The sequence below is a fragment of the Lissotriton helveticus genome, chromosome 4_1 (genome assembly GCF_964261635.1).
Source record: "Lissotriton helveticus chromosome 4_1, aLisHel1.1, whole genome shotgun sequence".
In the NCBI taxonomy this organism is placed as follows: Eukaryota; Metazoa; Chordata; class Amphibia; order Caudata; family Salamandridae; genus Lissotriton; species Lissotriton helveticus.
The window spans coordinates 1,273,539,112-1,274,115,827 of NC_136063.1; the positions used below are offsets into that span (position 1 = coordinate 1,273,539,112).

The following is a 576,716-nucleotide window of genomic DNA, read 5'->3' on the forward strand; positions in this document are numbered from 1 at the left end:
TATGTCTCCGTATGCACTGCAATATAATGCGCTAAGAAAAATAGAGTAAAAAACTATACGATTCTGTCAATCCAAGGACATACCACATTCGTCCACACAAATCGGTACCCAGCTTAGTTAATCCAACTAGCCTCTTCAGAGTATGATAAAAACTCTCACCTCTCTGCCGGTTGTAATTCCGTCCCGGCTGCCGGGAAAATGTATAAGAAAGACGCTGATGTAGTTCAACGTCGAGTCAGTTGGTAAGTACCAGTCAAACAAACCGAACACTATGGAGGAAGAAAAGGAACCTCTATTATTCTCCAGGTTGTCCTATTCGACTTCTCCATTTCCAAATCTCTTTGATATTCTGTCTATACTCTATCCGGCTGAGATGACTTCGGGGCATTCATTATTTAATTCCACATGCCTTACGAGCTTACTGTCTAAAAATTAATAAAGAATCCATTATAAGTGACTGTCGTCTAATTTACTCATAACCTTCTTCGGCATAGATCATTTGGAGAGTAACACGACGCCCCTGGGGGCACAGGCTTATATGAGCGTCCACCCGTATTCACACTAAAGCACCAATCTATCCCAATTAACATCACAAAATAACTTCTAATGTAATCCCGAGTTCTGTTCTAATCTATTCCTGCTTACCCGAATTCGTGTTCTGGTTCCCGGCTCTGCAAGCGTCTCCGACTTCAGCGGTGTCCGCGTGTGTATGCCGAAGTGCCGACCCTGGCCCGTATCACGTGATATATTAATTCCATGCTACCACTAGAGCGCTGACTCTGTATGCGGCGTAGCGGATGTATGAAAAGCCGTGACCGGATGTAAATTAATTATAATGTATCACCTCGTTCGATAAATGTCACTGTTCGCACTACACCGATTTTCATATTGCCAATCCGTTCTCCTTGCCATACTAATTCAAAATTACTCGTATGGCAAAACGTTTCACAGATTATGGACCAGAATTATCCAACTATCCATTGTGTGAGGTCTCCCTGTAATTACCGAGACAGCGTCTCTTCTCCAAAGTTCATCTTCGGAAGCCTGATCTGACATCCTTACTAGAATAGCTTATTACTGCAACTATTTGTCTTTATTAAACTCAAAAGCAAACTCCAAGAACGATGTGGACAAGAGAGGAAAGATGTGCATGGTGATATTAATTAAATTATGTTGACTGCTTTTAAAGAAACAGTAATAAGTATCATAGAGGGATTCCGAGTTATACTGATATAGTGAGTACAGACTAAACCATATTCTCAAGTGTAGCACACATGTGCCTCTGTGCCTTAATTGGCTCCCATATTTCAGATTAGTTGAAACAGTTAATGTTACATTCAGATGTTAACAACTTATGTACTAATACAGATGGATGTTACAGATTCCATCATTTATTAAAAACACTGAAAAAGTAATCACATCATCCATCGGTTAGCAAAATCTAGTCCCCCAGAAATAATTGCAGCTCTCGGTCGGAATTTAACCCCTGCTCTACTGCATTTAAACGCATTATCCAGGTAGCTTCTGCCCTCCGGAGAGATAATTCCCTGTTACCTCCCCTTCGGTGTGCTGCTATTGTTTCAATCCCAAAGAAACTGAACTGTTTGTATGTACCCTGTTGGTCACAGGTCATGGCATGTATAGCCATAGGGTACCTTGGGTCACCTTGTTTTATTGCCCGCGCGTGCTCACTTATGCGTTCCTTTAAGCATCTAATGGTACTGCCTACGTATTGCCTTTGACATTTGCAAGTGATTACGTATATCACATACTTGGCCAGACAATTGATGTTCTCTCTGATGCTATTAGTCCTTCCGCCTGGGCCTGCGAATTCTGTGGTGTTATTGCGAGCCCACTTACACACCCCACAAGTCCCACATTTGTGAAAACCCCTTGTACGTCTAGAGAGCCAGTTGTCTGGTTGCTTTGTGATTGGCATGCTAGGGCTCAAAATATTCCTCAGGGTAGTGCCCCTCCTGTAGGTGATTAATGGCCTATCTGACGTAAATTCTCTGAGAGATTTGTCTGTTTTCAAGATATGCCAGTGTTTATGCATCAGCTTGTTTACTACGCTTGCCCGTTCATTAAAGTTGGTCACCAGCCGCACCGGCTGTGTGCACTGTGAGCTAGCTGGTTTAATTTTTAGTGTATCTGCACGTGTCACTTGCTGGATGCGTTTAGTCGCTATTTCCAGAGTTTTGCGAGGATAGCCCCTTGAGGCAAATCTCTTGCTCATGACTTGTAAATTCTTTTTGAAGTCTTCATCAGTGCTGCAATTGCGCCTGGCCCTTGTAAACTCCCCAAAAGGGATGGCTTCGATCTGATGGTGGGGGTGTGCACTGGCTGCGTGTAACACCGAGTTGCACGCGGTGGGTTTGCGGTGTAGTCTGCTATGTAAAGCGCCATTTTGTACAAAGATTTCTACATCTAGGAAAATAACACTTTCCCTACTCCAGTTATGTGTCAATTGTATGCCCAATCATGGAATCAACATTTTTTTTTTAAACCAGGTAGCAAAAATTGAAAACTTTCGAAGGGGACTTAGATGTGGATGAGTCAGTGTCAAATGAAAAATGAGATTGATTAGCCACACAGGTCTCCAAATCAGGCATAGACAAGTCAGTGGAGTAAGTATATTCAGTATCATTAAGAGGATCACCAGCAGGTGTACTCAATAAAGGATTCACAACTGTATTCATCTCAATGGCAACCTCAGGCCTGATGGCAGGATCCAGGACCAAATCAGAGTGTCGCACCATTGCTGGACACGAAACCGCAGGTGTCATACTATGAAGAATCGGCCAACCTGTGTAGTTTGACATTGTCAATGGGGATGTACCTGTTCCCCTTTTGCCCAGGAAGAGGAGGTAAAATGACTCTTCTTGTACCTTGCACGCCAAGTCCATAAACTGGAGCTCAATAGCAGGGACCGAATTCCTTCTTGTTCTCGATCTTCTCTCGGACCAGTTCTCCAACGTGGGGTAGCCAGCCGACTACCGGAATCTGCAACGCAGCAACAGATGTGGAGGGCAAATGTTCCTTTGCAAGACTGTCTCTGGCTATCCGACTCTACTCCGGCTTTCGTTCGCGCCCGAAGGGCAGCCCAGAAGCCCAGCAGTCCTGCAGCAGAGGCGGCCACGGCCGCAGGAGTCACCTGCCGGAGCTGTAAGCTGCGCCGCGACTCGGCGTGATGGTAGAGCACAAGGCTGGCTCCCCCCCCCCCCCCCCGCAGCTTCATCAGCTTTCCGCAGCAGTAGCGGAGGCAGCGGAGGCAGCCTGAGCATGCGGAGCAGTCCGGGTAACGCGGAGCAGTCAGAGCTTAAGGCTGGCTCCTGGCTCCCTCCCAGTTTTACCAGCAGGCGTGCAGCAGTTCTTCAGCAGCAGTGGTGGCTGCAGGATTTCTCCGCCGGTGCTGCCTGGTATACTTGGTTGCCTGGCCGGGTGACCTGCAATCTGTGTTATGGATTATTGATTGCTGATTTATCTGCCCCGCATGTGACTCTAAAGTATGTAAAGAGCCCTGCATTACAAAAACCTCTGAAAAAAGATAAAAACATTGCTCTCCACCTCATTGACAATTTCCTTTGCCTAACCCAGGTTGGTCATTTGCTTGGGCTACTCCTTCGCCCCGATTTGTTGACTTGCAACCCTGCTATTTTGCTAACCCAGGTTGGTCATTTGCTTGGGCTACTCCTTCGCCCCGATTTGTTGACTTGCTACCCTGCTATTTTGCTACCCTCACTATTTGCCACATTGATAGCCCCCCTTTATTTTATAACTAGCCACAGCAGCCTCCAAATCCACCAAAGATGGAGATAGTGTAACTCCGCTAAAACCTAAATATTCATCTATCGTAAAGGTACGTGTGGATAGCAAAAGGACCAGCTATACTAATAGCGGGAACCCTCCAGCAATGAAAAAAACCTCGATAACAGACTTTTTCTTCAAAAAGTCCCCTCATATTACTCAGTCAGCCCAACTGGGCATCATGGATATCTCGGACTCAATTAAGAAAAAAGTACCCAACAGTGACCTAGTAGTTACTCCGGCCCATCCTGTTGGTATAATATCTCTTATAACTCCATCTCCCACAACAATTAGTACGCACAACTGGGTGCAACCACACTTAATAAATAGCACAGTTATTGATATTTCCTCTGGAAGCCCCTCAGACAGCCTGCTGGCGGTCATTGACCTAACAACCAGCATGATGGAGAAAAATACAGGAGCCAAAAAAGGGACCTGCCTCCCAACACCCGAGGATAGTCCAGAGAAATCACTATCCTATCCCAAACTAAATCGCATAACTACGGCTGCACAGGTTCATAGCTCCATGGAAATAGACGAAGGAGCTACAGGACAACAGGCAATCGCAGGCTGCAGTCTATGGCCCACTGATTAAGCAGCCTATGAAACTTTCAAAGGCAGCCAAAGGGGTCCTCACACTGGCCCGGTCTAGCCTGGGGACCCTTTTTGCACTATGGGCAAATGTACAACAAAATCTACAGAGTCCGGGCAAGCACTCGAGCAGCACAAGCTCCTTCCCCCAGTGGTTTGTAGCTCTACGCTAAGCTCAAGTATTACGGAAAATCTAATATCATCTGCTTCTAAAAATATTACAAACATCACGGAACAAGAATCCTTATTGGCTTCTATAAACAAAACACTGGTAAACACAGTAAGGGCCCTGACATGGCAGTCCGATAAATTGGAGTTGCAACTAGACCTAATTCAAACCCTAGCCATCTCAATACTAAAGATCGAGGAAAAAATCAGCTCACTGCAAGAGAACCAAAAAAACGCCGCAGGCAAGGAAACTCCCTGCGCTTCTTGCTCCAGCCATCTGATTGCAGAAAAACTATGCTTCCTGCCAGATGCGTTGAACCTAATGCTAACGCATATAAAGTAAGCTCTACTGCAACAACTAAGAAGCAGCCACAGCAGCCTTGACGAGAAACCAATGGAAAAAAAATCTGTCTGTAACACGGAAAGAGAGACCACCCTTCTGGGGCCAGCTGATGGGGAAACCTCACTGCCGGTTGCGATGATACCAAAGCAAGACCTCACAAAATCTCCATTACGTACCTTGGAAGCAAACCACAACCAGGGGGCTGATTTGCCCCCCAAAGAGCACGAATTTGGCCTGGAAGCAAAGGATAAAAAATCGCCTGGCTACCAACACAGAAAACTTCCAACTAATGATAACAAATGGCCCGTTGCTCTATCTAAAAGAGTTAAAAAAAAAGACAAAAGAAGGCCAGAAACAAAGCAGTGAGAGATTGTTGCTCAAACCAGCCTCCACCTAAGCTAATAAAACTAGTTAACAACTTGCCTATCGTATATCCACTGTTTAAAGGTTGTGGCAATTCGAAGAATTCATCACAAACTGCACAACCACCTGCTCTCTTACCCCAGCACCCTTCTATTCAACATTGCCTATTCCAAATATAGCTCCCACCTTGGTACAAAGCATAACATCACAGTCCATCTCATCAGGAATTTACCTGCCCGGGTATTCACCCTCAATCACGCAAAACCAGAAGAAAACTCCGCCCGGCAATAGTGGTAACATAACAAAAGTTCCAGAAGTAGAACAACGGCCGGCATCCTCATTTGAACGCACTGAGAGATCAGTTCATTCTAAAACCAAGAAAGACCCAGACTCCACCACTGATCAAATCCCCGTACTTTGAAACTTAGAGCCCTCAATTCACTTACAAAGGACACAGCAACCCCCAGGATGGGTGGTGACTTTAGTCCCACAAGAAGTTCTCCCATCTGCAACAGAAAGTGGTGAGCCGCGGAGATCATCGCTAGTGCGTGAATTAATTAGACCAGTGACCAATAATCATCATCCCCTAGCTTACCCTAATAATGAAGGCCATACTAAAAGACGCCAAGGAGAGGAGCAACCGGCCAAGTTGGCCTTCTTCCCATACTATCCGTCGGAAGGGAGGCACAATGTGTTGAATCGTTCCAACATACTAAGGCTACTTCAGGCTACTCCTATCCAGTCAAAGCCAACCTCAGATGACATACTGAGTGTGGAATTTAAATTTACCCCGGAGTGCCAAAATGGGAGGAAAGCCACTTTTTTAACATTAAAAACAACTTCACTGGCAGTAGGAATACTAGACCGAAAGGATATCCTCGAGGAATGGGGCATAGGAATTGCAAAAATACAAGCACCGAAATACCATGCTCCGTTAAGAAAGCCATATGACTCACCGATTCCAAAAGGCCACCCCCACAGTATATTGAAGGGGACAGGGCCCTTCCTCCACCAGCCACAGATAGACAATATAAATATATCCAGCTTCCACTCATCATCAAGGGGCATGACTAGGAAAACAGTAACAGGACAACCAGGGAGTGCCCACCAACCTGACCAGAAACCAGTTTCCCACATTTGGCCCAGTGAAGTTGCAGCCTACTCCTAGCAGTGAGAAGTGAGAGGCGTGCAATATCGCCACAACAACAGATAACCTTCCTGTCATGGAATGTAGCTGGACTATCAAGACTTCTTAGCTCAAACACAGCAAAATCACTGCTATTGGCATCGGATGTTCTTTGTTTCCAAGAAACATGGGCTCTAACACCTTTAACAATTGTTGGCTTCCACGGGATCCACCACGTAGCTAAGAAAAAAACATCTTTGGGGGACCCTCCGGAGGCCTGTCAATATATCTCAACTTGAATATGAAAATAAAAACACGCTGAATTTCAATCCAAGATTAGATGCTTCAAGCGCTCGCACTGGAGAGCAGTAAGCTGTTGGCGCCCTGCTTTAAAATCCTCCTGATCAATGTCTATTTTAACAGCTTCGACTCAGATCGAGCTCGACGCCTTCGCCAGCTGTGCGATAATCTGGACCAAATCCTCTTTGATCATGTTAACCACGGCACAATAATCAGCGGGGACTTTAACCTGCGACAATTAGGATTATTTAACTCCACCTTCTTATCTCTAAATCCCTTAAGTACCCAAATGAATAACATCCTAAGTAAACATGGATTACAATCTTTACAGCTCTTAGCAAACAGCCAAGAATCTTCATCTCAATCCCTGAAAACCTCCAAAGGAATAAGTACCATTGACTATGTTTTTGCCACGGTGAACCTTATTAATCACCTCGCGAGCTTTAAAGTGCTTTTTGCTAAAGATAATGACCACCTACCACTTTGCACAACATTTAACATAAATCTTCCGAAACACAAAGGTCCTAAGGTGTTGGGTACTTCATGCAACAACGAAAGATTTCATCTAATGCAGGGGATAAAATGGGGCCATGTCAATTTACGGAATTTAGCATTTTGGAAAGCTGCCACAGGACAGTCCCTGCAAGCCCAAAGCGGCGAATATCTACTATCTCACTGGACTCCCATTATTAGGGGCATCCATGAATTACTTAATCCTGAAATAGGCCCCAGGCGGCATCAGTTAAAACCAATCAACAATAATCAAACAATTTTGGTGAGCTCACGGCACATTCGTAAGCTGACAATGGCACGTAAGAAAACTTCCAATGAACAAGTCAAAGTCAACCTGTCATTGGAACTCCAAGGCGCAAGAAAAAAGCATAGTCAATTGATATGGCAGGGAAAAAAACAGCAGAGGGAAAAGGATTGGCACTATGTCCACTCAATCATGAGCAACCATAATCAGGCAGACCTATGGGGATACATCAAACACAAAACAAGCCAAGAACTTGTAAGGAGCAACTCCCATCACTGAAGCATTGTGGTCTTTACACGTAAATAACCTTTATGTAGTTGATCAATCAGGAGCCTCTCAGCCTGAATACTCAGATCCTTCGGATGACTCAGAGGACCGTGTCTCCATATTTACGACTAATAGTATTCAAAAAGTACTAAGCAAAATAAGATCTTCAGGTGCACCATTTCCGAATGGCCTCCCGGCCCAACTGTTCAAAGAAGACCCATCATTATGGTCCGCAATACTTTTCTCACTGTTCACAACCTGCACTAAACTCCATCAAGTGCCCGACAGCTGGAGAGGTTCAATATTGCACTCAAATTTTAAAAAGGGCGACAGACAGAATCCCTGTAATTATCGGCTGATAGACTTGTTGGGTATTGAGGCTAAGATCTATGCAGCTGTACTCCTAAAAGATCTAGAGGCTTGGGAAACAACAAACACTATAATTCCTTTCTGCCAAACTGGCTTAAGACCCAATTCCTCCACACTGGATAACATAATCACCATATCCTACCTTGCCCACCAGGCAAAAAACCAGAAGACACCAGCACTCCACGCATGTTTCGTGGACTATTTATCTGCATTCAATCTGGTGGACAGAGGTATTCTTTGGAGAAAACTGCAGGCGTGGGGCATTCCCAGCGGCCTCCTTAATATCATATAGCTATACACAACTACCTGGGTGAGGGTCAACTGTTAGACACTGCGCTAACGAAGAAGATCAACAGCACCCATGGGTTAAAGCAAGGGTGTGTCCTTGCTCCAATGTTGTCTAATTTATACACAGTGGACATGTCGCGGGCACTTACCAATGCTAATCTAATCTCCCCAAAAGTCGGCAACACAAAGATCACAATATTGCAATACGCGGAAGACATTGTCCTCCTCGACATGAAGGAATCAAAATATTATGCTAATTGACTATACTCACCAATAGCCCATATATCTTATTCATTAATAATAAGTCAGTCGGCAATGGAGAAGGTTCAATCGTTTATTCAAGAATACAAAACCTGACAGGGGAGCCTCAGTCTGCACGACCCTCAGAGGTGCCCAGAGGAGACTGACTTCACACAAGTAATACAAGCATATATACGTTTCACACATAGCACAATGTCACCTTAGAAGGAAAGATACAGCTTGTCAAGGGGCCAACAGGAAGATACATATAAGGCACAATTGATTGTTGGTAGCTCGGCCTGAGCTATTCCGGGGGGCAGGTCAGTAAGGTGCCTCCCTTTCTATCTGAAGCTCGGGGAGGACAAGAACAGGCTCTACTAGAATGTGCGCATCCCACTAAAAGGGCAGGTGTGACCTTGGATTTCCCTGAGCTACAAACTAACGAGTGGAGTAGACAGTGAAGTCTGCCATCGTGGTTTCGTGCAGCAAGCCTAATCAGGTGATTTCAGGGAAACATTACTAGAAACAGAGAAACGAAAGAACATGGCTCCAGTCACACCAATAGGTCTGAGCAGGCCGGGAGTGAATCGATCCTAACTATAATAATACAGTGTGAATAATGCAATGCTAACGTACGGTTATATGGTTATATTGTATATACTAGGCCAACAACATGTATTTACTATATTTATATCCCATCAGACGGCCCTTTTGGCCTATTATAGCCAATATAACTAGTTTCATTCTACAAACACTCCCTCATCGATCTGCATCAGATCTGACACCTCCTTCTGAATAATTTGTTTGTCGGCTTTTGCTTGTCGTGAGACGTTTAAGGCAGAATTTATTCTAGCTGCACAGAAAGAATAACAAGCCGGGTCGCAATGGAGACATAGGCAGCAAGTAAATATGACTCCAAAGGCTCCAGCCAGAATCATAAATATCTTCCAACCCCACGTGGCCAAAAGACCCCAAAACCAACTACTAAGGGACCAGGTACCATTGTCGACATGTGCTTCGCTGGCTAACCGATGCAATTTCTGTATTGCAAGATGAATGGTAGGGGCCGAATCAGGAATGAACACACAGCAAGAGCTGCTGATCACGCGGCAAACTCCACCCCTATCTGCGAGGATGACGTCAAGTACCATTCGGTTCTGAAGCGAAACAAGCCTCGTCGCCTGAAGCTCAACAGTAATGTTGGTCAGGATCCCAGTGGTGGTCTGAACCACATTTTCTACTATTCGCGACAAACGTCTTATACTACAGCTATTGAAAATAGGTCCCCAAAAGGGGGTAAGGCCTTTGGCAAAATCCTCGAATTGCTGCAAGAAGGTGTCCGTCTGATCGGTATTCTCAGTATCAAAACTCCTAATACTTCGATTAGCTGCTACCTCTCTCCGAACCAATTGATGTGTCCTGTGGTAATCAGGTGGAGGCAATATAAACTGGAGGGTAAAGGAATGAAAGACAGCAATGCCTTGCCCATCCTCTTGGGAGCCAAGTATACGCGTTCTCACCACTCACAAAATACACATCAGGAGGAGTAATCATAGGAGGAGTACTGTATGTCTGCAAGGTGTAAGTGTAATTACAGTTACTCTTTCCTACCTTAACATGACCTCGTCCCTGTATGCAAAAGGGGGAGGTAGTATTAATAATAGGGATCGGCAAGGCTTTATGATTAGTGACATTTCGTTCCTTAAAATGCTGAAAATACATGGTGTAGTTGAATAGTTCAAAATCCTTCATTTCCTCTTGTAACCAGGTCACATTTTTATAATCGGTATATACATTCATGCAAGCACTTGGATCCAAAGATCCCTCTCCTCCATTTCCCTCGGCATCAAATCCTTGATGCTGTTCTATGTACTTCAAAATGGCCTCATAATCCCTTTCAGTATATATCTTAGGGTCAGCTACATATTGAGAATACATCAATGACAGTAATTGGAACCATGCTTCACAGCTAGCTAAGTAAGACAACGATAGGGAAATGAATAATTCCTGCTGATGCATTACTGATGGAAGTAACCCACAAACCCAACAATTCGTTTTGTTCGTAGTACTATGGGTCTGATGTAACATTTCAATAAAAGCATTCTTCGCATAAGTTTCTCTATGTCGAGCCTTATGAGGAGGTAAGGAATAAAAGAGGTGTTCCTCCGGGGCAGCGGTAGTACCTAACCGTTTCTGTACAGGGTGCTGGAATTCTAAATACGCAAATACACACATCAAAATCACCGTGATTATAACAATAAAAGCAACGAATGCCACCATCACTCTGGTGGGCCATCCGGAAAACAAATGCATATTATCAACATATCGTCGAGGGGGTAGTGGTAATTCATCCTCCATTGCAAATCGAGCAAAAGGAGATATGCTCTCTATAAGTCCAAATCTAACTCGGTCCCTCTCTAGAAGTCCAAATCTAACTTTGTATCCACAAAGCACGCACACCACCAGAGGGTGGTTCTTCCCACTAAGGGATCTTCTTCCTGTGTCCGTTAGAGTCTCACAGGTAGACTCCTATCGTTCATCAAAAGAACCAACTTGTATATTCCAGTAGTACAACTGGAATAACGGCCCTTAACTCAGTCTTTCTTTCTGAACAGAGCTATTTAACACAATGTTCCTAGCTCTCAGCGGGTTCAGTCCAGTGTCTCTCTCAGTACCCCAGTGACTCTATCCGATATTCCTCAACTCAGGTCTCTGTCTAGCTCCTACCATTGGGAGCTGGGGTACCGCGCAGTTTTCGGGGCCGCAGGTCGTATTTACAATGGCCAGGTTGCTCCTGGTCAGAAAACAATTCTGCTGCAAGGGTATCTGATGCATTCAAAACCGGTCGTGCCCTAAGAACAACAGGCTTCGCTGGTCGAGCGGTTGCACTTTCCACGATGGGCAACACCTCACTTGGTTGCCCTATTTCTTGGGCATCCGAAAAGGGCACAAAGCTTTGATTCAGCTCTCCTTCCTGATTCGGAATTCCTTCTCGATTCCTGAGATCAAATGGCAAGGGCAGCGGAAGACGTTTCAAATGACTAACGTGGATCCAGTGCTTTCTTCCATGCACTTTCACAGCCGTTCTGGTCACCAAGTTGATTTGATAGGGCTCGGACCACCTCGGCTCCAGACTCGATTTCCATTGAAAGTTCCTCACCATCACCCACTGGCCAGGCTCCAAGCGATGTCCAGGACCCTCCGGTAGTGGCTGCAATGTGTCCGATACCTGTTGATGAATAGAACGCAAATCTTTAGTCAAAGCGTACAGATAATCTGTCATCAATGGGTAATCAATATCCTTAAAGGATCGGGGTCTGGGGACTCCCCACACGTTGGCGGGCCGACCAAAGATCACCTCATAAGGAGACAATCCAGTTCTAGAATGGGGTGTCGTTCTTAGGGACAGTAAGGCCAATGGGAGGGCATCAGGCCACTTTAATCCAGTACTTTCACAGATTTTTGCCATTTTCAATTTTAATGTTCCGTTATATTTTTCAACCAATCTAGCTGACTGAGGATGCCTAGCGGCGTGGAACTTTTGCTTTATCTTCAACCCTTCACACACACTCTGGACTAGTAGAGCATTAAAATGAGGCCCGTTGTCGGACCAGATAACGCGGGGCAAACAATACCGAGGCAGATATTCTTTAACCAGGGCTTTCGCAGTGGCAACTGCAGTGGCTTCCTTGGTGGGGTAAGCTTCAACCCATTTACTGAAAGCACATACCACCACCAATACGTACTTTAGGTTATTCACTCTTTCCATTTGTATATAATCAATTTGTATCACCTCAAAAGGCAAGGATGGCGGTGTAAAATTTCCACTCCAAACAGATTCTCTACCTCCTGGATTATATCGTAAACACACCGGGCAATATTTCACTAGGTGTGGTGCAGTTTTGGAAATATTTGGGTTGTTCCATACTGGGTCTAACACAGCACAAATACCTTTTGTGCCTATGTGGGCCGGGCCATGGGCCATTGTCACTACAGCATATACCAGGGCATTGGGCAGTAACCATCGCTGTTTCTCGGAGAGATCTATCCAACAATCATTCTTTTCTAGTTTCCCTACTTCCTGTTCCCATCTCTGTACTTCATCTAGCATGGCTTCTTTCTGTAATTCTTTCACACTTTCAATAGTATTATCAAAGAAAGATGTTTCTGCTACCCATCGGGCCGATGTACTTGGGAACATGGTATTCGTTCTAGTCTGGGCCGTTTCCTTCGCTACTGAATCAGCAAAAGCATTTCCCTTTCCAGTAGAATCAACAACTTTCTTGTGGGCGCTACACTTAATGATGGCCACTTTCTCTGGTAACATTAGGGCAAATAACAATCGATCAATCAAAGGACCGTGCTGAATTTTCTGACCATGTGTAGTAAAGAAACCCCTCTCCCTCCACAGCCTCCCAAAGCTATGGGCCACGCCAAAGGCGTACTGTCTGTCCGTAAAAATGTTCACCCTCAATCCTTCACTCAACCTGCATGCTCTTAACAAGGTTATTAGTTCAGCTGCTTGAGCCGAGTGATGAGAAATCCTTGCTGTTTCTACCACTGTCATTAGTGTCGTAATTGCATAGGCAGCTGTCGCTGTGCCATCTGGTAACTTAAAACAAGAGCCATCCACATACAACTCCCCCTGAGGGTCAGATAAAGGGGTGTCAGAGAGATCTACGCGCCCCTTTGTTTCCTCTTCTGTTCTGAATATACAGTCATGGACATCATCCTTTACATTAATTGAAGGAAGGAGCAGCAATGTGGCTGGGTTCAAAGTGGCACATCTTTTGATCGCGATATAGGGTGCAAACAGAGTCAGCTCATTTCCTGTTAATCTGGCACTCGTAAGCGCTGGGTCTTAGTTCTGTTCAAAAGATTATCCACAGCATGCGGTACCATGACTGTGAGATCCGTATTCAGGACTATTCCCTCTGATTGCCGGATGGCCATCGCTACTGCAGCAGTGGCCCTCAGGCAACTCGGGAGAGCTCGAGCAACACTATCCAAGACAGATGAAAAGAAAGCACAGGGTCTCTGCTTTCCGCCAAAACACTGTGTTAACACTGAAAGTGAGCAACCGTCCACCTCGTGCACATAAAGTGAAAAAGGCTTCCGGTAATCTGGAGTACCTAAGACAGGAGTAGAATAAAGAGCAGACTTTAAAGAATCAAAGGCTTCTTGACATTCATCCGTCCAGGGTAGGGGTTCATGCACATCTTTGGTGGTCAAACACAACAAGGGTTTAGAGAGGAGTGAATAGTTAGGAATCCACTGGCGACAGTAAGAGGTTATGCCAAGAAAAGCACGAACATCACGTTGAGTACGAGGAAAAGACATGTTAGTAATTACAGATATTCGCTCTGGGGTCAATCGCCTCCCCGCTTTCGACAGTAAGTGGCCAAGGTACGTCACTTCCGGTCGACAATACTGGAATTTAGAAAGGGATACTTTATTCCCTTTGTGAGCCAAATGATTCAGCAATTTAACTGTGGCCTCCTTACAACCTTCTTCCGTATCGGAAGCCACTAAGATATCATCCACATATTGGATGATTGACTTTCCTGGGGGCAGAATTAATTCGTCAAGAACAGTCTTTAAAGCTTAGCTATAAATGCTAGGACTCTCTGTATAGCCTTGAGGTGCACGTGTAAATCTAAAGCTTCGGCCAGCTAATGAAAATCCGAAGACATGTCTGCTATCAGGATGAATTGGAATACTAAAGAATGCGTTCTTCAAATCTATTACTGAAAAATACTGAGCCGTAGGGGGAATCATTGTTAAAATTGAAGTAGTGTCAGGCACCACCGGATATTGTGGGACTACAATTTTGTTCACTTCTCTAAGATCAATCACAAAACGATATGTATCTTTATAATCCGGAGCACCATCAATTGGTGTTTTCTTTAAGATCGGCAAAATCGGACTGTTACAGACATTGGCAGCCGTCTCTTCTATCACCTTTTAATGAGGTCTCGAATAATGAGCAGCAGGGCCTGTTCACCTTCTGGTGAAATTTTATACTGAGGAATGCGAGGCAGCTGGGCATTAGGTTTCAAGGTTATTGACACGGGAGCTATTCTTAACAGGCCAATGTCAGTGTCTCCCGTGGCCCATAGTGTAGAAGGGACAGTAGAGAATTCAGGAGGGAGGTTCTCATTTTTAGCAAAATACTGAGTTGCATTTAAAGGGGGTTTTTGCATTGTTAAGTAGACACCATCAGGGGAACAATAAATTGGCGCATTTAACCTTTTCAGGATGTCTAGTCCCAAAAGATTTTCTCCACAATTGGAGGTAAAAAGAAAAGACAATTGTATAGAAATGGGACCCACAGTGAAAGGCAGAGGCTTAGATACGGGGCTTACCACAGGTATTCCAGAGAATCCCACTGAGACATTATTTTGGCCAGACAGAGCAGCCCCTGGGGCCAACGTATGGGCAACCAAACTATTCATTGTCCCAGTATCCAATAGAAATGTTCCTGATGCTTCCAACAGTTCTCCTTTAACATAAGGTCCCTCTTGGCCGACTGGTACTGTAATGTAGCCCCCGCTCTGTCCTTGGCTGTCTCATGCATAATCCTGTCCGTCATACCCATCATCCCTGTAAGTCTCATTGTAATACTGTCGATTCTGGGGATTATCAAAATAATTTTTCTGAGAGTCCTCATGTTGCATTTCTTCCCGTCGCATACTATTTTGATCTATATTTCCTCGACTTCTTCCTCGTCCTCCAATAGGACCATTCCTGGCTAACAACGGAGGGCAATCTGCATTCCAATGTCCTTCCTGTTTGCAATATGAACATTGATTTATGCCAATGTTCGGGGGACCTCCCCTACCTCTTCCCATCGTTGCACCCCTTTGAAATGAACCACGTACTCCCCGTCCAGCAGTCTGTCCTCTACTAACTTGTTGCAACAAGACTCTAGTTTTTAAGTCCTTAGTCTTTCTCTCTGACTTTTCTTTACTTTCATTCTCCCGATGTTCATAATATTGGGCCATACTGAGAATCACAGACGGAGCAGCCGTAGTCCACGTGCGCTCAGCCGCTTGGAGGCGGGACATTACTTCGGGGAGCAAATTTGTAACAAACCTATTGACAAACAATCGTATTCCGCCCTCCGTAGACAGATCTTGCCCACTAAAATCTATAAAGACTTTCTCAAACCTAGTAAAGAAATCTGATACGCTTTCATCCATCTTCTGTTTGCAAGCCGTTAATTTGTCCCAGTCAACTTTCCTGGGAGGTAGGAGGGTTTGCATATAGGTAATAATTTTAGCTGGTACTGCCAATACCTCATCTCTAGGTTTTTCCCCAGGTTTGCGCTCCTTGTCCCATGCTTTCAATTGATCCCATGTCCCTCCTAATTCGGGGGCATGGTCCGTATCATTAAGCATGAGCGCAAAATCCGTTACGCTCGCTGATTTTGCGAATTTTCGGTAAATTCGCGATCCGCGAACTCCCGCGAATTTACCGCGAATTCGCAAATCCGCGAGCGGCGGATTCCGGGGGCAAAAGTTCAAGCCTTGCTGGCCTGTTGTAACTAATTTACGATGGCGCCGGCAAGCTGCCAGCGCCATCCTAAGATAGTTACTAAATTAGCTTCAACAGGAAGCTCTAATAGATAAGATAAAGCAGGTGCTCGAGCGCCTGCTTTATTTTATCTATTAGAGCTTCCTGTTGAAGCTAATTTAGTAACTATTTTAGGATGGCGCTGGCAGCTTGCCGGCGCCATCGTAAATTAGTTACAACAGGCACAAAACGGTGGCGTCTTCTTGAATAAATATGAAGGGCAGGGTTCATTCTGGCACGACGGTCCTGGCACAAAAATTAAACCTCAACCGCAAGCACTTACAGATATCAATTAAGCATGTGCCCTAGTTGAAGCTTAAATTCAGTGACTCATTCATCGGCCCAAAAAACAATCGTGAGCGTTGTCAAGGCTGGGCAGATGTGCCTTCTTCCCAAATATACCATCGAAAATCAGCTGTGATGCTGGACAGAGGCCTTTGCATCCTTGACTTTCACGAGCGCAATCCTCGTGCTGTTCCTGTGGCCGGGAGCTTCTGTATCTTCATCTGCTGCTCTGATCGGTCTCTGACCTTTAATGCACACAAGAGGCATGTGCACTCGCATGGAAGCCCCGTCCGTTTGGCCCCGCCCACACACTCGCGCTGTGCACCGTCTTCCCGCCATTAACCCACTATGATGGACAGCTAACTCAAGGGACCCCTGCGCCCTTCAGCGCGATTGCATAGTAACACACACCTGGTCGCTGTAGACAACTCTCTGGCACTTTAGGCAGCTGTAGTGTTGTAAAAGCACTATACATCTACCCAACGAGGTAGCACTTACTGATTATCTAGTAGAAAGTACTCCAGTTGAGTAGAGGTATAGCACAAAACGGTGGCGTCTTCTTGAATAAATATGAAGGGCAGGGTTCAATCTGGCACGATGGTCCTGGCATGGAAGCCCCGCCCCAAATCCGCCGATCCGCAAAATCCGCGGATTTTGCGGATCCACGATCCGTGAATACGCAAATCCGTGAATCGTGGATCCGCAAAATCCGCCCATGCTTACGTATCATGTATTTGTCTCCAAATGTCTACCGGGATCAGAAGACCAAAGGACAGCTCGATATCAGGTATTGTCATGATAGCGGAATTGGCGGCCTCAATCAGTTCCTTATAGTAGGCCGTAGGATTTTTACGAGGATCAGGGAGCTGAGCTTTTAAAGTGAGGACCTTGCTTCATTTCCAAGGGGTATAAACCCATTGTTCCTGAAGCCTAGCATCCACACGAGCCCTAGTTACCACGTTATTGGCATCTTTTTTTTCTGGTAATTCAGGATAAAAGAGGGGGTGCACCTCTCTCATGGGGTGCTGTGCTCCCCAATCGGCACACTTTCGGTGCATTCGTTCACGAGAATGTACTAGAGTTTCTACATTCTGATACACCTCATCAGCCTGTAATTGGAATTCATGGGCTCGATCTCTTATATCACGCAGTATCTGAGGAGGAAATCCTTCCTCAAAACACTGTTCCCATAGTGAAATCAATCGAATCGCCATGTTCTCCAAAGCCAGTTGCTGTGCAACTGGTTCAAAATATTTCATGGTACTCCAAATGTCTTCCAAGGTATAAATAGCATTTTGCATCCACTGGGATGCCTGAATTACTATAGCTTTTCTTTCTTCCACACCCATCAGCGACCTTGTATATACTAGCTGATCACTTAAATCAAACCTGAAGTGCTTGGGCGTGGTATCCAGACAAGCTGTATGTCAGGGATATATAGCAGTCTGAATTGGAGGGGAGAGAAATACGGGGTGCGAAGGGGAAGAAACGGCTGCGTCCGGCTGTAAGGATATCAAGGGCGAGGTAGTCTGTCTAAGAGTGGGAGGGGGAAGTAACGCACTCCGTACTGACCCGTCAGCAGGGGCTGTGGCAACCGTTCCCACCGGCGCTCTGACAGCCGATGCTGCTCCAGGTTGGTCCGCCCGTACCAAAGGTACGGCGGGGTATAAGCCCTGAGGGGCATAAGGAGGAGGTGGTCTGGCTTCTAATAAATCCTCTAATTCGTCTCCAGTATCAGGTCGGGCTACATAACTTTTGTCCGTTTCTAAACGGAACTGCCTATCCATTTGTACCATGTTTTCCTCCACCTTTGGTTTATCATAAGCTACAGCTTTCTGCGTAGTCTGTCCCGATTTAAGCTTTCCTAATTTCTCTTCCCTTATCCGTCGTCGTTTTGACTCCTTCAACCATAGGTTCAAAGAGTCAAACATCGGCTGGCGGCTTTTCTTCATAAATAGCTTATTCTGGATGTAATTGATCTTTTTCTCATCAAACGACCCCGTTAGACGCCATTGCAAATCAGAATTGTCTTTGGTATATTCATGCCAGAGCGTGTTGAATAAGATCGGTGTGCGACCGTGTTTTACATACATATCAAAGCTGGGACTGCCTTCGGGAGGGGCAGGCTGTCTTTCTTCCAACCTTGCACTTTGCCGACAGCAGCACCCAAAACATATTTTACTAAAACAAGGCATCTTAATGATATTTCCTCAATTCTACTCACATACTCCAAAACTCATTCACAATAAGACGCGTCCTTCTCACCACTCACACTCTTGTATTCTTCCACAATAAAGTGCTGTAAAGTATCGCAAGGCCGTTACTAGTTCTTATACAAATGACGTCTTCAAAATACGAACAGAGCCCGTCGACTCCTGTTCGGGGAATCGATTCAAAAGAATTCCAGACCAACACAATTCAACCATAAAAGGAACAGTCACGAGACTGTTCTGAGATCACCTGTTAGGCGAACCACGAACCCTCTTACAGGCCATCCCATGGTCCTGTTCTGGTTGGGCCGGGCATCTGGGCACGTAGCTCCAGAACCCTAGCTTACCCAGTTGCTCCCAGGGCTTTCCTGAAGAGGATTCGGCCGAGGCGAGTAACTCCATACTCCGCTAAGGCACCAGGTGTGGTCTCAAGTTTTCACCAAACAAGTCCGTGAGGTATCTACCCGCGCAGCCCCTTCGCCGCAATGGCAGACCTCCAGATTCCCTCGTGGTCCGGCTTCCCCGGCCACCTTTAAAAGCAGTTAACCGCTACCAAGGAAACACTTCTTCCGAGTATTTCATATCCAATACAATCAAAATTCACTCACCTGGTGCACTCAGGTCGATTGTGAGTTCTCCACTGCCGACTCCTAAACAGACCGGCAGTCTGTTTTTTCTCTCGGGTGAAGCCCGTAGGACTCCGCCGGTGGGTCTTCAGCAGCTGGGAGGGATACTGGGCTCGAGAGTGGAAATACTTGTTTTCGTACCACAAACGGGTGTCTCAAATCAGGATCATATTTCTGTCCACCCATTCGGCCAGAACTCCTCCCTGTCCCTCTTACTCCTGTTTACAGGAGGGGACGACCCTATCGCGGAGTCTCGGCAGAGTCGCCAACTGAAGGAATCAAAATATTATACTAATGGACTATACTCACCAATAGCCCATATATCTTATTCATTAATAATAAGTCAGTCAGCAATGGGGAAGGTTCAATAGTTTATTCAAGAATACAAACCCTGACAGGGGAGCCTCAGTCTGCATGACCCTCAGAGGTGCGCAGAGGAGACTGACTTCACACAAGTAATACAAGCATATATACGTTTCACACATAGCACAATGTAACTTTAGAAGGAAAGATACAGCTTGTCAAGGGACCAACAGGAAGATCCATATAAGGCACAATTGATTGCTAGTAGCTCAGCCTAAGCTATTCCGGGGGCAGGTCAGTAAGGTGCCTCCCTTTCTATCTGAAGCTCGGGGAGGACAAGAACAGGCTCTACTAGAATGTGCGCATCCCAATAAAAGGGCAGGTGTGACCTTGGATTTCCCTGAGCTACAAACTGACGAGTGGAGTAGACAGCGAAGTCTGCCATCGTGGTTTCGTGCAGCAAGCCTAATCAGGTGATTTCAGGGAAACAGTACTAGAAACAGAGAAACGAAAGAACATGGCTCCGGTCACACCAATAGGTCTGAGCAAGCCAGGAGTGAATCGATCCTAACTATAATAATACAGTGTGAATAATGCAATGCTAACGTACGGTTATATGGTTATATTGTATATACTAGGCCAACAACATGTATTTACTATATTTATATCCCATCAGACAACTCAAAAATAGGACTTCAGAGAGCATTAAATTCTCTCCACTTATACAATAGTGTAAATAAACTGAAAGTAAACAAAGCAAAAACAAAAGGTTCTATCATTTGGAAGGACGCCACAAAAAACAAATAATAATTGGTCCCTGTGTCCCTTAAAAATCTCTGGAGCCAAATCCTATAACTATTTGGGCACATGGTTTTCTGAAAACGGTGCATCAACAACACATAAGCGTCACTTAAAGAACAATGCAGCATTAATAACCACAAGACTGTGTCAACTACATACAGCCCTTGAAAGTCCATCCTCAGCGCCAATTAGAAAGGTACTCAGGGCAGTATTACCATCCGCAATTACTTACGGCAGCAAGGCCTTTCCAGGTCAACTCACCAACACCATCAAAAATTACATCTAAAAATATATAAAAGAGTGTTCAAATTGCCCTATTATATCAGGGGATCATTGCTGAGACTTGAATTTGGCCTGGAGGGCATCAAATGGTCAAGTATGTTTTTTTTTATAAAGTACTACCACAGATGCATCACAGCAACACTGGGTAACCTGAAATTTATTTTGCAAGATATCTTTAAACATAAAATCAATCCATGGTCTACTTACTTAAGGATAGCAGCAGAAACTCTACAAATTGATTTGACTACTTTAAATACTTCGTCATTTACGTTCACTGCAATAAAAAGTATAATGAAAAAACAGACTAAATTACTTTCCAAGACCATGGACCTGCAAACAATTAACACTACACCGCCACTAAGGGCCCTGTTAGCGTCATACAACAATGAAAGTCAAGTCGGACTTAGGGCACAACCTTACCTCAATTGCACCATAAGGAAAGCCTGCCTGACTAAAATCTTAGCAGTAAGGATGCTGTTATTACAAATCAAAGATGGTAATCCTAACTGGCCGCTGCTCTCTAAAGTAGTCAAGTGTAGACTCTGTGGCTACAAATCAGAAACGTTTTTACATTTACTGTGCAGCTGTCCGACTTTGCTTGACTGCCGTCGAATCTTACTAAAGCCACTCTTCTTAATCCATGGTATAAGAACATGCAACCAAGCAATGAACTGGATTTTTAGCACAACGGTCCCCCTTGAACTGGCAAGAATAGGTACATTTTTTAAAGCAGTGCAGGACTTCCTAAAAAACTCTAAACATAGCACTAAGATGATTATTAAGTATTAACTCTTAGTCCTTAGATCACGGATATTGACACACAGTAGAGTTAGACCACACCGTAATTGAGTTCTCTCTGAGTTTAAACTTTTTATTCATTTTATGGAAGGTGTTTTAACTTACTTTTATTCATTATTTTCATAATAGACATGGGACAGGGAATATGGTAGACAGAAAGCCTGTACTCCAAGTGTTTCCTTTCTTCGGGCATAAAAAGCCAATTATATTATATGGTCTTGTCAGGAACTAGCACTCCATTTTGCTTCTGTATAATTATGTTTCTTTTTTTAAATATTTTCTATTGTCATTGTTTTAAATAATCTACACAATAAACTTTGTATTGACTTGACAAATAAAGGAATGGAGAGGACTGTCTCTGGTCTTTTGTAGGTTCTGTAAAACATTAGAATGCTCATCTACGTAAAAGGATGTGGCGGCCGCCACCATGTCTAGACCATCAAGGTCCGGGACAAACATTTTGATGCCAAAGAGCATTTCATATGGGGTTCGCCCACCCAGAGACCTTCTAGGGAGATTATTTAGTGCATGTTGAATGCTATTGAGGTGGTTTAGCCAATCTCGGCCAGTCCCTAATACCTTCTCTGTCAAGGATTGCTTTAGGTCATGGTTCATCCACTCCACAACACTATTACCCTCAGGCCGGTATGGAGATGAAAATTTGACCTGGTCCCCCAATGAAGCCATGGCATCCTTGTACGCCTTGGAGGCAAACGCTGGACCCTGGTCCGAATTGAAGGTACCACACGTAAAAATTCCCACAAAGACACACAAATCCCTTACGACAGTTCTGGAATCAGCACTCCTTTGAGGCCACAACCACACAAAGCGCGTGCATGAGTCAACTGCTACTAAAATGTACTTATACGCAGTATCAGATGAGAAAGGACCGCAGTGATCAAAATAAACACACGCAAGCTGTTAATTAAATATGTACAGCTGAGTTTTGGGCGGGCGTGCAGCAGTAGAAGGTTTACTTTGCTGACAAATGCCACATTAAAGGACATATTCACGCGTTTGTTTGTACAAACCTCACCACCAATATCGTTGCTGGAGAAGAGAAACAGTAGATGACACGCTGGCATACGATGAGGCCATCCCAGTATGGGCTGCTGTAATGAAAGTCTGCCTGCGGTCCGAGTTGGGTATTAACCTGTCGCCAATGTCGTTAATTCTCACCTAAGGAACTTTATCAGGACTTAAATGATAAGAGTATTTAGAAGGGAAATCTCTAGGGTAATTACCTACCTTCTCTGTTGCGGCAATAGCTGCCAAGATGTCACCATCAATCTTACTTTTGGAACGTGTAACTGCTGCCACTGCATATGTTGCAACTGCTGTCTTCGCAGCTTCATCCGCGAGACAGTTGGCAACAGCGTGAACTCCAACACGCTGGTGACCCAGAGTATGAATTACAAACACGAGTGGCAGCCTTCTTTAAGGTCAGCCACTCGAACCCAGATAATTTTATGTTTTATTGTGCGACCCTTGGAGTCACGATAATCATTTTGAGTCCAAAAGGGTAGATTGTCATTGTATGATTGAACACAGTAGTAAGAGTCACTTACGATGAGAGTAGTTACACTGGGATCGGCGTACTCCAATGCAAGCATCAGAGCACGAAGCTCTGCCAACTGGGTGGTACAGTCCCCTAATGTCTGTGTATGCGCGCCATCGGACATGAATTCACCATCCACCATAGTACCAACCACAATTGCGCAGGCTGAAGAATATGTGTGCTTTGAACCCGTAGCCGCTTGCACGCTTGCGTCAGTGTAAATAATACAATGAAAATCCTCAAGTGCGCGCAGAGTCAGAGGAGCAGGATGAACAAACTCATACTGCAAGAACTCTTGCGTCTGCAGAGAAGAATCAAAAATGAACGTGACATCCGGGGATGTCAAGGACGTGGCACATTGTATCCACCGCGGGTGCAAAGCTTTCGAATTTGGTACACGGGCTTTCGTCACTGCCTCCAAGGCAGGATACGGAGTAACAACCAAAATGCGCTTTCCCTGCGACTGTACACGTTCCTTAAGAATCGCCATTTGCACTGCTGTCAAAACTTTTTCCACAGTGGAAAACCGCAACTCAGCCTAAGTGTACAAGTGTGACTTGTAAGCGATAGGGACTGTGTCACCCTCATTAAAAGTGAGGTACGTGACACCCACCGCCCCTGGCACGATTCTGATCACCAGGTTGGTGTGGTTGTCACGGGTTAACAAGAATTTAGATTCTAGAAGATCAGCCTGCAAAGATTGCAAGACGGCTGAATGTTCAGGCAGCCAGCACAATTTGGAAAAAGAAGGTTATATCAAAGCATAAAGAGGCTTGATACGCTGGGCATATTCGGGAATGTAGGTACGGCTGAAATTCAAAAAGCCCAGTAAAGATTGTAGTTTCTTCAGTGTAGTGAGAGCTTGCAAATGTGCGCATTTCTCCAGGAAGTGAGGAGCTAAACCTTGACCTTCGCTGTTGAGCTCGTAGCCCAGGAACAACACTGTGTACTCTGCAATGTGTGATTTTGCAAAGTAAAATTTGTAGCCAAGATCTGCAAAATTGCAAATTGTGCAGTCCACACGGCACAGATGCGGCCATAATTCGTCATCTGTGAGACAGATGTCATCCACATACGAACATGCATCTGCGTCGAGCCCCTCCAAGAGAGAGAGACAATGCGGGCGGCAAAGACGCCTGACTGTTCTTGTAGCCCATTGGCAAATTGTGAAATTGGCGTTGTTTGTCACCACTTTTAAAAGCTGTCCATTTACTACTAAGAGGGGACAGATTGTGGGCAAAAAAACCATTGGATATGTCAAGTGTGGTTTTGAACCTTTTTCGCACGAGACTATCCACAAGAGCAGAACTGTTATTATTCTGCACCGCGCACGTATGACAATGTGAGTTTAAGTGGCAGTAATCCAATACAAAACGGTACGAGCCATCTGGCTCGGTCACAGTAAAAAGAGGGTTATTCATTGGAGACACAGACGTTTCAATCACACCTTGATATTCCAATTGTTCAAGGATTTCCGCAACAGAAGCTTTTGCCTCTCGCCGCAAGTGCCTTAGCCCAATCTTCTGCAAAATGCAGTGCCTGCTCTTTCGGCACTGTGTGCGCGAAACTAGGGAGGATTACCTCCTCCCCTTGGAGAGCAGCTAAGACAAAGGGTGGGGGCCAGTGGACCTCCGCCAACAATATATCATAGGTAGTAGTAAGATTTTCCCAAAATACCCCTTTTATGGTACGTGCTATGTCAGCTTCAATTATGACGACAATTTCATAAAGTCTTTCACGGAGAGCCACTCAGCATCAACCGCAGGAAACGTAACCCATGAGTAAAACAGCTCAAACGGGTACGCTGCGTCAGCAGATACCACAAAAACAACTGCCTGTCCTACCAAAGAAACGAGGAAATCCTGCAAATGATTTCGCACAGCCAAGCAGCTGTGAACCGCGATTTCAACCGCAGCCATATCGGCAAAGTGAAAGATAAGTACAATGCAATATAAAAAAGCCCAACTGGGTAGTAATTCAATAGAAAACCATTTTATATTATGAAGCTTGAAAAGACCTATGTAACTATAGGTAGGTTTTATCCGTCACCACTGTCAACCGGAAACAATAATGAGGGGGTCGTGGACTGATACAAGCACTACTCAAGAGTCTCACAATAAGACCACAACGTTGGTGGCGCCATGTTGCAAGGATCCTGCTCACACACAGAACTTTGCACAGAGACCTAGGACATCAGTGAATTGTGGTGTATCAGAAACTCACCTCAGTACCTAGAAAAACCCCAACCAACTAGCATCAGTGTCACAAAAGCTCTTCGTCCTATAGCAAAGTAACAAATGATTAGACAACCTAGAACATGCAACTTAGGACAAACTCAGGAGTGGTGGGAAGTGAGAACACTCTTTAGTTATACTCTCATACCAGTCCACAACAGGAGTAAATAAGAGACACGGTAAAGTTAAAAGATTTATTTTAATGACGTGATCTCATGTGCAGTATCTTAGCCAACATAAGCAAACATATGATTAGAAATAATTTGGTCAGCATTGTTACAATTTCATAAAATACAAAAAGAAAAATCATATTACAACGATGGTGAAAACAGGTCTTATAGCGCCTAATTTTAACACCCTCCCTATATAGGAACTATGTATTATAAACTAAAGAAGGTCTCTTAGGCTTGTTTGGGGGACCCCAATACCTTTCCTCTCAGTAAGAGTAAATTGCATCTGGATCAGCATAGGCTCTCGGCATCCCTGGAAACGGAAATCTTCTAAGTGTGTGAAATCATGGCAAGTGTGCAATAAGGGCGCCAGAATCTTAGTTGGCTCAGAGCTGCCAAATTGTTGCGTCTAGAATGCGTTACTCGAACATGTCGAAAAACAGCTAACATGTTTTGATAACCTTGACGGCTTGAGCAATCACTGTGCAGACTAGGGGCATGATGTAAGTCTAACGATGTCGAAAACAAAACCTTTTCTCATGTGTAGACCTTCGTGAAGGCTAACTTACAAAAACAGCTATGCAGTGTTGTGTGCAAAAGCAGCAAAAGGTAAAATGGCGTTTAAACTTCTAATAAGCCATGCTAACATAACATGCACGCAAAGCAGGCCTTAGGCCATACTACAAGTTTTAGTGCCAGCGCTAAGTAAAACACAGGGGTGTGCCATATTGTAAATACTGTGCATCCCTGCATTTTGGAAATGTTAGAGCGCGGCGCTGCCAATTTTGGCACAGCACTGCGATTGACATTTTTGGGACATATGTTCCAGAGTATGAGCTTAACTCAACGGGGTCTAGTGTTCACACCTATACTGTATATTCCTTTAAAATACGGGGTCCATGAAATATGTTGGACCTGAAGCAGTATATGATGGTAACTACAGATGATGAGACTTCCCATTAACAGAAAAACATCTTTTTGATGTATGTACCAGACCCAGTGCAATTGAGAATGACTTTCTCAGATGATATGTCCTTAAATGAACATTAAACATGTGAGTAGAGATATTTTTGAAAGTTGGTAGAAGATCGATAATATTGCTGCCTACACAAGGACGTGATGTAAGTCTGTTCAATGTATTATATCACACAAGGGGAGAGATATAGGGCATTAGTGGGTTCAAGCCTGCCCTAAGGGGAAACGACCTTTACAACGCAACTATTACAACGAAATGCTATTACAACGCATTTTTTACAACGCAAAAACTATTACAACGCATGTTATTACAACGCACGTTATTACAACGCAAAAACTATTACAACGCATGTTATTACAACGTAAAATTATTAATTTTAAAATATTAATTTATTTAATATTAATTATTAAATTTTTATATAATAATTTTTAAGAATATAAATGTTGTATATATATTAAATATATGTAAAAATTAAATATAATAAAATGTTAAAATGATTTTAATCACAAGCATTAATACTCAGGTATCTTTTTAGAAAAAGTAATTGTTTTCAATATATAATATAATATAATAAAATTATTTTATTATTTATTTGATAAATGTTTTCAGAATAAATTACAAAGTATTAATACTCAGGTATTTATTTTCAATAATATTTATTTATTTAATTATATACTCAGGTATCTTTTAAAAAAAAATATTGTTTGAAAAATATAATTTAAATATTTTTTTATTTTTTGTCTAAATTTTATTAGAATAAATTACAAGTATTAATACTCAGGTATTTATTTTTAGAAATAAATTATTATTCATTTAAAAGTAATGTTGGTGTTAATGTTAGAAAAATGTTAATAAAATTATAATTTAATTTGTATGTATTAAATATATATTTGTAAATTTTTAAATAATAAAAAATTATTTTAAATTACAGAAATTAATACTCAGGTATTTTTTTAGATAAAGTAATTGTTTGAAAAATATAATATAATTATTTTTTGGATAAAAGAAAACATAATATTTTGCAAGTTTTAATACTCAGGTATATATTTTAAATAATAATTATTTTATTATTTAAATTTATTGTTGGTGTTAATGTTTAGATAAATGTTAATAAAATTTTAAATTACTTTTTATGTATTAAATAAGTACAAAATTATTATTAAAAACATTATTTATTTACAAAATAATTATTGAAAATATATAGATTTTTTTCTAATTTATACACATATAATTAATACAATGTAAATCTTTTTTCCCACGGTTTTACATTGATTTCTATGGGAGGTTTAGTCCTTCGTTTATTGCAATGATCGCTCCATAGTAACCTAACGGAATGGTTTAATAAGCAAGAAAGCGAACAGAAGGAGGAGAGAGAAAAAGAAAACAAGACCAGCATACAGGTAAGTGAACAAAAACATTATTTTTCTTAGTGAATAAATTATTTAAACAGTAAAATTAACGAAGTAAAAAAGTATAAAGACAATGACGTTCATTTCAAACTTGTTTTATTTTTGTAAAAAAAATATATTAATATTTCATTTTTTATTAATTTATTTCATATTTTTTCATATTTTTACAACATCAAATAATATGTGAAAAATAAAAATATATTTTATTTAATAATGTATTATTAAGTAGTCCTTTGTTTATCTTGTTACATTTTGATGACGTTTTGACGTTGACGTCGACGTTAGCGGCCATTTTGGATAGCATCAATTGCTGGAAGCAGCTGGAAGCTGATCTGCGCTCAGGTAGAAAACTTTATAAAGTTATTTTCTAAATGAAAAACATTAAATGAACATATATATTGTAATGAAAGATTAAGGAGAGGTTGCGATAGTTGTTAAATGATGTTTAAAGTTTGTTTTCAGCATGTCGACGAATATATTAATTGCATATGTCTACGTCGGGTTATGTTACAAAAAATGTTATGGATACAGAGTGAAAAAAAGTATATATTTGTGTAATGTATTGAAAACATTTTGAACGTTTCATAGTTTGAATAAAGTTAGAAATCTTTATCGATTGAGATTTTAAAGCGGAGAAATAGGATTGTTTGTTTGTTTTTTCCAAAATGATTGCTTTGTACAAGGTGTTTGAGAAATGAAACTGTTTATTTCGAATTGTACGAAAAAAAAGAGTCTTTTTTTTGGATTTGTGATTTTTTTCCTTTCAACGCAAGGTGTTTAAGAAAAAAAACTGTTTATTTCGAATTGTACGAAAAAAAAAGCGTCATTTTTTTGGATTTGTCGTTTTTTTCCTTTCAACGCAAGGTGTTTGAGAAATAAAACTGTTTATTTCGAATTGTACGAAAAAAAAATAGAGTCATGTTTTTGGGATTTGTGGTTTTTTTACCTTTCAACGCTTTACATTTTTGTAGATTGCATTTTTCGTTTCGAGGCGGTGATTTGCTGTATTGGTTTAAAGACATTATTTTGGATTTTATTTGGAAAATATAACTTTTGAAATGTGATACTATTAATTTAGATAGTGAGAAGAATAATAGTTAGGATGTGATATATGATTACAAGAAAATATCTGGTTTCTGATTGTGAAACATTTGACAAATATATTTTATCGAAAAATGTTTAAGGTTTAAGGATAGGTGTAACAAAGACGTAATTCTTTAGAAAGACGTAATTTTTGGGTTAAAATTAAAAAAATAATTATAATATATATGTAATACGTTAGCAAACAGAATGGAATTTTATGGCATTCGAATATTTAGATAATTATGAGATATTCAAAATTATGACAAACACTGTCATATTACTATTTTGTTGATCACAGTTTGTAGGATATCAAACATTTGAATATTAAACAATCACTTTGGAAAAAAATAAGTGGTGAGAAAGGATAGAATATTCAAATATTCACGTTCAAAATGTTTTCACAACATATTTTTACGAGTTAGATTGCAATGGATATTATCATAGGTTGGGGAAAATAAGGAGATAAATAATTTTAAAGGAAATTAAAAGGTCTTTAGAATATGAGACATATTCCAGTGAAATTATCTTGGAACCCGAGAAAAAATTAAAAATTTTTTTTTAACAAAAATGCCAATTAAATTACATTTGTAAAAATAATTTAGGTCAAAGCAGGAAAGTAAAATTGTGGAAAATAATTAGAAATGTAATATGTTAGCTACATTTTCCAGGTAGTCTAATGCCACAGTCAACGAAAATTGTTGAAGTACTCCCAATAGTCTCTCAGACATTTCCTTAGCTTGCTTAGAAGGTCGTGGATTTAGGCTACCTGTTAATGCTTGAGCAAGTCTCATTTCTTGAAAACTTTGCTCCTTCTTCAAAGTTTTCAAAAAAGAGTAGAAATTTGGATGATGTTTACCAATTGTATGACTGAAGGAGTTATGCCATCCCTCTATGGCATTGTTTGTTTTAGCACCTCCTTCTAAGCAGGTTGAGTAGCAGTTCCACCACGCCACATGGAAACGTGGCTTCCTCCTGCGACCCGATCGGCTTAGATGCCCAATCCATGTGTCCTCAAAGTAATTTAACAAGGGAGCCAATTTTTCTTCATTTTCGACATAATATTCTGATTCAGAAATTGCAGTGTAGTACTCGTCTACACTTTCAGGAGGTACAAAACAAAGTGCTGTTAATTTTTTTTATTCAAATTGCAGTTTACTATCTGAGCAGTAATCTGTAACCAGGGATGTTTTTTGTAACTTACGCCAATATGCCTGGGAAAAATGAAAAAAACACCCCTGAATTTGGGTATCCACGTACAATTTGTTGATCACATTGATCATAGTCAATTCGAAATCAATAATGATTTTCTGAGGACTTTTGCCAGAAGTTTTGTCTTTAATCACTGTTAAAAATTCAGTGTAGGTTGCAGATTGCTTATCTGGTAGTAAACTGTATACTAAGGGAACTACATTTGAGTTAATTTGAGCATGAATGCTGTAAATTTGAGTGAATGGATGGGGTGTACATTTAAACGTTCCATCCATCATCCAAATTTCAGAATTCTCTAACTTAAAAAGGTTGCGGGGAGTACTCAAAATTAAAATACGTTTAAGAGGGTTTTCATTGTCATAGAGTAAGAAAGGTTCATTAGAGAAAGACAGAGTAAGGTCATGAGGAATAGTTATGTCAGCAAAAGTTTGAGGGGTAACTGTGTGTGTGTTACTTGCCTGCTTTTTACGTTGAATAATTCTACGCAAATTGGGTATCATAGGCATATTACAAGCAATATGACCAGGGACATGCTGTGCAACCTCTCTTAATATTGAACCAGGAGTTTCATTGGAGGTGGATGCAATATCTTTCATCTCGTTAATTGTTTGACGTACTTCAATCTCCATTGCAGAGGCAGAGTGGTTATGGTCAGTGGTATTTACTACGATGTCACCAATAGTAACCGCTCTGCCGCTGCAACGGGAAGAATAATATTTCACACACCTCCAATGTTTCCTTGGTTCACTTAATCTTTCATTACAATATATATATCCACAATGCTGCAGAAGTCTGTTCCCTTTCCTTGATTTAATATAGGATGCTGTGGCCTGGCTTGACATTATCTGTTGAAAAAAAAAAAAAAAGAAAATTATTAAGTTTTATATATATATATATGTTTTATTTCATAGAAAAGGATACATTTGTTATGTTTAAATGAAATTTCAGAGCTGGAATAGTAATTGGAACCCCTACACTATCCAGCACTTATCCTACTCATGCACTTTCCTGGAGTTAGATTATTAAGTGGCACCCCTACACTATCCAGCACTTACCCTACTGATGCACTTTCTTGGAGTTAGATTATTAAGTGGCACCCCTACACTATCCAGCACTTACCCTACTGATGCACTTTCCTGGAGTTAGATTATTAAGTGGCACCCCTACACTATCCAGCACTTACCCTACTGATGCACTTTCTTGGAGTTGGAATAGTAATTGGAACCCCTACACTATCCAGCACTTACCATACTGATGCACTTTCCTGGAGTTGGAATAGTAATTGGAACCCCTACACTATCCAGCACTTATCCTACTCATGCACTTTACTGGAGTTAGATTATTAAGTGGCACCCCTACACTATCCAGCACTTACCCTACTGATGCACTTTCTTGGAGTAGGAATAGTAATTGGAACCCCTACACTATCCAGCACTTACCATAGTGATGCACTTTTCTGGAGTTGGAATAGTAATTGGAACCCCTACACTATCCAGCACTTACCCTACTGATGCACTTTCCTGGAGTTAGATTATTAAGTGGCACCCCTACACTATCCAGCACTTACCCTACTGATGCACTTTCCTGGAGTTAGATTATTAAGTTGCACCCCTACACTATCCAGCACTTACCCTACTGATGCACTTTCCTGGAGTTAGATTATTAAGTGGCAACCCTACACTATCCAGCACTTACCCTACTGATGCACTTTATTGGAGTTGGAATAGTAATTGGAACCCCTACACTATCCAGCTCTTACCATACTGATGCACTTTCTTGGAGTTGGATTAGTAATTGGAACCCCTACACTATCCAGCACTTATCCTACTCATGCATTTTACTGGAGTTATATTATTAAGTGGCACCCCTACACTATCCAGCACTTACCCTACTGATGCACTTTCTTGGAGTTGGAATAGTAATTGGAACCCCTACACTATCCAGCACTTACCCTACTCATGCACTTTCTTGGAGTTGGAATAGTAATTGGAACCCCTACACTATCCAGCACTTACCATACTGATGCACTTTCCTGGAGTTGGAATAGTAATTGGAACACCTACACTATCCAGCACTTATCCTACTCATGCACTTTCCTGGAGTTAGATTATTAAGTGGCACCCCTACACTATCCAGCACTTACCCTACTGATGCACTTACTTGTAGTTGGAATAGTAATTGGAACCCCTACACTATCCAGCACTTATCCTACTCATGCACTTTACTGGAGTTAGATTATTAAGTGGCACCCCTACACTATCCAGCACTTACCCTACTGATGCACTTTCTTGGAGTAGGAATAGTAATTGGAACCCCTACACTATCCAGCACTTACCATACTGATGCACTTTTCTGGAGTTGGAATAGTAATTGGAACCCCTACACTATCCAGCAGTTACCCTACTGATGCACTTTCCTGGAGTTAGATTATTAAGTGGCACCCCTACACTATCCAGCACTTACCCTACTGATGCACTTTCCTGGAGTTAGATTATTAAGTGGCACCCCTACACTATCCAGCACTTACCCTACTGATGCACTTTCCTGGAGTTAGATTATTAAGTGGCAACCCTACACTATCCAGCACTTACCCTACTGATGCACTTTATTGGAGTTGGAATAGTAATTGGAACCCCTACACTATCCAGCACTTACCATACTGATGCACTTTCTTGGAGTTGGAATAGTAATTGGAACCCCTACACTATCCAGCACTTATCCTACTCATGCATTTTACTGGAGTTATATTATTAAGTGGCACCCCTACACTATCCAGCACTTACCCTACTGATGCACTTTCTTGGAGTTGGAATATTAATTGGAACCCCTACACTATCCAGCACTTATCCTACTCATGCACTTTACTGGAGTTAGATTATTAAGTGGCACCCCTACACTATCCAGCACTTACCCTACTGATGCACTTTCTTGGAGTTAGATTATTAAATGGAACCCCTACACTATCCAGCACTTATCCTACTGATGCACTTTCCCGGAGTAGGTATAGTAATTGGCACCCCTACACTATCCAGCACTTACCCTACTCATGCGCTTTCCTGGAGTTAGATTATTAAGTGGCACCCCTACACTATCCAGCACTTAACCTACTGATGCACTTTCTTGGAATTGGAATAGTAATTGGAACCTATACACTATCCAGCACTCACCCTACTGATGCACTTTTTTTCGAGTTGGAATAGTAATTGGAACCTATACACTATCCAGCACTTACCCTATTGATGCACTTTGTTTGAATTTGAATAGTAAGTGGCACTTCTACACTATTCAGCACTTACCAGAATATAGCACTTTTCACTGGTTTTTGATAAAAAATGTAAAATAGAAAATATTTAACATTATTTTATTGTTTCAATTTGACGGTGTTCGATTTGAAAGTGACTTTTTTACATTAAACATTAATTACTATTCTGATGATATTTCTCTGTTTAATTAAAAATGGATATATCTAATTTTTGGTCATAAATATGTGATTTACAGGTGACTTTTATGATAAATTACCTTGGGTTTTTGCTGTTTGCTTCTTGCTGCTCTTCCTGGTCTTCTACTTTTTGTTCCTTTTACTTCTTGGTTGATTGGTTTGTGTGGTTTGGATGTTCTAGGTGAATTCTAAAATACAAATTGGAGATTGTATAAAATGTTTTAAACATGTTTCATGTAGTTTGATTACTTTTTAAATTTAATGCACTTTCTTGGAGTTAGAATAGTAAGTGGCATTCCTACACTATCCAGCACTTGCCCTACTGATGCACTTTACTGGAGTTAGAATAGTAACTGGCACCTATACATTATTCAGCACTTACCCTACTGATGCACTTTCCTGGAGTTGGAATAGTAACTGGCACCCCTACACTATCCAGCACTTACCTTACTGATGCACTTTACTGGAGTTAGATTATTAAGTGGCACCCCTACACTATCAAACACTTACCTTACTGATGAACTTTTCTGGAGTTGGAATAGTAACTGGCACCCCTACACTATCCAGCACTTACCCTACTGATGCACTTTCCTGGAGTTGGAATAGTAACTGACACCCCTATACTATCCAGCACTTAATCTACTGATGCACTTTCCTGTAGTTAGATTAATAAGTGGCACCTCTACAGTATCCAGCACTTACTCTACTGATGCACTTTCCTGGAGTTGGAATAGTAAGTGGAACCCCTACACTATCCAGCACTTACCATACTGATGCACTTTCCTGGAGTTGGAATAGTAATTGGAACCCCTACACTATCCAGCACTTACCCTCCTGATGCACTTTTATGGAGTTAGAATAGTAAGTGGCACTTCTACACTATTCAGCACTTACCAGAATGTAGCACTTTTTCTCTGTTTAATTAAAAATGGATATATCTATTTTTTGGTTATAATTATGTGATTTACAGGTGAGTTTTATGATAAATTACCTTGGGTTTTTGCTGTTTGCTTCTTGCTGCTCTTCCTGGTCTTCTACTTTTTGTTCCTTTTACTTCTTGGTTGATTGGTTTGTGTGGTTTGGATGTTCTAGGTGAATTCTAAAATACAAATTGGAGATTGTATCACATGTTTTAAACATGTTTCATGTAATTTGATTACTTTTTAAATGTAATGCACTTTCTTGGAGTTAGAATAGTAAGTGGCATTCCTACACTATCCAGCACTTGCCCTACTGATGCACTTTACGGGAGTTAGAATAATAACTGGCACCTATACACTATTCAGCACTTACCCTACTGATGCACTTTCCTGGAGTTGGAATAGTAACTGGCACCCCTACACTATCCAGCACTTACCCTACTGATGCACCTTCCTGGAGTTGGAATAGTAACTGACATCCCTACACTATCCAGCACTTACTCTACTGATGCACTTTCCTGGAGTTGGAATAGTAAGTGGAACCCATACACTATCCAGCACTTACCATACTGATGCACTTTCCTGGAGTTACAATAGTAAGTGGCACCTCTACACTATCCAGCACTTACACTACTGATGCACTTTCTTGAAGTTGTCATATTAATTGGCACTCCTACACTATCAAGCACTTATCCCACATATGCACTTTCCTGGAGTTAGAATAGTAAGTGGTACTGCTACACTATTCATCATTTATTAAATACATATATTTAACTGGAGTTAGTATAGTAAGTGACCCACCTACACTATCTAATACTTAGCCTTGTAATGCACTTTTATAGAGTTACAATAGAGTATTTACTCTATCATGGCCTTACCTTAGTAATAATTGAAATAATTTGGATGTTTCTTTGTTGGTATTGTATGTTGAGGTATATTCTCAGTTTGACTCTTTTTTGGAGGGTCTCAAAAGATAATTTTCAGTTTCTAAAATGAATGTTAAATTTGTTTAGTTATAAATCAGAACTATTTCAAAGTAACTGAGAAGTTCATAATCGGTTTTTGCTTCCTGAAATAAATTCGTATATCTAATAATATTTAATAATTTACCTTTTCAAAAATATTTGATTTTTTGTAGAAACTGGAAACGTTGTTTTTCGTAAACCTAGTTGGTTTATCTATGTGAAGAAAATACAATTATAGTAAAGAATTATTTTTTAGTAAGGTTTGTGAAATATTTACTCTCGTTTTTAGTTAAATGGTTGAAATAAATACCTTAATATCAGTCGCTTTCACATATGATCATTACTTGAGAACAAGCTTTTAATGAGAAGAAGCTTATGTATGAGTGTCACTTCTTTGGAGAACTGTTTAAAAAATAATAATTATCTTTGCTTAAAAACACGTTATCTGAATTTTTGGAAATAATTACTGCCACATGAGATTCTATTATCGTTTGTATAAAAATTACATTTATATTTACATTGGTATATTGAGAGATTTTTGTTAATAAAATCTGGTATTTGTTAAAATAATAGCTAATATGGTAATATTAATCGTGTTCTTAAAATTAAAATGTTTAAATTAAGTTGATTAAATGTTCTATATAAACATTCATTTACTTTATAATAAGTACTTACATGAATATTCGTGAATAAACGCTATAAATTTTGCTACTGCTGCTATGTAGTTCAAGAGGTCAGAGAGTCACCAGTTCACGTCTGCTTACTCTGGGAGTTGATAATCAACTGAATGTAAAATGGTGTCTTGCTTCTATTTATATGTTTTACTCAATAGCATCATTAATTTTTTAATTAACACCGTTACACTTCTAATTTTATAGTAAGACTTATAATGTGGAAACGTTTAATTTAAAATGTTTGTTTATTAAGTGTTCTTTTCAGAATTTCGTTCCGTTCTTGGCATCCATTTTGAGAGTTGTGTTTATCTTTAAGGTTATGGAAATAGATGATGGACTTCTTTGTTAAAATAACTCATTAAAATGGCGGATTTATACAAGTAATATATTTTCGTTGAAATGTAATCTTTATTTTTCATTTTCATAATTAACTTTCTATGTTTTAAGGACCGTTTTAAAACAAAGGTAGTATTTTGTTCAGTAAAATTGGCGAATATTTATCAATGCGAGGACTAATTTTGTTACTTGAGTATTAATTTTGTTACTCGAGTATTAATTTGTTAAAAACCCGCTATTTCCTGACTATTTCCGTGCAGTTTATCTCTACATTTTAAAACACTCCCCCACCCAAAACCCCTAATTTCCCTGCATCCCGTGACAGATTTAATGCGTTGTTACTTGAGTATTAAATATGTTACTCGAGTATTAATTTTTAAATAATCGGTAATTTCTGATTATTTCCGTGCAGTTTATCTCCACATTTTAAAACACTTCCCCACCCAAAACCCCTAATTTCCCTGCATCCCGTGACAGATTTTATATATAAAAAAAAAAAATGTATGCGTTGTAAAAGTATGCATTGTAACAGTATTCGTTGTAATAGTACTTTTCTATTACTTTATATATATTGCGTTGTAATAGTAGTCGTTGTAAAATATTGCGTTGTAGTATACAACGCGTTGTAAAAAATGCGTTGTAAAAGCATGCGTTGTAATAGTATGCGTTGTAACGTCGTACATCCGCCCTAAGTCACTAATCAAAACACAAAGATTGGCGTGACACTCCGGGATTTAACTCAGTGCGCTCCGTTAGCAGGACCTGAGGAGGAGGTCAACACACCACTTCCTCAGCTCCTGCTAATGGAGTGATTGATTTAAATACTGGGGTGTCATGCCAATCTTTGTGTTTTGATCTGTTCAGTGTATGACACGTGGAGACAATCTCAATGGACAAGGGGACCGAAAGCAATGAAGTGCAAAAGAGGCCTCTTACTATTCTCTCATACACCTAATGCTCCTCGCTGTAGCAGCCTTAGGGGCAGTTCATGCTGCCGACAAGAGGGTCATTATTTGAAAGTCAATGAGTACTGTGCGAGGCACCAGAATATTACCGCATTAGGTGTATGTTATCTCTGCCAAACCACTTGAAAATACTAAGATGTACTATAAAAGCATGCATATCCAGTATAAACTGGAGCAATGTAGGTTAGCCCTTAGATAGGTAGATTTGAGGGCCCGTTTGAAGTTTATTCCAAAAATATTTCCAAAAATGTTCAGTTTATATTTACTAATTCATCTTAGTAAGATACACTGGTTTGCTAATTCACAAAAAAATTACATTAGCCACTGATAAAAGTAAGTGTAATATACCCATTACGCAAAAACCTACAGATGTCTGCCTTTGCAAAGATCACTGACTTACACTTCTTTTACTGTAACCCTACTAATGTGTAAATTGTTTATGCGTAACGTTAGAAAATCTAATAAACACCTTTACTTCTGTTTCATTCTTCTCTTCTCCAATAGGAAGACATGCTCCATTCAAGTCACCCACTACAATGTGTTTCTCATAAATTTCATTCAAACCGTGCGCTGTTTAGTCTTGGCTTGTAAATGATTTTTTTAATACACTGACTTTTTACCCTATGCAGCAGTCTGCCTTAACAGGTTGACTTTGCAACCTGCATTAAGGCCTTTAGCTCTAAAGGGCTTATTTGTAAGCCCCTTGCAACACCAGTGGTCACTTTTAACATGGGAAAAAGTGACATTCTGGTGGCGTAAGCCCCGACGTTGGATGAGATCTTAGAAACATCGGCCAGTAGTAAACGTTTACCGATAAATGATGGCTCACATCTTTGTTAGCTTTCCTTCAGTCGAACTATATTAGTATATAACACAATGACTTCACGTACCTCGTAACAGGGCAAGGAGTAAAGATGCAAGTTGTTAATTCACTACCCTCACCGTCAAACTGGTCAGATCAAGTCTTGATTCATCCACTGGGATGTGAGGGGGATTAAAGGAACAGGCCTGCTCTAGCCCTGGCTTCAAAGGATCATAGGAGCTTGGCTGCCAGTAATGACCAGTTCCTTGGGATTTTGGATTCTCTCCGCTCCAAGGGGTAGAGTTTGATCTGCTGGGCTGACAGTCTACAAACATGGAAGTCACTGCCTTTTCTTTTGATCCTCTGAAAAATGTTAATCCATTTCTATTCACACATCGAAACTTACTAGGAAATGGTCTGGAAAAATAGAAAAAAAATTGTAAATACCCAAGGGTAGCCCATAGAGTCACACGAATCCATTTCTCCTGACTTAATACTCAAACACACATATGCACATGCATAGATGCAAGCAGTCTTGCAGAAAACATGCATGCACAGGCACACAGCGGGAATCAGGAATGGCATATGCAGACACATACACTCACAATCTCTGAATGAAAAAGGGTTGATAACAAGTTGTCTATTGCAAGGGGCATTGTAATACAGACGCCAAAATGACAGCCTCTGAATTGTTTTCCCAAACCCACACTGTTCACGTACAGTCTTGGGGTCAGCAGTGAGGGAGTACCATGCATGTCCCAAAATTATCAGGTCTGTTCCTGCATGTTATGTCCTGATTCTTGGCTAGTTTCCACGCAGAATTCCATCAGGTTGTATTTCTGTGCAGAAACAGTAGTGGAGTTACTCAGCCCGAGGCTAAATTCAGTTGGAGTTGGGTGGAGTGGTATCACTCATGGAGAAAGTGCTCCACTTCACTCATAATGAGTCCTTATATCAACAACTAAGTACAACAATCTGGATGTTTATGGTGCATATCTGACAAAAATCCTTCTCCTGATGCTCAGACCATACAGTAGCTCAAAAGCCGAAATTCCCTTTGAAGTGCATTAAAGAGGCTAATTTGAAATTCCATGTAAAGTTGGTAGGACATTCACATCTTTGTGAAAATGTGTGAAATAATATACATTTCTGCATAACCAAACTGCAAGGAAAATATAGGACGCTTCTGAAACCGGGGGTGTAAACCTTACATTAAGGTGGCACAATTTGATTTAAAAAGTTTTGGAACAAACCGCATTATTCTTTACTCACTGTATTTATTTAATTTCAACTGTCCTGATTAGTTGATTGGATAGTAAGTAAACTGAAATTTGTTGGGTTTTGTCTCCCTCACCCACCCTTCTTCAGCATTACTACGCCCAAAATAGACAGAATTTAGGCACACGTAGATGGTTAGAGTTCACCAGGCTTTAACATGTCACATACTTGCATGGGCTTTTTGCTCAAGTACTAGTTCACACTTGCTATTGAGTACCCCCACGCGTGTTATTTTCCTCAATTCTGTGGGTTCCCTGCTTTCCCTGTTTTCTCCTATTTTGCTTTGCCCTTTGTTGTACTGGCTTACATGATATTCTGCAGAGTCTTACTGGTGATTTGCTGCAGTACCCTGCAGCTTGTAGCTAACTAGCTGTAGCAGAACTAACTTAAGACAAAATCCTAAACTTACTACCATTTTGGTATTCACAGAAGGCACTTACTCATTTTGGTATTCACAGAAGGCACTTACTCATTTCGGTATTCACAGAAGTCATTTAGGAGTCCTAAAGTTAGGAGTCCTAACTTTAGGACTCCTAAATGCCTTTTGTGAATACCGAAAGTCTTAAAGTTAGGATTTTTCTCAGTTTAGGAGTAGTAAAGTTAGGACTTCTAACTTTACTACTCCTAAACTGAGAAAAATCCTAACTTTAAGACTTTTGGTATTCACAGAAGGCCTTTAGGAGTCGTAAAGTTAGTGTTTTTTTTGATGGGCTTGCTAAGGAATTTATCAATGTCTTCATATTGGTCTACTAGTCCCTTGATGGCAACAGCTATATTTCCGGCAGTCGTGAGTCGTGATAGGTATTTGCTTCTGCTTCACATGCTGCATATTGTCGATAATGGTTTATAGTTGCCATGAGATCACCCTAATCATGACCGTCTTTTTAGGATTCAGCCAGTCGTTGATCATTTTGTAGATCAATTTTCTGATATCTATGCTACAGGGAAAGAACTAGCAGTGGATGAGTCTTTGGTCTTGTTCAAGGGCCGCTTGGTTTTTAGGTAATACATTCCAGGGCATGCTATTAAATTAAGATGTATATGCTGTGTGACAGTAGGACTGGATATGTCTCTAATTTCAGGGTGTACACTGGTAAGGATTCCAGGATTTAACCCCCTGGTTGTCCGTCCACTTTTGGAGTGACTGAGAAAATTGTGTGGGAACTTAGTAAAGGACTGTTTAACAAAGGTCACCATTTATATGTAGGTAACTTCCACACTGGTGCTCTAACCACAAAGGTTTCCCAAAAGAACTTGTTTGTCAAAAGCTTATGCTGGGACTGTGAAGTGTGTTGCCTAGCGAGGAACTTCTACCTGTAAAGCTTTGAGACTGGAGAGATTTCTACATGATGACTACCATCCATGATGAAAGCACTTGACCTGTGACTGTTTGGGGTCAGGTTGCTGAAGTGTGCAAACCTGTGTGCATTTTAGACTATTAATAGACACAAGGGCGGTGTTGCTAGAGTAGATCAGAGGTTGGAACCTTACACCGATCTTCGTAAGTCTTACATTTGGTGTAAGAAGTTGACTATCCATCTTTTCCACTTGGCAACCTTTAATGCTTTTGTTGTATTTAAGGATTATTGTTCAGAGTCAAATATGACTTTTGCTAAGTTTTTCTGGGTAGGAAACCGTTGGGGGATCCACACAAGCTATTCCTCATTAGACTCCCTAGGGTATCTAGAAATGTGTGAGTTTGGTAGATTTCCCTACCTGGCGGTGAGCCCAGGGCCAAAAAAACAATTGCCTCCCCAAAACCAGGTAGTACTTGTTTTAGGTAATTTTGAAATCTCGACAGTATGATTTGGGCCATTTCCTGTTGTGGCCACTATGCCTAACCCCACAAGCGAGGTACCATTTTTATCAGGAAACATGGGGAAATGCTGGGTAGTAGGAAAGTTTTGTCTGCCCGGTGATGCTACAACTTTCCCACATAGAAATGTGTGAATAATTAGATTTGTTTCAACATAATTTGAGGTTTGCAGGGGATTCTGGATAGGAAAATGATGGGGGACCCACGCAAGTCATACCTTGCTGGACTCCCCTGGGTGTCCAGTTTTCGAAATGTGTGGGTTTTATACGTATCCCTAGATGGCTGCCAAGCCCGGGACCAAAAACTCATGGGACCCCTCTTACAAAACCAGATTGTTTTGTTATAGGTAATTTTGATGTTGCCTCGATAGGTTTTGGGCTCTTGCCTGTTGCGGGTACTTGACCCACCCACACAAGTGAGGTACCATTTTTCTTGGAAGACTTTGAGGAATGCGACTGGGTGGAATTTTGTGGATCCACACAGATTCCAGAACTTTCCAACACAGAAATGTGAGGAAAATTAGTTTTTTGACACATTTTGAGGTTTACAAGGGATTCTGCGTAACAGAACCTGGTGAGAGCCAGACAAGTCACCCTATACTGGATTTCCCTGGGTGCCTAGTTTAAAAAAATGTATGGGTTTGCTAGGTTTTCCTATGTGCCGACAGAGCTAGGGTTCAAAATATACTGCTAGGCACTGTGCAAAAAAAGGGTCAGTTTTCAATGTGAAAAGGTGGTGTGTCCACGTTGCATTTTGGGCCATTTCCTGTTGTGGGCACTAGACCTACCCACACAAGTGAGGTACCATTTTTCACGGAAGACTTTGAGGCATGTGGGGTGGGTGGATTTTTGTGGATCCACGCAGATTCTAGAACTTTCCACCACAGAAATGTGAGGTAAATGTGTTTTTTGACAAATTGTGAGGTTTGCGAGGTATTCTGGGTAACAGAACCTGGTTAGAGCCAGACAAGTCACCCCATCCTGGATTCCCTTGAGTGTCAAGCTCTCGAAAATGTATAGGTATGCTAGGTTTCCCTAGATGCCGGCTTTGCTAGGGTTCAAAATCTACAGCTAGGCACTTTGCAGAAAAAGGGTCCATTTTCACTGTGAAAATGTGGTGTGTCCACGTTGCTTTTCGGGCCGTTTCCTGTGGCAGGCACTAGACCTTCCCACACAAGTGAGGTACCATTTTTCTCAAAAGACTTTGGGGAATGCGGGTGGGTGAGGTTCCAGAACTTTCCACCACAGAAATGTGAGTAAAATGTGTTTTTTTTTAACAAGTTTTGAGGTTTGCTAGGGATTCTGGGTAACAGAACTTGGTGGGAGCCAGACAAGTTACCCTATTCCTGATTCCCCAGGGTGTTTAGTTATAAAAAATGTATAGGTTTGATAGGTTTTCCTTAGGTGCCGGCAGAGCTAGGGTTGAAAATCTACAGCTAGGCACTTTGCAAAAAAAGGGTCTGTTTTCACTGTGAAAATGTGGTGTGCCCACCTTGTGTTTTGGGCCTTTCCTGTTGTGGGCACTAGGTCTACCCACACAAGTGAGGTACCATTTTTCTTGGAACACTTTCGGGATTGCGGGGTGGGTAGAATTTTGTGGATCCACGCAGATTCCACAACTTTCTTCTGCAGAAATATGAGGAAAACATGTTTATTTGGCAAATTTTGATGTTTGCAAGGGTTTCTGGGTAATAGAACTTGGTGACAGCCAGTCAACTTACCCCATCCTGGATTTCCCTGTGTGTCTAGTTTTCAAAAATGTATAGGTTTGCCAGGTTTCTCTAGGTGCCGGCAGAGCTAGGGTTCAAAATCTACAGTTAAGCACTTTGCAAAAAAAGGGTCAGTTTTCACTGTAAAAATAAAGTGTGTCTATGTTGTGTTTTGAGCCGTTTCCTGTCGCAGGAACTAGGTCTACCCACACAAGTGAGGTACCATTGTTATTGGTAGACTTAAGGTAACACAGAATTGTAGAGCAACTGTTATTACCTGTTGACTTTCAATGCATTTCTGCCTTCCAAATGAAAGACAATGTGTAAAAAAGAAGTCACTTTGAAAAATGTCCTATAATTCTCATGCTAATATGGGTACTCACAATTTCAGAAATGTGCAAATATCTACTGTTTCTAAACTCTGTATTTTGTTCCAGTTTCAGAAATACATAGGTGTCTTCATACCGATTTTTCCATGTATATATTTTCCCAAATGAATTGCTATATACCCGGTACATAATAAAAACCATTGCAAGATGATGCTCAGTTATTGGCTCTGGGTTCGTCGGGTTCTTGATGAACCTACAAGTCCTATATATCCCCACAACCAGAAAGGTCCAGAGGATGTAATGGTATATTGCTGTCAAACAGTTGTAATAATTTGAAGAAGTTACAGGTGTAAACGTTGGCACAAATTGCTGTTTTTTTCGAACATATTTTCAATTTCTTTTATATTTTTCTATAAAGAAACCTTGAAGGATGTACACAAATGACCCCTTACTGAATAAAGAATTTTCTAAAATGTATAGCTTTCCAGGATCTATTATTGTTTTCATACCCATTTCTACCACTAACTGGAAGATAATTGAAAGCATACACAAATAGCAAAAATAGGCTATATTTCAGTAAAATGCCAAAACTGTTAAGAATTTTGGTTTTCTGACAAAAGTCTCTCAGTCCCTAGAAGCTGGGAAAATGGTGATTACAGCCCCACAAACCCTTTGTTAATACCGTTTGCAGGGAAAAAAACAGACGTTTTCATTTGCAGCACTTTTTCCCGTTTTTCCCCAAAAAAACAAAATGTTGCTGTAGTTTGGCTAATTTCTGGGTCCCCTCCAGGGGAATTCACAAAACATTGGGTACCTTTAGAATCTCCATGATGTTATGATGTTGGAAGAAAAGGAAGCAGATTTGGCGTGGATACCTTATGTGGTCGAAATGTTACAGGAGCCTAAGCGCACACTACCCCAAATAGCTAAAAAAAAAAAAGGCTTAGCACAGGGGGGAAAAGGCCTAGCAGCGAAGGCGTTAAAATCCCTCATATTGAAACAAACATTGCATGTAGCAAACTCAAATCCATGAAGTCTTCCATACCTTTCAAAAAGCACTTATACAGCATGTCTTATAAGTTCAAAACTCCTGGAATTTGGAAATATTATTTTATCTATCTAATTCACCTGTGGGGCTTTACTGTCAAATCGTCTTCTATTTTCTTACCTTTTCTCCCCACCTCCAATCACATTTCGCCGACAGTCTTACTGTCATTCACCATTTCATGGCTGTTCAACCTCATATGCTAAACTATTCCAAAATAGAGGTCCTGTACATTTCCACTACACTACCACCCATTTCTCTACCCAGTTCCTCCCACCCACCCCTGCCATCTAGACTTTCTTCTCCTGGATCAACACACCAAAATGCCAGGCAGCCACGGCCCATGGGGCATTGGGGCCGGGTTGACAGGGCAATCATTGTTTTCTGTTAAAATCCCCCTTACCAGGCCCCACCCCTCTTACCTGCACAGGCCGCGGCTGATGTCACGGGTAGCAGAAGTGATGAGATGCACCCTTTAAACTCAATGACACAGGTAGAGACATGAAAAGGAACTTTGGGGCCAATTATGATGGCAGGGAAACCGCCTCCGACAAGCTGTCTGTGGCAGTCTCCCCGCCATCTGAGACATGTTTCCCGCCCGCCATATTGCAATGGCGGGCAGATTGAGGGCGGTTTGAAAGTTCGACTGTCACTCATCCAACGGACTCCTTGAGCCCGCCGATGCGGTGGAGGGGCTTGTAGTCCCTACCATGTTGGCAGTGCCTGCTAGGCACCGCCATAGAGCTTACATTGTTCCTTTCCACCGGCCTTTTCATGGCGGTTAACCTGCCTTGAAAAGTCTGACGGAAAAGAACTTTGGGGGCACGTAGTGGCCCCACCTTGCCCTCCGGCCTCCAGACATAGGACCTGGGGGGCACCTCGGGTGCCCCCCTACCGATTTCTGCATCATGTGGCAAGCACCGCATGGTGCCTGCCAAATAGTGCAGGGATATGTAAATTGTCTCTTTTTACATTGCGGTGGGTGCGGGTGGTGCTGCAGCCAGCAGCACCCACAACTATACCAAAAATAGGTATTGCGACCACTGTGGTGGCTGTTGCCTCAAAATACCTATGTCGGGACCACCAACATCCTGTCGGGTGGAACCAATTCCCGATAGGGCGGCAGACAGCTTAAGTTCGCCCGCCATCGTAATCGGCCCTTTGATCTTGAATCCAAGGAAATATAGCATTTATCATTGGCCCTGATAACCTCACCTTTGTCTAAATTTACTCTTTTTTGGTATTCACAAAACTGTAATTTAATAGTAAATTTGACCACTAAGACGCTGCAGTCGGGGCGGAGAACTCCTCACATAAAAAGATAAGCCTATCCTATCTTTTTTTGTGGAGTGTGAACAGCATATATGCGTTGAAATTACTTTTTTACAAAGATACATACATAGAAATAACTAAAATGTCATTAGACTACAGCTATTGACATTTGTGTTTTACTAACTATGGGGCTCATTACAATGTTGGGCAGGAAGCCTTCTCCTGACAGTCGGAATCTCTTTGACTGTGTTAGAGCCCTTCCGACTGATTTGGAGCCGATTATGATCTCGTTAGATAGGGCTACAAACGGGATTCAGAAACAGCAAATCCGATTCGGAGCCTATTTTTCCGAGCGAATCGTCCCCCTTTCTGAACGGCTAAGTACGATACGAGGAAGCCATCCAGGCTGACCGAATCGGTTCCGAACCCGAATCAGTCAATCCGAGTCATTCAGAGCCAAATCGTGCAGCTGAATGGGGACGTCTTCCGAACGAGCAAGTACAATGACCGATACTGACAGTGTACCGACTCGGTTACATTTTTAGTAGTTATGCAGTGTTCTGTAAAAAAAAAGTTGTTTTTTAATTCTGTAGCGGGTTGTGGGTTTATAGGGGTATAGTAATTAAATTATAACAAATTAAAGATTATTTTTTAATTAAAATCATGTATTTAATTGATATTTAATTTTGTTAATTGTGTGTTATTAATTTGTTTATGCAAATGTTTTTTGCGGGTTGTGGCGTTTATGGGGGAAGGGTGGAAAGTAATTTATTTTTAATTAATTAATATTCAGTTGTTAATAATTAATGGATAATTCATTAAGTTAATTGTGTAATTATTTTTTTAGGTGTGGGTTGTGGGGTTATGGGGTAAAGGGTGGTAAGTAATTTATTTTTAATTAATTAATAAATCATTTTTAATTAATATTAATTAATTAATGAATTGATAAATAATTATGTTAATTGTGTAATTTTTTTTTTTAGGTGTGGGTTGTGGGTTCATGGGGCAATGGATGGGTAGTAGTTTATTTGTAATTTATTAATAGCCAGTTGTTAATTAATATTAATTAATTCATTGATAATTAATCATGTTGATTGTGTAATTATTTTTTTAGGGCGGATGTAAGGTTTATAGAGGTAAAGGGTGGGAAGTAATTTATTGTTTAATAATTATTTGTTAATTAATATCAATTAAGTACTTGATAATCAACTTTGCTAATTGTTTAATTAAATGTTTTTAGGTTTGGGTTGTGTGGTATATAGGGGTAAATCGTGGGGAGTAAACTATTTTATTTTATTAGTTTATTACTTGTGAAAGACTAATAGTTCATCGTTTTTTGGTTTAATTTTAGGTTGGGGTTGTGGAATTTATATTGGTAAAGGGTAAGAAGTTAATTTTAATGAATTTAGATTTACATTTTCGTAAATAATATTTGTTTCATTGATCAATAATGTTAATTGCGCAAGTATTTATTTTTTAAATTTAGATGGGGTTGTGGTTTTTGTAGGGACATGGGGTGAGAAGTAAATTAATTTTACATTTTTAATATTAAATATATTTCTATTTTGTATTCAACATATTTTTAAATGTATTTACTGTTTCTAAATTACTTATTCATTTATTTCCATTCGGTGCTGCATCATCGTCAAGGCATGCAACGATGTCTTCGGATTGGCACCACATTGGAGTAGAAGGGCACTACGTCGGTTCTGATCAATGCAGTAGTGAAGATGCATCAGATTTGTAGCAAAACAGCTGCAGAACCCATCTCTGAGGCCCAGTACTGGAGGGGGGCACCTCAGGCCAAGGTAGGATTCACAGATGGCAGAGTTTAGCAGCACCAGCAAAGGTGCAAGAAGTGCTTTATGACCTTGACATTTCAAAAAACAGGAGACAAGACAGCAAGTCCGTGGGGTCACTCTGAGTTCAAGTGAAATGGGTCCAGTCCTTAACAGCAGAGCAGAGATCATCAGGCAGCAGCGGCAGCTCAGGAGAGCATTGAAGCGGTTCCTTAGAACAGTCAGTTAACCAGACTGGCAATACTTGTAGCACAGCAGTCCGTACTCCTGGTAGAGTTCTTCACAGGTCCAGTAGTGTACTGTCTTGTTAGGGTCAGAGTCTCAGTAGTTATAACCAAATGTGCCTTTGAAGTGGGAGATACTTCAAAGCAGGCCTTGAAGTGCATAGGCCCCTGTTCATAGCTAGCTAGGTCTGCGTGGAGCTCGCGGAGTTCTGCTATGTGGAATTTTGTAGAGTGGCCTAAAAACTCTGTGAGATTCCGCGGTATTCTGCAGGCAGAGCTGCTCAACGTGCCTGTTCATGCTATGTTTTTGACATTCTAGTAGCACGATGCACGTTAATGTGCTGGAAACTGTGCACAAATGACACTACCATGTTCGTATTGGCTTAGCCACTTTGTTTTCTGTTCGGTGCACAGTACTAGGACCACCCTTAATCTTTTCAATCCCCCCTCTATATGACTCATCCACCCCTAATTTTCCTTTATTGTATCAGTGCGTGTCTTTGTGTTTGTGTATTTTATGTTTTTGTCATTTGTTTGTGTTTTCTTATGACTTTTTGGGGTTTTCCCTCTACTTCTTTAGTTCTTCCTTTGATCTTCCATTTCCTATTTCTTCTCTTTTTTTGACCACCCAGTGCTATGTCAGAGCAGGGCGAAAGGGGTGAGAGAGGGAGTGGCGGCGCAAGTACGGTTTCTAGCCGCACACCTTGCAGTCATTGAACCCACCAAGGGGTGCTGCCCGCACCATTTTTCAGAGACAGAGGTAGCAGTACTTGTTTATGTGCAGCACCACTTTCCCTCCATGCTGGCAGCAAGCGTCGGGCCTGGAAGTTGGTATGTCCTGTTGGTGCATTGGCTGCTTTGGGGGAGGGTGTGCTGGTGTGTGCGCCGCATAACTCCAGTCTATTGCACCCAACAGCAGTTAACACACCACTGGGAACATATTATAGACCATGAGCAGGACCTGCTCGACCTGCTAGGCATCTAGATTGCGGGGCTTGCTGAGTAATTATTTGTTATGTTTGAGTTCTACAGTGCTAATATTTGTGTTTTATATAGCATGCTGCTCACACTCAAAGGTAAGTTAAGTTCACATTACAAATATATTGTGAACCAGGTGCTAGCCAGGTTATCGGCGCCATCTAATCGTCCTCATCGCGCTCGCTTGGGCTGATTATTTAGGAAGCCTTGAAGACTCCTCTGTGCTGTCACTAAGATAGTGATATCAGTGAGTAAGTGCTCTCTGTGACTTTCTTTATGTGCACGTACAGTGGCAACAATCTCACAGTGATGTGTAGTATGCATCTATGCATTGAAAAAAATTGAGTTGAAAAATAGAAATTAAATGAGCATGAAAGATCATTTGTTGCAATGCATTAATCCCAAATGTAGTTTAGATTTAGGATATATGAAGTAGATCTTACGGCGATTAGGATGGTAAACTCAATAGTACTAGTATTGTAGGAGATCTGATTTAGAAAAGTACAATGTTACTGAGTCTGCCTGACAAAATATTTTCGGGGAGATTAACAGTACCACTAATCTATTTTTTATATCTTCTTTATTGCTTACATCAGCACCAAAAGGCAATAAGAAAGATAGTTCTAAGGTGGCTCAGGGAGCCGGAGATGCCATCACCAATGCAGCATCAATGTTCCTGCTGATCCTAGTTAAGTCCTGTTATTATTATTAGTTCTCTAACTTTTATCTCTGACCACTATTAGAATAATTTTAATTTTGCCTTGTTTTTTATAGTCTTTTTTTTAATTCCTCCATTGAATGTTTGTTCAATTATTGTCTTCCCTGCACTATGCTTTTTTCAATATTTCATGTTTCTGGAGCTGACTGCCACTAGTCCGTAGTTTGCTTCTGCTTTGTGAATAAGCTTTCCCTCTCCTCTATATATCTTGTGGTACTGTAAGACTAAGAAAACAGACTTTTGATACTCTACTGTCTACTGTGAAGATTGCAGCCCCAAGTAAGCTAGTATTATTCACCACACATGTTTGTTGAGAAGGCTTTCTTTTTCATGCGCAGTTAAAATTAGAGAGTATCCATGGTCATGGTGTCGTGGGGCTGTGCCTTGCATTCACACTGTGTTAAGTTGACATGAGCTTATTAGAAGTTAAAACGCCATTTTTCCTTTCTGCTGCCTTTTGCCCCCGGCACACACTATAATAAATGTTTAGAGTTTAGCAGAGTGTTTTGCTTCACAAGAGAATAACATGTTTTTCTATATTAGCAACCTTGCTTGGTAAGCTTAGTCTGAACAGGGAGTGCCGAGGCCTTCAAGGTTATTTCAACACAGTGGTTGTTGTTCGGACTGATCAGCGCACGTTCTAGACATAACACATATGCAGCTGTGGCCACCTCTGATTTCGGCGCGTTTAATAATGCAATGCATAGGCATGATCACACACACTTGGAGAACATTTGCATGCTGAGGGCTGGTGCAGAACCTGATGTGATCCATTTCTGCTAGTACCAGAGGTATGGGGCCGCCTTTGTAATCCAAAGAGACCTTCTGTAGATATAAAATAACCTACTAGCAAGGGAGGGTGAAATATAGGTATATTTTAAACCTGTTTCCATTTATCATTATACCATGCTTTCTCCCTTTGTATTTTATGGAATAGTAACTATGCTGATAATCTTGTTGCTTATAATATGTCTGCTTGTATTAGCTAAGATACTGTGCATGAGAACACAGCATTAGAAATAAATATTTCAAACTTGCACGTGTCTTCTTTTACTCCCTGTTTTGGACTGGTATGATGGTATAACGAAAGAGTGTCCATGTGTTCCACATTGCCTGAGGTAATCTAAATTCCATGTTCTGAGTTGTCTAATCATTGGTATTTTGGTGGAGCCAATGAGACACTGATGCTAGTCTGGTAGGGGATGTTGGGTACTAAGGTGAATTTTGGCACACCCTAATTCACTGAGGTTCCAAGTCTCTATGCACAGGTCTGTGTAGGAGCAGAATCCCTGCTACAATGGTACACCCATAATGTGCTATAACTTATCAGTTTTCATGACAGTGCAGCATGAGGTCCCATTCCATTTCCCAACCAACACCATATGTCCTTCATTGACCATTATTCCCCCCCTTCATTGTGCTTCAATGGCTCAGAGTAGTAATAGACCTGAACCAGGATTATAACTGCAGGGGTTATAGTTCACCCCATTTGTGGATGCCTAAACTAGTTTCAACAGGTGAAACCTGCTGCAAATCATGTGGCAAACACTGCACATTTTGCACCTCTGCCTCTCAGAATTGCTGCATTATTCCCTATTCCAAGCAGGGATACTAGGCATGATGCTGTAAATGCACACTCAGTAAATACTGTACCCAGTCGTATTAGTAGTTACAGTGTGTACATTTACTGCCCAGGATTGCTCAGAGCTCTGAATAAAACTCAAGGGCCCAGATTTACAAACATTTAACACTGGGTTTTCGTCACAAAACTGATGCTAGCCTGCACAAAATGTATATCTTGGATTTACTTTCCCGCTCAAAACTTATTTTGCACTGGAATGTTGCCTTAAAGTAATGTTACGATCTAAGGGGCATTCCCTGTGTGGTACATGGACGTCCTCATGGTTTTTGATGCAAAACCCTATCTACTAAAATATGAGGCAGGTTTTTGCACCAAAAAATAATGCCTCTTTGAGACAGATGCAAAAAGGAGAAATTCCAAATTTGCATGTGTGCTGCACTGTGTAGCATATCTCTAAAGTATGCAAAGTTTTCTTTGGCATTGCATTTTGTCCTGGAAGGGTATCCTATGAGTCAAAAAACCTACGCTAGACTCAGCAGAGGTGTGTGTGTGGTGCTAGGCAGCCTGATTGTGTGCCAGAGCTGGGAAGAGAGCAGGACAGTGCCACATCTTAGTAAAATATGGCACTGTCCTGCTCTTTCTCTCTCGCTCAATGCAGCGTGGCAACTTTGGATACTACACTGAGCTGCCTGTAATCTTTGAAAATCTGGCCTCCTGTATGGTCCCCATCGCCGCCATCATCAGACAGCATGGACTCAGCATAGTGTCCTACGCCCACGACACCCAGCTTATCATCTCCCTCTTCAAGGACCCCATCACCACCAAACTGAACTTCCTGGAAAGAATGAAGGACGTTGCATCATGGATGAGCAGCATCTGCCTGAAGCTCAATTCGTAGAAAACAGCAGACCTTGAACCCCGCCCCTCCCTCTGCATGGAACAACACCTGGTGGCCCACTGCCCATAGGACCCCACAACAGACCATGCCCAAAATCTCGACATCGTACTCGACTCCACCCTCTCCATGATCCGACAATGCCAACGCCATCGCCTCCACCTGCTTCAACACCCTCAAACTCCTCCGAAAGACCTTCCAAAATGGATCCACCCCGAATCAAGGAAGACTGTCACTCACGCACGTACTCATAACCAGCTGGCTGGACTATGAAAACGCCCTCCATGCTGGTATCAACAAGTCTCTGCACCGCAAAATCGTAACTATACAGAACAACGCAGCCAGACTCGTCCTCTGCATCCCTCGACATGAACACATCACCCAACACCTGCTCAACCTCCACTGCCTCCCTGTTGAGAAGAGAGTAACTTTCAAGATACTCACCCATGCCTACAAATGCCTCCACAACACCGGACCCCAATATCTCAATGACATAATCTAATTCCACGCACCCAAGAGGAACCTCCAAACGGCTGACCTTGCCCTTGATGAACCCCCGCGCATCTGCAGAGCAAGAACAGGTGGCAGAACCTTCTCCTACATCACGGCCCAGACCTGGAATGAGCTCCCGATCAAGATCAGACGAGCCCCCACCCTGCACATCTTTAGGAAGACCCTCAAGACCTGACTCTTCGACGGACCGGAGCTGCTCAACCCCCCCAGCACCTTGAGACCCTCACGGGTGAGTAGCGCACTTAAAAGAATCCCTGATTAATTGATTGATTGGTTAAGTTATTTCTTGAGAGTGCATTAAAAATACAACTGAATGCAAAAAAAATTATATCAGTTCTTATGTAATAATTTCTTTATTAGCATGGGTAAAGTGGGTATGTTCATATCAGCTAGAAAGTAGTCAGTATGATAGGGCTGACTGGGGATGGGTGTTTTGTCTGCTTCCTGTACGGATCTTTGTGTGAGGAAGCATGGAGAACAGAAGCTTGTTCTGTACCTTCTTTGTGTGTGAGAGGGAAGCTTGAACTCCTGCTGCCCCTATAGTGCCTGCTGTGTGTGTGTGTGTGTGTGTGTGTGGGAAGCTTGCTCTGCTGATACCCATGTTGTACCGGGTCTCTGTGTGATAGAAGCATGCAGTGATGGTGCCTACGTAGTACCAGTTCAGTGTTTTAGGTATGTTTGCACTGCTGATGCCCATGTTCTACCCGTTCTGTGTGCGAAGGAAGCTTGCACTGATGATGCTCAAGTGTATCTACTTTCTATGTCTCACTGAAGCTTGAGAAAGCCTTTTCACTACTCAAAAGCCACAACGATAGGCAATTTTTGTTTCCGTTCTAGTCTGAGACATGAAGACATGTATTTCTAATGGTAACAATAAACACTAGGGCTCTATTACGATGGCAGGCCTACCATCGGTTCGGCAAATGGGACTGCCCACAAAGTGTGCAGCGGTCTCGCAAATCAAATTAGGATGCGCCCGCCAATCTGGCTGGCACATCCCGCATTTTTAACATTGCGGCGGGCGGTGCTTTCAGCGGCAACCGCACAGTGCCTTCCAAGTTGTGTATGCAAACCCCCATGTGCATGCCCCAGTCCCCCAACACTCTGGGGGCCCGCAACGGGTCCCCACATCCAGACTCCGCATGCCTTTCCATTGTGGCATCACCGCCATGGAAAGGCACATCATCGCCTGGCTCGTGATATGGATGGCGGTGCCTTGCAGACACCGCCACCATATCAATCCCCTTTTCCGCCCGGTCTCCTGTTTGACTGGGGGAAAACCGGTGTACGCTCTTTCCGTCCACCGGGGTCTCCCCCGCCATCCTGGTATGGCGGGGGGAAATGGGAGGCAGGCGTGAATAATGGCAGGTGGATCGCTACTGCCATTCGGGCGGTGGCGATCCGCCCACCATTATAATAGACCCCTAGGTATACTCAAATAGATGGGAAAATAGGACTGGATGGTCTGCTAGCACAAGCCACGGTACAACTGGAGATCTCTTTCAGAGGTGCATCATGTAGAGTTTGTCATTTTTGCTTTTACTAATACCAACATAGTTGCCATTTCTTTATGTGTGATGTGCTGCAAATCACCATGTGATGTATCAGAGGACAGGGATGAGGGCTTAGTGAGCTGAGCATTCATTGCTGACAAATGCGGTGATCTGAAGGTATTATGATAAAATCCCTGGAAGGCAAACCCAACCTTTAAGCCTTCCACTGTCGATAAATTGAGAATCATAATTTGGGCAATTATATAATAGTAATACCTAATTTGCGGCACTACAAAATGGCAGAAGCGTGTATGCTCTATAAAAAACTATTTATTGTTATACATTATGATACGTGGATGTTCCCTTTTTTCTAATGAAAGTATGAGCCTAAAAAGTCTCAGCACGCAAATATATCGACTTACAAGCCAGCATTGAAAGAAGTAGCACCGCTTGACATGACCTTCTCTCCTGAAATTAAATTTCTTCTGCCGCCATAGTAAAAATAATTTCCTATCGTGATTGAAGAACAGCACCAAAAACAAGTAGGTCAGCAAATGGAAATTGTTTACATTATTTATGCATGTGCTAAAAAAGTTACTACAGAAAAACTATAACAACATCCAAGAATCGCCAGCCAGCTAAAAAACACAGGCTACAGCGACTCTATCTTAAAATAGAAAGATAAAAGCAAATGTCATTTTTTTTCGTTTCAATTGTAATGCGTCATTGGGTGAAAAGGCAACGACGCAAGACTGTTCCTCGTGATGATCTTGCTCCCTGGAACTTGAAAACAGCCATCACTGTTCAGCCATCTTCTGTTCCGATTTCTGGTCCTGCATTCCTCTGTGCACTTCAGAAAGCTCCCGAAAAAAAGTGGCAAATAGTTTTGTTCCCTTTATATAGTTACTCCTATAAAAAGGAACAACATGAGAGAAACGATGAGATTACAAAGACTATTGAGTAATCAAATTCATCCAGGTGCCTGCTAAAGTAAATTCAACTCTCATACACTCGGAGGTGTTATATACCATGATACTGCATTATATACAATGGTGCTTTCAACAGATATTTGAATTATAAACTTTCATAGTGTGCTGTAGATTTTATTGTGCCAAAAAACAATTGATGGACAGAATGCAGAACAGTGTCATACATTTACCCCAGTACAGAGGTCTTGACCTAAATCCATCGTTTTTTGATCCCCATGCCATTCCAGTTTGGACCCAGCCATATGCAAATCAGTCTTGACCCTGCGCCCAGTGGGAACAGTCCAGCCCAAACTGCCAGGCCAGGTCTCCCTGGACTGGAAACAACCATCCCAGGACCGGATTCAGGGTTCATCCCTCATCAGCCAGGCTAGCTTGACTCCAGTGGCATAGAGAGCATGAAATTATTGTTGCCATTTTATGATACTATTACTATTATAATACTCAATATCCCAGCTTGTCAATGCTTGTCCTCAAATAAGGTACAAAATCTTTATGCTTGGGTTGATAAATGTGCCAGTGTTACTCCTGAAACATATCAGGGCCTGCCATGTTGCCCAATATGACATCTGTAATGCTGAGCTAGAATTGGACTGCTTTCTGACTGAGAGGGGTGTTCTGGTTTGCAGGCCCGGTGCAGGTAACATATAGTACAGGCTTGGTTCTCAAACAGCAAGTCTATCCTTTAAGTTAAATATATTATTAGAACAGTGCAATTTGGACTTCACCCGTACCCATCACAGAAGTGCAATTATTAACATGTATTTGACATAATATTCACGGTGTGCCTCTTCATGCTGTTGTGCACTAATGTTCAATTTAAACATGAAGGCGTTTATTCTTTATTCACATTATATACTTACACTTCAAGGTATATTTACATACATGAACATGTACTCTTTTACTCGTGTTTTACTATACATGCATAGCCATGTATTCAAAGTGCACATTAAGGGGCAGATTTACAAGCCCCCTGCGCCTCTTTTACGCCGCAGCTGCGTCACTTTTGTGACGCAGCGGCAGCGCAAAAGATGCGTCATGGTGTGGGGTATTTACAACGTGGCGCATCTCTCAGATGCGTCACGTTGTAAAGCCCTGCGCCAGAAGGAGGCGTTCCATTGCGGGGGGGGGGGGTGTTCCGGAGCAGGAACGCCTCCCAAAAGTGGCTGAGTGAAATCTACAAGATTTCACTCATCAGTCACTTTTGGGCCCATGCTGCGTCAAAACCCTGCGCCTGCTTGAAGCAGGCGTAAGGATTTACGCAGCATTGTGGAGATAGGGCCCCCCAGAGCATTGCTGGAGCTGCCTCGCCTTGCAACGCAACTCCAGCAATGCGCTGCTTTAACGGCACAGATGCGTGACGCATCTGTGCCGTTTTTGCCCCATGGTGCGCCGCATTGTAAATGCGGTGCATCCAGGGTGGCGGAGCTGTGGCGCACAATAACTGGCGCATCCCTGCTGATATGCAGGGATGCACTAGTTATTGTAAATCTGCCCCAAAATGCTTAGTTAAAGTTATCCTGTTTAAAGGCTTCAGTTAAAATTAATTTTGCTTTGGCAGCTCTTTTCTTGCAGGTTTATTATTTTCTTAGTCAGAGAAAGGGTTATTATCTGTATTAGACTGCTGATAGAGAGGTCTGGAGGGAACTTGGCAGTGAACGTGAAGAAACAATGATCCAAAGAGGCTTTCCATACATCATGTACCAAGATGACAAGATGTTCAAGGTTTGAGAACTGCAGTCTCAGCTCGATGCACTGGGAAATCGTAGCAATGTTGCAGATGCATTCAAGTAATGGTTTGATGGTCCCTTGTGGTGTGAAAGGAAAAAAGGGTGTTTCTGAATCTCATGTTACTTTTAAATTGGTGTTCACACTTTTAGAGTCAACCGGAGATTCCCTCTTTTGGGCTGATTACAATGTCGTTAGGAAACTGTTCCGAACGAACCGGTCTCGGACTAATTTCCGAACTAATCGGGTCCTGCGAGTCCAGATAACCGATTACGATGCTTCCAACATTGTTCGGTCAGTTCGCATTGACTTCAATGGGAGTCTGTGTTCCGAATCAAAACACAGACTCCTATTGAAAAAAGGGGTGGTTGGGGAAACCTTGCACCCTGTGGCAGGCACACCATGGTGCCTGCCAAGTTGTGCATGGTTTGAAAGAGGCGTCCCTTTGTCAAGTCAGAACTGTAATGCTGATGGTTTCCCCCTTTCAGTGCTTCATGTCAGCTAAAAAAAGGTCCAAATGACCAATGGGTAGAAATCTTTAACGTCTTGACTAAGTGATTACATTGTATGTCCAACTGCTTTTTCAAGATGGTAGCAGAAGATGGTTAGCTACTGAAGCAAGGAGAGATAGTGAATATTCTGTTGAAATTTTAGACTTGCCCAAATCCAGCCCTAACCCTTAAAGCCCATTTCTCAATTCAGAGGATCAGTGGAGTTCCAGCGGTTTGGAAAGGAGATGTACTAGTGGATGGCTGAGCATTAATGGGGTTGCACATTATAATTGTGTATGTCAAGCTTGCTTGGTGCAAAGACTTTTTTAGTTGTGGTACGAATATGAATGTGCTTAATGTTGAGCAGATAAATTTGTTATCGGGCTGGATGTAGCCTAAGATCCATGGATATATGAGTGTGGAATAAAATGTGTTGTAATTTGTTACGTTTTGTGGTGCTAGTCATGAGGTACCATAGGCTGCACAGTTGAGATAGGTACAAATACTTTTGAGTGAGAGTAAGTTGTGGCTCGTATAGTGTATCCTGTTGTGCAAAGGAGAAGCTGCACTGATCCAGGTGATTCCTGCTGGTCAAGGTGTACTTGAATATGTGTCTGAGTAGGCAGGAAAGTATTACTCTGGGCCATTTCTTGTGTGATTGAATACTTTGATTTAGTTAGTGGAGCAGACAAAGGTTACTTGTTGAAATCGCTTAGCATTTTCTTTATGCTTGCGTAGTGTTGAGAAGAGTGCGCTTGTGAAAGTTGTAAAGGAGGGCGAGCCTCTGCGAGAAGTGAAAAATGCGTCATAATGTGTAGTGCTGAGATTGGACTGTTGGTGTAGTGCCATGCTGTTATTAGTTGATTACGTCACAGAGTATTGCGCTGATATTGGTTGTTGACGCAGAATGAGAATAGTGGGTAAAGAAATTATTGCCTGGTTTGAAACAAGAATTCTATTTTTGATTATTGACATTTTTGCTGAAAAATGACATTTTTAAACGCTATACAATATCTGATTAAGGGAGATGTGACAGCCACTGTTGGAGAAGGAGAAGAAGCGCTACTAGAAGGCACGGAAAGTCACTATATGGCCACAAATATGGGGCTCCACATATGCATTTGATTAAGTCAGTGGCACAAGATCACTGGAAGAAAAGGTGCTTTGATGTTTCCACACTATGGCAATTTTAATTAGAAAATTATTGAAAATCTGAGAATGGTATTGTATGAGTTGAAGCCACCTCCTTGACCCGCACAGTATGAGGCAGTTCATGCCTGGGAGCATGTAAGCTCATGCCAAAGAGAAGGAGAAATATCAGGGAAGAGTCAGAAAGGGAGTATGCAGCTGTGCCAAAGTTAGATGGGATGCAGAAAAACAGAAATCAAGAGCTGGCATAATTGAAGGAGCTATGTTATATCCTGTATTGACGAGTGAGGAACCACAGAAATAGAAAAAGAAAAAGGAGGATAAAGTGGAGAGTGCACAGGGATCAGGCAAAGATAGTGATACTCATTCTTGTGAGTACTTTTTAGACGTGTTAGTGACAACTCATGCACCTCCTTATGATGTGTCCCAACCTGAAGGAATGAATGGTGTTGTTACCGGTGGAAGTCAAGAGGGAGCCACCACCCTAGTGAATACGATTCAAAACCTTATGCAAGAGAATTTAGAGATTCATGCTCCTGTTAACTCAAATATTTCTAATAACCCAGACGCAATATTTGTTTCATTTACTATTGGTCCGCAGTTCCCTTGTCATAAACCTGAGCCGTCATGGACCACGATACATGCTTTGGTGGTTCCTACTGGAGTAAATACATAAGCTACTATTTATGTTGCTCCAAGATGGGGAGGCATGGGAAGAACTTCTGTAGTCCAGAATATGGTGAGTACACCTTATGTTGCTCCTGCATTATCAGTAATAAATCAGACAGGACTTACCCCGGTAGAGGAACCAGCTCAGAGGCCACAATATTCTCACATGTCCATTTGGAATTCACCTCAGTCTATTTCAAGTAGTAGTCCCCAGTAAGAGATAGTGCCCAATACTTCTGGAGTCCAAAATGACATTAATTCATAAGAATTAAAGGGTTTGATTAGGTTTTTCAATGGGTTCCCACGAAGAGCTGAGGGTTCAGGATGGAGCTGAGAAATCCAATCTCCGGAAAGAGAGGTTCTCCCAAATGGATCCATGCTGCCCACACTCTCAGAGTGGAGTGTCCCCTTGACATCGAGACAGTACCTCTCACTGAAGTGCAAGCTGCAACTGAAAGGCAGCAGGAAGAGGTTGAACAAGTTACAGAAGATCTGTGTGAACCTGAAACAGCACATTCTCATCCTCAGGGGGTCTTGATGAGTTCACAATTGAGGCTGAGACAGAAGAGTTTTGGCCTGTGGTGCTGACTGAGACAGATTTAGTCCCTGATGAAGGATCTAGTGCTGTGGCAAGCTGAGTGACAGCTGGAGACAGTTGGATGAGAAGGTAGGGGAGAGAAAGACTGAGGGCCATATTTATGGCCATGTCATGCTGTACAGCGCAGCAAGTCACCTTCTGCGCCACACTGCTTGACAGGGATAGGGCAGTAATGCACTGTATTTAAGTCGAAACTGTGCATATCTGCACTTTCCTCTGTGCTGGTGCCCGTTTGGCGCCGTAGTGCTAACGCAGGCCTCCTTGCACTATGGTGCAAGAGTGCCTTCCTTGTAAGGAGGATTGTTTTTTTTTCTCTATAACCAACTTATGTTTATTTAATAATGCAAGGCAATATCCAATGAGATGCATACATTATTGTCATTTTAACACCGGAACAAAGTATTGAATCAGAACAATCCTATTGAGCAACATTCCTCATTTCATCTGTAGCCCATGATATGCCCACCCCATTTCGTATTGTGTTGTGGGGGTAACCCCTTGCCTATTGGTGTTTCTTGACTATTGACATGCACACCGAAGTATGATTGTTTTTGTGCCGGAAGGGGCACCTTACTGAATGAAAACAAACTTCTGAGGCATTTTTGTCTTTCTATATGTGCTGCAGAATGAAGCACACATAGAAAGAGGAATCAGTGAGGAGAAATAAACATATTTTCCTTGTTATGCCTCACCTTGGGAGGGGTACGTTTTTGGTGCATTCCCAAGGTCTACCACTTCTCATAAATCTTGGAATGCCTCAAAATCCATGGATGTTGCATAGGAACGCACACGCAATGTCCATGGAAATGCTTCCCTGGTGCAGAGTAATGCAACGCCGCAATTTGCGCTGCGTTGCATTACTGAATATTTATGAAGCTGGTCAGGTCCTCGCAAGGTGGACTTGCGGGGCTTCATAAATCTTCATTTTCATATGTGTTGCTCTTGCACGGGTGCATGGTGCAAGTACGATGCAAAGGGGCTTGTAAATATGCCCCATAGTCTGCCTGCAAAACATATGCCATGCAGAATCCCAGAGGATGCTGTGGATTCTGTGTCTGAGTTACAGTGAAGAAGAACGATCTGCACTCAGAGATCAAAAAGAGCTAGGGATCCCTGTTAGAAGTGGTATTTGGACATAATATCGGGTCCTTAATATCGAGCTACACGAATATAACGTTTATATACAGTGACACATTAGTATTGTGATGCAGAAACATCATGGACAAAAATATTGATTTTTAGGTAAGTCATATCGTTTTCAATAATATCTGTGTTTTTAATATTGTTTGCAAAAATATCTGTGCTTTAATATTATTTTCAATAGTATAGTTGCAAAAAAATCGTTCCTTTTGTGTTTTTATTTGTGTTAGTTCATATATTAATTATATATGTTATGTATTGTTGGTATAAATGTTGATATTTTTAATACAGTTTTTAATTTTAAGTTATTCATAATTTTTTATTTAATTGTTAATAGTAATTTATAGAGTTGTAGCAGTTTGAGAGGCTTGCAGGACTACAGGTTGGGAAGTTAATTAAGTATAATTAATTATTATTAATTACGTTTTAATTAATAGTATTCATTTAATTGATAAGCAATCATGCAATTTGTGTAATTATTATATTTTTGAGTTATATTTTAAATGCAGGTTGTTATGTTTGTAGGGGAATAAGGTGGGACGTCAATTAATTAATTGATTAATAACTAATTAATAATTTAATGCTTATTATGTAATTGATAATTATGTAAATTGTGCAATTATCTTTTTTAGCTACATTTTGGGTGTGGGTTGTTTTGTCTGCAGGGTTAGAGGTTCATTAAGAAATCATTAATTAATAATTAATTAATTAGCATTAATTATTTAATTGATAATTTTATGTAAATTGTGTATTTGTCTTAGTTATATTTTGGATGCAGGTTGTTGGGTTTGTAGGAAAATGTGGTGGGATGGTAATTATGTAATAACTGATTAATAATTAATTGGTAATTTATTATTAATCATGTAATTGATAATTAATTATGTAAATTGAGTAAATATTATAATTGTTAGGTTACATTTTAGGTGCAGGTTGTTGGGTTTGTAGGGATATAGGGTGAGAAGGTAATTAAGTAATATTCCACTATCAATTAAAACCAAAAATTGATTTTTATAAAAATTCTTAATGTATTTATAAGTATATAAATTGTTTAATAATTATATTTTTCATGTTATAAATTAGGTACTGTTGTGTTTTTAGAGGAATAGTGTCGAATTAATGATTTATTTATTAACAAATATTTTATAGATTACTTAATATGTTAATCGTGTTATCCTTCTTTATATTAATTATATTTTAATAGTGTGTTGCTAAGTTTGGGAAGGTATGCTCAGGGGACCTAAATAAATGATCAATAACATATTTTTTTAATTGTTTAATAATGATTACTTTTTTATGTACATTGTTTAAGTGTTTTTTTAAATGTATGTAAAAAAAATCATATATTAATAGTTTTATTATTTTGGTCAGATGATAGAGTTGTTGAAATATGTTATGTGTTTGAACTATTTTCTCTACTGTTGCACAGAGTGGAGTGGGAATAGTAAATTTGATCCCACCTGAGACCAACGTTTTCCCTACTGTTGTACAGACTCGAGTGCAAATAGTAAATTCTACCTCGCTGGATTAAGCTGTACAGCCCAGCTGTCTTTCAATTTTCATGGTAGTTGTTTAAAGTAAATATCACATTGCCATGCCAGTTTACAAACTATGTAAGTAAAGTATATGCTTCATGTCAGTTTCTACATTGCCCCCCAAAATCCATAACGCTCGGTCAGAAAGTATTAGCACAGTTCATACTGTTCCACAATCCTAGTACATCCACACATATGAAGCTCAAAAGTATCACAACCACACTAAGGGGCTCATTATGATGGCAGGCGGACATCAGTCTGCCCACCATCATAGCGGTGCTGGGACCGCCCGCCAGACGTGAGGCAGTCCCATCAGTCCAATTAGGATGCGCCCGCTATTATGGCGGGCACATCCTGGCCTTTTACCATTGCGGACGGTGCTGCTGGTTGCAGCACCGTTTGCAATGCCAAAATGCCACGTTGTGCATTTCCATGCACAACATGGCAGGCACCACTCGGTGCCTGCCACCTTATGCATGGGAATGTAGGGGGGTATCATGGGTATCCCCCAGTGCACCTACACCCTCCCCCCACACTGAGGGGGCCTGCAACGGCCCCCAAACCCAATCCCCACCAGTGGAAAGGCATCTCCCAGGACACATCATAATATGGCGCATGGTGCCTGCTAGACACCAGCACCATATTTGTGGCCCTTTTCCGTCCGGCAGGCAATCGGTGCGATTGCCACCGGCAGACGGACTCTGCATCTGCCTCGATACCCACCGCCATCCTAATTTGGCAGTGGGTAAAATGCTCAATGATGACGGAAGGACCGACACCGCCGGCCCAGCGTTGGCGGTCCTTCCGCCATCATAATGAGCCCCTAAGTCACAAGAAAGCACAAAAGCCCGCGTCTAGAGTTCAACAGATGGGTTACTCTGTCACAAATGGGAAGGCTATCCTGTCTGCCCTATTTATCAAGTGCCATTTGATATAATGCACTTGTAATATGGAAGGTGGGATATCCGTCATGTTTGTGATGCAGTAACCCATCCACCAAACTGTAAGTCAGGCCTAGAATCAACTCCTACCACACACACACAAACGTCTAAGTGTGCACATAGGCGCACAGCCACCTTGAACACAACCCACAGATACACAAACTCACACAGACATACCCACCCACACGGGCAGGGATCCCTACACTCACACAGGAGTAGTCTTACTGGTGGATACACCCCATCCATGCCCCCACACAGACCTTCATCGACACAAACAAACATGGCTAGACAGCTCACAAAAGAACATCACAAAGGAGCCCAGGCACAAGGCCCACAGATAACACACAGATCACATCAGCACATGCACATCCTAATACTGCTGCACATCCCTCAATGTCCCCCTCACAAACATCAACTGACACAAATACGCACAAACACAGATCCCACAAATGCATCTGCCCCAGGCACTTACTCTGAGATAGTATGACAGAATATCAATAACAAAAATATCATCTGATATAAATGTCTAGGCCTAAATGACATATACAAAAATATTGTCCATTAAGAGTAGATTTTCTATTAATATCTTGAGTGCAGAGAAAACTTTGTAAACAATATACGAAAACAAGCAAGGAGAAATACAGACCCAAACCTATGCAGACACACACACACATAGGCACACATACATGAAATCATCTCCTTGCCCTTCTTCACTAGTAGAAGTAGGCAAGGCAAGACAATGAAAGCTCAATTCAGGCTCGAGTCTGAAGCCTGGCTCTGGCTCACCTTGAAGTCTTGTTGTAACCTCAAGCCCATAAGGAGCAGAGCTTTCATGTGGCTTCTGCCTGTCTCCCTTCATATTTCCGGGCTGTGGTGTCATGGTCAGAGCTGGAGACTGTGGAACTGGGGAACCAGATTTGAGTCTTGGCATTGGCTCAGGATCCTGTGAATCTAGGCTAATCACTGGGGGGCAGATTTACAAGCCCCTTGCGACATGTTTACGATACCATTGCATCACTTCTGTGATGCAGCGGCATCGTAAACAATGCGCCACCATGCAACAGATTTACAAGGTGACACATTTGTAAAAACCCTGCGCTACATTAAACCTGCGTCAGGTATAGTGTATGCAGGGTGGGCTTTCCGTCGCAAGGAAGCTCCGTGAAAGTGACGCAGTGAAATCTACAAGATTTCACTGAGTCACTTTTAGGTCCATGCTGCGTCAAAACCTTACGCCTGCTTGAAGCAGGCGTAAGGAGTGATGCAGCATGTTAGGCATAGGGCGCCCCTGAGCATTGCTGGAGTTGCGTCGCACTTGTGACACGACTCTAGCAATGCACTGCCCTTACGCCAGAAGATGCGACACGCATCTGACTATCCTTGCGCCAGGGTGTGTTGCATTGTAAATATGACGCAACCGTGGTGGTGCAAGGGTAGTCCTGCCTGTCACATCTTGACTGGTGCATCCCTGCTAATATGCAGGGATGCACCAGTCCTCGTAAAGCTGCCCCTTAGTCTCCCCATGCCCATAAATAATAAAGGTGACCATGTGTAATGTAACTGGTGCTCAAGTCAAGCGCTCAGACTTGTGTTTGTGCTATATTTAAAAGCTGCACTGAGAGGTCAAAACAAAGCCTTAACATGAGGAAAGACAGATAGATACCCTTTTACTGGCCGATTTGTTCACAGTCAAACCAGAATAACTGGTTAAATCACTGCTTCTCTGCTTAAATTGTGTAATCTCATGCAAATATTTTATTTAACTAAAATTTTTTTTCTTCATTATCGTGTATGAAAGCACTTTCAAACATGTGAGTTCAGACTACCAGCTGTACAACGCTATCACTTTTAATAAGTATTTCTCAGTGCAGTGCAATAATTTGCCTGATTAATGTCAAAGCTTCCACATGTTAAAGAGATCTACTTTTTTTTAATTTTGTGCAGACTTTATTATATTTTACATGAAATTTGTTGTTAGGTTTGCACAGAAAATATGATTGCAGGGCTCGGCTCGTGCTACGGCTCTAAGATCCGAAACAGAATCTTGGCTAGGCTCTGGCTGGGTTCTCCTTGTTAATATGTTGGCTCGCCCTCCTCTCTTCACTAGTAGTGCTGAGCCTCTTTGGTCTTCCCTCCATAATGAAGGGTGCAGACGTGCCTGCAGTAAATAAGGTCGGTGGGCCTGATTCACAGAACTAACTTAAGACAAAATCCTAAACTTACTACCATTTTGTTATTCACAGAAGTCACTTACTCATTTTGGTATTCACAGAAGGCACTTACTAATTTCGGTATTCACAGAAGTCATTTAGGAGTTCTTAAGTTAGGAGTCCTAACTTTTGGAATCCTAAATGCCTTCTGTGAATACCGAACGTCTTAAAGTTAGGATTTTTCTCAGTTTAGGAATAGTAAAGTTAGGAGTCCTAATTTTAGGACTCTTAAATGCCTTCTGTGAATACCAAAAGTCTTGAAGTTAGGATTTTTCTCAGTTTAGGAGTAGTAAAGTTAGAAGTCCTAACTTTACTACTCCTAAACTGAGAAAAATCCTAACTTTAAGACTTTCGGAATTCACAGAAGGCATCTAAGGGGTATATTACCAACAACTAGCGATAGTTTTTGTCTCTAACTTGTTTAGAGACAAAAATTATCGCCGCAAACTGGCGATTTTTATCGCAGATAAACCTTGCTATTAGCAAGGTTTATCGCAAATGCGATAAAAAACGGCCGCAATGCATGAATATCGCTGAAAAGTCAGCGATATTCATGCATTATCGAGCAAATGCTCTTAGCCATGTTATCCACCTCCCATTGGATAACATGGCTAAGAACTGCTCAGGGCAGGTGTTAGCTTTTGGAGATATTCGCGCTTAGCGCGAATATCTCCAAAAGTTGGTAATAGGAGATAGCGATGTTAGCGACTGTTTCCAGTCGCTAACATCTTGGCACGCCCACTTTGCATGTCATTAGTGATAAATATCACTGACATGCAAAGTGGGGCCCATGATGGTCGCTATCTCCTATTAGCTGTCGCTAACTGGTGTTAGCGACAGCTTGGTAATAGGGAGATAATTTTATCTCCGCTTTCTTGGCTTTTAAAGCCAAAAAAGCGGAGATAAAACCCCTTGATAATATACCCCTAGGAGTCCTAAAGTTAGGACTCCTAACTTTAGGACTCCTAAATGACTTCTGTGAATACCGAAATGAGTAAGTGCCTTCTGTGAATACCAAAATGGTAGTAAGTTTAGGATTTTGTCTTAAATTAGTTCATTGAATCGGGCCCAATGTATGCAGGGTTGCAGCAGCTCAGCATTACGGCAATCCACTTTTCCTTCCTTCTTATTCCACAGCACACAATGTGAGCTGGCAAGAAATCACTGTGCTACTTTGTCACTCGTCTTCTCTGTCCAGCCCAGGATTTGAACACATTGTAGGGTAGTGGATATGTCCTTTTATTCGACAAAGGAGGGAAAGAGTAGATATGAAGTACTTAACTGCTCTTAAGCTCAGAAAAAAAGGTCAACCCAGCTGGTACCAGTTCCATCCCCTCACTACTACTCAGCCACGGAATGAACCATTCCCAGGCTATGTAACACTGCAAGTAAGACGCTACCATAGCCTGCCGACCCAAACCTTTCTGACGCACAGTGCTGCAGTCAAATATTAGTGTTCTATGATCGTGAAAACAATAAATTAAAATAAGAAAATCTATAACATACCATAACATAATATACCATATCATAGCATAACACAACATAACTTAAAACAAAATAACACAACACAAGATAACACAACATAACATAACACAACGTAACACAATTTACCAGAACATAACATAACACAACACAACACAATTTACCACAACATAACACAACACAACACAACTTAACATTACATAATACAACATAACACACCAAAACAACACAACACACAGCAGTGAAATCATGTATAATTATATGCAGTCTGTTTGGCATATGTGAGAGAGTGGTGTGGAAGATGAGGCATTGCAGATGATGTGAGTCAGACAAGAAAGCACTATGTTTAATTCCTTGTGACCACCATAGTTCTAATGTTAGCTGCCCAGAGGAGGGAAGCAGCAGAAACCATTTTGGGGGTTTTGAAAGCATAAATGTCCCTTTTGATTTTTTAAAATATTTTTTTGGGCTGGTTGATGCAGAGTGTACACTGTGTTGGGAGATTTATCATTCGTGACACCACAAAAAGCCTGCTTAAGCCTCTCATAATTCTTAGTTCTTGGAATCTGGGGCACAGTCCCTTTTTTACCTCTAGAACAGCCTGAACCTCCTAAAACAGTAAACTGCTATGATAGGTATTTAGGCATGTTTAGGGGGATTGCTTTGAAAGTAATACCCGCAAGTTTAAAGACGCATTTGGCTTCAAGTGGAAGCCTCTGAGATAATATAGCACTGGTATGTCCTCTGCACCTGGTACTAGTAACTAAACTATTCAGCAGGGCGAACTGTTGAGTAAAGGGGTGATAATCTTAGTTTTGGTGGAAAGGACTTCCTAGCCAAGGAAGGAAGGTTTTATTTTCTATAAATCGTCAGCAGCGGAGGAGATTTAAACTTCTTCACCTGTCCAGTTGTTATCCCCAATGAAGAGAAGGAAGTGAGCTAGCTTTGTGTCAGGGAATTTTCCAGAGCTGTTAATATTTATAAAAAGTCAATGTTGTAGGGGTTAAGCCTAGGGGTAACAATATGTGTATTTACTTGTGTAAAGTCTCATGTAGAACCTGCTTAATGGCCTACCTGTACAGTCTGGTAACACTTTGTCGAATGCGGGATGTGCAATCTTCTCTTGAATTAGGTCTAGAACTGTTCTCCCCATTACTACAATTAGATTAAGGCTAACAATCTTCCTTCCATCAAATCAACTGAAAAGTGGTGTGAAACCACACATGGAGAAACATTTGTGGCCATCAAGCAAAAATCATAGTATTTTACAGAATAATGGAAGATCTTGAGAGAAATCTTGGCAACTTGGCACAGATCAAATTGAGACCAGGTTTGTGTTGAGAAATCCGTGAGTTCCACACCTTGCCATCTTTTTGTGCATTTGCACAGGACGGCGTTTTGAAGCAGGCAAATGGAAGCCAGTGAGGTGGTGAAAATGTGGTCTTCGTTTACCTGCTTATTTTCTCATTTTGGGAATGTTCTCCATCATCAGCGCCTCCAATGGGAAGCATCATCACACTCTTTTTTGTAACATCCTGGAACATCTTGGCAAGGGGGATGGTCGACCCATCTCGGATCATGTCTGGGCTTTCTCCAAACACTAAAAGGTGGTAAATTCAGTAAAAAACTGTTAGCTTGATAATCCGGAACTAAAGAAGACAATTTTCGCTATCTTTTGCTGCAACTTGCACATTGCATTCTCTCTTGGAATGACAGAGAAGGATAAGTTTCTTACCTGTAACGTTTGGTCTTCATCTGGTATACATTCGGCATTGGCTCGGGTTACAGAGCTTTTTGTGCAGAACAAGTCGGGATTCACAACATCGGGATCTGCAGATATTTACAACCTTTAACTGCAGAAAATATACTAGTTGGCTTGATTTGTCCCAGTCATAATTTTCGTGAAGTGATTTGAATGCAGAGGGGCAGTCCCCATTATGTGGGGGGCATGATGTTGACCACCAGGAAACATTGGCGATGCTCGGAAAGTCAAACTTTGTCGGTTTTCACGAACATTCCCAATGCACCTCATCACCAAAAAATGCATATAAAAACCTACTTCAAAAAATATTGAAGAAAGCATACATTTTAGTTGGTAATGTTTACCATGTGGTGAAAAAGAGGACTAGGTGGGTGCAAATGCACTTTTCCAACAGATGCTTCACTGGTGGGCTATCCATCTGTGGATCATCTGCAGGTGTTGAGTTCAGGGGAAACAATGTACACCTAGCAGTCCATCTTCATCATATATATCCTAGCGTACTTATGGGCTTGTGGATATAAGGTGTTCATGAATTCGTAAAAATAAGAAAATAAAAAACATAGACATATGGGAATAAAGCTGTGACTCAAAGGCACTTTTTACTGTTTTTATGACAAAAAGTTTGATTTTAGCAAAGCACGTGTATTCTGTGCAGTAAGCATGTCCGGGTCTGGTGTTATCATGTGTTTGCAACAAGATCCCAGCTGTTATCTCAAGAAATTTTCATTTGCTGTGCCTACGAATCATACATTTGTGTGGCTCTCCCATATTTTCTTCAACCGTCTTTAACGTTCATAGTAACTTGTACAATGTAGCTAACTTTCTCATCAATTTCATACAGTCCTCACTAACGAACTGTGGGAGGACACTCTGTGCATGCCCTAACCTCACATTTATTACCTGCTAAAGAATAGTTTTAGGTCATGTTAACAGAAAGCAGACATATTTCCCATAGGTGAAACAGAGACGGTCTAGTAAAATAAAAGTCGCCATTAACTAGGTATTTTTTCTGTATGTTAAATACCCCTACAATATGGGTCGAGGTAAGGATCTGGATTCTGAGTATGGAGGCTTCATGTTTCTTGACATGTACCTGTGGTCCAACAATTCACTAGTGGTGGGGAGAATGAGGCGTATCATAGAAGCAGGGAAGTAAAGACGACATTTAAGTTTGGTTCTTAATTTGTAAAAGAAAGTGCAGGGGCCAAGGTTTTTGTTAGGAGCATGCCTCCAGCACCGCAGAATGCCAAGGCTGCCAACAACCAACACTTCTTAGTTTTGATTCCACCTCGTGCCTCTTTCTTCCACCACTCTACAATTCCTGTCCCTTAATTTCTCTCATGCAGGTTATTTTGTATCACTGCTTTTCCCCTTTGGCTGTGTTTGCAGCCTTTCTCTACCTTTATTTCTCCCGGTTCTTCCCAGCTCTCGCTTACTGTGGGTCTGTTGATGAAAATTAAACCTCAGTCCCCAAAAATTAGTGTTGGAATCCACCACCAGAAAATTAAGCACCGCATGTGGCAAGGAAAGGATGACCACGGTTGACTCTTCGACCATCCAGATACTGTATACAGGGTTCAATGTTCAGTTTGGGAGATACTTTGGGGTCATATTTTATGAGCGGAAAAAGTAAATCTCAGTTCAATATGGCTGAAATGTAAATACTTTTATGACTTGATCATGATAAGCATCTGATTACACAGCTAGGGTTTGTTAAAGGGCTTTACAGCAAGGCATGTACAACCCTCACACTTATTTCTGTGTGGTAGGAACTGAAAGGGGGAATACAACAGACAGAACCATGTATTTAATTAGGAATAAGAGGATTTTTAGAGCACCTTGAATAGAGAAATGTAGGTCAATATCTTGCAGGCACTAAAGACTAGGATGTCTGAGTGTAGTTGCTTGCACATAGAAAACAGTTGGGCTTTATTTCAGAATATTGTACTGAACGTTATTGTGTTTAAAAAACATTGTAGCCAAAATATAGAGGACAACATATCACTAAAGTAAGTATAAATACTCAAGCATGGATTTACTATTCTTAGGGTTTTATTAGGAGTTTGCCACGCCCATGGACCACCGTATTGGCTTTGATGGTCAGTGTGATGAGTTCGGCGGTCTAACCGCCATATTACGAGTTGGGCAGATCGTCTTTGTGAAGAACGCTGCTAGACCACTGAGACCACCAGCAGACCACTGACTGCCAGGTTTGCGATAAGTGAAAGGCAGAAGCCATAGGGTGGTACAGGGAAGCTGCACCGCCGTGGGTATGACAAGCAGAGGTGGGCGGAGTGCGTGGAGTTTCACTCCATGGAATTCCTCGTATTTACTGAAAAACTCTGTTGGATTGCACAGACATCTGTTGGCGTGTGAAGTAACTCTCAAGTCAACTCAGGCCTGCATGGAATGCACCACACAACAACTACCAGCCCAGATGTCAACGGGACAGGGGTGAGTGATGTGTACAACCACAAACCACAGGTCATTACAAAAACAAAACTCTAGATAGGGGAGTACCCCACACTCACACCAATCGGCTACCGCTCCAGTTACCAAGCTCAGCAGACAATGGTACCCCGAACCACGCACTCAACAGAGCGCACACAGGGGTCCATGCCACCAAGATCCAAGTGCGCGGCCCAGGAGATCCCTCAGGGGCTTGCGTAGCTTGCAGGGCCGGGGCTGGGTGCTCGCTGCAAGGCATGGCCCAGCGAAGCCCTGACCAAGTTGAACCGGAGGACCACCTGGTTGACCACTGCCAGCCAAACTGCGACTGCGCAAGTCCTCAAAGTCGTCCATGACAAGGTTAGGCACAACTTCACTGGCATTCCCCAGCCCTCAGTGGTAGTATGTGTCATGTGTGACGACTGACGAGATGACCCCCCGTTCATCCCCCCAGACAGCACAATAGCGGGCTCTGTCACCAACACCAAGCATTGTCTCCCCAGCGTTCACCCAAACAAAGGTGAAAGATTCAACTGACGTGTCCCTTACTTTGGGACATGAACAGGCCATTAACACAGGAGCATGCAATTGTTTATTGTCAATAGAAAGGGTGGGCGCTGCCAGCAAACTCCACTACGCGATGGTGGGCGAAGTTTTTCCAAACTCCGCAATCCAAGTGGAGTACAAAGTGGGAAAAACTCCATGGACTCCGCTGGCGGAGCAGAGTCCACCACCCACCCTTAAATACAAGTTGCCTGTTCCATGAGCAGACAGCAGCGGTCTGATTGCTTGCTTCAAGGTGGCAGCGACAAAGGATTTGGGGTATGTACTCACCCCTTTCTTTTTCTTCCAGCAGATTCCAACATGGATCCCTTTCTCCAGGTCCCCCATCCACAGCAGGATCTTCACATTAAGATTACCACCCTGTGTGCAGCGATCTACAGGTGAGTCCTTTTCGTAACATATACCCATTGCCAGGACTGGCAACATATGGGCCGAACCCGGGTAATGGGTATATAGTCTTGTGCCCCAATGGCTGCTGATTGTAAAACACGATTATATGTTTTTGATACTACAAGATCTTGATGGACATATGGTACTCAAGTCCTATTAAACCTAATGCACTGTGCACTTTGACTTAATGCCAATTGATCCTCTATGAAATGACTCTGACTGCAAAATATGCAGTTTATTTTCTTTGATATCACAAGATCGTGATGGACATATGGTACTCAAGCTCTACTAATCTCAATGCACTGTGCACTCTGACTCAATGGCAGTCGATTTTAAAGAATTGAATTAATAATAAGGTAACCACAATCTCTTTTTTTTTTTTAAATGTTATGCATGTCCAATGTGTCATATTGTTGAGGTTTTAATTAATCACACAATAAACGTATTTCTTCTATTGTGCCACATATATCATGCATATGTGTGCATCTTACACATATGCAGCGGAAATGCACACCCAGGCATCAATATGTTTGGTAATAATACTCACTACTGCTACAAAATCTCTGCCTCCACACCGCCGGTTGACTTATAATACCGCGGTTTTTGGACCACCAGCGCTAAGCTGCTGGCGGGGCAGCCTCAGTCCTACAGCAGTTGGGTCACCAAGCTGGTAAAAAGGCCTTAGTCTATATAAATATTATCCCAGTATATGTTTATGAGTGAAGAATAGTAAATGTATACTTTTTTTGGTTGCCAACATTTTGGCTACAATAGTTTTGTACCGCTGTACTTAAATCACAATAGGGCAAATTTACAGGGGCTTATCACCACAGGAACATCACTCTTTGTTACGTTCCTGTGGTGATAACCCCTACATCTTATTTACAAAAAAGCATTAAACCACATAATGTGGCTTGATGCCCCCTTGTAAATAAGGCCCCCTTTGACACTACACTTAGCGTGAGAGGGGCAGGCAATGGGTTTTGCGGTGGGCGTTCTGCCGTAATACCCATTGACGTGGCCCCCTATTTACAAGGGTGATGCAAATATGGGGCAGCGTCAAAATTAAGACCAGGGGAAACCTGGTTTTAACATGAAGCAACGAGGAGAAATGTTTAGTTTCGCCTCGTTTTTGCTGTTTATATGTGTGCTGCATTGTGAAGCACATGTATAAAGAGCAAATCGCCATGAATGATTGTTTATGTGCAGGGCGGTTTCCCTTAGCGCATATAAGCAATCATTAAAAAAAAATTAATTTGGAACTCCTTTTTGTACTGCACAATGCAGCACACATAGGAGTTACAAATTACCATTAGTGATTGTTTATGTGCAGGAAGGTATCCCTTCCTGCACATAAACTATAATTCCCTCAATGCAGGCACTCTTGCATGATGGTGCACCGGTGCATACACTGGCGCTAGGTAGCTGAGTTTAGCACCAGCACTAGGGAAAACGCAGGGATGTGCCATACCATTCTAAATACAACACATCCCTGCATTTTTATAATGGCGGAGCTTGGCATTAGCAATTTTTGCTTAAAGCCATGCTTCGCCATTCACTTATAAATCTGCCCCAATATTTCAGTGGAATAGCCCTGAATGTACCTTTTTGAATTCAGTACCACCATCTGCATTCAGGTGACAGAGCATTGCCGGCTTGGTGGATGGTAGAGCTTTTTTTTGTTCTTCAAAAACAGACACTACAAGCCAAACTGCAAGGTGCACAATGCAAAGAGATGTGAATTGCGTTCAGTCATGGACAGGAGGACAGTTGTTAGCTTTAGCTCCGGAAGTCACACAGCCCACAATTAAAGGCAGCCCTGTGCTGGTAAAACCTCCTAAGGTGCTAGATGCTTTAGTATTGGATAGACCACCTCACACATCTCCTGGCCAGCCACTGATCACATATGTCTATGGCATTTTAAGGCTACCACTTACCTTTTATGACAGCTCTTCTGGCTGCTTCGTACTGAGGGTCATTAATGTCTGCCATCCACGGCATTGCTCCAATATCCATCACCACCTTGAACTTGTTGGGACTCTTTAGTTTCTCAAACTCATTAGTTAGGTAGTTTACCACCTACAAAGAAGCACAATTGGTATTGTTCATGTTGCCTGCAATCAGACTGCTTATCACTTCTAACTGCCCCTCACTCTCACCATGCCCACTTCCTCGCCCCACGAACGACTAAACATAGAACAGGAGAAAAAATGACCACAGGTGCCAATCACCTGCACCAAAACAAAAGAGTTGCTCAATGCTTCCCGCAGATAAGTTTGTCTCTTGCTTGAGGTGATAGCCAGACCATCATGAGCCAGAATGCCAAAAAGAGGTGACCAGTTAATTTAAGCCTAAATTTCAATGCTTAATTTGAGGCTGTGGCTGACAGTGAGGCCCACCGGAACTAATTTTTGGGGACTGACGCTTTTTTTTCTCAACAGATTTGGATCCGGAACAAGAGAGAGGAAAACACAAAAGGGCGAAAGACAGTGGCAAAGGGCAAAAGTAGGGATAAAAAAGTACTCGCAAGATTGAGATAAAGACGCAGGCAATATGGTGGTACAATAAAGATGCTTACGGTGGAATCAAGACTATGCAGCCTAGGTATTTAGGAACTAAGTTGCAGGCTTCTAGGCAAAACTTTAAACGGCTGCATTTATTCTTTTACATATTAGGCACTGCTGAGCTGTAGCTTGCCTTTCGTCATGCTTGATAAGCACAGCCACAGGAATTATGTAATTCTGCAATCATGGACTCCTTTGGGCGTTTTTTAAAGACTCTAACCTCACCTTGGACTGCTGGTGGGTTCTGCTCTCTGCTGCCGCTGTTTGTTGCTGTTTGCCGCTGCGACTTGCCGGACCCGCTTCGCGGGTCCCGCTGCGCGGCTGACAGCCTTTCTTCGGCTGACTCTGATTTGGGCGTTTTACTGACCGGCAGGGCTGCGAGCTTGTAGCGGGGGACTCCGAGGACCAGGAGCCCCCGCGCGCCCGTCACCACCTGGGCTGCTCTCCCTGCCGGCTCCACCCCCTTTTCCCATCAGTCTCATAGACATAAAATAGCAGTAGCATCCCCGCTGCGCGGGAGCGCGCGGGAGGGCGCCGGGAGAAGCCCGGGACAAGGGCGGGACCGTCTGTGGCCGTCCGGGGCCGAATGAGGCCGGGCTGGGCCCACTCCCTAACATCCTACATCCTACGTTAAGGCATACCCAAGGTACTGTTATTGACTAAGAGACATAAATGCTAGAATTTTGATATCCTGTGCCACTGAACATTGTTGCATAATCCCCAATTATTAGTATTTCTCCATCCTCCTCCATTTTGCCAGACGGGGGTCAGTGGGGCTTTCATGAGCACCCTTTGAATCGCCCAGGCATAAGGTTTAGTAGGGGGGGTTAACGAGGTTGGGTTGGGTCCAGAATTCTTGAATCATCGTTTAATATTCTTGCGAACACGTATCTTGAGGCTCAAATATCTGCCACTAAGAAATGGCTCTTAGATCTGGTAAGCAGCGTCTTGTGCACATCCAAACTTCACAGGGGGTTGTTTCAGGCCCCCTAGATGCCTTTATTACCAGAGCAACCGGTATACTGGAAAAAGAAATTGAACTGGTTGAGCATAGATTGTCCCTGGACCTGGTTACTGGGAAACGTTCCTCCATAGGTGATTTGGCTCGTGTCAAAAGCCCTTTAACTAACGCAGCATTTAATTGTATTTTAACATCAGACACCGACATAATTGTCCATGAAGAAGGGATCGAAGCCACTACATCTAGGCTACATGAAAACATGGACGTGGCCTCTAATAGTAATGTGACTAGCTTAGAAGAGAATAGCCAATCATTTGTGCTTGAAACCTCTCAAATAAATGTCACTACATTACCTTGTACCCCTGCCCCATCAATAGAATCCATCAAACAGGCACCACGGAAAAGAAAATATGTATCCAGCCCCGAGGGAGGAAAGACACAGAAACAACTTAAAATAGATTCCGAGAATAGTCCCTCCCACTCTCAGTCCATCCAAATGCCACAGATAGTGTATTGTCCATCATTGGCCCTCTCAGGATCCTCTAACCCTTGCCCAACCTGTCTTAGTAGCGATGACATCTTGCTGGCAAAAATGGAAACAATAGTTAAAAACCTACTGCTTCCGATGGTCGAAAACATAAGGATAATGTCCGCCAAAATAGATGTCCTAGAAGCGGCAATTAATATTAATATGGACCTCTTACAAAACATATCTGGCAATAAGCCAAGGGGCGCAGTCCCTAAAGGGGGTTCTACCCAAAGTACCGGGATAACCACAACAATTCCCGCAGTGTCATCACTTACCAACACTAACAAGAAACCATTAACAGGGGCAAAAACAACATCTATAACTAGAGCCACCATTAAAGACCCACCAAAGGCTAAACCCGCATCGGTGGTCAACACCGTGCAAGGGGAAAAACATCAAGCTAATGCTGTACCAAAACAACCAAAAAACACCTCAGCACGCGCCCCTGTATCAAATAGGGATAATAATATACCATACTCTGATAGGAACAAGAGGTTAGATAATAGAAACTCACGGAAATCCCAGAGGGTCAATCTACCACCAGAAGCAGCCCAATATACTATTGTGCTAACAGGAGTGGCTCCACTTAAAGAGGGTACTAGAGAATCCCAGGTGGACCTGCGGAACAAGGTTACATTCTGGTTGAATAAACACCGCCCACTCCCCCCGTCGTCCCCCACCGAAATTCTATACGTAAGGAGAGTAGATTGGGTTGGAAAGGGCGAAAAAGACCTAGAGGGGGACTGCATTCTAATTTCTTTTAGAGATCCGTGGGTAGTGGATAGAATCCAACGGAAAGCTAGATTTGCCCGTTTGGGAGATGTCCAGACTCTACATCTTGGCTACTTTTATCCCTATATTCATCAAACAAACCATACGGGATATAATTCATGGAAAGCCAAAGGGGGAAGACTAAGAGAGCCTGTAACTCATCACTCCCCTTATTATCCCCCGCTCTACAACCACTTTGAGGCATTGTCCGATCTAGAATGGGTTGACTGACTACGTGCACCAAACCAGTCACCCAATCTAGCACTAGTGGATGATGAAGGAGCCCAAACCCCATCCTCCCCCACCCCAGAATTGGTAGAAGAGCGACTGCCCACGCCCCAGAGTGGCAGGTCAGTAAAGGGATCTTTGTGGGTTAAAGACACCTCCCGTAATGTAGAAGAAGCAGGACCAATAAATACCTATCCACCGAGTCCCCAATCCCTGTTCTCTGCTAGTAACAACTACGCAGAGACAGATTTGTTACATTCACACTTGGTGTCCTGGAACGTTGCTGGAGCCAAGTCACGCCTGGTATCTGACGACTGGTCGGGGTTTATAGGTAAACATGAGGTGGTGCTACTGCAGGAAACATGGGCTACAGTCCCGTTTTACATGGCTGGTTATATTAATTTTTTTAAACCAGCAGTAAAAGGTGTAAAGGGGCGGGCGTCTGGTGGCTTAACCACATGGGTTAAACAGGCCTGGGGTTTCTCAGCTTCTGAACTGTATGTGGATAACCCTGACATACTGGCTGTAAGGTTGAGTAAAACGGGGGGGCAGGAATTGCTCATTATTAACATATATTCCAGAGGTCTCCCTGGCGGCAGATGCCCCAAATTGATCGGCGAATTAGATACATTGTTCACGGGCTGGGATAAAGCCTCCCTCATCATGCTAGCAGGTGACATCAACTGCACGATTGAGCCTTTGTACCAGCCAGAGGATAATTGGGGGCTCGAAGAAGATGTCACGTGGAAAATTCCTGAACTTTCCAACAAAACCATAGTTAAAGCAACGGAGGCCGCCCTGAACTGGACATCGTTTTGCCTCACATGGGGTTTAAGGGCTGTGAACGGTCGCACAAAATCAGATTTTGGAGCAAACCCTACCTTTGACAATGGTGTGAGGAAGAGTCGTATCGATTATATTTTTATAAAAATGGAACATTGGTATGTAATCGATGACATGGAAATTATAATACGACCTGAGAGTGACCATAACCCCTTGTCCTTGAAATTCTTAACGTGTGATCAGATAAGATTAAGGGAACCTGATCCTAGGGGGCAAGGGGTGATAATTGTATCAAATGACCGGAGGAGAGTGAAGTGGTCACTAATTTCAAATGATGTAACGGTTCAGTCCAACATTGAAAATGTAGTGTCATGTGCTCTAAATAACATGAAGTCTGTTGCTGTTGAAAAGGGTCAGGATGATTTACATAAATTGATGGGTATTCATGATAATTGTTTTTCCGAACTTAAACATATCCTATCGAAACCATGTAATCATAATACTGGACATCCGAACCCCCCAAGAAGTAAATGGTACAATAGAGAATGTAGAGAGGCTCATAGCCATCTCATAGAAAAAGTTAAATCTAGAGACATCTGTGCTGTTAAAGAGGCGAGGAAGAGGTACAAAAAAGTACAATGGGTGGCAAAAAAGGAATGGGAAGACGAATTTTGGGCAGATCTTCTGGAAGCTAGTCAATCAAACGACCATGTCAAATTCTGGGACATTGTCAAATGTGGTAAAGATGGTGAGCTTCGCATTCCGTCCAACCATGTTTGCCCAGAAGACTGGATCAAACATTACTCTACCCAATTCTGTCCAGTGGCCCATGATTCCACGTCTAGAATGTCTATGCTGCCGATAGCAACATCAGACAATTTGACTCTGTCTTTTACCGAAGCGGAAACAGATTATGCATTGGGGCTAACAAAAAGGGGGAAGGCACCAGGGTTGGACCAAATTCCGGCTGACCTCTTTAAAGCAAATACAGGCCTGTGGGTACCTTACTTAACATATATAGTTAACCTCATTGCGAGAGGTGCCCACATTCCCAAGACCTGGAAAGGGGCAGAGATTCTCCCCATACATAAAAAGGGCGATAGAACAAATCCAGGGAACTATCGCCCGATTAGCCTAATTGATTGTTTTCAAAAGGTTTTTGCCCGTATGATTTTGGTGAGGGTTCATGGGTGGATGGATATAGAAGGAATACTATCCCCGTTACAGGCAGGTTTTAGACCCGGTACAAGTACTATAGACCAGGTCCTGAGGTTTTGTATGATTTTTTGGAAATTTGTCATACTAGGCGGCGGAACCATCTTTGCTGCATTTATAGACCTTAAATCAGCATTTGATTTGGTGCCGAGAGGAAAATTGTGGCAGGTTTTAAGGGATCTAGGAATGCCGGGGGAACTAGTGGACATTATTATCAGACTACATGAAGACAATTTCGCTAGGGTCAGATGGGGGGCACAAGGCCAATTTACGGAGTCTTTTTCAGTCTCCCGAGGAGTTCGCCAGGGGTGCGTTCTCGCACCCACCTTATTCCTACTATTTATAGACCAGGTAGTGAAATTCTTTGGGTTAATTAACACTGATGCTCCGTCTCTGGCGGGGACAAAATTCCCATTGTTGATCTTTGCGGACGACACCCTCCTTTTATCCAAAACAAGGGGGGGGCTGCAGAGGGCTCTGAACCATTTTGAGGAGTACTGTAATCGTAATGACCTTCAGATAAATGTGGGGAAAACAAAATTTATGGTTTTCTCCAGAAAAAAAAAACCAATACGTAGTAGTGTACAACTTAATGGGGTCAACCTAGAACAAGTTGACACGATGACGTATCTGGGGGTCACTCTGGATTGCCGACTGTCCTGGAAACCACAAATTGAGACCCAGCAATTAAAACTGTCCCAACTCACAGGTTGCCTTTTGCGGGAGCAAAAGAAATCGATCACCAAAAGGGTTGCCCCGGCTTTACAAATTTACGATGTTAAAATCAACGCTGCGACATTGTACGGGGCAGAGTTATGGGGTTTTATGGATTTATCAAGTTTGTACAAAATCCAGTGCAGGTTCCTTCGTGGTTTGGTGGGACTCCCCCAATCTACACCACTGATCCCTCTTTGCCACGACATGGGCTGCCGTCCAATTACGGATATGGCACGTTACAGAGTAGTGTCTACCTGGAGGCGTCTGTGGACTACAGAGGAGTTGTCACTCTTTGCAAAGGAGGTATCCGAGGTGAAGGCTATTGGGGGTTCAGAGAGAATCCCATGGTTGCAGATGGTGAAAAAGACCCTGTTTGACATGGGCCTTAGCCACCTGTGGTCCTCGCCAGATATTAGCAACTTTCCCTCAAAAAAGGATTTCAAGAGCCTATTCTGGGCTTCTACCCGCCATTCTCTGGTCCAGGCATCTGGCTCTGAAGATCTGACAGGGCGTTTTTTAAGATTTAAATTGGATCCGGTTCGGGAGCTATATTGGGATCTTATCTCAAAGCCCCTAGATAAAAAATTATATCACCAACTTCGGGTGGGCACCTTACCCCTCAATTCCTTCACAGCAACATGGAATAACAAAACTAGTAATCTATGTAGCCATTGCCCTGGGTGTAAGGAAACAGAGGGACATTTTTTGTTTGTTTGCCCGCGATATAGCGAACCTCGATCAAAGTGGCTAAAACCCATTTTTAAACATATAAAGTGTAATAAATCTTCAGATGCAATATGGGCTTTAAAAACAAACACTACTGGTTTTATTGTGATATGCTTGGCTAAGTACCTAGGTTGGGCCTGGGTAATCAGAACAAAAAGGAATCCTATCGTTACTGGACAGAGAGTAAGCTGTATAGTGCCCACCACTAACACCTGTTAAAACACATTTTAAGAGCTTTTTAACTATTATGAAAACATATTTGGATTAAATAATGTCTTGATTTTGTCGTTGATGGTTTAATAACTTTTTAACTTTGGATTCAAGTAGGACGTATAGTGATGATTTTATAAACTTTTTCCTTATATGTAACGATTTGTAACATGAATTGATGTCGATATTGTGGTTGTAAATATTTTGCTAAGTTGTCTTTTATGATTTCATTTATCGAAATAAAGACATTAAAATCTGAAATCTAGTGCAGCACCAGCGAAGTATCAAAGACATGCATAGTTTACCTGTTTTTCCACGACGTCATTTTGCATGTTTGGAACCAGCCGGATTGAGAATTTCCCTATTACTTTTGCAGGTATGACTGTTTTGCTGCCAGTTCCATAAAACGCGCCTTCGATGCCATGGATGCTAAGTGAGGGGTATCGCCAAAGGTGAAGAAGAACATCCTCCTGGTAGGAAAAAGAAAGAAAAAAACAGATGAATGGCTAAATACAGAGTAGTTAATATATCGTAGTCATATCTAGGTGTTTGTTTGGATATGGTATCACAGTACTACCACAATATGTTGAGTATTTTACAACTGATATTTCGGTTGGATGTCACAATATTGAATACAAATTACGAACCTGGAAAGGCACGGACTGTATAATATGGAACTGCACAGTATTGTCAGTGTGGGCATCTAGAGGAGAGAGAGGGCTACTATTCTATCTCCACATCAATTTACCTTGCTGATATTGCCCACGTCGATATCATACAGTCGATACTGATGCAGGTTGATAAGTAAAAGACAATAGTGTGTTGACATATCAATATTTCTTCTTCAGGGCCATTTCAGAAGTGAGAAATAAATTGAGAATTGTGGAGTCACACCTCATTCGGAAAACAAAATCGACTTTCACAATAGTTTTTATTATTTGTTATTTTCCAATCAGCCATTAGCGTGGCAATGCAGCACTTCCATTACTTTGGAGAGGACTGTGTCTAGAAAGGCTCAAATATTGCCCAAGATGCGTCAACATAGCATTAAAAAGGAATTGTTCAATATTTGCTTTTGTTAGGGTGTATCCTTTACAAATGGAAGGGGTGGAGGGGTACTTCGATTTATCTGCACCTCCCCCACTGCTCATCAGTTCCAGCCTGGACCCAGGAAATCCACTGTTTACCAATACCAGCCTACAGAGTACCAGGGCACAGGAGTAACTGTACCCCACCAGAACTTCAATCCTCTGGATCAAGGGGTAGACTGAAGAGTCAGCCCATAATTATGGGGTGAGATAGTCCATACTCTGATGCACCACCAGGCCCTTCTATGCAGGGAAGCTCCAATTACCTATCTAGGCACTGCCTTGTGTCGGCTGCACATTGACATGCGGAACCAGCTCCACAGTTGACCTCAGTGAGAAACACTATAAACAGAGAAAGGGGACAGGGAAATCGGTGTTGAATGGCTTATGATGACAGGCACCCTTTATCCCCAGTATCAACAGAGCAACTCAGAATCTAGGGCTACAAGGGTGCATTATGCAGCACACATAGAAACAGTAAATTGCCATGAATTAATGTTTATGTGCAGGAAGTAGTCCCTTCCTGCATATAAAAAATCATTAAAAAAAATTACGATTTGCAACTTTTGAGTGTGCTGCACAATGCAGCACACATAGGAGCTGCAGATCGCCATTCTGGATTGTTTACATGCCCAAAGGAACATCTTCCTGCACATAAACAATCATTCCCTCAATGCAGGCACCCTTGTGCAACGGTGCAGTTACCAGCGTTGGCGCTATGCTACTGAATTTAGTGCCGGTGCAGGGAGAAAGGCAGGGAAGTGCTGTATTATTGTAAATACGGCACATCCCTACATCTCTTAAGTGATGGAGTGCGGTGCTAACAATTTAGAGCAAATCTGCGTTCTGCCACTTTCCTGTGAATATGCCCCTCAGTTCCTACTAGATTCTGTTCCCTTTGACCTTTGCCGACTGTGCAGAAATAGTAGGCACATTAGTCGGTGAAAAAAATGATGGTGTACTTTGTAGGCTGCAGTATGGGCTAAAGAAGGAAGACAATAATGACAAGCAAATACAGTTGGATTTGTATAGGTAGTATACACTTACTCCGGTTGGGAGGGATAGAAAAGTAAAGAAAAAAAATCCTCATGTCAGGGTTTTAATGAATGTGGGAATTTTTCAGATTTTGCTCGATTTTTCTAAGCACAACTCTAAAAGAATTTTTTTTTTATAACAAAAAAACGAATGTCTGAGTTAAATTACATTTAATGGTCACTTGTGGGTTTCAGTATGTCGTAAAATCAAAGATTTTTTAAACGGGTGCTGGTGACATGAAATGAGAAACACACACACAAAACTAACGGATATGTGGCAGAAAAACACAAAAAGTTTTTTCATTGATTAAAAGGAAATAAAAACACAAAACATACTACTAGTAAGCTTATTGCCTTTTGTGCACTTAAAAGCACTTCAACAACTGATAAGAGAGGATTATGTGCTTCCATGCTTTATTGAGTGCGTGCTTGGTAATACCTGTTAGCCTAAAGGGTACATGAAGTAAACATACTCAGTTACATCTGCGGGAGGAGATGCTGAAATTGGAACTGGGAAGTCAGGTTTGATTTCTGACCTTGACTCAACAGCTTGTGAGTCTTGACAAATCACTATTCCCTGTGCCTACAACACAAACAAAACTGTGTAATTCCTGTTTTTTCCCTTCAAAATGCTTCAATGTCTTTGGGCCACAATCCTAAAGCAAAACATATTTACAAATACATTCTCAAAGAAACGTCCTAATGAAGATCCAACCTCTCCCCCTCCTGCCCATCGGTAAGATTATCGGGCCACATTTCATGCCCCTCGTACTTTCTTCAATGGCACTCTATATATCCTATATGGCCATTCCGAATCAAGGGGCCGATTATGATGGCGGACGGACCTGAGTCCGTCCGCCACCATAGAGTAGGAGGGACCGTTCGCAGGGGCTGCGGCGGTCCCTCCGTGCAGATTAGGATGTGACCGCCAGGGTGGCGGTCACATCCTCAATCTTTAACATTGCGGCGGGTGCAGCTTCAAGCTGCACCCGCCGCAATCAATAAAAATTTATTAAACAAAAAAAAAAAATGCATACATTGCATTTGTATGCAGCAAGCGGCAGGCACCGCGCGGTGCCTGCCGATTACTGCATACAAATGCAGGGGGGTACCATAGGTACCCCCCATGTGCACCCCCCACCCCTCCCCCTTCACCCAGGGGGCCCGCAATGGGCCCCTGCAGTGAAGCTCCGTATGCTTTTCCACGGCGGAAAACCCGCCGTGGAAAAGCATTTCTTTTCGGGCATCCTAATTTGGCTGACGGTGTCTAAGAGACACCGTCACCATATTAGTGCTTTTCCGCCGCGGTTGTAAGCCAACCGCGGCGGAAAAGCTGCGGACGGAAACCAGGACCCACCAGCCATCCTAATGTGGCGGTGGGTCTTTGGTGGGTCCGCAGAGGATTAAGCCGGCCCGGAGGATGCGGAAAATCCTCCATCATAATCGGCCCCCAAGTCTCAACGTATGTCAACCTCTGCACGTCCCTAAACTCATACTTGCGCTTCCTGAAGTCCAGCACTTTGAGCCTCGTTAGCCTTACTTGTATATGCTTATCTGCTTACACTTATACTCACTTTGGCTGTTCTCCTGCATTTGTCTATTACTATGTTTGCTTTTCTTGTTGTACATAGCTTTGGTTCCTGAAAGTATAATTTTATATATGTACCTTGCTTGATGCATAGTGCTTTGGTTCCTGTAAGGGTAACTTGTATTTGCTCATCTGTTTGCCACCATGTTGTAAAGCGCTCTAATACATGAAACGGTCATGCTCGCGCTATATAAAACTCAATAAATAAAATAATTTGAAAAATGAACGTTATAAATCTCGTTCTATATTGAAATATGAAATATTGGGTCTGATTCACACAGGTAAAGCACTCTTTTGAGCAATTTACTCTATTGAGTAAGTTTAATACTTTTTGCTTGTTCACAAAATTCGAGTGTATGTTTCTAAAAAAAAGAAGATATCACTGCTTCACACATGTTTAGAACTAATCAAAAAGAATTTAGTTATAGCTTAATACAACCTATTGTTACATGAATTTTATTATTGAAAATAGCTTTTTAAAATATTGAATAATTAAATAATAAATATGTAGCGTTTTATATGTTTTTACCACAAAATCATACTTATTTATATTTTGATTTTTTTTCAAACAATTACATTTATTAATATTTCTTATGGAGTTTTATTTTAATTTTGTACCTCCATTATTTTCTATGGGAGGGGGGTAAGGCAGTACCAGTGGTTGGCCTTGTGTTGTACTGAATTTTGCTACTTTTTAATTTAGTATTAACTGGTTCAGCATTCCATCCATCATTTGTTCTTTTTATTTTCTAAAATTGGCATTTTCAGAACTGTATCTAAAATCTGACTACCATTAAAGAGGATTTTCATTTAGAATTAATTTCAGTCTAAACAGCACATCTCTATCTACTGTCAGTCCAAGGCTAGCAATTATTAAATGTAATAAGGTCACCCAGTATTAGTCAACGGGAGAGATAGGCCTTACAACAGTGAAAAACAACCTTAATTTTTCAGTGCCAGGACATGTAAAACTTAAGTATACATGTTATATTTTTTAGATACAATGCACAATGCCCTATGACCTTTTAAGACCTACCTTAGGGGTGACCTATTTGTATTAAAAAGGAAGGTTTCTGTCATGCAAAGGGTTTATTTTACTACTTTACATTAGTGGGAGGCACTATGAGTGCTGCAGGCCCACCAGAAGCATTTAAATCATAGGCCCTTTGAACATGTAGTACAATTTATGATGGACTCACATGTACAGTATATGGCAATTAGGTGTACGCCAATTTGATCATGTTTGAAGGAGAGAACACAAGCACTTTAGTACTGATTAGCAGTGGTAAAGTGCACCGAGTCGTAAAGCCAACAAAGGCAAATTCAGCGAAACAGGAGGGGTGAAAGCAAAAGATTCGGGGGAATGCCACACGAATAATGTCAGGTCAAGAAGTAACTGTAGCCAATGGCTACTTGCGACATTCTGTATATATTTTTGGGATGGGAATGTCTTTGTTCATTACATTCTGCATTCACTTCCGCATTGACCCAGTAAGGAAAATAATCTGTGCCCAGTCAAACCAATAGTTGTGGTCATGTATATGTGGTGCTCGTCTATTCTATCCGGGATTACTCTGGGTGATTTTAAAAGGCTGCTTGACATACAATGCATTCAGTTTATAAAAGGCAATCAAGGAGCAGTGTCATTTGTTGACACATTTTTGCCTTTTAAAAAATAACGCATTGGCTGTAGATCCTTTTCTGTACATACATTTTACCTCTGGAACATTCTCCCAAAGCGAATAAGTATCATCAACAGCCAATTGAAATTCAGAAAAGCAATAAAGACCTGGCTTTTCCCAAAAGCATGATTCAATAATATTGCACATGCCATATGCTCTGCTCTAGTATGCCCAGCCTGCACAACTACCACTTGAACTCCTGTTGTATACTGCTTCATGTTTAACACACTGCTACAGGGCACTCTTTCAAGTCTCTGAGCCTGAAGCACATCACAACACACCCTGCACAGATGAAACACTCACAACCATAAACAACACACAGTAACTACCAACTTGCGCATCTGTAAAGTGCTTTGGGAACTTGGAAAGGGGAGGGGAAGTGCTGAGAAATAATACAGTACAATATTATCAGTGCTGTAGAGTTAATATGCAGGTTTAGCAAAATCATACTAACTAGTGGTGGAACTGGGCAGGATCTGCGGGGCAAGACAAGATCATACTTTTTTCATTTAAGAGAAACAGTCCCCCTAATTAATTTTGAAAGATAACTGTCCCAGGTGGTTAATTCCAAAAGTTTGAAATGTTTTGGCCGAAGTGTAAGCAGGGAGGCTCATGTGCTTTGAAACTGAAGGAGAGGCTGACAACTAAACAAGAAAACGCCTTCTTGCCAGGGTGCTTGCTTGCCTGAAAGAAATGCAAATGTGAGCAACTGGTCAATCTGCAAATGTAAAGGGTGATCGGAAGCCGCTATTGACTATAGTTGATGGAATACCTTTAAGCTGCCTGATAACACAGATTTATTCAGTGGTTTTGTAAACGACTTACTAGCTGAGATGTGAAGTGTATGCTTTTAAAGGACAGTTATAAAAATAAAATTGTAATATGTACAGTCTGTGTATTACTAAAATCCATATTTTGGAAGCATTTTATTTTATCTTCTACCTATTTGAGCATTTTGTAGCAGCTTTCCTTATACTGTATGTAATGCAAGTTTAAAATTATGACTTATATATTCACAATGCTTTCTGTCCCAGACTGGGACCACGTAGCACTAAATATACACAAGTCAATATTCTCCACTTCACCAACCAGGAATCATTCCTGTGACCCTATGGTTAGAAACACAGACCTCTGGAGTGCATTAACTTTTACTGATTAACTTAACTTGCATTTATTTTTAATTTATTGTGTATTATTTCAACAGAATGAATGAATGCGACCCCTGCCCACCACACATCTACCAGAAGGCCGCCCTCGCCCCCAAACTAGGATGGATCATCAACGCCTCCCTACAATCCGGCACCTTCCCGATTGACTGGAAGCAGACAGAAGTCTATCAAGCCTCTCCTGAAGAAGCCCAAGGCCGACTCTACGTACCTGAAGAACTACTAGCCCATCTCTCTGCTCGCGTTTACCACCGAAATCGGCGAAAGAATCATAAATGCTCAACTGACCGCATTCATCAAGGAGCACTCCATCCTAGACGCCTCCCAGTCCAGGTTCCACAGCAACCACAGCACCGAGACCGCCCTCTTCACCGCCACTGAAGACATCCACATGCTACCCGACCAGGGACACACCACAGCCCTCATCCTACTAGACCTTTCCGCGGCCTTCAACACCGTCCCACACCACACCCTCGCAGCCAGACTGCACAACGCCGGGATACAAGGAACCACCCTCAACTGGATCCGATCCTTTCTGTCCGGCAGGACACAGAGGATCAGACTCCCCCCTTCATCTCCAAAAGCACAGAGATATCCAGCGGAGTTCCATAGGGATCATCACTCAGCCCCACGCTCTTCAACATCTACATGGCCCCCCCTTGCCGCCATCGTCAGACAGCATGGGCTCAACATAGTATCTTACGCCGACGACACCCAACTCATCCTCTCCCTCACGAAGGATCCCGAAAACACCAGGCTCAGCTTCCAGGAAGGAATGAGGGACATTGCGGCCTAGATGAAGGACAGCTGCCTGAAGCTCAAAACTGAGAAGACAAAGGTCCTCATCCTGGACCCTCGGCCTCCGCCTGGGAAGACACATGGTGGCCCTCCGCCCTTGGGAGTCCCCCCATCCCGACAGACCACGCTCGGAAGCTCAGCATCATCCTTGACTCCTCTTGCACCATGACCCGGCAGGTCAATGCAGTTGCCTTCACCAGCTTCAACTGCCTTTGCATCCTCAGAAATACATTCAAATGGATACCCCCGAACACAGTAAAACCATCACCCACGCACTCATAACCAGCAGACTGGACTACAGAAACGCCCTCTAGGCCGTCATCAACAGGACCCATCTACACAAGCTCCAAACTATCCAGGATGCCGCGGCCAGATTCGTCCTCGGGACCCCACGAATGCATGACGAAACACCTTGGAGACCTACACTGGCTTCCCGTCGAGAAGAGAATAACCTGCAAGCTTCTCACCCACACCTACAAATCCCTCCAAAACATCGGACCCAAATACATCAACAATAGAGTCTGTTTCCATGCACCCAAAAGAACTCTTCGATCCGCCGACTTTGCCCTAGCGGAGAGCCCCACCACATCCACAAATGCAGAGCAGGAGGAAGAGCCTTCTCTTACATTGCAGCCAAAACCTGGAACGAGCTCCTGCTGGTCAGCATCAGATGCTCCCCCAACCTGCACATGTTCAGGAAGGACCTCAAGACCTCGCTCTTTGACTGAACCAGAGCTGCCTAACCCCCCCCCCCCCCCCCACCCCCCAGGGCCTTGAGACCCTCACGGGTGAGTAGCGCGCTTTATAAACCCCCTTATTGATTGATTGACTTAGACAGCGCGTAGTTACTTCAAGGGGTGTTCGGGAGCTCTGGTCAAAGGCCACCACTACAGAGTACAGTCTATTCTTGCTTACAGAACTAGGTTTTCAGCTTTTTTTAAAACAGTGAGATAGCATCAATTTAGCGTACCTTGAGGGAGAGCTTGTTCCATGCAGAAGGCCCTCAATAAGACAAGGCATGTCTCCCAGCTCTAGTATGGTGAATCCTAGGGATTCTGCAAGAAGGATGTTGGCTGATCAGAGGTTTCTAGAGGGGACGTAAAATCTGATTCTTGTCCTGAGGTACCTGTGCGGTGAAGTGCTTTGTGGACCACCACTAGTGTTTTAAACAAGATTCTCTTCCTTATTGAGAGCTAGTGAAGAGTGCATAGTTGTGGGGACACGTGCATTCTTGGAGATATGCTGAGAAGAAAGTGGGCTGGCATGTTCTGGACCACCTGTAGTCTGTTAGTAAGGTAGTCGGTAGTCCCAGATATAAGGCATTTCCATATGTCCAGTCTCTAGGTTATAAGTGCTGGATCACTGACTTCCTTGCAGCAACCGAAAAGATATGTTAAAACTTTCTTAAAATGCGCAGTAGCCCAAAACATGTTGCTACTACAGCTTTGATTTGTAGTTGAAAGGACAGACAGTTTTCGAATTTGACACCAAAGTTCTTAACTGCTCCCCCTGGGTGCCCGGCGGATGGGAGGTGTCTTCAGGCCAGAAGGCCTGCCATGTTTCTGGGGGTTATTACCGAAGAATAGTATTTCAGTTTTGTCTGCGTTACATTTAAGTTGAATGACGGCCAACCAGTGGAAAACTTTTGTAAGACAGGTTGTGGTGGATTCGCCCATGATCACTTCTCCCCTGCCCCAGGAGAACAGCAGCTGAGTTTCATCAGTGTACAAGTTCACTTTAGCCATGAAGGCTTCGGACAGCTGAGTTAGTGGGGTAAGATACATGTTAAATAGTGTAGGACTCAAGGCCGAAACCCTGGGGCACCCCTACTGTCAACTCATGGGACCCTGAAGAGAAGGGTGGAAGCCTTACCTCCTGTCCTCTAACCTCCAAAAAGGAAGCAAGCCAGTCCAAGGCTTGCCGATCTATATATAGTTACCTGAAGGTGAAAGAACGAAAAAAGATGCGTACTATTTCATTTTTTTTGCCACAAATTTGACCACGCCCCCATGCTCACTTACCCCACCCCATGACTCAAAGCATCACAGTTCTCATACTTTTTTAAATACACTTTGACCACTACCAAATCAAATATAGGAATATCAAGGCCTCAACAATATTGCCTTGTGATTTCTACCTTTGTGTCTTGTCGGAATTTTGTCACACCAGTGTTGTTCTTGTGCTCTTCCAAATCAAATTCAATATTTTCATAGAGCTTCTTCTCTTCTTTAGTTAGGGGAGCCACGTTGTCATAGATGCCAGGGATCAGAATGCGGCCTGAAGAGTCCACCAGTTTTCCTTGAAGCAGAAAACAAGATAATGTCAGCGGTTTGGTGGGTGTACTTCTACCATGTATAGAAGAGGAGATTTGTATACGACACAATGATAGTAATAACAAAACATTAGGATCCATGAATTGGTGGTGGTGTTGAATGATACCTTATGCTGAATTCAATGTGGACACACTATATGTAATTTGAGATGGTCACACATTCTACATTATGTTTTTATGTATACTTTTAAGATTTCAAACTACTGAAAAGTGCTGCTAAGAAGCCAAACATTTGGGGACAAAGTGATGCTTTTCTCATCACTTCTAAAAGAAATTCCAGCTGAGCTCTTATATTTGCAGATGAAGTGAATGTTTATTGTTTAATGAAGTCTATATGAGCATTAGGGAACTCATATACCTCTTCTAATGTACATTAGAGGTGGCCCAGGTAGAGCCTACTAGGAGTTATGCAATAAGAAGCTAAGAAGAACATGAATAAAGCCTCAGCACGTCTTGTAGCAGCATATGCAGAGAACCTTGGATCCATGAAAGAAGCAGTCCTATCTCAGAGCTGGGTGCGATGGATGGTTGAAGCAGAAGCAGTTGGAGGACATGGTTTAGTTATAGTGTTTTAATCATTTGTTTCTCCTATTCTAGCAGACCTGTTCCCATCAATTAGCACCATGTACTACAAATGCATTTGCTTTCTTCCCTGGGGTGGTAGAGGTGTCCCAGCCCCAGCAAGGGAGCCTGATGCATAGGTAAAGTTGGAAGAAGAGCTTGGTTGAGTGTTGGTCCACTACAGGCAGCTTGTAGAGAGCTATGAGAGTTGCTACCAGCAACCACACGCTGCAGCCCCTTTGGGACAAGAGGTCCTGCTTGGGTAAGCTGCAGCAGTAGACCCGGGATGTCTGATTCAGGCCAATACAGAATACCTAACTGACAGGCTAGAGGAGGATGTGGTTAAGCCACTGGCTGGGGCAGTGACTCACTTTCCTAATGACATTTATTTTCAGACCTTTGTTGTTTTTTTCCCTGCCTGGAACTTTTTTTCGGTGTGTGGACTGACTCATAAATTCCATTTAAATTATGTAGAAATTAAGTATGTACAACGTTGGGTACTTCTACAGTGCGAACCTAGCTAAAACTCAAGAGAATACTGTTCAGTCATGGGTGTACAGAAAAGAGTATAGAGTATGGTGTTTCACAGACAAGAAAGATTAAGAGGTACAGAAATGCTGGAAGGTACTGAAGGGTAAGAAGGGAAAAGGGGGAGGCGTTTTAATAAGTAGAGAGTGGCAGGAACAATTCACACTGTGAAATGGCTGGGAATTTACATCGGGCCAAAAGGCAAGTGACTTTTGACTGAGGGGATTTCTTCAGACGAAGTCTGGTAGTCAGGCAGATTGCATAATAAAAAGCTGTTACTTGAAGATCTGAGTCTTCAGTTCCTTAAAAAACTGGAGAAGGAATTGAGCTTCCATAAACTGGGCAGTACTGGAGATAAAGATCACTTCTGCATTACAGTAAAATGCCTTGAAGATTTCTGAAGTTTTTGTTCTCTAACCTGGTGATGTTGCTGTTTCAGGTATTGCAAGGGCCACTAGAGAACTTCCACTTAATTATCTAGTGTGGGTGGTGCTTCGGTGTACTGCCTTCAGACGGACGCAGATATGTATGGGTAGCTTGCATAGGTCTTTCATCGTGGAGTCGATCCTGTTGAATTTCTTTAGCCTTTTAATGAACTATGCCACAGCACTGAAAATGCTTTTTGGGGAGCAGGGTGGACTGGGAGTCTAGGACATTGGGCACAAGACACTACATCTATTGAGATGTGACAGGACCCTTGAGTGGACAGCAGTTCAGAAGTTTGATTCTGGGTCAAAAGCCTTCAGTTTGCAAAGAAAAAGTGTTGAACCTGGTCAATTTTGTCCTCTTTTCAATGTGTGTTCTGAAGTGGAGTTGTGTCAATGTAGAATCCCGGGATGTGGTATCAACGAGCCAAAGAAGAGTGAAGCCACTGGGTTTCATCGCAGAGAGCCATCCTTGCAACTCATCCTGCATGTTGTGACTGGTGATTGCTATGAACTCTGTCAGCAACCCTTGAGCTTGAAGCAGCCTGTTGATTGTGGCAGGACAATACTTCACTCACACTCAATGTTGTGTACAAAGTGATTAATTCTGACCTTGATTGATGATGGCATTAGCAAACATCTCTTCAAACCAATTAAAGGCAAGGGGTACTTTTTCAGAAGTCATTTGCCCCCTAGTTTTGTTTTGAGCCCTTCATCCTTCTTCAGCTAAGTTTCTGAAAGTCTGAAATCAAAGATCTAAAAGATTCACCCTGGAGGGCATGATTAAAATGCCCACATGACTCTGTGACTCTCTCCTTGGTAATGACTGGTTTCTACTGCCTAAGGAGACAATGGGTATTAGCTTCTAGTATATAATAAATAAATAAATAAATAAATAGCAACGGGTCACATAAGGTCACCAAATACAACACCCACACACACCAGCACAGGCATAGGAGTAAACCCTTCACTCGCTGTTACCTTGGGCAGCATGCACCAACAAGCACTGGCAAAGACCAGTCATGCCTTTAAAAATGAGCGGTGAGCCATTGATTTTGCCATTGCTGGTTTATCTTGGTAGAGGCAAATGCTTCTCATCAGTGCTGCTCAGCATCTAAAGAGCAGTTTGGTAGGAAAGAATTACAGAGACTGCTGAAGATCTGGGTGGATGGACTGAACGTGTGAGTGGGAAGCAGCCCACACAGGAGGAAGTAAGAAAACACTTGCACTCCCATGGAGCGCTAATGAATACCAAGTGGTACCCTGAAAATAACCTGTGGAAGGATACTAGCCATGCAGTCAAGACAAGCTCAAGTAGAAATGCTCCTCCAGAGGTGGGAAAACAAAGACTAGGGAGCAAAGCAATCAAATTAGAAGCAAGGAAAGAAGATAGAATAGAAAGACATCCAATTGAGAGCAAGGGGATGACCGAAAGCAAACTATATCTATATATTTTGCATGTAATACAAATAATAGGTCTTCAACTCCAGACAGTAAAAGATGTCTGTAGGGACAACATAAAAAACAACATTGGAGTTAATATTAGTAGGGGACCTGAACACTCTCACTTCAAAAACCTGCTACGTCCACAGGAGTAAAATGCAAAACATCTGAGGAAAAATATGGTGCAGTACCAGTCACCCCAGATCAGAACATGCACAGCAAAATATGGCGAACATGTGAATTACAGATTTAGAGGCAACTCCATGCTCTACACACTCCCAAGTTTACTGAATATAGCAAGATCTGCAGCATTCTGAGGTCTTCAATGGACTCCCAGACCCATAGCACTTGTGCTTCTTGGGTCCCAATCCACAGTCAACAGACAGGGACAGGAAAAATAATGTAGTATTGACAGTGCAGTCTGTCAGTTCGTCCGGTAAAAAAATGAGTGCATTTGCGATAAACTGCTGTTTACAAACAGTGTTTGAAATTGGATGATTTTCTTTAAAGAAGGGGTGTAACCAAGATGGCAGTCAGGCAGGTCGCTCAGATTTGTGTACCGACAACTGCCCAGTACAGAGCATCCTCCACGGCTCTTGAGCCCGTACCAGTACCTGGTAGCACTGCAACAACCTCCTGCACCCCCGTTAACTTCTGAAGGCTTGCTGATGTCATCCGGTGCACCAGAGAATTGGAGGCTAGCGGCCTGCAAACTTCAGTATCAGAACTCCCCCTTGTCTGCTGTGGACTGCACCCATGTTCCGGGGGGACCAGAGGACTCACAGTCGACTGTGGTCCCTGCCAGCCCATCCAGTGACATCAGGGCGGCCGCTGGCTGAGCATGATCGTCATAGCGGCCTGTGGCCATTCTGCTGGCATCAAACGCCTGGGACCCATCTACTATGCCACGGACTGGGCGCTGGGCTCTGGCAGTGCAGCCGTCAAGTGGGGCGGATTGCTGAGCTCTGACCACATTCCTGGTACCATTGTACAATGATGCAGTCTCCCACCACTGCTACCACCTGGTGCCCCCCAGCAATAAAATGAAGGGCTTGTCTTTGGAAGAGGGCGAGGCCTACCGGGGCCTGCATCCATCAATCTGCGGTGATAGACCTCCTCCTCACCACTTGAGGCCCCCATGTGCCTGTTTGACTGGTTCAGAATCAAACGTCCTTCTCACATTGGAACAATCAACGGAAGCTCTTTATTCCTCTTGCTCTCACATCCCTTCCTTGGAAGCAGAGATTCTATTACTTAAGAGGGAGACGGAAGATTTGAAAAATCGAAACCGTAGGAACAACCTTCGCCTGTATGGTCTTCCTGAACTTACGGAAGGGTCTAACCCTACTGTTTTCTTCCAATCATTTCTCTCAAAGATCTTAGATACTCCGGCCCTGGCTTCCATCAACATCCAAAGAGCACATCGCCTTGGTCCTAGAGTGTCTACTAAGCTCAGAGGAGTCATCATGTTGTTCCTTCAATACACTGATCTCCTGCAAGTCCTTTCAGCTGCAAAACTCAAGAAACAAATTCTATGGGAAGGTCATCGTCTTTTTCTATCTCAGGATGACTCCAAAGCCACTGCGGACCGTCAAAAGAGGTTCTTGGATTTACGTCCACAACTCAGAGCCCTTAATGCACGTTACGGTCTTCTTCACCCTTGCTTGTTCAAGGTTACCTACAAGAACAAAACCACCACATACGAAGATCCTGCGGTGCTTCAAGAGTTCCTTCGACAACACAGTCCTGAGTTATGGATGTTTCCAGACCGACTTGAAGGAACCTGATGTCTTGGCGATTTTGCTGATGCTGTTTCTTTTTCTGTGGTCCCCTTTTACTGTTGTCATTTTCCCGTCTATTTTTCCCATTGTTTATGACCGTTTTCATTCCCTGGTTCGTCTTACTTTATACTTTTATCCTTTCTTTTCTCATTTTTCACAGATTTTCCCCTCCATATTATCATCCCGATGTTACTCAGTGTATCTGTGTCTGTACGCTGCCCTTCTGGAATTCTGGTATTAGAGGTCTGGTGCCCGCTCCTGTTGATATCGCTGTCTTCCGTCGACGCCACCACCCCCGTTTTCATTTTGCGTTTTCCGTTCTCGTAAGTATGTCTTTCAGTCGTCCGCCTTGGACGTGTACTGTCTTCTTGTTCTTATTTGTTCTTGCCTTTCCCTCTCCTTCTTCTCCTCTCCTTTCACTCCCTTCCTTCTCTTTTCTCTCTTTCTCCTTTTTCTCCCTTCTCTCTTCTTTCTGGTCGAGTAATATTTTTGCAATATTTTCTTTTCTTCTCACTTTTGTCTCCTTTTCTTCTTCTCTCTTCTCTTCTTTTAACTTTTCATTTTTATCACTAATTATACTTTATTCCAATTATTTCCTGTATTTGCATTTAATGAGCATGATGTTGCTAGTTGTTTTCTTAAACCGTTTCATTCCGTGTTACGTCATGGAACATTAAGGGATTAAACAATCCCATTAAAAGACAAAGGGTGTTATCTCACCGGGCAAGACTTAATACGGATGTTGCCCTTCTTCAGGAGTCTCATCTCCCGGAGGCAGAGGCTTTAAAGCTTAAACGTGGTTGGGTGGGTCATGTTTTCTGCTCTCCCACTGTTGATAAGAAAAATGGTGTTGTGATTTTATTGCATAAAAAGTTAAATGTTTCTTCAACTTCTCATGAGTGTGATGTTAATGGCCGTTGGGTCATTGTTAATTTGCTTGTTTATAATATCCTTATTACTCTCTTTAATGTGTATGCTCCTACTGAAGTGGATAGATCCTGTTGGCCCTCTATCTCTGACAAGCTAGCCTCCCTTTCTGGGGATTATATCCTTTTTGGTGGGGACTGTAATCAAATTATGGATCCCTTCCTCGACCGTCGCTCCAAAGCCAAATTTGTGCCCTGTAAAATGCATTCCCAATTTGTCAAAACTACTCAAAACAATGCTTTAGTTGATATCTGGCGACTGTGTAACCTTGACCTTAGAGAATATAGTTTTTTATCTCCCCCTCATCAGTCCCAATCCCGCATTGATCATATTTGCATTAGCAAATCCCTTTCCCAACATGACATTCGCTCTGAAATTGGCTCCATTTTACTTTCTGACCACGCCCCTGTTTTTGTCGATTTGGATCTCTTCCCATTTTCCCCTCACTCTGGCAGATGGCGTTTCAATAATGCTCTGCTACATGATCCTGTTTTTTGTTCTGAATTTTCTTCTTTCACCACTGAATTTTTCCTTCTAAATCACACCCCTGATTCTTCCTATGTTATGGTTTGGGACTCTTTCAAAGCAGCCTCTAGGGGTTTTATCATCAACTTTGTGGCAAGACGGAAGAAACTCAGAAAGGCCAAATCTGCTCAAATTCTGGCTGATATTAAGCGTCTCGAACTCGATTATCATTCTTCCAATTCTGACTCTTCCCTTAAGAAACTTATTGAGGCGAAAATTTCGTTCAACAAATTCACAACTGAAGCCGCTTCTAACCTTTTATTAAAATGCAACTCCCGGTATTATGGTGGCAGGAATAAGATGGGAAAACTTCTTGCTAACTATTTCAAAATTAGGAAAGAACGCACGAAGATTGAATCCATTCGGACTTCATCTGGGGAGTCCCGATTTAAGGATAAAGAAAGTCTTACCGAATTTGTTAAATTTTACGACGCCCTCTATACCCCTGAACAGATTCCAACTTCCACAGAACTTCTTTCCTACTTCCAATCCCTTCCCTCTCCCCCGACGTCCCATGTTAATCTCAATTCTTTGGATGTAGATATCTCGCTTTCTGAAATCTCCCATGCTGATTCTAAATTACGTCATGGGAAAGCTCCGGGTCCTGATGGCTTCACCATCGAATTTTACAGTCATATTGCCTCCCTTCTTCTCCCTAAACTTCTTCTCTTATTTCAATCTTTTCTTACAAAGGGGTCCTCCAGTGGTTCCTTTCAACAGGCCTTAATATGCTAAATTCCAAAAGAGGACAAAGATCATTCCTTGTGTAAGAATTATCGACCAATCTCCCTGGTTAACACGGATTATAAGATATTAGCTAAGATTCTAGCCTTGCGCTTAGACCCCCTCTTACCGGACTTAATTGGTCCCAAACAATCCGGTTTTGTTAAGGGCCGTCTTTCCTCTGATAATTCACGAGTCTTCCTTAATATTCTCAGCAGAGCTTCCTCGCTGGATCTTCCCTTTGCAGCTATCTCCTTAGATGCGGAGAAAGCCTTTGACAGGATTGGATGGAACTTCATGTTCCAGGCTCTCCGTTGGATTGGCATCCCCTCCAATTTTATTTCTATTATATCCTTACTTTATTCTAACCCCCAAGCCTCCATCTTTGTTAATGGTATGACCTTAAATTATTTCTCTTTACACAGAGGTGTCCGACAAGGTTGCCCTTTATCCCCTCTATTATTTGTTTTAGCCTTAGAACCCTTTCTTACTAAGATTTGTCAGGATGATAATATTTCTGGTTTTCATTTTGGTTCTCATCAGGTTAAACTTTCGGTTTATGCTGACGACATGCTTTTTTATTGCTTTTTTATTACCTCCCTTTCTGCAGCAAGTCTCTTCTTTTTCCGCTGTTTCCGGTTACCGCCTCAACGTCGACAAATGTGAAATACTTCCTTTGAACTCTCTCTGCCAGAAACATCTTTTTATACAATCTGGTTTCTCTTGGCAACCCTCAAAAATCAAATATGTAGGTGTTTGGTTCGCTCCTCTCCTATCTGATACCCTCAGGTTGAATTTTGATTATATCTCTAAGAAAATGGAGGCAGCCATTACACGCTGGCATCCCCTCTTTTTGTCTTGGTGGGGACGACTCAACTCTATAAAGATGATGCTTTCTCCCCTCCTTCTTTATACTATTTCTATTCTCCCAATGCATATCGCGGTTTCTCTTTTCAAAAAGATTGACTCTTTACTATTAAAATTCTTATGGCATGGTAAACTTCCACGGATAGCTCTAGCCTCCTTGCGAAAAGACAAGGCCCAGGCCGGCGTCCGCTTTCCTGATTTTAAAGAGTATCATCGAGCTTTCTCTCTGAAGCAAATGTCTCGATGGCTTTCTTCTGAACTCCCTTTCTATCCCCCCATTTTGTTACTTATGGAATCCTCCTTTATCTCTCCCTTTACCTTCCGTGAATTTCTGTCCTTCACGTCTTATCCGGCAGGTCATTATACTCCTGTTGTCTCTCATTGCCGTTCCCTTCTTCACCCTTTCTTAACCTCGTCATATCCTTCCCTCCTTTCCCTCCACGAACAACCTATCTGGTTTAATTAGCTTATTAAAATTCGCAACCGCACTATTTATTGGAAAGTTTGTTATTCTCGAGGTCTCTGTTGGATCTCTCAACTGCTCTTAGACGGTGTTCCTCTCCCGTTCTCAGATCTTAAATCCTCTTACTCACTACCTGCTAAGGCTTGCTTTCAATACGACCTGCTTTATCCTGCACTCACACTCTTCCTTCAATCCTTGCCACTATTCATTGATTTTCCTTTAGATCGCAAACCCACGTCTTCGCTACTGGAATCTACTCCCTCTGCATCTTCCCTTTATAACTCTTTCCGATGCACGGTGGACAGAGTGAAGTCTAGAATTGAAGTCGCATGGGAGTCTGATCTCTCTCAAAACTGGTCGGTTCCTCTCTGGGATAAAGTCTGGTCCAAACTTCATAAAACCTCTAGAGCTGCCCAGAACACGCAGACTTTATATTTTATTTATAACAGAATTGTATTTACCCCTCTTGCCATGTCACATTTTTTGTCTGAATCCGACTCTTTATGTTGGTCTTGCCCCTGTCCTTCTGCAGACCTCAAACGCATGCTGTTTGAATGCCCACCTGTATCCACGTTTTGGAACTCAGTTTGGTCCCAAATACAAAAGATTTCCCAATTTCAACTCCCCTTCTCCCCTGCACTTATTTTTCTAGGTTCTCTTTCCCCACATCTTCCACAATCCCCACGCCATTACGAACTCCTTGACCTTTTGTTAGCTGTTGCTTTCCACATTATCACTTCCAATTGGAAACAAGCTAAGGATGTTTCCTATCGCTCATGGTGGAATGCAGTCTGTTTTCACCACCGTCTTGACACCAATTATGTATCCCCTGTCTCCCTGGCAATTAAACGGGACCTTCTTTGGCTTCCTTTGGTAACTTATCTCTCCTCCTGTGCTCCCGTTCGTCCCTTTTTAATCCTTGATGCAGCGGAAGTACGCAAACCTCCATGAGTATCCTATTGCCCTTTTCTCTTTAAAGTTATATTTCCCAAGATTATATTGCAGTACATTTACCTTGTGCTTACTTACTTGTTCATGCTATTTTAATGCTTGTTACACTTGCTTTTCATGATTATTTAATGACTTGTTTATTTTCTCTTATGTATTTACATTTCCTTATGTTTATTGCTTCAGTTGTATTTTATTGTCACATGCATTTTCCTGTTTCTTCATTTTTACCCCCTTCCCCCACTTTTCATATCTTCAATAAAATCAAACTTAAAAAAAAAGAATCAAACGTCCTTATGGAATGGGATGCATTCAAAGTTGTTATGAGGCAACTTTTTATTAAGTCAGTCTACAGTGGCAGATTGGTACTCTGTTGAGAATTGGAAATATTTAAAATTGACATATGTGCACTCGAACTCTCCTTGGTGCATGAACCCGAAGTCGTGCCCCAATTGGTACAAATGAAGAAAGACTGCAAGGCCGGTCTGACATGACTCTGCAAATTAGACTGTAGGGAATATGTGGCTCGCCAACACTTGGAGGGTGATGAAGCGGGTCGGATGTTAGCTTGGCTTCTATGATCTGAGACCTCCAAGGCCCCCATCACTGCAATAAGGACCCAAAAGGGAGTATACTAAACAGTCAAGCAGAAATTTATCCAAAATTCATTGAGTACTACAATTGATTGTACAATTTCGAGACAGGAGACGGATGACATGCCCATTGAGGGATAATTGGGTGCTGTGCACCTACCAACAGTATCCCCTTACAGTGGGTGAAGCTGGATGCCCTACTAATGGCAGAGGAGATACATGAAACAAATGGCATGAGAAAAGACTTTGGGTATGGATGGACTGCCCTGGAGTTCCATGCCACTTATGCGCTGCAACTAGCCCCTAAGTTACTGCAAGTCGAGGGGCAGGTCCCGTACTCCTTGACAAAGGAGATAATCTCCGTACTCCCAAAACCCTACATGGACCAGCTATTAATGGGTTCTTACCACCCATTATCACTTCTAAATTTAAATGACAAGATAAACATTAGGCAAATCGATTGGTGTCTGCAGCCCAGACACTGGTGATATCAGAACAGAACACCTTAATCCAGGACTAAAGCACTTTCCTAAACATCTGCCATTTATTTCTGATTATGAAGTGGGCAGACGCCTCTGGGAATACCCCTTTGGTGGCCTCTCTCGATATGGAAAAGGCATTTGATACACTTGATGAACATACCTGCTGGTGGTGCTGAGGAAGTTGTGCTTGGGGAGTGGGTTCCTCATCTGGGTTCGGCTACTATTTGCCACCCCAAAGGTGAGAGTGAAAACTGGAAAAGTGATATCCGACATATACAAATAGGCAGAGGTACCCACTAGTTCCCCATCATATTTGCATTAACCATGGAGCTTTTGGCAAGCTCACTGAGATCAAGGGATCCCAACTGGGGGATTCGCATGGATAGGAGATGGGATATAATATCCCTATATGTATCGATGATATCATAATTTATTTCCATGACAAAAGGAACACTGTAACTAACATAATTGCATTAGTAGAAGAATTCAGCAGGGTATCGGGTCAACATCAACTGAAATAAGTCCTGTCTCTTTCCCCTCAGTTCACAGTCTGGTGCACAACAGGCAGCATTACAACCTAGACCTTTGGTTTGAAATATTTGGGAGTCAACGTCTATCATTCGGACAGTGATGTGACAACCAGCAACTTGGGATGGGCACTGACATTTGCTAGGTATTTGCTTCCCTTGTGGAGTAGACTACCCTATCACTCAAGACTGCTTAGGTGCTGGTGCTTCCTCGGCTGCTGCCTTTCTTCTTTGCGGTCCCGATGCAACTGGGTAGACATTTCCTTATGAAATTCCATTCCTTATTGATTGCACTGACATGGGGATCGGGCAGGTGCAGGATGGTGATTTCCAAGATGTATGCTCCGTAGGCTGAGGGGAGCCTTGGAGCACAGCAGTATGATAAATATTGTATTGCAGTGCAGCTACAGTGGCCTATGGTGTGGCAGTCGGGGGGTTGCCTAGTGGAGATGGGGATCTGGTTTTCTCCTCCCTCAGCAGACTTATATTGGAGTGGCTGTTGGCCTTTATGCAGGTGGTACATATAATGGGGCAAAATGCTCTCATGCAGGTAGCCATATGGTATTGGAAGAGAGGCATGGGTGGAACAGATCGGCGTACCTCCTATGCCCCTGAAGTCCCCATCTGGGTGGTGCCAGGCTGCAGGGACTTATACTCACTTCATGATGTCCAACCCTGGACGGATCCTTTGTGGCTGCTGCAGGGCTCCCCCTTGGCAGCTTCCTCCTGTTCTCTGTCCCAAAATGGCAACTGTCTGTACTTTGGAATAAAACACATGGCATTCCAGAAAAATCACAGGTTCTTCAAACTTTACTGGTACACGGCAGGGCCCAGAAAGATGTGATGTGCTTCAATAATTTTAAAGAAAAAACAAGGGAACCCGCAAGGTAAATAAGGACCTTGGGTAGCAGTCATGTATTGAAACATTGTTCCTTATAAAGTTCAAATAATTCTCTAAAGGCAATTTCTAAATTCAGGCTTGTACTAATCACTGTTCTGATGATGATCCTATTATTTCTTTGAAAGGAATGAAACGTCGTCGACACATGTAAAACAATATGCACATGAATCCACTGTGCATTGAATGTTTATACTAAGCTTGCCATAATTCACATTCGACAAGCTAACTTTGTCATGCCTGAAATGTCTTTAATGTTTTGTAAATGTCATGTGTTTTTGTAGGATGCAGGATTGTGTCCCACTATATTGTTATGTTGTTCACAGCATTGTTTTGAGTTTATTTGTTGATTAAATTGATTGTCCGGCTGGACACTACAAGTATAGCTCTGATAACAGTCTATATCAACTCAAATCCCTATTTGAACTTTATAAGTTCCTCAATAAAGCAGTGCAAGACACAGAGAAACAAAACTTAGCCCCACTAAAAGAAAATTGTGAAGAGGATACAGGTCAAAAGCTATCAGACATCCACTAGGAATGTTGCCTGTCAATGGTCAACACGGTCTTGCCTCAAATTTACACAGTTCAATCACCAACACCGAGCATATTTGACCCCTGTCCGGCTTACATGTATGTACCTGACTGTGTCCTATAGTTGGCTTATGTGCACAGAAAATTGATCCCGATTTTTATCACATGGTGTGGCTTCGCCCACATGTTACGGAATATTGGAAAGGGTTAGCAATAGACTTAACAGAGAGATAGTAGGCATACAGATCACCGTGGATCCCAGACACTTCTGGCTGGTACTTGCGAAGTGAGTACCAAGTGCACAAAATCATGCACACGTTTCTAGACCTTGCCCTGGTACTAATGATACGTAGTACAGCAATGACCTGGAGTCTCCCATGCCTCCAACACTTACCAGATGGCTATACAACGTCAAAAGGGGACTGTAAGCAGAACTAGACGCTACCACAAAATACACTTGCCTCACTGGAAACCCCACAGCTCCACTGCAACGGGAGGGTTTCTTGAGGGAGGTAGAGACCAAAACAGATGAAAGGCCACTATGAATCAGACATCAGTCTTTCTACACCACTACTGCATTAGCCTCAGGCTGGTATATCCTAGATACACTCACCACATAGTATGATAGGCCAGAACCTCAATACGAATTCCCCGTTGGCATTCCACCCTTCCCTTACACTTGAAAAGCCACTGTCACATAGAGGTGGTTATCCCATCCTCAAACACATCTCCAAAGGTATGTTGGATGCTGCACAATTTCTACCAGTTGATTTGATGGTTTGTTTCTTTATACAGATATTCCTGTCCTGTGTCTTGTTTTAATGCTACTGGAGATGGCAATTTGCACTGTAATACAACTGTGCTAATTAATTTTGTGTATAATGGAGCATATGCAAGAATGTACTTTGATTACACGGTATGTAGTTGTTAAAATCAATAAACACAGTGACAAAAAAAGTCAACAAAATAAGGTGTACTACACAGAAATCTAAAGTCACAGAAAAGTCCCACAAATATATGCCCTAAAGTGAAGAGTATATGATCATCTGATGTATTCTTAAATGTTAATGGTACTTTGGTTTCAGTGGAAAATCTTTTGTTTAAGTAAACACTTAGGAGGAAGACGTCCACACATGCGATTTTAGCAGAAAATGTCTGCAGATTTCAGGTATTGTGTTTAATTGAAAATACACTTCTTAAAATTGGTTATGCAGGAGGAAACCTTTGCTACTGTGCAAGTCAATGCAAATGAAAATTGGTGAATTGCAAACTACTTTAATTTCAGCAGCTGTCACCTTTGCAGAACCTTGCAAGTAAAATAAAACATTTCCCCACCTTACCAAGCAATATTGTTTGAGAAAGCAATGTAATCCTAAAAAACATTGCATTTTTTCCAAGTAACTCTTTATGAGTGATTGGGCATATATCCTGGGCAGATGGAACACACATTGCAAAAGCAACAACACACTTACGCAGTAAATACAAATGAGACAGATATCCATGCCAAGTAGCAGTGTCAGCGAGTGGTCAAAACCAATAAAGTGCACTCCGATAGTCTATCCATCCTATCTTGGGGTGGCTCTATTATTCTAGTGGGCGCAGGGACAACCCATATCTCTGGATAGGAGCCCACCATCTCTAATCCAAAAACTTGCCCAGAAGAGTCTAGGACCATGCAACATGGGAAACAGAAGAGCTACTAAACTACTTGTGTGATAGGGGGCGAGGGGGAGAGAATTACCATTGTGCTAGGGCCATGCAGGCTCAGTAAGACAGCCCATCACCAAGGAAACATGGGGGCAAGTAACTTCTGCACAACCATTGCTGGGAAGTCGGTGTGATGGACCAGAGGCGTTGCATTGTGACCCATACTGAATCCGTTCCAAAACGGTAAAAGGGGGGGGGGGCAGAGATGTAGTAGGGATCACAGAGGTCTAACATCAGATTTAGCCTCCTGTTTGCCAGGTAAATGTCTAAGGCATTGTTAGATTTGGGGGTCTCTAGTTGGCACAGGTAGGTACTTGTGACAAATAGGGACCCTCTCCTCTAGTCAGGACAAGGGGAAAACACTCCTAAAATAGCCCCTGCTCGCCCTCTAGGTTGCGTGGCGCGAGCAGTCAAGGCTTATTTAAGATGCGTTGTAAGTTAAGCAGTTGTGACCACATATCGTAACCCAGTGACAACACTACAAATGGACACCACACAAGTTTTATATAAAAAATAAGTAGACTTTATATAGAGTTACCACAAGACCATAACCGACAAAAATACAAGATGGTAGATTTAATCTTAGTTCAGTTCAGTTCAGTTCTTAGATGCGACACTCTGCGTCAATGTACCTTAAGTTGCGTTGCGCTTCCACGACAAGCACTGTTGCAGAGATGGGAAATGCGGCAAAGTTCAGATATAAAGAAATAAAGACGTGAAGATCTTCCAGATGCGGCACGCTTCTCGGGGATGCGAGAAACTCTCGTTCGATGCTTGGACTGCAGCGGTGACACCCTTACGATGCGACGGCAACAGCTCCAGCGGCGATGCTCTTCTCACACGATGCGTGAAGCTTCCGCTCGATGCGCCAACTACAGTGGCGACATCCAAGATGCGACGGCAGCAGCTCCGACAGTGGCGCGCTTCTCTGGGATGTAATGTGCTCTTGGTCGATGCGGTGCAATGCGACAGTTCCAGCGGCGACACCCTCCTTCGGAGTTGCGACGGCAGGCACAGCGACGGCGACACGCTCCGACCTGGTTGCGAGATTCTTCTCCTGATGCGGTGCAGTGTGACAACTACAGTGGCGACATCCTCCTTCGGAGTTGCGACAGCACCAGCAGCGACGGCGACACACGTCCTCTTCTTTGCGGCACGCTTCTCTCCGATGCAGTGCAGTGCGACAGTTCCAGCGGCGACACCCTCCTTCGGAGTTGCGACAGCAGGCACAGCAACACGCTTCTTCTCGTTGAGTCGCGCTTCCAGCTCCTTGCGACACGCAGTTCCTCAGAAGGCCCAAGACAGCAGCAGGCACTTCCAAAAGAACTCTGGGGAGCTGGGGGTGAAGTCTGTTGTCCCTGAGACTTCAGCAGGAGGCAAGCTCTTTTCCAATCCCTTGGAGATCTTTCACAAGTTTAAATCAAAGTACACAAAGTTCCTTTCTCCTTCCTTTGGCAGTAAGGCAACCACTGCAGGCCAATCCCCCAAGTAGCACTTCAGCTTGGGAATAGTCTCTCCTCAGGTTCTTCAGGTTCCTCTCCTCAGTAAAGGTTTCTTCTTGTAGTACAAAGTGATCTAATTTCATGGGATCAGGATCCCAATATTTATATCCCAAAATCCTTTGTTCTCTGAGGGTAGAGGGGCCTTTGCCCAGTCCAAACCAGTTCTGAAGCACTCAGTTTACCAGACTTCTCCTTTCCTTTCACAGTGCAGGGCAGGCACATCAGACGCCCCACAGGAGGTGGAGCCAGCATTGTGGAAGGCAAGTACAGTCCTGGAGCACTTTATTTACAGGGGTCCTTCTCTTCTTTCAGTGTGCAGGGCAGAGACATCAGCCGCTCCGCTGGGGGTGGAGCCAGCATTGTGGAAGGCAGGCACAGCCCTATTCAAGGTTCAGGTGCATCTCCTCCCTCCAATCTAGATGCAGATCTCTCTATTCACCACCGGGTGACTCAGCCTGTCTCCTGGAATTCACCAGCCCTGTCACTCACAAAACTAGACATAGGAATACACAACCTAGCAGAGGCAGGTTTGAATGGTTAGACAAGCAAATACCTACTTTCTAAAAGTGGTATTTGCAAACACAGAATATTAAAATAAACTTTACTAAAATATGTATTTTATTATTCTGAGTTCAGGCATACTAAACTCGAATTTCTACCATGTTCTCTGAGACAGTTAGGATTATAAAATGTAATTACTCTAACAGCCCATTCTGGCCTATGGAGAACAGATAGCCTTACAATAGTGAAAAACGAAAATGGCTGTAATTCACTATTAGGACATGCCACACACATCAGGGCTTGTCCTACCTTATACTTACAATGCACCCTGCCATTGAGCCTACCATGGGGGTGACTGGTATGAAGAAAAGGGAAGGTTTAGGGACTGGGAAGTGGGTGCACTTGCCCAGTCAGCATGACAGTAACAGACTGCACGCAGGCTCTGCAATGGCAGACCTTAGGCACACTTTACAAGGCTGCTTCTGTGGGTGGCACAACCAGTGCTGCAGGCCAACCAGCAGCATTTGGATTTACACGCCCTGGGCACACTCAGTGCACTAGATTAGGGCCTGACATGTAAACCATATAGCCAAACATGGAACCACTGGTTAATACATCAATTTACAATAGGGAGCACTTGCACTGTGGCACTGGATAGCAGTGGCACAGTGCCCAAAGCATCTAATACCACCAAAAATACATGGGGCAACAGCAAAAATGGAAGTGAGACCCACACCAATGGTGCCAGGTCTAACAGGCATCAAAGTGTGCTGTCGTGTAGTTCCTAGGATCCCCAGGACCTGCGTGCTTTGGATGACTTCAACTGAGGACTTGGTGTGCAGACAGACTCTGAACACCCCCACAGGATGAGTCAGCCATTAGACCAGCTATCTCTACGGTGCCACTACCACCCCCCAGTATTCTATAGTGGTGTGTGTAGTTTCTGGCCACCACTGAACATGACAACCCCAATTCCTTAGGCATCGTGGAAACAATACGGTATCTTTGGCTCAGTCACTTATGCTTGCTTTTCTTAGACTACATAGAATGGCGATTGGAATGGTGTCAATAATTATTTATTGGTCAAGCATCAGTCTAGTATGAAACATGTTAGTTGTGACAATCAAAAGACAGGAACAGATAAATGTGATCGCTAGTACCAATATCGTGAATAGCAGATACATTTCTACCATTGTGCTAATAAGATTAATACCAGCATATTATATATGACAATAGCATTGGCATGCTCCCACACATCTATCCAAGCGCTGTATCCCACTGTCTAGTAAGGTCTAGTCCCAGCTAAGCAGCCCAGCCCTCCCGCAAGGTCGGTAAGTGTGTGACGCGGGCATCCAAAAAACACTCTACAGAACGCTGCAATCACACGTCCTTCATGGCTATGTGTGAGCAAAGTATGCAAAGGTAGAAATGGGTCAGGTTGCGTGTAATCGGTCCCCCACAGCGCATCAAGCTCGGCACACAGTGCATTGTAAGAGAGGAACTGACCCTCCTTCAAGCCATATTGATCAATAAGCTCTCAGAAGGACAGCATGGTCTTGTGTGTGTATAGGTCTCGTAGTGACCCGAGCATGGACTCTCCTCACACTCTTATGCTGCTCAGCCACCCGATGTAAAGTCAGCCTTGCCCAGAGAGTCAGGATCGGAGAATATGAAGGTGGAAGACGTTTGGGCTGAACATATGTGTTCCCGCAGGGCCAAGCTGTCCCAAACAGGTGACAATTCGAACGTGGATCCTAACTGCAGTCCATGAGCCAGTCCACTACAGAGCAATCACCCAAATCACTAAGTTTGACCAATTTCTCTGGCTGGGGGTGTCTGAGAGCCATTACATCAGCCACTGCAGCTGTGTGGCTGCATAATTCAACTCACAGGGTGTGTCCTCGTGGCCCCCAAACTCCAGCAGTGCATAGAGTTTGCCTAGTTCCACTCTCTTTTGACCGTGCGCCCAAAACCAATCCAATAGGCCAAATTCCAGGTCACAGAAAAACCTCTGGGGCAGGCAAATCGGGAGGCCCAAGAAGTTGTAAAATAGTCTGGGTAATATCAGCATTTTTGCTATGGCCACCCTACCCATCGAGAGAGAGCATCAGTGAGGTTCAAAAAGCCAGTGAGTCATGAATGCTGATCATCACGCCCATCATGGCCCCTAGATTACCATGCATGAGATCGTCATCAACGTGATCAATGTTAATCCCACGCACCAAAAGGAGTCAAGGTGCCACTCCACCGCAATCTGAGGCAACACATCCCGTTCCGCCTGCACAAGGGCAGCGCATATGGAACGGACAGGTCTGAATCCCCACAAAATCCTCCAACCCTGCCATTACCTGGGGAAGGTCTGTAGTCGCATCCTGCAGGTACACTAATGCATCATCTGCATACAGGAATATATCTTCCCAACTGCAAGCCCTCGAAATGCCCCATTGTGGACCCTGTAGATGGAATAAGCCCGCCAGCGGTTCCAGAGCCAGGTGAAAATGAGTGGTGATATCGGATATTCTTGTCTAGTGCCCCTGTGTATGTTTAACTGGTCTGAGATCTCACTGCCTGTACCGAACCGTGCCATTGGGGTAGTGTAGGGCAGGGCCATTCAACGCATTATGTACGAACCCAACCCCATTCTCTAAAACATCTCCATCAAGCAGGGCCAACCTAAGGGATGAATGCCTTATCAATGTCAAGCAAAAGGGCTGTTTCAGCAGGGACGCCTGCCGGTTTTCCTCTATGAGAGGAAAGATTTGTGGAGGTTCAAGAATGTGTTCCTCCCCCAGATAAACCCATTCTGTTCAGGGTGGACCAGAGTGGAGAGGTACAGCAAAAACCTTTTGGCTTACTGAGGATCTTATAGTCCCTGTTCAAAAGAGACAAAGGTCTGGATGAATGCACATCCAACGGACCACTTCCCAGTTTGGACAGAAGTACTATCAGCTCCTCCTGTATAGACAATGAAAGCGCACCTTCATCTCTAGCCTGTTGGTACACCCAAAAAGTTTCGAGGCAAGGGTGCCCTTTAGGTGAAATAAAACTTCCCCAGGAGCCCATCATTCCCAGGAGTTTTATCAGGTGCTGTAGTGTCTTGTGAGTTACCAATGACAGAATCGTTTTGGCTCCTGATGAACTCCATAGAGTTGTGACGTAAGTGTTAGAGAGGAATTCAATGAAGGCTGATTTAAAATGTCGAGATCAGTTACATGCAGGAAAATAACAACGTGAAATGCTAAGCTCCATGTGTGGCATAATCATTGGCGGGTAACCAGGCAGGGGAAGAAGCTACAAATGGCAACGTGATAGGGGTTAAATAATTCGAAGATCGTCAGTGCTCTCCCAGAAAGTTTTCCATGGTCGAGGTAAACTGGTTGTATGTGCCACTTGTGCATCGTCGAAGTACGAAATCGACGCTTAATGCACATGGAGTCAAAGTGCAGCTACAGCCACTGTGAAGCAGTTGAAGACAACTAAGTATTGCAGAGATACACGTCATTGGCCAAGAAACATCTTGTCAGGCAATGTATGAAGGTACCGCGCTGCCTTGACAGATAAAGGTATACATTATACAGAGCATTGTTGTCCAAGTCGGATATGTACAGATACAGAAGAGAGGCGCTAAAGACTGGAGTAGTCTAATGCGAATAAAATACGTAAACGCTGGCTAATGAAACACTTGACAAGAAAGAATATTGTCATTGCACTTACCAGAGCTGTGATAAGTGGAGCTCTACGACCTCAGTACTGGGGCAAGAAGGCCCAAGAAGAAGCACAAGGGTTGTGCCTACTGAGCTGCCCAAAACCTGAAGTGGCACTCCATCAGAGCTGCCAGGTGGTGGCACAGAAAAACTTCAGAGGTCTCCAGACAGTGAAGGGCACCGATATGGGGACCATGAAGGAGGTAACTGTACCACAGACTGCGTAGGATGATCCGGAGGCTTACCCATCGTAGGTCATCAGAGATGGTGCAGATGACACAGGTCCAAGTGGACAATCTCTGAGAGAACTCCACCCTCAATGTCAGCCACTGCCGTAAATAGTTACAATGCGGCCTCCTTCCTGAATATTCAATACTGCCAAAAAGCAAAATATTGGTGGTGGATGGATTGTAGAGATATTTGAAGATTTCTTTGATGCATTCGAAGGGACTGAAAACAAATAAATTATCAAATACCTCAAAATTTTCGCTGGTGATGGTGTAAAAGAAGTCATTAGTAGGATGCTGCGAACTGATGAAGAAATTACATACTGTCAGATTTAAGAAACTTTTAATCTTAAATTCAATCCAATGCCCAGTGTATATTACGAAAGGTAAATTTTCAGTCAAGAATGACAGAAAGTTGGTCAAGCCTTAGATGAATTTGTGCAATGACACGACACACTCATCTAAGTTAATCGAATTTAATGATGGGGAAGCTGTACGCATGACAAATATCAATATATGTTTGTCAGATTCATTCAGACGACAAATGTTGAGAGAAACTCTTAGCCTGGAGCTAGTGTTATTGGCTGTCGGAGCTGAAGAGGGTGCTGATAGACAAGCTGCTGCCATGGAGGCGAGAGGTGTCCAGAATGAATCAGTCTTGAGTGTGAAAAGTATGCGAAAGCCAAAGACTGAAGGAAACAAGGTGATGTCTACTCGTAATAGAAGTTGTGTTTTAGATATGGATTTTTGTTTCCACAAGAATTCAGATGTCCCGCCATTGGCCAGATATGTAAAGGCTGTGGGAAGGAGAAACATTTTGTGATGGTATTGCAAAGCCAAGGAAAAAGCAAGTGCGTCCCTGCACAAGGTCATAATGGCCGCCAGAATGTTTCAGAAACAATGTTGGACATGCACCCACAACGCTAAGCGGTGACATCAGCTAAGACAAATGGACACTAAACAAAGCTGATTGTCTAAGTCATTGTCAGGAAGTGCTTCTATATCAGCTCTAAGTGAAAGTGAATAAGATGGCTTTGCCATGTTAAAGTCTACCTTAGAAAACTGTGCGCATGTTGGACTGGCCGCATGAGAGGAAAATGTAAGTCAAGATGAAGTTGATATGCTAAAGCACCAAAATCATTCAAACATTGTCAGAAGATTACACTGAAAGTAAATGGTTGTTAGATACCTTGCATCATCGACAGTAGTGCTTCATCAAACATTATGACTAAGGAGATATAATGAATTGTCTCCATTATCGAAACTTACGCTATCAAAAACCAAGGTGTATACATGGCCAGCATTGATGTCCTTAAAAAGTCAAGGTTCATTTGTAGCAACAATGAAACACAAGAAATCAGAAGTGCCAGCACTCGTTCCTGTGCTTCAAGGTACCGTGCCAAATGCCTGCCTACCCTGTTTCAGAACAGCTGCTGATATGGGGCTGATTTCCATAAACTACAATATGAATGCTCACCACAAAATAGCAAGTCAATTCCCTTCATTGTTTCATAGTTTAGGAAAGCTTAAGACTATGAAAGTAAAACTTCATTTAAATGATGACATCTGTCCTGTTGCTCAAAGGCATTGACAAATTGCTTTTCATTTACAAGATACTGTTGAAAAGGAACTAGAATTGTTCTTTAAGCAGGATATCATTGAGCCGTCTACTGGTTCCATGCAATGAGTTTCTCCCATAGTGATACTACCCAAAAGGACAAGGAAGGAGCTATACACATGAGCGTTGACATGAGTGAAGCAAACAAGGCAACTGAACGAGAAAAACATCCAGGTCTACACTTTGCTGGCATGAAAATGCAATTAAAAGTTGCAAGAGCTACTGTCGCTTTCATTTGCTTAAATGCTATCATCACTTGGAACTCAAAGAAACTTGCAGTTATATTACAACCTTTTCTACATCTGTTGGTCTGTTTTGATACAACAGACAAAGAGGCATATTACGAGGCCCTATCATCACCATTGCTTTGCCGTAGCGCGAGTCCTGGAGACATTGAAGGTAATTTGCTGCCCTTATGCCCTTATGCCCTTATGCCCCCAAAGCTGCCATAAAGTGAAATAGTGGACTGGTCTGGAGGCAGCAGAGCTACCTATTGGAGCCCGTGTCTCCACACTCCGCCCTTGACGACTCAATCGGTCTTACAGCACCCAGGCTTTGTAATACCGCAAGGGCTCCCCCGAGGTTGAGGATTCCCTTCCTTTTTTTCGCTTAGCATGTTCCAAGTCTGAGACACTCTTGTGCCCCTTTTTTCATTATGTCCTGAATAGGCCTATAAGCCAAAGGTTGAAACGCGTCAACACCTCATTCGTGAAGTCTCTGGAAGGCCTGGAATAATAGATGTATTAAATACACTGTGTTGATTTCAGATCTATGATTTGTTTGTACTGCATGTACACACGGACCTCAGAGACTATCACTAAGAGGGATTGTGCAGGAGTTTAATGCACAGCCTCTCACAAGTAGATGTATGATTTTTTGTAATGTTTTTATACTATTTTGTTTAATTTCTGTATATAGTAGGATTTGTATGTTTGATGTACTATAATTTACAGCAACTCTCCTCCCGTTTTTGATAAAATGTGAATACTTGGAGGGATCAAATAAAAGAAAGATCTCATAATATTCTAGTTGTATCTATGATTAATTGATGTAATCATTAGCATTAATAATAGCTGTATCTTTTTCTGCTTCTCAGCTTTTTTGCTTTCTCAGTATATGATTAGCCCTTGAGAAGTAGGGTGATTAGGGCTTCCCCCGTTTTTTACCTATCATCACCGTTACTTTTTTGATGTTGAGATGGCAATACGGGCTTCGCCTTATTTATAAGGCAGCGTTATGCTATTTAACTTGGCTTAATGTGGTACCCATTCACACTATACTTAATGTGAAATGGGGGGGGCAATGGGTGTTGCGGTGGGTGTTCTGCCACAACACCCTTTGAATTTGACTCTGTCCCATATTCACAAGAGTGGCGTAAATATGGGGCAGTGCCAAAATTAAGACCTGGTCTTAACAGGGCACAATGGGGAGAAATGCTTTATTTATTTTTGTTGTTGTTGTTTTTACGTGTGCTGCATTGTGAGGCACACATGAAAACAGCAAAACACCATACGGAAAAGTTACTTACCTTCGGTAACGATATATCTGGTAGAGACAGTCTAGCCGCAGATTCCTTAACTTAGAATATCTCCCCAGACGTCAGACTGGATCTGGAAAATCTTTTTTTTTCCAGCAATACCTCCGAAAAGGCCTCGAGTCAAGCCGGCGTCGGCGAGCTCTGAAAAGGCCTCGACCGCTCAGATTCGGACCGGCGACCTCCAAAGTGGCCTTTACCCTTTGAGTGGAGCCAGTGTGGGCAACTTCTGAAAAGGCCTCGAGTGGAGCCAGCGCACTCCGAGGGCCTCGACTCCTCGAGTGGAGCCGGCGTCGGTGACCTCTGAAAAGTTCCCGACCGTCTGAGCCGAGCCAGCGTCGGCGACCTCCAAAAAGGCCTTGACCATTCGGAGTCGAACTGGCGTTGACTCATCATTCCCCAAGGGGGAGAGAGAGTACGCCGAAGCGGTCTTGTGCACAGCACTGCAGCTACCTCCAGCGATGCCACAGGGAGCCTCGAAAGGCTGTGGAAGGGCTAAATGTCATGGGATGCCCCTCCGGGCCGTGTCGCAATGTTGTGGTGACTCTGGTGTCAGAGTCAGGGCACTCGGTTGGAGCTGAGGGTAAATCCGCCGGCAGTGTCCCACCTTGAGTCCCTACCCCCCATGTGGCCCGGAGGTGCACCAGGGAGGGGGGAAAAATGCTTACCTGTGGTGACTCTAGTGACAAAGTCAGGGCACTCGTTGGCGCCGAGGGTAAACCCACAGGCAGTGTCCCAACCTGAGTCCCTACCACCTCCATGGGGCCAGGAGGCACGCCATGGAGGGGGGCAATGCTTACCTGAGGTAGGCGAATGATGGCGATGGCGCCGGGACTGGCCCCGCCGTGTGGACGACTCCGGTGGAGGAGACCTGCATCGCGAGGGGTCCGTTCGCGACAAGCGGAGCAGCTCCATGCGGCAAACGTCGCACTCCACGGAGTTATGGTACTCTCCCAAGCACCATATACAGAGTTTGTGAGGGTCTGTCGCTGGCATCTGTCACGAGCAGGACCGGCATGGTTTGAAGCCCACAATACACTGTTCCTGGATGCGAAAGGCATTGAAAAAGCCTGTAATAAACAATAACAGGCCTGAGGTATTACTTTCGAGGATCTGCGTTAGGACGCGGAAAAGAAGAAAACTGACATCAGCACGCCGGGAGGGGCTTGTATGGCTCCATTGACGTCACTTCCGTTGACAACGTCAGGACGGAGTTGGGCGACGCCATCTCCTAGCGTGCAGGGGTATTTCTGGGGGAAAAAAAGATTTTCCAGATCCAGTCTGATGCCTGGGGAGATATTCTAAGTTAAGTAATCTGCAGCTAGATGTCTCTTTCAGATATGATTGTTTATGTACAGGAAGGTGTCCCATCCTGCAATTAAATAATATTTAAAAAAATACAAGTTGCATCTTCTATGTGTGTTGCACAAAGCAACACACATAGAAGTTTTAAATTTCCATTTAAGAATGTTAATGTGCAGGAAGGGACACCTTCATGCATATAAACAATCATTCCCCACAATGCAGGCACCATTGCTCTATGGTGCAAGGGTGCCTGCATCGGTGCTAGGCAGCTGGAATTAGCGCCAGTGCAGGGGGAAACACAGGACTGCACTGTATTTTTATAAATACGGTGCTGCCCTGCGTTTCAGAAGTGGCAGAATGCGGCGTTAAGTCAAGAAGGCTAATGCCATGCTCCGTCACTTCTTTGTAAATATGCCCCTAAGTTTTGGTGTGTCATTGACAGCAGAAGATTTCCAAGATATAATTTGACGTATCATACAGGCTGTCATGAATGTGTTCAATTATAGAAATGACATATTGGGTTTCGGAGCTACACAAAAGGAGCATGATGAAGCTCTCAGACAAGTATTTTATTTACTTGTGGATGCAGGTTTGACTTTGAATGTAGATAAATGTGAGTTCCACAAGTCAAAGTTAAAAAATGTTCACCGTATATTTTCTGATTGGGGTTTGACAACAAATCCTGCTAAAGTACAAGTGTTTTCAAGTGCTGATCCCCACAAGTGCTTTTAATTGTGCGTTCATTTCTTGACATGTGCAGCTACTGTTTCAGATATATACAAGACGTTTCCACTGTAAGTGCTCCATTGACAGTTGATGAAAAAGAGTGTTTCATTTGATTGGTCACATGAATATGTGAAATGTTTTAGGAAAACCAAACAAGCTATTGGGAATGCTTCATACAGAGGTTGGTGTTGATGCTAGCTAAGTCGGGTTAGGTGCTAACCTTGCAAAGCACAGAGGAGACCCAAAGGCATAAAGGCATTGTGTAGCAAATGCAAGTAGTTTGTCCCAAACAGAACATGCTTATTTTCAACCTGAATAACAAAGTTGAGATGTGGTATGTGCTTGTTAACATGTCCATGAATTCCTGTAAGAAAAGCCTTTTAGACTGGTCACTGATCATCAAGTTTTACTAACTAGGGGGCTCATTATGATGGCGGACAGACCTGAGTCCGTCCGCCACCATAGAGTAGGAGGGAACCTCCGCATGGCCTGCGGAGGTCCCTCCAGTGCAATTAGGATGTGACCGCCACCCTGGCGGTCACATCCTCTATTTTAACATTGCGGCGGGTGCAGCTTCAAGCTGCACCCGCAGCAATGTTAAAAATGCACGCATTGCATTTGTATGTAGAAAGTGGCAGGCACCGCGCGGTGCCTGCCGCTTTCCGCATACAAATGCAGGGGGGTACCATAGGTACCCCCATGTGCACCCTCCACCCCCCCTTCACCTAGGGGGCCCGCAACGGGCCCCCGCAGTGAAGTTACACATGCTTTTCCACGGCGGAAAAGCCGCCGCGGAAAAGCATGTTTCTGAGCCCATCCTAATCTGGCTGACGGTGTCTGAGAGACACCGTCACCATATTAGTGCTTTTCCGCCGCGGTTGTGAGCCAACCGCGGCGGAAAAGCTGCGGATGGAAACCGGGACCCACCAGCCATCCTAATATGGCGGTGGGTCTTTGGTGGGTCCGCAGAGGATTTTCCGCATCCTCCGGGCCGGCGGTGGCTTCCGCCGGCCCGGAGGATGCGGAAAATCCTCCATCCTAATGAGGCCCAAAATTTGGAAACTTAAAGGCCAAGATGCCTCCTCACATTGAGTTATGGGAACTACAAGAGCACAATTATAACATTCTACATCATCCAGTGAAGGATCAGAACCCTGCTGACTACTTTTTGCAGAGTGCCTATACAAGGTCATGGTACTCGATCCAAGACAGCTGAAGCGTAAATCAATTTCATTGTGAAATCAAGCACACCAGCTGCCATCTCGTTAGCCCAGATTATCACTGCCATAAGCCATGATAGTGATATGATAAAGTTTAAAGATATAATTCCACATCAGTTATGGAATCATACATTTGACCTCTCATCAGTGATGGTGAATATTAAAAATACAAAAATGTCAAAGATTAACCGCCCATAACTCAGGAAGGAATTAAATAGTGAGGGTCAAGAATCCTGACTCCATAAAGTCTGCAACAAAAATTTATTTAAGTAGCCCATGAAAGTGAATGTGGAATTGAAGCCACCAAAAAAGCTCTCTGAGACTGAGTATGGTTTCCGTATCTCGACGAGTGGGCTGAAATGGAAATAAAGGCCTGTCATCTATGCATTTTCTTTCTACTAAAGTTACTCAAAACACTGTGAAAATGTCAGAACTTCCAAAGCATGCTTGTAAGAGAGTAGCCATTGACTTTTTCAGTCCTCTTGACAATAGACTTCACCTGATGGTGACTGTGGACGAATACTCACTATTTCCTTTAGTTAAGGATCTCTCATCAACTACTCAAGGCTGAATCATTGAGATACCAGATGGCATCTTTGCGACATAGGGGGTTCTGGCCATATTCAAGTCTGATACTAACCCTCCTTTAAGTTCCAGGATTTCTTAGAGCATCTGAATATAAAGCATCAGAAGAGCACACCTCTGTGACCGTAGGCCAACGGACTCGTTGAGCCCCTCATGGGTACACTTAGGAAAGCAGTGTAGCATGCTACTCTTGAAAAGCTCGATTTAAAAATTGTATTAAATTCTACCTTATGAGCTTATCATTCAACACCTCACTCGACCAATGCTGAAAGTCCTGTGACGTTGATGTTTGGGAGAGAAAAGACAACCAAGATCCCTCAGTGGACCAATCAAAGAGAGAAAGATGAGAGAGCAGATGTGGAAAACAAAATCTGATACTCCATTTGATGCAGACCCTTTTCAAGTGGTGCCTACCAAGGGACAAATGGTGACTGTCCAGCACCCTGGGAAGTCTTTTATTAAAGACTCTTCTCACTTTTGGCGTTTAACTCCTCATTCAAGAGATCTACACGTTGAAGGAGAGACTGATTCTGCCACACTAGTGACAGCTGTTGCCTCTCCACCTTTAATGTAGATCCTAATCATTATTGGTGCCAGTTATCAGTTTCTAATTACAAGATATGGTCGAACAATTATAGCGCCAAAACGATTGATTGAGGGATGTAATTTTATATGTATATATATATATGTATATATATATATATATATTCACTGAAAAAACCATAGGTTATAGACCATATATAGTTAGGAATTAGCATTTACAAAACCTTGAAAATTCACTGAAAAAACCATAGGTTATAGACCATATATAGTTAGGAATTAGCATTTAAAAAACCTTATTTTACTCACACAAAACCATTGAAATTCCATATATAGTTAGTTGCACTAACTATATATCGCGCACCCGCAATCCACTGCTGATCATGTCACATATTACATCATTCATGACATGGTCAGTGACATCACTGATGACATCACTGATGACATCTCAAATGACATCACTGATGACATCACTGATGACAACATCCAGTGACTGTATGTTTCTGTAAAGTTAAAATATGTCTTACATATTGAAGAATGAGTGGATGTATAAGTGTCTGGATGAAGGATTTAGTAGGTGCGTGACTGACTGTATGAGTGAGTGATTAAATGTGTCTCACTGAATGCATGGGTTAGTGACTAAACTGTCTTAATTTGTGCATTATTATGTCTGTTGTTCTGTAAACTGCTGCATGTGTTGATCATTAGCTATACGAGAGGCTATATGTGTTATTAATTGGTTGCCCAAGTATTTCTATGGGAGATTGAGTTTGTGTAGGGGTGGCTGGAAGGTGTGTGACTCTATGCATAGATGTGTGAGCAGTTTATTCACTAGGTGTATGAGTTCAAGAGTGCATGTGGAAACAGCTACATGGGCAGTTGACTGTGTGCATGAGTGTATTGATGAGTGAATGGATATCTCAATGCTACATGTCATAGTAAGTACATATGTAAAACACAGTACATGTGAGAGTTGGCATATATAAATAACTGTGCATGAGAGCCACTGAATGAGTGAGTAGTTGTATCGATCATTGTGAACTTGTATCAGGGATTGTATAAGAGAGTAAATATGTGTTAGTATATGTTTCAATAAGTAAGGTGTGTTTAACTGTATAGTTGAAGAAATGGAGGTGAGATTGTTTCTTTGCATGACTGACTGGGTGTGTGAGTAACTCCATGGATGAGTGGCAGTGTGTGAGTGTCTGTATACACTGAGTGTATCTAAGGTTATATTAGAGTCTGAAGAGGTTTATCGTATTAGCACAAGAATGATGTCAAATGAGATGTCATCAGTGATGTCATCAGTGATGTCATTTGAGATGTCATCAGTGATGTCATCAGTGATGTCACTGACCATGTCATGAATGATGTAATATGTGACATGATCAGCAGTGGATTGCGGGTGCGCGATATATAGTTAGTGCAACTAACTATATATGGAATTTCAATGGTTTTGTGTGAGTAAAATAAGGTTTTTTAAATGCTAATTCCTAACTATATATGGTCTATAACCTATGGTTTTTTCAGTGAATTTTCAAGGTTTTGTAAATGCTAATTCCTAACTATATATGGTCTATAACCTATGGTTTTTTCAGTGAATTTCAATGGTTTTTTAATAGCAAATATAATAAGCTGTCGAATGTCAAGTACGTGGTAAGTGAAAACATTTTCGTGTTTATGCACACTGATCTGCTTTGAATGGTGCCCCCCCCCCCTCATTTCTATTAGGAGTACTCTCTCTTTGCAGATAGTGAAAGGTAGTTAACGCAGGCCTTTGCCCCCATTGTAATCCGTCGTGCCTGCTTCTCTCTCCATTTGATTGATTGTTATCCAAGTATTTACTGTTTTAGAATTAGTTCTCTTTGGTTCATTCTCTATTTACAAACAAACACAGAGTCGCAATACTCTGTTTAGTCTTTGCAGATAACGAAAAATCGTGTAAAAAAAAAGAAAAGGAATCGAGCAAAATCAGTAGGCCACTAATGGGATCTCTTTTTGACCTCGCTAAAATAGAAACATTAGGAACAACCCCTCATGACAAATACAAAACTAGTGAGATGAACTGAACTCCACACAATGATGGCTGCAAAACAGCTCGGCTCCGCCACCCACCCCGCCCAAAATAACGATAAAGAACGGCTGCCATGATTGGTTGCGGAATGACCACGACGGAGCTACGAAATGGTGCTGCTCTCATGCTAACCCCAGCTTCAGTCTGAAACATCCAGAAACACTGTAGACTACCAATTCGATCAGTTCCGGTAGCGCCCCAATGTAACCCGGTAGAGAAGAACTAGCCCTCCCCTCTTTGACTGATGGTTCTTGTTGCCTGTCCCTTCTGTTGTCATTTAACAGAACTATTTAGCCTGCTGAAAGGGGTTGTGTTCCGACCGCTGGTTGGTGGAGACATTTTGACTATATTCTGTACCTGCGTTGTCGCGTAATGCGTCATATGACGCGCCGCGTTAGCGCATCCGGAAGTCATCCAGGGCGCGCAGCGCGTAACGTAAGCATAACAAGTCATGTGACTTGTTAATAAAACTTTTCATTGGTTCATTTTACTTTTCTTATTGTAATGATGAAAGGCTTGGTCATATGACCTAAAAATTACGCTTTTCATTACTTCCGAACATTATTTTTTCTTAAATATATGTTATAATGTTCCAGGCTAATGTACTTTCCCGGAAATTTTACAACTGTCCTGCAAGTAAAATATATTCTTTTTCGAGAAAAAGAGCGTTTCTTCGTCCCATGACGGAGCCGTTGAGCAAAAGAGGGTCGACCTGCTGTCTTAGTCGCCGATACGCCTGAATATGAGATTCTTATCGATCACTTTATGTTGCAGGAATAGAAAACACAACAGCCCTTGACCATTTATCTTTACTGCGTTCCTTCGTATTATACCTTTTACCCTTCATGTAATTGGTCTGCTTTATTTCACTTGCCTTTTAATGATTCTAAAACAGTCACTATTATTAAAAACTTTACCAATGTATATACTACTACCATGTTTTCTTTTAAAAACCTTTATTGTGAAAATTTCATTATACAAATACGAGCCTATAACCACGTGGGCCTGCCACAGAGCAAACTGTAATCGTATATGATGAATAGACATTTACACTGTAGAGGAACGTAACGGGCGGGCCATTAGGTTGCAAGAACTAAGGTGTCTAACAGTTACGGAATCGGTGGACGTACATTTTATAATTAAAATACGACAGGGCCAGTTACAATAAAATTATCTAGATATACATTTGCGGGCAAGTACCATGGGTGACGTTAATTCGAACTTTCAACAGTACAGTAATCAATAACACATCAGAACTTAATATCAATAGGGATGTCGAAATATTCAATCAATTCTCGTCCCCGCCCGCCATGTGCTTCAAAACTGCATACGTATCTCGTGATTTCAAGGTTCTGCAACCAGTACACAACAAGGAGTTACGAGTCCCATTTATTCCGGCGCCATTTTGGGCGAGGACGGGCAGGTCCAGGATATAGTCAAAATGTCTCTACCAACCATCGACTATGATGATGTTCATATGCTGTATTTATTAGAGTAACACTCATCTGTCCACATGAAATTAATTTGCCACAATCTAAACATGTCATTTTAATCTTTCCAAAGTTCTTCTAAATATTTGGGACCGTTTCCCTTGCCTCTGAAGCTCTCAGTGCCACTTCTTTGATGAATGTACTAGCAGGTCAGGGGTTCTCCTCCAAATCTCTCTTTTATGCAGCACTATAATTAATTGGTGCCACCTCTCCATATGACGATGCATGGTATAGTTACCACAACTATATTTTTTTTCGGTTCCTCTGGAGAGTTCATCGTGGCAGATGAAGCGTGTAACGTACCGGGCATTTACCTTTTTTTGCATGTACAGGAAAGGAAAAAAAAATCGAGCGTCCGAGTTCTAAGGTGTCCCAGGGCCATTTTAGTGGACCAGGCCCAAATCCAAAGAACAGGCCGCCATTTTGAGAGTCCTCTTGCAGCCGCCTGTCGCTGTAGCATCAAGAGCAGCCGAAACTCAGCTGAATGGCAACTGAAACGGTAAAGGGGCGCCCCACTACAGCAGACGAGCCTCCACCTAGGAAGGCCCATTCACGCCGGCCACCCCCCCCTTCGGGCACCCCACGCCGTTATTCGGAGCAGTATTGTAGGATGGCCACACCAGTGCGGCAACTTGCTAGACATCACCTCGGCGGTAACCGAATCTCAACGCCTTGTGGTGTCTCCTATTCAGAAAACATTGTTATGCTGCCTTCGACCTATTCGCCGCAAGTGCGCACACAACTCAACTGCATAGCTTGCTAGACACCACCTCGGTGCCATCCGGATCTTGGAATGTCAGCACCTTTTGGTGTCTTCTCTTCAGAAAATATTGTTGCGCTGCCTTTGGCCCCATTCGCACATCGGTCCGCTACTGACGCCATCTCACAGGCTAATGGGGCGCCCCACGCCGAGTTTCAGCATTGTAGAATAACCACACCAGTACAGCAACTTGCTAGACATCACCTCGGTGCCATCCGGATCTCGGCGCCCCACTGCAGATGAAGTGCCTCTCAACTATGAAACCACCACGGTGACATCCAGATCTTGGCGCGTTGTGCTGCCTTCGGCCTATTCGCACATCGGTCCGCTACTGACGCCATCTCACAGGCTAATGGGGCGACCCACGCCGAGTTTCAGCATTGTAGGATGACCACACCAGTACAGCAACTTGCTAGACATCACCTCGGCGCCCCACTGCAGATGAAGTGCCTCTCAACTATGAAACCACCACGGTGACATCCGGATCTTGGCGCGTTGTGCTGCCTTCGGCCTATTCGCACATCGGTCCGCTACTGACGCCATCTCACAGGCTAATGGGGCGACCCACGCCGAGTTTCAGCATTGTAGGATGACCACACCAACTTGCTAGACATCACCTCAGTGCCATCCGAATCTTGGCATCTCAACGCCTAGTGGTATCTTCCATACAAAAAATATTGTTACGCTGCCTTTGGCCCCATTCGCACATCAGTCCGCAACTTAGACATCACCTCGGTGCCATCCGGATCTTGGCATCTCAGCGCCTTGCGGTGTCAGTCAGAAAATATTGTTGCGCTGCCTTTGGCCCCATTCGCACATCGGTCCGCTACTGACGCCATCTCACAGGCCAACGGGGCGCCCCACGCCGACTTTCAACATTGTAGGATGGCCACAGAAGTGCGACAACTTACTAGACACCACCTCGGTGCCATCCGGATCTTGGCGCGTGGTGCTGCCTTCGGCCTATTCGCACATCGGTCCGCTACTGACGCAAACTCACAGGCCAACGGGGCGCCCCACGCCGACTTTCAGCATTGTAGGATGGCCACACCAGTGCTGCAACTTGCTGGACACCACCTCGGTGCCATCCGGATCTTGGCGCGTTGTATTGCCTTCGGCCTATTCGCACATCGGTCCGCTACTGACGCCGCCTCACGTGCCAAGGTATTTTCTCCGCATTTTATACCCTATGCCGCATAACAGGTCATGTGACTTGTTTATAAAACTTTTCATTGGTTCATTTTACTTTTGGTTTCCTAATGATGGAAGGCTTGATCATATGACCTAAAAACAACACTTTTCATTGGATGAAAACTTTTTTTTTCCCCCAAACGATGAAAGCCCCACCTTGTTTCTGGATGTTTCAGACTAAACTGGCGTCAGCATGAGAGCACCACCATCTCGTAGCTCCGTCGTGGTCATTCCGCGAGCAATCATGGCAGCCGCTCCCCACCAGAAGCCTGCAGGAGTCGGGGCCCCCAAAACTTTTGATGAATTCTCAAGGCGGAGGGGACGCTTTCGAGAATGGGGTCCAAGACCTAGCAGACAAGCGTCCGATTTCCAAGGTGTCCCAGGGCCATTTCAGTGGACCACGCCCAAAAAGGAAAGAGCCTGCCGCCATTTTGAGAGTCCTGTGGCAGCCGCCTATCGCTGCACCGCAAGAGTGGGCGCAACTCAGCTGAATGGCGGATTTTGACACAGTGGACCAAAAGCGGACGGAATGGCAACTGAAACGGTAAAGGGGCGCCCCACTAAAACAGATGAGACTCCACCTGGAGAGGCCCGTTCACGCCGCCTCCCCCGGGGCGCCCCACGCCGTTATTCGGAGCAGCATTGTAGGATACCAAAACCAGTGCGGCAACTTACTGGACATCACCTTGGTGCCATCGTTCTGCTGCCTTGGAACTATTCGCACAACAGTTTGCTACTGATGACCCACCCCCCGCGACGCCCCACGCCGTTATTTGCTGGGTGGCAACTTACTAGAAATCACTTTCGTGTCATCTAGATTTCGGCGCGTTCTGCTGCCTTGGAACTATTCGCACAACAGTTTGCTACTGATGACCCACCCCCCGCGACGCCCCACGCCGGAAATCTGGACGTTGTGCTGCGTTGGGACTATTCGCACAGCCGACCGCTACTTCGTTGTTTTTCCCTAAAAATGTTTATATGTTATTACTATTTTTGTTTTCTTGTATATATTTATAAATTATTAAAGTTTTATAATCTTACTACTTATCCAGTATTTGGGTGTCTTTCATAGATTCACATGCCTGAATCATTCCCCGTCGTCGAGACGGGAGCCTCCGGTAAATAAAAAAGTAATGTCCTATAGACATACATAGAGAAAATAGGCCCAAGGGTCTCCCCTTAGTGGCCTTTCCTTGTCCTTATGTAAAAAGGACCAAACTCTTACAGTCAGCCAATCAGCTCCGACCTCCCTCTAGGACCTCCCTGGGAGGAGCCCCAGTCCCTCAGATTTTCTACCGCACGTTGTGCTAGGGAGTCTCCAGCTTGAGCTCTGCTCAAGATTACTTATATTCATCTAAAACTTTCTTCAAAAGTGATTCCTCGCTCTCAACCCTTCAAGGATTCTTCACTACACTGTTTGCAGTAAGTGGCTTCTTTCCACAAACTTCTTCCATGTCGGAGTCACAGAAGAAAGCCCTGTTCAGGGCCTGCTCTTCCTGTGGGAAGAAGAGGATCCATGTGGATGATAAGCATGAGTTATGCTTGTACTGCCTTTACCCAGATCATGTCTCGGACAACTGCAGGATCTGTAGGTCTTTCCCTAAAAAGACTGTGAGAGACAGGGAAGGACGCCTTCTCATCTGGCTGGACAGGCTGAAGGTTAGAGACAATCTTGAATCTTCTGAGAGCAGTGTTTCCAAAAGCTCAGAAGTCTCTAAAAAGAGGCCTAGGGTATCTTCCCCGGGCCCCTCAGACACTCCTCCTAAGAAGACAAAAAAGTCTTCAGAGGCGAGATCTACGTCATCTTCAGTGTCTGTTCAGGCTGATCACACCTTCAAAAGACCTGCTCCATCGTCTACCAGACAGACCCACAAAACAACCTCTGTCACAAACACTGTGTCGACGACATCAGCGTCATCGCCTTCAGCGTCGACGACGACTACTTCCTCAACATCATCAGGTAGACCTGTTTCCTCTATTATATTACTGCAATCGTCGTCGACGACGAAGACCCTGTCGACGACGAGAACCACACCATCGACGACGGCATCGTCATTGACGAGCCCACCGTCGTCTAAGAACTCACAGACGAAGACACCGTCGATGGCGGGCTCGCCGTCGACGAAGGTACCGACGACGACAACATCGTCATCGAAGTCGTCGACGACCAAGGTACAGTCGTCCACGCAGTCGACGACGACACCGTCGACGAAGACACCGTCGACGAAGACACCGTCGACGAAAACACCGTCGACACCGACACCGTCGACGAAGACACCGTCGACGAAGGGACCGTCGACGAAGGAACCGTCGACGAAGGAACCGTCGTCGTCGACGAAGGGACCGTCGACGAAGGATCCGTCGACGAAGGAACCGTCGACGAAGGAACCGTCGTCGTCGACGAAGTTACCGTCGACGAAGGGGTCGTCGTCGACGACGCCGACGACGAAGGAAGACTCGTCGTCGGAGATGGCATCGGAACCATGGAAAAAATCCGACCTAGTAGAGATGCCGACCCTCATGCCACCGCCGTCGACGACGCACTCGACGTCGACAGGAACACATGCTGCGTCTAGCAAGTCTAGAAAAACGCAAATTACCCCGGAAACCACGTCTCCGAGCAAAGTGGAGATGCAACCACCTCACGACATCTTCCAAAGTGAGGAATCCGAAGAGGATGACCACTTGGGTCCAGCTACCTCCATCTCGGACCTCAACGTCAAGTGCCAAAGCACAGATGAGGAGCAGGAGGACCTAACTTTTCAGGAACACTCCATCCACACTAGTGTCCGCACGGAGGTCACCCCCATGATATGCCTGCCGGCAACTCTGGTCAATGACCTGCGGTTCCTTGTGCAAGACTACAAGCAAAGATTCCCGGATGCGGACAGTGGTCATCAGACACCGGTAGACCATACACCAGCGTCTGCCCCAAAACGGTCTCAAACTCAACCCCAAACCCACCGTGAGACCCAGCCTCAGGTGATGGACTCCTCGGACGAGGAGGAGGAAGAATTGGAGGAAGGAGAAGTCCAGGAAGTCCACTCGGTCCACTCGGACCAGGATGGAGATAACGAATATGGAGATGACGAGTATGTAGCGCCATCCCCGGCTTCACCTGAACCGCGACAGGCGGATTCGCCACCTGTGGACATAGCAGGCTTCCACAAACTTGTGGAACGGGCAGCGAAGAGATTCCATATGGTAGTGGAATCAACGGAAACGGACTGCTTCCTACATGACTTCAAAGAGCAGACACAAAAGGCAACCAAATCTATTCCTATCATAGAGTTCTTGTGGGAACAGGGCAAGAAATTGATGCTGACACCCGCTTCCGTGCCTGCGGTTGTTCCGCGCCTGGACAAGAAATATAAAGCCCCACTTAAGGCGGCGGCTTGCCTCAACGGGCACCCAAAACCTGACTCGGTGGTCACGCAGGCGGCCCAGAAACACTCCCGCAACCCTTCCTCCCCACTGTCCGCTCCTCCGGACAAGGAAGGCAGGAAGCTGGACACGATAGGGAAGAGATTCACGTCCACGTCGGCCATGACCATCAAGATCGCGAACTCCATTGCCTTGTTGGGGCGCTACAATCGCCAACTCTGGGAGGACATAGCCCCATACCTGAAGGAACTGCCTGATGCCGTAAAAGGGGAGGTCAAGGCTCTCCTGTCGGAAGGTCAATCTTCGGCGGCGGAAATAATTGACTGCGCGATAGATGCAGCCATGACTGGCTTCCGTCAACTAGCCGGAGCGGCTGTGCTACGCCGTCAAGGATGGCTGAAGGCGACGTCGTTCCGCCAGGAAGTGCAATTGAAGGTGCTGGACATGCCCTTCGACGGCCAGCATCTCTTTGGGGACAAGATCGACGAGGCACTGCAAACTATCAAGAAGGACACCGACACTGCAAGGGCGCTAGGCACGTTACAGTCCCGGAACCAGTCCTTTCGAGGGAACCGATCCAGAGGTCAGTCCTCTTATCGCGGTTCCTACCAGAACCGGTCCTCGTATTCCTCTACCAACAAAAATCAGTACCAACATAAACAACAACAAGCCCGTCAATCTTCATACGGACGATCTACCTTCAGGGGCAGGAATTCCAAAAGGGGCGCTGGCGGACGCCAGTGACCGATTACTCCAGCCAGTCCCACCACCCTCTACATCCTTTCAAATTGGAGGAAAGCTGACCCATTTCCTCGACAATTGGCAACACATCACCACGGACCGATGGGTTCTCCAAATTATAAGATTCGGACACTCTCTCGAGTTCACGTCCCTGCCTCCCAACACACCTCCCAAAAGGCGGACGCACAAACATCTACGGCTCCTTACCCTAGAACTCGCTATAATGCTACAAAAAAGAGCAATCAAACGAGTTCCAGCATCCCAGAAGGGGAAGGGGTTTTATTCACACTTCTTTCTTGTAAGACAGAAAGAGGACAAGTGGAGGCCCATTCTAGACCTTCGGGCACTCAATGCCTTCCTACGGAGCCAATCGTTCAGAATGGTGACGATTCAAGAAATCCTGGGCACTCTCGAACAAGGAGATTTCATGACATCCTTAGATCTCCAGGATGCCTACTACCACATCCCCATCCTCAAGCGTCACAGAAAGTTCCTGCGGTTCGAGGTGGCGGGCCGACATTATCAGTTCAGAGTCCTACCATTTGGCCTCAAGTCCGCGCCGCGGATCTTCACGAAGTGCCTAGCTCCGGTGGCGGCATATCTGCGTCAGTTGGGTCACCAAGTCTTCCCTTACCTAGACGACTGGCTGGTGAAAGCACCCTTAGCCGAGGACGCGGCAGCGTCCTCCTGCGCCTGCACCAATCTTTTTCAGAGGCTAGGATTAACCATCAATCTCAAAAAATCCTGCACCACCCCTACGACAAGGATCACCTTCCTAGGGGCTGTCCTGGACACGGAGTGCGTGAAGGCCTTTCCCTCGAAGGAGAGGGCGGACAAGATACTATCTCTGGCCACGGCTGTGGCGACAAAAACATACATCAAAGTGCGCACTTACACATCCCTCATGGGAATGATGTCTTCGTGCATCCTCCTTATCCCTCACTGCCGACTCAGGATGCGCCCATTGCAGGAAGCTCTCGCAACCCAATGGACCCAAAGCACTGGCTCTTTCGAGGACATTGTGCAAATCACACCAAAAATGTACACAAGCCTAGCTTGGTGGAGAAATCGAAAAAATCTGAATGTAGGATTACCGTTTCTCCTTCCGGCGACACCTCTGGTGGTCACCACGGATGCCTCCTTGGAAGGATGGGGCGCCGTTCTACAAGATCTTCGAATCAGCGGCAAGTGGGACCCTCAGGAAAAACTGCTCCACATAAATCTCTTGGAGCTGAGGGCGGTCTATCTTGCTCTACAGGCATTCCTGCCACGCATCCAGAACTCCCCAGTGCTCGTCAAAACGGACAACACCACGACGATGCACTACCTCAACAAACAGGGGGGAACGCGTTCGCTCTCTCTATCACGCGAATCGCAGAAAATCTGGAACTGGCTAGTGTTACACGGGATCCAACTCAAGGCGGACTATGTCCCCGGAAAAGACAATACTATCGCGGATGCCCTGAGCAGGCAAAGATCCCTCTCCCACGAGTGGGAGCTGAGCGACAACGCCCTGGAGCACGTCTTCTCTCAATGGGGAGTCCCGAACATCGACCTGTTTGCCACCAAAGACAACGCCAAATGTCCGCACTACGCCAGCTGGCATCCCCAACAAGGGTCTCTGGGGAATGCATTCTCCATCGGATGGTGAAGCGCGTTTGCGTACGCCTTTCCTCCGTTTCCAATGATCCCGAGGCTCCTCAGGAAGATGAAGGCGGAGCCATGTACCCTAATCCTGATTGCCCCGTTCTGGCCGAGACAACACTGGTTCTCGGATCTACTTCGACTTTCCATCAGGTCACCGATCCGTTTGAGGCAGCACCCGAACCTCTTAACAATGTCCAACGGTCAGGTGCAACACCCGAACCTCCAATCACTCAAGTTGTCGGCCTGGCTCCTGAGCACAGGGAGTTCAGTGGACTAAATATCCCGCAGGACTGCAGGGATGTCTTGTCGAAAGCGAGAGCGGATAGTACAAATAAAGCCTACTCTCTCAAGTGGAAACGGTTCTGCATGTGGTGTGTGGATCGGGATCTAAGACCACTCTCAGTCACCCCTGAACAACTACTACCGTACCTGCTGCATTTAGCACAGTCAGGCCTGGCACATGCATCCATAAAGGTTCACCTCGCAGCTATCTCTAGATTCACTAGGACTTTCACAGGACCTTCTCTGTGGTCCAGTAGACTAGTCAAACAATTCCTGAAGGGACTCTACAGATCCTTTCCGAGGCCTCGGAAAGTCCCTCCGACATGGCAACTGAATCTGGTACTCAACCAACTCATGAGAAGTCCATTTGAACCCATTCATCGAGCATCCATCAAACACATCTCCTGGAAAACAGCACTCTTGCTCGCTCTAACATCAGCCAGGAGAGTTAGCGAGCTGCAAGCTTTGTCCATTCAAGAACCATATATGCAATTCAGACAAGACAGGGTAGTGCTGAGACCAAACCCTAAATTCATACCTAAAGTCCCTTCGGACTTTCATCTCAACGAGCCAATTGTCCTCAGGTCCTTCTTTGCAAATCCGTCCACAGCAGCGGAAAGAGCGCTACATTCTCTGGACCTTCAGAGGTGCCTAAAATTCTACCTGGACAAAACTAAGGCTCTCAGGAAATCTTCACAGCTGTTTGTGGCATACAGCAGACCAAGAGTGGGCCTGCCTCTCACGAAGCAAAGCATCTCCAGGTGGATATCCTCAGCGATTGCATTCTGCCACGACAAGGCCGGACGGCCTTTAACTGAACATGTTACTGCTCACTCCACCAGGGCGATGTCCACGTCCGCAGCACTGTTCGCTGGGGTCCCAATCTTGGACATTTGCAGAGCGGCGACTTGGAAGTCACCGCACACTTTCTCCAGACATTACTGCCTGGATATCGAACTTCAGAAGGATGCGGCAGTGGGCCAGGCAGTGCTTCGCCATCTCTTTCAGTGATGTGAGCCTTCCTACATCCCGCCATCCAGGTATGCACGTTCCTTGCTATTGTGATGTTACTGTTATGCTGTCCACATGTTGTATGACGACACATGCATTGTCTACTGTGACTACAGAGCATTTCCATCACGCAGGTGCATATCTGATTGCTAGCTATTCTGATTCAGGCATGTGAATCTATGAAAGACACCCAAATACTGGATAAGAAATGCGTTACTTACCTGTAACAGCAGTTATCCAGTATTGGTGTCTTTCATAGATTCACATGCAACCCTCCCGCCTCCCCTGGAAGGTCTCACATCCCTCTCTAACAATATTACGCCAACCTAGTTGGGTGCGTACGAAAATCTGAGGGACTGGGGCTCCTCCCAGGGAGGTCCTAGAGGGAGGTCGGAGCTGATTGGCTGACTGTAAGAGTTTGGTCCTTTTTACATAAGGACAAGGAAAGGCCACTAAGGGGAGACCCTTGGGCCTATTTTCTCTATGTATGTCTATAGGACATTACTTTTTTATTTACCGGAGGCTCCCGTCTCGACGACGGGGAATGATTCAGGCATGTGAATCTATGAAAGACACCAATACTGGATAACTGCTGTTACAGGTAAGTAACGCATTTCTTTGTCGGAGTGCTATATATTTTTAATGTGACACATAATTGTAAAAACTTTGATGTACAAAGAGTCATCCCTGGAATCTTCCGCTTCACGCTCGGTCCCCTCCCCAATCACAATACAGGATGGTTTTCAGATAATAGCAACGCTTCTGCTGTGACGGATCTCATCGAGTGTGGGCCTTGATCTACTATAACTCCTTTGAAGAGGGGTGATTCTTTACAGCTGTGGCCATAAACTACATCTGCAGGGCTAGCTGATAGCCTAGGACCGGCCTGGACAATCGGACACAGAGGAAAAGGAGTGTCAGAGGGTGCGGTAGTGAATAGGGCGAAAGGGAGGTGTCGGGCGGGCACAGGGTGTGATTCTCAGGGAAGAGCAGCGCAGATGGGGGGAGGTTTATTACCCATGCATAAGACAGAGAGCGGGGGTGACCACTGCCTGGGTGAGATGCTTGCGAGGGTGGGGAGCCATGCTAAGGATCGACAGCGTGCACAGAGTGGGTCTGGTCAAGGCATCTAAAATGGCTGCCGTGCACGACAAAAGTGTGGCATTTGAAAAAAGACAAGATGGCGCACACAATGTTTTTCAACAATTCCTGATTTCCTTCGAATCGAACGTTAACAGACGTTGGGGCATATTACCAAAGTTAAGCGATATTTATCCCTAACGATGCATTGCAAAGATTTTTTTACCGTCAGAAATTATCGCAGATAAACCTTGCTATTATCAAGGTTTATCGCAAATACGATAAAAAACGACCGCAATGCATTAATATCGCTGAAAACTCAGCGATGTTCATGCATTACCGAGCTAATGCTCTTAGCCATGTTATCCACCTCCCATTGGATAACATGGCTAAGAACTGCTCAGGGCAGCTGTTACTTTTTGGAGATATTCGCGCTTATCTCGAATATTTCCAAAAGTTGATAATAGGAGATAGCGATGTTAGCGACTGTTTCCAGTCGCTAACATCTTGGCATGCCCACTTTGAATGTCATTAGTGATAAATATCACTCACATGCAAAGTGGGACCCAAGATGGTCGCTATCTCCCACTAGCCGTCGCTAACTGGTGTTAGCAACAGCTAGGTAATACAGATATAATTTTATCTCCGCGAAGCGGAGCGCTGTTACAGATATATATCTTGTTTTTGAACGTTAATTTCTCAAAATGCACTGAAGCACATATATTGAGACATAGCAAAGGCACATCGGGCTACCAGTCCCTAATATTTTACCAAGTTTCGTGCAAATCCATTCAGCCGTTCGATTATTATTATTATTTTTTTTTTTGCCCCGCGGGGCCCTTTTAAAACCTCCACATCAAACCTAGGGGGTCAGCGAGGATCTACTATGCCCCCTTATGGTCATTTGCCCCTTCGCTTTGGCCTCCTCTTGTCTCTCGATCCTACCGAGAGACAAGATGGCGGCCGCTACGTACTGTTTGGAATGTTTACAGACACCGGAGAGCCAATCAGCTTCGCTTCGCAAAGCTCCGTAACGCGAAAAGTACGCGAAGCGGTGCGCTGTTACAGATATATATCTTTTTTTGAACGTTAATTTCTCAAAATCCACTGAAGCACATATATTGAGACCTAGCAAAGGCACATCGGGCTACCAGTCCCTACAATTTTGCCAAGTTTCGTGCAAATCCATTCAGCCGTTCGATTATTATTATTATTTTTTTTTTTGCCCCGCGGGGCCCTTTTAAAACCTCCACATCAAACCTAGGGGGTCAGCGAGGATCTACTATTCCCCCTTATGGTCATTTGCCCCTTCGCTTTGGCCTCCTCTTGTCTCTCGATCCTACCGAGAGACAAGATGGCGGCCGCTACGGACTGTTTGGAATGTTGACAGACGCCAGAGAACCAATCAGCTTCGCTTCACAAAGCTCCGTTGCGCGAAAAGTACGCGTCCTGGGCCGCTGCCCGGTCCGCTGTTACAGATATATATCTTTTTTTAAACTTTAATTTCTCAAAATCCACTGGAGCACATATATTGAGACCTACAAAAGGCACATCGGGCTACCAGTCCCTACAATTTTGCCAAGTTTCGTGCAAATCCATTCAGCCGTTCGGGCTAAAAGTGAGGCCAACCGCCCTATGGAAAACTCAATGTTAAAAACACGTTTTGGGACCCCCCTTTTTTCTCGGCCCCCACTGGACAAACCCCCCCCAGATTTTCGAGGGCTGCTCAGAAACAAAATGTGCCATTTTCCTGAAAATTTCAGCCAATTCCGTCCACAAACGCCAAAGTTATTAGACATAGAATTTTCAAAAAACCCATAGAGAAAAAATCCTAACTATATATACCTACTGGCGACCGCCAGTAGGTAATATATTTATTTTTATTTTTTTCACTGAAAAAACCATAGGTTTCAGCCACGTTATAGTTAGGAATTAGCATTTAAAAAACCTTAAAAACTCACTGAAAAAACCATAGGTTTCAGCCACGATATAGTAAGGAATTAGCATTTAAAAAAAACGTTAGAAATTCACTGAAAAAACCATAGGTTTCACACATGTTATAGTTAGCTGGACATTTCACTCATACAAAACCATTGAAATTCCCCCGTTATAGTTAGTTCAGGTAACTATAATTCGCGCGCCCGCAATGCACTGCTGATGATGTCACATATTACATCACTCATGACATGGTCAGTGACATAACTGATGACATCACTGATGACATCTCAAATGAAATCACTGATGACATCACTGATGACATCATCCAGTGAATGTGTGTCTTTCTGAAAAATAAATATTTTTTATATATGTATATCTAAAGGTCGATGGAAGAATAAATGGGTAAATAAGTGTCTAAATGGATATTTTTTTTGTAAAAATGATTGCATAACTGGCTTATTAAGTGTAACTTAGTGAATACATGTATTAGCGAGTAATGTTTAAATGTGTAAATATTTGTATCAGTGTCTCACTTTGTCTATAAGTGGCTGCATGGGTTGGTGAGTTCTATATGGGTTATTAGTTGGATTTTTGAGTATCATTATGAGTGTCTGTATGGTTCGGTGGGGAGTATTACTTAGTGCATAGATGCATGAATGAGTGACTCACTGTATGTGTTTTGAAGACAGCATGTGTGCAGGACTGTATGGGTGAATGAGTGTGTATATGGGTGTGTTAGTGAGTGAATGACTGTCTCAATAGTATCTTTATGAGTAACTACATATGTTTTAATCTAGTATATGTGAGTATTGATGTATATAAGTGATTATATGTGAGAGTGAGAGATTGGAAGAGTTCCTGTATAAATAAGTATGTGTTTCTATAAGTGATTGTTTAAGAGAGTAAGTATTTGTACGTTTCTGTAAAAGTAAGTATAGTGGTGTGTGTATAGCTGTATATGCAAATAAATGGATGTTTGATAGTTTATTTGCATATGTGAGTATGTGTGTGAGTAACTCTATGGATGAGTGTCGGTGTGTAACAGGATGTATAGGTGGATGAGTACATATGATGAGTGAGTACATGTATGAGTGACTATATAGAACTGTTGGTGAATGAGTGGATGTGTATGTAGATGGTGGGATTACTGAATAGGTTGTTGTAACTGGTATTGGTATCTCCATTTTTTGAAAATTTGGGTTTCTATTTTTGAATGTGTATATCAAAGGTTATATTACGCTGAGAGGAGGTCTGCCACCCTTTCACAAGCATGATGTCATTTGAGATGTCATCAGTGATGTCATGAGTGATGTCACTGACCATGTCATGAGTGATGTAATATGTGACATCATCAGCAGTGCATTGCAGGCGCGCGAGTTATAGTTAGCTGAACTAACTATAACGGGGGAATTTCAATGGTTTTGTATGAGTGAAATGTCCAGCTAACTATAACATGTGTGAAACCTATGGTTTTTTCATTGAATTTCTAAGGTTTTTTTTAAATGCTAATTCCTAACTATAACTTGGCTGAAACCTATGGTTTTTTCCAGTGAATTTCTATGTTTTTTAAATGCTAATTCCAAACTATAACGTGGCTGAAACCTATGGTTTTTTCAGTGAATTCCAAAGGTTTTGTAAATGATAATTTTTAAATGTATTAATTGTTATTTTTTTTATACTGATTTACTACATTGTTTTAAAGTATTTATTTTTAGATATTTTATTTTTTAAATTACATTACATATTTTTAATATAAATTGAAAAAAATGTTTTTAAAAATATTGAAATTGTAATATATATTTTTTTATTAATATATTTTTAATTTATATATATTTTATATAGCAGGCATTGATATCCTATTGAAGGAAATTCAAGTTACTGGTAAGTACGGTTAAAATTATTTTTCAGGGACAGTAGTGAGCTGAAACATGCAGCACTGAGGTCTCTCCTGATAACAGGTGAGTAAATTGGAATTCGTAGTTCGACTGATTTTAAAGGAATTTTTTGCAGTTCCAAAAATCCACACTTCGAATAATTTCCAAGTGAAACCAGTTAATTTTAGCCTACGGAAGGAAATTCAAGTAAGTGTAAGTATGGTTAGAATTACTTTTCAGGATCAGTAGTGGGCTGAAAGATGCAGCACTGAGGTCTCTCCTGATAACAGGTGAGTAAATCGGAATTCATAGTTTGGCTGATTTTAGAGGAATATTTGTATGTTTCAAAAATAGACAGTTAGAAACTTTTCTGGTGAAAACCACACAATAGATTTCTATGGAAGGAAATACAAGTTACTGGTAAGGAAGCTTAGATTTACTTTTCAGGGTCTGTACTGGGCTCAAAGATGCAGCACTGACGTCTCTCGTGATAACAGGTGAGTAAATCGGAATTCGTAGTTCCGCTGATTTTAGAGGAATATTGTGCTCAATAGTGAAGGAAGGGGGCGGGGCCTGAGGTGACATGTGTGCAAACACGCCCTGTGGCGCGTTTTAGGTTAGGGAATTAATTCCTCTTCAATCCTGAGGTCCCCTGTGAGCAAAGTAGCCCACCAGGTACCTCCAGTATGCGCCAGGGAGCTGCGTTGCAGAGAGGTGTTCAGAGGGCACGCCCCCTTTTTACAACACTCTGCAATGCAGCTCTGTGGCGCCTACTGGAGGTACCAGTTGGACTAGTTGGCCCCTAGGGGACTTCTGGATTGAAGAGGAATTAATTCCCCAACTTAAAACGCGCCACAGGGCATGTTTGCACACATATCACCTCAAGCCCTGCCCCCTACCTTCAACACTGTGCAAACGCGCCCCTTAGCGCAATTTAAGTTGGGGGATTAAGTCCCCTTGCACACTGGGGGTCCCTGGGGGTCAACTAGCCCACCAGGAACCTCCAGTATGCGCCAGGGGGCTGCATTGCAGAAAGGTGTTAAAAGGAGCGTGGCCTCATTACACCTCTCTGCAACGCAGCCCCCTGGCGCGTTTACAGAGGGCGAACTAATTCCCCTTGCATACTGGTGGTCCCTGGGGGCCAACTAGCCCACCAGGAACCTCCAGTATGCGCCAGGGGGCTGCGTTGCAGAGAGGTGTAATGAGGCCACAGCCCTTTTTACACCTCTCTGCAAGGCAGCCGCCTGGCGCGTTTGCAGAGGGGGAACTAATTCCCCTTGCATACTGGGGGTCCCTGGGGGCCAACTAGCCCACCAGGAACCTCCAGTATGCACCAGGGGGCTGCGTTGCAGAGAGGTGTTCTAAGGCACGCCCCTTTTTATACCTCTCTGCCACGCAGCCCCCAGGCGTATTTGCAGAGGGGGAACTAATTCCCATTGCATATTGGGGGTCCCTGGGGGCCAACTAGCCCACCAGGAACCTCCAGTATTCGCCAGGGGGCTGCATTGCAGAGAGGTGCAATGAGGCCATGCCCCTTTTTACAACACTCTGCAGCGCAGCTCTGTGGCGCTTACTGGAGGTACCTGGTGGGCTAGTTGGCCCCCAGGGACCCCCAGTATTCAAGGGGAATTACTTCCCCCTCTGCAAACGCGCCTGGGGACACGCTTGCAGAGTGATGCAGGGAGGGGGTTGGGCTTGAGGTGACGGATTGAACCACTCTGCAAACGCGCCCCCTGGCCTGTTTGCAGAGGGGGAACTAATTCCCCTTGAATACTGGGGGCCCCGGGGGCCAACTAGCCCTCCAGGAACCTCCAGTATGCGCTAGGGGGCTGCGTTGCAGAGGGTGTAAAAAGGGGAGTGACCTCTTTACACATCTCTGCAAGGCAGTACCCTGGCGTGTTTGCAGAGGGGGAACTAATTCCCCTTGAATACTGTGGGTCCCTGGGGCCAACTAGCCCTCAAGAAACCTCCAGTATGCGCCAGGGGGCTGCGTTGCAGAGAGGTGTAAAAAGGGGAGGTTCCTGGTGGGCTACTTGGCCCCCAGGGACCCACAGTTTTCAAGGGGAATCATTTCCCCCTCTGCAAACGCCCCAGGGGGGCGCGTTTGCAGAGTGGTGCCTTAATTTTCTGGGGGGGGATCAGCAAGGTACGCGTACCATACGCGTATCCCGCGATTTTTTGGAGAAAAAAAAGAATGTTGGCCCCTGAGCAGGCCTATGGGGTCAGGAACCTCCCGTATGCGCGAGGGGGCTGCCTTGCAGAGAGGTGTAAAAAGGGGCGTGGCCTCTTTACACGTCTCTGCAAGGCAGCCCCCTGGCGTGTTTGCAGAGGGGGAACTAATTCCCCTTCAATACTGGGGGTTCCTGGGGGCTAACTAGCCCACCAGGAACCTCCAGTATTCGCCAGGGAGCTGCGTTGCAGAGAGGTGTAAAAAGGGGCGAGGCCTCTTTACATGTCTCTGCAAAGCAGCCCCTGGCGCATAGTCGGGAGGTTCCTGGTGGGCTACTTGGCCCCCAGGGATGCCCAGTGTTCAAGGGGAATTATTTCCCCCTCTGCAAACGCACCAGGGGACGCGTTTGCAGAGTGGACCCTTAATTTTTTGGGGGGGATCGGCAGGGTACGCGTACTATACGCATATCCCGCTATTTAAAAAAAAAAATGTTGGGGCCTTGTGGGTCCTTATGGGACCCCCTAAGGAGGCCTAGGGGGTCAGGGTGCTTCTACCCTGCCCCCTTTTCGCGTTTTTCACGTTTCTTTTTCTGTTTTCTTGTGTCTAGTTCTACCGAGGCACAAGATGGCTGCCAACACTTCCTGGTTGGGAGTGTTGACAGACAGTTGACATCCAATCAGCATGCAGCTCGTGCTCGGGAAGGTACAGAGTACAGTACAGAGTATGGTACTTCATTTCTAGATATATCTATGATTTTACATTTGATTTTCTCAGGAACTACTGAACGGATTTACACCATTTAACAAAAAGGGTAATCTGCAAACCGAACTCTACCTTTTTGCCAAATTTGGTATAATTCCGTTCAGCCGTTCGGGCTGTAGCCCTGGCTAAAGGTCCTATGGAAAATTACATGGGGAAAACACATTTTGGGACCCCCCCTTTTTCTCAGCCCCCGCTTCACGAATCACCCCCAAACTTTCAGGGAAGGAGCGAAGCAGGCCATTTTCTTGGAGAATTTCGCGTGTATTTGTCGACCAGCGCCAAAGTTATTCCAAATAGAATGTTGCGGATTTCCTATGGAAACTACGTCCTAACTATAACTACCGACCACCAGTAGGTAATTAATATATATATATATATATATATATATATATATATATATATGTATGTATATATATATATATATATATATATATATATCAGACACTTCAATTAAATCTTCAAAAACACGTGCAACTTCTGTCACGTAATCCAGGCCACACCAGCAGTACTGTAAGAAATGTTCTTTATTAAAAAGGTTTATGGGCATGACGCGTTTCGAGTACAGGACTCTTTATCAAATGCCACTTGCTGCACAAAGGTGGGTTCGTTAGATTTAAATAACGGGACTCTTTAGACATTGAAAAGGGAACAAGTCCATTACTTCCAGATCTTAAAGGAGCAGTTCATTTTCAAGTTTTTCTTCATTCATTGCAACTATTTTTTCAAACCTAATAGCAAAGTCTTTAGTACCAATTCTTAATGAATTCATCGAACCCATAGTGGTTTGACTTACTGGTTACTTTGCCACTTAGTTCAGGTTGATGTTCGATTTTCAATGCTGGGACTTCAGTACCCACAATGCTCCACAACTGCTCCGTATTCATCACTGGTTTCCAATGTTGATCGCGATGAAACCTCACTTAGTGCATCTTGATCTGGGTGCAATTCATGCTTTTAAAAGGAAGTTTCCATATCCCAGTCATGGTGCGCCGGTAATTATTTCACTACCACCTGAGCAGCTTAAAATCCTTCAAGGCTCCTGCCTTCAGTACGCCGTGCTTCGGTCAATCCCTCTGCACATCCTAGCTGCTGAAAAAAGTTCAGTCACTTCGTTTTCGAGGCGGGCCACCTGTAGTAGCCTCTTCCATCATGCACTCCATTCCTGTGCCTTTCGCAGCCGTGGGGCTCCCTTTCAACAAGCTTCTCGCTTCCGTCCCTTTACCTGACAAAGGAGGTGCCTCTCCCAAGTGGACCCGGCCCGATCCGATTATTAATGCCAAACTTTTCAACAACTCATATCTTAATAAACTTGATTACTTCTTCATTACCAGAAAGAAGAAGATTAGGAGCATATATAACCAATACATACAAAAATATTTTCATTTTCGAAATAGGAGGATCCCTATATTACAGTACAAAAATAATGAGCATCACCCCGAATGTTAAAAGGGTTCATATTTCCTATGTGCCCAAATGTACCGCCAATTCTTCCCCACCGTTAAGTCCCTCCGGACTTTTCGTTTGCAGATCCACAATATATCTAGACTCTAGTCTGCGCAACCTTTGCAGTATATCCCCTCCTCTAGCATTTTCAGGTACACAGTCTAGACAAAAATATTGCAACATGTTCCTATCACTCTTATGTTTAACTAAGAAGTGACGTGCTACCGGGTAGGTAAAATCCTTATTTGTAATAGCACGCATGTGCTCCAAAATTCTCAGTTTCACACAATTGATGGTACTACCCACGTATCTCATCCCACATGGGCACTTCAAACAATAAACTGCAAATGTAGTCTGACAAGACATGAATTTGTTAATCTTTTTACCGTCTTTTAGTCCCTTCACCTCATAGGATAGAGTGCGTTTGCTGGCTGAACACGCTTTGCACTTCCCACAGGGAAAAAACCTTTTAGCATCTTTCAGTGTACCTTTCTTTTTTACAATGGGTTCTAGATGACTGTGGACTAAACCATCCCTCAAAGAGCGGGCCTTTCTGAATGTGATCAGGGGATTCACTGGTACATCATTGCCAATGATGTTATCTGCCTTTAAAATGTTGCAGTGTTTTTTTATTGTCCCTCTGAGCCAGTCAGCGTCTGAAGAAAATGTGGTTATCATACAAAATCTTCCTTCATCAACTTTTTTGACTCTTTGCTTAAAAAGATCCTCTCTTGGTATCTCAGATACTTTCTGGAGAGTAGTTGTGAGCAATTTCGCATTGTAACCCCTTGCTAGAAATCTAGTGAGGCTGTCCTTGGCTGCTAAATCAAAATCAGATTTCGTTGTGCAATTGCGTTTAAGTCTGAGAACTCGCCATATGGTATACTGTTGACCAGTCTACGGGGGTGGCTGCTCGAGGCATGTAGGGTACTGTTGCCCGCTGTGGACTTTCTGTAAAGGCAACAGTTTATCTTATTCCCTTGAATTTTGATTTGTAGATCTAGGTAGTTTGCATCCACCAAACTGACCTGCCCAGTGAATCTTAAATTATTGTTGTTCATATTTAGAAACCTGATGTAGTCCTCCCCCTCCTGAACTGGACCATTCCACACCAAGATTAGATTGTCGATATATCTATACCACGAAATAATCTTTCCTGTCCAAAATTGATTCTCTGGTGCCCAGGCTACCTGCTCCTCCCACCAGCCCACGAATAAATTCGCGTAACTGGGGGCGAAGCAGGAGCCCATGGCCGTACCAGAGACTTGTCTGAATAGCTCCCCTTGAAAGAGAAAGATATTGTTATAAAGACAGTATTGGATCAGTTCCAACAACATTATGTTGTGTGTTGCAAATTTCAACTGTCTTTTTCTTAGAAAATATTCCACTGCAGACAAGCCTTGTACGTGGTCGATACAGGTGTAGAGACTGGTTATGTCCAGAATGATCAAGCAGTAAGTGGCTTGCCAATCCAGTTTCTCTATGTGCTCAATGAAATCTGTCGTATCTCTGATGTAAGATTTTAATTTCCGGACTTCTTCAAAAAGAAAATGATCCAGATATCTAGAAAGGTTTTCAGTTAGGCTACCAATTGAAGAGACAATTGGTCGTCCGGGGGGTTGTTTCATGTCTTTGTGTACCTTGGGTAGGTGGTAGAATGTTGGTAGTACAGGGTTGGTTACTCGTAGGAACAGATATTCATCCAAGTCCAGCATTACTTTGCCATGCCATTTCGTTAAGAGTTTATGTAATTCTTTGATGCTGTCATTGTACCGAGTCCTGGTTGTCAATTCATAACAACTCTGGTCATTGAGTTGTCGCATCGCCTCTCCCACATATTGTTCTCTAGTGAGGATAACAACGTTACCTCCTTTGTCAGAGGGTTTACAGATGATTGTTGTATCTTCTTCCAAGCCCCTTACAGCTTCTCTCTGTGCTGGTGTCGGATTATCATGACTCTGTCTCGTTGGTTTGTTCTCCCTGAACTTGATCAGATCTTTAATGATTGAGTCAGAGAAAGTATCTATGGAGTCTATGGGCATTTGTGGTACAAATTTCGATGGCAACTTTAGACCACTAGATGGTGCTTCTTGTGCAACTTCCGTGTTTCTTACTCGTTGAGTTGGTGCAGTTGCAGATGGAAGGAGGAAAACCAGACATGGCGGGTGGAAGAGGAAGAGCAAAAGCGAACCAGACATCAAGAATAACAAGAAGCAAAAGAGGGTTGAGATGGTAGCAAGCAGGGATCACCATCTCACAATTATAAATATCTCGCATAAGAAACTAACAGCTACTGAGGAGTCGGTTCTGAAACTGGGCTTAACATTCTGTCCCAACCACCGCCTAGAATATACACAAACAAGAATTGATTTATTCAAGTTCATACGCAAATTGAAGTTGTATAAGTTTCACAAAATCAAACCTACAACCAAAGAGGCCAAAACCATAAAGTCTAACTGGAAAGGCACGGACCTACTAAGTGTCAATGATTTAACATCCTTTGAGATACTGGAGGATTTACGAAAAGAGAGTGCCATGGAAATCATTCCATCTGCAACTACACCAACGCAACGAGTAAGAAACACGGAAGTTGCACAAGAAGCACCATCTAGTGGTCTAAAGTTGCCATCGAAATTTGTACCACAAATGCCCATAGACTCCATAGATACTTTCTCTGACTCAATCATTAAAGATCTGATCAAGTTCAGGGAGAACAAACCAACGAGACAGAGTCATGATAATCTGACACCAGCACAGAGAGAAGCTGTAAGGGGCTTGGAAGAGGATACAACAATAATCTGTAAACCCTCTGACAAACGAGGTAGCGTTGTTATCCTCATTAGAGAACAATATGTGGGAGAGGCGATGGGACAACTCAATGACCAGAGATGTTATGAATTGACAACTAGGACTCGGTACAATGACAGCATCAAAGAATTACATGAACTCTTAACGAAATGGCATGGCAAAGTAATGCTGGACTTGGATGAATATCTGTTCCTACGAGTAACCAACCCTGTACTACCAACATTCTACCACCTACCCAAGGTACACAAAGACATGAAACAACCCCCGGACGACCAATTGTCTCTTCAATTGGTAGCCTAACTGAAAACCTTTCTAGATATCTGGATCATTTTCTTTTTGAGGAAGTCCTGAAATTAAAATCTTACATCAGAGATACAACAGATTTCATTGAGCACATAGAGAAACTGGATTGGCAAGCCACTTACTGCTTGATCACTCTGGACATAACCAGTCTCTACACCTGTATCGACCTCGTACAAGGCTTGTCTGCAGTGGAATATTTTCTAAGAAAAAGACAGTTGAAATTTGCAACACACAACATAATGTTGTTGGAACTGATCCAATACTGTCTTTATAACAATATATTTCTCTTTCAAGGGGAGCTATTCAGACAAGTCTCTGGTACGGCCATGGGCTCCTGCTTCGCCCCCAGTTACGCAAATTTATTCGTGGGCTGGTGGGAGGAGCAGGTAGCCTGGGCACCAGAGAATCAATTTTGGACAGGAAAGATTATTTCGTGGTATAGATATATCGGCGATCTAATCTTGGTGTGGAATGGTCCAGTTCAGGAGGGGGAGGACTACATCAGGTTTCTAAATATAAACAACAATAATTTAAGATTCACAGGGAGGAGGAGCTTGGCGGGCATCCGTGATGGCCGCGTCAGCACAGCGCTCCCCGGACCCCCGCCACTCCCGTCATGATATCCTGAACTTATCCTGATTCCCTACAAGGGTTACTGAAGAGGAACCTGGGCTGATCCTAATATTGTTTTTGGATTTCGAATTGGACCGGGGGCACCGAAGCTACGTCGACTCAAACTTTCGTGGCCCACCTTGGTGGCTCGCCCGGGTCTTGGTGAGGCTCTGTTGCCGTGTCTGAGTTGAACAACAGCGGCAGGGGGACTCGACCCATGGGCCCCCCTCTTAACTTTCGGTTTCGATTCTGACTCAGACTACGGCTTCCACCGGAGGTGTCTGGTCGGTGCTGAGTACAGCGGCGCGAGGCTACAGTTGCCCCTTTTGCCAGCTCCGTATCCTTCTGGGCCGGTTCCCACCTCGACTTGCCCTCGCTGCTGACTTTTTTGGCTCCGGCGCCCTGTCTCCCTGTGGCCATTTTCACCAGGTCGTGTGGGTCCCTTGGGAACGCGTTCTCCACCATGACGGGCAGGGGGGACCAGGAGAGGCGGAAGATCAAGACGCCCCTTCGCGGAGGCCCAGTCCAGTCTAACATCATGGACCGGTACACGCAACCAAAGGTGTCCCCCGGTGCCTCCTTGCCTGGCCCGAGTGCAGTGGGGCCCCCTTTGGAGGCTTCGGCGGAGCCGTCCCTGCAAGACATCATGGGCGCCATCTCTGGCATGAGAGAAACCATCGGCCAACAGTATGAAGCTCTGGCCCACAAAATCGACACTGTGGCTATCGATGTGAACCTTATTCGGGCCGACTTATCTAAAACCAATGAGAAGGTGAAGTCATTGGACCTCAAGTCATCTAGCCTCACGGCCGACGTCTCGGAAATGCAGACGGAGATCGGCAACCTCAGAAAGGTAAACGATTTCATGACTCAGCGCCTGGAGGATTTTGAAAACAGGGCACGGCGTTGTAACGTGCGTGTGATCGGTGTTCCGGAAAATCCTGATCCGCATTCTGTTGATCTCCTGGTTGAGGACTTGATACAAAACTACCTTTCTCCATCCGGATTGAGCAAATTCTTTGCGGTGGAACGTGCCCATCGTGTTCCGGGTGGCCAGGGTAAGCCGGGCGCCCCGCCGAGGCCCATTGTCGCTAAACTTTTTCATTATAGGGACCGAGACGCTATCCTGCAGGCCTCGAGAGTTAAGGGCCCGGTGGCTTTCGAAAATGCCACGGTGAACTTTTACCCGGATTTCTCACAGCTTGTGCAGAGACAGCGAATGGGTTTCCGTGGAGTTAAGAAGCGTCTTCGGGACCTGGGTCTGAGATACGCCATGCTTTTTCCTACCAGGCTACGAGTGGAGTACAATGAACGGACCCTTTTCTTTGATCGACCTGATTCGGTGAATGACTGGCTGGACTCTCTGCCGGACAGGCCTAATTTGACTGATCCCACCGAGTACCCGGGTGGTGCCGAGGGTGGCGTGGAGAGCTGAACTTGATATCTGAGCCCCTGATTCCGTATTATGTTCTCCCTTCCTGGGTTCTGTACTTGAGCGCCTCTTTTTCTATGTATTCTCCTCTACCTTTCTTCTGTCGGGGTGGCGGGTGGGACAGAGCCTTTTCCTCCTCCGGGGTCTTTTTGTAGAACGGGGTTTTTTGGGCGACAGGCACACTGCATGTTGGGGTGGCTTCTTTGTCTACTGCAGGGGTGCAGGGTGGGGGGTGTTTCCTTCGGTGTTGGGGGGTGGGTTGTTTGGGGGTTTGTAGTTTGTGCTTTTGTTTTATCAAGGCAATTCTAATTTGATGAAGGTATTTTCAGTGTCATGCTCATTGGGGGAGGGTTCCTGCATTACTTCGTGGGATGGGGGTAGCGGGTTGAGGTTTATTTCATGGAATGTCAATGGTCTAGGGGATCGTATAAAGCGGGGGGTGGTGTTGCGATGCCTGCGACGTTTGTCTCCCGATATTGTCTTTCTGCAGGAGACGCACCTAGTGGGCAATACCTGTCACGCGATGAATAGGTGGGGCTATCGTCTTGTTGCGCACTCAGGGTTTACAACGGGTTCCAGGGGGGTGGGCATCCTGGTCCGGGCTTCCCTTCCCCTTGCGATAGATGATGTAATCCTTGATGATCGGGGGCGCTATGCCGTCCTCGTGGGTCGATATGAGGGCAAACCCCTTTCCCTGTTTACCGTCTATGTGCCCCCCGGCTTGCAGACCGCTACCTTTTTTGATTTGGGCCGAGTTCTGTTGGGCCTCCCTGATGGTGCTCTCTTTCTGGCTGGTGACTTTAATTCTGTTCTCTCGGGTCTCAGTGATCGTTACCCCCCTAGGGATACTCCTTCGACCCAATTATGGATGGGTGGCTTTTTGGATACTTTTGGTTTGGTTGACTGCTGGAGACTTATGCACCCCACTCAACTTCAATATACTTTCCACTCTGGGGCTCATGGGAGCTTGTCTAGACTAGATTACTTCCTCATGCCAGCTGAACAGTCATCGGCCGTCCGCGAGATTAGGCACCTCCCCCGGGGCATCTCAGATCATTCTCCGCTCTGGCTCTGGTTTGATGTTGGGGTGGAGGCGGCGGGCCGGGTGGCTCCTATCAACCCTTGGTACCTGACCTCCCCTGAGACCCGTGGTCAATTGATTAATTCCTTGGACACCTACTTTCTGGAGAACGAGGGGTCTGTCTCTTCTGCGGTGTCCCTATGGGAGGCTTTTAAGACGGTGATTCGTGGGCAGGCCCTGTCTCTCATTGCTGAAACCAAAAAGGCAAGGAATCGGGAGGTGGTGGAGCTTGAGATGGAAATACTTGAGATGGAGGCTGACCTGGAATCGAGTGTCACTCGTGACAAACTCCATGCCCTGGGTCTGAAGCAATTAGCCTATAAGTCTCTGGTCACGGATGCGGCCAAAATGATGTTTAGAGAGCAACAGGGTCGTCTGTATGATGTTGGAGACAAAGCGGGGAAATTGCTTGCTTGGTTGGACAAGAGGGAAAGGGCGAATCGAGTGGTGCCTGTGATCCAGACTTTGAATGGTGTGAAAGTGACGGACCCGGTTGAAATAGTGGAATGTTTTGCGGACTATTTCCGTGCGGTTTACTCCCCAGTGTCGGAAAGGGATGAAGACGACTCTCGCCTCATGCTGCGCGACATAGCTTTGCCCTGCCTTTCCGATTTGGAGAGATCCTTTATGGAGGCCCCGTTCTCTACGGACGAAATCGCGACTGCAATTCGCTCTCTCCGTTCGGGCAAGGCTTTGGGCCCGAACGGTTTGCCAATCGAGTTATACAAACTGCGTCCTGATAAGATTGCGCCCTATCTTCGGACAATGTTTTCAGAGTCCCGGGAGCGGGGTGTTCTCCCCTATGACCAGCGCTTGGCTACGATTGTGGTAATTCCTAAAGATGGTAAGCCCCGGGATCTTTGTTCGTCTTATAGACCCATCTCCCTGTTAAATGTCGAGCCTAAGGTTCTTGCCAAACTCTTGGCTACCCGCCTCCTCACGGTTGTTAGTGACCTGATTCATCCGGATCAATCCGGATTCATCCGCACCGTAACACGGCCCTTAATCTACGTCGCCTTCATGGAGCCATCGCGAGGGCGGGGCTTCTGACGGAGCCGGCCATTTTGGCCTCGTTGGACGCCACGATGGCCTTCGACACGATAGAGTGGCCCTACCTTTGGGCGGCTCTTGAGAAGTTTGGTTTTGGCCCGGGGTTCATCGGCTGGGTGAAGCTACTGTATACCGATCCCCTGGCACAGGTTGTGGTTAATGGTCGAGTGTCGGCTCCCTTTCCCCTTGGTAGGGGGACCAGACAGGGGTGCCCCTTGTCTCCACTACTTTTTGCTCTTGCATTGGAGCCGCTGGCTGCGTGGATTCGCTGGGAGCCTTCCCTCAAGGGTATACGTTGATCCCCAGATTTTGAGGACCGTGTTTCGCTTTATGCGGACGACATTCTTCTTTATCTTACTTCCCCGCGTAAATCTTTGAATGTCTTGTTTGACGTTCTTGCCTCGTTTGGTAAGAATTCTGGTTTGACTATAAACTGGGCTAAATCCTGTGTCTATGCTATTTCGGGTGACCTACCCCCATTGCCGAATAGATTTCCTATCCAGGTAGTTCAGTCCGGTTTTAAATATTTGTTTTTTTTTATTACATTGGATTCGTCGCTCCGGTTCGAACGTAATCTCCTTCCCCCGCTTCATAGATTGCGGCTGGACGTGGCTCGCTGGCGTAAATTACCCTTGTCGCCGCTGGGCAGGGCTGCCCTTTTCAAGATGATGTCCTTACCGCGATTCCTTTACGCACTCCAGAATTCCTATGATGATATCCCCGCTACTTACTTCCGAGAGGTCGAGAGTCTACAGAGGCAACTGATTTGGGACGGGCGCCCACGTATCGCACTTGCGAAGCTCACCATCCCTTGGTATGACGGGGGCATAGCGCTTCCTGATATCAGGAGATATTATTGGGCTACGCAGCTGTCGGCCATTAACCACTCGATGTACTCCCCGGGTCCGGATCCGGCCTTTGCAATGGACAGACTTCAACTGCCGGGTGGTAACTTTAATAGAGCGCTTTATTCCAGGTCGGCTGGGCTCCGCCTTACGGGTCCAACTAGGATAGCTGTTAGTGTGTGGCGCGCTGCGAATGTGAGCCTGGGGTGGGACGACCGAGTGACGCTGGCTACTCCGCTTTTTGCATCTGAGCGTCTGGGATGTCTTTGGACTACGAAGGGGTTTGACCGTTGGGACATGATTGGAATCTGTAGAGTGGGTGACGTGTGTGCGAATGGGGCGGTGAAGTCCTTCGAGGCCCTTCGAAATGATTATGACCTGAGTGATAGGGAATTTTTTAGATATTTACAGGTTCGTCATGCCCTCACCTCGGTTCTGGCTTCCGGTGCCGCCGTCCCTGAGTCCTCCCCCCTCGAAGATCGTATACTTGATGGCTATCTCCCTGATAGCACCATCTCCTTGATTTATAAGAAGCTGATTCACAATCGCGCTGACTTGCTCGTTCGACTTAGAGAAGCGTGGGTCGGCGACGGGCTGGAATTAGATGATGAGGATTGGCAATCGGCGTTATCTTCTCCGAAAGAGGTTGCCATTCCTGCCCGTCTCCGTCTGGTTCAGCTCAAGATCCTCCACCGGGTGTATGTTACTGGTCCTCGTTTGGTTGCGATGGGTTTTTCCCCGGATGGCCTACGCAAGCGTGGGTGTGGGATGAGTGCTACGTTCCTTCACATTATTTGGAAGTGTCCGAGGGTGGCTGCCTATTGGACTGCGGTGCTTGCGGTGATGGCTGACGTGACTGGAGTTGCACTGGTGCCGGGGGCCCGGAGATGCTTGTTGAACGTGTGGGAACCTACCGACTGTTCGGTGGCCCAGACCAGATGGGCGACCCTGGGGTATATGGTTGCGAAGCGAGACATAGCGCAACTTTGGGGCTCCCACAGGCCCCCCACTGTCTCTGTGTGGGAAGAAAACATGGACTGGTCTATGTTCCGCGAAAAAACCGTCTACACGGCTAGGGGCAGGCCTAGGGCATGGACGAAGATCTGGTGTCAGTGGAACGCCTATCGCGGAGACATTTGTGCTCCTCCCTTGGTGGAGGCCTCTGATGTTCTTTTATCACCCTAGGTTGATGTTCCTGAAATTTCACGTACTGTCCTTTGGCTTGATTGACCTCCCCGCTGTCCCCCCGCCTTAACTTGTCCTACTGATTGTGACTTTGTGTTCCTGATTAGTGGGATTCCCACCCCTCCAGGGCTGACTCTATGTGTATTATTCCCCCGCCTTGGTGTTTATGTTTGTCGTTTTGGTGTGTTTTAAAATAAGAAAATTAACTTCTCCTGTTCCAGATTGTGGGCGACATTTTGTGTCCAGTTTGTGCCTGACCGCCGGAGTGGCGCCTACTGTTTTGTCTCATATTATGCTCCGATCTTAGCGGCCGGCCCGTGCGGTTGTAGGCCCATCTCTGTACACATGATTTTGTTGCTCAATAAAAGTTTTTAACCAAAAAAAAAAAAAAAAAAAAAGATTCACAGGGCAGGTCAGTTTGGTGGCAGCAAACTACCTAGATCTACAAATCAAAATTCAAGGGAATAAGATAAACTGTTGCCTTTACAGAAAGCCCACAGCGGGCAACAGTACCCTACATGCCTCGAGCAGCCACCCCCGTAGACTGGTCAACAGTATACCATATGGCGAGTTTCTCAGACTTAAACGCAATTGCACAACGAAATCTGATTTTGATTTAGCAGCCAAGGACAGCCTCACTAGATTTCTAGCAAGGGGTTACAATGCGAAATTGCTCACAACTACTCTCCAGAAAGTATCTGAGATACCAAGAGAGGATCTTTTTAAGCAAAGAGTCAAAAAAGTTGATGAAGGAAGATTTCGTATGATAACCACATTTTCATCAGACGCTGACTGGCTCAGAGGGACAATAAAAAAACACTGCAACATTTTAAAGACAGATAACATCATTGGCAATGATGTACCAGTGAATCCCCTGATCACATTCAGAAAGGCCCGCTCTTTGAGGGATGGTTTAGTCCACAGTCATCTAGAACCCATTGTAAAAAAGAAAGGTACATTGAAAGATGCTAAAGGGTTTTTTCCCTGTGGGAAGTGCAAAGCGTGTTCAGCCAGCAAACGCACTCTATCCTATGAGGTGAAGGGACTAAAAGACGGTAAAAAGATTAACAAATTCATGTCTTGTCAGACTACATTTGCAGTTTATTGTTTGAAGTGCCCATGTGGGATGAGATACGTGGGTAGTACCATCAATTGTGTGAAACTGAGAATTTTGGAGCACATGCGTGCTATTACAAATAAGGATGTTACCTACCCGGTAGCACGTCACTTCTTCATTAAACATAAGAGTGATAGGAACATGTTGCAATATTTTTGTCTAGACTGTGTACCTGAAAATGCTAGAGGAGGGGATAGACTGCAAAGGATGCGCAGACTAGAGTATAGATATATTGTGGATCTGCAAACGAAAAGTCCGGAGGGACTTAACGGTGGGGAAGAATTGGCGGTACATTTTGGCACATAGGAAATATGAACCCTTTTAACATTCGGGGTGATGCTCATTATTTTTGTACTCGAAAAGTTTCGTATTTCGAAAATGAAAATATTTTTGTATGTATTGGTTATATATGCTCCTAATCTTCTTCTTTCTGGTAATGAAGAAGTAATCAAGTTTATTAAGATATGAGTAGTTGAAAAGTTTGGCATTAATAATCACTAGAGGTAACTCAATTGTAAGAAGGTAACAATAGGACATCTGGGCAACATTGAAGGTTGCCATCGCCGATCCACGGCAAGATCATACTCTTTCGAACTAAAAGTTAGAATATATCTGATAAACAGAAAAGGTATTCATATTTATGTTGTCAAATATAAGCAATGTACTTGTGTAACCAAGAGTTCTATATATATAGAATGGTGTGGACAATGTTCCAAGATGGCGTGCGCGTTTTTGTGGGTCACGTCCTGTCCTATGTTTGTTTCCATGACTAAAGAGTTACAAATGGCGCCGCGATGTGTGTGACGCTTAGACACAGAATCAGGGAATTACCGAAACGCGTCTGTCGATTCAATAAAGAACACTGCTGTGCAAAATATCCCGTGAGTGCTGTTCCTCTTTTCCTGGTGAATGGGAGAAGAACCGAAGCGAAAATATAAAACGCGTTGCACCAACGTGCAACAGCACCCGTCTGGGGAGTGACTCGCTATTTGGTGCTTCAGGAGCGAAAATATATATACACACACACACACATATATATTTTCACTGACAAAAACATAGGTTTTAGGGACGTTATAGTTAGTTGGAGATTTCAGTCGTACAAAACCATAGAAAGTCGGCTGCTACAGTTAGTAGACCTAACTATAATGCACTGCTGATGACATCACATATTAACTACATCACTCATGACATACTCAGTGACATCACTGATGACATCTCAAATGATCACTGAAGACATCATCCAGTGAATGTGTGTTTCTGTAAAGTATAAAAATATGTTTCATATATATATGCCAAGGTGTATTGAAGTATGAGTGGGTGTTTGAGTGTCTGAATGGATGATTTAGTAGGTATGTGACTGACTATAAGTGAGTGATTAAATGTGTCTTACTGAATGCATGGGTTAGAGACTGAACTGTGTGAATGTCTTTATTACTCTGTTATTGGTGTGTAAGCAGCTGCATGGCTTGGTGAGTAGCTACATGAGTGTCTATGTGGGTTCTTTATTGGTTGTCAGAGTATCTGTATGGGTGCCTGAGTGTCTTTGTGGGTGGGTGGGGGTGTGTGTGACTCCGTGCATAGATATGTGAGTGAATGTTTTACTGGGTGTATGGGTTCAAGAGTGCATATGGAAACAGCTGTATGGGTGGGTGAGTGTGTGTATGGGTGTGTTGGTGAGTGAATGGATGTCTCAGTGGTGATGTGTGAGTACCTACATATGTTTTAAAGCAGTATACGTGGGTGTTGGAGTATATAAATGACAATATGTGAGAGTGAGTGATTGCAAGAGTATCTGTATGGATGAGTGTGTGTTTCTATAAGTACTGTTTAAGAGAGTAAGTATGTGTTAGTATCTGTATAAATAAGTGTGGTGGTGTGTGTATGACTATATAAGCAAGGAAATGGGTGTGTGATAGATTATTTGCATGAGACTGACCGGGTGTTTGAGTAACCCTTTGGGTGAGTGGCAGTGTATGAGTGCCTATATGGGTGTATGAGTGGATATATCAGTGGCTGTATAGATGAATGACTGTGTGCATGAGTGACCGTATGGGTTAGTGGGTGGATGTGTGTATAGACGTATGAATCACTGAGCAGGTATGTACTAACTGCTATTGGTCTGTCTATAATTTTGATATTGGTGGTCTGTATTTTAGAGTGAGTGTATGAAAGGTTTTATTAGTGTATGAGGAGTGCATTAGAGGATCACGTGGATGATGTCATCAGTGATGTCTTTTGAGATGTCATCAGTGATGCCATGAGTGATGTCACTGGGCATGTCATGAGTGATGTAATATGTGACGTCATCAGTGAAATCTCCAACTAACTATAACGTCCCTGAAACCTATGGTTTTTTCAGTGAATTTCTAAGGTTTTTTAAATGCTAATTTCTAACTATGCCTACAAAGGTAGGACATGTGAGGAAAGAGGAAGAAAAGAGCAGAAAGAAAAAAGACAAATACAGATAGAGGCAACAGAAGTCCAGAAAGACGAAGAAAAGTGCAGGAAGAAGCAAGAAATATGCAGAAAGTACTAACAGAGGAGAAAGAGGCATTGTTACAAAGTCATCCTGTGCCCCCAACTTTTTGCTGACTGGTACTGGAGGTAACTGACTCTGACTAACCACTGAACCCTGATTATTGGTGTAGTTTACAAATCAAGTACCAGCCAGGGGTGGTGTTTCCTTCCCTGCACTGAGTTTCAAGACATACAATCTACGGCACACAAGATATAGAAGGACGGGATAAAGAGTAAATGGAGGTGGGAAAAAAGCCAGTGAAATGGAAGGACATGGCCCAGGGTGAGAGAGGAAAGAAACAAAACAAAGTGAGAACAGGGTAAGGAGGAAGAGAATGGGGAATAGGGGTAGAGACAGAATAATTTAGGAAAGAAGAGAAAAAGAGAGGTGAAGAGAAAGAAGGTGAAACTGGGTGAAGAGAGATAACATTTCAAAAGAAAGGAGAAATGGCATAAAGGAGGAAATGGGAAGATAAAGGGAGGAGAGGTACACTTAGAAAGCGGAAACAAACTAGGGAAAAAGGAAGAGGGGAAAGCAGCAGAGAACCAGAAGAGAAATAAAGATATTAGGTAAAGACATGAAAAAGAGCTGGGAGAAGCATGGTAAATGGTGAAGCAGATAAGAAGTTAGTGAAGGGAAGATCCAAGGTAAAGGTGAGAGAGCACATAGGGGAAATAAAGGGAGGAACATTGCAAAAAAAGTGTGAGAATGAGACAAGAAAAAGGGAGAGCCAGAATATAAATGGGCTATAACAAGGACTGCAGGAAGGGAGAAAAGTGGTAGAGTAACCAGAAGGACCACCAACAGAGTAAACATGGTCCATGAAGAGGGAGAATAAAAGGGAAAAATTATAGAGTGGGAACAAAATAAGAGAGCAACAGAAAAAAGAGGGGACTGAGGAGAGGACGAGTGGAAATAGGGTCACAGAAGGCATGGGGGTGGGAATGGGAGAAATGAAAGGAGAGAATGTGAAAATAGGGGAGTAAAATTAGAATAAAGTGAGAGAAAAGGTGTAAGAAAAAAAGGAAGAAAAATAGGGTGTGGAAATAAAGAGGGCGAGAGATGGGAGAGTGGTAGAGAAAGGGAGCAAGAGAAATGTGGAGAGGGGGAGAAACAAATAAGGAGAAAGAGCTGGGGGACAGGGAAACAAGAGTAATATTGTTGTCGTGGGGGTGAAAGTGACACAGGATAAAGATGAAATGAGACATGTGGGGGGGTAAACGGGTTAACAGAAAGAGAAAGGGGGCGGATAAAACCTGATCGCAAGATGGAGAAAATAAGCAGAAAACTGCGGCAGAGAGATGACAGACAAAGGACGAGAAACAATGTCTTGACTGTGATGGGCGGCAGGACAAACCAGGTATGTGTCGAAAATATAGAGAGTTGGAGAAACTGGATAAAAAAGATCATGCAGGTTAGGACAGATGACAAAGCATGAGAGTAGACAGAGGGTGAAACGTGGAGACAGAACTGAAATGCTGTGAAGCAATAGTGAGAAAAAACTGAGGCGGGGCCCTGGAAAGGGAATCAATGCAAAGTGCGATGAATTGAGTGGATAGAGAGAACCCATCAGGTGCCGCAGTGCTCACTGTCCAGGCTGCAGGGACCTCACTGCTCGGCTCCCGTGTGCATCCCTCCCCCCCCGCCAACCTCTCCTGCACGTGTCTCCTCCAGCATAGCGCTGGCTCACACAGATGCTAAAGCTGCAGTCTCTCATATGTGTCTCTTCGTCTGCTGGTGCCCACTTCTCAGACAGTCTACATGAATCTGCCCCGCCTCCACCTGCAGCTCAGCGCCCGGTCCACAGGCCTCTGCTGAGAAATCCTGCAGAAGGTGGCCGAGCCGGATTCCCTTTCAGAAGCACCTCCGAGACAGGTAACCCTGCAATCATATTTGGGACTCTGAAACCTGCTGAGTAGTTTATTTGACTTTATCACCCCCCCTTCCCAAAACGCACTGTATACTATGCTCTGCTATTTTGGAAATGCCCTTGAGATAGGCATGTTGTATAAGGATCTTTATGGCAAGGACATTAGACCATTGAGGGCTTTTATGTGCTTGGAACCTGTGACCGGAGTGTTAAATACATATGTTAGGAGCAAGCACACTGACCGTTTGAGCTACCTTCCTGTGTCGGAAACCATTAACCAGATTGTGACATGCACAAATACATACATCTCAGTAGTAGGCACTCCAACCCCTTGTGCTATCATTTAGTGATCGGAACTTATGTCCCAAGGGCTGCACATACATCTGGTTAATAAGCATTCTAACTACTTCAGCAGTGTTGTCATTGAATGTGTGACTGAGACCTAGACACTTACCACAGCAGTAGGCACATGGACCCCCTGAGCTATCATGCTGGCAGAAAGGCCGAGGGTCCATAATGGACGACATCAACACCCGAAGCCCTACAGCTCAACAGTCTCTCATTTGGAGGGGCGAACCCTGGATTTCACTCGGATGTCCCCTGCTCATAAGTAAAAACGTTTTAGTTGTGACCTTTGGGTGTACTCAAGCAGAGGTCAGACCGGGTCAATATGTTTATGTCCAAGAATACCTCAACATGGATCGTGGGCTCCACCGCTGTAGACTAATGTGAACGCAGAGAGTGACAGGGAAGGTGATATGGTCTAACTGCTAAAGCAACCTGCGTTAGAACTGCTCCATCTCAGCTCGGCACTTGGAGCTAAAACTAAGTGATTTGTGGGGAATCCCTTCAGCTCTGCATGTCCAAATGGTTAATGTCATGTCAAAGCTTCTTATATACTGCCTTATCACAGCAAGGTCTCAAGGCGCTTGCTTTGGGAACCCGTCCTGGCTTTTCCCCTGCGAGATAACCCGTACTGGGCATCCCCAAGGTGTAAGCCAGGCATCCCCCCGCGGGGGGCCGTAGTGGAGATTAAGCAAGCTATTGCCCAGAGTTGCAGAGTGTGAACCCGTGATTTGAGTAGGCACCGAAGCGAGAATTATCGAGTCCATGGACATTTGGGCTCAAGACCTTGCCGCGTCGGGAATTGAACCCTGGCCCGGGTCTGACCTCTGCTTCAGGGTATGCCTCCTCTAACCAGTGAGCCACACTTCTCCACAATGCGATGAAGCTCCGCATATTATGTGTGATAGTCTAATTAAAATGAGATGATGGACACAGCCTTGTACGTCCCCCGAACTCCTTAATATTGCAGGCAGACAATGAACCAGAGCTCTAATCCTGACTTTCAACACTTGGTAAAACTGTGTAATCCTGGGCAAATGACTTCATCTCCATGTTCCCAGCTCCATCTTCTCGCAAACGCTGTGAGACTGTACACCACCATTAAGTGATGAGTACAAGTTCATGGGGGCTAATATAGAATGGCGTAGACTCACCCGAGCAGGACCAACAGTGGATTTGGGGGAGGATGTGAGTAATGTAATGACCAACTTTGGAACAGGGGAACTTGGCTCTAGTCACGGCATCAGTTTAACATCCTCCGATTATGGGCACATCACGTAATCTCCATGCGCCTAGAAAAAATGAATGTGTCCTTGTGTTACTTCACTGGAGCTCATGTAAAGTGCTCCATGCTCCAATGCCGGGGTTTGGGTCAAGTCTGCGCTATATAAAAACAGCAACAACAACAAAAAAAACACTTTGTTTTCGGGGGCCTCCTTGACCGCGATGCTGCACTGGACCTCGTCCTCGCACACTGTATTGTAGTGTATTTATCTAGCGCCTCGTGGCACGTTATGAGGTGCTGAATCACTTTTTTTCTTACGTGTAGCACCCACAGTGGGCAGGAGTGCGTTGTTGGCAAAGTATTATATTTGGTGCTTGCCTTAGTAGGCACTGTTTTGGGTGTCATGTTGAGGGACCAGAGAAGTGTTTTATCGTATCTTGGGGCATAGCGCTTAGCACAGTAATAGAGAAGGTTGTGAAAGAGACGTGCAACTTAGAATTGTAATTAATTGACGGATAATTTAGTATCCAGATCCTATGTTATGTTTAATTGACTCTAGTGTGCTGCACTGCAGGCAGCAATTAAGGATGCCCCTCCCTCCCTACCAATGCCCCCGTAGCCCAGTGAAGACAGCCAGTGCGGGATTCCCAGCCCCCTCTATTGTTAACACTGGGCAACTTCCGTTCAAGTCAAGTCAGATCATGAAATGGGTGTTTCCAAGCTTAACGGAGAGCTCCGCATTATCATTCTGATTTATATGTTAGGCACTTAGTCCATTTCCAAGGGTTCCTTATGTTTACAGCTGGAGGAACCTAAGAGGCACAAAAAGATACAACGATTTTGCCCAGGACCACACGCATATATGGAGGGCCGTTACTTAGCTGGGATGCAACTTTACATGTCAGGCCGTTATTTACCAGGGGGATTAACTCATCAATGACTTAGTTTCCACGTGCTCAGAATTCCCTTCGGTAGTGAGTACTCAGTGAAAGTCACAGGGTCTCAAATAGAATAGATATATACTCGCTGTATGGAACACACAAGGATGAAAAAGTCACGTGTGTGCGACTCTGTACCCATAGCACTGATGCTGCTCGAGTGCACTCACTGCAAGCGGGGTTAGCCTATTCACTGCATTAAAGCATCTACCTCAGAAATCTGTGCTTGACACAGGTTCAAATACAATTCAATAAGCCCCGGGAAAGAGGAGGTCCCCGGGGCTGCGGGGGCCCCCGAGGGGCCCACACACCATAAATAGTATTGCCCCCGGTATCTGGCCCACCTGGGGGATTTTTAACAAACAAAGCACAGGACCCCTCGCTTTTTTTTCCAGCTCTAATTCACGTTGGGTGCGCAAATCTTGACGATTAAACGTCCTAGGGGGTCAGGGGGTTTCTGCTGTGCCCCCTTTTCTTGTTTTTTGCGTTTGTTTTTCTCTTTTGTTTTTCTCTTTTCTTGTGACTCAGTTCTACCGAGGCACAAGATAGCTGCCAACACTAACACCTGGTTTGGAGTGTTGACAGCCAATTAGCATAAAGCTCGTGATCGGGAGGGTGCGCGGATCGGATCCTCTGTGCCTCTAAATATCAAAACTTTTATTTTTGCTTTTCTCAGCACCTACTTAACAGATTTACACCATTAAAAAAAGGGATGCTTTCAGAAGCAAGAACTACCTTCTTGCCAAATTTGGTGTAATTTTGTTCAGCAGTTCCAGCTGTAGCCGTGTCAAAAGTTTCCTATGGGAAATGCATTTTTCGACCTCTATTTTTAGAATTTCTCAGGAACTAATAAACAAATTTACACCATTTAACAAAAAGGGCTCTTTCTGAAACAAGGGCTACCTTTTTGCCAAATTTGGTGTAATTCCGTTCAGAAGTTCGGGCTGTAGCCGTGTCTAAAGTTTCCTACGTGAATTAACATGGAGAAAATGCGTTTTGGAACCCCCTTTTTTCTTGACCCCCACTTGCCGAATCACCGCAAAACTTTCAAGATAGGAGGGGACCATAGCAGGCCATTTGTTTTAAAAATTTCGCGAAGATTCGACATCCGGCGCCAAAGTTATTGGGAAAAGAAAAAACGCTTTTTGAATAGAAACAAGGTCCTAACTATAACTACCTACTGGCGACTGCCTGTAGGTAAAATATATATATATATTCATTGATAAAAACAAAGGTTACAGGGACATTATAGTTAGACTCAGATTTCACTCATACAAAACCAGCGAAATTCTGCATTTACAGTTAGCTGAGGTAACTATACCTCGCACCCCTCTTAATGCACCGGTTATGATCTCACATATTACATCACTCATGACATGGTCAGTGATATCACTGATGACATCACTGATGGTATCTCAAATGACATCATTCATGACATCATCCAGTGACTCTCAGTGTTTTTAAAAAGTGTATGTGTTAAATATATATACCAGGGCATATTGGTGAATCAGTGGGTGTATGAGTGCCTGTATGAATGATTCAGTGGGTGGTTGACTGACTGTATAAGTGAGTGATTAGGTGTCTCAGTGAATGTATGAATGAGTGACTGGTTGTGTGAATGTCTGTATCATTCCATCAGTTGGTGTCTAAGTGGTTGTATGGGTGTGTTAGTGGGTACGAGAGTGGCTGCACTGGTGAATGATTGGTTGTCTGAGTACCTGTATGGTTGTCTGAGTGTCTGTGTGGGTGGGTGAGAGGGTGTATGACTGCCTGTATGGATGAGTGAGTGGGTAAGTCAGTGCCTGTAGGGGTTATTAAGTGTGTGTGTGTGAGGTGCTGTATGGGTGAGAGTATATATGGCTGTGTGGGTGAGTAATTCGATTTGTCAGTGGTATATGGGTGAGCAACTGGGTATTTGATAGGCAGTATAGGTGAGTGATGGGTATATTTGTGACTTCATGACACATACAGTGATTGTATAGGTGAGTGAGTAAGTGTTAGTCCTCTGTTCTAACGCAATTCTGCTCCGCTTTCAGCAAGCATGAGCATTTTACATGCTCTCGCTTTTTGAAACCTGAGCAGTGTTTGCTATGGCTTGGCAAGATCGGTGCTCACACCAAGCATTAGCAAATAGCAATGTCCCGGGGGTGGACACCCCTGCACATTGCTGGAGACGGCCGTGAGGGGTGGAAGTCCCCAGGGCCTTGTTAGCTCGTGGCCCCCCTCCATTACAGCATACAGCACCAGGGGAGGTGGTGATCCCAGGTGCTACAGGGGGCTAGGCAGCCCCTCATTGCAATTATAAACATGTCTTCCGGTAGATGGTGGTTCCCAGGGTTGCGAGAGGCCTGAACGCCCTGCATTATTATATTTAGCCCGCATTTGTCTCCTGTTTTGCCCCGGGGATGTGGTGGTACCTAGGGCATTATAAAAACATTTGCCCTGTGGAGGTGGTCGTCCCTAGGGCTCTGGGGTTAACATGACAGCAAACCACTAGGGAATTATTTAAAAAAATTATCCGGGTAAGTGCGGGTCCCTGGGGCTTTTGGGATCATAGGAGGAGGGCCCCCCTCCAAAATATATGCACATTCCCTCAGGCACTGACTCACCCAGGGCCTAGTAGAAACAAAGTGCAGGAGCCTGTGCTTTGCATCAAAAAATAAAATAATTTTTTGGCACGGGGGGGCGTCACTGTGGTACCCCCCAAAAGGCATAGGGGACAGGGTGTTTCTACACTGCCCCCTTTCCTGTTTTTTCATGTGGCTCAGTTCAACCGAGCCACAAGATTGCTGCCAACACTTCCTGATTTAAAGTGTTGGCAGTCAATCAGATCTCAGGCACGAGCACGGGAAGAATAGCTGATCCTCTGCATCCACAAATAGACAACTGGAATTTTTTTAAAGATATCCGAAACTTCTGAACGCATTTACGCCATTTAACAAAAAGGGTGCTTTCTGGACCAACAGCTACCTTTCTTTTAAATTTAGTGCAATTCTATTCAGCAATTCGCTCAGTAGCTGTGTCTAAAGTTTCATATTGACAATAACATGGAGAAACAGCATTTTGGGACCCTGTTTTCTCAGCCCTCGTGTGACGGATCACCACAATATTTTCAACACAGCAGCTGAAGTGACTGGCAAATTAGTTGTGAAAATCTTGTGAAGATTCATCAAATGATGCCAAAGTCATTGGCATATGAAAAAACGATCTTCCTATGGAAACGACATCTTAACTATAACTACCTACTGGCAACCGCCATTTCAATTTGTAATTTTTTATTTAACAAAGGAGCAGATGTAGTGTCTGATGGACCAACAGCGCAATGTTGGAACTTTTGGCTCCTGATGGACTACGTAGAGTTGTGACATAAGTATTAGAGCGGTTTGCAGTTACACGCAGAAGAATAATGATGTGTAATACTAAGCTTGGTGTGTGGTGTAGTCATTGGTGGGTACCCAGGCTGAGAAAGACGCCACACATACCAACTGTTGGATTACCATGCAGACCTCATGTATAGTCCGTGCTTCATCTATTGTTTGACGCTCTAAAGGATGGGCATGGTGTACATATCTGAAACACATTGCAGTTTACATTTTTGCTCATTCTTACATGGCAAATCTCAACGCAAATATTATTTTACTTTTTTCTTTGTTTAACATTTACAGTATTTGATTATGTCATTGTCCAAAAATATTACATTTTCCATAGCTATTCCATATTTTGTGCTTTGGTGTAGATTTGAGGTGCTGAATTGCTTCACATTTTTGTCTCTTAGTTTAATGCTAGTTTTGCTTAATTTTCTCATTTAAAATATGACCTATATTTAATTTGTTTTATATGAGGTCTGCATTAAGTATTGCTACTGAAAGAGGTCTGATTATTTTTGGGCCTCGCTTTAGATTCCTTAATCAATGTGATAGTGTGGACTGGAGTGTAACTGATAATCCATCATGTAACATCACTGAAGGAAGTATCGTCAGCTCCACTAAGAGGCCAAAATTCTCACAGTGCAAATCTTTGGAGAACTTGGAAGGTTGAGGGCCTCATTTACAAACTTTTGATGCAGGGCTGCACAGCAGGCCTTCCTGCTGCACTGCCGTGCGTCAAAAGGAAAAGGCAGGAATGCGCCGTATCTACAAGTTGCAGCATATTCCTGTCCTTCTCTCCTGCGCACAAACAGCTGCAGTGTGCCAATGCAGACCCCCTTGTGTCATGTTTAAGGGTGCATGCGTTGTGGGGATGATTGCTTTTGTGCAGGGAGGGACACCTTTCTGCACAAAAACAATCACTGATGACATTTTCCTCCTCCTATGCGTGCTGCAGAATTTAACACACGTAGAAAGAGGAAAGAAATAGGAGGAATTATAAGTATTTCTTCTCGTTGCACCACTCCTTTTCCTCATAAATCTGGGAATGCTTCAGATTCCATGGAACAGCCACAGCAACACCCATGGAATGCCACTTTCACGCAGTGTCCTGCGTGAAAGGGGCACATATTTACAAGTCCACGAAAAGCCACGTAAAGTAGCTTTGAGTGGTCTTGTAAATATGCTGCAGCACATTGCGCCATGACGCAAAAGTGTAGCTAGGGCCTTGTAAATGAGGCCCTCTATATTTTTTAAGTTATGATGCACCCCAGAAAGTAAAGAATATGCTTAGAATACACCAGCAAGATAAATGAGTGAAGAATATACTAGCTATGCAAGAGGAAGCTCTTAAGGAAAAAATGGGCACTGTCAGACCCTTAGTTTAGCCTTTTTTCAATTTCACATGCAAACCTTAACAGACCTTCTGCTTTACCACACATCCTGCTTGTTTGTTATTTGCAACTGAAGTATGGCAAACATCTTAAACCATAATCACATTGGTTGCATTGCCCAGGAGCATTGTATGATCAGCACTGTTTAAACATTGTATACATGCATAAAGTAGATTGGCGCCTTTCCTTTATTGCACATAAACATACATAGTAAACATACAGCAATTTTATATTTTGTAGACTGTACATTTAGCCTGGCTGTTCTAGTAAAAACAGCCCTTTATTGACATTTGCATAAAGAAGCGAGAAACCTCGGATTTATTTGTCAGTTTTGACGGTCCCCCATTGAATCACCTTCTCAAGAACTTCTTACATTCTTCCCACGAAAAGAGCTAGGCACCTTCTCGTTAGCTGCATTCTTGAGTTACAGTTTAATCGTGTATTCTATCCTCCACTTGCTGCATTATAACAATTTATAAAAGAAGGTAACAAAAAATAAAGAACTTAGCAATGCATGTTCCAACGTCTCAGATCGTGGAGACTTAGGGCCATATGTATCATTGAAATTCACATTCGCAAAGGCCGAAATTCGCAGAATTTCGGCCTTTGCAAATGCGAATTCACAATATGGTATGTATTAAGCAAATGTGGTTCAAAATAAGGAATCGCACAATTTGCGATTCCTTATTTTGCGATTGCATTTAAGGAATCGCAAAACTTGTGATTCCTGAAATGCAATGTATGATACAAAAAAATATTGCTAATTGTCCCTAAGGAATCGCAAATTACCACCAACTTTAAGTTGGTGGTAAGTTGCGAATTCCTTTAAAAAAGCATTTTTTTAAAAAACAAAAGGTGCCATGTGACGCTCATACATGCCCTTAGGGCATGTATGTGCGCCATGTGCGCACACATTTCATTTTCAGGGGTGCAGCAGGGTATCCTTTGGACACCCCTGCACCCTTGAAAATATTCCCAATTTGCGATTAGCTAATTGCTAGTCGCACATTTCCCCTTCATTCCTATGGGCCTCCTGGCCCATAGAAATGAATGGGAAATTATTCCTTAATTGCGATTAGCAATTTGCTAATCACAATTAAGGAATATTAAGAAATCGCTAAAAAGAAGCTGATTTCTACATACATACCATTTTGCGATTTCTAAATAGCGATTCCTTAAAAATCGCTATTTAGGAATCGCAAAACAGAATGTTGATACACATGGCCCCTGGTCTGCTGGCTTGCAAATTCGCACTTGGAATATTTTTGCTGATAGCTACATTTTTGCATCAAACATGTATTCGACTTGTATGGGCTTCTCCACAAGTTTGATTTCTTTCACAGGTTTTTGCACTGAGAAATATTTCTACTCTGGTGGAGTTCCAGGACAAATTTCTAACAAATCTTGTTACTTTTTCTCTCTAGGTTCTCCTCTGTTTTTTTTCCTATTGTGTTTTGTTCTACCAGTAATTTATATATTGTTAATAAACTTTTTTTTAACATATCTTTATTGGGATTATTTAGGGGAAAAGGAAAGGGGAAAGGGAAGTTCCAGGATGATCACAGCACAACACAAGAGTAGAAGCAATGCAAGAGCATAAGAGAAATTTCCATTATTATGATATCGGTGGACGGGCCAACATACAATGTCCAGTGGCGTGGGTACAAAACACAACTCAGGAACATCAGGCATGCAGCTCATCAATACCTAGGGTCCCATGGTCAGAAGCACATCCTAAAGCCTCACGCAGGCTCCTGTCAGTCCAGCCGTCCAAAGGAGAGAGTCCTCCCAGGCGGGCTTGATATAATATGTCTGGCATGGTGGTAAACAGGTGCACTCCCACCTTGTCCCTCTTAACATAAGCGTTAAAAGGCAAACAGATTCACACAAATGTGTACATTTTGTCTGTGACTATCACTGTCAAACGTTCCATGACATAGATATGTCCCATCTTAATCCACCACAGCAAGAGTTCTGGTGGGCAAGGGGTCTTCCAGGTATGGGCTACAGTTAGACGCGCCCCTAGAACAAAGAAGTTGAGCAGCTTGCCTCTCGGGTGGAGTACAGATAAACTGAGTTGTAACCCGCCTTCCCCAGTAAGACCACTAAGGGGTCCATCTGCAGGGTGACTAGACAAATCTGGTGTATCAGGAGACGAACCTCTGACCAGATGTGCGTTACATGTACACTTTGCCACCACTTGGGTAAGTAAGTGCTCATGGTCCTGCATCCCCTCCAGCAAAGATCTGGAATTCCCACTAAAGCATGAATTTGGACTGCAGTGATTATCATCTCGTGAGGATCTTATGGGACTTATTTTCAAGACAGATAGCGGTCCGGCTGCATGTAACTAGACCTGCTGCCAAGTGTCGTCGGCGATAGTGATCCCTAAGTCTTGCTCCTATTGTGACTGGTAAGGATGTCACAGTGGTTAGGAAATGTCACCTATCACTACATAAAGGTGAGTTCCTGGGGGACGCCTGGTGGAGGAGCTGCTCCAAAGGTGTTTTCACTCTATCTTTCAGTAATGGTGTAACTCTCAACGGAAAAGTTGAGTTAGGCAGAACTCATCTGCAGTAGTCAGGTGAAAGCGCTGTATAAATCACTGCCTACCTAACACAATCCCATCTTGGTAAAAATTTCCCAGAAGAGGGGGCACTCCACCCACCCAGTCCACAAAGCAAGTATCCAGAGTACCTGGCACAGAATTCGGGTTGTATATAATAAGGGGAGGGTATGTGGTGGCTACCTGATGGTGGTTGATTTTACTCTAATGTCAAAGGAGAGGGAGAGTTGCAGTAGCTTACAGTGGTGTGTGTGTGAAGTTGGGAAGCTGTCCTAACCACAGGATGTGTTGTAAGGGGATGGTGAAGCAACCCTGTTCCATGAGTACCCAAGGCTTGGTATGGGGAGGTGATGCCAGTCAAGGAAGGACTGCAACTGTGATGCGTGAATGTAATGTTCTATTTGGAGAATCACAGTTTCCATCTGATGTTCTCTTGTACAGTGTCACTCGTATTCAGGGAGTGGAGTTATGGCACATGAATTACAATAGCTTGTTTTGGGTGTGTGTGACAATGTTGCAGGGGATCCAAAGGGGCAAAGTGTGCTTCATGTACAGTAGTTGGGGCGGGTAATTCATTTTCACTGCATCATGTGGCCTAACCCAACAGTAGAGATCCTTTTGAGAACCTCCAGAACCTAAAGTATGTTGTGGTCATAAAGCATGTGGATATAATTAGTCAGGGAGATCCCTAAGTAACATACAGAGGTAGCCTCCCAAGTTAGACCAAAGGAGGAGAGCAGAGTCCGCCACCCCAAAGCCTGTAGACTTCGCCTAAGTGATGCGGACGCCTTAAGTCTCCTGAAATTGCTTTAAATCTTCCAACAACACTGGAAGAGATGTTTCTGAGCACGTAAGAAAACACTGCACGTCATCAGAAAATAATGCTAATTTGTAGGCTTCTCCGTCCACCTCAAACCCTCAGATTTCAGGTTAGTTTCAAAACGATGGCCCATGAGTTCGCCTCGCAGGACCTCTTTGGCTGAGTCCCACACGATGGCATAAGCCACCTTTCCGGTTTTGTTTTCATTAACATAGGTGTCCAAGGACTCTTGCACAGAGTCCCGCACCTCTAGGTCTTGAAATACTATTTTGTCAATGTACCCTGTCATAGTCATGTACTGGAGGGAATGCATCCTCAACAAAAATGCTTGAGCATGATCTGACAGGGTTTGGATGCCTATAATGGCTGATATAATGCATGGATAGGGAGCGGCACAATCAAAAAAATAATCAATCCTTGTGTGGGTTTTATGGACATTCGAGTAATGGGTGTAATCCCTCTCTGCAATGTGGGTCACTCTCCAGCTATCTGGCAGATGAAGGTCTTGAATGCCCTGTGTCAGAAACTGTGGGATCAGATACAGTTATTGTAGTGGGCCACAGAGCGATCCAGGGTATTATTTTAGTAGGAGTAAAAACTTCCCCAATGATTAAATCCCCTTAGGGAATTTTGCAACAAATGGGAATAGGGATACATAAAACTCATCCTTGCTATCATTAGGCCCATAGATGGTGAGGAGCGTGCGTGGTCGTCCATGCACCAAGCCTGGCTCTTAAACCCACCACCCTGTGTCCTAGTTCAAGTGGGATAAGTCAATGGTTATTGTTAAGCCCTGCCAAATTAAGAGGGTCACTCTCTTGATTTTGGTGGTGCCAGGAGCATGGAACTGTAGTAGGTACAAGTAGGAGTACAGCCTCTTAGTGACAGGTGCCAGAAGATCAGTCTCCTGTAGCATACCTAGGCCTTCCTGCTTAGTGTAAAGCCACTTCAAGAGGGGTTTCCATTTCATTAGAGAATTAAGTCCCTGAACATTCAGAGAAACTACGTTACGTTGTTGTGTCATCTAATTGAAAGATGGCATTTTCTTGCTGCTGATAGGTAAGTATAGGATAGACCTCCTCCAATGTGTTGCACCCCCCCCCCCATATGAAGGAACTCAACGTCTTAGCCAACCACCAGTTGAGAAGTGGTGAGCTCCCAGGAACAATACCTGCCAAACAGAACAAGGCAACAAGCATAAAATCTAGGCCATGCTCAGTGGGGGAAATCTGGCATAGTGGCTGAGTTGTGTTCATTGTCTTTTGTGTGAGGGGGCTCGCAAGGGTACTATGGAGCCCCCACAAGCCCATCAAGGGAAGTGAATATGAAGTACAACAATCAGACCACGTGGGTCTGGTGGTAGCCGTCAGCATTAGGACCAACACAGCCGCTCCAGTCCACTTGGAGGGCCCTGAGGACCAGCAAACCAGGGACTGCCGGGCTAAACTGTGACATCTTGCCAGCACCTAGCTCTCTTGGCAGCATTTCGGGTTGCCTTCGACGATGGTTTATCGCCATCCATCTTCCTTCAGAAGAGCTTGGGGGCACAGTCTAGGCATCGCCACTTTCAACATAGATGGCAATGTGCAAAAAGGCTCGAGCCTCGTCTGGCATACTTCCGGCAACTTGCTTGTTGTCTATGGTGAAGAATAGGCACAGGGGAAACCCAAATGGTACCGACTTTTCCTGTTGTATAAGTAGGACAGTACCTCTTTGAAGTCGCTGCGCCTGGGTAATGTCTGGATGGAGATGTTTTGAAAGAGGGTGAGGGTGTCACCCCTGAAGATGATGAAGTCCATCTTCCGAGCCGCCTTCAGGATATACTTTTCAACCTGATAGAAGTGAACTCAGGTAAGAACATCTGGTGCAAGCTGGCTCCACTGCTGATATGAAGCGAAAACTAGATCATGCAGTCAATGGTAAGATCCTGCCCATCAGAGTCCTGAAGGAGAGATGCAACAGTGTCTGAACATAGGTTTCCAGTTCGGCATTGGGGACGGTGTTACTCACTTTCCTGATCCTTATACTGTTGCGGTGAGAGCGAGTCTTGTAATATTCCAGCACGTCACTCAAAAGCTGTTATTGAGTCTCCAACATTGACACCTTTTTACTTAGGGCATCCTGAACCTGGTCCTGTGGTGCCACTGTTGTCTCAAGCAGGTGAAAGCGGGACTGAACTCCCTTCACTGATTGGTCAAGTTTGGTGAGGCCTTAGTACAGTTCACACTCACAGCTGTGATATCTTTTCTCAGTTCCAGGAGGAGAGATTGAATGTCCCCCTTCATCACAGGGAGACGTAACTCTCGGACAAACACATCATGGTGTCTCCCCTATGGCAAACAAGCCACCAGCGCTCTTTGATAATTTCATGGCAGATAAAATGCCTCTTATGGTTGCATACCCCTCAGGGGCTTGTGATGTGTGAACGCAAAGGGGAAGCTCCCCCCTCTCAAAGTATTTGCTGTTAGCGGGTTGTGTGTATATGTTGTGACAGGAGAAGGAACTGCTATAAACAACAAAAGGTACCAGAGGGTCTCAAACAAAAGCGCCCAGAAGCATAAAGAAGTTACCCAAGGCACCCGCACCTCTAAATTGTTACGGCACAGGAGGCTCTCAAAGGATGAGGAAATTACCCATCAGTCACCATACGGATCCGCCCTTCATCATTTGGGATTTTATCCGGACCACCCGTCTGAGAAAATCAGTGCCACAATCAGAGGTCAACCCGGTGGAAAAGGGGTCCCTCAGAAAGTGTAGACACTAACAGTGTGGTCTACCACTCGATGTTAATGAGTGGACTAAGAAAATGGGACTGGGGTGTGCAGTGCAAGAAAAAGTGAGTGAGAAAGAAAACCAAGACAAAATGTGTATTAAAATTGGTTTAGAACAAGCACAAGATAATATTTATTCTATGTGTGCCTTAAATACCAAGATTAAAAATATGTGCAACCTTAAGCAGTCTAACTGCTACAGATGTTCCAGAAATTCCCCAAATGTCACTTACAGACTATTAATAGACGTGGGGGGTCCATATGGCACCCAGTACGCCCTATAAATGGTGTTAAATGGCACTGGGAGTTGGAGTCACTGGTGGGCTCCATGCGACAAAAGGAGAGCAAAGAGATCAGGCAGCCTCAGTCTCTAGTCTGTAGGTGACCGGGTAGCATCACTTAGTGTCAGCCCCTCGCAGCCGGAGCCCACGCTCTGATGCAGGTGACCATCATGGACATGCTGCGGCTACGGGCTTGTCAGTGTGGCTGCATCTACACATGCCACTGAAGCCCTCTCTCAAAGTACTTGCTGTTAGCGGATTGTGTGGATACCTTGTGACAGGAGAAGGAACTGCTCCAGATGTTCCAAAAATTCCCCAAATGTCACTTACAGGCTATTAGTAGACATGTGGGGTCCATCTGGCACCCAGTAGTCCATATAAATGCTGGAAAACTGCGCTGGGAGTTGGAGTCTCTGGCGGCCCCCATGTGGCAAAGAAGAGCAAAGAAGCCCAGCAGAATCAGTCTCTAGTCTGTAGGGGGCCAGATAGCATCACTAGTGTCGGCCCCTCACAGCCGAAGTTCACGCTCTGATGCGGGTGGCGACCTTGGACATGCCGCATCTACGTGCTTGTCAGTGTGGACGTAGCTGGACAGGCCACTGTAGCGAGTTAGGCTGTTCCCACGACCCCTGCTGATCTACCCAGGGTGAACGGCCACTCACTGCCCCCTACAAAGCCACTGTGCATAGTAAGGAGCATTTCTGGGAGCCCCGGCTCGGGAGCTCAGACGAGGCACGCGATCTTGTGTCTTCGTCCAGGCCCTGCCCCTGCCCCCTTTACTCAACCTGTAAGTTTTTATTTTACATTTCTCTAGAGCTTCTGTGTTAATGTTTGAACTCCAAATAACAATTGCATAAAATGAAAATAATAAAAATAAACACAAATTAATCAAGGCAAGGGTTGTTATGAATAAGGAGCCATTGGAACAAACGGACATATTTACCTACCTAGGAATAACTATAGGCCATAAATCAGACTCGAAACCCCAGATGGAAATTTTGACGCTTAAGCACTCCCAACTTGCAGGAGCAATTTTGAAAGAACACAGGCTCTCACAGACCAAGCCTGTAGGTCCCGCACTTAAGATATATAAAACCAAGGTTATGGCTTCTATTCTCTGTGGTGCGGAACTCTGGGGTTTCGAAAGTCTGCACCCATTAGTCCAAGACCAAAATAGATTTGTGAGAGGTCTAACTGGCCTCCCCCAAAGCACTCCACTTACACCCTTATACCTTGATCTGGGGTGTAACTTCCTGGCAGAGGTTGCAAGATTTAGAGCACTGGCCTACTGGAGAAGACTCTGGTCCACCCCGGAGCTAGCCCACTATGCCCTAGCCCTTAAAGATATTAGAGAGGCCGACTCCTCTTACAAGATCAGCTGGTTGCAGTGGGTGAAAAGCTCCCTGGTAAATATGGGCATGAGGCATTTATGGGAAGACCCGATGAATAACACGTTTCCCCCAAAAAAAGCTTATAAGGAAGCATACTGGGCCATGATCACAGCTGTCAACTTGTGCTCCCGCAAATCATCATCCTTTACCAGCTTCTTCATGGAACACAAGCTGGATCCAGTGTATGAAGACTTTTGGGACTTCATAACAAAGCCCATTTCAGGAAACTTATTTTTCAGTTCCGGATAGGTACATTACCGACAACAGTTTTCACCTATACCTGGCACCATTCTCAAAACAGTAAATGCTCATTTTGTCAGATTGCAGACGAAACAATACCCCATATTCTGTTTATTTGTCCAGCATATAGCTCTCCACAAAGCAAATGGCTCAAACCAATCTGTAGGAATATGGGCATTAGGTCGAGTGCCACTGCACTGTGAATATTAAAGACTAGCACTCAGGAGGTAATTGTGATTGCCCTAGCGAAGTTTTTAGGAGGCGTGTGGAGAATTAGTATACTTTTTAGTTAGCACTGGGACACACGGGTCTAGAATTTCAGAAGAACTGTCATTAATTTTTATCACTTTTTAAAACTTTTTAAAGTAAAAGAGTTTGTATAGTTCATTTTACTGAAACATAAACTTGCTTGTTTTTTATCATGGTTTACCATTCATGTTATGTACAGATTTGTTAAGTATTGGTGTTCATGTTTGAAATATTGTGGTGATTGTACTTATTTATTATCTTTTATGATCAGATTGGTCGAAATAAAGACTTAATAAATTGAAATTTAAAATAAATGATCATCATTTTAGCCAAGCAGTATTTACAAACACAAGTCCATGCAGCACACTAATATCTTCCATTAGTAAATGTTATACAAATATCCAAAGCATAACACATCTCTAAAGTTTAATATTGACTTTGGAAGTATCAGTTTCAGTAAATGGCTGTACAAAAACAAAATTGCATTAATTAATCAAATGATGAATTACCGAGCAGAGCCACCATATCGGTCATTGCTTCATGAGTGACGCCACCAAACGTCCCTGAATGGAGATCCTTCTTAGCACCTTCCACCTAAACAAAATAAAACATTGTAAAACATTCCCATAAAGAGAGAGCAGGCACATGTTTTCATAAAGCTGGATCACATGAACAGGGATTGGTTAAGAATTAACCCATAGCACACTCCTGCTGATAGAACCTACCATGAGTAAAACATTCATGGTCACTTCCTCCCTGCCATATCTGGGCAGATCTGGGCTACCAAGTAAGTAGCAGGTGATCTTAGCATAGATGCCAATAATCAAGAAGGCACTAAATTGTGTAGAAACATCTGCACTACACCCAGCACCAGCATCATTGACCTTCAGTCTCAAATACCAATCTACTTGCAATCATGTTTGTATCAGAGATGAGATGAGATATGTTTAACTTATAAGAGTTTGACAAGACTAATTAAACTATATTCCACGCTACTGGGTATTTATTTAATGTAAGAAAGTCAACTACATATGTGTGTGTTTACCTCTTTTTTTCCAACTTCACATTTGATAAGGGGCCCGGGACTCGTGTTTTTTTAACCCAGTATGCGTAGCTTCCTCTGCACAGCTCATGCTACGTAGGCATGTCCTGACTCTGCCTGGGCACAAGCCTCTCCCTCAGCCCAAAGAAAATTTCAATACATAACCCCTGTAAGCCCTGGTTCTAAGGGTTCTGTTGTAAAAGCCAAGGTTCAAGGAAAATCGTTTGCAGTGAGGTTCTGACACCTTATTCTGCAGGCCCCATGTCTTTTTTAAATATAATGTTGGTCCACTGTTAATTTGGATGTCAGGTTTGGAAAACGCCATCAACACCAAAAATGATATCCCCCTAGGTCTCAGTTAGACAACAAAATTTAAATCTTAATTAGGTAATAGATATAATAGGTAATTTTAGGTTTGGGAATTGTTAGCCATAATGTTGTATGCCTAATCCAACTACAATGGCTTCATTGAGATATATACGTTTGCTTCATAATTTGTTCTTCCCTGAAGAACTCCACACATATGAGTTGACTGGAAGGACAAATCAGATCTGCCTGGTTGGCAAGATGTGCCAAGGGGTATTTGTGTTGTGAAACTGATCTTGTCTGTTCTCTGAAGATTGCTGCAATTTCTAAAATGAATTAATCAGCTGAGCAATTGAAAAGTGTCAAGAGAGAACGGGGTGGTGGAGCGTGATTAATCAAACCACGTAATACAACTATACTTGCATGTCTCTTTTGACAAAGGCCCCACAGAAGCAATCAATCAGGGAGTGGGGCATTGTGGGTTAAATAACGCAAAACAACAGCACTTGACCGCCCCATTGACAAAGGTCCCACAAAATCGAACAGCTTGGAAGAGAGGTACCGCAGGTCCCCAGGCAAACCAATAAAAGCTGATGTGGTTATTAGGACCATCATAAAAATGAGGAATGATGGAGCACCAGAGCCAAATGGGTTACCAGCACCAGTATTCAAAACAGCACAAGATTTCTGGGCAATTTTAACCCCGCTCTTTAACAACATCTTTTCAACAGCAAGGACGCCGGATTCCTGTTGGTGCTCCATACTCTTCCCTATCTTCAAGAAAGGTGACTGCTCTAAGCCATCAAACTATAGGCTTGTCACCCTTCTTGACCTTGAAGCAAGGGCCTACGCTTGACTTCTCCTGAAGGATTTGGAGTCAGTGGCACAAGAAAAAGGCATCATTCCCTTCTACCAATCAGGCTTCAGGTCACACTCTTCAACTATGGGCAACATCATAACGGGTCTTTTTAAAGACAGGTGTGGGATTGGATAATGTTGACAGTTTGTGGTTCAGGGCCCCTGGAGTTATGCAGCAGAGAGGAGGGACAGAGCGCCTCTGTCTCCGATGATCGTCCAACTGATTTAAACTATACGGATACGACCAGCCATTTGGCAGCACCATTTCAGGCTGAGACTCTTCGTCCTGAACCACAAACTGTCAACATTATCCAATCCCACACCTGTTTTGAAAAAGACCCGCCGCGACCACCGATTGGGGCGTAACAGGGTCAAAACGTAGACGCTTGTCATAGGTCCAGAACCTCCAGTATCCCTTTAGAAACACTAGGAATCCTTGGATGTGTGCTAGCTTCTGGCCAATGAAATTCTTGTATATATCTGTATATATATAACATTCCATACCACTGTATATTGTTTCATGCACTGAGCACCTTTCACCAAATGTCACTTAATTGCACTTGTTCTTGACTGTCTTATTATGAATCAAATGTTATCATTGAATGAAGTAATTCAGACGAAACATGATTGAATTCTGATATAAATTGCATGAAATAATCTTTTGATCTCATGAACTTTATTTTGCTTGAGCATTTATTTCTCATCATATGTGTATATCAGAGAGCACTGAACCTTTATTGCATTAAGTAGCAGTGTCAAAGTAATGTGTCTTACCCAAAAGAACCATTCTTTTGTTTAACCATTAACTACCCAGGTTCTGAGGGACACAGGGTTACTCCTTTTCTTTAACTATCTCTTCCTTTTTAACCTTTATAAAGCAGACATGGGGGCTGGTCTGCAAGGCCCTATCCTAGGATCACCAAGGCTGGGTAGGGGGAGGCTGCCGGTAATACAATACGCAGACAACACAGTGATAATGGACCACACTAGAGTGGGCCTTCGGAGAGCCATTCATGTGCTGGATCGCTTCAACCAGGACAGCTACATAGGGCCATATGTAGGTGGCCAAATACCGGTCGGTAACGGCCGATTTTGGCGTTACCGACCGGTATTTGTAGTTTCAGATGTAGGGGGCCAGATAATTACCGATTCTGTAAATTTACCGAATCTGTAAATTACTGAATCGGTAAATGTACAGAATCGGTAATATGGGATGTAGGTGACACTGGAAACAGTGCCACAGGCCCTTAGGAATTCGTTATTTACCATGAAATACTATTGCATGGCAAATAACGAATTCCTGTGTACATGCACATCTGTGCATTTACACGTGTGCCATGTGGCACAAATACATGCCCTAAGGGCATGTATGTGTGTCACATGGCACACAAGCCAGACTCAGGGGTGCAACAGGGTGTCAAAGTGACACCCTGTCCCCTTTGATAAATCGGTAATTTTACCGAATCTGTATTTACCGATTCGGTAATTGCCATTGATTCCTAGGGGCCTCAAGGCCCATAGGAATCAATGGCAATTACCAAATCGGTAAATACTGATTCGGTAATTACCGAATCTTAACGATTCGGTAATTGTTACCGAATAATTACCTACATGGCATTTACCGATTTGTAAATACCGAATCGGTAAAATTCGGTATTTACGATTCGGTAAATGCCATTTACCTACATATGGCCCATAGTGGTTAATCAGGGGAAGAACAAGGTAAAGGGGTTTGGGAAACATCAACACACAAGGCAAGCCCACTGGCTTCTGGGTTAATGGCAAATTGGCACAGTAACAGCCTACAATTACCTTGGGGTCTGGCTCTCAAAAAGGGCCAACTCAAACATTCATTAAAAACATCTTAACTCTAAGGCCAATAATACCGTCATTAATCTATTAAGACAACTGAGCCAACATCTGCTAAGTCCATCAGCCGAACCAATATTGACAGTCTTAAAAGCAAAATTGCTACCTGCCATCTGTTATGGTCATCTGGCTTTTCCTGAAGCGCTGGACACGTTCTTAAATACAATTCAAGCCAAAGCAAACATGTAAATCTGTGTTGTTTATCCAGCGGTCAGCAAGGAAATCAAGTCTGAGACTGGAGCTGGGCCTTGGGAGGCCGGACTTGACATGTCAGGGGGACCTGATAAAGCTATACCTCAGGACCTTGAGGGCTCTAGCAGACTCACTCAGATATCAGCTGAGGTCTGTTTTTGAAGAAGCAGGTTCAGCCTGGCTCGATAGCCTTGGCCAGGCCATAATCACCCTGTGGATTGAGGCAGCAAGCTTACAACGGCCTGAAATTCCTCTTTTCACCTGGAAGAAAGCGGCGAACAAGCAGGTTCTGGAAACATCTTTCGCTTAAGACAGAAGCCTTCCTCCCTAGTTCGATCACAGAGCCATTGCATAAATGATACATTCCGGGAAAAGCTCAACCCTATCTACGTGAGACATTGACTATACAAGTCTGTAGGAATATTCCCTACATGAGACTCATCACGCTACCCATCACTGACTTCAACCCAGCATGGGCACGTAAGGGGGAAAACACAGCGTGTTGGCTATGTTCTTTTTACAGAGAATCCTGGCTGCACCTCCTGTGCTGTTGCCCTAAACTGAATAAGAGGGTCAGCGTCTTCTTCATCCGATACTCATCACAAATGGGGTAAGGCCCTGCAGAAAGGCCTCGGCCCTGTGCTTCACCGAATCAACAACAAGAAACCTAGCAAGACTGGGTAAATTTGTGCATCTAATCAGAATCTGCCATAAATGAGGCATTACAAGGGGATGTAACTCTTGTGACAAACTAATGACCACTTCTCGTTGTTGGCTTGCCATATTTTACAATACGTTGAAAGCTGTAGGATGGTCCTCGCCACGCACTAAGGGGGGGTCCATCCTTCTTATTCAAAGGTCAACTCACCAAACCAGATTTTAAAGTCTCCGATTTTATTCCTTTTATTTAACATGCAAGTTACAAGTAACTCCCAGAATTTGCACAAATGAGTTAAGGGTCACAGGCTGATCATAAGGATAAAGACACTGAAGGGGAGGGGAGGGGGCAGAGGGTAGTGAGGAACTGTTTTAACAATGTTTTTTTCTTTTTACCGTAATGATTTTAACTAATCGAACAGTTAATAAATCCTTCATTTATTTTACTTCGAAAATTCTTTTAAACTAACCTATAACATCATCTTTGGAGGATATAACATCATCTTTGGAGGAGTAGCGTGCATCAAGTCAGGCAGCTGACTGCGTCACTGCAGACCGATTCATCGTTGAACAACATCAATGCAGTAATGCCCCGGGCTGGGTACTCAATATATCGGATTATCTACCTTCTGTAATAAATATATTCTTTAAATATGACTTTTGAGTCCGAAGGGCCTTGTTTTACCATTTGGAAATAATTTTGCTTCTTCAAATTTTGTCATTTTCCTTGAACTTTCTTACGACTTATATGTTCCTTATTTCTCAACTATATAGCACCTCAAGCCTTTTCTTGTAGACGGCCTTATTGTCTAGCCTGGGAGAGTCAAACAACATGTAGGGAAACTTGTTTACCTTTTGTCTGATGTATTTACGATGCCTCAGAATAGCAGGCACACTTCTCTTGCATTGTTGACAGTGGGCCCGATTCACAGAACTAACTTAAGACAAAATCCTAAACTTACTACCAATTTGGTATTCACGGAAGGCACTTACTCATTTTGGTATTCACAGAATGCACTTACTCATTTCGGTATTCACAGAAGTTAGTAGTCCTAACTTTAGGACTCTTAAATGCCTTCTGTGAATACCGAAAGTCTTAAAGTTAGGATTTTTCTCAATTTAGTAGTAGTAAAGTTAGGACTCCTTACTTTAGAACTCCTAAATGCCTGCTGTGAATACCGAAAGTCTTAAAATTAGGATTTTTCTCAATTTAGTAGTAGTAAAGTTAGGACTCCTAACTTTAGGACTCCTAAATGCCTTCTGTGAATACCGAAAGTATTTAAATTAGGATTTTTCTCAGTTTAGTCGGTTTAGTCATAATGGTTAGCATGCACATCAGAGACTCGCAGTGGTGAGTGACAAATATGTGCACATGGGGAATACTGCATGACTGTGCCAATCCGCAAAGAGACGTGCATGCTGGAAATATGATTCAACACATTGGCCATTATTACGACTATGGAGTAATTCCAAGAGGAACTGTCAGTACTGGCTGGATTATCCTCTTGGAAGTCCTGCTATTATGAGCTGATCCTCTGGAATGAGGGATTACTGCCAGGATCCGGTAGTACTGGGGGGAATCCACATGGCATTCCAGGTTCTGTGTAGATTAACACACACATTTACCAACTGTTCTGAGCAGGTTTAAAATGTGGGAGGCTTTAATTGAGGCAGGGTAATGGTGGTGGCCTGAGAGAGTAAGGGAGGTAAATGGAAGTGGAGTTGTGGCTGGGGAGAGTATGTTCCCCCTTTGGGTGACCATGAGGACGACCAAGACGTGGGGACGTGGCTAGAGTTGCCACAAACAATCATGCGATAATATGGACTGGACTTTCCAGCTGGTAAAAATTGAGTCTGGATGACAGAAAATGTTGAGATACCCGTGGTAATTAATCTACTTGTTGGAGAGATCTAAGTTTTGTCTAATGTAGTGTTTACCAAACTGTAGGTCGCAAGCCGATTTTTGGTAGGCCGTGAAAGTCCAAGCAATAAATAAAAATACCTTTAAATTATGTATTTATCTAGTCACATTTGCTGTGCTTCAAAGACAAGACAATTGGAGAGAGTATAGGTTCGGAGAAGCTCAGCATGGCAACAGAGACAGCTACAACCAGGAAAGGTATTCCACCTCCATCGTTACTTGAGTATCTGCCAAAGTTCCAAAACAGATTGCTCACGTGTATATGGAGGACCATATTATTTTGGAATGGTTTGTTAACCTCAGGGTCACTTGTAGAGCATAGGCTTTGAGTGATGTGTCTAAGGTAACCACTTTAATACAGAAAGTACAGCACTCATTGGGAGAAAGCCTATAGCTGAGCATATGAACTATGAGTGAATGAGGGAAGCTCCGATCAAAAGGGTTCGGCTGATGGCAGCTCAGTACATCCAGAAGATTAAAGAGAGCCAAGAACAGATAGTAATATGTTTGAAATGTGGATTCATGGATAGCTGCATGATTGAAATGAGTAGAAGAGAGGGATGGAGGTGAAGGGTTTTATTGCCTTAACCAGTCAATGGAGGAGACAAAGTGACTCAAGGATGAGTGCTCTGCCCCACTTAGGCAATACCAGTCAGACATGATGGAAAAGTATTCAAAGAATCTTGTAATGTTAGCTGACAAGAGGTTAGTTACCAGGGATAACAAAGGCCTGGAGCAGCATGGATCTAAACCAAAAGAAAAGAGAAGCTCTCAACAGTCCGGTTCAAAACTACAGGTAAGGGACAGGGAGAACATTCACAGAAAGGGAATTGCTTTCAAGCCAAGAAGGGAAGAATGGACTGGTCTTCCAAGCACAAGGTGATTACTTGTTATAAGTGTCAGAAGAAAAGGCACCACAAGAGAGACAGTTAGGTAAAAGACCCAGTACCAGCTGCACCCATGACAGTGAGTGTGTTGACTGTAGGTGAATGGGCTATAGAGGGCCCTGTTGCACTCAAACTAGCAGCAATTAATATCAGAGAAACAGACCCAGGTGCTCTGATGCATGTATGAGGTTTGTGTTGAAAGCTGGTATCAATGCTATGTTTAGATATGCGGATTTGTAGAGTACACTATCACCAGGGAGGTTATCTGGGCACTAAGCAGGTGTGAGTCTTGGCACCACTAGGGCCTAGTGTGACTACTTAAAAAAACAGGTCTCCATCTTCTTGCAGAATACAAGAAGTGAGGAGGAGGCTCTTATGTGTAGCGGAAGGCCATTCCATGCTTTAAGGGCGATGAAGGACAAGACTTGACCGTAGGATCTGGTTTTCAATATGCATGAGATTTGTGAAAGTAGGAGTCCAGATGAGCAGACATGTCTGGAAGGTTTGTGAAAATAGAAGCGATTGTTGAGCTATGCTGGGCCATTGCTATGTTGTGCCACAAAAGTGTGGGTAAGAAGTTTGAATTGTGTTTGTTTGTAACTAGGGAGCCAGTGGACCTCTTTCAGTTGTGTTGCGATGTGAGCCAGCATGGGAGGTTGAGAATCATTCTGAAAGCAGAGTTCTCAATGGTCTGCAGCCTTCTGGTGAGTTTTTGCTGATGCAGGCATTCAGGGTGTTCCTGTAGTCCAGCTTGCTTGTTGCCAGGGTGTGTGATGGTTATCTGGCTGCTGATTGGGAGTCATTTGAAAACAATCTCCATGGCAGCCACAAAGTTGTGATGCCCTTGGGACAACCCATTCAAGTGAAATACAAAGTGGCTTTAAAGCAGCTGCTCCGTGTTTTACTGTACAGGTGGCAACCTGCCTGCATGTTTAAAGGGGAACAGAGATCCACTTGCAGGCGGGTGTAGTGAGTGAATGTACCGCCTGCAAGAGGATGTCTGGGAGGTACGCAGGACCCTCTTGCACCCTTCAGAAGGCTGCTATCAGGGGGTGCACTGACAGGGCGCCTCACAGCTTCTTTGCCTCTGCGCCAGCGTCCATATACAGTGAAGAGGTAAAGGAATTCCCTCATTTTCCTGGGGCCATGCCCCCACTCAAATGAGGAAACACCCTCTGGTGATAGTGCTGGTGCTATATGTGTGCCAGCGCTAGCTGTATTACAAAAAGGGCCACACACGCATCTGTGGCCCTTTCTAGAATATCAATTGCCCCATGGGTGCACAAAGCGGGTGCACATGCCCATTGTGCCCTGGGGCACTTTCCATAATACAGCCCCAGGTGGAGTCCCACAGTGATGTGCTCTTCCCAAAGATCAAGATTTTGCTCATGGTGTTCAGCTTTACACAGTTGGCCTTCATTAAGTGTGCGACTTCAGTCATGCAGGCATTGAACTTGTTCTGGGTACTGGCCGTGCTGTCCGTGAAGGAGAAAATGAGTTGTGTGTCCTTGGTTTAGGAGAGGACGTTGATATCAATAGAGTGGAAGATGCTGGCCAGAGGGACCATATATGCATTGAAAAGGGTTGGGCTCTGGGAGGATCCTTGTGGAACTCAGCAGATGAAGTCACAGGCATCTGAGGTGTACAGTGCCAGGCTGACTGACTGGGTCCTTCCAGTCAGGAAGAAGAAGATACATCGGAGTGCATGTCCTTTGGTTCAAATGCTGTGTAGGCATTTGATGAGGATGGGGTGGGATATTTTGTGAAATGCTGGGTAGAGGTCCAGGAGGATGAGGGCCGCGGTGTCTCCTCTGTCCAGAGTCATCAAGATGTCATCTGTGGCAGTGATGAAGGCAGTTTCCATGCTGTGGTTGGAAACCAGACTGAGTGGTGTTGAGAAGATGGTGGTCATTGTGGTATTCTGTGAGGTACGTCAAAACAAGGAGTATCTCTCAGCCTAAGGAGGAAAGATATGGCAGAGTGTATGTGTAATGACTATACGCCACTTCAATGAAAAGTGTGAATAAGGAAAATTAATACTTTTTTATTTACATCCCTCACCCACTACTGCAGTGGGAAGCTTCATCATCAGGTTCATCAGGTTCGCCCTGACTCCTAAAGGTCAGGCTGGGCTTGACCATATTTCTGGGAGCTCTTTGTATATTATTATTAGTCGGGAGTACTGCAATTAAAAATACCTTATCCACTTCCAAGGTATCCCTTTATTGGTGGGGTGGATGGGAAATGAATAAAATAGACTGTGTAAAGGGCAAATGGGATTTGATGGTCCTATGACATTTATGGTGCCAGCTTGTATCTGCCTACTGTACTGGCTGAACACCGTCCGAGGCATTCATCAGGGCGGATTTGCTTTTCTAATGCCCCAGCATTGAAGTGTTTTTTTGTATAAAAAGGGCAAGCATTGTAGAACTATTATAGGTGAAAGTTTGTCCGTGAAGTCCAATTCCATCAAGGGTCCCCAACCATTCATATAACTACTGGGGTCCTCTCATATCGTGCCTTTGGCACCAAAAGCCAACACCCCTCTGCTCCCCATGGGGCATGAAAAGGCAATCCCTGGAAACCTTTGATTTGGCAAGTATTACTGTATTTTGCATGCCTATAACAGTTTTACAGTGCATGGCTTTTTAAATAAAAAACATGTCAACAAGGGAGTATAAGAAAAGCAAACCTGCCCTGATGAATGCCTCGGATCATGTTCAGCCAGTACAGTAGGAAGAAGCATTTTGGCATTTTAAGGGCCATAGGACCATCATCTATTAGCCCTTTATATAGTCTATTTATACCAGTTTATTGTAATGCCTTATGGGCTTCTGCCATTTTCCAATACTTTGTGAACCATGTTCTGCCAGAGTTAGAGAGTTCTGTGTGGCCTACCTGGATGGTACTGCAGTCTTTAGCAATTCATTAGAGGACCACCGTAAACACCTAGAACAGGGGCTGGTCAGGTCACAATGGGTGAAACTGACCATCAATGCAACGAGGTGCAAAGACGGACAGTCCACTATAGTCTACCTTGAGCATCGGGGGATATCAGGAATATCTGCCTGTTGGATGCCAAGATTCAGTCTGTTTTGGAGTAAGAGGGTCCCACCCCCTGGACAGAGGTGAAAGCCTTTTTAGTACTCACTGGTTATTAGAGGAACTTTGTGGTCAGCTATAGTACCATTGTTACACCACTGATAGCCCTGACATCTAAGAAACAGCCCAAAGGGTGAGATGGACTGAGTAGTGCCAGAAAGCTTCTGAAGATCTGAAGAGAGCACTATGCAATGCACCGGTACTGAAGGCACCTACATTTAGTCAGCCCTTTATAGTAAAACTTTATGCCTTAGACAAAGGATTTGGAGCAGTGTTGGATCAACTAGATAACAAAAGAGAGTCCAGTGGCATTTGTCATTTGCAGACTACTCCCTAAAGAGGAGAATTAGGTGGTCTTTTATAAAGAATGCTTTCCCAGAGAGTGGGCTTTGAGAATGTTCTGACCTTACCTGTTTGGTACTCAGTTTGTGGTCCGGACAGATCACACGTCACTCAAGTGTTTGATGGCAATAAAGTATGAGAATCTCAAGTTGCAGAGAAGGTCTATCTCAAATGAAAGTTTAGGTCTCACAGTGGCTCGGTGTGTGTGAGACAAAATTAATGGAGGCCAGTTGTATCCATTTTGGTCATGAACAAGGTAGAGGTTGAAGATTGTACTCTAGACAGTGGACACTATTGTTGACATTCCTGCAGTGTGGGAGTCAGGAGGCCTGGACATTGAAGTGAGGGGAGTGGAGACCTGGCTGCTCTGGATATTTTATGAGAATGGGAATGTCCATGCTGTGCAGGTACTGGTTGCATGCACACAGGGGGCACATGTTGTGCCACCCTGTGTGCATCCACACGGCTTGAGGCACAAGGGGGCCCTACCCCCTTTTGTTTCCTCATGGTGGCAACACCATGTAAATTGTGTCAGTGAGGAAACTCGTAATATGCTTGACCGGGCCGCAGCAGCCCGGCCAAGCATACTGCACCCTCAATACCGCCACACCACTACGAGGGATCGCTGATCCCTGCCAGTTGCTGTCGTCCCAGTGCGGCCCAACTGCCCTGGTCGTAATGGGATAGTGCCCACTGATTTGTACATGAGTGTTGAAGTGTGCAGTATTTAGAACAATTATGTGATTAATCTTCACTCTTTCTTGTAAAGATAAGCAGAGGTGGGGTTTTCACTTTATTAGATTTGTTGGTTGATTGTTGAGCTCTGAGCTCGAGCACCCCTGCATAACCTCCCTGAGAAGCCTGTGACTGTTTGCCTCACTGTCCTGAGAATCATGTGCAGAAAGGGTAGTACTTGGCCCAGTTTGCAGAGCCACACTACGAAGGGCCACATGTCATCAGTGGCAAACAACCCCGGTAGCACCTACCTGCAGAGTGATACAGAGTTTCAGAACGGTGCTTTATGATTAAAGCCTAGAAGCAGCTGAATGTAAGATCAGTGCTTAGCCTTCATTTTTGCCTGTGGCTGCAGATGTTGGGACCCTGCCCTCATTTTTAGGGATCAGGACATATTACTCATCATCACTCCTTGATCCAGAGCAAGAGAGAAAGGGAGAAAAGGGAGAAAGAAGGACAAAGAGACATTTATGAAAACAGTGACAAAAGGAAAAGGCAGGGATAAAAACAAAAAGGGATACGTTTGTTAATAAAGAGTAGGGTGATGCATGAATCCAGACTGGGCAGCCTTGCTATTCTGAAAACCCTGTATTTGACAGAACTGGCTCAAATTAAGCCCTGTGTAAGATCACAGCCGTAACAAATCTTTATGTTCAAGCAATCGCATTGCTTTTTATAAAGCAGAACACGATATAATATAGAAACTCCTGAATATAATTTAAAACAAAATCTAGTTTCTTTAGTGTGTGCACATAATTATGACTTAGTCAAATCTTCTATCTGATTCTTATCTTCAATGTACACTTTCCTTTAGCTCCGTGTTTTTGTTCTGTACCCAGGCCTGGTTCTAGGATTTTTTTCTTTGGGAGGGCTGTAAAGAAGCATGGGGGGGCCATGAAGATAAATGGGTGCTGGCCAAAAAACAACAAAGGGGCATATTCTCAAGAATGTGTGATAACCATCGCAAAAGTAACTTAATGCACTTCCAACATCGCAGTGTATCGCGGGAAAGTGACGCCGTGTTAACCAAGCATTCTCAACATGGCAGTACCATGTGATAGTCTCCAGATAACGCGTTAACTGACCACGTTAAAATCAATGCCATGCCGCAAAAATGTGAAACACGAGCGCAAAAAAAAGGTGAGATGAGGCCAATCGCGATACTGAAATCAGCGAAAACCAGCTACAGGCCTGCAATTCACATGCGGTATGCGGGAAAAATCACCATAAAAGTTGAAAGAAACTGACAAAGAAATGCCAAACAACAGCGAAGCACAATGGATGTTGCCGGAGCAAGTACGGATCAGAACCAGAACCCCACAAGCCCCCCGAGGACCTGCCTGGGACCTCAGGGTCAGGGAAGGCCAAGGAGAAGAAGAGTAGGAAGAAGCACTTCAGTCTGCATGAAAACAGGATCCTGATAACGGAGGTGGTCGAACACCATCAACAACTGTTCGTCACCTCCACTGTGTCATTGGCAACAAAAACTGGACTATGGCAGTTCATAATGGACAAGGTGAATGCAGTCAGAGTGCTGAAGAGGACATGGAAGAGGTCAAGAGGTGCTGGAATGACGTCAAGCGCAAAACCAAGCTGAAACTTGCCAACAACCGGAAGGCAGCAATGCAGACTGGAGGTGGGAGTCCTGCGCCACAGGAGGAGCTGGACTGCATGGAGGAAATGGTGTCCACAGTAATCAGCATGATTCCGTGTAGTTGATGTGGCATGTCTTTGTCCGCGGGGGGAGGTGGGGGGCCCTGGGAGAGGGGGTCCGGGGGAAGTGGCAGTGTGTGTTGTGGCCCTCTTGGGTGTCCGAGCTGCATGATCAGTGGCTCCATGGCATCTGTTGTTCTTCAGGTGTGGCTCTGGGCTGGGCTCCCGTTTGTGGTGCAGGCTGTGGTCCGACTTTGCATCAGGTCAGAGCAGGTGTTAGTTTCCTGCTGCTAACACACCTTATCGCATGTTTTGTGATCTCATCGCCGATCTGGCTGGTCATTGTGAATGTTGCGGAGTGATGTTGTCGCTGCTTTTTGCTCGGAACGCCTACTCTGAATCTCATTAGCGATAGTTGTGTGGGTCATTCGTGGTGATGTTTTTGCAGCTGCTATATAGGTAAACTGGTGCTATGGGCTGTTAGCACCATCTTTTGAATGGGGCAATAAATTTATCGCGACTTTGCCTTTAATAAAGTGCCGTTAACTCGGCGATGGTTCCTTGAGAATATGACCCAAAGTGATTAATCAATCTAATATTTTAAGTATTGGCATCTGACCGCTTTTGACATTTTTAACAAATCAGCACCCAAGGTGCTGCATACTTAGCTTTCTTTGATGTACTTCCGGCTTTGGGAAAGGGGAGGGACTTTAAGATGCAGATCTTTAAGACTGCATCATGCTCACACTCATGTGCAGCAGCTGAAACGTTGCTGCTGACAAACAGGGCCACTTTGCAGCTTTTCGTGTGTTTAAAAAACTTTGACAGCTTTTTACTTTGTAAAGCATTGCAGTTCATAAATGCGATGCAATATGCCCAGAATCATAATTCGGTTTTCAGGATATCAGTGCTGGCCATTTGTGCATCATAACAGCTACTAAACTCCAGTGAATTCACACCTCTCCCTAGGCCTAAAAGTACCCTATATCACTAGTGCTATTCATTTAAAAAAAAAAAAAACGATAAGGGAGAACCCACAGGGCTGCACACCCCTCTGAAACCTTAAGGTAGAAAACGCTTGCTTTCCAGTTCTGAATGGCATTGGGTGGCCAGGGTATTCCTTGGGTGGGCCTGGCTCACCTAGCCCACCCTCTAGAACCGGGCCTGTCTGTACCACTACAAAATCGTGTTTAATTTATAACTCCTATTTGAATCTTCATACAATAATTACCGAAACCTGACGGAGAGTGTTAATTTACACATTGGCCACACGATGGCAGCAAAGCTCCATGAATGTGTTTTGTCTAGAAAAAATGGTTTCTGCATTTTAAGCAACACACATGACATGTTCTAAATAATTTTTTTCGGTATCGCGCTTCTGTTGTTCCTAAGAGATATCCATAATACTATAGGCAGTGCTATAACTCAATATAACTTTATCTCTTGAGGAAAAAAGTCGACCCTCTATTCAGTACTGTCACTGTGCAAGTGCAGGATGTGGTGTAACGGCAAAGAACCTCTAACTTTGAAACAGGGGAATCGGGTCCGAATTGCGGCGTCGCCTCAACATCTTGTGAGTCTGGGCAAATCGCGTAATCTTCCTGTGTCCACAATAAATAAATGTGTCCTTGTTTGACGTTATTGGTGCTCATTTAAAGAGCATCAACACTGTCGGGTCAAGTTTGCGCTATATAAAAACTGTAAAAAAAAGCAAATAAAAAAATGGATCTGTGGAGCAGGGAGGAGATTGCGGCACAAATAAGGTTGAAGCAAAGGGTGGGACAAGGGGTGGGCTACAAACAAACATTGAATGAGCGTTCACGGTGTTATAGAAACACTAGAGGAAATTGGAGAACATTCTGTTTGCCCTTGCTTTATAGAAAACATTTAACAGTGACTTTCAAATTTCACATGTGCCGTTGGGTGAACACCTGACATGGAGTAAAATTCTGTGCAGAACTATAAACAATTCAGGACAAAGGGTATAAATTCAGGGCAAAAATTCAGGACGAAATGACAATTTTACAGATACATCCAAGGAGAGGCCATACCACACTACTTTATCGGTGCACTTGTTTTCTATTTTCTACATAGCACTATTTATTCACTATGGTCTTTATTTGATTGCCTCGGGGTATGCTACATTCAGGTGGCACATTATGTCGTTGTTCAATATTAAATTAAAGCCCTGGAGCACGGTGTCCAGGGCATCATCACTACCCAAATCTACCCAACCTTTCTTAGAGAGAAAGCAACAGCAACATTTTGATTATTTTTCGAGACATTTTAAAACCCATGGCAAACAGTTTGGAAAATATTAAGATAAGTGTCCAGCTACTAATTTATGCAAGTTGAACAAAAACATCTGGCTCACCGCAACCTCCAGTGGACTTTAAACCTAAAAGAAAATAATGTGTCTGAGAATATGGGGCCATATTATCAAGAAAGGGCGATTTATTATCGCCGCTTTTATCGGCAGGAAACTGCAGCTGAAGCGGCGATAATGGACTTGATAATATGACCTTGTGAATTCCAATAGAAGCCCATGTTCTGGTCGAACTTGGGCTTCTATTGGAATTCTCAAGGGCATATTATCAAGCCTATTATCACCGCTTTAGCGGCAGTTTCCTGCCGATAAAAGCGGCGATAATGTATCACCCTTTCTCGATAATGTATCGCCCTTTCTCGATAATATGACCCATGGTGTGGCCGAAGGTCTCACACCTACTGTCAGGATGTGAGTTACCCATAACTTGTCTGTAGTCTCATAGCACTAGAGTGTCTGTCCAGCACTCAACGTTTATATCGGAACTGACAGCCCAGACTACTGATCAAAGGGAATTTAAAGAGCAAGATAAAATCGAGATCAGATGAGAGATCTACAGAAACTGATTCAAAGGGTCGTTTCTCAGATTCAGACAAATAAGAAAAAGAAGTACACGGTGGGACGATTTCCAAATTCAGACATGATGGGTCCTCCATGAGTATCTGAAAGTATTTCGTCCCTGGGGATTTGTCTCAGCTGAGAGGAGAGAAACAGAAGTGGCAGTTGAACAAGCAGCAGTCACCTACCCTGGCAAACTCTGCTGGTGCAATCACCCACTGGTGGTACTTGTGAAGAGTGTGCAGGGGCCAAACCCATTGGAAGGCTTGGCCCTGGGCAATTGCCTACTCTGTCAATGTCTTAAAATGGTTCTACAGTAGGGCCAAGGCCTAACCAGTGATCTGGCACATCCCTAAGTGCCAAAATGCACGCAGGATATTCAAAATATGTGGGATGTAAATTACACAAGCAGAATGTAAGAACATTTTATAATGTAAGAAGTGCTTCTTTGGCATGTGGTAGTGTTTCATATATTCTATTAGACATCAGATTGAGCTGGGAATCAGTTACCTTTCAATACTTAGGGATTAATACCAACCGTTCCCCACTGATTTGCAGGATGAAAATCTGGGCAGAGTGACCTGGTGCTTCCGAGCCCAGTTTGCTTTTCGGTCTTCTCTTCCGCTTTCAGTAATGGGCCACATGGCACTAGTGGAGATGGGGGTGCTACCGCAGTTACTGTATTATTTTGCAAATCTTCCCCTGCTGATCCCTCATTCCTTCTTCAGGTACCTTGACACGCCCCACGTCTTATTTAGGGGCCGCAGGGCCGCCGGCCAGCGCTTTCCACACTAAAGCTAACTGTGACTGCAGTGGATTAGCCCTTCTGGACTTAAAATGCTATCATTTAGCTGCACAACTCTGATGGCTGTTTCGCTGGCTGTCTGGCCGCCCCCTGCTTGAGATGGGGTTTACCCATAAAGACTTGAAGGAGGGCTTACTGCACTGCTCATTGTTTTCTACTGCCATTCTACCCAGCAACACCCGGGGTTATTACGCCTGGCTTTCTCTTGCCTTACTAAAACCCATAAACTTATTAACACAAAGAAACCCTACTCCCCTGCAATATCTTTGCTAGGCCTCCTCACTCATACAGGACAGCTTCACTTAGGGCAACTCCATCTGTGGCATGATTCAGGCCTCTCAAAATTGGTGGATTTGTTTGTTGACGGTGATCTCCTAGATTTCCAAACACTTAGGACAGACCACAGCCCCACTTGGTCAATTCCTTTCTTATGAGCCATAAACACTCATTACATGCCCGATTTCATGTCCACCACCAAGCACTAACCACACATGAGTTGTACAAGATGCTCTACACCATAGGAACTGGCAACAAACTGATAAGATTGGTCTGTATACAGAGCTTTACTGCAACATGGGAATCACTCCAGGGATTTTCTCTGTATTAACGGCGAGACTGACATGGTCAAACCTCTGCACAATGTGAACTGTGCTTAAATATTGGAAAATCCACACACACTATCCTGTGGCTTCCATTTTAAATCTATTCAATTAAATATTCTGAACTGAGCCTACCTCTTACCTTTCCAGATTAACAAACTATACCTGGGAGCTACAGATGCTTGTCCTTGTTGTATGCATTTAGATGCCAATTTGCCTAATATGCTTTCGTCTTATCCCACACTCCTTTCATCCTGGCAGAAAGTTCTTGCGGAGCTATCGACCACCGTGGGGTGCGTACTAATGAATTCCCCAGAAGTGGTCGTATTGGGCATATTCCCCCGCCCTAAGTTCAAGAAACCCTCCACCAAATTCTTTGACCAAGCTGATCCAGCAAAAATGCAATATTACACTGCAATGGAAGGATTCACTTCCATCGACTATCGTAAATTGGAGCGAGGTCTCGCTCTCTTGGTTTCAATCTCAGAGCACCGTCTTACACAGGAAGGAATAAACTGATCTAAGAAAATATTTTATCGCACAGATGTTGGAAATTTTGGTGTAAGGTTTTAGAGAATGAGCCTAGAATGATACCCCCCACCTGTAATCCACCCCAAAACATACGCTCTTGGTTTCTGTATACTGGTTGCTCTTGCCACATCTGGCAACTACAAATTGTAGTGGTCGAAGGACACCTATCACCGACACACTGTCGGATTTCCCCACTAGAACATTTTCTTTGAAGCACTACAGGTTCACTTCAGTTAAGGCAACAGCAACGTAGCAGGGAGTGGGGAGGGACAGTTTATTATGGGCCAGTTTCTTACACAGAATTGTTTTTAAATTGTGTACGAACTCTTTATAAATAGCCTAGCACTGTTCTGTAATTGTTCAAAGGAGTCTATTGCTACATACATATATAAAATATTTTAAAATCATATGATAGCGTTTCAATTTAGTACATTAGATCACAACATTGCATTGGCATTTATTTGAAGTGAAAGTTTCTAAAAATGAGCTTTGAAACATTTGTTAACTCTCTTTCTTGACAACACCCGGTGTCAATAAAGGGAAGCAATTATCTGCTGTCCCTTACATCATGGCCAGTATTATTGTTATCAGTCGTGGAATATTGCAAACTAATAAATCACACAAGGGATTTTTTTTTTACACAGTCCATCTTAAACTGATTTACTTGAAAGTGCTCTTAAATGTCACTATCAAGTATATTTGATACATGATTCAAATTGATTACACAATTTAATCATGCAGGGAATCCCAGATATGTACCCAGGCTTTCCAGGCACACATACTGCACTTAAGCCACTGACTAGATTAATTTATGTTTCTCATTTCCCTTTAAAAGCAAAAGACAGTGTTTTTGCACAATTCTGTAAGATGAATAGTAAACTGTCTTGAATAAATACAGTAAAAAAAAGGGAGAAGGTGGCAAGGAGCTGGATATAGGTCCAGTGGCTTGTGCTCCTGAATGCTAAAGTAGTCACTAAAGAAAGTCACAGTTCCGGAGAAGGATGTAGGACAAGAGAGAAGGGGGCGAGTCGTTCCTATGGGAAGGTCGGAGGGACCTTTACTTGATGCCCTCACACACCTCGAAGGATGTCATGCTACATCATGGGGCGGTGCTCCTCATCGGGACAGCGCTGCAATGCCCTATGGGTACCCTGAAGGGTCATTTTATCGGAGATCTTTTAGGAATCTCGCCGTAAGGTGTGGGCCGGTCTGCATGCAAAGGTACATGAAGTGTAAATGTTAAAAGGTGACTAGAAGGGGAGTAAGGAAGATAAATTTAATGAAAAGAACCCTCTGTTATCAGTAAAAAATCAAAAGGTTGTGTGCGGCTCGAGGGTGATAATGGCCCTCAGTAGCTAGGCAAGTGCAAAGTCTTTTGTAGACGGGGATTGGGTCAACATGTTTTGCGCTGTGGTGTGGTCTCAGGAGGAGATCCTTCACACTTCTTAAGGACCTAGGGGTGGTGAGAAAAGGGGTGGGACTGTGTGTTGGTCTAGTAGAGCATTGTAGTACCACTCAATGGACCCGTGAAGTGGATCTATCTAATTTTTATGGGTGTTAAATCCCATGAGTCGCTGCAGAGGTATCCACCGTCGCAATAGTCACTACGTGAAGCATAAGTTATTAGACCTACCCTACCTCTCACCGGCTCGTGGAGTGTTCTGTTTCCGAGTCTGATACTTGTGTGCTCCGAGCGGCAAGGGGTGATAAAATGACCTTTCGGGGGACCCGTAGGGCATTTCAGCGCCGGCCCGACAAAATGCACTGCCCCATGATGAAGCATGACATCCTTCGGGGTGTGGGAAGGCATCAAGTAAAGGTCCCTCCGATCTTTCCATAGGAACGACTCCTCTTCTCTCTTGTCTTACCTCCTTCTCAGGAACTGTGACTCTCTTTAGTGACGGTTAAATAAATACAGACCAAAGATTAATCCAATACAGTATCTAAAAAAAGGGCCATAATGAAGATAAGGGAAAGGAGGACAACTAATTCTATATCTCTGGATTTCTAGACATTCTATAATTATTCTAGAGGTAGGAAAGCCACTGAAAGTTTGAGCTAGGCTCAAGCCTGAAGCCTGGCTCTGGCTCAGCTTGAGGTCCAGTTGGAACCTCAAGCCAATAACAAGCTGAACTTTCATGTGGCTTCTTATTGCCCCCCTCCATCTACCCAGGATGCAGCATTACGGCTAGGGCTGCCGACTTTGAAACTGGGGATTCTGGTTTGAGTCTCGGCATTGGCTCAACATCCTGTGATTCTGGGCAAACCACTTAAAACAATGAATGCATCCTTGTCTAATGTAATTAGTGCTCATGTAAAGTGCTCCAATACCTTTGGCAGTAAAAACAAGTCCTTCACTTACGGAAAGACAAATACAGACCCATTTCCTGACTGATTTGTACCAAGTTAAACTAGAAAACCTTGATAAATTGTGGCTCCCCCCTTAAATTGTGTGATCTTGGGCAAATATTTTACTTCACCAAAACCTTTTTAGTTTTTTTTTTAATGAAAGCGCATGTAAGTCCTTTCAAATACATGAGCTGAGTGTATAGATCACAACGCTAAAGTAGGGTTGGATTGGGGTTAAAAAGAGACTCTGGCACCGAAATAAAAGTGGCCACCATTAGTGAACCAGAAAGCTAAAACAGTGGCCCGTGTCTGTGAATTTAGGCAGTTTTGAACTTGTAAAGGCACGCTGTTTTGCAAATTCTGGAAGACTAGATCGAGCGAGCTTGTAGCAAGTAATGTGTGTTTATATGAGTGAAATCAACAGTAAAAACAGCCAACCAGACCATAAAACAGGACCACAAACAGCACAAAAAGGGTTCATGCATAGTCCTGTACTACCAACCTACCGGGCACTGTCAGATTGCCCTATGGGCCAGTCTGACACTTTTTAGAGGGGACACTAACTCGCTTGGGCTGTTGATATAATCCCTCCAATATGAAGGAGTTACTGTCTGCTCTAATTGTTGGGGACTCACTGGGGCATCAGGAGCAGGCCCCACAGATTTTGTTCCCCAGTGGTAGAACGATATCTCACAAATTTCTAGCTTGTGAGCCATGGGGAAAAGCAAGAGAATGGGAAGGGAGAGGAGAAAGGCTGTGCCACTTCTTCCTCCCAGCCCTGGTGGGCACCAATTGATGCTGTGGCTTGATCTTCAGACAGACAGCATAGGCCTGTCACTGAAGACTCGCCCTGGGGATAGGTCTGCCTGACAGCGAGAGTCCTGGTGGCCAGAAATGGACCATTGGCTTCCCTTTTCTTGAGCCCTGAGGGCCACATCAGGCTTTCTGTAATGCCTAGTCAGGGCTTTAAGTGGGATGAAAAACATGGCGTGTCTCTCAAATGGGCGTGGCCTATGTAATTAAGGGCATAATAGGCTATCTGGTTTTAGGTTTAAACCTATAATAACTGATAAAACCCCACCGAAAGGAAAATGGCCATCACTGGTGTAAACATATAAACACTGAAAAAACACCTTTGCAACCACAAACTAAGTGCCATTCATGGAAAGGGAAAGATGAGTGAAAGAGTCATTTTTATTTCTTCCTGAAGGGGCCAATACAATGTAACTTTGTCCTACAAGGTAGCATCAAGAAAGACTGGGCTAACATTATTCTGCTTGAATTTTTCTGTTCAGGGATGTCACTAAAACATTGTCTCTTCTTCCTTCTGCTTTTTTTAGTTTTGTGGTCTTCGGTCTAAAGATGCAGTGTTTAGAAGCATGTTTTAGGTCTTATTTAGTTATTTTATAAACTGTCAAGAATCGGGAAATATAAAAGTCAGATTTAAAATGTTGGCTACATTTAATTTCACTAATAGGTAACTGGCTGGTTTCATAAAAATCTTTCCTAATGTGTACCATCACATTTGCCCACAGACAGAGAATGGGTGAAATCCTTTGATACATCAGCCCCCTTTTCTAGTGAGTCAGTATTGATTGTAAGTGAATTGCCAAAAACCAGAGTCTTTAAACATTCAATGCAAGATGTAGTGACAGGTATATGTGAAAAGAATGAACCAAGCATCTGAAATAGTGGTGAAAACATGACACCAGGTGTTTGGTAAACATGGAACGCAGTGTCACTTGGAATGCTGCTGAAAAAAATTCCATCCAAGCTCAATAAATATTGGAGTGATATTGTTTGTATTTGCAGTAATTTAGCTACGTATAAGAAAAAGTTGTATGATGGTCTGTCAAAATTCATACCTGAGCTGAAGTGCTTCCCTGTAAGAGATCCTTGTCACTTTCTAGATGGTATACTGAAAGCATCTTTACAATCTTCAGAGTTAATGAAGAATGCTATTAACTTTGTAGTCCATTCTGGTGCAGTAAAGATGTATTTGGACCTTATATACCCTGTGCATACGCTACCTATACACATGCACTATCAGTGCAGAAAGCAAGCAATAATTAAAATTAAATTAAAATTCCATAAACACCGGAAAAACACTATTTCTGTTGTTTTTAATGGCACGAAAATGTGTAACCACTGATAAACACAGTTTTTTAAGGTATGGAAAAAAATGAAAAAACCCCACCAGAAATTACCAAAAATAGAAACTGAAAACAGGAAAGCCTAGGCATAACACATGAGCTAAAATATCTCTGCTTAGCATAGTGTGCCGCCCGACTGGTAAATTTGCTGTTTCTGTCATTGCATCCAGATAAATAATACACTTAGGAACATTCCACCTAAAAAAAGCCAGGACTATTGCTTTTGCCAATAGTTGTTAGTTGCACAAGCTAAACAAGTAACAACTATGGCTTCATGGTATATAACATTGAAAATGCTTCAGTTCTGAAATGATGAGTCTTTGAAGTTACATCAAAGGCAGCAAAGGGCGGGACTGCTGCAGAGTTGAGATTTTTATTTTCACCCTGAGAAGAGGGCAAACATGGAGCACCTGCTTTTTAGAACTGTCAGAGCTGAGATCCTGCAGGACCCGGCCCACTTAAAGCCCCGTGCCTAGTGTTGTTACTAATGACATCAGCACCAGTGACCTAAATTGTCCCACCACTCCCGCCAATGTACATGGTACTAACTCAGCCCACCTCAGACTTGCTTCACCTTCACATTTTCTACTGGTCTCAAAGTAGTTATTTCTTTGCCTGCCTGGTAGACAAAGAGGGCTTGCTATCAAAGAGCAGGGGTGAGGAGAATGAACAAAATCTCTGGAAATCCACGGTTTTGTTTGATTGATTTAGCGTAAGCCCAGCCAGACCCACTCAAAGAAGTAACTCATTTGGAGGAAAACAAGAAATACGTTTAAAACATGCTGCAATCTGTGCACCCCAAATCAGGAAAAAACAAGCAGAAAAGGCACGTCTTGTACACTCCCCAGAAAAGGTCAGCATTCCGAGTTGGAATGGAACGTTCCCATAAAACAAAATAAAACATTGAGAAAAACAACCAAAATATTACAAATATTATAAGTCATTGTGAGCTCCAGTGGCCATCCATCGTATGATGTAGCAAAAGAAAGGCCAAGGTTCCAGACGTGTGTGCCTCTCTGTGACTGGTTGGGCACACAATGTCTGCTCTTGTGCTTCCTCGGGTATGTATCTGAAGTTCACCGTGTGGAAGGGTGTTAATTACATTCAGTTCACCTCAGTGTGGGGGTTTGTAGTGTTGGTGAGTAGGCCCCAAGCATGCATGGAATGAACACACAAACACAGCGGTTTCATTAGTGGTCTAGCAAACTGAGCCACTCCTGGATCCACCAGCTTTTGATTCAATGCGCCTAACCTTACACCAGACATTCTCATTACACTCACGCACGCGCGGGGTCTACAAGTCTACCCCACTGTGCGTAACTTACAATGTGGTGTCGTCCAACTCCTTAGAGCACTACATTTCTCCTATAACACGGGCAACAAAACATTAAACATTAAATGTCAAACATTAAAGGAACACATTGCTCTAGCCCATCATTATCATGAACATTATGACAGTTCTCTTTTGGGTTACTCACGACCATTGCAACGCCATATGCTTCTGGACAGCCGCACACAATGCCCTTATACTTCTGGGATGGTTCAGGGTGTGTTTACAACAGGTACTATCCTTGACCACCCCTGGCGGAGGGGCCTGGTGAGGACCCCCGTGGACTCGAAGCCCCAGCCTGTCTTTGCTTTCTGCTGATTGCTGCTGGGGGCGTGTTCGATGCATGTGATGGAGGGACAGGTGAGAGTGTTGGGAACAAATCTTCTGAAGGGGCATCAAACTCCTGGTCCTAGCTACTGCCTTCCTCCCGGTCAGGGCAGTCATCCCCTTAAAAGTCCTCAAGCGGGTCGATAGATGTAGATTCTGGTATTTATATAGGCGGAATCCTCTTGAATTGGGTGTTACGCACCACGTTCCTTTCTGAACTGTTACTTTCGTGCCATTGACATTAGAGACGATCCATGGGTTGACTTTAAACGGCAGCCTAAGTTATCCTCCAAGGTGGCAATCTTTCACCATTACGTGGTCACCCACTTTGAGGGGACTCTCTTTTGCTTGCCGCATTTGGGAAGAGTACTCATTGTTGTGGAGGTTTCAAGAGTCAGATCGTTTCAAGTGATTAGGCACACTCTCCCATGTGGGGTAGTGGGGATTGTTGTCCACCATGGATCTCCGAAACACTGCTTGCTGGGTGAAACGCCTGTTGTGGAATGGGTGAGTCTGTACTCTCACAGGAACTAGTACAGGGCATATTCAGCATTGGTGCCTTCGGCTACCACGATCTGGATCGCCTCATGCATTGTAATCGTTGCGTTGTAAAAACATGCGTTGTAATGCTAGTGCGTTGTAAAAGTTGCGTTGTAAAGGTTGTTCCCCGTCCGAACTACATGAACAACAGCTGCATCATCTTCATCCATGTCGTCGTCAGACAGGTTGTCTGGGTGTGGCTCCACTGAGTGGACTGCTTACCGTGAAGGTTTGGGTCATCGTCCTTACAAAAAGTGACACACCTTGGCAAAGTGGTTAGGTTTGTCACATGCAGCAGGTTTTGCCATTCGCAGGGCAGATTCCAGCCTGAAGGTAAGGGCCACCACACCACCTGCATTGGCGGGTTTACGATCCTTGTTTGGTGAGGCCTGATGAGTGCTTGGAGGGTTCTTGTTTATCTACTCGCACCTCCTTTTGAATGACAATGATGCGCTCCTCCTTGATGGGGACGGGGAAGTTAGGGTCCATGTGGGCTGCCCCAGCTTTTGAAAGTTTCTTGGAGTGACCCAAAGTCAGTATGTCTCTCATGGACATGTTGGGCTCCTGGAGGATCCTTTCCCTCAGCTTGGAGGATGCGTACCCCTGGATAAACTGGGCACGGACATCATCATCTTCGTCTGGGAGAGTACAGGTGCCAGGAAGTTCTTTCAGCCGACTGTGGAAGACATCCACAGATTCCTCCGGATGCTGCAAAGCCTGGCGAAGAAGGTACCAGTCGTAGTCGGGATTAGCATAAGGTTCGAAGTGCGCTATGATAGCGTCCTTCAGAGTTGCGTAATTGCGTGGAGGGCCTGCCTCCACAACCGTCTTCGATGTTTAATGGATGTTGGCCCCACCTAGATGCGGGAGCATGGGACGTCTATGGCCTCAAAGTCCTCAAAATAGTTTTCCAAACGCTCCACCCATGCTTCCCAGCGGAAATTCTGGTTTGCCCAGAATCATAGTATGTTGAACTGACTAGGACTTGAACTGGTTTCCTAGTTTCAAAGTCAACGAAGGCCACAACCTGTCCCTGTTGACTGCAGTCAGTATTATCTTGCTGATTAATCTCAGCTGCTTGCATGGAGTGGAGGAGGACAAAATTAAACTGAGGAGCTTCCTCGCTGACCCTCACCACCCCACCACCCCATGCTCCAGTCCTCCCCCACTGCTGCAGTCCCTTGAAAAGTAAAATGGCTTCCCATCAGCAGCTCCTTGCAGACTCTGTCACACCTGGAGGGAGGCAGGCACACCCCATGCTGCAACAGTCGGTGCGAAGCAGCTCATTGTCATTCTGCCTTTGTCATTAGCCTGCTAGCCTGTCTTCATGTGCATGGGGCCATGTTTGTTAAGACTACCAGCCTTTCATGCTGTGCACCATGGATGGTGTCCTTAGGAGAGCAAAAAATGGACCGACCAAGTGGCCTCAGCCAGAGGCCCATCAGCGATACTCGATTGCCCGCCTTGCCAATCCGAGGCTCAGTTTTAATCATCACTATCAATCAGCCCTACTCCCCCTTTCCACTGGTCCCTAAGCCCCCCTCATGCCATGCTTCTCATATAATGTATTCAAACATGATACGCCAGCGTGATTGTTTGAAAATCAGAAGCTCACCCCCTCCCGCAATCTTACTGACCAACCTGTTTTTTGCGGAGCTCCCATTGGATCACCACTGTATGGGGAAAAGGAAGCTTGTTGAGCCTGTCATGCCATCTGTCTGTGATGACTTGAATTGACAGTGGTCATGTTACATGGTCATGTCACAACCCACTGTTCAGAAGCACAGAGGGCAGCAATGTGCACGTAGCAGGCGGATGCATGGAAGGCTTGACTCAGAAAATGCAAATGTACGATTACAAGGGTTCAATTTTACATCTTTTAATGACTGGCACTTTATTTAAAAAGAAAATAATGTTATTGAATGTGCATTTTTCTGTCCATTCAAAGTTGTAAAATTAATGACTCCCTTGAAGCTGCGAAAAATTGGGCAAACATCAAGTTTCAATTGAAATGAAGGACAGTGCTGTATTACAGCTAATTATAATAAACAAATGGCAGTGGTGCCCACGTACACTTCTAAAAATGACACTAAGGCCCTCACCAAGACTGGCAATTCAATTCCAATGAAGTCGTTAATGGCACCATAGAGATTACAGAATCTGCTGGGAACACCTTCATTTGAGCTGACACCTGGGTCCAGATTCACTAGCACTTTGCGCCAGGTTTGCTTTACTTTTGTAGAACAAACCTGGTGCAAAGCATTGTGGTGGGGCTTACTTTCCAAAACAAACCATAATTTGTGTTGGAAAATTGCCCGACGTAAGGCAAAACGACTCTCTGTGTTGCTTTGCACTTCTTTGCATCAAAGAGGCATACCATAGCTGATACATGGGGATTCACATGCAAACGCTCTCAAAGTGTTTCCAGCTTTGCATGTGTGCTGCACTGTAGAGCACACAAACAAAGTAGAAAAAGTATTAAAGCATAGTGTTTATACTAGAATGGTTCCCGTCCAGTACAAAATGTAAGCTTGGCAGAACGCACACAGCCTTGTCTTATGGTGCAATAGTCTGTGTGTTGATGCATGGCAGCGCTGGGATGGGGGAAACGGCAACATATTTTAGTAGCTATAGTGCTGTCGCTCAAGCTAACAGAGCAACTTTGGTTGCTGTGCTGTGTTGCATGAAATGTTAGTAAAACTGCCTCTTGAAGTTTGCTAAGTTTTTCACAGTTTCAGGGGCATCAGTAATTTTACAATCATGACTGAATAGAAAAATGCACATTGAATATTTTTTTGTTATTATTACTGTTTATTCTAGGTTTTTTTAAGTTTCACTTTTGTTAATGACACCGGGTCAAAGGTCACATAATGTCACTTGCTGCGATGTCAATAGGGTAGGTGGTGACTGCTTATTTTTTCACTCTTTCATTCTGGGCTCTCGCTCCACCATGGGCTCAGCAAAGGTTCTCACTCTCACATCTTACAACAGAGCTGAAGAAAGTTCGTAGGGCAGGAAAGCTTCTGGAATAGACTTCCTGTGCTCAGACAGAGAGGGGCCTATGCCCCTTCTTACCACTGTATTTGATGTCGGGCCTCGCTTGGCCCTACACCAGACTCAAGTAGAAAGATAGAAATTTAGGAAACCCTGCCCAAAGATGACAGAGCCCAAGAAATGCTTATACAAGACGGACAACACCAGGAGGTTGTAGGACAGGAGCGGCTCCTACCGGGCGGGGGTGGTGGGGCAGAGAGAGGGCGGAATCAATAGGAGAAAAAACCCACTTACCTGGCTACGGTTGGTTGCCGCCTCTCCTCCTTCCTCTTCTTATCTTCTTTCTGCTGGAGTTTAGCTGCAGGAAGCACCTGGGCTTTCAGGCTCCCCCAAACCAATCACAATGCTGCAATGCAGCTTTGTGATTGGTCTGAGCACCGTGGTTTGGTGCTCAGATGGGGAAAGGGAGTCTGGGAATGTCATGAAGCTTGAGTGGAGAACATGCAAAGTGCGCATGAATGTTTGGCTGGCCTGAGATGGCCAGCCAAACATTCATGCGCACTTTGAGTGCGCAAACCACCCCTCCCCCAGGCCCCTGCTCTGTAAGCAGAGCAGCCCCGCCCGCCCTAGGAAACGGAAAACGAGAATGATAATAACGTTGGTTATAATCATCTTAGTTTTCCTTTAACTACTGGTCGCAGATGTATTCCTATAGGTTCTGTATCGATCCCCCTATTCCTGACCCTGTTCTGGTTAACAAGTTAACTAGCAGCCATCCCATGATGCAGAAACCGTTATCTGATGAAGCCACACCACGGCACAGGAACGTGTTATCTGATTAGGTCATAACGCTTGCCATCTAATTAGACAAGCAATATTCCTCCAGCCCCTGATAAGGCATACGGAGTTCTCAAAACAAATCAAACCTATGACAACCTGGGAAAAACCCTGCGGCCATTGTTTTGATTTCATCGAGAACTTCAGCAAAAGAATGTGCTAACGACCAAGTCGTATGACATCCTTATTGACGTATCTATGTCCATCCGTACGTCAATCTCGGCACCTTACAGGTATAAATATTACCGGTATTGCCTTAAGCAAACACACGCGGTGGTGACGAGATCGGAGCAGCCAGACTTGCCGAAGCCCAGAGCAGAGCAGACCCCGCTGGCGCAGCCCCGCCTTCCTGACGCGCTGAGAACGAGACGCTGCTTTCTCCTGCCGAGAAATCCAGCTCCGGCGCTTCCGAGCAGCCCTCGCAGGCAGCTTGGAATATCGAGACCAGAGACGAGAGATACCATCCCTCATTCATCCTAGATTCCAGGTACAGAACTGAATAACCCCTTGCAGAGAATTCTTGAGTCAGTCACTTGGCAAAACAAACTTAACTTAAACTGCTACTTTCTATTCCCGCCCACGTATTAGGCTTAGGTCAGGTACACCGGGGTAGGCGTAGTTAGAAACACCAGTTGAGTACGATTAGTCAAATGTATATGTGTATGTATCTATTTTATCCATTTTAAACCATCTTATGGCTTAGAAACCATATAAATGTTTTTACAGTATTATTTTATACTTCTGCTTTTATTGTATGCACTTTACTTAACCATAAGTATTGCGATAATATCGATCCATTTCTCTTGTATGAGAAAAGAGACTGATCAATAAATACCATCTTTTATTGAACACGCCCGTCTCTTCCTTTTCTCTACAATCTGGTGAGACTAAGAATGCACGTACTGACTGAGTAAAATAAGTTGTCTTTTGTTTTCACACGACTCTAGAGATACACTCTTGATTAGGGGAGAGCAAAGTTGTCATGTTCTATGGTTGTCAGAAACTAAATCCCTTCTTGTCTATCCAGGGAGGTTCAACTCCTCCTTGCCTATTCGAGAAAGTTTCTAGTGAACTCTGAGCTAGCTGGCAAACCCAAAACTTTAAGTCTAATATCGACAGTAGAAGACCTAGTTAACGTCTGGTCTAGGCCTATACTATTGAAGGTATTATTCCAATGCGCAGAGCCTATTGGGATAATAGGAACTACACTACATGGCGCCCAAACGTTTGGAAAGGCGATAAAACTAACGCAAGACATTAGAGTAACTCAGTCGTGCTTTTTCACACAGACCCCTTTTTTCCCATAATACTCCTGGAGTGGGTGAAAGGTAATATCCGGCAAACCTCGCAGGAGGAAACTCTTATGTATGGTTCTTGGTTTAGTCAACGTTGAAGGATACAGTGTTCCAAAATATTGTGCATCTAATCTTTGTTTCCATAAGAAACCTGATCTGCAAACAAACGGAATAACCTTCTGGACAGTACAATGTCAGACAGCGAAGGAGAAAGAGAGGCAGCTAGATTAGCAGCTGAACTCGTAGCAGCTGATAATACTATGCAAGAAGCAGACCCGAATATAATACTCATCGCGGTCAACATAAGAAAATCTATAACTTTAAAACTTATAGAAAATGGACTGACACCTAGAGGTGGCACAGTCATATTCGTAATTGAGGCACACGAATATCGGCAGACAGAGGTGTTCTATTCATGGATACACTTTCCAGCAGCGAACGCTGTAACAAAGCACTTCCACTATTACAAAACAGAGGATCCTCCTAATGAGTACACTCCTTTCGAGGAGGTGGAAGTACCACTTAAATTTCAAGAGCACCTGCTCTTGTTTAATGGCGCCCTAAAACATAATAATCACATCACCAGGCTCGGTCCATTAGGTAGACCAGGAGCAACGTGGCCGGTCCTAGCCGGATACACACCACATCCAGACATCGATGGGATGTCTGCAGCAAACCTTTTAATACAACTAAAACAATTAATAAAAGTACATAGACAATTAGTCCAATATGTAATGCGGACTTCAACAATCCAACCAGCAATTAAAATTCCACAGCTGACCCCTCATCAGGGGAACACAAATAAAATTACACCACAGAACATACAATCCTGCCTGGGTAAAGTACCAGCTAAACGGGAACAAATACCATTCTGGTTAGCACAAAAAATCACCCAAATAGAGGCGGTGTTTCCAGACACCACCCCGTTAGAAAAACACAGGATTCTGACTATCTGTCTTCCAATGGGAATCGCACCACACGTGGAGGACTGTGACACTTGGGGTACAGTCTTTGCTTCCATTTACACAAAAACGCATGGTGTTCCATCCATCTCGGTAATACCAGATGTGCTAAAACAAATTCAAGATGAATACGGTCCAGAACCCGCTTTAACTCTTGGTATGAAATTACTGAAAGACTTCAAGCAGGTCTCGGCTATATTACTAGCCAACATAAAGGGAGAAGCAGCAAACGTGGCGATCCGCCCGAGGTTAAAAGAAACAGATATAGCAGACCAACCAGCTGAAATTGCCAGAATCATAGAAAAATCCTATGAGGAACTAGGTAGAGATAGTTTAGGTGGAATACCAGTAAAACCCCGACTGATTGAAAGTCCTGAAAAAGTATTTTTTAATAATAATTTAACATCACAAAAAAAGAGCTGGGATGGAAACAAACAATCCAATCAATCAATCAATCAATCAAGACATTTATATAGCGCACTACTCACACGTAGGGTTTCAATCCTAAAGAAAAGAAATTCCAGTCCAGAGGAAGGTCTCCTCGGCGGAGAGAAATATCTCCAAACCAAGGACACAGGTCTCCCCAAAGTGAGCCCTCTGGGAAAAAATACAACCTTAGAAATAGGGATAATATAAAGAAGCCTGATAGATATCAAGAAATTGATACACGCCCCTCTCAATCTTTTCAGACTTCCTCGCAGAAATCGGAAAGAAGAGGACGATCAGAACAAAGAGAAGAGCACGCCAAGTCCAAAGACAAGGAACCTGCTCATCTAAAAAAGAAATTACAATTTCCAAAAAAGAAGGTAGCCAGTATTAAAGTAGTTAACAATGCCGAGAATACTGAGGACACAACTGAAAAACGGAGAATGGGCTCAGACAATGCTAGACAGCGCAGCAGAAGTGAGCATAGCTCGCAAAGTCCTTATGAATCATCTGGAGACAGTGGACACGAATGAATATCTTCAAGTGGAAACTGCAGACACCAGAGTTAGCAAACCTCACAAAATATATGAAATAACTTTACGTATAGAAGGGGATAAGACTAGAAAAATAAGGGGACTATTTTGGGATAATCTCTCCAAGGGCTATGACATCCTTCTAGCTGAAAAAGACTGGCCACCAGAGTTTGTCAGGGACTGCCCTCATGGCGAAGAAATAATTATGCCTGCCTTCTCAAATCATATCCCAATTCATAAAAAATACACACTTGCTATAAAGTGGGCAGTAGCTCAAGCTCCTGCTTTATATAAAAATCATGTAGGATGGGATGAGGACTCTCCTCCTCACAAAATCCAGTTAAAATCACAACCTACTGCACAGAGACAGTATCCAATTAAGCAAGAAGCTAAAAAACAGGTAAAAGAAATCCTAGATCAATTAGAATACCAGGGGGTGATTGAAACTTGCACCTCACAAATGAACAACCCTTTGTTTCCGGTCTCCAAACCAGACAATTCATATTGTCTAGTTTTGGATTACAGACACCTTAACTCATGTTGCAAAACTTTTGCAGTGCAAAACTCGCATAGTGCTGCACTAATGAATAACATAGTGCGCAAAAAATACAAAACAACATTAGACATCTCTAATGGATTCTTTTGTCAAAATATAGCACCAGAGAGCAGATATTTGTCCGCGTTCTCAATAAATGGCACTCAAAAACAATTCTGTCGGTTAGCCCAGGGGTACAAGAACAGCCCAGGAGTATTCTCAGCGAGAGTAACAGAATTACTACAAACATATGATGACGAAGCATTATCTTATGTCGACGACATATACCTAACAGATGATGACTTGGATACTCACTTGAAGAGAGTGAACACCATAATACTTGGGTTCGCAGCAGAGGGTTACAAATTCAACTTTAAAAAATCTAGAATTGCCCATCTAACAGTCCTGTTCTTAGGATATGAATTATCAAGTGAAGGCAAAAGCCTGGCTGACAATTTCCTAGAGAAATGTGCCGTACTCCAAGCACCTAGAACACTAAAAAACCTACAGTCAATTCTAGGCTTCCTAAATGTCGGAAGAACATACATTGCAAATTACGCAGAAAGGGTCAAGCCCCTTTATGATCTAATAAAACCAGATTTTAAAAGAACCAATTGGACTCAAATACACACAGAAATTTTGAGATCCTTACAAACAGACATGTTAATTAAAACAAAATTAGAAACACGTGATAACACATGCAATCTTGTGATTCGAGTCATCCCAGGAAGATGCGGATTCACATACCTGACCTCTAATGAGGGAGAAAAGGTACCAATTGCATTCAACTCACACTTGTACACAGAAGCTGAAAAGAAGTTCAGCATTAAAGAAAACATTGTTCATGCAGTTCAAACCGCAATAGCTAGAGAAAAAGATAAAGCTGACGGTAGACGTATTACAGTAGGAACAGCAGAATCAGCCTTTGAGGCATTAACAACACCGTGTAATTTACCAACAACAGCATTGAATCCGGAATGGATACAATGGGTGAATTCCATTACAATGGACAAAGTAAACTACTACTTTGATCCAGAACTAGAGGAATTGAAAAATCTAGAATATGAAAGAACATTCCCTCTGCCAATCGACATTCTGCCCTTACGACAATACGCTTGTGTAATCTATACAGACGGACATGCTCAACCCTCCGTTTGGGGAGAACAAGCATACAACCCCACATGTGAGATTACAAAAGAAGTGTGGCGCGGAGGTAAACTAAGACCTCTATTAACAAAAACACACTCAGTAGAAACTAATTCAGAACAACAGACTGAAATAATAGCATTGAAAATGGCGCTAGATAATGCGGATCGCGAATTCCCGACACTTATAGTGTGCGATTCTTATTACTGCGTCAAATCATATAACAACGATTTGCAGACATGGATTCAAAACGGTTACAAAGATGACACAGGTGCAACAATAAAGCAAAAACTGCTTTGGGAACAAATAGTTCTGTTACAAAAAGAACTACCAAAGACTCACGTGACACACTCACTGAGTCATCAGCGTGATGGCGTTCACGTTGCAGGGAATTCATTGGCTGAGACAGCCACAGCGGTAGCAACTAAATCGGCTTCCGTAGCTCGAAAAAAGCGTACATTGACGGTGAAACAGTGCTGGCGGTGAGAACGTCATCAAAAGGCGACTGCTCAGCGCTACCGATCAACTATCCACTCAATTATACATACATAATCGATGCAAACTCCGTCCCTTTTGCTCGAATCCCTGGAGTGGGGGATAGAGTGATTCCAAACATGGACAGGAGAACCTTGTTAATTGCAGACGCACATATGGGTGAGGGTCTCGGACACCTCAAACTAAAAGATTCTCTGGAAGAATTACAATCTATGTACTGGTGGCCAGGCATGAGCCTGCAGCATCACATTTTTGTAAAAAAATGCCCAGACTGCAACAGAGATCGCAGTGGCGAGAGAAACGGTATACTACCGTGGCGTTTCACTCCAGAAAGGATCAACAGTAAAAACCAAAGCGTCCGATTAACATATACAGGCTAGTTTCCACTTATAATGTAGATCCCCAGCACTCGGCTGACGTCTGGACTGTTATACAAAGATTTGCGAGTCTAAATGGCATATACGCTAGGAGCATGCTACGTTTGACCAATGTTTTCACTTTAGCCCTCAAGCTTGTGGGGAAGCACGGCCAAATGAGCATAGCGATGCGGGATTCTTCTCACTTCCTTCCTGAGGGATACGGGATGGTGTAAAGAAAAAACCAAGGCATAAAGCTATCTATAACAGAAAGGATATTAGGTTCGGGAGCTGGGTGGGTCAAACATCTAATAAGTGTCCAACGTAGTCTAAATAACCTGCCAAGAAATTCTCTGAAGGGATTCAGTCCGTACGAATTATTGTTTGGAACTAGGATGTTAGTCTTAGATCTCGACAGTCAGACTTCAGTGGTAAAGGAAAAAAGCTTTGATATCAAAGATCGTTTGGCTATTTTGCAGGACTTAAACAAAACAAGAAAAGACCTGAGCAACATAAAGTTGAAACAGCAGCCAACAACCACTGAAGAACCACCACCTGTCCCAGCAAGACCTGTCTGGATTCCAAAAGTCGGGGATCTAGTCAGAGAAAAGATTGCGGTAAAGAAGGAATTTGGGCCTTCTTACAGAAAAGCAGTTCCTGTCTTGTCTATCAACGGGACAAGATCAGTTGTACTACCGCCGCTTGCTGGTAAAAAGGAGAACCGAGTTGTATCCATCGACCTGGTAAAACCACAATCATGTGGCCGATAACAAACAGTAGGCCAAGTGGACTCCCGATAAGTAGTAGAACACCAAGGTTTGCTACCAATACAGAGGTCCTAACTAAGAGGCTAATCACATTCGAAACGCCTACAGAAGAACAACAAGGACTGTGCAACAATGCAATGGAACTTAAACCTCTGAAAACCCAAATAAAAACATTTAGTAGAGACACACCAACCTACAATGAAGTAAGAAACGAATATGCAAGAAACAGTAATCCTGAAGCAATTGGAACAATTGACAGAACTGCATCCGGCTACTTCATAAACTTCGATGATTCCTCTGAAGACCTAAGTGAATCAAAAACACAGCCATCAACAAAAACCTTTAAAGATAAAGCTAAAGAACTTTTGAAACAACTGAAAGAAACATATCTAATTTCTCCATGGATTGAATTTTGGGTGGGTTTTGGTGCATTTATCCTCATACTTTGGCTCATCATGGTACTAACTTTGGGACGCTTCATTGAGGGAAAATATGCTGAAATGGACACAGCAAGTCAGAAAATCAACTTGATCCTCAAACCACACACATCTTCACACGTCGAGAAAAGAGAACTTTCTTCAGTCAACTTCACAGCCAATCCTATACCGGGTGGGGTAGCATGGGACAATACTGACTACGAAATTTATGGTCCGGTTGAAATCCTGAAATATCCACACCAAATCAAGATCTCATTGAGTGACTTTGTAAAACCAAGCTCATTTGCTGATGATTGGGACTTTGAAAGTATAAATAATATGATGTCTGACTTAGTGATGTCTGCTAAATTTACCAAACATGATTATTTGCAGGGTTCGACTAATTATGATAGTATGTACTGTTACAACCACTATGGTAACCATTTTCTACATAAATCTGCACAACCTAGAAATGTTTTAAATTATAATCAATGGGAACATTGTGCAACCCCTCCAAAAGGAAGCTCAAGAACCTTTTATGACAAATATTCATACTTTTCAGGGTTCAACACAAGTAATGCTGAAACATTTTATTTCAAATTGTCAAATAAGACAGGGACAAAGACCATGATAACAAACACGAAATTTATATATTCAGACTCATTTTTTGAACAAATGAATACTTTTGGTTTTGATTATTGGGACAAAAATGTTGAAGTAAAAAGTGTTTGGGGTACAAAAGAATGGCAAGTACAAGGTATAGAATCATTGTTTAGAGCCTGCATGATCCCAGAACAAATTATATTTTTGAATGACACTGTTCAACAAACCACCTGTCTTGGCCTAGCCAAAATCAAAGACTTAAATAAACCGTCTATTCCAAAGCCAACAATGAACAGCAATAGCTCTACAGATGAAGAGATAGACGTAAACTATGTATTAAACCAAAACAGAACACATCCTGATTGGAAACAATGGTTAATCTGGCCCACAGATACTAATAACTGTCAAGAAAGATTCCTGAACAAAACACAGGGGTTCAAATTGACCAGGCCAGACCCTAGATATTCCCAAAGACAACACCCAGGGATAATAACCACCTACAGTGTGGGCAAACTCTGCCTTCAATGGCTACAAACTTCCACCCTGCAGAAATTAAGCAACACCTAACTTTACTTACTGATGGTGCTGACTTGCGTGATTTCATTATGGGACCGCGCAAACAGCATCAGAAACGTTTCATAGCAGCCTCTGTATATGCAGCTTACAACGAGGCCTGGAAGGTTACTCAAATTGAGACAGCAGAAAGTATACGGGAAATTGACCGTATTAATTTGGAAAAATCACTTTCTGTAGTGGACAATGGGCTAATGACTCTGTCCTCCAGAATTTTTTCTTTGGACAGCATTGTGTCTTCAGCAATCGACATAATATCGCAAGACTTACTGTTGTTACAACACGGTCAGTCTCAATTGCGTTCTATTGTACAGCTTGGCTGGACGTTACAAAATCTGCGTTCAGGCTGTGTGCCTTGGCGTTTAATCAACACAACGTCACTATTCAATATCTTTAACCTTACTGATAAACAAATCAGTATGGCACAAAAGGGTGCTGATTATACAATCCTGAGCATTGAGAAACTCGAGAGATTACCAGTGACAATGTCAGAACGACCTGTCAGTGAATGGATAATACATGGGATAATTAATATTCCAATATCAACCTTCAGGTTTCAATACTGCCAAAAATATATACTGGCTGGCATGTACGAAAAATTGGGAAAAGGGTACATTAAGACAACATGGAACTTGCCCTATTCACATGCATGTGTCAGTAATAAAGGACAGAAAGTGTTTCTTAGTGGCAATATTTGTGCGATGTCACTAAGCGGTACACTTCTGTGTAATGGAATTAGTTTGCATGGAGCCTGTGAAGGGAACTCAAATAACCTTTCATGTCACCAGCTAGGCGCACCTGCAACAGGAATAGAACCATTTTTTCAAAGACTCTATAATGGGAGTTACATTCTAATTGTGGATCGCAGATGTTGTAGTCTTATGCCCGGGACTCCTTATCTCGTAACTACGACTGCGAAGGTCATGTGCTGTGGACACTCATTGTTCCCCAGCTCCTTTCCAGACAGGGAGGCAAGGGCATGGCCCAACTTGAAAATTACTTCTATTCGAATAGATACTTTAAGCAGAATGAAAACAGTGCTTCTTCAGACGCCGACCAGACTCACGTCATCAAAAGAAACGTATGATCTCCTAGTCGCAAGGACGACTGCAGAGATTCACTCATTGTTATCAACTAATTCCCCCATACATTTCGCAGAAATCCTGAATGAAATCTTAAATATTTCTGATACCAGTGGAGTCTCAAAAGTATTTAAGACAGTATTTTCGATGGCATTAACACCATTCAAAGCCATACTGGGTATTTTTCCAGATTTCGTCCATTTGATTTTTGGCGGACTTCCCCTCATTTTAGGACTAATTGCAGGAATCCTATTCCTAGTCCTTATATTTCGTTATGGCAAACCGTGTCACAGACAAAACACCTGCGACAAGGGAAGAAACAATCCGAGCCATTGGATACCGGGACCGGATATCAAAAATCCTGGGACTTTCCCGGCTTAGAGACCTGAACATGACTTGGTTTCTTTCATTTCGACCAATGTGGCATCGATGTGTTTTACCTGTATTAAGGTGCCTGCTGTGCGGAGAAGAATGCGTGTTGGACACCTGTCTGACGCTACAATCAGATGCGCCAATGGATGCAGAAACATTGTTGAGTCCAATAAAGGCTCATGCTTTGTGCTGCCCTCAACGGCTACCAATCCTGATGACGGCATTCGTGGAAACTTCACCACTACGATTGAGGGGTAGTGAAGTTCAAGATGAAAGCAGCATCGATCAGGTACGACCTTCTGTCAGCAATACTAATCAAAACGTCAATGGAGACAATCATGCGCACGAATGCATGGTTACACCTTTTTCCGAGTTAGTGGAACTCTCCCAGGAAGCTGTTGACAGCTTTTTCGACAGTCTAAATGATATGATGTTCTCACCGGAGCAGAAATAGAGACTTTTGAGCAAGCTAGCACACGGCGTTCCCAACACCCTGAATTTGGCCTTCAACTTTAATAATAAAGTAGCATGAACAATTTCCCGTCCAGTTCACGGACAGCAATTTTTTCAGCAGCCCCAAAATATTTTTACGATTTTTCGGGACACTAATCATCTGCTTAAAGTAAGAACTATTCTTAAAGAACTAAAATTTCAATTTTTAGAAACTTTATAGACATTAGCTGCCCGCTGGTATGTTCATAATTATTTTATTCTGTGATGAAATGGTCTCGAACTTTTTTCTTCTGTATTAAGAGCCATTTCATGTGTAAATTCTCATATACCAATTAGCAATAATGTATACATATGCGTGATTACTTTAGCATTATTCTACAGCTTGAGTGCATATAATACATATGACTGTTTTTTCCGTATATTAGATAATTTCAAAATGCATTTTATGTATTTTGGGGTGGTAAGGTATACACAATACTCTACAGTATGTTTTACTATGCCTAGATTCGTAAACATGGCCATAGTTAGCGTGGAGTGGGTGTGATGTATTCCTATAGGTTCTGTATCGATCCCCCTATTCCTGACCCTGTTCTGGTTAACAAGTTAACTAGCAGCCATCCCATGATGCAGAAACCGTTATCTGATGAAGCCACACCACGGCACAGGAACGTGTTATCTGATTAGGTCATAACGCTTGCCATCTAATTAGACAAGCAATATTCCTCCAGCCCCTGATAAGGCATACGGAGTTCTCAAAACAAATCAAACCTATGACAACCTGGGAAAAACCCAGCGGCCATTGTTTTGATTTCATCGAGAACTTCAGCAAAAGAATGTGCTAACGACCAAGTCGTATGACATCCTTATTGACGTATCTATGTCCATCCTTACGTCAATCTCGGCACCTTACAGGTATAAATATTACCGGTATTGCCTTAAGCAAACACACGCGGTGGTGACGAGATCGGAGCAGCCAGACTTGCCGAAGCCCAGAGCAGAGCAGACCCCGCTGGCGCAGCCCCGCCTTCCTGACGCGCTGAGAACGAGACGCTGCTTTCTCCTGCCGAGAAATCCAGCTCCGGCGCTTCCGAGCAGCCCTCGCAGGCAGCTTGGAATATCGAGACCAGAGACGAGAGATACCATCCCTCATTCATCCTAGATTCCAGGTACAGAACTGAATAACCCCTTGCAGAGAATTCTTGAGTCAGTCACTTGGCAAAACAAACTTAACTTAAACTGCTACTTTCTATTCCCGCCCACGTATTAGGCTTAGGTCAGGTACACCGGGGTAGGCGTAGTTAGAAACACCAGTTGAGTACGATTAGTCAAATGTATATGTGTATGTATCTATTTTATCCATTTTAAACCATCTTATGGCTTAGAAACCATATAAATGTTTTTACAGTATTATTTTATACTTCTGCTTTTATTGTATGCACTTTACTTAACCATAAGTATTGCGATAATATCGATCCATTTCTCTTGTATGAGAAAAGAGACTGATCAATAAATACCATCTTTTATTGAACACGCCCGTCTCTTCCTTTTCTCTACAATCTGGTGAGACTAAGAATGCACGTACTGACTGAGTAAAATAAGTTGTCTTTTGTTTTCACACGACTCTAGAGATACACTCTTGATTAGGGGAGAGCAAAGTTGTCATGTTCTATGGTTGTCAGAAACTAAATCCCTTCTTGTCTATCCAGGGAGGTTCAACTCCTCCTTGCCTATTCGAGAAAGTTTCTAGTGAACTCTGAGCTAGCTGGCAAACCCAAAACTTTAAGTCTAATATCGACAGTAGAAGACCTAGTTAACGTCTGGTCTAGGCCTATACTATTGAAGGTATTATTCCAATGCGCAGAGCCTATTGGGATAATAGGAACTACACTACAGTAGGACAGGAGCGGCTCCTACCGGGCGGGGGTGGTGGGGCAGAGAGAGGGCGGAATCAATAGGAGAAAAAACCCACTTACCTGGCTACGGTTGGTTGCCGCCTCTCCTCCTTCCTCTTCTTATCTTCTTTCTGCTGGAGTTTAGCTGCAGGAAGCACCTGGGCTTTCAGGCTCCCCCAAACCAATCACAATGCTGCAATGCAGCTTTGTGATTGGTCTGAGCACCGTGGTTTGGTGCTCAGATGGGGAAAGGGAGTCTGGGAATGTCATGAAGCTTGAGTGGAGAACATGCAAAGTGCGCATGAATGTTTGGCTGGCCTGAGATGGCCAGCCAAACATTCATGCGCACTTTGAGTGCGCAAACCACCCCTCCCCCAGGCCCCTGCTCTGTAAGCAGAGCAGCCCCGCCCGCCCTAGGAAACGGAAAACGAGAATGATAATAACGTTGGTTATAATCATCTTAGTTTTCCTTTAACTACTGGTCGCAGAGCTGTAGGGCTTTGCTCCTCCACCTTAGCGGTGGAGCCGCCGCTGTTGTAGGAATGGGAGGGGAGTCATACAGCACTTCCGGAATAAGGGAGAAGCTAGTCACAGCTCAGAGTACATCAGGAATGGGATGAGGTGGGTATGCTGAGCAAGTAACTCAACAATAGAGAGTGTAACGTGAATGAGCCGGGCAGTTCTTGCTTGAGTGGTTGGCTGAGCTGCTCCTGTTATACTAAGTATGTAAAACAGAAGCACCCCTTTTATCACCTGGACCCAGACGCCATAGACCCATTAAACACAATGGTTCCTAGGGGGACAAACATATATGTTTCTCTTACTGTCACACCCTGAGTAAGTTCTTTGAGCACTGAGTATGGGTCTAATATATAAAACACTCCAGGAATACCAACACATAAAATACTAGTCATTGCTAATGTCATTGTTTGATTTTGATTAATTCCATGATGAAATAAAGGTTTTTGTAATATAACTGTTGATTCCATTAGGAACCATTGTTCTTTAATGTGTTCCTCTGATACTGGTCTTAGGTGTCATGGCATCATGAGCTCTTTCGAGAAACCTGTGTTTTACATCACCAGAGAAAAGCATCTTACAAGAGCAGACGCAACCTCAGCATTGGTCGAACAAACACCATCTAGCTTGTTTCAATACATTTAAGACTCCATACTTTAAAGAGATGAACACATACAGGTAGATGCATCAAGCATTTTTGCGAGCGCAAACGGTGCGAATCGCAAAATTCGGCCGTTTGCGCCCGCAAAAATTGCATTTGAGATGCATCAAGGGTTCATGCACTCGCCATTTAAGAATTCGCAAATGATTGCGAGTTCTCAAATTGCAATTGCATTTAAGGAATCGCAATTTGAGATTCCTTAAATGCAATGCATGAACCATTCCAAGATTGCGAATTCGCAATCTGGGGCCCGCTAGGCCCATAGGAATGAATGGGAAAGCCATTCCTTATTTGGGATTAGCAATTAGCTAATCGCAAATTAGGAATCAGTAGGAATCGCAAATAATATTGCGATTCCTACATGCATCCCGTTTTGCGAGTCTTTAATAGCGAATCCTTAAAATTCGCTATTAAGGACTCGCAAAACATGACTTTGATGAATCTGGGGGATAATGTGCTGTGGGACATCTTGGAAAATTGGCGGGAAGTGATGATCTGTATGTGGAAAGCTCTTATTGGGGTTGATAAGCTACCCTGGTTTCCAGAAGGGTATGCTGTGTTACGCAATCTGCATTTGCTCACCATATTTCCACTATGTGTACAGGGCTTTAGAATTCTTTGTGCCTTTTCTGTACTGTTTTGGGATAACTGACTGGAGTCAGGATAGTCTGGTATCATTTTCTTTGGTAAGCAAGGATCTTTGTGCCCAATGCAGAGTTTAGTACTGCTTCATATAAGTTGTAGGGAGAGTAAAATGTTTGCAGTCCTGTCAGGCTTCAAAACTAGATCATCCAAGGGTACACATTTGTTGTGATTTCCTCAGTTATAAGTGCAATCTGCCTGGACAGCAACGTATCACAAAATATTTTTGAAAATACAAAAGCTTAATATGTGGGGATGCCACCTCCGTTGGCTCCATAGCCACAGGCTGGTGGACCTGGGCCCGAATGTGTAAATTCATGTTTTGAGTTTCGAGACACCTTTTTAAGGTGATGGAATCAGGTGATGAGCACAATCAGCTTTTCCACTGTTTGGAAGAAATGTTGGAAGGCAGGCCTCTGGTTTCCTTTTTTGAACCAGTTGTAGCATATGGGTATGGAGTTAGGGCAACACATGTCCAGTGTGGAAAGCAACGACGTTTTAATGGTGAGAACAAACAACAAATGAAACACATAGTTTACAGTAGGCATTCATAAAGAGTTCCAAAATGCAACTGAAATAAAATGCTAATTTTCCCCTAAAAGTTCATAAGAAGTCCAAACACCTATTCGTCACCAAAGTAACAGAGCATTCACTTCTACATTGGTAATTGGAATTCAGTCTACAATGGCTACTAAGAAGTCCAAAAACCAATCCGCCAGTAGCAGACGGTAATTCGAGAAGGGGGTGAGGTGCTTGGGCCACACACACACGCACACACACTCATTCACTTACTCACGCACTCACTCACACCCATGTATTCAAATACATGCCCACATTCATCCACCATTCAACAAGGACATACACACGCACACCCACAACCATTCACAGCACGCACTCACTAATATACATACAATCATACTTACACACACACATGCACCAAGCATTAAAATAATTACATTTCCCAGACTGCAGCGGTCATCTCTGGTGGCACAAGGTAAGCCTTGGTGGTTCATGCGGATTGGGCCTGCTACCTCATCTCATTGGAGGACTTTCAGCTAATAAGAGAAGGTGCAGTCCCTACCTCGTCACAGAGTAGGATGAGGTCAGTGAGACTACTGACCCCACTCCACTCCATGACAGCCGCATTGATAGATACTAGGCAATGGGCACTACTTCAGGGCTTAAACTGAAGCGTCCAGGTCCCAGAGTCCAGCTCTTTCTTATGAGTGACGGACCACCAAGCACTTAGCTGGACTGAGAAAGTGTGGTCCACAGGGCTGTGACATCTTCGGCCCCTCAAAGTCCCGTTCAGGCAGCCAGGTGCCTGTGTATTTAATGAAAGTACAGCGCCTGGCTGCCTGAACTGAACATAAAGAGTGTCTGTAAGGCTCACATTTGCCTAGCCTGACAGACACTCTTCATGTTGGGAAAAGGAAAGGAGGATGGCCCCTCCACCCTTATGGCTGGGTTGCCGCTGTTACATGCCACCAAATGGATTGACTATTCACTTCTACACAGATAACTTGATTTTTCAGCAGGGTTTAACATTTAGCTAATGGGTACTTAGTCAGAAAACAGTTAATTGGAGTTTCCATTCACCGGCCTTGCTGTGTGTGACAGTCCATTGGGTGAATAGGAAACCTTAGAAGATAAGGTCTGCTTGACAAGTTTTTAGAGGGTTCCTCTCCCTCATGATTTAGTGATGGATTTGAGTGGTGTGAGTGATCTACACCTTGGGGCTGAGACTGTCTTTGAGACAGTAAGAGCTAGGCATGGCACCTGTAATTAGGGTTGGTAAGCCTAGCCTTGGCTTGGTGCTAGAACTAGAGCACTATAAACTTTAATTCCATTGTTGCAGGCTGTCCCCCCAGCCATTGGCCATGCAATGAATGACATACTCACCCATTCATTCACCCATTCATTGACTCACTCACCTTTTCATCCAGCCATCTACCCATGCACTGACTCATCATTTATTCTTCCATGCAGCTTCTTATCCATTCATACACTCAATCCCCCATTTATCCATCAATGCACTTAGTCACTCATTGATCCATACATGCACTCATTAACTTACCCAGTCAACAATTGGTTCATTCTCACACTCACCCTCTCACGGATCCATACAACCACACACACAAACTGACCAGTCTTTGAAGATGCAATTTAATTTATTTAAAAATCAGATATATTGGATTCAGCAGATTCTTTTATAGTACTTTAAACACAGGTATTGCATTTTTTTGGCCTAAAGTTGTATTTGTATGCATGGGAATTGATAATGTTTTCCACTGCAGGACTGTAATATTTTGCATGAAACAAGCACAAATTCAAAATGTTGTTTGCTGGGAAAAAGTGGTGCATCATTCTATCTATTTTAAGTTTGATGTGTGTTGTAGGTTGTGCTTTTATATACTTTACATACAAGATTCATTGTGTTCTCATCAAATATAACTAGCTTGTGACTAAAAAATTATGTTTGAGACAATCCAAAAGAGTGGCAAGTGACTAGAAAATAGTTTTGACACTGTCGTCAGAAGGGTCATTATAAAGTTAAGCAATGAATACCACATGTCAAGTTCTAATTTCCAGATATGAAATCAATTTTTATTGATGAAGGGATGAGAAGCTTAAACTATACTTGGAAAGTTATTAGTAAAACAAGTTATGTAGCATTTAAACAATTTCTAGCAGTACATGATTACCAAATATACATTCATAGCGGACTTCCTTAAGAGTACATTATAAAGACATTCTAAATATCACAGAGAAATTCTCCAGTCAGTGCTTTAAAAAGGTGCTTAACATTTGGGTGACATAATATCCTTTAAATGTACCTAAAGATGGTACTTTATTTGGTATAATATAGAAATGAAGATGGGTTTGCACCTTTTGAATTGGTTGCCCGTGGCTTCCTGATGAAAGGAATGCTGAACAATGTCAAACATTCACCCCCTGTACAGAGATCTGGGCCTAAATCCATCGTTTTTGCCCACCATGCTATTCCAGTTTAAACAGTCTTATGCAAATCAGTCTTGACCCTGCTCTCTATGGAAACAGTTCAGCCCGCACTGCCAGGCCAGGTCCTCCCTGGCCCAGAAACAAGCATCTTGGGACTGCTTCCCGGGTATCACCCCTCATCAGCCAGGCCAGCTTGAATCCACTGGCATGGTGAGCATGGGACACACATCTGGTAATACTGGTCCTAGTTAGGGAGACAAATGCGAAAAGTACAATTGATGGACGGAATGCTGTACAATGTCAAACATTCACCTCCAGAACAGAGATCTGGGCTTAAATCCATTGTTTTTTTGCCCACCATGCCGTCCCAGTTTAAACCCAGCCATATGCAAATCAGTCTGACTCTGCTCCCCATGGAAACAGTTCTGCCCAAACTCCCAGGCCAGGTCCTTCCTGGACCAGTAACAAGCATCCTGGGACCAGTTTTGGGATATCACCCCTCATCAGCTAGGCCATCTTGAATTCACTGGCATGGTGAGCATGGGACACACATCTGGGAATACTGGTCCTACTTGGGGAGACAAATGCGAAAAGAACAATTGATGGACAGAATGCTGAACAATATCAAACATTCAGCCCCATTACAGAGATCTGGCCCTAAATCCATTCTATTGTTTTGCACACCATGCCCTTCCAGTTTAATTCCAGGCATAAGTAAATCAGTCTTGATTGACCCTGCTCACCATGGAAACAGTTCAGCACGAACTGCCAGGCCAGGTCCTCCCTGGACCAGAAACAAGCATCCTTGGAACAGTTGGCTGGGTCCATACTAGGGTGGCATAGTGAACAAAAGAACAATAGATTAAACCTAGATCTCTTGACTGGGGATGAGTGTTTGAAAAGTTTCAAAACTTCAGCCATCATCATGTGTTTGCTATGTTGCTTGATGCTTAGCCAATCTGATTTTCTTCAAGGTGGAGGGCGATAACTGAGAGTAGGAGCTGATTACAACACACTCAGCTGTAACTTCAGAAAATGTTGACTTTCGTTTCAACTCGCTAATTAATTTTGCGTTCTACCAATGGAAGAATTATGAAAACAGTAACGTCAAAAACATATAATGGTATTTTGCTTGTGTTTCAGTTAAGCCTGTAACAGTAGCTGTCTCATTTTTGCACTGACGTTTCAAGATTATATACAGTATGAAAACCAATACAACAGAATATCTGACAAAACATTTGCCTGAATTTCATTTGATGTAAAGGCTTTAGTCTATCACAAAAGCTCATCTTTTAATTGGTTTTCAATGAAGCTTTTACAGTACCTCTAAGAAGAAATATGAACTTCCCCTTGTTCCATAGGTAAGTGCAGGCTTCCGACTGAGCCAAACGTTGTCAGAAATCACGATGTAATCAATGTTGCTGAAAAACACTTCCTGGACCTTGATCATCTCTTCCAGAGCCTTTGATCCCACTTCTTCCATGCCTTCGATTAAGAATTTTAGGTTTACTGGAATGTCCTAATGTACAGAAGTGTAAAAAAAGATAAATATTGTGTTTGTAATGAGCATTGCTTGCTCACTAAATGAAACCACATAACTTGTGACCAAATGAAAAATTAAAGGAAACCAAGAATGAGGCTACTACCGAATTGTCAAGAACATAAATAAAAACGTGATCATCATCTGATTATATTTTACAAGTTACACATTGTAAATGGTTATATTAACAAACAATTGGCACATTATGACTCAATGCTATATGTATGTGTTGTGTGGTATTCCTGTGTAGCTTGGAGTTCAGCTGGACAGAATATACCAGATACTAAAAAACACAGACATGTACATTCTCACATATGCACATACTACAGCCTAGTCACAAAATGGCTTTTGTACGATATCCAGGTGATCCTACAACAGCACTACTCATATGCTATAAAATGCTATTCACAAACCTATGAGTGGAGGCCTCCATCTCTGCCTCTCCTATCTTTTATGTGAGGAGATCTCCCCCAGACTGTGTAGATATTGGTACACTTGCACATACATTATTGTAGTAAATATGGTAGGGATGGGGAGAGAGTGGCTGGAAAATAGGGCAAACTTACTACTAAAGTGGAGGGGTTTTGGATGGAGTAGGGAGGGTTTAATGGGCGGCACAAAGATCCACCCACAAATTAGTAATACCATTGCTGTTCAATAACTGGCCTTCTAAATTTATTACAGCCAAAAAGGACCCAACAAAGTAGTAAATGTACTCCAACTCAGACCTTCCATAGGTCTAACACCTCACAAGGCTGAACACTGAATATGTAAAACCATCCTGTAGAAAATAATGGAGACAAGGACTTAAAATAAAACCCCATCGGCGTTAATGTTAAAATATAGTATAGTAATTTAGTTCAACTTTTTAAAATATGTATGTGTGTGTATCATATATATATGTACATATTCTCACCAAAAATGCCCGAAGCAATGAGAATGCACACCTCTTTCAGAAGAACCTTCCGGTTTATTAAGCAATGGAAAACGGGCATCAGTGTTCATGTAAAAGATTTCCATCCGACGCGTTTCGAAGCTCCTGCTTCTTAATCATGGATTCAATTCAAACACTCAGCAGATGGCTCTGATTCAGCCTGCCTCATTTGAATACCCCCAGTGGGCGTTGCATTGTGCATAATTCCTTCGTTGCAGGCTGGGACTTGTTGTTCCAGTCAGAGTGTATTTTTTACCTTCCGTGGGCTCTGCTTCATGTTTGTCATTAAAAGTAAATTGTTACCCTCCAGTGGGCCATGGCACTGCGCTCGTTCGTCTTTTCCACTTCTGAAGCGCTGTAAGGTGAGTTTTAGGCGCAGTTCCAACTCTCAGCCTTTCCCATGTGACTTTAGGGAAATGGTGCAACTCTCCACGGCTGGGCTGCCGTATAATCATTTTCTCACCAAAAATGCCCGAAGCAATGAGAATGCACACCTCTTTCAGAAGAACCTTCCGGTTTATTAAGCAATGGAAAACGGGCATCAGTGTTCATGTAAAAGATTTCCATCCGACGCGTTTCGAAGCTCCTGCTTCTTAATCATGGATTCACTTCAAACACTCAGCAGATGGCTCTGATTCAGCCTGCCTCATTTGAATACCCCCAGTGGGTGTTGCATTGTGCATAATTCCTTCGTTGCAGGCTGGGACTTGTTGTTCCAGTCAGAGTGTATTTTTTACCTTCCGTGGGCTCTGCTTCATGTTTGTCATTAAAAGTAAATTGTTACCCTCCAGTGGGCCATGGCACTGCGCTCGTTCGTCTTTTCCACTTCTGAAGCGCTGTAAGGTGAGTTTTAGGCGCAGTTCCAACTCTCAGCCTTTCCCATGTGACTTTAGGGAAATGGTGCAACTCTCCACGGCTGGGCTGCCGTATAATCATTTTCTCACCAAAAATGCCCGAAGCAATGAGAATGCACACCTCTTTCAGAAGAACCTTCCGGTTTATTAAGCAATGGAAAACGGGCATCAGTGTTCATGTAAAAGATTTCCATCCGACGCGTTTCGAAGCTCCTGCTTCTTAATCATGGATTCACTTCAAACACTCAGCAGATGGCTCTGATTCAGCCTGCCTCATTTGAATACCCCCAGTGGGCGTTGCATTGTGCATAATTCCTTCGTTGCAGGCTGGGACTTGTTGTTCCAGTCAGAGTGTATTTTTTACCTTCCGTGGGCTCTGCTTCATGTTTGTCATTAAAAGTAAATTGTTACCCTCCAGTGGGCCATGGCACTGCGCTCGTTCGTCTTTTCCACTTCTGAAGCGCTGTAAGGTGAGTTTTAGGCGCAGTTCCAACTCTCAGCCTTTCCCATGTGACTTTAGGGAAATGGTGCAACTCTCCACGGCTGGGCTGCCGTATAATCATTTTCTCACCAAAAATGCCCGAAGCAATGAGAATGCACACCTCTTTCAGAAGAACCTTCCGGTTTATTAAGCAATGGAAAACGGGCATCAGTGTTCATGTAAAAGATTTCCATCCGACGCGTTTCGAAGCTCCTGCTTCTTAATCATGGATTCACTTCAAACACTCAGCAGATGGCTCTGATTCAGCCTGCCTCACTTGAATAGCACTTCAAAAGCGGATAAATTAAACCTGCTCAGCATTATGGCCCACTGGAGGGAAACAAGGTATTTAATTTCATGCATGAAGCAGAGCCCACTTGAGGGTGCACATTAACTCTTAGCTTGACTACAAGTCCCAGCCTGCATTCACGGACTTACGTAATTAATTAGTCCCACTGAGGGTATTTAAATGAGCAGGCTGTGAGAGACATCTGCCGAAAGCATGCTGAAACTCCATGATTAAGAGGCAAACCGCCTCGAAACGCGTCGGAGAGAAATGTTACTGAAATGCTGTAGCTTGTTTTCCGTTTTGAATAAACCAAGAGGTGCTTTTGAAGTCGTGTGCGCTTCCGTTGCTGTTGGGCATTTTTGGATTGAACATATTACACAGCAGCCCTGCCGTGGGAAGCTGCACCATCCTTAAACTACAGTGAGGTTGCGAGTTGGAACTTTGCCAGAACTCGTGCTAAACTACAAAGAGGCTACGAGGTGGAACTTTGCCAGAACTCGTGTTAGCACTTCAAAAGCGGATAAATTAAACCTGCTCAGCATTATGGCCCACTGGAGGGAAACAAGGTATTTAATTTCATGCATGAAGCAGAGCCCACTTGAGGGTGCACATTAACTCTTAGCTTGACTACAAGTCCCAGCCTGCATTCACGGACTTACGTAATTAATTAGTCCCACTGAGGGTATTTAAATGAGCAGGCTGTGAGAGACATCTGCCGAAAGCATGCTGAAACTCCATGATTAAGAGGCAACCCGCCTCGAAACGCTTCGGAGAGAAATGTTACTGAAATGCTGTAGCTTGTTTTCCGTTTTGAATAAACCAAGAGGTGCTTTTGAAGTCGTGTGCGCTTCCGTTGCTGTTGGGCATTTTTGGATTGAACATATTACACGGCAGCCCTGCCGTGGGAAGCTGCACCATCCTTAAACTACAGTGAGGTTGCGAGTTGGAACTTTGCCAGAACTCGTGCTAAACTACAAGGAGGCTACGAGGTGGAACTTTGCCAGAACTCGTGTTAGCACTTCAAAAGCGGATAAATTAAACCTGCTCAGCATTATGGCCCACTGGAGGGAAACAAGGTATTTAATTTCATGCATGAAGCAGAGCCCACTTGAGGGTGCACATTAACTCTTAGCTTGACTACAAGTCCCAGCCTGCATTCACGGACTTACGTAATTAATTAGTCCCACTGAGGGTATTTAAATGAGCAGGCTCTGAGAGACATCTGCCGAAAGCATGCTGAAACTCCATGATTAAGAGGCAAACCGCCTCGAAACGCGTCGGAGAGAAATGTTACTGAAATGCTGTAGCTTGTTTTCCGTTTTGAATAAACCAAGAGGTGCTTTTGAAGTCGTGTGCGCTTCCGTTGCTGTTGGGCATTTTTGGATTGAACATATTACACGGCAGCCCTGCCGTGGGAAGCTGCACCATCCTTAAACTACAGTGAGGTTGCGAGTTGGAACTTTGCCAGAACTCGTGCTAAACTACAAGGAGGCTACGAGGTGGAACTTTGCCAGAACTCGTGTTAGCACTTCAAAAGCGGATAAATTAAACCTGCTCAGCATTATGGCCCACTGGAGGGAAACAAGGTATTTAATTTCATGCATGAAGCAGAGCCCACTTGAGGGTGCACATTAACTCTTAGCTTGACTACAAGTCCCAGCCTGCATTCACGGACTTACGTAATTAATTAGTCCCACTGAGGGTATTTAAATGAGCAGGCTGTGAGAGACATCTGCCGAAAGCATGCTGAAACTCCATGATTAAGAGGCAAACCGCCTCGAAACGCATCGGAGAGAAATGTTACTGAAATGCTGTAGCTTGTTTTCCGTTTTGAATAAACCAAGAGGTGCTTTTGAAGTCGCGTGCACTTCCGTTGCTGTTGGGCATTTTTGGATTGAACATATTACACGGCAGCCCTGCCGTGGGAAGCTGCACCATCCTTAAACTACAGTGAGGTTGCGAGTTGGAACTTTGCCAGAACTCGTGCTAAACTACAAGGAGGCTACGAGGTGGAACTTTGCCAGAACTCATGTTAGCACTTCAAAAGCGGATAAATTAAACCTGCTCAGCAATATGGCCCACTGGAGGGAAACAAGGTATTTAATTTCATGCATGAAGCAGAGTCCACTTGAGGGTGCACATTAACTCTTAGCTTGACTACAAGTCCCAGCCTGCATTCACGGACTTACGTAATTAATTAGTCCCACTGAGGGTATTTAAATGAGCAGGCTGTGAGAGACATCTGCCGAAAGCATGCTGAAACTCCATGATTAAGAGGCAAACCGCCTCGAAACGCGTCGGAGAGAAATGTTACTGAAATGCTGTAGCTTGTTTTCCGTTTTGAATAAACCAAGAGGTGCTTTTGAAGTTGTGTGCGCTTCCGTTGCTGTTGGGCATTTTTGGATTGAACATATTACACGGCAGCCCTGCCGTGGGAAGCTGCACCATCCTTAAACTACATTGAGGTTGCGAGTTGGAACTTTGCCAGAACTCGTGCTAAACTACAAGGAGGCTACGAGGTGGAACTTTGCCAGAACTCGTGTTAGCACTTCAAAAGCGGATAAATTAAACCTGCTCGGCATTATGGCCCACTGGAGGGAAACAAGGTATTTAATTTCATGCATGAAGCAGAGCCCACTTGAGGGTGCACATTAACTCTTAGCTTGACTACAAGTCCCAGCCTGCATTCACGGACTTACGTAATTAATTAGTCCCACTGAGGGTATTTAAATGAGCAGGCTGTGAGAGACATCTGCCGAAAGCATGCTGAAACTCCATGATTAAGAGGCAAACCGCCTCCAACGCGTCGGAGAGAAATGTTACTGAAATGCTGTAGCTTGTTTTCCGTTTTGAATAAACCAAGAGGTGCTTTTGAAGTCGTGTGCGCTTCCGTTGCTGTTGGGCATTTTTGGATTGAATATATGTACATATATATATATATATTATATAGATATATGTATATTACATTTTATATATATATATATATATATATCCCAAGCGCCGCTTGAAAGACTCGGATGCCGGTAGTAGTTCCTCAGCATACCACGAAAGCAGACACGAACCCAGAGTAAGTGCAAAAAGTAGCGTTTATTCCTCGCTAGTCAGCCATAACGCGTTTCACCACAAACGTGGCTTGATCATTTGATATATTTTTAATGTTAAACATATATATATATAAATAAAAGATAAATGATATTTAATTATGAAATACTTTATTAACACTTCAGGGATCTACACATATGACCTCTTGCTGAATTCAAAATGTAGCCCACTTTTCAGAAATATATAGCTTTCCTGGATCACCCATGGGTTTCATACTGGATTCCACCACAAACTGTAAGTAAGTTAAAAGCCCCAAAACATTGGAAAAATTGACTACCTCTTTAAAAAAAATGCCAAAACTCTTGTAAATAATTATGTTTTTTGATTCAGCTCTGTATGTTCCTGAAAGCTGGGGAGATGGTGACTTTAGCACAGCAAACCATTCATGATGCCGTTTTTATGGGGAAAAAACAGACACTTTTATGAAGAGCACATTGTTCCTAATTTTTTTTTTTAAACTCAAAATTTAGCTATATTTGGTATATTTTCTCGGTCCCATCCAGGGGAATCCACAAATCCTGGGTACCTTTAGAATCACCAGGATGTTAGAAAAAAGGAAAACACATTTGACATGGATACCTTATGTAGACAAAATGTTATGGAGGCCTAAGTATGAACTTCCCCAAATAGCCAAAAAAGGCTCAGCACTGTGGTTGGGGGTAGCAGTTAAGGGGTTAAATGTGAACATATATTTATATTTCAAATTTTTTTCTCTTGCACTTATTTTTTTCTCATGCTGTAGTAAATTAATATCTATATCAATACTTATAATGAAATTGTTTGCTGGCCTGGGTCGCCCATTTTGTCAGAATTGTTTGAGTGTTAGACGAGGGCACGGTGCCCCTACCTGGTAACCCTCAGGTTGACCAAAGTGATAATATGGTTTTTGACTTGGCGGAGGTGAGATATGGGTTGGAGCAATGTAGCACTACCAAGGCTCTGGGACCGGATGCGGTTTCCATAGACTTCATAGCAAAAATGGGCCCACAACTATGATGGAAAAAGTCACTATTAATTCTTATCTATGAAAAATGGGACAAGGCCCTGCGACAAAACTACAGATCAATCTCCTTATTGGACGGTGCAGCAAAGCTAATGGGTTGTCTACTACTGAATAGATTGGAGGACTGGACCAGGCCAAGGAACATACTAATACCCTCGCAGTACAGTTTTAAGAAAGGGACACTAGAGCAATGTCTCAATTTGAGTCTGATTCTTTCAAAATACATGGCGGCTAAGAAGGGTCAAGTTTACATGGCGTTTATGGACCTATCAGTCTCCTTCGACTGTGCCTCGCACTCCAAGTAATGGTCAGTTATGGAAGGCATGGGAATAGATGACACTATAATAAAGTTTATACCACAGATGTACTCACAAGTGATGGCCTGTGTATGAATGAATGAATGAATGAAACAGGTTTTTATAGAGCGCAGCGTTCACTCCAAGGAGCATCTTGGCGCTAGATGACAGAAGATATGTATGGTATGAAAGGAACAGGGAATGCACAAACCAGTTCTCTATTCACCGCTGGGTCGGACAGGAGTGCGTACTCGCACCCTTCCTGTTTTCAATGTATACTAACAGTGTGGAAGCAGCCCTATCTGGGTCTACAAAATGTGTGCCTTTAGTGAATTCTGCCCTTATGCTGATACTCCTCTATGCAGATGATGCAGTGTGAACATGCTGCACAGAAATGGCACTGTAGAAACTCATAGTGGAGTAAAAGAAATTTGTGATAGATTTAGATCTTCGGGTAAATTAACTGAAATCTTTCGTATTAGAGGTGGGAACTAGATTGAAGAAACCCCCCAAACTTTTATATAGAGGGGGCCAGGGTGGAGGTGGTAGACACCTTTTCCTAATGAGGGATTTTATTCAACAGAAAGAATGCATGGGCCAATACAGTAGCTAGCAAAATCCTCCAACTGGAAAAAAGCATTATTGCCATCTTTGGGTTTACAAAGAAATGAGGGACAAATCAATAAAGGCAACAAAAAAGGAGGATCTGGTCAAAGCCAACTCCGTGCCACATACGGGGTTGGAATATGGGGAATGGTGGACATAGTTTCCCTCCAACGAACGGAGTATGGTTTTTTGGGAGAGGTGTGGCGCCGCGGCCAGGGCGACTGACGCTGGAATCTGGGGACCACGGTTCGATCCCCGGCTCCGGCGGCAGGATAGCCCAGCACCATGTGACTCTGGGCAATAGCTTGCTTAATCTTCCCGACGGCCCCCAGCGCCTAGAGACCCTTACGGGTGATTGTGCGCTTTACAAATGTGGACTTTACTTTACTTTACTTTCTTAAGAATCTAATTGCCCTTCCCTGAAGCTGCTCTAATTATAATTGCCACACTGAGTTGGGCGTAGCATACATTACAGATTACATTTGTATAGCACCGATCCTGCTGCGGCATTCAGTTTGCAGAAGGGAGACAGTCAACCTCACCCAGGACATTCTGAAGGATTGCCTAAAACTTGACCAAGCATACATGGCTACAATACGTTAGGGACACTCTAAGATCCATGGGGTTGCCGGAGTTATTTGAGAACCCACCTAGTTGTGCGACAATATCTAAGGCAAAAATAAAGGGAATTTTCTTCTCCAAAATGGCAAGAGAAAGAACGGAGTCACCCATATCTAGATGACCTTCCTGCTTGTCCCTGTGATGGAACATCCCCTCAAACAGACCTGAACTTTATATTTTTCTGTAATTTTTATTATGTGCAAAGGGAAAGATACATTCTCCCGTTATTTTCAAATACAATCTTAGACAATGTCGTCCAGCTCTATATTTGATGCAAATTCTGATTGACCCTTTAACATGTTATTGTCTAGCATCATTTCTTTGGTCCTCTCTGAGGACTAGGAGATCTCAACCATAAGGCTGGAAGATTGAATGAGTCATACATTGTTAATTGTGTCGATAACTGCACCTGTCCCCCTACCTTATATTATTTTTAAAGCATTTTATGAACGATTTTTTAATGGAATTTTAATATCATATCAATATATTGTATTGCTCTTTTTTACCTTTAATGAATTGCAAATTTGTATTAGGTATGCCTTTTTATGCTATTTAACTGTATCGAAATGAGGAATATTGATTGATTGATTGACAAATAAATAAATAAACATTTCCTAGTTCATTAGTTAGGATTTACGCTGCCTTGCATTACCCCAGATTTATCTAGCCATGCAGGGCCACGCAAGGTGGCCTTTCTCAACACCGTGGTACCATGCGATAGGCTCACGATAACGCGTCAAATGTCAGCGATAAAATCAACGTGACGCCGCAAAAATGCAAAACACAAACGCAAAAAAAGTTGAGATGAAGCCAAGCGCGATACAAAAATCAGTGAAAACCAGCGACAGGCCTGCAATTCCCTCGCGTCAAGCGGGAAAAGAGACCATAAAAGCAGAACAAAAACAAAGGGAAACAAAAATAAACTGCGTAGCACCATGGATGCACCCAGACCGAGTGCAGAGGCCAACGCGAACCCCAAAAGCCCCACAGACCACCAGTGAGGAACCTCGGGGTCAGGGACAGCCAAGGAGAAGAGGAATAGGAAGATGGGGTGCAGTCCACAGGAAAACCAGATCAGCGTCACAGAGGTGGCAGAACACTACCATCAACCGAACTTCAATTTGACAAACGTGAATGCAGTCAGAGTGTCGAGGAGGCCAATGGAGAAGGCCAAGAGATGCTTGCATGATGTGAAAATCCAAACCAAGCACAAACCTGCTGCCAACAGGAAGGCAGCAACGGCGACAGGATGTGGGAGTCCGGCGCCACAGGAGGAGCTGGAGGAAATAGAGGCCACAGTCATCAGTGTGGAGACGGTTCATGGAGTTGGGAGTCCGGACACAGCTCAATATGACCTGACACAACATCAACAGGGTGAGTAATGACCAAGGACTGTGGAGAAGGGGGAGATGGGCACAATGTCACACATGCACAATGATGTGTAGCACACTGCACACCCACAATGACCCAAGTTCATGTCCCTGATCCCCATGGCGCACTGCAGCACACACACAAATACCAGGTAGGCCCCCGTACAGCATGTGCCCAAAGGGGTCCCTCCCCACACATCAACACTCCCACAACCAACACATGCACACGTGTGAAACCCTGCACAGATGCGTCTTTGTGAGCCACACTGACAATGCAAGTGACACTACATGATGATCAGCGTGGCTGCTGTACAATCATCATGACATTGTACACGCCATGACACTGCGGTGGCTGAGTGTGGACCACATCCGGAAAGGAGCAGGTCACACTTTGAAACATCCACGTGCACAAACAACCCCTGACGTCAACAATACATCTGCAGACAAACAATGCACAAGAGTACAATAACCGCCCAAGAGCACAAATGACCCAAGTCGCCAATATCTCAACACCGTAAAAGCACAAAAGTCAAAGGCACACCACCTCAGAGGGATAAGGGGCAGCAAAATCACATCTGCAGGGGCGACCTTTCCACAGTGCTGCACACACACATAGCAATAACAGCAAATCCACATTGACGACAATGTGGTACAAAGTGCAACACCTACACTGCAGAACAAAGGACACAACTGGGTCCGCTCATGCGTAGAAACAGGCCAATCACAGCTAACATAGCAGGAAACTGTGAGATGTAAATGTACGTGTATAACCTCACATCCATCATGAAGTCCAAATGTCCACGGTCCCGCATCAAATATTGAGCACCTCCCAAACAGTCACAATGTACATTGTCATGCAGTCTGCATGTAAACTAGGACAATGCACCAACATTCATGTCAACACAATGTCAAAATGCATCTTCCCTTCACATTGCAGAGGGACAAACAACACCTCCAACAGAGCAGACCAGACAACTCATCAGCGATGCTTGAGAGGATCACCACACCTTCGACACCAACGCCCTACAACAGCCCATGGACATCTTAGGCAACCCACCTCCAGGAGCAGGGCAGCCAAGCTACATAGACAAGACCCCAGCGCCTGCACAGACCACACAGCAGGAAGCACCCACCACCACGGCTGGCTCCCAACACTTCCTGAAGCACACATCGCATTCCAATGCCAGGTGGTAGAATGCCAAAAGGTGGTGGCCGAACAGGTGCGGGTAGGTTCCGACCTCATGGAAGCAGAACTAGATCACATATGTGGGTGTCTAAGTCCCATCAGGGAGCACCTACACCCCACAAAAGAGACCCACACAGCGACAGAGACACATACATTTGCATATTTCCTGTACTGAACCACGCCCAGAGCCCCGGAATCATCATTCACACACCCACGATGGACCTGCGTATGACGGTCCAGCTCACTCCTCTTACCTATTGAGTGGGTGACGACAAAGCTACATGTCCAAGGTCTTACCCGCTGCCTGCGGTGACATGGTTGCGCCCGCTGTACACAGCACAACGCAATGTTGCAGGGCCCGGGGCCCTCATGCATACATTATGACCACACGGACACACTTAGATATTTTGTGGAACCAGCTACGGGCACGTGCGCCGGACCCTTTATTGGCAGGGTCACATGTACAGTGATGCCTGTGCTGGATGTGTGTGGGGTGAGTGCAAGCCAGCCCACATGGAGTGGTTGGTGCTGGCAACAACTTGAACAGTGATCACTATTAAAACGGAAACAGAAAAAAACAGCATAACAGAAACTACTGCGAAGCATCATGGTGGTAGCCGGAACAAGTCCAGTGGCCACCCAATATGCAAACAGAAGTGTCCGTGAGTTGCAGTGCACTGAGGTTGGGGCACTGGAGCTGAGTGTGCTCATGTAAATAAATTGTCTAGGATTGTGTCCCTTCGGGATATTCCTGCAGCAGCTGCAGTGGGGTGCCTTACACATGCATCATCTTCCTCATCATCGTCCCAGGTCTCCCGCACTGCCTGAGGTGACATTGCTGCGTGAGCTCTCCACAGCACACAACTCAATCAGAAATAGTCCATGAGTTGTGGTGCACTGAGTTAGTGGCACCTGAAGAGCTGAGAAGGGTATCAGGCAGATGATGGCATCCACGACAGGTGTGAGCAACTCTGTTAGTATGCCAGTACGACTGTTTCAACTCTGGCAGTTGTCGTTTGGAGGTGGTCCTGGCAGTGGTGGAGTGTGCCCCCTACCGTGAATGTAACGTCCAGGCCTGTCAGGACTTGATTTGATGTGTGAGCCCAGGTGGACCGCAGTTGAGGCCGGAGGAAGCGGACAGCGCAGGTCCACAGACCCATGGCGTTGATGACCCCCAATCTATCGACCCAGAGGCCATCCAACAACCTATCAGACAGGGTCCCTGACTTGAGCTGCACAGAGTTAGTAGCCCTGGACGCACTGCTGTCGGCACAGGCACACAGCCATGGGACGGTGACTTGCGGTGCACTGAGGTAGGGCCACACGGACTGAGCGGGTCCTCGTCGATGTAGCAGAGGGTTGCGGGGGCCAGTGGAAGGTGTCCTCCAGGGCATGATGCAGAGGGCAGAAGCCGTCCGGAAATGGCAAATTGAGGAGTAGAATGCTACAGCCTCGTTTTGACCACCAAGTTGGTATCAGCTACATGAGGTTGAAGATAACCCCCAGTCCATAGACTCAGACCCCACTGAAGTTCAACCAGAGAGTGACCATGAATGTCCGGAAACAGACTTAGTGGTACCAGGGCTGAGAGGGGATGCACTCAGCGATGAGGCCGGTACAATGATATAAACTCTACCTTGAATAAATCAAGACTCAGTCCCAAATGTGTGACCTACTCGACTGCATTGTTGGCCGGAGGCAGCGGTCAGCAGGGGCCCACAGCCACGTTTTGTTGGCTCACGATGCACAGAGTTAGTGACACCAGGGCAGTTGTTGGTAGTGTTCGATCACCAATCTAATGATGATCCTTTATGCCTCCTGACTAAAACGCGCCTTCCTCTTACACCTCTCCTTGCGTGCAATGATATGAACTCTGCCATGAAGAAATCAAGACTCCAATTGTGTGACCTACTCAAGCGCAGCGTGGGCAGAGGTCAGTAGTCCGCGAGGGCCTACAGATACGTGTGGTTGGAATGCTACACACAGACTTCGTGGCACCACATCGAAGGGAGTATAGTGATGTGAACTCTGCCATAATAAATGTACTCTGCCATAGTGTAATCAAGACTAAGTTCCAAATGTGTGACCTACCTGTCCGCTGTGTATGCCGGTGGGGTACGTCAACGAGAAAGGAGAACTGCGGGCCTTGCTGACGGAAGCCATGATGGTCTGAGCAGGCTGCCAAGGTCACGGGCCTCGGTCTTGGAGCTTGCACCAGCACGTGGATGAGTGCTGCATGTTTCTTCTGTCAAGGATCATGCTGACGTTGGCTGTCGCAATGATGCTGTTTCTGTACAATGGCTGGGCCTGAATCTGGACTGCATGGTGTGAAGGATCTGGTGGTTAATGGTTGAGGCACTGGTTGATCATTTTATCTAAGACCATCTTTGGCGAATATGGTAGGAGGGAGATGGGTCTGTGGTTGGAAAGTGTGGTTGGGTCAGTGGGTGGGTTCTTGAGCAGGGGCATGACGGTGGCAGGTTTCTAGGATTCCGGGAATGCGGCTGAGTCAGTGGAATAGTTGAAGATGGGTGTTGGTTGTACTCTGATCTATAGTAAGCCTTTGGTGGAAGAATGTTGGCCCGAGGGATGGTCTTCATGGTAGCAGTGATTTCGATTATAGTGATGGTGGGCCACAAGGTCAGGGTTAGGTCTTTGGCTGCAAGGGGAAGTTGAGGTGCGATGATGATGGGGTCCAGTTGAGGATTGAAGATGCTGTATGTTGAGGTGATTTTGTTAATGGCATTCTATCCAATCATCTGCAGACTGCAAAAATCTTGGACCCCTCCCAGAATGGATTCCGTGCGGGACACAGCACTGAGACTGCCCTCCTCTCTATGACGGAATATCTGCGTCTCGTGCTGGACTCTGGTCGAACGGCGGCACTGGTGTTACTCGACTTCAGTGCCGCGTTCGACACTGTCTCCCACGCAATACTTTTACAGTGACTGGGAGAAGCGGGCGTTTCGGATGTGGCACTGGATTGGTTTCGGTCATTTCTAACAGATCGTACTTTTAGGGTTGCTACACCGCCCTTTGAGTCTAAGCCCCATGCCATTGAACAAGGAGTACCTCCGGGTTCGGCACTCAGCCCCACGCTGTTCAATCTCTATGTGCAGCCGCTAGCTGCGGTCGCCAAGCGCTGGGACTTAACCATGGTCTCTTACGCAGACGACACGCAGCTGGCGGTTGCACTTAGTGGGGACTCCGACCTTGAGGCCTCCAGGTTTCGAGATGGCTTGACAGCAGTGGCTGGTTGGATGAATGCTAATTGTCTACAACTTAATGCTAAAAAAACGGAGGTTTTAATTGTCGGTAAGCACATTAACCTCTGGTGCGATAAGTGGTGGCCCTCAGAACTAGGTCCAACTCCCGCTCTGGCATCTGAGGTTAAAAACCTGGGGGTTTGGTTAGACCCCGCCCTCAGCTTTTCCGGTCATACAAAAAAAGTAGCTGCCACCTGTTTCGGTATCCTACGTAGACTTAGGCCAATTCTGAAATTTTTTGATGCCCCACCAGACAGCTGATAATTCAGGCCACTATCCTGTCACGGCTTGACTACGCCAGTTCGCTCCTGCTGGGGGCTAATCAGGCGGGAGTTATTCGGATGCAGCGCCTTCAGAACGCTGCAGCCAGAGCCTTGGTAGGCTTACCCAGGTTCTGTTTAGTCAAGGAAACCATTTGGAAACTTCACTGGCTACATTATGTCTCTCCTTCAAAATCCTTAAACTCTCCTCTCCCAAGATTCTTGAGCATCTTCTCATGCCTTATGTTCCCTCTCGGCACTTGAGGTCATTGGGACAAAATCTGGCCATAGTCCCATGATTTAAACGCAGTAGGGCGGGTGGGCGTTCCTTCCGCGTCTTGGCGGCAAAGCTTTGGAACTCACTCCCTGCCCACATTCGTGCTCTGGATGAGTTGCTTGCATTTAGGAGGGCCATTAAAACTTTTCTTTTCCCTCTTGGTTCCCAATGACTGTTCTGCTGATTAATTCATCTTTTCTGCTTGCCTTCTTGGTTGTGTTCCTTCTTTCAGGTAAGGCGCCGGGACGCCCCTTTGCTGGGGCAGCCGTGCGCTCTAAAAGCTGAAATAACATAACATAACATCACATAACAGAATAACGCTGGCTGAATTGGAATTACGCATTTTGTGGGCAAAGATTACTAGGATAAGTCTGGCATTATTATGCATTCCGTGAGCGAAAACCCAGATTCTCAAAGGGATTTCAGTACAGGACAAAACTGATTGCTGCTCTATAGATGCCCTTTCAGTAGGTTAAATCCTTAGCGGTGTCCCCAGCATGTTTCTGATGATGGCTTAAATGTTACATCTGACTATCATATAGGTCTGTTTTTACAAAGGGAATCTCATATTACCAGTATGTGCTTCTATTTGGCATTAAGATATATTGAAATCAATTAAATCAAGTCCACTAAATGTTTTAAGGGTCAAAAACAAAAATCAGAAATAAATTGCAATGCTTGATAGTCCCGGTATAATTCTTTTTAAACTAAGCTTGCTGACATATTACAACCTGAAAAAAATACAGTGTAACCCAAGCCAAGGGTGACATAGAATAAAAAGAAAACATACTAAATCTAAACTTCCTTCCCAAGCTGAGAAGTACCATATTTTTCAAACTATCTGAAATCATTGAGAACATTGGGCCTTATTTATGAAAAGTGACGCATCGCTGCGTGAAAACAGCGATGCGTCACTTTTCACTGTGCACTCCTTGCGACACCAATGATGCGTCATATTTAATGTATGACGCATCATGTCGCAAGGAGTTACAGATACGTCAGTATTTCTGACGTATCTGTAAGCGCAAAAGTGACGCATTGCTGGAGTGTGTCACAAAAGTGACGCAACTCCAGCAATGCGTCCTTTCACATGGGGAAAGCCCCATGTGAAAGGGCTTGGGTCAGTCTTATGCCTGCTGTGAGGCAGGCGCAAGATTTTGACGCAACAGCGTCCTAAAAGTGACGCAGTGAAATCTCATAGATTTCACTGCGTCACTATTACGAGGCTTTTTGCGGGGGAACGCCCCCTCTGCATACATTATACCTGACGCAGGTATAATGTGGCGCAGGGGTTTAAAAAGTGACGCATCTACCTAGATGCGTCACTTTTTAAATATGGCGCAACAAGGCGCATTTTTTACGCCGCGGGTGCATCACAACAAGTGACGCACCGGCGGCGCAAAACTGACGCAAGGCCTCATAAATGAGGCCCATTATGCTTATTTCTTGGCTGCTTACGAGATGGGGTCTATCACAACTCCTTACATTTTATAGCAAATTTTTACAGGGCCCAGTTCACAAATATTTTGCCTTGAGCAGGTGTAACCAACTCCTAATTCTCCTGGCTTGCTCCTGTGATTTTGTAGTAAGCCAAAAGTCCTGCAGGAGTAAATCACAGCAAATTATGTGTTAATCGGGCACACTGTTGATTCAGTGAACCAATGTTACGTTATGTTATGTTAATGGATATTTGATTTAGCGCAACAACTCACCCCCGGAGGGGCATCTTGGTGCTGAGGAAGCAGATAAGTCAGGAAACAGCAATTAGAACAGCCAGGTTTTAAGATGTTTTATTAAAACCTGTGAACTCAGTGCATGCCCTCATAAAAAGGGGATGCTTGTTCCAGTGGTACGGAGCAAGGTACGAGAAGGCCTGTCCGCTATACCTAGATGTGCGAATATGATGGGGACAAAGTAGAAATTAACTACTTGATCTGAGGTTTTATCAAGGGAGATAGGGAACACATTTAACCTGCAGATATTTGGGTCCTTTACCTGATAGGGCTTTATACATCAGGTATAGGAGTTTAAAAATAGCTCTTTTCTTTGTGGGGAGCAATGAAGGGCTTCGAGATGGGGGGCTGAGGATGTGCCCAGTGGCAATTTGTTAACTAGTCGATCTGCAGTATTTTGTACCAGCTGCATTTTAGAATGAAGGGATTAATTTGATGCTACAACAAGCGCATTTCCATAGTCCAGGCAGCTGATTATCAGGGCCTGGATGAGGGTCTTCTGAGAGGACAGCGGAAGCCACTGGAAGATCCTCCTAAGATGGCGCATTGTCCTGAAGCACATGCCGTAGATAGAAGTCACCTGATCTTTCATAGATATCTTGTTATCTAACAAAATGCCCACATTTCTTACTGTGCATCTGGGAGGATGAGAAGGACCAAGTTTGACAGGCTAATATTCAGCTGTTCACTGGAGCTACACTTTGCCATACAGTAGAATCTCCATTTTGGCCCCATTTAATTGAAGACAATTCAGGGACATCCATGTGGCAATTTTTCTCCGAGGCGATAAACCAATGTTTAACATTCTCAATATCATGCCCAAAGGACAAGACCAATTGGCTAGCACCTACATAAGAGAGTATTTCAAGACCACAGGAATTGACTAGCTCAGCGATGGGAGCAATATAAATGTTAAAAAGTGTAGGGCTTAGAGCAGAGCCTTGAGGGACTCCCATGCACAGGGAGAGAGATTTATATTGAAAAGGGCCAAGTGTGATACTTTGAGTCCTGTCCTTAAGAAAGTCTATACGCCAATTTAAGGTGGAGTCATGAATCCCCATCTCATTGAGCCGTTGAATCAAGATGGGATGGGACACAGTATCAAATGACGCTGACAGATCTAGGAGAACCAGCATAGTTGGCATGCCGGCGTCCAAGGTTAGGCTTAGTAGTCTACTACAGCTAAGAAGGTAGTTTCTGTACTGTGTGAGGGGCGAAACCCGACTGGGAGATGTCCAGCAGGTGATGAGTTTTCAGGTAGGAGGAAAGCTGCTTATGAAGAAGAACCTTGCCTATCGAGGGACGGAGAGAGATAGGACGGTAATTTGTCGAATCAGTAGGGTCAGCATGCGTTTTTAAAAATATGGGTGTGACCTAGGCAGCTTTCCATTCCTGAGAAACAGCAGCTAAGGATAGGTTGCATAAGGATGTGACTGGGGGTGCAAGAGAAGTAGATAACATAGCTGTGATAGAAGGGGGACACAAGTCAGCCGGGGAGCCAGATTTAGTTTTCACTAAAAGATCTAGCAGTTGAGTATGTTTGATGGATTCAAACCTATCCAATATTGCCTGAGAGTTGTTACAGGAAGAGTTTGGCAGGACAAATATGTATAAGAGCTGTGGTATTATTGTGAAAATTGCAGTAGATATTGTCTATTTTAGTTATAAAGTGGGTGGTTAAGGTGTCACAGAGTCTGGGAGGCCACAATGGCTGAGGTGCAGGTGCAATGTTTTGTGTGCTCCTTTAAGACCGCGAATAGTTCTTTAGTGGATACTGTAAGTGTAAGGGAGGCTGGAAAGGGACTTTCTACACACAGGGAATCCTTTTCCTGGGTAACAGCAAATTAAGAGTGTACATATGGAGCAAAAGTAGTACAAAATACACATTTTATACATGCCTCTTTGAGAGCTTTATATGTTTCCACTGCATGTAGCCATGCAAGTACAGGTCCTTTGTTATCAGTTGCTCCTCGTGCATAAAGATTGCCTTGAAGAATGAAGAAAGGATGAAAATAAGGTCTTTAAAAGAATTACTTTATGGCAAATGTTCATATCAGATGATATCCCAAAACAGCAAATATTACACATTTTCAACGTGCATAGGGTCTCCACGTAGCCACATGGGATACTGACAGCACAAACGTGTTCACCTCTCTATAGATAATTCCTTTTTAGACTACAGAGTATGCATTTATTCCAGCATGAAGTAAAAATAATCATTTCTAAGCATAAAATGCAACATATGAAAATCCAACCAACCTTCTAGAATCTAATTTTTCGCTAAGGAATTCAGATGCAATGAATGGATTCACATGGAGAGTGCATGCCTGGAAATGTGGGTTGTGTGTTAGGGGTGTGAGCTGCAGCTATGTTTGGAGCTGGTCTAAGCGAAGTGCACAAATAGTGTACATATCTTCTAAGTGCTATTTCTGCGTGTATGCCTGTGAAGTGGATAAGGTTTCTCTTGTTTTGGTATGTCAGTGACATGCAGTAAGTGCTTAATTAGAGCTGGTGTTAGCAGGTATTTGGCACTGCCACTCATTTTTGGGGACATTCCCTAAATTCCACCATCAGACCCACAGCAAAAGAGAAAAATGTAGAAAACAGTAAAGAAAAGAATGACAAGGAGAGGACACTGATAAAAAAGAACCTGCAAGAGGGGGTAATAGAGAAACAACACATAATATGGTGCTAGGAAAAAGCAGGAGGAGGATTCAAGAGTCAGCAAACTTGGTACTAAGCAACCTTGGCAATGTTTGCTGTGGGCTCCTAAGAACTGCTTTGGGCACCGGCATCTTTTTAATATTTTTACAAAGTATGTAGCGCCTGCATTTAAACAAATACTATGATCCTTATTGCTTTGCCGGAAAGCTGACCATGGGTATCAGGAACTGCACTGGAGTTGACTCCATTAGTCCTCTCCAACAGGAATCAGCAGTTCAGTTCCATTCTGTCCTTCATGAATACCATCTTCCTTTGTTCCACAAGTTTCGGTGATATTACTGTGTCTTGCAATATTCTATTTCCAAATCTATGTTGTCATTATTGAGATACACCTCTGATTGGACAATCGATTAGAGGTGACATAGCTATATACCGAAGGCATGTTTACTACTGGAACTAAAGTTGCTTTCTATGTTGTAGTGGGTTCAGGGTGGAGATTTGGATAATGTGGGACATACTCAGAACATATTATGTTTTTCAGGGCTTCAAGTCTTGGGAGTTTCTCTTGCACCAGCTCTAACATCCCAGATCTAGGCATCCTGTATAATTAAGTGATTTTAATAATTCTGCAGGTGAATGACATTTTCATGAATAGCATCTTCCAACTAATGATTCTATGGAAGTTCTCCACCGTGAACAATTAAACCAGTGGGTAAAGTGGAAGAGACCACTGGTTGAATTCTGCCTAGACTAACGTCAAGATGTGTATTGGATGTCCCCAAAAATCTTAAGCATAAACGTCAATGAATTCAAATGGTGGCAACAATGCTGTTCCTGAATTTGTGAAAATCTAAATTCATAACGTTTGAATGAATTATTGGACCCAGTTCATGATCTGGGTACCATAAGCAAAGGCTACCAGATAAAATGTCCATGAAACGAAACAAGTTGGAAACCCAGCATAGCTATGCCTTCATAGTGAACTCTAACAACACCAAGGCAATCTGCAAAATCAATTCCCATGTAACAAACATGAAGGCAAAACTATCACAGCTCAATATCAAAACTCAATGTCAACCATTACTGCATTGTAGGATTTGCAAACCTCAAACTTTCAGGGAATTTTGCCGTGCAACGTCTGATTACAATAGGACCACCCCTCATTTATGAAAGCCCCCCGAACGCAACTTACGGAAGGCAATTTGCAACTGCAATCCCTAATCACCCACTGTCGACATTCGCAGCAAATGAACTATGACAGAGAAACCATGAAACATTCTTTGCAAAGCTGCCTCGCCACCTAGCAAGCTGTGGGTCAACCCCTCATGCATGTTGGGTTCTGGGGTCAACCCTAGTGCTGCTTGCTCCTTCTGTCCCGCTCCTGCTGCCCAGGTTGGTCAACCCCAACCCAGCATAACAAATGATGGCTGCAGCATAGCACTTTAACCCCTTGCATGCTGGTGAAAAACCCCAGCCGTCACGCTCCGCGGTGCTCGTGTGCTGATGACGGCTGGGGTTTGTCACGGCCCGCCCTGTTCGTTTGTTTACCGCACAGCGGCGGAAACAGGCCAGCAGCGAAGGGGTTAAACTCTCCCGCCCCATTCCACGTTGCTTGCCCATTCCGTCCTCCAAAAAAATAACATAGGGAGCATACGCAAAATGGTGCTCACGCTACATACGTCACGTTGAACCATCCAAATGCTCCAACAAAGATGTCCGCCGTCTGCGCACTACGATGCCAACCTTATTCTTGCTCGCACACAAGTTCCACAGCGGATTTCCGTTGCGCTGCTGCGATAATCGCTTCCCAATATTAAAACAATTATAGATAGTACCTCATCCTTTCCTGCTTCTGTCAACCTCCGCAAGAGTCCTTGGTACTATTTCACCTTTCCACGAGACCCCGCAGATATTGATAATTATCGCAGGTAAGATCGTTTATCTTTCTTCTTGTTCGTGGGTTCTTCCTGCACTTGTGTCATCGTCGCCACATATTTTTGTAGTAATCAAGTCCATTACAACAAGGATGTCGTTGTGAATATAAGTTTAATTGACACAAGTGCAGCGCAGCAGCCACCAGCCAGCATCAGCAACTGCCCAATGAATGATATATTCAAATACAGGTTCCATTTAGCACATCACAGTGGAACCAAAACAATGGAACCATCAGGAAACATTCCAGAAAGACTATAACACTACACATTGAAAAAGCCAAATAGCTCTTGCATAAATGAGAGTATTTGCCTTTGATAATGCTTGTTTCTGAACAGGAAAACCTCTGAAGGCCATCAACAAGATACACCCCTTCTCTCTTGCTACTCGGGGAGCAAATTACAAATAAACCTTATGCACCTTCTTCCCGTTGATGTTAGTATGCACTGCCACAGCAACTTTTTAAAAGCCACTCTGAGCTCATTAAATTATATTGGCTGTGCTTGTTCAATAAAAATGCATAAAGAACAGATATGTGCAGTCAGCAATAACATGGCCAAACCCAGGTTTGATACCGTTCCAAGATATAAACTTCCCAAATATATATATTTTTTTAAGTCTGCATGCTCTAGACAGTCAATGAGATGCAGTCAGAATCCCAGCCACTACAATTCAGCATGCATAGTCTTAATTACATTTAGAACAATCAACTCAAAATAAGGTGCCTCAAACATTCTCTTAGCAAACATCACATGCTCAAAAACAGCTTTCCATTTTTACAGATGTGATTGATAGGCACAAAGGGTTCCTGCATCGAAGAATACGGGTCAGACATACAAACCTTTTGCACTGCTAGCCAAAACGTTTTTGTCAGATTTACTCAAGTTTTACTCTGGAAGGTTGCCTAAAAGTAACACAAAGCTGCGCAAAGCCTTGCGTTATCCTGTGCCAGAAGGACATTACATGGGTTGTACATCGGCGTTCCCGTGCTACCACCGATGCTTTTTAAAACAAAACCTTATCTACTGTAGGAAATTATTTTAAAAATGGAAATTCGACTCAAAGACCTTGCTAGAACTGCACCTTAGAACGCTTTTAAACTGCTGCAGACATGTTTTCACATAAACTGAAACGTAGGAAAAATGTGCCTGCTTAATAACGTGAAAGAATCATATTCAAACATATTATTAATATCACAAATAATTCATAGATTAATCACATGTAGGAAAAATGTGTAGTACCTAATAGTATAGGAAATCATATAACAGAAATTCTTTTTGCACCAGGCCATCATTCTTAAATGTGCCTCTTTAGTTAGCCTAAAAGCCTTTTCTTTTTATGACTCGCTCACAGCTTAATAGACGTTTATTTAGATCATTTTGCCTAGCACCAGCAACTTGTTTAAGAATGGTCTGACTTCGAATCTATGTTTCTTTACCTTCATCACACTATATTAGATAATCTGCCTTAATACAATGAGCTGCTGTAACTGTTTGAATAAATAATAAATTAGGTATATTTTATGAATGCTTCATAGAATATTATTGCTAATTTGCCCCTTCACATCCAACTTGCTTTGTATTCGCAATGGATCCAGAGCGCATCTTTTAGCTCGTGTGAATCAGAAGAATAAGCAATCGAAGTTGACAACACCATCGGATGAGCGGTTTCCAATGGATGAAAGGAGCTAACGTCCAGCAAGTTTAGATACATTATTGGGTGATTTTATATTAATAAGTGCTCCTAGACTGTTAGTACAGAAGACTCTCAGACTGTGGCCCATATCTCTTTACCCTGTCTTGCGACTCTTCTACTAGAGAATTGGCCCTGTACATATGTTTCCGACAGCTCCACTAAAGGTGTCTTTATTCTTTCATTTTCTAGCGATCCTTCCCTGATCAATGATGCTGCAAAGATCATTCTATTATTGACGGTTGCTACTGCAGCTGTAGGCAACGCGGCTGAGTTCCCGAAATGGGTAGTTCATTTTATATTCAAAATCTTGCTCTTTTTGAAAAATAATTCTTCAGGGGGAGTTCTATTTGGGGTAGATTAGGTGCCTTAGCTAGTTTGGTAACAATTTCCTTTGTGGAACACTCTGGATTGTTGTATGCTGTCATTAATCAACCTTTTTATTGATAATTCTGTAAAACGACCAACTGAATAAAGATTGACAAAACTAATACTAATCATTTACGATAAATAAAGGTGTTGAAAACTTCATCAACCTCTCATCATTATTAGTATAGGATAGGCAGCTGGGTTCTAGAGGACAGCACTAACGAACTAAGTCATGATCTTATTTGCATATATTGCCCACCTCAAATGATCTGCTGCCAGTAGATCATAAAAATGATTATAGCACTCTGTGGATGAGAGGCAACATAAAACGAACAACTCACATATACATATTCAGATTGACAAAGTTCTTCTTGTCGATATCTTTCTTTTATTGCGATGTATTTGAGGTATGCACAGGAACAAAACCAGCCAACGCGTTTCGCACAGACAATGGGCTTCTTCAGGGCAAAAAATGCGGTCTAATAGACGTAGTTGTCTTAAAATCTTTCTGCGTGATGCGTCAACGGTCAATTCTTAGTCAAGGTAGAGAGCATCCGGGTGAGGGAAAACTCAGCGAAGAGAGCAGAAGGACATGTGAGTCGTGAAGTCATTGACAAAGTCGGGAGCTGTGTCCGGTGTAATAGACGCTGCCAGAATAGCTGGGGCGAAATACGCCCCAGCAATTCTGGAGGCGTCTATTTTTGCCCTGAAGAAGCCCATTGTCTGGGCGAAATGCGTTGGCTGGTTTTGTTCCTGTGCATACCTCAAATACATCGCAGTAAAAGAAAGATATCGACAAGAAGAACTTTGTCAATCTGAATATGTATGTGATTTGTTCGTTTTATGTTGCCTCTCATCCACAGAGTGCTATAACCTCTCATCATTGACTGAATATTAATCTGACCGTTGATGATGTATGCAAAGTTTGTATCTTCTTTCTAGCTCCATTCTAACATAGTGGGAAAGGTCCACTGAACTTTTCAAGAGCCATCAGGATTTGCCAAAGGACGAAATCTGTAAATTGGGTGTTTAGTTTAATACCATTCTTGGCTACTTCTCAGGCTCCCACAGTTTCTGGTAGCAGTGTGATGGTTAACAGCCTGAATAGAGCAGTAAACATTGTGCCCAAGTTATATTCAAATAATCCCCAATTCTAGTTTCCAGTGTCCAGATCTAGACGGTGTGGTGAAGCAGTGTCTGAAAGTGGTAGCAGTTTAGTGGTTGCAGTTTTGAAAGTGTATTAATAGGGTGAATATGTTGTGGTTGTGAGTGTAATGGCTGTATGTGTTTTTCCTTGTAGAATCTATGAGTGAGTAATGAGAACCAACAAAAAGCTGTTGAAGAGGAGACGTTGATTTTCAGGCTCAAAAGATCCAGGGATAATAACAAATGTTATAAACTTGTTTGCAGGAGAAGTGGAATGTGAGGTACTATCACTTCCATCAGTAATGGTAAGGACAAGCTGTTGAGTTTGATTAATCTCTGTTAGTGTTCGTGGATCCTTATTGTGCAAACAGGTGAAGCTGCATTAATTTGTATGAATTTTCACTGGTCAAGAAGTCACTTGCGAGTGTACACTATTCTTGAGTGGCTGTGATACTCAATTTTCCTTAGAAGAGCAAACAAGAATATATTTAAGAGGTTATTAGAAAGTGTGTGTGAACCCGAAGAACAAGTGTGAAGGAGGGTGAGCCGCTGCGATGTGCGAGTCATTCGTCATAGTGTTTCATGATGGGATTGGATGGTTGGTGTACTTTTGTGCTGTCATTGGTTAGAAGGTTTTCAGTGCCATGTTGTGATTGAACATTGTTGATTTGGGTTCTTCCTTTGGATTTGGTACAGAATCACATGAAATTTTAGGCTGTCATTTAATTGGTGAACGAAATTTGTCATGCGGAAACAGAATAAAAACATTTGGCTTTACATGAAAATTTTGAAAATTCGACCAGTTTTATGAAATCTTTTAAGGACTTTAAGAAATTGTTATGGGAGATGTCACTATTTCTGTATGAAAAGGTAAGTAGGCACCTCTTAAGTATACTCCAACCTACATTATGACTGCTGAACATGGATTAAATTCATGTCTATAGCTGAAACAATGGGAACGAATTACAGAAAATGAGGGTGCTTTAAGATTTCCGAGATATGGAACATTTAATACCAGAATCCTAGATTATTTGAAGGGAAAATTGTACGAGATGAAGCCACAACCTCGAACCATGCAATATGAGACTTTTAATGCTTAGTAAAGTTTTAAGGGAAAAAAGAGAAGGAGAAGTATCAGAGAAGGATAGGGAAGGTGATGAAATTATGCAAATGCCCTATTGTATGAAGACTTTTAATGCTTGGTAAAGGTTTCCAGGGAAAATAGAGAAGGAGAAATATCAGAGAAGGACAGGGAGGGTGATGAAAAAGCATACAAATGCACAATGGGTTGAAGAACAGCATAGATGGAGAAAGGCAACTATGGATGAAACCAGATTATATCCGGTTCTTACATCAGAAAGTACGAGAAAGAGTAAGGATGCCGCTAAGCAAGAAGGAGATAAGTCAGATACTTAGTCAGGAGAAGAGATATTAGAACAAATGTTGTCTTCCTGACCACCACCATCTGTAAAATATACGGATCCAGGAGAAATAAGCGCTAGTTCTAGTCAGACCATAGCTACATCTCCAGAGAATTCAGATCCACCTCCTATTGGACGACCTTTGCAGGTTTTGCAAATTGCTCCACCAGTTGTGAAACGATCAATAGCTGTGGTTCCCATTGATACTAATCCAGTTGCATCTTGAGTGGTTCCTACTGCACCACACCAAATTGAGAGACGACCAAAGATCTTAATGACACAAGTTGTTGGAAATGTACAGAGAACTCAAAATACACAGTTAGTTCTGTGGAGACCCCACAATATTTGCAGGCTCTAGTAGATGGAGGAGGAACCCTAGTGTTTACGAAGATGTAGGTATACCAGCATGGCTTGAAGAACTTACAAGGGAGAGAAGAGTAGAAGTCACACAGCCCTCTAAATAATTAGAGGCAAGAAAAGATAAACCATTGGCTATTCCTAGATTAAAAGTAAATTTAGAAGAACTGATCAAGGGTTGCCTGGAGTTTGATCATCTAGATCAATACCAGAGACATCAATTAACTTACCTGTGTAAGGAGATCACTTGGAGTGCTGCTATGATACACAAAAGGTTGTCAGGGATAGTGAAAAAGGACGAAGTGGATAATTCCAATAAACTGAACTTGCACCGTGGCTATAGAGTCAAGTTGGATGATCAGGCAATAGAAAACATGAGGATTGCAGAAATGTGCATGCACATTACTGGACTAATCAAATGTGGAAGGACATGGAAAAGGTAGAACTCAGATCGGCAAAGAAAGATAAAAAGAAAAAGAGAGAGGCAGAGGGAAAACTGGATGAGTTGGATGAGGCAGCGACATATCCATTGAGGGAAGTAGTTGGAGGTACCTATGTACCTATGTACATGTTTCATGGAATAGAGGTGATTTGACAGCAGTCACTAACAATTTTACCAAATTGAGAGACAAACCAGTGCAGTAGTGTGCACAAGTGGAAAAGTTCAAATAGATTTCAAAGGCACTGTGGAGAGACATTGTGGTGCCAACGTTTTTTTAGTCAGAATGTAAGGTAGCAATGCAGTGGACAAAAGCAGAACCACAGAGAGAGAGGAACAGGTGCACCATCACCATTGGTGATGGAGAACTATGAAGCAGTTATGACTTTTTTGAATGAAAAAATACCTCCCAGGGACACCAACTGGTTAAAAATTAAAAGAACCACACAAGAGCCGAAGGAGACGGTTCATGAATATTATGAACGGCTATTGCAGTTGTTTAAACAGCACCGTGGATGTGAATATCCTGAAGAAAAGAATATGGGGATTTTTTTGTCTCTGTTTTGCTTTAGGATTGAAACTTGAAATTAGTGCTCACATTACACAAAGTGTTATCTGCTGGAAGACAAAGATACTATATGAGATCTTGCGTTATGCAAAGTATAGCACTGATGAATTGGACGCGAAGCAGGTGAAAATAAAGGAGGAATTCATGTTGGCTCAGACAAGATTGGCTCAGAATGGTTCCAAGAATCCTTCTTTTGCGGGAAACCAGGGAATTATGCATGGAGTGGTTGCTCCACAGGCTGGATATGCAGGAAATCATAATGGAATTGAATGCCCCATGTCAGAGGTAAAGTTGTTCATGCAGCTGTGGGATCTGGGACAGGCATTGCTGCTATGAAAAAGGTTACTGCTTGTCACGTTTGTAATCGGAGGGGCATTGGAAACGAGAATATTTAATTAATCCTGAAAATGCTGAAGGATTAATGCATATTTCACAAGGTATGGCAGGTCAAAGGATGCCTGTACAGCAAATACAGACTCCCATGCAAAATCAAGCCTAGATGGTGGCCATTACTCCTAAGCAAATGGGGAATCCCAAATTGAAATTAAATCCAATGTCAAAGTTTAATGCAAATCAATTCCAGAATGCGATGCTACAGTTCCATAACTAGAATCAGGACATTGTAGGAAAATATTCTTTGTTTGAGGCAGATGAGTTTGGTTCTGATAATTCCCAGTAATGGTGCCAAACACAGGTGGAAGATTGAGTACTTGGTGCAGTCTTAGAGATAGATGCAAACATTTATGGGAATATGCCTCATTATCACGCATTCTTTTTCCCCGCACGGAATTACAATGTGGCTGTTGTAATTCCGCATACCATTACCCCTCAAGTCGTAACAACGACTTGCGGAGGGGAGGCGCTGGATGTTGTAATAGTATAATTTACTATTCCAATTCCAGTCTGTGCGGACAGTAGGGAAGGTGATGGATTTTAAATCCAACACCTTCTCCCCATTCCGCAAGTCGTTGTTCCGACTTGCGGAGTAATGGCATGCGGAATGACAATGCGGTCGTTGTAACGACCGCGTTGTAATTCCCTGCAGGGCATTTTTTTTGTGGTAAACGTTGTTTACCCATTTATAGTCCTAATGTGTCTTTCTTCATTGACACAGGAGCTACCCGATCACAGTCAGAGCAGTGGAAGTACCAAACTTATCTATCTCTGGGAAAACAATCCAAATAGTTGGTGTTACAAATAAACAGATGCTAAATCCTATTTCGAAGGAAGTACCAGTAAAAATAGAAAGCTTTGAAGAAAAGCACTCATTTTTGGTTTTCTATACTAGCCAAGTAAATCTGTTAGGAAGAGAATTGTTGTGTAAGTTAAATTGCACAATATACTACACACCTGCCCGGACCCACACGGAAGTATACGAGGTTTCCAACCCATGTAACGAACGCTCCTTGACAAAGGGCCATCGGCCCGAAATGCATCGGAGGCGTTCTCCTCTTACTACTATCCGCTACTGAATCAAGATCAGATATGAATATAATATCTATGGATTAAACCCTACAACCTAAAGAATAAACATTTCTAACTTGATGTCAAACTTTCGTTGAATCATTGTTTTGAACTTTACCGTAGTGCCTCCATTGGGGATGTATCCGCATCACGATGCCTACACCACTCACCATTGATTAAACGTGCTTCGACGGAAACACGACCCACGAGTGCACACGAACTCATATAAACTCACTGTCATCATCCTTAAGAAAATTTCAAAACGCTGTGCCCCTCCTAACCTACACAATATACTACACACCAGACAGTGTTGCTCTCCAAGCCTGTGATGTGGATGTTGATTTTAAAATGTTAAGACAAAATGCTGAAGTTGGAATATTCCCTGTACTGACTATTACTGAATTACCAGAAGATCTCAGAGCTACTGTAAAAGCCAAAGTCTGGGATTTACCAGGAAAATACATTGGACTTATAAAAGGTGTAGAACATGTCCAAATCAAATTAAAACAGAATTCTGTTTTCCCAGAATACCACCTTATCATTTGTCCCCAGATACTATTGCAGGAATGCATGCTTTAGAAAGGTATATTAGGAGAGTTGATTTGAAGTCCATGTAATTCACCTATAATGGGTTTCCGAAAGCCGAATCGCAAGTATAGAATTGATCAGGACCTGAGGCGGATCAATGAAATAGTGGTGCCTTGTTGTCCCATAGTGCCACATCCTGCTACGGTTTTTTTTAAGCAAATTTTTATTAAATGTTATGCATGTTACATATACAGCATCAAAGACACAGTAATCAATATTAGAACATAAACAACCAGTGGCTATACTGTACATTAGAGAGAAAGAAAACATTTTCAGATATCTCAATGGTAAACTGCAGTGCACTGTCATAAACAAAGTTAGCTTATACTATATTAATCAACAGCAGGTTCATGTGAGGAGTCTCGCACCATGGAACATAGGAATTGTAAAAAGGGTTCCCAAATGTCTTTAGGTCTGGAAGGGGCAGAAAATTCTTCCGCATATAACGGCAAATTTTCCCGACAATATGCCATGTCTTTTAACCATTGATCTGGGGAGGGGCTAGCTTTGCTTTTCCAGGTCATTGCCACCCGCCGCTTAGCAAGCAAAAGTGCAATTCTTACCAATCTACCCGTAACACCTTTCAAAACGGCACCGCTCCCAGCAAGCAGACATGTGGGGAACACTGCACCTCAGTGTGTGTCATATCTTGTAGCTTGTGTGTGTTACGTTGACAGTCTCTCTTATCGTGCTTTGTCCCCTGCATGCCCCCGACCCTGCCGCGCGACTTCCCGTATTTACATATATTACGTCAGGGGCTCTGCCAGTGACAGTTGACACTGTTGACAGTTGGTTATGAGTTGTGGGTCCATTTTGTGAGCCTGTGACCGGAGCGCTGCTTTGCCTACCAGTGTGTCGCCTATACTTAGAATAAAGAAAGTTTAAACTCACCTGCCTTGAGCTTTTACTTTACAATTTGGCGACGAGGACGGGGATCGACACACTGAAGAATCCACGACTGAAAAAATAAATGAAATTGAAGTGGAAGGCGGCGCGAGTCATTGGGGAAGTACATGGACGTACATGAAGGATTTATGAGCCAAGTATAAGCGTTGCCAACGGATCTTTGAGATAAATATTACTTCGGAAATTCGAAGGAAACGTTAAAAAAAAACGGAGGAAGACCCGAAGCAAGAGAAGTTGGCAGCTGTGAACTTGAAAATGAGGTGAGCCGTGAATGCTGGTGGCGGTAGAGTGATCGGTGAGAAAACACAGTTTGGTCCATGTAGCTGTATTTGAAACCAATTTGAGAAGACGTATTTTGCATGTGAGGAAAAACTCGCCTCAGATCTCCAGCACATCCTTAATAAGCGTGATGACGTAACTGACGTCTGGGGGGCATATTGAGTGAAGAAGTCTCCGAGTCAATTTCGTTAGTGAGGAACATTATAACGTGAGTTGCAACGCAAAGGAAGCATTTACATCACCGCGCAGTTCTTTATTAATTAAAAAAAAAAAAGACGCGCGTGTGGAAAAAAGAAAAGAAAGAAAGAAGTACCTAGGTGGTAGAAATTATTAGTGCCTAGAGTGTTGAAGGAACATAGAGAATACTAAGAAACTAGAAATTTATTGGGAAAGTTCAAAGGAAACATTAAAAAAAAGAAAAGAACTGTGATAGGAAAGATATAACGTAAGAAATAGGAAATTAGGAGACCATATCAAGGAAATATCCTATTATATCAGAATGGCAACGGGCAATATATACAATCTACCACCCCCACAATCATTCCTAAAAGGAAAAGAGGAACCTGAAATAAAATGGGAGGAATGGAAAGAATTCTTCAATAATTACATAACGACTTTTGACAAACCAGATGAGGTTTTACTGGCTGAGCAAAAGAAAAAGATACTGCTACACTGTTTAGGGGCAGGTGGCCTGAAGGTGTACAACAACATCACAAAAAAAAACACGTGCTGAAAATGAAGGAGATGTGTTCATCAATGCCATGGAAGACTTGGACAATTATTACAAGCCAACTGTTTGTGCAGCAGTTAACAGATATACATTTTATAGGCGTAAACAAGGGAAAGAAGAAAGTATAGAAGCCTATGTATCCGCTTTAAAAAATTTGGCACTAACATGCAAATTCGGAAACATGCATGATGACTTGATAAGAGACCAAATTGTCATGTGCGCGGCTAATCCCGACATGCAGGACACATTATGGGCTAAAGGAGAGAAACCACTCAAGGAAGTAATTGAAATAGTAAAGAGGAAACAATTAACGGGTCGTTGTGCCAAAGCAGTTATAAAAGAGGATGAGAATAAAAAGGAGGAAACAGGAATAGTAGCTAAAGTAAGCGGAAGAAGGAAAAAGCAATTAATAAGGAAAAATGAAAAGGAGGAAGAGAATGATACAAAAAGCGAAACTAGGAAGTACAAGGATCTAAGATGCTTCAGATGTGGGAGCAAAAAACACTTGGCAGATAATTGGGAATGTCCAGCAAGGAACAGTAAATGTACCCAATGTGGACTGATAGGTCATTCTCAGAAGGTGTGCTACAGGAGAGTTAAGGGGAAAATGAGTTATGTTGAAGTGAGCGAGGAGGAAGAATCAGAATCTTCGGACGGGTCAGAATACAATCTATGTGTGCTCATCATGACAGATGGAGATAACAATGACGAGGAAGAAGAGTTTGTGAAAAAAACCTGTGTGTGTCATCACCATAGGTGGGGTGGACATTGACATGGTCGCTGATTCTGGGTCAGATTGCTCAATGGTAAGCAAGAAGGTGTGGAAAAGCAAATTGGCAAGAGAACTAGGAGAAGAGTTAATGGAAGCAAATGCAACCCTAAGAACATACACTAGTGAAATCATTGACCTGGTTGGATGCAGAGAAATGGAATTGAGTTTCCAAGGAAGAAGTACCCGGAGTACAGTATACATTTCTAAAAAAAGGCCTTTCGGTACTGGGATGGAAAGAGCAAAGTAAATTAGGAACTACCCTAAATCCCAACAATTCTCAACAAGTGAGTTGGGTGGAAAAAAACAAAAGGAAACAGTATAATCATTCCGTGATGTTGAGCGAGAAGAAATCACAGGTTAAGGACAATGATGCATGGGAAAAAACTGCAAGTAGAGCTGGAAGAACAGGTGAAGCAACTATGGAAAACAACAAAAGAAAACAAGGTATTTACAAGGAAAAAAACGATGGAAAACATGAAAACAAAATATGTGAGATCAGGGAAGGTAAAGGTGTAAAAGTGGAAGAGAGTGTACTGGTTGAAAAGGGACAATGTATTCCAACACTATTCATGGGGGAAGAAGAGGACGTGTGTCAGGATGAACTAGAGTGCAACAACAAAGTGGATTACTATGACTGGCTGTATTTTGAGGAGTCAGAGAATGGGAGTGAAGAGACACTAGAACACTTGCAACGCCTACTCCCTAAGCTTGATATCGGGATGAGCGAAATGCACAAAAAGTTCAGGAGAGAATACGTGTACAGCATTACAGAGGACTCTGGCGACTCTTTCTGTACAATTCAATCGTCCATGCTGAAGAAAGGAAAGGTCCTAGAGGTAGTTCTTACGGACGAGATGGATCCTATGGACAGTAACATCACCGGTGGTCCCAGTACTGAGTGCAACAAGAGGACAAACGTAGACGATTGGATGCTAACCAGTTCCAAGAAGTATCCTAAGGAAGAGGATTATTTAGCGTGTATCACAGACCAGTGTGAAGAAGAATGTGCTAGTAAGAGAAGTCTCGTGCACAACAACATGAAGGACTACTATGAATGGTTGTACAATGAGGAGTCAGAGAACGGAAGTGAAAGGACACAAATACATCTACAGCGTCCACACCCAGAAGTGGATTTAGGAGCTAAACGGATGCAAGTAGAGTCAGTGGAGAAGCACGAGTACAGGAAATCTGAGAACTCAGCCAAAACCTTTGGCGAAGTAAAATCGCCTACGTTGAAAGAAGGTCAGGACTTGGTAGAAGTCATTCTGGATGGTATGGACCCTGTCCACAGGGACAACACCTGTGATTCTTGGAACAGTGAACAACAAGAGATCCAATGTGGGATCTAACATAAATGATTACGACGAGGAAGATTCAGGTCACACGTTGTCATGGACGCATGGTGGTCAGGTCTATGAAGTACAAGGACTTCTTGTTCTACTACAGTTCATGTTTTTCTTCTTTCTTTGGGAAGGAGATGTGTTACGTTGACAGTCTCTCTTATCGCGCTTTGTCCCCTGCATGCCCCGTCCCTGCCGCGCGACTTCCCGTATTTACATATATTACGTCAGTGGCTCTGCCAGTGACAGTTGACACTGTTGACAGTTGGTTATGAGTTGTGGGTCCATTTTGTGAGCCTGTGACCGGAGCGCTGCTTTGCCTACCAGTGTGTCGCCTATACTTAGAATATAGAAAGTTCAAACTCACCTGCCTTGAGCTTTTACTTTACAGTGTGTTATATCAGCCAAGAATGTTACCACTTTCCCACATTCCCATGTCAGATGCCAGAAATCGACGCCCATTTGTCCGCACCATATACACGAGTCATTGTCTCTGAGACCATATTTGAATAGTTTGTGCTGCATGTGATAGATCTGGTGTAGATATTTGAAGTGAATTATGCGCAAGTTTCCGTTAGATGTAAGTGCACTAGTAAGTTGGTAGCAGAGTTCCCACTCCTTCTGCGTGAGCTGCGGGGTACGTTTTGTGTTCCATGGCTCCATGCTTTTGTTGTGTGGCGGCAGTTTCTCCTCTCTAGCAGCTCTATACAGCTTGGTGATCATTTTATGTCTCGTGGGATTGACAAGCAGAGTGTGCAGGAACTGTAATGTCGGGGTCCGGCCGGAAATGTAGGGTTGTGTGCTCGGAACGCCTTCTGCAATCTGTGGAAAATAAAATCGAACAATAGCGTTTCATTCTGTATGTAGTTTAAGTCATTTACTGTAAGAAAGATACCATTGGGGAAGACATCTTGCATTTTGTCCGCCATAATCAGAACACGCATAGCAACCGGCTCCTGTGTAACCGAAGCTGGCGCATGATAAGCGAGAGGCAGCAGTGAGGAATAAAGTGGCAACTTTGCTGCCATACGGCCAGGTGAAAGCCAGGTACGCTATCGTAGCATCTATTGAGTTAATCTCAGTATTAGGAGTGCCTCTGCGGGTGTGTGCTAGTATGGATCCCAAAGGGATGGGATGTGCAACGCCATCCTCTATCGCGACGTGTAGGATGAAGTTGTGAGTAGTGTACCAGTAGTGGGCATATTGCGTGTGGGCGCAGAGGTAGTAAAGGTACATATCGGGTACACTGACACCCCCTTTACTATAATCCAGGGTCAGTGTCGCACAGCTCACATGGGCCTGCTTGCCGCCCCATATCAGTTGTAGCAATGTCAACCTTAATGTTTTAAAGAAGACTAAAGGCAATGAGATAGGAATATTACTGAATAGGTATAGGAATTTAGGCAACACAGTCATTTTTATGAGGGCTATTTGGTCGGCAAGTGATAAAGGCAGTCATATCCGTCTATCCACTGGCTGCTCCAGCTTCGTGAACGCTGTGCCGTAATTTTCACGAATAATAGTTCTAGGATCTGGGGGGACCCATACCCCGAGATATTTTACAGAGTCTGTTGACTAAGTCAGAGGGAATTTGAGATCGTGGGGAGAGGTGAACTCCGTCAGTGGCATCACATCTGATTTAGACCAGTTTATGGCAAGACCTGAAAACAGCCGGAATCAACTGTATTCCCTCAATATTAGTGCCATAAAGATGTGAGGTTCCCTAATAAACAGCAGTACATTATCCGCATAAAGGGCTATGCTCACAGGGCGATAGAAAAAATGCAGCACCGCCGCTCCATGGCGCTGCCGAATAGCCAGTGGCTCCAGTACTATCACAAATAGGAGCGGCAACCCTTCCTGGTCCCCCTGCTAATCCGTATAGGGTCTGAGGTATTGCTTTCCACACGAATTTGTGCTGTGGGATCAGTGTATAAGAGATGTATTTATGTGATAAAGTTAAGTAGAATCCCATTTGCTGAAGAATATGGAATAGGTATACCCATTCTATAGAATCAAATGCTTTGGAAGCGTCAAGCAATTTCTGCAGCTTTTAAGGATGGATCATGTATATAAAACATGCCAAAAAGCGTACGTAAGTTGTGCAAGGTAGATCTGTCAGGTATGAAACTGGATTGATCGGGGAGGACCAGATTCGGCATCAGGCTTTGAGTCTAATTGCAAGGATTTACACTAGTAGTTTGGCGTCTATATTTATAAGCTGATATGAATTGCAACGGGACAGTGGCTTTTCTTTTTGAGTAAAGTGATTATTAATGCCTCCCGGAGCGTGGGAGGTAATTTACCCATCTCGAAGGCCTCTGCGTACATCTCTAGGAGATAGGGTGTCAATCCCTCTGCTAATTCTTTATAAAATTCGCATGTGAGGCCGTCTGGGCCCGGGGCCTTCTTGTTTGGGAGTGTTTTGATTGCTTCACGTATGTCCCCTGCAGTGATAGGCTGGTTTAGATATTCCCGTTGACCAACAGACAACACAAGGGCAATATCAGATAAGTAGTCATCAAGTTCCTGGACATCGGTCCTGCCATGTGAGTTATATAATTCTGCCGCTCGTTCTGAGGGATTCTTGCCTTCCAACACCGCCCTTCGCTACAGGAGTAGCTTTGAAGTTCCTGTAATTGACTCTGCTGACAGCGTGAGGGAAGGACCAACAGTGTGGCCGCAGTGGAGGTGAGAGGCGCTGGCCCCGGGACTGCGAGGACCAGCATTCACCGACAACGGCTGGGTCCTCTTCCCGCGTGATCCGCGCCCCCTCCCAGTGCCACGCCCCCTCTCTGCCCAAACGAATTTAAGTAAGGCCATTAACGCGCATCGCGGGACGAGCGCGGGTCGCAGTCCGGGGCGAAGACTGGGCAAAGAGCGGGCCGTTTGAGGCCGTTCGAGATCGTGAGAAGACCGGGCCGGACCCTCCCTCTAAGTCCTACATAAACGGACTCTGATACTAATTATTGCCCACCGACTAAACAAAATTTCGCGAAACCCCTCCTACGAAAATGAACACCAGGAGAAAGAAGTCTAAGAAAGCAAAAAAGGGCGGGATTGGTGAGCAGCTGTTAGGGCCAATGGATGATTTTATTACTAAGGCAAACACCTTTATCGATCAAAGCATTAGCCTAATAGAGGGAAGAGTATCCACAGACCTCGCAATTGCGAGGCGATCCTCCATGGGGCCATTGGCCTCAGCAAGATCCCCAGAGGTAGAGGGTTCTTTAGCACAATCGCTCCGAGGTAACAAAAGACTTAGTCTCCCGAATGTTGTAGACCTCTCAGCCTCCCAACTTTCCCTATCACTCACAACCTCTGATCTAGAAAAAACACCTGAAATTCTACGTGACCATACACCAGAGGAAGTAAGACAAGCAAGAGGGAGGAGGGAGGGGGCTGTTAAGAAAATAAGAAAGGATAAGGAAAAAGTAGACAAAGTCACAAATATCGATACGGCTGACTCAACTGACCCAAGTGCGACATTGAACTTGGTAGGTCCTACCCCAAAAATGGTAGATATTACCATTCCTCACTCATTAATATTCCAAGCACTATTGTATCAGGCTCACCTGTTTTAACCCCTAATAGCAACGAACCAGATACCCTGGATCTAGTAAATAAAATGACCCTTGTACTGCACTCTCTTTTCTCACCTCTTGAAACCAGATTAACCAACATAGAGAATCAACTGCTAAAAATAAAAAAATGTATGCAATCTAACTCAACCCAAGAACATCAAAAAAAGGAAACAGATAATCCACCCGTACCTCCCCCACAAAAGAAAAAAACAACTTTAGCCTGCCCTCCACCCAAGCACCAACTAGTAGTAAAAGACCCCACAGTGGGGAAATTGCTCCCGGAAGCCTCAACACCAACTCCTCAGAGTAATATAGCAGCAAAAACCCCTGTAATAAAAACAACAATTACAAAGACGCCAGTCTCCAAAGCCCCAGTTAATACAAACTCTACCCAAAAAAAATCAAATCCTTTAGTGAACAAAGGAACCACGAGAGGTGCTCATGAGGGCAGACCTTATATGAACCTGCCACCGGAAGCATCACCATTCGTGGTTGTAATGACGGGGGTCCCGGAATTAATGGGGGAGACTACAGAGCCGAATTGGTCCTTAAAAAATAAGGTCCAATATTGGCTAAACACAAATCGTCCTTCTCCCCCTAATTGGTCCAGTAGGATAACAACAGTATACAGGACCCCATGGGTGGGACACACCAAAAAAGTAATACAGGGAGACTGCATTGTGATCACTTTTGAAGATCATAGAGCTGCCGAGTATATTTGCTCCTGGGAACAACATAATATAAGCGGTGGAATCGACACAAAGGGTCTTTCCTTCTTTTATCCTAAAAAACATTACAACAACCGCTTTAATGAACCCGACAATATGTGGCGCAAAGCAGTCCCACAGCCCTGGGAATTCAACCTCCCCAGACCAAAATTGCCCCCACAACAAAACGAACACGAGCCCCCCTGGTGGTTGGTAGACCCCAACTACCATCAACAGGACGGCCCATGGCAGATCACGGGTCCTAGCAATAGAAGAAGAGAATGGGAACAATGGGGTGCACCACCGCAGCGACCATATAGACCTAGCTATAGAGAAGTACCACACTGGGAAAACTGGTCGGGCATATCGACCATGAACCGGTTTAGTACCCTAGAAATGGTCGATTGACCATCACCTGTGGCCCCCATTGACGAACAGATCACTCCACCCCGAGATCTGGAACGGAATATGACCACAGTCCAAGAGAATAGGACACAGCTCCTGTCCGTTATTTTCTGGAATATTGCGGGTCTCTGCCCCAAAATAGAGGATGGCTCAGCAGCCCAGTTTCTCGAAGATGGCAATATAATATGCCTCCAAGAAACATGGGCCACGAAAGAGCTACACATTGCGGGCTATAAAACTTTTTTCTCCCCAGCCCTCCCTAGCAGCATGGGTAGGCCTAAGGGGGGTTTGACTATATATATAGCGAATACAATTCCTAGCCTGAAGTTATTAAAAATAGAAATCTTGCCAAATTTCCAACTGCTTTCCCTTTCACTGGGCAAAGAAGGAATCGTTATTCTAATACATTTTTATAACAATCTAGAGGAGGTGCAATTTACTAATACCCTTTTGATAATTCAGGAAAAAATTGCCAAACATAGACAGCAATATAGAAAAAAGGCCATCGTCCATCTATTATGGGGAGGGGACTTCAATCTACACCCCTGCCCACACTCGAACAACCACAATTGTGGGGTAGTGGACGAGCATGATAACCCCCTCATGCACTTCCATCATGATGGAATAGGGGAAGCAATGAACAATCTTCTCACAGACCTGGAATTATCTATAGCAAATAAGAAACACCCTGTTAACAATACTTTAGACCCCACATACTTAGGGAGGGGGCATGAGACCACTGTGGACTATATTCTTATTACAGATGGGCTGAGGCATCTAATCAGGGACTTTACCCTACTGGCAAACACTCTAAGCGATCACTCAGCGCTTAGATTGGATTCAGACCTTTCAAACCACCTAACACAGACAACACTAATTGCACACACTTTTTCCCAAAATCGTCTTGAAGTGGGCAGAATAAACGGACTGACGATAAAATGGGGGAAGATAGACCCAATCCAATTAAGTAATAACATAATAAAGTCAGTATATCCCAATATAATAAAATGTCTAGACCTGGAGACAGACGATAACATCATCCTCGAAAACTTTAAGATCATCCTAGACACAATAAAAGTAACGTTGACCAGGAATAATAAACAAAATAATACAAAATCATCAGGCTGGTTTAACCATGATTGCACCACCTTGCAAATCAAGTTAAAAGAGGCCCTCAGACAACCGAAAAGAGACCAACAATTGATCCAATATTTAAGGCTTCAGTACAAAAAGGTCAGGAAATTAAGGAAACAAGAGCTGAAACAAGCTCTATGGGACGACTTACATAAAAGCACACTTACAAAAAATAGCGAGTCCTTCTGGAGAATAGTAAAAACCCCTTTTCTTTCTGACTCCAACAGACCCCAGATCGATGTAGCAATAGAAGAGGAAACTTGGGTAAATCATTTCTCTCATATTTTTAAATTAACACCTTCAACGGAAGAATCACTTTACCCCCTTCCTCCTGTTGATTTTCCAATCAGCATACAATTTGACATACTTGAGGTACTGCAGGCCCTGAATTTAAGTAAAGGGGGCAAAGCGCCAGGACCAGATGGGGTCCCCGTAGATCTTTTTAAACAACTTCTGGATCTCTGGGCCCCCATACTGACTAGAGTATGCACAGCGACTGCGAAACTGGGCTTGATGGAGTCTTGGTCCAACTCCATCATGGTACCTATATTCAAAAAGGGGGACCGCCAAGATGTTAAATGTTATCGTCCCATTTCTTTATTAGATTCTTTAGGAAAAGTAGTTGGCAGAGTAGTCCTGGAACAACTCCAACAATGGGCAGAAGAAAGAAAGATCTTAACGGACTTACAATACGGTTTCAGAGAAGGGTTCGGAACTGTAGAACAGGCCCTCAATTTAAGTCTAATTACGTCCAAATACATTCATGCGAAGCAGGGGACAATGTACATGGTATACGTGGACTTGTCCTCTGCCTTCGATTGCGTATCTCAAGCGAAGCTATGGACCCTCTTGAGAAACATGGGGGTGGATCTTTCACTCCTGGATTTCTTAAGGGAACTATACGCGGACGCTTCTGCGAGAGTTCGCTATGGGACAAAGGGCGAGCTTACTGCGCCATTTAGAGTGGAGCGAGGAGTCAGGCAGGGCTGCGTCCTAGCCCCCTTCCTCTTCTCTCTATATACAAATGGGCTAGAAGAAAAGATGTTGAGGGGGGGGCAGGACCTCCCAAGACTAAGACAACGCCTGATCCCCGCACTGCTCTATGCGGATGATGCAGTTATTTTGGCTCGTACACCTATAGAACTCCAGAAATCCCTGAATAAATATGCTGAATTTATGGGCGCCTTAGATCTGCACATAAATGTCAAAAAAACTTTTGTAATGGTGGCAGGTGGAGGGAGAAAACGAATAAAGAATATCCTCCTTAACGAACAAAAACTCGAGAGAACTCCACAGTACCCCTACCTGGGCATAATGATTGATGAAAGGCTAAATTGGAAAGCAGCCATAGAGTCTAGGAGACATCTTTTTAAGAGAGCTATTGCCGCCTTGATGAACTTTTCTCAAAGACTTGGAAGGAGACCACCAGTCGAGCTACTAAAAATATACTCCGCAAAATGCCTAGCTATCGCTTTATATGGGGCTGGTGTCTGGGGACACTCGGACGTTGGTTCCCTGCAAATAGCCGAAAACTCGTTCTTGAGATTTCTTTTATCTGCCCCCAGGTGCTCATCCATATACGCATGTCATGTGGAACTGGGAATCCCTCACATAGAGGACTTGATAAAAGTTCAGCCATTGTTACTCTGGAGACGTATCTGGCTTTCCGATAAGAACATGTTGACCAAGGATATTCTAGAGGACTCGATGGCTCTGGACCATGCATATAAAATAGCTTGGCTTACCTATGCTAGGCGTTTTTTCTCAGATCTGGGCTTGGAAAGATATTACCTCACCCCAGTAACTTTGACCGAGATAACCAAGAAAGACCTGAAACAGAAAGCCATGAGCCACCTAGAGACTCTCAGAATCACTCTGCTTTCAACCAAACAATCTGTACAACACGCAAACATGGTACAGTTAACCTTACAAATTCAGCCTTATCTCGCTTTGGAAATAAGCACTTATGATAAGATGTTCCGGACTAGATTTAGACTTAATCTTTTCCATAGACTAGTGGCCTTCCCACAAAAGAACACTTTGGATCCAAAACTGACTCTATGCCCATGTGATGAGACTTCGCCACAGACATGCATGCACACGATATTGTTCTGCAAATATTTCCATCCTCATAGGAAAATTTGGTTATTCCCATTACTAAAGCCTTGGGGTCTCAGACAATGTCGCCCGGCTATGATATCCTTGCAGATGTTAGACTCTGAGCGCACCTGTTATCATGTATTGAATTTTTTAAAATGTACTATTAGGCACCGGAAAAATCTTTAAAATTAAGCAATCTTATTTTTCTTTCGGACATATTATTAAATGTTCTGTATTGTAAGCTTATATTGTTGCTTTTATGGTTTTACTGTGGTAAAAACCGAATAAAGAAATTTAATTTTATTATTATTATAATTCTGCATAAGCGTGTTTGAATTGTGTTGTGATGTCTTGTAGAGTGTAAGGGTCCCCACAGTTGGCATCAGCGATTTTGGTGATAGTGTGCCTGTCCTCATGGATGCATATTTTTACTGCCTTATGCCCTGGCCGGCCACCCTCTGCATATCCACGGGCCACGTGCTGTCTAGATAAGTTACGGAGTTCATCTGCCGCTAGACAGTTGTATGCTAGAAAAGACTCCTTAATTTGTGCTAGAATCTGTGTGCTAGGAGAACTCTCGTAGACCCGTTCAAGCCGTGTCAAGGTGGTTTCGATTTTGGTAAATTGGCCACGGATATCGCCCAAAATCCCTGCTGTTGTACTAATGCATTTGCCTTGTATCATGACTTTGAAGGCCTCCCATAGGGTACCTGCACTATCTACTGAACATGTGTTCTGCGTAAAGTATTGTGTTATGGCTCACTTATCATGTGTGTGTGTAGAGCGGGTCCAGTAATGCTTCGAAGCGAAAGCCCCATATAAACTAATGATTGATAATTTGTGGGATATGTAGTCTAAGTTTGACTGGGTTGTGATTAGATAATGTTCTGGGAAGTCCCTCCACAGCTGATACCCAGGATGTGGCACTCTCGCTCAGCAGCCAGTAGTCTAGTCGTGACCAGCTACCATGCGCTGTGAAAATGTGTGTACCTTCCAATCTTTCTGCATTATGTAACTGCCATACATCTGTCAGATTGAGTTCAGTCAGCCCTTCGTTAATCATTGTGGCCGCTTTAGGCGAGTGTCCCCCTGTGCCACTAGATTTGTCTCCATGGGATCATATTATGGTGGCCTTAGGCCATGCGTGCAGTATGGAAAGTATGCAGTAAAAAAAACAGGATTCTCTGTGGTAGCTCCATAGTCATTAACTATAGTTACTAATTTCACTGCCAGTCTGCCATGTGTGAGAGCATAACGGCCAGCATCATCGGTACAGCTTTCGATCACAGTAAAGGGAAGAGTTTTCTTGATGAGTGTGAGTAAACCTCTGGCGTATACTGAATACGAGGAAGCCAATACATAACCAGCCCATTGTGCACCTATTCGTGTGTCATTCTGGCGAGTTGAGCCCCCTCACATTCCATGTCAAACAAGTGATTGTTTCCTGATCTATTTGTGGCATATAGATGAATGGTACATTATACATGACACAATTGCATCGTAAGGCACTAATACAGCCTGCCCTGCATTATCTGAGTTACCTATAGCCACTAGAACAAACCCCCTTCTCCCTCCCACTCAGTACCAACCCCCCACCCACTACAGCATCCCCAACTCACCAAAGCCCTCCCAAACCTCCCAAACCCCTACCCAAAATGAAAACAGAGTGAAAGAACAGTTGTGGGGAACACCCATAGGGGGACGCTGGGGTACGGATAACCTCCTGAATGTAGAGGGAGGCGGTCGGAGAGCAGAAAAAGAAAATGAGAGTTCCTGCCCTCATATCAAGACAAAGTACGATGAGAAAAAAAATCCTTATGCATAAAAAAATATCAAAAATCTTATCTGAACATTCAGAATTTGTGTCAACAGTCCAGTTCGTAGCTGTAATTGTATGAGGGTGGTCACGCTAGCAGTCGGTCTGTGTGCCAAGGCGCTAACAGGGCTCACAGCAGTCATCATTCTCCACATACACAGACAGCTAGTCATTGGACATCTTCTCGGGAAGAGTCGCCGGGGTCGTCATCCACCATGTGAGAGGTCTCATGGTTTCTGTGCTTGACAGTTTTGGCATAGTCCATCGCAGACTTTGGAGTGGCAAAGATGTTAGATTTTCCATTCAGATCAGTGCATAACCTCGCTGGGTATAGCATTGCGTAGGGGACTTTTTCGGCAACGAAGAGTCTCTTTACAGGTTGAAATTATTTACATGCGGCCTGCACAGCTGCTGTAAAGCTCGGATAGAAGGCCAGAGTGTTACCTTCGTGAATGATAGTTCCTTTTTCCCTGGCCAGGCGTAAGATGGTATCCCGGTCTCTATAGTTCAACAGGCGCACAATTATGGGGCGCGGAGGGGCCCCCGGTGGTGGTCTAGCAGCCAAGGACCGATGCGCATGCTCCACAATCAGAACCGGTGATAGATGTTAAGCCCCAAAAAGTGTTTGCAGCAGGGCCTCAATATAAGACTCTAGGAGGCCCGTATTTGTGGACTCTGGCAGGCCTGTGATTCTTATATTATTCTAAGCCCTCATTTTTAGCATGTATGAGGGTGAGCACTTTTTCCATAGCCAGTGTTTTAGACGTCATTTGCTGTAAGCTGTCCTCTGCATCAGAAATTCTCGTCTCAGCCTCACCAAGGCGCAGATCATGCTTGTCCAGCTTTGTGGACATGTGATCCATTTGTAAATTTGAATTGTCAATCTTGCCATCGATAGGCTGCAAAGTATTTTGGACGGCTAGAAGTGTCTTTTCAATGGTGGATAGACTTTCCGTTGAAGTATCTAGCTCTGAGTTGGAGGTGGCCCATTGTTAGAATTTACTGGCTTTTCGGGGCTCAAAGGTGAGTCGCGGCTGGCTGCGTTTGGTTTTGCCCATATTTGCTTTGTTGCGTCGATTGGTTCAAAGGAGAAACTGCGTGCTGGCCGGGTAAGATATGCTTCTGTGTGATCTGTACTCACTGCGTGTTCCCGGGTCACCAGGTGTTGCCTGCTGAGTTGGTGGCGAAACAGTAATCACAAGTGTAGCCCCAGAAAGTACCTTGCGTCAATTTATACGCACAAGCAGGGTCGCTAAAAGTGGGCACCACAGCTTCTCTTAACAGTGTTTGTTACCGGCTTGAAAGCCACAGGATTTGTGGTTGGCGCTAGTAACATAGTGGCGGGTGTAATGCTTAACTATAGGTCTTTATCTTCAGTGACGTGACGAAGTACCAATCCAGCATGTGTCAGTGATGGGCTCAGGTGTGCATGAACACAGGGGTAACCTAAAAAAGTGTGCATGGATAGATGGGCAATGTGCTTTAGGCTATGCTGTGTGGCACGGTGATATGGAGTTTACATCTAGATAAATTGTAGGCATATCGACAGTCCATCCCAAGGCAAGCAGATAGCTTCGCCACAGTGATGTTAGGTTAATAACAGGTTGTGTAGTTACTCACGGTTTCAGGAGCAATGTCGCAGTCTCAGCGCCCATGGTGGTACGTGTCTGGCAACACCAGTGGGGACAGACGCTAGTGGCGCCTTATGGGCCCGAGCGCAGCCAGAGTCAGAGATGGCTAACCCCACCGCACCGCGCATCGGCACCCAGGTAGAGCTGCGTGGGAAAACAGGCATCGCAGCCAGGAGACAGCGTCCACAGCAGGCACTAATTTGGTGATATCGTTATGCAACAATGTCCCCCAGTGCAGTGTCTATACGGTATAAGATAGATATCAGCGCCGGCAGCCCAACACTCACTCGCACACTCACTTCCAGGGCTGTTCGTGGCGCATTAGTGCACCTGGGCAAATACAACAATCAGACGGTCGTCGAGGGAGGGCCACACGATCTCAAGTGGGTCGCGAATTCTCTGTGAGGCAGGAGGCCGATGCACCTCTCTGCTTCAGTCCAGAAACCGCGCTCTGATGTGCAGTGATGGAGTTTGGCAGGTACTAGGCCGCAGTTGGATCGTAAAGCAGTGAATAAAGGCCTGTAAAATCCAAACTACCACACTAATGCAGTACTGAGGTGTTTGCAGTGTAGATTTTGCTCCGCTCAGCAAGGGATATTTGCGCGATGCTGGGGTTCTTCTCTCTGGATATTAATCTCCTGGTAGTTCTGTGTGCGGGTAACAGAAGCGTCTTCCAGCCTGAGCATGGCCGCGATCGGGGATCTCCTCTCCCGCCACCTCTATCACGCTCAAGTACACGTCTTGCAGGCCTCACCTGGACGGTGGCCCCCGATCAGCAATGGGTCCATCAGTATGTCACAGAGGCGTCTAGGACGGAGCCACGCCCCTCTCCACCAACTCCGTCCCAGGCCAGGAGAGCGCAGCAGCCAGGCAAGACCATGACACCTTCCGTTATCGACTCCCCACGCACACCCAACGGCCATCCACAAGCGCAGGGGTCAGCAGGGCAGCGGCGGGGCCTACCACTCCAAGTGTCGGGCACGAATCACTTCCATCGGGCACAAAGACCGGCTTTCAGCGAGACTCTCAGGCCTCCATCTTGACGCATCAGGGCCCGCACCAAAAATCCTCGGTTTACACCGCAGTTTGCAGCGCTGGCTTCAGTATGTGTTCAAAATATGTTGCCAGGATGTATGTACTGCCGGATCCCATAGTTTGTGGCGGGGGATGCGGGCAGGAAATGCAGGATTTCTGTCGGATAGCTGCTCTGGCCGGCGGAGCTGCACTACAGCGCAGCCATCTCGCAGTGTGCCCTATAGCGCCCCCTGCCACATCCTGCTACTATACTGTTCCAAATTCCTAGTACTGCAGATTGGTTTTCAGTCATTGATCTGTGCCAGCCTTTCTTTACTGTACCTTTGCGCGAAGATAGCCAGTACTTACTCTCTTTCACCTTCCAGCAAAAGACAATTATGTAGTGTGGCGTTCCTCAAGGATATACAAAGAGCACCTCTATTTGTAATCAGATCTTAAAGAAAAATAATGAGTCTCTGCAGATGCCTTGTGAGTCCACCCTTGTACAGTATACAAATGACTTACTGATCACATCAGATACACTTGATGTTTGTAAGTACGACACCATTGCAATTTTGAATCATCTGGCAGAGAATGGACACAAAGTGTCTCCAGGTAAACTGCAGTACTGTCAAAAAGAAGTTCAATATCTGGGACACATTATCATGAAAGATGTCAGAAAGGTGTCTCCAGAAAGGGTGGAAGCCATCCTACAGGTAAACTGTAGTACTGTCAAAAAGAAGATCAATATCTGGCACACATTATCAAGAAAGAAGTCAGAAAGGTGTCACTAGAAACGGTGGAAGCCATCCTACAGATGAATCCATCTCAAACACAGAAAGAGGCCAGGATGTTCCTAGGAATGGTTGACTCCTGTAGACAATGGATACCAAACCTTTACTTGATTGCAAAGCCCCTACTGAGGTTGACACATTGAGATGTGTCCGAACCACTCCCTTAGGACAACAAATGCATCAAAGCTTTTCTAGAATTGATAGAGAAGTTGTGTTGTGCTCCAGCTTTGTGAATGCCTGACTATACATAGGAGTTTGCCTTGTTTTGCAGTGAACAAGATAGGATGCGCACTCTCAGTCTTGACACAGACAATAGAGGGGCTTGAAGACCTGTGGCCTATATTTCTACCACACTTGACCCTGTAGAGGCAGGATTACCCATCTGTTTAAATGCAGTTGCCGCAATGAGTGCTAGTTTGGAAAAGAGCAAGAATATAGTGATGGGACACCCATTAATTGTCATTGTCCCATTACTGTTGACAATAACAAAAAATCTGTATTTGACCCAAAATAGACTTACCAGATATGAACAGAGTTTGCTCGCCTCTGACAATGTTGCAGTCAAATGTTGTAATGTATTGAATGTTTCTACTTTAATGTCTGTAACTGAAAAAAATGACAAATGCGAAGAGTTTGATCATGATTGCCTAAGTGTTACTGAACTCAGGGGCGGCTCATCCATGTGGGCGGAGGAGCGTCGCCTCACTGCTTTTGCGCAGTGTGCGAAGAAGAAACATAAAATGGGATTTTAAATACCACTTTATGTTCCCGCTTCTCGCACTGTGAGGAAGCAGAAGGGTTTGCCTGGTTCGGGGTGGGCGGGTGGACATTCCTGCTCCAGAAAGGGGAGGAGTGGCTTGCCCACTGTTGTGGGTACTGACTGTTTGATAGACCCCAGGACCGACCAAACCAGTCATGCACACTTTGCATTTTCTCTCTGTAGGGTGCATGCAGACTACATAGAGAAAATGGCCTCCTCAAAGATTATATGATTTTGGACAACTGCAAGACACTCTCTGATGTGGTTCATTCTGTCTCTCATCAGGTATCAGCTGCTACAAGAGACCGTCATCATGAACAATGCCATAACCTCAATCCTGGTGTTGGGTCATGATCAAGGAGCACGTTCGGCAGACTTGTCTTGAACCATGATGGTAAGGACCCTTTCATGTCATAATGACCACAAACTCTGCTGTTGAAAGTGCTGGAATTCCGAACTAGGTATATGCCTCACACACCAAGAGAGTGAGTAATCCAGAGGATGCACCTTTGGTCTATGATCCTATGAGAAGAGTGTTAGTGGTTTCACCACCAATTGCAAGACCACTTAGACCTGCAGAATCAGGGCCTACCGAAGTGCAGAAAGAAGCACAAGGAGAAGAAAGGGGTGAAGATCAGCAAGTTGAAAGACAAGTACAAGTGCCTGAAATATTGCAAAGTGGCATCGAGGTCTCATATGGAGGTTTAGCAGAAAAAAAACGCATGGTGAAGTATCTGTGGAATCGAACAAGGAGAAGAACAAGACCCCGGTGAAGGAACGAGCTCTGGGATAAAATGAATCCGCTGTCAAGCAGAGTGGCCAAGAAATCACAGAAAAGACTAATTGAAAGCTCGTCAATAGCACATGTTCCCTCAAAAAACCCTGAAGAGAGTGAATCAGAAGAAGAAGACTCTCTTGATACAAACCATGAAGTTCTATGGAGGTCTAGAATTACTCTAGTACCTTGCAAAAGATATTCTACACCTGAATGGTCTTACTTTATAAATGCAGCAGTGAATGTTACAGAGGAAGATTTGTGCAACTTGAACCCTGAACTGTAGAACCCACTTGAAAATCTAAGAGACATTGTTGATTGGAAATTCAATTAAAAAAGTAAAAACGAATCACAATGTGAAAAGATGAACAACTGTGAACTACCTATTAGATGTTTATTGTTTTTTTTATTTGTATTACAGAATATTAACTTAGGGCTGAGAAGAAAGTTCCAGAAGAATAGGGATAACCATGGAGAAGAGCACGGAGTAGGGTTAAAAGGTGTCTATTAGGTAACTGTACCAACAGGAGAAACTGAGAAAGAAGAGCTAAAAAAACACAAAAAATGGCTTTTGACATTTGAACTCGAGGTAAACCATCTAGCACGAATTTCTATGCTATGACTACCACTAAAATGTTGGTGAATGTAAAATATGGAATTTGGTGGAAATTCCTCATGTTACAAGTGTAATATATCACTTGGTATTCCAGTTGCCTGTAGTTTGTGTATGGTTACATTTGGTACTAAGGGCTTATGCAAAGCCTGTTGGGCTACTTTAGTAGATTTATGTTGACTGAAATACTAAGGATAGCTCACAGTTCCTGCCCGATTATGCAACCTTTCCATTTATTATTAAGAGTTTGGTGCTACCCAATGCATTGTCAATTGTTGTTGGGCTTGTGTCAACATTTCGAGGCAAAACATGTTTTGTATGAGAAAGTTCATTAACATTGCAATTTGCACCACTATGTATCGTGGAAGTTCCCATGAATAGGCATAGTAAATATGGTTCAGAATCTTAACATGTGCACTATGGAAACTAGGTGCATTTGTAAAAACTAATGATGTCCATCTCTTTATTTTTTGGAAGTATTGCAAGGCTACAGTTGAAGGTGAAGTGTGATCGTTCTGTGAAATATCACTGGCATAGTAGAATTAGTAACATATATAGCTTGCTAACCCTGTTGTTTTAAAACATTATCCATGTGTTCTTTAAATAAATTCTCAAGGCTATAAATTGGCTATATCAGAGAGGAATAATAAAGGTCTTTGGGCCTCATTTTGAATTTGGCGGACAGTGTAGTCTGCCACAAATGTGGTGGACTAACATGTCTGCCAAACTGATGATCTGCCTGCTCTATTTAGAGTTAGGCATACCATCTTGTTTGCAATGGTGGTGGCCCTGCTGGCGCTGCAAGCAGAATCCCTACAACTTTTGGCACAGTGCAGTTAGAGTCTGTTGGTGGAGTTGTACGCCCCTCGCGGCGGGATGCCTGGCTTTCACCTTGCGGATACCCTTCCGGGGTTATCTCACAGGGGAATACCAGGACGGGTTCCCTAAGCAAGCGCTTAGAAACCGCTTGGTGATTTGCGCTATATAAAAAATTCCTGTACATTCCTGTGTTGTATACGACTCCCTATTTAGGCTGGATGGCCCGATATTCTTTTTTGCAATTTGAGACTGCCAGGGGAACACAGGTGGTCGGCAGTTGAAAACATTTCAAAATAACCCCACACCTTGGGAGAAAACTCATCAGGGTCATTCGATTTTTTGTTTTCCAAATACAAACTCCTGCTTTGGGAGTATGTTTTTGAAAAACAAAATATTCTGCTCTGCTGATTGGCCGCCTAAAGCATGGTGGCTGGTCTGCAAAGCTTTCAGTGTCTTCAAAGGACCCGTCATGGCGGCGGCTCATTTAAAAGCACAGAGATCTCTGTAGGGCCATCGGAGATCTCAAAATATACTGGACATTATTCTAGAAAAGGTAGTAGAGGTAATGACCCACACCACCCTGAAAGATATCAGCTCACCCACCAGACTCAAGATAATGCCCTTTATTTTGTACGATAAATGGCTGCCAATTTTGAAGTCGAGCCTAGGCAGCGCTTGCATTGCTCTGCGAGGCATGCTGTAATTGGTATATTGGCAATCGGGGACTTTGGACGTGCCCACTGCTTTTCGTTGGTTAGTTGGGATACTTTTCAAAATTTCTTTTCCTGGTTAGTTAATATTGTGCATCTGTCACACCTTTCGGTGCATGGATCACTCCCAGCGAACATCAACAATTGATTCGTTTGGTTGACCAGCTCTAGCCATCTCTTGAATCCTCGCTGGCCCCCCGCCCTGTCAAATGTAAATGCAGCGCCCATCCATGTCGTTATCTGGAAGGGGAACATTTACGCCTTTTTCTACAGGCAACTCGCCTGCTGAAGAAAGTCATAGGATTCAGGAGGTTAGATAAAGCTTAAACAAGCATTTCCATTACTGAAAGTTTGACCTATTGGCAATGCAAATAAAAATGCAACACCAAAAGCTCAAACTTTCAGTAATGCGAGACCATTTGCATTGCAAATGCGTGTTGTGTTGTTTCTGCAATGTCTATTGCCTGATGCAGGCTTCATGTTTTGTTACTCTCTGAGTCTAATGTAGGAGTAGACCCTTTAAAAGATGAATAACATATTTTGTTTCTGTGGAGATCCAAAATTATACTATGCATGTTTTCTGAAAAGTATGATTTATACACCATTATTGTGACTGCTGCATTAGGTAGTTCATAGGGCCTATGTAATGTACGTATTCTGTGACATGCGAACACAGTGATAACAACAATCACATTGCTTAGTGTGATTAAAATAGCGTCTGTATTAGCCAGTGTTATTGAAGGTCCAGCAGCTATAAATACTACCTGGATCTTTAGGGGGCCTTTGGTGCCGAGGACCGCCTTATAGGTTCTAAATATGGTTGTTACCCGAGATCGCCATACAGATTTTAGTTCTGTTTATGTGCATGACAGTGCATTAATGAGTAAAAAACATTTTCTTGCTTCAAAATGGCTTACGAGGTTGAAATGCCTGCGCTGAGGTGAAGTAAGTATGTTCGTGGCAAAAGTGACACTTTTGCACAAGACATAACAAGCACTTGCAATGCAATCAGTCTCACCTTTGCTCACCTTTGGGACCTTATATGTATTTACCTATGCAGCACATTAGCCTGGGTGCTGAAACATCTACTGTTCTTTAACATGGAGGGAAAGTAAGCACCAATTTGCGTGACACGCCAGGTATGGAAACACATGGAGAGAAATATTGCCTTTCAGCTGGAAATGGATTAGTCCAAAGCTCTGTTTTTAAAATAACATCAGAGCCTTCGGTGGTCATATCACTGAAAATACAAGATTTGAAAAAAATATTATTGTCCTCGGGTGCTCGTGGAAGACAATTTCTATGGACTGGAATCTAGAGAATGCTAAAGTGATTCTCGTATTTTACTGACCTCTGCTGGTCATTTTCTATCAAGAAAGTTAAATAGCAGCAGTTGCCAGATTTCTTTTTTTTTTTAAAAGTCCTAAGCAGAAAGCAGTTCTGGTATTTTCCTGATATCTATTGGTCGTTTTCTATCAAGACAGTTAAATACAGGGAGTTGAACAAGCAGAAGCAATTCTGGTATTTTACAGACCTCTACTGGCAGTTTTCTACCAAAATAGATAAATAGAGGCAGTTGAATAGAAAAAAAAGCCCCTAAGCGGAAGCAGACAAGTCCTAGGGCTGATCTCCAGAGCCCACAAAGTGCATACACACATAAGTATATACTAAAGTATATACAAGAGGTCTCGAGTGCTCGACCTAAAAAATGTATGAGGTTAAAAACTCAATCTATAACATAGAAAACCTCTAAGTTGTGGTAAATTAAATAATAATGCAGAAAAATAATTAATATAATTATGTTATATAAGAGTACGTCCTAAACAAATCTATATGTAATCATGTCCTTTATTGTAGAAGAAATCATTATTTCTGGGTAAATTAAATCATAGTAATAAAAGTGAAACTGTATTATTACTTTTATTATCACATAATATATTTTTGAGGGTTACCCTTAAAACAAATTCCTTTATCTTAACTTTCAGTTGGACAATGGAAATGTATATTTAGTGTTAGGGGAATTCTCAAATGAACAGTCGTCAAGGAAATTTCCTTCCTCGGCTAAAATAAAATGTACAGATTATCTATTACCTTAAATTGCTAGACACTGTTAGACCTGGCATCCTTGGCATGGTTTCCCCTGACTTTTTGCCTCTACCTCCTGTATTTTTGACACTGTGCTGGATTCTGTTTTTGCTGGTTTAGTTGCTTTGGGCACTTTGCCACTGCTGATCAGTGTCAAAGTGCAAGTGGCCCCTGTGTAAATTATGATTGTGCTTGGTCATCCATGATTGGTTTATTTGTTTTACCAGTAGGTCCATAGTAAAGTGCACTGAGTGTGCCAAGGCTGGTAATTAAAATGCTACTAGTGGGCTTACAGCACTGATTGTGCCACCCATAGGAGTAGCACTGAAAAGAGGTCTCAGGCCTGCCACCGCAGTGCCTGTGCGCAGTTTGTTAACTGCCATATCGACCTGCACCAGTGCACCCACTGGTCAGGCCTTACCCTTCTCTTTTATTAAACCATTGGACACCCCTATGGTAGGCCCAAGGTACCCCCTGGGCAGGGTGCCGTGTATGTGAAAGGTAGGACATGTGCTAGCGTGGGTAACATGTCCTGAAAAAAAAATACTGCCAATTTCGTTTTTCACTATTGAAAGGCTATCTTGCTCATAGGACAGAATGGGGAATGCTGTGTAACATGTTTACCTGCATATCTTCCCATAGGAGTAAGATGGAAATGTGGAATCTGGTATCCCTGAACTTAGAATTTAATAACACATCTTTTAGGAAGGATGGTTTTTAAATTCAGTGTTTGAAAATAGCACTTTTAGAAAGTTGCTATTTTCTTGTTCAACCTTTCTGTGTGCCTCTGCCTGTTTGTGGATTGACTGTCTGGTTTGAGAGGGACAGGGGCTGGGGTGGCTCCTGGAGGCTAGGTGAGACAGCGCTAGGCTGAATAGACCTATCTGCATTTGGAGTGGTGGGAGGAGCAGCACCTGGGCCTGAATAGGGCTGTGCCTGCCTTCCACAATGCTGGCTCCACCTCCTGCGGTATGTCTGATGACCCTGGCCCACACTGACAAAGGAAGAAGTTGTGCACGGGCAGAGTGCACCAAGAACTGGTTTGGACTGGGTCCAAGACCCCTCACACATAAACAACAAAGACTTTTGGGGTATAAATATGAGAGCTGTAACCCCTGAAAGTTAGACTGCTTTGTGATCAAGAGGAATCCCTGCCAAAGAAGATCAGCAGATGAGACTGAGGAAAAGTACTGCCCTTGCTGTGTGTCTGGGGTTGGCCTGCAGTTTGCTGTTTCTACTGAGGGAAGGACCAAGGGACTTTGCTGTGTGCTGTGTCCCCTGCCTGAAGAAGGACTTTGCTGTGTGCTGTGTCCATCTGAAGAAAAGTCTCCAAGGGCCTGAGAAGAGCTGGCCTCCTGTTGCTGAAGTCCCAGGCACAAAAGGACTTTCCCCCCAGCATCCCTGAACTTCCTTGCTGGGAGTTCCAGTCTGCCAGGATGGCCTGTAACTGTGTGTGAGGCCTTTTTGCTGTTGGGAGCTGGAAGAGCAACTCAACGAGAGAGAAGTGTGACGCCGCCGCAGCAGCCACTGTAGCATTATCGGGGAAGCTTGTCGCTGCTGTCGCATCACCGGAGAAGCGTGCCACCGCACAGAGGGTGCCGTCGCATCCCCGGAGAAGCATGTCGCAGGGCTGTTGCATTGATGAGGAAGTGCACCGCTGCTGATCGCCGCCGCAACACCAGAGAAGCGTGTTGTCGTCACGGAGGGTGTCGTCGCATCGCCAGAGAAGCATGTGGCAGGGCCTGTTGCGGCTCAGAAAACCACTTAGTCTGCCGCACGGCCGTCAGGCGTGCACGCATTGCCTCTACGTTGTCGCATAGCAGTAAAGACACCATTTTCTTGCTTTGCACCGGATTGTCGCAACGCATCGATGCGACAAGATGGCGCCTCGATGTCTCATCGGAACCGGAGAGCAGGAAGAATCGACACATCTCCTTCTCTGCGACCCCTTTGGTTTGTTTTGCATTACGCACCCCGGGTACTTTGTGAGTAAAGTGTCGCATTTCATCAACTACAAGTTTATTTTTGCAACAACGTTTCTAAAGACATTCTACTGAGTTTTTGTATTTTGTATTTTTGTCGTTTTGGTCTTGTTTAGTTTAGATAAATATGTTCAATTTTTCTAAACTGGTGTGGTGTCCATTTGTTGTGTATTCAACAAACTGTGAGTGTTGGTACAAATACTTTACACATTGCCTTTGGGATAAGTCTGTCTGGTCGTAACAAGCTACCAAGGGGGTGAGAAGGGGTTATCTAAAGTGTGTATTCCCCTTACCCTGACTAGAAGCAAGGGTCCCTATTTGGTCAAAGGTACCTACCTCTGCCAACTAGAGAACTTCAGTTCTAACATTGGTGGCAGCGGCGGGATTCGAGCCCACGCCTCCGACGAGACTGGAGCCTCACTCCAACTCTGATAGTTTGTTTAAAAAACTCTGAAGTAATCGTCCTTGCCAAACATCTGTAGATACCATCTGTGATGTTGACAGAGTGATTCTAAAAATAAACTAGTGTTTTTATTCTGCTTTGTCACACCTTGTTTCAAATCAGTTTTAATACGCAGTTATTACTGAAGGGTTCTGAAGGTGTGAAAATACATGTTATGTGAATTTGTAGAACACACTATCAGCCACGAGAGTAGCTTGGCACTAATGGCCGGTACAGACTACCAGGGTTTTGTGAGCTCTGTAAGGGTGTCTGGCTTAGTTTCAGACAACATACATAGGCAAAGGCAACAGGTCTGGATGCAATGAGTTAACACGTGCATCATTAACATATTAGAGTGACAATACAAGTGTGGGAACTAGCAGGAGCAGACAGAGAGGGCTGTACTTATAAACTAGTCTTTCATGTAGTTCAATGCAAGCACTGGAGTTGAAGTGGAAGGATACATCAAACTAGCCAACAGCACTAGGAGGCATATTTCCAATGGCTTTACGCCACAGGAACGTCACTTTTTGTGGTGTTCCTGTGGTGTCAAGTCCTTCGCCTTATTTACAAAGCGGCATTAAGCCACATAATGTGGCTTAATGCGGCCTTGTAAATAAGGCCACCTTTCATTAGCGTGAAAGGGCCCGGGAAAAGAGTGCTGTGGTGAGCATTCCGCCGCAACACCCACTGCTGTTTGACTTTGCCCCATATCTACAACGGTGGGGTAAATAGGAGGCAGCGCCAAATATAAGACCAGGTGCTGCATTTGTGTAAATTTGGCGCATCCCTTTGGTTGGCATCTGTCGGAGCACAGCGTTAGCAATCTTTACTTAACGCCGCCCTCCAATAGTTTCCTTGTACATATGCCCGGAGGTGAGAGATGAAACTGTTTCAAGACAATGGGTAAAAGAGGCTAAGGGGGAAACTCAATGTATGCCTAATGTATATTGTTAACAGCAGGTATAGAAAACAGAGCTGTTAAAACTAAGGGAGAGCGAAACTCGCAGAAAACCTGGTCTTAACACAGCGAAATAAGGAGAAATTATTATGTTCTTCCTGTTTCTATGTGTGCGGATTACTGTAGCACACATAGAAACAGTAAATCGCCACTAATGATTGACAGGTGTCCCTTCCTGCACATCAACAATCATTGAAAAATGACGATTTGTAACATCTATGTGTGCTGCATAAAGCAGCACACATAGATGTTACAAATTGCCATTGCTGATTGTTTATGTACAGGATGGGTCAACTTCCTGCACATAAACAATCAATCCCATTAACGCAGGAACCCTTGAACTCTGATGCCGGTGCCTGCGTTGGTGCTAGGCAGCTAAATTTAGCGCCAGCGCTAGGGGAAATGCAGGGGTGTGCTGCATTTGTGTAAATTTGGCGCATCCCTTTGGTTGGCATCTGTCGGAGCACAGCGTTAGCAATCTTTACTTAACGCCGCCCTCCAATAGTTTCCTTGTACATATGCCCGGAGGTGAGAGATGAAACTGTTTCAAGACAATGGGTAAAAGAGGCTAAATGGGAAACTCAATATATGCCTAATGTATATTGTTAACAGCAGGTATAGAAAACAGAGCTGTTAAAACTAAGGGAGAGCGAAACTCGCAGAATTTCAATCTGTAGAATTCCGCGGAGTTAAATAAAACTCTGTCAGGCTCCACCGAGTTCCTTAAATGGGCGGAAAAAAATGCAGGTTGCACTGTGATTTAGCACCAACAGTGTGTTCCCTGCTGAAATATTGGTGTGAAGGGCAACAGCCAGTGCCAAAAGTGCACGGCTATTCGAGTTTGTTTTGCTGCCACTCCAGTTAAAATCTACTGAGAATCAGTAATCTGACTCCAACCGCTCACTTTAGAAAATCGAAAGTGAAGGCTTGCTAGCAATCAGAAATCGCACTAGGGGCTACAAAATTTCGATCATGCTCACCTACTCACTTACTGGAGCCTTGCATTGTTCCTGTTGTCATCGTGTTGCTCGAATGGAAAAGAAATTCCACTAGGCAGCAATTGGCATAATTTGGATGGAACTCCGTGTTAAGCCCTTCCCTCTTCTATCTCTCCACTATCCTTTTTCAATCCAAATAACACATGTCCACCCCTCAAATTAATTTATATCTCACTATACTAATTCCCCAATAATCCTCTGTGGGTTCCGAAGTAGTGAGCTACTCGCCCAAAAGCGCTTTGATGCCTCGTCAGTGGTAGTAGGTGCTATATAAATGCAATTGCAACACAATACAATACAATAATATTTATTTTTAAAGCTTCCCTACAGTTAGGTTAGGAACCTAACAGCCCCAGAAAAGCATTTTACATCAGCATGCAGAGCAATTCTTTTCTAAACCACAACTGGCATTTACTCCAAAATTATTTTACAGCTGATTAAAATTCACTTTGTGAGGGGTTACTTACAACAAATACACCTTCACTCCTTGTAACTCAGTTTAGTTCAACACTTCAAGATTGATCCTTCGCAACTGTACTCCATCTTTGAGGAATTTTATAGTAGTAGGTCCACAACACTAGATCAGAGCTGCACTCGCTTACTTCATTATAAAATTCTCTTAAATCATCTGCCAGTCCTATGGGGCGATAATGGGCTCAACCCAATGAGTTCAGCAAGTCCTACTTGTTCGAGCAGAAAGTTCTCATGTATGTTTTAGGATTAAAGAAATCCCAAATGTGACTTTTTTCTGCAGTCTGTCTTTTATGTATAATCCAACTCCATGGCGAGTAGTGCACCCTTCCTGAAATCTTTGAACATGGAGTGTTCTTGCAAGTGCAGTTCATGTTTCTATTTGAGCTAGACTTTATGGGTTCTGTAGTTGAAAGAGTTTTGGTCATCCTTGTAACATACGTTTCATGCAATTCATGGTGTGCATTTCATTACTAGGCAGCACAACAAACACAAGAATAGAGCACACACTGAACACCAAGGAACTAAGGGACATATGTATAAGAAACTGGCAGAGCACGGGTTAGCTCCAAAATTGCAAATGTCGCACTGCGCCACTTTAGAAGTGCAGGGATGTGCCATATTTACAATAACATGTCGCACCCCTGCGTTTCTCCCTGCACTGGTGCTAAATTCAGCTTCCTAGTGCCAATGCAGGCCCCCTTGCACCAAAGTGCAAGGGTGCCTGCGTTGTGGGGAATGGTTGTTTATGTGCAGGAATGTGTCCCTTACTGCACATAAACAATCCAGAACGGCAATTTGTAACTTCTATGTGTGCTGCTTTGTGCAGCACACATAGAAGTTGCAAATCATCATTTTTTAAATCATTGGGACACCTTCCTGCATATAAATGATCATTCATGGCAATTTGCTGGTTCTGCAGCACACATAGAAACAGTAATAACGCGGAGAAATAAAGACAGGTTTTCGCTGGTCTTAATTTTGGCACTGCATCCTACTTTCCCCACTCTTGTAAATAGGGGGTAGCCGCAAAATCAATGGGTGTTGCGGCAGAACCCCCACCACAACACCCGTTATATGCCCCTTTCACAATAAGGGGCCGATTCCGATGCCGTTCGGGAACTGATCTGAACGAATCGGTCTCTGAATCGTTTCCGAATGAATTGTGTCCTGTGAGTCCAAATGACCGATTACGATGCTTCCTATCATCGTTCAGTTGGACTTCCATTGACTTCAATGGGAGCCTGTGTTCCGAACGAGAACACAGGCTCCCATTGAAAAAAGGGGTGGTTGGGGAAAACCTTGCACCCTGTGGCAGGCACCCCATGGTGCCTGCCACACTGTGCATGGTTGTGAAGAGGGGTCCCATGGTTACGCCAATGGGACCGATTCGGAACGCCCCGTATGAAGGGGGCAGACCGAATCAGAACGGCTGTCAGAAGGGCTGTCAGAATCTGTCATCGTAATTGCTTGTTCGGAAACTGTGCCCATAGAGCTGTACAATTTGGCTTCGAAAGACTCAGTTACTCCCAATGACTTTTGGAACCGAGTAGGACAGTTAGAATGCTATACAGCCTTCGTAATCGGTTGTTGGTAAACATGTCCGAGACGGTCCAAACGACAGGTTCTGAATCGTATTCGGACTAATCGAATCCCATTGGGAGCCTTTTTTAACGACATCGGAATTGGTCCCTAAGTCTAGCGTGAAAGGGGGCCTTATTTAGAAGGCGGCGTTAAGCTACATTAACGCTGCCTTGTAAATAAGGCGAAGGATTTATCGCCACAGGAACGTCACTAAAAGTGATGTTCCTGTGGCGAATGGGGCTTGTAAATATGCCCCTAGCAACTCGCAAGTGCAGTTATGTTTTTTCACTTTGTATTTGGAATTATTGGCTTGTATACAGTACGTGGTTACATTGCATGAAATTGTTGATGCACTTTTTGTGCTAGTTCGTTCAGGTTAGCTCATCGGGGACCGCACTGTGCATGAGACAGATGCACTAGGTAAGGTGCTAATCCAGTACAATATTTGCAGTGTCAATTTACATATATCTGGAATTATTTCTTACATTACTGAGGGCTGTACGTCTACACCTTCTCATATGGCTGTGCCTAGGCTTGTGTTTCTACCCTGCTTTAGGATGGGCCTCGCCAGAATACACGTACAGGTTATGATGGGTGAGAGAGCTATCACCAACACCAGCAGCCCCCTAACCACAAGAGAGGCTACAGCGTTCACACCTGGACCTAACTCAACATCAGCTTAGAGACATGCCTAGGGGTGTGGTCAATAAAGTCCTATATGACCCTAAATGAGCCACTTACTCCATGTGATGCACAGGAGGACCTGGTCACATAGGCAACAGTGGAGGTCAACGCAGGCTACAATACACAATGGAAGTGATGTGCCCGGCTAAAGAAGTATGAGCACTCCCTGGCTCAAGCCGCCTGAGTCCATAGGTGAAATGTATTGGGTCTATTTATTTAATGCTGACCTTGTAATTTAAGACTGAGTTGGTAACTACTTTTGAACCTGTCACCCCAGGACAAGACAGCATCTCAGGTCACTTGTTGGTTCAATGTATTTTTATCAAGAGGAAAACTAACACCTATAGTTTAGAATTCAGGTGATTAATTTGAGAGTAGTTACTGTAAAAATTATTCTGTTTTTATTTTTGTTTACACAAAAATCTCAAAACAAATATTCTAGAAATCTGGGGTAAATCTAGGCTTCCCTTTTTTCAGTTTGGGAACTCCACCTTCGACCTAAACCTAACCTTCACCTTTACACTGTAGCTCACTCTTGCGCTTACATTTTGTACCCCTATCCCTTATCCTAACTCTATTTTTAAATGTAATCCGTACGCTAATCACATCACTTTACCCCAAAGTTAATTTTAACTTTATGACTAATGTTATATCTAATCCTCAAATTAATGTTTTTTAATCATATTTTTTACTATTTAATTTTACCTAACCCTAAACCTACCCTTTATGCTGTTCCTGTCAATCGCCTAAAGGGTAAAATGCTCTCTTTAAATTACCTTTTTTTTCTCAAAGCATTATTTTTGCCATGTCACTAACATTTTCGATTTTCCATTTTCAATCTCTTTATGTTATTGTATGCCTCTATCTTTTAAATCTCTACATACTTGTAACACAAATTGACTCGTCAGATGGTGCAAGTGTGTCATTTTCCTCCCTCCCACCCTGAAAAAAAAACAAACACACAGGCACATACACACACACGCAGGCGGGCACACCCACATACACACACACACACACAAACCATAAAGTATGAAAAGTAAACCCTCAACTTCCCAGTTGCTCATACACCCAGAAAAGTAAATGACTAGAGTAAGCCGGAGAACATACCATTGATTTCTGTCATTGTGTAAGGATCCGTCTTCCATCCATCCTCCATTTTGGCAGGTTGGACATCTAAGTGTCCATAAAAGCACACAGTTGGTTTTGCTGGATCTCTCCCAAGTTCTGCAAGAATTACTGGAGGCTCTGGAATGCTTTCACCACTGTTCAGCTGGGAAAAGATACATATCCATGAACAACTATACATGTTGCTATATTTAGTTTCTTGCTATCCAATTTCTGTTACTCTTTCTTTTTAGGATATTCAGTTTTTTTCGCCTTTATTTCCTGTTGCCCACTTTGGCCCTCTTATTAGATTCCTAATAATTCTGAAGGGCCGTTAACATGATTTACCATTCCTGTTGCAGTTATGAGTATAATTCGGATAGATTTGGTAATAGAAGTTGCTGCCCTTGGTAGAATTGTAGGTTTTGTCCATACAGCACAGCTCTGTAGTATTTCACATGGAGATTTCACCCGGTGCAAGCAGGCAAAGTCTCCTGGTGGATTGCAGAGACAAAATCAGCACAGCAAGTCGGATTTCCATACCTTACTCCCCCGAAAACTCATAATTCCCATTATTTGCATGACCCCGGAATAATCAGGACACTTCGTAGTGGTAGTTCTGGGGTGAGGAGATGATGGGAATTACTACAAGCCGCTCGTAATGAGGACCTTAGGTATTTTATTTATTTCAATGATTAACCTGAACATACCTGTTGCTGTGGCCAGACTGCATAATGCACAGCGTTTCTACGTACTTGTCCAAGTAAAGACTTTTCAAATTGCCTCGGAGCCAAAAACCAATTTATGTTTCTAATTTTAAATCATGAAATGTTCATCTGTTTAGTTTTCTGACGAAACACACCCCTTGTTTCTTGGTTTGTGCTGTCAATAGCAAACATCAATAGTCTAACCACGGCAAAGGTGTCGATTTGAACTTTTGGAAATGGCTCATATTGGAAATTGACCACTTCTATATATTTCAGAGTTTTACTAAATGCTTACATTGTTGTAAGGTTCAACAGAGCCCATGCACAAGTCTCCATTTTAGTTACACGTTTCAACTTTAAAAAAAAAAAAATTATTTGCATTTTATCAGGTAACAACATTACAATCACGTCATCATAGGTCAACACACCCCGCTTTCCAGCCCTCCACCCCCCCAGCCACATCTTTAAAAATAAAACACCGTTCTTCATTCCAGTCCAATTCACTGGCGCTGTCCACATCCAGATCTGTAGCGCCGTACCATGGCGCCCTAGTAGCCCTCCCTTCCACGGACGTGCCCTATCTCGGCCTCCCGTCTCATAGTCCCCCATCAAGCCCATGGTATTTCCTCCATTTGTTCCATACTCTACCAAATTTCTTGGGGCAGCCCCTTGCCTTGTATGTGACCCTCTCGGCTGCCATGTAACGGTCTAGACCTCTCCTCCACTCCTCTATCTGCGGTGTCATGGCCCCCCCCCCAGTGCTTTGCCACATCCCTCTTAGCCACCACCAGGGCCAAAACCAGGAAGATCAGTAGTGGGCGCGCGAGATCTATATCATTAGTCATATCCAGCAGGACTAGTTTGGGATCCACAAGCAGGGGGGCTTCCAATACCGCTCCCAGTTCTCTCAGAATCTCCCCCCAATACACCTGGATCATTGGACAGGACCAGATTGTATGGTAGAAGTCCCCCCCTGTTACACGTTTAAACTTGACATATTTTTCTAAAAAGTGACTCTCTACACGCCTTGCACTTAAACGGTAATATACTTAGAAATTATTTAGCTTACAACACATTTCTTAGTAAGCATTTCATCATGTCGCTCATATACTCTGTCCAAGGTTAAGGAAACACTGAAAGCAATGCCCTTGCATTTGGTTGTCAAGTTGGAGACAGCTCTGAGTCACAAGGCAAACAATCACAGCATGCTGCACCTCTGACACAGTGTGATTAGAACAGTGCTTTTATTATACAAACCAGCTGCAAGTCAAAATAGGCAGTGGAGCACTTCTGCAGATTATCCTGGGATGCTGTGCCTTTGTGATGGGATACAGCCCTGCTGACTCTAATCTCCACTCTACACTAGATCAGCTTTATGATACATCGTACACAGGTATGGGGGTTGGGTTGTCCAAGAGATCTGGAAGAGGGTACTACCACTATGCTATCAATAGTGAATGTAGTTTTAGGTAGGAGCGTAACTATAGATATAATCATTATCACATTATAAGGTTATATTAGTTGAACTGTTTATCTTTTTCACCTTTCTTGTAATGATGATTACAATGCTTTGTTTCATGCTACTAGTAACTGCAGCTCATGCTTTTTATACTATAATACAATTGTTTCAATATATGTTTGAAAAGACAATATGTAACAGGGCATGCCTGAGTAAAAACGAAAGGGTAGATCTCTGTCCACGATTTGGGAATTAGAGTGGTCATGTTCTGAGGTTGCAGATAACACTTGGTACCCTAGAAGGTTAGGGTTTCAGACTGCGCACTGTGGGGCAGCTGGGACTTAGGCAAATATACTCTGATGATATGTGTGGACTCAGTCCCCCATGTTCTGATGGGAATGTTGTCTTGATACACAGTCCCAATAATATAACTGCTTTCCACCACATTTGATTTCATAAGTTTTGTGGACTAAGTAAGAGAAGGGTCATGAATTATATAAATGATCAAATGCAAATGTTATTGCATTGCAACCGTGAATAATTGAATTTACTTGAACGCCATACTTGTATATATTTTAATTACTTGTACATTCATCCCCTAGGGTGATCTCACTGACCCCAGAAACTCGACAGACAGAACGTAGTGTCTTGACAAAGGTGGCCCAAAATCATATGTACCACCGAAACGCGTCGAAGCATTTCAAGGTATAATTCTTCAACTCGGACACCTGTGTTGACACATTAACAGACTGTGCATAACATATGGGGGTTAGATAGAGCTTGAATATACACCCAGTATTGCACAATTGGATGTCTCACTGTTGTCTGTCCTTTTTATTTGTATCAATTTTGCTGGTCAATCTTGAACCCCATGTATTTTGATTATCTGTCTCACTTTTTTAACTGGTTTTATTTGTGTAAAGTGGTGCTTTTGTCCACTTGGTATTTTAATACATTGTATAATTTTAATAAATTGTAAAACATTTTTTGCAAAACTGTTGTTGATTTAATGTATTGTGCTATTTGCTTTGAGTTTTAAATTGTTCTATTGCACATTCTTCAAGGGAATATATTTTTTGTCTACTGGTTGATACACAGTCCTACTTGATTCATAGGAACCTTATGACAACATTTTATTAATATATCACATTACAGTGAACAGTGTTATCTAGTGTTTTTCAAAACTGTATAAATTATACACAATATATAGTATGAAATATAAATAAAGAGTTTGCCCTACGTAGAGGCTCGCTTATGACTGTTAGTCCTAGTTTAAACAGAGGATTGTGAATCATACTTGAAAATATTTTGCTTTACATTTTTTGAGTATTTAACTCCATCTAAATTTAATTTGATATAACTTCTGCATCGTGTAAGAGACAAAATGAGATGGTTTTGTGATCATGGCAATTACACATCTTTTGATTCTGACCTGTTCCTAAAGGCTGCAGGGGTGCATTGCAACTCATTATATGCACCTTCTGTCATGGACAGTCATTGCTATACATAGAAAATGAAGTAAGATATGGACATCTGCAATTCATCACTTGCTATTCACATCTTGACTGTTATCATTCATTTACGTAAAGCTTATGTGATATCAATGCACTGTTCCAATAATTTTCCCATGACAATGGCAATGACTCTAAGTGGTAAGAAACAAACGTGGGTTTGTCCTTCATCTACAAGTGAAGTGCTCCAAAAACTAAAATCTTAATTTATAACTGTTTACTTTTTAATGAGTTCATGCCACTCATAGTCATATGGAATAACTAAAGGTCAAGCATTTTTAATAGCAAGTGTAATGGCGTAATATATTTTTCATAAATCTGGTTAACCAGTTCCTTAGACAAATTATAGATTTTCAAATACTGTAAAAGTATATCCGGTTAAGTCCAGCACAATCAGCAGAGTACATTAAATTTGAACAATCGGTGTTGTGATACTAGCAATACTAATAGGTAAATGGGAAAATCAGATAATAGATTATGGGCCTGATTTAGAAAATGGCTGGCAGCCAGCAGTCTGTCAGGATAGTGGACGTCATCTCCTCTGCCACCCTGGCCCAAACAAACCAGCATTTTGAAACAGGCAAGTGATAGATTTTGGAGAAAAAAAATCGGAGGACTTCATTTTTTCCAATGACATACAATGAAGCAAATGCAATTTCAGGCTGGGGACAGCTCAAATTAACCCATTGTTCACTTTACAATCAGGAATGTGCAGCCTTAATCGGGTCTGTTGGCCTGTTTGTTGGCCAGACTGCTGCCAGCCAAATTACAAGATCATCGCTCGCCCTGCAGTGATCTCTGTACCATCACAGTGGCCATTACCACTGCGGCTCCTGTGAAAGCAATGAAAGTTTGGTTCATGGCTGCCATCTTTTAAGTGGCTACACACTAAACGTTTTCTTCTTCATTAACAAATTCCCTAAGCGGTTGTTTCTGACATGCAAAATGCAAACGCCCCCTACACCCTGAGGCTTTACTCTCTAATTAATTACCAGTTCAGTAGAAAAGGGTGAGGTATTCTTAACACCTGGTTAATGCTGACACTGCAATATCGGATATTTACTGAATGTCAAATATACCGCTAATTCTGAGGATTCCTCTGAAAACTGGGGACATACAGGCCGAATTGATGTTTTTGCACCAAATTCTTTGTATATCTGAATATGCAATATGCTGCTACTCCTAGTAACATTTGTAAGGTTTAACATGCTGATATTGATCCGGAGAAAATTGAGGCGAGCAGTGTTTTAATGCAAAAAAGGGTTAGTGAATGGGTTGGAATTCATCCCTCACCTCTAGTGAAATTAGAAGTTGCGGCAGGTGTAGGTAAGTGCGGTGGGGCGGGATGGGGCGGGGCAGAAGTCGACAGATGACGGAATAGGCCCCACTGCACTTACCTATGCTGGCCACGGCTTGTGATTAGGGTCTTAGAGTACAGCACTACTAACAAATGGGCAATATTTGTTTCTAGCTTCTTGACGCTGGTGGTATTGATTCATGTAATTTGTAAGGTGTGACGTAATTTTACTGCAGTGTTAACTCATGCAGGGAAATGCTAAAATATGCAGTAATGGGGTCGCTATACATTTTTGCCACAAGTGATCACTATTTTGGTACAGGATGTCTATTCCCTTCCAGGCTACTAAAAATGGCAGCCCACCATTAGAACTAAACGAGGGTTAAAGAGGCAGTGTTCAACCAGGAATTATCTAACAGTAAAGGTTTCTTTTTTCGTTCACTAGTCTTCCAATGCTCTCCTCATCAATTCTCATTGGAATAACACCATGCCATCAGAAGCAGCGACGCTCCATGCATGACTCGATGGGTGGAGGACCTAAGGCCCATGCAAGCCTGTCATCATGATTGACAGGTCTTTCCTTATGCCACATATGAATAGATATGAATAGATATTCCCTGTTAGAATGCACGCACAAAGTGTACCATGCAAATGTAGGACTTGTGTCTAGGGCTCCATCATTTATACAGCTAGTCCCACATGGTTCCCTCGAAAAATGTCGAGAGACTCTAACCAATACACTCCTAGTGCCAATGGATAATACAATAGGGTCTGATCTTTTCCCATTTCCTCTCACCTGGGTATGCCCCTACCTGTGTTCTGTGCACGCTGTGTCACTGGAACCAAGTAATACCTGGCTGTTCGAGCAGTATCAGCACCCCGCCCCAACGCCTTGAGACCCTCACGGGTGAGTTGTGCGCTCTACAAATGTATTGATTGATTGATTGATGAGCCCTCACTAGGGTAAACCCGGTCCTATGTTGCTAGGACCTGGCTTGGCGCTTGGGACTGTACTGTTCCCATTGGAGCAGGGTGTAGACTAATTTGCATATGAATGGATCCAAACTGAGGTGACATGGTGTGCAAAATAACGATGGTATAGGATGCGGCCCGAGTAATTACAGAGGCTGAGATTAATTCAAGCATTCCATCTATCACTTTTTTGTATAATGCAGTCCTACCTGGGCATTGGTGGCAGAGTGGAATAGAAGTATCAACTTGATAAACTGCTTGCAATGGCCAAACTTCACTTAGCACTGCGTAAATGGATTTCCATTCAAGAGAGTCAAACCCCTTTTCTGCATGTAAGAATTCTGGTGTTGGCCAGATATTGGGGACAAATCGATGTATTATGCCGAAAGTGTCTGGAGATTTGTGCACTGCTGCATCCAAGTATAAACACAGACTGATCTGAAAACACCAGCTCCATCATATAAGGCATGAGTTCCTTCACAATATATGGTTGGGCGCATCATGACATAAACACTGCTAATATATCAGCAGCACCCTTAACCGGATTACCAGTCCTACCAATCGGCACAATCATCTCCTTAGGAGTCTGGAGTATAAGTATAAGGCAGTCTAGAGGTTTCCCAGGCCATTCACCCCTCCCCATAATGTCTAAACAATGTGTATTTATTCAAATACTTAACTTCTTAGGCCACAGTCTCCTAGTATTCTATTAGGAGCATATTTAATCTGCTGAGTATGTCTGTGTGAGTCTGTCTTTATGTCTGCATTGTAATGTATTTTTTCTCCAGCTCTCCACTCGCTTGTTTCAGTGTCTGGAGGGTCGATCTGATAGATTTTACTACTCATGCCTGGAGATGTAGGTTCCTCTTATAGATGCTTTGAAAGATTTCTACAGCATACCTGCCCTGTCCACAGATCGTGCATATCATCTGAAATATTATGTAATCCCACACCTGACCTCAGTGGCGGAGATGGAATCCAAGAGCGCTTCTGGGGGAAAATCCCACATATTGCTTCCTGTTCCATTGTGGAATCACGAAAGTCATCAATATGGGGGAATGATCTGAGATTGTACATTGGTGTAGCTCAGTCTCCTGTATCCATGCCCATGCCTCTCAGGTAAGAAGTCTCTAAACCATTCTCAACAATGCAACGCCACATACTTTGGTGGTATATACACTCGCGACCCTGGGAATTCCAATGCACCAAACGTCTATCAACTGACTGATGTTGTTCCATTATCAGTGTGATCGCTTTTGCTGCAGCAGTAGGGTTCTAGTATTGGTTGATGAAATCTATCATGGGGTCTAGTGCCACACTGAAATTGCCTTATCATACAATTGTGTAGGGATCAGACCACACACATTCAGATATTAGTGTAAAAAAAAACTTGAGACATCAGGCTTGTACCGCTCTTTGGACATAATCTCTGCGCAACCCTACGGACAACTCTAATGCAAATTTTTTTTTTTTAAAGATAAGTGCAGGAGCCCAAAGTTTATCAATGTGGTGAGTTCTGAATGATGTAGTTGGCAAAGACCAAGACTGCCTTCTGCATATTTCACCTAATACCTCTTTCTTCCAGTGCCCTACACCTCTTGTCTCTTTATCTCATGCTTGCAGGTTCTTTTTCACCCCTGTTTTTTTCTCTGTTTTCCTGTCTTTCTCATTCGTTCTCCATTTGTTTCCAAAATCTGAAGAAGAAATAAGTCCTGGTCCAAAGAAATGAGTAGTAGGGCCCATGTCACTGGTTATTCACAAAATGGAAGGTGAAAATATCCATGGAATGGAGACATGATTTTAGATCGACTGGCGAACAAAAGAGCAAACAGCATAAACATGTTCATAAACTCTTACACAACAAAAATATGCAAACATTTGGGTGTTTTGATGCTTGGCCAGAAGCATTTCCCTATCCTTATCCCTTTTCAAAATATATAAGTAATGCTCTCTTCTAATGAGCTAGGAAACCTGTCAATTTGCTAAATTATTACTGCACTCATGACATGTAACATACATTTCATGTGGTATCCACAAAGATGGGAAATTCCTGAAAAACTCCAGCAAATAGTGACTAAACTGTACCTCCTGTAAGCCCATGTCTACAAGCTGAACCGTAGCGCCCAGTGACGTGATCTCCTCCGCCGCCATCTTCATCATTCGTGTAACTTCTCCCCTTAGTTGTGGGTCACTCGAGTCACTGGGAATGGCCAGCCAATGTTTCAGTTTCTGAGGAAAGCAAAATGATTCGGGTTATCTATTGGTACCCATAAAGATATGGTTTTTACAAACAATCAAATAATTGTAATCTTAAATGGTGCATCGCCATTTTGGAACCACAAAACAGACAGGTAAATGGTTCTTTGTAAAAAATGCTTAAGAGTAATTTTGTTACATGTGATTTATTTTTCCTAAGAATTGTTTTAGGGTATCTTTAAGAGTACTACTTGCAGGTAAATTAATCATACAGGATTCGGTAGAAAATAGAGAATGTCAGTGGGGAAATCAACATCCACCAGACAACACTTAGAACATTGTGACTGGTGAAACACGGATAAGTTGAGTCAGATGCAAGAGTATGAAAATACGTTTACCCAAAATCACTTACTGAGGCATATAATGTTGTGGCTGCAATTAGTGTAAATGGCATTCAGGGCCATGAATACCAGGCATGTACTTTTGCCTTTCTCCACCATTAAGAGTTTTATAACAGCAATTAGCAGCTAATTATATAATCACAAATACACGTTATATCTCGTGGTAATCAAATAGTGCTCACTGCCTTAACTTAACCTCTTCATCGCAAGTCAATTATTGAGGAAGGTTACAAATATAGTAAATATGAGCTTACTTTGTGATGTAGCGGATACAATATTATTAGAGGTCAGTATTATCGATCTCGATATACTGATATCAAATCACCCTTTGCACTTAAAACCAAAACAACTAACTCGATATTAGTTGCATTGCTAGCAATTACCATTACCATGTGACAGACAACTTTAGTTGCCCTCCCTTGGTGATTGTTCTTCTCAAGAAACATTTCTGGGTACCATACCACAGTGTGCCTGCCAATGTTCGACTATTATACTGCAAGCTATAATAAATTGTCATTTGAAAATTCAATAAAGAAATATATATATATTTAAAAAATTTGGGGAACATTCCTTTACAGACAAAGGAGTGAATGCAGTACCAGTCATCACTGACACATATTTCACTCTCCTTGGAATTTATGAGAGAAGAGGAGTTAATATGTTGCTCCACTTACCTGCACAAACTCATCCTGATGAATATCAATATGGCTGAAGATTCGGTCCACCAAGCCCGAGGGCTGGAGGGCCGACATTTCCGAGCTAAGAGGCATCAGGAGGAGCAAAATGTTGAGTATCTGAAAAGGAGAAATAAGGAGCTGCGTGACACAAAACCACACGCTTCACCAAAAACAGATGTTGCTTATTATAGGTGATTACAGTGACAAATTTGTAAAAATAAAAAAAGTGCCAGCGCACTCCTCGGCAGTCCACTGCAGCTTGCACCACGCATTGCGCCTGCCATGCTGCCAATGATAGTAACAACACAACTCCTATCCATTAAGCTCCTAAAAGTGTGACAGTTTGCACTAGTCCAGGCTCCCATAACTATAAGAATGGCTTGAACAGCAGGTAATAGTCATTTTTAATATATATTGAATTAGTAATTACCTGTTGTTGTGGCCATCTCTAAATTAGCCAAACAGCCCCACCTTGTGGCAGACTGTCACTAGCACCGGTGATGGCAATCAAGTGCTGGTGCCGAGCACCGGAAACCAGTGGCTCAAATTACGCACTGGGGGGCCGATTCACAGAACTAATCTGAGATAAAATCCTAAACGTACTACTTTTGGTATTCACAGAAGGCATTTAGTAGTAGTAAAGTTAGGATTCCTAACTTTACGACTACTAATCTGAGATAAAATCCTAAACTTACTACTTTTGGTATTCACAGAAGGCATTTAGTAGTAGTAAACTTAGGATTCCTAACTTCACGACTACTAATCTGAGATAAAATCCTAAACTTACTACTTTTGGTATTCACAGAAGGCATTTAGTAGTAGTAAACTTAGGATTCCTAACTTCCGACTACTAAACTGAGATAAAATCCTAAACTTATTACTTTTGGTATTCACAGAAGGCATTTAGTAGTAGTAAAGTTAGGATTCCTAACTTTACGACTACGAAACTGAGATAAAATCCTGAACTTATTACTTTTGGTATTCACAGAAGGCATTTAGTAGTAGTAAAGTTAGGACTCCTAACTGTACTACTTCTCAATGCCTTCTGTGAATACCAAAAGTAGTAAGTTTAGGATTTTATCTCAGATTAGTTCTGTGAATCGGCCCCTGGGCGATTACAAACAACGATTAAATAAATGAGTTAGCTCCTGATGTACCTTACCTACCTGGGGACACCAGACATCAAGGCAAGTTGATGTCATGTTCGGCATGCAGAATAGGACAAAGAATATGCTTGAAGCCAACTACAGAGCTGCTGTTTCTCGATAAATTAGATAGATTTACTGTGTAACAAACTTCCACCATAGATTCTTCTTCTTTCAATACCACAGCAGGCAAATATTTTTCCTGACAGGAAGATGTCTACTATTGCAGAGGTATAAAAACTACTTTGACCATGCTGACTTAAAGGTCACTAACTGTTCACTTGATTAACTAATTCCTTTCAGTATCTCTGCCCCTGAAGATTTATTTTAAACAGATTAGGAAGCACAGAGGAGGCTATGTGACTTTTCCAGAAGGAACGATTAGCCTTAGTTATACCGCCAATTTTCCAGGCACTATGCCATTTCGCATTCCTGACCAGGCTCTGACTCGACTAACTCCCATTGGACCTACCTTGCAGTAGTCAGAATCTTCAGCCTGAGATGTGCCAAGACCCCTGCAAGCACTGAAATATTCTCGTTGATCAACAGTCTTTATTTCCGCTAACCACCTTCACACCCACCAAGACACTCCATACATCAAATGCCAATGCTCATTTCTGTCTACATCACTCCATAGCAGAATTCGACCATGATTAACCATGACTTTCCAAAATCATGCGCTACTTAATGTAACACCACACATGCAGGGGCATATTTACAATGAAGTGGCGGAGCTTCGGAATTAGCCTCCTTGGCTTAACGCCACACTCCCACTCCTCCACTTCAGAAACGCAGTGCTGCACCATATTTAGAAGAATACGGTGCAGCCCTGCGTTTCCCCCTACGATAGCGCTAAACTTAGCAGCAGAGTGCCAATGCAGGCACCCTTGCACCATAGAGCAAGGGTGTCTGCGTTGAGGGGAAGCTCTCCCTTCCTGCACAAAAACAATCTTGAAAGGTTGTTTTGTAACTTTTATGTGCGCTGCTTAATGCAGCACACATAGAAGGTGCAACATTTCTTCTCTTTTTGATGGTTTATGCACAGGAAGGGACATGCAATTCACTGTACTTAACTTTGGCACAGCCTCCTATTTACGCCACCCTTGTAAATAAGAGGCAGCGTCAAAATCAATAGGTGTTGCCGTGGAACGCCCACCACAACATCCATTGCCCTCTCCGTTCACTCTAAGTTCAGTATGAAAGGATGCCTTATTTACAAGGCACTGTTAAGCCACATTAAGTGGCTTAGCGCTGCCTTGTAAATAAGGCGAAGCCCCATCATCAACACAACTTCACTAAATGTAAATGTCCAGTATTTGTAATGCGCAAACAATTGCCCAAGGGTGTCAAGGCGCTGGGGGCCGTCAGGAAAATTAAGCAAGCTATTGCCCAGAGTCACATGGTGCTGGGATGATCTGCCGTTGGTGCCAGCGATCCAACCATGAGCCCCTGGGCTTCGGAGTTAGCTGCCCTGGACGCTGTGCCAAACCTGTGATGCTCTGGTGACGATAGGGGCTAGTAAATATGCCTCACAGAGTTAACACCTGCACCCTGGCAATCTAGATCACGTTCACCATCCGGCATTAGGGAACCAATATTTTCAGATGATCTAAATATCATTTTAGCAAACAAGCACTACAACTCTTATATAGAATTCCAAAATGTACCACCTTATATAAACAAGTAAAGTGCACAGCACACAATCCAGACAGCCCATAATATTATAATGCACAGTTCCAGCTTCTGCCTACACAACTGAAAGGATTATGAAAATGCATATATAAGATGGCTCACAGTTCTGTAATACCATACAAACGGCGTAACATGTAAAAACAAGCATTTGCAATGCAATCGGTCTCGCCTTTGGGACCTTACATGTATGTAGCTATGGAGCACATTCACCTGGGTGCTGAAACATTCACTGTTCTTTAACCCCTTCCGTGTGGGGGTAATTCCCCCGCTGTGCTGGGGGGCGGGGGGGCGCGCGCAGCGCCCGCATGCTCATGATGAGCTGAGCTCGTCATGAGCAGACCCGCTCCCGTGGAACGCTCAGCACAGCAGGGGAATTATCCCCGCATGCGAGCCTTCCACGGCTCATGACGAGCTGAGCTCGTCATGAGCACCGGAGCGCCGTGTCTCATGACGAGCTCAGCTCGTCATGAGCACCGAAGGGGTTAACATGGAGGAAAAATAAGCACCAAACTGCTTGACACACTAGGTATGGGAACACATGGAGAGAAATATTCCCTTTCAGCTGGAAATGGTATAGTCCAAAGCTCTGTTTTTATTATTAAATCGGGGCCTTCGGTGCTCATATCACTGAAAATACAAGATTTTAAAGAAATATTATTGTTTTAGGGTGCTCATGTAAGACAAATTCTATGGGCTGGAATCTATAGAATGCTAAAGTGATTCTGGTATTTTACTGACCTCTGATGGTCGTTTTCTATCAAGAAAGTTAAATAGAGGCAGTTGCCAGAAAATTTTTAAAAATAAAGTCCCTAAGCAGAAAGCAATTCTGGTATTTTACATACCTCTGCGTTTCGTTTTCTATTAAGACAGTTAAATTATAGCATTTGAACAGAAAAAAAGTCCCTAACAGACAAGTCCTAGGGCTGATCTTCAGAGCCCACAAAGTACATACACATATAAGTATATAATAAGTATACACTAAAGTATATACAAAAGGTCTTGAATGCTCGGCCTAAAACAAGAAATATCAAGTTACTTTTCATCGTGTCACATCTATGGACCGCTCAATGGAGGATTTTGGCTAACACTGGGTTGGACGTTTGGGAATATGAAAAGATATGCGTGCTATATGAGAAACTGTAAATGTGTGGAATGGTTTTTCAGCATTAAGTGCCTTGTTGCTTTCATCACTAAAGGCAGCTGTCACAAGAATGCCCCAGCATGGTACAGCAAGGTGCCTAAAAGGAAATTGTCAATTTTTTCCATCAACACTCCCATATTTTGCTAGATGTTGCTGTTTTTTTTTAATTCTGAAGTGCAGTAAGCTCTGCTGACCAGGCCCCAGTGCATGTGCTCTGATCCATTAGAATGTATGTATAATTGGCTAATCTCTGATTAGCATCTTTAAGTTACCTATATGTTTATTGTATTTGGTACAAAGTGTAACCACAGCTAGAAAGTTAAAGTTAAGTTACAAGGAATGCTTTTACATAGCAGTTTTTACAACGCAACTACAATTACATCGCATGATTTTACAACACATACCATTACAACGCATTCCATTACAACGCATACCATTACATCGCATACCATTACAACGGATAATACTTTTAGTGCAACAGTAGGGTAAGTGTTGGATAGCGTAGCGATAAAAATGACTATTCCCACTCCAGTGAGAGCAACAGTAGGGAAAGTGTTGGATAGTATAGGGGTAAAAATGACTATTCCCACTCCAGTGAGTGCAACAGTAGGTAAAGTGTTGGTTAGCGTAGGGGTAAAAATTACTATTCCCCCTCCACTGAGTGCAACAGTAGGGAAAGTGCTGGATAGCGTAAGGGTAAAAATTATTATTCCTAACTACCCCAAAACCCATACCCACGCTAAAACTTAAAATACTCCATTACTAACCTTATAATTGTGATGGCATGCGTTGTAATGGCATGCGTTGTAATGACATACGTTGTAATGGCATGCATTGTAAGGGCATGCAATGTAAGGGCACTTGCACTGTAAAAGTTTTGTTGTAAAAGCATTGCGATGTCATGCCTGCGTTGTTATGGACGTTTCCCCTGCCACTGTAGTCAGTCAGGCTAACATACTTTATTTGGCATTATTTCAACGCATAAAAAGTACAAAAATAAAAACAAGTTAAAATACATTGCATCTAAAAAATATCTAAAAGACATTACACCATGTAAGATAAAGCCATAATTTCATAACTTCATCAATGTAGGACAAAACAATCGGTTAAAAGGAAAAAAGTAATAAAGGTAGACGTCTTCTACTAGCCACTGCTCATGGGTAGGATGCGAGGGAATAACACACAGAGGGATCTGAAATCTGATAGATAAAGAGCAGTGCTGCTTATATTGAGTAAAACTGTACTTCCGTAGCATGGGAACTAACAAAGCTTTCCTGTGGTATGCTCTCCCATTGCACGGGCATGAGGGCATGTCATTCACTGTGTAGGTGTTAGCTGGGAAACGACACATTAACGGAATGTAGTTAATCCTAACTCTAATTAGGATGTATCTGTGCTGTGGGTTCCGTACAAATAAGAGATAGGAATGTAATAGTGCTTTAGCTGTCGGAAGGCGGCTATATGCAATTATAATTGGTTTGTGTAGGTTTCTCTCCCATTTGTGATTTGCCATTTTTTCCGAGAAAATCTTTTTTAATTTTACCTTTGAAAACGAGTTCTTTATTTATATTATTATTTTAGAGTTTTACATAGCGCGAACTAGACCCGAACCGAATCAGGTATCAGAGCGCTTTACATAGCACAAGTTACGTTTTTTACATGAGGACACACACTTTCATTTTTAGGCACGGGGAGCTTAAGTGTTTTGCCCAGAATCACAGGAAGTTTTGGCGTCGTTACCGAGACTCGAACCCCGATCCCCAGGTCCGAGGCCGAGCGCCTTGGCCGTTAGGCCAACTCCTCTCCCGCAGAGTTATGCTGCAGGGCGAACTCTTATAGATGATGGAGATCTAACCCAATCAAGGTGTTCTTAACATAGTTTAACCAAGGGATCTTATGGGCATAATTCAGTTTTAAGCAGTCCCTTAGTATCACCTAGTTCAGTTATAAGCATTGTCTTGACCAAACAGAAAGCCATAACAACAGGAGAGCCAATCTAATCACATCCTCGAGATAATGTACAGCCAGTTCTGAATGTGGTAGGTAATTTGCACAAGACCGGGGTAGTGAGAGCAGTTTTTTTTACAAAAAACATTCTCCACAATTTGGAGTGGCGCTGGGTCTACAGTTCCCCAGATCGCTGCCCGATAAGTGGCACTTTCCAGCATTTTCCATGAATAAATATGTAACATTTCTGGCAAGGGCTATAGTCAAGTTTTTAGAGAGGTAAGCCAAACACCTAATCCTATTTTCCACGAGGACCTTTCTGTTTAGTAACATAGTTTTCCAGGATAACTTGCTATCAAATGTTACTACGAATGTATGACGTTACAACGCATGCTTTTACCACGCATGATGTTAAAACGCAGGTTTTACTACGCATACCATTACAACGCATTACACTTGGGGGTGCTGGATAGTGAATAGTTTAATTTACTATTCCAACTCCAGTCCCCGTGGATAGTAGGGAAGGTGTTGGATAGTAAATTAAACTTATTCCCTATCCTAGAGCGCCCCCCAGTGTAATGCGTTGTAATGGTATGCGTAGTAAAACCTGCGTTGTAACAGCACTGCGTGGTAAAAAGTTTTGTTGTAATGGTTGTAAACCGTTACTACCAGATAGGCAAATAAATCAACCATTCCATTTTCCGATCCTCTATGTTAAAGTTAAACAGTTTCTTAGCGCGGACCGGCAATTAAAATATAGGATTTGTGACGTTAACACTTAGGTCTAGGCTAGACATATAATGTGAGTAGCCCTGAATACGTTTCTGTAATTGAACTCGGGGTTCTAGCCAGGAGCACTGCATCATCCACATATAAGAGGATGGGTAAGGGAGATGACTTTATATAAGGAATGTCCTTCGTGGAGCCACCCAAAGTTGCCTCTAGCCCATTAGTGTGCAGAGAGAACAGGAGTGGAGCCCTCACACAACTCTGTCTTACCGCGCTCGCGATATTAAAGGCCCTTGTTTGCTCACCATCCCTACTATACCGGAGAGATGCTTTTGCTCCTGTGTACAGCTCTCTAATAAAAGCAATGATGGGGAGGGGCGGGGGGGCAATCCCATTTCTACCATTATTGCCCATAGTTTACTGTGCAATACACAATCAAAATCAGATGATAAACCATAAAAGCCATGAATATTTGGCCATCCTTTGCTAGAGTATATTTGGAAATAATCATGGTTGTGTTTAGGCACTGATCAACAGTGCCCTTTCCTTACCTAAAACCATACTGGGATACTGCAAATATAGTTTTCTCTTGTGCCCAGTCCTCTAACCTGTTTAAGAGCACCCCACCCATTAGTTTTGCTGTACTATCAATTAAGGAGATAGGTCTGTAGTTTTTGGTTCTGGCCTATCTCCCTTTTTGTAGATGGGGACAATAACTGACTGCTTCCAAGAGCTGGGGGGAGGGCGATCTTAACTGCCACATTAAAAACACGGTCAATAGTGGAGTCCAGAGCACTTTTGATTCCAGAAATATATCAGCCAGAACCCTGTCATGTCCAGGGACCTTCATAGTGCTAGTCTGGGTAAAAAGCTAGGTCTATTTCTTCTACCTGAAATAGTACATCTGAAGCTTGTTGAACCTCTGAGCAAGGATCAGTTACAAATTGCAGCAGGGTTTTCGAATATATCACGGAAGTGAGATACCCAGCCTTTTTCTTCAATGTGTGAGTCTAAGGTCGGTGCATCATCCTGCTTTAAATGGGGGGCCTTCAGCACACTCTAGAACTGCGAGTCCTTTCTGAGGATGGGCCAATCTCAAATCTTCCCAGGCCTTAGAGTTTAGCTCTCTTACTCTATTCTCTCTCTTGCTCTCTTATAGTTTGTGCTCAGGGAGCGTACACAACCCTTATCTCTCTGGGTTACTCATAAGGCATTATGTAGTTTGGTAGCAACTGTCGAGCAGTCGTGATTAAACCATGATGTTTGGGTCCTAGCTTCCTTCTTGCGATGGCATGTTAGATTACTTTTAATCCCTTTCAAGATTCCTTCAAAAGCTGTTAGAATCCAACCAGGTGGAGCTCCTACATTAAGGCAGGTCATGAACTCTGAATATTTCTCCACAAGAAGAGTATGGAGGAAGTCACATCCCACCATCTTGTCCCATTTTAAGATGTACAGATTGTTTCTAGCCAAGGTTGGCTATGGTAAAGGATCTAGCTTGATGCGGGACTCGATGACCCACCGGATGTTACAGGTCAGGTATGCATGATCACTAAAAACGTTGAACGCCACCCATTTATCACTTAAGGAGTCCGATGTAATAATAAAATCAATAGTGGGACCTGTAGAGGGCGAACTGAATGTATAATCCAGGGTTCCTGTGGTGATTTATACTGTTTTCAATCTCCATATCCCAGACAACTAAAATCCTATTCAGTGCCTCCCCATAAGGGGAGTGGTTAAAGTGTACCATTTGGTCTCCACAGCTATCAGTTGTCCCACAGGCTGCACTGTCCATTAAGTGGCACAACCTAGTATTAAAATCACCCATCCAGTAAATCCTTAGTGCTTTTGAGTGGATAGTGGAGACTTCCACAAGGGCTTTCTCTAACTCATCCTCCACAATGTCCCTCAGTCCATTGAACTTACTGTTGCAAAAGTTAATTATCAACAAATCCCAATCATCCTGCCCTACTGTAAGTAGGTAATGAAAATATATGAACTCATAAAAAAAACTTCAAGGGTATGTGCCACTGTAGTCTAGTCTGGCATCTTATAAAATGCCAACAAAATATGATAAAATACGCTCTTTTTGTCAAGCCAGGCCTTTCTTTTTTATATTTATAAGTCACCCCTAAGGTCTGAGAGCTAAATATTAACTAGAAGTACATGTTCCTTTTATGTTTGACATGTACTGACTGCGAAAACTCTAAAATGTTGTTTTCAGTCTAGCAAGGCTGTAGTCCCATTGGCTAACATGGAGTTAAAATAGCCAATGCACTAAGTTCTAACTTCCATTTAGGACCACCAAACCAAACATTGTACACCAAGGTACAAAATTAATTGTTAAAATAAACCAGACTTAATGTGGTAGTCCGATTTAAAGTACCTTTTAATGCAAATGTGACTTTAGAAAATCACTGCTGTCTTGTTCAAAGTTCTGGTAGTCATTGCGGATTAACTACAGCAGTTGTCACCTGAGAAAGGCTGGTGCCCTCCTGCCAGGAGGTGCTAAGTGCTAAGTGCTCTCAGGAATGGGATCAAAGGGTCTGCTGAGGCAGGAGGTATGACTTGTTCCTGACAGGTTGGCTTAGGACGAAGACACAGATGGCCCAGCTTCAAAGGGGCTACTGCTTCTGAGATGCAAATGTGAGGCACACCTGAGATTGCCCACTCATTTGTGTAGGCTGACGTGTTGGCATCTCTTCCTTTGGGGAAAACCTGTTCCAGAACCAATTTTCCAGAAAAGGTATTTATATTGGACACACCTCAAGGGTTTGGCCATAGCTCCGACACAGGGAAGAAGGAGCCAACCCACAAAAAATGGTGTCAGAAGGTGTAGAGTTGCCCCATGGGAATTGTAGCTCATGCGGCTCCCCACTCACAAACTTGGAATTGACATAAAAGTAGCATTCCTGACTTCCAGAGGCAGAACACTGCTGAACTCGGAAAGGATAGAAGAAGTGCTCCACCTGCTAAACCTGTGGACCTCTGAAAGAAAGGCAGCATCAAGGAAGACTGTATGTGCTGCAAAGCTGGATCAAGACAGGATTTCAAAGAGAGAAGGATTGCTCCTACCTTCGACTTCATGGCAAGAGACCCTCAAGGGCTGGGCTGCACCCACTTGTACCAAGGACCATTTAGTGTACTCCAAGGGCTAGGTGGCTAGCCTACTGTTAAGTTTCAGGGACACAAAAACTCAAGAGACCTACACTTGTAAAGTGTCCACCTGACCAGTGGCCACTGGACTTGCCTTGGACTCAGCTGGGGTAGCCCGTGAGATTGATTTCTAGCCTCCAAGAAATTCCTCCCAGGTCCTGGACCATTGGCCAGTGCTAGAGTGTTTCTCCACAGAGAACTGCAACTTTCAAGCCAAAGGCAAAACATAATGTTTTTTTGGTACAGAGTCCAAGGCTGATAGATTACTGCTACTTGCTGGGTCATGTTTAACCTCAAATGGCTTTGAGAACCAAGATTTCACCGGACCGCTGGACGTTGCCTGTCTGTCGACCTCAAGCCCAACACCTGTCTCAAGCTGCAGAGAACATCACCCTGACCTCAATGTTGTCCAGAAAAAGAATCTGAAAAGTTTCTAAGTATGAAGGTAAAATCTTGACCAGGACCAACTCAGCGCCTCCATTCGACCATGACTTCCATCACAGTCGGCCTGAAACTTTGACTTTGCCCTGGACTCTTGCATTTGAAGCTCACAGACTATGGTTAAGAGTGAGATACAATGATTTACAAACTTTTAAAAACGTTTTAATTAGTAACAACAGTGATTTATTAAAGTCTTCGTTCCCTTTATCTGTTTTTTGTTATTTTGGTGTATACACACACGCACACACGCACACATACACACTATTCTTATAAATAGGAGTGGGGTTTTTATTGTGCTGTGTTTCTTTCTTATTTCTGTTTTGGTACTAATAAATCCTTTACACTGGTTTTCCTCTGAGGTGAGCCTGACTCCTCAGTGCCACAGCTACACAGGACTGAGCAAAGGGTTGATAAAGAAACCTGACTGTAACCTGACACAAAATAGTGACACTATTACTTGGTATGGCCTCCTAGCCATCCCAACTAACAATCCACTTTCTTACAGTGCTACATCTTGAGTGTTCCAATTAGTACATTTTATTTATTGTACTGGTGTAGTGTTATAGCCCTTAGAGAAGTGGGGCTCTTGATCAACAGCAAGGATATGACTCAAGTCTTACAGGTTCTAGATATCCAAATGGGTTTTCACAGCTCCAGAATGCAGTTACACAAATACATTTTCAAGAGGATAGCCTCATATGAAATGGGGGACCATGTACATTTGTACTTAAATTATATAGTTGAAACACTGGCTTTAAAATGAAAATTATACAAGAGGTATTGATCTTGATAAACAGGACCCTAGTACTTAAATTAAGACAAGAATGCAAGGAGTGGTATGTTGATCAATGTTGATACATGTAGTGTCCAAACTGCCTCTGCATTGTTCTGAATGAAAAAGAGGGGAATACGTAGCCATAGTGAAAAATGAAGTAGGTCTTCTAAATGTAATTGGGGATCAATGATGTTAAAGAAGGAATGGAGACGGATGTTGGTTGGGCCATGATGCTGTAGGGCTGAAAGATTCTGGGCTTTAGGGACAGACAAGTCACTTGATGGACTTCAAGGAGTAGAGTGAAGCCAAGAGGCTGTAGCAAGAGACAAAAGACTATTGATGCCCAAGGACAACGAGGCAAATAAAGGATTCCCACCCTAGAACAAAATGGAATACTTGACCACTTCAGTAAAGAAATATTTCCAGACGAGTATGTCACTCACCTATTCATACATTGAAGAGATCCCAACAGCAAAAAAATCACAGAAATGGGAAGGATTTAGAGATCAAACCTCTGAATAGACAGGATGTCATCATGACACCAACCCAACTTGAACTCGAACCTTCAAACCGAGTGCAAACCTAAACCTTTTTCAGGAGAACCCTATTAATCAAGTGATTGAGATGCTCAGCATGGAGTTGAGTTCCAGGACAAAACTGGCAGAAGGTAGTCCAGCTTGACCACTGACCTCTTTAAAACTCACCAGGAGACTATGTGGGACAGGGATTAAAACACATAAGAAGAATTGCAGCTGCTAATACAACAAATGGTGGAAATATTTGGTGACATGGGGTCACTAGTATGTGTTGAATCGAGTGCTGCAAGTGAGAATATAGTATCCCACCTTTTAAGGTCGAGCCTAGCAAAGGTGCACATGCGCTGCACACTCTGCGAGGCATGGTGTTGTAGGGTATGCTGTAGAAACCTTGTCCACTCTCTGCCCATATTTGTCATTGGCTTTGTGTCATTGTCCCTTGAAAATGCTGGCTTTTGATTAATTATGAGGCTTGTTAGTCCCGCCTTGGTACCGCCTTGTCTCCATTTGTTGACGCCCATAAGGACTGGACCTTTTACTTGGCTAGTTACACTGTGGGCTTTATCTGATGAGTGAGCACTATTTTGATCATGGACACTGATGTGGATAATAGCAGCTGCAGTGCTATGCACTCTAAAATATATGCTTTTTACTTTAATGAGCGCAGCGCCTCTTTAGGGACACCACGCTCACTTTATTTATTTATATTTAACATTCATGTTGAGCGCAGCATCATATTCTGGGGGATGTATGATGTTACAACGCATACTTTTACAACGCCTACCTTTACATCTCAAGTTTTACAACGCATACCTTTACAACGCATAGTGCTTTTAGGCGCTGGATAGTGAATTGTTTAATTTACTATTCCAACTCCAGTCCCCGTTGATAGTGGGGAAGGTGTTGGATAGTACATTAAACCTATTCCCTATCCTAGAGCGCCCCCCAGCGCAATGCGTTGTAATAGTTTGCGTTGTAAAAGTTGCGTTGTAAAGGCACTGCGTGGTAAAAGTTGCGTTGTAAAGGTTGTTTACCTATTCTGGGATACCGTTCTGTTTCATTATTTTTTTTTGTTATACTTTCATAATGAGCGTGGTGCCCGCTTCAGAGACATTGCGCTCTGTTTGTTTGTTTTTTGTTTTTTTGCTTTCAAACTGAGCACGGTGCCGCTTCAAGGACTCGGTTTCTTTGTATTTTTTTTTCTTAACCCTTGAGCGTGGCGCCCACTTCAAGGACACCGCGCTCAATGTTAAAGTAAAAAAAAAAAAAAGAAATCGAGCAGCTCCTCACTCAGTTTTAAACGTAACCATTTGCAATGCAATAGGTCTCGAATTTACGCGAGTTTCAGATACTGGCATTTTAAATGACAATGCCTTTTATTTATGTTTTAAAAAAACAAAAATAATAGGCATTGTCATTTACAATGCCAATAGCTTAAACTCGTGTAAATGCGAGACCTATTGCATTGCAAATGCTTGTTTCGATTTCTATACTAACCAGCTAACTTTTGTAAAGAAGAATAATGACTGGTTCTACAGTGGGGATTCGACATGGCCAGACCACAAGCCAATCGTCTTTTAAAACCTCCACATCTCAAAGTACAAAATAGATAGACAGCTATTCAGGTGGTGAAATAGGGAAAAATGTAATCTACGTACTCTGCAAGGATGTGCAAAATCACATTTTACTTCGAGAACATTTTGCAAAATGATGCTTTTAGAACGAAATGTGGTTTGTAAAATCTTGTGTGATTTTTTCATGTGAGTTGTGAAGACATCCTTAGAAATCCTGTGTGGGGAATCCAGACAATTAAAATGTGCATTCACACAGGAAATTGGTAATGCCACATAAATGATAAATATACTTTTGTGGGTGATGATCCTGATCATTGTTTTATTATTTCATATCTTTTTGGGCTAGAGTTGGTAGGCCAGTATCATAGGTGACAGTTTTCACCTAAAAAATGTAATGGTAGATGGCTTCTTGGCAGCTTGTCCTGGGTCACTGGCAATGATGAATTTGTTTAAGGGCCACTGGTAGCCTAGAAACATCATGGAATGGTGACATTATTGGGTGCAAAAATATTTGAAATAAATTAGAATTGCTGTTATAACAGGAGGAGATGGGAAATTATTGCAATGATCCAGGTCTGTTTGGACATAAGAATTTTGAAATCTAGGATCTTAACACCAGTCAGAGGTTTTTGTCAAAAGACAGGCGATAGCTAGGTGTTCACAATGTATCATAAGTTATGGTGGATGATTGCACTGGCCGGTCTCAGGAATACTTTAGGGATGTTCTGATGACATTCCAATGTGAAGAACCAGGGATACCATGTATTGCCTTGGTCACGTGTTTTGTGATACAGCAGTACCATTGATAATGAGTTTATATTTAAGTGTTGATTGTGAATAGGCTCCAGCCTGACCCAGTGACAATTCTGGAAAGAGGACTGTGTATGTATACAATTGTCAGGTACTTTCCATTGGTCATGGCTGTGGCTGTATTCCAAAACTCATTAGCAAGCACAATGGCAGCTTTATTGGAATAACAATCAGTGGTGTTGTGATGAACTGTCAATTAATTATGAACCCGTCAAAATCACGATTTTCCTGATGTTAGTGTTGTAGTGTTTTATGGAGATTGTTAAAATCAGGCTGTTGCTGAGATTAACAGCAATATCTTTGCTACAACATGTCATTAATATTGGAGAACAAATCAGTGGCTGATACTGATGCTGAAGGAACTGTGGTGGCTTGGTGGAGGGAGTGTTCAGTGATAATTTGCTGCTTAAGTAGCTGTAGGGATAGGAGGGGTATATACAATAAACTAGCATGAATTTTGAAAGTTTGGGAGTTTGGTTAATACTGAAATATTTGTATTGTGCATGTGGATGCCATCTTGAAATATATAGCTAATAAAGTATGGAAACAGCTCATAGAAGTTCAACAACAAGGGAATCCAAGTTCTCATTTTACAGGAAACTGGTGCAGGGTTAAGACCTGTGCATGGGGGGGATGGTGAGGAGATGGTAGATGGCTAGTGAAGAAGAGAGTTAGGCCAAGACCATAGATCATTGCTTATATTGATGGTGATATTGAATTTAGTGGGGCAGCCGCAGAGATGTCCCGTGGATGAATATGAGAGCTCACTGTTTAGTGTCGTCTTGAACGTGACACTTAAATGACTTCCATGTAAATGACACCCCAGAGAATATATTGGGGAATGGTTTAAAACTGGATGTGTAATTCTGGTGAAAAAGAGTAAGCAGAGCTTCCAAAGACAATCTAGAACTACAGTTTAGGAAAAGGGGGCATTCAGGGGCGGTTCTGTAAGAAGACGAGGCAAGCTGGATGGGCTCCATTGCTTACTCTATAACTTGTTGACTAATGAAGATGACAAAAGTGTCAGCCACTGACCTCTGTATGTGAAGGCAGGCCGCAGATATTCTGGATACAACAGGAACTGAACTTCACGACTGGGAGCAGATGTGATCTAGCCTCTTATCGTCTCATATAGGATTTCCTAGAATACTAGAGGGACAGAAAAATGGCCAGAATACTAGTTACTAAACATTTGTTCTGCTCTGACTTATTGCAGCATTTATGTAAGTTACCAGAAAGTGTGGCAGTAATTGTAACATACTGATGTGATACGCACTAGGACCCTCGTGGTTCTGGGACGGACTCTGAACATGAACTACATCATATGCCGGTAGGTATTAGGGTGTGGTTAATGTTGAGTATAAGATAATGCACAGTGTGTGAGTGTATGTTGAGGAATGCAGATGTATTTGACTGCAGCTCCTGTGCGGCATATCTCATTCACATGATCCGAGCTAGGGAAGATGCTACAGTAATAATGTAATATCTAAAAGTAATTTAAGGCAATATTTACAGCTGCATGTTGCAGCCAGAGTGGAAATTTGGAAATGGTGGGTGTTAACACTGTTTCATCATCATAATATACTTTATTCGGGATCAAAATAATACCATAAAAGTGCAGATAATAAAAAGATATTAAAATGAAATATGTATCACAGAGAGATAAACCCAACCTAAAATACATATATAAAACATTTACTGATAAAACCCGTTATCTAATAACAATCTTATACTCATGATTAATAAATGTCGTATTTTTAAAAAGGAGTTGGCATCATTAAATAAGATATTAACACGTGCAAAAATAAAATTTCCTAACAGATGGCCCAATAATTATTTATATCTTTGAGAGGTACCCTCACCAACACAATTCATTGACAAGAGCTTTGGCCTATCAGTGCTAAAATCAGTGTAGATACTCCTTTCCTCTGGTATTTCTATGTCGCATTGTAGAAAAAAAGAGTTAAAACCTCTGTAGACAATTTCAGAAACAATAAAGCCACCTTGGCCTGCTCAAAACCCCCCTTTTTTAGAATACTTTTTAATAAACGCTTCCTAGGTTGCTCGTAGTAGGGACACAATAGGACAAAGTGTAGGGTATCCTGCGGAGACCGTTGGTCGCAGCCGCACGGGCCCTTCAACTCTGTGGTCTTCATATAACCTGCCGGCACCGCTAGACTATGATGTAATAAGTCTAGCCTGTAGCGTGTCATTAAAAATCTGTCTTGAGCATTATGGATAAAAGACAAATATGTTTCAGTGCCCAAGCAAGATTTGGTCAAGACATGCGCTCTCACAGAGGGTTTATTCACTTCACTGTCTTCCCTCCGGTCGGCCACATATTTCGTGAATACCATTTTGACATGGGCCCTATCCCGCGGTAACAGTTTTGTGGGGTTATTAAAAAGATCTGAACAACCCAGGGCTGACAGGGTTTCCCTCACATACTTCAGCCATGAGATGTTCCTCCCCTGATCACGTGCCAAACAGTCCATTATAATCTCCTTGGTTAGTGAGGCTTCGGTGTTGGTCCAGATCTTAATCCAACAATTAATGGGTTTTAGTTCTAACCTATCTCTCAGATAATTGACACCCAGTTCCTCGTGTATGATAAATGACGGGGTACTTTGGGGGACTCTCAGCAATTGCCGCAGGTATTTATTCTCTTCAATTTGGACAATTTGCGGATTAGTGAATCCCCAAACCTCACTACCATAGAGTATTTTGGCACAACACTTCAAATTATAGAGTTTTAAGATTTGTTCCGATGACCAGTGACCCACCCTATGCGCAAAGTTCGTAATGGCACCGGTACAACTATCTAAGGAACGACATCTCTCATCTAACAGGGGTTTAAAATTAAGGCGGGTATCAAATAAAATCCCCAAGTAAGAGAATGTCTGTACTTTTTCCAGGAAATGTGCGCCAATCTTATATTTGTATTTCCTTTTCGACGTCTTTCCGGCTTCCATATTATATGATTTGGAAAGATTGGCAGACAGGTCTAGACTCTCCATAAATTGGACAAAACCATCTATTAGGCATTGTAAACCTTGGGGAGTCCGTGCAAGAAAAACCGCGTTGTCTGCATAGAGCAGAACGGGGACCCCCCTGGTTCCAATCCTTGGAGAGTCCACCCCCAAAACCTCTAACGCCTGCTCGAGACCATTTATGTATAGTGTAAATAGAAACAGGGCCAATATGCAGCCCTGCCTTACTCCCCTTGAGCATGGGCATTGGTCAGTCAAACTCCCCTCCTCGTTATATCTGGCCTGTGCAAAAGTATTCCTGTGTAGAGCTCTTAAGATGTGCACTAAACCCGGGTCCATGCCAAGAGTCCACATAATTGCCCACAGTTTCTTGAGGTTCACGTGGTCGAAAGCCGCCGTCAAATCCATGAAAGCCAAGTACACCGTCTCCTGACTGGCAACAGTGTACTTGGATGTCAATAGATATAAATTGAGGCATTGATCGGCCGTTGAGCGTCCTGCTCTAAACCCGTACTGAGTGTCATTGAGTATGTGATTTTCTTCCGCCCAATCCAATAGTTGATTGAGGATTACCCTACCTAGGACCTTCACTGTCACATCAATAAGGGAGATGGGGGCGGTAACACAGTGGGCTGTCCCTATCTCCTTTTTTGAATATGGGTACAATAGTGGCTGTAGACCAGGACGCAGGCATGCCCGAGACCAGGGCAGCATTAATGACTCTGGTCAGAATTGATGCCCACAGATGTTCCTGACTCAGGAAAAGATCAGGGGGGACCCCGTCGGGCCCTGGAGCCTTGTTCCTTGTCAGACCCTCTATGCCCGCCTTTATCTCACCCAGGGAAAATATTATATGTCCTGCATTTTCACCCCCTTCCTCAGCTACTGTATGCTCCTCTGTCATACTATAGTTGTATAGCCCACTAAAATGCGCATACCAGTATTCTGGCAGGATGTGGTTTGCTATTTTCGGATTGCTAGCCTCTTGGAAGCAGGGGGCATTAATAACCTTCCAAAATGCAGTCATGTTCTTAGACTCGACCGCTTCCCTCATATTCTCCCAAGCCTGCTGTTGCAAGGAGGTTTTACGCAGCTTAGCTGCCTGCTTGTAGAGTGCCCGACATATGGCCACCCTGTTCTTTTCCCTAGGGACTACATTTAGGGCTCGCTTCAATTCTTTAGCGGCCAAGGAGCAGTCACGATCGAACCACCTGGGGTCCTCCCTTCCTTTACTGGCGGATTTGGTCCTAAGTAAACTATCAATGTTCTTGGTGACGCCTTCAAAGGTTGTAACCAACTCTGCCCCGTCCACCAATGGGTTTAGGCACTTCCAGACATATTATTGTTTCTCCGCAATTACAGCTCTATGAAGGGCTTCACCATCTACCTGAAGACCATCTGAGTCTCCTCCCTTGGTCAGTTGCTGATAAAACGCCACTATTCCCCGTGCGGGGAGTATGCTTGGATGAATTTGGGTCCCTGAGGGAGATAACCAGTGGGTTATGGTCGCTGAAAATACTTAGCTCTATCTCAAACCCTAAAATCCAGTTCTTTAACGTATTAGAAACAAAAATAAAACCAATAAAAGAAACGCAACCTATACCTTTAAAAGTTGGATGAACCAGGCCATTCTTCCCTGTTTTAATTAGGTCCATAGTATGTGTTAGGGCATAGGTTCCTAACAACTTATTTAATTCCTTTCCCTCTGTTGTGTGTCCTACGTGCGGGCCCTCTTCCAATGGGCACGAAGACCATTCCCTTATTCTAGGTTTCACGTTTGGGCATAGGTGACAGTTAAAGTCACCTAATAGTACCAAACCGGTATGCCCGATCCCCCTGGTCATATATCCCAGATAATCTGCCCTCCAATTCCTTCAGGCTTATTGTCGATTGACCCAGTAGTACAGCATTATAAAAATGTATAAAAATTGACTTGTGGCCCCTCAAGCACAGTTTAACCCGCTGAACTAGTCCCAGCCTAAATCGTCCCACCTCCCCTTGAGGCTTAAATCCACGTATATAATCAGGCCTCCCTTTGCTCTTCCCACTGTTCCCTGTTTCAATGACAGTTACCCCTGAGCTTAACTAGGTATCGTTAATTACGGAGGCAATGGCTACCAGTAATGCAATTACTCAAACTGTCATGTGCGCTGTAATTACTGGGGGCATGGGGGATTTAAAATCAGGGCTTGCTCCACCAGGAGAAACAAATGCTAATTCTGAGTTTATGATCTCACAATCCATTTTAGTGGTATAAGACATGGTTCTCCAAAGTCAGTCATAGAAGACCAGATCCATGCCAGATTTTTAGCATTTCCCTATTTACATAAATGTAGATATCTTAAAAATTTGTCATGGATCTGGCCCTCCTGGACCGACTTTGGAGAACCATGGTATAAACAAAGCACAGCACTTCTCTGTTGCTAATCTACACTTTTATCTGCAATAAATAGGCATCATTAGAAAAGGATAAAGTACAGTATTAACAGCTAAATAAAGAGAGATGTTTAGGAATAAGGGACCTATTTAAGGTGGAAGCATACCACTGCCTCCCACGTTCAGTTTTAATAAGGAAAAAATGCAGTTAATATAATTTAGTCAGCTGACAGCTTTATTGACAATGCTAAATATTCTCAAACAGCGAGGTGTGGCATGGGTACTGCTATTTGATTTGTAAAAGCTGGCAGACATGTTGGAGAAGCTAATTTTTATTGGATTAAGTTCTACTTTCTATTAATTAGCATTCAAAATGCACCTGTGCATGTTCTCATCTTTTATTTTCTGCCAATATTGATGCCTTTTCCCAAAATCTGAGATGATACTCTGGCGAATTGTTATGTTTGCTTGGGATACTGCAGAAAGAGGCGCTTTGTGGATGTTTAACATGTTTAGTGGTAGTTTATTACATGCTGAGCTGGAGTAGTGCAACTTGAAATTCACAAGAGTTCTTAGGCATACAGGAACCAGATGAGGCTTGCGGCTTAGTGGATTAATGCATCCACAGTAGGGGCCTGCGTTCGAATTCAGGTCACAAGTTCAAATTCTGGTGGGTCCACTCAGCCTTTCACCCTTCTGAGGTCGATAAAATAAGCACAATTCAGTTGGGTAACAATACACATCTGCTGTTCAGCGCCAAGATACCCTTGGGAGACGTGCACAAGTTATGTTATGAAATCAAGGCCCCATTTTGGGCTTAAATCTGAATTTGAAATAATTAGAAAGAACATTTTTATTGCGTAGAAATGCAAGTAATGGGACCAAAGCCTCTGGGAAGTAGCAAGTAGTGTTTCTCCTGTGTGAGAGAGGTTGAACCTAAATGTCAGCTTAGGCACATTTTGTCTCATAAATCATTCTTCATTCCGCAGAATCAGCACATATATTGGATTGCCAATTCGGATTGCAATCATTGGGCTGTTTTTGTTCAGTAAAGAAGGGGTGCACTTCAGTCATTTTGTATCAATTGTACCAATAAAAATATCAAAGTAAAATAGTTGGATAATATTAAGATCTAGGTCGCCCCAACAGTAAATCTCGGTAACCACAGCGCCAATCCACACACCCGATACATTGTTGGAATCGTCAGGGTGTGTAGATGGTTATAGGCTATATACATTTAAAAAAAAACGTTATTTAAAACATTTAAAGTAAAAAAAAAAGTAGTCCCTCCGAAGTAGCGCCGGCCGCGACGTGCGTGCTCATGTCAGGAGCGTTATGAGGAGCGGCGTCCAGGAGCGCGACGAAGAGCGGCGGAAATTGCACGGGGGAGGAGCGGTGACGTGAGGAGCAGCAGACAGGCCAGCGACGGTGCGAGCAGCGGACAGGCGGGAGGAGCGGCGGCTCAGGTAAGGGGACCCATGTCGGGGCAGGCAGGGGTCGGGGCAGGCGGGGGTCAGGGCAGGCGGGGGACAGGCCGGGCGGGGGCCCAGGCTGCTGCACAATGTCGGGGCGGGCGGGGTCGGGGAAGCCTGTTGCACCCAGACAAGGTCGGGACGGGCTGCTAGTTTGACATAAAAGCATTGCTCATGATGTCAGAAATGACATCATGAACTATTTTGTCGATGGCATAACTTTGAACATTATTTCTAGCTTTATCAATGACACCATTGATAAATGACATCAGTGATTCAACCACATCTGCAATTACAAATTATATATTGAGAGCCATATGTTATAATGCCACACATGGCATCAGCAATGGCATAAAAGAAAACACTGACGCCCAGGGCTGTAATGTTGCAGAGCTGCTGAATCTCTGAGTCTGCCTTCTAACAGGTTTCCTATATGCACATCCTGTTCTCAGGGCGGCTCCTCCGTAATGGCGAAGAAGCTTCTCCCCACTGGTCATTGTCAGTCACAGATAAATAAAAGGATCAAAAAAATAAATATATAATTTTATTTTACTGTGACTGACTGAGATCTTGGCTGTGTTGGGTGGGGCCGGGCCATGGCAGAGGTAGGAGTGATGGGCACTGTAAAGTGCACAAGTCAGTTTGGCCGGCCATCTTAGGCCGGCCAAACCGAAATGCGCACTTCTGTTTTTCCAACCCAGCTGTGTGGCACAGTTGGGTAGGAGAAACAGCACAGACTTCAATGAGTCTGAGTGGCAGACCAGGTTGCTCAGACCGATCCTGGAGCTACTCTCATGCTAGTATAGCATGGGAGCAGCATCTTGATTGGGTGGGGAGCCTGTGCTTTCGCAGTGGACGCCGGGAGCAGAGAACCACAGAGGCATCCATCGGCGAAAGGAATGTTTTTTAATTATTATTATTTCCCCCTTCTACCACTCCACTTTACTTTTGCGGCAGCCGCCACTGCCTGTTCATATGCTTCCTGGACCCATATGACACAAGCCATTATGGTGTTTGCCACTCCATCATGTGTGGTTTTCCCTTGGAGCTTGGAATTGTGTAGATAAAATGTGCGCCCACACAGCAGGGAACACAGACAGAGCACTCATTGGCCACCCAGAGACTGCAAGAAAACAACCAGAGATACCAGGAAAGTGATTTGTTTAGGCAGGAGCCCTCACTTAGTTGGAAAAAGGTCGAGAACAACAACAACAATCTAGTTACAAATATAGTATAAACAATGACAAACAATTCTAGTAATACGTAAAGCATTAGTACATGCTAATATTAGGAATGTAATCAAGAAAAATATGCCTAACATTTTATTAAAGCAAAAACACAGGGAGATGATGGACGGAGTGCTGAAACTTTTCAGACACTCACCCCCAGTCACAGATCTGGGTTGAACCCATCATCATTCATTAGCTCACTTTGCCATCCCAGTTCAGACCCAGCTATATGCAAATCCGTCTTGATCCTGTGCCTCATTGAAGCAGTCCAGCCCGAACTGCCTAGCCAGGTCTTCCCTGGACCAGAAACAAGATGCCTGGGACCAATTTCGGGGCAATACCCCTCATCAGCCAGGCTAGCTTGAAACCAGTGGGAAAGTGAGCAAGGCACCCACGTCTGGGCATACCCTGCCAACTTAAGGCAAACAAAGCAAACACAAGGAGTTGATGGACGGAGCACTGAAACTTTTCAGACACTCATCCCAGAAGAATCCGAAGCAAAAACGAAGCAACTCCTAAATATATGGACATCTGCAAGAACATGGAAGTCCTCAATTCTAGGACATCGGGAATTAAAATAAATAGAGAAAATCTGTGATGTATTCTTATAGGTTCTGAATCGATCCCCCTATTCCTGACCCTATTCTGGTTAGTAAACTAACAAGTTAACTAGTAATCAGCCCATGAGGCAGAAAATCCCCATGATGCAGATACCGTTATCTGACGCAGTCACACTACGGCACAGGAACGTGTTATCTGATTAGGTCATAACGCTTGCGATCTAATTAGACAAGCGATATTCCTCCAGCCCCTGATAAGGCATACCGAGTTCTCATAACAAATCAAACCTATGACAACCTGGGCAAAACCCTGCGGCCATTGTTTTGATTTCACCGAGAACTTCAGTAAAAGAATGTGCTAACGAGCAAGTCGTATGACATCCTTATTGACGTATCTATGTCCATCCTTACGTCAATCTCGGCACCTTAAAGGTATAAATATTACCGATATTGCCCTATGCAAACACACGCGTGGTGACGAGACGGAGCAGCCATACTTGCCGAAGCCAAGAGCAGAGCAGACCCCGCTGGCAGCAGCCCCGCCTTCCTGACGCGCTGAGAGACGCGCTGACTTCTCCTGCCGCGAAATCCAGCCCCGGCGTTTCTGGGTAGCCCTCGCAGGCAGCCTGGAATATCGAGACCAGAGAGAGAGATACCATTCCTCATTCATCCTAACTTCCAGGTACAGAACTGAATAACCCCTCACAGAGAATTCTTTAGTTATTCACTTGGCAAAAACAAACTTAACTTAAACTGTAACTTTCTATTCCCGCCCACGTATTAGACTTAGGTCAGGTACACGGGGTAGGCGTATCTAGAAACACCAGTTGAGTACGTTTAGTCAAATGTATATGTGTATGTAATATATTTTATTCATTTTAAAACATCTTATGGCTTAGAAACCATATCAATGTTTTTACAGTATTATTTTATACTATTGCTTTTACTGTATGCACTTTACTTAACTATAAGTATTACAATAATATCGATCCATTTCTCTTGTACGAGAAAAGAGACTGATCAATAAATAACACCTTTTTATTGAACACGCCCGTCTCTTCCTTTTCTCTACATTCTGATGAGACTAAGAATGCACGTACTGACTGAGTAAAATAAATTGCCTTTTGTTCACACGACTCTCGAGATATACTCTTGATTAGGGGAGAGCAAAGTTGTCATGTTCTATGGTTGTCAGAAACTAAATCCCTTCTTGTCTAATCAGGGGAGTTAATTCTTTCCTGAACATTCGAGAAAGTTTCTAGTGAACTCTGAGCTAAGCTGGCAAACCCAAAACTTTAAGTCTAGTATCGACAGTAGTAGACCTAGTTAACGTCTGGTCTAGGCCTTTACTGCTGTAGGTATTATTCCAATGCGCAGAGCCTATTGGGATGATAGGAACTACACTACATGGCGCCCAACGCGTTTGGAAAGGGCGATAAAACTAACGTAAGACATTTAGAGTAACTCAGTCGTGCTTTCTCACTCAGACCCCTTTTTCCACAATACTCCAAACACGTCTGGAGTGGGTGAAAGGTTATATCCGCCAGACCCCGCAGGAGGGAACTCCTATGTATGGTTCTTGGTATAATCAACGTTGAAGGATAAACAGTTCCAAAATATTGTGCATCTAAACTTTGTTTCCATAAGAAACCTGATCTGCAAACAAACAAAATAACCATCCTGTCAGTAAAATGGTAGACAGTGATGATGAAAGAGAGACAGTTAGATTAGCAACTGAACTCGCAGTAGCTGATGCTACCATGCAAGACGCAGACCCGGATATAATACTCATCCCGGTCATCAAAAGGAAATCTATAACCATAAAACTTATAGAAAATGGACTGACACCTAGAGGTGGCACAGTCATATTCGTAATTGAGGCACACGAATATCGGCAGACAGAGGTATATTATTCATGGATACATTTTCCAGCAGCAAATGCTGTAACAAAGTACTTCCACTATTACAAAATAGAGGAACCTCCTAATGAGTACACTCCTTTCGAGGAGGTGGAAGTACCACTCAAATTTCAAGAGCATTTGCTCTTATTTGATGGCGCCCTAAAACATAATAATCACATCACCAGGCTCGGTCCTTTAGGTAGACCAGGAGCAACGTGGCCGGTCCTAGCCGGATACACACCACATCCAGACATCGATGGGATGTCTGCAGCAGAGCTGTTAACACAGCTAAAACAACTAATAAAAATACACAGACAATTAGTCCAATATGTGATGCGGACTTCAACAATTCAGCCAGCGATTAAAATTCCACAGCTGACCCCTCACCAGGGGAACACAAATAAAATTACACCACAGAACATCCAGTCCTGCCTAGGTAAAGTACCGGTTAAACGGGAACAAATACCATTCTGGTTGGCACAGAAAATTACCCAAATAGAGGCGGTGTTTCCTGACACCACCCCATTAGAAAAACACAGGATTCTGACTATCTGTCTTCCAATGGGAATCGCACCACACATTGAGGACTGTGACACTTGGGGTACAGTCTTTGCTTCCATCTACACAAAAACGCACGGTGTTCCATCCATTTCGGTAATACCAGATGTGCTAAAACAAATTCAAGATGAATATGGTCCTGAACCCGCTTTAACTCTTGGTATGAAATTACTGAAAGACTTCAAGCAGGTCTCGGCTATATTACTAGCCAACATAAAAGGTGAAGCAGCAAACGTGGCGATCCGCCAGAGGTTAAAAGAGACAGATATAGCAGACCAACCAGCGGAAATTGCCAGAATCATAGAAAAATCCTATGAGGAACTAGGTAGAGATAGTTTAGGTGGAATACCAGTAAAACCGCAACTGATTGAAAGTCCAGAAAAAATATTTTTTAATAACAATTCTACATCACCAAAAAAGAACTGGGATGGAAACAAACAATCCAATCCTAAAGAAAAGAAATTCCAGTCCAGAGGAAGGTCTCCTAGGCGAAGAGAAAAATCTCCGAACCAAAGACACAGGTCACCCCAGAGTGACCCCTCTGGGAAAAGATATAACCTTAGAAATAGGGATAATATTAAAAAGCCTGATAGATATCAAGACATTGATACACGTCCCTCTCAATCTTTTCAGACTTCCTCGCAGAAATCGGAAAGAAGAGGACGATCAGAACAAAGAGAAGAGCACGCCAAGTCCAAAGACAAGGAACCTGCTCAACTAAAAAAGAAATTACAATTTCCAAAAAAGAAGGTAGCCAGTATCAAGGTAGTTAACAATGCCGAGAATACTGAGGACACAACTGAAAACGGAGAATGGGCTCAGACAATGCTAGACAGCGCAGCAGAAGTGAGCATAGCTCGCAAAGTCCTTATGAATCATCTGGAGACAGTGGACACGAATGAATATCTTCAAGTGGGAACTGCGGACACCAGAGTTAGCAAACCTCACAAGATATACGAAATAACATTGCGTATAGAGGGAGATAAGACTAGGAAAATAAGGGGACTATTTTGGGATAATCTCTCCAAGGGCTATGATATCCTTCTAGCTGAAAAAGACTGGCCACCAGAGTTTGTCAGGGAGTGCCCTCATGGCGAAGAAGTAATTATGCCTGCCTTCTCAAATCATATCCCAATTCATAAAAAATACACACTTGCTAGAAAGTGGGCAGTGGCTCTAGCTCCTGCTTTATATAAAAATCACGTGGGATGGGATGAGGATTCTCCTCCTCACAAAATCCAGTTAAAATCACAACCTACTGCACAAAGGCAGTACCCAATTAAGCAAGAAGCTAAAAAACAGGTAAATGAAATAATAGATCAGCTAGAATACCAGGGGGTGATTGAAACTTGCACCTCACAAATGAACAACCCTTTGTTTCCGGTCTCCAAACCAGACAATTCATATCGTCTAGTTTTGGATTACCGACACCTTAACACATGTTGCAAAACTTTTGCAGTGCAAAATTCGCATAGTGCTGCACTAATGAATAACATAGTGCGCAAAAAATACAAAACAACCTTAGACATCTCTAATGGATTCTTTTGTCAAAACATAGCACCAGAGAGCAGATATTTAACTGCATTCTCAATAAATGGCACTCAAAAACAATTCTGTCGGTTAGCCCAGGGGTACAAGAACAGCCCGGGGGAATTCTCAGCGAGAGTAACCAAATTACTACAACTATATGATGATGAAGCATTATCTTATGTCGATGACATCTACTTAACAGATGATGACTTGGAGACTCACTTGAAAAGAGTGAACACCATAATACTTGGGTTCGCTGCAGAGGGTTACAAATTCAACTTTAAAAAATCCAGAATTGCCCATCTGACAGTCCTATTCTTAGGATATGAGTTATCAAGTGAAGGCAAAAGCCTGGCTGACAATTTCCTAGAGAAATGTGCCGTACTCCAAGCACCTAGAACACTAAAAAACCTACAGTCGATTCTAGGCTTCCTAAATTTCGGAAGAACATACATTGCAAATTACGCAGAAAGGGTCAAACCCCTTTATGATCTGATAAAACCAGATTTTAAAAGATCCAATTGGACTCAAATACACACAGAAATTTTGAGATCCCTACAAACAGACATGCTAATTAAAACAAAATTAGAAACACGTGATAACACACGCAATCTTGTGATTCGAGTCATCCCAGGGAGATGCGGATTCACATACCTGACCTCTAATGAGGGAGAAAAGGTACCAATTGCATTCAAATCACACTTATACACAAAAGCTGAACAGAAATTCAGCACCAAAGAAAAAATTGTTCATGCAGTTCAAACCGCAATAGCTAGAGAAAAAGATCAAGCGGACGGTAGACATATCACAGTCAGAACAGCAGAATCAGCCTTTGAGGCACTAACAACACCGTGTAATTTACCAACAACAACATTGAATCCGGAATGGATACAATGGGTGAATTCAATCACAACGGACAAAGTGTACTACTACTTTGATCCAGAACTAGAAGAATTAAAAAATCTAGAATATGAAAAAACATATCCTCTGCCAATCGATATTCTGCCTTTACGACATTACGCTTGTGTAATCTATACAGACGGACATGCTCAACCCTCCGTTTGGGGAGAACAAGCATACAACCCCACATGTGAGATTACAAAAGAATTGTGGCGCGGAGGTAAACTAAAACCTCTATTAACAAAGACACACTCTGTAGAAACTAATTCAGAACAACAAACTGAAATATTAGCTTTGAAAATGGCGCTAGATAATGCGGATCGCGAATTCCCGACACTTATAGTGTCAGATTCATATTACTGCGTCAAATCATATAACAAGGATTTGCAGACATGGATTCAAAACGGTTACAAAGATGACACAAATGCACCAATAAAGCAGAAACTGCTATGGGAACAAATAGCTCTTTTACAAAAAGAACTACCAAAGACTCACGTGACACACTCACTGAGTCATCAGCGTGATGGCGTTCACGTTGCAGGGAATTCATTGGCTGAAACAGCCACAGCGGCAGCCACTAAATCGGCTCCCGTAGGTCGAGAAAAGCGTACATTAAAATACATTGACGGTGAAACAGTGCTGGCGGTGAAAACGTCATCAAAAGGCGACTGCTCAGCGTTACCGATCAACTATCCACTCAATTATACATACATAATCGATGCAAACTCCGTCCCTTTTGCTCGAATCCCTGGAGTGGGGGATAGAGTGATTCCAAACATGGACAGGAGAAACTTGTTAATCGCAGACGCACATATGGGCGAGGGTCTCAGACACCTCAAACTAAAAGATTCTCTGGAAGAATTACAATCACGGTACTGGTGGCCAGGCATGAGCCTGCGTCACACCATGTTTGTAAAAAACTGCCCAGACTGCAATAGAGATCGCAGTGGGGAGAGAAACAGTTTAATACCTCGTCGTTCTACTCCAGGAAAAATGAGGAGTAAAAATGAAGGGTTGCGATTAACATATACAGGCTAGTTCCACTTATAATGTAAATCACCAGTACTCGGCTGACGTCCGGACTGTTATACAAAGATTTGCGAGTCTAAATGGCATATACGCTAAGAGCATGCTACGTTTGACCATTGTCTCCACTCTAGCCCTCAAGCCTGATGGGAAACATGGCCAAATGAGCATAGCACAGCGGGAATCTTCTCACTTCCTTCCTGAGGGATACGGGATGGTGTAAAGAAAAAACCAAGGCATAAAGCAATCTATAGCGGAAAGGATATTAGGTTCGGGAGCTGGGTGGGTCAAACATCTAATAAGTGTCCAACGTAGTCTAAATAACTTGCCAAGAAATTCTCTGAAGGGATTCAGTGCGTACGAATTATTATTTGGAACTAGGATGTTGATCTCTGACATTGATAGTCAGACTTCAGTGGTAGAAGAAAAAAGCTTTGATATCAAAGACCGTTTGGCTATTTTACAGGACTTAAACAAAACAAGAAAAGACCTGAGCAACATAAAGTTGAAACAACAGCCAACAACCACTGAAGAACCACCACCTGTCCCAGCAAGACCTGTCTGGATTCCAAAAGTCGGGGATCTAGTCAGGGAGAAGATCGCGGTAAAGAAGGAATTTGGGCCTTCTTACAGAAAAGCAGTTCCTGTCTTGTCTGTCAACGGGACAAGATCAGTTGTACTACCGCCACTTGCTGGTAAAAAGGAGAACCGAGTTGTATCCATCGACCTGGTAAAACCACAATCATGTGGCCGATAACAAACAGTAGGCCAAGTGGACTCCCAATAAGTAGCAGAACACCAAGGTTTGCTGCCAGTACAGAGGTCCTAACAAAGAGGCTCATCACATTCGAAACGCCTACAGAAGAACAACATGGACTATGCAACAATGCAATAGAACTACGACCTCTGAAATCCCAAATAAAAACATTTAGCAGAGACACACCAATCTATAATGAAGTACCAAGTGAAAATGCAAGAAACAGTAATCCTGAAGCAATTGGAACAATTGACAGAACAGCATCCGGCTACTTCATAAACTTCGATGATTCCTCTGAAGGCTTCAGTGAATCAAAGACACAGCCATCATCAAAAACCTTTAAAGATAAAGCTAAAGAACTTTTGAAACAACTGAAAGAAACATATCTGATTTCCCCATGGATTGAATTTTGGGTGGGTTTTGGTGCATTTATCCTCATACTTTGGCTCATCATGGTACTAACTTTGGGACGCTTCATTGAGGGAAAATATGCAAAAATGGACACAGCAAGTCAGAAAATCAACTTGATCCTCAAACCACACACATCTTCACACGTCGAGAAAAGAGAACTTTCTTCAGCCAACTTCACAGCCAATCCGATACCTGGTGGGGTAGCTTGGGACAACACTGACTATGAAATTTATGGTCCGGTCGAGATCCTGAAATATCCACACCAAATTAAGATCTCCTTGAGTGACTTTGTAAAACCAAACTCATTTGCTGATGATTGGGACTTCGAAAGCATTAATAACATGATGTCTGACTTAGTAATGTCTGCTAAATTTACCAAACATGATTATTTGCAGGGTTCTACAAATTATGATAGTATGTACTGTTATAACCACTATGGTAACCATTTTTTACATAGATCTGCACAACCTAGAAATGTTTTAAATTATAATCAATGGGAACATTGTGCAACACCTCCAAAAGGGAGCTCAAGAACCGTTTACGACAAATACTCATATTTTTCAGGTTTTAACACAAGTAATGCTGAAACATTTTATTTTAAATTGTCAAACAAAACAGGGACCAAGACCATGATAACCAACACAAAATTGTTATATTCAGACTCATTCTTTGAAAAAATGAATACTTTTGGGTTTGATTATTGGGACAAAAATGTTGAATTGAAAAGTGTTTGGGGTACAAAAGAATGGCAAGTACAGGGTATAGAAGCTTTGTTTAGAGCCTGCATGATCCCAGAACAAATGATATTTTTAAATGACACTGTTCAACAAACCACCTGTCTTGGCCAAGCCAAAATCAAAGATTTAAATAAACCGTCTATTCCGAAGCCAACAATGTTTAGCAACACTTCTACAGATGAAGAGATAGACGTAAACCATATATTAAACCAAAACAGAACACATCCTCATTGGAAACAGTGGTTGATCTGGCCCACAGATACAAATAACTGTCAAGATAGATTCCTGAACAAAACACAGGGGTTCAAAATGACCAGGCCAGACCCTAGATATCCTCAAAGACATCACCCAGGGATAATAACAACCTACAGTGTGGGCAAATTATGCCTTCAATGGCTACAAACTTCCACACTGGCAGAAATTAAGCAACACCTAACTTTACTTACTGATGGTGCTGACTTGCGTGATTTCACTTTGGGACCACGCAAACAGCGTCAAAAGCGTTTCATAGCAGCCTCTGTATATGCAGCATACAATGAGGCCTGGAAGGTTACTCAAATTGAAACAGCAGAGAGAATACGGGAAATTGACCGTATTAATTTGGAAAAATCACTTTCTGTAGTGGACAATGGGTTAATGACTCTGTCCTCCAGAATTTTTTCTTTGGACAGCATTGTGTCTTCAGCAATCGACATATTATCGCAGGACTTACTGTTATTACAACACGGTCAGTCACAATTGCGTTCTATTGTACAGCTTGGCTGGACGTTACAAAATCTGCGTTCAGGCTATGTGCCTTGGCGTTTAATCAACACAACGTCACTATTCCAAATCTTTAACCTTACTGATAGACAAGTCAGTATGGCGCAAAAGGGTGCTTATTATACAATCTTGAGCATTGAAAAACTCGAAAGATTACCAGTGACAATGTCAGAACGACCTGTCAGTGAATGGATAATACATGGGATAATAAATATTCCAATCTCAACCTTCAGGTTTCAATACTGCCAAAAACATATACAGGCTGGCATGTACGAGAAATTGGGAAAGGGGTACCTTAAAACAACATGGAACCTGCCCTATTCACATGCATGTGTCAGTAATAAAGGACAGAAAGTGTTTCTTAGTGGCAACAATTGTGCGATGTCACTAAGTGGCACACTTCTGTGTAACGGAATTCGTTTGCATGGAGCCTGTGAAGGGAATTCATACAACCTTTCATGTCACCAGCAAGGCGCACCTGCAACAGAAATAGAACCATTCTTTCAAAGACTCTATAATGGGAGTTACATTCTTATTGTAGACCGCAAATGTTGTAGTCTTATGCCCGGGACTCCTTATCTAGTAACTACGACTGCGAAGGTCAAGTGCTGTGGACGCTCATTGTTCCCCAGCTCCTTCCCAGACAGGGAGGCAAGGGCATGGCCCGATTTGAAAATTACTTCTATTCGAATAGATACTTTAAGCAGAATGAAAACAGTGCTTCTTCAGACGCCTACCAGGCTCTCGTCATCAAAAGAAACGTATGATCTACAAGTCGCAAGGACGACTGCAGAGATACATACATTATTATCAACTAATTCCCCCGTACATTTCGCGGAAATCCTGAATGAAATCTTAAATATTTCTGATACCAATGGGGTCTCAAAGGTATTTAAGACAGTATTTTCGATGGCATTAACACCATTCAAAGCCATACTGGGTATTTTTCCAGATTTCGTCCATTCGATTTTTGGCAGACTTCCCCTGATCCTGGGACTAATTGCAGGAATCCTATTTTTAGTCCTTATATTTCGTTATGGCAACCCATGTCACAGACACAACTCTTGCGACAAGGGAAGAAACAATCCTAGCCATTGGATACCGGGACCGGATATCAAAAATCCTGGGACTCTCCCGGCTTAGAGACCTAAACATGACTTGGTTTCTATCATTTCGACCAATGTGGCAAAGATGTGTTTTACCTGTATTGAGGTGTCTGCTATGCGGAGAAGAATGCGTGTTAGACACCTGTCTGACGCTACAATCGGATGCGCCGATGGATGCAGAAACATTGTTGAGCCCGATCAAGGTTCATGCTTTGTGCTGCCCTCAAAGGCTACCAATCCTGATGACGGCATTCGTGGAAGCTTCACCACTACGATTGATGGGTAGTGAAGTTCAAGATGAAAGCAGCATCGAACAGGTACGACCTTCTGTCAGTAATGCAAATCAGAATGTCAATGGAGACAATCATGCGCACGAATGCATGATTACACCTATATCCGAGTTAGTGGAACTTTCCCAGGAAGCTGTTGACAGTTTTTTCGAAAGCCTAAATGATATGATGTTCTCTCCAGAACAGAAATAGAGACTTTTGAGCAGGCTCGCACGCGGCGTTCCCTGAATTCGGCCTTCAACTTTAAAAATAAAGTCACATGAACAATTTTCCATCCAGTTCACGGACAGCAATTTTTCAGCAGCCCCAAATATTTTTGCATATTTTTCGGGACACTATCTTCTGCTTAAAGTAAGAACTATTCTTAAAGAACTAAGGTTTCTAAATTTTAGATAGCTTATAGACATTAGCTGCCCGCTGATACGTTCATAAATATTTTATTCTGTGATGGAATGGTCTCGAACTTTTTTTCTGTATTTAGAGCCATTTCATGTGTAATTCTCATATACCAGATAAGCAATATTGTATACAAATGCGATTACTTTGGCATTTTTCTACAGCTTGAGTGCATACAATACATATGTCTGCAATTTTTCCGTATATTTGAAAAATTTCAAAATGCATTTATGTATTTTGGGGTGGTAAGGTATACACTATACTCTATAGTATGTTGTACTATGTTATACTATGCTTAGATTAGTAAATATGTACATAGTTAGCGTGGAGTGGGTGTGATGTATTCCTATAGGTTCTGAATCGATCCCCCTATTCCTGACCCTATTCTGGTTAGTAAACTAACAAGTTAACTAGTAATCAGCCCATGAGGCAGAAAATCCCCATGATGCAGATACCGTTATCTGACGCAGTCACACTACAGCACAGGAACGTGTTATCTGATTAGGTCATAACGCTTGCGATCTAATTAGACAAGCGATATTCCTCCAGCCCCTGATAAGGCATACGGAGTTCTCATAACAAATCAAACCTATGACAACCTGGGCAAAACCCTGCGGCCATTGTTTTGATTTCACCGAGAACTTCAGTAAAAGAATGTGCTAACGAGCAAGTCGTATGACATCCTTATTGACGTATCTATGTCCATCCTTACGTCAATCTCGGCACCTTAAAGGTATAAATATTACCGATATTGCCCTATGCAAACACACGCGTGGTGACGAGACGGAGCAGCCATACTTGCCGAAGCCAAGAGCAGAGCAGACCCCGCTGGCAGCAGCCCCGCCTTCCTGACGCGCTGAGAGACGCGCTGACTTCTCCTGCCGAGAAATCCAGCCCCGGCGTTTCTGGGTAGCCCTCGCAGGCAGCCTGGAATATCGAGACCAGAGAGAGAGATACCATTCCTCATTCATCCTAACTTCCAGGTACAGAACTGAATAACCCCTCACAGAGAATTCTTTAGTTATTCACTTGGCAAAAACAAACTTAACTTAAACTGTAACTTTCTATTCCCGCCCACGTATTAGACTTAGGTCAGGTACACGGGGTAGGCGTATCTAGAAACACCAGTTGAGTACGTTTAGTCAAATGTATATGTGTATGTAATATATTTTATTCATTTTAAAACATCTTATGGCTTAGAAACCATATCAATGTTTTTACAGTATTATTTTATACTATTGCTTTTACTGTATGCACTTTACTTAACTATAAGTATTACAATAATATCGATCCATTTCTCTTGTACGAGAAAAGAGACTGATCAATAAATAACACCTTTTTATTGAACACGCCCGTCTCTTCCTTTTCTCTACATTCTGATGAGACTAAGAATGCACGTACTGACTGAGTAAAATAAATTGCCTTTTGTTCACACGACTCTCGAGATATACTCTTGATTAGGGGAGAGCAAAGTTGTCATGTTCTATGGTTGTCAGAAACTAAATCCCTTCTTGTCTAATCAGGGGAGTTAATTCTTTCCTGAACATTCGAGAAAGTTTCTAGTGAACTCTGAGCTAAGCTGGCAAACCCAAAACTTTAAGTCTAGTATCGACAGTAGTAGACCTAGTTAACGTCTGGTCTAGGCCTTTACTGCTGTAGGTATTATTCCAATGCGCAGAGCCTATTGGGATGATAGGAACTACACTACAAATCAATGACTCTTTTTTTAAATGACTCACAAAATCAATAAGAAATTCTAACTGCAAATTGGTATAATGGAAGCGGACAATGGGCAGAAGGCAGCTAATATTGCATAAACCAAATAAAAGTGAAAATAATAAAGGGCATACCTTTTATAGGTGAACTGCCAACCCATTAAATAACCTAGAGGACATTGGCTTCCCACAAGAACCTATAATAATGAAAGTAGACATCAGATCAACACTAAGATCCCCACCTAGAAATAAAGACACATGAATTGATGGCATTGCAAAAGAATTATTACAAGTCACTGAGGCCAATTCAAGGGGCCTCATTTATGAGGCCGTGCTTCACTTTTACGCCGCTAGTGCGTCACTTTTTGTGACGCACCAGCAACGTAAAAAATGTGCCTTGTTGCACCAAATTTACAAAGTGACGCATCTAGGTAGATGCGTCACTTTGTAAACCCCTGCGCCACATTATACCTGCACCAGGTATAATGTATGCAAGGGGGGGCGTATTGACACAAGAAAGGGTCGCAGAAGTGACGCAGTGAAATCTATGAGATTTTACTGCGCCACTTCTAGGACAAAAATGCGTAAATTTCTTACGCCTGCCTCACAGCAGGCGTAAGACTGACGCAGGCCCTTTCACATGGGGCTTGCCCCATGTGAAAGGATACATTGCTGGAGTTGCGTCACTTTTGTGACATACTCCAGCAATGCGTCACTTTTGCGCCATACAGATACGTCAGAAATACTGACGTATCTGTAACTCCTTGCGCAATGATGTATCATATTGTATATATGACGCATCATTGGTGTCGCAAGGAGGGAGCAATGAAAAGTGATGCATCGCTGTTTTGACGCAGCGATGCGTCACTTTTCATAAATGAGGCCCAAGGTGTTTACCATACAGCACTATCAAATTAGAAAAGGACAGAATGAACAACAGATGGGAGGAGACCAGTCTGCATTCCAATGTCAAAGAAATTAGACCTCTCAGGTAATAGGACCTTACGGACTGCAAACTACAGTACAACCTCGCTAATTTCACATGCCGGAGTTAATGGTCTTGATAATATAACAAAGATTATTTCATAAATTGTTTTTATTAATTCTATTACATTGTTGTATTAACAAATAACAAATGATCAGGAATCTCGTACCAAGGTCACTTCGTATTACATGGTAGCCTCTCATGGATAAAAACTTTAAAATTCATTACCAGTCTGACTGGTGAAATACCCACTGGCACTATCTTTTCTGATGCTTGGCCTTGCACCCTCCTCCATTTATGCACCATCCATTCTGTTCCAGCAGAGTACTCCATTCCTGGAACACCAGTCCTTCGTCATTGGGGCTCTGTCACATCATCACGAGCACGCCTTTTGGCAACCAGGCCCCCCATTCCAACCAGATTTCTCTGTGCCCTTCTATTTGCCCAACCCTCCAAAATCCAGATTATTCCGACCTAGGGCTCAGGTTTGGATGGGATGACAGGACATCCCGCCTTTGAATCATTTATACTCTGTCAATATCGCCAGATGACCGTGCAGTACCATTCAATATGGTAAAATGTGCCTTTCACCTCTTCACACCATGCACGCATAAAGGGTTGTGCGCATGGTCCAGCTTCCAAATCCTTTCGGGACTAAAACAAGTTCTGTGGAAGTAGCTGAATTGCCCAACTGGGATATCAATTCCAATTGATCAATTAGCAAATCTGGCTGGGCCATAAGCCTGGGGCTGATGCTAGCCTTAGCTCACTGGCCACGATTATAATCGTCAGCACTCCCTTATTTATTGCTAGGGTATGGATTGATTCTTTACTACACAAAGTTGCTGAATTCTGGGCAATGTTGCATCAAATTTATGAATGCGAAGTTGCAGCTGCTAAGGCCAAGGGGTTTCAATCAACTGAAAGAGTTGAGAGGATTTGGTCTTACCTGCACTGGGCCTAGTCACGCTTTGACATCGTTATGAAAGACTAATTTGTGTCTTATAGTCTTTTTTCTCCCAACGCCCTCTTTGCTGGTCGTTTCCTCTAATCTTTCCGCTCTATCCTGCTTCCTTTCTCCTTTCCCTTCTCTCATTGCTTTCTTTTACTCTTGTCTGCTTCAGTAATTTATTGTGATATTATAGGAAATTCATGATATTATAACAATCTAATATATAATTTGTTCTGAATCTTGGTATAATCAAATCAAAATTATAAAAAAAAGGAAGCAGTTGAATTCGATCATTCTTATGTAAGAATGGACAGCTAGCACCCTTGGCGCTATTTTAGCCTCTTGACAATCGTCATTATCAAGTTCTCCCACAATTTGCTCCCAGGCAGCACGATGCAACTTGCACACCCGGGGTATTATGTACCAAGGATCTATATATTCTTGAAATGCCCTTTCTACCCAAAGGATCCAGCAGCAATTTGCCTTCTACGGGGTTGAAGTCTGGGACATCATCTGTTTAATCCTTTTATATAGATAATGTATGTCCAATTTGAAAAAATGGTATTTGTGCAGCTCATACAGCACTCTAAGCTGCTCAAGAAAAATAATGTGATTGTGCTTGTGATTGTGCTCCCAGATATCCCCAAGTCAAGAAATCCATAAGAGGTCCCAGGACCTAAACCTAGATGACTGTGCCAAATGTCAGAGTCTATTTCCAGCCCAAACATAATCAGCTTATCCAGCCACTTTACATGCTTTAAGACCACTCGCAAACAGAGGACTGACATTTTATCAATATGTGAAAAGGTAGGCAGGGTGGTCCACTATACAGAAGATGGTGAATTTCAGCTTCTTACTGAATTTCCAATTCCAGGTCCAAAAAGAGTCCAGCCTATCGCTGAAGAGCCAGTCTCCTATTTGGATTAATTGGGCGGCCCAATAATAGTCTGAGGTCAGGCACCCCAAATCCCCTCTCCTGCACTGTGTGGGCACACTTCCAGAATGAGACCCTGGAAAGCTTTCCTGCCCACAGGAATTTTGTGACCATAGGATGAAGTTGTGCGAAGAAGGTGGGTGGAATTGAGAAAGGATAATTGGATATCCCACTATGCAGACAGCTTCTTCCTTTTCCGCAGAACCCGCTAGCGTCTTTCCATCGCCTTGTCACAATCTTTCAGATTTATTGGGTGGCATTTAGTTTAATTGTGTATTGGAATACATTCACTTATATCCAGCTCCTTTGTCCACCACTGCAGCTGCCCAAGTATGCCCCAGTCCAGATGATGATGTACCACTTTAAATACTTGGGAACCATGATCACTTATGATAGACAGCTAGTCTGGCATCTGAATGTTGCCCAACTGTTGAGGAACACCCGGAAAGAAACTGAGGGTTGGTCCCTGCTGACAATCTAACTGATGGGCAGGGTGGCACTGTATAAAATGGTCATCCTGCCCCGTTTTCTGTATGTATTACAGAATCTTCCCGCCTGCTAGGCCAGCGGAGGGAGGACAGGCAGAGCCAGACACTTCCGCCTCACGAGCGGTTAGCGCTCTAGCTTTCGCAACTGCGAGGGCTACATAGGCAGCGAGGAGCGGCGGGCTCTTTGCGGTAAGGTGTGGACGGTGACAGAGTCTCCCCTGATCCGCTTAGACGCCAGCAAGCGCTGTTGTAAGCAAGACTCAGTGGAAGTGATTGCTGTAGCACGATTTACATTTTAATGTAATTTTAAAAACTGATGCAATTTTTTAAACTTGTATGGTAATCTGAATTTATTTCACTTACTCACTCGCAGGGATCACTCAGGGAAGTCTGAGCTCAATCACTAGCCTGCACGCCTTGGTCCGACTCGGTGATTACCACCGTAGAGCGGAGGGCGGACAGGCAGAGCAAGACACTTCCACCTCACAAGCAGTTAGCGCTCTAGCTTTCCCAACTGCGAGGGCTACATAGCTCTCTCGTCGCTCTGAGCGCGCAGCGGTCGCGCGCAGGGGTGCGCCTAAGACAAGCCAAAGAGAAGCCCGTCAGCGCACGACCGGACGGGGCAAGGGGCTATGGTTCTTACATCTGCTGATCTAGCCTGCCATGTCACAACTCGGGTAAGCTACTCATCATTGGACCTTTTAGGTTTATGGACGCACTTTCAGCTGGGGTGTTCGGGGGAGGGGGAAGCACCCCCGGAGGGCCCCTTCTCATGTCGAAACTGTCACTTTCAGGCTCAACACGACAGAATACCCTGTGACCATTATCATGTTCCCATTAGGGGGGGTAGGATCAAACTCGCAACTAGGTGGTAGGAACCTGTTGTGCAATATAAGATCCTTGCCTAAGCATTATAGTGAGGTCTGGGAATTAGTTTCATCGCTACAACCAGACCTTTGTTTTCTAACCGAAACATGGTTAAAACCCCATTCGGTCCCAGCTATCACCTTAGGGATTACGGAGGGCTACAAAATAGTTAGGTTAGATTGCCCATTTAAAACTGGGGGAGGTATAGCAATTGTTTATAGAAGCAATCTATCGATCTATATTTTAGAGGAATGTAGCACTCCTGAGTTGGAACTTCTGATTTTTAAGGTCTGTACTCCCACTAAGATCAGCCGTAAAGGGGCACTAGTTTATCGCCCTCCCCGGCCCCTGTGCTAATTTTTCTATCTCGCTGCTGGAGGCATTGGCTAGACATGTTAATTCGGAGAGCGAATTCATTCTCCTCTGAGATTTTAATGTTCATAGTGAACTGAAGGAATGTGGGGAGGCACAGTCTTTATTGACTTATCTCTCATTACTTGGCCTAACACAGATGAACATTGGTCCCACACATCAGGCAGGACATACCCTGGACCTAATCTTTTCTAATAAACCCAATACCATTAAGTGCTCTCCCCCTACACAAGTAAATTGGACAGACCATTTTGTCATGGAATTCCACACATTGTATTTAGGTAAAACCCCCTCTCAGACACTAGTTTTGCCCAGTAGACGGAGGCAATTGCATAAGGTGACCCCGGAAGCCTTTAAGGAGAGGTTTGTTGAGCCCCTTATTAGCTCCTCGGAGGGAGTGGAAATGGCCTTAGCCAATTTCAATCAAGCTATCCTCGCTGCTGTGGATATTATTGCTCCTATGAAAGTGTTCAAACCACGTCCAGCACACAAGCAGGAAGTATGGTTCTCTGAACACCTACAATCTCTTAAACAGTCTGCTAGAAAGCTGGAAAAGGTGTGGAGAACAACCCATAGTGAAGACGATAAGAACCGTTACTGGGTGGCCCTCACCATCTATCATAAGGCTATTCGACGCGCACAAAAGAATCACATTGCGTCCCTACTTTCAGCTGCGGGCAATACCCCTAGGGTTCTGTACCAAATCATGCAGTCCTTTGTGAAACCAGTTGCGTGCGAAAGCCCTGAACTGTCTTCACAGCAACTGTGTGATGAAGTATCACAGTTTTTCACAAACAAGATAGACAGGATATATGATAGCATTACCAATGCTAATCTGTCTTCCATAGGAGGTGTATTTTTGCCCCTGGGTGAGGAAGAAGAACCATGCTCGACCACCCTCAGTATATTCCCCCCTATCTCTCTGGAAGAGGTTGAATGCTTTGTAAGCCAGATTAAGAGTGGCAGCCCTTCAGACACCATTCCGGCTAGAATTATGCCGGTGGTAGAGAATACACTGGGCCCAGGGATCCAGTGCCTTGTGAATCTCTCATTGACCGAAGGCCGGGTTCCCGGGGAGTGGAAAAAGCCATTGGTTAGACCCATCAGGAAAAATTCCGCTATCCCCTGGACTGATCTGTCTAATCTTAGACCGATATCCCTGCTTCCATTCATGGGAAAACTCATAGAAAAACATGTGAATAGGCACTTATCGAACTTTATCGAACAGGCCGGCAGTCTAGATCACTCTCAATTTGGCTTCAGGCCAAAACATAGTACTGAGTCTGCATTACTGTCAGTGACAGATGACCTTCATATGTACCAGGACAGGGGTCATTCTGTTGTCCTGGTACTGCTAGACTTATCGGCGACGTTCGATACGGTATCCCACAACATCCTGCTCAGACGGCTTGCTAAGTTCGGCCTCGAGAATGCAGCATTTGCCTGGTTAAGGAGTTTTTTATCTAACCGCACCCAATCTGTCAGCATGGGTACATTTCGATCGGCAGAGACTGAGATCACCAAGGGGGTGCCACAGGGCTCTTGTTTGAGCCCAACTCTCTTTAACATCTACGTGGCCCCCCTGGCTAGAATCTTGAGAGAGTTCGGTTTCATCCCGGCATCTTACGCGGATGATACTCAGCTCTTGTTCCCATTCAGAGCTCTCATCGACGAAGTGAGGACGTCCTTTTCCCAGGGCATGAAGGCAGTGGCCAAGTGGATGTCATCTAACTGCCTCCAATGTAACGTAGGCAAGACGGAGGTCATGCTTTTTGGGGAGGCTAGGATCATGTGGACCCCGGATTGGTGGCCGCAGGATCTTGGCCCAGTGCCTGAACCTAAGCAGTTTGTGAAAAACCTAGGCGTGCGCCTAGATCGTGAGCTCTCCCTTAAGCAGCATGGCAATTTTGTGGTCGGCTCCTGCTTTCACGTCATCAGTCTTTTGCGGAAAGTCTTTCCCCTGCTTCCTGATTTCACCAGAAAAACCTTGGTGCAGGCCCTGATACTTAGTCGTTTTGACTACTGTAACGGGCTCCTGCTGTCAGCTAATGATGGAGTATTAGCTAAACTCCAGGTGGTGCAAAACATGGCAGCTAGGCTGGTGTTAAACGCCCCTTTAAGATCGCCGTCAAAACCCCTCCTGGATAAATTACACTGGCTCTCAGTCCGAAATAGGGTAAAGTTCAAAACCTGCTGCTTAATTCGTAAGAGCTTAAATGGATTAGGGCCATCATACTGGACAGGTAAATTTATACCATACAACCCTGTTCGGTCTCTTAGGTCCAGCAGCCAGCTTCTCCTGAGAGTGCCAGTTGTAAGGAAGGTCAGACAGGGTGGCAAGGCTTTGTCCGTTGTCGGGCCTACTTTATGGAACAAGCTCCCTCTGGCGCTCAGGGAATGCTCAGAACATCTGAGCTTTAGGAAACAACTCAAAACGTTTTTGTTTCAGAACTAATCTACTAATCTACTTCCTTACTGACTGTTTTCGACTGTGTTTCTGGTGTTTTTTTGGGCGCAGAGATACTCCTCCGGGAGTCGATTCGAGCGCGTTATAAACCCGCAAATAAATAAATAAATAAATAAATAAAAGAAAAACATCTCCCTGAGGACACCTTTGAATCCAGCAAACCAAATACTCAACAGCTAATGTGAAGAGGATTGGAAAGAGGGGTCAGCCCTGTTTGGTTCTCTGCTTCATGTCAATGGACAAAGGCAAAGCCCCATTTACTCTCATTTGTTCAGTCGGGTAGTTATTCAATGCGCACGCGTAGCTCAGTCCTTATCATAACACCTGCCATGATGGTAACTGAGCCCTACAGCTGGGATATCCTGTTAAGTGTCACATGGACTTGGAAGATAACAATGACTAGTGCCTCTGCCACAATGAACCCATTTTGTTCCACATGCACCTGCCTCTGATTCACCCTGGCCAACGTTGTAGCTAAGATTTTGGGAAAACAGTTTAGTTTTAACATTAAGAAGTGCGATGGTTCAACAAAATTCACACACCTCCAGTTGTTTTTTGAGTTTATGGATAGTGATGAACCTCACCTCACAGAGGTCTCTTGGCAAGGAAGAAGTACTGCCTGCCTCCTCAAACTGGCTTTAAGTATGGGGAGAGCAGGGAGGATTCTTTTATGAAAAGCTCAATTGGCAACTCATTTGGGATGGGGGTTTTACAGGAGGCAGAATCCATTAGCATCTTTTGGTCTAGCCCCTCACGTCCATCCCCTGTAATGGGCTTAACACTTAGCTCATTTGCGGTGGGGTGCATCGTCTCTAATTGTGGGGATGTGATTTTCTATTATAGCTCTCTAAAATAATCAGTGAAGACCTCTGCAATCCCTACTGAATCCCCATTGGGATAACTAAACTGTCAGTTTACCGGAATTTTTCCCCAGTTCGTATATTCTGAATTTAGATAATTTCCAGGCCATTGTAACCGAAGGCATAAACTTTTGGTTGAGCAGCTGCCTTAGCCACTCCAGGTCCCTATTCTCCGCATCAGTAAGACCTGTAACTGCCCCTTTCTTGAGCTGTAAAATGTGTGCTTCACAGTCTGCACTCTCTTGCACTTTACAAAAGGCCTCTCCTCTGAATACTATTTTATACACCCCCCATAGGGTAAAGCGGGAAGACCCTGATGGTTTGTTATAATCAAAATAATCCTCAATGTTATCTTTTAACCTGTCTCCCTGGGAGAAGCTATATGTCCCTTGCTCATTGCACCATCAGGATTCAAGCAAGCCGGGCCGACGACGCCTGAAATGGCAGAAACCGGTCCCCGGAAGCTTGTTTCCTTCCCAGTGTAAGAATTGGCTTGGTAGTTTGGTTTGCCCTGTTCCCATCATGCACTGGGACAGGAACAGACTAATTTGCATATAGCCAGGTTCTGAACTGGGATGGTGCAGTGAGCTAAAAAACGGTGTTGGATCTAGCCCTGATCTCTTGACTGGGTGAGAGTATTCTGCTTAATTCAGAAACTCTGTCCATCACCACCCCTTGTTGTTAAATATTTTGTCCACCCTAAGCGTGGAAGGGTATACTCAGATGTGAGTCCCTTGCTCATTGCACCATCAGGATTCAAGCAAGCCGGGCCGACGACGCCTGAAATGGCAGAAACCGGTCCCCGGAAGCTTGTTTCCTTCCCAGTGTAAGAATTGGCTTGGTAGTTTGGTTTGCCCTGTTCCCATCATGCACTGGGACAGGAACAGACTAATTTGCATATAGCCAGGTTCTGAACTGGGATGGTGCAGTGAGCTAAAAAACGGTGTTGGATCTAGCCCTGATCTCTTGACTGGGTGAGAGTATTCTGCTTAATTCAGAAACTCTGTCCATCACCACCCCTTGTTGTTAAATATTTTGTCCACCCTAAGCGTGGAAGGGTATACTCAGATGTGAGTCCCTTGCTCATTGCACCATCAGGATTCAAGCAAGCCGGGCCGACGACGCCTGAAATGGCAGAAACCGGTCCCCGGAAGCTTGTTTCCTTCCCAGTGTAAGAATTGGCTTGGTAGTTTGGTTTGCCCTGTTCCCATCATGCACTGGGACAGGAACAGACTAATTTGCATATAGCCAGGTTCTGAACTGGGATGGTGCAGTGAGCTAAAAAACGGTGTTGGATCTAGCCCTGATCTCTTGACTGGGTGAGAGTATTCTGCTTAATTCAGAAACTCTGTCCATCACCACCCCTTGTTGTTAAATATTTTGTCCACCCTAAGCGTGGAAGGGTATACTCAGATGTGAGTCCCTTGCTCATTGCACCATCAGGATTCAAGCAAGCCGGGCCGACGACGCCTGAAATGGCAGAAACCGGTCCCCGGAAGCTTGTTTCCTTCCCAGTGTAAGAATTGGCTTGGTAGTTTGGTTTGCCCTGTTCCCATCATGCACTGGGACAGGAACAGACTAGTTTGCATATAGCCAGGTTCTGAACTGGGATGGTGCAGTGAGCTAAAAAACGGTGTTGGATCTAGCCCTGATCTCTTGACTGGGTGAGAGTATTCTGCTTAATTCAGAAACTCTGTCCATCACCACCCCTTGTTGTTAAATATGCCCCAAGAGCCACTTTGTGATCCCTTCAACCACATTTGACATGATCAGGCAATGCTTGGAGTTGAATATGGGAGCCATCCATGACATTGAGCTCAGCTTTTGGCACAAACAGGTAATCAAGGTGAAAATAGCATCTATTGGGGAGCTGAGGGGTTCGTATATGATGCATGAGTTGCCAGACATGTCTCAATCCCAGAGAGACCATCCATTTTTCTAAAGCTGGAGAGCTAGTACCAGGGGCTGGTGTGTCTACATCTAGTGCCATATTCATGATTCCATTACAGTCTTCCCTTAGTACTAGCATGCTCCTCCACCCAATCCCACTCACAGGCCGATTGATCAAAGACCAATTTTTTGTCTTAGAAGATAATTCTTAGCTGGTCCGCGTTGCCCAATATGTATTGATGTCCATAGCACAGAGTTTTTGCTTCACCAGATCATATGATTTGCTTTGTTTCAGGACCAGTCAAGTGTAGCCTGGGAATATAAGGGTTTTCTGGGAGTCATGGGACAACTTTCCTATCTCTCTCACTGTTCTAAGGACAAGGTTTCAGTCCCTAAAATTCAGCAACCGGACAATCATGGGTCTGGGCGACACGCATTGGGGGCTTGTCTCAATGCTCACTGGACGTTTCAGGAAGCAAGGGAGAGTGCGCCTGCTGGAAGGAATTATCACAGTCAGGCCGCGAGGCATTGCTCTTAGAGAGCCCTTATATGTCATCCGAAAACCCATGGAAGCTAAGGGTTATTACATCTAGACCGAGCTTCTGTCTGGATGAACCCACCTCGTCCAGCTCGGGTGGTTGTAACCTCTGTGGCTCTGCCAAAGTGATTTCCTTATAAGGCTGATGAAGTTGTTTTGCAAATTTGTCAATCTTGCCCTGCTTCAGTGGTACTTTGTCTTTGCCCATTGTTAATGGTGAGGTTCAGTTCCAAGCTTTCAAGGGAGATGTAGTGCTGCTTATGTAGTGTTATATGTAACCCAAACCGCTAAATCCAACCTTACGGGTGGCTGTGCAGGGCAATTGCAGGGTGACTAGAACAGAGACATTAATTACTCCGCATCTGAGTAGCTGTCTGCAGCATGGGGGCGAGTGTTGCACAAACATTTCACATCTGTGCCTCCAGAAAAAGCCCTCAATCTTCATTGTGTCCCCAATAATTAGGTTTCGGTTGCACAGTGCTTGGGTGTACACATAAAATCTATTGTTTTTGATTTATCTTAAAAGGGACTGACATGCCACCATCAGTTCTTATTGGGCCATGTGCTTGCCAGTTTGTTTTCCTCAGTTTCTATTGTTTTTAGCCTGTTCTCTCTTATGAGTTTCCTGAGGCCCAACTACTTATTTCCATCCGTGTTGGTGGTTTGAACTTTTTCTCTTTTGGTTAACCTCTATACAGTTTACGTTCCCTGGCTGCGTGCATTTATAGCTTTCTTTTTATTTTTGTGTTTGTCTCGTCTTGTACACCATTGTTTTCCTGCTTTCTCCAATGTCTTTTATTTAAACTTTTTTATCATGCATTTCAAGCATGCTTGTGAACCAACGCCCAAGCTTGAAACCGGCTCCCCAGCTCCAAGGTCGAACGTTCTACCTGTTATGCCACATCCTCTGTCCTGCCCATGCTCTCTATTTTTTCATTTAGTCTATAGAACTCCAAACGAGCACATGTTTTTTGCAGACTGCTTTCCCTCATACGTCATTGCTTGTACCTGCCATCCCCAGCCCTGGCCATTACTTTCGCCCGCCACCTCCTCCTTAACATTGCTTGTTATTTTATTTTGCCATGTTTTCTGAAGTTGCATCAAGTATCCTGGGACAAGAACGAACAGGGAAAACGAGTGGGAGGGCTGGGGTCTTGAGCAGGCCTCATCGATAAAACTGCAAAATTTGGTAATTCGTCCTTGCAGTCCCTCTCCTTCATCCCTGACCTTCTTCCACTCTCCCCTTGCCTTGTCTTTCATTCTCAACCCTAATTTTCATCTCTCTTCCCTTTTTCCACCCCTTCTCTTCATCCTGTGCCCTCCATCTGCCTTCCTGGTTGCCTTTTACATCCCTGCTGATCACTCCAGCCTTTCAGTCCTACTTTCTCCCTTGAAATCCCCTTCATTATTTTCTGTATGTGTGAAAATAGGCATCCTAAGTAGGCATGAGTACGGAGACAGGTGGTGAAAGAGACCAGTTCTTCAACACAAACAACACACAGGAAAAAAACTATAAATAAAAAGAAAACCAGAAAGGAAAGCTTTAAAAAAAGTACCAGTAAACAACTTGAGTGGGATTATTCGGATGCACAGATATGGCGCCAAAAGGAGGGAGGAGATGATTCGGATAAAAATGGGGAGCCCTCCCTGATGACCATCTTAGCAACCATCAAACAATTACAGGAAGAAAACAGAAATGATGGACGCAGAGCGATGATTGCCACAAAAAAAGTCCAAACAGGGATTCGCAAGTTAAATAAAACCTGCGGGGAATTTGTAGAATGACTGGCCACTGTAGAGACGCAGACAGAATCACTGGAAGCTGAGGTGTAATCTCTAAAAGTGCAGGGCACAGGACAAAGTGCAGCTATGATAGATGTAATGGCCAAAATAGAAGATTATGGAAATCGTCAAAGAAGAAATAATTTGCGTGTCTTGGATATTCCAGAAGGTCTGAAGGGAATGACCCTAGAAGCTACAGGGTAAATCTTTTAAAGGATGCATTCCCTGTGCAAATAAACTGGGACTGGAATACAGAAATACAAAGGGTGCACCACTTTCCCTTATTCATGAAAAACAATCAAAACCACAAACGAAAAACCCAGAGCAATGTTGACAACTAGTATTTGACAAAGCCCGACCCAACGCTCCAAAGGTCAGCAATAGGGGTCTCATTTTTTGTCAGATTAGACTTTGCACACGCAACAGTGGAAAGACGGTGGCGCTTAAGGATTTTTCTCCCCCTTCCAAAACTTAGAGCTGAGGTCTTCTTACAGAATCCATCTAGAATCAAGATTATATTTAGAGGAACAACATGTAACTTCACATCCCAAGTGCAAGCACAGGAGTACCTGGAAGAAATCAAGAAGAAAGAAGAAGGGAAAGGACCTCCCAAATAAAAAGAACAATTGACATATTGGCATATTGCAAATAGTTGATTAGGATGGGTATTAAAAGAGGCTGAGCAGTTAGGAAGATAAGGGGTGGGGAGTTGAGGGATCGTGGAGGACGGGGGGCAGAGCGTCAGCTGCACATCGATCAGGCCATGCCTGATTGCCTTTATGCTAGGGGGTGGGTGGCAGGGGGGGAGAGAGGGGGGAAGATGCACAGTGGTTTACCATAGGGGTAGTGCAGGTGGACAAAGGAAAGTATTGACTTGGGCAGAAGTGTTGGGTCAAGTGGCAGATGGGATTTTATGCATGCAATGGGAGCACAACAAAAGGGGTAAAACAGTGAAACCAAGAGAATGGGGAGATTAGGAATAGCTACATTGAAAAGTTTTGGTTTAAATGATATTAAAAAGAGGCAGATAGTGTCACAAGGATTAAGTTTACTGCAGGCGAATGTAGTCTGCCTACAAGAAACCCACCTGGATGGTACACAACAAGATCTGTTGAAATATCTTGGCTACACAATAGTTGGGGCAACGATTCAGGGAACCCACACAAAGAGAGTAGCGATTTTAGCGAGAAAAAAATCAATTCAATTTTCACAAGTACACACAGATGGGCTAGGATGCTGGACCATTGGAGGTGGGAGAGCCACAGAGCTTCAAAATCTGACTTTATGCTCCATATACAGTAGCAACGTCGATGTCTTGTCATTATTGGAGTGGTTAACTAATGAATTAGTACATTGGCCTCTGCTGATAATATTATGCGGAGATTTAAATATAAATCTTACTGCCAATTGGACAAAAAGTATATGGGAAGGAAACCAAAGGTGTTTCAAGCACTTTGCAACCTATGTCAGGTACATGGTCTGTGTGATGACTGGTCGTTAAAGAGGACTGCGGATCATGGGTTTATTTGCTACTGAGCTCCACACCAGAAGCATGTTAGGTTGGATTATTTTTTTGTTTCATCTACACTTCTGGGTAAAACTATAATTGACTGACTTCCTAGAGTCTTATCAGATTATAGCCATTAGTGTTACAATTAGAGGGTGGAGGACTTGTTGAGAAGGCCCCCGCTTGGACCTTTGAGAGGGCCCTATTGCTAGATGAAGACTATGTGGGACATATGAAAGGATGGATCCTCGATTTTATACAAAGAAACATGGGCACGGCCTCACTGGGAGTGGCCTGGGACACATTAAAAGCAAGAGTTCGGGGTGAGACAATACAATACTCAATTAAGAAAAGGAAAAAAGAGAAAAAGGAGTTTACATTTACAGGATTGGTTGTGGCTTTAAGGCAAAACCAGGGAGTGAAAGAAGCATACGAGGAAGTGGCCCTCGTAAAGGCAGCAATTCAAGGAGAGCTATTAAGAAAAGCACTAGATAAAGTAATAGCTCACCGGGAGGAATTGTATGAATGTGGGGAAAAGGTGGGCCACCTGCTAGCCGTAAGAACAAGGCAAGAGGTGATACATTGCGAAATGCTGTCAATAAGGGATCCTGTCCTAGTACTGGACACTGAGGCAAGAGAAATACGGGCGGCTTTTTAAAAATGTTAGCAGGTGTTTTACGCTGAGGAGGTGGAGGGAAGGGGGGGCAATCTGAGGATCAAATAAATCAATACCTAGATGCATATGTGACAGAGGCCTTGACCCAGGAGGAAAGCGAGATCCTAGATTCCCAAATTTCTTGGGATGAAATTGTAGAGGCAATATCATAACTACCCAGAGGGAAAGCAGCAGGGCCTGATTTAATACCAACTGAATTTTATAAAATCTTTGGAGAAGAACTAAAAGAAATCTTGATGTCTGTGTTTTTGAAGACTTTGGAAGGGGTGGTACCACCAAAATCTTGGGCACATGCAAAAATTATAGTTTTTCCGAAGAAACATAAACCAATTCAGGAATTGAGCTCCTATCGCCCTATAATGCTAATCAATAGGGATGTTAAAATATATTCTAAAGTATTAGCCACAGGGCTCTTGCGGATGATTCATAGGATGGTGTTTGAGGAGCAGCATGGCTTTATTCCCGGCAAGGGAACAATAGAGTACATCCGACGGGTTATCACCCTGTTTGATGTAAGCCAGGTGTCAGGAGACCTTATGGCCGCAATCTTTCTAATCGCCGAAAAAGCTTTTGATAGGGTATCCTGGCCATTCCTCTGGGCTACGATGCAAAAGAAAGGGATAGGGTCAAGATTTGTTAGAGCAGTGAAAGCCTTATATAAAGACCCAGAAGCCAGAGTACTTATAAATGGGGAAATGACAGAGCATTTGAAAATCACGAGGGGGGACATGACAGGGGTGTCGCTTCTCACCGCTCCTATTTGCACTGTATATAGACCCCTTTTTACAACAGCTAGAAGCGGCCCATTGTATTCCCCCTATCGTAACGTAGGAGTATGAGAGCAAAGTTCTGGCTTACGCCGATGAACGTAGCTGTTGTAACACCACATCCAGAACAGGCTATTGGGGTGATAGAAGATGAAGCATGAAAGTTTGGCGCACTGAACCGGGAAAAGACCCAGATAGTTTTAAATTAATCTATCCCCTTTAATGAAAATCCGGTTGTTAAAAAGCAAACCACCTAGGGGTCAAGATTAGCTCAGATCTGGATAAGGAAGTAAAGGATAATCTGGGGACATGCGTGGAGAAAACTAGGATAGCTCTAACAAAGATGGATCACTGACATTTTACCCTTATTGGTAGAAGCAATATAATTAAAATGATTTTTTTCCCCAAAATTTTGATATTTGTTGCAAGGCAATACTCCTCGCTTTATCAAATTTTAGGTTTAAACAATTTGAGAAAATGTTTGCACAATTTATTTGGGCCTTCTTAAGGCCAAGAAGGGTGCTTACATTTTTATCACTGCCCAGGGAGCCTGGCCCTCCCCAATCTAAAGTTATACTGGTTGGCGACCTCACTTACACCATTTACCACACTCCTGAGATAAAAGCAGGATGCAATCAAGATATCCAACCCAATGGGAAATGGTGATTGGCCCCGATACCCGGGGATACCTGTGTCATTAGCTAAACTACGGATACTATAAAAGGGTCAGGTTTAAGACATTATTCACGGTCTTTAGAATATGGGGATCCATGAGGCTAAATTATTACACATCACTATGGTGGAACGGAGACCTGCCAGATATTGTTAACGATTTACATTTTAAGATCTGGATCAATGCTGGAATTAAACAACTAGGGTGTTTTTACTCCCACAGTGGTATTAAAATGTTTTCAGAATTATCTGCAAAATTTGGCCTCGCCCATAGGGAGTTTTTTAAATAAATGCAAATTAGAGATTTATTAGAGAAAAATGGGGGCAGGGAAAATAACTTTGGGAGGAATGAATTGGTGGATAAAGCAATATTGCACACGTCCTCTAGGATCGGAGTTGTTTATAAGCTGCTGAATGTGCTCTCTAAATATGATATGGAAAGATGTTCCAGTAAGTGGCAAGAGAGGCTAGAGATCACAGGGGCCACCTTCCAAAAGATCTTTTTAAGTACCCAGATAACTCTAATATCTGCTAACCTGCAAGCTCAATTCTACAAGACCTGCTTTGGGCTTTATTATACCCCAATTAGGATCGCGAACAAAGCAATGGGAAGGGAGTACCCTGCCCGCGATGTGCACTTTTCAAGGCAGATATGGTCCATATGCATTTGTAACCTGTAGAGAACTTGGCTCCCTGATGAGGCAGATCAAGGGAATCTCTCAGCGAGAAATTACAGCTGGACCCCCCATTAATATTGCTTAGAGTATCTAGGCTGAATGAAAAGGAAGGATGTGCCTTTTTAATTATTGCAATGGCTGTGTATAGGCTATGCATTGCATCAGCCTGGCTTGACCCGGCACCCCCTCAAGGCAGCAATGGGTGGCTTGGTTACTGGCTGTATATAAGGTGGAGAAAGCTATATATAGGCAAAAGGGATACAGGGCGAAGAAAAAGAGAACAGAAATATGGAAGCCTGTATCTGACTGGCTCGAACAATCGGACGGTTAGGGGGCAAAGGGCCAGATGTATGAAGCCTTTTTCCCGTTCTCAGAATCGGCCCGTTTGCGAACGGGAAAAAGCCTTTTGGGATGTCACATCCCAAAAGGCCCTCGCAAAATAGGGAAACGCAAAATTAGCGATTCGATATTTTGCAAATGCATTTAAGGAATCACAAATTGCGATTCCTTAAATGCAATCCTGGAAGCACCCAAGTTGTGTGATTTTGCGTTAAGAAAACACAAATTACCACCAACTTCAAGTTTGTGGTAATTTGCTATTTGCTTGAAAAATGCACTTTTTTGCATTTTTCAAAGAGCCATGTAGTGCACATACATGCCCTTAGGGCATGTATGTGCGCCATATGTGCACACATGCATATTTCAGAGGTTCAACAAGGTGTCCTTCTGGCACCCTTGCACCCTTGAAATTGCATTCGCAAATTGTGAGTACCTATTGGGTACTCGCAAATTGCGAATGTCTTCCCATTCATCAAGGTATTCCTTAATTGTGAATCGCAATTTGCGATTCGCAATTAAGGAATATGTAGGAATCGCAATTATTATTGCAAAACCTACATACATTGCATTTTGCGAGTCCTTAATAGTGAATCGCTAAAATTTGCTATTTGGGACTCGCAAACTGCAAAGATGATACAGCTGCCCCTATAAGATTAAGGGCCATATGCATCAACACATTTTCCCATAGACACAGAATGGGCAAAACCCTTTGATGCATCTGACCCTAAGAGGTATGATTTATGGAGGAGAGTTATACCAAAATTGTTAACGTGTTTGGGGCAAACGGGGAGGGAAAAAGGGGGGGGGGTAGCTTCAGGACCCTTCCACTGTATTTAATACACTATCTGCATTTTGCACTCTGCACTAGGTACTTAACGGTTTTTCCCTGGTGTCACTTTAAATATCTATGTGGTATGTATCAAATTTCAGGAATTGTAAAGTATAAACTAACAGTTTTGTACATTACAGCACCTGGCATTTTAAATATCCTAAATGTACAAAGAGAACATCTTTTAAGGCTTATGCACCACCACTGGAACTGAAGTATGCATTGATGTAAATGTGGGTTGTGGTAGGAGGGGAGTTGGAGATAAAGTAGGGGGGAGCTGTTTTCTTTGTCTCTCAATAAAACAAATTAAAAAAGAAATAGTTTTATTTGTGCAATGATGTATGTATTAGATTGTGTGTCGTGCGAATGCTTCCGTACAAGTGCTGTAGGCGTTGCAAGTATTTGAGCATTTGTTTTTGTTTATAGGTGCATGTGCTGCCTGTTTGTGTTCTGTTGCACAGTGTACTGGTTTTGTTCTTTTTCATCTGACAGTCTAGAGCTTGGTGTTCCTGTACTTGCCGGGCATGTGGCAAACATCCAGAGAATGTCTGCTATCAATAGTAGGGAAGAGCTCTGGTTTAGGTACCTTTTTTTAACATCTTCGATGCTGATGACGGAGCGGTTCCGTCATCAGCATCTGTTGGGCTGTGCTGATGACGGAACCGCTCCGTCATCAGTATAGCCCTGGGGGGGATCGCTGGCGCTCCCCCCCTGGGGCATCGATGTTGGTGATTGTACCTGGGGTGGCAGCGGAAGACTTTCCGCTGCCACCCCCTGGCCCCCCCACGCTTCCTGGTGAAGTCAGCGCGCACAGCGCGCGCCGACGTCATCAGGAAGCGCTGGACGCGCTGGAAGCCATTTGTTTCCAGCGCGTCCAGCAGACAGGTCGGTGTTTGGTGCTCTGGTGGGGTGGGGGGGGGCGTTTTTCGGTGCCTTGAGGCATCGGGGAGGAGGAAACTGTGTTTCCTCTCCCCTGATGTCCCAATGCACGGCATTCCTGGTGCATGATCGCGCACAGCGTTGCGATCGTGCACCAGGGATGCCCCACTAGACACCAGGGATTCTGTTTGGGCATATTTATTTGTCGAGGAAGCGACCCCTCGGGCAAGGGTCGCTTCCTGTTATGGCCATATTATTTATCAGACTTTTCTGCCCCCCATGGGGCAGATCGGCCGTTTTTTTGGCCGATCTGCACCCAGGGGGGGGGGGGCAGAAAAGCCCACTAGTCACCAGGGATTTGTTTGTATTTGAAAAGGAAGCGACCCCATGGGGAAGGGTCGCTACCTAGTGGCCCTAATTTTTTTTTAGACTTTTCTGAGATCAGCCATTTTTTGGGCCGCATCTGGACCCGGGGGGGGGGGGTAGAAAAGCCCACTAGACACCAGGGATTGAATTATATTTATAAAGGAAGCGACCCCTTGGGCAAGGGTCGCTTCCTTAGGGGGATAAAATATTTTTCAGACTTTTCTGCCCCCCCCTGGGGCAGATCAGCTGTTTTTTTGGCCGATCTGCACCCGGGGGGGGGGGGGGCAGAAAAGCCCACTAGTCACCAGGAATTTGTTTACAATTGAAAAGGAAGCGACCCCTTGGGGATGGGTCGCTTCCTAGTGGCCCTTATTTATTTTTTTACTTGTCTGCCCCCCCTGGGGGCAGATCAGCCATTTTTTGGGCCGCATCTGGACCCAGGGGGGGTAGAAAAGCCCACTATACACCAGGGATTTTATTATATTTATAAAGGAAGCGACCCCTTGGGCAAGGGTCGCTTCCAGGGGGCATTATAAATATTGTAGACTGTTCTGCCCCCCTGGGGGCAGATCGGCTGTTTTTTTTTACCGTTTCTGGACCCAGGGGGGATAGAAAAGCCCACTAGACTCCAGGGTTTTTTTTTATAGGGAGCCACCCCTTGGCCAAGGGTTGCTTCCTTGGGCCCATTTGTTTTCAAAAGTATGTTCTGCCGTGTCTTCATTTGGCCTCTCTGCCCTCCGTAGGGTTGCTTCCAGGGGGCCCACGTTTATAATGATTTATATTCTGCCCCCCATGGGGACAGACACCCCATTTGTGACATAGCTTGTTGTAATGTGTGTTGTTTTTGTTTCTTCTAATGTGCTTTGTTTTTTTTTTCTCTTTAGATTGTTGCAGTGTGCGGTTCCGTTACTGGTGGTTCTGTTGTTCTGCTGTTTCTGTAGTTGCATTTGTTTGGTAAGAGACCTTTTTTTTGTTCAATTGTAATGTAATTGTTTATTTTGCAAAGTGTGTAGTAATACGAGTATGTTTGGTTTCTGTTTGTTGTGATTGTAAAACATGTTTTGTTTGTTTTAATGTGTCCTTCTGTAGATGTAAGTTTTTTTTTCTTCTTTCTAGTGGGATATCGTTTCCTATTTGCTGTGTCTTTGCAGAGTAGGCAGATCAGCTGTTTTTTTGGCCGATCTGCACCCGGGGGGGGGGGGGGGGGGGGGGGCAGAAAAGCCCACTAGTCACCAGGAATTTGTTTACAATTGAAAAGGAAGCGACCCCTTGGGGATGGGTCGCTTCCTAGTGGCCCTTATTTATTTTTTTACTTGTCTGCCCCCCTGGGGGCAGATCAGCCATTTTTTGGGCCGCATCTGGACCCAGGGGGGGTAGAAAAGCCCACTATACACCAGGGATTTTATTATATTTATAAAGGAAGCGACCCCTTGGGCAAGGGTCGCTTCCAGGGGGCATTATAAATATTGTAGACTGTTCTGCCCCCCCTGGGGGCAGATCGGCTGTTTTTTTTTACCGTTTCTGGACCCAGGGGGGATAGAAAAGCCCACTAGACTCCAGGGTTTTTTTTTATAGGGAGCTACCCCTTGGCCAAGGGTTGCTTCCTTGGGCCCATTTGTTTTCAAAAGTATGTTCTGCCGTGTCTTCATTTGGCCTCTCTGCCCTCCGTAGGGTTGCTTCCAGGGGGCCCACGTTTATAATGATTTATATTCTGCCCCCCATGGGGACAGACACCCCATTTGTGACATAGCTTGTTGTAATGTGTGTTGTTTTTGTTTCTTCTAATGTGCTTTGTTTTTTTTTCTCTTTAGATTGTTGCAGTGTGCGGTTCCGTTACTGGTGGTTCTGTTGTTCTGCTGTTTCTGTAGTTGCATTTGTTTGGTAAGAGACCTTTTTTTTGTTCAATTGTAATGTAATTGTTTATTTTGCAAAGTGTGTAGTAATACGAGTATGTTTGGTTTCTGTTTGTTGTGATTGTAAAACATGTTTTGTTTGTTTTAATGTGTCCTTCTGTAGATGTAAGTTTTTTTTTCTTCTTTCTAGTGGGATATCGTTTCCTATTTGCTGTGTCTTTGCAGAGTAGGTGCTGGTGAGTGTAGTTGAGTCTTGTAAGTGAATTGTATATTTTTTCTACATATAGTTTTTTGTGAAAAAGGCTTACATTTTTTATCTTACTTTGCGCAGTGTTGGGGTTGTTGAGTTGTTTGTGCAGACTCCTTTATTTGTAAGGATAATGACTAGCCGCCGGATTACTGCTCAGCAAGTTGTTGGAATGCTTTTTGATTCTTCCTCTGACCATGGTCCAGAGACTGACTCTGAATCTGAGCCAGAGGTGGGAGGTGAAGATTCAGGTAGTGAGTTTTCTCTACACATGGCTTCATCTGATGATGAAGACACTCTGAGTGCTGATGAAGCTACTTTTGGTGTGGATGATGTGCCTGTGGTTGCGGAGGACATTGCTGTGCCTGTGGTTGTGGAGGACATTGCTGTGCCAATAGTGCGGCAAGAGACATCTGGGCTGCAGCCTGGGGCTGCTAGACTTCCAGTTGGTGTAGTGAGACAAGAGGCAGCTGGGGGGCAGCCTGCGGCTGCAAGACTTGACGTTGAAAGTTCTGACCTCTGGGTTGCACCAGGCATGGTGCAGCCGGCATTGCCTGAATTTACTGGTGTTCCAGGGTGTAGGGTGAACACTGAAAACTTTTTGCTATTGATTTTTTCAAGTTGTTTATGGATGATGTGTTTTTGGCAGAGATTGTAGAGCAGACTAATTTGTATGCTGACATTTTTTTGAGGGTGAACAGTGCCAGCCTTAAGCCCCACGCTAGAGCTACCCGGTGGGCTCCCACAAATTTGGAGGAGATGAAAAAGTTTTTGGGTTTATCTTTTTTGATGGGCTTGCTTAGGAAACCATCAATGGCTTCATATTGGTCTACTAGTCCCTTGATGGCAACAGCTATATTTCCGGCAGTCATGAGTCGTGATAGGTATTTGCTTCTGCTTCGGATGATGCATTTTGTTGACAATAGTCTTGCTTTGCCACCAGATCACCCTGAATGTTACCGTCTTTTCAAGATTCGGCCTGTCATTGATCATTTTGTTGATCGATTTCCTGAGATCTTTTATCCTGGGAAAGAAATTGCAGTGGATGAGTCTTTGCTGTTGTTCAAGGGCCGCTTGGTATTTCGGCAATACATTCCTAGTAACAGGGCACGCTATGGAATCAAACTGTATATGCTGTGTGACAGTGAGACTGGATATGTCTCTAATTTCAGGGTGTACACTGGTAAGGAATCCAGGATTAACCCCCTGGTTGTCCGTCGACTTTTGGAGTGACTGAGAAAATTGTGTGGGAACTTGGTTGTGATTTTTTAACAAAGGCCATCATTTGTATGTCGATAACTTCTACACTGGTGTGCGGTTGTTCAGGGAATTGGCCAAAGTGGACACTGTTGCTTGTGGCACAATCCGCTCAAACCGTAAAGGTTTCCCAAAAGAACTTGTTTGTCGAAAGCTTGCTCGGGGACAGTGCAGTGCATTGCGTTGTGAGGAGCTTCTAGCTGTGAAGTTTTCAGACAGGAGATATGTCTACATGTTGACTACAATACATGATGAAAGCACTGAACCGGTGACTGTTTGGGGTCAGGTTGCAGAAGTGCGCAAACCTGTGTGCGGAATGCACTACAATAAGTACATGGGTGGTGTTGACAGAGTAGATCAGAGGTTGGAACCATATGCTGCTCTTCGTAAGGCTTACATTTGGTACAAGAAGTTGGCCATCCATCTTTTCCACTTGGCAATCTTTAATGCTTTTGTTGTGTTCCAGAAATCTTGTCCCCAGTCAATGATGACTTTTGTGAAGTTTCAGGAGTCTGTAGTAGGCAGCCTTGTTTTAGTGGAACAGGCAAGTGTTCCTAGAGTTGGAGTGGTAGAGGATGTTGCCAGATTGAAAGATCGCCACTTTCCTGATACAATTCCTCCTACAACCTCAAAAGACTTTCCCAGTCGGAGATGTAGAGTCTGTTGGCGAAGAGGTTTGCGGAAGGAGGTTCATATGTACTGCCCCGACTGCCCTTCAAACCCCGGGCTGTGTGTACCTGCTTGTTTTAGATTGTACCACAAGCAAAATAATTTTTGGGAGTATCAATGAGTGGTAAAGTGAACTGGTTGGTCTTTATTCTTTAAAACTTATTGTTCAGTTTCAAAGTTTGCATTTGTGTAGTCTTTTTAGATTTAGTTGTTGAGTTAGTAGATTTGTATCAATTTGCAATTTGTTTTTGTTTTATTTAAAAAAAAAACTAAAGTATGATGTTGGTTTGCGTGTAGTGTCCATTGTCTGACGGTGTGCATGGTTTGGCGCTTGGCTGCCGGTGTCTGTGGACTGGTGCTTGTCTGGCGGTGTCTGTGGACTGGTGCTTGGCTGGCGGTGTGCGTGGTCTGGTGTTTGGTTGGCGGTGTGCGTGCTCTTGCGCTTGCCTGGTGTTGTGTTTGGATTTGTCTTTGGCTGGTGGTGTGCATGGAGTGGTGCTTGGCTGGCGGTATGTGTGGAGTTGCGCTTGGCTGGTGGTGTGTGTTGAGTGGCGCTTGGCTGGTGGTGTGTGTGGAGTGGCGCTTGGCTGGTGGTGTGCGTGGAGTGGTACTTGGCTGTCTGTGCACGGAGTGGTGTTTGGCTGGCGGTGTGTGTGGAGTGGCGCTTGGCTTGCGGTGTGCGTGGAGTGATGCTTGGCTGGTGGTGTGTGTGGAGTGGTACTAGGCTGTCGGTGTGCGCTGAGTGGTGTTTGGCTGGCGGTGTGCATGGTCTGGTGCTTGGATGGTGGTGTGCGTGGAGTGGCGCTTGGCTGGCGGTGTGTGTGGAGTGGCGCTTGGCTGGATGGTGTGCGTGGAGTGGTACTTGGCTGTCTGTGCACGGAGTGGTGCTTGGCTGGTGTTGTGTTTTTGGAGTGGCGCTTGGCTGGTGGTGTGCGTGGAGTGATGCTTGGCTGGTGGTGTGGGTGGAGTGGTACTTGGCTGTTGGTGTGCGCTGAGTGGTTTTTGGCTGGCGGTGTGCATGGTCTGGTTGGATGGTGGTGTGGGTGGACTGGCGCTCAGCTGGCGGTGTGTGAGTAGTTACTTTCTATTGGTCACTACACACACTGCTAGTTGAGTGACACTCCACGCAGTCCATCATTTTGTGTAGTTGCAATGTCAGAAATGTGGGCGTGTGAAAGTGATGGGCCCTTGAATGGCGCTGTCTGCTGGTGTGAGTGTTGAAATGTGATGGGTCCGCGGCTGGCGGTGTGAATGTTTTGTATTTGTCACACGTACGAAAGGTGTATGAATGGCCTGTAAAGAGGTTGGTGCCTTGACGTGGCTTTACAGCTCATGAGCTGTGAGTCAGTGGTTCAGTTTATCATACTTTCAATTATACGCAGTGTATTTCATTTTTGTGAAATTACTTGCGAATACAATTGTATGTACTGAATCATCACTCACCCTCGTGCCAAATCCAACCAGTATGTGTGTGTGCTTGCGGATTAGATGGCTGTGCAGTAATATTTTTCTTTTATCTCTTTCTGAAGTAGGGTGTACCTTGTCCCTTATTGTGATTGTTGTTATGGTGTCAATGGTCTGGTTTGTATCAGGTATGAAAGGTGCGTGAATGGCCTGTAAAACGGTTGGTGCCTTGTCGTGGCTTTACAGCTCACGAGTTGCGAGTCACTGGTTCGGTTTTTATGCATTTATTTATTGACAGAGCATTTCATTTTTTTGAAATATCTTGTTAATAAAATTTTATGTACTGAACCATCACTCGCCTCGTGCCAAATCCAACCTGAATGTGTGTGTCTTTGAGGAATAGATAGCCGTGCTTGAATGTTTGACTTTTGAGTAACTCTGTTAAGGTGTACATTATAGCTATAAATAACTTACTAAATTTAGATATTATTATTAAACCATGGAAGTATATGGTCATGTCTTTCTGGTGAATTCTTTTGTTGTTTTTTTATCCACAATCTCCTGCAAACTTGAAATTGTCTGTCACAATTTCCATGCAATATTGTCCCAAGAGTCGCAGCTCTCAAATTGAAAACTTAATTTATTCAAAACAATTTGGTTTTGCAAGGGGGTTCCCATGAGTTTTTGGCCAGGGGCTTTGCGAGCATCTTTGGAAACTACCAAACCCAAACAGTTCTGAAAACTAGACACCCGGGGGAGTCCAGGGAGGTATGGCATGCGTGGGTGCCCCAATGTTTTCCTACCCAGAAATCCCTGCAAACCTTAAATTTAGGTTAAAAACCCCACTTTTCCATACATTTTTGGGTGGGATCTCCCTGCTAGCACAAATGTCCTACCACCCAGCGTTCCCCTTGTTCTCCCGAGTAAAATGATAGCTCACTTGTGTGGGTGGGCCAAAGGCCTGTGACTAAGGTGGGGTGCTTAATTTGTCAAACTTAAATACTACATGCCATACCTCCCTGGACTCCCCCGGGTGTCTACTTTTCAGAACTGTTCGGGTTTGGTAGTTTCCAAAGATGGCCACCGAGCCCCGGGCCAAAAACTCAGGTGCCCCCCCCAAAAATCAAGCTAGTTTTGCTATAGGTTATTTTAAATTCTCCACCCTACGATTTGGACCTTTTCCTGTTGCAGCCACTATGCCTACCCACACAAGTGAGGTACCATTTTTTTCGGGAGACTTGGGGGAACGCAGGGTGGGTTGAAATTTGTTGATCCACTTAGATTCCGGAACTTTCCACCACAGAAACGTGAGGAAAATGCATTTTTTTCACACATTTTTTAGCTTTGCAAGGGATTCTGGGTAACAGAACCTGATGGTAGGCAGTCGAGTCACCCCATCCTGAGTTCCCCTTGGTGTCTAGATTTAAAAAATGTATAGGTTTGCTAGGTTTCCCTAGGTGCCAGCAGAGCTAGCGTTCAAAAACAAAAGGTAGTCTCTTCGCCCAAAAAGGGCAGGATTTCAATGGGAAATTAAGGTGCGACCACGTTGCGTTTTGCGCTGTTTCCTGTCGCAGGCCCTAGGCAGACCCAGGCAAGTGAGGTACCATTTTTTTCGGGAGACCCGGGGGAACTCTGGGTGGGTGGAAATTTGTTGATCCACGCAGATTCCAGAACTTTCCACCACAGAAATGTGAGGAAATGCATTTTTTTTGTCAATTTCTTAGCTTTGCAAGGGATTCTGGGTATCAGAACCTGGTGGTAGGCAGTCGAGTCACCACATCCTGAATTCCCCAGGGTGTCTACTTTTCAAAAATGTATAGTTTTGCTAGGTTTTCCTAGTGCCGGCGGAGCTAGGGTTCAATAACAAAAGGTAGTCTCTTTCCCCAAAAAGGGCATGATTTCACTGCGAAATTGAGGTGCGACCACGTTGCGTTTTGCGCTGTTTCCTGTCGCAGGCACTAGGCAGACCCAGGCAAGTGAGGTACCATTTTTTTACGGCAGACCCGGGGGAACGCTGGGTGGGTGGAAATTTGTTGATCCACGCAGATTCCAGAACTTTCCACCACAGAAATGTGGGGAAAATGCGTTTTTTTGTCAATTTCTTAGCTTTGCAAGGGATTCTGGGTAACAGAACCTGGTGGTAGGCAGTCGAGTCACCCCATCCTGAATTCCCCTGGGTGTCTAATTTTCAAAAATGTATAGGTTTGCAAGGTTTCCCTAGGTGCCGGCAGAGCTAGGGTTAAAAAACAAAAGGTAGTCTCTTTGCCCAAAAAGGGCAGGATTTCACTGGGAAATTGAGGTGCGACCACGTTGTGTTTTGCGCTGTTTCCTGTTGCAGGCACTAGGCAGACCCAGGCAAGTGAGGTACCATTTTTTTCGGGAGACCCAGGGGAACGCTGGGTGAGTGGAAATTTGTTGATCCACGCAGATTCCAGAACTTTCCACCACAGAAATGTGAGGAAAATGCGTTTTTTTGTCAATTTCTTAGATTTGCAAGGGATTCTGGGTAACAGAACCTGGTGGTAGACAGTCGAGTCACCCCATCCTGAATTCCCCTGGGTGTCTAGTTTTCAAAAATGTATAGGTTTGCTAGGTTTCCCTAGTTGCCGGCGGAGCTAGGGTTCAAAAACAAAAGGAAGTCTCTTTCCCCAAAAAGGGCATGATTTCACTGCGAAATTGAGGTGCGACAACGTTGCGTTTTGCGCTGTTTCCTGTCGCAGGCACTAGGCAGACCCAGGCAAGTGAGGTACCATTTTTTTTCGGGAGACCCGGGGGAACGCTGAGTGGGAGGAAATTTGTTGATCCACGCAGATTCCAGAACTTTCCACCACAGAAATGTGAGGAAAATGCATTTTGTTTGTCAATTTCTTAGCTTTGCAAGGAATTCTGGGTAACAGAACCTGGTGGTAGGCAGTCGAGTCACCCTATCCTGAATTCCCCTGGGTGTCTAGTTTTCAAAAATGTATAGGTTTGCTAGGTTTCCCTAGGTGCCGGCGGAGCTAGGGTTCAAAAACCAAAGGTGGTCTCTTTCTCCAAAAAGGGCATGATTTCACTGCGAAATTGAGGTGCGACCACGTTGCGTTTTGCGCTGTTTCCTGACACAGGCACTAGGCAGACCCAGGCAAGTGAGGTACCATTTTTTTCAGGAAACCCCGGGTAACGCTGGGTGGGTGGAAATTTGTTGATCCACGCAGATTCCAGAACTTTCCACCACAGAAATGTGAGGAAAATGCGTTTTATTTGTCAATTTCTTAGCTTTGCAAGGGATTCTGGGTAACAGAACCTGGTGGTAGGCAGTCGAGTCACCCCATCCTGAATTCCCCTGGGTGTCTACTTTTCAAAAATGTATATGTTTGCTAGGTTTACCTAGGTGCCGGCAGAGTTAGGGTGCAAAAACTACAGGTAGGCACTTTGCCATAAAAGGGTCAATTTGTAACTGCAAAATTGAGGTGTGACCACGTTGCATTTTGCGCCGTTTCCTGTCGCAGGCACAAGGCCGACCCACACAAGTGAGGTACCGTTTTTATCGGGAGACTTAGGGTAATTCAGATTTGTAAATCAACTGTTATTACCAATTGAGTTTTCATGCATTTCTCCCTTCCCAATGAAAGACATTGTGTAAAAAAAAAATCTTTTTCAAAAATGACCAAAAATTCTCATGCTAGTATAAGTATTCCCAATTTTGAAAATGTGCAATTATATACTGGTTCTAAACTCTATAATTTGTACCCAATTCAGAAATACATAGGTGTCTTTCATACAGATTTTTCCATGTATACATTTTCCAAGACAAAGTGCTCTATACCCAGTAAATAAAAAAATACCATTGCAAGTTGCTGCTCAGTTTTTGGATCTGAATTCGTCGGGTTCTTGATGAAACTACAAGTCCTATATATCCCCACAACCAGGAAGGTCTAACGAATGTAACGTTATATTGATTTCCAAGAGCTGTCAAAAATACAAAAAGTTATAGGTGAAAACGTTGAGACAAAAGGCTGTTTTTTTCAACAAATTTTCAATTATTCCAATATTTAACTGTTAGTTTCTATAAAGAAACCTTCATGGATTTAGACAAATGACCCCTTTCTGAATTCAAAATGTTGTCTACCTTTCGAAAATATATAGCTTTCCAGGATCCATTATTGCTTTCAATCTCATTTCTACCATTAACTGGAAGGAGGTGGAAAGCTCTAAAAATAGCAAAAATAGGCTATGTCCCAGAAAAATGCCAAAACTGTGTGAAAAATGTTGGTTCTCTAACAAAAGACTGTCATTCCCTAAAAGCTGAGAAAATGGAGATTTCAGCCCCACAAACCCTTTTTTGATAACATTTTCAGGGAAAAATCCAGAGGCTTTCATTTGCAGCCCATTTTTCCCATTTTTCTGAAAAAAACAAACATTTCACTATATTTTGGTTTATTTCTGGGACCTCGCCAAGGGAATCTACAAACCCTGGGCATCTTTAGAATCCACATGATGTTGGAAGAAAAGGTCGCAAATTTGGCGTGGATACCTTATGTGGTCAAAAAGTTACAGGGGCCTAAGCGCGCACTACCCCAAATCGCCAAAAAAAGGCTTAGCACAGGAGGGGAAAAGGCCTAGCAGCGAAGGGGTTAATGCGTGGAAGGGGATATTAGGAGAGATACCGCTCGATCACATATACCATCCCAACCCGAGAGCTTTTCCGCAAAAGCACTTTCTTTTCTTTAAAAAATAAATCGGATTTGTTATTTTTATTTCTAGTGCCTCTCATTTCCAACTTACATGTGTACACGGTGACAGCACAGCCCCCCCCCCCCCAATCGCTTCCTCTGGTCCCTCCTGGTTGGAGCAGCATGTTGTTCAGTAAAGCTGTAAATACCTTCTGTGGTTGTCCTCCAGCGAAATTATGTATTTTTTGGACATTTCTCCTCTGAGGGCGACCATAAATCTTTCCAACTCTTATGCCTCACTTTAAAACACACTCTGTTCAATGAAAGAGACATCCATCCCAGGCCTTTCAACTAAAACTATTTCAACTACTCCTCTAATTGTGTCAAAACTATTCAAAGTTTTGGTCGGTCCAAAAAAGATTCTGGTTCCAGTGTTACTTGTTTTGAATGAGCAAACTCGTATTTTGTTTGTCTTCGACAATAAACAATATACAGTTCGAAGTGCCATTTTGATTTAAGTGTTAGGCGATGAATTTTACACAGCAACAATCGTGTTTGGGTGGAATTAAGACAGTATGTCCCTCATTTCTGAAAACTCTTGCATTGCTGCGTGAAAACAGTGCTGCAACAGTTTTCACTGCGCCCTCTTTGCGACACGATGGATGCGCCGTACTTAATGTATGGCGCTCCATGTAGCAAGGAGTTACAGATACGTCAGTATTTCTGATGTATCTGGAGGCGCAAAAGTGAGGGGTGTGTCTCAAAACAGACGCAACTCCAGCAATGTGTTCTTTTATGAGAAAGGGCCTGCGTCGGTCTTACGCCTGCTGAGAAGCAGGCGTAAGGTTTTGACGCAATGGCGTCCTAGAAGAGGCGCAGTGAAACCTGATAGATTTTACTGCGCCACTTCTACAAGGCATTCTTGCAAGGGGGAACGCACACCTGAAAACATTATACCTGACGCAGGTATAATGTAGCGGGGTTACAAAGTGATGTATCTAAATAGATGCGTCACTTTGTAAGTATTGCGGAACATGGCGCATTCTTTACCCTCCCGCTGCGCCACAAAAAGTGACGCAGCGGCAGTGCAAAAGTGTTGCTAGGGCTCAGAAATAAGCTCCTATGTTTTTTTTAAATATAGCGAGGTCTGGAACCAAATGTATTAGCAAGCTTTACATGAGCAAGAGTTATATTACACAAGATCACATTCATAGTTGTTAGGTACATGGAGATTAATTGATGTCCCAGGATTGCAAGATGTTAAACTGCTGCTGGGACTCAAACCTGATTCCCCAGCCCCACCCCTTCTCCATGAATTCCTTCACTACCATTCTCCAACAGTGCACCTCATTTCTCCAAAGCCCGGCCTGACTTACATTTAATTGTTTTATTGCGCTACTCATAGTTCAATCACACTCTGTTCTGTGATCTGCATGGCACACGTTCTTTGCAGCAGGCACATGAACCCTCTGCGCTACTTTAGGAAGAGTCAAAACGGCCACTAGACACAATTCTGATCTCTCACCATTAGGAACATAAATCACCAGACTTATCTTGATCTTTTTATTGTTGCCTGAAAAGTGCTGGACACACAAGGAACTTCACATGTTTTTAAACCAAAAGTTGTTTTTAAACTAGGCGCTCTGCACCCAAGTAATTGCCAGATGCAGCTGCACTGGTCACAGCACTTAAACTGAGTTTTAGTAACCTATACAGCACAAATGCTCACCAAGACACAAATTACAACAAAAAAAACAGCTTATTATTAATAACATAGGTGAAACCTAATGCATTTTGCCATAGGAATTTTTCGGATTTGGTTTAGCCTATGTGATTAATAATATATATAATTTTTGGTCAGTCTTAAATTGGTGAGCAATTGTGCCATATAGGTTTAAGAAACTCCATACAAGTGTTATGACTTGTTTTTGAGAAAGGCAATAGATTGTGCTGTATCTGGTGGTTATATAAAGCGGTCCTTCGGGTGATGTTGTGAAAGCCAGAGTGTCAATCTGTTTGGTGAAAAAATGGATCCGCACATTGCTAGCACACACATTGCCCAATTCCAGAAGCAGGGCAAAATAAAATGCTTACATAATAATCCCAAGCATCGTGTACACATTTACACCTTTTTTTATTGCTGAACAAGAAAGAAAATGAATTAAAGGGAATTGGGCAATGTGTGCGCTAGCAATGTGTGGAGCAATTTTTCACCAAAAATATAGGCTCTTCACCGTACAAACCTGGTTGCCAGACTCAGGATGAAGCAGGAAATTGGATGCCCGGTGAGAGAGTCCTATAGAATGGCATGCGCCATCTTGCACATCAAAACATGCCCTACTCAAGACAACACGGTTGTATGTCAGCACAACGCGGGCTATTACCACGCGTGCCATTACAACGCTGTTTTTACGTAACGACTTGCGCTGTATGCGCTGGATAGTGGAATAGTTTAATTTTCTATTCCAACTCCAGCCCACGTTACAGTAGGGAAGGTGTTGGAATAGAAAATTAAACTATTCCTTGTCCAACAGCGCCCTCCAGCGCAAGTTGTTGAAATGACTTGCGTTGTAAAAGCAGCGTGGTAATGGCAGCGCGTGGTAATGCCCGCGTTGTAAAGGCTGTTCCCCAGACAACACAAGAGAATTTCTGGATGTGCAAGTTAGGTTTTAGAACGATCATGGTCAAAGTGACATTACTGCTGATGTCTGCCGGTTAATTGATAAAAACAGGGAATAACAAAAGAAAATCAAAATATCCTTTATTGACTTAGGCAATATCTTTGATTGTGTCAACCATGTCAAATTGTAGTACGTCCTTTGGGTATCTCACTGCTCACATTAATACATCGGACAGGAACTCACAGTCAAGGCAGGAAACGGTGAAACAGACCGATTCGAGGCTGGCAAAGGACAAGGTTGCATTCTTTCACCCTTCCTATTCAACTTATATGCGAGGAACAAAAATTAGTGAAGCTGATCTGGAGGATATTTTGTAGACAGAAAATTAGTAGAAGAAACATCAACAACCTTTTTTATGGTGATGAAACAACTCTAATAGCAAAAAGTCAAGACTATTTGAGAACCCTCATAGTAAAAGTCATAATAAAAGATAATAAGCAGAATAAAACAGGCCTTAGCAAAGCCAATAGGTCTCGCCTTTGCAAGAGCTATTGGCTTTGGCAATGTGTTTTAGCCATTATGTACACCAGTGTGGCTGCTGTTCAGTATGACTAAACGTTAGTGGCATGGAGTGCGGTGGGGCAGATTGGCGTACAGTGGAGTGGGGGCAGAGGGGGTGGAATGGAGTGGGATGGATTGGGGTAGATTGGAGTAGGGTAGATTGATATGGTGAGTTGGGTAGATTAACGTGGTAGTTTGGAGTGGAGTAGGTTGAATTGGGGTAGATTGGGGTGGAGTGGGTGTACACTGGTGTTGGGTAGATTTGATTGGGGTAGAAGGGTAGATCAGGATACATTTAGTTTAAGTGAAGTGAGATATAATGGGGTAGGTTGGAGTAGGGTAGACTGGGGTAGAGTGGAAGGGGTGGGTTGGGATAGATGGGAGTAGGGTAGACTGAAATGGAGTGGGGTATATTGCTGTGGAGTAGGGTGGATTGCTTGGGGCAGAGTGACTGGATTATAGTATGGTAGAATGGAATGGGGTGGGGTAGATTGGGGTAGTTTGGAGTGGGGTAGATTAGGGTGGAGTGGGGTAGACTGTAGGAGTGGGTTAAAGTGGAGTGGTGTGGGGCAGATTGGGATGGGGTAGGTTGGAGTGAGGTGGAGTGGGGTAGATTGGAGTGTGGGAATGGGGTAGATTACATTGGGGTAGCTTGGGGTAAAGTGGAGTAGATTGGGGTGGAGTGGGGTAGATTGGAGTGAAGTGAGGTAGATTGGAGTAGTGTGGGGTAGATGAGAGAGTTGTAGAATGGAGTGGGGTATATTGGAGAGGGTAGATAAAAGTGCGGTAGATTGAGGAAGAGTGGAGTGCAATGGATTGAGTAGATTAGAGGGGCTAGATTGGATTGGGATAGATTGAAGTGGAGTGTTGTAGATTGGAGTGGAGGGAAGACGTTTGGAGTGGAGAGGAGCAGATTGGCTTGGGGTAGATTAGGGTGGAGTGGAGTAGGGTAGACTGGAGTGGGAGAGATTGGGTGGATTACAGTAGGGTAGATTGTAGTGGAGTGGGGTAGATTGACTGTGTATAGATAGGAGTGGGGTAGTTTGGAGTGGTGAGATTGGGGTAGATTCAAGTGGAGTTGGATAGAGTGGTGTGCGGTAGATTGGGATGGGTGGGGCAGATTGGAGTGAAATAGATTGAAGGGGAGTAGACTGGGGTAGACTGGAGTAGGGTAGTTTGGGGTAGAGTTGGGTAGGGTAAATTGGAATTGGATGGAGTGGGGAGGATTGAGGTGGAGTGGGTTAGATTGGACTGGAGTGGGGTAGATGTGGAAGGTATCTGGTAGGTTGGAGTGAAGTGGAGTAGAATGGAGTGGAGTTGGATAAAGTGATGTGTGATAAATTGGAATGGGGTGGGGTAGATTGGGCTAGGGTGGTTTAGATTGTAGGGGAGTATATTGGGGTAGATTGGAGTAGGGTCGATTGGAGTGTGGCAGATTGGATGGGGTAGATTGGAGTAGGGTAGATACATGTTGGATAGATCTGGGTAGAGTGGGGTGGAATATATTGGGGTAGATTGTAGTGAAGTGCAGTAGATTGAGGAAGAGTGGAGTGCAATGGATTGAGAAGATTAGGGGGGTAGATTGGAGTGTGGTAGATTGAAGTGCATTGCGGTAAATTGGAGTGGAGTGGAGTAGATTGGTGTGCAGTGGAGTAGATTACGGTGGAGTGGAGTGGGGAATACCGGAGTGTGATATATTGGGTGGATTGCGGTAGGGCAGATTGGAGTAGAGCGGGGTAGATTGGACTGAGATAGATAGGAGTCGGGTAGTTTGGTGTGGGTTAGATTGAGGTAGATTGGAGTGGAGTTGTATAGAGTGGAATGGGGTGGAGTAGATTGGATGGGAGTAGATTAGGGTACATTGCAGTGGGGTAGATTGGAGTGTGGCAAATTGGATGGGGTAGATTTGGAGTAGGGTAGTTTGGTGTGGAGTTGGGTAGGGTAGATTGGAATTGGTTGGAGTGGGGTGGAGTGAGTTAGTTTGGGCTGGAGTGGGGTAGCTGTGGATGTCATGTGGTAAATTGGAGTGAAGAGGAGTAGAGTGGAGTTGGATAAAGTGTGGGGTAGATTGGGATGGGGTGGGGAAGATTGGGTTAGGGTGGGGTAGTTTGGAGGTGAGTAGATTGGGGTAAATTGGAGTATGGCAGATTTGATGGGATGCATTGGAGTAGGGTAATTTAGGGTGGAGTTGGGTATGGTAGATTGGAATTGGATGAAGTGGGATGGATTGCGGTGGAGTGGGTTAGATTGGATTGGAGTGGGGTAGATGTGGGGGGCATGTGGTAAACTGAAGCAAAGTGGAGTGTGGTAGATTGGGTAGAGTGGAATAAAGTGTGGCAGATGTGGGTAGAGTGGAATGGAGAAAAATGGGGGATTGGAGTCAGATAGGTTGGAGTGGATTGGGTTGGAGGGAAGTTGGATAGATTGTAATTGAGACGAGATTGCTGTGGAGAGAGGTAGATTGATGAAAAGTGGATTGCAGTGGGGTAGATTGGAGTGTAGTGTAGTGGGGTAGATTAGGGTGGAGTGAGTGGGTGACATTGGGTGGATTAGAATAATGTGCATTGGAATGGAGTGGGGAGATTGGAGTGGGGTAGAATGGAGTGGAGTGGGGCAGACTGGAGTGGAGCGGGGTAGATTGGAGTGGAGTGGGTTTGATTGGAATGAGGTAGAGTGGGGTAGAATGGTGTGGGGTAGATTGCAGCAGGGAGGGGTGGAGTGGAGGTGAGGAGGGGTAGATTGGGCAGACTGGAGTGGATTGAGTTGAGTGTGGTTTGGTGGATTGCAGTGGAGTGTGGTGGGGTAGACTTGTGTGGAGAGTAGTTGATTAGATTTCAGTGGTGTTTGAAGTGGAGTGGGGTAAATTGGAATGGAGTAGAGTAAATTAGACTGGGAAGGATTGGAGTGGAGTGGGGTAGATTGGAGTAGAGTGGATTCAGGTAGACTGGAGTGGGGTATATTTGGGTGAATTAGAGTGGAGTGGGGAAGGCTTGGGTAGATAGCAGCCGAGTGGGCTAGATTTGAGTGAAATGTAGTAGGTTGGAGAGGTGTGGGATAGATTGGGGTGGGTGGGGTTGATTGGAGTGGAGTGGGGTAATTGGAGTGGAGTGGAGTAGGTTGGAGTGGATGTAGAGTGGGTTGTAGTGGGGTAGATTGTGGTAAAGTGGAGTGGAGCTGGGTAGATTGGGGTAAAGTGGTGTGGAGTAGGGTAGATTGTAGTGGTGTGTGGTAGATTGGATCGCAGTGAAGTGGATTGGGGTCGATTGCAGTGGAGTGGGGTAGACTGAGTTAAGATTGAAGTCAGGTAGATTGGAGGGTGTGGGTAGATTGTGGTAGGGTGGAGTGGGATGGGCAAATTGGAGTGGGGGAGACTGGAGTGGCGTGTGGTAGATTGGGTGGAGTGGGTTAGATTGGAGTGGAGTATATTGGGTTAAATTATAGTGAAGTGGATTGGGGTGCAGTAGATTGGGGTACAAAGAGTGGAATAGGATAGATTGAACTGGAGTGGTGTAGATTGGAGTAGGGTACAGTGGATTGCGGTAAGTGGAGTGGTGGGGCGTGGAGTGGTGTGTAATGTCGCGGAGCGACTAGCCAGATTGGAGTGGCATGGAGTCGCGTGGCATGTCACACAGTGTCTTGGAGGGGAGGGGAGTAAAGTGGACTGGCATTTCGTGGAGTGGCATAGAATGGAGTGCCATTGTATAGAGTAGAGTGGAGTGGAGTAGTGTGGAGCATGCATGGTGTGGTAGTGCACTGCCATTACAGACAACATATTTTCAATTGAAATGATCACTACATATGCACTGAACAACGGTTTTACTGCACACAAACGATGTGTGCAAATGTCATCACCTAGTGTACTGATGTGTTTTGATCATATTCAAATATTTTTTCCACCACACTACAGAATTACAAAAAAATGTGTTTCATTTTTGCCGATTCTGATATATTGTGAAACATCAGCACAGTTATTTTTGTGTGTGCTAAAAACTAAAACATCCTATACCCTCTCCTCTTATATAAAAACTATAAGCGGATTGTCACATAAATTCTTTCACTTTGAAGTCAGAGTAAGAAAAATAAACACCAAGCTCTTTCAGGAGAGAGCTTGACATTTGGCCTCTGTCTTTGAATGCACAGCAAATGTGACAGTATAACAAAAAGACTTAAAGGCGTGTTTACAGAAAGCGAGTTTGTGGAAGAATATAGTGATAAAGGTTTGGGCAATGGGAGGGAACTCAAGCCAGACAGCCTAAAGCAAATAAAGCCAGCATATAGAAAACCAGAAAATGTGAGTTACAATCCACAAAGTCAATGGTAAGCAATGGGTGGAATGCATTCCTAGGTCAGTTTTCTGAATATCCCCAAGATGGCTTTAGCAAACCAGACATCTGCGCTGTCTAGTAGGCTGAAACCTTAAAAAGGGTGAACACTATATGTGGGGAAAAAAATTAAGTGATGGCTACAGTTTCAGCTGTCAAAAATATGCTCTGCAGATTAGCACTTGGCAGAGCTGTGACAAAAAACTTGGAAAGGATTTTCAAATGCACTGATGTATTTACTAAAGCAAACGTCAGAATTGTGCACACAATGGTGTTCCCCAGGACACTGTGTGGATAGAAAATTGGACAATGAAGAAACAGGAAAGGTATAGATGCCTTTGAACTGTGTTGCTGGAGGCAATTTCTAAGAATACAATGGAGAGTTAGGAAAACAAACAGATGCATCTTGACATAATGCACAAAACAGCAAGCAATGGCAAAGCCATTAGATGTACATTTGTCGTAGTGAAAGTGCTTGATAATTGATGAACACGTTTGTTTGTGTCTGGATGGGGCTGTATGGATGGGTGAATCATTGAATGAGAGGGTTATGTGATTGGGTGAATCCAGGTAAATTTAGATGAATGAATGGGTAAGTGACCAGGCTTTTGGATTGATGGAATGGTGAGTGTATACATAGATCAGCAACAGGAATGGAGAATAGCCTTTGATCACCTTTAGTAATAAGTGTGAGTGTGTGGGGAAAAGGTAACAAAGCCCCCACTCACGCTTAGGAAAATAACAGCAACACTCCATGCTTATATATGCCACACACGGTGATGGAACGTCCTATGTAGCTAGAACATTGATACAGCTGAACTGGCATCTTTTAAACATATCATCTAATCCCCCAAAGAAGAAGATCCCTGAGACAGATTCTTGTTTCCATCTCGAAGTGTCAGTGTAAGACAAAGTGATTGAGATTCCTCAGATTCACAATAAATGAAAAGTGTCAAGTTTTTTTTTCCTGACCAGAAAAATGTTGCTCGCAAATCCTGTCGGATCCAGAAGACAAGGTTCTATGGTGCCCTCCAAAGGCAAATCCCCTTCTGGGGGACTTCTCCCCCCTACTTAGGACAGTGACAATTTGGTGGTCAAAATTGGGGACGCAGCTGCCTTGCTATATGAACACACGCTGCGACGTACACAGTCATTGACCATGGGCGGGGGGGGGAGTTTAATGTAGCGCCAACTACACGCAAAGCTATCAGAGCACTCTACACGAGTGCCAGTTGCTTTACAGACAGACATGTTCATTATTTTGTTAGGCACGGGGAGATTAAGTGATTCGCCTGGATTCACAGGATGGTGAGTGCCCTTGCCGAGATTCGAACCCAGTTCCCCAGATTTGAGTTTGACCGATCTAGCCATTATGCCACATCCTCTCCCCTCTGGGTTTTGGACACATTTTGGGATTTTCCCAGCATGTAGTAAAATAGAATAAGGATTCTCTTGCAGCTTTAATCGCTTAGGAAGATCACCATCACCGACATCATCATATAAAGTGTTGTGTGTATACATGTCATCCAAATGCTGGTTATTCATGACATCTAAACATCTTTTAGTGGAACCAGCACTCCCCTCAAGGATAGAGGCTCTAGATTGTGACCAAACGTCATCATCAGAATGAGGATTTGAACTGTCATAGTCAAAAGCACTCTTAGTATTGCGAGAGTCGTGAGTGGAAGCCGAATGCTTAATTTTCCCAGTTCTTTTCCCAAACTGGCTTTGCACCCCAACACTGATAGTTAAACCTGAAGATGCCAGCATGCTTTAGCGTTCTGGGTACATACTGCTACCACCAGCAGGCTGGATCATTGTGTTTAATATTGCTTTGATAACCAAAGCGCCAATTTAAGGAGCAACATTTTTAAAGAAAAAGAACACTTTTTGCGCGAAGTTAGCTGCAGAAATATCTAAAAATCGCAATTGTTTCGCTTAAAAGTCTCATCCACCTCTACGTTCAGCACCTTTTGTCTTATCAGAGCGAATCCCTCATGTGGGAAAATGTACCACAATAATTAATTCATAACATTACTAAAAAATAAAGACATTCTTTTTCTGAAAGTTGCCGGTATGGGAAATGAAACCTTGTATCTTAAAGGAGTGCCAGGCGCTCAATGAAAGAAGCTGCAAGAATAAACAAATATTCTTGAAATATAACAAGGCTTCCCTCCATCAGAAAGTTAGTGGGGCCTGTCAAAAGCAAACGAATGAGCCACGGGTCTGCAGGCTCAACCGGGTCGACTGGCCTATAGGCAAGCTGGCGGTACCTGAAGGGCTGTCTGACAGATCAGTGTATTAGCTAGTCTTGACTGTCGATTTCATAGTCTGCAAAACACCTCTACAACCTGTTTCTATAAGTTTAAAACTACCCTGATTTGCAAATGTCTGCCACTTTTTTTTACCGATCTGATTCGCTATTGTGGGCACTTTTAATTTGGTGCCTGGGCATATTTCCCGTCCCTGTCTGACCCCGAGGCTCAACAAACGAACACATTTATGCAACAGTCAATATCGGATGCCCACCGGCAAATTCAAAAGCTAATATAAGAAGGAGCGCCGCATACTCACAAATTAAAATAGCAAGGGCATGCAGGACATAAATAGAGAGGCATGTAACACCGAAATGAGGTAACGGGTTAGGGAAGGACAACCACGTCTATGAAAGAAGCGTACCTTCCCAAACAGCAACAGAAGAGAACTCTGCGCATAAAGATAGGCCTGTCCTATTTTTATGTGTGGAGTTCTGCCCGACTGCAGAGTCTCTGACGTCATAAACTTAGGGCTTCTTTTATGAAGAGTGTTTCATCGCTGCGGTAAAACAGCGATGCAACACTTTTCACTGCACTCTCCTTGCGACACCATGGATGCTACGTATTTACTGTCTGGCGCTCCACGTCACATGGAATGTCAGATATACGTCAGGAATCCTGACATATCTGTCGGCGCAAAACTCACGCATTGTTGGAGTTGTGTCATAAGCATGGCACAACTCTCGCAATAATTGGGGGAGGCCTATACACACTGCACGGTGTCACCCGTACATCTGTTAAGAGGCAGGCATAATGTTTTGACGCAGTGGTGTCCTAGAAGTGGCACAGTGAAATCTGATAGATTTCACAGTGCCACTTCTACGAGGTTTTCGTGCAGGGGGAACGCCCACCCTGCATACATTATACCTAGGGCTCCCAGTTTTATGGTATTTTTTTATTTTACATTTCCGTCTGTGTTTATCCATATTTATTTTTTGCTAATTTTATCTGTATATATCCATATTTATTTTGGTCTTTGTGAAAAAATGAAGCTGAAATTTGTATATTTCCACATTTATTTAACCGATAAATATGCACTCATGCTTGAGTGCTCCACAGGTTTCAGTGTGGGGAACACCCGCTAAAGTTAAATTGTAATTGTATTGTATTGTAATTGCATTTATATAGCGCTTACTACCCCTGATGAGGCGTCGAGGCGCTTTTTCGGCGAGTAGCACGCTACTCCGGGACCCATAGAGGATTAGTGTTAAATTAGTATAGTGAAACATGCAAGTACATTTTAAGTGGTGGATAGGTTTGTCAGTTATTTAGATTTGGAATGATAGCAGAAGGATAGAGGAGGACAAAGGTTTGTATTTATATAGCGCTTGTTGACGCACATTATTCAGGAAGCCTACAAAGGATTAGTGGTGAATTAATATGGTGAAATATGAAGTAATTTCAGTGGTGGATATTAGTCAGTTACTTGGAGTGAGAAGGATAGCGGAGGGATAAAAGGGGAAGAAAGAGTTGCATTCCTATAGCACTTGTTACCCCTGATGGGTGTTGAATCGCTTTTCTGGCGAGTAGCACGCCACTCCGGAACCCACAAAGGGCTACTGTTGAAAATTAGTATAGTTAAAAAAAAATATGAAGTAATTTGAGTAGTGAATATGTTATTCAGCTATTTGGGTAGTATATTAGTATAGTTTAATATGGAATTTGAGAAGTGAACATGTTAGTCTGTTAATTTCGATTGAAAAGGAAAGTGGAGGGATAAAAGAGTGAAAAGATTTTTTAATTTTTTTATTGTTTTATTTTTTTATTTTTAGGTCTTAGCAATAGGAGGAGGCTTTTGGATGAGTAAAAAGGAGTTTTGGAGGGGAGGACTCAGAGGAAAGAGTTTAGAAAGGTTTGTTTTAGGGTATCGGTATAGTAAAAGAGGCGTCAGATGATGCAAGGAGGGGCAGAGGAGGAGAGAGTCTAGAAAGGGTTATTTTGGCAATCATAGTAGTGGCATGGGGTTTGGGATAAATGAGAGAGTGGATGTAGAGGATATATTGATAGATGTATAGGATAAGAGATAGGGTAGTGTATTGGAAGGAGTAGTAGAAGAAGTTTGACATGAGTCTGAAGGTTGGGCTAGAAGATATGTTGAGCGAAGTATAGGCTGAGAAATAGGGTAGTGCATTGGAAATGCTAAATTAGAAGAAAGTGATAAATATATAGATCCATAATTATATTGAAAGTATATAGATACATAAAGGAGGTAAGTATATGTAGATTAAATATATTGATAGAGGCACAGGATGAAAAATAGGATAGTGCCTTGGATATGCTTTTTCAGGAGAAAAGTAACAGACACACAGATCCAAGTACATGGAAGGTACATAGATGCACAATGGAAGTATGTACATGTAGACCAAAGATGATTTTTATTTATTTATTATTATTTTTTCTCTCAACAACATAATTATTTTACATGTTTATACAAAGTAATACACAAAGATAGGTACATATCTATAGTGAAAAAAATGCTTGTATACTGAGGGATATGCTGTAAATTTCTGTTTGCATATGGTGCTTATGTGGGGAAGAGCCAAATCTTGAGTAGTTTTCTGAAGATAAGGTGTTTTATCAGTGGACCTTATGTTGGGGGGTAAAGAGTTCCATAGTTTGGCTGCTTGAACAGAGAAGGATGTGCCACCCATGGTTTCTTTATTGTATGGTGGGATTTTGAGGCGAGATGCTCCTTTAGAGCGGAGGTTCCTTTGTTGAATGTGTTTGGTGATTTTATTCCTGATGAAGAGCGGTCCCATTCCATGTATTGCTTTGTGGGTGATACAAAGCAGCTTGAAAGTGGATCTTCTGGCAACCGGTAACCAATGCAGGGCTTTCAAGGCTGGGGAGATGTGGTCTCGCGGTTTGAAATGCAAGATTAGTCTGGCAGCCGAGTTCTGAATCCGTTGTAGTCTTTTCATGGTCGTTAAAGGTGATCCGTTGTAGAGGCTATTGGCGTAATCGAGTTTGGACAGAACAAGGGAGATGGTATCTTGGACCTTGTGTGGAAATCAAAAATGAGGGAAAATTCGTTGCAGCGTTTTTATAGTAGTAAAGCTTGATCTTCATTCAGCAGTACAAATGATAGTCACACTAGAAGATATAGTGAAACCTTCAAGGTGGACGATGGATCGCTCAATTCTTTTAAATTCTGAGATTGTCAACCAACTCAGGGAGGAGACAAAACATTTCTTTGAGATCAATGATGAAGGGGCACCAATACATATAGTTTGGGATACATATAAAGCAGTGATTAGGGGCACTCTGCTAAGCCTAGCCTCCCATAAATCGAGAGAGCTTAAAAGAAAAATACAAGATATAGAAGAAAACATCTCATTGTTAGACCAGCAAATATCTACAAAGCCAAAAGACCCAGCTTTGGAAGCTGAGAGACTTAATCTAAAAAATACGCTCTCAGTCATTCTAGAAGATAAATTGAAAGAAAGATGGGAATGTAGTAAACTGGCACATTACGAATAAGGGGAGGGCTGCGGAAAATGATTGGCTTGGAAATTAAGAACAGATAGATCTAGAAACAAAATTCTATTTATAGACCACAGTAACCCAACACACAATGGAGCAGAAGAAGATACTATAAAGCAAGAATTTTTAGCCTTTTTTGGTGATCTTTATTCCAATGACTGTAACCCATCTATGGAAGAGATTGACATATTTCTAGAGGCTCAAAACATCCCAAAACTAAATCAAAAAGAGAAAGACAAATTAAATTCAGAAATCACAAATCTAGAAGTTGAGGAAGTCCCAAATGAGCTTTATATTAACCTAAAAGACACTCTTGTCATCCCTCTTACTATTCTCTTTAACAAAGTTTTTCTTGAAAACTGCAGTCTTCCTGACTCTTGGAATGACGCAACTATTTCTATCCTCCTAAAACCGGGTAAAAACTTTAAGAAATGTGAATCCTACCGTCCTATATCCATTTTAAATTGCGACTACAACATTTTTACTCAAATAATGGCAAAAAGACTTGGATGTGTGATTGGTTCTCTAATTGATTCTAACCAAAAAGGCTTTGTGGCAGGTAGAAATTTGCATGATTTAACTCATGAGCTTATTGGAGCTATAGATATTGCCATCTGCGAGAAGCTCCCCCTTTCTATAATCACTATCGATGCAGCAAAAGCATTTGATAGAGTCAATTGGCTCTATCTGAGTGAAGTACTAAAAAAATTTGACTTAGGAACTAACATCTTGAATATGGTTAAAAACATCTATAGTACTCCTAAGGCTAGAATATTAATTAATGGGGAGCTAACGGATCAACTTTTAATACAGAGAGGTACTCGCCAGGGATGCCCCCTATCCCCGCTGTTATTCAACTTATATATGGAACCACCAGCAGAGTGTCTTAGGAACCATCTATCCATCGCCCCTTTCTCACACCAAGGTTGGCACAAAAAAATAGCACTATATGCGGATGACCTAATGATATTTACATCTCATCTTAAAGAAGCCCTTGAAGCAACAGAAGAGACCCTAATTAACTTTGGGAAAATATCAGGTTATCAAATTAACAAATCTAAAACAGAGACTATGACTTGGAACGAAGTCTTTTTGAGCCCATACAAAAAAGTCAGTTACCTGGGTATTGACGTAGTTAAAGATGTAGATAAAGTTCCACAGATTAATTTCCATAGAGTCCAGGTTGAAGTTAAAGGATTGCTGAAAGTATGGAGTAGCCTGCCGCTGTCTATATTGGGTAAATCAAACATCCTTAAAATGTCAGTCTTACCGAAGTTTACGTTCATCTTCGGAGCCATCCCGCTCGAGTTCAATAGGGAGTCTATTAAGAAAATCCAGGGAGAGTTATCAAGTTTCATTTGGTCATCCAAAAAACCCCGAATTGCTTGGACTAAAATAAGGAGAAGGAAAAACCAGGGTGGATTAGTAACCCCAGACATTTTAGAATACTGTAGAGCTTTCCAATTTAAAAATAGCAGAATCTTATTAGGCCCTTATGAAAATTACCCATTATATATGCAGATAATGACAAATAACACCAGTCATTTCCTCTTTAAATTCGGTCACCCAAAATTCTTCAAAAAAGTTACGTTGAAGACTCTAAGAGCAGCTGCAAAATCATGGTACTGCATCAGGTCGACTGTGAATATCCCTCTTCACAGCGATAAAGCTCCTATTTGGGACTCACCTAGTACTCCAGAATGTCTTAAAGACTCTTTGTCACTTCCCCTAAAATCAGCAGGAGTTGTATTATGGGGGCAAGTACTACATCAGAATAAAATCTTAGACTGGAAAAAATTAAATGAAATCACGAACTTTTCTCTAGCTAAGTTTAAATATTATCAACTCTCAAGTTGGGCAAAATCAGTGAAGGAAACCAAAACAGGCAATACAATCCTAGAAAGCAAAATGTTGGAGAATCCTTTCAAGAAAGAGATATCATTCTGGTATTGGGCCCTCATAACACCAGGGGAGGAAGATTTCCGGATTCCGGAGAGAATTTGGGGGAAAGACCTGCCAACGCTGGATACAAACCTCTTATGGCAAGTATCTATGAACAAATGCTGGTCAATAGTAACATCTGCGGCATTAAAAAGAAACCACTTATATACAACCCACAGGGCTTATTGGACGCCGGAAAAACTATCAAAATTTAGGGGATCTGTGGTGAAGTCCTGCCCGAAATGCAGCTTTCCGAAGGCCAATGACCTGCATATGTTCTGGCAGTGCTCCCATCTCGAAGACTACTGGAAGGCGGTGGGTAAGACTATAGAAGAGGTTTTGGGAAAACAGCTAACAGTGAGTATGGATTTGGTCTTTTTCGGGGTATCTGGGTCTCCCTCAGCAGACAGATTAACAAAACGGGAAGAAAGTCTGGTGTTTCTTTTAATTTTATTAGCCAGAAGAGAGATATGCGTAAAATGGATCATTCCATTAGCTCCGCTACATGAAGAGTGGTTATCTTCAGTGCTTAGAATCTATAATTTGGATAAAAAAAAGAAACCATTTTCAAAAAAATGTGCCTTCTGGGAACTGTGGGAAAATCATTTTTGGGGTATATAAGTTACAAATGTCTGATGGTTTATTGTGTTCCTCTTCCTGGTATTTTCTTCTGTATAAGTACGTCCTATGATTAAGTGCAAGCAACACTTAATAGGATTGAAGGCCTATTAGAGTAGCCATAATGGCTAGCTCAACCCACCCAGAATTACAACCTTCTACAATAGTAATTGGAAGTAAGGGGTCCCCAAATTTTTCCCAAATGGTCCTCACGTGGTGAAAATTACAGGTTACGGCTCGAAGGGAAAAAAGGGGCAACCCTGATAACTCCTTAATATAAGTGATGCACAATGAGGACTAAAAAAAAAAAAAAAAAAAGTAAAGCTTGATCTTGCTAGTTTATCCCCTTGGGCATTCATCGACAGCTTGGAGTCCATGGTCATTGCGAGGTTTCTTACTTCTTTTAGGCAGTGATCTCAGTTCATCAGGCCATGGGGCAAGCGGGTTGTAATGTTTCCAATCGCCACACAGGAGTATTTCAGTTTTTGAAGCATTCAATTTGAGATGGCTCCAGGTCATCCACTGATCCACGGCTCTGAGATAGCTGAAAATTGGATATTTTCCAATGTCTTTGGGGCATTCCAGTTGAAGGAGTATTTGCCTGTCATCTGCATAGTCATAGCACGTGAGATGAAATGTATTGATCGGTACTGGTAATGACTTCATGTAGATGTTGAAGAGCATGGGCAAGATGATAGAACCTTGAGGGACCCCTGCTTTTGTGGAGTATGGTTTGGCCGAGAAAGGTGGGATATGGACGACATTAGTTCTGTTTAGAAGGTAGGACGCTATCCAGTCTAAATCAGTTCCCTCTATGCCGGCTTCATAGAGTTTTTATTATATATTGCTTCAGAGGACTATGCTACTGTAATCTTTCAACGTTTTCAATTGTTTGCTAGCCTAACGCGGCGGCCCATGGTGGTTCCTGCAGCCGGACATCAGAGCACGACAGCACGCTGCAGCCTGCCTGGACCACTCTTCTGCTACATTGGGGGCTGGCCTGCTGCTGCCCACCTCGGCAGTGGTGAAATTTCTGATGCGTGCGGGCGGCATTTGGGGCCTGCATACTGGGCATGTGTCTGCTCCAGGGGTCCCCGTCCAAAGCTTGCACAAACTACGGCTCTTACCCCTCTCCACAAGCCATGCTTATGTGTCAGCTATTCCTACCACCAGAGGGGGCAGGGGGCAGCAGCAGTGTCTGCGAGCAGCATTAGAGAGGCCAAACTGCAATACCAATCCCACAGTGGAAGCTTGGTAAGAGTGATGGCACTTGAGGAGAGAACGGGTCTTTAATTAACAGTTCTTGTTTGAGTCATTGACTTTGTGAATGGATTCTTTCGATTTGGAGCTATCAGAGTAGCTCCTTGAGGCAGGGGTTTGGCTAATTTACTTTGCAATTCAAGGTATGTAGTTTATGGGTTTGAGGGGAAAGGCTCAGTCAGAGGGGTTGCATGTTCCTTACCAACATTACGACATGGTTGGGGAAAATGTGTTTTTCTTGTAAAAAGGGGACTGGCTTCAGGTTAAACTGTAATGGACTGTTTAGCTTGTGGCATCATTTACACTGAGTGATTTGTTTGTTTAGGCAAGTATTATATGTGCGTCTGTGAAGCTAGCAGGTAAACTTTATGGAGTTCCATACAATGGTGGAGCCCTCATCTCCACCTCCATTTCAATATTTTCAGGAAAGGTTGCGATTAGTTTCGAGGTGTCCAGAAACAGCCAGTTAGTTGGTGGGTCACCTCCATCCCTGAGAGACCCCGTTTGAACTGGCATCCCTAGTTCGCACTTTGCCGCCCAGGGCCCCAGGCAGGGGAGGGGGAACAAGTTGTCAGAGGTGTGAGGGGCTGTAGCTAATGTAATGGATAATGTGCTGCATGGCTAAACACTTATAAGGTCCCAACGACAAGACATATTGGCTATGCCAATGCTTGTTATTTCTGAAGTTTGTTGGAAACATACAAACAAATTACACTAAGGTGATGCAATTTCCCCACATTTTTGTATGTACAATAATATAATAGTATAATTTATAAGTAAAACTGTATGTCTGTGCATACTTAATGGTCTTATCAATTGAAAATCTACTGTCTGTAATGGCAGTGTGATACCACAACATACATACTTCACTCTACTCTGCACCACTCCACACCACTGCCCTGTATTCCACTTTAATCTACTCTGCACCACTTTACTCTACGCCATTACTCTATGCAACTGCACTATACTCTGCACATCTCTACTATACGCCACTTCACTCTACTCAGAAACAATGTACTCTATGTCACTCTGAACCACTCCAATGTATGCCACTGCGCCCTACTCTGGATCACTGTGCTCTACGGCACTCTACTCTGCAACATTGCGCTCTGCGCCACTGAACTCTACGCCACTCCACGCAGCTGAATTCAACTCCACTCAACCACAATACATGACACACTGCCATTCCACACCATTCTCCTGTACACCACTTTTAGCCATGCTTAACAGCGCTGCGTTGGGGCACTTGGCTAAAACACAATGGAGAAGCCAATAGCTATTGCATAGGCAAGACCTATTGTATTTGCCAATGCTTGTTTCCGTCTGTACACTAAACGAATTTGGAACTTTATTGTACACACATGCAAATGTTTCCAGGACCATGCGTCACTTGCGGCTCTGGTCCAGTATTTTTTTCCTTTGCATTCTGAGACTTGTAGCCCAGGTTATATCATGGGGCAAATAATACTACAAGTCCCAGAATGCAAAAAAAAGAGAGAAAACACATTGGCTTCAGCAGCTTAGCACACTTGCACGTGCCAAATGAGGCAGGACTGAATGTAGCAAACTTCAATTACATTGCTGACGAAATACTCCAAGTTTAGTGACAGATACATTCTTATTGTTAACGCTCCACAGCGCGGCCACCAAACTCTTAACCACAAGTCTGCAACCTACACTGCCGTTAAGAAACGTAACTACTTCCCAGTGAAACCCGATAACCTAAAGTTCTCCAGGTCTAAAGTAAGCACCCCATAAACAAACAGAATGCAACACTCAAAAAGCCTCACTTCTAATATCCGAATCAAACCCGTACATTTCTGGAGTACTCTTACTTAACTCCATATACGCCAAAAGCTACGATTCGGGCGGGAGACTCAATTTTTTTGAAGTCACACATGGCTTTATTTTAGCTGTCTCCCAACTAAAAATGCACCTGCTTCAATACAGGTCTACGAGGAAAATACATTCTCCGGATTTTTTTATTATATCTACCACTTTTCAGTTTTAAAATGTTGCATGTATGCAACTCCATTCGACTGTTACACCTAACTCTTCAAACTTGTGTAACTTTGTCGCTAGTCCCACAATATTACACCCTAGTGTACACTTACTCACCCAGAACCAAAAACTCTCCACTGCTCCCAACTAGACGACAACCACCTGTCTAGGCCCTCATGCCCCCCACTCCGGACGCCCCCACGGAAAGGCACGTACCACCCATGTGAGGCCGATGTTGCCCGCTCCGGTCTCCATATTTGGGGCTTTGGACTGAGTTGCAACCAAAAACAACCCAATTTCCGTTTTTATCCACATTTAAAAATAAATACAGACACAAAAATAAATATTTTCTGTCTGTATTTATGTGTAAAAATCAGTAAAAACGGAAAACAGGGGGCCCTAACTATACCTGACGCAGGTATAATGTAGAGCAGGGGTTTACAAATTGATGCATCTGCCTAGATGCGTCACTTGCTAAATATGGCGCAACGTGGTGCATTGTTAAGGCCGCCTCTGTGTCATGAAAACTTATGCAACTGCAGCACAAAAGTGGTGCAAGGGGCTCATAAATAAGCACCTCACTATTTAATTATTTGTTTGTGAATACTGAAAAAGAGTAAAGTTTACCTTTGGGAATTGGGCCCTCAGTTTTTAAGAGGTTTGTTCAAAAGAATGAACATGTATGTAATTATGAGGTAGAGGGCCTTTAACAAGGGAGCGGACCTTAATTGGCTGGAAGAGCTTGCTACGGAGGTTGCTAAGGCTATTAGAACATTCCACTCCTAGAGGGTAGAATGTTCTAATTTGTTAAACAAAGGCTTCAAAGAGCCCCAGAGAGTTGAAATCCCCTCAGGCTCAGTAAGGTCTTTCTTAAAATTGGAATCCTGATGCTCCAGGCTTCTACTGGCCATAAGAAGCCAGGAGCGCTCCATTGTTTTCAATGGAGCTCCCATCATTCCAATGTTATAATAAGATATTCATGCCTCCAGCGTGACTTTAACAAGGGAGCGGGCCTTTAATACCCGTTAGAGCCCAGCTGTGACAGGCTATATGTCTATTCGAGTGCTACGCCCCATACTGGCAGAATGTTCTAATAAATTAAACAAAGGCCTCATTGGGCCAGAGGGGGTTGAAATCCCCTCTTCACTGAAGCCTTTATTCACAGCTGTTGATGTGAATGTTCTACAGCTATCAGCTCGCGCTGGGCCACAGCTGTTAGCTGTTTAACATTCATAGAAGGAGTTGTAAAAAGAAGCTGAAGTCATCCTCTGGTTCTCCCCGACTTGGTTGTACTGCTTTTTGTAGTTCAGCCAAGCCAGGGAGACCCAGGAGCAGAGCAGCATTCACTCCTCCCTCTTTCTGAAGCCCTAGTGAAACTGAGCTAGAAGAGGGGGGGAAGGGTGAAGGCTGCATGTGTCCTCTTGCACGGCCTCTGCCTTTTGTGTTCCTCTCCCGAATTGATATATTTTCAAGAGGCAGGGGACAGAGAAAGGCAGAGGCCATATATTAGGGCACTGAAAAATGGAAGCAGTGGGCCTATACTAGTTCATATAGGCCACTTGTGCTCCATTACCTTCAATGGAGCTCTCAATATTCCAATGTTCTAATAGCAAAACAATCCTAGAGACTAGAAACATTGTCAATCCTGTAATGTCTCTCAAAAGCGTAGGGATTAGCCCATGTGGCTGCCCTACAAATATCTGACAGTGAAACCCCTTGAAACTCTGCCCATGGCACTGCCATTCTCCTTGTGGGTCTGCCCTCAATGGAGGAAAAACCCTTACAGCCGGAAGGCTGAGGAAATCGTAGATGTTAACCATCTACTTAAAGGCTGTGCTGTTGAGTCAAGCTCCAGCTGGGACACATTCCTCTCCGCCAAGGACTGAGTGCACTGCATTGGTCAATCAGTCTGCTTCTCTCCTTATTTATCTCTGTGTGATATCACTAGCCTTAATTTACATAAGGTGATGGGACGAGACTATATCTTCTAATTGTCACCAGTCAAGTATCACAGTCGAGCCATATGTGAGCCACCTTCTTCTGGTCTTTAAGTGCAGATGACCATTGAGAGCATGGGCAGGCTCTCATGGGGCTTAGGAAGTAGGAATGTTGTGGGCAGCAAAACGATCAATGTGTAATTGAAGAATGGAACAAATTCTTAAGAGCTGCCCCTTTTATTAAGCCATGCCTCTAGTTCAATACTGACAATAAACATACACTTCTATGCATTCTGTGAGCTTGAATAGCTCCAGGCCACCCAGGAAAACTTTGAGAGAAGGGGTTTTGACCAAGACACACAAAAAACATTCAACGGGTCCCCAATGTCATCTCGTAAAGGTGGACAGCTTTTCCAACTAAAAGTAAAAGAGGCCACATAAGTCGGAAACTATGTAAATGTACTTCAATCATTAAAAAATACCTTGTTAATGCAACAAACTCCCTGGAGGCGTAAGCCTCTTGGGACTTACCAGTGTCAGTGGGGCAGTTCAAGAAGGTTCTAAAAAGCAGGTGAAAACTATTTCTATACAATAGACTCGGGCTTTTTCAATTGTAAAAAGCATTCGCCTCACATGGCCACTTCCTATGTAGAAAATGTAACTCTGGGCAATTTGGGGCCTAATTTATGAGCCCTTTACGGCACCATTGCGCCACTGTCACTCACTACTTTAATCTTTGCCAGGTCTTATTTTTCAACAAAGTCACATTCTTTGTATTTTTTATTTACAGTTTTTTCGCACTAAATATGATTTTTGTGCAAAACAAAATCTGAAATACAGTGAATCTATGCATTAATTTGATGATATTTTACATAACCATTTGTTTATCATGAGGAATGTGTTGTGTTTAGTCGGGAACCCTTCTTCTCAAGTTGGCTTCCATGTTAAAGCATTCGTCACCAGGTCAGTTGCATCTGCAAACAATTTACCCCATGCATTTCCAAAGGTAGATGGACTACTTTGTCTCTCAGAGCTTAGCCCTCAGCACTCCCTATTTGGTCTCAGACAAGTAAAGGGGCAAAATTACATCAGAGATATTCCAAACACCAAATGCCTGGCGGTGTGAAGTGAGGCGGTGCTGGCAGGTCTCGGTACAAGCAATGGTGTCATCGTTGCTGAAGCACTTCTGTTGGTAGACCCAAGGCTGCAGTGCGAGATGGGGCAATACACCGGTCACGGTGCAAGCAGTGGCATCGGTTGACGATCTGGAGTCGATGGTGCTGGTGTAAGTGGGCCAAGACTACAGTGTGGGACGGGGCGTCATGTAACTTATGAACGGTGCCCCCAAACCACGGTGCAGGCAGCGGCATTGATGTTATCTTGTAGCGATATCGTCGATGAGAACATGGCGGCGGTGTGAAGTGAGGCGGTGAGGAGTGTGGTGCCCACACGTCAGGGTGCAAACAGGGGCTCAGTGGCGGCGGCGGGCGGTGTTGTCGGTGAGACCAGGGTTGAGATGTGAAGTGCATTGGTGCCCTCAGTGGTGCCTTCAGGTCACGGAGCAGGCAGTGGCGTCGTTGAAAGCATTGGGTTGCCTTTTTCCTCTGTGGCAGCTGAAACACACAGTTCAAGATGCAGGAACCAAGAGGAAGGTAAAGTCTTAGCTGCTCCTAAAACATCTTGAACAGGGAGCATGCTCTACCTCAAGCCCTTGGAGATTCTCAGAAAAATAAGTTGTAGGAAGTTCTTTCACTGCCCAAGACAGAGGCAGCCACTGCAGCCCAACACAGCAAAGAACACAGCAAAGTGGCAGTTCCTCCTCACAGCTACTCCAGCTCTTCTTCTTGGCAGGACCCTTGATCCAAAAGAGTTCTAAAGTCCTTGGGTGAGGGCCCCAGTATTTATATCACATTTCCCTTTGAAATTGGCACAACAAAGTTCCTCTGGCATACATAAACCAGTTAAGCCTGGCTCAGGCCAGGTTCATTCCATGAGGGGGGGACAGATTTATGAGAGGCAGCCACAGTCTATTCAGGTGCAAGCAACAACTTCTCCAACTACTCTAAATGCAGCCAGGTCTAATCAGCCTAGCTATGGGTCACCCAGGAAAGTCAGGACACACCTCAACCTCCCCCTTGTGTCTATCTAGTGTGAATGAACATCCCCAGCTCTAGTCACTCTCAACCCAGACGGTAAAAACACAAACATGCAAAGACACAAGAAAATGACCACTTTCTACAAGTGGCATTGTCAAACACACACCATAAAAAGCATCTTCACTAAAAGATGTATTTTTAAATTCTGAGTTCAGGAAGGCTAAACTCGAAATATATGCGTGTAAGATGTTACAAGGCAGCTCCCATGGCCTCATAGTCCTTTGCACTGAGCTACATTTATGTTGCGTTCCTAATGGTATTCAAGTGTTTATTATTGTAGTTATTCTGATGCTTAGTCATTGATGGTGCTTTTAACACCTTGAATGCTACAGCAATTCATCCCTGGTGTTGAACTCTCTAGAATCCAGCTCGTCATGAGCACACGAGCAGCGTACTGCATGACGAGCTGAGCTCTTGATGAGCATGGAAGGGGTTAAAAATATATTTTTTTGAGCATTTTGTATGCTTGCATTGCAATAATGTATGTTCTCATCTGTCTCTTGTGGAGGTTCCACCTTTTAAATTGTTACTTAGGTGAGAGTTCATTGATTAGGTTTGTTTAGTACCTGCTTTTAGGTGAAGGAGGTTTTCTGGGGTACTTCCTCCTGTTATCACATGCACTTTTATCATATGTTATGTTATGTGGATTTGTATAGCACAACTAATCACATGTGAGGGTATCCAGGTGCTGATTAGGGCAGGCCTGAGGAGGGAGATGGAGATCCTGCCTGTTTCGTCTGGAAGAGAAATGTCTTCAGGTTTCTTCAGAAGTCTATACAGTAGGGAAGGTTCTGAGGTATTGTGGGAGGTTGTTCCAGGGCTAGGCTACAAGGTATGAGAAGAAGCATCCTCTGCTTCTGGTCTTCTTGATGCAAGGGAGGTGTGCTGTTACCTGGGGCGCATATCGAAGGTGTCTGGTGGACTGGTAGAAGTTGAGGTGGTGGTTGAAGTAAGCTGGACCAGTGTTGGTGCGAGAGGTTTGTAGTTGTGGGTGAGTAGTTGAACTTACATCTTTCCTGGCCTAGGAGCCAGTGGAGATTGTAGAGGTGAGGAGAGATGTGATTATTTTGTGGAATGTTCAGGATGACTCTGGTGGTGGCATTCTGGGTGGTTTGGAGTCTGTGTTGGACAAGGGCTGGGATTCCAATGTAGAGGGAATTTCCATAGTCAAGTCTACTTCTGGTAAAAGCCTGGGTGACTGTTCATCTGGTGTTAAGTGGGATCCACTTGTAAATCTTGGGGAGCATTCACAGGATATGGCTGCATGATGAGGCAACATCATTGATCTGTCTGCTCCTGGAGAGGCTGGTGTCCAGGATGATCCAGAGGTTCTTGCCATGGTCTGCAGGGTTGGGTGGGGGCTAAATTTGGGGGGCCACTGAGAGGTGTCCCAGGGGGACTGGTTGTTGTCAAAGATAAGGACTTTGGTTTTGTCTGTGTTGAGATGGAGGCAGTTGTTTTCCATCCAAGCAGCACATAATGATACATGCACTAAAGCTGCATGTATTTTTATTGCATGTTGGAAAACCTTCTGCTAACTTGAAACGGGGTCACACGATTTTGCTATTGAGAGGCACTGAAAAGAAGTAGTAATATTAAAACCATGGGACTCCGCATGCATGTTAAGGAGGTGAGAGGGTGTTTATCAGGACGTACTGTGGCTTTCAGGACAGACTTGGATCACCCAGGTTTATGTCTTGTTGCACCACAACTCCCTCTGATAACAGACAACAGTCAGGAAAACTGAGCGGAGAAAAGGGGCATAAAAGAGAAAGAAATAATCAGAGCCCTTGTCTTAACACCTTGGCTGCTAGGGAGATTATCCTGCTGTGCTGCAGACCCCTGTTTCCCATTGTTCATGACGAACTCAGCTCGTCATGAACACACGAGCAGTGAACTGCATGACGAGCTGAGCTCGTCATGAGCATGGAAGGGGTTAATGTGTGCTCAAGCAGCACTGCTATTGCCGAAGCATATATCAAACATGCAGTGAGACTAAGGATACATAAAGCATATGCTGAAAATCGCTTTTCCCCGTCCCAGGCTATTTGTAGGATCAGGTGTGCTTGATTCTAACTAAAACTGCACTGTTCAAATTCATTGCTTCATGAATGAATGTACTCTTTTCAGTGTTCGGATACTGGCTTACATACCCTTCATGTATTTGGTTTACACACATTCTCGCATTGTGATTTTGTCACAGCACTAGGCCCAGTATGCTTTTCTGTGTGCATTAAAGTTTTCGATTTTGAATCTTGACGTATTGTCTTTCATTTTTGCAGCTGACACATAAATGGGAAGATTTTTTGTGCGGTTGGGTTTCTGTACAGGTGGGTTCATTGCCTAATTGTTCATATCACTGCAGCCAAGTTCTGTGGCGTAATTGTAATATGCACTTATCTGCACTCTTTTTCTTTGCAGGCACTGGTCAGGGGCTCAGATGCAGTACTAGTTGTAGGATGAGATGCTGGGAATGCCACTGAGATCAGATGTCCTTTTCCAGTTCAGAGTTTGGAGATTTGAGAGACATGATCCTCATTGGTGCTGGGACCAGGAAGAGAAGAGCTTGTGGACCATTAGGGTTGGCTTCAGCCATTCCCAAGAAGCAAGCCCTTCACTCAAGAAGACCAAATCTCATGGGACAAGTGGTGCCTCCAATACACTTGGCATTCACAAAGTAGGGAGATCACTGTGGTGACATTGAGCGAAGGACCAAAAGTCATCTCACACGCATCATTACATTGAGACGACATGAACATAAGGGGCTCAAATAGGATTCAGGGCTATGTGGGATGGTGGTTCTCTGTGCGGAATAGTTGGCTTGGGGCAAGAAAGGAACAATAGAGGCAGAACTGTGTGTGTGAGGGGCATGAGGATCATGACAGGATCAGGCTCCTATGCTAATATTTTACAAACACAATTCCTTTTCTAATTATTTAGTTCCTCTCTAGTTGTCTTTGTTGCATTTGGTTGGAAATGCATGCAACTGAAACAGTTTGCCTTTATTTTGATCACAGACCTCCTTACAGCAGCAACATCTCTTGATGAGTGACACTCAGCTACCAACTTCACTGCTATTTAATTTTCTGAGATTTCCCCCCAGGATTTTGCTGCCACTTTTAGCCTCACATACTTTCTGTAGGTGCGTTTTTACTATGTTAACAGTTTTATTACATCTCCAGGTGCCCCTGTGATATCAGCTGGATCAAGTACAAAACATTTGTAACTGGTCATCTGCAGTGTCGATAAGTGTAGGTACTTGTTGAGTGGAAGGAGGCCTTCCAGCCTTCCTTAAATAGAATGTGATTTAAAAAATGTTTTATTTATAAAGCCCACAGACCCCCTGTAAACGTATTGGTGCTAAATGACCTATAACCAATAATGCAATTAACACGAAGCTTGGAGGTGTCGCTTATCCTAAGAGCTGCTGCATCTTCAGCTTTCTACATAAAGCTAAGTGGTCTGACTTCACACCCAGGTTTAAGGGCAACTGTCTGTGTTAGGGCAACCAGGGGTCACTAGGGAGAAGATTCTGAAGGAGGAGGGTTGAAGGCTGTTGTATATTAATCCTACCTTTGTTTCCATGCTTTTCCTTTGTTTTGCCTTATGTCACATATTCCAGAATGTAGGTGGCTCTGACTCTTCCTGGGGGTTCTAGGTTGAGACAGTTTGTGCCTGGCCAGCTTGTGTTGAAGATGACTGCTGTTTCTTTACTGCAATAAACCTGCTCTTGTACACAGGAAGCCTCCGAGTAATCTAGAACAATTTTGGCGACGTTTACAGCTGGTCAGTGATACTCCTGAAGTCTTCCGGCGATTCCAAGACGTTTTCGTTATCAGGATATCGTTCTGGTGTGAGCCAGTGTTGCAGCTTAGGATCTTCAAAGAGAACCCATTGTGTGCGGTTTTCGCCTTCTTTTGTGTGCCTGCGAGTACCTTGAACTCTGCCAAAAGAAGTCAATTTCGACGAAATCGTGAGTACTTTCGTCTCAGGACGAGCGCATCGCGAGAGCATCAGCAACGACTGTTGTTGCTAGGCTTCTACGCAAGCTCCTACGTCATCCTCTCCACTCTGGAAATCACCGCGGAGATGGACACTTAATCACGCTAGCGTCACACGCGTTCCAAGCCTCATTTGCATGCGCTCCAAGCCTCGTTTTCGTTTTTCTTTTGTGGCGGCCATTTTAGCTCTCATTTCTACTATTCCAAGCCTGTTCCAAGCCTCGTTTTCGACAAAATTGCCGTGGCGGCCATTTTGAGTGTGAAAACACGCCAAACAAATTACAGCCTCTCTCCCTGTGGCAGTTTTTGTGACAACAGTTCGTTTCAGTACACTTCAAGAAGACAACATCTTCCATGATTTAATCTCCTATTTAAAACAGCCTTGAGGTATGTTCATCTCTTAACATCAATCCTTTGTGGATGGGTTTTTTTATTTTCGTTTTCCATCTGTTTTTTTGTACCTTTGTTTTCAATTGACATTTTTCAAACATGGTACAACAAATTGTGGTGACATTACCACCACAATTCCTGCCCGAACCTGGCATTCCAGAGATACCTTGGGAGGATTGGTATATAATGTTCGACAATTATCTCGAGGCATTAGATGGACAAGAGTTTTCCACAAAGAGGAAAAAGGCTATTCTTTTGAGCACTCTTGGCAAAGAAGGACAGAGAGTTTTCAGATTTTTACCGATAGTCTTGAGAGCTAATAGTCAGGAAATGCCCGATGAGTTTAAGGAGGCTGTTGCAAGGCTTGAGGTTAGATTCTCAAAGGAGGAGAATTTAGTTATGAACCGTTATAAGTTTTATACTCAGCGTCAAAAGGACTCAGAGTCCATACATGACTTTGTGGCTCGACTCAGAGAATTGTCTATTAAATGTAAGTTCGGTGCTATGAACGACGAACTTATAAGAGATCAACTAATTGTCCAATGCTCAAATAAAAAGATTCAGGAGAGACTATGGGCGGCGAAGAATCCTTCATTAAAGGATGCCATGGATTTAGCGAAGGTTATTGAAGAGTCTAGCAAATGCATGAAGGTTCTAGATTCTCATAAATCGTGCCCTCAACAGGAAGTCTCCGTTGTCTCTGATAGGAAAAGTTCGGCAGAGTGTGAGCATTGCGGTGGTGATAATATTGCTGTGGTTAAAAATAAACCCAGATTCCCAGTGAAAAAAAGTTTCACTACGAATACATTTTGCAATAGATGTGGAAGCAATAGCCATTCCTCTGACGCAAGATTTTGCTTCGCTGCCAACAAGGAGTGTCTGAAGTGTGGTAGAATTGGACATTTCTCAAAAATGTGTAAGGCTAAGTCTAAACAAAGAGTGGCTACTGTGGACGACTACGAATCTGACACTGTAACTGAAGCTGAAAGACTTTTGGTGGTCGATGAGGTCGGTGTGGTTGGTGAGGATCCAAGACAGAACAGACCAAAGGCTGTTTTCAAGATTGACTCTCATGAAGTGTCATTGATGGTGGACACAGGGTCGCGTCATACTATCATACCTAAGTCTATCTTTGACACTTTCTGGGAAGGGTTAAGCTTGAAAGAGAGTGACATTTCTCCTAAGGGTTTTAACGGTCAAAAGATCGAAATTCTTGGTTTCTTTGAGTCTGAAATTGTCTTTGAGAAGAGATCTACATTTGGTAAGGTGTACGTCTCTATTGATGGCCCTCCCATCCTTGGTTGGGTACATCAATACGATCTCTACATTGTTATCAACCCTAGAGCAAAAAATCAAATTATGGTTGTGGAAGATGATTCTATTGAATGTATCCTAAACGAATTTAGATCTGTGTTTAAAGATGAACTTGGTGAACTGAGAGGTTATTCTCACCTCATTAGACTTAAGAAGAATAGCTTACCTCTGCAGCATTGTGTGAGAAGGGTTCCCATTTCTATTCGTGATGATGTGAAACTCCTAATTGAGGAAATGCTTCAATCTGGAGTGATAGAACCAACAGAGGCATCAGCATGGGTTTCTCCTGTGGTCATTTCTAAAAAAGCTGATGGAAAATTAAGTTTCTGTGTTGACCTCAGGGCATTGAATAAGTGTGTTGTCGCGGACACATTTCCCTTGCCCAATATCTCTGAGATTGTGTCCACTCTTCAGGGAGCCAAATATTTCTCTAAGCTTGACCTGAGGAGTGCTTACCATCAGGTCAAGCTTCACGAGTCCTCAAAGCACCTCACTGCCTTTATCACTCCGGAGGGAATCTTTCAATTCACTCGCCTTCCCTTCGGTTTGATATCGGCAGCGAGTGTGTTTCAACGGTTAGTTAGTGAAATCTTTAAGGGGTTAGAGAACGTAGTGTTCTTTCAGAATGACATCTTGATTTTTGGAGATTCAGTGGCCGATCATATTCATGTCCTTAAGAATGTGTTACATAGGATTTGGGACACTGGTCTTACCTTGCGTAGGGAGAAGTGCTCCTTCCTTGTTCAAGACATTGAATACTTGGGCCATGAAATTTCGGCTAACGGGGTTAAACCAAAGAGAGATCTCCTTGAGGCAATACGTTCTGCCCCTTGTCCTGGTGATAAGGACCAATTAGGTTCATTCATGGGATTGATTGAATATTATTCGAAATTTGTGGAGAAATTTTCAGAAAAGACCTTATCTTTGAGAGCTTTGTTAAAAAAAGGTTGTAAATTTATTTGGGGGCCCGAACTTGAAATGTGTTTTAACAACATCAAAGAAGCTATTTGTAGCGCAAAAGTCCTTGCACCTTTCGATACTAACAAAGTCTCCACTTTGTTGGTGGATGCGAGTGCAAGTTGGCTCGGCGCTGTTCTTTTACAAACACATAGGGATGGCGAGAGGCCTATTGCATTTGCATCGCGCACTCTTTCTCAATGTGAACAGAATTATTCTGTCGTTGAGAAAGAGGCCTTGGTGGCTGCTTGGGGTGCTCACCATTTTCGTCCTTATTTGTGGGGTACGCGGTTTAACCTAAAGACTGATCATAAACCCCTTATCCGAATTCTTTCCCCTGGTGGTGCAGCCTGTAGTTCTCCACGGTTGGCGAGGCTAGCTTCCAAGCTTCAAGAATATCATTTTGACATATCTCACATTCCTGGTTGGAAGAATTTTCAGGCGGATTGCTTGTCTAGACTGGCTGTCCCGTCAAATGTTGAGTCTAATGCTGGTTTTAGCCTTGAGGGTGTGGAGGAAAATATTGCATGGATTAATGATGTCCTTTTTCTTGGTGAGAGTTCCTTTTCACGTGTTGATTGGCTTGAAGCTATGTCTAGAGACAGTGTTTTGCAAGAAGTTATCCAGTTGATCAAACTGGGTTCGCGTAGGGAGAGTTGTGTGCATGTTTCTGTTCGTCCTTTCTTAAAGGTTATTGATGATCTGTCTGTCTGTGAGGACAATGTGGTGATGCGTGGAGACAAATTTGTTCCTCCTGCTGATTTAAGGTCTAAGCTCATTTCTATAGCGCATGAGGGTCATCTCGGCCAGACTTTAACGCAACAAAGGCTTAAGGTGAACTTTTGGTGGCCTGGAATGGACTCTATGGTTTCTTCCTGGGTTTAGGATTGTCATACGTGTAAGGTGGGGGAGAAGAGATTGAAAATTTCAGTTGGGTCTGAGATGGGTGCGTTAAAATTTCCTGAAGTTCCGTGGCATACTATCTGCCTGGATTTTATAGGCCCTGTGGTAGAATTACCTGTGTCTCAGAGGTTTGCTGTTGTTATTGTAGATTGTTTTTCCAAATGGTTGTCTGTGGAATTTCTGAAGGATATCACCACTGATACTACCATCAAACCTTTAAAATCTTTATTTTTTTGGGAAGGTTTTCCTAATGTCATCATTACTGACAATGGCACGCAGTTAGTTTCGCAGAATATGCGAACCTTCTTGGCTGATTGTGGTGTTTCCCATCACAGAACTTCTCTCTATAATCCTCAAGGGAATGGTTTGTGCGAGTGCTTAAATAGATTGGTGAAAGGTACTATTCAGATGGCTCTCTCCAAAGGCTCTTCTGTTTGTACTCTTGTACGTGAAATGGTCTATGCCTACTGTACTACTCTTCATGGTACTCAGCTCAAGTCTCCCTTTGAGCTCATGAGGGGTAGGGTCCCAAGCACTAAGCTAATTCCTTCGTGGCTTAAAGATATGGTGCTTCAGTCTGATCTGACAAAGAGTGCTCTTGTGTCTGTTCCTGCTGCTAGCTCCTCTAATAGGGGTTCAGTGGGGCATGTGCCGAAGGTTGTCTCTAGCAAGCTTTCTAAGGGTGACCTTGTTAAAGTGAAGTCTGGTAGAGTTTCTGGTGGTTTGTCGAAATTTTGTGGTCCCTTTACTGTAATGATGGTATATCCCCATTATGTTGTCCTTTCCAATGGGGAGAAGTGGAACTTGAGGAGGGTGGCTCTTTATCAGAAGGCTTGTTCTGTTTCTGGTTCTCTGCCCTCTCGTTCTGTTTCCGTCCAGAATCAGCGTGCTTATGGGAATGATTGTTCTGGTTACATGTTTATTTCTCCCCATGTTCCTACCACACCGAATTCTGTGCAAATTTTAGGCAGAAGTGATGGTGGGGGTGATGCTCCTGATTCCCAGCTTAGCGGTGGAATTTCTAATCAATCTGTTCCTTTTCCTTGTCCTGGTTCCTCTCTGACCATTTCCAGGTCTCAAAGATGTCGTAGACCACCCTTGTATCTAAATGATTACTGTTGTGATTAGTTTAATGTTCAATGAGATGAGGTGTGTTCCTTTCATCGCCTTAATATTTTGTTTTTAGCTCATTTCTGTTTTAAGTTTTATTTCTTTGTTTTGTTTTCCATTTCTTGGTTCTTATTTTGTTCTGTTTTCAACGAGAGAAGATGTGTTGTATATTAATCCTACCTTTGTTTCCATGCTTTTCCTTTGTTTTGCCTTATGTCACATATTCCAGAATGTAGGTGGCTCTGACTCTTCCTGGGGGTTCTAGGTTGAGACAGTTTGTGCCTGGCCAGCTTGTGTTGAATATGCCTGCTGTTTCTTTACTGCAATAAACCTCTCTTGTACACTGGAAGCCTCCGAATAATCTACAACAAAGGCCTATTTGATACCCCTCCATCCGCCACCCTGGTTTGCTCCCCTCTTGGTCTGGTCGCTAAGAAACAGCCAATTAAATTCTGCTTGATCCACAATTTATCTTTTCTGCCAAGGTCCTCTATCAATGACAGTCTGGGTTAGGGTTTGAGCCCTGTGCGGTACACTACCTTTGATGAAGCAATCTCTAAACTGCAAAGGTTGGGGGCGTTGATGGCCAAATCGGACATAGAATTAACTTTTCTTCTCTTGCCGGTACATCCAGAGGACAGGCGCCTGCTGGATTTTACCTTTGAAGGGCAGTTCTTTATCGACCTATGCATGCCCATGGGGTGCTCCCTTGCATTCTCTTTGTTTGAGAGCTTCAAAAGGTTATTGGAATGAGCAGTCAGGGACTTATTGGCCTCCAATAATGTGGTGCATTCATTAGCTGAATTTTTGTTAATGGGGTGCCCGGGCTCTCTGGCATGTGGAAAGGCCCTGCTGGGAATCTGCAGGCTATCACAAGTGCTGTGGGTACTGTTAGATTAGTACAAGACAGAGGGCACCAAGAGTCATATCCCCTTCCCGGGTATTGAGCTAGATTAGATAGCAGGGATATGTGGATTACCCCAGGACAAGGTGTCCGCATTTAAGTCTTCCATCAAATCTTGCCTGGCAGTCAAAAATGCCAAATTGCATCAATTGCATGTGTTGTTGGGTCAGCTATACTTTGGTGAGGGTGTTTTCTAAGAATATCCTCAGGGCTATGGCCGATCTTCTGGCTAAACACCCCTACACTAGGCACTCACCTGAGGTCATAGATGAACTGCACATATGGTGGGACTTCCTGGAAAATTTTAATGGTATGCTCTTATGGCACCAGCCAGCTCAGTCCAATGTGGAGTTGGCCATCCACACGGATTCTGGCGGCAGTGTGCAGTTCTGGGCAGTGTTTCGCAATAAATGTTGCATGTAGCATTGGTTGGATGATTGGGTGTCCTCTGGGCTCACACGCAACGTTACCTTTCTGGAACTGCTTCCTATTATAGTGGCCTTACACATTTGGGTGCCTCTCTAGCCAATAACAGAATTATCTTTTAGTCAGACAGAATGTCAGTAGTTGTAGTGATTAAAAACCAGAGTGCTAGATGCCTTTTTGGCGTGAGGTTGCTCAACACCCTGATCCATCGCTGCCTCATGCATAACATGTATTTTGCTGCCACACATGTCCCTGGGGTAGATAATGTGGTAGAAGATGCTTTGTTACGTTCTAATTTGGCAGAGTTCAGAGTGTTGTGGCTGTAGGTGGACGAGGTGACTTTCCCAAGGAACTGTGGAGGCTTGGTGCCTCATTGCCTTGGACTTAATTGCAGTATTTTTGGCTACAAGGACAAAAAACATATGTTTGAGACCGCTTGGCATGTGTATGAGGATTCCTTTAGCTACTGACGTGTCTGAGCGGTTTGCCTTGGAGGGTGTGTTGCATTTCCTGGCTAGTCAGAGAGTTGGGGATACATCGCTGTCCTTAGTTCGGAGGCAGATGTCAGTAATCGCCTTCTTCGCAGGGCTGATGTGTGTTAGAGATCCAACTAAAGATTTCAGGGTTCAGAAGGCCATCCAGTGTTGGGAGCACCTGATTCCTGCTGCAGAGAACAGCTGGAGGCCTATTAATGTAGCCAGGCTGTCGCATATTGTTGGCATCTTACACCAGATCTGTTTGTCCTAGTACGAAGTGAGGTTGTTTAGTCTCACCAAATCGCTCTCCTTCTTTGGGGGCCTTTATAATTTCTGACTTAGTAACGTCTTCCAAAGCAGGTCTAGTTTCCAGGGTGGACATCGTGGATTTAATTGTGTCTGGGGACACCCTATGCATGAAGATCAAAAGTTCAAAGACAGATCCACTAGAGAAAGGGGCATGGCTGCACCTCCATGCATCTGCGGGCCCCTCATATTGCCCAGTGGCTTTAACACAGGAATTCCTGCAGGTTCGTCCCATGGGCGTATGTACCAAGCTTGAGGTGCATTCAGACAGGAACCTACTTACACGTTTTCAGTTTACATGGTTATGCAAGCTCTCTTTGGCCCTGCTGAGTGAAAAGGCGTCGCAGTTCAGCTCCCGTTCCATTCGCATATGCGCAACTACCACTGTGGCAGCCCTGGGTCTATCCACTGAGGCCATTAAAGGGGTAGGTAGATTGAAGTCAGCATGCTTCAAGTACTATGTTCGGCCTCACCAGGCCTAAATGGCAGGCAGTTGTGTGTTGAGGGCCCGTTATCTCCAAGTAACACCTTTCTGTCTATTTTCACAGCCAGTGGGTGAGGGCTGGTGCATGTGTGCTGGTGTGGCCACTCTTTTATTCGCAGAGCAATAGCCCACGTTCATGGATCCGGTCTTGAGAGGGCCCTACTGGATGAAGGATTCAAGCATCACTGGGTGGGTATTGGTGCGCCTAGGATGGAGAACCTTGTTGAAAACCTCTAGAGGGCTCTTGAGGAGGGGGGCTTGCCCACCCAGGATATTGCTATCTTCCATGCGGGGGGCAATGATATGATCCTGCTGGGCATGTTGGGGCATAAGGGAAGCATTATTCTCACCTTGTCAAAAGTTAGGAAATGCTTACCGTTCACGTCAATCTTGTGGTCTGAGGTGATTCCACAGTCAGCCTGGCCCAGGGGGGTGCCCGTTAGCACTATGAACGAGTCAGTGAAGAAGCTTAACTATTCTGTACAGAGAATCCTGGCATGCTTCTCGATGGGTACGGTAAGGCACAGTTTACAACAATTGCCAAGGGTGGAGTTGTTCCACAGCGACAGGGTTCAGTTGCCTGTTAGGGTTCAAGAGCTTTTCATCCAGACCATCTTAGGCGCCATTGCTAATCTCTGCCAGTGTTGGGGAGGAGTTTGCCAGTAATCTCCTCGCCATGTAGGGGTGTCGCTAGTAGCAGAATAATGGGGGTTACCCAAGAATTGGATTCTAGAACTGGACCGACCCATGAGTGGGGTGTTGTTTTGTGTGCTTACCTGGCGAGCAGGAGGAGGGAATGACCTGCTGGTTGTTCTGGACCCTCCTGCCCTACCCCGCGATGTCTGGTTGGAGCTTCTTGGGGGCTGCGGCTGTGTTCAGGTACTCCGGCAAGGTCGGTGCACTAAGCGGTGCCCTGGGAATGAGTTGGCTTGTTACCTCTCTGCAATGGAGGAGATGTGGAGAAGTTTGCACCAAAGTTTGCCTACTGAATGTCTTCTTTGTAATTGTTCATGGATGCCCCGGGGTGAGACCGTGGGACATATTTGATGTTGGGGCCTTCAGGCACAATGACACAGCAGATCTAATGTCAATATGTTAGAAGTGGCTACAAATGTGTAATATGTCATTTTCTCTGGAGCATCCTTCTTTCTTATTGCATCTGCTACAAGCCTATGTTTCTCGACTGTCTTTACCAATGAAGTTTGAAGGTATTAATGTGAAAAAAAGGCTATGCCGTGGGCAAACCACAAACTGTTTTATTCCCATTCTTAAGCACCTGCAATGGGGAGCCTAAAAGTAGGGTGAACACCGATTTGCACGTTGTGCGGCGCACTTTGACACTTTTCCAGTCAAACGTAAGGAAGGCCCTGATGAAGTCCATTTCAATAGTCTCACCTGGTAAAAATCCGGCTTCATAGCCAAGCTGTGATGATATTCGGACGGGAAAGGTAACATTCATCACATATTTTTCATTTAGAAGATTCTAATCCACATCACACAACGACCTATTTTTTCAAGAGCCTAAATCTGTCCAGCGACCATTGGGCTACCTCACATTGCTATGAGGAACATGGGGTAGCGACATTTTACAACAACATGCACTTGCGCCTGTAGCAGACTGGGAACATCAAGAGGTCTCAACGCAACTCTATCCAATAATATAAAACGAAAAAAATATTTAAAAAACAGAGCACAGAATGTAATGCCACTGAAAGGTGCTTGCCGCTGCAACTTATTATCAGACTAATATTATCATCTCCGTTAGAAACAATTTGACATTCTGTGAGTTTGAGCTTTGCCCTTTCAACTACCACACACGTATCTCTTCCATACTTTAACTAACCAGCAAAGGTCACTTGAGCAGAATGGTGAGAACGAACCGAAGTAACTCTCGATGAAAAAAATGAGCTCTACTTACTTTAAAGATGTCTGGTGTAACCAAGCCTGTGTGGCACCTCGCGCCCTCTGCTTGAAAAGCGTCGACAATCTGGGTAGCTTGTATTCATTAAACGTTCCTGAAGTCACACTGTTGTGTCACTGGCGGCAAAAGGCCTAGCTACGTCTCCGGATGGGAGGAGAGTTTTGTTTCTGTCCTTTCTTGATGACTATATAACAGTGCCGGATTTTGCTTCCCAAAGCTCTTCGCAAATATCCGCTCGGCTCTAGCTCTCAGCCAGCCCTGAAACAGGCTTTTCTTGTTTCCTTTCTTTTGCCAGAGCTTTGCTCAATTAGAGTACAAGAAACGACAGGGCGCTCCAATGTGCTAATCCGATGAGCTGCAAAAATACATGCTCAATTGCAGCCACACAGCACAGCAGTTAGTGCACAGCAATTTAATAACCTGCTTGGAGAAAAACATGATTTATGTAATACTTTAACTTAGCCAGAGCCTATAGGTTAGCAAATCCCAATAACTATGTCTATTGCAGAAATATATTTAAGACCCATACTTGGGGTTGTGGGAAAAATATGTTTGGTGGAGTTTTTGACTTTTGAAATAGGGGATTACTACCAAATAGATGAGATCACATATACTTGAGGGTTTTCATCATTTTATTTTCATTCTACATTGTACTTATCATAGGTTGCTAAGCCAAACCAGTCACAAATATTTAGCTAAAGTGAAGGTGCACCATACTTTTAATGTTCTTGAACATTGATTGCGAACAGAGCGCAAATGTTGTAAGTTACAATGCATCACATGAAAGCGGCTCCTTTGAAATGTCCGAATGTTTAGATAGTGCCCAACCAAGGAACTTGAGAGTAAGTCACCTTGCATTCAAAATCTCCTTGGTTAATTCTGGTATCAGAGAATCCTTAGTCTATATGTTTGGATACATACTTAAATAAACAAAGAGAATCCAACACAGAAGTGGGGTGAAGTGTTTCAACACATGTTGAAGCATTCAGTGTTTTATAAAATACCCCTCACACACCAAAAGGCCCCTTGGTGTCATGCTTCATCATTGGGGTCTTCGCACCCCTCTAACGGGATGCGGCGTGCTGCGACCAACGAATACGCGGGAGCACTTATAGTTATTGACTATATGTGGTGCATGTGTGTGGGGTGTTATTGCAAGTGAGTGGTGGGATATAGTGAACATTTAAAAAGTACCTGGCACATGAGTATATGGACAAATGTATTTTAAACTCTGGCTGGTACTATTAAAAAAGGGTGCAGTGTGAGGTCGAATCTGTTGTATTAAAGAACAGGAACTCTGGTGTGCGTCAACGCAACTTTTAGTACGCACTACCTTTACCACGCAACTTTTACAACGCAAGTTGTTGCAACGACTTGCGCTGGGGGGCGCTGTAGGATAGGGAATAGTTTAATTTACTATCCAAAACCTTCCCTACTATCCACGGGGACTGGAGTTGGAATAGTAAATTAAACTATTCACTATCCAGCGCCCCCCAACGCAAGTCGTTGTAACGACTTGCATTGTAAAAGTTGCGTTGTAAAGGCATGCGTTGTAAAAGCATGTAGTAACGACATACATCCGTTCTGGAAAGGCTAGGAAAAATTTCCTTCAAAGAACTCTACATTGTTCACTGTATTGCCCATGGGTAACAACAAATATTCCCTCAATTGAAGCTCAGAATCTATGGTCAAAGTAGGAACCTGGGGGTAGTTCTACAAGAAAGAGCCGCAGTGGGGCACCGCAAGCTCTTTGGCTGCGCCACGCTGCGGCAATTTCAAAGGACAGGATTGCAACATATTTACAATAATATGTTGCATTCCTGTGATCTCCCCTGCACTGGTGCACAAACAGCTGCCATGCGCCAGCGCAGGCACCTTGTGCAAGGATTCCTGCGTCATGGGGAGATTGTTTTTGTGCAGGAAGGGGCACCTTCCTGCACAAAAACAATAACTACAGGCATTTTCCTCTTTCAATGTGTGCTGTAGAATGCAGCACGCATTGAAAGAGGAAAAAACAAGGAGAAATGAAAAAAATTCTCCTCGTTGCGCCTCGCTACGCCACCCCTAGGGTGGCGTAGCATTCTAATGCATTCCCAGGTTTACGATTACTCGTAATTCTGGAAATGTGTCAGGTTCACCCACAGCAACACCCATGAAACGCCCCTTTCACGCAAAGTGTTGCGTGTAAAGGGGCTGTATTTACAAGGACAGGAAAAGTCCTGCAGGGTGGCTTTTCCTTTTCCTTGTAAATATGGGGTAGATAAATACCCCGCCGGTGTGTCACGAAAAGTGACGTACCGGTGGCGCAAGAGGCTTGTAAATCTGCCCCATGAGGTCTAGAATGTCCCAAGTATTGATCATACCCCATTTTAAAAACGAAAACTGGCTCTTTATCTGTTTGCTGTAGTTCAGAATATCGTGTAAGGACTATGGAGCAGTTACAATATTGTGAAGAAAAATATTGAAAACCAAAATATCAAGAAGATAAGTGCACAGAGGCATGTATAGATTTACTGTTCTTGACTCCACATCTATGTGCCTTTTAAAAATGTGTGTCTATATATATATATATATATATATATATATATACACACATATTGTGCACTGCTGTGCCGGTGAATAAAGAGCTTCCAAAGTATTCCCCGCTGTGTCCTTGTAATTTACGTTGAGGAGTGGCCTGTTGGAGGTATTTGTAGCGGTGGCCAACTATGCGAAGCGAGAATCTGCCCTGCAAAGAGTCCTGGAAATAGTTGGCAATGGACTGTGTTTTTCGAGGGATTGAATTTTCCAGGACCGCCTCGACAAGGAACCAAGCCTGTGGCTGCTGCTTTGGCAGCCTGTGACTGCTCAGGGAGGCGGGTGAGATTACTGCTTGCCTCACAGCCAGGTCTGTTTCCACGTTGGGGCTGGGGCGTTGGGGACCGGATGGAGCTCTCAGCACCATTCAGCACGCAATCGCCAGTTGGCACACAGCCCCCTTCATTTTCTTGGCACAACACAGCGCTTACTGAAGTTACATCGATCCAGCTGCTGCACTTACCTTCGTGATGCATGCTGGGAGTCGTAGGCTCCCATTAGACTGCTTTGTTCCCCGTGCAGTTGGGTCAGCTGAGCTCCCACAAATGGGAGTGCCTGAGTAAATTCAAAAGGAGGGAGTAGGTGAACGCGGGGTATTAGCAGCACCTGAGGAAGGGGGACAAGCCGAAATGCATTGTGCACTGCTGAACCGGTGAAAAAAGAGCTTCCAAAGCATTCCCCGCTGTGTCCTTGTGGTTTACTTTATATATATATATATATACATATATATATATATATATATATATATACATATATATATATATATACATACATATATATATATATATGTGTATATATATAGATATAGATATATATATATATATTTATATATATATATATATATATATCTATATATATATATATATATAGATATACATATATATATCTATATATATATATATATATATACCATGATCAGAGAACACCCCTGAATTACATTCAAAACCTAGAACCTTCTATTCTTAGGCTACATCTCAAATCAGGACTCTTCCAACCAGGCATTATCATTTGAGTAGCTTCTTACTGATCCTTCCTGAAAGTGCTTTCGGGCCTTATGAGGGTAGGAACAAATATTATAACAGAATAGCCAGTGAGGAAAATATACTTTCTTTTGGCATACATGCCATAAACGTTTCCACAATCACAATTTAACACCAATGACAAATATATAAAATCACAATATTTGACTTCAAATAGATAGCAGCAATAAATGAATATAAAATCCAAACGTTTGCGAATTTAAAAAAAGAAATACAATAAAAATGTAAAATACATATATGCCTCAATGTTGCATTAATAAATTATTCTTGTTAACATCTCCTTGGTTGGTTCAATTTCTGTATTACAGACCAACCACACTAAAATGTTCAAGTTGAGTCAGTGCTACAATAATACACGTAGATGCCTCTCAATTTGAACCCAGACCTATTGCTTGTGTAGGAAACAAGATTATAATGAGAGCACGGTAAGACGATATGCAAAGTGTATCTAAATGATACTGACCCCCACCATAGTTTTCCGCCTTGGAGCCTTTTCTGAATACCCCACATGTGACTGAGAAATTTAGCAACAGCACAGGCATACAGTGGTGTTGTGTCTGATTTAAAGATTGGCATGGCCTCCTGATAGTTGCATGTTCCCATTTGTTTGCAAATCGATTTTAGCCATTTTGATCTAGACCATGCCTAAGTTGGGCAAGCAATCATGACACGGACAATTTGCCAATGTTGGTACATTGCTGTGCCATCTACGTTGGAAGTAATTCAGAGGGAGGGAGCCAAATCTAATCTGAATTCTGTCATGTGGTGTTTGTATTAAGTCAAGGTAAGGCTCCAAGAAGCTGATCTGTTTGTGGAGTCTAAATTCTATTGTTAGCTTCCCCCAAGAAGATCTCTGGCAACCTACCTGTGTAACCCTGTCCCAGTAGTGCTTCTTTACTAAGCTTTTTTTGGAGCAAAGATGGATTTGAGTTGTCCCAGGCACCATGCAACCCTATGTCTATTAGGGCCCCCTTATATTGCCCAGCCAAACTGATATTTTTACCGGTATCCAGGCGGACTACATCCGCCATAGCATCAGCATATGAGGAGAGTTCCGGGGTCGACCTAATTCAAGCCCAAAATAGCAATGGGCGAAGCTAGGCTATGTCGGTGATAGATTGTCTTCCCATATCTAACATAAGGGGATGAAACGGGTTGTTCTGGGCCAACATCACTAAACTTCTTGGGAATGTATGTGCTGATCTCTTGAGCTCTCTAATTTGTCGAAACCCCATAATTCTGACCCATACAAAGCAGAACCAACTGCTTTTAGATTGTAAACCGGTTTACTTGTCGAGAAGGGGTGTTCTTTCCTCAGGGCCCCTGATATCTGCTTGTACTTCAGGGCCGCCTTTGGTACCTGGGGTTTCCATCTCATGTTCTCGGATAATTTTACGCCTAGTTCGGTTGGGATTCCCATTTTCCTAAGGACTTGCCATAGCTTCTGTCTAGGTACTAAGTCAAAAGCCAACTTTAGGTCAATGAAGGCAATATACAAACTGCCCTTACCAATGACCACAACTTTCCAATATAGAAGGAGAAAGCAGAGAATCTGATCTATTATTCCTATATTTTCTCTGAAACATGCTTGGTACAGTGATGAAATAGCTTTTTCATCAGCCCAAGCCTGTATGTTTTGCAGAAGGGCTCGACAAAATACTTTTTTGTATTGCTTCTATTAAGCTGATAGGCCTGTAGGTGCTCGGTTGTTCTCTGTCCCCTTTTTAGGGCTCGGACTCCTCCCCACTGGAAGTGGGAGGAGCTTCGAGAACTAATGTTAAAGAAGAAAAAAAAGAAGTATCTCCTAGGGCTTTGGCCGAGACAAATTCCACACATTCCTTTGCGTGTTCTGTCATCTGGCCAGTGATTCGTCTTCGTTGTGTTGTCGTTTTAATAGGCTTGAAGTGATAGGGTAAATGTAGTTTTGTTCCGCCATCTTGGGCATATTTCGTTCGTGCTCGCGCAAAGAAGTACATTAATTATAATTAGGAGCTGTCAGGGTGGCCGTGTAATGCATTCCAGATGGTGTGCGCGCGTTCACCATCTAGCAGTGTGTTTGTCTGGCGCGCGTCCTCCTCACGTGCACACAGGCATAGACGCCGTGTGCGGCTCCTTCCTGCCGGCCCGGGGAGCTGCTCTGCCGCTCTCTGGCTCACCCCCCGTCTCCCCGCCTGATTTAGTGTGTAGTTTATGGGCACGTGCCAGGAGCAGTAGATGTGCTGCGGTGCTCTCTGCAGTTTATGGGGACGTGCAAGTGGCAGCAGCAGCGCCGCTGTGCTCCCGTATGGCCCCCGAGCCCATCCGCACTGGGTAATGGGCACGCGCAGGGCAGCGGCAGCAGAAGCACCGAACTGCGAGGCGCTCTAGTCTGCACCGGTTTGGCAAGCTGAAATTGTAAAGCATCACAATGCGAGGAGCGCCTGTGTAAACACAAAACAGCACACGGATCCAAGCTGTTCGTGATTTGCGCTGCCAAAACTCCATCAATCTTTAAGAAGGTGGGATACAAGGATTATGTATTCTTATAACACACTATTTTGAGCAGGAACACTCTTATCTTGCCAAAACACGGGCCAAAAGGAGTTCGCGGATTATGTCAAAAAGGCCAGGACATTTCTAGCGGGGATTACAAGGAAAAAATGTTTTAAGTCGGAGCACGTAAATATGCGTTATAGCAGCTCACACCGAGCACCTGTGAAAACTAATAACTACAACAAATCTTTTCACTGAGAAACGCACCAGGCACTATAAACGGATGAAAACTATGGCTCAGATCAGCTAAAAAAACACCAAAGAAATAATGCAAAGCCCATTGGGTTGAGAGTGCTCCAGTTCCCCCCCACCTCCTCCCCCCTCAACCCCCCTCCATCCTCCCCCTCCCCCTCCCCCCCTCTCCTGTCACCTGGGGTAGGCCAAGCTGACCGGGCTGCGGCTGCATGAAACACAGAAAACTGGATATTTGCATAATGAACGAGACCAACTATGTTTCTAACGGTGGCGAGATGAAATGCTGATTATCATTAAAGTAGAGTTGGGAAAACTAAAAGACAGACAAAGACCAATAGCATTGACTGCAGATGCAGAACTGGAAAGCCGGACGAAGACCGGATGTAGGTGTTATCGACAAGGATCTTGCACAAGAACATCCCTTCTCCGCACTAGAACAAATATGCAGCGACGAACAAATAACCTGTGAGGTTTGGCGGGGAGAATCACTTTCAACAACAAATGGATAACCAAAACTTGAAAAGCCGGCTAGGCGAGACAATGAGATGGGAGACAATGCTGCAGAATGCAGTGCAGCATGACACAGCACAAGACATACAGTGAGCTACACTGCTGCCTAGGCTAGAACAAACTGTTACACAATGAATGTAGAGGTGACACGCTTCCTTCCAGCGCCTATTCATGGCACGGCAGAACGGACGCAAGCAGATCTAGGCACTTGTACGCAGCACATAAAGGACACAGGGCAATAACCCAGGCCCGGGGCCAGGGAGGGGATGTGCACCTGTGCACTTTAGTGCGGGTCAAATGGCAATGGAGGGCTCAGAGGTCATACAGGGCACTGCAGAGCAGAACACTTCAAAACGTAGTTTGAATACAGTAGTTTGTAAGCACTAACATGCATAATGTACAGCAAGATGTCTCACTGAGTTAAACTCTTGCTGCGAACATCGGTTTTGATAGGAAGAACAAGCAAAGCCAACGTAAATGTCCATCCTTCCTATGTATGTAAACTGCGTACCAATTCATTGGTTAACTGTAACATCTTTTGTTGCAGCGCTTTCAAGTCGTATGTGATGTGAGATGTGAGTGCAGAGTAGTGTGTAGAGTAGTGAGTAGTGAGTAGAGTAGTGAGTAGAGTAGTGAGTAGAGTAGGGAGTAGAGTAGTGAGTAGAGTAGAGAGTAGAGTAGTGAGTAGAGTAGAGAGTAGAGTAGTAGAGTAGTGAGTAGAGAGTAGAGTAGTGAGTAGTGAGTAGAGTAGTGAGTAGTGAGTGCAGAGTAGTGAGTAGGGTAGTGAGAAGTGAGTAGAGTAGTGAGTAGTGAGTGCAGAGTAGTGACTAGAGTAGTGAGTTGTGAGTGCAGAGTAGTGAGTAGAGTAGTGAGTAGTGAGTAGAGTAGTGAGTAGAGTAGTGAGTAGAGTAGTGAGTAGTGAGTAGAGTAGTGAGTAGTGAATAGAGTAGTGAGGTGAGTAGTGAGTAGTGAGTGCAGAGTAGTGAGTAGTGAGTAGAGTAGTGAGGTGAGTAGAGTAGAGTAGTGAGTAAAGTAGTGAGTGCAGAGTAGTGAGTAGTGAGAAGAGAGTAGTGAGTAGTGTAGTGAGGTGAGTAGTGAGTAGTGAGTGCAGAGTAGTGAGTAGAGTAGTGAGTTGAGTAGTTAGTAGTGAGTAGAGTAGTGAGGTGAGTAGAGTAGAGTAGTGAGTAAAGTAGTGAGTGCAGAGTAATGAGTAGTGAGTAGAGTAGTGAGTAGTGAGTAGTGAGTGCAGAGTAGTGAGTAGTGAGTAGACTAGTGAGTAGAGTAGTCAGTAGAGTAGTGAGTAGAGTAGTGAGTCGTGAGTAGAGTAGTGAGTAGAGTAGTGAGTGCAGAGTAGTGACTAGAGTAGTGAGTAGAGTAGTGAGTAGTGAGTGCAGAGTAGTGAGTAGTGAGTGCAGAGTAGTGAGTAGAGTAGAGTAGTGAGTAGTACATCACAGGCAGCAGCTGTGCAAGCATCTTACACTCACAAGGAGACCACAGGCAGCTGAGGTGCAAGCTTCTCCCACTCACAAGAAGGACATCACAAGCAGCAGCGGTGCAAGCTTCTCACACTCACAAGAACGACATCACAGGCAGCAGCAGTGCAAGCTTCTTACACTCACGAGGAGACCACAAGCAGCAGAGGTTGAAGCTTCTCACACTCGCAAGAAATACATCACAAGCAGCAGTGGTGCAAGCTTCCCTTACACACTGACAGCAGGTACTGTGCCAAGGCAGCAGCAGCAACAGAGCAAGAGTCCCTTACAAAGAACAGGAACAGCACAGAGATGCACAATGCAATCTTCTCATACTCACAGGCAGCAGCGGTGCAAGTTTCTCACACTCACAAGAAGGACATCACAGGCAGCAGCTGTGCAAGCTTCTTACACTCACAAGGAGACCACAGGCAGCTGAGGTGCAAGCTTCTCCCACTCACAAGAAGGACATCACAAGCAGCAGCGGTGCAAGCTTCTCATACTCACAAGAACAACATCACAGGCAGCAGCAGTGCAAGCTTCTTACACTCACAAGGAGGCCACAGGCAGCAGAGGTGCAAGCTTCTCACACTCGCAAGAACGACATCACAAGCAGCAGTGGTGCAAGCTTCCCTTACACACTCACAGCAGGTACTGTGCCAAGGCAGCAGCAGCAACAGAGCAAGAGTCCCTTACAAAGAACAGGCACAGCACAGAGATGCTCAATGCAATCTTTCTCATACTCACAGGCAGCAGCGGTGCAAGCTTCTCACACTCGCACGAAGGACATCACAGGCAGCAGCTGTGCAAGCTTCTTACACTCACAAGGAGACCACAGGCAGCTGAGGTGCAAGCTTCTCCCACTCACAAGGACATCACAAGCAGCAGTGGTGCAAGCTTCTCACACTCACAAGAACGACATCACAGGCAGCAGCAGTGCAATCTTCTTGCACTCACAAGGAGACCACAGGCAGCAGAGGTGCAAGCTCCTCACACTCACAAGAAGGACATCACAGGCAGTAACGGTGCAATATTCTCACACTCACAAGGAGATCACTGGCAGTACACACCACATGAACACATTCCATAACACATAGCAACAATACATTGGCATTTACAATGCCATTAGCTCAAACTCAAATAAATCCGAGCCCGATTGCATTTCTAATGCTTGTTATATGAGGGTGCCACCTCAGCCCCTCTCCAGGACCCTGGGATCGGGGCACCTCTTGCCATGGCATTTGAAAGTAGCAAGAAGAAACAAGACCAACTAAGGTTGTCGTATAGAAAGAGCCCCCCCCCCCCCGGTATACCATCAGGACCTGGGGATTTTACCTGCACTTTTCAGCCAACAGAGGCCTTAATATCTCCCAGAGATAAGAGGTCACTACCAGGGATCTCAGATGGTTCCTTGACAACTCCCACCAGTGGTGATGTGTCAGAGTCTCGGCAAAGTTTTTTAAAATTGTTGTACCAGGTTGAAGCCAAGATATGGTTTGGGGGAGGTGGAGCCCCTACTTCATTGCTGCATGCAATCACTGACCAAAACTATTTTGAGTCTCTGGCAGCACAAGCTTCTTTTATTGACTGCCAGCAGGATTCATACCTCTCTCTTTTTGTAAGGCTGACGTATTACTCTTCCTTGTCATTCTAATTTACCCACTGTCTTTTGGTTTTATTGGTTTGGCTAAATTGGATGCAAGAGTTCCTGCACTCTTTGTTGAACCATGTTTATCACTCCCTTTTTGTGTTCTTGAGATTTGCGTGCTGCCCAACGAAATAACAGAATAGCACAGTTTTATTGAAAAATTCCCCTCATTACAGCTTTAACATGTTAGCATATGTGTGTAGCACTCCAGTATTATTTGCAGTAATGGTGGACTCACAGGCCCGTAAATGGTCACAAGGGCTGGTTTATCACTTCGCCACAAGTGGGACAGCGTATTTCAAGTCATGAGCTTGCTTTTAACACATATGTGCTGTCTGGTCTTGTATTCTTTGTTAGTGATTATTTGCAAAATTCAAACCCATTGATTGAAAACATGGCTTCCTGTCTACGAGGAGCAATCTTACAGCCATAATTATATTTGTCAGCACAAGGAGTCCTTTGTCCCTTGTCCATGTCTCCTCTGTGCAGTCAACACTGGGGTCTAGAGTCAGTCAATGATGCATTTCAGAGTTTCGTCTACAAGAGCTTACATTGCTTGGATGAGATACCTAATGGCCCATATGTTTTTACTGTCAAAGTATGGGGGCATTACACAAGGGCAAGAACTTCTACCCTTCAAATAAAGTGCTGGATTGAAGATTTTGTGTATTGTAAGGAGCAACTTGAGAGATGCAGGGATTTAATGGTTGTTATTCTCAGTCTAGGAATATATATCTGCTTCACCATTTACTTGACTATGAGTGCGGAACAAGAGTCCCTGGGGAGAGGAGTAACATGCTACCTTCACCTGAGTAGCCGAGAATGTTGTATCAGACACTTGATCGCCTTGGTATCTACAAACTACCAGAAGACTTAAATATGCATTCAATCAGTGTCGGACTGGGATACGGAATAGGCCCGGGCACAAAATTTAAAGTGGCCCCCATTGACAGATAGTTAAACAAAGTGGCCCACAATTGCAAATCGGGTTAGATTTGAACTTGTAAAGATATGGCAATTTTGCCCGGTATGGGAGATTGCATACATTTGTATTTGCTGCAGGCAATGTGTGTTGTGATATTTAAGAAATTATCAGTGAAACCCAGCCCACCTGACCAGAAAACAGGCCCAAAAACTGCTAAAAAAACAGGACCACCCATTGTCTGTCAGACCAGTCCATTAGGAACTGCCTGCCTGCCCTGGTGGCCAGTCCGACCCTGAGGTACAGTAGCTCTGTGCTATTGTGTATTAGCTATTGTTCTATATTGTGACTACAGCCTGCTGATATGTAATCGGAAGAATTGTGATTGTACTATTCACTGATCTCCTTGTAATGGCTGCTTACTGTATTGACCTGTGCTGTACTGTGTTATGGCCAATGGTGTACCACTATCACTTCATGTTCAACGCTATTTTTTTGTCCTGTAGCTCATAGTTGTGAGAGCATGCAGAAGTGTGATTTACAATCTCTCAGTTGATGTATCTTTTTAAATTGACTGAGATGAAATGAGAGTTAAGACTGGTGAAACAATTCAACTTTTGTGAAGCCTATTTGGCCCATAATATGAACCAGGAATCAATAATCAAAGTTAAGTATTTCATTTCCAAATAATAATCAATCCAATCTATGGGCATGTCAGAAGAATGTTAAAAAGTTGCAGGATTACAACTGGCAAACTGAAATATCGCAATCGGTTCAGTCTCAGTAAGATAAGATACAAATTAATCACAGCCACAGTAATACAGAAACTGAGAACTAGAAATATGTGTTCCTTAAAGAAACTCTGATTCTCTCTCTCTCAAAGATGAATATTTGTTTTAAGTAATCTAAACAGGGATCTAAGTTAGCATAAGGATGGTTCCTAGAATATGGTCTCAAGAAAATGTGGAAATGAGGAAGGGTGTCAGCATAGTGAAGACTCCAGTAAAAGTCTCCCAGCATTGGAATATGTTTTGAGCAGAAAGCTTCACACTTGAAAGAATAAAGGAAGCAGAAGGTCTATATCCCTTCAAAGTCTAAGACAATCTGCTCTCATCTCTAATTTTGAACACTAATTAAAACAGACGGAAAATTCAGCAACAATCATATCTCTTTCCACCCCTCCAGAGACCAATCATCTCCATCCTCATGTTGTGCATTTGCAACATTACTAGACTTTCCCATCACACAGAACTTGGACAGTTGCTGCGACCATGATCATTCATCCATTCTTGATACACAATGAATAGGAGGTCATTAGGTCTTTACGCTTCCTGCCAAGATTTCTCTTCTTGGTCCTTACTTTCAAGAAACTAGTACAGACAACAACCTTGCCCCACCGGACATGGACACTTAGTCCAAAGTAGGATCACAACTACTTCAACACAAACTGATTCCACCCTAACCCAGACCAGATGTTTTTTCAGCTCATCTCGTATTTTGGACCCCGGCAAAACTGTTTTGGTTAAACCTGAAGGATTCTAATACATGCTGGACAAGTGACTCGTCCCCCGGCAACAAAGAACATATGTTTTCTCTTCCCCTCAGCTACAACCCTACTAGCGGTATGTGTCTTGACAGTTATATAAAATATTTTTGGAACAACTATTCCACTATCCCTCCTGATATTCCTACTTTTCATCAGCTAGCCGATCCCCCATTGATCCTTCTGCAATTGCACCTTTCCCTCCTTGATCTTTGCTCACCATCGCTATTAAGATAATACTGCTTGACTGGAAATCTACTAATAGCGTACCCTATCATACCTGTTGGCCCTGGGTAACCTATCTACAGAGCACGCACATATCCCAATCGCATAACAGAGGTTACCTAGCAACCTCCTAATGTATTTGGGGTACACTTGACCTTTTTATCTGCAACACATCCTTTGAAAGTGAAATCCCTCAATCTCCTCCTGGCCACTCATCCAATATCTTACTAGCAACATTTAAATCCTTGATACCTCCCATGCACGGTATCACATGATTCCTCTTCTCTCCCCTGTCCTCTCTATCCCCCTTTCTTCTTCGACACCACATCAGGAACCCTTGTTGAGATGTGTACACGTTGCAATTACATATGTTTCATCTCATCCAGTCCTATACTCTGCCATGGCTCAACGACACATGTTTTTGTTACATCCTGAGAGTTGGGGTTACGTCTATTGTTATTTTATGTATTTTAACGTCAACAATTGTATGTACCACAATTATGTAAACATCATGCAATGGTCAGGTGTTTTATATGATTTTTCTTCTCCCTCCTCATTTACTCTGAATTGCTCCTCATTATTAAACAACTAATAATGGTAATGTCTTGAACATAAAGAGAAACTAGTACAGACAACAATATTCATTTTCTCTAGCTAATGAATCCTTGAGAATGCACCTGCAAAAGAAAAAAACACTCTAACCAAGCAAATCATATTTTAAAATCACAAGGTCTTTCTTTGGTCAGGCTAACTTTAACTAAACATTTAAACGCACACTTCCAATACATGATTATACATGTGCACATACAGGCCAAAAGTAAATGTCACTTAAACTCTAAAATGCAACGTGAATACAGAATACATATTCATCTTAAACTGAGCATTAGTGCACATGTTTATAAGCTTCAGTTTCTCAATGGTTACATTTCATTAATGCTCACTCACATTAATGCTTCACTATATGTTCACACACGTTAATCTTATTAAGGCACATTGGATATAATGGCAAATATAAATTCAAATGGCACATTGAAGTGTAAGGGATGGAGTCTTAACGGCGCTCCTCCAGTTGTATGATGGCTAGACTGCCATAGCACTTGCAGTTGGCCACAGTTTGCAATCCATGTTCGGCCTTTGTTGTGCACAGTAAAGCCGATTCATGGCTAGGCCAAAAGCCTCTCCATGAAGATCACCAGCCAGGCCACACACAGACATGCCAATTTGAGCTTAGTAATACATCCTGGCACTCAGTTGCACTTGCTGTAACTGGCTTCCACACTTAATCATGCACACTTGTTCACACTCAGTAATTCACACACTTTTTCATCCATGCTCATGTAGTATTTATTTATTTTATTTTATTAAGCGACTTGTATCGCGCAAACAAAACCCGAAGGTGTCAAGGCGCCTATCAAAACAGATCAAAAGATTGCAGAGCGCCACTAAGGGTATGCACGTGTGAAAAGGTGGGTCTTTAGAGCAGATCTAAAAGCTTGTAGAGTGGGGCGGGACCTTACTTCCAAAGGGAGAGCATTCCACCATTTGGGGGCCAAGTTAGAAAAGGCCTTGCCTCCCCATCTTGCTTTTCTAACACGAGGTACAGAGAGAAGAAGCTTCTGAGTGGAACGGAGATTTCTGCCAGGGTTGTACTGAGATAGGATCGATCCAATGCCTGTAGGGCTAGATTTAGCTAAAGCTTTATACACCATACACATGGATTTAAAAAGGATCCGATCCTCAACAGGGAGCCAGTGAAGCTGCTTTCGGGCTTCGGTGACAGAGGCACGTTTAGGTAGATCAAGAACGAATCTCGCTGCCGCATTAGTATGACTTCCATAATCTCAAGCACTCTCATGCCTCATGCTAGTACACTCACATGCAGACTCTAAACTACATATGTACACGCGCAGGTATAGATACCACGTTTAGTCACTCGCAAACTTTCACAAATATAAATAAATCATAAACAGACACTCCTCTTATGATGCACCAGTGCTGCTTGTTCAAAAGCACACACAAACCCCACAGTTCCTCAGTAGAACAAATACAGCACATGCACACACCCACATGTATACTCAAACTCATACCCAAATCTAAATGCAGAGTTCAAAAGCACACACACCATTGAGAAGGGACTGACGTGTGTACACACACATACTACTAACTTGTTTTGTATGTCATGTGTAGGAAGTTGGCTCTCTACATAGGGTACACCAATGAGGTACACTGTGCAGAGAATAGAGGCAACCTGTATTGGTTTACAGAGCCACAGATAACAAACCCAAATGCTTTCTTTTTGAGGTAGTGTGGGCAAGCAGTTTAGGCTTATCGGAGAGTAGTGCTGAACATGTGTTGCGCTCACAGAGGCAATACATGAGACACACTAAAGGATAACTCCGAGAACATTTTAGAAAATTACATATTTTTATTTAATTTTTAACACAAAGAACTTCGTCATCAAGTGAGTAGTTTTCAAGACATTGATTTTCACAGGTAAATAAAAAGCACACTTTAATGCGTCTTTATGCAGTAATGCTTCCTTATGGGAGAAAAAGCCTATACTGCATACAGTTACTTGCAAACGGTTTCCCTGGGTCCCCTCCAGGACTTCAGATGCTAGGGGGCCAAAGTCCAAATAACCACCAGTCATTAGACTGTTACTGCCCTGAAGTGTCCAGGGTCAAAGGTGATGGTTGGGTTGGTAGCTCTGCATGCTACACCAAAGAAGAGAGGGGGCCACCTAGAATCAGGCTGTTGAGGGGAACTTGGGGACTAGTCTGAGAGCTCCCAATGGGAGTCTGGGTCTAGGAGAAAATAAACACAGTTGGTTCTTGGGAACCCAGGCTAGGATGCTTGGGTGCAGAGTGGTTAGATAGCATGGGCTTGTGAATCACAGGCATTCACGGTTTTTGGTCTCGCCAGTTGAGGCAACAAAATCAGGACAGCTGAGCCACTCTAGAAGTGGGTCTCAGTTGTGCAAATTTCCCTCAATGACTGTTCAGTCTTGGAGTAAATGGGGGTCCGGATTAGACCCCAACAGTCTTTGATTGCTGCAAGTGGTCTGGTAACCCACGTATTGGTGCTGTACGGCTCCGGTTGGCCCTGGTGTCTTCTCACTTAGTAGAGAGATGGATCTGACCTCCTGGAGCATGGCGACCTCTTCCTGGGTGGCTGTTGTGCCGGTGAGACTGGGGAGTGGCAGAACGGTGGACTGGACTTTGCTGTTTGGTGCCTGCAAGCTGCAGGGGAGAAGCTTTGCTACTCAGAGGGAGGTTTGCTGGCACTTTGCGAAGTGTTGGCAGTCCATCAGGGGTATTGGCAGATGCACAGCAGCAGGATCAGTTGGTTTGTCACTATGTAGGGGCAGGTGCAGGCAGGCAGGGTTTGGAGCCAAAACGTCCACAGCTGGACCTCAGTGCTCGCTTCTTTTACTCATATTTCTACTCATTTTCTTCATATTTGCTCATGCAGATATTTCCTCACATGTTATATAATGCACCCATATATTGCATGCAGTGTCTGCAAGGCGTAGCACGCAGGAGGTGTCCCAAGTCGTGTCTTTACTTTTCTCTGCACCATGTCACGCATCCTGCAATGGAAGTTTTCATGAGTGTGGTGAGGGGTCTCTTAAGGTGGCACAATGCACAACCACTTGATATATATGGCCCATAGCGACTTATTTATGAGAGGCTTGCGCCACTGGAGCATCACTTTTTTTGGTGCTCCAGCAGCGCAAGCCTCTCAATCATATCTATGAGATGACGCAAAGCCACTCTGTGTGACTTTGCATGGCCTCCTACATATGGATTAAGATGAATCATTGCAAGGAGGCATTCAAGTGGTGGGTTTTCCCACGCAACACCTTTAGATTTTCACGCTTTCCCAGATTTACCTAATCACAAAAACCTGGGGCAGGGACAAAACCATACTCCTCCCCAGAGCAGGCATAACAAGAAAAAATGTGTTTATTTCTCCTTGTTTTTTCCTCTTTCTTTTCTTTTCCTTCTGCAGCACTCATGGAAAGAGACAAAAGCCTCTCTGAAATGTTTCTGTGCAGCAAGGTGGCCCTTCCTGCACCGAAACAATCCTGCCTGCAACAGAGGCTCCCTTACACCATGGTGCAAGGGTGCCTACGTTTGTGTTAGGGACCAAATTATGTGCCAGCGCAGGAGGAAAGGACAGGAATGCTCTGTATTTCATAAATACAGTGCATTCCTGCCCTTTCACATTGACGTAGGGCAGCGCAGCAAGAAGACTTGCGGCGCTGCCCTATGCCAATTCCTCATAAATGTGGCCCCTAATGACTGCACTCCAACATACACAAATAGAGCCTGACTAGGCTAATTCAGCAGTGGTTCCTGTGCACACCTCTAACCTTTTTCCTAAGACCTGCTATGTTTACTGATATGAAAAGGGAGGACAAAGGTGCAAGGAATAAAGCTGATTGCTAACACCTGCTGACAGGGCGCTCTCAGCTGGGTCCTGACGGATCACTTCAGTTCTCGGTAATGTGCTGTGACCTGGACTAATGTGGGCAGGGCAACACTTCAAGTATTGAAGTAAAGGTGAGGTGACTCCCACACTGCATTTCAATAACAACACAAAGGGACAGCACCCCAACGCAACCACCTCAAGCATCCTGAGCACTGCAACGTTGGGAAAGTTGAGCATTAAAAATGTTGAACCTGAATTATAGAGAAAAACAGCAATACACCCTACATACACACACACACCTGTTAATAAAGTGTACCTCACTGACTGTAGTGCAGGGATGCTAAGTGGTAAAATGGTAGCTGATGTTCAGAAAAATTAAATAATGAAATGAGTATTGTTGTAATACCACAGTGGGTGATTAATGTATGGTGTACTGGGGGTGATGTGAAATGAGATTCTGTGGTGCTGAGTGTAAATAAATGATGTAGGGTTGAGGTAAAGGTGGGGCCTTGCTATCAGTCAGTCAGTCAGTCAAAAGTACTTTATTCGGTTAATTGAAACCATAAAAGCATTCTATACAAAAAATATTAAAATTAATATAACATTTGTTAGCAACAATAATATTGCAGCAATTATAAACATAGAATAGACAAAAGCAAACAATTTAAAATGCGACATTAAACACCCTGATTTATTAAAAGTTAGTTAATGTAAACTAGGTCATGGGGATAGCTCTCACTTTTTTCCTCCTTATTCTAACTGGCTATCATTGTTGGGGCCCAGAAGGTGCGAGGGACCAGTGTACTACTCAACCAAACTTTCACATTGGTTGAGACTTCCACTTTTGCTAGTCACTGAGGTAAAAAGGAGTAGCAGCACTGCACTATTAAGCTACAGTAACGTGAGCCACGTTCACCAGAATTTTCACGGGCTGCCATGCCAGAATACCTACAATAAAGCCAGACGAGGCACCTTCATTTTTGTTTGTTTTCAATTGAAAAACCCCGCAGTAACAATATTACCTCAATCCCCTAACCTACATAAACAACAAATTAATCCATTTCATAAAGGGCCAATCAGACAGCGACAGACACCTAAGCTACCTAACCTTCATTATAGAAACTGTGGAGCAAACCCTAAAAATAGGTGGGGGACTAAGCAACATTGACTGTTTGTAATGAATTCGTCTTAGGAGTGGGAACCCATCCTAACATTCAATATTTGTTAGTTAGTTAGTTGAAGCTCAGCAAAGTTCGATATATTCAATATTTTGCAGTAAAAAATTAGGTGTACACTTTAAAAAAATGTGTGTGTGTGTGTGTTGTGTATGTTGGTGTGTGTGTATATGTGGGTGTGTTTGTTTGTGTATATATTTAAAAATAAAAGGACAAATCATTTCTAGGTTAAACAAGATTTAAAAAAGTGTTAGTACAATGTTATTACCCAAGATGTGGTAAACTGGTAGCATGAAGAGACACAGATTAAGGGCAAGTCAAATAAATACCTCGATAGGTGAATCTTAGACCTTGGAATATTTTGAATGGGGGTATCATAACTGCAGACACCACTGTTAGCCTTACTGGGCGACCTTGATTGACCTCTTTGGACACTCAAGTAAGAAGCTATGGTAATGTAGAAAGTCCGATTTTGTACATACCTCCCATGCTCCGTCGTAGGAAGAAGGGAGCATTTGGGGAGAGTAGGTGGCCTAACGGCTAGGGCGGTGCACCTCGATTCTGGGGAACCGGGTCGGAGTCTCGCCAATGGCGCTGACCATCCTGTGATTCTGGGCAAATCACTTAGGGGCAGATTTACAAGCCCCTTGCGCCACTTTTGATTCACTTTTCCCATGTTAAAAGTGACGCAAAAGTGGCGCATGGGGCTTGTAAATCCCTGTGCCTAACAAAAAATGAATGTGTCCTCATGTAATGCAACAGGTGCTATGTAAAGGGCTCTGATACCCGATACCTTTGGGTCAAGTTTGCGCTATATAAAATTCCTTAACACCTTCGCTGCGGCGGCTATTCCGCCGCAGCGCTAAGGGGGCAGGGGGGACGCGCGGCGCGCCCATGCTGGTGACGGAACCGCTCCGTCACCAGCCTCGGTTAAGCGGTGCTCATGACGGAGCGGTTCCGTCATGGCCCCGCCCGCTCAATAGAACGCGCCGCGCAGGCGCGTCGAGCGGGCCATGACGGAACCGCTCCGTCATCAGCACAGCGCTACCGCGGCTGATGACGGAGCGGTTCCGTCATCAGCGCGGAAGGGGTTAAAATAGAAAAAAAAGAAAAAATGTAAAACACATGGGGCAGTGAAAAGAGAAGCACAATATAGATTTCTAAGATTAATGCAAGGACCTTCTATTTAACCTTACCAGTTATGTGGCAAAAGGTAAGTCACGTTTCTTCTTTTGAGCATGATTGGCGACTTTGCTCCCAAGCTCTCTATGATTTCAACACTATTCCAGTGGCATAGTGTGAGATAGGCCCCCCTGCAGACTGCGTTGAGGAACGCCCGTGACACCCACACCTCACTAAAATGCATAGAATTTAGGCTTAAAGGAGCCCCCTAGAGGATGTGTAGAGTTATGACCAGAACATATTTCTTTCATGGAGTAACTCATTTTTCTCAGTATTGTTCTCACGAGGAATTTCGCCCTGATGCAGCAAAGGAGTCAGACCGATTCATCTGTTCCTGCAAATGACTTTGCCTCAAAATCAGTATTATTTCCCTTCACGGAACCTCAGTTTTTCTATTATCCAGGAAATTCCGTAGTAAGTCGGGTATACAACAAAAGTAGAACTGGAATTCAGTGGTAAGTCGGGGGGGGGGGGGGGTACACACCAGTAATTCACTCACTTCTACTCAAAGCAACATCATTTAATAACAGGCCAGGCCGTTTGTTCGTGTAGGTAAAGGCGCTATTTTTTTTTTAACTGATTTTGAAGGGAGTCTGACTAAAGACTACTACAATAAAGGAAACCCCAGCACTCACAGCACGGGCCTGGCTGCCTGTTAAATGTACATGAAGGTATGAAAAATGAATTAAATGATGGTTATTCGTGAAAATGAATCTTACCTGGCTCTGCAGGTTCTTCCGACTTGCTCTCCCGACTTGCTTTCCTAAACGTCAGCACAATGAAACTTGAACTCTTTTACACATAAGGTTACTCATAAAGCCGAGTTTATCTTTCCTAATGATTTTTTATAATTGTAAAATGGAAGTCAGTGGAGGTAAAAATTAATTCTTAACCCGAGATTGAGTTTAACAGAAGTACTGCAGCAGGCAGTTTTTGCACACACATGCTTGAGATTGATTGCCCCGGAGGACAGCAGCGCCTTTAAAGAAGTTGCATTCTTTAAGTCTTTTAGTAAAATATAGCTTAAAAGGTAGATGTGCATACCGAAATACCAAAAGAACAAATCCAGGCAATTTTCGTTGTGTAAATTATGCAATACATCAGAAACAACACCAGTGTGAAATCCCGCACAATTGTCACTTGGTATACCGAATATTTATTTTGTGCAATGTATTAATAGTTTTGCGCTTTGCCTGATATTCCTCATACTTCAGGGGATGGGGGGCATCATTGCACGATTTTGCACACGCTTGCATAGACTCAATTCACAGAGCAGCATGTGTATGTGTGAACAAACAAAATCAGTTTCTGAAAGTTAAATCCGAATCCTGATTCACAAAATGTGCGATTGGTAGAATTTGCAAGTGTACTTATGTCTGCTACAATTCCACTAATGGGGTGGTACTTACCGACTTGCATGTTTAGGATCTTGGCAGGAATGTGGGCGTTTCATGGCGGGCCGCCCTGCACAAGCAGTGTTGATGTTTCGGCATTCACATAAACCTTGCCCCTGATAAACGAAGGCAACTTTGCTCCTGCCAAGAACAGCAGTGAATGTGCTGCCAGGGGTGTTAAGGAGAGAACACTCCGCATGTTTAAAGAGTTTTGAATGTTGCTAAAAGGGAAAACGTTTTCTCACGGACATAGAATTAAATAGGGTATTAAACATTTACCAAAGATTTACACATGCTAAATTTCACGTTGTGGGAAATTAGCATGTTTACATTTTACACTTTGGACTACTCCAGCAAATTCAAGGCAGTCACACATTTCCTGTAATACTTTGTAATTTTTAAAGAAGCTCTAAATTTGCTCCAAACGTTGAATAGCACCATGGGAGCAAATTTCCAACATTTTACCCATGGGCTTTGTGAGTTGGGCCCTTACTTATGTCATCCATTTTAGTGGTTCTCACTGTACAACTGCCGTGGAGGTACAATAGGAGTAAGGCTAACAGATATCTGTGTGTAGACAGCTATTAATTGGTAGACTTTGCTGACCTTTGTTCTGTAAGCTACATTTACTACTCAGTTTGCTGTAATAAACCATCATAAAGCGACTAATCAAGCTGATTGCAGGAAAAAACCACCAGCTTGGCATCCTCTTCTCCTTGACTGAAAGGTTTCTGGAAAACATTGCTATTGGAAAGGCTGTATTCTTTCAATGAGGCATTTGCCTTTCAACATGAATGAATGAGTGAGTGCAAGGTTTGATAAATGAGTAGATGCTGTAAAAGTATAAAGTGAGTGATTTCACGTAGAATTAATGTTGAATGAGTGAATGCACTGAATAATGTCAGGATGAATTTGTGAGGCCCATAGGAATGAATGGCAATTGCCGAATCGGTAAATACCGATTCGGTAAATACCGAATCTTAACGATTCGGTAATTTTTACCGAATTATTAACTACATAGCATTTACCGATTCTAAAATACCGAATCAGTAAAATTCGGTATTTTAGAATCTGTAAATCCTATTTACCTACATCTAGCCCCTGAGTCCCTTACTCTAAGGGAAGGCACCTCCCTTAAGATTATGTCTTGGAATGTTAACAGTCTTGGCAACAAACTGAAAAGAGGGGTGGTGATGAAGTATTTGACACAACGTTCCTAAGACCTAAGCTTGACACAAGAAACACACCTAGCTGACAATAACTGTGGGTTTCTGGGTAGAGGCTGATACAAGACCTTTGCGCTGGACTGGAAAGGTAACTTTTCAGTCAGACTATCCTGCATCGTGGTCCGTCTGAACTTTTCACTTTCTCCCGGCCTCTCACAACCAGATAAGTAAGCTAATCCAGGTACCTGGCACCAAAACCAGGAAAATTCAGTTCTTTTAAATGGCCAGTCATCAAATTAAACATTTTAATCGGGCACAGGGCCCTCTTAAAAAGACGCGCAAACTGGGCCCCCAATTGCAGAAGCAACCCCTACATACCAGCACTTCAGTTCCAGCTTGGACAATTGTTTTTAAGATTTAAGATTTTTAAGTTTTAAGCAAACTCAGTGAGTCTTTTTTAATTTCTCTTTCTTTTTTCCTCTTTTATAGCATACTGTAATGATAGTATATTGTAATGATTTTAATTAATTGAACAATAAAGTACAATACGAGTGCATGAAAATGTGAATGCAATTTGTTTAGATGAACCTATTTATCAATAAATGGTATGCTAGCTGCCTGGGTCATTTGTGGGGGGCCAAAGAATAATATAGGCTGGCCCGGCCCTCAAATGCCCCGCCTCTCCTCAATGGGTATGGCCCACCCTCTAAGGCTGAAGGTCAGCTAAATGGGCACAATAGAGCTTCCTGCCGCCCCTTTGGTGCGGGGGGGGGGGACATTCAAAGGACCCCAACCCTTCAAATGACCCCCACTCAGCACCAGGCCAATGAATATCTGTGAGCTTTGGGAGACTCAGGACCTGTCATCATATTCCACAGGTGGTCCTGACTGTTTCGTGTCATGCTGCCACTGCTGCTAAACATTACTTTCTGTCACAGGCAGGAAAAGGAAATTAAACGAAGAGGGTGGAAATCACATTATCAGTGTATGACACTTTAAAGTTTGGATTACCTATTGCATATTGCAGCCTATTAGAATTGTGTCAGAACAAAGTCTCAAAATATCAACCAGAATTACGAGGACTGGGACATATTGCTAATATTTCATCAAATGTGTTTAAGAGCTCTGAAAAAAACATACAAATTAAAACGTTATTGCATTATAATACCCTGAGGCAAATCCATAATATGCTTTCATCCACAGAGTACACAATAATGATCCTGGGCCTACCACATTCCCATTTACTGAAAACCCACATTTCCTAACATGCTTTTTTAACCCAGATGTAAAGTTATTTGAGGCAGGCCAAGGCAGCAAGACAATTCGCTGCGCTGCACAGTGTCAAAGTCAGAGGGCAGGAATGCACCATATTTACCAAGATGTGGTGCATTTCTGCTCTCTCACTGTGCTGGTGCACCATGTGCAGGCCAACTCAGGCACCCTTGCACCAAGGAGCAAGGGTGCCTGTGTTGCAGGCATGATTGTTTTTGTGCAGGAAGGGACAATTTGCTGCACTGAAACAATCCTTAGAGATGTGTGCTGCCGAATGCGGTGTGGCGTAACGTAAGGCAGCAATTTGTGCTGCCTTGTTTTACTCCATTTTATTACACAGAACAAGGGAACCCAAAAGTAGCGATAGGTCTAGGACCTTTGGGAGTATAATGTTTTAAAAGACAATGGTCCCAAACATTAGCAACAAAGTAACAATCAAAATAAATATAGAGCAAAATTGAAATCTATATTTTAAACTGTCCAATATTAAGTATAAATATTTGTTTTCAACAAAAAAGGAGGAGATAACAATACCCAAGCGGGACACAGCCTGTGTCCTACTATCACATATAACATAAAAATGAGGCAAACAAAAGAAGCAGGGCAGTCTGTAAGTGCTTTTAAAGTTAAACAGACAATGAAAACTACACTTTGCGTGATCTATTCAATGTAATGTCAAAAGATCATCAAGTGTAAAGTGTCGACGACGTTTCGATCCCTGGTGGTGTGGGATCATCATCAGGACATGTAATTTTATGCCTTAGGTAATTATTGAAGGCCCAACAATTTAAACCGGGATGACGCTCGAGTGCTGGAAATAGAGGTTATAACGAGTAATTACTCGTGCCGTTGAGAGGGAGAGCGTTTCAACGGCACAAGTAATTACTCGACCGAGACAAAAGACCCCCATTGCGGTGGACTCTGCCTCTTCTCTCCGGATGACTCGACCGATGCAATAGATCCCTAATACGGACGACTCTGGTCTTTTCTTCTGGTTATAAGCACTTACAGACTGCCCTGCTTCTTTTGTTTGCCTCATTTGTATGTTATATGTGATAGTAGGACACAGGCTGTGTCTCGCTTGGGTATTGTTATCTCCTCCTTTTTTGTTGAAAACAAATATTTATACTATTAAAGTGTGTCCGGCTGGACAGTTTAAAATATAGATTTCAATTTTGCTCTATATTTATTTTGATTGTTACTTTGTTGCTAATGTTTGGGACCATTGGCTTTTAAAACAGCCTTGTTTTACTCCAGCTTTAAAGAGCCATGCAGGGAAATAGAAGGTGGCTTTGCATGGTTTGGTAAATCTGACTTAAGGATTGTTTTGGCCAGCCGCAGCCCGGGCAGGTAAGAGCGGTAGACCAGCTCGGGGGGAGGGGGGGGGGAAATTTTGAAGGACGATGACGAGAAAATGTATTATTTATTTATTTTTCTCTTTTATTCGCTGAAATCCCCTCTCACCGGGCCCCACCACTCTTACCTGCAGAGGCCGCGTCTGGTTTTGGCCTGAACACCAATTGAGGACAGAACCCAACCCACTTGGCTCCTTGAATCTCTAGAAATCAAATCTCTTTAGGCTGTAGTGAGCCAAAATATTTTGTCCTCCCCCTCCGGGCTTAGATTTCCCATTTTTCTTAGAGCATGTAGCTAGCTTGTGGATCCATGGAGCATGACAAACAGTTTGCACCAAATGCCCTGTGAGTACAATAGTATGAAGACTATGTCAGACCTGCCTGAGACTGCACAGTGTACAGTTAGAAAAGTGGGTCCTCCCACTTGGTCTGAGAAGCCAAAGACAATAGCAGTTATATTCAGATATTTATTTGAAACAAGCCTAGACCAATATGAAAGAACGTCGATTACAGTAAAAAATAAGTAAAGCATTAGCAAAGATGAATATTAGAAATGTGAACAGATAGTAAATACCTAACATTTGATTATATGTTAAAGGGAGCCTGCTAAAAAAGAGAAAAGCCTTTTTTTGCCTATTTGTTAGAAATCAAAACTGCAAATCTCCTCAGACCTAGGATTGCTGGTCACACCCGGTAGAACTCAGAACCAGACCTTCAAGGTAATCCTACCAATCACATAGAGTGGTGAAAACAGGCATGTGTCCTTTGAGTCCCTTGCGCTGATAACTATCCGATTCTGGGGCAAACAATTAGTTTGCTCAGCAGGATAGTTTGAGAATTTCGTGGACCCATCCTCCTACTTGGTACACACATTTAAGACAGATAGGCCTGATTTAGATTTCAGTAGACGGATTACTCCATCACAACGTTGACAGCTATCCTTTCCGCCGAAATATAAATTCTGTAAGATGCAATGGAATTTATATTTCAGAGGACGGGATATCGATCACTGTTGTGATGGAGTACCCGTCCACCCATAGTGCTTAAACAATTGTATTTTTTTATTACAGCCTATCTTAGTAAAATACATATTTATCAGAATGATAGAAAGAACAAGACAAAAATATATAAAATAAAAATGCAAGCATGATAAATATGTTCCCTATTTATCCTCAAGGCCGGACTGGCCATAGCAGGCACCAGCCTTTTTCCTGATGGGCCAGAAGGGTGGGGGCTGGTTTTGGACCGAAGGGACCGTTTTTGTTACGGGGAGCCGGTTTTGCAGCAGTGCTGCAAAATCTCCCCCTGTAACAAAAGCACAGCAGCAGGGTTTTCCACCAGGCACCTCTCTGGGGGGCGACCCCATATAATTGCCTGGGTTGATTTGCGGTCCCAGTCCGGCCCTGTTTATCCTAGACTTAATTAGTTGAGCTAGTGTCTAAGTTTTGCCATGAGACATGATAAAGATAATCACAAACCTGAAGGCTGAATTGAACGGTGTCCCTGCACAGCTCACAGAAGAAGAGGGCTCTGTCTGGGGAATATGTCAGGCGACTTCGCATTTTCTGGGGTTTACTATCAACTTGTCAAAGTCATACCTTAGTTCCTCCCAGATGCTCTCTTTAATAAGTGTGGTTAATGACAGAAACATTTCAGTCCTACCCTCTGGAGTCACAAGTCCAAGATATTTAGGCTATGATTTCGACGTGTCAGCCTCAAACCTGGATTTAAGAAACATTGTATCGGAAGCTTCTGGACCTCATGACCTCCTGCATCCTGCTGTTAACACATGCCGGCTGACATATGCAGGTTCAGCACTAAGACCTGTAGTCCCAGCGGGCGCACAGACAAGGGAATCTCTCTGACCTGGCCCAGATTTCGGCAGATGACTGACGAACTGAGATTGGGTCAGCGGCAGACCCCTCTCACTTCCCCACCCAGAACTAACTGTAGTGAAAGATGCGTCACTCCTGGGTTGGGGAAGCCATCTGGGAGAAGTGAAGATCAGAGGACTCTGGTCTTGGAGCAGTCTCGCCACATCAACCTGTTGGTGTTGAGAGCGATTCACCCGGCATTAAAAGCCTTTATTTCCTTCCATCAAGGGAAGGTTCATTCAGGCACTCATGGACAACACCACTGCTATGTGGTATTGAACACACAGGGTGGGACAAGGCAATGGGCCCTGTGTTAAGAGGGCCTGAATCTCTGGATATGGCTGGGCTGCTAGGACATATTTCTGGTGGTTCAACATCTGGCAGGCTTCTGAACTCCAGAGCGGACAAACTCAGCAGTCAAAGCCTAGTAGACCACAAATGGTGTCTCTATTCAGATACGGTGCAAGGTCTCTTCAGAGATAGGGAAGAACATTGGTTAGCTCTATTTGCAGCCACTGAGAACACACTATGCAGGCACTTTTGCGTGCTAGAGTTTCCAAGGTGACTCTCATTTGGAGATACCTTAACATTGGAGGTTGTTTTTAGTTCATCCAATTGTCCTATATGGTATGGTGAAAGACCTAATAATATCCGGAATCCCAAGATCCAAAACTCATGTGAAATGAAAAAATAGTTACAAATGTAAGATATTCGCTCTCACATTATTGTACTATCAAGATCATTGCTCCAGGAGTTGTAGGAACATAACAAAACAGGGGATCCCAAGGGAGCATTGTCATATCTTCACACTTACTCCAAGGGATCAATGCAGCTGGAAGTACCATGGTGTTCCCTTCATCCATATAAGACAGTAGGATGAACTAAAAAAAAACTCTAATGCTTGGACCCAAAAAGAGTGCTATCATTCTGCATTGAATATACCAAAGAGTTCAGAGCGTAAGATCAACTCTTCAATGGGTTAATTGGTGCAAAGAAAGGAAAGATCCAGCAGAAAAATTACTATCTCAAGATTGATTGTGCTCTACATTAAAATCTGCTATGCACTGGCCAAGAAACAGCTCTCCGAAAGCTTGAAAGTTCATTCCACCAGAGCAATGGCTGAAACCACTGCATTAGCTCGTGGAGTGTCTGTCCCGGACATCTGTCAAGCTGTGATGTGGCTTCTCTGCACACAATTACCAAGCACTACTCCTGACCTGTCAGTGCTATTATGACGTGCATTTTTTGACTGTTCGGTCCTCCAGGACTTACTGGACGAAATCTGTGCGCAGGCCAACCTCTGGAGTGGTGTTAATTGGGTATCTATTCTAAGGTAAGGAATCTGCAACTAGAAGTCTATGAGATGAACAAGTTACTTACCTTTGGTAACAACTTATCTGGTAGAGACTCTATCTAGCCATAGATTCTTTAACAAACCTCCCATCCTGCCTTCTCTGCGAATGGATTCTCTACATAGGGTGACCCATGTAGGTCCTTAATATCTGCATACAGGTCCATCAGCATTCGGTTGTAGCTTTGTGCTTCTGTAGTGGAAATGTCACAAAAAGAAACTAATGTCAGTGCACTAGGGTGGCACCATATAGTTACTGTTCACATCACTTCCGATGCAGACAACGCCAATACAGAGCCAAACTATGCCACCTGCCGGTGGGCAGGGGTACTGCTAAAAATATTCAGAATCCAGTCTAACACCTGGAGAGTATTCTAAGCTGAGGGATGTACAACTAGATAGAGTCTCTACCAGATAAAGCGTTACCAAAGGTAAGCAACTTTTATATGCTTCTTGTCTCCTTTATCACCTGACATCAAGTCAAAGCGTGAGAAGTTATACTTGCATGAATTATTGAGCAAAACAATATGCAGGCTGCCCAAGTGACAAGGTGTTGTTGCAGGAGTTTACATAATACAGCTCACTATGAGCAAAGGCAAATGTTAATAAGACTAAATGATATGTAAAAATTGTGGCTGTGACTGGATCATCAAGTTTTCAGTTGCCAGCTGAAACTCTGACTTGGCTTTTCTCCTACTTCCTAGGACACGGATATGAAGCTGTGCCATATCACATGCACAAAATGAAATGTGGATGAAAACTGACATCAGAGAATGCTGAATTATCATTGTCTGTCTGCACTGTTGCATGCTTTCCAATTCCCTCCTTTTTTTAGTGTAGAGTGAGGTCAATGGAGATTGCTGATCCCCCCCCCCCCACACACCCCTTGGGGAAAAGGTGGGCTAACCGCAACTAAGTGACATGCAGTCTGATACAACCTGGGCTGGAAAGTAAAAAGTCTGAGACTGTGTTCCATCGCCACCCTAGCTTTAGGAGAATACATGGAAAGAAAATCACCTGCTCTCCATTGGAATGCAAGAATGGTGTACAGGTAAGACCTGACAACCTTTGAGTGCAGCACAGGTGCAGTGGGCCTTTTTTTTGGTTATTTATATTGGCATTTAACAAAACAAACAAAAAGAGCAGTACAAGATTCTCAGTTATAACTAAAAAGACACGCATTTGCAATGCAACAGGTCACGCATTTACAAGAGTTTCAGCTATTGGCATTGTAACTTACAATGCCTTTTATTTATGTTTTGGTTTTTGAAACAAATAAAGCGCATTGTCATTTACAATGCCAAAAGCTCAAACTGGCATAAATGCGAGACCTATTGCATTGGAAATGCTTGTTTAACTTGACCTAAGTCACAGCACCTTCTGCAACCATTGTCATCCTCTTTAAGGAGTTTCACAGATCGGCGCCAGCCTAAGTGGGGACTTCCAACAGCTCTCAGCGCGTTCCTTTAATCACAAAGGGCCACAAGCATCAAAGGAAAAAACCGGTCGCAAATGGGCAGATTCTCAGGAACTGCCCCATTGCGACCGGTATTTTTGCATTTGGGATGCATCATCCCAAATGCAAAAATTGCTATTTAAGTAATCGCAATATTTTGATTACTTTAATTGCGATTGCATTTAAGGAATCGCAATTTGCAATTCCTTAAATGCAATGCATTAAAGTAAAAAACATTGCGATTTTGCAATTAAGAATCTCAAATTACAGTCAATTGAAAGTTGATGGTAATTTGCGATTTCTTTGAAAAATGCACCATAGTGCATTTTTCAAAGTCCCATATTACGCACACACATGTTCTTGGGCATGTGTGTGCGCAACATGGGAGCACATTACCATTTCAGGGATGCAACAGGGTGTCCTTTTGGGACCGTTGCACCCTTGAAATTGCATGCGCAATTTGCGAGTACCTAATGGGTACTCGCAAATTGCACATGCAATTCCCATTCATTCCTATGGGCCTCCAGGCCCATAGGAATAAATGGGAAGCCATTCCTTAATTGTGAGTCGCAATTAAGAAAAGTGTAGGAATAGCAAATTTTTTTTAGCGATTTCTACATGCATAGACTTTTGCGATTCCTTAATTGCGATTCATTAATAATCGCAATTAAGGAATCGCAAAAGCCAACATTGATGCATGTGGGGGAAAATATGTTATTTTTTTAAAGCATTGTGATTTACTGCCGGGGGAGCTAGGCCGGTAGACTTATCAACGGCAGCGAGTCATTTGTTTGTGTGATATTTAATTCCAGTGGTATTTCAAAGATGAAGAATGTAACTGTGCATTGTCGAAAGAGGCACTAATGATATGTGTACTTCTAAGCTGCACTAGAAGACACATACATGCCATGACTCTTAATCCCGCACCTTATAGTAAAATCGGATTTAATTTCCGGAGTAGGGTGTATCTTCAAGCTAATAAACAACGTAGCACCAATCCCATGGTTTTGCTATTCAGCTCAAACGACCCCCACCCAAAAAAAAAAACCAAAAACCCCCAAAAACACACACTTTGTTTCGCTCACACAAGGGACTGACAGTCCTCAGTCCCTAAATCGCAACAGTTTTTCACTAACAGTTTTTGGCAAATCAATTTGGTGTCTTGTTCTGCTCAACCAACTGCAAGCACAGTACTTCAGGCAGTCTGAAGGCCTGAGAAAAGAAACCAATTCTTGGCTAACCTGCAGCGACGCCATGTCCCAAAGCCCAGCTTAGACCAGTTAGCCATCAGCAAGGCACAACTTTCCTGGCAGTAAGTGGAAGTTCGAGCTCTCAGTCAAGCCAATCAGCAAAAGAACCCTTTTTAGGTCGAGGCCTAGAGTAACACTGCGCAGCCGAAGATTTAATGATTTGGAGTAGGGGGATTAAACCCGCCCCTCTTCTCCATTGGCTGGCTTCCTAAATGGAGGCCAGCCTTTGGAGCAGAGGGGCGTCACTCAGTTTAAACCCCGTCCGTTTCAGATTCGAGGGCGTGTTTTTTCATTTCTTTGGCTCCTCTTCCCATTGGCTTACATTCCAGCCAATGGGAAGAGGAGAGAAAGAAAACCACGCCCCTAACGCGAAAATGACCGTGCTTTCTCCGAGTCATTCCTGCTAATGCCACGGAGAAGCATGGTGGTGATCAGCCCGAGCTCGCTTGGTTTTTACAATTTTATTTAACCTAACGCCTATTCTGAAGAACGAGACCACGTAGTGGCTGAATTTTGGACGATGAATGTCCGGCGCAGTTGCAGTGCCCGCCATCAGCAGGTCAGCGATCTACAAGCGTTCCATTTAGAGAAGTTATTTTGTGGCGTCCATCTGCCAAATGGCAGCAGCGGCGGTAAGCAACAAAGTCAGTTACCTTGTAAGCCGGGTCAGTTTAACAGTCTTCACAGTCTGGGGCAAAGTAGCAGCTTCAGAGGCAAGAGCGACGGATCGAAAGCCACCCGGACCGTACCCTCCTCACATTGCGTCATTTCCTGTTCGCTTCCCCCGCTATTACCGCTGAGACTTCCGCCCGGTCCTAGGCTCGCTCCAGCTTGCAGTGCACGCGTTTCCCAGAATGCCAAGGCAATGTGACTGCTAGTTTGTGCCCAAGCCGTCCTCCCCAGCTCCGCTCGTCCCCCTCTTTTGTGGCCGGGTGTCTGTTATGGCAGGCCCATGGTGTCTCCGTGCCTGCGTATGCACTCGGAAGTAAGAACCTACACTGAAGTACTGGGTTTTTCGGAACCGGTACTGAACCGGTAACCCAGCGGTGCCAGGGACAACACCCAAAGACTTCGGGTTCTTCCTGTCTCAGACTACAGAAACACAGAGTCTTCTAGGTGAAGTCAAAGATCGAGTTTATTGGCTGCAACCAAGTAACAGGCGTCCTAAAAGTACAACATGGTGTATATTCTCAGGAGACTGCTCAATCTTACAAAACCAGCCTTCTCTTTTTATACAAAATATTATGCTTCAGGCAAACATTCTTTGCATTACAGTTGACCATTCACATATTTTCACTACAAAGAAAAAGCAGAGTCATGATGACAATCCCACATTTCAGTTTGTTCAGCCCATAATCAATTACCCGGCAAGGCCCAGTATTTTCATCAGATATCGACGGACCCCCAATAAAAACGGGCACCTCCTCCTCGTAAAGCAAGTCATAAAGTAGGAAACAGGGACAGGTGTGTGCAAGATTAGGCGTGGTCCGTGTGCGATGAAAGGTTTATGACATGTTGTGCCCTGATACTATCTTGCCCGGCCACTGGGAGAGGAACTGACCGAACAAGTTTGGCCTTGGGCAGTGGAGTCAGCTTGCCCGGGTCAGGAAGAAGTCAGCGAAGGTGTACGTGTCTTTCAGAGTCCGGTTTGGCCTTAGTCATTGGCCTATGTGAGGGCAACTCACAAAATGGCTGCCGTACACAAAATGGAACCCGAGGGTTCAGGACAAAACCGATGGTTTCAGGGTGATTTCGTCAATCGAATATGACAAAAATGCTTGTGCACAGTGTACTAACCATTCTCGGTCTTCTTATACCAAAATCGTCATGCTACGATGATGTTTATAACACGGGTCCAGAATTTTCAGTACCACAGACCCTCCTTTTGCCCTTACATAGGCAAATAACCTATACTCATGCTAATCTGAGTCCAGGTCTATATTCCTAAAGTCATTGAGATGCTGCTGTAGCATCATTCTATTACTTAGCTCGTCCCTTGATACAGGTTTCCTTATACACAATGTAGCACAGAGGCCACAAATAGCAGGAGCACACTGTACACACAGACAGAACAGGAAAAGAAGGGATAAGATCATCCCAATGACCCTCAGAATTTTCCATCCCCAGCCGGATACCAGTTCCTAGAACCATCCCATTACCGACCAATCTCCTTTGTCTACATGAATAGATTCAGAAATCTTATGCAGTTTGGTGATGGCCTGGTACACTGTTGGAGCGTTATCTGGAATGAAAACACAGCAACTCGATTGGATCACCCTACATACCCCACCTCTGTCTCCAAGTATGACATCTAACGCGACCCTGTTCTGAAGGGTCATAAGACGATCCGACTGGAGCTCAGCAGTCAAGTTACTAAAGGCACCGGTAGTTTCAACCACGGTAGATTCAACCACCCTTGTCAATTGCCTTATGTTCCTGCTGTTAACCATGGGTCCCCAGAACGGCAGAAAACCCCTCACGAAGTCTCCAAATTCTTGTTCTGCAGTGTCCTCTTCACTGAAGACACCTCTAACTATCCTTGTCTTATGGTAATTTGCCGCCGCTGTGTAGGTGGGAGGCAACAGGAACGAAACAAAGCATGTGCCCAAAAAGTCAGGGGGCAACCATGTATAGGCTCTATCATGGCAGACGAAATAGGTACCCTTAGCTGCTAAGAACGGAGGGGAAGTCTGAGACGCAAAAACATATGTCTCAGTGCAGATACTCTTCCCTAACTGAGCTCTGGGATTCTTGCCAATACCTTGCAGACATAAGTGACCCTGATGGGGTACAATCCAAATCGGGGAAGATCTCTTAGCTTGCTGTTTCTCGCTCAGAGTAGCTCCATATCCTGTCACGTTCCATCCTACATATACTAGTATATCATCTCTCGGGATAGTCTCATAGGAGATATCTTTCTTAATCATATCTACTATACCCTTGACTAGAGCACTATTCTTAGGATTGTCTGTCACAGAACATACGGGGTAGGTCTCATGTGCGTAGATGAACATTGTTCTGTATGCCCACATAGAACCATTATGGCTGTAAGGCAGAACCAAATAAGGGATACCTTTGTCAGTGGTGTTAGGCATAAGACCACACACCCAACAGTTAGTTGTGTTCATTACTAGTTGGTGTTGGTGCAGAAGCTGAACGAAGGAGTTATTAATAAACTCTACTCTCCTAGCGGATTCATGTTCAGGGAGAGGTTGAAAAGAATGTGAGGAAATAGTGGTAGGAGGAGGTATGGGCGATGAGGTGGGTGCAAATGTCACTCGAAAAGAGAGTAAAACATATCCTATAAAAAACATCATAACACTGAACAACATAAAAATGCATAGTATCAAAAAGCGTTTCGTGGTCATCATTTTACACATTCTGCTTTTAAAGTTCATTTGTTTGGCAAGTCTCTCCATCTCGAAAAACTCCATCCTCTCTAAAATGCTGCTCGCGATGGTAGGGTGTTCTATGCTAAGGAATGCTTCTGTCAGTCCAGGGCAACTCCCTTAGACCAACCAGAACCGTCGACCTAACGTCTTCGGCTGCACCCTAAAGACTTGGGCAACCGCGACCCTACAGCGGAACCCGGATGGTGGTTCGAAAAACAAAAATAAAAAAGTTTCTCAGACGAGAGAGCTGCACTTTCAAAATGTAGCAAAGAAAAGGAAAATAATTTTATTAGTCCATAGTTCTTGGCCTCAGATTATAGCGTTGCTTCCCATGTACTGTCTGATCCTGAAAAAGGAGTTCAGGCTCTGTAGTGTCCAATCGAATTGACGGCGGCACAGCTTCTTGCAAAAGATTGTCACTTTCTTATTATTGTGGAGAAGTGTGGCTCACTGGTTAGAGGAGGCAGACCTGGAAGCAGAGGTCAGGCCAGGACCAGGGTTCAATTCCCGGCTCGGCGGGGTCTTGAGTCCTAAAATGTCCATGGACTTGACAATTCTCGCTCCGGTGCCTACTCGATTCACGGGTTCACACTCTGCGACTCTGGGCAATAGCTTGCTTAATCTCCACAACGGCCCCTCGCGGCGGGATGCCTGGCTTTCACCTTGCGGATACCCTGCCGGGGTTATCTCACAGGGGAATACCAGGACGGGTTCCATCAGCAAGCGCTTAGAAACCGCTTGGTGATTTGCGCTATATAAATTCCTGTACATTTACATTCGCTAATTGTTCCTTTTACACGTGCATCACTGAAATGCAGAAAACGAGGCACAGTCTCAGTCTCTGAGTCGGCAATACCCTCCTGGACCCACCGGTCGTACGGCAGAGGCAAAGGCACCCTCTTGCAGTGTACGCCGTGGATCCAGTTTTTCTTCCCCTCCACTCGAACAGCTGATCTTGTTGAGAGAAGAACTAGGTGCGGGCCGGTCCACCGGGGCTGGTCATTCTTTGTTCGCTGAAAGTTCTTGACCACCACCCAGGATCCAGGGTCAATCAGATGTCCTGGAGCTTCAGAGACCTGAGGCAGAGTATCGTGAACCTGTTGGTGTAAAACACGCAATTTAGCCGTCAATTCGTACAAATAGTCAAGCAGTACATGGTGTTCGATTTCACTAAATTTGGTCGGCCTTGGCACTGCCCATATGTTGGCCGGACGGCCGAATACTATCTCATGAGGACTAAGTCCCACTCGCGAATGCACAGTCATTCTTGTTGATAGGAGTGCTAAGGGCAGAGTGTCAGGCCATTTAAGACCAGAGCTCGCTTGGATTTTGGCCAACTTTAGTTTCAATGTGCCATTGTAGCACTCTACTAGACCAGCTGATTGAGGGTGATTTGCAGCGTGGAATTTCTGCTGGATGCCTAGCCCTTCGCATACTTTCTTCATCACTCGACCCACAAATTCACTCCCATTGTCACTCCAGACCATTCTCGGCATTCCAAATCTCGGGAAGAACTCTTTGACAAGGGCTTTAGCTGTGGACATGGCAGTGTTGTCCTTCAGGGGATATGCTTCTATCCATCTTGAAAAGGCACATACAACAACGAGTACGTATTTCAAGTTGTTGCACCTTTCCATGTGGATGAAATCTAGCTGCAAAACCTCGAACGGATAAATTGGAGGCGCAAAATGACCAGCTGGAGTTGGGGGTTCCCCTACCAGGATTGTATTTCAGACACACTATACAATTCTTGACCACATTGTCTGCACACTTAGGAATTCCAGCATTTTGCCATACTGGAGCCAACAACTTACAAATCCCTTTCACACTGATATGAGCCATTCCATGGGCCATCGTAACCACTGCAAGCACATACGCATCGGGTAACAACCATCTCTGATGCTCTGACAATTCAACCCAACAACCATTTGCATCCATTTTACCCGTACTTTCTCTCCACACACTCAACTCTTTCTCTGTAGCTTCAGCTTGAATAGACTTTACACTCTCTATCGTGTCTTCACTCATTCCAACGTCACCAATCCATCTTGCTGGGCCTGCAACATACATTCGACTCATCACATCCCTCGCTGTTTCTTTTGCGACTTCATCAGCAAAAGCATTCCCACGGCCAATATCATCAGTCACCTTCTTGTGTGCGCTGCATTTCACAATCGCAACTTGCAGGGTCAAAGTAAGTGACTCGAGGAGTTCATTCACCAACTGTCCATGTTGAATCTTAGCTCCATGCGAAGTCAGGAACCCACGTTCTTTCCACAATCGTCCAAACTATGGGCCACACCGAATGCATACTGACTGTCAGTATATATGGTCACTTTCATTCCTTTCGACAACACACATGCTCGTGTAAGTGCAATCAATTCTGCTGCTTGAGCTGAATTATGTGGGATACGTGCAGCTTCAACAATCGTATGCAAAGTCGTAACAGCATATGCCGCAGTCGTATCTCCATTTGGAAGCTTGAAGCATGAACCATCCACCCATAAGGTACCATCACACTTCACAAGAGGAGTGTCTTTAAGATCTATTCTCCCTTTCATTTCTTCTTCTGTTCTGAGAAAACAATCATGCTGTTCAGAAGCATCTAACTCTGTTTCAATCGGCAACAACGTAGCTGGGTTAAGCGTGTTGCATCTTTTTATGTGCACATGACTCGCTAACAATATTAACTCGTAACCTGACAACCGAGCACTAGTTAAGTGCTGTGTCTTTGTTCTATTTAACAACGTGTCTACTGCATGTGGAACCATCACAATCAATGTATTATTCATCACTAAACCAGCAGACTGCCGAATAGAAACAGCTGCTGCTGCAGTGGCTCTCAAGCAACTCGGTAATGCTTTAGCTACCGGGTCCAAAGTCGACGAAAAATACGCGCATGGTCGCTGTTTGTCTCCGAACAACTGTGTCAACACTGACAATGCACAACCTTCTTTCTCGTGGACATACAACGTAAAGGGCTTACTGTAGTCGGGGGTACCCAACACAGGAGCCGAACATAATGCATTGCGCAATTCGGAAAAACTTTTCTGACAATCTTCAGACCATGGAAGGGGATTCGGTGTATCTTTACAAGTTAATGCCACCAAAGGTTTGGCCAGCAAAGAAAAATTTGGTATCCATTGTCTGCAATAGGATGTAATACCCAAGAAAGCACGCACTTCTCACTGTATTCTTGGCACACTCAATTTCGCAATCGCTTGAATTCTTTCTGGGGTCAGTTTCATTCCCTCCTTCAATAAGAGATGACCTAGGTAGGTCACTTCTTGTCGACAATATTGTAATTTGGAAAGGGACACTTTGTGATGCAGATCAGACAAATGACGCAACAATGATAACGTGGCTTCTTTACATATTTCCTCAGTGTCTGCAGCAATAAGCAAATCATCAACGTACTGAATAAGCGTAGCGCCATCAGGTAAAACAATCGTATCAAGCTGTGTTTTTAAAGCTTGACTATATATTGATGGACTTTCACAGTAGCCCTGGGGAGCGCGTTTGAAGCGGAAGCTTCGACCTCCCAAACTGAAGCCGAAAATATCCCTACTCTCCTCGGCAATCGGGATGCTGAAGAAAGCATTCTTCAAGTCAATCACCGAGAACCAGGTCGCGGAAGCTGGAATCATGGTCAATAGGGCAGTGATATCAGGAACAACGGGGAATTGTGGCACAACTATTTTATTCACCTCTCTAAGATCAATCACAAATCTGTAAACAGGTGGCTGAGAAGGATCAGTACGCTTCAAAACAGGCAGAACAGGACTATTGCAAACGTTACCTCTTGTCTCTTTAATTACAACTTTTTCAATCAAATCATAAATGATCGCTAACAACGCTCTTTCACCTTCACTAGAGATCTTATATTGGGGAATGCGTGGCATTTTAACATTGGCTTTCAGTGTCACGACATATGGTTGTATTTCCAAAAGGCCCACATCATTAGGACCAGTAGCCCAAAGAACCTCAGGAAGAGATGACAATTCTGTTGGGACTTTATCCTTTGACAAATACATCGGAGAAACCACTTTCTTACCCAGTGTAAGTTGTACTCCTGAAGGAGAGCAATACAAGGTCGCATACAATCTTTTCAACAGATCCAATCCTAACAAGTTCTCACCACAACCTGTTGTCAGAATAAGGGGTGCTTCGAATTCACGAGGTCCAACAGAAAGTGACATAGGGCTAGAAACCGGGTTTCTAACCGGGGCGCCAGAAAAACCTACTGAAACATTCGTTTCGCCAGACAAAGGTGCGCCAGGGAGTTTAGAGTGCATAATAGAACTCTTTGTAGCACCAGTATCCAACAGAAAAGGCTCTGACACACCTGATGTAATCACATCAACGTAAGGCCCACTCTGATCTACTGGAACTGAAACAACTCCCTCTCTTTGTCTGTGGCTGTCCTAGCAATCATTACTTTCCATATTCTCATCTTCGGCATAGTAGTCATCAGCATAGTACTGAGTTGTTCTAACAGACGCGTTATTCTGCTGATCAAACCTATTCATTGAATTTTGAGGCGGGAATGAGTGCGCGTTCTGGGGGAAATTTCCACGTCCTCTACCTCTAGGCGCTATTTGAACACCTCGACCTCTTGCACCAGAAGCGCCATTCATGCGCTGCAACAAAATAGGGCAACTATACTTGAAATGACCTTCTTCTTTACAGTATGAACACTGATTGGGACCTACAGGGACACGCTGTTGAGGATACTCGAACTTTCGCGAATTCCTCTGAAACTGTTGAGGTTGCTGATAGTTACTCGGACCACCACGTGGCGGATACGCTTGTTGTAAGAGAACCTTCGTTTTTAACTCTTTCGTTTTCTTGTCTGCTCTATCTTTCTCATCCTTGTCCCTATTTTCGTAATGCTGGGCAGTAGCCAATATCTGTGCTGAAGAGAAAACTGCCCAAGAGCTTTCTGAATCCTTTAACTTCTTACATAACTCGGAAAGCAAATTGTGCACGAACTTGTCAACGAACAACCGTTGACCACCTTCTGTACTCATATCTTGGCCACTGTGGTCGACAAACGTTTCCTCAAACCTTGTGAAGAAATCAGACACTGTTTCATCCTTTTTCTGTTTACACGCAGACAACTTATCTCAATTCACTCGCATCGCAGGCATCAAAGTCTTCATGTAAGTAATTATTCTACCAGGCAGTTCTGCCACTAAAGGTTCGGGTTTAGCACTACCAACTTGTCGATCAATTGCAGCACTAATATTAGCCCATGAGTCAACTAACTCTTGATCATGATCCGCATGACGAATCTTACCCCATAGAGGCTGTGGAACAACATTTCCAAACAACATGTCTATATCCGCTAAATTCATAATGCAAGAGCTCGCAGTCTGTGACAATTCCTTGTAATACCCTGCAGGATTTTTACGGGGATCAGGTAAAGTCTGCTTAAGGGCCAATACTTCGGCGCGCTTCCATGGAACATGTACCCAAACACGTTGAAAATGTGGCTGTATAGGTGGGTTAGCTGCTAGGTCCCCTTCCCTCCATTGTGGGGGAACTTCTCTCATGGGATATTGTCTCACCTTCCTTTTAACTGAGGAATCAGACTCAAACAACGACAGAGAAACACCCTCACTCCTGAATGATAACAATGTCGCGACTGCTTTTTCAACATCAGCACCCAGAATTGCGCCTTTCCCAAACTCAAACCGTACATGACATAACTCAGGTGGATTGGGCTCCAAATCATTCTCCTCTAAATCCTCACTCAGGAAAGTACACATTTTATCAAAAACGTATCTCTGCTTTGGTGCTTCCCACTGATGGAAGACATCCATAACAGACTCTAGCTCATATCTCGTCGGTTCGGTAACCCATTTATGTGCCAAATAATTCAACGTTTCCTTCTCCCTAGAATCGGGCAGTTGACTACGCAACTGTGTACGCTCTGAGACAGGGATTACACTTGTTGCTCCAAAGAGAGGATAAAGGAGGCTAGCAACAGTGCTAGTCATTCTCTGGCGGACAGAAGGAGAAGTCGATGAAAGGACAGGCGGAAAAGCAGAATGAGTCAAGGCAGACACAGAGGCAGTGTCAGGAGGAATACCAGGAGTGGTAGTCGATATAGTGGTCAAAGTTGTAGGAAGTAAAGGCAGAGCAGATGTCAAAGCCGGTGGCCCCTGAGGAGACTGCACCGGAAGAGTAGGAGCCAACTGAAGAGCAGCTGGTGGTTGTGGGGGAGCAGGAGGCAATACAACCAAAGGTTGCGCAGCTAAAGGTTGCGAAGGTGCCGTAGCACTCTGTGCATAAGGGGGTGGCGAACTCAACTAATGCGACATTAGGTGGTCTTTTTCAAGGTCCTTTGCTGCATCTTGCTGAAGAGGCAGCAAAACTGGGTAACATTTATCAATCGCCATTTTACGTTGCCTGTGCAACTGCTCACTTGCCTGTTCTTCTTCATTATCTTTATACTGCATAGCAGCTTGCATTATCGAGATTCCCTTTTCTCTTTTATTTTTCTTCGCTATTTTAATTTCCTTCTGTTTGGCTTCCTTCCGCCATAGGCGGAAAGAGTCAACCATCGCCGGCCGGGCTTTCTTCTTAAACAGTTTGACCTCCAGATTATCTAGGATTTCCGTGTCAAAGCTACCGTATTGGGGCCATTTTAAAACACCATCTTTTCTGGTGTATCGGATCCACACTTCATTATATGTGATTGGGCCTACGCCTTGTTTCACATAGAGCTCATAGGTTGGAGTTCCGATCGGAGGAACCGGACACGAGTCCTCCAATCGGGAATCCCTATTACAACCAAGACAAAACAAATTTCCAAGTCTACTAAGACCAGGCATCTTCGCTCTCTAGTCTAGCTTCAAACTTCAAAGGATTATCGAATACGATAGTCTCGTGAATACACGAGTCACTCGACTTTGGTACTTGCAAGTTCCAAATCAAAGATCCCAAGGGGATACCCAAACTAAGAACCAAACTAAGGACTGGGAGACGCTCCACTTATACTTAATTGAGGTATCGATGACTGCACCAGAAGACTCGTCTATCGTTTCGCTCTACCAAACATCAAGGGTCCAACACAGGGCGATAGTCAGGGCACCAGTCCTTCGTAGCCGTCGGGAAGCGGGGAACCTCGCAGCAAAGACTTTCGGACCACGTCGACATGCAGGGATCGATGAAGTGGCGGCCTTCCTCCAGAATTTTCACACGAAGCTCCTCACGAACCTCTGGCTTGGACCGGTACCGCTGAAATCGCCCCACGTTGGGCGCCAACTGAAGTACTGGGTTTTTAGGAACCGCTACTGAACCAGTAACCCAGCGGTGCCAGGGACAACACCCAAAGACTTCGGGTTCTTCCTGTCTCAGACTACAGAAACACAGAGTCTTCTAGGTGAAGTCAAAGATCGAGTTTATTGGCTGCAACCAAGTAACAGGCATCCTAGAAGTACAACACAGTGTATATTTTCAGGAGACTGCTCAATCTTACAAAACCAGCCTTCTCTTTTTATACAAAATATTATGCTTCAGGCAAACATTCTTTGCATTACAGTTGACCATTCACATATTTTCACTACAAAGAAAAAGCAGAGTCATGATGACAATCCCACATTTCAGTTTGTTCAGCCCATAATCAATTACCCGGCAAGGCCCAGTATTTTCATCAGATATCGACGGACCCCCAATAAAAACGGGCACCTCCTCTTCGTAAAGCAAGTCATAAAGTAGGAAACAGGGACAGGTGTGTGCAAGATTAGGCGTGGTCCGTGTGCGATGAAAGGTTTATGACATGTTGTGCCCTGATACTATCTTGCCCGGCCACTGGGAGAGGAACTGACCGAACAAGTTTGGCCTTGGGCAGTGCAGTCAGCTTGCCCGGGTCAGGAAGAAGTCAGCGAAGGTGTACGTGTCTTTCAGAGTCCGGTTTGGCCTTAGTCATTGGCCTATGTGAGGGCAAATCACAAAATGGCTGCCGTACACAAAATGGAACCCGAGGGTTCAGGACAACACCGATGGTTTCAGGGTGATTTCGTCAATCGAATATGACGAAAATGCTTGTGCACAGTGTACTAACCATTCTCGGTCTTCTGATATCAAAATCATCATGCTACGATGATGTTTATAACACGGGTCCAGAATTTTCAGTACCACAACTCGAGGAGCTGAAAGGTGGAAAATGAATGGCTCTTAGCCAGCTGGGGTATTAGCATTTATTTATGCGTTTTTATCTCGCGCAGACTTTACCCTAAGGCGTCAGAGGCTTCACAATAGGAACTGAACTGATACATGAGGAGAAAATTACAAGTGAACAAAGTACAAAAGCAAACGTTAAGTTGCATGAGAAAAAACCCACTCGTGGTATTGTGAAATCCAATACAGAAATTAAGCTTTTTCTAGATTGTTGTAACCTGGCATTGGTTTTGTTTGATACGTGAATTATATAGAGTACGTGCGATTTGATTTTGAAGTGGCGGACGGTCTGTCTATATCACATGAATGTCTGTTGTATTTTGAATTGTAGTTGCAGTAGTGTATGCTTGATAAGCGGGAGACGTATGCACAAACCTACCCCCCACTCTTTGCATGAAACTGTTGTTACCATCATATTTAGAGTGTGCAAGTCCTGCAAAGAAGTGTTGCAAGTTAAGTTTTTATTATGCTGGGGGCTGTTGTTTTGAAAAAAGAATACTTGCCCAGTAAAAGCTCCCGAACTTGTGCATACGCGCTCGTAATACTTTTTATTATGAGAGTCCTGTTGAAAGTCATTACTGTCCACCACAAGTACAACTGTGCCGTGAAGTGTCAATAAAATGCACGAGTGTTTAGGCACCTTATTCCTGGACAGACTTGCCCCTTGCTGACAACCGTCCCTACCTGCAGTGGTGAATTCGCAGACTAAATGTTAGTGATATCCAGCCTATAGGTCAATCACTCATAGTGCGCATAGCCATTTTGCTCTCCTTCTCTCACTGGCAATGATACACTGGCTGCACAATACGCCGGGCTCAACTAGTAGGTATACAGGTTGCAATACACTCTGTAGAAATCACATGTGCGTTACACAATATCTATGTTTAAATGGGTGTTAATGTGAGGTCCTTGGTATCTCTGGCCCCCGACTTAACAAAACTGGACGTACTGCTAAGTTCATGGTGGCATAGTTTACAGGGATTCCAAATGGCACATTGGTGGGCCGCATAGAAATAATGCATTACTGGAGGCACCATTGTTACTGGCCCCGTTGGAAAATCTCATTCCTTGCTCACAATTGTATACTGGTAGCACTGACTTTCAGAGTTCAAATAGTGGATAGATTGTCATTTTATCATCTTCACTCACTGACAATCTAACCTGTGCTGCTCAAATTATTCACGCTGAAATGTCTGACGGGATGACTTGGAGTTTAAAACAGTCATTGTCAAATGATTCAACGAATACGATCAACTTCCTAGTAACACGTAGGACATTTTATTCAACAGGTCCTGAATATTATCTTAGTCGACCCTTTTCAGCTCCAATTCCTTTTAATGACAGATTCGTCCTCGTTTTTGTTTTAACATGCTTCAAAAAATACTTGTGCTACTGCAGTATGCTATCTTGTCAACATAGATCAGATGTAGATTTTATTTCTCAATGAATTTGTAGTTATTAAGCAGTTTCAAGTTTTGAAAGGTCAACTGGAAGCATATAGCGGAATAAATATAAATTTTATTGGAACAATGACAGTTTTACATACACATGGTGCTGTTGAAGCCCGTGAGCCCACTTGCCTTCTGCTCCCCTGATTGTGCCGTTTTTCTTGCCTCTGACCCCCTGATTGTGCCGTTTTTCTTGCCTCTGACCCCCTGATTGTGCTGTTTTTCTTGCCACTGCCCCCCTGATTGCGCTGTATTTCTTGCCTCTGCCCCCTGATTGTGCAGCTTTTCTTGCCTTGTGTGTGGGGCTCTGTGTGTGGGGCTCTGTGTGTGTGGGGCTCTGTGTGTGCGGCTCTGTGTGTCGGGGCTCTGTCTGTGTGTAGCTTTTTTTGTAGGTGGCTCTGTGTGTGGGTCGCTCTGTGTGTGTGGGTCGCTCTGTGTGTGTGTGTGTGTGGCTCTGTCTGTGTGTGGGTGGCTCTGTCTGTGTGGGTGGCTCTGTCTGTGTGAGGGTGACTCTGTGTGTGTGTAGGTGGCTTCGTATGGGTGGCTCTGTGTGGATGGCTCTGTGTGTGTGAGGGTGGCTCTGTGTGGGTTGCTCTGTGTGTGTGAGGGTGGCTCTGTGTAGGTGGCTCTGTGTGTGTGAGGGTGGCTCTGTGTGTGTAGGTGGCTTCGTGTGGGTGGCTCTGTGTGGGTGGCTCTGTGTGTGTGAGGGTGGCTCTGTGTGGGTGGCTCTGTGTGTGTGAGGGTGGCTCTGTGTAGGCGGCTCTGTGTGTGTGGGTGGCTCTATGTGAATGACTGTGTGGGTGGCTCTGTGTGTGTGTGGCTCTGTGTGGGTGTAAATGCAATAGGTCATGCATATGCAAGCGTATAAGCTATTGGCATTGTAAATGACAATGCCATTTATTTAACAATTAAGCTATTGGCAATGTAAATGACAATGCTATTTATTTATGACTACAAAAAAAAATAATAAAAAAATGTCATGAGCAATGCCAATAGCTCTACCTTTAATAATGCCGAGACCATTGCATTGTAAATGCTTGTTACTAAGCCAGCCAAGCACAGCTATTCAGGCTCCATGGGAAATTGTGGCGTACACACTACACTGTACAACTAAATTATTGGAACGTACTTGTAGCGGAGGTACAAGCACCCGAGCTTTGGTGCAGAGTTGGCAGCGCAAGTCTCAATGTCAGGTGAAGTGCTGGCCCATCTACGTTAATGGAGATGAGAATATTCTTATATATGAGGTGACCCTGAGCCTTCTGTCGCAGCTGAAAGATAACAGGTCAGGCCTTAAATCATGTAAAACCTTTCAAGAATTTACCAATAAAATTCGCAAAACGTTTAACCTGCTGGAAACATTTGGGGAAGAAGCACGAGACAGACAATTTAAACATGAGCAAATAGCATGTGTGATTCATGGACGGGCAAATGATGCCCGACATAAATTGTGTCTCGGCTGCATTTGACATTGCGACCTAATTCGACAACTTTCAGAGTAGCACCGAGTACCTGAAAGTGCTTCGGACAGTGCAAATAGCAAATTATGCTATACAGAATATATGAATGGTCGACAATGCTACTTCTGGTTAGGGTTATCCAAGCCCTAGGGATCCTCCAGACAGGTGGTGTGGGCTGTAGGGACTACATAGGGAGGGGACGTGTTCTCCTGTCATGGTAGAAACATCATAGGAACAGTGGTTCTGCCACCTATTAACTTAAACGTGTCGCACTTTCCAGATGGGATTCACGACATATATATATAAGTAGCACACAACTGAAAAGTTGACAATTTAAACTATCCTGAAGAAGACCCCATTGTGATATTTTTGAAATGCACACGTTAGAAGGGAGTTGAAACGTCGACGTTACAGAACTTGTATTTTTTAGCCCAACAAGATCTATACAGTTGAAGAGGTCTTGCTAGGGTGTTTTGTTATTGCTAGTAATATAATGAAAAAATAGATGTTTCATGTTGTTGTTTTGTTTCCTTGTAAATTATTGAGGAGTATTGTGGTGTGTATTGTCAAAATCTGTCAACATTTCATGTCATAATTGTAAATATGTATGTGTAATTTGTTGTGTATGTCACATATTGTCATTTGGTTATTGTGTCTAACCTACACATTTTTCAAATACAAAAAGATTTGTTGAATTTAAATTGTCATTTTTTCAGTTGTGTGCTACTTTTATATATATGTTGTGAATCCTATATGGAAAGGGGGACATAAAAGTTTAAGTTATTAGGTGGCAGAACCACTGTTCCTATACTGTACCTATCCCCAGGTTCTGCACGTTACTGGATTACCCATTGAGATTATCAATGGTAGACACATCAACAATTTTACTGTACCTATCTGGGGCATTTAATTAAAGCAGTCGGGGCTCTGGGATAGTTGTGGGGCTTGGTTGGAAATAATCAGGGGCTTAGACATCTTTAGTACAACAGATCCAGTTGCACAGGGGCTTCTGAGGGAAATGCTCAATTTCTGATTTCATAGAGCTTCAGAGATTGCAACATAGGGGATCATTACGATAGCAGGCAGACTTGGTCCGCCCTTCATCATAGCGGTGATTGGGTCCGACTGCCATGAGTGCGGCGGTCCCGCATGTACAGCTATGATGGGACCGCTGCGGTCGGACACCGCACCTTTAACATTGCGGCGGTGGCTGCTGACAGCAGCACCGCCGCAATGTTAAAAAGAGCATGTTGTGCATTTCACTGCACTACGTGGCAGGCACTACACTGTACCTGCCACTTGGAGCAGTGGAATGTAGGTGGGGGTACCATGGGTACCCCCCAGTGGACCCACACATCCCCCAACACAAGGGGGGCACTCAACGGGCCCCTGAAGACATTTTCCGCCAGCCTTTCAATGGTGGTTCAACCACCACGGAAAGGCTGGCTTCCGCAGGCATTATAATTGTGCCGGCGGAGCCTGCTAGGCTCCACCGCCATTGTGAGCATGCTGACCGGCGGAAGGACTTTCCGTCCACCGCAATACCCACCGCCATCATGATGTGGTCGGGTTAAATCTCATGACAATGGCGGAGTGATCGCCACAGCCGGCCCAGCGGTGGCTATTTTCTCGCCATCATAATGAGCCCCTTAGTGTGGAAAGAAGAGCGGAGAAGGCTGGCGAGCAGTCACAAAAGCCTGGGCGGATAAAGGGGTGTAAGCTGAAAGGCAAATGGTTACAGGAAAGAGAGAAAAAAAAGATTGCAACCTAGACAAGAGAGCTGAATACTGTAAAAGCCATAAAGTGAGAGAGCAGCAGGTTTAACCATGGCTCGTGCACGTAGGAGTGATGAAGATTTTATCTTTACTAATTTGGAGTTCTCAGAGTATTACCCTGTTTTTGCTTCCTGGTCCAAAAAAGGACCTTAAAGTTCCAATGCCTCATAATACAGTGCACAAATTGCAAATCATTTATCATTGTGGAGCTCCTAATTAATGAAAAGGGAAGCAGTGACCTGAAAAGATTTGGCTGCATTTGAGTTCTCCCTAGTATGCTGATGGCCAGTGGATAAAAGGGGAAAATGTAACTTCCTCCCGTTCCGGACAGTTTTGCTCCATTTACATCATCAGGGAGATATGTTCTCACCCTCCGGATCCCTCATGGGTAGCAAGGTCTTCCTCGGTTCTCTGAAATGCCTCCAAGAGATTGTGAACTCTACATGGGCTGCTAGGAGTTCAGTGGTTGAGTATGAACTGCCTGAAGGGAGAGCCAAAATACTAATTTTGCTCTTCCTAAGCGTTCCTCTCTCTCCAAGGTTGTTAGGCACACTCCCTCATAGTGGTGCCTGCTACACCAGCAGGATACTAAAGATTTTGGGAAGCTCAACAAATCTAGGAACCTGTGCAAACATATAGGAGTAAGAAAGAGTAGTTCTTTAGGGGCATTCAAACAAGTACTAGCAAATGTAAGGGGAGGAAGAATAGTCAATTTCTACATACTTAATAAGGATTTGAATTACACAAAAGCCCATGGACTGTCCTAACAATATCTTGGGTTAATGTACATGCACAATTTTTACAATAATTATTTCCACTGCAGAGTACTTGACAGTCATTGTTCTCCTCACTGTCTTTATTACACTGTTCTTGCACACCTACCACTCACTTGAGCTCTGTTCCACTTCATCTTGTACATATATATTTGTTTTGTATTGTTTTTATCTATTCTGAAACGTATTACATAATTCTGTTTTGCACCATATTTTGTAATGTTGTGTCTATTAAACTTGCCTACCTTTTGTCAAATAACTGTGTAATCCATTTATATATTGAGTATGTGAGAACTGGCTTTTTTCTCTCCCCAGATTATACAGCTTTTTGCACAAATACCACCCGAGGAACCACTATTTTGCTACCCTCAGAGGTCACGATAAGGGCACTGACATGGAATCCTACTGTGGCACAGAGAGCTTAGGCTTGGACTGGAAAGTTAAAGCAAGCCTGACAGTCAGAGCTGCAACAGCTCCATGATTGGTATTGGTGTCTGAATCCAATATACTACACCAGTGTTCTCCACAATCGGTCCCGGAGGGCCAGATCCATGCAAGATTTTATGATAACTACATTAATATAAATAGGGATATGCAAAAACTCGGGCATAGATGCGGCCCCCCGGGACCAACTCTGGAGAGCCCTGTTCTACACTATGTGTACCACACTCTGTTCAGCACTGCGACGAGAGGCAATGACAGCTAATGAAACGTAGCACTCAAAATAGACAGTTGGTGACAAGTATCAAGAGAAGAGTCTTTAGAAAGTATGGAGTGGCTGAGGAGTGAGGAAATGTCAGGTTGGCGTGCGTAGTGATGTGTTAAGTAGGGGTCTGAGAAGCGTGACACAGAAAACTTGTTAGAAGTGTGGTTTAAGGCTTTAAATAGATTGTGCTATTAAAGATAAGAAATGAAATATGCACACAAATATAGTAAAGGCCCTAGATGACATAGTTTAAAACAAACACTTTTGGAAGGATAAAAGGAGTCCATCAGAAACATGGTAAGTATGCAGTGCTTCATGGGAGGGGTGGGGAAGACTAGTTGGACAGACTTAAACATATAAAACCACTGAATAGAAAGCAACAAAAACCTATGGGCAGAGTTGCTTTCCAGATCAGCTGTCCCCAATAAGTATTTTGCAACCAGACAGCTGCGCTATAAACGAAAGAACTTGGCAAGGCAGTGAGCTAGGAGCAGTACGTTGTTCCGGTTCCTTCAGGGACAGCAGATCTACTTGCTTTAAGCATTGCTTAACTACTTTTTAGTCACACATGCCCTCGAAAACTGGCCTGATTCCAAGATACTAGATCTCGGAGACCACTGCATGCAAGGCAAAAATCTTCAAGTCACTTTTATTACTAAGTGTTTGGTAAAGATGTCTGGGACATAACAAATGTTCACAATCTGAATGGTATAAGGTCATTTCACTCACTCACCCACTGAAATTTGTTACGCATAGATGTAGAACATCTGCTGTAATCGAGCGAAGGACTATCGACCATACCCAATAGAGGAAAAACCTCTGTACCTATCCTGTGACGCATAAAAGCAAAAACTCTACAATGTTCTCCTACGATCAAACACAATTTACCTTCATACTAATCTACACAATCACTTCTAATCGGATAGATTATACATACTCTCTACTAATCTCACACAAACATAAGATACAACTAACTAAGTGTTGGTTTTTTCAGTTCCCCAACAACAGGAGTCCAAATACCACGGAAATCGTATTGGCGCTACACACAGGAAAACATACCATAAATTGGTTAGAAAAGTAAACATTTTGATTGAAAGAGGTAAAGCAAAACAATTAAAACTAAGCAAAAATTTCTATGGAAGTTTACAAAGGCTACAGCCATAATAAACATTGCACACCATTAGTTTATACTTTTCGTTCATCCTAATCTAGTTGGCCTTTCTCTTACCTTTTGCTCCCGGGTTCTATCCCCTCCATTCCAGAGTTCCGCCACTTCATTCGCAACCCCACTGTTCAAACATTGCCCATCTGCTCCCTCTACTTAATTCCACGAATGCGTGTGACACCAACTGTCCCAAAACTAGCATTTCTTGGTGTGATTATGTACAGATTTGCTACATGAAGCGTGAATTTCACCATATGGTTAATGGAATACTTTGCCCCCTCAGCTTCCCTTTCCACTTCTTACAACTGTCTACACACTCTACGCCCCTTTCATAAGGGATCTTGTATGTAGCCAGTGTCGTCCCTGGTACTCACCAGGGACCTGCACATAAAGCGACCCGAAAGCACAAAGGTAGATCCCAGCTAGTGCGGCTAAAAACCTTCGCTGGGGAAGCTGGGTGTCCACCTTGGTAAGGAGTAGGAGCAGGGGCTCAGAAACGCACACTCTTCGTCCACAGGACAGTGAACGCTCCATGCTTGGAGGCGGCAGCAGGGTAGATGTGGGGGGTTACAGCAGTCTATGGAATGCGAGCACGCTCTAGGGGGGTGGCCATCACCTCTGACCATCGCCCCTGAGAAAAGAGAAGAAGAACTCAAGCAACAAGCATTTACAATTTGAATTTAATTTTGAATTTAAAATACTTATGAAGCGCAGCGTTCACCTAGACGGTTTCTTGGCGCTATGGAAGCAAAGTTAACAGAAGGGGAACAAAGGATGTATTACTGCGGAAATGCCTGATTGAACAAAAAGGTTTTTAGGCCAATGCATTAGGTGTTGCATTACCGCGAGACCTAGTGCATTGTAAATGGTAGGCATCACCACAACACAAGAGCGGGGCAGGGGGGTTTGAGAAGGCACAGACAATGGGTGGGCGGGGGCCGGAGAGAAGGCATGGACAACAGGGGCGGGGGTGAGAAGGCACGGACAACAGGAGGGCAGGGGCAAGAAGGCATGGACAACGGGAGGGCGGGGTCAGGAAGGCATGGACAACGGGAAGGCGAGTGTGGGGGAGAAGGCAAGGACAACAGAAGGCAGGCGGGGGTAGAAGGCATGGACAACGGGAGGGCGAGCGGGGGGAAGAATGCACGGACAACAGGAGAGAGGGCGGGAGTTCAAGAAGGCACCAAAGCACTTTGTGCCTCATTAAAGAAAATAGTGCTCATGGTGTAAAATATCTTGTACCATGTAACAACCAAAGTAAAGGGGCCAGTAGCCATGGAAGGATACAAATGACGACATGGCCGTACTAAGGAGGGACTAACCAGCCTATGAAGGAATCAGAAGACAGTATTTACAAAGGACAATGACACAAGCCAATGAAACATATGAACGGAGCAGTGGGCAGAGCTTCACTCACATACTGAACTATTACAGATCATCCCCAGAGCAGCGCTTGCCCGCTGGCTCAGGCTCGAACTAATAAAAGGAAGAACAAAAGAGGAAGGTAGGAGAAATAGGGAGGGGGAGACTAAGTGCAGACATAGGGGTTATTACCACGTATACACGATCCAGTGCAAGCAACACGCCACAGCAACTGCAAATATAATAAAATACAGTTAAGTGCTACCAACATGTGGGCCTTTTGAATTTGCCCAACTGCCTGACTCTCAATAAGAAGGAGAGTGAGGCAGTAAGCCATCAACTTATAGTTCCTGAAAGTATACAAATGGACAGCCTGTGTAATTGAAACCACCCAAACTTCCAATCAATTGCCCAGACTCGTAGCAAAAGCAGACCACAAAACCAGACAAGTGGTAAAAGAGGATTCTGTTTGGGGTCAATTGATGCAGTTTTGTTTTAATAGTTATGTTCATCCATTGTTAAATAAGAGCACTGTGGGACAAACTCAAAAGTTAAAGTTAGACCAAAAGCTTAACTTTAAATCTGAACTCTACGGGCCTGATTCACAAATGTAAATGCGCCTTGATGCCTTCGGGCTTAGTTGCGCGCTACAAGATTCTCTTCATTTCATTTCATTTCATAAACTTAGATCAAAGTCCAAGTTTAGACCTGAGTCTAAGTTTAGACCTAAACTCGAACTTTACCAGTAGTAAAGTAAGACTTTTGGTCTAAGTTTAGATCAAAAGTCTAAACTTAGACCACAAATCTAACTTTACTACTAGTAAAGTTAGACTTTTGGTCTAAGATTAGACTTTTGGTCTAAGTTTAGACCTTTAGACTAAAGTTAGACCAAAAGTCTAACTTTGCTACAAGTAAAGTTAGACTTTAGGTCTAACGTTAGACTTTTGGTCTATGTTTACCTTTGTGAATCAGGCCCTTAGGCTTTATGTCTTAACTTAGACTTTTTGTCTAAGTTTACCTTTCGGTATATAAAACCTTTGAAATAAATTCGTGAATTGGCCCCTTAAACTTCCAGTCGAAAATTAGACCTATAGTCTAACTTTACCTTTGTGAATTGGGCCCTTAGTATCTTCAGCCATAGCTTCAATGAAAATATTAGGGTAACTGGTCTATCTCATCGATTCACAAAGCAAGCTAAATACAAACAGCACATTCGCACCTCTCGTGGTACTGATCACAAACTGCTAGAAGCACTTTCTCGCCCTTCATAGACAACTAATGACACCCCTCACAGAATAGTAAAGCCTAGTACTACTGACAGCACTCTTACACCATTCACACAGTAGCATCCTCACAGACTAGAAATCACACACTACAAACAGCACTTTTACAACCATCAATCAGAGTAGCAGTCTCAAACTGCCTACTGTATCAACAGTACACTCACACGCCTAACCGACAGCAGTCTGATGGCGACACTATGAATGGCAATGAACCTCAGTCAGAGGAAGGAATTAATGTTTCTAAGTGGCTTCATTTTGTCCTAGTTTCCTCTGCAGCTTATGCAAGCCACGAAATAAGCGGTGAACTGGCTTTTTACTTTCTATATTCAAGCAAACACCCTTAACAAAACACACTAGGCAGAACAGGCGTCTGGCAGGCTTCCACTTGCACTGTTCTCCTATTGGTTCCAGATTGGTGACGTCAGCAGTGATGTGCCACATGAAGATTAAAGGTGTATGTTTCATTTGCGCAAGTTATCAGCCTCAAAAGAATGTACAGATTACAATTACAATAATAATCATCTTTTGTAATGAACGTTTTGGTCAAATGGAATATGCTCCCATCAGGGTGAATAATTATCTGTTTACCCCTTGAAAACGATTTATACCCTCACTTTGAACAGTAGGGAATTTAATATTCACACTTTAAAACCGTATTTGGAACCGTGAGACAAGGGTTAAATACACCTGTGTCAGTAGGCCTCAGCCAATCCTGCAGCGGTGCTGCCCAAACCCATGAAATCGAGCACCCAAAGACATCTTAAGGATTTTGTGGGTCCCAAGGCCAAATGTATTTTAGGGGTCACTGGTCAGAACAGCTTTGAATGTATGATCCAATTTCAGCTACCTTCATGTCCTCTTTGGCTATGCTACTGACAGCGCACTGGCACACGTTCAGATTCTAAGTGTGTTTACATCTATTATTCAGGGACAGTGGTATGTGTTTCAATATTGTAACATACCAGCAGCTCATTACTGCAAATATTCTCTGTGACCCCCTCCCATTTCTGATATGTGAGGTTCTGTTTTGATCTAAAAGAAACTTTTGTATGGATGTTGCATGAAACATAAAATGAACATTAATCTGCCAAATGTCTATAATAGACTCTCACACATCACCCAGATTAAAAATAAATTAAAGGAAAATGGTATTTAAAATAATCTGTGTAAGAATTAATTAAGGCCATCAAGGCAAGACTGCAGAACTGAGTTGGTTCTTACATGGGGGCCCCTGGGCCAGAGCCCACTTTGCCCGTACCTTAAAAAGTCTCTGTGAGCACCCAAAATAGAACTTGAACTGAAGCCACCAACAGGGCACTCCAGGCCAGCACGGGGAACCTGCACACATGTCACGTTACATGGTGTCGAGTGAATCAAGGCATCCAAGCTCTACTAATATACAGGCATCTGGTACACCATGTATCCTTGGGACAGGTCGGCGGACAGTAGAGACTCACCCGCCAGTGATTGCACTGAGTGCATCCTGTGACCCATGGCCTTTTTGTGAGGTAGGCGCTGAGGATAGGCTTCTGGTGGCAGGTCCTCTGCACACCAGGACAGCCTGCTTCCAAACAGGCTACAGCCGCAGGGTCTTCCTTTCTGCAGGATGGATTCTCCCAAACCTTGAGTAGAGAGTGGTAACTCTAGATACTGGCTTGCTTCCTCTTCCCAACAGATGCTGCAGTTCCTCAGATGACCCTCAGTTCCACTGTCCTTTTATCTTTTCTTGAACTGGACCAGTCTCCCCGAGCAACATGTGATTTCATCTAGATGTGCCTTTTTAGGATATATCAACTGGATTACTCTGCCTGTGTGGTTTACCCTTTACTTCTCTAATGGACCTATGTTGCAGAAATACTAAAACAAAAACACTGCTACTCTTCACTTAAGAGTGGGAACTATGCTCAGAAGGGCAGTTCAAAGAATACTATCCACGATGAGACCTGTTACTACTGCCCCTGCTCCTATATGCTACTCCTCTAATCTACAAAGGCTACAACACTTCTGATGTCCTCTTAAAAGTAGAGTAGCCATTATAGGGGTGAGGCTATCAATAGTGCAGCAGGCTCAATGGTTCGGAGCCCCAAGATTGTTAAGAAGAACATGCAACCAAATATGGCTGAGCTTTCCTGCTCAATGAGGGGTGGGAGCTCACTTTCCTTTCTTTCATTACAGCTCTTGGTCCTGTTGCTATGACACCGGCCCTGCTGAAAAACCTGCCAATGCACTTACATAAACAAGCATTGGCAAAGCAAACAGGCTTAAGTTTAAAGGAATAATGCATGCAGTGCAAGCGAGAAATTAAAGGCAGACTGTAGTGAAGGCTCCCACCCTTCAACACAGACCTATTTTGTTTCAATGTGAAATAAAGGGCCATGACAGAGTGGGGCACGATGCCCCTCCCCTCTCTCAACAATGGCAATAAACAGTAGATTATGCTCTGGACATCAGCACGCAAGGATTATGCCAGGGCATTTTGTCATCTGTATTTGATTTAACAAGAGGTATTTAAACAAAAGCAGGGTGCCAAGGGTTAAGTGTGAGCAGTAATGTAAAACCACCAAGTGGCTTCCTGACTTCAAGGATAGTTGTTTTCCTCTTCGAAGTAATTGGCACATTCAAACTGAGAGGGGGTAAACAGCATTTTTCTCGTAGTAATTTTTGTCAGCTGTGGTAATAAACTGGAATTTGCCCTTTGGACTGTAGAAATACATGGATGGATGAGCATTTATTACAAAAGTTGCCCCAAATAATGCGAAATTATGTCACATGTATTTTCACTGCTGTGGCACATATGTAGATACTCATGGTATAATATGTAATTTATCGTTATTGTTGGGTGTGGATGGGTGGGGCATGGTTCATGAGAATTGGAGCTTCAGGTGGATGTGATGACGGCTCTCCCTTCCAACAGCAACATCGATTTATATCACATTTCTCTTGGTGGGTTCGCATATGTATTATACTGGGCTGTTTTTCCTCATGAGTAGAAGTGATAAACAAACTTATTTAACAAGAACCAGACCAGAATATCTTAAGTTATAGTGGTAGTAGCAATATCAGATCTTACTAGGAGCAATGTGCTAATAACATTCAACTTAGCCAGGCACTTTAGTAGTAAATGTTTGAGCCTGTTTTATTATAACACTAATGTAAATAACTTTTTTTTTATCATTCTGCATTTATTTTCATGGGTGTGACAAAATGTTTTAGTGCACAGGGTAAAGTTAGCTCTTTAGCGCTGCTAGAAAAATAGAATAATGCATTGTCTATCTAAGCTCAACAAGCAATATCATACCCACTCAGCACTCCATAGGCGGGCTTAAATTAGTTTGGCTCCTTAAAGATCCTTTAGTCGTCCTTATTTCCATCCTAACTCAGGGTTTATTTCTCAACTGTCTATTAGACGCCTGTGGTGTGTTAAGTTTGATCATTATGATACATTAACCCAGACCATTAAACACTTCCCACATATTTCCAAGCCTCTTGCAACACTTTTGCATTGCTGTTGCGTCACTTTTGTGATGCAGCAGCAGCGTAAAAGATGCAGCCCATTTACAAAGTGATTCATCCAGGGAGACGTGTCACATTGTTAAGCCCATGTCACATTATACCTGCATCAGGTACAATGTATGCAGGGTGGGCGGTCCCATGCAGGAAAGGCTTGTAAAACTGACGCCACTTCTAGGACGCCACTGCGTCAAAACCTTACGCCTGCTTGAAGCAGGTGTAAGGAGTGACGCATTGTAGGGAGAATAGGCCTCATCATGCATTGCTGGAGTCTCTCTTGCTCAATAAAACCAGTTCTGTACTCCCTGGTCTAGTCATACTACAGGGGGTGGAGACAGCATTGTGAAAGGCAGCTACAGCCTAGTCCGGTGTTAAGGACAACTCCTTCCACCTCTCTAGCCTAGGAAGGATCATCAGCATATGCATGGAACACATCAGCTCTCTTTTTGTGAGTGTCTCAAGTGAATGCAAAAACAAGTCTCAGTCAGTCTAAACTAGGTTTTTATTCCATAGGCAGGCAGAGGCACAGGACGGTTAAACAAGAAAATGCCAACTTTATAAAAGTAGCATTTTTAAACACACAATTTAAAAACCAACTTTCCTAAAAATTGTGTTATTAAATTCTGAGCTTGAAGAGCCCAAACTCAAAATCTCTAGCTGTTCCCAATTGAAAGGTACACTTAAAAACTGTTACAAGGCAGCTCAAACGATAACCTATGGGAGAGCTAGTCCTTGCAATAGTGAGAAATGAAATTGGCAGCATTTCACTATCAGGACTAAGCATGGGCGGATTTTGCGAATTGGCAATCCGCAAAATTGCGTATTTACGGATTCGCAATCCGCAAAATCCGCGAACTCTCGCGAATTTGCGGATTTAAAATTTTTTTTTGTGTTCGCAAGGATTTCTGCCAGTTCGCGAGGATTTTGTACCAGTTCGCAAACGCGGACTTACTTTTCGGGTAGCAACGGTCGTGAACATGTTGTTTCTACATCTGGTTCAACACTGCCACCCTCTGGCTCACCCATGCCACCCTCTAGTTCATCACTGTAGATTATGGGTGGAAAAGCACACCTGCCCTGCCTCAACTGACATAAATGAATTAGGGGCTGATTAATGTGTTACTGAATTTGAACTTCCTGGCTGGAACCTGCTTCCTTATCTGTAATTGCTTTCTCTGAGCCTGCTGTGAGGGTCAGAGCAGGGCCATAGAATAGTTGCAAGTTGGCAACTGAACTCTGAAGGGGCCCCTCAGGAAGCACAACAGGGAATGGTTACTAATGATAAGATTGAACTTTTGCACCTGCTGAGTGCTTTCAGTTTTGCAAAAATCCAAATATCCAGCAGCATCCACAAAAAGTAATCCTTCCAGGCACTACAGGGAATGGTTACTAATGATAAGATTGAACTTTTGCACCTGCTGAGTGCTTCCAGGTCAAGATCCAAATCAAAGTGACCAGCACATGAAGAAAGCACTGAGAGGAGCCTGCTGGACAGGAACAGGAAGTTGGAGACTGTGGGGCACTTCCTTCCTCCCCCCCCCCCCAAAATGGACTCCTTGCAAAAAAAAGTGCAGGCAAATGTCAACCTGAGGAGTTATTCTGATAAAAATCATAAATTTCAAGGTTTATGCTGCCTGCTGGTGGACTTCTTGTGCGAAATTGCAAATTTTGCAATCTCGCAATTGCGAGATTGTCGCTGCCCGCCGCATCTACGTTTTCGCAAGTGTTTACTCCCGCGAAATTGTATAGTATTCTAGTTGGCAAGTGCGACCAAGCAAAAAAATCCGCTTCGCACGGATTTACGAATTTTCGGTAAGTTCGCGAGAGTTTGCGGATTGCGAATTTACCGAAAATCCGCAAAATCCGCGAGCGGAACGGATTTTACGCCCATGCTTAATCAGGACATGTAAAACACACCAGTACATGTCCTACCTTTCTCACACACTGCACCCTGCCCATGGGGGTGTCTTGGGCCTACCTCAGGGGGGCCTTACATGTAAGAAAATGGAAGGTTAGGAGTTGGTAAGGGGGTGCCCTTTCCAGGTTGACATGGCAGTGAAAACCCACACACACAGACACTGCAGTGGCGTGATGCATTTGAAAGGTTACTGGTGTGGGTGGTACAATCAGTGCTGCAGGCCCACTAGTAGCATTTGATTTACAGGCCCTGTGCACACACAGTGCAGTTTATTAAGGGCTTACAAGTAAATCAAATATGGCAATCATGGATAACCAATTAGAATCACAATTTACACAGGGAGAACTTACGCTTTGGCACAGATCAACAGTTGGAAAGTGCCCAGAGTACATAATTCAGCAAAAATAAAATCCAGCACACAGTCAAAAATTACACAAGATGGAGGCAAAAAGACAGGGGAAACCACGCCAACAATGCCAGGTCTAAAAATATTCTTTGGTAATTAATTTAATTACTTGGGAGGACTTTTTCTTAAACCCCTTCTAAAAACATTAGGACATCGTAGATGTGTACATGCCTTGTGGAACCTGCTATTATTGAATACGCCAATTATCTGTTTTAGAGCGAGTGCTTTTCTTAATGCCACATTTCTAGCTAGGAAAGCAAAGGAAGGATAATAATATCAATCTTGTTTATATAATTGCACCCTAGTTTTAGATATATTGGGGCCGATTTTGATGTTGGGCGGAATTGCTTCCGCCCGACACGACTCGTAAACGGGACCGAGCGACCCTCGGTCGGCGGCCTCGACCACCTGATTTGGATGTGACTGAACACTGTTTGGTCGCATTTCAATATTTCCCTATGGGAGCATGTATTACGGCCGTAAACCATCCGTAGTACATGCTCCCATAGGGAAATGGGAGGTGCTGTTAATCTCTGCACCCCGTGGCAGACCTCTCAAGGTGCAGGGATTAAGAGGGGAGCACAGTAGCTGTCCCATCTGCCCCCAACCGGATGCCCCCAAACACGCTTTCCAACATGGTTTCCATGTTGGACAGGCCAGCATCGAAACCATGCCGGAAACCGTGCATCATAATCCCAAGGGCGGAAAGGCCCACCCTTTGGGATTACGAACTGGTTCGGTTGGAAGCAGGCCTGAATGACCGGTCAGTTTCAATTCCCAATGGCTGATTCATAATTAGCTGGTTGGGATTGAAACCGAGGATCGCGGCTTTCCGACCCCCATCGTAATAGGCCCCTTATTGTTTTTGAGTACGTTGTATTTATATTTTATATCTACCTTTCACTTTATATGTATGGTACTAATAGTTTGGTTCATAAACTGCTGCTAACATACTGCTGAGTGTTTTGCTTGTTCTGCTTGTTCGAAACAAGGGTTAGTATGTTATTTTAAAGTCATGTAATCATACAGTGGACGATATTGGTGTTTTTTTAACTCTCGCTTTATGATTATTTTCGATTGTATTGTATTGACCTATGTCTTTTATGGCAATGAGTGGCCGAAGAAAGATTCTTTGAATTGAATACTATACATTTACTTTATACTGCTTTATGGCTAATAACATAAGCCTGTATATAGGCTGATGTTCCTGCTGCATAACACCATTCGCGCCCTACAAGTGCACACAGACTTTCATCCTTCCAGGGATGATAAACTAAATTGATTAATATTAAATTTGGGAACAATAACGCACATTTCTGATTCCCAATGAGAGAATTAAGTTTCAGGTATGAACTATATAAATGGTAAATAATATTACTGTTAACTGAAGACCCAGTGCAGTATGTGTATTGTATTGTAATTGAATTTATATAGCGCTTACTACCCCTGACAATTCATTGAATCTCTTTTTCAGCGAGTAGCATGCTACTCAGGAAACCATAAAGGATTAGTGTCGAATTAGTATAGTGAAATATGAAAGTGATTTGAGTGGTGGATAGGTTAGTCAGTTATTTGGATTCAGGAGAATAGCTGAAGGACAGAAGAGGGACACAATATTTGCATTTATATAGCGCTTGTTACCCCTGAAGCGCTTTTTGGGCAAGTAGTACGCTACTCCGGAACCCATAAAGGATTAGTGGTGAATAAGTATAGTGACATATGAAAGTAATTTGAGTGGTGGATAATATTTGGATTGAGAAGGATAGCGGAGGGATAGAAGAGGGGAAAATGATTGCATTTATATAGCGCTTGTTAACTCTGATGGGGTGTTGAAGCGCTTTTTTGACGAGTAGCACGCTACTCGGGAACCCATAAAGGATTAGTAAACCTCGCACACAACAATTGCGTCATTACGTGCAGGTCCAAGATTGTTCATCTTACCGTATAACTCATATGGAATGCTTCAGTTACAAAACCAAAATATTCTTAGCAGCTTTAAATTAACATAATATAGCCTTAATTGACTTTTACTAAAAATGAAATCATTAATCTAAACTCTATTTTGCTGACTTCTTCGTATATTTCAGTTAGCATGAATTTCCATCAAACAAACCCACATAACATCTGTGAAATCAAAATGAAGGCATACATGCAAAAACAAATTCTGCTCGTCAATATTAAATCACAGTTTGGTTTTGTAATCTGACACTCGACTTTTGGGTTTGGTAGAGAGAAATAAAGCAAACACTACCACATCGTAAACTAGGAAGGTTCGCACTTTAATATTAACAATTGTTAAGGTTTCTTACCATCCTGAAGTTGGGAGGGTTTGGTGGCGGCTCCTTTCCTGCCTTGTTAGCCTCCTGGCTTCAGGTTGAATGGAGTTCCATTCCTTGTCCGGGTCTTCTGCGTCTAGTGTCCCCGCCTCTCAGCCCCTCGTTCGCTTGTTTGTACATGCCGGTTGGAAAGGCAGAGAGAACAGTAAATGCTTCTCGCATAACTAAGAGTCAAGCCAAGATTTCTGCTTGTTGTTTATCAGAACATTATCTGCCGCACAAGTAACCCATGACCTCCCTGACTGTTCCAAAACTGTGCCTTCTTATTGAACACAAAGGTGCTTGTAGACGCATACTAATTTTACTGGCGTGTACACGTCACGCGCAAGCACTACTGCAAAAAAATTACACGGGAAATGTGTTTATGTTTTAGTAAATGTGAAACAATTTACTTAGAAATTCCGAGGCCCCGCGGTTTTATAGACTGCCATTCGCCAATTTCTGTGATACTTGATGCAGTGCGAGTTGTTGCTTCACACCTGGGGCGCAACTAGAGCCGAACTTCGGGGGGGGGGGGGGTGGAGCTAACACTCACAGCCAAGGCTAGCCCTGGTCGCACACGTGCAAGTATTTTTTGGCGCCCCCTCCCCCATAGTGCTATTCATAGTTTACTCACATTCAGTTCTTGTTTATTTTAGTTTTTGAGTTTTATATAGCACTGGAAAGACCCAAGTGGGTATCAGAGCGCTTTACAGCAAATACATATGCAACAGAGTCTTGAGTAGATTAGAAGTACAATAGTGATAAGAGATACTAGAAAGAGTCCAATTTAGTATCATGAGATGAGGGCTTTGTTAGGTCAGAGTGTAGGAGTTCAGTTGAGGAGAAGAGGTAACAAAGAGCGTCTACTGTTCCGGAAGGGAGAGATAAAGGTTGAGGAGAAATTCTTTTAGTAGTCTCTTGAAACTAGTGAAGGAAGGGTTGGTTCTGATATGTATAGGGAGAGAATTCCAGATTCTGTGGGCATTGCCTGAGAAAGGGTGTGAGAGGGTTTTTTGATTGTGTTTTTTGGGGGGGTGAGAAGGAGCATATTGGCGCTTCTTAGGTTTCTATACTGTCCTGCTTTGGTGAGTTTGGCTGGGAGGTAGTCTGGTTTGCCAGTGTGTAGAGTTTTGTGGGTAAGACAGGCCGTTTTGAAACAACATTGTGCTGCGATTGGTAGCCACTTTAAGTTTTGTAGCTTGGGGGTGGTGTGGTCATGTTGTTTTGGTCCTGTAATCATGTTTTTTTGCCGCTGTGACCATTCATGCTGCAGCTTCGAGGGTGGCTCTCATGGGAGCTACGTGTGCTTTAGGTGCTCCAGTGAGTGAGGCATTACCATAGTCTAGTCTAGATAAAACCAGAGCTTGTGTTGCTGGTTTTAGGTCATTCTGCGGAAGGAACGGCTTGATTTTGTTGAGAATCTTTAGGCTTTCGAAGGCGCTCTTAGCAGTGGAGCTTATGTGAGATCTCATGATCCCACATAAGCTCGATGCAGTTCTGTGATCTGCATGGTCAGGGCCGGACTGGGAATCAAAACCGGCCCTGGCAAAGTGCTCGGCCGGCCCCCTTCCTCCCCAGGGGGTTGTGGGTGCCGCCGAGCTTTTTTGCCAGGTACGGTTTTCGGCCCCTTTTGTTACAGGGCCGATTTTGCAGCATAGCTTCAAAATCGGCCCTGTAACAAAAACGGCCCCCAGGGGCCCCAAACCGGCCCCTTACCAGTGCGGCGTACCGGGGGATCGACCGGTGCCCGCTACGGCCAGTCCGGCCCTGTGCATGGTACACGTTCTTTGTAACAGGCACGTTAACACTCTGCGCTGTGTGGGTGGCAGGAGTGCTCATGTGAGTGCACGGTGAGCGATGCCAGGGCTGGCCCTAGCACTGGTTGCACACAGTGCAAGTCTTTTTGGGCGCCACCTCCCCCATTTGCTCCTTCTCCATGAATTCCCTCACTACCACTCACCAACAATGCACCTCATCTCTCTATAGCACCTTTTTGACAAACCTTTCATTTTTTAATAGTGCTATTCATAGTTTATTCACACTCAGTTCTGTGATCTCCCTGGTACATGTTCTTTGCAGCAGGCACATTAACCCTCTGCTGGGTGGCAGGAGTTCCCATGTGAGTGCACAGTGAGCGATGCAACAGTGTGAGAGTAGGTTAAGAGGAGTGACTGCAGGCTAAATGAGGTGACCATATGAGTTTGGGTGCGGACGTAAGTGCAGACTGGGACAAATGAATGCATGGTTAGTGATGGGCTTCTTTGAGTGGGATGTATGTCATTACAACGCATGCTTTTTCCACGCATGCCTTTACAACGCAGGTTTTACAACGCAATTCGTTACAACGACTTGCGTTGGGGGGCGCTGGATAGTGGAATAGTTTAATTTACAATTCCAACTCCAGTCCCCGTGGATAGTAGGGAAGGTTTTGGAGAGTAAATTAAACTATTCCCTATCCTACAGCGCCCTCCAGTGCAAGTCGTTGTAACGACTTGCGTTGTAATACCTGCGTTGTAAAGGTACTGCATGGAAAAAGTTTCGTTGTAAATGATGTTTCCCCTTTGAGTGAGACTGCAGATTGAGCACTGAGGGGTACAGTTGAGTGCAGTATCACATGAGTGCAGGGTGAATAGTGTGCTCGTGTGACTGCAGGGTGAGGTACAGGTTGAACAGCGCAAGTGCACTGTGAGTGCAGAGAGATCCCTGTGAGTGCAGGGTGATCACTGTGAGTACAGGGTGAGCGGGTTAATGGTGTGAGTGCATGGTGATCAATGTGAGTACATTGTGATCGCTGTGAGTGCAGGGTGAGCGTGTAAGTGAAGGGCTAGAATGAGGAGTGAGTTGTCTGAATGCAAGGTGCATCCCCAGGCACTTCAAATAACTCGGTTTGTTATTGACGGCAGCATAGGGTTTCAGATATAAATTAAACTATTACTATCATGCCATTAATCAGGGATTGAGGGTGGAGGAAATAAATAAGGTGCTGATCCTGCAACAAATTTCCAGTCTCATGATTAGCGTTGCCAGCTCAATCTTTTAATATCCCAGACAGTACAAAAATAAGCAGTCCTCTAAAGCTGTATTTTCAGCACTTATCTGTGAATTCTTCGAACAGCAAATATGAACGGGAAGCACTTTTAATTGTGTTGTAGGGCTGCCTAAATGATCCATGACTGATTATTAAAGGGAACAAAGACAGAAAAGTCACATTACAAATGAATACATATTTTTTAATTTGTAAAACTATTTAGAGTCCTGACAAGGTATTTGCAGGCTGTTTAAACAACACATGGCTGCCATTTTGCTTTTGGCAACCCTACTTTATATTCCTTTTCATGAAATGCATTCTCACAGTATGGCAGTAAATGGAAAATACAAATGTAAGGAATAGGCAGAGTGGGGGCCCAGGGGGTAGTGGAACCAGAAAAAAACGAAGCCACTGTAACCAGTTTACAAAGGTATGTAAATATGCAAATACGCTTTAACCGCTTCCGTGCGGCGCCGATTCCGCCCCTGTGCTGGAAATTCCAGAACAGGGTGCGGTCGTGACGGAACCGTTCCGTCATCAGCACAGCTCAGCCGTGACTGATGACGGAACGGTTCCGTCACAAGCATCGAAGGGCTTAAAGACCTGTGAAAATCTCGGGCGTGCCGGAGATAAGATTCCAGACACTGCCCAGCCTAGCCCTCAGCAGCTCGAGCTGCAGCAGCTCGAGCTGAGACAAATGACCGGGGGGGCTGAAGCCCTTTTAGCCCTATGGGCGTTGCGCGCCTTCACACCGCTCAATAAATGGACTGGTGATTTGATCTCTGGTGACCTTCTGTTAATGCCATGTGAAAGCAGGCTGTGAGTACAATCAAAGTAAGCACCATTTTATGTATTTTCCCTAAAAACTATTATTTGACCATTATAGTTATGCACATAACTGTGTAGATTGTGGCACAGCTGGGAAATTGCTGATTCATGTAAACAAAATCGAGGAGGGACTAAGCTTTTTATTTTTTTTAAGTTTTTATATAGCGTGAACTAGCTCATCCTCAAAACATTGGAGTCCTTTTAATGGGCATCAGTTACATTCACCAAGGTAATATTCAGGGTCTTATTTATAAGCCCCTTGCTCCACCAGTGCATCACTGTTAATATAGTAAAAAATGATGCACCTGCGGCGCAAATTGCTTGTAAATAAGCTTCTCAGTTTTTAGGCAGGGAGAAATTGAGTGATTTGGCCAGAATCCCCGGATGTTGAGCTGATGTGAGACTCAAGCCTGTTTTCTCCAGGGCCGTCTTTTGTTCGGATAGCACCCTGGACAGCACCAAATTTGTGCCCTTCTCCTGATTGTGCGTAAAGGACATATTACAAGAAATGTCGCTCTGCTGTTTTTATGCAGTGGAGCGTAATTTTATTTACCGCTGCCATACACTAAATCCTAATGCTACACTTGTGCCGTATTTATAATAGGGCGCTACGTAGCGTTAGGAACACCTAGTGGCTCAAAAAAACAACACTAATGTGAGCATCTGAAAATACACGTTAACGCAAAAACAGTGACGGTCGACAAATTAGCAGCATGAAAAATCGCGCTAGTCTGCCGAGCATCACACATCTGCATCAAGAGTGAGAAAAACATCTGCTAAGGAGGAAAAAACCCTGAATGCAGAATGGAGCAGCCAGGAACCAGTTCAGCACAGGACAACATCTCCTTCAACCCCACCAACAGCCAGGATGACCAGCCAGAGTCCAAGGGGAAGAGGAAGAGTAAATGCAGGTTCAGACAGGAGAATTAGATCGTGCTTACAGAGGTGACAGTTAATATAAATGGGGTAGCCCAATAAGTCCAGGACCTGGGAATATAACGATACCAAAAAACAATGGTCCAATGGACTGTTAGTTCCAAAGTAACAATTAGTTCAACATTTTATATTTCACATGATAGAGTAATCATGAAACGAAAAACAGCCAAAATACATAACCAGTGGTGATGAATTTATTGTCTTACCACTAATCCTCGTAATATTATTTTTGTATATTTACAAGTAATACAGGGTCAAAGGGTTGCCCCAATCAGAGCGTGCACAAATAGAAAAGTTAAGTGGATTTAGTGATGCAGAAGAAAAGAAGGAAATTGGCAAAGAGCGTGACATAAAAACATTTGTATATTTCAAAAACAAGGATCAATAATCATCCCCATATCAAGACCTGACCATATATTAATGTAGCAACACATCATTCAGAATTTTTTAAAAGACAAGTTGTGACTAGTACATCCTGTGCACATAAAGCAGAAATAATACAGAGGTGACAGAGCATAAACACCAGCTCTTCGTCAGTTCCTTTTTTAAAAAATATTCTTTATTATTTCATTTTACATATATATTACTCCCCTCCCCTCCCTATCCCACCTCCCATCCCTCTCAGACATTACATTTCAGTATTTTACATCAATCACAGATATTGAAGGTATCACATACTTAATTCATCTAGCGCAACTAAGTACGTCACCACAATTATTTATATTACAAAATAATTTCCTGATTCATTTTATTATTTGTACTATTGGTACCGCCAGGGATCTATCCTACTCTCTCTTGGATTTGCATCCTCTGTATTAGGGGATCCCAAATTTCTAGCCCCTTTTTCAGTTTATTTCGTCCCTTCCTTTGATATATAGCTACCTCTAAGCTACATGACGCCAGTAGTCGAGCACGCCATTGTTGGAATGCAGGCGGCTTCGGATCCAGCCAACCGGAAGCTATACATATTTTAAACACCGCTATTGACGCAAATATCAGTCCTTGTATGTTTTTGGTCGAATATCTCCATCTATACCGCACAATATTTCTCCCATTGTGATTTCTATTCTTGCGTTAAAGATCCCAGGTAAAAAGTTAGATTTGGCATTAATCAACTCCTGTAGTGCGTTACACACGCTGCAAATATATGTATAATGTCGGCTTCGAATAAAGCACACCATGGACATACTGTTCCGTTACCGGACCACCACTTATCTATCCTACTTGGTGTATAGTACAATTGAAAAAATGTCCTGTACTACTGAGCTTGTAATCTCGCAGACATAATATAGATTGAGATAATTCATATATTTGAAGATGTTTCAGCCGTTGTCCCCAGTTTATCCTGCCATTTTAGCAGATATTTATTCATATCGTCTGGAAGTGAGGTGATCAAACTATCATAGATGTCTCCAATCTTTGCTGATCTATTCTTATTTATAATTTCCATGGTTTAGGTTTTTAGGACTTTAGATCTGCCACCCCCTTTCATTGTTAGAAAATCCCTAACTTGAAGGAATTTGAAGAAGTCCCTGTAGTCTAACATATAATCCCTTCTTAATTCTTCGAATGATTTCAGCCCACAAATGGAGTAAAAACACCCTAACTGAGTAAGTCCTACATTTATCCATCTATTCATAAATACATCATTGAATTTCTCCGGGAAGATTATTGTTCTTAGATAATAATGTATAACAAGAAAACCTTCCAATTCCCAAAAGTTTGCACACATTGTTCCAAGCTTTATGTACACCAACAAGAGTTTTAAAACATACTTTTTTAAAAAATAGCTATCATATGAGTGCCGACAAAGGTGCCCGCTAACTTCATTGCCCAAGATAAGTTCTTGCGGTGGCCCAGTAATATAATTTAAAATTGGGGAGGGCTACGCCATCTCTATCTTTAGGAAAGGTAATGAATCTAGGTGCCCTGTGAGGTCTTTTAACCCCTTCGGGGCTGATGACGAGCTCAACTCCTCATGAGCGTAACGTGCCGTGCGCTGATGACGAGCTGAGCTCGTCATGTAACGCGGTAATTTGAAAAACGCAGCGCGCAGCGGGAAAACCGCTAGCGCGCATGCGGTTATATCCCCATCTAAACCATGAAAACATGCTATCTATGGTTTTAAACAATTGTGGTGTAAACTCCAAACAAATTGTCCTGAAAAAATACCAACATTTTGGAAAGAAAAGCATTTTGATCACATTGCACCTACCCCCAAGAGATAGATCCAAATTATTTAGTCTGTTTAGATCTTTTTCTGTCTTTTGTATTAGTGGATCCAGATTAGCCTTCACTAAGCTATCCAAATTAGCCGTTATGCTGACACCCAGATATATAGCCTCCTACACTACTCGATCATCTCTCATTGTAAGTTTATTATTGATAACTATCTGGGTTTTATCCTGGTTCAGCTTATACCTGGATATCTCTCCAAAGAGTTTAGCCTCATCTTCTATTGTCTTTATTGCGCACCTGAATCACTCGTAACCAGCGCTATGCCATCCTCATAGGCCAATGTTTTTGTGTCCTATGTTTGCGACCATATTGGTGGAATTAACAAATTATTTTCGAGTCAGCAAATACAGGGGTCAATAAATATCACGAATAATAGGGAAGAACATGGGCATCCCTGTCTTGTCCCTCTGGTGATATCTATCTTCTATGAGACTGCCCCATTTACCATACCTACGGCTTCTGTTGCTGTATATAACTTTTGGGTAGCTTTAATAAAAGGCTCCCCTATACCACTTCTTGACATCGCAGTCCAAAGGTATTTCCAGGAGACCCTATCGAAAGCTTTCTCTGCATCCAGTAATAGGAGTGCCATAGGGTCTCCCGCAACCTCAGTAATGTCATGAAGTGTGATCACTCTTTGTACATGGTCGGTAGTAGATCCCCCTGGGATAAACCAATGCTGGCGACCAGATACAATTTTATAAATCATTGGCGCCAACCGACTGGCTAAATGTTTTGAGTATATTTTTGAGTCACCGTTTATCAGGGTGATGGGATGATATGATCCAAGTTCCGTAGCATCTTTATTTTTTTTTAGAAAACCACAATTTTAGCTCGAGACCATGATCCCGGGGGATGACCACCCTGAAATATATATACACAAATTGGTCACTTAGGATCCTCTTTAGCGGCTTGAAAAAGTTAACATAAAACTCTGTAGGTATCCCATCCGTCCTGGCTGCCTTCCGCTTAGCAAGACTATTCATTGACAGTAACATTTCTTCCCACTGTGGCAAATAATCCAAGCTGTCTTGATCCTCTTGTCCCAGTCTTAGTATTGGAATCTGATCTAGATATTCCTCAATCTTATCCTGTCGTATACTAGTCTCCTCATATAAATCTTGGTAATATCTTTGAAATGCAGCTCTATCTCTTTGGAATCAGTCTTACGTCCATATCTTAGATCTTTAATCTCCCTTATTATGTTGGCTGTATTTTGTTGTCTAGTTAGTACAGCCAATTGATGACCGGCTTGCTTGCTCAGTTCAAATGTAATTTCCCTATTTAATTATTGCTTTTTCTGAGAAAATGTCAATAATAGTATTTTTAGCAATTGCCACTAGTCTTAGTTCCCTTTCAATTTCCCTACCTTCTTGTACAGCCTTTATCAGGCCCTCCTCGGCTAAGGCCAAATTTCTTTGTAATGTCCCCATTTTCTGTTTAGCCTCTTTATTAGGGTTTAGTGAAAATCGTAGCATCTCCCCTCTTACTCCCGCTTTCAAGGCATCCCAAATTACCTCAATTGAGGTGCTACCCATGTTAACTTCCAAGAATTCTGGTATCCATTTATTCATATGTTGGCAGTATTCTTTGTTTAGTAACAAAGCTCTCTCAAAAGTCCAGATATTCGAGTCATTGTTCATTAATCCACTTTCTAAGTTCATAACTAAGGGGTTATGGTCTGATAGAGCCTGTGATAATCTATCTATTGAACAGCTAGAAATTATAGCGCTAGATATAAATATGTAAACTAATCTAGAGAGTTTTACATGTGGATTAGAGAAAAACGTATATCCTGGATCACTTGGATGTTTTGTCTGCCAACCGTCTATCAAACCGTGGGCTTGACATAGTTCTTTGAGGGCATGAAACACTTTTGGTTTCCTCCCCTTATAAGTAAAACCAGGGTCCAATGACCAGTTACAAGGGAGGTTCAAATTATTATCGCCACAGACTATCAGGGGGAGCGGACAATGGACCAGTTCATTGTAGATAACTTCCAGTACACTCGGGTCATCCATCACACTTCCGCACTTCCGTAAATTGAACATACTGTCATTTTTTTATCATTATTGTATTCACATTCCGTAATTGCCCATCACCCCTATTTGTCAGCCGATGATCTAGCAAATTGTATCCCGCTCCCCTTTGCCAGAATGGCTACTCCCCCTGGTCCTTGTACCCTGCGTTATTGCCGTAATCAATCTATACCCTAGTGTACCCTAGTGTTTTAAGAAGATACCGTTGTGATCCCTTGATGTGTGTCTCTTGAGACAGATAATATTAGCCCCTACTGCTTGTAAACCCACAGTCACTCTTAGTCTTTTTTTTGGGTTGTTAAGGCCACAAATATTTATGGAGAGAATCTTCAGTCTAGCCATTAAAAACTATATTTTTGCCTGTCCGCTTGTTCTTCTTCTCTGGGATTACCATCCCTTTATGCCATTCTTGAACTTTAGTCTGTTTCTTACACCATAATTTGCTATTCCTAGTTACATAACTTATATCCGTTAAATGTCTGAGACCTCTCTTCCCCCCACCCCCCTCCTCCACCCATCTTAGGGCAATCAGGCTCAATCCTGAGCCTGCGTGATAGAGTCTGGATGGTCCTCATTCACACTCCCCCTAGAGAAAAAAAGAACTCTCCTCGTTTATATAAAAAAGCGAATTTTGCACCACACACACATATTTCATATTTAGGTCTTCGTAAGAAAGTGAGTATTTCAATCAACCAACCCAAAAAAAGCCCTGTTTCCCAAAAACACAAGGAGAAAAAAAATACTATACATGTGATGTCCAAATCTTAGCTTCCTTAAATGTCTCATTGTGAATCAGCCATTTAGCTATTTATTCCCCGGTAGTCCTGTCTTTCCCTGTAGAAATCTCCTCTAGTAGTTTCTTGGCTTGTATTTTAGATGTAAAATATTCGCTCCGTCCTTGAGAGATGACTTTTAGTTTAGCCGGATTCTGTAGGAAGACTGTAGCACCAGCTTTTTGAAGAGGAGTTATGAGCCGTCTGAGTCTCCATCTTCCTTCCACGGTTGAGTGTGCAAAGTCTGGTTTTGCGAAATAAGAAAATTTCTCCCACTTCCTCGTCATATTGGGTCTAGCCAGATTGAACACGGCCTGTCGGAGCAAGAAGTTTCCAAAGTATATCAATATAACACAAGGGTACGCTTGAGTATTCGTATGGCGTTTGGAGATTGACAAAGGAAATCTATGCCTTGCTGTTCCAGTGAAACTTTCTTCTCTATGGCCAAATTTTCACCTCCAACATGGCCGACGATAAAACCCTCCCTTTACAAACTGGAATATCAAACCGATACTAGCTCGTCCGACCGACCACTGCGCATGCGCGATTAGCAACCCCGTAACCCCGCCCCCAGCCTGAACCGAGGGATTTTGGTAGCACAGGGTAGAAGAACACCCCGTTCGCCGCAACTTCTCCACCAGTCGCTCCAGATCCCTTTCGGATTACGCGTGGGGGTAGGTTTGCAGGCGAGACCGCACACCACATGGGTAAGTGTTATCAGATCTGCGTCGGCTCATGATGGGTTCTGCACCACGATATCACTCGAGGCTAGCCATGCCTTGACGCAATGGGGGTTCCTACGTTTACTGTTACCACCTAACTGGGGGCACAACGGCATTAGCAGGATACGGAGGTCATAGCAATATTGCATGTTGGTTGGATACTTGCAGGCGAACATACATGGCTACGCTCGTTCCTCGTGTCAACATACTTACAGTCTTTGCTGACGGAATGGGACACGAGTTCTCTGACGTTACCCCATGCGTTGTTCTGTCAGTAGCTACCAGCTCAGTAATGGCTGCCCCTCTCTAATCCACTCGGGCGGCCAGTTTTTGGCCTCAGCTGGTGGTCTATGGTGCGAACAGTGGACCCCAGCAGTGTTATGGGCTGTACTATCCCTGGTGACAGTGGTCATTACCAAGAATTGATACCGGCCCATAGTTGGATATACAAATGGTCCTTTTTCCCCCTTTCCCTTTCTTGCCTCAGGTCCCTGACTCTTCAGTGCAGGTCCCATGGAGCAGACTGTGAGGCATCTTAGGGAAACACCTAGGGTAAGCGTCCTTTGTCCTTCTTCATGCGAGTTGGTTCTTCCTGAGCCTTTTTAATTTTTAATTTTTAATGTTCCTTTGAGTGTGTGTATTAAGTCACATGTAGAAGTATGCACCTAGATTATATAGGAGTGTTATACTGTTTATACTCCTATTATATTCCTTTCTCTTCTTAGGTTGCATCACACCAGACAGGACCAGTTGGCCTGTCTCACTACAGACCTTGAGACAAAAGGTTGTATAACAAAAGGTTTTTTATTCACTGTGTAGTACTAATATTAAGGTCCTGAGGAATTGCTATATTAGTAAGAAACATGTCGACCTAAAACCGGGGGTTGTAGATATCTTCGCCGCATACACTCGTGGCGTCTATCTCCCCTCCCACCAATTTTAATCAAGGGAGTTAGCCACATCAATAAAGTTTCCTTGTGGACTAACCCACCTTTTTTAATCATTCACCACCTATCCACGACTACACATTCACCTACCCTCTCACACGCATGCACCATATGGCTGGAACAAAAGATCTCCGCTAAAGAGCCCCTTCGCGGGTGCCCGTCAGACATTGCAGCGCCAGTCTGACGAGGAGCAGGACCCATATGATGAAGCATGACACCTAGCTTGCTGGGTGTGTGAGGATTCTAGTTCCCAAGAGGGAATTCCCCCCTCCCCCTCCCCTCTTGGTTATCTCCCTTCTACACTACACACACGCCCCTTCTTCACCTAGTCCTTCCGGGGAACTTTGTGTATCTTCTTTGTTGCTAGTGATTTGGACGCACACACTGGACCCCGTTAAAAATTGTCCACTCCTGATTCCTTCCATTGTTGAAAATTCTTGCACGGGATCTTTCCCGCGGAATATTAGAGGCTACCTACAGTACTATCGTACTGAGAGGACCACAGGCCCCCTTTTGTTACTATCCAGTCAACTAGGGTGCTCCATTTTTGAAATACTTACTAACTGCTCCTCCCTTGATTTATCCACTAACCATGGAAGATGTTCCAGGTTTAAGTTTTGATGAGGAAGCTATAGCCGAGGCTCTTAGGACTACTCCTTCACTCTCGGGGATAGGAGCTACCCCTACCTCGAGTAGTGCGAATGAAGATTGGACAACGCTTACTACCCTTAAAAAAGAATGGCTCCGGATTACCATACACTGTGCCATGATGACAGAATATCTAAGAGCAAAAATCGCCCCACAGGGTCTAATTGTTAATATTGTACCAAGACTTTTTCTCGAAGAGGCCAATTTAAGGTATATTGGTTCTCCCAGGGCCGGTCGCTGTCGCAGCCATCTTGAAAGGGCGATGGTTTCAGAAATGTTTTGAGAAGGTGTACACGGAGGTCAAATTCAAAAGTTCAGGGGATCATGGTTTTGAAATATTTCGATAAATATCAAGGTCCAATTCAAAAGTCATTTTCTAAACGTGTGCTTGCTAATCACGGAGGCACCATCAGTCAGGCAGTCAGTCAGTCAGGCAGCATCCTTGAACTTTATCGAGCCCACACCTCGCCGCACCCGCTTCGCGGGTGCCGCATCGTCGTGTAGTGACTGGGGCAGCGTCACCGAAGGAGAGGAGCGGCAAGGCGGTTCCGGGCGTGAGGCATCAGCGGGGCTGCGAGCGTGCGGGGACTCCAACAACCAGGAGTCCCTGCGAGACCGTTAGCCAACATCCGGTCCGCTCTCCCTGCTGGCCCGCCCCCCGCCCACCCGAGGACTGTAAAAGTATTCCTCACCTTCCCTCGCAGGGACACCAGTTGTTTGCTAATCACGGAGGCACCATCAGTCAGGCAGCATCCTTGAACTTTATCGAGCCCACACCTCGCCGCACCCGCTTCGCGGGTGCCGCATCGTCGTGTAGTGACTGGGGCAGCGTCACCGAAGGAGAGGAGCGGCAAGGCGGTTCCGGGCGTGAGGCATCAGCGGGGCTGCGAGCGTGCGGGGACTCCAACAACCAGGAGTCCCTGCGAGACCGTTAGCCAACATCCGGTCCGCTCTCCCTGCTGGCCCGCCCCCCGCACACCCTAGGATTGTAAAAGTATCCCTCACCTTCCCTCGCAGGGACACCAGTTGTTTGCTAATCACGGAGGCACCATCAGTCAGGCAGCATCCTTGAACTTTATCGAGCCCACACCTCGCCGCACCCGCTTCGCGGGTGCCGCATCGTCGTGTAGTGACTGGGGCAGCGTCACCGAAGGAGAGGAGCGGCAAGGCGGTTCCGGGCGTGAGGCATCAGCGGGGCTGCGAGCGTGCGGGGACTCCAACAACCAGGAGTCCCTGCGAGACCGTTAGCCAACATCCGGTCCGCTCTCCCTGCTGACCCGCCCCCCGCCCACCCGAGGACTGTAAAAGTATCCCTCACCTTCCCTCGCAGGGACACCAGTTGTTTGCTAATCACGGAGGCACCATCAGTCAGGCAGCATCCTTGAACTTTATCGAGCCCACACCTCGCCGCACCCGCTTCGCGGGTGCCGCATCGTCGTGTAGTGACTGGGGTAGCGTCACCGAAGGAGAGGAGCGGCAAGGCGGTTCCGGGCGTGAGGCATCAGCGGGGCTGCGAGCGTGCGGGGACTCCAACAACCAGGAGTCCCTGCGAGACCGTTAGCCAACATCCGGTCCGCTCTCCCTGCTGGCCCGCCCCCCGCCCACCCGAGGACTGTAAAAGTATCCCTCACCTTCCCTCGCAGGGACACCAGTTGTTTGCTAATCACGGAGGCACCATCAGTCAGGCAGCATCCTTGAACTTTATCGAGCCCACACCTCGCCGCACCCGCTTCGCGGGTGCCGCATCGTCGTGTAGTGACTGGGGCAGCGTCACCAAAGGAGAGGAGCGGCAAGGCGGTTCCGGGCGTGAGGCATCATCAGGGCTGCGAGCGTGCGGGGACTCCAACAACCAGGAGTCCCTGCGAGACCGTTAGCCAACATCCGGTCCGCTCTCCCTGCTGGCCCGCCCCCCGCCCACCCGAGGACTGTAAAAGTATCCCTCACCTTCCCTCGCAGGGACACCAGTTGTTTGCTAATCACGGAGGCACCATCAGTCAGGCAGCATCCTTGAACTTTATCGAGCCCACACCTCGCCGCACCCGCTTCGCGGGTGCCGCATCGTCGTGTAGGGACTGGGGCAGCGTCACCGAAGGAGAGGAGCCGCAAGGCGGTTCCGGGCGTGAGGCATCAGCGGGGCTGCGAGCGTGCGGGGACTCCAACAACCAGGAGTCCCTGCAAGACCGTTAGCCAACATCCGGTCCGCTCTCCCTGCTGGCCCGCCCCCCCCGCCCATTGCGCCCCCTATATCATAGTCTCAAACTCCTGCAGCGCGGGACGCAGCTTGGGGCGAAGACCGGGGCAAAGAGCGGGCCGTTTGAGGCCGTTCGAGGCTGAGAGAGACTGGACTGGGCCAATCTCCTTGGCCCTATCCCACTGTAATATCCGCACCGCCAGTTGAACATCTAACCTGCGACCATGTCAACCCGTGAATACAAAGACAGGGCAGCTAAGACCAAACTAAAAAACGGTACACTAGATGATTTTATCACCAGGACCCACACAGCCATTGACACGGAGATTGCCAAAATGCAGCACAGAGTGTCCATCGAATTAGATGCTGCAAGAAGGCTATCGCAGGAGTTAGCAGCGGCCAAAAAATCTTCCCTAGAGTCTATAGCCTTCGCTAAAACACCTGATCGCCCAATTGGTCCTGCTCCTACCCTGATCGTAACCCAGGCAGATATTCACCAGCCACTAGTACTCACTACATCTATATCAAAGGGGGGGTCGCCATTAGTATCTACTAATTCTTCTTTAAGATTTTCCCTGGGTGGGGCAGTTGGGGAAGAGAAGGAGGTTGAGGGGGACCTCCTGGGAATGGCGCCAACACCCAAATTCATGGAATCGGGCGGGGGGAATTCCTGCACCCTACAACAAGGGCCACACAACAAAAGGAAGCGTAATAATAAAACAGCATACGCAAGGAAAAAAGCCAAGATTGCGAAGGCTCAGTTATCCACCAAGGTACCATCTTTGCCATCCCTAGATCCATTCCCAGTGAGTAACACACAGCCACCTGAACTAGGACCAAAACCCAGCCCTGAACTACTGGCAGCAACTCATGAAAATAATAATCTTGCAATAGAGAGCGAAACTAGTGGGGTTCCACTATGCATTATAAAAGGGAAAGATGTGGAATTTTTGACAGTTGTGTGGGAAACACTCAAAAAACTGCTAACTCCCCTTGAAGTGAGACTTTCACACATAGAAACCCAGCTCCTGGAGAGGGAAAAAAGCTTTTTGAACCTAGCATCCATTAGCGTGCAAGATAAAAAATCAATCTGCACACAGGATAAGGATCTTACGGCTATTCTAGAGAAGCTGGTAAAAAGTCTGTTGACTCCCCTGGTGGAAAGAACCCAAATTATTAACTTAAAATTAGATCAATTAGAGTTCTTAACATCTAAAAATACCCTTTTATTGGAGAGTCTTGTAGACAATAACAAACAACTTGTTGCTACTGGGGGTAGTACTACTACTACAGCAGAAAAGAGGGCCCAGAAAAATCAGCCACCAACTCAGCAACCGAAAACTGCAGTATCTGCAGATTTAAACGGTATTACCCCTCGTATAGTGCCAGCTACTTTGTCTAAAACTACGCTGGCTACTACTGTGGGATCTCAGTTAAAGAACTCTTTGGCGGTAGCATCACCAGTAAACACAGTTGCCCCTGCTCTGTTAAATGCTACTGAGGGGAGAGAAACTCCAGTTAGCAAACCCTTAGCCCCTAGTAAAACACCTCTGCCTGGTAAACAGATTTATGTAAATATACCCCCCGATGCTGCCCCCTACATGGCAATTTTGACAGGTGTTCCATTAATTGCAGCGAACAAATATGAGAAAATGGAGGACCTATTAAGTAAAACAAAATTCTGGCTAAATAATAACAGGCCCCTTTCCCAAGACACTGCTACAAAAATTTTAAGTGTGCGAAGGGTCCCCTGGGTTGGGCCTAGCAAGAAAGATCTGGAGGGGGACTGTATTCTGATTAATTTTAGAGACATCTGGGTGAAGGATATGATTTGCAGCAAAGCAAGGTTCGGTAGGATGGGGGACATCCAGTGTGTGGGACTTGAATATTTTTACCCAAATCTTTATCATACCATCCCAAAGCCCAATCACAACGGGCAAAGAACACGCGGTAGTAATCATTCGGGTTGGGCACATAGCTCGACCATGAACCAAGGCACACAAAAATATTGTGGCCCTCGGCATGAGATAAATGGCCCGTTTATGGGACCACCGAGCATGGGTCATTTTTCACAAGCCCCGTATAACCCACGAAGACCAAGGTATCAAGGTGAGGAGTACCCAGGATGGATGTCAAATATTAATATCCCATTGAGAAACCGCTTTGACCCATTAATGGGTATGGAGGGTGTAGATTGACCATCAGTTAGTTCTGAGAGCAACGCCCTACCCACGCTAGACTTGGGAAAGAGGAAAAAAATAGGGATAGCCCGCAATGATAACCCAGTTGTGGTGACTGGTGATTGTGATATTGTGAGTATAGGCCCTCCATATGTAGAGAACGATGTTATTTATGGAGGAGATACCATCTTGGGTTGTGAGAATTATCCACTACTGTCTGGGCAAGACCCCTCAGTCACAAAAGACACTTTGGGGAGCACTAATGGGAAACCGGGTCTGTCTCTGATATCTTGGAATATTGCTGGACTTATAGGCAGATTGGAGGATGATGCGTGGTTGGATTATGTAGGAGCTCAGGGGATCTTGTGTCTACAGGAGACTTGGACGAGGACTGCCTGTGACATTGAGGGCTTTCAATCATTTAATGTTTTGGCCGTTCCATCGACATCTGGGAGGGCAAAGGGTGGTATAATGACAGCGTTGTCCATAAAACTACAGAAGTTGACAACTTCGAAACTGGTGGACACAAATTGGTATCAATTGCTGTTATTGGAGCATCTTTTCCCAGAACCTGTGTTGTTAGTCAACTGGTATCACAATATCTTTAATGGACGTGACATATCGATAATCCAAAGTCTGGAGGACGCAGTGGGCAAAGCACGAAGCGAGCATCCATTATCGTCTGTCATTTGGGTTGGCGATTTTAACTGTTCGTTGTGCAGTTTTGGAGGTTCGAATGTGTGCGGTCTGGAGGACTCAAACACACAGCCCTTGACTCACTTCAAACACACACCCCAGGGGGACGCCTTGAATAATATTATTATTTTGAATGACTTGTGTGTGGTGGAACCCTGGTCAGCCCCTAATATACCGCAAATACCAACTTTCCAGGGTACAAGGGGAGAGATGAGTACCATTGATTTTGTCCTGGTGTCCAGTAGCTTTCTTAAATACGTTGACAAGTTCGAGGTGGTGGCCAATCCCGCAAGTGACCATAATCCCCTAATGTTGTCATTGTCCCTGCCAGTACAAGAATCATCAAAGACTTGGGATCAGTCAATTAAGTACAGCAAGAATCAGGGTGTTAGTTTAAAATGGGGGAAGGTAAATACGATAAAATTGGATGATTATATTTTTGACAGTTGTAAAACGGAAATGGAATCATGTCTACTCCCAGTTCCTGACCCTTACAAGGTTATTGAGAGTTTCGAGAAACTGTGTGGGCACGTAGCTAAGCACCTTAGGAAACCCAAGGGAAAGGGTGGCCAAAAGGCCTTTAGATGGTTTGATTCCGTGTGTTCTACCACACATAAATCCCTAAAATTAGCCTTGCACCAAAAACCAAGAAACAGAGAACTTGTAAGAACTAGTAGAAAGGCTTATAGGGAGGCTATTGTAAAAAGAAAGCAGGACCTAAAAAACATTGCTTGGGAAGACCTAGAAAAGGCTGCAGAACTAAAAGATAGTAGGCTTTTTTGGGAGGTCCTAAACCGCCCCCTTTTTAAGAATGACGATAAAGAAACTTTAGTTATGCAGGTTACTGCTGATCAGTGGGAACTACATTTTAGTAAGATTTTTAATCCTAATTCTATTTTAACAATGGAAATATTGGATAGCACAGAGGACCTGGCGATATCACCCTCGGCTCTGATCCTCAGCTCTTCACTTACACTGACAGAGATTGAGGAAGCCTTAGGGAAGGGTTTATCACTAAAAGCTCCAGGCCCAGATGCTGTCCCTTTAGACCTTTTTAAACATAATGTCAGTTTGTGGGCACCCTTATTATTGAATGTATTTAAGGCTGTTGTGGTCAGTCGCATTCCTGGTTCTTGGAAGGAGGCAATTGTAGTGCCAATCTTCAAGAAGGGTGATAGGTGCGACCCATGTTGCTATCGTCCTATATCCCTAATAGATGCCTCATGTAAAATCTTGGGCAGGGTTATCCTAGCCAGACTAGAAAGCTGGGCAGATTCAACAGGTCTTATAGTTGATTCCCAATATGTTTTAGGCAAGGAAAGGGGACTGTCGAGCAGTGCCTGAATTTGGCACTAATTATAGGCAAGCACATGAAGGCAAAAAAGTCTGTAATACATCTTGCCTTCATGGACTTGTCGAGTGCTTTCGACACTGTTTGTAGACATAAGTTGTGGCAGATGATGGATGACATGGGCTTCGAGGAACCTCTGGTCACATTGCTTCGAAGGTTACATGCAGCAACAACTGTAGCAATTAGATTTGGTCCTGGAGGCGAAATGACAAAATCAATTCCATCAACTGAGGGTGTCCGTCAAGGATGCATTTTGGCGCCTTTTCTTTTTTTGGTATACACGAACGGGTTAGAAAAGTACTTATTAGACCAGGGTTGCGACTTTCCAAAAATTAATGGCAAAAGTATCCCCATGCTTTCCTATGCAGACGATACTGTCTTAATGACCCTAACTGGAAATAGCATGCAAGCATGTCTAGATGCCTTTAATACTTTCATGCTGGACCTTGACTTAAAGGTAAACTTTACCAAATCTTTTGTAATGAGCTGTGGTCCTAAAGGGTCAAACATCAGGAAGTTTGTGGTAAATAATCGCACAATTGGAAAGGTGGATAATTTCAACTATCTAGGTAATTTGTTTAATAACAAATTAAGCTGGACTCCACTTATGAAGGTTCGAGCCCAGAGTGCGACCCGGGCAATAGAGGGCATCTTCCGTTTTTGTAGCAAAGTGGGTCAAAAACATGTTACGCACCTCAAAACCCTCTATATATCTAAATGTTTATCAGTGGCCACCTACGGGGCAGGGGTTTGGGGGACTGAAACACCAACTGTGATACAGGTGGTGGAAAATAATTTTATAAAAAGGGTTTTATCAGTCCCCAAAGGCTCCTCAAACATCTTTTGTCACAAAGAAATGGGAATGGTCAGTGTATCTGATACGATCCGTTTGTCCCCTTTATTGTTATGGGGCAAAATATGGCGATCTGAAGACTTGCAACTTACTAAAGATATCATCATGGATTGCATGGCTTTAGAAAATTCAAAACAGATCCCTTGGTTGTCCTATGTTTGCAATATGTTAAATAAGATTGGTCTGGGTTCCTTTTATGACAACCCAGAAAAAATAGAGGGAAACCAAAAGGCGGACATAAAGACAATGTACTGGAAATCACTGAATTCACCACCTTTGGATGATGTTAATGTTCATGTTCGTAAGCCCCAACCCCAGTTCTATTTAACATTTACTCTCAATGTGCAATGGCGGTTCTTATTAACAAGGTTTAGATTGGATATTTTGCATTTTCTGCTTGCTTTCCCGAAACAAGGGGGTTGGTGTGAGAGGCTGCCCCCTTGCCCATGTAATAACAGGGTTAGTCAAAGCACCATACATGTGGTCCTTTTTTGCTCCTTATATCAAGAGCCAAGAATTCGGTTTATTAAACCAATTCTGAAGGGGCGGCAACCTTGTACTTATAAGGAAGGGTATGATTACTTGTCTTCACTATCCTCTGTTGAAACCTGCTGTGCCATGTTACATTTTATTAGAGTTTCACTAAAGATTAGGAAGGGCTATGGCTAGTACCATAATGCACACAATGTTTTCTGTCCAAAAATCTGTATATATGTTTACAATGGTCCTTTTATTATGTCTTTTATAAATTTGTGTAAATTGTGTTTTTAGTACTTTTATGATCCATTTTATGAATCGAATAAAGTTTTGAAACGAACGTATATTGGTGTCAAGTATCATGGAAGTGCACCAAAGACTTACTCTTCCTGATTACAAAAACAGCCAAAAGACTGGCAGATGCACTTCTTCTGGTTAAAATCACAGCCATTGAGGTGGCTATTAGGGGAACAATGAACAAAACCCCATTTACCACTAAATTAGCTGAAAATAACCAGGAGATTGCAGAGAACCAGGAATTCCTGCTGAAACAAAAGATGACAAAACTACAGAAGGATGTAGCTAAATTTGACAAGGATAAAGTCTATCCCTACCTAAAGGATGGATATTCCAACAGTAGAAATAGCTACTCCTCCGACGAGAGCACAGACAATGGCAGCCGGAGGGGATCCTCCAGTAGTGACTCTAGCGGCAGTTATTCAGTCAAAAATACCCAAAACCAACGCTGTGGCAATTGGAACCAAGGGTACAACAACGGACCCATGTTCCACGGCCCACCTCAAATGATGCAACCCTGGCATTATCCATTCTACCAACAGGGACCTCCACAATTTAACCCCTTGAACCCCCCTTTTCACGACAGAGGCTGGGGCAGAGGAAGAGGGCGCAAGCGAGGTCCACAAAAGGGTGTACAGTGGCAAGACCAAGCAGCCACATCATCATCAGTGGAAACCAGGAGCACGACCCGGGGCAGGAAAGTTTAGTTGTCAATCTCTCCGAGAGGACACTCACCTCCACTGAGATTAATGTTCTTGAAAAGAGTCTTGGTTACGTCCCCACTCCGATACCCGACAGCTTCAAAGAAATGATTGAGGTGAGACAATTGTTTAGGAAGGTCCGTCTTCGTTCCTTCTTTCAAGACAGACCAGACACTGAAGTAACAGACACCGGTTTACGAAACCCCTCCACCTTTACTCCAACAGACAGCATGGTTTCACTGGCAGTGTTGGCATTCGAGGGTGCTGTCCTTAAGAGCCTCGAGAATAGACCGGTGACACGATGCTTCAACAATCTGAGCACGATGGAAAGACAAGCTGTTCAATCACTAGCAAACAACACCTCGATTGTCATCAAACAGGCAGACAAGGGGGGTGCTACTGTTATTCAGAATAGCAAAAATTACGATGCAGAGTGCAAACGCCAACTGGCTAATAACTCTCATTACCACCCGCTTACTGTAGACCCCACTAAAAGACTTACTACAACCATTACAAGTCTTGTTTTAGAGGGTGAAACCAATTAATGGATCACAAAGAAAGAGGCAGCCTTTCTACTCACTACTGAACCTGTAACACCGTATTTTTACACTCTCCCTAAAATACATAAGGGCACGACACCGGTCCCGGGGAGACCCATTGTCTCGGGAATAGGTTCATTACTTGAACCGCTCTCTAAATTTTGTGACTCCTTCCTTCAACCATTGGTCAAGAAAATCCCATCATTCCTCCAAGATACCAGAGATGTGCTCCGCCTACTAGAGAGTATTGAAGGGAGAGAGGGTGTTGACTTGCTTCTCACGCTGGACGTGGAAGCGCTTTATACTAATATTCCCAAACAGGCAACACTTGAAGCTGTTGAAGCTGCCCTTCAACAAGAGGAATGGTCCTCGCCAACCCCAATCTCCTTTGTTATGGCATGTGCCACCATAGCTCTCACTGAGAACTTTTTTCAATATGGTACCCAATTATACCATCAAACTCAGGGGACATCGATGGGTTCAACATTTGCTCCCAGCCTGGCTTGTATTTACATGGCCACATTTGAGGAGAAAGCGATCAGTACTCCGCAGAATCCATTTCTGAACAACATAACACTCTGGCGTCGCTACATTGACGACATCCTCATTTTCTGGAAGGGAGATCGTTCGACATGTGATTCTTTCTGCACCTGGATCAATGAACAAAATCCTTATCTAAGATTCACTGGAACGATTTCTGATACATCCATCCCCTTCCTAGATTTGAGGATCAATCTGGAGGTAGACAGCCTGAGCACCACACTCTATCGTAAAAATACTGACAGAAACAGTCTGCTTCGATACGAAAGTTACCATCCAAAAGCACTGAGGGACAATCTCCCCTTTGGACAGTTCCTTAGAATCCGTAGAAACTGTACCACCAATGCGGATTACAAACAGGAAGCTACTGTCCTCCAACATAAACTACGAGACAGGGGGTACCCTACCAGATTAATTAAAAACTCTTACAAAAGGGCGGCCAACAATCCAAGGGAAGCCTTGTTGGAGACTAGAGTGAAAGAGCCAGAAGACGTAATTACCTGTGTAACCACATTCACTAAGAACTCATCCTTCATAAAGAAAACAATCAATAAACACTGGGATATTATTAATTCTGGGGATCTAGACATCCCACGCCCAAGATTCGCGTTTAAACGCACATCGAATTTGAAGGATGCACTGGTCCACACTAGACCAGAGAAAATGAACAAAAGCAGTCAGAGTACACTGTGGGATCTCCCACCAGTTCAGGGTCACTTCCCTTGTGGGGGGTGTGCAGTGTGCCCACAGACCAGTACTACTAAAGAGATCCAACTGACCGACTCATTTATCTGGCGGTTACACAGACACACTAATTGTAACAGCTCCAAGTGTATCTACCTTCTCACGTGCCCCTGTAATCAACACTATATAGGGATGACAATGAGACAAGTAGAACTGCACATCCAAGAACATAAAAGCAATATAAGATGCTTTAAGACACACACTAAATTATACCAACACTACAATCAAGAGGGCCATACAGCCGATAGCATAGGCTGGTTGGTTCTTGAATGTCACCCTGGCATTACCAGTCAGGGCCTGTTCAGGATTGAACAGAGGTGGGTACATCGTTTGAGACTGGATATAGTAGGTCTTAATGATGCTGTGCCATGGGCTTCCCTTCGATGCTAGACCACTCGAGTGAGCATCGATACACTGCCATGAACCCTAGCCCCTGTTTCTTTAATAAGAATCCCCCGAGCAAAATGCAGAATAAGTATTTGACACTCCCTTAAGGACCGCTTCCCTAGCCTTAACACTTATCTCCGTCAATGTAAAACTTGGTCACCAAACGATGTGTTTATTAAGTTAATTTCTTTTTGCACTATTAACTAACCCTTTAGCACCGTAAATTTTTCACATTAGCCCACCTTGCTGTTCCAGTGAAACTTTCTTCTCTATGGCCAAATTTTCACCTCCAACATGGCCGACGATAAAACCCTCCCTCTACAAACTGGAATATCAAACCGATACTAGCTCGTCCGACCGACCACTGCGCATGCGTGGTTAGCAACCGCGTAACCCCGCCCCCAGCCTGAACCGAGGGATTTTGATAGCACAGGGTACAAGAACACCCCGTTCGCCGCAACTTCTCCACCAGTCGCTTCAGATCCCTTTCGGATTACGCGTGGGGGTAGGTTTGCAGGCGAGACCGCACACCGCATGGGTAAGTGTTATCAGATCTGCGTCGGCTCATGATGGGTTCTGCACCACGATATCATTCGAGGCTAGCCATGCCTTGACGCAATGGGGGTTCCTACGTTTACTGTTACCGCCTAACTGGGGGCACAATGGCATTAGCAGGATACGAAGGTCATAGCAATATTTCTTGTTGGTTGGATACTTACAGGCGAACATACATGGCTACGCTCGTTCCTCGTGTCCACGTACTTACAGCCTTTGCTGACGGAATGGGACACGAGTTCTCTGACGTTACCCCATGCGTTGTTCTGTCAGTAGCTACCAGCTCAGTAATGGCTGCCCCTCTCTAATCCACTCCGGCGGCCAGTTTTTGCCTCAGCTGGTGGTCTATGGTGCGAACAGTGGACACCAGCAGTGTTATGGGCTGTACTATCCCGGGTGACAGTGGTCGTTACCAAGAATTGTTACCGGCCCATATTTGGATATACAAATGGTCCTTTTTCCCCCCTTTCCCTTTCTTGCCTCAGGTCCCTGACTCTTCAGTGCAGGTCCCACGGAGCAGACTGTAAGGCATCTTAGGGAAACACCTAGGGTAAGCGTCCTTTGTCCTTCTTCATGCGAGTTGGTTCTTCCTGAGCCTTTTTAATTTTTAATTTTTAATTTTTAATGTTCCTTTGAGTGTGTGTATTAAGTCACATGTAGAAGTATGCACCTAGATTATATAGGAGTGTTATACTGTTTATACTCCTATTATATTCCTTTCTCTTCTTAGGTTGCATCACACCAGGCAGGACCAGTTGGCCTGTCTCACTACAGACCTTGAGACAAAAGGTTGTATAACAAAAGGTTTTTTATTCACTGTGTAGTACTAATATTAAGGTCCTGAGGAATTGCTATATTAGCAAGAAACATGTCGACCTAAAACCGGGGGTTGTAGATATCTTCGCCGCATACACTCGTGGCGTCTATCTCCCCTCCCACCAATTTTAATCAAGGGAGTTAGCCACATCAATAAGGTTTCCTTGTGGACTAACCCACCTTTTTTAATCATTCACCACCTATCCACGACTACACATTCACCTACCCTCTCACACGCATGCACCATATGGCTGGAACAAAAGATCTCCGCTAAAGAGCCCCTTCGCGGGTGCCCGTCAGACATTGCAGCGCCAGTCTGACGAGGAGCAGGACCCATATGATGAAGCATGACACCTAGCTTGCTGGGTGTGTGATGGTTCTAGTTCCCAAGAGGGAATTCCCCCCTCCCCCTTCCCTCTTGGTTATCTCCCTTCTACACTACACACACGCCCTTCTTCACCTAGTCCTTCCGGGGAACTTTGTGTATCTTCTTTGTTGCTAAAGGAAATCTATGCACCCGTTGAATTTCCTTATCCCACTCCCAGTGTGCTAAATCTGGTAAGGTGTTTTTCAGCAGGGCTATTGTAAATTTCCAAATATCATCGCGTTTGCTATTTTCTGGTATTCCCAGCAGTCTCAGGTTGTTGCGGCGTTGACAATTTTCTGCCTCTTCTAATTTCCACATTAAATCCTTCAACATGTTTTCTTGTGAAGACGCCTGCTCCTTCAGAGTGTCCACAGAATTTTCTAGATCCTCTGTGCATTTTTCCACCATACTTAATCTCTCTGCGATCTCCTTGCAGGTTTTCCCAATTTTCTGCATTGTATCTTGTATCTTCTTTGAGGCTAGTCGTGCTTGACGGTTTTCGATTTTGACCTCATCTTGGAACGATCTTAAAGATTGAAAGATCAATGAGAGGGATGGCTCTACGGCTTCGTCATACTTTTTCTGGACAGCCCGGCCCGTTTGTTGTTCTTTAGCGAGTTTTCCTGTCTCTTTTGGGCCATTAGAAGGTAACAGTTGTGTTGCTGAATAGTCCCATCCTAGTTCTCCTTCTTCTTCTCCCAGCATTTTCTTATGGTTGTTCCTTTTCCCTTCCGATACCCGTTTAGTTCTCTTGGGTATCCTTCTCTCGCCTTGCTTGCAGTAGTTACTGGTGGAGGAATCCTCACATTCCACATCTTCACTACTACTAGAAGGTCCGAGCTCGGAGTCCGCTGATTCTTCATTTAGAGAATAATTTTTTTTTCACGGAGCACCTTTTCTGCCTGGCCCCCTCCTCATGAGCGTGTTGCTGCGCTTGTTCAGGCATGGTTACCCACTATGTGGTCTCTCTGGTTGCATTACAAACGCTGTCTTTACCCAGGGTTTCTTCCTTGGCATTGTCCTCTCTTTGGGACGCCCTATTGAGTTCTTCAGGTGAGCCTAGTACCGTGTTTCACACCCTGACCCCCAAGAGGGACTTCCCTCCACCAGAAGTCCCAGTGACACATCCAAGGGGGTATTCAGGGGATTTTTTTGTGTTGGCTAGATCTTCACCCGTCAGCCAATTTATTTTGCGCACCCAATTGTCTTTGTATTACTGTCTCCAGCTCTTTTCCTTCCTCCCTGTCCGATGGTGAAAACATGCTAGTTATCGCAACTTGTTTTTTTCCCCCTGGTCCTCCCATTGGCATGCCTCTTAAGTCATTAAATTTGGGAGCCTCCATCTTATCTTTACTTTTCTCCTGTTTACCCCCTTTACCGGAGCGTATTTTGGGTTTCTTTGAGTCAGTATCGGTCTTAGAGTCACTTTCTTTTCAAGCAGCAGACTGCGAATTCAGGTGTGCTTTACCTCAACCTCCTCGCGCTGCCATGGCCTCCGTGCAGTGATCTCCATGGCTTTTTCTGGCGTCCTCATTGGTGGGCAACCCCAGCCGGCACAGATTCTCCATCCGGAAACCATCGTCAGGAGAAGCCGAGCGTGGGATTCCCAGTGCGTACAGCAGGCTGCCTCACATTGATGTTCCCCCTGTCTCTGGGCTCCGTCAGACCTCCAGAAACACCGGGACCATCGAATCTTTTCTGCAACTTGCATTCCTTCCTTACTGCACATCCGTATAGTTTTTTGTCCTTATGGGTCGCTTCTGGTCGCCTTCATCCCTTCAAGCTAATCGTTTGCTAATCGTTTGCCTGTCATCCGTCTGCTCAAAGACGAGCACAGCGAGGATCGGTGTGGAGCGGAGGTGAGTGATTGCAATCTCACTCAGACACCATCTTGCCCCTCTTCATCAGTTCCTAAGTGTCGATGTGGACCAAAAGGGCTATATGGCTGTCTATAGGAAACAAGATGAGCAGCGTAGCTGAAGTCAAGAGAACAGTGAAGGACTGCAAAAAGCACTGGCATGAAGCCAAGCAAAAAACTAAGCAGAAACTGGCAACTAATTGACAGGCAGCATTGCAAACCGGAGGAGGTAACCTAGCGCCCCAGGAGGAGCTCAATCCATTGGAGAAACAGGTGTCCTCTGTCCTCTGTCATCTGTCAGGAGTCAGTGGTTGGAATAGCGGGACAGGACAGTGCTGACTATGATAAACTACATCAACAACAGGGTAAATACCAACAAGGGACATTCCGGGGTAATGTCTAATGTCGTCCAGTTCAAGTACCTATATCTCAGCACCCTCCCACACTGTGTGCAGGTCAAACGGTAGCCACCTGGGTATTCTATGTGTTGAAATAACATCAATTGAAAACTCATGTGTGTTTTGCTCAAATGTTTGCATAGGGCAGATTTGCAAGTGTCACAGCTGGTCTATACTAACACCCATTGTGAGAGCAGCCATGTTCATTGTTTTTTTCCGTTTTTTTCCGTTAAACTGTTATTATTGAAACAAAGGTTGCCAGTCACAGAAAAAGAATCCCTGCTCATTATAAATTAACATATTTAGTACAGTGTTACATGTTAGAGAGCAGCAATAATCGACAGTACACTGTTCTATAGGTAGATTCCAGGAAGAACATAGGGACAGGGTTGCCCCCAACAAACCCCTCTCCCACCACTTGGCTTTGGCACAGGGGAGTGTCCACTGGACTCCCCCCCTCCATTCTTCTGTCTCACTCTGGTGTGTGACTACTGTTGCTGTCATTGTTTACCATCTCTAGGCCATAGTGCCTCAACCATAGGGCCCACATCTTAGTAAAGTTTTTGGGGCAGTCCCGGGCTTTGTACGTTACCTTTTCAGTTACCATGTACAAGTTCATACCCGCCCTCCAATCTGTGAGGGTAGGAAGATCAGGGACTCCCTGGTTTCTAGCATTGTCTCTTTTGGCAACTACTAGGCCCAGGTTGCATAATAGAAGGTTGGTATGAGGCAGATCGGTTTCTGTTTACATTCCCAATAGCACATGTTTTGCTTCCCTGTGAAGCTGGACTACCAGCATCTCGCTCAACTCCCCCAGTATCAGGTCCCAGACGTTTTCCACAAGAAGACACTCCCATAATGTGTGTATAAATGTGCTGCTTAGGGTTTTACATCTCAAGCAGTTGAGTGAATCTTCTCTCCCAAATGCATGAAGACATGCCCCGTTGTAGTATACTCTGTGTAAGATCTTATATTGTACTAGGCGCAGTCGCAGCTTAATTGCGACTTCACATTAGGGCCTCCTCCCAAACGATGTCTGGCAGCTGTCCTGTTGTGGCTTCCCACATGGACCTAAGAGGCCCCAACTTGTCTGGGATGTTGTTGATTAATGTTTTATACGTCCACTGGACTGCTTTATCCGGGATTTCATCCTGCAACAGCCTAGCCTTGAGTGGGGCGGATTCGGGGAGTGCAGTAGGGTCTATCGCTTCCGCTTTCCATGTATGCTTTAATTGCAGAAATTTGTATCTTTGGGAACTGTGTATCTGGAACTCAGCCTGGAGTGTCTCGAAGGTGATGAGGTCTCCCTCTTTAAGTATGTCACCCAGTCTGGAGATCCCTATTGCGTCCTACCTTTTGAAGCCCTGTAGTCTGTTCATCTCCAACAGCCATGCACCCTCCAAGAGGTTTTTAGACCACTCCACTTGATATTTGGTTCTTTTCCATATTTCCACAACCCTCTAGGTAGCAGGTATACATTTGCTGGTACCCCCACCCCCATATAAGTAGTGTAGGTATGAACATTGTCGGAACTGTAGCCTCTCCAAGGCATAAGTGGGGTGATCCCCGGGCATATGTCCCCATTCCTTGATGATTATCAAATGTGCAGCCTGGTAATAGGATTGTATGTCAGGTAGGGATATCCCTTTGTTGTATTGGTTGGGTTGGAGTGTGGATAGGGGTACATGGGGGTGTTGTCCATCCCAGAGGAGGGTGCGTAGCTCTACATCTATGGCTGTGAACATTGACTCCGGGATTCAGCAGTATGTGTTTTGCAATACATATATTTGATCCATACCATGTGTAGCCCTAAGAATATGTTTATGCCAAAGGTCAATCAGTCCTAAAAAGTCTATACATTCGGATAGTGGGGTCTGTGTGCATCTCCCATCAATTACCTAGGAACGGTCCACATGTGGGCCCAGGACATCATTAAAATTGCCGCCTACTATGTGTGTGGCGGGGTCGGGCCCAAGGAGTATCTCAGCTAGCTCATTCAGTGTGTGATTTTGCAGTTGTGGTGGAACATATGCACTGATCAGGGTACATTTTCTTCTACCCTATGTGCCCTGCACTGCGGAGTAGGTGCCATTGGGATCTGTCCAGGTCTTGGATATGTGAAAGGGTGTATCTTTCGGGCTAGTATAACAACTCCTTTCGATCCGGACGTGAAGCCTGTCTGCGCTGGTACAGTGTATGGCCCCGTCCTCAGAAAGGTACAGTTCTCACCCCATAGTTGTGTCTCTTGGAGTAGGACTATGTCGGGTTTAAGCCTCCTGAGGTATCTGATTACAAGCCCCTCCTTCACCTTGTTCCCTATTCCATTGACGTTCCACGTCAGGACCGAGTAGCTTCTGGCACCCAAAGTGCCTGCGTGTGGTTTCGCGCCCACCACTTGTTTGTGCCCCATAGCTGCTCAGCACGTTTGCCCGTTTGTATGCCACTCCTAGTTTCCGGTGACTGGCTAAAAATATAGATAAAAATTTCTCCGGCAATGCTATCTGCTGCCCGTCCCCCCCTTTGAGCTCCCTGCCCCACACTCTCCCACTTCCCGCGCCAAAGTCCCCAATGGTCAACATGATAATCTTGGCATAGGTGTAGTCTGAGAGGTCTGTACCCCCATCCTCCCCTTAACTTAAATCAATCTGATGTCAACTATGAACGATTGAACCAACAAAAAAGGATATAGACTAATAGTTGGTCTGTTTTTTTATGGCTTGAAGTAGCCATTGTCTAGGGGGGATTCACAGTCTTTCTGGGCTAGCTTGGCAACCTGTTAGCCCCGATTGTTTCCTTCTTCGTTCTCTGCGAGGGGTTGTTGTTGGGCTATAGTTAGTTTGGTGGTTTTCTCAGTCGTGTGTTCCATGAGATTAATGTTGCGAGGAGCATATGGTCGCTATCTTCGTCTGCTGAGTTATCTCCATCTGACAGATCCAGTGGTCCGCCTCCCCACTTGCTCAGCTGTTTCCTCTGAGGTCTATCTTTTGCAGACTCTTCCTCTGAGTTGGAGAATTGGTCCCCGCTCTGGTCTCGGGATTGCGTATGAAATAGTGTTCCTGCCAGTGTTTCCCGAGTTTCAGCGATCAAGCGTCTCCTTTTTTCTCTCTTAGGTCCGGGGCCCATTCTTTTCTGGGAGCCGCTGCGTGTAGGTTCCTCCACTGTTTGGCTTCACCTCATTGCAGGGTGCTCTTCAATCCATGCCCATGAAAGAGAACTTTCAGCTTTGCAGGGAAGAGGAGCAAGTTTTGGAGATGAAGAGCTCTAAGTTTGACTTTGACTGAGTAAAATGAGCTTCAAAGGCTCTGCACTTCCCTAGAGTAATCTGGGAACGCCATTATCCTGCTGTTTGCGTGCTTAAGCTCCCTGAGTTTTCTCCACTCCCTAAGTATTAGGTCAGCCAAGTGAATTGTTGACAAAATAAGTGTGCATTCCTGTTGTAACTGCATGCACTGGGGCACATATAGCAGATGTACACCAATGGAGGAATCCCTGCACCATAGGTCAATAGGCGCCTGTGTAAGTCTTACACAGCTGATTGTGCACCGGCAGAAAGGAAAGCACAGAGATGCGTTCTACTGTCCTACACATAGTGCAACCATGCACTTCCCAATTCACATAGTTTGAGTCTGAAAATTCCTTTCTTGTGCTGTGCAGCAAATTAACACATATCTATGAATGCCCCTCCATCATACCTGGGCCAGTGCACATCAAACAAGTCTAGGAATACACAGCATACAAATGGTATGGATCAACTACAGAACTGAGGTATGGGGGAACTCTGGGCTTTGGCCAGTACTTACACCTAAGGATATGGACATTGTCACTTCCCAACTCACCTATAGCTAACTACATGGCACACAACTGTCATGCCATGCATGCGCAGACTACACATGTGTCAGCTGCCATGGCTGGGCCCACCTGCATATCTGTCCTAAACACAGAAATGAGTGGGTGTGAGGATGAATGCAACCTACGTATTTTGACTTTGCCCTGTTCCCCTTGGACATTTATGGACTGGCAAAGAGGCCTATCATCCACAATGACACTGCAGTCATCCTCCTGACTTATAAGTTCCCAATACCCAACTTGCCCCATGACATGTTCCCCAGAAGGACATCCACTGGCTTCTATCATCCATTGGGGTCGTCATCCTGTGACCTATACCTGTGTGACCAAAGTCAAATTGCACATGTAAATAAATGCACCATACATCACTAGCTGTGTGTTGTCTGTTACTTTTGAGTCAGGACAAGGGGGTCTATCACTATGAGTCGGGACGAGGGTCACCATTTACCAATCTCTATGGCTACTACATCAAAGACTGAAAAGGGACATACTTGTGTCAGCAGAGTCTGGGACAACGCTAGGCAGTGATAGTTTAAAACGTGTTGGATGCACCTATTGTGTGATTAGCATTGAGTACATACACAAGGTGGCCACAATAGTGTGCAACTGGTGTCATGCAGTCAATGTGAAGGGTAATAACATTAAACCCACAAGTGTCATGTCCATCCATGGTTACTAGTGAAATATACCTCATTGGGTTGTCAAGTGTAACATAGCAAGTGTAAGAGGTTATGAAGCAGCAATCAGTGTCTCAGTCCACATACCAACTATATGTGCTGGAGTCATAGGGCACAACATTCCTCCAAGGCAGGTAGCAATTTAAGCACACATTTATCTCACATTTGACTACATAATGTGAACTCTGTCATCATGCACTGAGAAAAGCCACATCACCTTGTCAATATTGTTTGCTTGTCAGATCATGCAAATTAATAGGCAGTATGACCGATCCCTGTCTACAGAGCAGGAAACCATCCACACATGTTTTCAACACTACAAGCTAGTATTAGTGTATACATTTTTCTTCAGCTGAGCACATTAGATCACTGGTACACAGTGAACATTTCATACACCTTCATGTATCAAAGTGAAAGTAGTACATTTGTTTCAAATATAAAGTAACTAAATCTATGCCTATCTAAACTATGCTAAAGACATATCCTAACCTATACTACATTACCTTATCCTACCTACACTTCAAACTACCTTAACTTAGCTTATCTTAACCTACACAGTTAACATAGCCTTTTAAACATCAACCCCTCACCTCCCCCCCTTTAAGGCACATCTTAAGACAGGACAAATCTTACAATACCTAAACATAAACTGCCTAAATATTTAACCTAAACAAATATATATCCATCCTCTGAACAACCCAAAGTAATTCCATATCACAACTATAAAACCCCCAGTTGGCTGTAACAGGTGGATGGGACATGGTGTGTCCTAACGTTTGCCCTACCCCACTGCTTGCTTGATGTCCCGTAGCAGGGACAGGGCCTGGTCCACCTTGTTTTCCACCACTGTGATCCATTACGTAGTTTAATGTCTAGGACTTCCTTCCGCATGTCCGCCTCAAAATTTGCCTGCCCTTCTGCGGGCTGTTGTGGGGGTGCCATTGTGTGTGATGGTTCAATTCGAGAGGTGCTGTGAGTCAGTACCTGTAATGGTCCTGCTGTTGTTTGTGAATGACTGGCAACACTTCCTGTGCTTGTTGTTGGTGGGCCCTTGGGAAACACAGACAACTGCCCCTGGGCCTTTTCGGTCTGGTACTGATGCTTCATGGCCCTGTATTCATGGCCTTGTACGATTTTAAAACCCGTAGCACACCGTACTCTTCTGGAAATGTCTCTGTTCCTCTGGGGTTATGTTGTCTGTGAAAAAAATGTACATCAAATATCAGTCACAGGCTGACTGGGTACACATAACAACATAAAGAACTCTCAAATTTTTGATTACAGCTAAGTCAGTTGTCCCAACAGCTAAGATACACCTTGCTGCTTTGAATGCCTACACACATAACTACATTCAACATAACTGATGTATATGGGCCTATTTGCAAAGGTAACTGATTGGATAGACTGTGCTATACCAACACCATTAGCAGAAGTGATAATGACCCTCTCCAAACAAGGTATGTTTGGAAACATACTTATTTCTGTACCCATGGATTAGTACACAAGTTCTCTAATTGCGTTGTCTTGAACCGGAACAACTTCCTCACTTTACACTACTCAAGGTGTATAATAGTGTAATTTCTTCAATTAATTACTACTCCTACAGGCATCAATACTTTGAAATGAAAATCTTTATTTATTTAGTTTGGAGTATTTATTTTTATCATGTTAAATCATCACACTTTCCCCTGACAAAGGGCTTGTTCCAAAATGCATTAGGATTCCTTTGACGCAAGGTCCTGCATTGAGAATTTGTTGCACAGGGGCTATGAGGTCCTGCTTTGAAGATGCATCACACAGTAGCCATTCTGATACGGAGCTGCGAGGTGATGTGCCGCGCTGTGTTGGTTCTGCTAGGAGCACAGCTTGGCTGGCCGAGCACCTTTTAGCAGTCCAGGACCAGGGTGGTACCACTTGTGGGGCAGGACTGCCAGCAGGCAAAGCTCAGGTGCAGGATTCAAGGAGATTGGGGCCTTGTCTATCCCCGAGGCTCTGCTTAGGAGGTAGGCCAACTAGGTCTAGGAGTCACTTTGGAGGTTCTGGGTTCACGGTGCAGATACAATCCTTCTCACTCAGGCATAGTTCAGGGCAGCGGAGTAGCAGGGCAGCAAAGTAGCATTCTTTCTTGCAGCAGAGGAACACAGCAGTACTTCTGATTATCAACAGGTAAAGAGGTTTACTGAACAGCTAGGTCTGAGGGTCCAATATTTATATGTGGTGCCAGCGCTGAAGTAAGCAAAGCTTCTAGAGTGCCCCAGTACAGAGTTGTCTAGAATTTTCTTCCTCCCTTCCCTGGCCCCAGCTTTTCTGGGGGAACAAAAGACTAGTGTAAAACTCTTTGTGAGTGTGCTGAGGCAGAGTCTTTGTGATGTGCAAGTGTAATAGGTGAGAGCTCCACCTCCCTATTAACTCAGAGATGGCCCATCCTGCCTACACTTATTCCACATTTGTATAAGTGTCTGGGGTAATACACAAAGACCAACTGCCAGCTGCAGCTAGTCATGTCACCCAGGATATAGACTGCAGGCACCAAATAGTTGGGATAAGAAAATGACAACTTTCTAAAAGGGGCATTTTCAGAATTGTGACCTAATATCTAACTTTTACAATAAAAGGGATTTTACATTTCAATTCTTTTGAGACCAAACATGACATTTCTACCTGGACCTGTAAACTTAAAAGTACAAATCCAACCTTTACACCTCACTCTGCCCTATGGGCTGTTTAGGGTCTACCTTCAGGCTGTCAGGATCCCAGTGGGGTTACGCTCTCTGCCCATCGTACACAAACAACCTGTACAACAAGGCATGAAACTACACTTCCCTTGATACCACGCGAGTCACATATCACGTGATACTGACGTCGAGTCACGGAAGGATAACACTGGCCGCGGCTCTTGAACGCTGCCTATTATTCTTCCAGCCATCCTGTTTCCGGACTCCATGTCTTCGACTCCTGTTCTGCTTTGGGGACGGTGAGCGTGCGATTGCGCATCCCTGCGGACCGCCCGCCTGTGCTGACCTTGCTTACGGTGCCGTCTGCATCGTTGCTGATCGGACTTCCCTGTTGGCTGAGACGCGCGTAGCTCGCAGTCTCGTGCAGGGGAGCTTACGGAAGCACCGGCGTTGTTTTCCCCGGCTTCCATATACCGCCCATCCAACGAGGTGGTGAGTACTCTGCATATCGGTGATTGGACTCCCCTGTTGGTTGAGACGTGCGCACTGCAGTCTCTTGCAGGGGAGTAGAGGTGCCTTGAAGGGCACAAGGGCTGCACTACTTCCCTGTTAGAGAAACCATACTTTTCCTAGGTTTCATGCAGGGAAAGTTATGCGCCCAGCACGATTCATTTATGATGGAATAACTGGACATGTATAAGATAAATTGCATTTGACATGATAGTATCTCTGTTACAATTAAGGCAAGCCTACACAAGAGAAGTGCCTAATCATTGAACAAGAGTGTACTTTAACAGTTATCATATTAAGAGTCAATAGAAACTCTTCTCCTATTTTATGTTGTTTTGGTTTCTTTTCTTCCAAGTGCCGTCTGACGAGAGCTCTTACGAAGAGGGTAGATCCAGGCTATAGGAAACATAGAACGTTTGCCCTGGTAGGTGTCTGCTCGATATCTACAATAGGTTGTATGTTACAGACTATAGGTGATGTAAGCCATAGTACATGTATCATCCATAACATTGTCTGTCCTGTTGTTTTCTCTTTTCCCTAGACATTGTTCTAATTCAGCCATTGCCCTCTGCTCTCTTCCGATGTTACAGTCCTTTATTTCTTTATTTCAGGTAGGGGTTGTGGTATAGAAGAAATATCTGTTACATAAAAATAGTGTTAAACAGTACTTGTGGAGGTCTTACAGTGTTTTATTGTTTCCATCATAGATCTCCTTCCCTGCTGTCCCTACCCTTTCCTTCCACCGCTCAATTACTCAAAAGTATGTGTGCCATTTATGTTTCCAGACTTGGGGTGGTTCAGGGGTGGGCCCCCTTAGAGCATCAGCACGATCCTGAGGAAGCGGACGCAGGAGCGTGACACAGGGTGACATATATATATTAAAAAGGATGGTTCAGGCTTATCAAATGGTTTATTTTTCCAAGTCGGGTTGGTACTTTAAAATGGCACACAGGTTGCAATAGCAGACCTGGGACATGTTTTAAAGGGCTACTTAAGCGGGTGGCACAATAAGTCCTAAAGACTCACCAGTAGCATTGAATTTAAAGGCCCTGGGTGCATGTAGTACCACTTTACTAGGGACTTATCAGTAAAACAAAATGTGCTGATAAGTGTTAGCCAATTTTACCATGTTTAAAGGAGTGGGCACATTCACTTTAGCACTGGTGAGCAGTGTGTGACAGGGCGGGTCGACACCCTGAAGAAACAGAATAAACGTGAATGGTGGTCGGCGGTTCCTCTCTCACCCACTTCTATCCCCTTCCAGCAGGACGAATGGATCCCTCATAACCAGCCTTTATTGAGTCCCGAGGAAGAACAAGGACAGGGCTCCTTTAACTGGGGATTCCTTCAGGACGAGACTCCTCCCCTGGATGACTTCATCGCGTCTAGGCCGTCAAAGGAAGGAGAACCCCGGAAAAAGACGGACGGCGTTTTCCACGAGGAAGAAGGCTGGGAGTGGAGAACAAGGACGAGAAATCAGACTACCGAGGAAGAAGTCGACGAGGAGGATCGGAGGCGGAGTACTGATAGTACAGCAGAGAAGCCAGGAGGCCAACGGTACCATGAGCCGCCCTGCCACGTTCCCAAGGGAGGAGCGTGGCTGGAACAGGTACGGGACAAAGTAGCGGGTTGGGTTGGGAGACGAGACCGTCCTACCATTTAAAACCCGATCCCTCCAAGTAGTGCCTGACCGCCTGCATGTGACCCGTGTACAGTCTGTTTCCCTCTCACCTTTTTCATGAGCACCAGCACACAATACCTAGCCGATCCCGTGTGGTCGCTTGAGCACTTGGTTTCCTCACCCCCAGTACCTGATATACTGTTCTGAACGAAGGCGATTGTCCTAAACAATATCTTTGTTGTTTTGTTTATTTTCTGGGTCCCGGCTGTCCCGTGGGAGTACCCGACGCTCGAGTCACCTGAGCAACTATCCACGAACCGGTTATCCATTCATACTGGATCCTCTGCATAGAATCAAGATGGACCCTGCAACGTTCGCTAAAGAGAGACTTACAAGTAGACAAAGGAGAGTGTTTACAAAAATAAAACCTTCCCTCAAACATACTAGTATCCTCTCTGTCACTGATACCCCGCCACACAGTGGTAAAGTGCTGAGAGTTCCAAGGTCACCAAAAATAAATTGCAGCACACAGGAAGGGAGAAGGAAAAAGAATTGAGGGAGGGCCACACCAAAGGATATCAGGGCTAGCAAGAGGGACAAGCCATTTTGTGTTCACTATGAAAGGTAAAAGCTCCTGTTGGTGAAGATGATTATGATGAGTCTCAACAAGCCATGCTAGGGTTGGAGCTCTAGTTTAAACCTACTACTAGTAAACCTTAAAAAGATATCCCTTTTATACAAGGTGACAACGAGAATATCTGAGCTTTCATGAGTTCCTCACTGCACTAAGAAGTCTATGTGATACATGTAGTTGTAGTCCCAACACAGATGAAAGGATCATAGATTAAGAGATTAATTCATGATAAACTTCAATGTAAAATAAATACAGAATTATTTATGTATTCTTCTCTGGAAAACGTAATTGAGGCAAACGAACAATCCATATCTTGGATAAAGGAAGACAATGAGGTGAAAGACTCTACAAAATAAGTTGAAGTGTATTATGTTTGAAAAAACTATCAAGAACAACAACAATAAAGACTAGAAGTCTGAGTCTAAATTTGAGGGTTACTAATGTGTAGCAACTCTGATTTTGCCAATTTTAAGGAATGTCCAGCATTGAATAGAGAATTCACTATATGCCACTGCTATGGTCATTTTGCAAAAGTGTGTTCTGAAAGCAGGTGCAATAGCAACCTCAAAGTGGCTCAAATACCAGAAGAGATTGCCCAATATAAAGATTGTACTGTGGAGCGTGTAGAGGGGAGTGCAAACATTGCCCTAATGGTCCAAATTGAATAAGAATGTGATAATAAAAAGAAGATAAATCCTTGCAAGTTCAATCTCAAAATATTGGAGAAGGAGTTGTTGTTCTCAGCTGATTCTCCATTCACCATTATGTCTATGGCTATTTCTAAACCTTTATTTCCAATAAAAGGAATACACTTATTTCCACTTGACATCAAGGCAGTGTCATTCGATGCAACCAGATACATCTGTTGGGATATTTCAGTACAATTGTACATTTCAAAGATAGATCGGCAAAATTGAAAATTACCAAAACTTGAGTTTGGGTTGACGGGACCAAAAACTATTTAAAATGATCCTCAATCCATGTGCAGCAGAATCTGTGTTGACAATCACAGAAGAACACATTGGAACACAATTAATAAAATATTTTCGTGAAGTATTTTGTGACAACATTGGCAAATTAAAGGGATGTACCCATCACATCATGTTGAAAAGTAATGTCAGTCCAGTAAGGCAAAAGATGAGAAATATTCCTCTCAGGGTGAGAAAAGATCTACATGTTGTTGCAACAAAGTCAGAAAGATGACATTATAGAAGAAATGTAATCTTCTGATTGCATCTCTCCAGTCGTTCTATCTAAGAAACCAATGGCAATCTTAGGCTGTGTGTGGATTTGAGAGCACAAAAGTTTTGTATATTTCTGGATTTTCATCCTCTACCCAGGGTGTATGGTCCATGTTTGATGGGACAACAGTATTCACCTCCCATGATATATGCCGTGCATACCACGGAATTGAACTTTCAAGTGGCTGAAGACATCTTACTGCATTTACTATGCCATTTGGGGTGTTCCATTATAAGAGAAGACCTGGAGGCCAACATAAGGTGTCTTCAAGATGATATGTTGGTATTTACCAAAAACAAGCAATAAAAAATGAAGGTATTGAGTAAAGTTTGCATGTGGCTAAGCAGGGCTGGGTTAATACTCAGTACCAATAAGTGCAAATTTCTTCTATCTAAAGTTGAATAATTGGGCCACAACATATCAGCTAAAGGTGTAACAAATTAACAGCCTTATTCATCAACGGCCCGTTTTGCGAGCCCCTAATAGCGATTCATAGCGAATCGCTATTAAGGACTTGCAAAACGGTATTCATGTAGGAATTGCTAAATAAATAGCGATTCCTACACATTCCTTATTTGCGAGTAGCTAATTGCTAATCGCAAATAAGGAATAACTCCCCATTCATTCCTATGGGCCAAAAGGCCCATAGGAATGAATGGGGAGTATTCCTTATTTGCGATTAGCAATTAGCTACTCGCAAATAAGATAGCCATTTAAAGGGTGCCAGGGGTGTCCAAAGGACACCCTGTAGCACCCCTTAAATGCAAATTGAAACAGGTGTTGCGCACACACATGTCCAAAGGACATGTGTGTGTGCAACATGCAACTTAGAAAAATGCTTTTAAAAGCATTTTTCTAAGTTTTTGCTATTTACCGAGAGGTCTGACCTCTCGGTAAATAGCGGCCCAAAATTGCGAATTAGCAATTTAAAAATGGTTGATGAATTGCATTTAAGGAATCTCAAATAGAGATTCCTTAAATGTAATTCCTTGCAATTTAGCGAATTAGCAATTACCGATTTTTGCATTTGGGATGATGAATCCCAAATGCAAAAATTGCGCTCGCAAAGGGCCAGATTCTCAGAATCTGGCCCTTTGCGAGCGCAATTCGGCTTGATGAATCAGGCTGTGAATCTTTAGTTGATGTAATCCATCAAGCACCACTGCCTGATGATACAGGCAATCTCAAATACTTTGCAAGTCTTTGTGATTATTATAGTAAATGTGTTAAAGACTTTGCTACATAGATGGAACCTCTCCATAAACTGTTGGGGAAAGGTGGAGAATATATATGGGGAAAAGTACAGCAGACACCAGTATTTAAGGATTGGAAAATAGTGTTGTCACAAAAATCCGGAAACAGTGAATGGGCAGTAGTTTATGCATCTAAAATGTTAAATAAAACTGAAAGATGGTATTTTGTCATTGAAAGAAAACTGCTTGCATGTGTGTGGGCATAAAACCGTTTCAAACATTTTATATGGGCAAACAAGTTTGTGATGCATACACACAATACATCTTTTGTCCAAATACTTTCTTCTGGTTCAGGGCGCTGGGGGTCTACTAGACATATCAATAGATTGTACTTGAAACTTCAAAAATACCATTTTAAGATAGTTCATGTTTCAGGTAGATCTAATCAACCTGCAGACTTCTTGTCCAGGCTTCTGTGTGAAGAACCGTCATGGCCAAGCGTCATTGATGAAGAACTTGAAGTGATAGCATGTATTGGTGATGCATGTGAGAAGCATGGTGAACATTTTAGTGACAGCAAATGGATTTCAGAAGATGCCAAGGAAGAAGGACTAAAGTTAGTAAGAGAATACATACGTAAGGGTTGGCCTTTTTCTAACACTTTAAAGGGATCGCTCCTATTGTTACCCCAAATTTCTTCTGAATTCAGCATAGCCAATGGTGTAGTGTTTGGTAAAGACAAATGCATTCCCCCAAGAGGGATACATGAGAGTCTTATGAAAGAAGGTCATCATGGCCATATAGGAATATCCTCTTAAAAATGTTGAGAAGTATCTGATAAAAAGTGTAAAATCAGGGTTCCTTCCATGGAATGTGTGCCATGGCCAATTACAGACTCACAAAAACTTTGAGTGGACATGTTGAGACATCAACTGTTTGCCTCAAAATATGCAATATGCATTGGTACTCATTGATTACCATTCTAAATGGCCTGAAGTTATGTTCACTGATGAGGTTCCTACAACTGTAGGTCTAGTACTTCTCATGGAAGCATTCAGTAAAGAGGGATTCCCTGACACTCTTGTCACTGACAATGGTGTTCAGCATTGTTCCAATGACATTAATTAATTTCTATAACATCCCAACAAAAATAACACAGTAGAACAGCATTATATGACCCTCAATGTAATGGGCAGGTGGAGCGCTGTAACAAGTTTCTTAACAAAAGTATCCAAAATGCTCTTGAGAGCAAAATTCCATTTATTCTGTCTATCCGAAAAATATAATGGGCATACAGAATTCCACTTAATTCAGTCACTGATGCATTTTGATTCCGGTTGTTAAAGGGAAGACAGCCTTCTTCCAATCTTTGCTCATGGTGGTTTAAATCTAGATTTCCTAAGAAAGATGAATCTTGCTCTACTAATAATTTCTTCTCCAAAAATTACATTGCCAAGTATATAGATAAATCAAAATCTAATTATGATATCATACACAAGCCCGGCAAGGTGAGCTTTAAGGAGATCTTGTCAGAGTTTGCATTTCCATAAGGGTGGAGATGGGTAGAAGCAGATTCTTCAAATCTATAAGAGTCGTGAAAGTAAATGAAAGAAGTGTCATTACACAAATGGTAAATTCTAGTATGTCAAAAAAGTATCAGAATGTGGTGTTAGAGTGACAAATGCAAACCTTGCTGAGAGTAGGCACAACAGCTACTTCCAGCCCCCACATAATGCCAGAGTACTTGAAAACAGAAATTAGTCTGTCCAAATTCCACATTCGAGCAGTGACAGAGCATTGACTCAGACCCCAGATTCTGGAGGTCTGGATGAGGCACATGATGACAATAGTTCAGTAGCTGGGAGACTATAAACCTTGAATCAGATTTCCCTCCTGGAAAGTTCTTCAAAATGTCTGATGTATTTGTTTTTTTCCTTCATTAATGAAAGAATATGTGTTGTATTTCATGCATGGCAGTGTTCTTAGTATATTTTACAAATGTATTATCCCATCCCTCTCCCCTCATGTTTCCAGTTCAGTACAGTGCTTAATTTGTAAAAAAAACATAAGTGCCAGAGCCCTCGTCAGGAAGCCACTCCAGCATGCACCACCTATTGCCCCCGTCAGCGCTACCAATGACAGTAGCAGCAGAGCTACTAACCAACAAATTGCTGCATTTGTGAAAGTTTGACTATTCCAGCCAGCCGAAGCTACAAGAATGGCTTAGGAAACAGATATTAGTAATTTTTAATATATATTGCATTAATAATTAACTGTTGTTGTGCTCATCTCTAAATTAAACAGCATCACCAAGTGGTATACTATCTTAAGTGCTGGTGCTGACCATTAAGTGTCGGTGCTCAACACCGGAAACCAACGGCCCAAATTAAGCACTGGTACAGTGATTCCTTCTAGAATGCTGAGTTCTGCGAACTCTAGGCAGAACGGTTTCAGGCACTTTCCAGATGCAGACCTGTAGTGTTCAGTCACAATAAATGTTATCTCTTAATTTACTTTCCTGAGTTGCCTACATTATATACATGAGAACGACAGACCCACGGACCATGCCCGCAACCTCTGCATCATACTCGACTCCTCCCTCACCATGAACCGACAGATCAACACCGTATCCTCCATGTGCTTCAACACCCTCTGCAGACTCAGCAAGACCTTCAAATGGATCCCCCCTTGAGTTCAGAAAGATCATCACCCAGGCACTCATAACCAACAGACTGGACTACTGGAATGCCCTCTACTCCGGAATCAACAGATTTCTAATCCACAAACTCCAGACCATCCAGGGGGCGTGGCTAAGCACGCAATGGAGACGGACGCACTAGGGTAGAGCTCCAGCCCGAGCTCCCCTTCCCCAGGCCATTACTCCGTTATACTTATCCGCCAACAGCTGAAACTTCAGGCGAGGTGCTACTGGGCTGTCGACCACCACCCTGCTGATTTTGGGGCTGATCGGGAGCTCCCGGACGCACCGCGGTCTTCCGGGGCGACTCAGCCGCACATCCGGCCGCCTGGTCGGCAGGTACATCTAGGCGAGGCCGGGGCTTGTGTTTGCGAGCTGGGGCCGAGGCGCGGCCTGGTGTGCGGAGTGCCCGCAACTGCCTTGGGGCGCCAAACTCAGCTGAGGCGCTCGCCTCTGTGACCCGTGGGAGCCCGGACATTGGCACCAATATCCAGCTGCCGCCCACCCTGGGAGCCCCGTGCACCAGAACACTTGTGCCCCAGAATGAGGTGCTTGCCTGGCGCCACGGGCGGTGGTCGCAATGTCGGCGGGCCGGTCTACTGGAGGCCGCGGCTTGTGTCTGCCGGCTAGGCCCCGAGGCATGGCCTGGTAGGCGTGGTGCATGCTTTTGGCTGCGGGCGCCGAGTCTACTGGGTACGACCGCCGCTGCGGCCCGGAACTACGCTGGATTTGGGCTCCTGACTAGGCCGCCCCCCCATCCTGAGGGCCTGCGATCTGCAAACGCTGTGCCCCTGCATGAGGTGCCGACCCGGGACACCCGCCATTGGTCACAGCGGGGCGGAGCCGCCGGCTGGCGCGGTTTGCGGTGAGGAGCAGATGAGGCGCTGTCTGCGTGGGGTTTATGTGGCGATGCCGCCGAATGCACGTCCCATGGCTGCCTGGGGAATTGACTCTGGCCCATTGACGTTGCCTGGGCCGCCGTGGTTGGAATCCTTTGCCCGGAGCTGAGTATTACCTCGACCGGCCCTGGGTGCAGGCGCAGTGACCCTCCAACCCTGGTTCCCCGTCAGCCGGAGGCGAGAGGCTGAGAAGAGACGTGACAGCCATTTCAGGTGAAACACTTTTCCCAGCAACCCCCCCGCACCTGTGCGCCTCTCCGCTTGCGCTACCTAAGCTGCCTGCTGGAGCCCCGCCAGCCGCTGGACGTTGTTGTTAAGGGCGCAAGCTTTTCACCCATCACGCTGCTCATGTCTGGGGGTATTAGGACACGGACTGGCACAGGAGGCACGCAATTGAAGGGGAAAATGGACAAGCTCCCGAAACCAACGGATGCCGACCAGATGGCGGCTAAGCTCGACACCATGCTGGCTGCTATGGAAAGATTGGAGGAATCAGTCCAACTCACCCGCACCTCTCTGGAGACCAAAATAGACAGTGTCGCAATTGATCTCACACACCTGCGCGCCGATCATAAGAAATTGGCGGAACGCACCACTACTTTGGAGGGCGCTGTGGCAGATCTTGAGCCCCGGGTCACCCAGACTGATAAGCAAGTACGGGATCTCCTTAATAGGGTCGAATTCTTAGAGGACCGCGCTGAGGATGCGGAAGGGCGGGCATGGGGAAACAACGTGAGAATCGTAGGTGTGCCGGAGCAGTGGGAAGGGAAAGGAGCCTGCGGCGCATATGGAGGACTGGCTGAAGGCCCTACTACCAGAGGGCGCGCTATCGCCTCACTTCGTCGTGGAGCGGGCACACCGCGTGCTGATGAGGCCGCTTCCTACAGGGTCTAATCCTAGACCGCTGCTCCTTCGGATTTTGAACTATCGTGACCGCGATTCCATCTTGCGTGAAAGCAGGCAGCTTCAAGACACCCGCATTGACAATGCCAAAATAATGTTCTTCCCCGATTACACGATCCAGGTTCAGCGCCAGAGGCACTCCTTCCTTGCCGTAAAACAGCGCCTACCCCAGGTGGAGCTCAAGTATTCCCTCCTTTTCCCTGCTAGACTGAGAGTGTTAGAGCAGGACAAAACGTACTTCTTTGCCTGCCCAGAGGAAGTCGGGACTTGGCTAGACGGTGGAGTGGCCGCGACGTCCGGTAGGGTGTCGTGGCCCTCAGCAATGCAACGCATTCGTGGACCACGCCGCCGCCGCAGGAACAGGTCATCGCCGGCCCGCCGGGCACGGGCGTTGGCGGATAGCAGTCCACCTGCGGAACTTATTCCTCATGAATAGCAGGATGCCCTCCGAATGGTAGTGGAACTTAGCTGCTCCCCAACCACAGATACTGCCCCAAATGCCAGCCCCTGAGACTTGCCTAGCATTGATGGGGCTATTTATGGGCTGCCCGACTCCCAGATGTCCACGGAACAGCCAGATGTCACACCACAGACGGCGGACTTGCTTCATTGATTGGATGGCCACATCATCTGGCAAAGTGCGCCTGATCTGCGGCATCTTGGTCGCCTTGTATCCCCGAGTTTCTGTCGGGCCTCGGCCCTATCGGCACCCGGAGCATGGTCACCTTCTGGACGCTTGGCCATTGACGCGAGGCGCAGTGAGTACTGACTTTTGGTGCTTGATCTTTAGCGAGACATTGTGCTGGTGGAGACTTTCTGATGCCCCTGTCTGCTGGGGCCCAGCTGATGTCGTCTCGGCTGGATGGGGAATGACAGGGCCTGATTGACCTTCCGTGTGGCGCCTCAGTCTGGGTGAGATATGTGCGACAAGCCGTGCAGCTATTGGCTGGAACACTTCATATTAGCTGTGCCTGATTCGTGATGCCTGGGGGGGGTGAAGCCTCCTTTGCTTACCCAGCTGTTGTGATAATACAGCCGTGCCTAGTGCACAGCGACCCCCCTGAATTTAAATGTTAACTATCTCATTAGAGAGTTTGGACGGCGGCATGTTCAGCAGTCGACCTTTTGGCATTTTTCACTTGTTCTGTTTTTTATGGCTTATTGCATTGTTTGGACCGCAATTTGTTTTGTTATTTTGTACATTTATTGCAAGCAATTATGGATGTGTATTTGGTAATCCACTGTGGGGGAGCGCGGGGAGTGCAGGAGCGGCGACCCATTGTGGGGTGGTGGCAGGGTGTGGGTAGGGGGTTACTTAAAGTGATAAAATGTCAGCGATAAAAATATGTACGTGGAATATACGAGGCATGCACACACCATCACGCAGGTACCAGATTTATTCCTACCTTAAACGCCATCATGTCCATATCGCACTCCTACAGGAGATGCATCTGAATGGTGCGGAGGCACAAACATTACGCCGCAGGTGGCGAGGGCAACTCTATGCCACGGGATAGTCATCCTACGCCCGAGGGCAATGTTATGGGTGAGGCCCGGGACTCCTTTTGCAGTCTCACATTCCCGCATAGACCTGGAGGGTAGATTCGTACTCGTTCGTGGTAAGCTAGATGGGCAGCCGCAGGTTTTGGCTTCACTGTACGCCCCTAACACGGACCAGGGAGGTTTCTTTGCGCAGCTCTCTGCAGACTTGGCACCTTGGCATGGGATCCCCTGGGTGTTGGGAGGCGATTATAATTGCATTCTTGACATTGCATTGGACCGTTCTTTTCCGCCCCTGGCTGGCACTCCTTTACAAGGGGCTATGAAAGTCTTCGTAAACTGGGCCTCACAGTGGGATCTGCATGATGCTTGGCGGAGTCGTAACCCTACCATTAAGATGTACTCCTATTATTCAGGTGCGCAACATTGCATGTACTGTTGGATCGATATATGTTGTCAAGCGAACTGCTCCCCCATGTTACTGACACTTATTACATGGGCCGCACTCACTCTGATCACAACCCACACGTACTGGAGCTGGCGTGGGAACGCCCGCACCCGCCTATACCCACTTGGAGGCTAGAACCAGATCTGCTCCTTGACGCTCCTTTTCGAAATTCCCTATATGCACACACTGCTCACTACTTTGAAGAGAACACTGGCACTGCATCCACCCCCCAAATAGAGTGGGACGCATTCAAAGTGTATATCAGGGGACATTGTCTGGGCACACAGGCTAATATGCGGAAACAATTGGAGGGTGAACTGACACAGGTTGAAGCAGACCTGCTTCAAAGGGAACAGAAGGCGATGGAGGGTGATGATGAGCCGCTGCTAGAGACTCGCGCAGCACATGCACTTTTGCTGGACAGGCTATGTCATCTCAATTACGCGGCCCATTCGGCGCGCACACATCATCTAGGTGACAAACCCAGAAAACTGTTGGCCTGGCTGATCAAACGGGAAGACCGGGCGACGCCTGTGGCAGCGATACGCACCGGTCACGGTGAGGTGGTCTACATGCAAAGCAGTATTCACGCGGCTTTCGTTGACCACTACCGCACACTATATTGCTCTCGGCTGCAGGTCCCCCTTGCTGATATCACTGAATATATCTCAGCTATACCACTGCCAGAGTTAAACGACGTACACCGGGATGACTTGGAGGCCCCACTCACGCCTGATGAGCTGCGCCCAGCCATTTTTGCCCTATCTAATGGCAAGTCCCCAGGCCCGGACGGGCTACCTGCTGAGTTCTTTAAGGCCTACTCAGATATATTGATCCCTGAACTGTTAAAGATGTACACGGCGGCTGCCAAGGACTCCTCCCTTCCCCCTACACTGAATGAAGCCACTCTCATCTCCCTCCGAAGCCCGGTAGAGACTGCACGCACTAGTGCTCGTAACGACCGCTAGCCATCCTGAGCACTGATTACAAGATACCCGCTTCCACACTGGCTCAGTGTCTGGCCCCCTTGGTACCCACCCTTGTGCATGGCGACCAAAATGGTTTTGTGCCAACACGTAGCACCTCTCATAATATCCGGCGGCTGTTCAGAGTGCAAGGTTATGCTACGCTGCAGTGACCCCGATCAGGGTGTCTAGTGCAAGATCTAGAGAAGGCCTTTGACTCTGTGGAGTGGCCTTATCTCATGGCAGTATTGCGGAAATATGATCTTGGAGACGACTACGTGGACATGGTGGGTTTATTGTACCGGAAACCTACAGTGCGAGTGCGCACTGGTAGACTGCTGTCTGACATCATCCGAGTCAAAAGGGGCACTAGACAGGGATGTCCCCTATCCCCGTTACTTTTCTCGTTGGCAAGGGAACCTCTTGCGGCACTATTAAGAACCCAGCGCGCAGAGTGGGGGATCCCCTTAGCGGATGGTCTCCATGCGGTCTCTTTATATGCGGACGATCGCCTCTTGTACGTCAGAGACCTGACCTGTTTGCCACTGACACTGTCAGACACCTTTCGCACTTTTGAGGCTATGTCGGGGCTTAGGGTTAACTGGGCCAAATCTGGAGTGTATTCCTTCAGCCCGGATACGCGGGAGTGTGAGGTCAGCATTAACAATGAACGGCTCACTTGGTATCCCACTACGTTCCGGTATCTTGGTATCTACTTCTACAGAACCCTGACTGATGTACTGGAGGGCAACCTGGTGCGAGCTATCTCCTTCTTACAGGCACAGATGACCTTTTGGAAGACTCTTCCCCTCAATGTACCTAGCTGTGTTACACTGACAAAAATGATAGTCTTACCGAGGCTGCTGTATTAATATTCTAACATCCCATCGTATGTCCTGGCTCGGATCTTTCAGGAGCTGGAAACTTCGATTAGAAACCTTATATGGAATGCTGGGAGACCTCGAGTAGCTCTAACGAAACTCTATGCGCCTACAGACGCTGGAGGCCTTGCAGTTCCCAATCAGGAACTTTATTATCTAGCGGCGCAGCTGCAATGGGTAACCGGATGCCTGAGTGGGAAGAACCTGTGCGATACTGCCACGGACGTTACTATCTTGACCCACACGCAGGTCCATACCTTGTTCCACCCCTTGACCAAAACCCCATACCCGACGCAGTTACACCTGGCAGTGGCCCGCAAAAGCTATGTACGTAGCTTGAAACTCACCCGCGCTGTGAAGCCCTATGCCCCGGTACTCCCACTGTTGGGAATGCCCCGGGACGGCGGGGTGGTAGTGGAGGCCGCGCTGGAGCGATGGATACAGGCTGGGGTGGACACGATGGGAGATTTGTATGTAGACGGTGCCCTGGTTCCCTTTGAGACACTAGCCACGGACACGGGTCTTCCAGCTGGGCAGTTTCTCTTGCATGCATCTCTCATACGCACGTTCGTGCGGGCTTGGGGCGACATCTCCGAGGAGCAGCAGACACATCTTTTGGTGCAGTACTTACATGTCATGGGTAATGGTTCCCATGTGGTCCATTGGCTGGCGCAATCGCTATTGACACACACGCAGAGTACCTCCCAACCGCTGCGAGATAAGTGGGCAACAAACAGGGGAAAGGAGTGGACAGATAAGGAATGGACAGTAGTGCTAGCCGGTCCCATTAACATTCCGCGCAACTCCCGCTTCAAACTAATTCAGTTTTATATCTTACATCGCGCGTATTTGTCACCATATAAAATTAATCAGTACTTTGCAGTCAACACTTCCGCATGTCCGAGATGCTTACTGCTCGGTGCAGATCTCCTCCACATGCTCTGGACCTGTCCCCACATACAAACATACTGGCGCACAGTGACGTCTCTGTTAGCGAGGGGTGTGGGCGAGGACCTGCAGCACACGTGGGAGGCATGTCTACTAGGCCTATACAAAAGAACGAAACATAACAAGGTCCGTTCTAGATTCTGGGATCTCGGGCTTATCACAGGCAAGAGACTCCTCACTAAGCGCTGGAAGTGTAGCGAACCCCCACAAGCTAGACACTGGTGTGCCTCTTTTGATAATTGGGCGAGAGCAGAAAGCACTACCCTTCACAGGGAGGAGACGGCGGGGCTGAGAAAGTTCCTCATAGCACAGCTTTGGGATGAAACCCTGAGGTCTTTCCGTCAGGCGTGTCTTGATCAGGGGGTTGCTTAGACACTTTCCCCTCCGGACCCTGTGTAGGCAACAGGTGGGATGGAGAGCTGCACACCCCCGCAGTTACTTCATGCCTGGTACCTGCCTGTGATGTACTGTGACTGCACCGCGTGATGCCGCTCCCGTCCCGCACGACAGTGATCCTATTCCCCCCTCAGCACAGAGGGCCTGATGCCTATTGCCCATGACGGGTTGACTCCCCCCTCCTATTGAGAGACCTATATCACGTTGGACTCCTGCCTCCCAGACCCCCACACTGGCCTTTCCCTGGTACCGAAGACACATATCCATGGATCCACACGGATGCACTTCTTGCTTCCTTATTTCTTTGCTTCATCTTTTCCTTCTCAGTTTTATAGTCCTTCTCTTCTTTTCTTCAATCTTTTTCCCCTCTCCCCTGTTGGTCAAGTTCCAGTGTCACAATAGTTCTTTCGCTTGACACTCTTGTTAAGATATTTTGAATATGGTATTATAAGTCCATTGTTTTTACTTCACACCATCTACTTACGGGACCACCTTGGGACGCACACCCCTTGCCTGTTGTTGGATCGGGGCTGAAGGAGATACATATTTGATGGGCAATGCCACTTTATGTCATGTCCACGGACCCCGGGTTGCGTTCATACCGGAACCACGCGGCTGTGCACTCTCTAAAGTCTTTCTACCACACCTACCACCTTCATTTGTTCAGGTTACGCCTCGGGGATTATTATGATTTCTCGTTGCATGATGTATTGTCCCTTTCCATTACGGGCCTATTGCTTCGTAGGAATGTGATTTATCCTTGGGAATAACATGCCCTTGGAGAACATTGATTTCTTTTTTTCTCTTGCCTTATAGGACATGATGCGTGACCAATGTCCCAAAATGCACTGTTATTACTCCTGACTGTCTTTGTACGATGAAGGGATGGATTGTTGCGTTTTATGTTCATTATGATGGCATGTACTGTGAATATGCACTGAAAACTAATAAAAGATATTTAAACAAACTCCAGACCATCCAGAACGCCACAGCCAGACTTGACCTCAGCATCCTATAACAAGACCAAATAACCCAGCATCTACGAGACCTCCACTGGCTCCCCGTCAAAAAAAAGAGTGATCTTCATGCTGCTCACACACACCTACAAAGCCATCAAAAACACCGGACCCCATACCTCAACAAAAGTATTTCTTTCTATGCCCACAAGAGAAACCTCAGCTCCGCCGACCTTTCCCTGGCCAAAATCCCCTGCATCCGCTGAGCCAGAACAGGAGGAAGATCATCCTACATCACGGCCAAGACCTGGAACAAACTCCCCCTCAGTATTAGATGTACCCCCACACTGCAAGCATTCAGAAAGAGCCTCAAGACCTGGCTCTTTGGATGAGCCGGAGCTGCCCGAAATCCCCCCTCCCCCAGCACCATGAGACCCTCACGGGTGAGTAGTGTGCTTTACAAATCCCTGATTGATTGATTGAACGTTCCTTCCAAATACTGATTTGGATGTTGGTAGCAAACTCAAATTTCGATTCTGTAACATCATGTTATCGAATCACAATTTGTGGTTTGTACATACATAAAAGCCTTTTTGTGGTTGTAAAAGGCCAGATTTTCAAAATCAGACCCATTGCAACCACAAAAAGGCTGCGTACTTCTATCCCATAGATTTTCTCAGGGACATAGTGCCAGATGTACAACCAGCAAAATTGCGTCTCGTAATTGCGACTCATTTGCCAGTTGCAATTTGCCATGTACAACAGTGTGTTTAACACTGTTTGCGATTCCCAATGGGTTAGCCATTTGTGAGGCTCATTAATATTTATGAGCCTCTCACAATTTGCAAGCCCATTGGGAATGACAGGCCCTCCCAGGTATGGTGGCCTGCTGGGCTCAGCAGACCACCATGTCTGGGACTGCTTTTAAATAAAGCAGTTTTCATTTTTTAAATGCAGCCCGTTTTCCTTAAAGGAAAATGGGATGCATTTAGGAAAAAAAAATGAAAGGTTTTCGTTTAATTTTTTAAGGGCAGGTAGTGTTCCCTGGGATAACTGCCTGCCCTTATAAAATATTTTTGGACACAGTCACAAAGTAGAAGGTGTCCCCTCCCTGGGGACCCATCATAAATTGCAGCTGCATTACCACCTTCTTGAAGAGGGTGGTAATTTGCGAGGGTTTCGCAACCGCCCCTTCCTAATTGTTACTCAGAATTCCTAAATAGTGAGTCGCAAATCAATTGCTACTTGCGATTTAGGAATTGTACATGACCCTGTGCCAATTTGCATGCGCAAACGGGTCACAAACCCATCTGCACATGCAATTTAGGGTCATACATCTGGCCCACAAATCTTTCACTAGTTCCTCAAAGATATAATAAAATCTCATAATCATCAAGGACGTTTTGTCTCTACATTTATTCCACCAAAGCACCACTGCAATTCTAACTTGTGTACTGTATTGATTGATTGTACTACATCAATAGCCTGTTCATACCTCCTAATTACTTCAAATAGTGCAACTTGTTGAGGGCAAGGTAGTTCTCCATACTAGAAACTTATATCAAGTCATTACGTATGTCACACAACACAAGATGATAAGGAAAGTAGCACCAGGAAGTCCTGCAAACCAAACTCAGACACCAACTAACCTTCTCACTATAATCTATCTATCTATCTATCTATCTATCTATCTATCTATCTATCTATCTATCTATCTATCTATCTATCTATCTATCTATCTATCTGTCTGTCTGTCTGTCTGTCTGTCTGTCTGTCTGTCTGTCTGTCTGTCTGTCTGTCTGTCTGTCTGTCTATCTATCTATCTATCTATCTATCTATCTACAGATACATAGGGCACAGCTGTTACCCTGGAGGCTGTCCTAACACTAGCAAATACCGACCAAAATGACCTCCATGCAAAGCGGAAAACACTATTTAGTAGGCTAACAAGAGCAGGCAGGTTTACAGAGCCTTCCGCAACAACAAATGCCTATTAAGGAGTCCACAGGAAGTAGGTTCCAGTGCTGCTCTTCCGAATAGGAAAAGGCACAACTCCCTATCTCCGCCCCCCCCTGCCCCACCCCCTGCCCCCTACTCTGTTGCAGCATTCAAGCCCTCAGTTCAAGCAGCAAAACAATCGAATTCCTTTTCCAAGCATATTCATACCTCACAGGATATGTTTTAGAAAGTTGCCAATAAACTTGCTTTTCCCTAACATACACCTTTAAAAGCAGAGCTGAAAATGGCTATTACAAACATCAAACTTCGATTCCTAACGCATCCCACCATATGATTTTCCATAGAGGACGCAACTGAGGAAATAAAGAACGATAAGCCTGACATTGAACATGTGACTGCAGAGATAAGTATAAAAATTAACACCGAGTAGAAAAAACACAAATGAAAGTGCACACAAACAGTGCACCACAACAACCAAAAGAAGATAATCTTGCCATTTTACTAACTTTTTGCCTAAAGTTTTCTCCATTAAGTCAATTCAAGAGTAAATCATGCACAAGAAGTAACCAGTAACACCTGATACATACAGTCCTAGAACAAACAGTAATGCAGTTTTTTCTGCATGTATCTAAACAAACAAGTATGTGAACCCCACCAAAGTCTGAATCAAGGGTTAAACGTAATTTCTAAGAGTATTACTTGTTGTACCCTCACCCTCCTATGGTGGTATGCTTCAGCCTTGGGTCCTCGCCTCATTCAGGACATGTCATCACCCTGAATGGGTATTATTACTCCTACATCTCAAAGGTCAACATGTTCCAGCCCATCTATTAAGACCAGATGGGTCAGTGACCTTTGTCAGGACCTGGGATCCATGCCTTTGTCCCTGCTCTAAATGATGTGTGTTATTCACTGACATGGATATTATAAATGATCATCGCATGCTGACATTCCTGCTAACACTGGTAAGGAAGAACGTGAGTGTAGGTGCTTATTATTAAAGAAACAAGGGTGATGTTCTAGCAGTCTAAGATTGCCGGGTAATGTAGGATAGCTAGGGGATATAAACAAAAGTGCTGAGAATCAGTAAAATATTTATGCCAGTAGTTTATGAAATTGTACAACAACACAAACCATGTGAGACACTCCAAACCACACTTGGTGAAAATACATCTAAGGCTCGGAAAAGCAAATCAATGGGTTCCCGTTGTACCCTAAAAGTAGGAGACACTTTTCCCATGGATTGCAAGAGGATTTACATTCTTGCTGTCACAATCCATTTTAAAAAGAGGAGATAAATTGTGTCGAAGCAGTTAGATTCAGCTGTGTTAGTTAAAAAGAAATAGTTAATCACTTTTTGTGTCGTTCTGGCAGCGATAAGCCCCTTGCCTTATTTACAACCCACCTTAAGCCACTTAGCGTGGCTTAATGCTGCTTGTGAATAAGGCCTCCTTTCATGCAGCACTTAGCGTGAAAAGAGTGGGCAATGGGTGTTGCAGTGGGCAGTCCACTACAATGCCCCCTATTTACAAGGGTGCCGTAAATAGGAGGCAGCGCCAAAAGTGAGACCATTCTGCAGCACACATAGAAAAAGCAGATAGCCTCTAGTGATTGCTCTGGACAGAAAGGTGTCCCTTCCTGCGCACAATCATTAAAAAATGACAAGTTGCAACTTCTATGTCTGCTGCAGAAAGCAGCACACATAGAAGTTGCAAATCGCCATTACTGATTGTTTAAGTGCAGAAAGGGAAACATTCCTGCACATGAACAATCTTTCCCCGTAACACAGGCACCCTTGCACGATGGTGCAAGGGTGCCTGCATTGGCGCTTGGCAGCCAAATTTTGCACAAGCGCTAGGGTAAATGCAGGGGTGCGCCACATTCTTGTAAATACTGGGCATCCCTGCATTTTCTGAATGGTGGAGTGCGAAGTCAACAATTTTGGTTTAACCCGTGGTGGCCAGCACAGGTATGAGTGCTGGGGCGGTGAGGCGGGGTGGGGGGATAGTCAACGGCAAGGTAAGTGGTTTCATTCATTTTTTAATTTAATTTCCCATTCTCCCATTGACTGTCGACTCCCCCCTACCCCACCCTGCCGCTCTTACCTGTGACGGCCGCCACTGGGCTTAACGCCGCGCTCCGCCATTCTCTTGTAAATATGCCCCCATGTATGTTACAGTGCTGACATGATCTTTGAAAATGGTAAATTGCAAGCCTGGCATTACTGTCATGGTGCCACTTCTCACCTTTCCCCTTTGCAACAACATTTTGACAACAGTAATAGGCCATTTACTTACCACTAATCTTCTCTGTACCAGCATCATGAGACACAAATGAACCTGGCTCACAAGCGGCTAAAATCAGTTTTTTTTTTCTTTCATTCACCCCAAAAGAGTTGCCTATAAAACCCTCCACGTCCCAATCTCTTCCTGTCTTCAGTACCGGATGAGTATTTGCCTATACGGTATGCTCCTACGAACTGGATTACCCTTTCTGTTGAATTTATTGTTTAAAAAAATCAGCACAAATGTGTACTTAGCTGTGTTGTCTTTTTATAAGAATCCGTTATTCTTTTATTAGAAAGTATAAATGTTATCCCAGAGTGGATATTCAAAACAAACCTGTGCCGTGCTGATAGTATTAACAGGATTAAAAAATATTGCAAAGCGCATACTATTTATTGGTACATCCATCATTCTTAGCCACTATTTCTTCGCCGCTTCTATCATGAACTGTCGCTAGGTGGCAGAGATCGCTCAAACTTGAATATCGTCCTAACTATGTTTTGAAACCTGAGTCCGATAAACACATTTCAATCACGCTGCATTTAATATTACATTTTGTAATAATGTGAGGTACGAGTGCCATCTAGTGAAATTTAACTAACAATGGAGTTAAAAAGGGCCATGCGTCAAACAATTTGCACTGAGCTGATATCTTCAACTACCTATCGCAATGCTAGAAAAATACGGTGGTTCGTGTGATATTTTATGACAAAGGAGGGAAATAATGCAAATGAATTTGCTTTTGTGCTATTAAGGGCAAGAAATAAATCGAAAAAACTTATGGTGTATTTTTAAAACGTCCCATTTTTGGGGGAAAAGGCCAGTTGTATGACTCAGCCGTGAACCTGGAGAAATTCATTAAAAAATCAAGCTGCTTTCAGTAAATGTATTTAAAAATGAACATTCCTGTGCTTAAAGGTGTGCAACTATCTCATTCATAATTCGATATTCAAAAAGTGACTGACAAAACCATGACTTTGACGTCTGCCACCCCGTTAGCTTCGACTGCTCCGATCCACATAATTGTGAGGGTAACTGCTTTTTTCGTTCTACATAATTTCGTCTTCATTTGTCTTTAATTTCATCAATTTCTTCAGTTTCTTCAATTTCCTCTTCATTTGTGGCTGCATTTTACAACAATGTTTTGCAACAGTTTTTTATTATTGAGATGTGTACATGCTAGGAGAGTTCAATTCAGTAAGTTTATTTAACTATGTTTAAATTCATGCTCAAGCCTCAGTAAGTTTCACATATACAAAACTCCAGCAATTGTGGAAAACGTGAGCTCAGTCGTTCATCTAATCAGTTCCCTAAATGACTCACACCCACGCACTCATGTAAGCTCCACTCACACAACAAATACTTAGATATTGCAAAACTCTCTCTAAACAACAAATATGTTCCACACATCCAAAGGAAGAGCAACTTAATTAAAAAAAAATGTCTCAATATTAAGACACACAGGGGCATATTAGCAAGGACGGCATCGTCGCTTTAGCGTCACTTTTTGCCGCTAAAGCGGAGATATTACTATCGCCCTATTAGCAAGCCATCGCTAACAGATGGTGGCGACAGCTTTATGGCGAACGCGACCGTTTTGGTGCCGCTTTGCAGGTCAGCGATATTTATCGCTAATGACATGCAAAGTGGGCGTTCCTCCACACAACTCCTTGGCAAACACTCGCTAACACAGCTTCGGGATATCAGCAAGGCTGCACAGGTTTTTAACACCTGCTAAAAATACAACGTAGCCATCTTTAACATGGGAGATGGATTGCATGGCTGAGTCCATGCCTGCCTATCAGCATGGTTTGCAGTATTGCAGGGAAATCATAGTTTGTTTTCCTGCGATACAGCATGTTATCACGGCTATCGCTGGCTGCATTTAATATCGCCTTGGAGATACGCGTTGCTAATAACACACTATCTCGACGATACAAACCAGCAATATCCAGTGATAAAAAAATTAGCGCTAAGCGCGCTATGCGATATTTATCGCAAAGCGTTGCTAATATGCTCCACTGCATTCAATACTAGGGGTGTTGGAAACTCACGTAATTTGCTGTTGCATAATGTAAATGTTCCTAGTTGTTATGACGGAAAGTCTTCATTTTATTAAAGACATGAAGGCGAGTATTATGCTTTTTCTTATCTTGCTTTATTAAACAGCATCCAAGATAAGTGAAAACTACAGTTACAGGGGCCCAGGTAAACAGACTGGCCAATGGGAACACAGAAAAAACTATATCAGATAACCAATCATGGCATAATAAGCTATATAACGTCACATCTGGCTCCGTAGCTTCCTCTTTTCGCTGGCGAGCAGATAAGATAAAGTCAGAAAACAGTGGAATAATCGCAAAAACAATAGAGAGGGCCAAAGTCCAGGAACAAACTTCTTGGGCTAAAGATATCCAGGAGTAACGACCATCAGGATTCCTTGAAGGTAACTCCAGGCAGGAAGGGGAGGCAATCCGCTGAGATGAAGGCCATAGTTGGTGGAGAGCAGGCTCATCACGAAGATGCAGGCGGCAGGGCCGGATTCGCTGATGGGAGGGAGAACACAAGTTAGAAGTGTAGAGGTGGGATAATACTCGCCTCCGTGTCTTTGATAAAATTAAGACTTTCCGTCATAACAACTAGGAAAATCTACATTTTATGGCAAGACCGGAGGCTCCTATTATGCTTGTTCAAAGCATATCAACCACCACAGAAGCCACAGCATTAATTGGTTTGCAATAAAACATACGGAAAACATTATCATTAGTACAGTCTGCTGATCTCAGAATGTCCTCAAGGCGGGAGCCTGCCCAAAAGGCTTTAGAAGCCATTGCTCCCCTAGTGGAATGGGCTCCGAAAATGGAGACATCAATGCCCTCAAGAGACATAACCCATCAAACCCAATGGGCAAGGGTGATGGAGGAAACAGGAAGATGGGGCTTACGGAAAGAGATAAGGAGTTGGGAATGAGAGCGCGCTCTGAGATCAGAAGTCCTTTGTTCATACACTTTTAAACACTGGCTGACACATAGCTTTGGATGAGAAGGAACATAAGGGTAGAACACAGAATTTAAATGTGTTTTTGTTGGTCCATGAATCTGGAGCACAACACCTGCAGGGGAAAACTGGCGAGAAGAAATATCCAACGCTCAACATCAGAGACACGTTTAATGGAAACTAGGCACAAAAGTATAGTAAGTTTAGAAGATAACATTTTTAATGAAAGTGCAGCATTATCTGGGCAATCAGAAAACAACTTGAGAACCACAGAAACATCCCATGAAGATGAATACTTAGCCAACGGAGGTTTGGAACAACGAACTCCTTTCAAAAGACGACAGATCAAAGGATGAGCGCCTGCTGCCTTGCCATCGATGGGAACATGATTGAGAGAAATCGCGGAACGGTATAGGTTGACTGTTCTGTGTGACTTACCTGCGCTGGCTTCAGAAGCCAAAAAATTTACCACAAAATTCAGAGGGGCTGAAAGGGGATCGATATGCCTTTCCAGACACCAGCTTGCCCAAAGAGACCAGGCAGATTTGTAAGCTTTGGCGGGTTCAGGAGCCCAGGCTTTGCTGATAAAGAGAGAAGCCTCTTGTGAAATGAGGACGTCGGGAGAGAAAGGCTGGAAACTTTCCAAGCCAACAGAATCAGGGAATTGTCCAGAATGAGGTTGTGTTGTACACCCTGAGGATTCAGGAGCAGATCGTCGCATGTCGGGTTAAGAACTGGAAAATCTACTGCCATCTCTAGCAGAGAGGGAAACCAAATCTGCGATTGCCAAAAGGGTGATACCAGAACCAAGGAAGTCGACTGCCGACGGACCTGGGAAAGGACTCGGTTGATCATGAGAAAGGGAGGAAAAGCGTAATTGAGATGGAGCGACCAGTCCTGAAGGAAAGCGTCCATTGCTAAGGTTGAAGGATCTGGATGCCAACTGAAGAAATGGGGCAACTGAGAGTTGAGGCGCGATGCAAAGAGATCTATGTGTAAAGGACCCCATTTTTGAGAAAGAGATAGGAAAACGGACGGAAGAAGCTTCCAATCGCTGGAGTTTTCGAGATACCCAGAATTCCAGTCTGCCACCGAAATGAGATCTCCCGGAAGATACTCCGCTGTCAAGGAAAGTTGGTTTGACAGACAATATTCCCAAAGAGTCTTCACCAGCTCTGCCAGAGGTTTGGATTTGGTACCGCCAAGATGGTTTATATAGCGGACCGCAGAAACATTGTCCATGTGAAGCAGAATGGAACAGCGAACTCTGTTTTTCGAGAGGCTTTGAATGGCAAAGGAGCCTGCAAGCATCTCTAAACAATTGATGTGCAATTTTGACTCCTCGTGAGACCATGTACCACCAGTCGATATTGGACCACAGCAGGGGCCCCAACTTGAAAGGTTGGCATCTGATTCTAACACAAGATCTGGGGCCGAAGCGAAGATAGTGCGCCCGTTCCAAGCATCTAAATGGTCTGTCCACCATTGAAATTTGTCGCGCGATTCTTGGTCCAAAATGATAAGATCAGCGTAGACCAGGCCTTGGTGCAGATGTCTGATTTTTAGACGTTGTAGAGCTCGATAGTGCAGTGGACCCGGAAAGATGGCCTGAATTGAAGAAGAGAGAAGGCCGACTATTCTCGCAAGAGATCTCAGCGATAAAAGAGAGGTCCAAAGGACGCTGGCAATCTCCGCCTTGATCGTGGAGACCTTTGCCTGGGGAAGGCGAAGGGAGGCTGCGGCGGAATCTACGAGGAAACCCAAGAACTCCATGTTCTGAGACGGAATTAGCGTAGATTTTTCGAAGTTGAGGAGAAACCCTAGCTCCAAGAGCAGAGTCTGGGTGGTATTTAACTCAGACAAAAGAAGCTTTTTGTCTGCATTCATGATCAGAATGTCGTCCAGATAGATGATGAGTCTGATTCCAAGGGATCGGAGAAAGGCTACCACCGGTTTCAGGAGTTATGTAAAGCACCAGAGTGCTGAAGAAAGGCCGAAAGGAAGAGAGGTGAATCGGTACGTCACGCCCGACCACTGGAATTGTAGAAACTTGGAATGGGAGGGATGAATGGGCACAGTAAGGTAAGCGTCTTGTAAATCCAGTCGAACCATCCAATCGTTTGGACGAAGCGTATCCCTTAAATGGAGCATAGTCTCCATCTTGAAGTGGCGGTACACCACAAACTGATTGAACCATTTTAAATTGATTACTGGGCGTAGCTTTTTGTTCTTTTCCTGAACCAGAAAGATGGAACTTAAACCTGTCGGATCAAAGGGAGAATTCTGAATGGCCTGTTTTTGGAGAAGGGACTGGATCTCGGTCGAGATTAGAAGAGCCATGTAGATGGAGAAAACCAGAGGAGGGGGAGCATGGTCTGGAAAGGCGGAGAATGGAGCTGTATAAAATAGCCTTAAACTGTATTTAGGACCTATGGGTCTGTGCTGATAGTTTGCCATTTTGACAGAAACAGTTTTAACTGTCCCCCCACAGGAGGAGGCGGAGAAAGACCTACCTTGTTGATTGTTGGTGCTAGTACGATAGTTCTTCTGGCAACGACCCCGGAAACCTCTACCCCGCTGCGGGTAGAATTGAGGCTTGTAGTCTTGGGCAGAGTTGTTGTAGGAGCCTCTGGAGCCTTGGTTGTTGTAGGGACGGCTGGAAGAGTGACTCCTGCATCTGCCGGCCCGTCCAAAAACCAGGGGAGCAAAAACCTTCTTAATGGATTGTTGTGCCTTGTCCAAAGACTCGAAGGTGGAAATGAACCTGTTGAGATCTCGTTCTAGATTTTCGCCAAAGAGGAGTCCATTAGCCTTGAACCCTGGGTCCTAGGGAGCCAGATTGGTCAATTTGGAATCTAACTTGATGAGAAAGCCTTAACGTCGTTCGTGCGTGATAGCGGCGTTGGCGTTACCTAATAACCAAAAGACACGTTGGACCCTCATAGAGACATCCTCAGCGGTAATGTCAGAGCCATCCAGGTGAGCCGACTTGACCATGTCAAAGATGCGCGCCAGCGGACCCACCACATCAAGTAATTTAACCTAACAAGTGGACCAGGCCTTATCCACGCCTTTTGACGGTCCTTTCCAAACTTTGAAAAGAAGGTGAGTAAGGGTTGATCAATAGAAGGGACTAGTGTAACCTTATTGGGTAAAGATGGTTTGGGACACTTTGATTTTAATCTTGACCTAACAGCGGTCTCCAAAGGTAGCCGAAGCCTAGCTGATATATACTCTCCCACATGTGAAGTGGGCAGCCATTCTGTGGAGGTAGGGCCCCTCATAATCAAAAACTGGTTAAAAAGTGAAAGAATCTGACTTGGATTTTTTGGTAAGGAGGGGAGGGGGGTCAGAAACATCAAAAACAACAAAGAGGTCATCTGCGTCAGCCATATCGTCATCCGTGTCCAAGATGGTGGAAATAGCCATTTTCTTTGGTAACTGCATACTTCACTTTTTGTTTACGTTTGCCCTCAGTTTTAACAAATCCCTCCTTCACATGAGGCCTGGGAGGCACTTGGTCCTCAATCAAATGCGAGGAAACCTCGCTAGTCGACAAAGACACAGTTTTGGAAGCATGTAAGGAAGCAGAGAAAACCACCTTTCTTTTTCTGCTATCCCCCACAGACTGTGCCAGAGCCTTGGACAGGAGGCTTAACATTGAATTCTCCATACCCTTGGACATGCGTCTCATGGAAACCTCTACTGCATTGTTCACAGAGGTATTAATAAATTTATTTAAATCATGTTTGAGGGCTTCACCTTCTTCATTGGTCTGAACAGGCTCATGAGAACTGTCTAACTCCATTAGGTAGGAAACACAAACAAGGAGAGGTAACCGAGGGTTAACTAAGAGCCAAAAGGGAGGAACAAGGAGATAAAACCTCTCCCAGGGGCGTGTCTCGGCTAACACCGGAGCTCAGTTGGAGCTTGTGGGGCCAAGAAGCAGCAGAGTTTAAGGAGCGAGAGGAAAAATAATTACAATAAATCACCCGCGCTGCTCCAGAGACCGTCGAAGGTGAGCGGGCTTATGAAACTCCTCAGCGCGAGTGAAGAGCAGCGGGAGGGGCCACTGAAGTGGCGCCCGCGGGGGGGGGGGGGGAGAACACGGAGTGCGTCGCGTGGAACAAAGTTACAGAGCAGGACGCTAAGGAACAGAAGCGCCGAGAAAAAGCAGTGCAGGAGGCGGTTGCTTTTAATATTTTAGAGCAAACATCAAGTAATAGCGAAAAATAATCACAAATAGTATAATAACAATATATAGATAATGGGAGCAAAAAGTCACTTATCTGACTGCGAGCAGCAAGAAAAGAGAAAGCTACGCAGTCAGATGTGAGGTTTTATAGCTTATTATGCCATGATTGGTTATCTGATATAGTTTTTTCTGTGTTCCCATTGGACAGTCTGTTTACCTGGGCCCCTGGGAACTGTAGTTTTCACTTATCTTGGCAGCTGTTTAATAAAGCAAGATAAGAAAAAGCATAATAGGAGCCTCCGGTCTTGCCATAAAACTACTGCAAAATTATGCTAAATGCATCTCACACTCAAAATATTATCCTAACAGTCCGTTTGGTATAAATTCAACTCAAACATGTAATTTCAATTTGATTTCTGGTTGCTTGCATTGAAAGCACTGCTGCTCACATTCAGATTGGTAGTTTGGTGCTAAAAAATTACCTAAACAGTATGCACGGATAAAATTCTATCTGAAATGGTTGTTGGCCACCCATATTACACTGCCATTCCTGTTCATATTTGAAGAATCAAGTACAAAAATTACCTGGTCAGCTTGAGTAAAAGAAACCTACCTGAAATGTTAGTTGACTACCCGTATTAAAGAAACTGCTGCTAACATAAAAAACACTGCTGATCACTCTTAAAAAAATGCCAGAATAGTAAATCTTGAGTTATAATTTCTCCCTGAACAGGAGTCTCATGAAACCTGGCAAAATGCCTTCACCTTGGTAGATTTGCATACATTTTATTACACAAAATTACCAAAATTATGCCATGGTAATACCAGGGTAAGATCAGTAACTGCTCACTCCTCTCAGATCACATCACTCATAAAAGACAACAAAATTGGTGTGACTTGCACCAATGACTCATGATTGACCACTACATCACAGTTGTTACTATTGACTCACAGGTACCAGCAGGACAGTACATAATGAGAGCAAACAGATCTACTAATACTGGTTGCTTTCTATTAATCATTTGTAGAACCTTAATAATCTATGACCAAATGCTAACTACTAATCAACTTTTGAATGGCTAAAAGCATCAATCACAATATTACCATCCAGTACAACCTACCTACACCAGATTTATCGGCCACCAAAATTCAAGACCTACTTCATTGAGTAATTAATTGAATTTATCACCCAAAACTAAATGTTATCTCACATTAATATTTATATTGGTGAATTTAACACAGAATGGGGAAATTAATTATTTAAATTATTAGGGATTTATATGTGCCATACAAACTACACAACTTGAAACAATTAACAGCCAAACCAAACCCTACAAAAAAGAGGTATCCCAGACTTAAGAGTATATTTACAATGGAAGTGATGTAGCGAAGCGTTAGCCTTCTTAGCTTAACGCCCCGCTCTGCCACTTTTGAAATCAGAGCTGCACTATATTTACAACAATATAGCGCAGCCCTGCGTTTTTCCCTGGGCTGGCGCTAAATTTAGCAGCCTAGCCCCAACGCATTCACCTTTGCATTATAGGGCAAGGGTGTCTGCGTTTCAGGGGAAGATTGTTCATGTGCAGGAAGGTCTCCCTCCCTGCACATAAACAATCTTTAAATGGCATTTTGAAACTTCTATGTGTACTGCTTAATGCCGCACATATAGAAGTTGAAAAACGTCAGTTTTTTTTATGATTCTTTATGTGTAGGAAGGGACACCTTCCTGTACATAAACAATCAATAGCGTTTTGCTGTTTCCATACAATGCAGCACATATGGAAACAGCAAAAACCAGGAGAAATTAAACATTCATTCTTGGTTCTACATGTTAAGACCAGGCTTTCCCTGGTCTTAATTCTGGTGCTTCCCCATAGTTATGCCACTCTTGTAAATATGGGGCAGCGTCAAAATCAGTGGGTGTTGCTTGTGGAACGCCCACCACAACACCCATTGCCCACCCCTTTAAAATTAAGCATTGAATGAAAGGAGGCCTTATTTACAAGGCAGTGTTAAGTCAATTTAAGTGGCTTAACGCTTCCTTGAAAATAATGTAAAGCCCCTGTTGCCACAACAATGTCCAAAAAAAGTGACGTTGTGGTGGCGAAAGGGGATTCTAAATGTGCCCTTTAGTTTCTGGAAAATATTAGCTGCCATTCACCAACTGAGACAGATTGGCCTGGCCACTTTTCCATTCCCTTTTCAATCAGCACAAAGGAATCACCTCATCAACGAAGTATTCAAAATTATAAAATTTGGATACGTTGGAAGAAGAACATACATCGATTCTCAATAAAGAATCACCTCTCTCCAAAAACAAACACTTTGGGCCCAAAGATGACATTGAGCAGCTAGTTACTGATTACCAAATTCAAATAGAAGAGTATTTCAAGATGATTTCATGGAGGCACTGAAATACATACACCTGAAACTCAGCCAATATTGGTTAGAAAAAGATCTCCCCATGCTATGGTGAAAAGTCTGAATCTTAAAAAACTTGATTGTGGATAAAAAAAAATATTACCATGTCAAAGCTAAAGAAAACAGAAACAATTTTACCTGACTAACTGTTTCAGAGACCCAGCCCTTGCAAATACATACAACAAACACCCACTGGTTTGTTCCATGCTGGCAGGACATTATCAATACCTCCTTAAAACAAGGCAACTTTTTAAGTCAATTGAGCATATAACACTAATTTTAAAGAAGTCAAATGCCAGCTCAGAAGTCCTAGCTGTAGGGTCATTCCCAGCCTGGGTACCTGCACAGTACTACACAACACACAGAGCTCAGTAATACACGTCTTTATTCGTCTGCGTGTAACCGCGAACTCAACATTCTGAACCAGTCTCCAGTGCATTCCGCTTTAACACTTACGTCACAGTACTGCAGAGTCCATATTGAACCAAAAGGGTTCCATCATTTCTAATTCTCAAGACACTACATCTCCCCCTCTGTTAAATAAAAAAAACCATAATTTGTTTGCAAAATATTTATATGGATATGCATATACATTCAGATATTTTCAGTCAATATTCTTGGTGCTTTATTTGTTCTACCTGGTTTCATTTTGGGAAACTGGGAGGTGTCATCATCGGTATTCAGGATCTGCGTCAACAGTGTAGAAGCTACAGCGGTTGCTGATGTTTCAGACCCAGTCTCTCTTTCAACTATTAGATCTGATGGACGATTGGTCAAGTGCCTGAAAGGATAAGAGTCTCGGGTAATAGACTTTTCAGGGCACTGGGCATGCACCATATGCCCCTTAGGAGAAACTCCTTGGATAGGTTGCATCAAAACAAGGAGTGTCAGATTTGTTTTTCTGCATTTGTCGCACAAGTACTGGATCGCCTCTCTTAAAGACGATGTTTTCGCATTTACTCTTTTTTCAGCATATACTTTCATCTTTTGTTTGTTAAACAAGTCCTCCTCATGGGTTTCCGTCTCATCTTTCTTTCTCTGATTGGTCCACTGAGGTAACTTGGTGTTTATTGCTCTTCTGAACATCAAAGTCGTAGGACTTTCACCTGTGGTCGAGTGGGATGTGGAACGATAAGCTCTCAAGATAGAATTCAATACAGCTTTCACATTGAGCTTCGCAAGAGTGGCACGCTGTACTGCTTTCTTTAGCATACTCATAAAACTTTCAACAAGTCTGTTGGCTTGTGGCCACAGAGGTGTGCTGTTTTGATACTTTATCTTAAAATGATCAAAGAAATCTCTGAAATGTTGACTATTGAAAGAAGAGCCATTGTCAGACTTCATGATGGCTGGAACATCCCATGTTCCAAAGATACCATCTAGTCTTTCAGTGACTCGCTCTTGAGTTATAGATGAAAGACCTTCAATTAGTGAAATCGTGAGTATTCATCCATAATCACCAATAGATGATGTCCTTTGTCAAGTGGACTGTAAAAGTCAATGGTTATTCTCTCCGATGCATGCTTTAGGAGTTTTGACATGTTCAAGGTGTGGTGAATAGTTTTTGTAGAAAGGCAGTTGCAGAAAGTGACAGCCATTTAATTATTTCTCAACCCTGTCATCAAGGTAAGAAAACCAGACTAGGTTTCAGAGGGCTCGTTTTGTGGCAACAGTTCTATTATGTACTTCACAGGCTACCTCAATTATTTTCTGTCTTAGATTTTCCGGAATAAGGATTCTTGACCCTTGTAATATAAGTCCCTCTTGAGTTATGGACACTTCATCCTTGACATTTTTGGATTTCTGATATTAACCATCACTGGTGAGCTGTCAAGTGTGTTGTATCCATGACTGATGTGTAATTATATACTTCAACATGTACCGTCATGGCAGTGATCATCTGGCCTAATGAAATGGCAGCTGGTGTGCTTGATTTTACAATGAAGTTGATATAGGCCTCTGCCGACTTGGATGGAGTACTGTGACCTTGTATAAGCACTCTAGAAAAGTAGTCAGCAGGGTTTTGATCATTACCTGGATGATGCACAATGGTATGCTTATACTCTTGTAACCGTAGTCCCCATCATTCAATGCAAGGAGGAATTTTTGTCTTTGAATTTTCAAATATAGTGAGTAAAGCTTGATGATCAGTTACCATCGGATATGTTTTGTTCATAGAGGAATACATGGGAATGTTCACAAGCTCACACATCAGCTAAGATTTTCTTTTCAGGTTACTGGTAAGCACATTCTGTTTGGAAAAAACCTTTACTTGCATATGTCACAATATGCCTTTGAATATTCGGTGTCCACTGTGCTGGACAAAGCTAGCATTAACAACAACCTCTGTATGAAGTTTCGGATTGAAATCTGCCATTTCAGGAGCATTCTCAATTGCTTGTTTAATTTTTTTTAAATGCTTTTCACATTCATGTTACCAAATAAAGAAAAAACAATTATTAAGTCTCTCAATGGAGCACTTGCAGTGGCAAAGTCTTTTATGTATCTGGAACAGTAGCTGGCCATGCCAAGAAATGAACACACCATGGAAACATCTTGTGGGGGGTCCGCATTTGACATTGCTTGTACATTAGCAGGATCTTTTGTCATACCCCCATCAGAAAACATATTGACAAAGAATTCTTGTGTTAGGGCATTATCTTGTTATATTTGTGTAGCTCTGAAAACCAATATGTCATTGCTGTAATTGAATGCATCCATGACAGGCTGTATGGTACGTCAAATGACGTCTTGAAACAGTTCTGCAGCGCATGATACACCAAAACGTAGTCTTTTGTATCAAAACAGACCAACATGTGTAGAAAAGTTTGTAATGTACCTGCAATATTCTTCAAGTGCTAACGGATAATAACCATTTTTTAAAATAAAGGCGCGAGAAGCCCTTTGCTCTATTAAATTGCGTTAACATGTCAGCAATGTGTGGACCTGGATGTCATTCTCATTCAATTGCCTTGTTAGCCTGATGCATGCCAACACATATGTGTACTGCTACTTCCCTGTCCTTTTTAGGCACTATCAACGATTTGTCTATGTCTCTGAACAACAAGACGGATGTCCTGATTTATATGTAGTTTTACATTGACAGTCTTAAGCTTTCCCAAACCATAAAATAATGAAGGGAATTGACTTACTATTTCAAGATGAGCATTCATATGCTAAATCACAGCAATCAGTCCCACATCAACAGCTATGACGAAACCGATTAGACAGGCAAAGGATGCTGTGCCTTGAAGCATATGGATGGGTGCTTTTACCTTTGTTTTCTTGTGCTTCATTGTCGCTACAAATGAGCCTTGACTTTTAAGGGCATTGATGTAGCTCATGTACACACTTTGGTTTTTAATGGCATAAGTTGGGGTAATGAAGATAATTCATTGTATTTCTCCTCAGGCATAATGTTTATCGATGCACCACTGTCGATAATGTAAGGTATCGAACAACCATTTACTTTCAATGTAATCTATGGACAATGATTGAATGACTTTGGGGCTTTAGCATGTCCATTTATCTTTGACTGACATTTTCTTTTACAAGTGTCCAAACCAACATGCTCATGCTTTTCTGAAGTAATAACCAACATGGCACAACCATTTTCATCACTTTCACTTGATACTGATACAGAAGAACTGTTTGAAGATGATTCAGATGACAATCAACTTCATTCAGTGTGGTTTTGTAGAGGCAATGTCACAACTTGGCCTTGTGGGTGTGTGTTGAGTGTTGATTTTGGAATGCTATGGTTGCCATTTTGTCTTCGAGTGGTGACGCACTTAGCGGGACATTTATCTGCCTGTGGATAAGAAAATTCACATTTAAAACACAACTTCTTTTTACGTGAAGACATCACTTTATGTCCTTCAGTCTTTTGTTTTGGCTTACTTTTCACACTCATGCCGGATTCGTTCTAGGAACCTTTGGCCTCCATATCAGCAGCTTGTCTATCAGCATGCTTTTCAGCTCTAGCAGTCATTAACACTTGCTCCAGACTAAGAGTTTCTCTCAACATTTGTCGTCTGAATTAATCGGACAAGCATCCATTGATAATTCTCTGACGCATAGCTTCTTTATCATTCAATTAATTGAACTTACAATGTTTGATGAATGTGTTGAGTCTCTACACAAATTTATCAGTGATTTCGCCAACTTTTATGTGTTCCTGGTTGAAGATGGTATTTTTGCAATCAACATTTGGCATTGGATTAAACTTGAGATTCAAAACCTCTTTAATCTGACGATATGTGACTTCTTCATCAACATCGCGGCATTCTCTTTCTGACTTCTTTTACACCATCACTAGCAAGATTTTTGAGATACTTGCCAATTTTTTCTTTTTGTCCTCATTTGCCGAACTCTCGTTCCATAGAAAGCGCCAACCACCTTGAGTAACATTTGGCACAGGGCAATAAACCTGAACCTCTCTTAAGCCAAAACAACGGTACCAAATTGGCAGGAGAAGCTTTCGGGGATCTTAACTCCGTCAAGGCGTCTTTCAGCCTATTGGACCCAGTTTGTTCTCTTTGTTGGGCGAGGCCACAAACAGGTTCAAGGAGTATGTCAGCTTAATCATTGGACCCCGGGGAAAAAAAAACCCCAAAAAACAAAAAAAAACCCAACCCCCGCAGACCCAACGATCAATCTAACTCCTTTGGACCAACAAGTTCCAAAAGGTGAGGTTTCGTTTGCTGCAGGACCTGGCCAAATCCACCTTTGAGGTTTCATACAGAGACATAAGCCAACCTGCATGTGACGGTGCATTCGATTCAACCCAGAATTTGCAAATCTGCCGTCTTGCGAGGAGAATTGCAAAGAACAAGAAGGACCTTGCAGGCCCGGTAATGTTTTCATCCAAGCCAAATATTATAAGGGACAGGGTGAATGGTATTGATGTTTTAAGGATCGAATCTAAAGTACCCTTTACTTCGTCCCAGAAGACTTTAATGGGGGGACAGTCCAGAAACATGTGAATGTCGGAGGCTGCAGGGTGGAGACACTTGTTACAACACTTCCCTGATTGAAATTTAGATAACCTAAGGGGGGAGAGATATGCGCGATGTAACGTAAACAAATGGTTGCGCCTCAACCAAGCAGGCTTAACTGTTTTAAACAAGAGAGTAAACAATCTTGTCCATATCTCCTCACATTGGACACCCAGAGCCTCTCCCCACAGTTTGCCCGGGAGAGTAAGCTCCCCGTCTACCTCCTCTAGAATAGACCAGTACCAAAAGGCTACCTCTTTTCCCCCCACTTGCCTCTCTACCAGTTGTTGTTCCAAAAAGCTACTCCTTCCAACTGGGACCTTTTTCCTAATCAGCTCTCTTGACCAGCTAGCAAGTTGTATATATTTGAATTTGGATAAGGCTGGACCTACTCCCTCGTATAAATCTTCCCAATTAACCAGTGATCCTTCTGCTAGCAACTCCCCCCATGTTAGAATTCCTGCCTCCTTTATGGGGATTGCGAGCCTGTCTTTTAAGCACACCGGGAGCCCTGGGGAGTCCCAAATTGGGGCAAGAGCTGAGTAGTAAGCTAACCCTACTCTTCGTTTGATTTGTGCCCAAGCCTTCACCAAGGATTGTAGGGTCTTCAACCTCACCTTCTTGAAGTATCTCTGATCTCCAAATTTAAATAGAAATCCTTCAAGTGGCAATTTCGCCCCAGATAACATAGCCTTAAACATGATCCCTTTAGTGGAGCCTGATGGAGATTTCAACAGCATCCTTGAATAAGACAACAAAAATGCCCAAGCATAATATTCTACGTCCGGCAGAGCGAGTCCTCCCTTTTCCCTCCTCCTCCTTAGTTTCTTCCATGCCAGCCTAGTTGACTTGTAGCACCAAATAAAGGAATTGATTTCCTGCTGACATTTAAACAGTTGTTTAGAGTCGAAAGCTATTGGGATGGAGTTGAAAAGAAACGTAAACTTGGGGAGAATGGACATTTCCACCAGGCTTATTCTCCCAAAAATCGTCAGAGGGAGAAAGGACCAAGATTTTAACAGTGCCCTGCATTCTCTAAAAACCCTGTCCAGGTTAGTCTGTGCCAGGGTATTGATGTCCTGAGTGATTTTAATCCCCAGGTAGCGAATGGATGGAGTCGCTACAAGCTGTGGGTTATCAATGTTCCAGGTCATGATCTCGGTTTTTTCCACATTGATTTCATACCCCTTCTTCCGCCCTTTTTACTACTACAGGAAAGGCTCAAACTGGATCAGTTGTATAGACCAGGATATCATCCGCATAGAGTCCTACCCGCTTTTCCCAGCCTCCGAATTCAAATGGGGGGATGTTTTGATCTTCTTTCAATGTTTGCACAAAGGGTTCAATATATATATTGAATAGGAGCGGGGAGAGAGGGCAGCCCTGCCTCGTGCCTCTCTTAATTTGGAAGGGTTCAGTGAGGGCACCATTGACCAACAGTGTGGCTCTAGGGTTTCGATATAGAAGGCTGGTGGCTCGGCAGAACTTATTTCCAAAATGAAATTTCCTCATCACAGCGGCTAGATAGGGCCAGTTGACCCTATCGAATGCTTTGGTAGCATCCAAAGTTAAAGTAGCCAGAGGGAGACCAAAAGCTGAAGCAATATCTATTGCGCCTACCAAATCCTGCGTAAGTTCAGCCAACTGGCGCCCCCTTATAAATCCCTTCTGATCTTGACGGATAATCGAGCCTATCTCTCTCCCAAGCCGTGCCGACAATATTGCAGCGAATATCTTATAATCATTGTTTAGGAGAGAGATCGGCCGATAGGAACCGCAATCAGAGATACTTGACAATGTATCTGTTATCAGTCTCTTCAAGTGCATGATGAAATCATCAAATTTCTTGAACCCAGCAGCCCGTTCATCGCCAATATTTTGCTTTCTGGCGGTATCAAATGATGGTGGTGGTTTCAGGAAAGCAGCAGCGTTCTAGACCAGTATAAAAACTTCCTGACACTGTGTGTAGATGTCTGTGACTTGGTTTAAGTAACTCAGCAGTGATGATCATCTTTAATGATAGCTGGAAGCGTCACTTCTTTCTCTGCCAGCGGAAGAATTTCACTGTTCCGAAGATATTCGTAGACTGTGGTGATGGTCGCGCACTTGTCAAACACAACCCCAGTGCCTGATCTGGGTTGCAGTGCCTGGTGCTGAGGTCGTACTGGCTCATTTTATGCAGGTTCTGCTGACTAAACAACTGTTTTATTCTTTGGTGTCTCTTAGCACACACTTTGTCCTCACCACTATGATCTGACCAACAGGTTCTCAGTCATCAGTACGAAGATTTCTTTGCAGTGCTTTCGTGGTTTTTAACTTATTTACAGTGGCTGGAGTTGCACTCCATATGGGTTAGGCATCAGTTCCTTACTTCGACTGCAACACATATGGCAAGCTAGAGCAGTTTACTTGGACCACTGCAAATTCTTCGGGAGAGCACTGTCAATCTTCAGGTTAACTCATCGGCAGTTGTAACGTTCTTTCCCAGTATGGGTACCTGCAAAGGCCTATGCCACACACGGAGTTTAGTACTACACATCTTTATTTGTGTGCGTGTAACTGCAAACTCAAAATTCTAACCCAACCTTCAGTGCATTACGCTCTTATACTTACGCGACCGTTCTACGAAGTCCATCTGGAGCCAAAAGGGTTCCATCATTTCTAATTCGCAAGGCACTACACTAGCTAACTACAGCAATGTTCTCTGGGTAGGGAATGTCAGTGAGAAATGTACAGTCTTACAGTTGAATGAGTACTTCACTGCTATTTCCCTTGACAATCAACAATTCTGTTGTAAAAAAGGTTTCAGCACTGTGACAGAAATGCTGAAAGTACTCAATGATACCTTATCAAACTTGAACAGGCGGCTAGGCACAACTCTGTGTGTATCCAAATTAATGTACAAATATAACAATACTAAATGTTGTTTAAGGGACGGCGAGAGGCCACCTAACACTTTAACGGGAAACACAACATTTCCCTTAGTATTCCAAATTATGTAAAATTCAATAGTAGAGTCCAAAGTATATGTCTTCATACCAGATTCAGACAATGTCTGGTATACAAAAATTCATGTAGCTTTGTAGGCACGTTGAGAGAGAAATAAAGATAAAGAGAGAAAGATCTATAGTTCAAGTTACCTTTTATTTTTTTCTCTTCTGACTAGACACAGAAGACAGGCTGCTATTATTTGAACCACGGTGCTCCTTGTTTTTGCTCTACACTTATGGGTTTTTTATATTGCATTTGGTTCATGCCTTAGAACAGGTGGATGAAAACACTGGTTAGGGTCTATTTACTTCTTGTGATATTTATTCTTATAATAATGGTATGAGAGGACATTTTATATTAACTCCTTGTTTTGGGTTTTTGCCTCTTTCTCTGTAGAGCTCGATTTTATATGTAACGGTTCAGCACACTATGTATTGGGCACTTTTATGTGCACCAATTTGATTGGTGAGGAGAATGTATGTATGTATGTATGTATAGGCATTTATATAGCGCACTACTTACCCGGAGGGTCCCAAGGCGCTTCGACCGCTGCGAAACCCTTCCTGGCTTCCCTGAGAGATGGTCCTTTAATGGGTATCTCCAGGGTGAGACCAGGCATCCCCGGCGGTCTGGTGGGGCCGTTAGTGAAGATGAGGCAAGCTAATGCCCAGAGTTGCCGAGTGTGATCGCTGATCAGAGTGGGCACCGAGGCGAGAGAATTATCGAGTCCGCTGACCCTGGTCCAGAAACCTGCCGCGCCGGGATTCGAACCCTGGTCCCGGGCCGTCCTCTGCTCTCGGGTCTGCCGCCTCTAACCAGTGAGCCACACTACTTCACATGAATGAATGAATGAATGAATTTGTTTGATGTGTACTTAGTTTTTGTTTCAGTATATTTTTGTTTTATTGTAGCCATGACAAAGTCGTAGGTGTATGTGCCATAGCGACGATACACTTGTTGGCTCAATGTGCATATGGAACTACATTAATTTTTATTTACAAGACATTCTCTGAATCTGGTTTGAAGATTGCAATAAAGAACCACAGAATAGTTTGGACTCTACTATTTAATTTCACACAGCTTGGGATGCTCTGGAGGTCCTATGGTTACTCAATGACACCTATTTGATACTAGACGAACGCAAATCTTGCCCATTGAGTCGACTAGAATTATTGGCAGCGTTTGATCTAGTGGGAGATGGAATACTGCTAAATGTTTTACATCATAGAATTGACCTCTCAAGCAAGTTCTTAACTGGTTCACAACTTTCCTTGCCAAAAGGATTCAACTATTAAAAATTGGCAAACATACATCAGAAATAAAAGAAATGCTGCAACACGTCCCACAAGTTACCTATTCTCTACATTATTCACTCACTATGTGTAGAACCACTAACTCGGCATCTTGTGAACACAGGTGTCAAAATGCATAAATATTCAGATGACACCTAATTATTTCTGAAGCGCACCTCTATCCAAGACATTGTATCCCTCCAATAGTGTCTCAAGAAAGTACAAAAATGGATGAATGAAAATGTTGTAATATTAAAATTGCATCAAACAGAATTCATATTAGTATCTTCAAAAGCTGAAAACACAGTGAACCAAGAAATACTCCAAAAACTATGGGCCGCAAATTGCAATTTTTATCGACTCACAATTTGCGACTCGCAAAATCTGATATACAGCATTATCCAAGACACTGTTTGTGATTCCCAAATGAGTCGCAAGGGACCTGCCTCATTAATATTAGTGAGGCAGGTTGCAATTTGCGACCCATTGTAAATGTGCGGCACCTACAGGGATGGTGGCCTGCTGGGTGTCAAGAGACCACCATGTGTGTGACTGCTTTTTAAATTAAGCAATTTTTGTTTTTGAAATGCAGCCCATTTTCCTTAAAGGAAAATGGGATGTATGTCAAAAAAAGTTTTCTTGTAAATGTTTTACAATGGGCACTGGTCTGTGGGATCACTGCCTGCTCTGAAAACTTTTTGGAGCCCGCAATCACAAAAGGCAAGGGGTCCCCACTTCCTGTTTGTGAATGGCCTAAAACCAATTTGAAAGTGATGGTAATCAGTGAACGTTTTGGGATCGCATTCCTAGTCACAAAACATTCATACATACCAGTGCAACTCTATTAGGAAGGGAAATCCTTTACACACTCCTTCCTAATAGTAACTCACAAACCCAATTTTGCTGATCGGAAATAGGTTACCGGCTGGCAAAATAGGGTTGGTACCTATGAAAATGCATTTTACCGGTCGCTAACAGCGACATATAAAATGTGTCGTACTGACGGATCACAATGTGGATGGTTTCACACCTACCACGGCACTGTCATTGAAGTGACTATGATTTACGAAAGAGTCCGTCCTATCTCTTAAGCAACACACCAGAAAAACAGCTCAATCAGCAAACTACTATCCACATGGCTTAAGAAGCTAAAAAGCCTTTACTTTTCAAAGCATTTAAAATGGGGATCATATGATTGAATCATTTAAAAAATCAATTATGACATTGCAGTTTCTTTGGGAAATCCAACCAGCAACCTTGTTCCTATCAAAGCAGTATTCTGTGCAACAGCAAGATTAATCATTGGCAAAAAGAATTAGACTACATTATGCAAAACCTGTGTGATCTCTATTGGCTTCCACTCGAGGTCAGAAAAAAATTAAAAAGCAGCTGCATGACTTATAAAGTCATCCACCAGATCCAACAACCTAGTCAGCCTCTTGTCATTCTGTGGAGGATCCAGAGATTCCGTAAGCAAAGAACACACTACTGTAATACCACAACAGATCACAACAAAACAAGTGTAGACAAGACCCTTCGGCGAAGTAGGGACTAGTCAGTAGACTATCCTACCTCAGAAAACACCTTCTCCTACAGAAGGTGCTTAAAACTTTTCAGCTCAAAAGATGTTGACACTGTTGATGAAACAGCCCAGCTCGCTTGTTCTGTTGCAACTCTTAACTAATCCCCCAGCCCATATACATTTTATCTTCCACATAACATGCATATCTCAGTCCACCCCCGAATCAAAAGAAATTCAGAAAAGCCTTCCTACCAACAACACTCTTAAAATAGGTGCCTAACTCAACTCTTCATTAATAACCTTAAATACCTTCTCTTGCTCCATTTCCCATGCAAATGTGCTATTCAGCATGAGTCACCTAGTGAGTGTTTCTGCATTAGCCACAAAGCTGCTCACAAACCAGTTACACGGTTCACATAAAAATCAATAAATGTCATCACTTTCTCCATGTTGATGGGTTAAGTGCCCCAGCCATCCCTTTCAGCAAAGCACCTAGAGAATTTATACCATCTTTTGAACTACTTGACCTAAATATTCCACCTGTGACACATCCAACTCACACCACTCCTGACACAATCTGAGCTTATACCCCTTCAGTTCAGGAGCTCCCCTCGATTCTTTCAGCAAACGTTTGTGACATTTTTCCTAATTACGTGAAATGCATGTCCGCCATTTCACACTGTATTTTAGCCCGCTATGTGGTCTTGTGGCAATTTTTGACTGAAGTATGCATTTCACGCACAAAATAGCGCAAAAACAAAAGCGCCACGAATTGCGCAGTCTCTGAAAAGTTTTACTGCGATTGGTGCTTAATTACGCAAATTAGAGTAATAGAGTAATTCAGAGAGTTTTGCCTCAACAAGCGTAATGCAACTTTTCTGCAATTACACAACTACACCAAGGTAATTTACATTCCTCCCAGGCCTTGTCGAAACCTTTTTATTCTCCTAACCATTTTTTTAATAACTTCTTTATGCTTCTTTACTATCTCATCAAGTGTAGACACCATGAATGACATAGATGCACCCCACTCAACATCTCCTTCTCACAGATATTCTAACCATTCTTCCGGTCAACTAATGTCTGTCTCAGCCAATTCTCAAAACTATATCTAATAGACCTTATCGATGTCATCACAATATGTCTTGCCCTTTCACGGCGAGATATATTTTGCCAAAGATAGCTCTGCTCATGAACTCTAGCCAGGCTTTAAAATACCCCAAAAGATCAGTTTTAACCGCTATAAATAGACATTGTAATATCTGGTGTCAACAATTCACTTGTGCAACACAATCTTTCATTTTGCTTTGTTGTAAATATTTTATTTACAGTTTTCCAATAGCCATTTTACATCCAGTTTTGCAAAAGATATCGATGCCATAAGTACATTCACTTTTTCATGACTCTTTACATGTTTCTTAACAACATGTTCAACAACTTTAATGTTAACCATCCCTCACTCCTCCTCTCCCATCCCCTCCCTCTATCCTCCCCCTCATTCCAGCTTCTGATATACAGGTTCACTTCCCATTGTCACATAAATTGTCAATACATGGATGCCTACTCGTATTCTAAATTCCTTTCCAGTCTTATTTATCACTGCTAGAGGTCAGTTGCATCATGGTGCCCTGAGGTGCGGGTACCTGATTCCCTTGCATAGCTATCAACATGGTGGACCATGCTAGAATGTCCTCTTCAGCTTTATCGTCTTATTGGAGTAGTTTCCTTCTCACCGGCTCTGCTGTCGCCCACTCGCACATATCCCATCTCCAAACTGTGTGTTTGGGTGGTCTAGGGTTCATCCATACAATAACCACACGGCTTCTGGCTAACACCAATCTGAGATTGGTTAGTCTTCTGGTAAGTTTTTTCCCTTTAGGTGCTGGTAAAACTCCCAGCAATATCTGTTTGATGCCGCTAATGGAATTCCACCCAGTAACCTCCCACAGTTCTTTAATTACTTGCTCCCAAAAAGAGTGTATACAACAACCGCACCCTTTTCAAATAGTGCTCTCCCAGTCCAAATCGCCCCAGCACTTTCCATACGTAGGACCATTGCACTCAATCAAATGCCTGCTTAATGTCTAGTAATACCGTGGCACAGTCAGTGGCGCGTGTTTGAGGAGCATGGCATACTTGTGCCAAGCGGTGAAGAATATAGGACGTGCTCCTCTTGGGTATAAAATCCTCCTGATCTGTATGGACAAGTCGGGACACCAAGGGAAGGAGCCTATCTAAAAGTATTACACTAAGCAGTTTCACATCGATATTAAGTAGAAAGATTGGCCTGTAGGAGTAAAGCAGATTTAGTATCTTCATCTTTCTTCGGGATCATTGCCACTAGAGCCGTCTTCATAGAAGGTGGTAGGAACCTCTTTTTTTGTGCTTCATTATAACCTTCCAGGAGTATATTGGTCTATACTGGGGCAAATTTCGTATACAACTCTGCCGGTAATCTGTCAGATCCCGGACTCTTGGCTGTTTGTAGTCGGCTGATAGCCCTAGTTAGCTCTTCCCTAGTAAGGGGTGCACCTAGGACATCTAATTCTTCTGGTTCTAGGTGGGAAAACTTTGTTAGGTCCAAATATGCAGGGATTGTTTCGGGGTGCAGGCCGGGTTGCGCAGTATATACTCCGCCTAAGTGTCAGCAGTTGCTTGTTGTGCATACACTAATGTTCCCTGGGCAATACTAATTTGTGTGATGGGTATCTTCTTGCCGCACAAGTCGGGCCAATAGTGCCCCGGTTCTCTCACCCTCTCTATGCAGACGTTGTCTATAGGTGGTGCCGGCATATTTCTCCAAGCGTCCCAGATCAGTCAAAAGGGCTTCTTTGGCTTTACACCACTACCCCAGTTTCTGGGGGTCTAAGGTGACCTCCGATTCTAGTTTACCTAAAGCAGTGTCCCCGGCTGCCATGTCTCGCTCCAATTGACATCTGACTCTGTATGGCATTTTAATGCAAACACCTCTCAAGACCACCTTTGTGGTCTCCCATTCTGTTGCGCGGCAGGCTGTCAACTCCAAGTTCTCTTGGAAATACCTGCTCAGTTCCTCCTTTACTGCGGCCACAAATGTGGGATCTGTCAAGTTCTCAGTATTTACCCGCCACAGTGCTATCATGGGTCTTGGTCCCCTCCCTCCCAGTTCTAACAGGACCGGAGAATATTCCCACAGGTACCTGGTCAAATATGTAACCCCACCCACTGTCCAGCCGGTATCTGTCAAAAGAAACCAGTAATCCTGCCAACTGGGGGTTCCACTGGCAGGTGTATAACATGAAAAATGTCTAACAGTAGGGTGGTGCTCCCGCCAGACCTCTCTAAGATTCAACCCTCCCACCATGTCTTTCAGTACCGTAGTCTTCTTGGGCTTAGTATGATCTCTCGGTGGTTCACGGTCCGAGGTCCCGTCCATAACACAGTTAATTTCCCCAGTCAACAGCACAGGCGCCCCTAAGTATGGTGTAGCCACCTCTACTAGGTCAGTAAAAAATAAAAAGCACTATCCTCATTAGGGGCATATACATTCGTGATGCTACTTCCATGCCATCCAGTCTACCATGTAGTATTACAAATCTCCCCTCTGTGTCAATCTCATGGTGTAGGTTTTGGAAAGGTACCCCAGTTGCTTCCCAAAGTAAGACCCCTCTTGCAAACCCTGAATAGGAAGTAGCATACATTTGTCCTCTCCATCTTTTCCATATACAAGCTATAGTATCTCCCCAAGTGTGGGTTTCCTGATGGTAGGCAATGGTTACTCTAAACCTCTTCAGGTATGCTAATATGTGTCTATGTTTCTCAAAGGCTGCAATACCTCGGACAGTCCACGTTCACAACTTATTCATGGAGGCTGTCATAAAGCGTTCATTTCAAGCGGCCATATACTCGGTGCTGGAATGACTACCATCTGACCTTTGCAAGGGAAGGGCTCATTTAAACATTTCCAAACAGTCCCAACATCCCCCACCTCCTGGGCAATACCACATTTCCCTCCCCTAAACAACACAACAAGATGAAGGCATATAAATGTCGCCCATACCCTGAAAGAGAAACCCCCTTTTAAAACGTAAACACCTCCCTCACTTCCCCCACCCTAGAGTAGTGGCTGGCTAGCCGGAGAGATGCACATCTAGTTCATGAATCCGCTAATCGTCCCTATCTTCATCAGGATTAACAGTTAGGGGACACTCCGACGAGGTCACCCCTGAGTCTAGCACAACATCTATAGCCAGCAGCGTTCCATCGGGACAGACCCTGATCCGTGCGGGGCTTTGGTTCCCGCTCCATCTTGTGTGAGGGAACACCTTTGTCTGGAACCTGTTTGCCTACCTGATCCAGTTTTCCGAGGTGTTACTGTAGGGGGGATCAGGCAAGCCCCAGAGGGCTCCCTGGAGTCCAGCCAGTCACTCGCCTCGGTTGCCAAAAAAAATAACTTTGTCCTCCCATTGTTCTCGACCCTCAATTTCGCAGGAAATAGTAGGCTGTATTTTAGGTTGAGATACCGTATTCTCCATTTTACAGCCAGATAGGATCGGCGCTCCTCTGGTACCTTTTGCGTGTAGTCTGGTAATATAGATATTTGGTTTCCTTCGTACATTAGCGGACCTTGAGTACTGGTGAGCTGCAGGATACCATCCCTGTCGTGGAAGTTGAGGAACCAAGCTATTAGCGCTCTTGAGGGTGCCCCAGGTTGGGGCAGTGGCACCAATGCCCTGTGTGCCCGATCCACAGTAAAAAACTTTGAGAGTTTTTTTGGGGCAAGCATCGCAACCAACCAGTTCTCCAGGAACAGTTCTGGGGACTGTCACTCCACCCTCGCTGGAAAGCCTATGAAGCGGAGATTGTTCCTACGTGATCTTTCTTCCGCATCTTCTGTGCGATCATCTAGACGTACCACTCATTTCTGAGGATCGATCACTGTATCCTGCAGGGTGGACAGGTCCGTCTGCAGTGAATCCACTGTGCGCTCCGATGTAGTGACCAGGTCAGAAACCTTACTCAGGTCACAGCGAAGCAGATTTGCCTCGATGGAGATGGCATCAATTTTATTGATCATTTCGTCTCATGTGGCATGTATGGCCGACAGCACATCCACTATGGAGGGGGCCTGGTCGTCCGTCTCTGATATCGCATCCACACGCGTAGTCGTGACTGCCATTTATGCCCCAGGATCAAGTGGCAGTGCATAGTTTTGATGGCTTGAGCTGCTTTGCTACCTTTCTCTTCCTAACCCTGGGCACCAAACTCCGGTCTGCTGGCGAAGTTTGCTGAATTTTGCATACTCCATGTTCCGCAGAGAGCGCAAAGTTCCTGCAAAACTTCTGACTTCGCAGCGGAGTTCTACGCCTACTCCACAGCAGAGTTCAGCCCGGACCCTCCTGCCACACACACCCTGCAACAAATATATTTTTTAATAAATTGTACAGTTAAAGTAAAATAAAAGCACACTTACCTTATTGTGGCGTCCCAGGCTGCCCTCTTCCTCCTCGTTGTAATCCCCTACGTCAGCATACGTCATCGTAGGACTGCGCAGTCCTACCATATGCGCAGTCCTACCATGACCTACAGGATTACGGGGAGAAGGAGGAGGGCAGCCCGGGATGCTGCAATAAGGTAAGTGTGTTTCTATTTTACTTTTAATTGTACATTTTATTAACAAATATTTATAGCGGGGTGGGAGGCGCGGAGAGGAGCAGAGTTTTTGCCCAACTCCGTAGAGCTCTGCTTAGAGCTACTCCCCCTGCTCCCCCTGGGCTCATCTCTTTCACCATCTTGTGTTGCGACCGCTGCGCAGATATCAGTTAGCCTAGTCTTGTTGCTGGTGCTTACACAATGTCTTTGGTGAGGCAGTCGCTCAGAACTTGATGATATTAGAATGGCGCGTGATCACTAGCAGGCCGTCCAGGGCCATGGCAGGTCAAGGCTCCCGTGCCCTCTAGAGATTATGAACTGCACCCTGTTCTCCTCCATCGGGAACCTTCATAGTTGGGGAACGTTTCCTTCAGATTGGTAAGTTCACCCCCAGACAAGTTCAGCATAGCGAACTTGTGTTCTAATGATTGTAGACCCCTAGCCCGTCACATGCGTTAGAAGGTCTCTCTAACCGGGACACAGTGAGAGCGTTGTCTCGCCCGATTCACAGTTCGTTTGTGGTCAGTTTGGGGGATCCCAGCTCAGGCGTTGATGTCCAATGCCACGTACACTCTGCAATATGCCTGTAGCAGTAGTGTGTATCCGTGAGGTAGTGTGAGGATGCCTCCAGCTCCGCCTGCTTGCAATGTGTTGAAAGGATGAATTGTAGCCACGTGGTAAAACAAGTTAGAGGTTTAATAGCCAAGTTGCAGGATGGTAGTTACAAGTAGATAAGATAGTAATAACGAGATGAAGGTTAGTTCATGGCCCCACCAGGAGCTGCACCTTTGCTGCTCATCCCACTCTCTCTAACTGTCATTCCTCCAGTCCACCAGGCACACCAACATTCTACTCAGTCATCAGGCACTCCAACATTCCACACACACACACTCATGCATACTGGCTGGCAGCAGTAAATCCAAGTACAACACAATGGCGAAAATCACTATCAGCCCGGGGCAATTTCACAACCTCACCGCCATCTGCCCACTTGTTTCTCCCCGGGGGGGGCCAAATCGAGAAAGACAGTCAAGCCCAATTCCCACTGGGAGCAGGCCTTTGCACTGTGACGATCTCGGTTCCAACCCAGCTCGCCTCGTCAGCGTGAACTGGGCCTGCGTATGTTTGTGCGCCAGCCGGCTGCTTCCGTCGCACTCCCGTAGCAGCAGCCCCCCATTGACCAGTTCTCGCTGGTTCGATGTGGAGATGTGTCATCAGGGAGGCTGAGACCTCCCCAGACCGCACCTCTCTTTGGGGGTGCTGCTGAATGGTAGACTGCGTACTTCACTTCAGCATATCAGGGCCAGCATCTATCAAACCAGGGATTATTCCGGGGTGCCCCGGCCTCTGTGCTTTTGACGCGGTGCGGAGGGCCCTATCTCTTGATTTTAGAGTGGGAGGGTACTCCTCCCACACACTTCTCCTCTGGGCTCCGGATTCTCCAGGGCCAGCCGACACTACGGTCACAGGCCTCTTCCGAGGCAATTCAAGATGGCTGCTCGCCCTCGCAGAGCCCTCTCCGATCACCACCAGGACAGGGACGACAGGCCGTCGGGGGTCAATGAGTGGGATGCAGGGTGGACAGGATCAGGATTCTGTTATTTTCGGAGCTGTGGAGTACACAGGAAGCTTCTGGATTATTTCGCTGACAGAAGCTTCAGCGAGGCACGTCTAGTCTGCCATCTTGCCAGGCCACGCCCCATAGCACAATCTTTTATATGCTCTCCTTGATAATAGCACTATCTTCACCACGAGTTTTGGTCTAATTCAGTACCATCGAAAAATAAACTTTGCAACAGGAATCTAACATTATCTGAAGAGATCCACTATTTTAGGCTAATAAATACCAATAGAATGCGACAAATTGTTTACACTCTTCACCATGTTTTAATGATCAGTAACACTCCCTGGTGTGATGATGGACCTAGTTTACCCTCCCTTTTCTCATCTATTATTCTTCACCTGTGTGTGAATTTGGACACAATGTTCTCACTATTTTTTTACTTTTAGCTTGAGAGTTACAATTGCTATTGGCAATTCCTGAGTTTCTAACAGAGAAAGATTTGTGTGAGTGAACAGTTTTTGTTGAATGTTCTTGTCCTTGCATTTCATTCACGTTGGACTCTTCAGTAAAATGCTTACATTCACACTATCTGACTAAAAGTTTTAAGGTAGTAACACATGTATTAATGTACTCTTCAGGATGTTGCTCCCTGGAAAAAAACACTTGCGTCTGCTATATACTTAACACTGTTGAGCAGAAAATGTGTTTCCAATCTGTTCATGACTTCATTATATGACAGGACAGTTATATGATACTTATATGTCAGGTTTAAAAATGTGTATCCACCAAAAAGCTATACAATTTTCTAGAATGCACCAGTTACTTCCTGGGTGCAGTGCTCAATTTAAGCCAGTGTTTAGCACAGGCACATAATTCCCAAAACCAGCCCTTATGAAAGTCCATCACATGGTGGCACTGTTCATCTATTTCTGGTAAGTAAGTCTGAGTGCTTACAATTTCAAAATATATTAAAAATGTACAATATCGGCCCTTCCTGGTTATTCTTATAGCTTTAGATAGCATGTGACAGTCCAAATTGTTACACTTGTAGGAATGTGATGATAGAAGTTGTGTTGGTACTGACATTTTGCAGTGCTGACAGGGGCAATGGGTGGGTGGAGAAAGCTGCAGTGGTCTCCTGAAAAATACCTTCAGTCACGGCACTTAGGGGCATATTTACAAGCCCCTATCGCCACAGGAACGTCACTTTTATCAATGTTCATGTGGAAAAAGGGGCGTTGCCTTATTCACAAGGTGGGGTTAAGTCACTTAGAGGTATATTTACAAGAATTGTCCCTAAGGACATCTCACGCTGCTTAGCGGCAATTTTGTTACGCTATCCTTACAATGTTTTTACAGGACATTGCTACATTGTGTTAGGATCAGCTAGTGGGCACGAAAAATGTACGCTAACTCTAGCTTCAAGGCGATGAAAAAATTCATGTTAGCGTGACAAAAGTGCCGCCCGGCCAAATAGAGGTTAAAAAGTTCACCCTACTCAGCCCAATGTCACTTTTCAGTCTCTTGCGGCAAAAAGAGATTACAACGCACCACTAGGGAAAACAATTAATAAATACATTACCTGAATATAGAACCCCCCCCACCCACAGCCAGGATGACCAGCCAGAGTTCCTTGGGAAGAGGAAGAGCAAATGCAGATACAATCAGGAGGAAAATTAGATCCTGACTGGGCAGGTGACGGAGCATCAACACCAGCCTTTCATCACCTCCAAGGTGTCATTGGAGACCAAAAATACTATATGGTAGTCCATTACCAACATGGTGAAATCCATCGTAGAAGTCAAGAGGACAGTGAAGGACTGCAAGAAGCACTGGCATGATGCCAACCACAAATCTAAGCAGAAACTGGGGAGCAATCTACAGGCAGCATTGTAGACCGGTGGTGTCAGGCCAGTGTAGTTTGTTTGAATTTGTGTGCCGCAAACGATTAAGAGTTGGATTTCCATTGACAACTCGTACTTTGCAAGGTTTTTTTTTCAGCTATGGAAACTAACGTGTAATGAGGTTAATAAAAAAACACTAATTGGTATTTGATCTGTATTTGTACCATATTTTTTTACTTTTGCATGCCCAGTCTATGGCTATGGCATGTGATATATGTTGTGTATGTGGCTTTCATTGGTCAGATGTCTTTGGTTCCAAATGTGTTTGAGCTCTCAATATGCAAACCTTCACAGATGCATGTTGAGCCATACTTCACAATGTTTGATTGGCAATGCATGCAATGGTACAAGTTACACTGTTTTGCATATGTTGTATGTGTGACTACAAATGTGGCAAGTACTTACCCCACATATTACATCGCTCATGACATGTTCTATGACATCACTGATAACATCACTCCAACATTTGGAATTAATTCATGATGAGAAACTGTGCATGGTGTGGGCACGAGTTATACGAACCTTAGGACAAGAATTATAGTTACTTGAGATAACCATAACTGGTGAATTTCTTGTTTTTGTTTGTTTAAAATGTTAAGTCATCACTGAAATTTTCACCTAACTATAATTAAATTAACCTTTGTTTTTTTTAAATGAATGTGTGTGTGTGTGACTGAGTGTGTGTGTGTGTGTAGTGAGAGAGAGAGAGAAAGAAAGAGAGCATACGGCAGCACTTTGCCAATTGACATGAGACAGCTAGGAAAACAAGCATTGGCATAGCCAATAGGTCTAGCCTTTGGTACCTTATAAGTATTTAATTATGCAGCACAATATCCTTGGTGCAACATCAACTGTTGCATGGCTAAACACTTATAAAAGTACCAACGTGTAGACCTATTGGCCATGCCAATGCTTGTTTCTCTAAACCTAATGAATTTTTTTTTATCCCTTGTGTACCCTACTCGAGCATGGAGAATGCTCCTACGCCTCTACTCTACAAGCTCGGACATCCTTTAAGCCTAGTTAAAGAAGGCTCATAAATCAATGTGCTCTGGAAGCAAGAAGACTGACGTTTCACACCGCAGCATGATGGAAGGGCTTCACTCAGCTATATCTTCTACAGCTAAACATTCTCAAGTCAACACTAAGCAAATATTTTTCAAGAAAGCGTATCTCCCAATATTCCCTACAAGAAAATAATGTAGGACTCCCCAAATCCAATACCAAAGTTAAAAGGTCCGTCTGCCTTAACTTTCTATAGGCATACAATCCTAGACTTACAAATCCCAGCTCAGTTAAAAACGTGCTCATCTGGCAAAAAAACACTTTTGTACATATATATTTTAAAATAGATTTTAATTAATTTTCCTCAACAAACTGCGAAGTACATGTGAATAAAAGTAATCAGTGCTGACGTGGGGGGAAATATATATATATATATATATATATGCAAGAAAAAAGATCGCGGCACACTTCTTGGTTTAAACGCAGTTATTTATTCAAACGTGACACAACACCTCCTACGCGTTTCGAACCGTAGTTCCTGTTCACTACCGAGAACAGGAACTACGGTTCGAAACGCGTAGGAGGTGTTTGTCACGTTTGAATAAATAACTGCGTTTAAACCAAGAAGTGTGCCGCGATCTTTTTTCTTGCATTGGATTAATGAGAGACACTGCCCTGGTCTCTTCGCGTGCACCCACCGGAACAGAGCTCCCGTTGCGACAGGACATTTGTTTGGTTATATATATATATATATATATATATATATATATATATATATATATATATATATATATATATATATATATATATATATATATATATATATATATCCTTTCTTTACCAAAGTTCGTAAAGCACGCTCTCAGGACAAAAACCAACCTTGGTTTTTGTCCTGAGAGCGTGCTTTACGAACTTTGGTAAAGAAAGGAGAAATTTGTCTGCTTTACTCCGCCGACGCGCACGCCACCTCTCACGGGTCGAAGGAGATCCAGAAGGAGTTGGTTGTTTTCGTGGAATATATATATATATATATATATATTTGATGCAGCTCTTAAAACCAAACGAGTAATTAATACCATATACCCCAAATCAATCACATTGTCCCGCTGTAATGATCACCCTAGAGAGACCACTGTAGGAGTTTCATGTCCGGAATAATATTACGAACGTTAGATGTATTTGCATCCCCAAATCATGACAACAAATTGTAGCTAGTAGGATTACGATTGACGCCATCAAGTGTCATGCAGAATCCCCTTGATACATGTTCGAAATAAAATATTTTCAACATTTATCCTGATATCGAACTTATCCAGCAGATGGCGAAATAATACACAGTATGAAATTTGAAACAGCTTAGAGGTTACAAAACATATCCATTTTATGTTGGAGCTTAAAAAGGATCCTGCACAATTTCAACTGTTTAATTATCTAGGCTTATTGGACCGTGAAAAGTTAAATCTTCATGAGGGCCACCTATATGCAACATAAGTTAGACAGGAAGGACTCCTTTCTAGAGGCCAAGTACCTGCAGCTCTCATCGGTCTACTCTCCAAGACCTATTGTGTACAATAATAATACTCCTACTCTGGATCAAATATTGCTTATTTTTTGGCTTGTCAGTATCATTAAAGGATTATAAACAAGGCGAATACGCTCGGTCAGCGTTCATGGGACATATGGCCTATGCCCTATCAACCCGAGAGCTACAGTCCGCTTCTTGCATTTGAGGTATTGGCACCACTAATCTGTATCACAGGGAGTGCATCTCATGAACTAACCGCCTTGCTGCAGCAGGATTTCAGCTCTTCAATAGCCGTGGGATCTCTTACCGGTAGGTGTAGTCTTCCACCAATCACAGAAGGTAGTTGGCGACGGAAGAATAATTTACACGCCTTCTACCAGTCTGTGGTAAGTATAGTCCCTTGTCGCATATTTCCTAAGTATTTGTTGAGCAACTGGTGAACGTGAAGTGACTTCAGAAGAAACACCGATTCCTGTGCAAAACGGATGTTTCTTCACTAGTGAAGCCACTCAGGCCCTACCCGTAACAGTTGCAGCGAACTGTCTGTTGCATATATGTACCTTGAAAAAGAATGCCCAGGAACCGTAAGCTAATCGGAACACACTGCAAGCTCACCTGGGTGCGAAGCTCTGCACAAAATCTACAATATTGTGCATAACCCAGAATAAGTCTCTATGGCACAGTGTTCCACAAAAATGTCTTGATTTCGGGTGAATGGCAATATCATTCAGAAGGATAAATGGCGACTTGACCTGGGGTTTTAGAGGCATAAAGAAAGGAAATCACAAGGTAACCTTGGGCAAAAACGCAGACACTAAGGCAAGTTTCAGGTCTTAACCGGCCATGATTATAACAAGCACGCGAGTGGTAAGCGCGCACGCGCCACAGCGAGCGATCTGTTTTCAATTATCGCGCCCGTGTCTGGGCACGATAATTGAAAACAGATGTGGCCTATGCGGGTAACCGCAAGCAATAGGCCGTGGGCGGAGCAAAGGGGGGACATGCACCCACCTTCGCCCAATTATGTGCTGTCTTTCTTAGAAAGATGCATGCAAAGCCCAATAGCCTGGAAGGAAAACAAAAGCACACACACATGTGTGTGGTGAGCTTTCTGAAGCCCATTACTAAAAGTCTCGCAAGCAGCGCATGCGCGCTGCTCTAGGCTTGACTTAAAAACACATAATATCAGAGAGACATTTTACCTAGCTTGACATACAGGTACAGAGGGGTCATTTCAAGCCATACACATCAGCAATGTCCTGTCCTGTCCTGTCAGTAACATTAAAGTGCTGTTGTGCTTTATCTTGCATAGCTAGGTAGACATTGCAGATGTTTTGTCCCATGCAATGAACATGTTATATCCCAATAACTTTATAAAGGGGTGTATTACATGTTGCTATGTATATGTTTTCTACTGATGATGTTTTCTTAGATATCTGGAGATGTACAGTTGGCAAGAGTCCTGAAAGCCAGATGTGTATTTTACTTTGCTAGATCTGCTTCACACATGATCTGAGATGTGTCATGGCCACAGGCATGCATGCACATTCTGCTAAACTTCCTGATGACACCTTAATAATAATTACATTTTATACAAAAAGACATCTTACCTTCCAAAGACAGAGCATACTCAGACAGATATCTGACCTGCTGTCATTCAGGAGAGCCCTAAAGATGTGGCTCTTTACACACTAATTCCTCAGCGCATGCATACTAGTGATCACTCAGCGCCAGGACACCTCCGGGTAACAGTGCGCTTTAAAAATGTGAAAAATAAAAAATAAAAATAAATTAGGAATCATCCCAGATAAGCTACTAGACATCTTCCAGATCTACCACTGCTATGGACCTGTCATACTACGTCAGTAACATGCAAGACACATTGTGGCAGGTGTCAAACAGGGATACCTCACACATTCCTAAATATATTTGCATAATGTATTGCATTCTGGGAAACAACAACATGTAGTATTATGCCATTCTATGCATCCTAATCAGAGAAACAGTGCAGAACGCCTTACTGCTGCAAGAGGCGTCTCATACCAAAGGTTTCCAAAACATGACTGTTGGACTTGGCCCTTTTTGCAGGGTCATCCCTAAACTTTTTGCCTTTCTCCTAGCCTTTTTGCTGAGATGGTGTTGGTGATTTTGGGCCTCTGGGCACTTTAGCACTGCTGTCCAGTGTAAAGTGCGTGTGCTCTCTGTGATAAATGTGGTAAGATTGGTCTACACCTGTTTGGCCTATTTAATTTACCTGTCAGTCCCTTATAAAGTGGTATCTCATATTCCCAGGGCTGGTAAATTAAAAGCTACTGGTGGGCTTACATCGGTGATTGCGCCACCCACCAAAGTAGCCTTTCAAACCTATCTCAGGCCTCTGCCATTGCAAGGCCTGTGCGCGCAGTGTTACTGCTGCTGTGACGTGGCACTTAAAGTGTGTGCCGTGTCTGTGACCCCCCTTTTACTATAGTCAGTCACCCCTAAGGTAGGCCCTAGCTAGCCCCACGGGCAGGGGGCATTGTTGGTAAAACATAGGACATGTACCTTAAGTTTGTGACACGTCCTGGTAGTGACAAACAGGCCTTTTGATTTCTCACTACTGTGGGGCTGCCCTCCTACAGGAATGCATTGGGGATTCCCTGACAAGTGTTTCAATGGTAATCCCTGATATGAGAAGCGCACCGTGGTGCAGTTTGGTATGTTTGGAATAGTGATAATAAATGCTGTGCAATGTTGTGCACAGATTTATTATAACTATTTTAGAAATGCCAGTTTTAGAAGTTGGTGTTTCTGTGTGCTATGTGTCTGCCTACCTGATGTGAATTGCATGTCTGGCTTTTGAGTGACAGGGGCTGGTGAGGTGTGTGTGGCTCCAGGAGGGGCAGGGTGAGTCAGTGCTAGGCTGAAAGGGACATCTACATTTTGGGTAGTGGGAAGGGAAGGCCTAAGATAGGATTGTACCTGCCCTAGTGAATGCTGGCTCCGCCCCCCTGTGGTGTGTCTAATGACGAACCCCCACCTAACAATAGGGAAGAGGAGCCTGGTAAACAGAGTGCTCCAGAACCAGTTCTAGCTGGTCCACCCTAGTCCTGTGTTCTGCAGACAAAGGAAATGTTGGTATAAATGTAGGGGCTGTGACCCCACTCATTCTTTCTAAATACAGGACTCGTGCTCTTGCGCCCTGTGAGCACTATATTTTACTTGCCCAACAGAAGAAGGAGCATGAGGGCTCTGGAGCGCTGAGCTGGAAGTTCATCAGAGGGAATTCCGACGTAGGGATTCCCCTCATTGCTGGGAAGAACGGGTGCCTACCCCAGCGTTTATGCCCCACTTTTGCATATTTAAATTAAGGGGGTGCCCACCCCGCATTTGGCTCCTCATCGGCAGGTGCCCACCCCGCACTGTGGATAAGCTTTAAAACCAAAGCAGGAGCCCACCCTGACGGTTCCCGCCTCCCTGCATGAGGCCATCGGCAAGAACACCAAGGATCAACAAAGGGGCCGCCGCGCTGCCTGAGGCGACCCAGAAAGCAGGCCAGTTGTCCAGCATGGGCGCGGCTGAGGCAGGAAGTGGTAGCGTGGCCGAGTGGGGCTCCCGTGCTTGGTGAGAGCCCTGCGGTGCTGATTGAGAGGAGCCCCAGTGAGAAGGGTGCTGCCCGAAGTCTGTCAAGTGCCAGAAGCGGCCCACAAAGCTGCGTCGGAGTGGTGGTGACAGTGGGGGCCCGAGAAGCATTGTCGGTGCCTGCCCCCACCGCAGTTAAAGAGAAATGGCTCACGGCATTAGCAGAGGAAGAGGAGAGAGGCTCCAATGAAGGGCGGACCCGCCGAGGCACCTTGTCGGTGCCTGGGGACCGCCAGGTGGTCAACGGAGGCTGCAGAGTCACCCACAGAGAGCCCGGGGAGTGGGGCTCAGCTGTACACTGGTTGGGGGGGTGTCATTGCCGGTGCCCGCCCCCTGTGGTAGTGCTTAGAGCACCGTGAGTGCCCATGCTGACTTCCCAGCTGCCCCGCCCGGAGTGGGACTTGGTGGCAATTTGTTGATAGGAGCCCTGGAGTGGGGCCCCAAAGGCACTGCAAGTGCCAGTGCAACTTTATTTTGCCACAGCTGCACCGGGAGAGTGTGGGCAGCTGCAACAAGGGGGCGTAATATGGTTTAGGCCTAATGAAATGCATAATGTGTTTTTATGCTTGTGATTCCTAATGTGTAATGTATTTATGCTAAGGATATTATGCATCATGTGTTTATGCTAAGTTATTGCCTAATGTTATGCTATGATATTTTAGGATGGTGTCTAATGCTAATATGATAATGCTTAGGTCATTATGGTACCAGTAGTTACTGGCTGTGTTTTGCATTTACTTACCTGCATTGTGATGGATCTGACGGGGAACAGCCTTTACAATGTGGGCATTACCACGCGCTGCCATTACCACGCTGCTTTTACAACGCAAGCGGTTTCAACGACTTGCACTGGAGGGCGCTGTTGGACAAGGAATAGTTTAATTTTCTATTCCAACACCTTCCCTACTGTAACATGGGCTGGAGTTGGAATAGAAAATTAAACTATTCCACTATCCAGCGCTTACAGCGCAAACGACTTGCGTTATAAAAACAGCGTTGTAATGGCACGCGTGGTAATAGCCCGCGTTGTGCTGACATACAACCGTTCTGACCAGGGCCCGATTGGCCCGGTCCTGTATATAATCCCCTGTGAATATTGCCTATAGCCAGTGGGCACAGTGTAAATGTGTGATTAGGTTTCTAATGTGTTTATGATAATACAAAGGCTATTTTTTATATAACCTTGTGTGGAGTTTCTTTTGTGGTGTGCCTAGTGTGTTGCAGCTGTGTGTGTGTGTTGCGCAAACCCTTTACACATTGCCTCTGGGATAAGCCTGACTGCTCGTGCCAAGCTATCAAGGGGGTGAGCAGAGGTTATCTTCAGCATTTAACTCTCTTGCCCTGACTAGAGTGGTGGTTTCTGCCTGGCTTTGGCGCTAGCCTTAGCCAACCAGAAATACCATTTCTAACAATGACGAACTCCAAAGACGTTATAGGAATTGGCAAGCAAACTGCCTCTCATATTTCCTAAGGCTCCATGTCCACCACCAGAAACATCATAGGTGTGGAGTTTGGCTGTACCCACAATGAATTTCACAATAACTAGCTGCAACCATGTGACCGATTGCCAAAAGATACAGGTGTTTCTGGATAAGGAACCTCAGCCACTCATTTGCAGCATGCTTCATTATTGGTAACCTTACGCGATCCTGGTGAGATAATACTGCCATGAATGGCTCTTTTTGAGGGAGTTCCTTATAAGACGATACTGGATATGACAAGGGGATCCAGGTTGCTAATTTACTTTAAGGTAACCAAAATAATTCCTTTTATTAATGGTACATTGAATAAGATTACAAATGTTTGAGAATGGATGTGTAATGAGTGCTCATGATTCATATATCCAAAAATGTATTGGCATGTTTCAGGCTGATTAAATGCCCAAGTGAGTCAAAGGCCTTCATCAGGGCTAATGTATATGGATATCTGAATGCTCCATGTACTTATTCATACTTATTACTTCTCAATGGAAGGTGGTTTTATACCTAATTTGGTTGAATTCAAAGACCTGATTGTAAACCTAAAATATGTTTGGGTATCATAATTACATATGCAGCATATTTGAAACACTTAGGACCTTATTACGATGACGGTGGGGCCGCCACCGGCATGTCGTTGGTGGTGGTGGGCCTACCAACATCCATAGAAGCCGCCTGACCGATGGATTATGATCTGACGGTCGGAGGCATCGGTCACAGGAACCGACCGCTGCTTTTCCGATGGGCTCAACGAGCCCGTCGGCCAGCGGTGGGGCCGTAATCCCTGCAATAGGGGTGGTGCCTGCTCAGGCACCGCAATAGGGATTACAATGGCTCTCTTTCCTCTGCCTTTACATTGCAGTCTGACTGCCTGAATTGGACATTGAGGGCCCCTAGCAAGGTCGCTGTACCCTGTGGGCCTCCGCTTTGGGCCCAGAGGAGCATATGTCTTGCCCCCCAAACATCCATGCACCGTGTGCCATGTACCACATGGTGCCTGGCACATGGTGCATCGATGTTTCAAAACTGGTCTTTTGCATTATGGCCTTTTCTAGGGCCGCAGTAGAAGCCGCAATGCAAAAGAGCATTTTTTCGACTGCCTGCATGGCGGTCGCTTTGAAATCTGGCAGGTGTAACCACCAACATGTAGTCAGTCGGACACCCCGATACGATAACGGTCAAACGCTCGTCTGACCGCCATCCTAATGAGGCCCTTAGTGTGTATGTAGGAAATTAAAATATTGGTGGCAACTAGAAGTGAATGTAGGATAGAATGCCAGTAGTGTAAAAGCAAGCCCCTTATGAGGATTGAATCAGGGGCACTGCAAAGTGATAGTGTCCTACAAGTAGAACAGAGGAGCATTTCAAGTTAAAGGTAATGGTACACCAAATTTTGTGCATTGGTTGCTGATCTCCATTGACTACCAGCTCTACAACCTGGCTTAATACAAGTGGGCAAACAAGGCAATCATTCACTCATGATGCCACCAGAGCATGCATAAATACATCTATCGGACCACAAGGAAAATTTAGCAGCTAATCTGTACTATTTGTAGTCTGACACTGCCTGAAAATGATGAAATGATGTAGTAGGCCAAAGAGCTGACACAGGTTTGGCAGAGGACCTTAACACCAACATCCCACTGGGTTGTACGATGGTACAACGCCTGCAAATACTTTGCATGCCTTTCACAAGCATTTTTTTGCCTGATTGTTTTAACTGCGAATTTGCTTTTAAAACGCATGCCAATACCACGCATTGTTTTTAGATTTAAAAACAATGTATTTGTGGTGGGAGACCTCCACACCACCCACTTACCTTAAATGCGTGGTATTGTCATGGGTTGTAAATGCTTATTCGCGGTAAAAATATGCATGCTAAAAACGCGTGGTAAAGGCACAGCAAGGTTAAAACCTAGGGCCTCATTTAGGAGGCCTTGCGACAGTTTTGCGCTTCCGATGCATCACTTTTTGTGACGCATCGGCGGCGTAATACATGCCTACTGTTGCGCACTATTTACAAAGTGACCCATCTAAGCAGATGTGTCACTATGTAAACCCCTACGCTACATTATATCTGCGTCAGGTATAATGTATGCAGGGGGGGGCGTTCCCCCGCAAAAAGCCTCGTAGAAGTGACGCAGTGAAATCTATGAGATTTCACTGTGTCACTTCTAGGACGCTCTTGCGTCAAAATCTTGCGCCTGCCTCACAGCAGGCGTAAGACTGACGCAGGCCCTTTCACATGAGGCTTGCCCCATGCGAAAGGACGCATTGCTGGAGTTGCGTCACTTTTGTGACACACTGCAGCAATGTGTCACTTTTGCGTTTACAGATATGTCAGAAATACTGACGTATCTGTAACTCCTTGCGACATGATGCGTCATACAGTAAATATGATGCATCAGGTATGTCGCAAGGAGAGCGCACTGAGAAGTGACGCATCGCTGCTTTCACGCAGTGAGGCGTCATTTCACATAAATGAGGCCCCTAGTTGTAAAGGTTGTTTCCCCCTCACTGTAACACAGTGACATACCTGCAAAGACAATTCAAAAACATTTCACAAACACGGTTCTCAACCATCTCCCTCAATCTCTCCCCTCATATGGACAAACCCACAGTAGCAAACACGCCAGTAGACAGAAACACTTAGGGAAAGATTTACAAGGTTCTTGCGCAAGCAGCACAGCAACCAAAGTTGCTGTGCTGTCTTGCATGCTAAGTGTGAGGACAGAAAAAGTGTCATATCTACTAAGATATGGCATTGTTTTCTGTTCCCCAGCGTGGGCGCACTTCAGGCTACCACACTCCGATGCACACTACCTTACACTATAGTCAAGGGTATGTGTGTCTGTCAAGGGTAGGTTTTGCATTGTGAGTGCCCCCTTGCAGAACAAAATACTATGGTGTTGCAAAGTTTAAGACTTTTCCCACTTTGTATGTGTGCTTGTCAGCACACATGCAATGTTGGAGTCTTTTTAAATTTGCTCCATTGTTACGGTTGCCTCGAGGAGGGGTAATTCTTTAGCACAAATCCCTGTCTACAAATGTTGGTATATAGGGATTCGTGTCAAAACGCAAGGGGGGTTGCGTGGTAACTCCCATGTGCCACCCATGGAACGCCACAGTGTCGGAATGTAGTGCATATTCCTACTTTATAATTACATTAGGTAACTTTCTAACACAAATAGTAGTTTCCATTGCAAAGTAAATCTCAACAGAACGCTGTGCACCAGGTTTGCACTACTTTCAGCACAAAGTGTTAATACATTTATCTTTTTTAGGGAGTCCAAGTAACTGCGATTCTTCAGCTACATAAAAAGGCACATGAACAAAACTTCCACGTGCACAAATATCTCATGCACCTAAACTTTTTTTATGCCTCTGTGTTTAAAAAACGTTAACGACTTAATACATTCGTGTTATAGCTGCACTTTCTATTTAAACTGTCAGAATTTGTTTTATATTTAATGATGGCAACGTGAACATCCTAAAATACGGAATAGAATTTATCTACTGGTGTTGTAGAACTTTATTTGTTTTCCTTTTTTTAATTTTGAAAGCCTTGCACCGAAGTTTCTACAATGAAGAGAATTACGTCACATCCACGCAATGTCCTCCTGGCGAGGACGTTCTGCTTTGGCTCACTTTTTACGTCAACTTCCGGAAGCTGCGCGGAGCCTGATTTCTGTGCACCTTACATGGGGCCTGTCTTGTGTGGAAAAGCCTCGCGGCACATTCCACGCATCGTTTGCTGCCATGTCATTGTCCCGCATTCCTTACATTGCTCAGTCATTGCTTTTACTGGCAGCAATTACCTAATTGTTTCTTTCTGCTCTTTTCTCGGTCATCTCGTCAGACATTGTGGAGTCTCCAAACCTCTGGCGCATTGCAGCATTCGGAGGAATTTCTCTCTCTATGTTTACCGTCAGCAATTACAACCGCTTATTTCCCGACAAGGAGGGTTTATTTATTTGCTAAAATACACATCTCCAACAGCTCCAGTCATGGCATGGACAGACATCCGAGACCAAGGGGCAGATTTACCAGCCCCGTGCAACACTTTTACACCGCCGTTGCGTCACTTTTGTGACACAGTGGCGGCGTAAACCATGCGCCATGTTGCGACTTATTTACAACGTGCCTCATCTAGGCAGATGGGTCACAATGTAAAGCCCTGCGCCACATGAAACCTGCCTCAGGTTTCATGTGGGCGTTCTGGCGCAGGGTGGGCGTTCCCTCGCAGGAAAGCCCCTAAAACTGACTCAGTGAAAACTACAAGATTTTACTGAGTCAGTTTTACGACGCTGATGCGTCAAATCGTTACGCCTGCTTGAAGCAGGCGTAAGGAGTGGCGCACCAAGTTAAGTATGTGCGGCCCTGTGCATTGCAGGAGTTGCGTCGCACTTGCGACGCGACTCCAGCAATGCGCCGTCCGTACGTCACAAGATACGTCACGCATCTGCCCTTCCTTGCACCATGGTGCGCCACATTGTAAATGTGACGCATCTGTGGTGGCGCAAGGGGGGGGATTACGTGATGCATCTGTTCTGGTGCATCCCTGCTGATTTGCAGAGATGCGCCAGAAGTTGTAAATCTGCCCCCAAGACCCTTATTTATGGGATTGTGGCGTAGGGCAGTGCACTACACTACGCAAAAGTGAAAGGACAAGAATACACCGTATTTCCAAAATACTGTGCATTACTGCCATTGCTCCCTGCGCTGGGTCATTTCGACAGCCTAGCGCCAGTTGGGCATGGTGCAAGAGGGCCTCCATTGCATACAGGATTGTTGTTGTGTAGGAAGGTCCACCTTCCTGCAAAAAAAATAAGTATTTCTCCTCTTTACGCCTCACCTCTGGAGGCGTAAGGTTTTGGCGCTTCCCAGGTTTACCGTATACTTGGGGAAAGTGTCAAAATCCATGGGAGTAGTGTGGGAAAACCCACCGCAGCACCCCTGGAGCGCCTCCTGAGCACAATTAGCCAACACAGGGATTTGCGCTGCCTTGCCTTACTCCATATCCTATAAGCCTATTCAAAACATGCATATTGGCTTTACGTCACCTCATAGATATAATTTTGTGATTTGCGCCGCCAGAGTGTCACAAAGAGTGACGCTCTGATGGTGCAAGGGGCTCACAAATGTGCCACTATTTTTTTTGTTGGATTTACTGTTTTGTGCTGGGTAGTTGCCTAGAAGTAATGCAAAGCAGAAACAACCTCCCAAAGTGGGAGTTTATTTCTGAAAAACAAAAATGTTAGCAAAGTTATCAATAAGTGGGTAAAATAAGCCTGATAAATACTAGGACAAGCAATAACCACCAACATCTGTGTATTAATCCTCATTCAAAGGGAAAAACACTTAATTGAGTTCATTATTGTAGCCGATAAATAATGTACTTTGTGGTGTCATTATTTATAAGGTGTTGTAAATATTGAACCTAATTCTGTATTGGCCAACTTGTTGTGAAGGTGTGTGTCTAATGTAGGACTGTGTTCTGTGTGTTCTGTGTTATATAAGTTTGACATTGTAGTAACTGTCACCATTCAGGCTTACCTGCCAAGCTGTCGACTAGCAGCAGACTATTAGGACCTCTCTGGCCCTGGACAGTTTTAAGCATGGGTATGCGTGACCAAGACACTGTTGGCATTGGGGTTCCGTACCAATCTACTTCTGAAGAGAAGTTGTGTATTCAATTGTTCCAGTGTGGCACACACTTCCTTTTCTTGAATGCATCCTGCCTTAAAACCCCAATCCCTCCTCCACATTGGTGTTTCGGCCCACCCCACATCCTAAGTCACTGTACCTTCAGCTGTGTGGTCAGTACACTCAGTCATCCATCTTTCCACGAATGACAAGAGATAGAAAGATAAAGCCAATTGGTATGTGTGGTCACACTCTCTCTTGTCTAGCTGTCTCCTTTTAATCAGTGTAGGTGGTGCTGAGCTTGAAATCCTTCTGGGCACAAGGATTATATATTCAAAGTATAAATATGTGTGCTCTGAACATCAAAACACATCACCAATCTCGCACTCAATTGTCGATATTCAATAATTTCAAAAAATTATCCAAAGATTGTATACTTTTTCATCATCACGTAGTATTTATTAGTTCTTTGACTATTTACGTCATAGTCCTTTCATATTATTCATCATTCATTTGTAGTTAAAATTTGAGCCGAATGCATTTCGGGCACACTGCCCTTCGTCGGGGGACTTTGTAGCATCTGCAATTTATATGGTACATATAATCACTAACACATTAATTAAAGCATGTTGCCACTCCACCATACATGTGTATCATGAAAAAAGTGATAACAAATGTGATAAACGGTTGTGAATGCATGTGAAAGCATGCACCGCCTTTTGTGGTATACTGTGCTCGTATTTATAAAGACATTCAGCCTGATTCATGAAGCGAAATAGCGCCCGCAATGGCTGCGAAAACGCAATTGCGGGTGCAAAACACGGAATCGGCATTCAAGTACGAAATAGCGAATTCGCAAAAAAATAATAGCGATTGAAATAGCGATTACGCTATAATAGTCGCAGACTCCGGGTAGTCGAGCATTAGCGATACGGAAATAGCGACCAACCACGGAATCTGCGAAATGAATAGCGAAACGCAATATTGTCTCAATCGGCATTCATGAAATAAATACATTAGCGAAAAAGCGCTAATTCGCACGTTTGCGCGGCGCAATTTAAGGACAACTCAAAGCAGGTGGTAACCATAAAAGCCATGATTAAGTAAAATTTGAAAAACTGTTGGCCAATCACCAACAGGTCCAGGCCTGACCAATCACACATAAGGACATTCAGCAGCAGCATTAGGCGTTCCACAATGCCTGGGATGTACATGGTGGTGAGGCGGCGAAGGCTACAGCGAGCAGCACGGAGGAGACGCATGAGGCAGGCAAGGATTTACCGGCAGCGGGTCACCTTGCTGGGCCAAACCAGAGAACAGATTTATGCAAAATACAGGCTGAATGGGGAAATGATCACCTGGCTGATACAAGAACTCGACCCCATCATGCAGCACCCAACAAGGCGAAACAAATTTGTGCCCACACATGTGCAGGTATTGTGCAGCCTGCACCTCCTGGCCTCCGGCAGTTTTCAGGGCATAGTAGCCGCTGCTGGGGGGATATCCCAGCCCACCATGTCACGCTGCCTCCACACTTTTGTTGACGCCATGCTCAGCCAGCTCCACCGGCACATCACATTTCCCACGAGCCAACAGGAATTGGACCTGACAAAACTACAATTTTATAATGTCGCCCATTTTCCCCATGTCCTCGGCTGCATAGACTGTACCCACGTCGCCATCTGCCCACCAGCTGGCACGGAGTATATGTACCGCAACAGGAAGTCCTACCACTCCCTCAACATACAGATGGTCTGCAATGCCAAGACCATCATCACTGACATTGTGGCCCAGTACCCAGGGAGTACCCATGACTCCTTTATCTTCAGGCACAGCGGACTCCACACACAACTGATCAGGGGAGAGTTTGGGGAAGGACACCTACTTGGTAAGTACACTTTGTCGACAATGTCACATTGCTATGAAGTAACTGCGCTGCACAGGCAATCAACATCTGCTCCTCTCATTCAGGTGACAGTGGCTACGCCCTACGGGAATACCTCCTGACCCCTTACCTCAACCCTGCCACACCTCAGCAACGGCGCTACAATGTTGCGCACATCCGGACAAGGAACTGTATTGAAAGGACATTTGGCCTGCTCAAGAGCAGGTTCCGTATACTGCACAAGACAGGTGGGGCCATGTATTACAGTCCTGCAGCGTGCTGCCGCATTGTGGCTGTCTGTGCAATGCTTCATAACATTGCAACCAAGCGCCGGATACCAGTTGACATCTCAGGCAGTGAATCTGAGGGGGACGACCGGCCACCAGCACATGCACACCATGCACGCGGGGAGAACCCAGCTGAAGGCCACAGACGTCACAACCACATCACAGCTAACAATTTCTAGCCCACCCCCTTCCCCCACCCCACATATCACAATTGCATGCAAAATGTAATGATTACACAAGGCGAATGTGTGCAGCAAAATAAATGTATTTGTTTGATTCACAAGAAAAAAGGGTCATGGTATCAACTATTTACAAATTACAGTATTCCTGCATACTGCATGTGAAGGTTCATGGCAGGCTTAGCGTCAGCCTGCGCCAGTGTCCCTCACACAATGTCATTGGCGCCTCCGGCGCGTAATGCCCAGGCGCCTGTGAGGCTCTTCCTCATCCTGGGCAGCTGTACCAGGCGTTGCCCTGGTGCTGCGCCTAGGTGGCGGGACCTGCGTGGCAGAGTGGCTGCTCACGCTGGAGGCACCCTCACTCGCATCGTCTCCCCCTACAATGGCCGGTAGCACAGGTGTATGCAGTGCGGTCACGGCGGTGGTCAAGTGCTCCAGCACCCGGGTTATGTCCTCGCAGCACTGGACCAGTTGGTGCTGCTGGGTCAGAGAGCGCCGCGACAGCTGGGTGGTGGCATTTGCTGCCACATAATTTGATCTACTATAGGCCGACAGCCGGCTCATCAGCTGGTGGTGGCGCCTGCTTGCAACACTGCGGTGCTTGACGAGCGCTGCAGTATTGTCCTCCATTGCCGCCGTCATGCGGTCCATGGCAGCCGTCATGCGGTCCATCCGCTCTCCGACTCCCGCCACATTGCGGCCAATTTTATGCAGCTGGAGCTGGATGGCTCCTTGCTGCTGCGACTGGCGCTGGTGGATTCGGAGCATGCGCCGCTCCACGCTCATGCAGGCATGGAGATGCCCATTGCCCCTCCTGCTGTTTGGCCGCTGTGTTGCGGATGTGGCTGGCCCAGATCTGGTTGCACGAGCTGCAGGTGGTGTAGCAGCTGGTGTTGCTGGTGCGGCAGGAACTGGAGGCACATTGGTGGGGTGCCTGGCTCTGGCAGCCGGTTGGCCGGCAGATGTAGGAGCACGTACGGTGGGGGGCCTGGCCTTGGCAGCCGGTGGGCCGGCAGATGTAGCAGCAGGTACGGTGGGGGGCCTGGCCTTGGCAGCCGGTGGGCCGGCAGATGTAGCAGCAGGTACGGTGGGGGGCCTGGCTGCTGGTGTTGGTGCAGCGGCAGATGCAGGAGCAGGTACGGTGGGGGGCCTGGCTGCTGGTGTTGGTGCAGCGGCAGGGGCTGGTGGCTGGGTTTCGGGTAGGGATTCCTCCTCCTGGGCCTCCTCATCAATCAGCAGCCTCTCGCTGTCACTGCTATCATCGCCACCTGTGAGGGTAAGTGGATACTCATTAGGTGCATGTGACTGTCAGACGTGCAGATGTTACATGCATGCTGGGTGTCATTCCCTGGATGGCTGTGGATTTGCGCACTTTGGAACCTTTCTGGCCGCATTGTGGTACTACTACATTGTGGACATACTACGTCTCCCACAATGCTTCTGGGCATTTCCTGATGCACAACATAGGCATGACTAAGGGCCAATGAGTGAGCCTATTTGGTCAGGGACGGTCATAGGGGACAGGGTCGCAGTCGCATGCCACTTACCTTGGGTGTCTTGGGTGGGGCGGGAGGAGTCCAGAGGGGTCACGCCAACACACGCCTCCCTCTCCAAGGTGTCCTCAACCTGGTCCTCCAGGGGTGTGTTGGGTGGGACAGTCGGTCCGCCACCTCCAGTGCCCGATGCCTCACCAAGGCGCTCCGCCACCCTCTCCTTGGCACGCCCTCGGAGGTCGTACCAGCGCTTCTTCAGCTCCTCCAACGACCTGTCCGCCACGCCCACAGAGTTTACGCTGGAGGCTATCCCCAGCCAGATCCTCCGCTTGTCCTGCTCTGGGACCTTCCTGGAATTGGCACCAAAGAGCCGGTCGTGGTTGGCCACCACCCCTTCAATCAGGTTCTCGAGAACCTGCTCGGAGAACTTGAGCTTGCGCTTGCGGCCAGCGCTGTTGCTGGGGCCAGGGACAGGTTCCCCGGACATGGCGGTCGCTATTTCTGCCGTTTCTGGAGTCGCTAACGGTGGTTTAGCGTCTGCTTTCCGTCGTGCACACTCGAAGGATAGCGTCACTGTGGTGTTTGGGGGTGGGAACTGGCTGCTTCCTGGTTGTGATGTCATCACGGTGCTCGGAATGCGTCTTCCCGTTTTCCAGATCCCGCGAGAATGCGACTCGCATTCCCGATCGCACGGGATAGCGACTCGCAATCCCGTGCGATCGGGATAGCGACTCGCAATCCCGTGCGATCGGGATTGCGAGTCGCAATCCCGTGCGATCGGGATTGCGAGTCGCAATCCCGATCGCAGGTAGCCAGGAATAGCGATTTTTCTGCGTTTTTTGTAGGTCGCTAACGGCTTTAGCGCCCGCGTGCGAGTCGCTATTTTTTCCCCGAAAAGTACATGAATGCCGTTTTGCGTTTCCTCAATAGCGAGTCGCTATTATTCGCTATTAGGGACACGCAAAACGGCCCGTACATGAATCAGGCTGATTGTGCCATCATGGTGAAAAAACCGATGCTAGTGACCATCGAAAAACTGACCTGTATAGGACGCTGTGTGTGCTCGTTCTAAACGAAAGTAAAAACAGATAGTTAAAATAATGACGTACGCGGTGCTAACGTCAGCTTGGTCGACTAAATATAGATAAAAAAAAAAACAAAGGTGGTGATGGACGGAGCGTTGACAATACAAACACTCACCCCCAGTCAACTGATCTGGGTTTAATCCATCACCGTTTTTTAGCTCACTCCGCCACCTCAGTTCAGACATGGCCATATGCAAATCAGTCTGACCCTGTGCCTCATGGGAACAGTCCAGCCCGAACTGCCAAGCCATGTCTTCCCTGGACCGGAATCAAGCTTCCCAGGACCGGTTTCTGGCATTACAGCCGTCTTCAGCTGGGCTTGCTTGACTTCAGTGGCAAAGTGAGCAAGGGACTCAAGTCTGAGCATACCCTGCCAATTTAGGTCGAACAAAGAAAAACCAAAGGTGGTGATGGACGGAGCGTTTACAATACAAAAACTCACCCCCAGTCAACTGATCTGGGTTTAATCCATCACCGTTCTTTAGCTCACTCCGCCACCCCAGTTCAGACATGGCCATATGCAAATCAGTCTGACCCTGTGCCTCATGGGAACAGTCCAGCCCAAACTGCCAAGCCAAGACGGCTGATAGCCAGAAACCGGTTCTAGGATGCTTGATTCCAGTCCAGGGAAGACATGGCTTGGCAGTTCGGGCTGGACTGTTCCCATGAGGCACAGGGTCAAGAGTGATTTGCATATGGCCATGTCTGAACTGGGGTGGCTTGGTGAGCAAAATAACGATGGATTAAACCCAGATCTGTGACTGGGGGTGAATGTTTCGCCATTGAGCAAAATTCCGTCCATCATCTTGTGTGTTTTGCTGTTCACTCTATGTGGGAAGGGTATGCCCACACGTGGGTCCCGTGCTCACTAAGCCACTGGAGTCAAGCTATCCTGGCTGAAGACGGCTGATAGCCAGAAACTGGTTCTAGGATGCTTGATTCCGGTCCAGGGAAGACATGGCTTGGCAGTTCGGGCTGGACTGTTCCCATGAGGCACAGGGTCAAGACTGATTTGCATATGGCCATGTCTGAACTGGGGTGGCTTGGTGAGCAAAATAACGATGGATTAAACCCAGATCTGTGACTGGGGGTGAATGTTTGCCATTGAGGAACATTCCGTCCATCATCTTGTGTGTTTTGCTGTTCATCCTATGTGGGAAGGGTATGCCCAGACGTGGGTCCCGTGCTCACTAAGCCACTGGAGTCAAGATATCCTGGCTGAAGACGGCTGATAGCCAGAAACCGGTTCTAGGATGCTTGATTCCGGTCCAAGGAAGACATGGCTTGGCAGTTCGGGCTGGACTGTTCCCATGAGGAACAGGGTCAATACTGATTTGCATATGGCCACGTCTGAACTGGGGTGGCTTGGTGAGCAAAATAACGATGGATTAAACCCAGATCTGTGACTGGGGGTGAATGTTTTGCCATTGAGCAACATTCCGTCCATCATCTTGTGTGTTTTGCTGTTCACCCTATGTGGGAAGGGTATGCCCAGAAGTGGGTCCCGTGCTCACTAAGCCACTGGAGTCAAGCTATCCTGGCTGAAGACGGCTGATAGCCAGAAACCGGTTCTAGGATGCTTGATTCCGGTCCAGGGAAGACATGGCTTGGCAGTTCGGGCTGGACTGTTCCCATGGGGAACAGGGTCAATACTGATTTGCATATGGCCATGTCTGAACTGGGGTGGCTTGGTGAGCAAAATAACGATGGATTAAACCCAGATCTGTGACTGGGGGTGAATGTTTGCCATTGAGCGACATTCCGTCCATCATCTTGTGTGTTTTGCTGTTCACCCTATGTGGGAAGGGTATGCCCAGACGTGGGTCCTGTGCTCACTAAGCCACTGGAGTCAAGCTATCCTGGCTGAAGACGGCTGATAGCCAGAAACCGGTTCTAGGATGCTTGATTCCGGTCCAGGGAAGACATGGCTTGGCAGTTCGGGCTGGACTGTTCCCTTGAGGCACAGGGTCAAGACTGATTTGCATATGGCCATGTCTGAACTGGGATGGCTTGGTGAGCAAAATAACAATGAATTAAACCCAGATCTGTGACTGGGGGTGAATGTTTTGCCATTGAGCAACATTCCGTCCATCATCTTGTGTGTTTTGCTGTTCACCCTATGTGGGAAGGGTATGCCCAGAAGTGGGTCCCGTGCTCACTAAACCACTGGAGTCAAGCTATCCTGGCTGAAGACGGCTGATAGCCAGAAACCGGTTCTAGGATGCTTGATTCCGGTCCAGGGAAGATATGGCTTGGCAGTTCGGGCTGGCCTCTTCCCATGAGGCACAGGGTCAAGACTGATTCCATATGGCCATGTCTGAACTGGGGTGGCTTGGTGAGCAAAATAACGATGGATTAAACCCAGATCTGTGACTGGGGGTGAATGTTTTGGGATTGAGCAACATTCCGTCCATCATCTTGTGTGTTTTGACTAAATATAGATGGCATAAGAGCTCGCTGCAGAGTCTTACTGATAGTGTAAGTGGATTGCGGCTGTCTCTGATGATCGTGCGAGTCTTCCGGTATTCGCAAGTTCACGCGAGACTATCCTTTGTTGTTATCAGTCCGGTCACGTGCGGTAAAACTAAAGAACAGACTTCATGGGAGTCTATATCCTGAAAATAGACTATAAATGCTCGATTTCTAAAGAATGTGAGCACTTAGTATAAAAAAATAACTGGTCTATATCTTTAATGACCACTTTTTCGAATGCATCCAATACTTTGTGACTTACTGGAGGAATGAATTTGCTTTTGTTCCTTAGTCGAAGTTCCTCGTGTTCTGTGCAACGCTTTCGATACTTGTTTGTTTTCTTGCCCCTCCAACAATTTCCGCTATGACTTCTTTTTTAGAGAGAAGTACAGGACCCCAAGCAGAACCAGCAGGGGCAAGAAAACTAACAAGTATCGAAAGCGTTGCACAGAACACGAGGAGTCAGAAACCTTAGTGAGGAACATTTCAAAACCCAAGGTCACAGAATTGCAATTAAAAACACTACAAAAAGGAACTTCTTTTGTTCCTACCTATCATTCAAACCAACTTGAAACAAAAGTGAGCATTTACAAATTTTTAAGATCTTTAAGATTGCGTCATTTCTTTTCCAATGTCATTGATACCACAGCACAGACAACATCATCGAAAGAAAACACCCTCATTGGGACTAAGGAACAAAAGCAAATTCATTCCTCCAGTAAGTCACAAAGTATTGGATGCATTCGAAAAAGTGGTCATTAAAGATATAGACCATTTATTTAAACACCCTAGATCCAAAACAACAAATTTATCACAAAAGGAAAGACAAGCACTACAAGAGTTGGCAAACAACAAACAAATCACCATACGCCAAGCAGACAAAGGTGGAGCTTTAATAATAATGGATACTGACTACTATGAGTTTAACGTTGACACACATGTACAAGATAGAAACACATATATGGAAATGATCACTGATCCAACCAATGAATTTCTTAAAATTCTGACAAACCTCATAAATGTGAGCATCGATAAAGGCATCATGGGACAAAAAGAAAAAGAATATTTGATCAAGAACAATCTGGCGATCCCGTAAATCTATATGACGCCGAAAATACACAAATATCCTACGTTACCACCTTTCCGTCCAATTGTGTCTACAAAGGTTCAATACATGAACCAGTGGGAAAATATATTGACCGGCACCTACAAGAAATCGTACAAAACATGTGGACATATATTAAAGACACGACCCATTTTTTGAACATCCTAGAAGAACACAAGAACTTATTCACTAAAGATATGATCATGGCTACCATAGACGTAAAGTCATTATACACTTCCATTCCTCATGATTTAGGATTGAAAGCTTTTTAGTACAGGAAGACAAAAGTGAAGATCAAAAAAATGTTCTGATGGAACTTATCCACTTTACGTTCTTCCACAGTTATTTCACATGGAAGAATAAGTTTTATGTACAGACATCGGGCACATAAATGGGAAATAAATTGTGCTGCTCCCACATATGCAAATATCTTTATGTATAGATTTGAGTTGAACAACATTTTGAATAAAATTGAATGGACGCAACATCTGATATTGTATAAACGTTACATAGATGAGATTTTCATCCTGTGGAAGGGATCAGAAAACGAATTACAGAGAGCCTTACAATGATTAAATTCCATAAATGAGAATTGCAATTTACATCAAACATTAACAAACACCAGATATCATACCTTGACGTACTACTATCTAATCATGAAGGCATAATAGAAACAAGTGTATTCACCAAGACAACAGACAGAAATAACCTACTTCATTATCGAAGCTTCCATCAAACGTCACTTAAGAAACATTTACCGTTTTCACAGTTGTTAAGAATAAAAAGGATTGCATCAACAGAGGAATTATACAATAGGCATAAAATCAATACACTTAACACATTCAAACAAAGAGAATATCCCCAGGACCTACTGGATGCCGCCTAAGAAAGAGCAGACAAGTTGCAAAGGAAACATCTGTTGACCACAAGTACGAAGAGTGAAGAACAAAGAACTGTATTAATTTCCAAATTTTCAACCAGGAGTTATCAAATAAAAAAAAAAATCATAAAGCATTGGCCACTCTTGGCATTGGAAGAAGATTTCAAAGGCATTTTCAGTAATCATCCAAGATTTGCATACGAACGAACTAAAAAGCTCAAAGAACTTATTAAAGAAAAAAAGAATACAGATGGAACTAAACACAGGGGTAGATTACCCTGTCATAACTGTGGGAATTGTAGTGCAATTATCAAAGGAAACACTATTAATCATCCAGCAAAGGGAACACCAGTCAAATTAAAGCCTACTGGAACTTGTGATAGCAGTAATGTAATTTATATGTTGAGATGCCCGTGTGGCCTATCATCCATTGCTAAAACCCAAAGAAAAATTAAAACAAGAATAATTGAACATAAACGTAACATTTGATTAAAGAATATGAAATCTACAATAGCAGTACATTTTAATGAGGCAAAACACAACCCAAGTCAATTAAAATTTTGTATTCAGGAAAATGTTGATACAATACCAGGAAGAGATAACACAAGCCAATGACTGAGAATAGAAATATTTTAGATCAACCATTTAGGCACTCTTCATCCGAAGGGGTTAAATGAACGGATGGACTTAAGCTGCTTTTTATAAAGCGGGACAGTACTATTGTATTTCTATATTTCTATATTTATTCACTATGGTTTTATGTTGAATATATCAGCACCCATAGGATTCACAATGAGTTTTTCATGTACTAACATTGCCCTCCACGCACACACTTTTTTATCCGTATTTACCTAATTTATTTCATTTATGTGCTCATTTACACTTTGTTTCGTACCATTTCCACTTTTTTGCGCCGACACGATTATTTTTTATACTAAGTGCTCACATTCTTTAGAAATCGAGCATTTATAGTCTATTTTCAGGATATAGACTCCCATGTAGTCTGTTCTTTAGTTTTACCGCACGTGACCGGACTGATAACAACAAAGGATAGTCTCGCGTGAACTCGCGAATACCGGAAGACTCGCACGATCATCAGAGACAGCCGCGATCCACTTACACTATCGGTAAGACTCTGCAGGTAGCTCTTATGCCATCTATATTTAGTCGACCAAGCTGACGTCAGCACCGCCTACTTCATTATTTTAACTATCTGTGTTTACTTTTGTTTAGAACGAGCACACACAACGTCCTATACGGGTCAGTTTTTCGATGGTCATTAGCATCGGTTTTTTCACCATGATGGCACAATGTCTTTATAAATGCGGGCACAGTATACCACAAAAGGTGGCGCATTCTTTCACACGCATTCACAACCGTTTATCACATTTTTTATCACATTTTTTTCATGATACACATGTATGGTGGAGTGGCAACATGCTTTAATTAATGTGTTAGTGATTATATGTACCATATAAATTGCAGATGCTACAAAGTCCCCCGACGAAGGGCAGTGTGCCCGAAATGCATTGGGCTCAAATTTGAACTACAAATGAATGATGAATAATATGAAAGGACTATGACGTAAATAGTCAAAGAACTAATAAATACTGCGTGATGATAAAAAAATATACAATCTTTGGATCATTTTTGGAATTTATTGAATATCGACAATTGAGTGCGAGATTGGTGATGTGTTTTGATGTTCAGAGCACACATATTTATACTTGAAGAGCTAGAAAGAGCCACCAGTCCGGACTAGCTACAACATGCTCCTTCGACCAGCACATTTTCTGCGCTGCAGCCTCTTCGTGAAGTCACTTTGTAAAAGAGGATGCTCCCTCAAGCCCTGTTTTCAGGTTTGAAAGATGAACATCCATGATGGCTCCTTGTGGCTTCTCCTTCCACCACTGCTATATCTCCCGTGTTGTGCAAAACAGGGGGCAAGAGTCCATAAACAAGAGTAGCTGCTCTAAAGACGTAAATGGAGCGATGTGGCACTTATTGAAGTGACACAAGTGCTTTCATGTGGCAACAGGCCGCAAGTGACCCTCTAAAAGTTATGTGGTGAGAGGTTCTCCAAGAGTGGATAGTGCGTTCCATTAGATTAGTGCAATATTTTTATTAAGCTCATAGTAATATCACAAAATACACAAACATCATAAATGGATGGGCAGGGTCACAATTGCGACTGCTGGGTTGCCCCTTGCTACTCCTGGCTATGCACTTACGGCCCTGGAATCAGGTTGCAATATTTTGGGCATTTCTGAATGAAAATAAAAATATCTTTGGCTCATTCCTGGGGGCAGAACACAGTTAAAACTTGTAACAGTTTCATTTGGTCCCATCAGCTAAGGAGATGCCTAACGGCACACCCTTCAAGGCCACCTAGGCCCCAGACTCCAACAGGCAGTGTGTGCACCACTTCGCGTCACTTTGCATGATTTTGTGGTCGTGCAAAGTCTTATTAAATCTGCCTTGCCACATAATCAATCACTCATCCCGAAGCAACAACGCAGCGGTCATGATTGCCCTGGACGCGGAGAAGGCTTTCGACAGGGTCTCATGGCCCTTTCTAGACCAATGCATGGAAAAATTCGGGTTAGGGCCGAACTACAGAGGGATGGTGATGGCTTTATACAACAACCCCATAGCGCGGGTGGTGGTAAACGGCGGCACATCAGACACACTACACCTAGGCAGGGGAACAAGACAAGGATGCCCTCTCTCACCAGCACTCTTCCTATTAGCGATAGAACCCCTCCTCACAATGATAAGAACAAACAAAGACATAGCGGGGATACCAATAGGAGGAGAAACATTCAAGCTAGCAGCATACGCCGATGACGTACTAATAGTCACGGAAGACCCAGAAAGATCAATACGGGCACTGACTGACACTATCGAAAAATACGCACAGGTTTCGGGGTACAAACTTAACACAGACAAATCTGAGTGCAAACCTCTAAACGTCCACACGACAAGAACAGTACTAGGTACGTCTGAACTAGCCTGGCAACAGAAGCCCATAAAATACCTAGGCATCCTCTTTGAGAGAGACCTAAGAACGACACTGGAACATAATGAGCAAGCAACAATCCAGAAAATCAAAGACAAAGTAGATGGGTGGTCCCCAAGATTCACAACGTGGTGGGGAAGGGTAGAAGTAATAAAAATGATGCTCACACCGATGGTCAACTACATGTTAACCATGCTCCCGCTCATCAACACAGAAGACTTCCACAAGAGACTAGACAAAATACTGAATAACTTCTTGTGGAGGGGGAAAAAACCCAGAATAAGCCTGCACAAGCTTAGACTCTCAAAAGACCAGGGTGGGCTGAACATAACTAACTTCAAACAGTTCCAGACAGCCTGCATAGCCAGACAAGGGCTACACTGGCTAGACCAAAGACAGGACTACACCCCAGCATGGCTCACACTCGAGCGTGAACTACTGAAAGGTATGAACCCCATAGCCCTACTCACCGCCACCCGACACCCAGCTACCAAGGAGAACCCAGTCCTAAAGAACACGAGGTTAGCGCTCCTAAGTGTGGACAAACTCCTAACAACAAGCATTAAGGGGGGCCAATCGGAATCCATCGGGTACAACCCTAAGCTAAGATACACGGGTAGGGTTCTAGATATGCACGATTGGTATAAACATGGCATTTCCACTGCCCAAGACCTGCAAAAGCAAGGCGAGTACACAACATTTGACACCCTCAATGAAACACATAACCTACAAGCCAGAGAGTTCTACAACTTCCTGAAAATCAAAGTAGCAGTCAGGAAGGCGAACCTTCACAGCCGTACACCGTCAATAACACAACTGGCAGCCACTCTCAACGCACTAGGACACCAAGCAGCGCACCTCTACAAAACACTCCGTCACCAAAAGACGAAACTCAACGACAAGCTTACAGACTTCTGGGGTGGCGTAGCAGGAAAGGAACTTAGCGAGACCGAGATATCGGAACTATGGAGATCAACCTCCAGGAAGAAAATAACTGCTACGCTAAACCAGACCAAATACTGGCTAATACATAAGGCATACTGGACACCGGCCCGTCTGGCCGCCATGGGGATCCGAGAGAGTGACACATGCTGGAACTGTGACAAAGAGAAGGGAGACTTAGAACACCTGCTAGTTAACTGCCGCAAGATCAGGGGGTTCTGGGATAGAATTGGGGTACTTATCAAGGAGATCACTGGAGTAGCTATACACATAGATTTCCCAAGCCTAGCCCTGGGTTTCACATCCCCGACCATCACAACAAAAGAGGAACGTGACCTCATCGACCTACTGCTGACGGCCGCAGTCAAAATAGTCCTAAGCAACTGGAAGGACACCTCAAAGGCTGCACCCAAGGCATGGCTAAACTGGGTCACGTTCCTAAGGGGGGCGGACAACATCACAGCGAAACACACGTCGAAAACATACAGGCAGGCGAACTTTTGGGAACCCCTTGACCTCTACCTTATCCTCGCAGAAACCCCCATAGGCAAGACTAAGGACCAAAGCAGAAGGTCGCACCCCGCAGATCCATACGCCAACAAAAAGAAACTAATACCGCTCCACCCTCTCTTTCTCAACTGCTATCCACTATCCCCCCTTTCGTCCGGGCGGGGGCCAAGGACACCAATCGGGCCTCACTGAAGGGGTAACCGAAGACGACTACCATATGGACATGGACAAATGCAAAAATGAGCTGGGAGTGCTTGTTTATCTCAGACTCAATCAGAAATTTTAATCTTCAAAAGAAACATACATCAATTTATAGTTCCAAAATTATAAATTCTAGACATATGCATAATCAAAAAAAAGGTTTTTTTTTTTCTCTTGTTTATTCTTGATGTTCAGCAGCCGACGCGTTTCGTCCTAAAGGCAGGACGTCATCAGGGCTGCAAGTGCAAACACATAATACAGACACATCAGTACATGTGTACAATCTCAATCATATGCGTACAATCTCAATCAGTAATAACCTGAAAACATAACTCAAATCTCTTAAAAAACTAATCATTGTGATACAGCTCACTGTGCCGTGTGGTACTTACAAAGAATTCAATAACTTCACACTGTTAGAAAAATAAGCGGGCACTTCTTGCCTATGATTCTCACTCTAGATACAATCTATTGTTTCTCATTTAAACAATCAAATTATGCATCCACATCCTGGGATCAGAAAAGCATGCAAACTGCTGCATAGTTATACAAAAGACTTATTATTTATGTCATTGATGAACAGCTCACCTCGTACTCTTATCTTGCGGTTCCTCTGATATTACGACTTAGACTTTCAAACTAGGCAATTGTGCTACAAGAGGTCAGATCCTTCATCACAGTACCGGAAATAATCATAAACTGGGGTGGGGCAGAAGAAAAGGAAGACCGATAAATTACCAAACATGATCTGCATATCTACCTGATTGTGATCCTCAAAATTCCACAACTCTTTGAACTTAAAGTCGCCCTGTCTGTCATAATGACATTTTACATCTGCAAGAAATGCGTACCTGGAAAACCCTAGATCACTGTATTTCTCAAATCGATTAATCCTTTATTCCTTTAATCGAGAGTCCTTTAAAAACTAATCAGCAAAATGGCATTCATACCTAGAAAAGTCAAGAAAATACCTTAATGGGTTAAGTTACTCAGCCCACCCTCTCTGATATTAAAAGATTTCCATTTCTATCTTAACTCACCATATTCCAATACAATGTAGCCCAAGAAGCAAATAACATCTATTCTCCAACGATCCTATTAATCCGTTCTGAACCAATCCATTCTACAAAATAAGAATAAACAAAATATGTAGCCTTCCCATCTCTTGTTCTACTATTGTCTATTACCCCAAAGCTCCGCCTGCACTCACCCTTAGCAACGCGACCTCCTGCTCCACACCATCCGGACTCGATAAATTCCGAAGGTGTGATGCTCCAGACTCCCTATGCTTAAAAAGAACCGAGGGCCAATCAAATCGCTCTAAATTCCGCGCGCATTCTAACTATGTGCATCTGTGAGAAACGGAACGTTTCCAATAAGGTCCGCTGTCTGCGTATGTCTTATTGCTTAGTATATCCGCTCATGCGCATTGAGCTTTGTCCTTGTCAATCTAAATTTGCCTTATTTATTTGGTATTTCCGCTCATGCGCTCTTCGTTTATATTACCGATAATGCGCATTGAGCTTGTGCCAGCTTAACTCCTAGCTTCACTGTTGACAACCATTGAGCACAACCGTTTCCGGTCTTGCGCAGCTCACCATAACATCTTTGTGAGCAAGTCTCCAATAAGGTCCGCACCGCGCATTTCGGTGAGCGAGTCTCAAAAAAGGTCCGCCTCGCGCATTGGGCTGTATATTGATTCATCTGCTAACCTTAGTATTTCCGGCTGTTCAAGTGAACAGTATCCGGTCATGCGCAGATCCTTATTATGCCTCAATCAACAAGTGTTCCCATCAAGTCTACCAAGTACGTGATCTGTTACTCCTCAACACCATTTCCTACTCATTGCAACAGATGTCCCTTTCCCAGATGCACAATGAAAAATAAAAAATAAAAAATGAAAAATAAAAGATAAATTCACTTGAACAGCCGGAAATACTAAGGTTAGCAGATGAATCAATATACAGCCCAATGCGCGAGGCGGACCTTTTTTGAGACTCGCTCACCGAAATGCGCGGTGCGGACCTTATTGGAGACTTGCTCACAAAGATGTTATGGTGAGCTGCGCAAGACCGGAAACGGTTGTGCTCAATGGTTGTCAACAGTGAAGCTAGGAGTTAAGCTGGCACAAGCTCAATGCGCATTATCGGTAATATAAACGAAGAGCGCATGAGCGGAAATACCAAATAAATAAGGCAAATTTAGATTGACAAGGACAAAGCTCAATGCGCATGAGCGGATATACTAAGCAATAAGACATACGCAGACAGCGGACCTTATTGGAAACGTTCCGTTTCTCACAGATGCACATAGTTAGAATGCGCGCGGAATTTAGAGCGATTTGATTGGCCCTCGGTTCTTTTTAAGCATAGGGAGTCCGGAGCATCACACCTTCGGAATTTATCGAGTCCGGATGGTGTGGAGCAGGAGGTCGCGTTGCTAAGGGTGAGTGCAGGCGGAGCTTTGGGGTAATAGACAATAGTAGAACAAGAGATGGGAAGGCTACATATTTTGTTTATTCTTATTTTGTAGAATGGATTGGTTCAGAACGGATTAATAGGATCGTTGGAGAATAGATGTTATTTGCTTCTTGGGCTACATTGTATTGGAATATGGTGAGTTAAGATAGAAATGGAAATCTTTTAATATCAGAGAGGGTGGGCTGAGTAACTTAACCCATTAAGGTATTTTCTTGACTTTTCTAGGTATGAATGCCATTTTGCTGATTAGTTTTTAAAGGACTCTCGATTAAAGGAATAAAGGATTAATCGATTTGAGAAATACAGTGATCTAGGGTTTTCCAGGTACGCATTTCTTGCAGATGTAAAATGTCATTATGACAGACAGGGCGACTTTAAGTTCAAAGAGTTGTGGAATTTTGAGGATCACAATCAGGTAGATATGCAGATCATGTTTGGTAATTTATCGGTCTTCCTTTTCTTCTGCCCCACCCCAGTTTATGATTATTTCCGGTACTGTGATGAAGGATCTGACCTCTTGTAGCACAATTGCCTAGTTTGAAAGTCTAAGTCGTAATATCAGAGGAACCGCAAGATAAGAGTACGAGGTGAGCTGTTCATCAATGACATAAATAATAAGTCTTTTGTATAACTATGCAGCAGTTTGCATGCTTTTCTGATCCCAGGATGTGGATGCATAATTTGATTGTTTAAATGAGAAACAATAGATTGTATCTAGAGTGAGAATCATAGGCAAGAAGTGCCCGCTTATTTTTCTAACAGTGTGAAGTTATTGAATTCTTTGTAAGTACCACACGGCACAGTGAGCTGTATCACAATGATTAGTTTTTTAAGAGATTTGAGTTATGTTTTCAGGTTATTACTGATTGAGATTGTACGCATATGATTGAGATTGTACACATGTACTGATGTGTCTGTATTATGTGTTTGCACTTGCAGCCCTGATGACGTCCTGCCTTTAGGACGAAACGCGTCGGCTGCTGAACATCAAGAATAAACAAGAGAAAAAAAAAAACCTTTTTTTTGATTATGCATATGTCTAGAATTTATAATTTTGGAACTATAAATTGATGTATGTTTCTTTTGAAGATTAAAATTTCTGATTGAGTCTGAGATAAACAAGCACTCCCAGCTCATTTTTGCATTTGTTCAGTTTAATCTGGGGTTAGGATGATGCCCCAGTAGTTGGTGGAGTGTTATCACTAATTTGATGTACTATCCCTAGTGCACCTATTATACCCTACGTCGTCCAAAAATCTTTCTGCATAAACCATATGGACATGGAAACTGAACTTTGAACCTGACACTCGAACGAGCCACGGAACAACGTGGTCAACAACCTCCTCCTCCCCCTTTTGTTTTTCCCATCTCCCCCCCCCCGGGCACCCCTCTCTCTTTCTCTTCCTTCTGCCTTTTTCTCCTCTCCTCTCTTGCCTCCACTCATGTATACTCCGTGCTCCATGTAAATATATATTTTTTTTACAATAAAAAATTACAGAAATAAATCTGCCTTGGAATGTGTCTCTGATTGGTAAGTACTGTATGGTGTGCTCTATATATATAGAGGCAACTGTGACTGGTGTGAGATATCCAAACATACCAACCCGTTCTGTGCTATGGAAGATGGGCCAAAGTCATGGAAAGTGACCACCCTTGGTGGCACTGCTTGTGGGGGCGGCGCAGGTGAGCAAGAGGGTCTGTCGACTACCATCATCTCCCTACCCCCAAGAACAAGTCGTCTATCAGCTGCCAACCCCCTCCCCCGTGAGCAAGTTGTCCATCAGCCACCACCCCCTCTCTTATCAGCACCAGGCACCAAACTTGACAGTAGGTGTAGCTATGCCACTGTGCAACCACCTATGCTTTTTTATGCAAAATCATTTGTACTACTCTTCAAGTACAAAACATATGCTAGACATCAATTACACACCTATGTGTGCATGGCCCTTTTCCAACCTATTTTAGGGACAAAAACACTTGAGTCACCCCTCTTCAAGTCTTGTGCTCAGGCAAACATAATCCACTTATGATTCCACGCTCGTGTCTTAAGTGGAATTGATCTCTGTACTAGCATAGTGACCATAGAACTCTGCCACAGGAAGTTAGAGGAAACTCTACTTTTCTAAGCCTTGGTGACGAAATAAAAAAATCTTTTTGTTCCAGGACTGTTTTATATTCACACACAGTAGTATCTAGGGTCCAACCAACCATCCCCTCAAAATGTGGAACCCTTTAAATTGTGGTGAAAACCAACTGAGTACATGTGCTTCTTTCTTCTGGTTCAGTTTGGTCTCTACGTAATAAATATTCCGTAATGTTGTAAATGCCTCTGGCCCCATGGAGGTGATATCTAGGAACACCACCAGAAACCACATTTTATACTCAGGCAATCCTCCAGCAAGTGAAGGTCTGTTCCTGGTCCTCAGCTTTCTTTTTCCACCTCTGGCTATGGAGTGGGGTTGGAATCAGTGCATCCATTTTTAGTTTCTAGGGTGGCAATGACCTTGACAGAATCTTTGGTAACTGTTTTTTTCTGATTCCAACCAAACTAACATTGGGGGAAATTGTTTATTTTATCAGGTACAGATTTGCTGTACTAAATCAATTGAAGTTTTGACTTTTTAAGATTGTATATTAACTATTTAAACCTAAACACACATCCATTGTGAAATACATTTAATTAAAATAAAGAATGTATTTATTCCTACAAAAGATCTCATTTTAATGATTGCCATATGCATTTATTAATGTATCATTAGCACTTAAATAATATTAGTGGTTATAAAAATAAATATGTAACATTTTAATTGTTAATATTCCATCTAAATGTTTTACTAAAAATATTAACACAAATTTCAATATTAAACACAGCACTCTTGATATTAAATATTTAACATGCTAGGACTTAATTACATAAGAAATGGTTACATTTATAAACTAAAGGTTTGAATAAATGAATAAAAACGTAATATTACAAATTTTTGGGGTGATTATGATGCAGCCCATAAAGGCTCCGACTTGGAGCCACAACGGCCGCATTGTGATCCGCCCCTTGGTTACATTACAATGCTGGCAGTCGGAAACTAAGCTGGCCGGTCATTCTGGCTGGCTTCTGATTGGCTCAAGGGGCCCGTGAGCCAGTCGGAACTGGCACGTAATCCCAAAGGGTGGGCCTTTGCACCCTTAGGATTACAATAGACGGTTTCCGGCATGGTTTCCATGCTGGACTGTCCAACATGGAAACCATGTCGGAAAACGTGTTTGGGGTCCCTCAGCAGGGCTCCCTTTGGGTGCGCGGCCTCCGGTTGGGGTCCGAGGGGGAACCTATGGTGCCACCCTGTTGATCCCTGAACCCCATGGCAGGCAACTCGGGGTGCAGGGATGAACTGCCCCTCCCATTTCCCTCTGGGAGCATGTATTACAGCCGGTATACTGCCATACTGCATGCTCCCATACGTAAATGTAGGAATGCAACCAAACAGTGTTCGGTTGCATCCTAATTAGGAAGTCCGGACCGCCGACCAGAGGTCGTTCGGTCCCAGGACCAAATGGTGTTGGGCAGACTTAAGTCTGCCCTACATCGTAATAAGGCCCTTAATTTTAACCAACAACACTATGCCCCAATACATTAAAACAGATTTTATTTACTGTCTGAAATATTTATACAATGCATCTCCATATTTAAAGTAATACTATATAGAATACTACCAAAAAATGCAATCAAATAATATTTAATGATATACTAAAATACTAGCCTTATATAAGTATTAGGAATAAAAACCGAATATTTTATTCATACATTAATTAATAAAATTTACTGAAACTACATTTATACCTTTACAAAATGTACTTACAAATACATTAAAATAAAACACACTATTTCTCTACAAACCCAAAAATCCAAAAATAAATAACTAAAACTAATAAATTAATAAATGTATCAAATTAAGGAACCAATTAGTTAATTATTAAACAATGAATACAATATAAATACCACTATTAACGTATTTAAAAAACATCAACTTTGTCAACCAACAAATCCTACAACCCATATGTCTAAACAATTTTTAAAAAAATACATGATTTACATAATCAAAAGCAAATTATTTAATAATTATTATTTACTAAATGATTCAACGAATTGCTTAATATTTTAAACTACGTACCACTCTATTCCCCTACAAACCTAAAAAACTTTAGAAATAAAAAAGTCAAATGCTACAAAATATTTAGACATAGTTCGATTTAATTACAAAATTGTAAAATATATTAAATAATCAGAAAAACATGAATACAATTATTACTGAATATATAAATAGAATGCATACAGGCAAAGAAACATAAAGTAAAGCTTCCAATAATAAATCAGTAAGACAAGACTTATGTCGCATGATGTTCTAGACACTACAATAACTTAGCACTCATATTATTGACCATCAATTTTTCGATATTAAGGTGAAAGAATATTCTTTTTCTGTTGCATCGCAGAGTTTGTTGCTCCAAAGCACTGAATAGCGATGACTGAGGGCCTGATTACGAGGTCAGTGGTCCATCGGACCGCCAAACCCATGGTGGAGGTGCAGTGGTGGTCGAGGACTGCTGCACCAATGGTCTGACTGCTCTATTATAAGTACGGCAGTCGGACCATGAGTGGATTAACGCAGCTGCCAGGTAGGCACGATCCCTGGCGTGGTGGTCTTGAGGTAGTAATATGATTGGCTGTGTCGCTGTGGCACCGCCAAGCATATCACATGTTTCTTCACTGTGACCTTAACCAAAGGGATGAGACCGCATTTGTTAGGGTGGCAGTAAGGAATGAAAGGGGTCCTACAGGGCCTCCTGGTGCCTCATGGCACATGAGATGCATACAGGGGGGCACATGGTGTGCCCCCCTGTGTGCATGCACACCCTTTACCGAACAACATGGACTTCACAGTCCATGGCATGAAGGAACGGGCTTTGACATTCCCATTGAGGTGCGTTTTTGAAAGGCACCACCGTAGGGACACCAAAGGACCGCCCTTCAGACCAGGAAAAAACTCTTGATCTAGGGGTCAAGTTTGGAAGTGTGGGAGCGGAGCGGTGGCATGCCGCCCCGCTTCTGCACCACCAAACTCGTAATCAGGCCCTGAGTTTCTTTCATCCGTATTATGCCCTTGCTAATGGAGTATGAGCAGTCAATTTCTTGATGCAGCTTCTTTTGCACTGTGCTGCAGTGCACACTTATTCAAACATTTCTTCTGAATGGTGGGCTACTCAGAGGTACTCCCAACCAGCACGCAGGGCTTCAGCTATTCATTGTCTTTAAATTTATTGGCACCTATTAATTACTTTCACTATTTTAGTGATATTGCTTGATTCGCTTTTTTAAACTATGGGCCTCATTACGATGTCAGTCGGAAAGCATTCCGGACGACTTGGTGTCGGAAAGGTTTCTGACCGAATTGGATTTGGGGAGTCCAACCAACCGATTATGATGTATCCGAACATCGTTCGGTTGGACTCCCATTGACTTCAATGGGAGCTTGTGGTCCGACCGACAACACCAGCACCCATTGCAAAACAGTGTGTTTGCAGGAAAACCTGCACCATGTGGCGGGCATCCAATGGTGCCTGCCACACTGTGCATGGTTGTAAAGAGGGTTCCCATGAGTACTCCCATGGGCCCCAACCAGAGGCCTCCAGGTGAAGGGGGGCCTGCTACGAGTCCCCAAAGTCGGTCCAACATTGTAATGCATTTGTTGGAAACGCAGTCAATAGAGCCGTACGAGTCGGCTCCGACTGACTCTGTTCCTCCGAATGCCGGTCGGAACCGATCTGGAAGATCCGAATGTTACCTATTATCGTAATCGATCGGTCAGTAATGTTTTTGAGACGGTCTGAAACGGGGGTTCCAACACGTATTCGAACAAACCGAATGCTGTTCAGAGCCTTTCCGACTGACATCATAATCAGCCCCTAAATATATTTATATACCAGGCAATCTGTTTAAACGATTTGAGCAAACTGAAACAGACCGAAGTGCCACAATTGACTTTTTCATGCCATTGTCCATAATATGCTCATGCAATATTTTTCTCAAACTGATGGTTCCTTTTCTGCATTCACTAAGATGACTGTGCTTCACTGTATATATAAGTCACCATTCATTCTTTCCTGTGTTCATTACATATATTCTTCATTACCTGATCATTCAAATCATAATTTTGCTTACAAATATTTGCACATTTTACCCAGGGCCATAGCTAGGCCTCTTGCAGCCCGTGGTGGTCCATGCGTTAGGCCCCTCCCGGCCTCCAAATGTAAAAGCAGGGGGAGGGGGTGCTGGTGATTCCTGCTTCTGCCACCCCCGTGAGTGATGGCCGCTGGTAGGGTGGGGTGACCACCCCAAAACTCGTTCCTCCCGGGGCACACCCCTATGCCCCCCCCACCCCCTCCGCTACTCCAATGATTTGGGGGATTGGATAACCATTTCAAATTGATGGGAAACATGAGTCTTTATGCATCTGAAGTTTTGTGTCAAAATACATTTGCATTCTTCAGTGCAGGTAAATGACCTTACTACTTGTGCTTATCTTCATGTGCCATAACGATCTGATAACATATCCAGCACCATGCAACAGCCTCCCAGCCTGCATCTCTTTTAAAACTCTACTCAAGGCTTGCGTGTGTGCATTCAGTGGCCCTAGGCAGTCTGCACAATTACGTTATTTTGATTAAAATGATCAGCTGAATCACCTTATTAGTTTAAACCTGTCTCACCCTGGTTCACTTCTGTTTCAGATGGCAGTTCTTTTCTGCTCTGACCACTTAGATTGTGGCAGGGGAGCTGCGGACCAAGGATGGGTTTTTGATGAGGCGGGCAACAATTTCACAATTATTATAAAGAGATCACCTGCAGAGGTCTTGGTAACAATTGGGAGTGAAGTGGGATGGAGTGAGGGCCACTAGAATCATGCAACAGGAGAGATTCAAATCATGCAGCAGTGTTGACTAAATTATGCAGCAAGTAAAGGAATATTATGCAGCATAATGCGGCTCATTTTGGGACAGTGTTACTGCATTATATTGTCCTTTTTAGACTTGTTAACACTGTCTGGAAAAAGGTTCTAGGTCATTAGTAACAGTTTGACACTCAAATAGAGCAAAAGGCTATTAAAAGGTTACCAATTGAGTTTTAAAAATGGTTTATTACAGCATTTTTAGTACCTTTTAATCCAGTTGAACTAGAAACAAATTTTTGGGGGTAGAATCTGCATATTTTGTAGCAGATTATGGATTTTGCACCAAATGCAGCAATTCTGTAACCATGCAGAAAAGCGCAGCGGTCACAGAATTGCATAATTCCAGTGACCACAGATATAGTCATAAACAATATCCTGCAAGTGAGGTTCCAGGCTTTCTCAAAAGGGTTGTACGTTTCAAAATATCAGGCACATGCACTGGGACCACCCGGCAGAATCAACAGCCTCAACTGAGGGTTAAATAAGCTACCTGGTAAACTCCAGTCCCACCCTGCTTATTGGTCACTAACCCCTGATGAGCATTATAGCCTCTCCTAGAAGCCGATCATGTGTTCTATCCTCGCGGACACGCATTTCCTTCCGTCTCCCTGGTAGCCCTTGATGACTGATGCAGCGGCTGGGACACATTGGAATACCAGTGATCATGGGGTTTACTGAGGAAGCTTATCTATAACTAAAAGCAGTAACTCCACAAGGTTTAAAGGCAAGTTCAGCACACAATGGGGAGGCCACATCCAGAGACCCACTTCTGCAGGGGAGAAATCTGAGTTTTGGGGCAAACCCTGCCATCTTGCTTAGGGGATCTGTGGGGAGGGTGCAGAGAGGCAGGAGGTGGTCTCACGCCTAGAACTGTGAACTTTGGAGCTGGGAAACCATGGATCGATCCTCGGGGTCGACTCCACATCCTGTGATTATGGCCAAACTACTCAATCTCCAAGTGCCTACCAAAAACAAATTAGAATAATGAATGTGTCCTTGTGTAATGTAAGTGGTGCTCATATAAAGCGCCCCAATACCTTTGGGTCGAGTTTACGCTATATAAATCTGCAAAAAGAAATGCTAGAATGCTCCATGACACCAAAGGAATGTGAGATCTTTGAATGCCTGAGTCAACTATAGATTTGAGAAATGTAAATTCCTTTAGTAGACTTGAACAAAGTTTAGAGTTTTGCACGTTTTTAAACTACCTAAATAAGTGGGGGGGGTTTTGGCTGGAAAAAAACCAGCAAAATCAAAAAAGAATAAGCAGGGTTCTGTTCAGCAAACTATGGACAAATATATAATGTAGGAGCTGTCACACTGTAAAGTCAACTTGGATATTTTACTTGAGCTTTCAATGTTCTGCTTCAAGAAACAACTTACACTATACTCACAATAAGAAGTGGGGTTAAACAAAATGTGGGCCTCTTTAAAATATTGCTATGATTGTTCTTCAAGAAAAAAGATGAGGGGAATCTTAAGGGTCCTGGCTGAAAATGTGCCCCTGCTCCAGTCTTGTTGCAGTGGACTGATGCTGTGTTGTTGCAGTGTATCAGTGTACAGAGGCAGTCATGCTGCCCTGTATGGAGGCAGTCTTGATGCACTGCATGAAGGAAGTGCATAGAAGGGGTCCTGTTTCAGAGTATAAAGGCAGTCTAGTTACATTGTGTCACATTTTGTCAGTGTATGAAGGCAGTCTTGTTGCAGCGCATAGAGGCAGTTGTGTTGCACTAGTGGCAGTATTTGGAAGCTGTCCTATTTCAGAGAATGGGGGCAGTCTAATTTCATTGTGTCAGAGTATGGAGGCAGTCCAGTTACATTGTGTTACATTGTGTCACTGTATGAAGGCAGTCGTGTTGCAATGCATGGAGGCAGTTGTGTTGCACTAGGGGCAATATTTGGAAGCTGGCCTATTTCAGAGTAGGGGGTCAGTCTAGTTCCATTGTGTCAGAGTATGGTAGCAATCTTGTTGCAGTGCGTGTAAGTAGGCCTGTTTCAGATTATGAAGGCAGTCTTGTTGCAGTGTATGGAAGCTGTCTTGTTGCACTTGCTGCAAGGCATGAAGCCACCCTGTTTCAGCGTATAGAAGCAGTCTAGTTACGTTGTGTCAGGGTATGAAGGTAGTCTTGTTGCAGTGTTTGGAAAGGGTCATATTTCAGAGTAAAGAGGCAGTGTTGTTGCAGTGTATTGAAGGTGTCCTATGTCAGAGTAAGGAGGCAATTGTGTTGCAGTGTATGGAGGCAGTCTTTTTAAACTAGTGGCAATATTTGGAAGCTGTCCTGTGTCAGAGTATGAAGGCAGTCTAATTTCACTGTGTCATGTATGAAGGCAGTCTAGTTACATTGTGTCAGGGTATGAAGGCAGTCTAGTTCCATTGTTTCAGAGTATGGTAGCAATCTTGTTGCAGTGCGTGTAAGTAGGCCTGTTTCAGATTATGAAATCAGTCTTGTTGCAGTGTATGGAAGCTGTCTTTTTGCACTTGCTGCAAGGCATGAAGCCGTCCTGTTTCAGCGTATAGAAGCAGTCTAGTTACGTTGTGTCAGGGTATGAAGATAGTCTTGTTGCAGTGTTTGGAAAGGGTCATATTTCAGAGTAAAGAGTCAGTGTTGTTGCAGTGTATTGAAGGGGTCCTATGTCAGAGTAAGGAGGCAATCGTGTTGCAGTGTATGGAGGCAGTCTTTTTAAACTAGTGGCAATATTTGGAAGCTGTCCTGTTTCAGACTATGGAGGCAGTCTAGTTTCATTGTGTCAGTGTATGAAGGCAGCCTAGTTGCATTGTGTCAGGGTATGGAGGCAGTCTAGTTGCATTGTGTCAGAGTATGGAGGCAGTCTAGGTACATTGCGTCAGGGTATGGAGGCAATCTAGTTACATTGTACCAGGGTATGGAGGCAGTCTAGTTATATTGCATCAGCATAGGGAGGCAGTCTAGTTGCAGTGCATGGAGGAAGTTGTGTTGCACTAGAGGCAGTATTTGGAAGCTGTCCTGTTTCAGAGTATGGAGGCAGTCTAGTTACATTGAATCAGGGTATGGAGGCAGTCTAGTTACATTGTGTCAGAATATGGAGGCAGCCTTGTTACAGTTCATGTAGGTAGTCTTGTTGTACTTTCTGCAGTGAATAGAAGGGGTCCTGTTTCAGAGTATGGAGGCAGCCTAGTTACATTGTGTCAGGGTATGGAGGCAGTCTAGTTATATTCTTGTTGCCATGCATGGAGGCATACGTGTTTGCACTAGTGGGCAGTATTTGGAAGCTGTCCTGTTTCAGAGTATGGAGGCAGTCTAGTTACATTGTGTCAGGGTAGGGAGGCTGTCTAGTTACATTGTGTCAGGGTATGACAGGCTAGTTACATTTTGTCAGTGTATGGAGGCAGTCTAGTTACATTCTTGTTGCCTTGCATGGAGGCATTCGTGTTGCACTGGTGGCAGTATTTGGAAGCTGCCCGGTTTCAGAGTTTGGAGGCAGTCTAGTTACATTGTGCCAGGGTATGGAGGCAGTCTAGTTACATTGTGTCAGGGTATGGAGGCAGTCTTGTTGCAGTGCATGGAGGAAGTCGTGTTGCACTGGTGGCAGTATTTGGAAGCTGTCCTGTTTCAGAGTATGGAGGCAGTCTAGGTACATTGCGTCAGGGTATGGAGGCAGTCTAGTTACATTGTGTCAGCTTATGGAGGTAGTCTTGTTGCAGTGCATGGAGGCCACCGTGTTGACCTGGGACACCAGTGGTAAAAAACATTCCCTACAATCCAAATTTGTAATATGTAATAGATTTTACTGATGTTCTCTCTCTGTCTTACAAACTAGAGTTGCATGCTGGACATTCATTTAATGTAAATGTAAATGTAAATGTGTGTATACTTGTAAAGCGCACTGCCGCCCCATCTCGGGGCATCCTGGCGCTGTATACCGCTGTGGAACCCATCCGGGCTTTCCCTGTGAGATGCCCCCTCCAGGGCACCCCCAAGGTGAAGCCAGGCATCCCAGCGCTGTATGGGCCGTTGTGCTTCACTAAAGGGGTGAATCTGGGAGCTTCCAATTTACATAAACTGGTGAGATAGTGCAACTCTTTAAAAGCTGATTGTAGTCCAGACTTACTGTTGAATAGGTTGAATAGCATGGGCGCTCTCACAGTCCTAAGCGATGCTTTGCCGCGTAAAGCTGCGAACAGAGTTACGTTAGCCAAACCTATTTTTCACCAAACATTGACTCGAGCGCTTCACCCAAAAAATGCATTCTCTGCAGCGTGGCAACACCCTGGTTATATATGCAAAGTGGGTGCACCATGGCAGGAGCAGGCAGTGCAAAGACCCATGGGATTCCTGTAATGGCAGAAAGGAAACAACTGTTAACTAAGGCTTTCAACCAAAGAGGAATTTGAACAAGAAGACAGTCAATTTTAGCCTCTTTTTATCCTCAGTTAAATTCCTGTTTTGTTAAATTCCTGCTAAAAGTGAAGCAGAGATTATGGAACATGTATATTGTTCAGTGCAGCTGATACAAGAAACAATTCAATGATCATATCATTCTCTAGGAACAACATAGAGTTCACCAAAGCATTATTAGGGGCAGACCCATTGACTTTTACTGAATCCCCCTAAGGATGATTAATACATTGACATACTTCCCTTGAGTGTTCTTCCAGCCTTTAAATTGTGACCTCCACTTGCTTCTTACTACTAGAAATATTTTATATTGACAATAAACATTTTACCATTTGAATGTAATTGCGTTTTATCATGAATGTATATCTTATCATATAAATGTATTAGTCATCATCCAATGATTATATTATCTTTTAGGCTGTCAGAGGCGGATTGGCAGTTCATTGGCAGATATATGAATTAAAATGTTCTTGTGCAATAGCATCCCCAACTTTAAAGCTGCAACTATCTGACTTCTTTTTATCCATACTAATATTATAAAGAGAGAGCCCAAACCTTTGAGGCGGGTAATCTCAGTAACCACAGCACCAATCACAACACCCAATACAGCATTGGAAAGGGCAGTTGCAGCAGAAGGACATAGGCTATGCAGACAGCCACCATATATATATATTTTCTTTTTCAGAGTTTTATATAGCGCGAACTTGACCCGAACTGAATCAGGTATCAGAGCGCTTTACATAGCACCAGTTATGTTACATGAGGACACACATTCATTTTGTTTAGGCACGGGGAGATTAAGTGATTTGCCCAGAATCACAGGATGTTTGGCGTCGTTACCAATACTCGAACCCAGATCCCCAGGTCCGAGATCGAGCGCCTTAGCCGTTAGGCCAACTCCTCTATACATTTAAAAGGTAAAAGAACCGTGCCAGCAAAGTAGTCCCTTGTGGGCGTGTCTGCGTTGTGCTGTGGGCGTGGGCTGGGGGCGTGACTAACACTGGGGGCGTGTGGTACGGCCATCACATCATGGGCTGTGGGCGTGTGCTGGGGGCGTGACAAACGCTTGGGGCGTGTGTCTGCCCTTCATGCCATGTGAGTCGTACATACAAGCGCCAATTACGTTGCTGCGCAGCATCAAGGGGCACGCTGGGGGCGTGACATGCTGGGGGCGTGACACGCTGGGGGCGTGACACGCTGGGGCCGTGAGAAACACTGGGGGCGTGTGTCTGGCCTTCATGCCATGTGAACGCAATTGCGCCGCATCAAGGGGCACGCCGGGGGCATGAGAAACGCTGGGGGCGTGTGCTACGTTCCGCCCTTCATGCCATGTGGGTCTTACATTAATCAGAAAATCGTCTGCTGTGGGCGTGACAAACGCGTTCACCTGGAGGCCTGGTAAGTAACATTACTGCAGCCTCTCCTGCGCGCTGTTACTGAACTCTCTCATTCAACGAAATTACACGCGCCTGCTACCATCAACCAGGGCTCTAGCCGGGCTCAGGCGGCGGATCAGTACACTAATTACACGCGCCTGATAACATCAACCAGGGCTGCAGCTGGGCCTCAAGTGGGAAAACACGCGCCTGCTAACATCAAACAGGCCTGCATCTGGGCCTCAAGCGAGGGAACACGCAAATGAGCGTGTCTGCGGGGACAATTACTGCAGCCTCTCCTACTCGCTGTACCTCAACTCTCTCATTAAACGGATTTACCCGCAGCTGATAACTCTCTCATTCAACGACATTACACGCGCCTGCTAACATCAACCAGGGCTGTAGCCGGGCTCAGGCGGCGGATCCCTACACCAAGTACACGCGCCTGCTAACATCAACCAGGGCTGCAGCTGGGCCTTCTCCGTCCCTATTCTAATGAAACAAAAAATGTTGTCTACCGCAAGATTTTTAAATAAATTGCCCTTGCCAAATACACACATTACACACATTCTATTTCATACCCGGACAACGTCGGGACGGGCTGCTAGTCTGTTATATTAAAAAAAAAGAAAGATTTTGTCAATAGATTTTTTTTTATTTACTATGTAAACATGTATCTTCTTGTATATTTATTGCAATGGTTTTAAGTAACCACTCAAGTGTCTAAATAAACTTAAACTTAAACCCTGGGGGGCAGATTTACAAGCCCCGTATTGCACATTTCCGCCGCCGTTGCGTCACTTTTGTGACGCAGCGGTGGCGCAAAGCCAGCGCCATGCTGTGGGGCATTTACAACGTGACACATCTATGGAGATGCGTCACGTTGTAAAGCCCTGCGCCACATGTGGGCGTTCCGGCACAGAGGGAGATGTCCCGGTGCAGGAATGCCTCAGAAAAGTGGCTGAGTGAAGTCTACAAGATGTCACTCAGTCACTTTTACGGCCATGCTGCGTCAAAACCCTGCACCTGCTTGAAGCAGGCATAAGGATTGACGCAGCATGTTAGGCATATGGGCACCCCAAGCCTTGCTGGAGCTGCGTCGCGCTTGCGATGCGACTCCAGCAATGCACCGCCTTTCCGTCGGGGGATGCGACACCCATCTGCCCATCCGTGCACCACGGTGTGCCGCATTGTAAATGCGGCGCATCAGTGGTGGCGCACGGGTGGTTTGGCGTGTCGCAACTGTTCTTGCGCATCCCGGCTGATTAGCAGAGATGTGCCAGAAGTTGTAAATCTGCCCCTGGGAGTCCATGCAAAGCCTGGCTTTCCATGAAACACTTGTGGAATAAATCCAGAGTCAACAAAGAGGCAAGCGGAATATCCTATGATATTCCCACGCATAAGGTGCAATTTCTGAAAATGTTCGCATTTTACGTGACTTACTTTTGAATGGATGCCATTGTGTAGAAATTGGTATGGAGGGTATGCTCTGAGCACAAAACTCATCTGCCGACTATGACATTAATTTCAGAATCCAACTATTTTGGGGATTGGATAACCATTTCAAATTAATGGGAAAAATGAGTTTTTATGCATCTGAAGTTTTGTGTCAAAATACATTTGCATTCTTCAGTGAAAGTAAGGACCTTACCACTTGTGCTTATCTTCATGTGTCATAGCCATCTGATAACATATCCAGCACCATACAACGGCCTCCCAGCCTGCATCTCTTTTAAAACTCTACTCAAAGCTTACATATGTGCATTCAGTGGCCCTAGGCAGCCTGCACAATTACGTTATTTTTGATTAAAATGATCAGCTGAATCACCTTATTAGTTTAAACCTGTCTCACCCTGGTTCACTTCTGTTGCAGATGGCAGTTCTTTTCTGCTCTGACCACTTAGATTGTGGCAGGGGAGCTGCGGACCAAGGATGGGTTTTAGATGAGGCGGGCAAAAATTTCACAATTATGATAAAGAGATCTCCTGCAGAGATCTTGGTAACAATTGGGAGCGAAGTGAGATAGAGTCAGGGCCACTAGAATCATGCAATAGGAGAGACTCAAATCATGCAGCAGTGTTGACTAAATTATGCAGCAAGTAAATTAATATTATGCAGCATAATGCGCCACATTTTGGGACAGAGTCACTGCATTATATTGTCCTTTTTAGGTTTCGACTGCAAAAAGCTGCGCAAGCAGCTTTTGCGCAGGAGAAATCTAATGAGAACTGTAGTGTGGGTTTGGGTCGGCCCTCGTCATTCATTGGCTGGCTCCATAAATGGAGCCTAGCCATTGGACGAGGGGCCTGTCCGTCAATGCCGGACCAGATTCGGGGGCGTTCCCGAGATTCTTTGGCTTTTGCCGACGTCACGCGACGTCAGCCGGGAACGCCCCCGAATCTGGTCCGGCCGGGCCGTGCTTGCTGCTGTCCTGCCTTCCTCCGTGTCCCTCCTCCCGCCGTCCCCCCTCCCCCCTCCTCGCTGTCCTGTGCACGTTTCCCGCCGGCCGTCCGTGTCCCCTTCCCCTCCCACAGAAGCAAAACAACCCTTGTGTCCCATTGTCTTTGCAGCATTCCCTCCCCTCCCACAGCAGATCCCCGCCTCCAGAGCCGCAGCTGATCCCCGCTCTCCCCGCCTCCCTCTCCCCTCCCACAGCAGATCCCCGCCTCCCGAGCCGCAGCCGGTCCCGATGCCGTTGTACACGGCCTCCGCTCTCCCCCTCCCCTCCCACAGCAGATCCCCGCCTCCCGAGCCGCAGCTGATCCCGATGTTTCGGAAGATAGAAATTACGGGATGTCACTGTATTTCGCAAAATGTGTGCAAGCGGAAGAAGTCCAGGTGAGTGCCCGTTCCTGCTTCCCGCTGTCCGTGTGTGGTTCCCGCCCCCCCCTCCCGTTGTCCGTGTGCGGTTCCCGCCCCCCCCCCTCCCGTTGTCCGTGTGCCTTTCCTGCTCCCTGTAGTCTTTGCCTCGGCAAACTGGAAACAGACACATAAGATCAGGAGTATCGTGTGAAGCTCAACAGTGTGAACGTACTATGTATATGCCCCTGTGTGTTTGTGCACGTGGGTCTGTGCGGGTTTCTTCATGTGTGTATGTTTGTCTGCGCATTGTGTATGTCTGAGTGAGTGTGCCTGTGCGTGTCAGCTCGTCCGTCTGCATGTCTCTGCATATGTGTCTACGTGTTGTTGAGTATCAGTGTGAGAGTGTGTATTGTTTGTGTGTGTCCGCCTGGGTGTGCATATATGTGCGTGTAGGGGAGGGGGCACCCATTGCACGAGGGCTGTCGTGACACCGTCGTGCCCCGAGACGAGTGCACTCTCCCGGGATACATTCAAGTAATTTAAAGGATTTTTAAAGTCCTCCGTGTAGAAGTGCACCTGGCCGTCGGTGCTGGGACAGCGGGGCTTGAACAATAACTGCCACTCGTCACCGAGAGGTTTGTGGGCCTATGGAAATATACAGCTAAATTGATTTATTCTTGCATGCACTAAACTGATCTAGGACAGCAAGTAA

At 43.9% G+C, this 576,716-nt stretch overlaps 2 protein-coding genes across 8 annotated transcripts; both read right to left on the reverse strand.

Annotated features, from left to right (window-relative positions):
* Positions 1–28,083: 28,083 nt before the first annotated feature.
* On the reverse strand, positions 28,084–45,191 carry LOC144828142 (uncharacterized). Its single transcript, XM_078686256.1, has 4 exons — positions 45,165–45,191; positions 34,569–34,676; positions 33,658–33,765; positions 28,084–30,983 (listed from the first exon to the last, which is right to left on the reverse strand). The coding sequence occupies exons 1-4, from the start codon at positions 45,189–45,191 to the stop codon at positions 30,066–30,068; spliced, it is 1,161 nt and encodes a 386-aa protein (XP_078542382.1). The 3' UTR covers positions 28,084–30,065.
* A 9,010-nt stretch (positions 45,192–54,201) lies between these two features.
* On the reverse strand, positions 54,202–447,018 carry LOC144829072 (beta-Ala-His dipeptidase-like). Of its 7 annotated transcripts, none has more exons than XM_078687838.1 (13): positions 446,766–447,018; positions 301,482–301,595; positions 286,495–286,614; positions 285,309–285,452; positions 277,281–277,443; positions 235,336–235,424; positions 216,944–217,138; positions 170,527–170,611; positions 90,177–90,337; positions 80,989–81,153; positions 73,917–74,058; positions 68,268–68,415; positions 54,202–54,798 (listed from the first exon to the last, which is right to left on the reverse strand). In XM_078687838.1, exons 3-13 carry the CDS (start codon positions 286,588–286,590, stop codon positions 54,687–54,689), a joined length of 1,500 nt encoding a protein of 499 aa, XP_078543964.1. In that variant the 5' UTR covers positions 286,591–286,614; positions 301,482–301,595; positions 446,766–447,018; the 3' UTR covers positions 54,202–54,686. The 7 variants fall into 7 exon arrangements, with proteins under 7 accessions (XP_078543964.1, XP_078543965.1, XP_078543961.1 ...); XM_078687839.1 differs by lacking the exon at positions 446,766–447,018 and adding an exon at positions 406,673–406,797; XM_078687835.1 differs by lacking the exon at positions 446,766–447,018 and adding an exon at positions 321,298–321,360.
* Between the last annotated feature and the right edge of the window lie 129,698 nt (positions 447,019–576,716).

What these genes read in the sequence shown, in the direction of transcription:
- LOC144828142 (XM_078686256.1), bottom strand. Translation starts at nt 45,191, where the DNA reads ATGAAAAGGCCGGTGGAAAGGAACAAT. An exon ending in GCAAACAGCAAAAACCCAAG is followed by an intron (nt 33,766 to 34,568) that starts GTAATTTATCAT and finishes TTTGTATTTTAG; the next exon opens with AATTCACCTAGAACATCCAA. An exon ending in GCAAACAGCAAAAACCCAAG is followed by an intron (nt 30,984 to 33,657) that starts GTAATTTATCAT and finishes TTTTTTCAACAG; the next exon opens with ATAATGTCAAGCCAGGCCAC.
- LOC144829072 (XM_078687840.1), bottom strand. An exon ending in AATTCCGACAAGACACAAAG is followed by an intron (nt 81,154 to 90,176) that starts GTAGAAATCACA and finishes TTTTCCTACCAG; the next exon opens with GAGGATGTTCTTCTTCACCT. An exon ending in CAGAAGAGCTGTCATAAAAG is followed by an intron (nt 68,416 to 73,916) that starts GTAAGTGGTAGC and finishes ACCACCTTTTAG; the next exon opens with TGTTTGGAGAAAGCCCAGAC.